Source organism: Esox lucius, chromosome 1, assembly GCF_011004845.1.
Source record: "Esox lucius isolate fEsoLuc1 chromosome 1, fEsoLuc1.pri, whole genome shotgun sequence".
Lineage (NCBI taxonomy): Eukaryota > Metazoa > Chordata > Actinopteri > Esociformes > Esocidae > Esox > Esox lucius.
The window spans coordinates 3509673-4086388 of NC_047569.1; the positions used below are offsets into that span (position 1 = coordinate 3509673).

At 41.7% G+C, this 576716-nt stretch overlaps 18 protein-coding genes and 1 long non-coding RNA gene across 49 annotated transcripts; 11 read left to right on the forward strand and 8 right to left on the reverse strand.

Annotated features, from left to right (window-relative positions):
* The first annotated feature begins 18582 nt into the window (after positions 1-18582).
* Positions 18583-37860, forward strand: LOC105030465 (high mobility group protein B1). Of its 2 annotated transcripts, none has more exons than XM_010904346.5 (4): positions 18583-18958; positions 24778-24926; positions 27543-27717; positions 37236-37860. In XM_010904346.5, the coding sequence occupies exons 1-4, from the start codon at positions 18830-18832 to the stop codon at positions 37335-37337; spliced, it is 555 nt and encodes a 184-aa protein (XP_010902648.1). In that variant the 5' UTR covers positions 18583-18829; the 3' UTR covers positions 37338-37860. The 2 variants fall into 2 exon arrangements, with proteins under 2 accessions (XP_010902648.1, XP_019911535.1); XM_020055976.3 differs by lacking the exon at positions 18583-18958 and adding an exon at positions 20432-20502.
* Positions 37861-40512: 2652 nt separating this feature from the next.
* abcf3 (ATP-binding cassette, sub-family F (GCN20), member 3) lies at positions 40513-73398 on the reverse strand. The gene is made up of 21 exons (XM_010904349.3): positions 73286-73398; positions 71977-72124; positions 71747-71823; positions 71384-71439; positions 70960-71057; positions 70625-70747; positions 70087-70353; positions 65728-65808; positions 65459-65518; positions 64962-65018; positions 64699-64721; positions 64487-64542; positions 56930-57130; positions 54297-54373; positions 54026-54070; positions 53797-53929; positions 51717-51805; positions 51502-51593; positions 47882-48014; positions 42010-42097; positions 40513-41830 (listed from the first exon to the last, which is right to left on the reverse strand). The coding sequence occupies exons 1-21, from the start codon at positions 73389-73391 to the stop codon at positions 41672-41674; spliced, it is 2169 nt and encodes a 722-aa protein (XP_010902651.1). The 5' UTR covers positions 73392-73398; the 3' UTR covers positions 40513-41671.
* A 4357-nt stretch (positions 73399-77755) lies between these two features.
* Positions 77756-85925, reverse strand: LOC114830318. Its single transcript, XM_034293272.1, has 4 exons — positions 85657-85925; positions 85274-85556; positions 84898-85143; positions 77756-77767 (listed from the first exon to the last, which is right to left on the reverse strand). The coding sequence occupies exons 1-4, from the start codon at positions 85836-85838 to the stop codon at positions 77756-77758; spliced, it is 723 nt and encodes a 240-aa protein (XP_034149163.1). The 5' UTR covers positions 85839-85925.
* Positions 85926-111205: 25280 nt separating this feature from the next.
* lrch3 (leucine-rich repeats and calponin homology (CH) domain containing 3) lies at positions 111206-153932 on the forward strand. Of its 14 annotated transcripts, none has more exons than XM_013132951.3 (23): positions 111206-111538; positions 119925-120069; positions 121684-121810; positions 122301-122406; positions 125654-125790; positions 129291-129400; positions 130751-130844; positions 131075-131182; positions 131503-131623; positions 132726-132868; positions 134133-134206; positions 134575-134605; positions 134812-134946; positions 135395-135442; positions 137737-137790; positions 141772-141852; positions 143991-144068; positions 144653-144686; positions 145940-146053; positions 149652-149785; positions 150044-150181; positions 150383-150460; positions 151011-152660. In XM_013132951.3, the coding sequence occupies exons 1-23, from the start codon at positions 111295-111297 to the stop codon at positions 151212-151214; spliced, it is 2538 nt and encodes an 845-aa protein (XP_012988405.1). In that variant the 5' UTR covers positions 111206-111294; the 3' UTR covers positions 151215-152660. The 14 variants fall into 14 exon arrangements, with proteins under 14 accessions (XP_012988405.1, XP_019904844.1, XP_012988408.1 ...); XM_020049285.3 differs by having other exon boundaries at positions 131078-131182; positions 144650-144686; XM_013132950.4 differs by having other exon boundaries at positions 111207-111538; positions 144650-144686.
* Positions 153933-156114: 2182 nt separating this feature from the next.
* Positions 156115-162436, reverse strand: iqcg (IQ motif containing G). Of its 4 annotated transcripts, none has more exons than XM_010903292.5 (9): positions 161960-162433; positions 161623-161825; positions 161250-161378; positions 160384-160465; positions 159931-160092; positions 159466-159540; positions 158387-158518; positions 157601-157702; positions 156115-156364 (listed from the first exon to the last, which is right to left on the reverse strand). In XM_010903292.5, the coding sequence occupies exons 1-9, from the start codon at positions 162086-162088 to the stop codon at positions 156263-156265; spliced, it is 1116 nt and encodes a 371-aa protein (XP_010901594.1). In that variant the 5' UTR covers positions 162089-162433; the 3' UTR covers positions 156115-156262. The 4 variants fall into 4 exon arrangements, with proteins under 4 accessions (XP_010901594.1, XP_010901596.1, XP_010901595.1 ...); XM_010903294.4 differs by having other exon boundaries at positions 161623-161848; positions 161960-162078; XM_010903293.5 differs by lacking the exon at positions 159466-159540.
* A 71-nt stretch (positions 162437-162507) lies between these two features.
* rpl35a (ribosomal protein L35a) lies at positions 162508-169023 on the forward strand. Its single transcript, XM_010903291.4, has 5 exons — positions 162508-162571; positions 163050-163090; positions 163313-163465; positions 166152-166296; positions 168957-169023. The coding sequence occupies exons 2-5, from the start codon at positions 163080-163082 to the stop codon at positions 168978-168980; spliced, it is 333 nt and encodes a 110-aa protein (XP_010901593.1). The 5' UTR covers positions 162508-162571; positions 163050-163079; the 3' UTR covers positions 168981-169023.
* A 4748-nt stretch (positions 169024-173771) lies between these two features.
* On the forward strand, positions 173772-226308 carry abcc5 (ATP-binding cassette, sub-family C (CFTR/MRP), member 5). Of its 2 annotated transcripts, XM_013132949.4 has the most exons (29): positions 173772-173855; positions 174938-175129; positions 185224-185375; positions 185815-185970; positions 186659-186803; positions 189682-189915; positions 190315-190488; positions 193800-193947; positions 194308-194456; positions 195228-195335; positions 196328-196657; positions 197616-197687; positions 200047-200171; positions 201441-201513; positions 201743-201946; positions 207693-207836; positions 209392-209488; positions 209991-210175; positions 210735-210881; positions 211889-212018; positions 214048-214330; positions 214595-214781; positions 215167-215256; positions 215486-215675; positions 221072-221231; positions 221387-221465; positions 221660-221773; positions 222151-222315; positions 224879-226308. In XM_013132949.4, exons 2-29 carry the CDS (start codon positions 174998-175000, stop codon positions 224978-224980), a joined length of 4275 nt encoding a protein of 1424 aa, XP_012988403.2. In that variant the 5' UTR covers positions 173772-173855; positions 174938-174997; the 3' UTR covers positions 224981-226308. The 2 variants fall into 2 exon arrangements, with proteins under 2 accessions (XP_012988403.2, XP_028970185.1); XM_029114352.2 differs by lacking the exon at positions 173772-173855 and having other exon boundaries at positions 174080-175129.
* A 1925-nt stretch (positions 226309-228233) lies between these two features.
* rnpepl1 (arginyl aminopeptidase like 1) lies at positions 228234-253385 on the forward strand. 2 transcript variants are annotated; one of them, XM_010903290.4, is made up of 11 exons: positions 228246-229666; positions 232619-232759; positions 234833-234984; positions 236236-236352; positions 238070-238305; positions 238521-238634; positions 240017-240129; positions 242024-242132; positions 242258-242482; positions 242732-242874; positions 248169-253385. In XM_010903290.4, exons 1-11 carry the CDS (start codon positions 229205-229207, stop codon positions 248457-248459), a joined length of 2103 nt encoding a protein of 700 aa, XP_010901592.2. In that variant the 5' UTR covers positions 228246-229204; the 3' UTR covers positions 248460-253385. The 2 variants fall into 2 exon arrangements, with proteins under 2 accessions (XP_019905040.2, XP_010901592.2); XM_020049481.3 differs by lacking the exon at positions 248169-253385 and having other exon boundaries at positions 228234-229666; positions 242734-242868.
* Positions 253386-264025: 10640 nt separating this feature from the next.
* On the forward strand, positions 264026-318527 carry LOC105029772 (segment polarity protein dishevelled homolog DVL-3). Of its 2 annotated transcripts, none has more exons than XM_010903289.3 (15): positions 264026-264529; positions 281123-281192; positions 287762-287889; positions 292800-292942; positions 293526-293670; positions 294478-294571; positions 294859-294928; positions 295466-295605; positions 307005-307081; positions 309228-309295; positions 309471-309620; positions 310256-310387; positions 312717-312884; positions 316178-316393; positions 316526-318527. In XM_010903289.3, the coding sequence occupies exons 1-15, from the start codon at positions 264369-264371 to the stop codon at positions 316912-316914; spliced, it is 2151 nt and encodes a 716-aa protein (XP_010901591.2). In that variant the 5' UTR covers positions 264026-264368; the 3' UTR covers positions 316915-318527. The 2 variants fall into 2 exon arrangements, with proteins under 2 accessions (XP_010901591.2, XP_019906435.2); XM_020050876.2 differs by having other exon boundaries at positions 309471-309548.
* A 2836-nt stretch (positions 318528-321363) lies between these two features.
* On the forward strand, positions 321364-341594 carry ap2m1b (adaptor related protein complex 2 subunit mu 1b). Of its 5 annotated transcripts, none has more exons than XM_010903283.4 (14): positions 321364-321630; positions 326706-326814; positions 327510-327687; positions 327773-327860; positions 329573-329655; positions 330017-330022; positions 330577-330712; positions 331455-331599; positions 332668-332682; positions 333516-333647; positions 335180-335315; positions 337558-337655; positions 338243-338354; positions 338642-341594. In XM_010903283.4, the coding sequence occupies exons 2-14, from the start codon at positions 326741-326743 to the stop codon at positions 338774-338776; spliced, it is 1338 nt and encodes a 445-aa protein (XP_010901585.1). In that variant the 5' UTR covers positions 321364-321630; positions 326706-326740; the 3' UTR covers positions 338777-341594. The 5 variants fall into 5 exon arrangements, with proteins under 5 accessions (XP_010901585.1, XP_010901586.1, XP_010901588.1 ...); XM_010903284.4 differs by having other exon boundaries at positions 321364-321508; XM_010903286.4 differs by lacking the exon at positions 332668-332682 and having other exon boundaries at positions 338642-338776.
* Positions 341595-342618: 1024 nt separating this feature from the next.
* On the forward strand, positions 342619-355552 carry mmp23bb (matrix metallopeptidase 23bb). The gene is made up of 9 exons (XM_010903282.3): positions 342619-343276; positions 343422-343577; positions 344166-344299; positions 344856-344995; positions 345306-345473; positions 345742-345906; positions 351799-351909; positions 352588-352714; positions 355207-355552. The coding sequence occupies exons 2-9, from the start codon at positions 343428-343430 to the stop codon at positions 355397-355399; spliced, it is 1188 nt and encodes a 395-aa protein (XP_010901584.2). The 5' UTR covers positions 342619-343276; positions 343422-343427; the 3' UTR covers positions 355400-355552.
* Positions 355553-365375: 9823 nt separating this feature from the next.
* LOC105029768 (stress-associated endoplasmic reticulum protein 1) lies at positions 365376-367909 on the reverse strand. Its single transcript, XM_010903281.5, has 3 exons — positions 367676-367909; positions 367423-367498; positions 365376-366522 (listed from the first exon to the last, which is right to left on the reverse strand). Exons 1-3 carry the CDS (start codon positions 367757-367759, stop codon positions 366482-366484), a joined length of 201 nt encoding a protein of 66 aa, XP_010901583.1. The 5' UTR covers positions 367760-367909; the 3' UTR covers positions 365376-366481.
* A 1826-nt stretch (positions 367910-369735) lies between these two features.
* Positions 369736-375887, forward strand: eif2a (eukaryotic translation initiation factor 2A). Of its 2 annotated transcripts, none has more exons than XM_010903279.3 (14): positions 369736-369809; positions 370167-370236; positions 370302-370394; positions 371199-371317; positions 371529-371628; positions 372425-372507; positions 372701-372774; positions 373149-373293; positions 373456-373572; positions 373785-374359; positions 374594-374707; positions 374896-375012; positions 375283-375348; positions 375812-375887. In XM_010903279.3, the coding sequence occupies exons 1-14, from the start codon at positions 369782-369784 to the stop codon at positions 375875-375877; spliced, it is 1767 nt and encodes a 588-aa protein (XP_010901581.2). In that variant the 5' UTR covers positions 369736-369781; the 3' UTR covers positions 375878-375887. The 2 variants fall into 2 exon arrangements, with proteins under 2 accessions (XP_010901581.2, XP_010901582.2); XM_010903280.3 differs by having other exon boundaries at positions 370323-370394.
* Positions 375888-376432: 545 nt separating this feature from the next.
* tsen34 (TSEN34 tRNA splicing endonuclease subunit) lies at positions 376433-380293 on the forward strand. Of its 3 annotated transcripts, none has more exons than XM_010903276.4 (4): positions 376433-377032; positions 377333-377471; positions 377562-377846; positions 378395-380293. In XM_010903276.4, exons 1-4 carry the CDS (start codon positions 376739-376741, stop codon positions 378595-378597), a joined length of 921 nt encoding a protein of 306 aa, XP_010901578.1. In that variant the 5' UTR covers positions 376433-376738; the 3' UTR covers positions 378598-380293. The 3 variants fall into 3 exon arrangements, with proteins under 3 accessions (XP_010901578.1, XP_010901580.1, XP_010901579.1); XM_010903278.4 differs by having other exon boundaries at positions 378530-380293; XM_010903277.4 differs by having other exon boundaries at positions 377649-377846.
* Positions 380294-381511: 1218 nt separating this feature from the next.
* On the reverse strand, positions 381512-388815 carry LOC105029764 (E3 ubiquitin-protein ligase SIAH2). Its single transcript, XM_010903275.4, has 2 exons — positions 387633-388815; positions 381512-382718 (listed from the first exon to the last, which is right to left on the reverse strand). The coding sequence occupies exons 1-2, from the start codon at positions 387996-387998 to the stop codon at positions 382161-382163; spliced, it is 924 nt and encodes a 307-aa protein (XP_010901577.1). The 5' UTR covers positions 387999-388815; the 3' UTR covers positions 381512-382160.
* Positions 388816-392058: 3243 nt separating this feature from the next.
* Positions 392059-413917, reverse strand: mindy4b (MINDY family member 4B). 3 transcript variants are annotated; one of them, XM_020045483.2, is made up of 13 exons: positions 413630-413917; positions 410666-410696; positions 401471-401627; positions 400570-400749; positions 399934-400053; positions 397800-397897; positions 397409-397574; positions 397015-397080; positions 396319-396389; positions 395819-395891; positions 395429-395605; positions 394604-394784; positions 392059-394220 (listed from the first exon to the last, which is right to left on the reverse strand). In XM_020045483.2, the coding sequence occupies exons 3-13, from the start codon at positions 401570-401572 to the stop codon at positions 394078-394080; spliced, it is 1377 nt and encodes a 458-aa protein (XP_019901042.2). In that variant the 5' UTR covers positions 401573-401627; positions 410666-410696; positions 413630-413917; the 3' UTR covers positions 392059-394077. The 3 variants fall into 3 exon arrangements, with proteins under 3 accessions (XP_019901042.2, XP_010901600.3, XP_019901044.2); XM_010903298.3 differs by lacking the exon at positions 401471-401627; XM_020045485.2 differs by lacking the exons at positions 410666-410696; positions 413630-413917 and having other exon boundaries at positions 401471-402619.
* A 17861-nt stretch (positions 413918-431778) lies between these two features.
* clrn1 (clarin 1) lies at positions 431779-443807 on the reverse strand. 2 transcript variants are annotated; one of them, XM_010867254.3, is made up of 3 exons: positions 443150-443807; positions 438935-439018; positions 431779-433031 (listed from the first exon to the last, which is right to left on the reverse strand). In XM_010867254.3, exons 1-3 carry the CDS (start codon positions 443400-443402, stop codon positions 432766-432768), a joined length of 603 nt encoding a protein of 200 aa, XP_010865556.1. In that variant the 5' UTR covers positions 443403-443807; the 3' UTR covers positions 431779-432765. The 2 variants fall into 2 exon arrangements, with proteins under 2 accessions (XP_010865556.1, XP_010865555.1); XM_010867253.3 differs by having other exon boundaries at positions 438935-439114; positions 443150-443805.
* Positions 443808-485686: 41879 nt separating this feature from the next.
* On the reverse strand, positions 485687-497357 carry gpr171 (G protein-coupled receptor 171). The gene is made up of 3 exons (XM_010867252.3): positions 497250-497357; positions 487106-487511; positions 485687-486927 (listed from the first exon to the last, which is right to left on the reverse strand). Exons 2-3 carry the CDS (start codon positions 487474-487476, stop codon positions 486252-486254), a joined length of 1047 nt encoding a protein of 348 aa, XP_010865554.1. The 5' UTR covers positions 487477-487511; positions 497250-497357; the 3' UTR covers positions 485687-486251.
* Positions 497358-525066: 27709 nt separating this feature from the next.
* On the forward strand, positions 525067-525736 carry LOC114839882. The gene is made up of 3 exons (XR_003782229.2): positions 525067-525210; positions 525295-525348; positions 525614-525736. It is a non-coding gene; the product is annotated as an uncharacterized LOC114839882 (long non-coding RNA).
* Positions 525737-576716: the final 50980 nt, after the last annotated feature.

The window sequence follows — 576716 nt, forward strand, 5'->3', positions numbered from 1 at the left end:
ACTGTCCAGATTGTTATATCTGTCTTTGACCAGGTTGTCTGGGGAACCGACATTCTATGTTTTTCTGTCTCCTGGAGCTATTTGTGCAACCTTGCATTTTTAGACTACACCGTATTGTATGTACATTCTGCAAATGCTAATTCCATCATCTGCACTGTTGGAAGAGAATATAAGCTTGAAACTTGCATAATCGGAACAATCTGTCATGACTTACTCTGTGTACTTTACTCTTTTAGTCATGATGTTTGTTCCCGTGGTGCCACGTAATTAAACTTTAAATAATCAAGTGTTATACCAGACTCTGAGAAGTTTTTATTGTAATAAATCATGAACATTTTCCATCTTCCACAATTTGGCACCCCAGATGGGAGTTCAATATCTTCACGATGACAGTGATTTCTTTTCGACATTCTCAAGCTGACTGAACTGTGTGTGTCATAAATCAATATGCGAAACCTACTTGACAAAATTCGCAACAGTTCATATCAGTCTGTTTGATAGTTTAATTGTTTACACCGGAGCCGGGAGTGACCAAGTCCGATTTATTACGTGAAATAACAGTTGATTATTGATGGTACATGTTTTACCGTTGTTGCATTAAAAGTGTCTGTGTAGCCCCGAGTCCTCATTTACACCTAAAAGTGGGGGAGCTATTTGACCGGTTACAACAGATTATATAACGGATATTTTATAAAACTGATTATTTGATAAAAGCTTGATCATTAAGAGAACACTTAAACAGTATAGTATAACCAATGTGAGGTTCCCAAGAGCTGACAGTCATGAGGGAATAAATAATTTGGCACTCCCGAGACCTCATTACTCATTAACCCATCAAGGGGAGTTATTAGACTGGTTTTCAACTGCAGAAGAGAGGGTTAAGAGTCCCTTCGTAGGCGACTAGACAGGTGTGACGCAACCTAATTGAGTCACATTACTCCCCTTGATGGGTTGCAATAGCAGTGATTGACGAATCCCTATATGCCAAGCCAAGGCTGGTCCTAAAAACTAACTAAATTAACTAATTCAAATAAGATTATCCAAGAAACCCTAGGTTGAGGATACCCAATAACATTAGGTTTGGGAACAAAAAAATCTCTAAACTGTTAAACAGAAGTATGAAGGGTCGACCTTGAATGAGTGTTTGTGTGTAAGCAAGTGAGCAAATACATTTTTGTGTGCGCAGTTGGAGACTGCATGTGTGTGAGAATGAGAATGTGTGCTCAATAAAACAAATTATTGGGTTGCATTCCTTATTATCGCACCACCACACTTGTTATTTATTTTGGTATGTGTTCCGATGAAAATTATAGCAAAAGGTGTATGTGACTAAACATTATGAATATAAACCATTAGGGCCTGTAATGGTAATGGTATAGCCGGATATTTAAAATGACGTCACGGCTCTCTATTCTTCTTTGGTGCCACCTGATGGCTATTTGAAGGAGGTTCAGCATAAAAGACAAATACATTGAATATAATAGTGTGCAATATTGAGTATGCGTTATATTTTGCAAAGTTCTCTGTAATCTTCTAATAAACACCAGAGTGGCAATTGCCATACTTACACCATATGTGCTGGTTCTCATGCAGGCACAGACCACTTTTACTTTTGGGTTGTTTTAACATATATTTACTATTTAAACATTTATGTAGTCTTATGAGAAATGAAGGTTAGCGTTTCTTTTTTGGGTGTTATAGGAAAAAGTTATTTTAAATATTTATCACGACTAGTCCAAGCCTGTACAGCCTTTGTCATTAGCTCTCTTGTCTAGGCTATTTATTTGAACAAAACTTTTAAGGTTAGAAGTGTTACCAGGTCCATACTCTTAACTGTCCTGGTACACATATGACTCTATAGAGACTTATAGAAGCTATTACTTTCTAGAAGCTTACATCTTGCTATTATCAAATGCCACACGCATAAAGGTGGTAACAACCTGCAGACCTCTGTCGCCGAGGCCAACAAACAAACTTGGGTGACAGATGGCTGTGCAGCTGGTACCGACGGGATCTTTAGACACCAGTCCGGTAAACCCGTTCCACCAGTCTCACTTCATACAACAACATACAGAAAACAGGCCCTGTAAAACAAGGTAAGACACCCACACCACATGGTCTGTTTGTACATTTACAAATAGAATTGATTGAAATGACAGAGGGCTAGAGACAAACACTATTTCTTGGTAATAATAGACATATTTTCAAGTTTTTGGAAGCTTTTCCAACACGGAACAATGATGCAAAGACTGTTTTGAAATGTTTAATGTGAGAGGTCATACCAAGGTTTGGTGTTCCAGAAATTCTTCATATCTGATCAAGGGACACACTTCAAAAATGAACTAAAGGAAGATCTGTGACAAGCACTAGGCACTCACCAAAATGATGTAATAATATAGGCAATACAAATGTTCTATACAATGCATTTCCATTCTCTGTTGAGGTGTAGCCAAAATAGGACTGTAGCCAAAATGGGACTGGGCTGCACTGGTTATGGGTCATTCCCATTCTGGTACTATAAAATATTCAAACAGATTAAAGGCAGATGCCACAAAATTGTTAATAGTTTTAACTTGCTAAGATTTCACTGTGTGCTAATACTTGAATGTGTGACAGCTATAAATTAAGATTTTAGTCTGAAGGAAATAGTGCACAATTTGAGATGATGGTCGTCTAGAGTTGCTTTCTCATTCCAATTGGAGAACTCTGTGTATACGGAATTGCAGGACTGGCAATTTCTATATTATGAGCTCATCTAAATTATGAAACACGACCATGACTCCCTTAAGTCAGAATCAACTGGCAAATGTTAAATGTATTGTCTTTGTGTATGTACGTGTAAATGTAAATGTGTTGTGCGAGTTTCCATCTTGTATCATCACTGATACACCTTGTCCAAAGGAGGGGTACCTCACACCTGTGGTCCAGATCATTCCAGGGCCAAAACAAGCCCAGACCTATGAAAGATCGCCTTGGGTTCAGAGTAAGAGTACTGGACAGATTCACCACAGCCAAGGAGAGGTGGGTGACAGATTATGACACATACAACAATGTCCAAGGCTGGGCCACTGACATCAGCTAGGAGCTGAACTCTATGAAGGAGAGGTAATCATCTGGACTGACTCATAGGAACAGGGACACTTGACTTTGGGGTCAAAGAGAGGTACTGCACACACAGTAGTGGACATCAATAAGGCTTTAAAGAACTGCAGTTTTTACGTGTAACAACTAGGAAGATTGGATGAATGGAAAGGACCACGTAACACAGCAGAGATTCCAACATCCTCCACTGCACCAACCAGGAGGGGAGTTGGACTTTCATTTCTTATTTATTATTATTTTTTTCTATTTTTAATTGGGATCTTAGCAATTCACCGGCGAAACCCTACTACATTTGTTTATTTGCTATTTGTTCATTATTATAAATCTTTTGGCAAATTTAGGTATTTTGTGTTTTGGCCAGTAAATTTTCTGTGGAATAGCGTTTTGTAAAACACTACCGATACAGCACCAAAACAAAAATAACTATGTATTAATTTGACCAATGTTATACTAATTCATCCACTTGGCAACATTACCCTAATTTATCCATAAACAATATAGAGAGAGGTTTTAAAAATCTTAGTTAATGACACTACAAAACACATGTAGTTTGTTCACATTTTTAATTTTTAAAATGTATCATTGTTAGTATTTTTCTCTCTGTTCAGGTATTTCTCTCTGACATTCAATCCCACCATTCCATTATTAGTTGTCATGGTGCGGTGAGCAGCAGCGCCACCGTGCCATAAATTCTCAAGTTCCCATATCACACAAACACATCCCGGACTGTCACATGTCTCCAATCTTTCACACCAGGTCCCAATTTGTATTGTTTGTATGTGTTTAAATGTTTCCCCTCTGCTCCCCACATTGTGGATCATTGTTGCTGTTGCTGTCTGTTTGTATGCTGGTGAGTGTTGTTTGAGCTACTGTTTGAATGTTAGTTGTTTAGTCGTGTTGTCGCGCACTTTATTTTCATTCAGTCCTTTCATTCAGTATCGTTTTCCGTTTGTGTTTGGTTGTTTGTTTGTTTTCATGAAAACCCACGAACAAGATAATTGCCTGCGCCTGGTTCCCTTGCCAACACTACACCACAACTAGAAGTGTTACATTAGTAGAGTGTTATTTTTAGTATTACAGTAGCCTTTAAATTAGCGAACATGAGGATAGGTAAACTGATGCAATGTTTTGTATTCTTCTTTCTCCTGTAAGGACTGTGTGGGGGACCTCTAGCTCAATGCATGGAAACGAATGGGATCAATCATGTGAAGTGAAACTTCCTGCAACCTTTCCCTTTGGCACCTTCTAAGTTCCAGAACCAGATTCATGGCGTAATGGACATTTTGCTGGGGAAAAGGCGGAAGGCCTGACCTCCTTAAGTCTGGAACACATCTCCAATCAACAGTGAGACAGAACAACACAACTTGTTATTGAACCTTGAGCCTTGTGCCCAACAGCAACAGACTTGGGGCACAGAGAGGCTCGCTACAGAAGAGACTGTTTCTGTCAAAGTTTCTACAGCATCAAGATCAAGGCAGAGAGGCCTTTTGGGTCGGTACGGACGAGGACAACAAAAGGACAATGTGCCAGGTAAAGGGAGAGGACTGGGGGCTAACTTCACACTTAAATTTAGACTTAGACATGCATTGGTCCAGAGGTTGTGTTACACTAGATCAAAATGGAGTGGGAGGTCAAAACTTGTAACTAAAACATATTAGCTAAATTAATATTAAAGCTAGCATTGGAATGGGAGGAGTAAAGATACATTGAGTGCCTGAAAGAAACGTCTAAATGAGAAAATGGAAGTATCCACGATGGATCAACACAAGAGCAGGGAGAGGAATTATAGAAAATTAATTTATTGGCCCTCTCCTTGAACTGCCACCTTAACGTGGTGGAGGGGTTTGAGTACCCGAGTGACCCTAGGAGCTATGTTGTCTGGGGCTATATGCCCCTGGTAGGGTCTCCCAAGGCAAACAGGTCCTAGGCGACGGGTCAGACTAAGAGCGGTTCAAAAACCCCTTAATGATGAAAACAATTTTGTGTTCTGTGACGTCGCCCGGCATGGCGCAGCCGGGGCCCCACCCTGGAGCCAGGCCCGGGGTTGGGGCTCGTTCGTGAGCGCCTGGTGGCCGGGCCTTTCCCCATGGGGCCCGGCCCGGGCTCAGCCCGAACGAGTGACATGGGGCCGCCCTCCCGTGGGCTCACCACCCACAGGAGGGACCATAAGGGGCCGGTGCGGAGAGGATTGGTCGAAGGCGGGGGCCTAGACAACCCGATCCCTGGACATGGAAACTAGCTCTAGGGACGTGGAGCGTCACCTCGCTGGCGGGGAAGGAGCCTGAGATCACCTCTACGCACGGCTTGGGCTCTGGAACCACACTCCTTGAGAGAGGATGGACTCTTCACCACTCTGGAGTTGCCCATGGTGAGAGGCGGCGGGATGGTGTGGGTTTGCTTATAGCTCCCCAGCTCTGCCGCCATGTGTTGGAGTTTACCCCGGTGAACGAGAGGGTTGTTTCCCTGCGCCTACGGGTCGGGGATAGGTCTCTCACTGTTGTTTGTGCCTATGGGCCGAACGGCAGTGCAGAGTACCCGACCTTCTTGGAGTCTCTGGGAGGGGTGCTGGAAAGTGCTCCGACTGGGGACTCAATCGTTCTACTGGGGGACTTCAACGCCCACGTGGGCAACGACAGTGATACCTGGAGGGGCGTGATTGGGAGGAACGGCCCCCCTGATCTGAACCTGAGTGGTGTTCAGTTATTGGACTTCTGTGCTAGTCACAGTTTGGCCATAACGAACACCATGTTCAAGCATAAGGGTGTCCATCAGTGCACGTGGCACCAGGACACCCTAGGCCGCAGGTCGATGATCGACTTTGTTGTCGTTTCATCTGACCTGCGGCCGTATGTCTTGGACACTCGGGTGAAGAGAGGGGCGGAGCTGTCAACTGATCATCACCTGGTGGTGAGTTGGATCTGATGGCGGGGGAGGAAGCTGGACAGACTCGGCAGGCCCAAGCGTACTGTAAGGGTCTGCTGGGAACGTCTGGCCGAGTCTCCTGTCAGAGAGATCTTTAACTCCCACCTCCGGCAGAGCTTCAACTGGATCCCGAGGGAGGCTGGAGATATTGAGTCCAAGTGGACCATGTTCTCCACCGCCATTGTTGAAGCAGCCGCTCGGAGATGTGGCCGTAAGGTCTCCGGTGCCTGTCAAGGCGGCAATCCCCGAACCCGGTGGTGGACACCGGAAGTAAGGGATGCTGTCAAGCTGAAGAAGGAGTCCTATCAGGCCTGGTTGGCTTGTGGGACTCCTGAGGCAGCTGACGGGTACCGACAGGCCAAGCGGACTGCAGCCCGGGTGGTTGTGGAGGCAAAAATTCGGGCCTGGGAGGAGTTCGGTGAGGCCATGGAGAAGGACTATCGGCTGGCCTCGAAGAGATTCTGGCAAACCATCCGGCGCCTCAGGAGAGGGAAACAGTGCCCTACCAACGCTGTTTACAGTAGAGGTGGGCAGCTGTTGACCTCAACTGGGAATGTCGTCGGGTGGTGGAAGGAGTACTTCGAGGATCTCCTCAATCCCGCTGTCACGTCTTCCATTGAGGAAGCAGAGGATGAGGGTTTAGAGGTGGACTCGTCCATCACCCGGGCTGAAGTCACAGAGGTGGTCAAGAAACTCCTCGGTGGCAAGGCACCGGGGGTGGATGAGATCCGCCCTGAGTACCTCAAGTCTCTGGATGTTGTGGGGCTGTTTTGTCTGACACGCCTGTGCAACATTGCGTGGCAGTCGGGGACAGTGCCTCTGGGATGGCAGACCGGGGTGGTGGTCCCTCTTTTTAAAAAGGGGGACCGGAGGGTGTGTTCCAACTATAGGGGGATCACACTGCTCAGCCTCCCTGGGAAAGTCTATGCCAGGGTTCTGGAGAGGAGAATACGGCCGATAGTAGAACCTCGGATTCAGGAGGAACAGTGTGGTTTTCATCCAGGCCGTGGAACACTGGACCAGCTCTATAACCTCTACAGGGTGATGGAGGGTTCATGGGAGTTTGCCCAACCAATCCACATGTGTTTTGTGGATTTGGAGAAGGCATTCGACTGTGTCCCTCGTGGCATCCTGTGGAGGGTGCTTCGGGAATATGGGGTCCTGGGTCCTTTGCTAAGGGCTGTCAGGTCCCTGTACGACCGAAGCAGGAGCTTGGTCCGCATTGCCGGCAGTAAGTCAGACTTGTTCCCTGTGCATGTTGGACTTTGGCAGGGCTGCCCTTTGTCGCCGGTTCTGTTCGTAATTTTTATGGACAGAATTTCTAGGCGCAGCCAGGGGCCGGAGGGTGTCAGGTTTGGGGACCACACAAATTCGTCTCTGCTCTTTGCGGATGATGTTGTCGTGTTCAAGCCAGGACTTTCAGCATGAACTTGGACGGTTTGCAGCCGAGTGTGAAGCGGTGGGGATGAAATTCAGTACCTCCAAATCCAAGGCCATGGTCCTCAGTCGGAAAAGGGTGGCTTGCCCACTTCAGGTTGGTGCCTCAAGTGGAGGAGTTTAAGTATCTAGGGGTCTTGTTCACGAGTGAGGGAAGGATGGAACGGGAGATTGACAGACGAATCGGTGCAGCTTCTGCAGTAATGCAGTCGATGTATCTGTCTGTCGTGGTGAAGAAAGAGCTGAGCCGCAAGGCGAAGCTCTCGATTTACCGGTCAATCTACGTTCCTACTCTCACCTATGGTCATGAGCTTTGGGTCATGACCGAAAGGACAAGATCCCGGATACAGGCGGCCAAAATGAGCTTTCTCCGCAGGGTGGCTGGGCGATCCCTTAGAGATAGGGTGAGAAGCTCGGTCACCCGGGAGGAGCTCAGAGTAGAGCCGCTGCTCCTCCACATCGAGAGGGGTCAGCTGAGGTAGCTTGGGCATCTGTTTCAGGAGGTATTCCGGTCCCGTCCCACCGGGAGGAGAACCCGGGGAAGCCCTAGGACACGCTGGAGGGACTATGTCTCCCGGCTGGCCTGGGAACGCCTCGGTGTCCCCCCGGAAGAGCTGGAGGAAGTGTCTTTGGAGAGGGAAGTCTGGGCATCCCTGCTTAGACTGCTGCCCCCGCGACCCGGCCCCGGATAAGCGGAAGATGATGGATGGATGGAAATTTATTGGCATTCTTATTTATTCATTATTTTATTAGAAGGGTTCTGTACTCTGTATGTTTGATCAATTACACATGCTAGAAACCTAGTCTCTCTCTCTGTCTCCAAATTATAAGGCCAGTGTCTTGTGTTCAGGGGCAGTGATGAATGGAATGTCGGCTGAGCAGGGCCTAGGCTACTTTTAGCAGTAAGAGAAACAGGACTCTGCCTGTGCCATAAAACCGCCATAAGAAACTGTTCTCTAGGAGGAAGCTCTTGAACAGAAGGGGGTTATTATTATTACTTACATCCTACAGGTGAACCGAGCTCTATTCCTTATTGGGAAGGGCATAGTTAACTAAAGTCCCCATATAGTAACTGTCCAGATTGTTATATCTCAGTCTTTGACCGGGTTGTCTGGGCAACCGACATTCTATGATTCTCTGTCTCCTGGAGCTATTTGTGCAACCTTGCATTTTTAGACTACATCATAGTGGCTCCTATGCTCTGTACATTCTGCAAATGCTAATTCCGTCATCTGTACTGTTGGAAGAGAATATAAGGTTGAAACTTGAAATGCATAATCAGGACAATCTGTCATGATGCTACTTTGCTAGTCTCTGTACTGTTTCTCTGTCAGTATTGTGACGGTTGTTCCTGTGGATTCACGTAATTAAACTTGAAATAATCAACTGATATACCAGACTCTGAAAAGTTCTTATTTGAATAAATCGCAAACATTTTCCATCTTCCACAACCTCCATCTCTGCTGCCTCGGTATGATGGCTGCAATCCTGGTCAGCCTACTGGTGGGACTTCTGTGGAGTCTAGAATCCACAGGAACTGCCAAGGGTGGGCCTGGACATTGACTCTGACAGCCGAACCGAACGATCAAAGAGACCAGATGTCACCACACATAACTGCACTTACACTGCACCTCAGTGGGGGGGGGGGGGGGGGTCTCTCACCTATACATTACAATACCACGACAGGCTAAATATCCCTAACAAGTTTTACACTGTATGCATATCTTTCATCATTTCAACCCCAAAAAGGGAGCTAATCAGGAGCAGGTGCTCTCATTGGTCGAGGTATCCAGGTGTGATGGTCCACCATCGGCAGGGCCAGGGAGGCCCATAGGAGAAAAGGGAGGACCAACTCTTGTCCTGCTCTTGCCCCAATTTACGACCCAATTTAGACCAGAGGTAAGAAGCAGACAAACTATCTCTCCTCCATTAGTGAACCACACTGTTTGCAGGGGGGACAGAATAGCCCATATAGAATGTTTGTTTACCCCAGGGTCTCCTGGGACTGTAGTAAGTCCCTTATTTGCCTCACCAAAATCTTCTGCCCAGATGTGTAAAACAGCTTTATGGATCAGGAAAAGGAAGCAGTTATAGCCAACGATGGCCCAGACAAAGTAATGATAACCCTTGTGCCCATAAGATATGAAGTCAGAATTATATTTTCTGTAATTAACCCATCCACATTAACCATTGGCACTGTGTTCTACTATACTTTCTCCACTTTGGAAAGAGCTCCAAAACCAGAGAATCGGATGATTCGCCCAGGCCATCAGGTGGTAGTGGTAAACTGTAACAGACCCATGGTAACCGACACACCATGATTCACCCAAATTCTCTGCCAGGTCACAATTCTCCGCCAGCCTTTTTTTCTGTTCAGGACCATGCAGTCAACTTGCTCTCTCTCATGCAAGAGCCAAAAAAGGGAAAATGCGTAAAATCTATCTATCTAATAACTGGGCTGGCACTTGTAGATTGGCATACGTAATTACAGGAATGTTGTACCTTTATACCTAATTACAACTCTACTGTTTCTGAGCTAGTTAATGAAATGATTCAAGTTTCCCACCAGGTCCACAATGATAACATCAAGGACCACTTTCCTGGATGGTCAAATTGTGGGGTCAGTATTGCTGGGTAGTCTTTGAATGGATTGGTAAAGTAATTATAGCCATAGTGGCCATAGGTCTGTTAGTACTCCTCCTACGTGTCAGTTGTCGAGTGGCTCTGAATGTATTGTGTTACAATAATAATCAATTTGGCATAGAGCTAAAAGACATGCATTAGGTTAAAACATCCCAATGTTTAAATTGACCTACTGGTACTGATGTACTGGTACTGATGTACTGGTACTGATGTACTGGTACTGATGCTCACATATACTGATGCTCACATATACTGATGCTCACATATACTGATGCTCACATATACTGACCACCCTCACCAGTCTATGCTTAGGTAAATGACACATATAGTTATGATGTCATGATGGTATACAACAAACTCAGAAGGGGCCTTGGCCCAGTATGGCAAAACCAGCAGGACTACAACGACTACAACGATGACCCGGCGGATGGACCCTGTGGAGGAAGACGAGGAAAACCACACTTAGTATAAATTGAACATTGATCTTTGTAACCATAACTGTCTTGATTGTCAGTGTTTGATTCTGCTATAACTTATTTGAAAGTAACTGTAACCTCCTGATCCTTAAGGCCAGGAAGTTTTGACAGTAAAGAATGTATTTTATATTGGAATAAATTAATTAGTTTATTGTCCCTTTGGGGACAAAAGGGAGGAACTGTAGAACATTTATTTATTGTCATTCTTATTTATTCATTATCTTATTAGAAGGGATTTTTACTCTATGTTTGATCAATTACACATATGCTGACAAACTAGTCTCTCTCTCTGTCTCCAACTTATAAGGCCAGTTTCTTGTGTTCAGGGGCAGTGAATGGAATGTCGGCTGAGCAGGGCCTTGGCTCCATTAAGCAGTAAGAGAAACAGGCCTCTGCCTGTGCCATAAAACAGCCATAAGCAACTGTTCTATAGGTACTGTACTGTTGGAAGAAAATATAAGCTTGAAACTTGAAATGCATAATCAGAACAATCTGTCATGACTTACTCTGTGTGGTCATGACAGATTATTCATGATGGTTGTTCCTGTGGTGCCACGTAATTAAACTTGAAATAATCAACTGTTATACCATACTCTGAGAAGTTTATATTGTAATAAATCGCAAACATTTTCCATCTTCCACACCTGCAAAAAGCTTCTCGTTTTGCCCTTGCCAGCTAATGAGGCTTATTAATGACGTTGATATTCCACACAAATTGCTAAATGTAAGCTAACAACAATACATAAATTGTCTAACATTAATAAAGTTAACTAACTTGCTATGTTTAGCTACAGTCATCAGTGCATGTGCAAAAATATACATCTTGCATTATGAATTACAAATGTTTTCTTTTTTTTTTATTAAAGATGTAATATACATAAAAACTATGCTACACCTGTTATTCACAGTATCAATTATGATCAATGATAAATTAGAAACTGATAAAGGTTATTTAGTTGTAGTTCCTTGTGTGACGACAAACATTGCAGTGAATTCTGGAAATAAAGAAACTGAAAAGTTTTGCTCAGATGCATGAAATTTACCATAAAATGCCCTTCTATGATTTTAGAGAAAATAAACCTCATTAACAATTCAACATTTCATGAGCGGGGAGACATTCAGTGTACCTTCCTTTACACGGCTGCATACCTGATCTTGGTGGATTTGAGCTTTCTGCTGATGTATAAAACAAGGTGCTCATCCCATCTTCACTCCTGAGAGCACTGTGCCAACCCCTCTATGCAGTATCCTGAACATTTCCTACAATACATACACTGTGGCGTATAGAATAGTTTTTTTCTTTATGAGCCCATATGTATCCATATGTATACAGTATATTATAGGGTGTGGATAATGTTGTGTTGCTGGATGTAGCACAGAGTTCCCATCCAAAACTAATTTTATTTGGTTAGTAGACACTCTTCTGAAAATTTCCTACAATACATTCACTGCGGCGTATAGAATAGATTTAGCTCTATGATGCAATATGTATCCTGTGTACAGTATATTATAATGTGTTGCAATGGGGGAGGAGCTGGAAAGTAGTGTTGCTGGAATTAGCTCAATGAGCCCATATAAAACTAATGATCACCTGCAAATTAACAAGAACTACATCATCAAGAATTCATCAACTCATTTTTTAAATATGGCATTTTTACAACAATAGTTTACTCCATCTTCGTTTCGCCACCAGTGCTCCACATGTGCTCCACCTTAGAATACTATTAATCCTTTGTGAAGTACTATTTAAACAGCATTTTTGTTTAGTTAATTTTTTTCATATGTATATATTCCTTTTATTATCTATATATTTACAATATACACTGAGGAAAGCGGCAAAATAGATTCATTTAATATTATTAATATCGCGTTTTACTGCGGACTTTTATTTTGAAGGTAAAATCCGAAAACCGGAAGTCTTATTGTTGCTACGGAATCTCTAATGTTGCCAGCATGACGCTACTGGGTAATGGAAGGAGAGTTTGTGTCCCATATGCCTTGACGTCATATGCCTTGACGAAACTATCAATATGAGTGTAGGTTGTAGTGATGGCCATACGAGCCTTCATTACCGTTCTTCTAGCAGCAGGATATTATGCTAGCAGCAACAACTCGGATTATCTTGATCATAATAAAAGCCATCATAGAAAATATATAAGGCAATATAGCAATATAGCCTTTACATTTTATGTTTAATGTCCATTACAATATTGTTCGTGTCTGTTCTTTTTTACAGACTAGATTGTTGACTAAATTGCTTTATAAATTTCAATGATGGCTTTTATTGTGATAAAGAAAATCTGAGTGCTGCCAGCATAATATCCTGCTGCTAAAATAACGGCAATGAAGCCTCATTTGGCCATCACTAGTAGGTTGGGATGATCGAGCCCACACTCCAGAACAGTAGGTGGCGGTATGTGCATTTTTAAGTTGACTGCAATCCACCAAGAGAAGAAGAAGCGGCAGCGGCACCACCACCACCACCACGGTGTGGGGGGTGGATTCTGTGGGGGGTGGATTCTGCCACGGAGATGTAGATAAGCGACCTACCGTCAACTTGCTCCCATTTAACGTCGCCGTGAGCGAATCTTTTTGTCTTAACGTCGCCGTGAGCGAATCTCTTTGTCTTAACGTCGCCGTGAGTGAATCTCTTATGCTTTAGGTCGCCGTTAAAAGTTTCGTTTGTGCTGATGCAGCGTTGCATATATTAGACATTTAATTTTAGCTGTCACCAGCCCCACAACCTGCTCCAAACTCCCTCAAAATATGCTCAATCATTTATGCTCTGTTTGTGCCGCTGAAAGGTTTGTTTGTGCTTCTACAGTTTTTGGTACATACCTATTCCTACTGGATAGTGCACTGGCTTTAATCTCTTTCCACTATAGCTCTGTAACTATCCGTAAGAAAGCAGTCGCAAAAACAAACCTTTATCGGCACAAAATGAGCACATATGGAGCCTATTGAGTGAATTTGACCTATAAAATATTATTTCATATCTAAAAAAGTATAGCAGCACTTTTTGCCGTTACAATTTTCATTTTGGCTGCTTCGGTGTTTTAAATATTAGATATTTATAGGGTATGGTGTCACCAGCCCCCACAACATCCTAAAAACTCCATCGAAATAGGCTCAATTGTTCTCCATTTGTGCATTTACATTTTTCATTGTACTGACCCAAACGAAGCACAAACGATTGAGCCTATTTTGAGTGAATTTGATCAATAACATATTATTTAATATTTAAAATATGAAAGCAGCACAAAAACTATAACGGCACAAACAAAATCATTTATGGGTGAATTTGGAGGATTTGGGGGGCGGAGTGACTATAAATTAACTATAAAATATTTTTAGAATTAACTATAAAATATTTTTTAGGACTAATACTTAAAATGACAGCAGCACAACTGGAGTAGAAGCGATTAAAGGTTTTTATCTGTGTAAAGATGGTCCCCCATCCAGCGCAAATCTATGGCGAAATAGGCTTAATCGTTCGTGCTGGTTTGTGCCGTAAAATGTTGTGTTTGTGCTGCTATAATTTCTTAGATATATAATTATATTTTATAGGTAAAATTAACTCAAAATAGGCTCAACCATTTGTGCTCCTTTTGTGCCGATAAAGCTTTGTTATTACAACTGCTTTCTTACCACTGCTTTCTTACTGATAGTGACATAGCTATAGTGGAAAGAGAGTAAACAATTATTTTATTATTTGTAATTATTTTACAAATATTTTGTTAAACCCCCATGATTTAAATGTTAAATCTTTATTTTGCTACACTCACGGCGGCGACGTTCAGACTTTGCACATGGTTAATCACTCAGAAATCACTCACGGCGGTGAGTGAATTCACATGTGCAACGTCTGAACGTCGCCGCCGTGAGTGTAGGAAAATAAAGATTTTACATTTCAATCATGGGTTTAACAACATATTTGTAAAATACTAATGTAGTCAATGTAAATAATTGTCACACAAATAGTTTATAACAACATGATATTACAACATAAGGAATTCTACTCATATTAGGTATTCATATTTTTGCTTGGCTGTCTCAATAGCTATAGTAACATAAAAATATAACACAAGCCTAGGTGAAAATATCACTGAGCAGAAACATACACTCTCTATTCATGAAAATACTAAAGAGTAAATGTTACAGAATACAATGAAATGTACAGGGATCACCGCATATTTACAGCTAAATGCAAAATCTAAATGTACAGCAGTAGTCAGTCAGTGTGTAGTTTACTTGTTTAGCCACATGGTGTATCAGGCAAACGTCCTACGGCGCAAGCAGTAAGACAATTATAAAACATATTAACAAACATAACATGAAATAGAAATGAAAAAGATCAAATAAAAAATAATACACCACAAATTGTGGTATTACTATGGATCAAAATACACTGTTGTTGATTAACCTCCATCCATCCATCTTCTTCCGCTTATCCGGAGCCGGGTCGCGGGGGCAGCAGTCTAAGCAGAGATGCCCAGACTTCCCTCTCCCTAGACACTTCCTCCAGCTCTTCCGGGGGGACACCGAGGCGTTCCCAGGCCAGCCGGGAGTCATAGTCCCTCCAGCGTGTCCTAGGTCTTCCCCGGGGTCTCCTCCCGGTGGGATGGGCCCGGAACACCTTCCCGGGAAGGCGTCCAGGAAGCATCCGGAACAGTTGCCCAAGCCACCTCAGCTGACCCCTCTCGATGTGGAGGAGCAGCGGCTCTACTCTGAGCTCCTCCCGGGTGACCGAGCTTCTCACCCTATCTCTAAGGGATCGCCCAGCCACCCTTCGGAGGGTCTGCCGAGTCTGTCCAGCTTCCTCCCCCGCCATCGGATCCAACTCACCACCAGGTGGTGATCTGTTGACAGCTCCACCCCTCTCTTCACCTGAGTGTCCAAGACATACGGCCGCAGGTCAGATGAAACGACAACAAAGTCGATCATTGACCTACGGCCTAGGGTGTCCTGGTGCCACGTGCACTGATGGACACACTTATGCTTGAACATGGTGTTCGCTATGGACAAACTGTGACTAGCACAGAAGTCCTCCCAATCACGGCCCTCCAGGTGTCACTGTCGTTGCCCAAGTGGGCGTTGAAGTCCCCCAGTAGAACGATGGAGTCCCCAGTCGGAGCACTTTCCAGCACCCCTCCCAGAGACTCCAAGAAGGTCGGGTACTCTGCACTGCCGTTCGGCCCGTAGGCACAAACAACAGTGAGAGACCTATCCCCGACCTGTAGGCGCAGGGAAACAACCCTCTCGTTCACCGGGGTAAACGCCAACACATGGCGGCAGAGCTGGGGGGCTATAAGCAAACCCACACCAGCCCGCCGCCTCTCCCCATGGGCAACTCCAGAGTGGTGAAGTCCATCCTCTCTCAAGGAGTGTTGTTCCAGAGCCCAAGCCGTGTGTAGAGGTGATCCCGACTATCTCTAGTCGTAACCTCTCAACCTCACGCACAATCTCAGGCTCCTTCCCGGCCAGCGAGGTGACGTTCCACGTCCCTAGAGCTAGTTTCCGTGTCCAGGGATCGGGTTGTCTAGGCCCCCGCCTTCGACTGCCGCCCAGGCCTCTCCGCACCGACCCCTTATGGTCCCTCCTGTAGGTGGTGAGCCCACGGGAAGGCGGCCCCACGTCGCTCCTTCGGGCTGAGCCCGGCCGGACCCCGTGGGGAAAGGACCGGCCACCACGACGTCACAGTCCTCAAAATGTTTTTCATAATTAAAGGGTTTTTGAACCTTGATTAACCTCCATTTCTGTTTATTAAAGATATATTTTTACTCATGGTTAATCAGAATATATGCTGCTAAAGGTGCATTTGTATATAGGTATGTACGCACCCAGAAGATTTGTTTTATGCTCAGATGTGTACAGATATGAACAGATCATACATTAACATGAATTTCATTAGAGCATACCGTTTTTATTCTTATCTGCACTGTTGCAGAGTAAGGAAACTAAGCATTTCATGACAAATACAAACACTTCGAACTTGAACAGATAAAGGCAACTTAATTCAACAAGTGACACTGAGATATTTATACTTTGCAATTACTTACTTTCAAAAAATAAACATAAATGCAATTTTAGTAAAGACAAAATAAGTACACCAATAGCTTCAGTAACGTTATAATAATAAAGCGTCTGCTGCATGATGTAAATTTTAAATCCATGATTGACTCCATTATGGCAGGTTGGCCCGGCCCTGACGCATGAATGCCACCCCAAACCATAACTCAACTTCTCTTTGCTCTTTCTCTGCTTTAAGTGGCATTATAGTAAATCAGTATACGTAAGGAATAAGGCACAAGCGGGTTTGGTATATGCTCATTATACCACGGCTAAGAACGTAAGCGTGATGCATCATGCAGTGCCTTGACACAAGACTTGGATATACCGTGGATAGACAGTGGATATAAGCAATTGTCACAAACCCCAGAGATGTCATGCCTGCTCCAGATTTGGCTGATATTGCTATAGTTGTTCTGGGCCTTGGGAGATGATTTTGTGTTTTTTACCATTTTGCATGTTTTTAAATTACCTGTTTTGTATACGCATTTCTGTGTTTCATCTGAAAATTGGATTGGAGTGCAATGATTCCTTGAATGTATTATAATTTACAAACTAATTTGAGCACAATGTTCAGAACGCATTTTGTTAATTAAACAATGGTGCATTTTGGAATGCTTTATTGAAAATGTACAAGGATTCATTGAATCTCCTAAACAGATTTCTGAGTTGAGCACAATCTTATAGACTACAAAGGATATCTGTGGTGGATGACAGAATAATTATTTCCCAGTTCAATAAAAACCCCTTCTTGGCCAGATCAATAAACCCTCAGCGATTTAAAAGAAAGATGGGAAGGGAGGAGTAATGAGAAGGTGAGCAACTGCTTATGATCCAAAGCATACCACCTCTTCTGTGAAGCATGGTGGAGGAAGTGTTATGGCACCTCTTACAGGCTCTACTTCATTTTGTATGTTTGTACTCTGTGTGTAACTGTATGTTGTCCTGCATGTTTGCGCTTTGTCTTGGTCAGGTCGCCATTGCAAATGAGAATCTGTCTCTATCAGCCTACCTGGTTAAATAAAGGTTACATAAAAAATACAAAAAACTATTCTGTGAAGCATGGTGGAGGAAGTGTTATGGCACCTGTTCTGTGAAGTGTGGTGGAGGAAGTGTTGTGGCACGGGCATGTATGGCTCCCAATGATGTGACTGTAGAAAAAAGTACCTGTCAATCATCTGACCTGCATGGATGTTTTTGCTGGAGACAAACCTGAGGGCAAAAGGCACCAAAAACAAGCAGGAACTGTAGAGGTTGTTTCCACATATGGGGAGGGGGGATTATCCAGTGATATACTGTCAAACATGGCTTGACTGATGACCCCAGGCCTTCATGGCCATACAAACTCTCCCCTTACTGACTGTGAAAAGTATCTAGGCTCCAAGAGATATTTGGGACAGAAAGTGTTATCTCTGGAACACATTCTCTGCTCCAACTGGTAGTTATTCTAGTAGAATGGTGGTAGGAAGAACCAATATAAATTTTTTTATTAGATGCACCTGTATACAATACATAAAAAGGACATGTAAATTACGCCTGCCCAATAATGGCTGATTGTGATCCACAGGGATGTCTGGACTGTGGTGGATGGGCCATAAGGTGGAGTTACAATACCTGGACTTACTGTCTTGATATTCTTCCAATAAATATTGAACGTTCAAAAGTTCTAATTTACAGTGCTCAATATAGGAGCTGTAGAAAAGAGTATGTTTTGCAGAATTTGAATGTTGATGTAGCCCAACCTTCAATTTGTGTAGGTGACAAACGCAGTATGCAATGAACAACCAAAAGTTGTAACTTACTAAAGCCAAAGAAATTCACTCACGGTGACGTATAGCCAAAGAGATCCACTTGCGGCGACATTAAATGAGAGCAAGTTGACGGTAGGTCGCTTATCTAGATCTCTATGGGAGAATCCACCCCCCATATATGGCAGAATCCACCCCCATTACCACCGAGGGCTGTGTCTCAATTTCTCAGGGAAACGGTGCTGAGCAGAAGGGTGTGATGTAGGTAAGCCTCACACTCCGGTACAGTAGGTGGCAGTATATGCACTGTTTGGTTGGAATCCGCCAACAAATTACAAGAAGGAGAAGAAGAGGGAGAAAAGAACGAGGAGGAAGAATACTACTATTACTAGTAAATACATGAAGAACGAGTTATCCTAGTCAAGGCGTTGGATGGAGGATAAAATGGACTGGAGTGCAGACTTGAGCGACTTTGACAAGGGCCAAATTGCTATGGCCAGACGACTTGGTCAGAGCATCTCAGAAACGGCAAGGCTTGTGGGGTGCTCCCGGTCAGCAGTGGTGAGTACATACCAACAGTTTTTAAACAGTACTGGGTAATCGGCAAATAACAACATTTTAGCTTATTTATCATTAACTTTCCCCGCCAGCTACCTAATTTAGCTAGATGGGCTGGGGGTAAACATATAGCTAGCTAACATCACTCACCCGCAAGCACTGTTTTGTAGCCATCAGAAACTTATAGTCACCACTTACCATATATATATACACAATGGATAATCATTTATGTTCTACCTCGGCCTGTTTGAATCATATTTTACAGCTTGCAATGGCATCAATACTTGCAGTGCTGTATATGAATGTTTGTGGTGAAAACGCACTGATCGTCTGCTGGTCATTTATTCACATTCATCTATGCGTTAAATTGCCTTTTACTTGAATATGAGTCTAAGTAACATGGCATGTGCACATGTGGGGCTATAAAAGGCATTTGAGGTTGTCTGATAGTAGGCTAGTAATTGTCTTAATTATTAACAGAGGAGTGCATCCTTTACAACTGACTCTCTTCATAAACCTAACCATGGCGTTTTGAAATGAAAACGTTTGATTGCATCTCTCCAGTAGAAACGTCATAAAATAATCTACTTCATCAATTCTCCCTTGAGCAAATACCTGCTGACCCAAGCTTATTGCAGTTATATACAAGCACACCCACTGGGCTAAACACTAGGCTTCTTGATGGGCCTTACCCTGCATCCATCTGCTAAAAAGTAATCTGAAGTTGCAGCAATAAGTTTTACCAAAATACACTAACTTTTGTACCCAAGAAGAATGCAACTATAAGCTGTTTTTTATGCCATAGAAACACCATAGAAAACACTGCCTAAAACTACTAATTGGGTTGTCTAATAAGAGAAATTACAAATAGCATTTAAGCCTAGTTTTAAAAATAAAAACATGAATCCATTAGGTATTAGGCAATTTTTAGATTGGCTACAGTAATCTCTGCAGCAGAACGTGGGGGCTGGAGTGTGAGTCATTTAAGAAAAAAAGTTAACCAATTAGCTTTAAAAAAAAAAGTCTCCCCAGGCAGAAGGCTGTAATAGTATTAGCTAGCAGTAATGCGCATTCGTTTTCATTAAGGCATCCCTTGTGACTCCTGTCTGCTCAACAGTGGCGTCGTTAGGCCTGGGCGTCCGGGGATATAGCCTCGGTCTCAAATTGACCAAAAACATTTATAATAAAGAAATAGCCCCTGATGTATTAATCTATAATTCCGATCGCGCATTATGACATTGTTGACGTGTAGGTCGCTAGCATGTACGTCGACATTTTCCGCATGTACATTCAAAACCCTGTACGGGGGTGGGCTAAGCCTGGAATGTATTTTGATCCTAGTGACACCTCTGGTGCTTAGGATAGCGATTTTGAAAGATCAATCACTAGTAACATGCGAGTGGTAGTGAGATGACTAGCGGGCTGTTTCTTTAGTTGTGGATTTAACTCTCAGCCTAGTGTAATGCGGTTTCTCCTACATGGATAATTGCTAGTTTAAATAGTTTTCTTCGCAAAAACCAGAGCATTTTTTTCCAAAGGGAGAGCGAGTGAGTGCTTTGTTAACTTTCTAAGACTTTTTTTTTTTTATCTTCTTAATGCATGTAAATAAATCACAGAATATTTGCCAAGTGCCAAATGATCACATGACGTCCTGCCAATTTAGCTCTCAATTTCAGGTCATTTGAGTAATAGTCTGCAGAGTATTCTTGACAAAACATTCCTGGTTAGTCATAGCAGCTAGAATTCAGACCTGGTTATTTTCTTTAATTGAGTAGCCTTGGACTTTCTTTATGGGTAAGCTACTTCTCTGGGTTTGGCATTGATAGCTAAAAAGGCTGTTTTGTAATAATGAAAATTACATGATCACTTTAAAATGACATTACAGAAGCTTTGAACTAGTGGTTGACGATATGTAATTATTTTGTATAGCAAATACCGATTGTGGAGGATTTGGGGGGGGGTTGATGGACGGTATTTAATGCCGATATTAAACATAATGAAATTAGAAAACTTGAATGCTTAAGCATAAACATGCATGACAGTTACACAAAAAGTTCTTTAAATTATGTAGCCTAGTTTTTGCTTAAAGAAATGTGATTCAATAGAAAAAACAATATTAAATATATAAAAAAAGAAAACAAAACGAAAATGTAATCATGGACCTGAACATCCTTTAATATAGTACCTTGTATACCAAGTAGTGTATCTTCTGAACTGTAGGGAATAACAACAGTTCAGGCTTTAATAATCCCAAGAGAGTAGCACCAAATTGCAATGGAAAAAGGTATGTTTTTCTTTTTAACAATTTTTTTAGCCTTTGTTGGGGTTTTTGGAGAGGAGAAGGCATGGTCTTTTACTGAGAATCCACAGCAAATACAATTATGCCAGTCGAGGATATTGATGACCATTCCAACACCTCATGTTAAAAATAATGCATAATCCCAATGTAAACCTAACATCTGTGTTTCAAACACCTACTTGTATTCTTTCTAGGGCATATATATTGCGATAAGAAAAAATACAGGATGTATTCTGAAAGAGCTTTGGCTATCAACCTGACAGTCTGTCTCCTTCTTTCTTCCCCAGACCAATCCTCTACAATTAAAATGTGTGAAACTTCAGAAAATTATATTTCAGAACAGGTTGCTAGGTATTAATATGTAACATTAATAGTATAGTAAATACCAACAGTAGTAAAATAGAATGTGCAATTGGGCATAACTTACCAACTGCAAGATGCAGTCTGTGGCCAAAGTACTGCACTCTGATCCACTTGTCAGGTGCAGCCTTCACCATGTTCGCGGCATTGTCTGTTGTTATACAGACTAGACGACTCATCTAGTCTTCAATCAGCTAAAGCTTCTCTCATGCCTGTTGGAATGTTCTCACTTGTATGATCCTTTGGGAAAAATGCAGTTTGCAAACAACTTTTTTCAGGTGGAAGTCCACATTAATATCTTGTACGGTCAGTGGTCGTGTTGCCTCGTGTTGTGGCCACAATTGCAAGGCACTCTCCACAAAGTACCTGTTTTTGGTCAACATCATCCTGTCTGTAGCCAAAATATTTCCATGCATTTCTTTTTGCAACCATATTCTCCATTTTGGTCTTTTTTGCCTGTCCCTCGCTCATCATTTCATCACGCACAAGCAGAGCCTGCATGTCAACCAAGTGCAGCAACCAACTCTTAAAATGATGTTGATGATAACAACAACAACAAACTGTGTATCCAATACCCCATAAATCAGAGGAAATTACCTTATATCAGACATAATGCTAGTTTTCCATTTGAAAAAAAGATATATTGTAGACTGATATATATATATTTCTGCGATGTGACTATTGCGAATGCATACATAGCAATGTCGATGCTGGAACGATATATTGTGCATCCCAAAGCTGGTGTGAAAGGCGCTGGAAAATTTTGCTCCCCTCTATAATATGTTAATTTGAGATGAATTTCGCTAGCCGGCATTGGGCGACAGCCAATCAGAAAAGGTGTGTTGGTTCTTCTTGACTCAGGTGTCTCTGTCAGTGTTGCCAGGTGGAACAGTTTCTTGCACAATTGAGCTATTTTTAATGAGTGTACAGGCAAAAATGGGCTTAAGGGCCAATTTACAGATAAGGTTGTATAGTAAAAATAGCTTTGGGGTGGGTTTTTTGTGAAGTCTGTGGGTGAATGTGTGGTATAACGGTCTATCTATTTTGAACAGCATATTTTAATAATGAACTGGCCTATGCTTTAAATCAACTCATCCATCTATTTATCGACAACAGCATCTGCTCAATAACTTAAAGAGCAATGTGCAGGTTGGACACCCCTATACAGCATAGTGTATATTAATGATAAACAACTAGATTTTCAAAAGCTGGAGGAATATATAACCGCCATAAACAATATTTTTGAGATAAAATTGTGATAAAATAACCTCCGCATCTATCTATCACTGACCGGAAGTGACGTAACACGAGGGAGTCTGGTCAAGTTCATGCTCAAATTACAATGGACCTGGATGAAGAAACCGAGCTGTCCAACTTCGGCGAGCATGCCTATGATGGCCCACAGGCCTATAATTATGAGCTTCCTAGGCGAGATAGAGGTCAGGGGGAGATTAGGGGGGAGAGCTTGTTAATAAAATGTGGGGGAAACGGGGGTGTTTGGGCTAGCTAGCTGCCAACAGCTCATAGCTAGCTTAATAAAATGCAGGGGAAATGGCGGTGTTGGGTTAGCTGCCTGCCAACAGCTCATAGCTATAATTTTCTGCAAACTGCATTGATGTCAAGGCAGACAATTGCGAAAACCTGTTCTAAAGCTCAGTCTCTCCCTCTCTCTCTGTATACTGAAGCCCTGATGCTAGGAACTTGCAGTCAGCGCATTTTTAATCCAGATGAGGGAATGGTTTCAGATGCAATTTTAGCTACTCCTGTCATCAAATCAACAGCTACCAAATGTAATGCAATAGCCGAGCTAACATGTAGCTGTGTTACTAGTTAGATGGTGGATTGCCCAATACATACATGCTCAAATCACTTCTTTATTCTGAAATTATTAGACTAAAACATTACGAAATCAGCCAAATTAAGAGTTAGAATAATTAGAAGTAAGACTTACTCTGCTAAGAGCTCTTTTTCGGTGCATGGAATTTCTGCAAGTGCAAGCACTTGGTCCTCCAGTCCTGCCCGCGCCAGGTTCAGGTGAAAGCTTTGATGGTGGTGCACCAAGGGAACATCGAGTGCACCAAGGAAACCGCATCGGTAATCAGCCTCACATGGTCCTTACTCCGAAATCCCATCTGAGACTCCAACAATTCTCCAGGTCTATAACTCTCCGGAGTGAAATGAGCGCCACAAACGACCGAGTGTGTGGTGACAGACGTGGCAGTGAAGTCTGCTCTCTTCACTTGCACAAAACGCACCCAAAAACGAAAGACCTTGCTTTTCCTAGAAGGAAAATGATGTACACGATTTCCAGACAGCCTGGAATTTGTGCAACCAGCACAAACACAATAATTTACCATTATGACTTGACTTCTCTAAAACTTTCTCTATATCTCGCTCTCTCTCACCACTGTAGAGTGAGAAGCCGAGCGGGAGCACAATCTATTGTTTGCCTCTGCCTACGTCATATGACGCGTTGCTAGCGAGAAAGGTGTATTTCAAGGCCTAGCTTAAAATAGGCACTCTTTCATCAAAATATCTGCTTTAGGGTTTGTGTAACATAGCAATTTCTACTTGTGTTTTTAAAAGACCTCTTCAGACTACATTAAGTATTAATTCAGTTATGAATTCAACCTGCACATTGCTCTTTAAAAGTAAATGAAGTTATAGGACGTGGATATCTGTAAAACATCCAAAACAGTGTGACATGTAATTTTGCTAATGGGCTATTGTCAGAACATTTTATTGCCAAAATATAATTTTTTTAGGACATCTACATCTAAAATGCTGAATGTTTGCAATGCCATTGTTCTCAGCTGTTTGGAAAAATTGATTTGCAGGAAATTTGCTTTCAAATTACACTTCTGTCAGCTCCATGAAGGAATGTGTATAATTTAAAGAAATTGTCTTAAACCTTATTTAGAAAGTCTGTGGGGTGACCGGATGATTTTGCCTATAGCCATGACCCTGATCACGGCCACCACCTAAGCCCTTTTTGATCCAGGAAACCCTCTGTAAGGTTCTCAGTTTTTACAGAAATGTAGGTGGGGGACACTTTTGTTTGAGCTGCTGATTCCATCATGAAATCTGAGTGCAAAGAAAAGAGACATCTAGTTTGTACTGCCTCAGTAGTGGCCTGTAACTGAATTTGTACTTCTCCCTACAGACCATGTCTTCTAAAGAAAAAGGCAAGTTTGAAGGCATGGCAAAGGGGGACAAGGTCGGCTACGAGAAAGAAATGAAGAACTGCAACCCACCCAAGGGCCAGCAAAAGAAAAAGAGGTTCAAGGACCCCAACGCTCCCAAGAGGCCACCGTATGTACTATTGTAGAAAAGGGTAAAAGTTTACCACTCAGGGGACAGGTAGGAGAATTTGTGCATGAGAATATAATCTTTGTGATTATTTGATATCTAATAATCTGACTCAATATTGTTTGTTAATATGTAATCGTAAATTACTGAAATATGTCAGTATTTCCTAATGAAGGTAGCTTTTCTTTTGTCACAAGCCTAGCAATAAAAGTCATGTATTTCACAGCCTATGCAAATCCTCAATGCTTCTTTTCAGACAAGCACAGAAATCAGTTGATTGTGTTGCAATCCAGAACTCTGGGATGACTGGTCTGGTCATTTCAATTTACATATGAGTGTGTACTTACAAGTTATCGTAAGCAACCATAACGTGTAGGTTGTTCATCACAAACCACACTGTTGAAATATGTTGGGCCCACACAGAATGTTTAGAAACCCAGAACTCAGAGATGACAAGTCTGGTTGCTTAGACTTCCTCATGTGTGAGTAATTATCAGTGGCGAACGAAGAATTACATTGTAATCTATATTTCAAAGTAATTACATTTATTCCAATCAAGTAATAAAGTTACATACTCCCAAATCGTATAAAAGACTACTAAGTATCTAAAACACACTATAGCAAAATTGTCCTAGGAGCTGTTAAAGATAAACTCCTAGAACTAAGTAAAGCTTCACTATTTATCCCAGCCCAACAGGCAGATTCCAAACCCACCCATTGCATCTATAATAGGATAACCTCACCTTGGCGAAAACAAAGAAACCGTCATTCATACATACAGTGGGGAGAACAAGTATTTGATACACTGCCAATTTTGCAGGTTTTCCCATTAACATAGCATATATAAGTCTGTAATTTTTATCATAGGTACTCTTCAACTGTGACGGAATCTAAAACAAAAATCCAGAAAATCACATTAGTATGATTTTTAAGTAATTAAGTACGTAAGTATTTGATGCATCAGAAAAGCAGAACTTAATATTTGGTACAGAATCCTTTGTTTGCAATTAGAGATCATACGTTTCCTGTAGTTCTTGACCAGGTTTGCACAAACACTGCAGCAGGGATTTTAGCTCACTCCTCCATACACATCTTCTCCAGATCCTTCAGGTTTCGGGGCTGTCCCTGGGCAATACGGACTTTCAGCTCCCTCCAAAGATTTTCTATTGGATTCAGGTCTGGAGACTGGCTAGGCCACTCCAGGACCTTGAGATGCTTCTTATAGAGCCACTCCTTAGTTGCCCTGGCTGTGTGTTTCGGGTTCGTTGTCATGACCCATCATCAATGCTCTTACTGAAGGAAGGAGGTTGTTGGCCAAGATCTCGCTATACATGGCCCCATCCATCCGGTGCAGTCGTCCTGTCCCCTTTGCAGAAAGGCATGCCCAAAGAATGTTTCCACCTCCATGCTTCACGGTTGGGATGGTGTTCTTGGGGTTGTACTCATCCTTCTTCCTCCAAATATGGCGAGTGGAATTTAGACCAAAAAGCTCTATTTTTGTCTCATCAGACCACATGACCTTCTCCCATTCCTCCTCTGGATCATCCAGATGGTCATTGGCAAACAGCCTGGACATGCGCTGGCTTGAGCAGGGGCGCTGCAGGATTTTAATCCATGATTGCGTAGTGTGTTACTAATGGATTTCTTTGAAACTGTGGTCCCAGCTCTCTTCAGGTCATTGACCAGGTCCTGTCGTGTAGTTCTGGGCTGATCACTCACCTTCCTCATGATCCTTGATGCCCCACGAGGTGAGATTTGCATGGAGCCCCAGACTGAGGGAGATTGACCGTCATTTTGAACTTCTTCCATTTTCTAATAATTGCGCCAACAGTTGTTGCCTTCTCACCAAGCTGCTTGCCTATTGTCCTGTAGCCCATCCCAGCCTTGTGCAGGTCTACAATTTTATCCCTGATAAAACAGAGCTCTCTAGTCTTGGCCATTGTGGTCAGGTTGGAGTCTGTTTGATTGAGTGTGTGGACAGGTGTCTTTTATACAGGTAACGAGTTCAAACAGGTGCAGTTAATACAGGTAATGAGTGGTAATGAGTAGGAACACTTCTTACAGTTGAAGTGTACCTATGATAAAAATGACAGACCTTTACATGCTTTGCAAGTAGGAAAAAGTGCAAAATCGGCAGTGTATCAAATACTTGTTCTCCCCACTGTATATATTTTCAATTAGCACCATCCAAAGATGGTGCAGAATTCGTCATCCAGTAAATATTTACCTGTGACAAACCATACATAACATGCAGCATTGGAACCTGTTGGAGAGTTCCTCCCTTCATGGGACATACATTAAACGACCGAACAACAGTGCAATTAATCCAACAAATGCCATATTTCTACTTTGTTGATTTGTCCATCCTCACATCTGGTTTGTCTGAGCAGATGGTGCTACCTTGGCCCCCCGCTTGTAAGGCCCATTGGTGTGAGATTAGGATTTAGGACTGTGTTGAGACACCAAACAACATGGCGCCCTCACAAACCTTCCAAAACACTTTCTTTACACATCTTTCTTCATACTACACTACTTTCTTGGTTTACAAAACTGACTGCATTTCTAGAGACAAATTCAAGTACTATTAATTGACCAAATGTATTTTTATTTTTCTCATAGGTCTGCATTTTTAATCTTCTGTGCTCACTTCCGGCCAAAGGTGAAGAGCGAACACCCAGGTCTGTCCATCGGAGACACCACTAAGAAGCTAGGTGAAATGTGGAACAGCTCCTCGGCAGAGGAGAAGAAGCCATATGAAAAGAAAGCAGCCACACTGAAGGAGAAATACGATAAGGTTAGTAGGGCTTTGGTAAACGTTACTAGTGACCCATTCTTTGCTGAGTTTTCATGTGGTTTATAGCTGGGATCCTTGCTAGTTGCTACATCTGTTTTGGAAATTGTTTTATTTCATTTAGACTAATGTACATTTTATATGATTGATGATTAAACATTATAGCTTCTACATTATTCATGGGCATAGTTCCTACAATCAGAACCCAAGATAAAACTTTGGTTTCTCGACAGTGTCTATGAATTTGAGATTGGGTACATTTCTCAAGACCCATCCTACACCTTTTTACCAAAATACAGGTTGGGTGACTGCATTTAATTGTTACAATTAAGTATCCAATTTTGAAGGAAGCGTCACACAATTCCATCCCGGTCATTGTTGGGATCAGTAAATGAATAATTCTTTGCAATCTCTGACTGCAGGGAGAAGTAAATCATGGTTAACCGTGGCTTCATCCCTATTTAAACACGTGAAGGATTTCGACTTGTTCCCCAAGTCATAGAACTAATAGAATAAAATGGACTCCATCATGATTTCGATGGTGCTGTCAATACTCTCCCTGGCGCCATCATCACACAGGGCGGATCATGGGATCAGCCAGACAAACGGGTCGGCAGTTTGGCACAGTCAGCATTTTTGGAGCTAAACCAGCCACGACTGACACCATGGAAAACTGAACTAATCTGCCTCCATCACAATGAAAACATTAATTTATCAATAGACTTTAAAAAGCCTGCTTTATTATACAACCCCATTTTCAAAAATGTTGGGATGCTGCGTGAAATCTAAAATAAAAACATAATGCAATGATGTGCATTTAAACACTTTATTCAATAGAAAATAGTACAAAGACAACATAACATTTTGAAACTGAGATATTTTGTGTCTTGAAAAATACAGCTCTGGAAAAAATGAAGAGACCACTGCACCTTTTCTTTCCTTTCCAAAAGATTTTGAGTGAGGAACAAAAGGGTTAAAATTAAGAGACCACTGCAGATTGAACGCTTCTGTTCCTCACTTAAAACTTTACTTTTTCGAATTTTTGGGAGAGGAAAGAAAACGTTTCAGTGGTCTGTAAATTCTTTCCGGAGTTGTATATTCCCACTTAGAATTTGATGCCAGCAACGTTTCTAAAAAGTTGGTGGATTTGATGCCAGCAACGTTTCTAAAAACCTGGTGGATTATCACCCAACTAATTAGTCAGTTGGCAACAGGTCAGTAACATGATTGGGTTATTAAAAGATCATTCCAGAGAGGATTGGGTCTGTCAGTAGTTAGGATAGGGAGGGGTTCACCACTCTGTGAAAGACTGGGTGGGCAAATAGTGTAACACTTTAAAAATAAACATTTTCAATGTGAAATTGCACAGAGTTTGGGAATCAGATCTATGGTACATCATTTCATTAAAAGATTCATAGAATCTCTGAATGCAAGGGACAAGGCCAAAATCCAATATTGGATGGCTATGATCTTCGGGCCCTCAGGTGGCACAACGTTAAAAATAGACAAGATTCTGTAGTGGAAAATGTTAAGATGGACTGAGGCAAAGTGCAAAACTGTCCAGTGGTCTGACAAATAAAAATTATTTTTGGGAATCATGGATGCTGCGTCCTCCAGACTAAAAGGTAGAGGGACCATCTGGCTTCTTAACAGCGCACAGTTCAAAAGCCAGCATCCGTGATGGTATGGGGGTGCATTAGTACACACTGCATGGGTGACTTGCACATCTGTGAAGGCAACATTAATGATGAACAATACATACTGGTTTTGGAGCAACATAAGCTGCCATCCAGATGACATTTTTCAGGGAAGGCCTTGCTTATTTCAGCAAGACAATGCCAAACCACCTTCTGCACGTATTACAATAGCACGTCTCCATTGTAAAAGAGTCTGGGTGCTGAACTGGCTTGTCACGCATTGAAAACATTTGGCACATTATGAAACCAAAAATATGACAAAGGAGACCCAGAACTGTTGAGCAGCTGAAATCCTACATCAAGCAAGAATGGGAATACATTTCACTTAAAAATTACTGTAATTGGTCTCCTCAGTCCCCAAACGCTTAGTTTTTCTGAAATAAGAGGTAATGCAACACAGTGGTAAATATGCCCCTGTTTCAACTTTTTTGAAACATGTTGCTGGCGTTTTACTCAAAATGGGCATGTATTTTTCTAAAAACTAACATTTCTCAGTTTAATGTGTTGTCTTTGTACTATTCTCAATTAAATAAGGGGATAAATGCACATCATTGCAGTCTGTTTTGGTTTGCGTTTTTTGTTTTCTGTTTTTGTTCACGTCCCAACTTTTTTGGAAACCAGGTTGTAAAAGTATTGACAAAAACTTTTGCTTTTCGGAACTGCTTCTCGAAAAACCAAAAAACAATACTGTAAAAACAGCTGAAGTAAATGTTATCTTGACAAGTAAAATTTTCAATGGCTGCTTCCAATATTGTCAGAATTTTTAATATTGCTCACTGGGTATAACCCTTAGGACCTCAGTTGCATTTTCAATAAGAGGGTGGGGAAAGATTGTTTACTCAGAACTTTATTTAGACCTGACCTACGGCTTATGCACTTAAAGTACACCAACATTATAATATCTGGTATATAATACCAAATGTTTTGTGCAAATCATCAAGATTAGACAATAATAGATTGGTAGTTCTTTTGAAATCAATCACCATTTTCACATGGCTCCCAAAAAAGCGCACATGTATCATAAGGTCCGACATGGCCTAGGACCAGTAAAAATGTGTATGTCATTTCATTACCGGTTAAACATTTATTTTGTTGAGTTGCAGAATTGACAATATTCTGTTATAAGGCATTTGATTTAAGCTTCATTTATACTCTCACTTAAAGTGGGTGTGTGATTACTACTTGTGCAAGGATTGTGTAAATTTGGTCCGAAGTGTAATCGTACCCCTCTGCTCAAACTGTTTATAATGTTAAGTGTTATTGATTTCTCTGCCTGCATTTTAACTCAGTGATGTACACTCCAAACGTTGGTAACCAAAGGCATAATGACTTGCACTACTAAATTATATTATTTAGCTTTTTAATAAAGTTAGAAAAATTTTTATTATTTTTTTATATGCTCTGATTGAGGCTGATTTGAGGATTGAAGCATATTTCTTATGTGGATAAAATAAACGCAGTGAAAAGTAATTGATCTGTCAATTTTTACTCATTCATAGGATGTGCTTATTGGTTCTTTTGAATTACTGTTTTGGATAACAGCTTTTTAATAATTATGATTACAAAATGTAGGGTTGATCGATTTGGTGGGAATTGTATCACAGATTAAATGGTGAGGATTTTGACAGTGTAATGGCTTTTAAACACTCCTCTTTCAAGATCAACTTTACAAATCCATTGATCTGTTACCCCCCTCCATGAACTGCCACCTTAACGTGGTGGAGGGGTTTGAGTACCCGAGTGACCCTAGGAGCTATGTTGTCTGGGGCTATATGCCCCTGGTAGGGTCTCCCAAGGCAAACAGGTCTTAGGCGACGGGTCAGACTAAGAGCGGTTCAAAACGATGCGTAAGATTTTGAGTACCGTGACGTCGCCCGGTATGGCGCAGCCGGGGCCCCACCCTGGAGCCAGGCCCGGGGTTGGGGCTCGTATGCGAGCGCCTGGTGGCCGGGCCTTCCCCCATGGGGCCCGGCCGGGCTCAGCCCGAACGGGCGACGTGGGGCCGCCTTCCCGTGGGCTCACCACCCACGGGAGGGACCATAAGGGGCCGGTACGAAGAGGATCGGGCGGCAGTCGAAGGCAGGGGCCTAGACAACCTGATCTCTGGACACGGAAACTGGCTCTAGGGACGTGGAATGTCACCTCGCTGGCAGGGAAGGAGCCTGAGATCGTGCTTGAGGTTGAGAGGTTCCGATTAGAGGTAGTCGGGATCACCTCTACGCACGGCTTGGGCTCTGGAACCACACTCCTTGAGAGAGGATGGACTCTTCACCACTCTGGAGTTGCCCATGGTGAGAGGCGGTGGGCTGGTGTGGGTTTGCTTATAGCTCCCCAGCTTTGCCGCCATGTGTTGGAGTTTACCTCGGTGAACGAGAGGGTTGTTTCCCTGCGCCTATGGGTCGGGGATAGGTCTCTCACTGTTGTTTGTGCCTACGGGCCGAACGGCAGTGCAGAGTACCCGACCTTCTTGGAGTCTCTGGGAGGGGTGCTGGATAGTGCTCCAACTGGGGACTCTATCGTTCAACTGGGGGACTTCAACACCCACGTGGGCAACAACAGTGACACCTGGAGGGGCGTGATTGGGAGGAACGGCCCCCCTGATCTGAACCCGAGCGGTGTTCATTAATTGGACTTCTGTGCTAGTCACAGTTTGTCCATAACGAACACCATGTTCAAGCATAAGGGTGTCCATCAGTGCACGTGGCACCAGGACACCCTAGGCCGCAGGTCGATGATCGACTTTGTTGTCGTCTCATCTGACCTGCAGCCGTATGTCTTGGACACTCGGGTGAAGAGAGGGGCGGAGCTGTCAACTGTTCACCACCTGGTGGTGAGTTGGATCCGATGGCGGGGGAGGAAGCTGGACAGACTTGGCAGGCCCATGCGTACTGTAAGGGTCTGCTGGGAACGTCTGGCCGAGTCTCCTGTCAGAGAGATCTTTAACTCCCACCTCTGGCAGAGCTTCGACTGGATCCCGAGGGAGGCTGGAGATATTGAGTCAGAGTGGACCATGTTCTCCACCGCCATTGTCGAAGCGGCCGCTCTGAGCTGTGGCCGTAAGGTCTCTGGTGCCTGTCGAGGCGGCAATCCCCGAACCCGGTGGTGGACACCGGAAGTAAGGGATGCCGTCAAGCTGAAGAAGGAGTCCTATCAGGCCTGGTTGGCTTGTGGGACTCCTGAGGCAGCTGACAGGTACCGACAGGCCAAGCGGGCTGCAGCCCGGGTGGTTGTGGAGGCAAAAACTCGGGCCTGGGAGGAGTTCGGTGAGGCCATGGAGAAGGACTATCGGCTGGCATCGAAGAGATTCTGGCCAACCATCCGGCGCCTCAGGAGAGGGAAACAGTGCCCTACCAACGCTGTTTACAGTAGAGGTGGGCAACTGTTGACCTCAACTGAGGATGTCGTCGGGCGGTGGAAGAAGTACTTCGAGGATCTCCTCAATCCCGCTGTCACGTCTTCCATTGAGGAAGCAGAGGATGAGGGCTCAGAGGTGGACTCGTCCATCACCCGGGCTGAAGTCACAGAGGTGGTCAAGAAACTCCTCGGTGGCAAGGCACCGGGGGTGGATGAGATCCGCCCTGAGTACCTCAAGTCTCTGGATGTTGTGGGGCTGTCTTGGTTGACACGCCTGTGCAACATCGTGTGGAGGTCGGGGACAGTGCCTCTGGGATGGCAGACCGGGGTGGTGGTCCCTCTTTGTAAGAAGGGGGACTGGAGGATGTGTTCCAACTATAGGGGGATCACACTTCATAGCCTCCCCGGGAAAGTCTATGTCAGGGTTCTGGAGAGGAGAATACGGCCGATAGTAGAACCTTGGATTCAGGAGGAACAGTGTGGTTTTCGTCCGGGCCGTGGAACACTGGACCAGCTCTATACCTTCTACGGGGTGATGGAGGGTTCATGGGAGTTTGCCCAACCAATCCACATGTTTTGTGGATTTGGAGAAGGCATTCGACTGTCACTCGCGGCATCTTGTGGAGGGTGCTTCGGGAATATGGGGTCCTGGGTCCTTTGCTAAGTGCTGTCAGGTCCCTGTACAACCGAAGCAGGAGCTTGGTCCGCATTGCCGGCAGTAAGTCAGACTTGTTCCCAGTGCATGTTGGGCTCCGGTTGCCCTTTGTCGCCGGTTCTGTTCGTAATTTTTATGGACAGAATTTCTAGGCGCAGCCAGGGGCCGGAGGGTGTCAGGTTTGGGGACCACACAATTTCGTCTCTGCTCTTTGCGGATGATGTTGTTGTGTTGGCCCCTTCTAACCAGGACCTTCAGCATGCACTGGGACGGTTTGCAGCCGAGTGTGAAGCGGTGGGGATGAGAATCAGTACCTCCAAATCCGAGGCCATGGTCCTCAGTCGGAAAAGGGTGGCTTGCCCACTTCAGGTTGGTGGAGAGTGCCTGCCTCAAGTGGAGGAGTTTAAGTAACTTGTTCACGAGTGAGGGAAGGATGGAACGGGAGATTGACAGACGGATCGGTGCAGCTTCTGCAGTAATGCAGTCGATGTATCGGTCTGTCGTGGTGAAGAAAGAGCTGAGCCGCAAGGCGACGCTCTCGATTTACCAGTCAATCTACGTTCCTACTCTCACCTATGGTCATGAGCTTTGGGTCATGACCGAAAGGACAAGATCCCGGATACAGCCGGCCGAAATGAGCTTTCTCCGCAGGGTGGTCGGGCGATCCCTTAGGGTGAGAAGCTCGGTCACCCGGGAGGAGCTCAGAGTAGAGCCGCTGCTCCTCCACATCGAGAGGGGTCAGCTGAGGTGGCTTGGGCATCTGTTTCGGATGCCTCCGGAACGCCTTCCTGGGAAGGTGTTCCGGTCCCATCCCACCGAGAGGAGACCCCGGGGAAGACCTAGGACACGCTGGAGGGACTATGTCTCCCGGCTGGCCTGGGAACGCCTCGGTGTCCCCCCGGAAGAGCTAGAGGAAGTGTCTGGGGAGAGGGAAGTCTGGGCATCCCTGCTTAGACTGCTGCCCCCGCGACCCGGCCCCGGATAAGCGGAAGATGATGGATGGATGGATGATCTGTTACCTGAATAATATAATATAACATACAGCTCTGGAACACATTTCGAGGCCACTGCACCTTTTTCTTTGCTTTCCAAAAAAGTTGAAAAGGAAAGTTTTGAGTGAGGAACAGAAGTGTTCAATATGCAGTGGTCTCTTAATTTTAACCCTTCTGTTCCTCACTCAAAATCTTGAAGGTGCAGTGGTCTCAATTTTTTCTGGAGCTGTATATAATAATCAGAGATTTACTTATTTGCAAGATACTTATTGAATAGGGATTTCAAACTGCTGTCATGTATCACTCCTTGCGCAACATTACCTAAACATAATCATAGGCTTCAGTAAAGAGTTGGATTTACTATGTCCTTGAATTCTGCTAGGTGCTTACAATCCTGCCTCCCACACCTGTTGTCAAATTCTTTCAAACAGCCTAATTTACAACAGCACAGAAAATGTGCTTTTATATTAAAGGCAACAACAATTCTGTCATACAAAGTATGTCCTAGCCCCTTATAATACTAGAATTAACCAAATATCAATCAGAAAAATGCCAAAATGGCAAGAATGTGTTTTTTATGATGGGCCAAACATCCCTTTATTTATTTATTTATTAATTAAACTTTTTTATGGTTTCAAATATAAAATGTTTAGCTATATCAAATACACTGCAGCTTTTTAAAGAAGTTGGTTGTGTGTTAATGTGTTATCCCAACCAGTTTACCCCTCTGGGCACACAGCGCAATTGATTTAGAGACAATTCCAAATGCTTGTGACAACCAGACATTGCCCAAGTCCTAATGGCAGACATTACATATGTTGCTCATCTAATTCCAGCGTTTTCGTACCTCAGTAAGATCAGGTAGATTGCATCAGCATGCGGTAGATTGCGTCAAGCTGTGATTGCACTATTCCAAAGCATGGGGGAACTAGAACGCTGAGAATGCTATTATTTCTCTAAAATTGTTTTGTGAACAATAGTTTCGCACAATGTTTCTAATATTACAACTCCCTATCATAACAGGTTTTAAAAGCAACATGATTCCAGTTGTCTTCAGCTCTGCTATAATTGCAATGTGTTTTTTATAAAGAAACACTAATAGCAACACAGAAATAAATACTGTTTGTTTAAAAACTTGAATTATCTTAAGAAATGATATAATAAAGCACAGCTATTTGCTTAGGTCATGGTTTTGAAGTAGAGTATGATAGAAGAACTCATCCTATGACAATTAGTGAACTGTCCTTAAAACTGACAATAGGTCTACACTGTATACTCTCTTAATTGGTCAGACGATCTTTCAATTTCACTTCCTGTTTTTTTTTTTTTTTTTTTTTTATTATTCTACAATGCTGAATAAAGCTTGAGAATGAGAGTTCAGTTGTTGGAGTAACAAAATTATTATATCCTTATTATGACTGGCTATTCACTGTTGACTTGGACAAACTATAAAACCAAGCACAAACTATAAAACCAAAAATAATATTTTCTGCTTCAACACCTAAACGATATTTTTCATCATTACACCTTCATACTCATTTTTAAATTAAATCCAATTCACCCTAGGCTCAGATGTTCTTTTTATCTGGGAGTATTGCCCATTCATCCATTGATGTCATTCAGTGAGGGGTGATCAGCGCCTGGGTACAGTTTCCCACCTGCCCTGCTGGTATGATTTTTGGTGGATTAAGTAGGAATATGGTGTAACAAAAAACAGAAATAGGCTCTAAAGGTTTTCAGTTTGTGAGTGTAGAAGTTTATTTTTATAGACCCAGAGAAGTCGCTAAGCCTATTTAATATGAATTTGCCCCCCACCAAAATCGATCAATGTCAATCAATATATTTTGTCTGGGAAAACTTTTTACAACGACCGATGCCTTGCATCTTAAACTACTTACATTGTATAGAATTGTATTCATTTGGCAGCATGTTCGGTTGAGTTTGATGCTTTGAATGTAACTCACTCATCTGAAGCAGCTGTCTTCTGTAAATAGTAACTAACATCTCCATACTATCGGCCACACCTATTATCGGCCGTTACTAGTGGTCAGGGCATTTAAAATGTAAATGCCCTGGAAACAACGGTACATTTATACATTTTCAGCTAGCCCATCTAAAAAAAATTAGAGAACCATGAAGATCATATTAATTAATTATTAGTGAAACAAAATAAAAATGATATCCTTGACTGTTTCATAACTCTTTGATACTAGGTTACCTTTATGCAAATCGTTTTACCTGTATGTGCCTAGTAACCAAACATTCCAATATATTTCATCAATAATTTAAATATGGTGGATTTTCATTTTATATATGTTTAGAGCCTTATTAAACAAACTTAGTGTTGCCTGTGTTCTTTGATGGGAAAAAAACATTTTTAGGCTACTTTACAAGAAGATCTGATATCTAAATTAGGATTCAGTAATGTCAGAAGTTGTGTGACAGTTGGGAGTTTATGGAATCAAACATAGCAATCCATGAATAGAGAGAGTAGTAGACAATATTCCGCAAATTTGAATGTTTTATTATGGCCATTTTTTCCATGCCACATGGCACCATAACGTGCTGCGGTATACTGCAGTATAACGAGGCATGCCCCATTGCTGACCGACCCCTTGGAGCTGGAATTAGATGAGCAACATCTACGTTCTCATTGTGTTACTAAGAATTCTCACAAGTCTTCAAGAGTGTGAACACCCATTAGAACACATTTTTACTAGGCACCACTACATTTGCAATACAAAAATAATCTCAGGAAAGACAGTTTACTATGGGAGCCTGAATTATGTTCCTAACACAAAATAATTACATTGTATCCCACAGGATATCACCTCATACTGCACCAAGGGTAAACTCCATACGTCCTCTTCTGCAACTGACGATGACGAAGTAGAGGATGACGAGGAGGAAGAGGATGACAAGTAGCTGATTAGTAGCTGCCCTGCTGTTGGAACGTCCATTCTTGTTTAATGACATGTAAAACCTGTGGTAGAAATGTCACATCTCTGGAAAGAGGCAACAAGAACTCCTTAGATTGTATATTTCATGTTTTTAAAACATGGGTCCGGTTTCACAGACACAGAAAAAAAAAAAATAACTCCATTGAGCTTGTTTTTTTTTTATTCCTAGACTAGGCTTATTCTGCGTGTTTAGTAGGCATATTGTTTTATACTCCCTAACTGGTTTAAGGTTAACACTACTGGTTTTCAGTTGGTTGTTTTGTTTTTAATATTTCAGTGGTAGTTCTTTTTACATTGCCCATTATCCCGTAGGAGGAATATAAACCAATATTAAAGTAATACGTTCTCTAAGTATACAACTCTAGAATCAGATTTTATGGTTGGGAGCTAGTGTAACCCTGTCTTGTATTTATTTTAAAGGATTTTTTCCTTTTTTATTGTTCTCTGAATACCACTCTAAAACATGTGGGAATGTCTTGAATAAAGATTTTTTTAAATAAAAAAATATTTGTTTATTATTAAAAGGACCTAGGGGATTTAATTTAATCACCAAATTGGGTGATTTGGTTTACTTTACATACAGTATAACAGTGGAAATAATCAAGGGTATAGGGGCTGATTACACACTCTAGTGGCCTTTTCAAATAAATAACATTGCAGCCTCCAATGTGGAATCCAATTCATGCATCTATATCATGTGAGCAACATTAAGAAAGGACTTTTTCTATTATGTAAATCATAGTATATGGAATCCATAGTGCCTCAAAAATAAAATATCTACACTTTGCAGTGAATGTATTCTATGAAATACTAATGAGTGTGTGGAGTCATCAAACTCAGCTCTGGATCTTGAAGCCAGTTCCAGATTTCTTTCATTAAAACCTTCTAATCACTTATTTAGACCTGTGACACCAGGTGGATGCAAATAAAGATGAGGAAGAACAGAAAACCAGCAGGCTCCAGATCTTCAAAGGCAGTGTTTCTCAAGCCCGCTCCTGGGCACCCCTGCCCTGCATGTTTTAGATCTCTCCCTACTCTAACATACCTGATGTAGCTCATGAAGGACTTGATAATGAGCTGATCATTTGAATCAGGTGTGACAGAACAGGGAAAGATCTAAAACATGCAGACCAGGGGGGCCCCCAGGAGCAGGGTTGAGAAACACTGTTCTAAGGTAAGAGTTAAATATCTCTGGTAGAGTCAAAATATGGCATCAAATCATGGAGCCAAACTTTGCTGGCTTTTTACTCTGACCATACCATTGGCCGCAATGTAAATCAGTGTGCAAAAAATTCTACATGCATATTTCAAGTAAAACAGGATGTCATAGATGACCACTTCAGAGTTTCCAAAAACTCAGATGAACTTTATAAAAGAAAAATCTTACTCAATGTACTTACATTTTATTTTGTTCATAACATTTTATAGGGATCCCAATAGGTGTGGCACATGTTTTAAAATTATTTCTTGATATTTAATTTGAACAATTTTAATTAAAATATTATATGAATGTAACCTTTAAGTGTAGGATCAAGCTGAAAAACTATTCTCCCCAGCCTTTATTGTTCATATTTACCTAGGGTGCCAAAAATTCTGGACTACAATGTATACACATATACTGTATATAAATGCATATATACACTCACCTAAAGGATTATTAGGAACACCTGTTCAATTTCTCATTAATGCAATTATCTAATCAACCAATCACATGACAGTTGCTTTAATGCATTTAGGGGTGTGGTCCTGGTCAAGACAATCTCCTGAACTCCAAACTGAATGTCAGAATGGGAGAGAAAGGTGATTTAAGCAATTTTGAGCATGGCATGGTTGTTGGTGCCAGATGGGCTGGTCTGAGTATTTCACAATCTGGTCAGTTACTGGGATTTTCACGCACAACCATTTCTAGGGTTTACAAAGAATGGTGTGAAAAGAGAAAAACATCCAGTATGCGGCAGTCCTGTGGGCGAAAATGCCTTGTTGATGCTAGAGGTCAGAGGAGAATGGGCCGACTGATTCAAGCTGATAGAAGAGCAACTTTGACTGAAATAACCACTCGTTACAACCAAGGTATGCAGCAAAGCATTTGTGACGCCACAACACGCACAACCTTGAAGCGGATGGGCTACAACAGCAGAAGACCCCTCCGGGTACCACTCATCTCCACTACAAATAGGAAAAAGAGGCTACAATTTGCACGAGCTCCCCAAAATTGGACAGTTGAAGACTGGAAGAATGTTGCCTGGTCTGATGAGTCTCGATTTCTGTTGAGACATTCTGATGGTAGAGTCAGAATTTGGCGTAAACAGAATGAGAACATGGATCCATCATGCCTTGTTACCACTGTGCAGGCTGGTGGTGGTGTAATGGTGTGGGGGATGTTTTCTTGGCACACTTTAGGCCCCTTAGTGCCAATTGGGCATCGTTTAAATGCCACGGCCTACCTGAGCATTGTTTCTGACCATGTCCATTTCTTTATGACCACCATGTACCCATCCTCTGCTGGCTACTTCCAGCAGGATAATGCACCATGTCACAAAGCTCGAATCATTTCAAATTGGTTTCTTGAACATGACAATGAGTTCACTGTACTGAAATGGCCCCCACAGTCACCAGATCTCAACCCAATAACGGGAGCTTCGTGCCCTGGATGTGCATCCCACATATCTCCATCAACTGCAAGATGCTATCCTATCAATATAGGCCAACATTTCTAAAGAATGCTTTCAGCACCTTGTTGAATCAATGCCAAGTAGAATTTAGGCAGTTCTGAAGGCGAAAGGGGGTCAAACAGTATTAGTATGGTGTTCCTAATAATCCTTTAGGTGAGTGTATGTATACATGCAAGTGAGAGGCTGGGAGTTATTGAATGCTGATATAACATCATGTAATAGCTTTAAATGGACTCTGTTCTCAGATGAAAATATCACCTTTAAATCTCATTGGCTGGAATTCACAGGCAAAGCTGTCCAAATACTTTGTAAGGTCACTCTGCAGTGAACTTACTCCAAATACAGTAAGTTTACTGCATAGTCTTTACATTTGTTATGGATATATAGTGTGCTTTCTCAAAATAGTCATGTTGTATGGTGGAAGTTGAACAATACCCTGACAAGCGAACATCAGACCTGGCACATTGATGAATTAAGATTTTTTATTAGAATGGTGTTAAACAGCTACTTTTAAGTTAGATGTAACATAGAAGCAGAAGGAATTTCATTTTTTTTTATTCTTAATTTTTCTTTAACAATTTTTTATATTTATAATAAAACCCCTCTTTGTTAAATGCAGCAACTTCCCCAAAGAGAACAGAAGCCAGCAGCTGCACCAGTTGTGGACTCCGATGCCGACACGGATGTTTCCAGAAGTGTTCATTTGAAGGTGGGGGGGGGGGGTTCTTAAAGCTCTCCTCTGTGACAATGTTTCATGTATTCCATCTATTCCAGAGCTGCAATATCCGATTCAACGCGCCAACTAATTGCAAAGCCCCTCAATTAAGTGAATCAGGTGAGCTAATTCAAGACTTGCACAAAAATGTGAAAAGTCTTGGGGGGGTTTAAGATCCACTGCATTAGGGAACGCAACAGAAAACAGAAATAAGCTTTTGTTCAATCCATGTAGTCACTCCCGGTTTCAGATAGTCTTCTGCCGTTTGGTGCCAGGTGATGACAAACCTGGAGTGTGTCCAAAATGGTCACAGATGTACACGCTCATAAGGAACACCAGTTAAAATGTAACCTCTGTGAGAGAGGGAGACACACGCACGTTTGCGTGAGTATGTAGATACGTATTATTTTTGCTGATATTACTGAGAGATAAAAGGATGCAACATAATCTCAAGATATCTGCCTAAACGAATTTCACACGTTAAGGTAGTTACAATCCCTCCACAATCACAGGATGGAAAATCCCACCTTTTGTTAACTGAACAAAAACAGCTTCAACCATTACAATCGTGAATACTGCAAGTAGAACCGTTTTGTCATCCCAAGTGGCACTCTACCTAGCCTAAAACCTGTTTGCTCCGGGACAACTGAAAAGAGTCTTTAACTTCAAACTGCCAAACTGAACTAAAACTGGGCAAAAAAAACAAAAACAATGGTGAAGGGGAGCAAGAGAGGATGCTGGGAGAGTAGACAGATTCAATTCTCCGCCTGAGGTCAATGACTGGTAGTCACAACGTAGAGGGGCGATTGTGACTGGCTACTTGGGGTTGAAGTCAATTGGCAATTTGGCAGGGCTGTTATAGTTGACATAATGGGCGAGTTGCATGGAGTTTTGGGAGGATCGCGTTCCCCCTCACAGGTAGCCCTCCTTACGGAACTGTTCCTGCAAAATATCCCGGTACTCATCAAAGCCCCCTTCGACTCGCTGCACATTCCCGTGCTCACAGACCCACAGCTCTTTGCACACCAACCGGATCAGCCGCTCGTCGTGAGAGACAAGGACCACCCCACCCTGAGAATAGAAAGGTGAGGGGGGACAGGTGTGTAAGCATGTAAAGAAACAAAACACATCACATGGCATTTTTAACATCAACTAGTGGTAGCTAAAACTAGTTGTAGCGATTTAAAAAATAAATAAATCTGGAGAAACCATAATATAACATCTCAGTAACTTATTGGGAACAAGCTTACTTTGAATTTGTTCAACGCCTTTGCTAGAGCCTCAATAGTTTCCATGTCCAGGTGATTGGTCGGCTCATCAAGTATATAAAAGTTTGGGCTAAGAGAAAACGGGAAACAAAAAATTTAATGCAAACATCTATAAAATGAAGGGCTGGCTTATTAACTGGCTGAAAGAGTCATGCTGCATGGAGAAGTGCCATCCAATTGTTAAGAATTCTGTTTTCATCTTAGCGAGCAAGATGTTTCTGGCATTTGGTTTTATCATATGCTCCTCTTATGATTTGTTTGGAAAGCAGTGTTGTCCAACAGCAGGTTCACCTTCCTGTTCAATAAGTATTGATTCATGGATTTGATGGTTGATCATGAAAGGGAGAGTGAATCAAACAATACCCAATTAGACAGTTTGTGCTGCGCTCCACTTTTTCTACAATCTTTATTGTTCTCTTGCATTATGTTAAAGGTTCCACATAATGCGTGTTTTTGAATATGAAAAGATAGGCCTATAGCAATTACGTAAATAGGGAAATGGATCATATAGGGTCAAGTTAAAATATAGTAAAACAGAGTTTTTGGCATTGCAATGACCTTGCAATGATAGATCATTATGTCATTCCACTGGACAGCCCTAATGGTGATTAGGGCTGTTAAAAAGGATGTGCAATTCACCAAATATAATATAATAATTATACAGCACCATCAAATACCTAAGTTAGACATGGCAATTATTCAGTTAGTTTCATGGCATAATGAATAATAAACGCAGGTTGCCTACAAAAAAATGATATATATTGTCTGTCTTTGAGCAAGACAAATACAGTTGTATGCAAAACTTAGGCCAAACCTTGACAAAAAACATTTTGGGGATTTTCTTAATTGAAAAGTCTCTCTAGGTTATGGAAAAATCAGTACTGTCAGCAAACATGAATGCATAGTTACTTTTCATGTCATAAATTGGAAAATAATGTGGCAGGTGGTGCAAGTGTGGGCGCCCTAAGAACTCTCTGATTCTTTTTACAAGGTCTCAGACCTTAATCAGCTTGTTAGGCCGGAAGCATGTCAACAATTGTCATTAGGACATGTCAGCTGATGCCAATTTCAAAACTTTACAAGTACTCTGACTCTTCAAACCTTGTGCGAACACTCAGCAACCCTGGGTTCCTCTAAGCAGCTGTGAAAATTATTGATGCACATCATACAAGGGAAGGCTACAAGAAGATAGCAAAGCACTGTCACCTTACAGTTTCCACAGAGCGAAATGTAATTAAGAGATGGCAGTTTAGGGGAACTATTGAGGTCAAGATGAGTTCTGGAAAACCAACAAATTTATCAGCGAGAACTGCTCGTATGCTGGTCAGAAATGCAAATCAAAACTCCCATTTGATGGCCAAAAACCTGCAGGAAGATGTAGCAGGCTCTGGAGTATTGGTGCACTGTTCCACTGTGCAGCAATGCTTGCACCAGCAAGACCTTTATGGAAGTGTTAGTAGAAGAAAGCCTTACCTGCATCCTCATCATAAAATCCAACGTCAGAAGTATGCAACAGAACATCTACTGAAGACTGATGTGTCTTGGATATAAATGCTATGGATTGAGGAAGCTCCTCCATGAACTGCCACCTTAACGTGGTGGAGGGGTTTGAGTACCTGAGTGACCCTAGGAGCTATGCTGTCTGGGGCTATATGCCCCTGGTAGGGTCTCCCAAGGTATGGCGCAGCCGGGGCCCCACCCTAGAGCCAGGCCCGGGGATGGGGCTCGTATGCGAGCGCCTGGTGGCCGGGCCTTTCCCCACGGGATCCGGCCGGGCTCAGCCCGAAGGAGCAACATGGGGCCGCCTTCCCGTGGGCTCACCACCTGCAGGAGGGACCATAAGGGGTCGGTGCGGAGAGGATCAGGCAGCAGTCGAAGGCGGGGGCCTCGACTGCTGCCCGAGGTTGAGAGGTTCCGACTAGAGATAGTCGGAATCACCTCTACGCACGGCTTGGGCTCTGGAACCACATTCCTTGAGAGAGGATGGACTCTTCACCACTCTGGAGTTGCCCATGGTGAGAGGCGGCGGGATGGTGTGGGTTTGCTTATAGCCCCCCAGCTTTGCCGCCATGTGTTAAAGTTTACCCCGGTGAACAAGAGGGTCGTTTCCCTGTGCCTACGGATCGGGGATAGGTCTCTCACTGTTGTTTTTGCTTACGGGCCGAACGGCCGTGCAGAGTACCCGACCTTCTTGGAGTCTCTGGGAGGGGTGCTGGAAAGTGCTCCGACTGGGGGCTCTATCGCTCTACTGGGGGACTTCAACGCCCACGTGGGCAACGACAGTGACACCTGGAGGGCTGTGATTGGGAGGAACGGCCCCCCTGATCTGAACCCGAGCGGTGTTCAGTTATTGGTCCATAACCAACACCATGTTCAAGCATAAAGGTGTCCATCAGTGCACGTGGCACCAAGACACCCTAGGACGTAGGTCGATGATCGACTTTGTTGTCGTTTCATCTGACCTGCGGCCGTATGTCTTGGACACTCGGGTGAAGAAAGGGGCGGATCTGTCAACTGATGGTGAGTTGGATCCGATGGCGGGGGAGGAAGCTGGACAGACTCGGCAGGCCCAAGCGTACTGTAAGGGTCTGCTGGGAACGTCTGGCCGAGTCTCCTGTCAGAGAGATCTTTAACTCCCACCTCCAGCAGAACTTCGACTGGATCCCGAGGGAGGCTGGAGATATTGAGTCCGAGTGGACCATGTTCTCCACCGCCATTGTCGAAGCGGCCGCTCTGAGCTGTGGCCGTAAGGTCTCCGGTGCCTGTCGAGGCGGCAATCCCAGAACCCGGTGGTGGACACCGGAAGTAAGGGATGCTGTCAAGCTGAAGAAGGAGTCCTATCAGGCCTGGTTGGCTTGTGGGACTCCTGAGGCAGCTGACGGGTACCGACAGGCCAAGCAGACTGCAGCCCGGGTGGTTGTGGAGGCAAAAACTCGGGCCTGGGAGGAGTTTGGTGAGGCCATGGAGAAGGACTATCGGCTGGCCTCAGAGATTCTGGCAAACCGTCCGGCGCCTCAGGAGAGGGAAACGGTGCCCTCCCAATGCTGTTTACAGTGGAGGTGGGCAGCTGTTGACCTCAACTGGGGATGTCGTCGGGGGGTGGAAGGAGTACTTCAAGGATCTCCTCAATCCCGCCATCAAGTCTTCCATTAAGGAAGCAGAGGCTGAGGGCTCAGAGGTGGACTCGTCCATCACCCGGGCTGAAGTCACTGAGGTAGTCAAGAAACTCCTCGGTGGCAAGGCACCGGGGGTGGATGAGATCCGCCCTGAGTACCTCAAGTCTCTGGATGTTGTGGGGCTGTCTTGGTTGACACGCCTCTGCAGCATCGCATGGCGGTCGGGGACAGTGCCTCTGGGATGGCAGACCGGGGTGGTGGTCCCTCTTTTTAAGAAGGGGGACCGGAGGGTGTGTTCCAACTACAGGGGGATCACACTTCTCAGCCTCCCCGGGAAAGTGTGGTTTTCGTCCGGGGCGTGGAACACTGGACCAGCTCTATACCCTCTACAGGGTGATGGAGGGTTCATGGGAGTTTGCCCAACCAATCCACATGTGTTTTGTGGATTTGGAGAAGGCATTCGACGGTGTCCCTCGCGGCATCCTGTGGAGGGTGCTTCGGGAGTATGGGGTCCTGGGTCATTAGCTAAGGGCTGTCAGGTCCCTGTACGACCGAAGCAGGAGCTTGGTTCGCATTGCCAGCAGTAAGTCAGACATGTTCCCAGTGCATGTTGGACTCCGGCAGGGCTGCCCTTTGTCGCCGGTTCTGTTCGTAATTTTTATGGACAGAATATCTAGGCGCAGCCAGGGGCCGGAGGGTGTCAGGTTTGGGGACCACACGATTTCGTCTCTGCTCTTTGCGAATGATGTTGTCGTGTTGGCCCCTTCAAACCAGGACCTTCAGCATGCACTGAGACGGTTTGCAGCCGAGTGTGAAGCGGTTGGGATGAAAATCAGTACCTCCAAATCCGAGGCCATGGTCCTCAATCGGAAAAGGGTGGCTTGCCCACTTCAGGTTGGTGGAGAGTGCCTGCCTCAAGTGGAGGAGTTTAAGTATCTAGGGGTCTTGTTCACGAGTGAGGGAAGGATGGAACGTGAGATTGACAGACGGATCGGTGCAGCTTCTGCAGTAATGCGGTCGATGTATCGGTCTGTCGTGGTGAAGAAAGAGCTGAGCCGCAAGGCGAAGCTCTCGATTTACCCGTCAATCTACGTTCCTACTCTCACCTATGGTCATGAGCTTTGGGTAATGACCGAAAGGACAAGATCCCGGATACAGCCGGCCGAAATTAGCTTTCTCCGCAGGGTGGCTGGGCGATCCCTTAGAGATAGGGTGAGAAGCTCGGTCACCCGGGTGGAGCTCAGAGTAGAGCCGCTGTTCCTCCACATCGAGAGGGTTCAGCTGAGGTGGCTTCGGCATCTGTTCCGGATGCCTCCTGGACGCCTTCCCGGGAAGGTGTTCCGGGCCCGTCCCACCGGGAGGAGACCCCGGGGAAGACCTAGGACATGCTGGAGGGACTACGTCTCCCGGCTGGCCTGGGAACGCCTCGGTGTCCCCCCAGAAGATCTAGAGGAAGTGTCTAGGGAGAGGGAAGTCTGGGCATCTCTGCTTAGACTGCTGCCCCCGCGACCCGGCCCCGGATAAGCGGAAGAAGATGAATGAAGGATTGAGGAAGCTAAAATTCTTTGGCCACAATTAGCAAAGGTATGTTTGGAGAAAAAAAGGAGCAGCATTTCATGAAAAGAACACCTTGCCAACTGTTAACCATGCGGGTGGATGTATCATGCTTTAGGGTTGTGTTGCAGCCAGTCGCACAGGAAACATTGCACAGGTGGAGGGAAAAATGGATTCCACTAAATACCAGCAAATTCTGGAGGCAAACATCACACCGTCTGTAAAAAAAAAAAGATTTAACTGAAAAGAGGATGGCTTCTACAACAGGATAATGATCCTAAACATACCTCGAAATCCACCATGGACTACCTCAAGAGACGCAAGCTGAAGGTTTTGGAACACCCACCACAGTCCCCTTACTTAAACATCATTGAAAATCTGTGGGTAGATCTTAAGAGCTGTGCATGCAAGACTGCCCAAGAACACTGCACAACTCAAAGCTTTTTGCAAGGAAGAATGGGAGAAAATCTTTGTTTGCTAAAAATATATATATTTTTTTCCATCTTTTCAATTAAATTGAAATCACCATGTTATTTGTAAAGAGGTGGCCAAACTGTTGCATAAAACTGTAACTTCTGTAAGTCATTCTGATTAAGTGTCCGCTAAATTACAAAAAAGTTCAATGTAGTCACCAAATATGGAGTTAATGACTTCATTCAAAGACCATCTTTTTAGTTATAGCGTAGATGCTTATTCATAATCAATAACTCAATTGAGTTTTCCAAAGGATTTGCCTGCCATATCCTCTCTTTTAAACATAAATGCTTCTGAACACACCTTCCCTTTAAGTGTCCACCAAAGCCTTAATGTTTTAAGTTGTAGGATTAGGAATACAAACTATACTTGAATTTTTAAATGTTTGTATTATGTTCCATCTATTGACCTACTGCTTTGCTTCTCAAAATTAGTAGAGATGGACATGGTTAACATTCATTTCAATGAAGCCAGAAAAAATTCCTACAGCAAACAAAGTGCAAGCTTCAAACATTTATAAATCATTTTGAAGACGAAAAACTACCATCGGGTCTTCAGTGATCAGAGGGGACTGATGTAACAAACTAGTTACAGCACTGTTAGAAGACTCTTTTCAGGACTTTTCCCAAACCACAAACTGACGGTTTGGCGAAGTGCAACATCATGTGGCAAACGATAGAGTTAAATAGAGAAATAACAAAAGGAATTACCAAGGCATGGTCATCTGGGCAAAGGCCACCCGACTCTTCTGCCCTCCTGAAAGACTGGCCACCGGCCGCGTGGCAAGCTCCCCTGTGATCCCATAGCTACCTAGCTGGTGCCTGTACTCCTCCTCATTCCGACCTGGGGGGGTAAAGACACAGGTTACAGTATTAATCACATTTATTTCATAATGCCGTTTTTACATCAGGCATTTGTCACAAAGTGCTTTTACAGATACCCACTTTTAGACAATGGCCCTTGATTTCAATAAGGTCTATCTGTGGCCCGCGGCAGCGAAGCTCCACCCCGAGAAGCTCCGTCCATACTGAACACCCTCCCCCTCTTCCAATTAATTCCTCTGTGTCCCGCAGCAAAGAAGCTCTGCCCAGGGAAGCTCCTTCTGTTCCAACTCGTTCCTCAGTGCTTATCGTTCTTTTGGACTACTTCCATGTTCTACAGGTCACAGTATCAGCCAAAACAACAGAGTCAAAACATTTTGTTTATTAACATTACCAGGCTCCCAAGCTCTGCTTATCGACAGCACAGATCGCATATCCAATGAACTATATTGGCCTATATCAGTGATTTTTCCTATAGTACTAGTGTATTAAAAGAAATTAAGTAAAAAACTCGTAAACTAATTGGCCATAATTCCCCGAACAAAAGAAGGCACAAAAGGATTGTCTTGTCGTTTGCGTTCATCATATTTATTTACAAAGCTGCATGATGTGCTAGGCTAATTCAGTTGGCTCGAAGATCCAGCTCCGGCTCGAAGTTACGGCTCGAAGATCCATCTCCGGGGGGAAACTTTTATTTCCGTAAGCAGAAAAGTAACATAAATCATTACAACTGGACCAAAAATCGAAGAAAAAATGAATCATGATTCTATCTGGACACTATTCTGAATTGATTTTCAGTTTTAAGAAATCAATTTTAAATATTTTAAAAATGTCATCTAGTAAACAAAATGACTGTCAATGCTCAAAACGCAACGGAAACGAGTGCTCTACTAACATATAAATGAAACCATGGCGGAGGCTGCTTAAGTACAAATTAGACCAGTCCCCTGCTTCAGTGAAAGCAAGTGTGTTGACGCAATTTGGCTGTCATGAAATTCAAGGCAAACAATCCCACTTAAAGGCTGAATCTAAACTCGCTTGCTTCAAACAACATACTAAAAGTAGGTAATTTGCGGATGATTGTGAAGTACTTACTGTTTAGTATATAGTAAGCTAGTAGGCCAGTATTGGGACAAATAACATCATAAAATTGTGTCAATCTTTTGTCACACATTAACATTACAACAAAATTTGAATATTTAGCTAGATACCATTAGGCAGTGTTAAATTGACTTATGTTTTTTTATAAAGTTTAATTCCACCACAAATAGCATCTATGAGATGTACAGCATTTGCATTTGGCCATTTTAATAGCTTATTCGCCAGTAATAGACCTATTAGTATCTTGCTAGTATCTTACTACATGGAATAGTCATAAGAATTGAGCAATTACTAGCGAGACTGAGGATGAACCTTGCACTGCCAAAACTATTTCATTTCAAGGCACAACAATGTTAGTTTTTCTTTCATCCGTTTACATTTTATTTAAGCAAGGTTTTGTATTACAAAACGAAAAGACATTAGCTTGTATGTCATCAAATAACATTTCTGAAATATTGTTACTTTCAGCTGTTTGTATATTAACTAGTCTCGCAAGGTCACACCTTCAATCTCATCTGGCCTCCTTGGAGGTCTGGAAACCTGCCTATTAAACCAGAAAAGGAACCAGGCAAGCCTAGAATAATTCGCTAGATACCATTAGGCATTGTGTTAACCTGACTAACGTTTCTTATTAAGTTTACCTCCACCACAAATAGCATCTATGAAATGTATAGCTTTTACCAATGGCCATTTTAACAGCTTATTAGCCAGTAATAGCCTTACTAGTATCTAACTTATTACTTGGTATAGTCATAAGAATTGAGCAATTTCTAGCGAGACTGAATATGAACCCAAAAAGCATGCACGGATGCATACTTCGAATATCCACCAGAAATAGTTGCAATATGACTGTAAACAGTTTTATTTTAGCCTTAATATAACGCAGCTACTGATGAAGGTTACAACAATTTTTGTGTTTGTACAGTTGTGCTCATAAGTTTGAAATTGTGGCAGAAATTGTTACATTTTTGCATATGACAGATCATGCAAAAAAAAGAAAGTTTATTTTATTCAAGGATAGTGATCATATGAATAACAGAAATCATAAACATAACAGAAATCATCCAAATGGCCCTGATCAAAAGTTTACATACCCTCAAATGTTTGACCTTGTTACAGACACACAAGGTGACACACACAGGTGAAAATGGCAATTAAAAGGTGAATTTCCCACTCCTGTGGCTTTTTAAATTGCAATAAGTGTCTGTGTATGAAGTCATTGAGTTTGTAAGCTCTCACGTGGATGCATTGAGCAGGCTAGATACTGAGCCATGGGGAGCAGAAAAGAACTGTCAAAAGACCTGCTTAACAAGATAATGGAACTTTATAAAGATGGAAATGGATATAAAACTTACATACGACAAAACTAAAATGAGCTGCATGGTTGAGTTGCCAGAAAGAAGTCTTTACTGCGCCAATGCCACAAATATGGTTACAATATGCCCGAGAACACCTTGACACGCCTCACAGCATTTGGCACACTAATTTGGAGAACGAGACCAAAACAAAGCTTTAAAGGTCACAACCATAAGTGTTAAGTTTGGAGAGGGATCAACAAGGCTCATACTGAACAGAATCAAAGCTCCACTGTGAAGCATGGTGGTGGCTCACTGATGTTTTGGGGGTGTGTGAGCACTAAAGGCACAGGGAATCTTGTGAAAATTGATGGCAAGATGAATGCAGCATGATATCAGAAAATACTGGTAGCAATTTGTATTCATCTGCACGAAAGCTGCGCATGGGATGCTCTTGGGCTTTCCAACACGACAATGACCCTGAGCACAAGGCCAAGTTGACCCTCCAGTGGTTAAAGCAGAAAAAGGTGAAGGTTCTGGAGTGGCCATCACAGTCTCCTGACCTTAATATCGTCGAGCCACTCTGGAGAGATCTCAAACGTGCGGTTCATGCAAGACGACCAAAGACTTTGCATGATCTAGAGGCATTTTGCCCAGACGAATGGGCAGCTATATCACCTACAAGAATTCGGGGCCTCATAGACAACTATTACAAAAGACTGCACACTGTCATTGATGCTAAAGAGGGCAATACGTATTATTAAGAACTGAGAATATGCAGAATTTTGATCAGGGGTCAGTTAATATTTTTCTTTGTTGCTATCTTTTGTTTTATGATTGTGCCATTCTGTTATGACCTACTGTTATGTGAATCCCATAAGAAATAAAAGATGTGTTTTGCCAGCTCATTCAAGTTTTCTTCACAAATGGTACATATATTACAAATTCTCTAAGGGTATGCAAACTTTTGAGCACAAATGTATATTGTTTCTTATTGAGTTTTACTATAACAGCTGATTTCGAGGTCAGGCCTCACAAAAAATCTAATTGTGAGTTGTCTGGTTAAAGCAAGTACATTTGTAAAATCATTGTCTGTGTTCTGGTGGCGGTCACCTGGGAATTTGTTGAGTAGCAGTTCTACTGAACACACGTTCAGGTCCAGTTGATCCACATGGTGTTGACTGAAGTAACCGATCTTCAGGTTCCTGAACAAGAGAGGGGTATATTGCGGTTAACTCCCTGGCATGCATTTTAAGCTATATGGGAAGCATGGACAGATCCAAATCCAAACAGAAGAGCTTCACTGCTGCCAAAGGATGTCACCTCACCGATGGGCTTGTCTAATGCCATTGACAGGAGTCAACTCTCCCATCAGTAGCTTGAGCATGGTGGATTTCCCTGCCCCGTTCTCACCCACCTGAGAGAGAAGAGTGTAAGCGAGAGACATACAGAATTTACTTCCTTTACATAATGTTAGGTTCCTTGTTTCAAAGGCAATCACAGTCAATGAATGAACAAAGCACAGAGCATAACCTGGATGTGACTAGCCTGTGTGCAACCAGGCTTAAGCCTGATTAACCCACTGATTTACAATGAGGCCTCTCTTTCTTCCTACACTACTGACCATATTCCCTTTTGAGGTTATGCTAACATATGACACAAAATGTCAGTGAAAATACCCAAGGACATGACATGGTTTCTGTCTCTTGAGGCTGTGGTCATCGCTAACGCTCTTGCCATAGGAGAAAACTATGGGCTATACTTGACCCTGTCTCTGGATAGTTTACACTTAGTTGGTGTTCCCTCGAGGGTGGAGCAATTTTCTGCCTGTTTGGCCCTATCCAATCTCCACCCGCCAGATCTTTACTGCAGTTGTCTTCAGTTGTTGTTTGTTTGTGGGTCTTTCTGCAAGTTTTCAGCAAGTGAAATGCATGCTTGATCGGGTTGAGATCAGGTGATTGACTCGGCTACTGCAGAAAATTCCACATCTTTGCCTTAAAAACTCCTGGGTTGCTTTTGCAATATTTTTTGGGTCATTGACCATCAGTAAAATTAAGTGCCATCCAATAAACCTTGCTGAATTTGGCGGAATCTCAGCAGACAATATATCCCTATACACATCAGAATTCATCCAGCTACTTCTTTCTTCTGTCACATCATCAATAAGCATGAGCGCCATTGGAATAAACATAGTGCCATATGAAAGCCATGCATGCCCATGGTTTCAAACTGCCTCCACCGTGTTTTACAGATGATGTGGTATGCTTCGGTTCATGAAGCCGTTCCAATCCTTCTCCATACTTTGTTCTTCCCATCGTTCTGGTACAGGTTTATCTTAGTTTCATCTGTTCAAAGAATGCTGTTCCAGAACTGGGCTGGCTTTTTTAAATGTTTTTGGCAAAGTCTAATCTGGTCTTTCTATTCTTGAGGTTTATGAATTGTTTGCACCTTGTGGTGAACCTTCTGTATTTGCACTTGTGAAGTCTTCTCTTCATGGTAGACTTGGATAATGATATGCCTACCTCCTGGAGTGTGTTCTTCACTTGGCTGAATGTTGTGAAGTTTTTTTTTTTTTCCATGGAAAGGATCCTACGATCATCCACCACTGTTGTCTTCCGTGGACATCCAGGCCATTTTGTGTTGCAGAGCTCACCAGTGCGTTCTTTTTTTTTCTCAGAATGTACCAAACTGTTGATTTGGCCACTCCTAAAGGTCCTGCTTTCTAATTATAAAATTATTTTTTGCAGCCTAATGATGGTCTGTTTTACTTGTATTGAGAGCTCCTTTGACCACATGTTGTGGGTTCACAGCAACAGCTTCCAAATGCGAATGCCACACCCGGAATCAACTCCAGACCTTTCAACTGCTTAACTGATGAGTAAATAATGAAGGAATAGCCCACACCTGTCCATGAAACAGCTTGAGTCAATTGTCCAATTACTTTTGGTCCCTTGAAAAAGAGGGGGCTACATATTAAAGCTGTAATTCCTAAACCCAATTTGGATGTGAATAACCTCAGATTAAAGCTGAGAGACTATACTTTAAATCCATATTCATTATTTAACTGTAACTTGAATATATTTTGGTAAACAGCCAAAATAACAAAACTTGTGTCAGTGTCCCAATTATTTCTGGACCTAACTGTAGGTTAATATCCCACTAAGGGATTTTTGCTTGCTACTGTGCCTCAATATTTTGTTGTGGATTTGATATCAGTGAGCATTTCAGTATCTGCCTCAAAACATCCATATAATTGTATTTAGCAAAATTATATCAAAATATCAGTCAGCCCAGACTATCCGCATCTCTGGATTCGTAAATAAAAGCTGTGCCTGTAATTTACACCTTGTGTAAAGCTAGCCAGTTAGCTTCAATAGCAGGTCTGAGAGCAGTGTATTTAATACGTACGACGCAGATGCGAGACTCCAGGTCTGCAGACACCGACAGCTTTGTGAAGAGGCGCTGGTCAGGGGTATAGTAGAACTCCACCTCATCTAACTGCAGCACCGGGGGAGACAGCTTCTCAAAGTTATCTGGGAACCTGAGGATGGATGTGCAGAGACCCACAGGTTAGCTCTCAGATAAACATAGAGAATTGAAAACCAGACTTCACTTGGGTCGGGTGGAGCTCTCTCACTTTAAGGTGACTTCGGTCTCTTTCTCCAGAGGTTTGAGTTCAGGCCTGAAGAAGACAGGAGAAGATGTGAAGGGATGATCAAAGGCGATGGATATTAGTCACAAAGAGTGTTCACCGGTACACAAGCCAGAGCCATTGTGCACTTGCAAGGCTGGAAGTTAAACAGGTGTACAATGAATTGGACATTCAGGCTGCCACAGCCAAGAAGCTTGAACTTTAGAGAAATCATGCTGGTGTGGGTGTTAACAATCTAATTTAAATGGATACTCACAGTTTTTCTAAAAGCTTCAGTTTGCTCTGCACCTGTGCTGCTCTGTTGGCATTGTATCTGAACCGGTCAATGAACACCTGGGGCACAGGGAGTGAAAATCGACACACGATAATAACACAGTAATATTAGTAGGATTTACTGATTGCCTTTCAGTCATGCATTTTATAGTCTATATAAGATTGCACTTGTATGCCAGCACCTGCTACGTGGATGGCGGACCTAAAGTTACATCATTTCAGAAACTATGTCAACAAAGCAAGCACGTGAGAACTGAGAAGAGACACTTCTGTTTACATCCTGGACCATGGCTGGCCACAGCAAACGCTCGCAAGTTTGGCTTAGCTTCACAAACAAAAAACCAGGCAAGTCTAGTTCAGCCGGCCCGCAATAGAACATTTTGCCACCTCAAGATTCGAACCTGGGTCACCCGCGTGAGAGGCTGTTTTGTTAACCATTAAACCACGGAGATGTATAGTTGCTGAGTGTCAGTATATATCCTCTTGTCTCTACCATGAACAAATCCTCTTTTACCAATGGGCGTTTTAATAGTTGCCAGAAACAGTCGTAATATAATCATATATAGTTTCCCGGGTTTAGCCAGCAAAGTTTTTGCCAATACGGAATAATTCACACTGCGTCCTTCGCTTTGTCTTTGAGGAGATACGAACTTGGGACCTATAGTTCACTACCACTATTTAACAAGGGGTAGTCAGTCAGACACTCAGTCAGTCAGTAAGAGACATTCGCTCTTAGCCGGCTCCGCTTACGCAGTCCAGCAAAAATGATAAAGACACTGCAAAATGTAAGCCCTGCATAAAAAAAATATTTGTGCAAGGGAGGAAGCACTTCCAATATGATTAAGCATTTACTACAACGCAGCGTGAATTTGTTCGATGTGTTGCGGTCTCCCAGTTCCAGACACAATAACATCCCAGGTACAGCAGTAGCATCTCACGCTCAGGCACACAAAACATAGTAGGGCTGTCAATCTTCCTCTATAATACTATTATTCCATTCCTTATAATTTGAGTTATTTGAATATTAATCGTCAAATTTAGCAACTTACTGTCACGTAGACATCAATAGCTACCACAGCGAGCTAGCCAATTATGGTATTGACTGCTGGCAAGCTAACTTAGCTAGCAAGCTACCGTGAGCATACTATAAGCTACTAACATACATGGGCACTAAACCCAGAGGCGCCGCTAGGATCACAATAAATTCAGGGCTTAGCCCACCCCCCGGGACAGAAAGTACAGGGTTTTAAATGTACATGAGGAACATTTCAATGTACACGCTTGTACACGTCTACATTGTCATAATGCGCGATCAGAATTTTAGATCAATAGATCCCGGGCTTTTGTTTTTTTGTAAATTTAACGACACCACTGCACCAAGCTATATTATAATAATATATTATTATTATTTATTATTATTATTATATAACCTACCAACTGGTCTGTGGGTAAATGAATGGCACCTACCCAGCTTGCTTGTAATTTCTTCTAAACTAGAAAGACCGCTGATCACAGTAACATTAACTTGGCTAGACAAGGTCATGTATCCCTCGGGCTCCATTCTGTAACACAGATGAGCTGAAATTCGCCTTTCATATTGAAGGTAGAGGAATGATGTCAGCAAATAATTAAAATATATTTTTCTTAGATACAAGTTCTGAGACCACCACTACACCTCCACTTCAACCAAACTGACCCCCCTCTAGTAGACAAACACCTTTCACTTTAGCCATGAGGGGAAGATGAGCAAGGAGAAAGTGGAAGATTTGTGGTGAAGGGGTTGCATCGGTTTGCTACGGTTGAGTCTCCTTCATTTAGGTAATATTTTTCTATTATTTATTTTAAAAGTTTTGGTTTGTAATTGTTTTTGTTGATCATTCCTTATAATAAATAATATAATTTTTTTTATAAATGAAGGGAAAAAGAAACCTTCCTGTATCCTATCACTGCTGACAGTTGACTGATTATAGCCTAAATGTGCAAAGAATAAAAGTTAGGCAAATTTCCCTTCTTGAAATATGTTGTATTTCTTCTCGCCCACAAATATTGGAATCGGAACCGGGATTCGATAAGAACTAGATTCGATAACAGGGGCAGAAGTGATGAAATTGAAATGATACCCAATCAGATGTGGAGCTTTAATGGGGGCGATGGGTGTGTGGCACCCATGGCAGTCAATCACAGGGGCCACTTAGAAGTTTATCTTATGGTTGAAAAAAATTATAGTAAGCAGAATAAAATAATGTAATGATTAATTTGCTACATATTATTTAGTTGACACTGAAGTGATAAATACCCATATTTTGTATGATTCCATAATGCATTTGTATGATCCACTAATCTGTGGGGGGATGGTGGTGGGGTGGCTCCCGAGGCTAGGGCTCGCACCCATGGGAGAGAATGCTAAATTCCGCCACTGAACCCAACCCTACATTTTGCCAGTTCTCACTTCAAAAACAGCCTATTTCAAACTTGGGATTGTAGTTATAATGAGGTTGGGGGATAGGTTTAGAAATGAGGTTTAAGTTATAAGATACGTTCAGTTTGTAGTGTTAAGTTAGTCAGGTTACACTTCATTGGTAATAAATGGTCCCAAAAAAGGTGTGAGTTTCTTACCTGGATGTGCTCCCTGTACTGGAACTGGGCCTCGTACTCTCTCTGTTGGTTCTTCAGACGGTCTTCTTTGGTCTTGACAAAGTTCTCGTAGTCGCCACGATAACTCTCCAGCCGCTGCGAGTGCAGGTGGATGATGTCGGTCACCACAGCGTTGAGGAAGTTCCGGTCGTGTGACACCACTAGGATGGTGGACTGCCAGGTCTGTAGGGTGGGGTACAATGTAGTATAAGAAACATGGAGGAAACACCTACTAAGGCTAGAAGTAAGGAACAAGTGCACAACGTGGGGGATATAACTGGGACATGCTTTGGCTTGAGAGTTCTTAGAAAATGTTGAACTTGTTAAAACCCATACAGTGCTTAGTTGGACATATAACTATGCACGCTTTTGCTCATGATCAGTCGGGGCAGGCGTTAAATTCAATTAAAGGTGCCCTATGCAGCATTTTCCATTTAAAAAATCTGATAACCCTTACATACCATCAGTTAACGTTAAAAAACAGTCTCAGTCACGTTCCAGAAACGAAAATATACGTAAGCAACAAAAGCATTAGATACAGCACAGACTTAAACAATGGTCAATTCTGCACTTGACGGAGAGAGTTGAAGTTTGTGTGAACAGTGATGCAGAGTTGACATCCTTTCTACTAGACAAGTAGGTTACATCACCTCATTTAGCTACGACAATTATACAACGTTGAAAATCATTCAATGTTCTTGTTTATTTTATTTGTATGAGTGCAGATAAGTTTTTGGAAGGTTTCTCCAAAGTCTTTGGTCAAGACAATCAGCTAACGAGCTAAGTTATGTCAGAGCAGAAACTCCGTGATTCCATTTCTTGCCGGAAAATAGTATTACAACCTGGTGTTCTCTTCAAAATGGAAAAGAAAAACAAACATGCATTGTGGATTGTTTGACTAAACCTTATGCATAAGCGAATATTGCTCGGAAGAAGCAATTATATTGCCTTTTAGCTAGATTTAGCCATGTGCAAACCATATTATTGCACATACAATACACATTATTGTTCCAGCTAGTGCTAGCTCACCATGATTACGGTTTCCTGTTCACTAGATAACCATCACAGTCTCTGCAATATGACAATGCATCTAACACAATAGCCCTAATGACATTTTGATTGGTTTAGCCGTTTACTTTGTTTATTCTGTGTTCAGTAGTTATGGAAAGGGCCCATCAACTTTAACCCCATTTGAAACGAAAGTCTGTGTTCATTATTCCAGCATCGCCAGTATGCTCGTAGTTAGTAATGACTAGGGGTCGGACGATATGAGAATTTCATGCCTCGATTATCCTGGCCAAAATTATCCCGAGTTACGATTTTATCCCGATTAATAACAATCCCAATAACAACTCTGGTTTTCTAGCTCAAAACGGCAGATCAGATATTCTTCCATTACATAAATATTGTTCATTAAAAAACCATTACAATAAAATAATATCAAAGAAGGTTTTTAATAATTAATATTATAACATGTTAATCTGTAAATGTATATGGTTGCCAGCTTCATTGACAATACATTGCAGAGGATGTTTAGCCACATTTAGAATTGCCCTTTGTACTGCATTTGCCTTCATTGTCCATCTATACATTGCACATCTCTATGAAACGTCTGTAACATACATTATACTTAATACAAGTACATTTTCTTCCCTCATCTATTCAGACTTCTTGTTATATGCTAACTGCATTTCGCTGTACTGTACTTGTTCAATGACAAAGTAGAATCTAATCTAAAAAACATATGCGCTCCAACAGTTAAATAAAACCAGTAGTCAGGAACACTTCAGTGACTGGCAAGAGATTTTTCAAGTCACTTATCTGAGGATCAGGGGGGAAAATAGATTACATTTCTTACCGGTACTGACCTGTGGGTTCATGCATTTCTGTGCTCATTTTATATGCCTTATTAGCTAAGGATAGGCCTATTTGAAGTGTCAATTCTTTATAATAACTTCATAATTCATTATAACACCTCCCTGTTATGTTTTGCGCAGTGTAGAAATTTCACGGAGGCCACGACAGCCATGGCATTGCCCTTCGCTCTGGCCATGATTCCCCGAAAATCAGTGTACACCCTACGGCCACCATGGCCTTTGTGCCCCTGACACTGTGGAAAAACCTGCGGTCAGCAGTTTGTTTGAAAATTTGTTTGTAGTTCGCAAAACAACCACAAGGACTACAACAGACTACATGCAGGTAAGCAAGCTAGCTAGTTATCTATAGATAGCTGACTTATTTGGTGATTAGCTGAATCAAACCTCTGTTTTAGGTGCGTTCATAAGCAACTGAGAAAGTTCCAACCACCGAGTGGGAGAATACACCTGACCGCTTTTTGCGAGCACCAAAAAGTAACTTTAGGTTAGGGTGACCACATTTTCAACCCCCCAAACATCTGGTCACCTTGCGTTTGTGGTGAAAGATTAAAAATATATATATATATATATATATATTACTTACTCTGCGCACAAATAAATCATTATTTTTTATTTATTTATGTGGTATTCATTAGCGCAGGTGATTGTAACTTTAAAAAATATACAATACAATTAGTGAGATATGCACTCCACCAGTTAAATAAAACAAGTAGTCAGGAATACTTTTTCAAGTCACTCCTCTGCGGATCAGAGGTGAAAATCTATTTATTTCTTACCAGCACAGACCTGAGGCTGCATGAACGTCTGTATTTTATATGCCTTTTTAGCAAATGATATGCCTATTTGATGTATCAATTCTTCATAACTTTATAATTCATTATAACAGCCCCCGGTTATGTTGTGTTCATCATGTATTGTGCACATCATGTAGGTAGTCAATGTTATTTTGGCCCGCGCAAATTATATTATAATTGTCTTCTCCTGTCACTTTCAGTAGAAAAACGTTAACAATTAGCCTACAATATAAACAAATGTATATTTAAAAAATCGAAAGAGATGTGTATAATGTATATCCTATTCATAGTCTAAAATTTGTTTGTTACGTTTTTTCTGCATGCAGTGTAGTGATTAGACTAATACTGTTGTAAAGAAATTGGAAAACTAGTTTATTCTTTATATCATTACAATACAATCCCAACTCATAACAACATGTAAAAATATTATTTTGATTTTTATTGTAATTGACAATATACTCCTATTTAAGCTAGCAGAGCCATTCAGCTCCATTGACCATACACTGCAGAGGATGTTTAGTGGTGTAGTACAACATGAGATGTGCGCTCCATAACACATTACTTGGCAAGAGACATGGTGCCCATATACACAGTTAACAAGGAGGGATTCAAGAAAATGATCTGCATCCTTGAAAGGAGGTACCAGCTACCATCGCAGAACTATTTCACACAAGTGGCAATCCCTGAGCTTTACAACAAATGTCATGTGGAGGTTTTGGTAGAAATGGCTAATGTTAAGTTTTATTGCACCACAACGGACCTGTGGTCAAGCAGGACGACTGAACCGTACATCAGCCTAACTGTGCACTTTGTCGACAATGACTGTGAACTGAAAAGCCACAGCTTGCAAACCTCGTATTTCCCTGGGAACACACCGGAGAGAATATAGCATTGGGCCTAAAAGAGGCTTTGGCTGCATGGGAGCTGTGGGATGATCGTCAAGTTGCTATCACAACAGAAAACGGCAGTAACATCGTTAAAGTGGTAGAGATGAATCATTGGACCAGGGTCCATTGTTTGGACATAGGCTTCACCTTTTGCAATTGGTATGTTAAATAGATTTGTATCTATTTTATTACATATTTTTTTATACCTGTAAAAATGCTGGATTAAAAACAACCTACAGGCTAGGTCATAGGATTGAACCCAAATACTGTATTGCCTTGTAAGCTACTGTTCTTTTTTATTAACTTACTAAAACCAACTTATTCTCTTATTACTACTTTATATTATGATTTCTTTAAAAAATACATATATTCAATAATGACAGTTTACTTAAATCTTTAAACAAACTTGAATGTTCTCTTATTCTGTTAGCTTTAGATACTACCATGTTTGTTCCAACCTGAAATAAGGTTATAAATGTTATGTTGACAGACTGCACAACACGATGGGGTTCCACACAGAGAATTGTAGCAACGGTCCTGGAACCGCAAATGGCTTTGGCCAAGGTTCTTTCTACAGACCGCAAAGTGCAACACCTACTGCCCTCATGGCAGGACCTGGAGGTCCTAGAAAGTGTGAACAAGACACTTGGCCCACTACAGATGCCCTGTCAGGTGAGCTTCATGTGAGCATTTCTTACCTTAAGCCTGTTCTGCATCTTCTAAACACTTCAGTAGTGGCTGAAGAGACAGAGGACACTGACCTAACAAAATCATTGAAAGCAAACATTCTGAACTACCTCAACACAAAATATGAAGAATTGTAGGACCTGCTGAACATGACAACATTCCTAGACCCAAGGTTCCGAACACAGAACACATCTGTGCTGAAGAGATCCAAACCATAAAGGAACGAGTGAACTCTGAGTTGACAGTAGGTGAAACCACACACACAATGTTTGCCTAGTTATTCATTCCATTTAACAGTTTTGAAACTGTCTTTTTGAGATAATTCAGCAGCCGCCTGTAGCACAAAGCACAGCAGTGATGGAGAAGGACAGTTTGGACACGATGGACCACCCACCTGCAGCTAAAGCTAAGAAGAAGACTAGTTTCTTTAAGAACTCCACACGCACAGTGCCAACAACAGTAGCATCAACCACACTTGATCCTCTTGTACAGTTTAGAGAAGCAGTGGCTGTTGAACTTAAAAAGCTCAACTGAAATGGTGGCACTGTAATAAAATTAACTTTTTCTGGCTGAACAAACTAGCACAGAAATACTCTGCATCAGAGCGAGCTTTTAGCACTAGTGGTAATGTTGTAACAGCCCATCGCTCCTGGACATGCAGTTTTTTTGGGCAAAGAATCTCTGAAGGGATAACTGGAATCTTTTAGAAAGAGGATATCAATCAATTAAATTCAATCAACCCGCAAAAATCTATATTTTACTTTAAGAGTTTGTAAAAACTATGCCCCATTTTGTAACTTACAAAAAAAAAATAACACTCTTAAATGGCCTTGTTTGGACATTTAAAGTTTATTATTTTTATGAGAATTTGCATTATGTATTTTTTCATTTATTCAGTTTTACTGTTGAACAAAGCATGTTTGTAAAAGTCTATTTTTAAACAATTGTGAAATTCGTTTTTGCATTTAAAAATTGTATTTAACTTTGTATGCTCAAATTTACAAATATACATTTAAAAATGTCAGTATTTTATGCATTTTTCTTCATAACGAAGCAAGTAAGACTAATGGGCAATTCCACGCAAATGTCAACCTTGCTGTGAAAAATTAAAGTTATCATAAAAAAATCAAAACCCTTTCTAAGTTGTCCATTTGGATCTGTATTTTATTGTATTGATGTGCTGTCATGTAAATTTTAAGGACATTTCTGTTTATTCACCTCAGATAAGGTGTGCACAGATACTAAAATTGCTTTTTTTATACAAACCTATTTCATGCTTTAAAAAGAGGGATCAAAGACTCCTTTAATTATACTTTATGTTGATAGTAAGGATTTTGCAGAAAGACGGGGGCATGACTGAGATATAAATACACTCACTTTGTTATAACTGCATTTCCCTTTAAATTTATAAAGGCTATATTTAGGAAGTCACAAGGCTTAAGTGCTGTGTCACGTCCGTAACAATTTAAAGAATAAGTTTAGATTGTATAATCATTATTATTACAATTAATTTGAAACTTTATGTACAAAGCCAAAATATGTCCATTCTAGTTATGATTGACAAATCATCTCACTTAATTGCTCTAAACAACCTAATTATGCGTTACGGACGTGACCGTTACGGACGCTTCACATTAACTCATGCATGATTTGACCAGCGCATATTTGTTTAATTAATTAATTCATTCAATTTCAAGCAATATAATGATACATAAAGGAAATGGAGTGGAAAGAAGTCAAACTTATTTAAAAATGAAGTAATCATTGTGATTTTGACTTAAGACAATAACATTTCAATTATTATTTCAATGCATTGGCTAATTTTGCAATAATGTGTAATGTGTAAACATTGCGATTAGTTTGACACAAAACATAATATTGCGATCATTGTGACACGATTGCTTTTTTGCATGCAAAAAAAAAAAAACGCTCTCCAGACTGTTTGTTCTATATAGACACAGGCCAACACACTGTTACAATCAGACAGCGTTTCAATTCACTGACGGGACTGAGGGGAAACCGGTGCTCTTAACTCCGGAGAATATCGATATGATAAACTGCATATATAATGATTATGTATCTTAGCATTATCAATTCCGTATCTTTCGGGGTCCAAAGTAAACACCTTGATGATAAAAACACATTATCAAGCAAGCAATATCATTGAGTTTTGAACATGCTCACGTGCCGGTTACAGTTTAGCAGCATGAGAGATATGCGTGAACTAATCTATAACACGGTGATTTCAGTTTAAATTTGATTAATTGTGCAGACTTACCTTACTGATGTCTCAGATGTTTGTTGTTTCAAATAAAAAGAGACACACAAAAAGGTCTCTGTTCAAGTTTTCCAGCGTCAGCCAAGTGATGATTTCAGAACGGTCACATCCATAACGGAATGTCCGTAACGTCCTTAACGTCCGTTTTTCCTCATAAATTGATTTTTTTAAACTAAAATAAAATAAATAATGTATGTTCTATAGAGAGCCGACACTCATCCATTCGGCTGGTATTATTAATTTTGGCTTGTGCATTTTAATTCACAGAATTTCAACAAAGTATATTGTCTCCCACAAACTTGCGTCTTTTTTTTGTCACGTCCATAACGCATGTGTATTTCCCTCATATTAAATATAAAACGCATGTGTAGATTGATATTTTTCTAATGTTTGTACTCCTTTATTAAGGGAGTATGGACATATAAACAGACATTTAAATATATTGGTATTAAATGCATTTTCTGAGAATTTATATTTTATGTTTTGACTGCAAATGTCACGTCCATAACGCTGGAATTGCCCTAATGATACATTTTGTCACTATTATAATCGCAAATCGCAATATTTTCCACAAGAATCGCAATTTAACTTTTTCTCCAAATCATACAGCCTTAGTAAAGTTGCACAGTGCAACTTTAATATGTATACAACATTTCTGTGCATTTATGGGACCCCATTTTGGCTCAAGAGCACCCCTACAGGCAAACATGGAAAGCAGTCGAATTACCCACCACATTAAAAAAAACATTCTGTACGTTTCTATTCTATACCCTTCTATTCTAGGTGTAAAACACATTACTGTACTGCAAGGTGTACAATAATTCACTCTCCATGTCCAAAAATGGTGTATAGAAATATGGAGCCCATTCCCCCAAGCCCAAATTTGCACTACCTACACCAATCCAATTCTTCAAAAATCTTGAGAGGGAGTCAGAAAACACTTGCTTTGAGCATAAGGGCACCGAATTTGATTTGCTTTGCAACGTTAAGTGTGCCGGCAAGCAGGTGTGACCTACCTGCAGGTAATTCTCCAGCCAAAGAATGGCTCGGACATCCAACATGTTGGTAGGCTCTGAGAGACAAATAACCATAGACCACGGAGACAGACGGATGGACACAGACAAGACAGGTGGACGGGACAGTTAGAGGGTATATGCGTCAACTACTAGACACCTTTGAACTGTTCATAGATACTCTACACAAAAAACTATTAACATAAATTACTCACCATCAAGTAAAAGAAGATCAGGCCTAGAGAGAAAAAAAAAAAATTTGTAACCTGAATCTAGCCTACCAATATTTAGTATAGAAAACCATTTTGTTGACAGGATCATCTAGAAGTGAGATTCAGAAACACAATTTGTTGGATAAGACGTGCATAATGGCAGGTCAATAATTAAATAAAATCTCCATTTGTGCATTTTAATATTTACTGTAGGGTAGGAACCTAGCCCTTTGGCAAGAGACAAAAATGCGACAAGAAAGGCTCACTTGGCAAAGAGGGCTCTGGCAAGAGCTAATCTCATTCTCCACCCTCCAGAGAACTCCCTGTGAAAACAGGTACAAAGATCAGCACATAAACATACACTCAAGGGCTTCACAATTAAATTACCTAATTATCTAAATTGTAATATTGGCACATGCAACATTCATGTCAAAAGAGCAAGCAATGTTTGTTTTCATTTGTTTATAAACATCTCTGTTGCATTTAATGTCAATTTTTATAGTTATGGTTTTGTTTCTCTTCCTGCTATTTCACTTGAAGCCCTCCCCCTGGTCAACTGAGCAGTGCAGCATCTCCATGCTGTTTGAGTCACTAGAAATTGTACTTGTCCATTTGGTCAAACACAGTAAACATATTATTCCAAATAAGAACGTTGAGGCTTGCCAATTAACTTCTCATTCCATTTCCATTTCTTACCGTTCAAACGTTTTGATCTACATAATATGATGAATTGCTAAATTTTGTAGAACACCCACAAACTTACTTGGTTGTCTGCGTTTGCATTTTGGGAGTAAACCCTAAACCACATAGGATGATTGAAGCTCTGCATAAAAGAGCAAAAGAGAGGCAGTGAGCAAAAGAGAGGAAAATATAATCAACTAATTAAAGAAAATACATATAACTCCTGCTTAAAAATGCACAGCGCTGACTACTGTCTATATAGAAACGGCATTAAACAAAAAAAACTGCACTGTTAATGTAACCTGGACACACGTGACATTGTGAGTGGACTTGTTCAGCGTTTCTCTTTACCGGGCAGGCGCCTTGTCTGCTTCAATTTCCTCCAGTTTGGCATAGATCTCAGACAGTCGAACGGTCTCCATTCCTTCAGCACTAGAAAGGAACACAAAAATCAGCAGTTTTAGTGTCTGTTGGCATTTCAAAATAGGTCTGCACAATATATCATTTCAGCATCTACATTACGATGTACACATCCACAATAGTCAATTACATGGAAATATTTCGGCTACAGACATGATGTTGACCAAAAACAGGTACTTTGTCGAGAGTGCCTTGCAATTGTGGTCACAACATGACCAATGTGTTCGATCAATCTTCGTATGACGAGTGCAAAGCATCTCAATGCCGTCCAAAGCAAAAATCTATTTTGGATGCATTTGCCAGTATTACACCATATGAGAAAGGTTCCAAACGGCAGAGAGAAATCACAGTCAATAACATTTCACGTCGCCAAAGATATGGTACCAATTAACACGGTTACCAAAGAGGGTTTTAAAAACATTATCAGGTCACTTGACAAGCGGTATGTAATGCAAACACGCAACTATTTTTCTCAAGTTGTCCGGCTGGCACAAGTAGAAGAAGAGCTGTCAGAAGTGTAATATTATACAGTAACAACGGACTTGTAGTCCAGCCGCACAACGGAGCCCTACATAAGTCTGACGTACACTTTATTAATGAGGACTTCCACCTGAAAAGTCGCTGTTTGCAAACCGCATTTTCTCAGAGGATCATACAATTGACAACATCGAAACAGGGATGAGAGATTGGGGCCTAGATGAGAGTCGTCTAGTCTGTATTACAACAGACAATGCCGCGAACATGGTGAAGGCTGCCCCTGAACAAGTGGACCAGATTGCAGTGCTTTGGACACAGACAGCATCTTGTTATGCCCAATTGCGTATTCTCTTTTACTACTGTTGCTATTGCTATACTATTACTGCTACATATTATTACCTAGCAACCTGTTCTGAAATATAAAAATGTTCAGAAGTTTCATAAATTGTAATTGTAGAGGTGGTTTAAATAGCTACTCAGGTCACATGATCCATCTGAAAACCCCAGCTAAAAAGTCCCACTTGGCAAATTAATCATTGGTTTAGAGTACATAAGGATGACAACAAATTATATTCTACTGAAACAGACAGAACAGTGCATCCCTCTTAAACAACCAGCTGCACACCTGGAGCTCATTTTGGTTGGGATTGGTGGTGATATGTCTCAGACAGGATGAGGTGAATTTTAGATACAGAGAGATAACTTTGAAAACCACTTTAAGTGTCTTTGTAGAAGCTTGGCAATTTCAATGCAGTGATCGTGTGACTGGAGTGTACCTTCAACCTAACAGGCAATGCACCATGGTAGATTGCAAAATGGTGCACAATGGGACAACATACAAGTATTGCCAAAATAAAATAAGCATTTGAGTAAATATGGAGAAACCTCAGGTGATTTGGCAAGGTCTGGGGTCCTCAATGAATGAACATCCCATCATGTTCAGGCCTAATCGACATGTGCATAGGTATTCTGTTAAAACACAGCTTCAGTGTTGACGTATAAACAGGGAAAACTGAGTTTTTACTTGTACCATCTGAGTGTGCACTAGGGCTGTCACGATTATTTTAGTTGACAATTAATCATCACGCAAATAATTGCGAATCGCAAATAAAAACGATTTGTCCATGTTGATCATTTTATTCCACTGTTATATAGTGTAAGGTTTATAATTTTGTAAAAATACACCTGGTGGATTTGGAGATTATTCTTCAGATGTGTGGTGATAGCGCTTTTGAGCACCACCATTCTGGAGCAAATCTGACAATTCGCCTCCTCCAAATTATTGGGCACACCTCTTTCATTTGGCTTAAAACCAAAATGCGCTCAGAGCGATGCTGTTGTTTTTGGCTTTGGATCTACCATTGAATCAATGTTGGTAAAGATTGCTCAAAAGGCAAACGCAAAGCAATGAAAAAAATTTTCTGCGCATTGTGATGTTTCACCTCTGGCTCTGCTGCAAATATTATAGTCATGTTATTTGAAAAAGCTTACTTAAAGCAGCAAAACAATGCCCAGTTGATTAATTCAGTTATTATTTTCAAACATTAATATGCAATGGGACAACATTTCTATCCATGCATTTTAAAGTGCATTATCTCATTAGGAAATATGGATGGAAATGACAATTAGACAGAGTAAAACTATTTAACACATGCTTGACTGTTTTTTTCTTTTGTCGATCAGAGTTTATTTGACAAATCAGTGACTGAAACGCATTTGTCTATTAAATAATAATGTTGCAAAATTACATAACGGTGTATGGCAAAACTATTCTAAACTAGGTTTAAACATACTGATATTCATGAGTCTCAGCAAAGGATCTGCGCCTATAACTTGACTTGTCAAATGCTCTTCTGCACCCCTGGGCTAAACATCCTAACTGATGAAAATTGTCAAAATTCGCTTTGGTATTTGTTGAGGCGTAAAAATCCTTCATTCAAATTGGAAACATGTTGGAATCAAAATCTTGTGCAAAAAGATAGTTGTCATCAAAATAATTGCCATCTGGCCCAAATAATCGCAATCAGGCGATTATGTAATAATTGCGACAGCCACAGTGTGCGCAGTTCTCATTTGTTTGAGGTCAAACTATGTGGCGGTATCTCCTTTGTTTACATGAGGCGATTTTGCGCAATGGTGAACATAGCCAAAATTGGGTCGGTTTTAACCTTCACTGTAAAATAATAAATATAATTTACTTGTAATTTTACATGTAATTCTCTGTATTTCAGAATGACAGTAAAATTATGTTTTAAATTACACATTAAAACCTTCATTTAACATTTGCCAAGTAAAATAACTTGAAAAGTCTGTTATCAGGAAACACAATAATTATCTGTTTTTCCAGTCTTTCATTCGCAGTTTACAAAAAAAAAGTTATAATTATGGAGTATTTCTGTTATATATATATATATATCCCAGCTTCCTTTGTGGCAGGTCATTTTGTTAATGTTTATGTTTGTTGTAATTGATATGAAGATGACAGAGCTTTGTTTTTTTTTTGCCATCTTGTTGTTTATGTATAGTGTTACCCGTAGGAATGTTTTTTGGGGATTATGGTCGTGTTTCTGTGCCAACCATAGAAAAGAAGATGATTCTATTTGTTGTGATTTGCTGCTTTATAGGAATTGCTTAGGGAGCTCTGACTCTTGCATATTTCTGCCAACATTGTGTCTGGTAGAAGTTGGTAAGGCATGAGTCATCAAAATACAAATAGCTGATGTATAAATGCATTAAACTTGAAGAAAAAAAAGGGAGAATTTGGGGGTGAAAATTGATTCTTGCTGTGGAATTATATCAATATATTTTATTTGAGGTAAAGAAAATGTCCATATTTCTACAGATTAATAATGTAATTTTACGCTATGTAGTTTTACAACATAAATCTGTTTTTTAACTGTATTTTTCCAGCACCCTAGCTGCCAGAAAAGTAAAAAAATTTGTACAGTGTTGCTAACAGGAGCTTTTACGTTAAAAACATATATGGAAAGTTACTCTCCCACTATATTGAGGAACAGAGGTGTCAGAATGCACTTTGGAGGTCGCTGCTACATCCAACGCTCCCACGATACAGACCTCGTTTTCCGTGGTTCCGATTTATATAACTATTTATTAATGTGTGATATTAAGGAATAATTCCACTTCACTATCATGCGAATTGCCTTCTTCCTCAATGTCCACACATATGATTGCCCCCTTCCTCGATGCACCATTGTTGTTAACCTACCAGAACCAGTAACAACTTTTTTCAGGCTTCTGATTGGCCAACATGGCTTTAAGGTTCGGGTTATATCGCCGGGTGCTGGTTTGGCATGCTCTTGACAGTGCTTGACAGCGTGGTTTTGCATTTTCATGTGGACTGAGATTATTATACAACAGCTTGTATGGATGGGATTTTTAAGAACAAACTGTTTAAAAAAATACCTGTGTACGTGTGGACTAGGCCTTAGGGCCATGGAACTGGGTGGGAATGTTCGGCAGAAGCGTCTTTGATAAAGACTGCTTAACTTCAGAAAGGAATAAGGGAACACAATGTTATTTTGGCTATCCCAGTGATGATTTTGAGATTCGAAGGAAATTTCATATGAACTTGCCGGTCTTTAATGTGACCAGTCCCAGTTGTATCAATATTTTCTCCACAGAGCTTTCACCTTCCTTATTGAGCAAGATGACTGTTGAGAGAACGGTCTGCCACATTGATTTTAGCATGACCAAAAAGGTCATGAAAAACAGTTGTTCAGTGCACGAGGCACAGCGGTGTTGGCATTTCTAAAGTGGTGTGATGTACGCCCAGCATTAGGCAGACAGACGTACGTCCCATTGGCGATGCGTGCATTGAGCAGGCGCTCCTCCTTCAGGAGCCCCTCGCGGACCGTGTCACTCTCCAGCACGCTCTGCAGCGCCGCAGTGTCATCGCCGGCAACCTCCTGCTCCACGTGCAAGATGGTGATGTGGGCGGGGACGCGCAGGCTGCGACTAGCCAGCATCTTTAGCAGTGTGGTCTTCCCAAGACCATTACGACCAATCAGGCCATAGCGCCGGCCAGTGGACAGTGACAGCTCTGCCCCCTGCAGCAAGGATCTGAAAGCAGAGAGATGCTGCTTGGACTTTGCTTTTTAGTACCGTCTCTATGACACTGACTTAGAAATAACTATTAAATTGTAGTTCTGCAGTAATCAACTATGAATTTCTCTATACTTCGGAAGTGGTAACTACCACACAAATTCCCATAAAAACTATTATAAGTAAATAACTATCTAGTAAATAAGTTCTTTATGAGCCCTGGTCAATAGTGCACTGAATAGAGGATTGGGTACCATTTGGGATGAGTAGTAAGGGGAAAACCACTCACCGCTCCCCAAATGACACATCAAAGTTCTCGATGCGGATGTCGTAGCTGCGATTCTTCCCAGACAAGTCAACACGACTGTCCTTCTTGCTGCTGGCCTGGCTGGCTGACGCTTCCTCCAGGACCCTGAGACAAGGACAGGGGAACAGAAAGACACAGACAGACCGAGAGAACAACAGACAGAGAGAGATGGAAAGAGACAGACAGTCAGACACACAGACAGATCAAATATACATTGGTGAATGCTAATGTGTCTTTTAGCATTCACAATTACAAAAAACACAGGCAATTCATTTCCATAGTCTTGGAGTGTAGAAGCAAAGCTTTCTGCGACTCACAGTGGACTAGTCGTTTTCTGGGAGTCGCGTTCATTCCTCCTCCCCTGCTTTTGCTTCAGCTTGGCTTCAGCCTTTTCTAGTTTTCTTGCATCCACAGTCTGAAAATGTAGGGTATGTGAATAGAACGAAGATAAAGATAAAGATGACAGGAGGGAAAATAAGTCAAACAGAAGCCCTGGTTGGATGGGGGGCTCGGAGCGTATTTGATGCGTATTTGAGAAACAAGGTAGGAATGGTTTATTCTTTTTTGTGATTCCAGTACTTTCCTTTTACTTGTTAGTTTTCATGTGCCCCCCTAAAACAAGCACACAACTGATTTCTGTAAAATGTACTGTCCTGTTTATGTGTTTAATGAAAACACTTGAAAAACTAGTGAGCCCTAAAGCTTACACAAAGAGGATAAGATGCAAGAGAAATACTGTACCGTATTTTGTCCCCTTTTCATCATCCAGATACCCTGGACATCATTAGTGGCAGACACTGAGAAGAGGCGGGGAAAGAGAGAAATTGGCAGTTTGAGCATTAGAGATTAGAGGAGAGGAAAGTTGAAAGTAATCAAAAAAGGGCAAAAGCCCTAGATCAGTGGCCTAGGGTGGCTCAGCAGTCGGAACGTTGCCTCTTATTTTGTCCCATGGTCACAATTAAATAAAGCATATAAGTTGCACCCACAGACAAGACAAGACTTCCAGAATGAATATCGAACCCATGCTTTGCCACATATTTATGTGCTGATCTGTAAAGGTGATAATGAACAATACACAATTCCCCCAGCAGACACAGGACTTACCAGACTCTGCAGATATTTGAGACAACTGCACTGGGGCATCAAGAAGCACCTGCTTTGAACCAGCATGGCCATTAGACCTGGTGAAAGAGGCATAAAGAAGTCAATTATTGGTGATTCGTCTACACAATTACATGAACTTCTCATGAACTTCTCATGTCTATCATTGGGTTGTGCTTGGTTTTTGGAAGAGGTCGAGGTTAAGGTCAAGGTCAAATATGAGCTGCACTTACAGTTTGAGTGTGTCAAACATCAGCTGGCAGATGTCACGAATATCGTCCTCATTTTTACAGTCAGCAGAGGAGCCTTGCAGCAACCCTCCAATCGCATCATACACCTCCTCTCCATCCTCAAAATCTGCCCCGCCAGAGTCCAACACACCTACCACAGCATAGGATAGAAATCAGGGAAGCGTTATGCCGGACTCTGTGTTTTGCAGCATTCAGTTTGAAATATTCAGGGCAAAACAAATGTCTCCCTGTGACTTATACAATAGGAAAGCAATTTGGGCCTATTCATGGCATTCGGCTACTGAGCGTTGTTCCAACTCAAGATTCTGATGAAAGAAAACTACGCCTACTTATTTGTTCCATCAATAAACCTTGCATGCCTATGCAGAAACAGAGCTCAATTTCTTTATTTTCCTGTATAGTATTGTGATTTTCAGGATGAATTATGCCGCCTCGAATAAGCAGTTAACTTGAAATGTCTTTATGCTCTCGGCATCTCCACGTACTCATGATCCTTAAGTGAACCGACTGACACTGTTGACTGGAATTACTTGGTCCTACTGAGAAGGACAGTTGCCAGATTTTATATTCGACCATGGAGGGCAGTGTACGCATATGTCAACTCAAACAACGTAAACCTAAAGGCCGGTTATAAACGATAAACCCCAAGTTAACACAATTACATCTCTTTGAAGACAACGGGTACCAGCTGATATCAGACAGTACACTTCAGACTGGGACTGTGCGGGAGGTCTTTAGCAGTAGCTTGTAAGACACCTACTGTAGATAAATGTCAATTAATTTGTAGAGATAAACTATGTGGTTAGCCACCGTTAGTACTGTGTATTGTAAGCATGCACACACACACACACACACACACACACACACACACACACACACACACACACACACACACACACACACACACACACACACACACACACACACACACACACACACACACACACACACACACACACACACACACACACACACACACACACACACACACACACACACACACACACACACACACGCCTAGATTACACTTTTGTCCGGTTACTGTTATTGCTTCAAATGGGCCGATTATGTGTTGACAACTATGTTACGTGTTGGCTACAACCAGTTAGCTATAGTCTCGCCCTGACTGAGCCTCACTGCTGACTGTGTGGGGAAAGTATGCCGGCTACTATGCTAGCTAACGTTACTTCACGTGGTTAAGGAGAATACGCCGTCCACCATTAATCTAGCCGATGGCAACTTAAAGTGCAAGAGATCCACAAATCATCTTCATCAATTTACAGTGTCTTACCCGTAATATATTCGAACACTTCGGTGTCTATTTCGGGAAACTCGCTCTTCAGAATATCCACGTATGTCGCCATGATATACCGGCCCAGTGCACAAGAACAGCGCATGTGCCTACATGCGACAAGTCACGTCTTGAAACTATGAACGATGGGAATTGTAGTTCTGAATGCGATTTTTGTTTCTTCACCTGTCTTTGGTTCCAGCCGGTTCCACCACTCACGCCGTCAATGTAATGTAACAGTAGGTTAAAATAAGAACAGTAGAAAATAAGATATTGTTTTAATAAATTAATTAATTAAATAAATAAATTAAATAAATTGTTTAGTAAATTGTATGCAGATTTTTGGTTATTTTCATCATCTTGGTTCTCATAATTTGTATTTGAGCAATGAACAATGAATACATATTGCAATAACACTACAGTAGATAGTGCAATCTCCAAATAGGAAGGCTTTTGAAGCACTGGCCTTTTCATGGACCTGACAGTCAACTAGCAATCAGATATTCAGTTGGGATCATAAGCTTTATTGCGAAGGCACTGTATTTTAGGGAAATAATTACAGTAATTAGGTATTGGATCTCTCCTATTACTTGCTATAGGCAATAGAGCTTTTGGATAGTGTTACATAATTGTAGTGTGTGTTCAGGTTTCTTAGATTTGATGAAAATCATCAGGATACACCTAACATAAAAAACCTTGTAGTAAAATGATAAGGGTGTGGTATGTGTTAGTTTCTTACAGTTTTTCTGAATTGCTAAAACACTAAATCCCATAGTAAAAACTAAACTGGCAACTGCCAAAACTCTTTTATCAAATCAATCACACTGTTGTCAAAATCTTAAACACTATTCATCTGTTTAGGACACAATTTGCGAATCTGAATCGCCCATTTACCAAAACTCTAAACATATTCTCAAACACAGAACACAACTTTGCAGTGTCATACACTTGTACCCAGAATGGTGCACACAGGCTACAGAAGTTAAACACAACTAACACACTGTTCTCATCCTTTACACACTACCACTCAAAATTTAAAACACGTGTCCAATCAGTGCACACAATTAGAAAACAGTATTTCAGCCTGGTCAAATGCAAATGGCATGACTTGATCCAACAATGGAGCAGAACAGAGGAAGAGGTGGAAGAGGAAGAGGAGTCTGTGTCAGAGGTGGTGGGCGAGGACAAAGACCAAGCAGATCAATAATTTCAAATGACATTCGAGCAACTGTCATAGATCATGTTCTGGTGCATGGCATGAATATGAGGGAGGCAGGGCAACGTGTGCAACCAAACCTAAGCAGGTTCTCAGTGGCTTCTATAATCCGGACCTTCAGAGAAGAAAACAGGTAAAGTATACATGTCTCAGAAAGGGGACAATGAGACATAACTTTTCCATGGTACTGTGTTTTTAAAACATTTACTGAATAAAATGTGTGTGTATGTGTATACTTCTAACTGAATGGGGTTCTTTTTACAGAATTGAAAGACGGCCTCATGAGGGTGGAAGGACACACATGTTCTCACAACACCAGGAGACACTTACAGTTTTTTTGGATTGCTTAAGCACGATTTTCAAAACAGGGCCCGTGTTTTCAAAACACTACACACAATAAGCACAACCACACACCCAGTTAGCAAAACACTATAGATCCTTTGCATAATTAAACACTCTTGTAAAAACTATACACTTCTGTTTAAAAACCACACTTTGTTACCATATGAAACACACACGTTTCACATTACTATACTCTGTTTGCACGAGTTACACTCTGCTGTGATAAACCTAAAACACTTTTAGCACTTCTACTTTCCTATGATTAGAGTAGGCTACCATCAACAAAGTACAAATATAATGTAAATTCACCAAACACTACACAAGACCAATGTTGCAGACTGAAGAAACTCATTTATTTCTCAACACGCCCAAAATGTTGACATGGAGATTCATAATACTGTAACAAAATGTCACTTTACATATTGTACTGTAAGTTTACTGTAAAAAAAAAACTAAAACAAAAAAAACTAGACATTGTCTCTTCGCCTAGCTGGATCTGGCCAGAGAATTTCATCAACATCGCAGGCAATGTTGTCATTAGCAAGACACTTTGAAAAGAAACGTCTTGAATGACGAATCCATCCTTGCATTGCTGCTACCTCCATCTGGTCACAGGCCTCCTCCATGGCTTGGATGAGGGGTACCTCAGCCTGGAGACCTTCCACCGCCATGCCGAGAAGAACTCTTCTATAGGGTTGAGGAATGGAGAGTATGGTGGAAGATATAGGACGGTGAAATGTGGATGTTGCTGAAACCAGTTCTGAACCAGAGCAGAGCGGTGGAAAGACACATTGTCCCAGACAACAATGTATTGCATATGATTGATTTGATTTGCTGCTGTTATGTTGTGCAATTGGCCCAAGAATGTAAGTATGAGTGCTGTGTTGTAAGGGCCCATATGGGCATGGCGGTGGAGGACCCCATTCTGTGTAATGGCTGCACAGAGTGTTATATTACCCCCACGTTGCCCTGGGACGTTGACTATAGCCCTGTGGCCAATGATGTTTCTTCCCCTCCTTCGTGTTCTCGTCAGGTTGAACCCAGCCTCATCTATGTACATGAACTCATGCTGGATCTCCTCTCCATCCATTCGTAAAACTCTCTGAAGAACAGTGTCAGGCAAAATTGTGTAGTTCAGTGTAGATGTAGTATACATATTACAGTACAGTAAAAGATTGAGACAGTATGCAAGATCACACTGCTAAAGTGGATACATACCTCTGCATAATCATGCCGCAGTCGTTTCACCCTTTCGGAATTGCGCTCGAAAGGCACTCGATAAATTTGCTTCATTTGAATATGGTTTTATTTAGGATGCGTGCCAGTGTTGATGTTGAGACCTGATGGATATTGTTGAAACTGGCGTGGTTATTGACAATGTTAGTTCGGAGCTGATTGAGTGTTATAGCATTGTTGGCCAAAACCATGTTTACTATCTCCCTCTCTAGCTGTTCTGTGAACATAGGAGGCCTTCCCCCTTGTCGTTCCTGACCCTCAATCCTATGTAGAAAAAAAACAAACAGTATACAATAGTACAGTAATTTCACAGGAAAAGGTAACAGAAGTGCTGATAGTGCATAGAATACAGTACTGTAAGCAGTTACTGAAACCGTGCAGATGTTTTTGATATGATGATATTTATACAATACCTATTTTCCAGTCGAAATGTTCTTATCACACTTGCCACTGTGTATCGGCTTAGATTTGGCTGTACAGTCCAGCCTCCCTCAGCGTCAGGCTGTGGTTGACAACGTGGTCAACCAGTGTTGCACGGATCTCATTTGTCAGATTCGGTCCTCTTTGAGTACCTTCTTGTCTTCCTCTTCCTCTACCTCTACCTCCAGCATGGCCTCCATCTCTTCCTCTGTTGATTCCTCTTTCTCCCCTTCCTCCTCCTCCTTGTCCTTGTCCTCCTCCTCGTTCTCCTCCTCGTCTTACTCTTTCTCTGACTCTTTCCATTGTGCTTGAAGACTGATGAACTCACCTGCTGCTTTTTATAGTGCTTATACACCTGATTGGTGTGTTTTCAATTAAGCAAACAAGTGTTTGCACACCTGATGACTGTGTTGAACCAACTGGTTGGACGGTGTGGTCATTTGACAGTCAGTGCTTTGGTATTGCAAGGAAGTGACTTCATGACAGATGTTTGTGTGTAATGTATGTTAAGTGTGTTTAGTGTTTTGCAAATCACTGTGTGTAGAGTTTTGCAACAAGTGTGAAGTTGACATTGAGCTTATAGTTGTGCAAATATGGGCTGATGTTTTGCTTCTTGAGTGTAAGGTTTTGCTAATAGTGTACTACTTTTAATTTTAGTGTGTAAGCAATCCAAAAAAACTGTATTGTGGATATGGTCCGTCAGAACAATGCAATTCGACTGCATGAAATACAGCAGCGGATTGTAGAAGACAACGTAGATTTCGAGGGAATAAATAGTGTGAGTCTGTCAACAATTGATCGTCTCCTGCAACGCAACAAGATAAGGATGAAACAAGTTTATCGGGTACCATTTGAGCGAAACAGTGAGAGAGTAAAAGAGCTACGATGTCAATATGTGCAAGTAAGTAAACTCAGTACTAGAAAGTACTGTGTAGTTTGGGAAGCAGCACATGTATACATCTTACTGTGTCATTTATGGAACTGAATGTAGTTTTCACTGTGTACAGAGAATCTTTGAGCTTGACTCAATGGCTATGCCTCATGAATACATTTTCATGGATGAAGCTGGATTCAATCTAGCCAAAAGGAGAAGAAGAGGTCGCAACGTGATAGGTCAACGTGCCATTATTGAACTGCCTGGCCAGCGTGGTGGAAATGTAACCATCTGTGCTGCCATCAGCAGCTATGGGGTTCTCAACAGTCATGTTACTGTTGGGTCATACAACACCGAACTGCTACTAACATTCCTGGATGGTCTACGGGGTGCTCTGCTCGAGCAGAGGGAGCGCGAGCAAGCGGAGCGTCCCATGTATGTTGTCATTTGGGACAATGTGAGCTTTCACCGTGGTCCGAGAATACGCGACTGGTTTCAAAATGAGCAGCATTTTATTAATGTCTTTCTTCTACCATACTCTCCCTTCTTAAACCCTATCGAGGAGTTTTTCTCGGCATGGAGATGGAAAGTGTATGACCATAACACAATGCAATGACTGGAGCATGTGGCGACATCAGCGTGGAATCTTGCCAGGGCTGGTTTCGGCATGCTAAAGGATTCTTTCACCGTTGCCTTGCAAGGGAGAACATAGCATGTGACGTGGATGAAGTCCTGTGGCCTCACCCAGCAGAGAGGCGTGATCCTGAGGCAGAATAAATGCTGTAAACATGTCTTATTTATTTTTTTCTTTACATAACTTTTGTTTCTCTTTTCTGCTGCAGTTTTTTTAAAAGCTTTATTTTATTTCCATCCATCCATCTTCTTCTGCTTATCCAGGGCCGGGTCGCGGGGGCAGCAGTCAAAGCAGGGATGCCCAGACTTCCCTCTCCCCAGACACTTCCTCTAGCTCTTCCGGGGGGATACCGAGGCGTTCCCAGGCCAGCCGGGAGACATAGTCCCTCCAGCGTGTCCTAGGTCTTCCCCGGGGTCTCCTCCCGGTGGGACGGGACCGGAACACCTTCCCAGGAAGGCGTTCCGGAGGCATCCGAAAAAGATGCCCAAGCCACCTCAGCTGACCCCTCTCGATGTGGAGGAGCAGCGGCTCTACTCTGAGCTCCTCCCGGGTGACCGAGCTTCTCACCCTAAGGGATCGCCCGGCCACCCTGCGGAGAAAGCTCATTTCGGCCGCCTGTATCCGGGATCTTGTCCTTTCGGTCATGACCCAAAGCTCATGACCATAGGTGAGAGTAGGAACGTAGATTGACTGGTAAATCGAGAGCTTCGCCTTGCGGCTCAGCTCTTTCTTCACCACGACAGACCGATACATCGACTGCATTACTGCAGAAGCTGCACCGATCCGTCTGTCAATCTCCCGTTCCTTCCTTCCCTCACTCGTGAACAAGACCCCTGGATACTTAAACTCCTCCACTTGAGGCAGGCACTCTCCACCAACCTGAAGTGGGCAAGCCACCCTTTTCCGACTGAAGGGCAGCCCTGCCGGAGTCCAACATGCACTGGGAACAAGTCTGACTTACTGCCGGCAATGCAGACCAAGCTCCTGCTTCGGTTGTACAGGGACCTGACAGCCCTTAGCAAAGGACCCAGGACCCCATATTCCCCAAGCACCCTCCACAAGATGCCGCGAGGGACACAGTCGAATGCCTTCTCCAAATCCACAAAACACATGTGGATTGGTTGGGCAAACTCCCATGAACCCTCCAACACCCCGTAGAGGGTATAGAGCTGGTCCAGTGTTCCACGGCCTGGACGAAAACCACACTGTTCCTCCTGAATCCGAGGTTCTACTATCGGCCGTATTCTCCTCTCCAGAACCCTGGCATAGACTTTCCCGGGGAGGCTGAGAAGTGTGATCCCTCTATAGGTGGAACACACCCTCTGGTCCCCCTTCTTAAAAAGAGGGACCACCACCCCGGTCTGCCATCCCAGTGGCACTGTCCCCGACCGCCACATGATGTTGCACAGGTGTGTCAACCAAGACAGCCCCACAACATCCAGAGACTTGAGGTACTCAGGGCGGATCTCGTCCACCCCCGGTGCCTTGCCACCGAGGAGTTTCTTGACCACCTCAGTGACTTCAGCCCGGGTGATGGACGAGTCCACCTCTGAGCCCTCATCCTCTGCTTCCTCAATGGAAGAAGTGACAGCGGGATTGAGGAGATCCTCGAAGTACTCCTTCCACCGCCCAACGACATCCTCAGTTGAGGTCAACAGCTGCCCACCTCTACTGTAAACAGCGTTGGTAGGGCACTGTTTCCCTCTCCTGAGGCGCCGGATGGTTTGCCAGAATCTCTTCGATGCCAGCCGATAGTCCTTCTCCATGGCCTCACCGAACTCCTCCCAGGCCCGAGTTTTTGCCTCCACAACCACCCGGGCTGCAGTCCGCTTGGCCTGTCGGTACCCGTCAGCTGCCTCAGGAGTCCCACAAGCCAACCAGGCCTGATAGGACTCCTTCTTCAGCTTGACAGCATCCCTTACTTCCGGTGTCCAACACCGGGTTCTGGGATTGCCGCCTCGACAGGCACCGGAGACCTTACGGCCACAGCTCAGAGCGGCCGCTTCGACAATGGCGGTGGAACATGGTCCACTCGGACTCAATATCTCCAGCCTCCCTCGGGATCCAGTCGAAGCTCTGCTGGAGGTGGGAGTTAAAGATCTCTCTGACAGGAGACTCGGCCAGACGTTCCCAGCAGACCCTTACAGTACGCTTGGGCCTGCCGAGTCTGTCCAGCTTCCTCCCCCGCCATCGGATCCAACTCACCATCAGTTGACAGATCCGCCCCTTTCTTCACCCGAGTGTCCAAGACATACGGCCGCAGGTCAGATGAGACGACAACAAAGTCAATCATCGACCTGCAGCCTAGGGTGTCCTGGTGCCACGTGCACTGATGGACACCCTTATGCTTGAACATGGTGTTCGTTATGGACAAACTGTGACTAGCACAGAAGTCCAATAACTGAACACCACTCGGGTCCAGGTCATGGGGGGGGCCGTTCCTCCCAATCACGCCCCTCCAGGTGTCACTGTCGTCCCCCAGTAGAACAATAGAGTCCCCAGTCGGAGCACTTTCCAGCACCCCTCCCAGAGACTCCAAGAAGGTCGGGTACTCTGCACTGCCGTTCGGCCCGTAGGCACAAACAACAGTGAGAGACCTATCCCCGACCCGTAGGCGCAGGGAAACTACCCTCTCGTTCACCGGGGTAAACTCCAACACATGGCGGCAGAGCTGGGGAGCTATAAGCAAACCCACAAAAGCCCGCCGCCTCTCACCATGGGCAACTCCAGAGTGGTGAAGAGTCCATCCTCTCTCAAGGAGTGTGGTTCCAGAGCCCAAGCCGTGCATAGAGGCGATCCCGACTACCTCTAATCGGAACCTCTCAACCTCACGCACTAACTCAGGCTCCTTCCCCGCCAGCGAGGTGATATTCCACGTCCCTAGAGCCAGTTTCCGTGTCCAGAGTGTCCTCTTCGCACCGGCCCCTTATGGTCCCTCCTGCAGGTGGTGAGCCCACGGGAGGGCGGCCCCATGTTGCTCTTTCGGGCTGAGCCCGGCCGGACCCCGTGGGGAAAGGCCCGGCCACCAGGCGCTCGCATACGAGCCCCAACCCCGGGCCTGGCTCCAGGGTGGGGCCACGGCTGCGCCACACCGGGTGATGTCACGGTACTCAAAATTTTATTCATCATTAAGGGGGTTTTGAACCGCTCTTAGTCTGACCCGTCGCCTAAGACCTGTTTGCCTTATTTATTTTAAATCTGAGTACAAGAATAAACATTTTCCCGCTATCCTACAGTGTTTAGCATTTATTTATGTAGTGTGTAATGGTTGCTAAGTTGTGTTTGCACATTAGCTGGTTTTGTGTGGTTTTTGACGGTAGTGAGTGATTTTGATTAAAGTTGAAATGGTTTTGGGTCAAATGTTTGGTTTTGCAAGAGGAGTCAGAGGTTTTGTGAATGTAGCTTAAAAATTGGGTTTTGTGTTCACAGTTTAGAGAAAAGGAGAGCAGGTTTCAAGAAATGTGTCTTAGCAATTCAGAAAAACTGTAAAACCAGAAAAAGGAACTAAGCAAGCCTAGTTCAGTCAGCCTGTGATTAGAAGGGATGGATGTTGTTGTCCCTGGCTGGTTTTGATCCGCAGTTTTATATGTGGCAGACTGTCTTTAACCATTAAGCTATTCAAATAGCTGGAATGTAGCTTTTACCTCAGCCATTACTTTTACGTGAAATAACAAGGACAAAATAACATTTATTGCAGTTTTTCTGAATTTCTAAAAAACTAAACCCCATTCTCTGAACCAAATTCTCAGAAACCTAACCCATTTGTCGAATCAGTCATTCTTTTGGCAAAACCTTAAACAAATTCAGATAGTTAGACCCAATTTGCAAATTGCATTCACTCTGTTTGCAATACTCTAAACATTCTCATTCACTAAATCACATCTCGCACCGTTATGCGCTTGTGTTGCAAAATGGTAAACACAGGCTTAAAAATGAAATAAATAAATACAACTACAACTACAGTTGTCATCGTTTACACACAATGACTCAGAATAGTTCACACCAGAGGTGGGGGACTCGAGTCACATGACTTGACTCGAGTCTGACTCGAGTCACAATTTTCAGGACTTGTGACTTGCTTGATTACAGTTTTTTTCAATCGCTAACAAGCGCTTGCCCATACTTTAGATAATTTTTTTAAACTCTTAACACAGACTCACACCTACAAAACACAATTGGCCAAATTGTTCATTTTCTTCTCAAAAACACATTTTGTTAAATATATACTAACTCTTAATTTCAAAACAGAACATGTTTTTCTCTACACACACTAACTTTACCAAAACACTGGAAATCTGACTCAAAATGAAATAATTCTGTCAAAGAGTAACATTTGTTTTCACTTCACAAGGTACATGCAGTCAAACGAAGTACACCAGGTTTCAAAATTCTGGCTATTGTTAAAATTATAAAAACTGCATAGATTTTTATGTTTCAGGTAACATGCAATCCACCGTTTACACTAAATTTATTGGTTTGGAACTGTATGTGCACATGTACAGTAATGTTCACATTCAAACGCATTCCAGTAAAAAGCAAATCAGTTATTTCTTACAGTAACTGTTTACCAAAGAAGGTACAGTAGAACAGACAAGGTTTATTTTATTTTCAAGGTTTATTTACAAAATATCCATGAAACACAAGAGCATTCTGACCAAAAAAAAACAGCAAAAAGCCCAAATAAAAAGGGGGGGAACTAAAAATGGCACAAAATTTATGTATCTAATCCCTGCGATCTTCTGGGTTAGGCCACATGTTTTCATCAACATCACATCTGATATCATCTAAGGCGATGCACCTGGGATAAAACCGCTTGGTATGTCGGATCCACCCTTGGCAATCTTGAACTGTGATATCCCTGCATCCAGCATCCATGGCTTCAAGTAGGGACATCTGGTCATGTGGCTGATGGTCATAAACCTTCCACCTCCATGCAGAAAAGAACTCCTCTATGGGGTTGAGGAAAGGTGAATAGGGTGGAAGGAAGAGACTCACCAGTACTGGGTGGACTTCAAACCATGCTGTTATTGCTTGTGAATGATGGAAAGCAACATTGTCCCAGGTAATTACAAAGGTCCTCATGTTTTCACCCTCCTGACCCTGCTCTGGTACCAGGCGCTGGTGGAGATCATTACAGTTTTTTACAATCGCTATGACAGTTTTTTCAATACATTTAACAAGTTTCCTAAACTCTTAACGCACCAACACACCTAAAACACACAATTGGCAAAACGGTTAATTTCATGCTCAAAATCACACATTGTAAACTAAACTCCAAAACTAATTTACAAAATACAATAATACACTAACACAATACACTATGTCTAACAAAACACTGCAAACATGTTTCAAAATCAAATAATTATTCAAAACACTAACACATGTTCTCTTCCAACAGGAACATTTAGTCAATCATAACACAATGACAAAAAAAACACTATCATCAGCTGAAATTACAGAAACTGCATTATTTTATGTATCAGGTCTGCCCTTATACAATAGACAGTATATTGTATTGATCATAGATTGTGTTTTGCACTGCAGTTTCTTTTGATGCCTCTCTACATTTTTGTTTTGTTGGGTTTAGTAAATGCATGCATTTTGTTTCTTTTGCTGCAGAAATTCAATACAAAAAATGAATGACCATCTTAGAGCAGCTTTATAGAATGTACAGTTTATGAAAAAAAAAAGACAGAGACAGAATTGCTGCAGTAAAGACTTTATTTGTAAAATGACATTGCTGCAAGATATACAAACAGAAAAAGCACTGAAATAATAATAACAAAAACAAAGTAATCTTCTAATCTGCCCGGTCTTCTGCATTTGGCCACATGTTCTCATCCTCTACCTTGCCCCACTCCTCTCCCTTGTCCTTGCCCCACTCCTCGCCCTTGTCCTTGCCCCACTCCTCTCCCTTGTTCTTGCCCCACTCCTCTCCCTTGTCCTTGTCCTTGTCCCACTCCTCTCCCTTGTCCTTGTCCTTGTCCCACTTCTCTCCCTTGTCCTTGTCCCACTCCTCTCCTTTGTCCTTGTCCCACTCCTCTCCCTTGTCCTTGTCCTTGTCCTTGTCCCACTCCTCTCCCTTGTCCTTGTCCCACTCCTCTCCCTTGTCCTTGTCCTTGTCCCACTCCTCTCCCTTGTCCTTGTCCCATTCCTCTCCCTTGTCCTTGTCCCACTCCTCTCCCTTGTCCTTGTCCCACTCCTCTCCCTTGTCCTTGTCCTTGTCCCACTCCTCTCCCTTGTCCTTGTCCCACTCCTCTCCCTTGTCCTTGTCCCACTCCTCTCCCTTGTCCTGGTACTCGTCTTCCTCTCCGTCGTGCAGGCATTTTTTTCTTTCTTTCTTTCTTTCTTTCTTTCTTTCTTTGTGTTGCTCCATATTGTTCCTTTTCCACACAATATCAGCCCAAAGAGTACTCTTTTAGAACATATGATCATGCGATTGAAAGAACCTCAACACCTGAGTGTGCTTCCTAGATGGGAATCAGCTGTGATTTATATATTTGCATAACTTCAATAAGCTGTTTCTCATTAGCAATGGAATAAGATACAGGGAATATATTTGTGTTTCAATTCACAATATACACAGCTGTTTACCTTGACTTTAGCCTGTAAGGTTAGGTTTAGAACATGGTGTTATCTGTTCTGACATACAGTGTGAAAGCATTTGTAAATTTGACTGTAAAATTATATTGTTTTGGTCTTGGTTGAGCTTGTGTGTAAAAGAAGTTCAAGCATTTTAAATTTGTGTTAACTGTATGCATTTTGTGTCAAAGCAACAAGAAATGTGTTAAATGTATAGCCTACAAAGATGGATGTTGTGCTAGCCGTGTTAAGAGTTTAGGAAACTTGTTAAATGTATTGAAAAAACTGTCATAGCGATTGTAAAAAACTGTAAGAAACGCAAGGAGGCGCTCAGTATTATAAGGTCCAACCTGGCATCTGTGAAGGAGTAATCCTGTATTTGCCATTGCTGCACACATAGTAATGTTTGCCCCTCTCTGTCCTGGCACATCAACTGTGGCCCTTTTTCCAATTATATTTCGTCCACGTCGACGCCTTTTGGACAGATTGAATCCTGCCTCATCGATGTAAATGAATTCATGAGGGGCCTGGTTGGCTTCCAATTCCATAACTCTCTGAAACAAAGTTTAAGTCATGTCATTACTGTGTCTACCATACTGTACTGTAACCTATTACTGTGTAGGTAACCTACTTGCAAAGTGCAAAGGTTATATAACTGGACATTGAATTGAATATACACTATACCTGGACATATTGTCGTCGTAGCTCCTTGACTCTCTCACTGTTCCTTTCAAAGGGAACAGTGTAGAGCTGCTTCATCTGCACTCGGTGTTTGGACAATGTCCGCGTAATGGTTGTGAGGCTGATGCTTTCTATATTGGCAAATATCTCATGGTCCTCCACAATTCTAGTTTTGATTTCATGCAGTTTAATTGCATTATTTGCAACAACCATTTCTACAATGGCAAGCTCTTGATCATTATTGAGGAGCTTTCCTCTTCCCCCAGAGGGTGGAAGACGTTGCATTCTGTAGAGAAAAATAAAAATATCAACATATGCATTACTGTATGACCTTATTGACATGTCAAATGAGAATAGAAACAAACCATGTAAAATGCAATACTTACCTGTTGGTTTGTTGAAAGATGCGAATAATGGAGGCAACCGTTGACCGACTCAAATTGGGTTGGACTCTTTCACCAGCCTCTCTTAGTGAGAGACCGTGGTTGATTACATGGTCAATGATAGTGGCACGAATTTCATCACTGACTACTGTTCTTGCAGCCCTTGGAATGCCACCACCACGCATTCTTACACCTCTACCTTGCCCTCTCCTTGGGCCTGCACCTGCACCTCTCACTGCTCCTCTCACTGCTCCTCTCACTGCACCTCTTACTGCTCCTCTCACTGCACCTCCACCTCTCACTGCACCTCTTACTGCTCCTCTCACTGCACCTCCACCTCTCACTGCACCTCTTACTGCTCCTCTCACTGCACCTCTTACTGCTCCTCTCACTGCACCTCTTACTGCACCTCCACCTCTCACTGCACCTCCTTCTGCATTTCTCACTGGACCTGGTCTTCTCCCTGGGCCCCTTGCTCTTCCTCTTCCTCGTCCAGACATTACAATGTTTGTCTTTTTCTGTTACTGTTTCCAAAAACATCACTCCTTAAAGTCCTCCTTTTATAGTAATAGAAAAAATAAGCCCCTGCCACTGAGTCTAAGCCAGACTGGAATCAGCTGTGGTTGGCCCAATTCACCAAACATAAATCAGCTGTGTCAATTATTCAATTGTTTGTTTATTATCAGCTGAGATATATTTTTGATATATTTTGTTTTTGAACTGATATCATTTCAGAAGCAGAGGTTTTTATACTGTATTTAAGGTTTGGAATATTGTTTTTGCTATTGTGGGATGTTGTGTGTTAACATTTGTAAATACTACAAAAACAATCCATAATTTTGTTGGGAGGTATAGCTTGTCTGTTAGGAAAATGTAAGCATTGTGGAAATGTGTTCACTGACTGCATATTGTGTGAAAACGACATTAAATGTGTGAATGGTATGGCCACAAAAGACCGATGCTGTGCTAATTGTGTTTAGAGTTTTGAAAATGTGACTACTGTTTGGACAAACGCTTGTTAGCGACTGAAAAAAACTGTAAAAGCGGAAACGCTCCAGTGCTAGACATTCAAAAATGGCTTCCCGCCCCACTCCCTCCTTGAACATAGACATTATGTCTATGTCCTTGAAGCAGGACGGCAGCGCTCATTGCTGACCATGGTGGAATGGCAAACGGGAAAAAGGAGTAGTGTTCTATTTTCTTTCTTACTCCGCTGCGGAAAGCCAATCAGAGCACAGTGGAAAACCAATAGGAAAGCTTGTAGGAGGTACTACAATACCGAATAGTCCATAACATAAATAACACGTCAGACGAACAGCTAATTTTACCAGTACAAGAACAGGAAGAAATCTATGACTTCACACACATGGTCTATCGTGACATAATAAGAAACAATATAGCGTGGTCAAGGATCGCGTAGTCTCTGACCTATAGTTACCCTCGATCAGTTAATATGTATTTAGTAGTGCTAGCTATTGCTACCAATAATAAAAAACGAAATACTAGCTACCTGCTACTGTAGATGTAGTTTTTAAAACAAATGGCATGCACCCATTTTCGTTAATGAACTGTTTTTGCGGGGCTGTCACTGTTCTCTTGAATTGCTAGTATGCTATAGCAGAGAAATCTGCTCAAATCCCCTGTTTTCTTTTAGTGAGTTTCATTTTAATTAATGGAGATTACTATGTTTTGTTTCTGTTGGGCCCTCCCTTTTCCTTGAAATGCAATAGGCTACTTTTCCCAGCTTAATTAAAGTAAGTAACTGATTGGTCAAAACATCTTAAGCGGGACAATGGCTGCTACCTCCCGTTGCCACTAGAATGGCTAACGATTTCACCGATCATGTGTGAATGGGGGTTCAAAAACCCCTTAATGAAGAAAAAAATCATGTGTTCTGTGACGTCGCCCGGCATGGCGCAGCCGGGGCCCCACCCTGGAGCCAGGCCCGGGGTTGGGGCTCGTTCGCGAGCGCCTGGTGGCCGGGCCTTTCCCCATGGGGCCCGGCCGGGCCCAGCCCGAACGAGTGACATGGGGCCGCCCTCCCGTGGGCTCACCACCCACAGGAGGGACCATAAGGGGCCGGTGCTGAGAGGATCGGGCGGCAGTCGAAGGCGGGGGCCTAGACAACCCGATCCCCGGACACGGAAACTAGCTCTAGGGACGTGGAATGTCACCTCACTGGCGGGGAAGGAGCCTGAGTTAGTGCGTGAGGTTGAGAGGTTCCGACTAGAGGTAGTCGGGATCACCTCTACGCACGGCTTGGGCTCTGGAACCACACTCCTTGAGAGAGGATGGACTCTTCACCACTCTGGAGTTGCCCATGGTGAGAGGCGGCGGGCTGGTGTGGGTTTGCTTATAGCTCCCCAGCTCTGCCGCCATGTGTTGGAGTTTACCCTGGTGAACGAGAGGGTCGTTTCCCTGCGCCTACGGGTCGGGGATAGGTCTCTCACTGTTGTTTGTGCCTACGGGCCGAACGGCAGTGCAGAGTACCCGACCTTCTTGGAGTCTCTGGGAGGGGTGCTGGAAAGTGCTCCGACTGGGGACTCTATCGTTCTACTGGGGGACTTCAACGCCCACATGGGCAACGACAGTGACACCTGGAGGGGCGTGATTGGGAGGAACGGCCCCCCTGATCTGAACCCGAGCGGTGTTCAGTTATTGGACTTCTGTGCTAGTCACAGTTTGTCCATTACGAACACCATGTTCAAGCATAAGGGTGTCCATCAGTGCACGTGGCACCAGGACACCCTAGGCCGCAGGTCGATGATCGACTTTGTTGTCGTTTCATCTGACCTGCGGCCACATGTCTTGGACACTCGGGTGAAGAGAGGGGCGGAGCTGTCAACTGATCACCACCTGGTTGTGAGTTGGATCCGATGGCGGGGGAGGCAGCTGGACAGACTCGGCAGGCCCAAGCGTACTGTAAGGGTCTGCTGGGAACGTCTGGCCGAGTCTCCTGTCAGAGAGATCTTTAACTCCCACCTCCGGCAGAGCTTTGACTGGATCCCGAGGGAGGCTGGAGATATTGAGTCCGAGTGGACCATGTTCTCCACCGCCATTGTCGAAGCGGCCGCTCGGAGCTGTGGCCGTAAGGTCTCCGGTGCCTGTCGAGGCGGCAATCCCCGAACCCGGTGGTGGACACCGGAAGTAAGGGATGCTGTCAAGCTGAAGAAGGAGTCCTATCAGGCCTGGTTGGCTTGTGGGACTCCAGAGGCAGCTGACGGGTACCGACAGGCCAAGCGGACTGCAGCCCGGGTGGTTGTGGAGGCAAAAACTCGGGCCTGGGAGGAGTTCGGTGAGGCCATGGAGAAGGACTATCGGCTGGCCTCGAAGAGATTCTGGCAAACCATCCGGCGCCTCAGGAGAGGGAAACAGTGCCCTACCAACGCTGTTTACAGTAGAGGTGGGCAGCTGTTGACCTTAACTGGGGATGTCGTCGGGCGGTGGAAGGAGTACTTCGAGGATCTCCTCAATCCCGCCGTCACGTCTTCCATTGAGGAAGCAGAGGATGAAGGCTCAGAGGTGGACTCGTCCATCACCCGGGCTGAAGTCACCGAGGTGGTTAAGAAACTCCTCGGTGGCAAGGCACCGGGGGTGGATGAGATCCGCCCTGAGTACCTCAAGTCTCTGGATGTTGTGGGGCTGTCTTGGTTGACACGCCTGTGCAACATCGCGTGGCAGTCGGGGACAGTGCCTCTGGGATGGCAGACCGGGGTGGTGGTCCCTCTTTTTAAGAAGGGGGACCGGAGGGTGTGTTCCAACTATAGGGGGATCACACTTCTCAGCCTCCCCGGGAAAGTCTATGCCAGGGTTCTGGAGAGGAGAATACGGCCGATAGTAGAACCTCGGATTCAGGAGGAACAGTGTGGTTTTCGTCCAGGCCGTGGAACACTGGACCAGCTCTATACCCTCTACAGGGTGATGGAGGGTTCATGGGAGTTTGCCCAACCAGTCCACATGTGTTTTGTGGATTTGGAGAAGGCATTCGACTGGAGAAGGCGTGTCCCACGCGGCATCCTGTGGAGAGTGCTTCGGGAATATGGGGTCCTGGGTCCTTTGCTAAGGGCTGTCAGGTCCCTGTACGACCGAAGCAGGAGCTTGGTCCGCATTGCCGGCAGTAAGTCAAACTTGTTCCCTGTGCATGTTGGACTCCGGCAGGGCTGCCCTTTGTCACCGGTTCTGTTCGTAATTTTTATGGACAGAATTTCTAGGCGCAGCCAGGGGCCGGAGGGTGTCAGGTTTGGGGACCACACGATTTCGTCTCTGCTCTTTGCGGATGATGTTGTCGTGTTGGCCCCTTCAAGCCAGGACCTTCAGCATGCACTTGGACGGTTTGCAGCCGAGTGTGAAGCGGTGGGGATGAAAATCAGTACCTCCAAATCCGAGGCCATGGTCCTCAGTCGGAAAAGGGTGGCTTGCCCACTTCAGGTTGGTGGAGAGTGCCTGCCTCAAGTGGAGGAGTTTAAGTTTCTAGGGGTCCTGTTCACGAGTGAGGGAAGGATGGAACGGGAGATTGACAGACGGATCGGTGCAGCTTCTGCAGTAATGCGGTCAATGTATCGGTCTGTCGTGGTGAAGAAAGAGCTGAGCCGCAAGGCGAAGCTCTCGATTTACCGGTCAATCTACGTTCCTACTCTCACCTATGGTCATGAGCTTTGGGTCATGACCGAAAGGACAAGATCCCGGATACAGGCGGCCGAAATGAGCTTTCTCCGCAGGGTGGCTGGGCGATCCCTTAGAGATAGGGTGAGAAGCTCGGTCACCCGAGAGGAGCTCAGAGTAGAGCCGCTGCTCCTCCACATCGAGAGGGGTCAGCTGAGGTGGCTTGGGCATCTGTTTCAGATGCCTCCGGAACGCCTTCCTGGGAAGGTGTTCCGGTCCCGTCCCACCGGGAAGAGACCCCGGGGAAGACCTAGGACACGCTGGAGGGACTATGTCTCCAGGCTGGCCTGGGAACGCCTCGGTGTCCCCCCGGAAGAGCTGGAGGAAGTTTCTGGGGAGAGGGAAGTCTGGGCATCCCTGCTTAGACTGCTGCCCCCGCGACCCGGCTCCGGATAAGCGGAAGATGATGCTATGCTATGCTATGTGTGAATGAAAGGTTAATGCATTATTTATTATGTCTGCGGTGAGGCCCAAACACCGGTTGCTTGTGTGGAAGGGTGCATCTCTAACCACTACCTATTTAACAAGAGGCAGTTAGTTACTCACACAAGAGACATTCGCTCTTCTTGGCGGCTCCGCTTATGTGGAGTATAAATAAATGTATAAATATATATCAATAAATATATTCATGCTTCAAAATATAATAAATGTATTATTCAATATTATTTCCCTAGTTATTTACAGTTTTTTTACAGTCGCTAGGACACATTTCCCAATACTTAGGTCACTTTTTCAAAACTCTTCACACAGTTCTCCAAACCAGCTTTCAGCTCGGCACAGCAGTTCATTTCACTTTCAAAATTCACTAAAACTACCAAATCACTTCATACATGTCTCAAATCAACTCATTCTTCCAGAACACTAGCAAAGGTTGACAGACAACAAACACAATTTGTCACCCACAAAACAATGACCTAAAAAACATTACAGTTTTTCTCAAATGCTAAAACACATTTCACAAACGTTTCCTCCATGTTCCCCAATGTCTTAACACAACACCCTTTTCTAAAGCTACATAAACACAACCACACCTTCTCACTTTAAAACTCAAACTTTCACACCAAAAGAGCAGCTCGAAGCTTTCAAAAATGTAAACACTATACACATCATTACACACTACAGCAAAACAATTGAAAACACAATGCTCAATTTGTGAGAAGGTTCTTTGTTTCATAACTGCATATTTTTTGAAACTTTACAGTAATGGATCTTCTTAGATCTCTGCAGAGGATTAGGCATTTAGATTTGTGAGTTTCATATGAAGAGTATAAATCTATAGTAAATTCTGCATGTACACTACTGTAACACAACTCAATGCAAAAACAGAATCTATTGCACACAACAGTACTCTTGAAAACATGATCAGGGTGTGAAGTTTTTTTATTTACTTTATTCACACCACACACACACCACAATCACTGTGCGGCATCATGTCGCTGAGCTGCATCGGGCCACATCATCTCATCCACATCGCAGGCTATATTGGCGAATCCATCCTTGGAAGGCCTCCACTGGGATGTCAACACAGGCCAGCTCCATTGCCCTTAGGAGGTTCTCTCTAGTGTATGGTTGTCTTTCATAAACCTTCCATCTCCACGATGAGAAGAACTCCTCTATAGGGTTCAGGAAAGGGGAGTAGGGTGGCAGACAGACGTTTAAAAAGTGGTTACTGTTGGTGGTGAACCACTCTCTGATTTGGTTTGTTCTGTCCAGAAGTAATGTAGGCCACTGAGCAACACAGTATGTCCACTAACTGTACTGTGAAAATGGATGTATACTTACTTGCACATACTCGTAACGTAGGTCTTTGTGTCGCGCAGAGTTGCGCTCAAAGGGAACCCTATAGACCTGTTTCATCCGCATCTTTTGGCGCCGGAGAACTTGGTCTATTGTGGCCAAGCTGACATCATCAATGCTCTCAAAGTTGACATTATCGACAATGACTTTGTCTCTGATCCCCTGGAGTCTGATGAGGTTGTTCTCACGAACCATATCCACAATGAGGGTTTCTTTTGCCGCTGTAAATATGGCAACCCTCCCACCTCTATGTGGCATTCTTTCAACTCTAAAGAAAGAAACATGTGTTGTCTATTGACATGTTTTACAATACAGTAACAACTGATTTGAAACCAATAGACTACTTTCACAGGCTGGTAAAATTGTATTGTGACAAAGAAAGCAATAGAGTACAATACCTGTTGTGTTGTCTGAATGCCCTGATAATGGTGGCCACGGTGAACCTACTCAGGTTTGGACGGACTCTTAGTCCTGCTTCAGCCATTGTCATGCAATGGACAATGACATGGTCAATGACTGTTGCTCGCATCTTGTCCGTAATGATGGTGCGAGGTTGTCTTGCTCTCCCTCCTGGACCTTCTCCTCTCCCTTGTTGGCCTCCTCCTCTCCCTTGTTGGCCTGCTCCTCTTCCTCCTCTGATTTGAACTCCTCTTCCTCGTTGGCCTGCTCCTCTTCCTCCTCTGATTTGAACTCCTCTTCCTCGTTGGCCTGCTCCTCTTCTTCCATGGCCAGCTCTTCTCCCTCCTCTGACTTGAATTCCTCTTCCCCTGACTCTGCCTTCATCCATTGTGTTTGTTTGGAATCTTCAGCAAACTGTGCACTCTGAACTTGCTTTTATACATGTTGTCACAGCATTAGCAACAAGTGTCTTCAATTTTGAGTCGTTGTGTGTAATGAATGATGCCAGGTGTGTTCATTGTGTTCAAATATTGCTGACTGTGGCAAGCATTTTGCATCACATGAGCTTTCATTTGAGAATATGAGCAGAGTTCTTTTGCAACTTGTGTTTTAGCAAGGAAAAATGTGTTAAGATTTATAAGAACGGAGGATTGTGTTTTGTGAATTGTGTCTTAATGTGAAATGTGTTTATCATATTGGAAAATTATGGCTAGATTTAGTAAATGTGTTTAGACAACTGGTCATTTGGTTTAGAGGATTGGCTTTTGTGTTTTAGCATTTGAGAAAAACTGTAACAACAGGTTGCATTTTACAATGTTTTCTTGTGTAAAACAAGGACACATCTCTTTTTATAATTCACTGCAATATATGTTACTGGAATGAATCAGACATGATGCAGAGAGCCACAATATGTTTTATGTCTTTTATTCATTTTTATTTTTTTGCACTGAGTAATTCCAATACACACCATCCACTGATACAGATACAATAGTAATGCTAATCTACTCGGTCTTCTCCATTTGGCCACATGTTCTCATCCACATCACATCTTATGTCATCTAGGGCAATACACCTAGGAAAGAATCTTCTGGCATGCCTCATCCATCCCTGACAATCTTCTGATATGTCCAGGCATCCAGCATTCATTGCGTCCAGGAGGAATATTTGATCATGGGGATGGTGGTCATAAACCTTCCACCTCCATGAGGAAAATAATTCCTCTATGGGGTTGAGGAATGGAGAGTAAGGTGGGAGGAAAAGTGACACCATTCTGGGATGTGCTGCAAACCACTTCAGTGACTGTATGGGAGTGGTGAAATGCCACATCGTCCCATACAATTATAAATGTTGGCTGATTTCTTCTCTCCATCCCTTTCCTCACCTTGCACAACCCTTCCATAGAGGTCATGCAGGAACGCAAGGAGACGTTCAGTGTTGTATGGCCCAATTACTGGTTTGTGTAAAAGCAGGCCATCAGAGGAAATTGCTGCGCACATTGTGATGTTGGCACCCCTCTGGCCCGGGACATCCACTGTGGCTCTCTTCCCAATCATGTTCAGAGTTCCTCTCAAAAGGCACAGTGTACAACTGTTTCATCCTTACCTGATGTTTTTTCAGGACTCTACAAATAGCTGTTATGCTTATACTGTGAATTAGTAACGTTGTCTGCCAAGACTCTGTCTCGAATCTCAGTGAGTTTTATGCCATTGTTTCTGATGACCATATCAACAATGGCAGTTTCCTGCACATCAGTGAACATCCTTCCTCTCCCACCTGTGTGAGGTAACCATTGAGTCCTAAGCAGATTTGCAACAGTAATTACACACAAGTATATTTACTTCTGTAATGTGCAACTCAAGTCAAATGCCCTTGCAGAATACAAGTTACCTGTTGGTTTGCCGGAAAACTCTAACAAAAGATGCCACTGTTGAGTGTTGCAGAATTGGCTGCACTCTCTGACCAGCCTCTCTCATTGAGAGACCATGATTTACTACATGATCAATTACAGTAGCTCTGATCTCATCTGAGAGTACAGCTCTTGATCTTCCTCTTATTCTTCTTCCATCACGCATACATATTCCTCGCCCCCTCCCAGCCACTCTTCTTCCTCTTTCAGCCACTTGTCTATTTCTGGCTGGGTCCACATCACAATGCAAAACTACTCAGCAGTTGTCTCCTTCTGTAATGAAATTGAAAGAGTAACAACTGTGTAGATGTTCATCTACAATGAGAATCAGCTGTGGTTGGTCCAATTGTCCAATTGTTTTTATAGCATCTAATTTTAAGATTTAAAATATATTTCATTAAAATATGACTGTAGAATTGTAGCAAATTGCTGTCTTATTCAGTTTTGTATTATGTTATTGTTTTGAACTTACAGTTTTTTACAATCGCTATGACAGTTTTTTCAATACATTTAACAAGTTTCCTAAACTCTTAACGCACCAACACACCTAAAACACACAATTGGCAAAACGGTTAATTTCATGCTCAAAATCACACATTGTAAACTAAACTCCAAAACTAATTTACAAAATACAATAATACACTAACACAATACACTATGTCTAACAAAACACTGCAAACATGTTTCAAAATCAAATAATTATTCAAAACACTAACACATGTTCTCTTCCAACAGGAACATTTGGTCAATCATAACACAATGACAAAAAAAACACTATCATCAGCTGAAATTACAGAAACTGCATTATTTTATGTATCAGGTCTGCCCTTATACAATAGACAGTATATTGTATTGATCATAGATTGTGTTTTGCACTGCAGTTTCTTTTGATGCCTCTCTACATTTTTGTTTTGTTGGGTTTAGTAAATGCATGCATTTTGTTTCTTTTGCTGCAGAAATTCAATACAAAAAATGAATGACCATCTTAGAGCAGCTTTATAGAATGTACAGTTTATGAAAAAAAAAAGACAGAGAAAGAATTGCTGCAGTAAAGACTTTATTTGTAAATGGACATTGCTGCAAGATATACAAACAGAAAAAGCACTGGAATAATAATAACAAAAACAAAGTAATCTTCTAGTCTGCCCGGTCTTCTGCATTTGGCCACATGTTCTCATCCTCTACCTTGCCCCACTCCTCTCCCTTGTCCTTGCCCCACTCCTCTCCCTTGTCCTTGCCCCACTCCTCTCCCTAGTCCTTGTCCTTGTCCCACTCCTCTCCCTTGTCCTTGTCCTTGTCCCGCTCCTCTCCCTTGTCCTTGTCCCACTCCTATCCCTTGTCCTTGTCCCACTCCTCTCCCTTGTCCTTGTCCTTGTCCCACTCCTCTCCCTTGTCCTTGTCCTTGTCCCACTCCTCTCCCTTGTCCTTGTCCCCTCCTCTCCCTTGTCCTTGTCCTTGTCCCACTCCTCTCCCTTGTCCTTGTCCTTGTCCCACTCCTCTCCCTTGTCCTGGTACTCGTCTTCCTCTCCGTCGTGCAGGCATTTTTTTCTTTCTTTCTTTCTTTCTTTGTGTTGCTCCATATTGTTCTTTTTCCACACAATATCAGCCCAAAGAGTACTCTTTTAGAACATATGATCATGCGATTGAAAGAACCTCAACACCTGAGTGTGCTTCCTAGATGGGAATCAGTTGTGATTTATATATTTGCATAGCTTCAATAAGCTGTTTCTCATTAGCAATGGAATAAGATACAGGAAATATATTTGTGTTTCAATTCACAATATACACAGCTGTTTACCTTGACTTTAGCCTGTAAGGTTAGGTTTAGAACATGGTGTTATCTGTTCTGACAAACAGTGTGAAAGCATTTGTAAATTTGACTGTAAAATTTAATTGTTTTGGTCTTGGTTGAGCTTGTGTGTAAAAGAAGTTCAAGCATTTTAAATTTGTGTTAACTGTATGCATTTTGTGTCAAAGCAACAAGAAATGTGTTAATTGTATAGCCTACAAAGATGGATGTTGTGCTAGCCGTGTTAAGAGTTTAGGAAACTTGTTAAATGTATTGAAAAAACTGTCATAGCGATTGTAAAAAACTGTAAGTTTAACAGTTTTGAAAACAGTATGTAAGCATGTGTAAATTGGCCTGTAAGTACAAAGAGTTTTGGCGGTTGTTGTGTCAAAGTGAGAAAAGAATTAATGTAATTTGAAAGATGTAGTCATTGAAGGCATTTTGTGCCAAAGCAATGATAATTGATCCTCCGTTTAACCCACTTATACTTCTGTTGTGCTCACTGTGTGAAGAGTTTTGAAAAAGTGACCTAAATAATGGGAAATGTGTCCTAGCGACTGTAAAAAACTGTAATTCTTTGATCATTCATTTCAGTTTTTATAAATTTTTGCCCGACCGCGTAAGTGGAGCGGGCTAAGAAGACCGACCGACCAATTGATTGACTGACCCTTCTTAAATAGTGTTGTGATTAGAGAAGCTGATTTGTGGTTCTTAAATCCTGAGTTCGTATCTCCTCGCAGGCGAAGCAAAGTCCACATCGCGGATTATTGCGTTTTGCAAGTTTCGCTGGCTAAAACCGACACTGAGTACGGTTATATTGTGACTGTTTCTGGCATGGAATAGTTCACCTTCAGTCTCGCAAGAAATTGCTAAATTCTTATGTTTATTCCTAGGTAGTTAGTAGATACTAGTAATCCCATTTAACCAAATCCTCAGTGGAGTCTGGCGACAGCTGAAACTTGAGATGACTTGGCGTCGTGGTTAACGTCAGTGTCTCATATATGGAAGACCTACGTTTGAATCTATTGAGAGCAACAACATTAATTGTTTCTGGTTGATTCCACGATTCTCTCGTCATTTAACTAGATGTAGTTATCGTCGCCTTTATTGATAGTTATTGTATAAATATCATTCACGAATGAAAAGTACGTAGTTATCTTTTTCAATGATTGTCATAGGAACTTCAAACCTGGTGTATATTATTCTAAAAATAGGTGGCATTGTTCTAGCTTTGTTTTTGTGGAAAAACACTTTAGTGATTTATTAATCAATAAATCAATAGAAACACCTTTCATTTTGTATTTCTTCAATATCTTTTTCACTGATTGTCATAGGAACGTCAAACCAGGTGTATATTATTCTAAAAATAGGTATCCTACTTGTTCAAGGTTTGTTTTGGTGGAAGAACTCTTTATTGATGTATTAATAATGAATGCATCGATACAAACACCTTTAATTCGGTATTTCTTCAATATCTTTTCAATGAAAGTGATAGGAACTTCACACCTGGTGAATATTATTCTACAAATAGGTGGCATACTTATTCAAGCCTTGTTTTTTTGTGGGAAAACTTCTTTATAGATTGGTTAATAATCAATAAATCAATAGAAACATCTTTATTTCAGTATTTCTTCAATATCTTTATCAATGATTGTCAACATGTTTCTGTTGGTTTATTGATTATTAATAAATCTATAATGGCTTTTTCACCAAAACAAAGCTTAAACAAGTAAGCCAGGCTTTTCTAGAATAATATACACCAGGTTTGAAGTTCCTATGACAATCAATGGAAAAGATATTGAAGAATTACCAAATTAAATGTATTTCCATTCATTTATTGATTTTTAATTCATCCATATTGGCTTTTTCACAAAAGGAAAGCTTGAAAAAGCAGGCCAGCTATGTTTAGAAGAATATGCACCAGGTTTGATGTTCCTGTGACAATCTTTGAAAAACATATTAAAGAAATACTGAATTAGGTGTTTCCTTTGATTGATTGATTATTAATACATCTATAATGGCTTTTTCAATGGAAAAACAAATGTGATTAGTAATGTTGATTAGTGTCACGTGTTCGGGGAGAAAAAGGAGGAGCAGGAGAACGGCGTAATACTTCTTAGTGTATCTTTTAATAATTGTGAAATACAAATAACGAAGCGCAACACTGCTCTTTTAAACAGTGAGACAATAACACACAAAGACAGGGGAAGCAGAGGGAACATATATACTGGGGGGAATGATGAGGATGAGAACCAGGTGCGCTAAACAAGACACAGGTGAAATGCATAATGAGATGGACGGTGGTGTCAGAAGGCCGGTGACGTCGAACGCTGGAGCCCGTCTGCTGCAGGGGGAGGAGAGGCAGCAGAGGGCGCAGTTGTCACAATTAGTAATCAATCAATAAAGAGTTTTTCATCCAAAACAAAGATTGAACAAGTAGGCCACCTATGTGTAGAATAATCCTCACCCGGTTTGAAGTTCCTATGACAATCATTGAAAAAGATATTGAAGATATAGTGAATTGAAACAGGGAGTTTGGCCTGGTTGCGCAGGCTGTACAAAACACTCAAGTCGTGTTCTTTACTTCCCGTTATAATCGAATTGTCATGGTAAGGTGAGCAGCAGCGCCACCTTTAGTTCCCATCACATACAAACGCATCCCGGACTTGTTTTGTGTCATGTCTTTAATCATGCACACTAGGTCCCTATCATCTCGTTTGTATGTGTTTAAATGTTTCCCCTCTGCTCCCCACATTCGTCGATCATGTTGTTCATGTCCCCTTGTAGTCTGCCTGTGGTGAGTTACATTTTGCTGTAGAACCAGCCCGTTGTTTTCGTTTTCATGTGTTAAGTGCTCAGTGTTACTTTTAAGTAAACATTCAACATCGACTGCCATTCTGCCTGCGCTTGATTCCTTGCTCTTCATCACACACACTTGTGACAGAAATGATCGACCAAGAAAAAAGGAACCAGCAGGCAGTCCCTCCAGGAAGGGGTTATTCCTGGAGGGGTGATTGGGGTCTGACTCCCTCTCCTCGGATGATGAGGAGGAGGTTTATGGGAGAGTGGAAAACCCCTGATGGAGTGAGGCTGGAGATCGCCTCAAGGAAAGTTTGGGGTGGTCGCTATGGGGCTTGGACCAATGGGGAGTGGTCAAGCCCCTCACTAAGGAGGAGGAGGAGCTGGTACTAGGGCTCCTGAAGGAGATGCAGGAGGCAGAGAGGATGGGACGTAAGAGAGGGGGCGGCAATGCAGAGGGCAGCACCGCAATGCAGGGCGAGGTGCCCAATGCCTGGTCTGCGGTTCCCCCCTAAACCCAGGCCTCCTTGGGTTACGGAGACCCAGAGGCCACCTGAGCCCGAAGAGGAGCTGCCTGCGCCGCCTGAGCCCGAGGAGGAGCGGCCTGAGCCTGCCCGCCGTGGCCCATCCCGGACGCTCCGCCGCCCTGGCCCAACCCGGACGTTCCGCCCCCTCAGCTGGTTTGTGCCGGAGGGGGTCCTCCCTTGGGCCGGGGTTCGTGGCCAGTGGTCAATGTTGGAGGACAAGGCAAGATGCTTAACTGAAAAGGCCTGCTTGAATCTACTGTATTATGTTAATATGCACCCCTTTAATTGTGATGCCTCCTAGAAACTACACATTTGAATGGGCTTAATACTGCAAATGTTCTCCAGCATATCAATCAAGTCTAGTAGCACACAAACAAGTTCGGACCTAGTCTTTTTCTAATAGCTCCTCTCGGTTTTTGGATAACTTATTCTTGTCACATATAGAAGAAACATATATGCCAATAATCTATGAGGCTAGAGCTATGCATTGGCGTTGAAATCATCTGATCGACCCACTACAACCCGCAGGAGAAACCTGCAAAGATGCGCCGTTCACAGCCTATTAATTTCGGACCTCGTCTTTTTCTAATAACTCCTCTCGGTTTTTCTTTAATTTATTCTTGTCACCTATAGAATAATCATATATGCCAATAATCTATGAGGCTAGAGCTATGCATTAGCCTTGAAATCAACCCGATATCCCCACTAAAACCCCGGAGAGACTTGCAAAGACGCGCCGTTCACAGCCTATTAATTTCGGACTTACTGATGTCACCTATAGAAAAATATTATGTGCCAACAATCTATGTGACTAAAGCTATGCATTGACTTGTAAAGGCTTACGCCCACTATAGAGCTAGAGGACGGTGCTGGAAGCCTGGCACAACCAAGGAAACATACACTTTTCCGGTCCTCAACCGATCATGCGGTTGCCGCGATGTCAGTAACTGAAAACAGGCCACACGCTAACAACATAAATTATCTGGTTAAATGGTTCTCAAAGCAGCCCAATTTTGTATCCATAACGACAAGGGCGCATTGAAACTCGTTCGTGTGCTACATGATTGACAGCCTCATCTGAAGGTTTGTTCTCAAGTGTCCAATCACAGATTTCCAAGCATAAAACACACAGTCCAATGTGGACAGCTCTATCAAATGGGTTATGTCCCGCACCATTGCATTTGGATGACGCACAACTTCACACCATCCAAATAAAATGTATTAATGTATTAATATATTTAAGTATTTAATTATTTATATATATATTTATATATTTATTTATTTCATATTATGGCACATTTAGTCCTCTATAAAAGTAGGCCAGCTATTTGTAGAATAGTATACACAAGGTTTCTAAGTTTCTATGACAATCAGTGAAAAATATATTGAAGAAATACCGAAATATGTGTTTCTATTGATTTATAGATGATTAATAAATCAATAAAGAGTTTTCCCACAAAAACAAAGCTTGAACAAGTAGGCCACCTATTATTAGAATAATATACCCCAGGTTTGAAGTTCCTATGACAATCATTGAAAAAGATATTGAGGATAAAGAGAATAGATGTGTTTCTATTGATTATTAATAAATCAATATAGAGTTGTCCATAACGAACACCATGTTCAAGCATAAGGGTGTCCATCAGTGCACGTGGCACCAGGACACCCTAGGCCGCAGGTCGATGATCGACTTTGTTGTCGTTTCATCTGACCTGCGGCCACATGTCTTGGACACTCGGGTGAAGAGAGGGGCGGAGCTGTCAACTGATCACCACCTGGTTGTGAGTTGGATCCGATGGTGGGGGAGGAAGCTGGACAGACTCGGCAGGCCCAAGCGTACTGTAAGGGTCTGCTGGGAACGTCTGGCCGAGTCTCCTGTCAGAGAGATCTTTAACTCCCACCTCCGGCAGAGCTTTGACTGGATCCCGAGGGAGGCTGGAGATATTGAGTCTGAGTGGACCATGTTCTCCACCGCCATTGTTGAAGCGGCCGCTCAGAGCTGTGGCCGTAAGGTCTCCGGTGCCTGTCGAGGCGGTAATCCCCGAACCCGGTGGTGGACACCGGAAGTAAGGGATGCTATCAAGCTGAAGAAGGAGTCCTATCAGGCCTGGTTGGCTTGTGGGACTCCTGAGGCAGCTGACGGGTACCGACAGGCCAAGCGGACTGCAGCCCGGGTGGTTGTGGAGGCAAAAACTCGGGCCTGGGAGGAGTTCGGTGAGGCCATGGAGAAGGACTATCGGCTGGCCTCGAAGAGATTCTGGCAAACCATCCGGCGCCTCAGGAGAGGGAAACAGTGCCCTATCAACGCTGTTTACAGTAGAGGTGGGCAGCTGTTGACCTCAACTGGGGATGTCGTCGGGCGGTGGAAGGAGTACTTCGAGGATCTCCTCAATCCCGTCATCACGTCTTCCATTGAGGAAGCAGAGGATGAGGGCTCAGAGGTGGACTCGTCCATCACCTGGGCTGAAGTCACCGAGGTGGCAAGGCACCGGGGGTGGATGAGATCCGCCCTGAGTACCTCAAGTCTCTGGATGTTGTGGGGCTGTCTTGGCTGACATGCCTGTGCAACATCGCGTGGCAGTCAGGGACAGTGTCTCTGGGATGGCAGACCGGGGTGGTGGTCCCTCTTTTTAAGAAGGGGGACCGGAGGGTGTGTTCCAACTATAGGGGGATCACACTTCTCAGCCTCCCCGGGAAAGTCTATGCCAGGGTTCTGGAGAGGAGAATACGGCCGATAGTAGAACCTCGGATTCAGGAGGAACAGTGTGGTTTTCGTCCAGGCCGTGGAACACTGGACCAGCTCTATACCCACTACAGGGTGATGGAGGGTTCATGGGAGTTTGCCCAACCAATCCACATGTGTTTTGTGGATTTGGAGAAGGCATTCGACTGGAGAAGGCGTGTCCCACGCGGCATCCTGTGGAGAGTGCTTCGGGAATATGGGGTCCTGGGTCCTTTGCTAAGGGCTGTCAGGTCCCTGTACGACCGAAGCAGGAGCTTGGTCCGCATTGCCGGCAGTAAGTCAGACTTGTTCCCTGTGCATGTTGGACTCCGGCAGGGCTGCCCTTTGTCACCGGTTCTGTTCGTAATTTTTATGGACAGAATTTCTAGGCGCAGCCAGGGGCCGGAAGGTGTCAGGTTTGGGGACCACACGATTTTGTCTCTGCTCTTTGCGGATGATGTTGTCGTGTTGGCCCCTTCAAGCCAGGACCTTCAGCATGCACTTGGACGGTTTGCAGCCGAATGTGAAGCGGTGGGGATGAAAATCAGTACCTCCAAATCCGAGGCCATGGTCCTCAGTCGGAAAAGGGTGGCTTGCCCACTTCAGGTTGGTGGAGAGTGCCTGCCTCAAGTGGAGGAGTTTAAGTATCTAGGGGTCCTGTTCACGAGTGAGGGAAGGATGGAACGGGAGATTGACAGACGGATCGGTGCAACTTCTGCAGTAATGCGGTCGATGTATCGGTCTGTCGTGGTGAAGAAAGAGCTGAGCCGCAAGGCGAAGCTCTCGATTTACCAGTCAATCTACGTTCCTACTCTCACCTATGGTCATGAGCTTTGGGTCATGACCGAAAGGACAAGATCCCGGATACAGGCGGCCGAAATGAGCTTTCTCCGCAGGGTGGCTGGGCGATCCCTTAGAGATAGGGTGAGAAGCTCGGTCACCCGGGAGGAGCTCAGAGTAGAGCCGCTGCTCCTCCACATCGAGAGGGGTCAGCTGAGGTGGCTTGGGCATCTGTTTCGGATGCCTCCGGAACGCCTTCCTGGGAAGGTGTTCCGGTCCCGTCCCACCGGGAGGAGACCCCGGGGAAGACCTAGGACACGCTGGAGGGACTATGTCTCCCGGCTGGCCTGGGAACGCCTCGGTGTCCCCCCGGAAGAGCTGGAGGAAGTGTCTGGGGAGAGGGAAGTCTGGGCATCCCTGCTTAGACTGCTGCCCCCGCGACCCGGCCCCGGATAAGCGGAAGATGATGGTATGGTATGGTATAGAGTTGTTCCACCAAAACAAAGCTTGAACAAGTAGGCCACCTATGTGTAGAATTAGATTCTATCTGCTGCTCTGGGCTTGATTGCTACACCCCCTCATTAGCTTAAGGACAAGGAAATACAGAAATAATTAAAAGAGCACGGAAATAAATAAATACAGAAATAAAAGAATATGGGAATAAATAAATACAGAAATAAAATAATATTTAAATAAATAAATACAGAAATATATATATACAGAAATATATGATAATGGAAATGAATCCAAAAAAATTATAAAAACAGAAATGAATGATCAAGGAATTAAATAAATAGGGAAATAATATTTATTAATACATTTATGATTATATTTTTATGCATAAATATATTTATTAATACATGTATTTATTCATTTATTTCAAATTTTGGCAGGGTTGTTCCTCCATGAAAATCAACTAGCTGCTGGAGTTGTCAAGCATCTTAGAATACAAACACAATCATACCTAATACCCTACAGATGTGTAGCAACTGTGAGCCCCGCCTCTCGTGCTATAAATTACCTAGCTACACCTGTATTCACTGATTGTATTGCTCTTCACATACTTCTGTGTTTGGTAGAGCTCATGGCTGTTTTACGGGCTTTTTTCTGGTGACACATGGAAAGTGTTTTCATACCTTTCTTGAGCCTTGCTATCTGCTGCTCTCAGCAAATAAACTCTCCATTTGGGTCATTTTCCCCCCGGGCATTGTTGTTTGTAGTTTGTTACTGCAAGGTTGTGTTCTGTGGTCCAGAGACTAGGCATTTATTTGCTTGGTGTGGTTGTGTTTGTCGTGGAAAATGCTTCATATTTCCAGACAAAAAAGATGCAAAGACTTAGGAGCCTTCGAATCCAAAAGTAGACTTTATTGACATCATAAAGCCGTGCCGTTCTGCAGAGCAATCAAGCCATGTTGGTCTGCAGAACAACCAACTTCCAAACCTTAAACACACATTTTTATACAGTATGGTTATACAATGATATTAGGTCCTCCCATTATGCAAATTTCTGGATGGATCCTTCTCAAATCTTCCATCAATGTTTTTCACAACCCTCAGGGATTCGCTCCCCCACCCACTACTCATCATGACTCAGCATATTCTCTGAAATGGAAAGATTTCCTTATCTATGGGCTCACTCATCCTCCCAAGATTTTGCCAAGACAGTCAAGGACAAGTTACAGGTCCTTCTGTCCTCAACAATTAAACTTTTTGGGAAAATATTATGAGCCCTGGTTAAATGTTTTATCAATTAACACTCAATTAATATACAAGTAATCACATGAGATGCTCTGTTTACTCTTCATCAGGTTAATGTGAAATAACATTTCATGAAAATATCCCTACATGTTTCCTGCATTTTCCTTCCTCATGCAAGTTCTGCTCTGTGTTAGATGATTCCCTTGGGATGTGTTTGGTGTGTTCAGCTCAGAATGTGCATCTGCTATTCCGAGCCATCTCAGTTTGTGTGATTCTTATCGCCGACTTCACCTGGCCTCTCTCATCGGTGGGATGTTCTTCTGCTGCATTTGCATCTGATAGATTCCCTTGGCTAGCCCCACTATTTCATTCCATGCTGTAGTCTTAGCTGCCGGAGTGCGGTGGACCAGTTGTGGATTGGTTTTGCCATCTTCTCCCTCTCGTACCTGATGGTTACATTTTGGTAGCTTGTTTTCTGCCTTGTTCCTTGGTTTGGCTGGACTGGCTCTCCTTGTTTTATTGACGTGTTGCCAGAGGTCAGAACTAGTTGCACTTTGTTCTCATGAGTGTTCTTTGCTGGTTTCGTGTTGTTGGCTGCTGCTTCGACATGGGATTGTTTTCATTTTCCATCTAGTTTTGCTTGCTGCCAATCTGCTCCATGGGTTTTCTCCCTTTCCTCCATATGCTGCTGTACTTTGCTGTCTTGGTTGTTTGATGTGATGGCTACCTCTTTACATTTGGCAGGGTTCAGTTCAGCTGATGTCTCCCCTTGTGGGGCTGTTACTGCTCCTGGAGTTTGCAAGCTGCCATTGTTTTCTTTATGGCAGCCTTTTCTGGTTGTCTTGCATCGCCTTGGGCCTGACTATCGGTTGGACAGGTCCATTTCCTCCACCTTTATTTTTTGGCTTTGCATTAGTTGTTATGGCCATGCTCACCAGGAGGAGCAAGTGAAGAGGGATTGAGCACTCGGCATGCCTGAGCGCGGCTTGCCTTTATGCTGAGCCCAGGTTTTACCAATGCATGTGTCAGTGTCTCCATCAGTCTCGTTCTTTTACTTTACCCTGCGGTCGAGGGATGGGGGCAAAAACAAAAGTGACTCTCAGTTTGGCTGTTATGCCGGTTTGTTGGGCTTAGTGGACAATTTTTTCTTTTATGGTTCTGTCTCTTCCGGGATTGGGCGTTAGACATGGGTTGGCATCCGTTACGTGGTGGGACCGCTGCTCCTCTGCAATTTTTAAATAGACGGGGGGAAAAAAAACATGAACGTGCGATTGGCGTCAATCCACGCCAATTGATTTTACTGGATTCACATTCATATTTTAACAAACCAATCCCCCTTCCCCACATAAAATATCTGAATAGAAGCCTATTGTTTTTAATCTATGGCTGGGATTTGCGTGTCTCTCTTGGTTTTTTCCACATGACTGTTTTGTGCTCTCTGTCACCGCCCTTTGCCTGGCACCTTTGGTGTTTTTGGCTTGAAGGATGGATGGCCTGGCAGCCTTGCCTATTGGGCCTGTTTTCCTATGGCCCGTGTTTTTGAGCGGTTTGCCTCAGCCCCTCACGGCAGTATTCCGCCTATCCGGCTTAGCAGCACTGTTTATTGTCCCCATTGTGGCACTGAAGTGACCTACTGAAAGGGAACTTTAGATTATAACAATAACCTTTGTTCTCTGAAGGAGGGAACGAGGTGCCACAATTTGGGCCCCATGCCGTTCGAGTCGCAGTAAAGATTGGTTCGGAAATCAGTGAATACAGGTGTAGCTGGGTAATTTATAGCATGGGCGGTGGGGCTCCCAGTTGCTACAAACATGTAGGTCCTTATCAGGCGGGATTGTATTTGTATACATGGATTTGCTTGACACGTGCTTCCCAATTGAGGCTCCTGATACCCGCCCTGAGGGAACAAAGGTTATAGACCTAACACAAAGTTATTGGTTACGTTTTAAAATAAATTATGCAAACAGGTTCTATATTTTATGCAAATGTGATTTACTTTGCAGTCCAGCATTTCTATAGCTAAATTTGAATTTGTGAACAGCATTTTGATACATTCTCTGCAATACAAATGCAAGTATTAAAAATATGATTGATACATGTGAAATTCTAAATTACATTTAAATGTGTTACTTCAATTGTTTAGAATGTCTCTAAACAGGTTTAAGAAACTAAATGGCACAAGAACACCTAAATATGCTGGTGGAAGTAATTAGAGGGAAATATGCAGGTTACAAAATGAAAATAAAGGAAGCAAATTACATGCAAGAAAGGGATGATCTATAAAAGGTTACATTTGCAAAAGAGGATGGTTTTGGGAATAATTGAGTTGTTTCATGATCAATTTGTGCAGCTAGATGTTCATCAAGAAGGTCTAGTAAAAGAAAAAAAGATTTAACAAACCAATCCCCCTTCCCCACATAAAATATCTGAATAGAAGCCTATTGTTTTTAATCAAGCAGACAAATATATACTCTCAGTAGCCTATGTCTCATTTAGCTGGTAACATTTTAATTTGCCACCGTGAAATGACTCCTTGTCTAATTAACTGGAACAAACAAATGACTAGGTCTATGACATTGTCTCGCGTCATTTTAGGCTACTTTTTACGCTGTTTTGCAGTGCTGAATTGTGCAGCTGCCGACTTGCGAAGTAGCTGGATATTGCCAGGACCTGGAACTTGCTGTCGTATATGCAGATCCAGAGCATCCCAAACATGCTCAATGGGTGACATGTCTGGTGAGTATGCTGGCCATGCAAGAACTGGGATGTTTTCAGCTTCCAGGAATTGTGTACAGATCCTTGCAACATGGGGCTGTGCATTATCATGCTGCAACATGAGGTGATGGTCATGGATGAATGGCAGAACAATGGGCCACAGGATCTCGTCACGGTATCTCTGTGCATTCAAAATGCAATCAATAAAATGCACCTGTGTTCGTTGTCCATAAAACATGCCTGCTCATACCATAACCCCACCACCACCATGGGCCACTCGATCCATAGCGTTGACATCAGCAAACCGCTCACCAACACGATGCCATACACGCTGTCTGCCATCTGCCCTGTACAGTGAAAACCGGGATTCATCCATGAAGAGAACACCTCTCCAAAGTGCCAGACACCATCGAATGTGAGCATTTGCCCACTCAAGTCGGTTACAACGACGAACTGCAGTCACGTGGTCCTGGGCTGGTGTGGTTACCCATGGGTTGTGAGGCGGGTTGGATGTACTGCCAAATTCTCTGAAACGCCTTTGGAGACTGCTTATGGTAGAGAAATGAACATTCAATTCACGGGCAACAGCTCTGGTGGACATTCCTGCAATCACCATGCCAATTGCATGCTCCCTCAAAACTTGCGACATCTGTGGCATTCTGCTGTGTGAACGGCACATTTTAGGATGGCCTTTTATTGTGGCCAGGCTAAGGCACACCTGTGCAATAATCATGCTGTGTAATCAGCATCTTGATATGCCACACCTGTGATGTAGATGGATTATCTCGGCAAAGGAGAAGTTCTCACTAACACAGATTTAGACAGATTTGTGAACAATATTTGAGAGAAATAGGCCTTTTGTGTACATAGAGAAAGTCTTAGATCTTTGAGTTCAGCTCATGATAAATGGGGGCAAAATCAAAAGTGTTGCGTTTATAATGTTGTTTAGTGTAGCTGCCCATTCTGTCACGTCCTGGCTGTGCCCCTAGCCATCTCTGCGCTGGGCTCGGGGCATAGCCAGGACAGGACAGGAGGTGGCCTTTAGCCACCTCTACTCCTTTTTTTGGTTTCCCCAATTGGAGGCAGGTGTTAGTTATTGCCTCCAATTGGGGACCCTATTTAAGTTTAGTTTGTAGGCCCCAAGGCGTGGTTCATTTTGGTTTTGTTTATCCTGTGTAAGGAATACCCACGTCACTGGTTGCTGCCTTTTGGTTTGCTGGAGTCTTTCTTTATTTTGCATTAAACATGGATTATCTTCACCAACTCTACTCTGCGCCTGTGTCCTTCTCACCCCACGACCGTGACACATTCGTCTTGGCAAAATGCCTCCAGGTCATGCAAAGTCTTTGGTCGTCTTGCATGAACCGCACGTTTGAGATCTCCCAAAAGTGGCTTGGTCAAGAGACTGTGATGGCCACTCCAGAACCTTCACCTTTTTCTGCTGTAACCACTGCAGGGTCAACTTGACCTTGTGCTTAGGGTCATTGTCGTGCTGGAAAGTCCAAGAGCGTCCCATGCTCAGCCTTTGTGCAGAAGAATGCAAATTGTCTGCCATTATTTTCTGATAACATGCTGCATTCATCTTGCCATCAATTTTCACAAGATTCCTCGTGCCTTTAGAGCTCACACACCCACAAAACATCACTAAGCCACCACCATGCTTCACAGTGGGGATGGTATTCTATTCACTATAGGCCTTGTTGACCCCTCTCCAAATATAGCGCTTATGGTTGTGACCATAAAGCTCTATTTTGGTCTCGTCACTCCAAATTACAGTGTGTCAGAAGCTGTGAGGTATGTCAAGGTGGTGTTGGGCAAATTGTAACAAGGCTTTTTTGTGGCATTGGCTCAGTAAAGGCTTCTTTCTGGCAACTCGACCATGCAGCTCATTTTTGTTAAAGTATCATCGTATTGTGCTCCTTGAAAAACAGAATTTTCCACTTCTTAATAAGTGATTGAACAGTACTGACTGGCATTTGCAAGGCTTTGAATATCTTTTTATATATTTTTCCATCTTTATAAAGTTCCATTACCGTGTTACATAGGTCTATTGACAGTTATTTTCTGCTCCCCATGGCTTAGTATCTAGCCTGCTCAGTGCATCCATGTAAGAGCTAACAAACCCATTGACTATTTATTCCCAGACACTAATTGCAATTTAAAATGCCACTGGTGTGGGAAATTCACCTTTAATTGCCATTTTCACCTGTGTGTGTCATTTTGTGTGTCTGTAAGGCCAAACATTCAAGGGTATGTAAACTTTTGATCAGGGCCATTTGGGTGATTTCTGTATGATTTAAATAGGACCCAAAAAAACATTGTGATAATAAATGGCTTCATATTATCACTATTCTTAAATAAAAGACAGTTTTTTTGCACAATCGGTCATCATATTTTCAAAATCAGTGCCAAGATTTCAGAATTTCTGCCAGGGAACTTATGAGCACAACTGTATACTGATGACTTTACAAGTGTCTGGTGAAGAACTTTTAAGGATTTCCAATGACAAAATAAATGTACTAAATTCGACTAACATTGAAAGATACACTTTTCCAAAAGTGGAAGGTCTCAATTTGTTTTTGGTGTTGTAACATCCACACAGGAATACTTTATCAACTTTTTTAATCATGTAAATTAAGGCAAAACCTTAACAAATGAAAATTAACATCACTTGTGTAAGGGTTTATTATTTTGTTAAATAATCTTGTTTACTCTTTTTGGAATTAGTACCAGAAACAAATTGGTTCCTTCTAACAATGTATTATCTTGGCTGCAAAGACTTTTGTCTTAGCCAACTTTAATGGAACTATATAGGCCTATGTAAACAACCCTAGTCAAAAATGTTTTGAATAGGATTTTTGTATGTTTTCATATAGGATTTTGTCTTAGGACCCAATTTTTTGTAGGACCCAATTCCAAAAGAGCTAGCCTTTACGAGAATTTGATAGCTACACATCCTACAATATAAAAACTCTAATGTCACCAGATGCCAAAACATAATGGAATGATGATTTGAGTTTACACAGAGATTCATTTTAAACTAAAATCTCATACTTATTGATTTATGAAAATGAGTCCAAATGCATATCTAAAAGCAGCTCAATGGGCCAATCAAATCTATTCTGAAATGATAAATTATAATACTTAACATTGATTTAGGAAACAAAGCAATTCAAAGTCTATAGCCTTACCAGTTTGGTAGTTTACGTAACCACTGCTCTATATGGTTATACAGGAAGGTCAATTTACAAAAAGGAATAATTTGAAACTTTAGAGGTGAAGCCCTAAATAATACCCTACACAACAGTGTTGTCTGCCTACCTGCTATACACTACACTACACAATTGTCTGCCTACCTACTATTTGCTACTACTACACGATTGTCTGGGACTCCTCAAATGTACTTCCTTAAGACCTTTAGTTTTATATTTTGTTTCTTCAGTTTCATCCCTCCTTTTTCTAGGGCCCTAAACTCTCTGGCTTCCCCCACCGACATCTGTTGATACTTTTCTGTCAATTTAAAAGTATAAAATGCCTAAAGAACCTAGAGATGATTGACATTGTTCAGTGAAAGTAACAGCAATGGAAATGCAACCAAATCACTCTGTAATACGTAACTTCACACCAGTATGGTAGATGACGTCATTCAAATTGCATTATTTTGGAAGTATGGATGGCATGGGGAAGAGCGAGATCTTTCAGTTTATTCACCAATGCGCATGGCCAATTCCCAAACTAGCCTCTCCCCTCCACCACTCTTCCGTTTGCCTAGCCTCACAACATGCGCATGCGTACTAACAATCTAGCGGCTCCTGGATAGGGAGAATTGGTGGGAGTTAGCTGTGTAATGGCGGCCTCGGTGTTGCTGTCTGCGGAGAACACCGGACCGACTTTTGTGGTCGGCAATTCTGGAGCAGTAGGGGCTCCCGGTAATGGAATAGGAGCACCGGGTCCTTCGTCTTGGAATAGATCATTGGACAGGGCACTAGAGGAAGCATCGGCAACTGGTTGCCTCAACCTCAGCGGCAGGAAACTGAAGGAGTTCCCGAGGAGCGCCGCCAACCACGACCTCACTGATACGACTCGGGCCGGTGAGTTGGGATCTATCCTTGTGCGGCAGAATACATAGAAAAGGCCTAACAAACATGTATATCATGAAATGTTAGTGACGAACAAAGACGTACACTTCAAATGCAGCTGTGGGTACCAAACAAACCGGACTCGGTAAAAATATGCTTGTTTGGACGTAGGGTATTTGTAGCTAGCTAGCATGCTACCTAACGTCAGGACACAGCTTTGTACTACATTACTTAACAAGCTACATGTAGCTAATTCACGACGTTAGCAAGCGAGTGTCCAGACGGAGTTGGTAAACAGTTGGGTGTGTGAACGGGAATGACATTTCCCTATGGACGAAGAATGCTGTTTTGGCTGATATTGTTAGTAACTACAGTAGTTCGGTAGATCGTCATAAGTTGGTACCCCGATGTACTCAGAATTAGATATTATCTTTATATGTTTGGATTTGGAAAGTCGGTAATGATTACTGAACTGAGTTTTTTAGACATCATGAATCGTGCGGACATATGCAGCTGACGATGTTCCTTTTTTTGTAGAACTACCTCCCAGGATTAACAAAATTTTGTACTGTAACTCGCTAAACAACTAACGTTTGAACTCCTCGCTATCTTAGTAATTATATGGTCAGCGCAACATTCATCATCTAATTTAATACGGATATGTTAGATATGAAGTTTTCACGTGCATGTTAGGTGCCATTAATACATTGCCAGACAAGTACAGTACGTAGCTGATGTTACTTAAAATCTTAAAAGTACGTGTCGAGAACTGACAGATTCAAAGCGTATACAGTAGATGGCTAATGATTCCTAAGAAATATAGTAGCCACCTAAATGTTATTTTTAGATGTGTGGATTAGGAAATAAAAGATGAAAGGGATTGATTTGTATTTGTTGTTCCTAATTTGAAGTGAATTTTTGCCAAGCTGCACTGCATTGCCCCTTATTGTTTGTCTATATGTAGGTATTGCAGTGGACAGTCAGTGCAGATGTAGAGGAATTCTAGCAGTCCAGTGTGGGATTTGACACATTACTTCACCGTTTCCAAACAACCACCAAAAACGCACACAGTCACAACAAACGCAGCACAGTTAGGATATCTCAAGTCATTAGCTTCCATCATTTCCAATTTCCCTCTTTTCGGAATCTCACATAGACCTATCAAATTCCGTAATTATCCTTATGGGATTATTGCCCTGGCCCTGACATGGACCCCTAACGCACAGCCACACAGTGTGTCAGAATGTATGAGGGCCGGTATTGATTATCTGAATGGAGAAGAGTGATCTCCATATCTTAAGTTCCTCTGCTGCACGTGTTACCAATTGGCAGCCATAGAGAAATAAGGAGAGGCAAGTGGTGGGGTAATGAGGTAGTGTGGCATGTGAGCCTGTGATGAGTAACTTGGCATACAACCCGAAAGCTGGTGCGGTTTGCCTCATTTAGCTTATCCCTAGGCTGTAGCTCATTGAGCTTACTAACACAGTATTTTGGTAGACAACCTGTATTCAACTACCAATTTGTTAGAACGTTTGTGGGATGTTTAAATAAATGAGATTGAATCAGGCGCAGCGGTAGAATGGCCGACGTGAGGTGTGAAGTGATTTAAAATGCCCTTTAAACACTGAGGGTTTCAGAAGGATTACAGGTATATTGTGGTATTTCGAGATGTATTTCCTCTTGTCACAGGAAGATGCAAAAACTCCACAATCGGCCATAAATATTGCATTCTCTATGCATCTCTACACTACAAATGAGTGAGGAAGCATATAAAATCTTGTTTTCCATAATTATGAAACAAATTACTGTGTATTGCAGACGACAAGCTAACTGAAATGATATTCAAACTGCACACACAAAAATGGAATCCCAAGCCGAAAAATTACTATAATGTCGATCTTGCTGTCCTGCTTAAAAGTAACAGTACAGTGTGTGAACATATTTCTTTGAAATATGACCTGTGTTGAAACGTGTTGGAATGGTGTGGGCGTATGCTGGTTGTTTTAAAGTGTCCATGCGGGTAGATCACTGATTGGCCTGCTCATGCTATTCAACAGGTCATCATTCATGTGTAGGGAAATAGCAAGCATACTTGAAAATGTCTGTTTGAGATTTTGAGCTGGGGCTTGGAAAGTGTTCCAAAGCTCTTTTCAGAAGTGCTAGGTAGAATACTCTCGATGGCTAAACACTACCTTTTCAAGCACTAACTGATGTGTTCCTTAGTGGGGCTGCTGTGACAGATTTGGATGATGGCATCAATAAGAAGAGAGTTAGTTGTGTTGAGACATTCTTGCCCTTGGATGTTCCCAGACAGGGCCAGCTTTGAGTTATTGCGATGCCTCCTCCAAATGAAAGGACTGATCTATACTGCCAGTACTGGTCCAAACATTAACAGAGCTAGCTTCCAAGTCGTCACTCCAGTTCACTCTGTTACCACCCGGAAAGCTGTTTCGGAGCACCAGATTCTGTACCAACACACAGGCTACAAAACACCTACTAACACCTGGACATCAGACTGCTCTGAACGGTTAATCATAGGTGTCTCCTTGCACAGACCTGCACCATAACATCTATTTGCACCATAGTAACATTCTGTGCCTTAGACTATGTACAGACTCAACCCTCAGACACAAACGCATCCGCCAACAGACACAAACAACATCTCTCATACAGTACCAGTCAACATCTTAGACACACTTACCCATCCAAGGGAATGGGTGTCTCCAAATGTTTGACTGGGACTGGACATCTGTTAAAGCTGCTACTTTATTTGTTAGGGGAGGTGGAAATCAGTAAAGCAGGATCATTTTGGTGATATTGTTTTTAAAATATAATGTGTTTACTGTCTATATCTGCACCAACACTCCAATATGAACCTGTTACAACGTTTTACAGAGATTATGCATATTAACTTCGCTTGTTGACATTTCTGAACGGGAAACTCGAAAATGAACACCAACATTGTTAGCTGTATGGACAGAACACATTTTTCTTCTTGTTTTCCGAAAAGCATAGTTTACACCAAATTAAGTTATAATACTGTAACAGCCCCTGAAGTTCTATTTAGTTTAAGGCAAGGCAAGAATTTTTGTATAGCATGTTTCATACATGGGGCAGTTCAAAGTGCTTTACATTATTAGGCCAAAATGAGGCTGAGTTATATTAGCTGGAAGCATTTGCAAACCTCAACGGTATTGCTGTAAGCGTAATGTTAATATATATATATATATATATATATATATATATATATATATATTTTTTTTAGCATGTTAGACCTCATATTCCACCCACGTTTAGTGTTTAAGCATTGTCCAGACAATTGTTTTGATCAAAGTTCAATTTCAAAGATTTATTTGACTAGTTGGGTGCACAAGCTATACAACGTTTATTTGCAGTGGCCATATAGTGTTTTAGACTTTCAATTTCAGAGTTTAAAGATATTTAGCTGGCAATTTATTGGCAACTCTTCCAGAAACACCTGGCACATGCTACTAAACAGTGTGAGACTATTAAGTCATTGTGGCTAATGAACAAACAACAAGTAACTGTTTTTAAGGAACTAGTGGTAAGCCTTATAATGAACAATAAAGTAACCAGTAAAATGAATAACCTGTTCTACTTCATTTCACACGCTAGTGGCCTTGTTGACTTGCAGGAAGGGCCGTTTACAACAAGGAATAGCTTGAAACTTTAGAGATGAAGCCCTGAATATTTATCACTTCATAACGAACTTGTTAGCCCAGTAACTAGAAGTCTATGGGTGAACTAACATTCTGGTATCTGCAGACTTAATTAGCATTGGTGAGCAAAACTTCCTCTCACTTCCGACTTACTGCATATAGATACTGCATATATGTAAAATTGCATCCACAAGTTTTTCTGAATTTCAGAATGTATATAATGTGCAAAATTAACCAAACTCTGGACTACCACCTTAACAAAACAACCCAAAATGTAGAATAATTGTAATCATTAAACAAAATGTGTAAACGCTATTGAAAGTGTTTGGTGTGCGGGCCATGGTTATGAATGTGTTAGTAAGTGATTGTATGTTGTGTGGCCTGATGGGACAGGGTATCCATGTCCTGGTCTATGAGTGAGTTTGGTCTGCTAGCCCCGGGCACTATGCTGAACATTGTTTTCCGTATGGATTGACTGAGGAATTGGAGCATAGTCAATTCAGTGTGTATGCACAGCAGCAGTCAGGGTGCAGGCGCTGTTGCTTAGTGGCAACACACACAGTTGAAACTGCCAGACCCCTTTTTGCAAAGGAAGAGAGAGGACGGAGGGGGAGAGAGAGAGAGGGCAGCAGAAAGAAGGAAAGCCTGGATCTTGACTTGGTTAACTTAGCTGAAGCCTCTCCTGTTGTTCTCTGTCTTCTGTTCAGACAGATCTGGGTCTCTTTTGCCAGATGCACTGGTTATCTCAAGGAGGAACTCACTGGACAAAATTAAGCAATTAGGAGGCTAAAGGCTGATCCGAAAGGGATTAGGCCGACTATAACAGCTTGTGCTCTGTATGTTTGACTCTTTACTCAGGATTATAATGCAGACGCCTAGGTGGATTAACCATGTTTATATTTTTCCTGTCACAGGCAACCTAACCAGGGATAAACTGAACTTATTAGTTCAGGCCCTAGTTGTAACCTGTATTAGTCCAGGTCCTAATTACCGGTTTGGTAGCCTAGTACAGAAAAGCCATAAGCACAGTTAACCCACTTAATAAAAAGCAATCTGTCTTATCTCACAGCCAGTGCACAACTTGATTGCAGGTAAGCCAATTTACTTAAAGATGCATTCTGTGATTTTTGACCACTTGTAAAAATGGTGCCATCGAGCCATTGTGGGTCCTGAAAATGGTGTTATGTAAGTGCCAACATGTGCCCGTGTCATCCAAATCATCAGGTTTCAACCATGACATTTCTGAATTGTGATAGTTACTCTACTTACAGATTAAGCACACATAAACAACGCATCCATCTGAAAATGGAAGGTTCACATTTATTTGTGTTTTTTTGCAAAAGCCCTGGAATGTGATGAATTGACATTTTGGCATTGAATATCCTTTTAGAAAGTTGCCATCTAATGTTAGAGCAATGGACAGGGTATAAACTCCTGGCCTAAAGTAGAATTACACAAGGGTATCCCAGTAATATCATCTTTCTCCAAAATAGTGTGGATTTGTTTTCTTCTTCCTGCAACTTGGGTGGAGGCATGGGTTTCCTCCATATTTCTGCTTCTATGCTTTTCTTTTCAAATTAGCAAAGGCATGTGAACCACTATAGGATTAAGTGAGGGAATTGGGATGTAAGCCCCATGTTTCTGTCACTGGACTTCTGTCGGCGTGGTGGTCTCAGGTTTGAGAGAGCGCCTGGTCGGTGTAGGAAAGCAGCAACTTCCCGTATCCCGGAACCTCACACAGCTGCAAGGGATAAATATAGACGGGTTGGCTGGGAAAGCCATCGGGATACAGCAATATCCAAATATGTGAAAGACACACATGCAGAAATACTTGCACGCAGATGTGTTTATAAACAGGAGTTGACTGAAATATGATACTCTTTATTTTAAAAGTTAACCACAAAGTAGTACAAAACACACACTGATGGAATACAAGCCCTTACACACAAACACACACATACAGAGACAAATAGAATTACTTGCACACAGGCGAGTGTGTATATATAAACAGGAGTTGACTGGAATCAGATATACCCTACAGTTTAGAAGTTCACCACAAAGTAGTACAAAAACAAAACACAAGGAGTGCAAGCTCTAACACAAACACACACACACACACACACAGAAAAACTCAAAACCATATGAAGACATAAAAACAGCAGTTGAAATGTCTACCTCAAACAGCCTGGGAAGGTCCCTTTGTATTTTCCCCTATGAAAATGTCTGTATACCACAACTTATTTCTCTCGCATACACTTTAATTGAGTATTATTCTAAAGGTTAGTTCTTTAATCATCTGTTAGATACATTTCCAGAATGTTCAGCTCCGTAGCACTGGGGATAGGCAGAGAGGGGCAGTGGCTGGTGGCCTGACATGGGGTTAGGTAGGTTTGGTAGGTGGCCACTGGCTGGTGGCAGTGGTGCTCCTGCTTTGAGGTCAATGGATTTAGTATACCAGCGTTACATAAATGCTCATAACCAAGGCTCCTGATTGGTGGAAGCGCTCCCCTCTAATCTCGTTGGTACTGGCAAAATGGTTGAGCGAGCAATTTTTTAAGAACAGAACAGTTTGGCGAAGTGTTAATCAGGGACAAATGTCTGAATTGTCAACTCTACAGAACGAAACGGAACAAATACAATGTGCATAAGAACGTAATAATAAATAATTTGCCGATGCCTCTGCATCCATAGCTTCAGAATGTCTTTAATCTTATGATAAATAGAAGCATATCATTCTTGAGTCAACTCTTATATGCCTGAACGGTTCATAATAAGAACTGTTGTTCTTTCCTCACATCTGCTCTTCACTCCTCCTGTCTGCCTGACACATCAGTTTTTTTGTGAAATCTAATGGTGTATACCATACACCTGTTTAGTAATATCTTAATGAAACAAAAATATCATGATAGATAAGAGAAATCAGACTTGATATTGGTATATGGTCTCATACACCACAGCTTTTAACCAATCAGTATTAGTGATTCGAACCAGCAGGTTTATAATACACAGTTGATTAAGTAGTATAACTGGAGAATAAAGTGTTGTATATTGACATCCTGTCGTTTGTCATAAGGGTAAAATACCTCTGGAAAAAACTACCTCTGGAAAAAAATGATGGGATGAAGGAAAGGGTGATAACACAGCAAAAGCTTCCATTGCACTCATATCCCAACTCATGGGACATAGACCTAAAACGAATTATGAATGTAATCAAATGTAATCAAACCAACCAACCTGGCATATGGGCTGAAAAACACAATTGAATAACAGAGTAAAACCGGGTATAAAATTACGTATAAAGACACGAGGTGCCATGATGAAAAACACTGACTGAAGTCGGATTTGTTCAAAACAAAATCTATTCCTACAACCAGAACACAAGATGCACATTAACCTGATTTAGTTCTCATGTTTTCATCACCTGCTAGCTAGCTATTGATTCAGAACACAGTACCAATAGCGTTAACAGGTACTTGAAAGTTGACTGAAGATAAGTGCGGTTTTGTTAGCCTATTATTAGGCCGGAATGTGTGTGTGTGTTCCTCACACATTTGACCAGGCTGCATACAGAGAGGGCCTGTTTTTTGTGTGTGTTTCTTTTAGCTTCCTAGCCTCATACTCTTATTAAGCTCTGTCTGTTAGACAAGCACCAGAAGAGCTGTTTGAAGATTCTGAGGCTTTTGATATGACGTGTTTGTGAACTCCCCTTTATCGCTTTTGGTTTGGTGGCTATTTTGAGTCTGTGTATGTAATGGCCCTTTGCCTTGCTGCCTGTAACAAAGTATTATTTACACATGCAGGACACATTCAATTGAACTGAACATCTCATACATGTTGTTTCTTAAAACCATCTGCTGGGAATATAGATTGGATAATGATGACCCCTGGTTATCAAGAACTTTTCACAGCATTGCATTAGGAAGATCCTATTAGTGAGAACATTCCCATCAGCTATCCCCAAATAGCTGCCCAATGTCTATTGTCCCCCTCTCTCAGCTAAGCTAACGTTTTGTAAACAGTATTGAAATATGTTGATGTGGTCACAATAGCTGGAGATTCTTTGTAAGATTTCATGCAATCATGCCTTTATATTGGGAACTCAAATGACAACACTGCACTAAGTTTGAATGTTTTGCAAGTGTAGCGCTCCAAAGAAAAAGCTAACGTTAATGCTAGCATACAGATTGGAAGCTATGTGAATTGTGGGCAGGGAAAGGGGGATTGTCTATTACTTTATTACTGTGAAAAGCTCTTCAGCTACAAGTTATGGACGTCTTCATTTGCCAGATATTTAGAAACACTTTTGATATTCATAGTTAGCAAACTCTCTGTAAAAAGTATTATTTTAATCAGCTTGTTGACCATTAAGACAACCGGGACACACCCAGAACCGCCATTAGGCGCACTGTCCTGTAAACACTTGTGTCATTCCCTCTCTGTGAGGGATACAAATCCCACGGCATTTGGTGCTCAGTGAACATGACCCGGGCTCTTTCCCCCACCCAGCCTTTCTACCGCCCTGACCTATAACCCCGGCCCCAGGACGTTGTAAACAATGTGTTCTCAACTTACTTGGTCAGAAAAAACTTTTACATGTAACATTTGAGTCTGTCAAAGTGCTTTAATGACTGAAGAGAACCAGGCAACTCCCCATTCTGATCATGTAAGAGTTGAATCAATGAATGGCATGTCATCTCCGTGTCTCTCTCCTTGTTCAGACCTGTCCCGTAACCGTCTGCCAGACCTGCCGGTGGAGGTGTGTATGTTTGTGTCCCTGGAGCACCTGAACCTCTACCAGAACTGCCTGCGCACGTTGCCTGAGAGTCTGCTAAACCTCCAGGCACTCACCTACCTGAACATAAGGTAATGGTGCTCATACACCCACACCTGCTTTTCCCGTAAGTCTGCTTTGGGATCATTAAAAGCTGATTTACTACAATATCTGCTGAACGAAAGGTCCCAGAAAGAAAATAATCCTGTTATTATTTATTAACGGAAATCTCAGGGAAGGGAAACACATTTAAATGTCATTCATATCTGTTTCGTTTTCATATTTTGCTGCCCTGAGATAAAAATAAAATAAAATGAAGAAAATGAAGGAACACATTTGACCAAGTCAATATAGTGTGTTACCATTTTGGATTTATACCAAGGAAATAAAGACTATGTAAAGGTTGGGTGAACGTTCACTAGTTACTCAAATACGTTAATTTGACTGAATTAAAGTGGTGCATCTTATTTGTCAAGTGCACAACATACCAAGCCTATTTTAAGCAGAATATAACAGCTCTTTAAACAGTTGCTAAAGTGAAACATGCCTTTATAACCTCAGTTGGTGCTGGTGCTAGGCAGGCTATTCGAGCGGTATGGCAGGCTGGAATGACTCTTTTGAAAATATGAAGTTGGTGCTGACGGATGGTGCAGTAGAATAGTTAGTGCCTTGCACTGTAGCTACGTCAATGCAGCTAGGAGTTCAAATCCTTGTTTCGGCACGCCCACAATGCTTGGGGGTGTTGCATGTAGCGGAGCAAATTGGCCCAGCATCATCTTTGATTGGTCGGGCCAGTGTTGGACCTCGGTCTACCATCTTTTGGTAGGTTGGGCGCCTTGAGGCCCAGTTGCGTTTGCCCTTTGAATGCCTTGTGGCGATTTACAGTTGAGTCCTGGTGAACATTTTACTCTGTCAGATGTAATACAGATGTATTCATATACAGCTCTGGAAAAATTTAAGAGACCACTGCACCTTTTTCTTTCCTTTCTATAAATGTCCAAAAGGAAAGTTTTTAGTGACTTACAGAAGGGTTAAAATTAAGAGACCACTGCAAATTGAACGCTTCTGTTCCTCACTCAAAACGTTCCTTTTTAACTTTTTTTGGGAGGTGCAGTGGTCCCTTAATTTTTTCCAGAGTTGTATTTAGAAGTGTACTCGTAGAAAGATGGCCTATGCATGCATGCATACCACACAACAGAGGGGTGATGCCAGAAAGAAATTAAGCGTCCCATACCAAACCTTCTTCCTGATATATTGCACTGCCTATTACCCACATCGGCCCCACTCAAATGGAGTACCATTTGGACTGCACATATGTTCGTTCATGAAAGAAATGGTCTGCTAGAACAAAGAGGAACATGTCTACTGAACCCACGTGATTAAGAGTATAGGTTTGCAATAAAGGTCTTCAACAGAAACCCGTTGTATAGGAAGCATTCAGACAATAGTAATAGAATGTGGAGAACATTGTCACAGCTTTCGTGACTTCCCTTGTTTGATCAAAATTCAATAACATTCACCATTGCAACGCTCAACATATTAAATCAACTTCCACCATCACAGCTTATTGAATTTGATTGAAGCAATGAATAAACTGTGGACCTCAGTAAAAAACATGTCATTTTCTTTTTTTCCCCTCTTATTCATTTACTGCACCCCATGTGGGTACACACATTCCTATCCTCAATCCCCTCAACCGGATCCAGTCGGAACCAGTTGTCAACCCTGCCTGGTCCGGTGTGCAGTCTACCATTGAAGGTCCTGATCGCCTGTAACAACAAGCTGGTCTCCCTTCCCGAAGAGATCGGCCAACTACGACTGCTCACAGAACTAGTCAGTACACCCCAGTATGCGCATGCGCGCACACAATTGAAATGCTTTATTTGATTCCACAAGTAATTCGAAATTCAAACAATATAAAGGTCATGGTTATAAATAGAAACCAATTGGTACCAATCAGGCTGCCCTACTTGTTATACATGTTGGCAGCGGTAACCAAAGCTGTTCAAGCTTGACCGTTCAGCTGGTGTTTGAGGACCTACATTGAGAGGTCAAATGGTCTGCCCACTTCCACGATGAGTGTCCTACATAAGAGCAACTGCTTAAGGACATAGAATGTAAATGTTTTAGTTTCATAAGACAGGAAAACATGTTGACATGAACATCAGAACTCTACCTCTTTTTGTGTCTCTCTCTGTCACACACAAAGTTACGGCGAAGATTAATTTGTTAGTTTAATTTTATTTGGTATTATTGTGTAATTTAATTTTTATTAGCATCTAACCACGGCATCGTCTTCCTCTCCTCATCCTTTCCTTTCCAGGACGTGAGTTGTAATGAGATCCAGACACTTCCTCCTCAGGTTGGCCGGCTGGACTCGCTACGAGACATCAACATCCGCCGCAATCATCTGGCTCGCCTGCCCCCAGGTTAACACCCCCCAGTGTCAACTTAAAATTATGGATTTCAGTTTCAGTGATTTAAAATAATTTATCAAACAAAACATTTTTAATGTATGATTTTCAATTCAATAGTATTCTGGAATTGGTTGGGTTTCTGAATGCTTTTGCAAGGCACTGTATTAACCTAATGCTAGAGAACAATTAAGATTGTAGAAAGAATGTAGCGCATTAAGAAGAGAAAAGTATCTAATTAGGTATACCGTCTCTTTTCTATTGTCTAATGATTTCCAATTACATAATGCAAATGATGATGCTGTTTATGCATTCTACAAGATAAATCAATAGCACTATTATTGATTCTTTAGAACTCTTGAACAAATCCTTGTAATTTCGGCAACTATTGTTTAGGATTACTGGCTCACAAAACTGCCAAATAGACTGGGAATGTACAGATAGAATACCGCTACTGAAAATACCGCAAAAGATACCTGATCGGTTATCTGCAATGTCGTAACGAGCAGATGCCTCGAAACCGATTGTCCAAACAATGTGCTTTAAACATGTAAGTTGTTGAACTTATGTTGAACAGGCTGTGAACATGCAGGCTATGCGTAGTGAACCCTACAACATCCACAATAATGTCTGCAGTCTGGACCTTCTTTACACTTGAACTACTAGTAATACTTGTAGTTGCAAACTTTGCAAGGCAAGTGCTTAAAGGGGTGACAGTGGTGAAGCTTAAACTAGTTAGCCCCCCCCCCCCCCCCCCCAGGCTAGCTTCTCTTTTATGATTTTGTCTAAAACCATTTATGACAGAGAGGGAAATGGTATCCTAAAGGAAAAAAATGCAGACGTTTGCCAATATATTAACAAAATACTTGATATTTGTTTTTAAAAGGTAAACTTATATAATTTGTGATTATTTCTATGGATAGGCTACAATAGAATACAATGCCCTATCAAAGCTATCAAATCATTCTATAGGGCAAGACTAGAATAAATAATCCCTACTCCTGTTTAATTATGTGTCAAATATATTTTACATAAGGTGTAGGCTATGTAATTGTTCACAAGATATTTACACAGTTTTCTGCTTTTTGAACAGGTTACCTAATGTAAGTTAATACATTGTGTTAGTGCTGCAAATTTAAGTGTGCATAGTGCATATGCCTCTTTTACAGATTAACAAATACTATACAGTGGGGAGGACAAGTATTTGATGCACTGCCAATTTTGCAGGTTTTCCCACTTACAAAGCATGTATAAGTCTGTCATTTTTATCATATGTTCTCTTCAACTGTGAGTGACGGAATCTAAAACAAAAATCCAGAAAATCACATTGTATTAAGTAATTAATTAGCATTTTATGTTTTTGATACATCATAAAAGCTGGACTTAATATTTGGTACAGAAACCTTTTTGTTTGCAATTACAAAGATCATACGTATCCTGTAGTTATTGACCAGGTTTGCACACACTGCAGCAGGGATTTTGGCCCACTCCTCCATACAGACCTTCTCCAGATCCTTCAGGGGCTGTCGCTGGGCAATACAGACTTTCAGCTCCCTCCAAAGATTTTCTATTGGGTTTCTGGTCTGGAGAATAGCTAGGCCACTCCAGGACCTTGAGATGCTTCTTACGGAGCCACTCCTTAGTTGTCCTGGCTGTGTGTTTCGGGTCGTTGTCATGCTGGAAGACCCAGCCACGACCCATCTTCAATGCTCTTACTGAGGGAAGGAGGTTGTTGGCCAAGATCTTGAGATACATGGCCCCATCCATCCTCCCCTCAATATGGTGCAGTCGTCCTGTCCCCTTTGCAGAAAAGCATCCCCAAAGAATGATGTTTCCACCTCCATGCTTCACAGTTGGGATGGTGTTCTTGGGGTTGTACTCATCCATCTTCTTCCACCAAACACGGCGAGTGGAGTTTAGACCAAAAAGCTCTATTTTTGTCTCATCAGACCACATGACCTTCTCCCATTCCTCCTCTGCATCATCCAGATGGTCATTGGCAAACTTCAGACAGGCCTGGACATGCGCTGGCTTGAGCAGGGGGACATTGAGTGTGCTGCAGGATTTTAATCCATGTCGGCGTAGTGTGTTACTAATGGTTTTCTTTGAGACTGTGGTCCCAGCTCTCTTCAGGTCATTGACCAGGTCCTGCCGTGTAGTTCTGGGCTGATCCCTCACCTTCCTCATGATCATTGATGCCCCACGAGGTGAGATCTTGCATGGAGCCCCAGACTGAGGGAGATTGAGCGTCATCTTGAACTTCTTCCATTTTCTAATAATTGCGCCAACAGTTGTTGCCTTCTCACCAAGTTGCTTGCTTATTGTCCTGTAGCCCATCCCAGCCTTGTGCAGGTCTACAATTTTATGTCCTTACACAGCTCTCTGGTCTTGGCCATTGTGGACAGGTTGGAGTCTGTTTGATTGAGTGTGTGGACAGGTGTCTTTTATACAGGTAACGAGTTCAAACAGGTGCAGTTAATACAGGTAATGAGTGGAGAACAGGAGGGCTTTTTACAGAAAAACTAACAGGTCTGTGAGAGATGGAATTCTTGCTGGTTGGTAGGTGATCAAATACTTATGTCATGCAATAAAATGCAAATTAATTAAAAAAATCATGCAATGCGATTCTCTGGATTTTTGTTTTAGATTCTGTCTCACAGTTGAAGTGTACCTATGATAAAAATTACAGACCTCTACATGCTTTGCAAGTAGAAAAACCTGCAAAATCGGCAGTGTATCAAATACTTGTTCTCCCCACTGTATAGCATTGTCTATCAACAATGTTTGGATAGGATGTTGGGACCTTGTGGTAATCCAGACATTGCCCAACCCTAGTGTCTCTTATGTTATCCTGCATCTTATTTATCACTTATTTGTCTCACCTCTGATTATAGAAGCGCACCTTTTTGAGCATGGGCAGTGTTTGGCAGCTTTGATCAGCCTGTCATTTAGATTGTGAGCTGGGTGCAATATGTATTTTGAAAACAAACTTTTGTGAAACACACATCCACCTTTTGTGTGGTTTTGGCATTAAATGCTTCATTAAATATGAAAGAGATGTGCATAGTTGTGGGCTTGAAGCAATCCCATTCTTTAGCAGTGAATATGAGCATCATGGCTACTAGACGATCCTGGGCTACAAAATATTAGCAAAATGCCAAATTAAATAATTACATTGTCATTTTGAAAAAATACTAAATTAACATACTCAACAAACGAACACAGACACTCGCTCACTCACTTTTTTCCTGTGTCTTCGTAGAGTTGGCCGAGTTGCCTCTTGTGCGTCTGGACTTCTCTTGTAACAAGGTGACGTCCATCCCTGTGTGTTACCGCAACCTCCGCCACCTCCAGAGCATTGTGCTGGACAACAACCCACTACAGAACCCACCCGCACAGGTAATTAGGGCTTTCCCTGAATACGTTTCATTTTTTAGATAACCAGAAATATAAAAACATGTTCCCAACTTGACTTACAGCTGCTGATGGGCATCACATCGATCCTCGTGTTTTTCCTTAATGTTGGCGATAGGCTACAAAACAATATGTAACTTTCAGAAGGGAAATCAAAGTATAAATAAAAAAAATATTGTTTAACTTGTACAGGGAGGCTAATTAAACGGCACACACTTCAGCCTATTATTTCAGCACTGAAGAAGGCGACTAATATCTGCCGCAAAAAATGTGCTTTCTGAAGTTCAACTTTTTGGAGAACATGCCCGTATCACTACTGCCAGATGAGTGGGAAGCTGTGCGACAGAGATGGAAAGTTGGACTACAATTGCACTGAGGTGCTGTGTTCAAAAAAAGAAAGCAGATAAATGAAAAGGGGTGTTAGGCTAGGCCTCACATACTTTACCAATTAGAAAAACACATGTTAGGTAATAATATATTAATGTTGCATCATATTTCTTACATAATATTCCCAAATATACAGTTTCAGTAGCGCATGTATTTTATTTGAGCAGCCAGGTATTGTTGATACTCCATCAATGGAGAGTGAACTGTACTGCCTGTATGCCAATGAATGACCTGCTCATCTCCCCATGCTGACAAACCCCTTTCTTCGCTAAAGCTTTGTGGATTCTTCTGGATTGTTGCTTTAAACAATCTAAACATTCCACTCAGCCTGAACCTTGTTGCACACTAGTCTAGACCTGCCCTATTATGTACAGTAGCTAGCTACATATTTATGCTTAGTCTCTTAGCTTGACGATACAGTCATACATTTAACATTTTAGTGATTTAGTGGACAGTCTTATCCCGAGCGACTTAAAAGAAGGTTGGGTTAACTGTTTTGCATCCTTCAAGGACTGAATGTTAGTTTATTAGTATTATGTTTTTTTCCTGTTTTACTTTGCTAGCTTAGGGATTAAATATAGCGATTTTGGGGGTTTCTCAGTGTCTTCTCTGACGGAGGGGCGTTGTTGCACGCCATCATCAACAACACAAAAGGCTAGATGTGTGAAATGCTACAAACATGTTGTTAATGTATTGCAAAATACAATGAGGCAACTTGAATTCCATGTACAGTATATTACTGTGTGTTGTATTGAGGGTTAAAGAGGGGTTAGAAAATATAGTTTTGCTGGATGTAGCACACAGTGCCCCATGATTTCACATTAGAATTTTAACTCTCCTGAGTATTTTGTATGTTATATTCACTGTGGTGCAGAATAGCTGGCTGTCCAACCAAAATAAGTAGGCAGTCAGGGGGGTCACCCAGAACCCAATAGCCACTCTAACCGTGCATCAGAGTTTCTCTGGAGAGATGGGAGAACCTGCCAGAAGGACAAACATCAATGCTACATTCCATCAATTTGATCTTTTCGGTAGAGTGGCTAGATGGAAGCCAGTCCTGAGTAATAGGCATGTGAAGTGCTGCCTGAAGGATTCTGAGAGCATGAGGAAAAAGATTATTTGATCTCATGAGACACATCAAACTGTTAGTTATGAATACCAAGCGCTACGTCTGACGAAAACAAGGTATGGGCCTTAACCTGGCTAATGCCCCTCCTGCAGTGAAGCATGGTGGTGGGAGGATCATGCTATTAGGATGTTTCTCTGCAGCAGGGACTGGGAGACCTTTCAAGATTGAAGGAAGGCCAAATTGAAAATAAATACAGTCATAGAGAACTTGGTCCGAAGTGCACAGGACCTCAGATTAATCTTTCAGTATATACAATACAATGCTGTGCTGGCTATGAGTCCTTGAGTGGCCCAGCCAAAGCCACTTGCAACCCCAATGAACATATGTGGACAGACCTGAAGGTCACTGTTGACTGACACTCCCCATCAAATGTGACAGCTCAAGAGGATCTACAAGGAAGAACGTGAGAAATTGCCCCAACCCTGGTGTGCCAAGCTGGTAGAGGCCTACCCAATAACACAGTGCATGTGGCTGCTGTGATTGCTGCCACAGGCACCTATATGAAGTACTGACTCAAGGGTCTGAATGCTATACACTCACCTAAAGGATTATTAGGAACACCTGTTCAATTACTCATTAATGTAATTATCTAATCAACTAATCACATGGCAGTTGCTTCAATGCATTTAGGGGTGTGGTCCTGGTAAAGACAATCTCCTGAACTCCTAGACTGAATGTCAGAATGGGAAAGAAAGGTGGTTTAAGCAATTTTGAGCGTGGCATGGTTGTTGGTGCCAGACGGGCCGGTCTGAGTATTTCACAATCTGCTCAGTTACTGGGATTTTCATGCACAACCATTTCGAGGGTTTACAAAGAATGGTGTGAAAAGGGAAAAACATCCAGTATGCGGCAGTCCTGTGGGCGAAAATGCCTTGTTGATGCTAGAGGTCAGAGGAGAATGGGCCGACTGATTCAAGCTGATAGAAGAGCAACTTTGACTGAAATAACCACTCGTTACAACCGAGGTATGCAGCAAACATTTGTGAAGCCATAACACGCACAACCTTGAGGCAGATGGGCTACAACAGCAGAAGACCCCACCGGGTACCACTCATCTCCACTACAAATAGGAAAAGAGGCTACAATTTGCACAAGCTCACCAAAATTGGACAGTTGAAGACTGGAAGAATGTTGCCTGGTCTGATGAGTCTCGATTTCTGTTGAGACATTCAGATGGTAGAGTCAGAATTTGGCGTAAACAGAATGAGAACATGGATCCATCATGCCTTGTTACCACTGTGCGGTCTGGTGTTGTAATGGTGTGGGGGATGTTTTCTTGGCACACTTTAGGCCCCTTAGTGCCAATTGGGCATCCTTTAAATGCCACGGCCTACCTGAGCATTGTTTCTGACCATGTCCATCCCTTTATGACCACCATGTACCCATCCTCTGATGGCTACTTCCAGCAGGATAATGCACCATGTCACAAAGCTCGAATCATTTCAAATTGGTTTCTTGAACATGACAATGAGTTCACTGTACTGAAATGGCCCCCACAGTCACCAGATCTAAACCCAATAGAGCATCTTTGGGATGTGGTGTAACGGGAGCTTGGTGCCCTGGATGTGCATCCCACAAATCTCCATCAACTGCAAGATGCTATCCTATCAATATGTTTCTATAACATTTCTAAAGAATGCTTTCAGCACCTTGTTGAATTAATGCCACGTAGAATTAAGGCAGTTCTGAAGGCGAAAGGGGGTCAAACACAGTATTAGTATAGTGTTCCTAATAATCCTTTAGGTGAGTGTACATGAGATGTATCTTTTTAATAAATTGGCACAAATGTATGTTTCTGCTTTGTTATAATGGGTTATTGTATGAATTGATTCTAATAAATGCATTTAATAATAATTAGTGTATACCACAGAACTGTGTATAAAGTGGAGGGCCGGATTACTTTCCAAAGGTACTGTGTATATATAAAAAATATGTTTAATCATTATTGGGTTTTCTCTATCACTGCCAGATTTGTATAAAGGGGAAGATCCATATATTTAAGTATCTAAACAATGAGGCCAGCAAGACAACGCCTGAGCTCCCAGACTATGACCGCAGACCACTTGCCTTCGGATCCTGGTGAGAGACACACACACACTCAAACATACCAGACATTTACCATGTAAAGAGTACACACAATTGAGGTATTTTGTTCTGAAACATCCTCCAGCTTTGTTTCAGCACATTGATGTGTTCACTGTCGATGTGCAGATTAACTGCTGGACAGAGGCAGAACAAGTGGGCAGTTTTCTGTCTCTTTTTTCACTCACTGGCTCTTTTCCTTTCATGCTCTCTTTCTTGCTCTTTCTGTTTAAAAGAAGAATTTGTTCCATAGTTAAGAATGGAGCTACTGATAGGCAATTTGTTTTTTTTTGGTCAGATGGTTGTTTTCTCTTATGAATCACAGCAAAACAACCAAAACCTTCGGCCCCAAGCATAACTGCCTTGTTCAGAATCAATCACTTCAAACCAAACGTGCTTACTGGATCCCTTTGGTATATTCAGGAACCAAAAGCAATCCACCAAATCATATTTTTCCTTAAACATCCTTTTTTAAACATTTTTTGTTTTCCGTTACTGTGATGGATATCTGTAATATCTGAATTCTTGAGGGGTTGGTTTTGAGATCCGTGATCGGAATCTTAGGGGGTATACATCAATAAATATTTTCCTATTTGACAATATAAATGCCTGGGTCCTTAAGGAATTCCAAGACCCATTTCAAAACTGGTTCAAAATCACAAGCTTATTCGTCTAATTTTGAAAGTGGAAATAACATATTAGATTGTCAGCATCATGTTTGTAATATCATTTTGAAGTAGAATGTTCTATTGTCAAAAGTAACTTTAATATTGCTTGCCAGGCCAGTATAAAAATCTAGTTTACTACATGTACAAATGTTTTCCTTCCCTAAAAGCAGAATGTTTGTTGTTTTTCTACATAAAATGGCATGTTATTCTGGCCTTTGACAATACAGAATTGACAACAACAAAGTTTTAGTGGCTGGTGAACCATGCCCTGATCAACAATGACCAGTTTTCCCAGGCATTTTGCTGATACTGCTTATTGCAATAAGAGGCTTGAGAAATGGGTGGATTTTCCAAGATACAGTTATCCAATTAAAAAAAAACTAGTGGTGCGCATTGTTATAAATGTATTGTTCTGTCTAGTGTTATCTCATCACTTCTGACAATATATCACAACATAGATATAACTCTAAACACTCACTATACTTCTACACAGATGTACACTCCTTAACCTAGACACCAGGTGAAACATATGCTTGATATAGCTTGTAGTTGAAACTAGTTCATTTGTTTCATTTGATAATGATTAGTTGTTTGAAAGTGTTTGACGGGTTTTGAGCCAGGTGTAATTTGCATTGGGGAACTTGGTCTTACATTTCCATCCCATCTTGTCCAATCGTAGCGTGGAGGATCTGTGCCATGGCCGGCCATACGGAGCTCTGGACTCTGGCTTCAACAGCGTGGACAGCGGAGACAAGAGGTGGTCTGGCAATGAGGTGAGACACGCGCGCACACCCACACACACCCACACACACCCACACACACCCACACACACCCACACACACACACACACCCACACACACACACACAAGCCAGGTAAGATTAGGATCCCCCTAGTAGCTGTTATCCCCCAAATGTTTGCTCTGTGTTGTTGAGTTGTGCATGTCGCAGATGATATATAACAGTGTAAGTGAATTGCCCCGTGTGTTTACATGTAATTACACAGCAGAAGGTTCTGAGTGCGTCCCAAATGACAGACCGTCAGAGTTCCAAGCGGTCAAAACCATTCAATTTTGAGACGGGGGTGTCACCAAAGCTCTGTTGTATCAATTCGGTACGTTATAGCACATCTTTAAAGATGCCTTGTGTTGTATTACTAGCTCACCATTTCACTTTTTTTTATCTCACAGAAAATGTAAGTTCTGTATTTTGCATGACAGTTAGTCGTTACCCTGAAATGTCACAACCGCCCTGCACACCACACACCCGCTCAAAAGCGTGCGCACGTGTAACAAAGTTAGCATGAATGGCCACCAGGAGTGACATCCTAGGTGCTATCATTGCAAGGTGGTATAATTTTTCACCTTCATTTAGAAGCAAATCTCCCCCTTATTTCTTATCCTCCTTTTCTATTCATCCCTTCTCTGCCCGCAGCCCGCTGAGGAGTTGACAGACCTGCCACTGCGTGTGGCGGAGATCACCAAAGAGCAGAGACTGCGGAGGGAGAGAGAGGAGTACAGGACGACTGGCTCTCATCCCGTGACCAACGGCACATGTGAGAATAGTTTATTTCCGTGTGGACTGTATTGGAGCAGTGATAATGTTATTAAATTATATTCTAGCCTAAATTCCAGTCTTTTTTTCTCTCATCCGGATATTTGAAATGCGTATTTTGAACTTTCCTGGGATGGTATTTTTTAACTTGAGCACTAGTGATGGGGATTCCAAGTCTTTTTGGTGAACCAGCTCTTGGAGCTCGACTCACCTTAAAGAGCTGGCTCATTTGGTTCCTGAATGGCTCTTTGTTTAGAATGTTTAAAATACTTAAAAATAACAGCAAAACATCAACATCTCAAATGTAAAAGTGAAAAAGACTATAATTATCTAAGAGCTTGAAATGTGCATTCAAATAGATTACATCCCATCTGTCCTATTTATTTGATTGCCTGCTGATTTTGTTACGCTGTTGGAAAAATGTATGTGGAAAAGATTTACTCCCCGCATTTTGATCCTGCGGTTCAGATATATAGTCTTTAGGTTTCATCTTATCTGCAAATAATCGTTGCTTGAGCTTAAAAATGTAGGAGTTTAAGTATAAAAATAAACATCACTTTTCGCCAATGAGATTCAGTTCCAGCGTTCACCAGAATGACCTGTTCCAAAGAGATGTTTGTTCGCAAACTGCCCATCACTACTGAGCACTGCTATAATGCACGGAGGACCTGGTGTTCTTGTCTTATAAAGTTGGCTCAACAATTGTGTGAGAGAATAGTAAGTAAGCAGATTGAGAAAAGTTCAACCAAGAACCAGTGGTAGCCACACCTACAGAACTTGAAGCCATTGTTTGTCAACTTGTAACAGTGTATTTCTTAAATGGAGAAGCAAGCTAACTATATGCTAAATAGGCTTAACTTGTCATTGTCTCTACATCATTTACGACCGCATTCCACTGTTGAATTTGTAGTAATTTATTTTGCCAAAAACCCTAACCCAAATAAGGATCTAAATGTTCTTTCCTTTGACAGGTCACCCGTCTGTATTTCTTAGCAAATATGAATACTTAGACAAGTACTCAAACACTAACTTAATTTTCAATATTGAATTACCATGCACGCTCCATATATGTAATCTTGTCTTTTTGTCTTGTCGGTCTGTAGTGGAGGCTGAGCTGGAGCAGATAGACTTCATAGACAGCTGTACAGGAGAAGAGGATGACGAAGAGGGTAGGAGAGGAGGAGCCGATACCATCAGCCTTAGCTCCCAGTTCATGGCTTACATTGAGCGCCGCATCACAAAAGAGGTAAGCAGGATAGCACCCTGCATCCTATTGTTGGGTTTGTTTCTCAAGCAAAGCAGAGTCGGTCTTTGTTGGTCCCTTGATGGGAAACCAGGTGAAGCTGCAAACAGTGTTGGAGGGCTTGTTGGTGGCATTCTCCCCTATGCTCTGCCTACAAATAACACAAACACCTACATGGAAAAGGAATATTACTTTCAAGTAACTACATCAGAATTACAAACACAGCTGCCGAGGTCAAATTAGGATGATTGTCAATTAGCAGTACATTCTTTATGTATCAGCACTTTGATATTTGTGTTTTCAAAGCAACAAGGCAACTGAGTTCCAAAGAGACAAAATAGTTGATGCACGATATGCAGGTGCAGTGGCCACAAAAACTACAAAGTTATTCAATGTGTCAAGGGAAACATTCTCATTTATCATGACAGCATATGCTGAACATAGACAAATTGCATTGGCATAGATGTACAGTGGTCGCATGTCGACCAATAGGGAAGATGGACACTTAACTGGATAGTGGCTCCTTGCCCCAAAAGGTCAGCCTAGAAAATGACCACAGAATTGAATTAGCACCTCTGTGACCAAGTCTGAACAAAAACTGTATTTTTTTGAGTTTCACAAAGCTGGAGTTTTTTGGGAACTCCAGCTTTGGTATCCAAGGCCAACACACAAGGAAGCTTAACTTGGTATAAAGAGCAACTAATCCTGGAACCCTTAAGCAATTTAAAAAATATATATATGGTCCTGAGGAGTTGTTTAATGAACTCCAGGATGATATCTAACGCCTTCCCCAATCACCAGATCTGAACATCATCAAACCTTTATGGGAAGTTCTAGAGTGCCAAGTAGATTTCCACATTCTTCATCCCTCAAAGAACTGTAATGCTTTTCGTCTTGAAGGGTGGTGCAACATCCCATTACAAAACAGTTCAGGACATGTGTGACCACATTCCAAGAAGGATTGGATCTGTTTTGAAGGCAAAGCATGGTCCCATTCCTTATTAGTTCCTTGATATTAACTTATTGTTAGGTTTTTCAGGTTTGTCCTCCTAATCTTCTGTACTTTCAATCTGCCATCCCCCTTTTGGAAATTGGAAAACATTACACTTAAATTAATCTGACCACACAGACCAAATTAGAGCAAACATACTTCCAAGGCTGTTTCAGGGAAATATATTATTCAGGCAAGGCAGCAAACCTCGAAGTGAACTGAATACATCCTATCTCTGAGAATGTGGCTGCTATACTGAACTTTCTCTCTTTGCAGGGCTCTCCAGTCAAGACTAACTCCTACAGAGACTCAAGGACAGATGACCCTATGCGGCATTCTCTTCAGAACAGGTAGAAAAACCAACACTAATACATTTTTGTGTAACTTATAAAATGGTTTCCAACAAAGGTGGGCTCATTGAATATGGGAATATGGGTCTATAATGACCCATATTCCCATATTCTGTGAAGAAGTTGTGAACACCTACTTGTGGAAAAAAGTTATACAGCTATTGTATGTGGTACATATCTGAAATGCCCAAGTTCAGCTCGGTAGCAAATTCTCTGGCTGTTTTGTTGTTGTGTTGTTTTGAATTTACGCATTGTTGTGTGCTAAGCATATGACCTTTCCCCACTGACCATAACTGGTCACATTAAAAGTCTCTTATCTAATCCATAGTAAGGACACGTCTAACCCCATCCCCCCTTGTCTTTCTCAGGACTGCCCATGATCCAGCCTCTCACAGTCAGGTAATCCCGGGTTTCCAAATACTGTAATACAGCTTTCAGTACTGTTCAACGGTCATTACTACTGGCCATTATTATTTTTTTTTTATATATAGCATGGCAAAATATCAATACAGCTGCTTTTTAACTCCAGACCCCTCTTGGCATCTCTTCATCCTTTCTGTGTTCTTCCCTTTCTTCGCGCTTTCTCTCTCTTTCCCCTGTTTCAGAGAGTGACAGGGGTGGGCACGGGGCCTGGCATGGAGCGCGTGCGACGGGAGGCCCAGTTGGCTGCCCTGCGGTATGAAGAGGAAAGGCAGAAGTCACGCCCTGTGCAGCGGGACGCCGTCATGACCTATGTCAAGGTTTCCTCCAGATCCCTTTTCATTTTTATTGGGATTTGTCCTCCTGTTGAAGATACAGTTTTTGGCATTTATACATTTTTAGACAGATTTGAAACATGATGATTATGAGAATAGAGGGGTCAAGACAGGGATTGAACCTTGTTCTCTGGCATACGGACATACGGTTGCTTAGACCACCAGACCAGGGGTCCAATGAGGTGGGGCTGAATTAGTTGGAAGTTAGTTACTGGGGATTCAATAGTAGGTGCTTTGTACATATCTACAGTGACCTTCATGTTTAAATGTAAGTATAAGGTAAAAATGAATGGACTGACAGTCTCTAGCTACCTCCTCATATAACTTTTTTTTTTAAATTTTGAATCCAAGTAGCTTTGGTACTAAGCCCTAAAAATACTTTTTCCATTGTTGGAGAGCAAGGTTTTATCAAGACCATTCTCTGTTTCTCCAGCACAAAGCGTCTTTTAGCCCCACCAAGTTGAGTCCCACAGACAGTGAGGTGAGTCCGCTCTCTTCCCTCCCTAACTGCCTACCCCCTTTGCTCTGTTCTTTTCCGCTCGGAAAGCCTTTCTGAAATTATTGAATGTGTGTGAATATGTGTTGAAAAAGTTCAAGGTATAATTAAAGGGGAGGATTTAATTCGGTTTCACAGGGATCTTCCATAAATAAGACGGTTCAAACTCTTCCGCAGTCACATCCGGTACCCCCTTGTCTTCTTCCTTCCCCTTTCATTTGTCCTCCATTGCAGCCTCTATAAACCCTTCAAACATGCTACCCCTCTCTGTTGCTCCCATTGTGATATTGTATCTTCCTTAACCCTCCTTCCCTTCCCCAGTTTTATCAACAGTGACCCCAGCATTTTATTGTCGTTGTTAACCAATTCATTTTGAAGTAGTGGATTGAAAAGCTACCACATAGACCTTTTTTTGCTGGATTTTTACAAAATGGGATCAAAATGGATTGAATCTGTCTTTAATAATTTTATTATCAACATTCCGTACAAAAACAAAATGGTTTTTCAACATGGCAGATGAAAAATAACCACATCATTAAACACCTTATTTAACTAATGTTACTAACTGTTTTGGCAGCAGTGAAATCTTTGAGTCTTCTTTAAGTGTCTGAAAGCTTTGCACACCTTGATTATGCAATGTTTATCTATTATTATTTCAAACATTTATCAGTCTCAGTTAGTGTTGGTTTCACCAAAGATGTCTAAACGAGCCTGAAGCAGGTTTTCCCATACAATTTTGCCTGTGCTTATCTGCATCCTGTTTCAATACATTTGAAAAACATCCCAGTTTTTGCAGATGAAAAGCATTCCATGATGCAACTATCACCTTGCTTCAAAGGATGAGGCACTTACTTAATGATGTGTCTTTGACTTGTCTCAAACACAAGGCTTTTCATTTTGGCCCAAATAATTTATTTTTTCCACGTGATTTGAATTATTTTGCTATTTTACGCGCATCAACAAGACACTTTGGCTAGGAAAAACTCTAGTAGGGTTGAAACCTTGGAATTATCGTAAAAACACATTTTAAATCTGAAGGACAAAATGATATTGGGAAGTTCAGTTATGATTTTGCCCCAATCCCTCTTAAAGTGTCCTTAGAAGCTTGTAAGCGTCATGGAGTTAAACATACTTGAGAGTCATGCCTTTAATTTAATGGGTCATGATTGTTGATTGCTCAAAAGCTAGAGTCAAATTTGTGGGACCGAAATGGACAACGATGTTCCAAATAATAGTGGACATCACAGTAATTAAACACGTAAATCTGGTACTATGAAAGAAGTGTCAATCAATGGAACTTTTTAATGACAGATGCGCCACTGACTGTCAGGCGTTCCTCCACAGGTTTGTGAAATGCTGGCATAATAAATCATCCACAGCATCATTATTAAATTGACCATGCTTAAAGAGACTTAACTTTAACCATTTACCCAATCACTGCCTTTATGAGACTTTCAAAAAGCTCCTTGGTCTTCCTAATTGAAAATGTTCTTGAAATTCAATACCTGACTGAAGGACAGAAGAAAGGGTAGTAATTAAAAAATGTATTTAAATATTGTCAACCACTAACACATTTATCTTGTAACACATGTAAACTTTATTAATTTGTAAGAATTTGTAGCATTTTAATGTAGAACCTTTTATTTATTAATTTTTTATTACTTGATTCCACAAGTAATTACTGGAGCACAATGATCAAAAGCAATAGTCTGACAACAACCACTCCAATTTGAGTTAATTTGCATTACTGTTGGACATTGTCATTATGCCACAACCAAAATTAGTTAGATTTTGTTTATTTATTTCAGTGTGCCACACTGTTTCTTTAGAGAGAAATTAAATATTTCACAAGAGAAACTGTGGAAAGAAAAGCAGTCAATTTAGTTTTACTGCAGATATTGATATTTCTTCTAAAACATATGGTACATTTTCAAGAACCATAACCATGGAAGCATGTTTGCCTCAGAATTAATAGTTATTGATTTTGTATATATTTTAAACCTTTTTACAATATTTATTTTTACTTTGACATGACAGAACCTCACCAAAACTCACAAATTCATTTAAATCCCACTTTGCAAAGAATTTCTTTAGGGAAAAAATGCAATGATGAAGTATACTCTTTCAATCCACTGTAAGACACCTGCTTTGTCTGCTTTTCTCAGAAAGTCGTGCTACATGTTCTAGCTGTCTTTCCTTCTTCACCCTCCATCTTTACTGTGGTGTGTCTTTGTGTGTCCTGTCCTCATTCCCTCTCTTCCCTTCCTCCTCCCTCCCAGAACACGTACCCTTCCAGGCGCTCCACCCACACGGATGACTCGGCCCTCTTCATGGTAAGGCCCCGTGGCTGTGTTCCCATTCTCTCCTTCTTTTCTCCCCATACAAGTGTGCCAAGGCTGGGAAGGGCCCTCTGTTATCAGGGCCGATTGTTCTAAATTAATCACAAATATTAAACAGAGAAAGCTCATTTCGGCCGCCTGTATCCGGGATCTTGTCCTTTCGGTCATGACCCAAAGCTCATGACCATAGGTGAGAGTAGGAACGTAGATTGACCGGTAAATCGAGAGCTTCGCCTTGCGGCTCAGCTCTTTCTTCACCACGACAGACCGATACATCGACCGCATTACTGCAGAAGCTGCACCGATCCGTCTGTCAATCTCCCGTTCCATCCTTCCCTCACTCGTGAACAAGACCCCTAGATACTTAAGCTCCTCCACTTGAGGCAGGCACTCTCCACCAACCTGAAGTGGGCAAGCCACCTTTTTCCGATAGAGGACCTCGGATTTGGAGGAACTGATTCTCATCCCCACTGCTTCAAACTCGGCTGCAAACCGTCCCAGTGCATGCTGAAGGTCCTGGTTTGAAGGGGCCAACACGACAACATCATCCGCAAAAAGCAGAGATGAAATCGTGTGGTCCCCAAACCTGACACCCTCCGGCCCCTGGCTGGGCCTAGAAATTCTGTCCATAAAAATTACGAACAGAACCGGCGACAAAGGGCAGCCCTGCCGGAGTCCAACATGCACTGGGAACAAGTCTGACTTACTGCCGGCAATGCGGACCAAGCTCCTGCTTCGGTCGTACAGGGACCTGACAACACTTAGCAAAGGACCCAGGACCCCATATTCCCGAAGCACTCTCCACAGAATGCTGCAAGGGACGCAGTCAAATGCCTTCTCCAAATCCACAAAACACATATGGATTGGTTGGGCAAACTCCCATGAACCCTCCAACATGCCGTAGAAGGTATATAGCTGGTCCAGTGTTCCACGGCCTGGACGAAAACCACACTGTTCCTCCTGAATCCAAGGTTCTACTATCGGCCGTATTCTCCTCTCCAGAACCCTGGCATAGACTTTCCCGGGGAGGCTGTGAAGTGTGATCCCCCTATAGTTGGAACACACCCTCCGGTCCCCCTTTTTAAAAAGAGGGACCACCACCCCGGTCTGCCATCCCAGATGGCACTGTCCCTGACCGCCACGCAATGTTGCACAGGCGTGTCAACCAAGACAGCCCCACAACAGAGACTTGAGGTACTTAGGGCGGATCGCATCCACCCCCGGTGCCTTGCCACCGAGGAGTTTCTTGACTACCTCTGTGACTTCAGCCCGGGTGATGGACGAGTCCACCTCTGAGCCCTCATCCTCTGCTTCCTCAATGGAAGACCTGACAGCGGGATTGAGGAGATCCTCGAAGTACTCCTTCCACCGCCCAACGACATCCCCAGTTGAGGTCAACAGCTGCCCACCTCTGCTCTAAACAGCGTTGGTAGGGCACTGTTTCCCTCTCCTGAGGCGCCGGACGGTTTGCCAGAATCTCTTCGAGGCCAGCCGATAGTCCTTCTCCATGGCCTCACCGAACTCCTCCCATGCCCAAGTTTTTGCCTCCACAACCACCCGGGCTGCAGTCCGCTTGGCCTGCCGGTACCCGTCAGCTGCCTCAGGAGTCCCACAAGCCAACCAGGCCTCCTTCTTCAGCTTGACGGCATCCCTTACTTCCGGTGTCCACCACCGGGTTCGGGGATTGCCGCCTCGACAGTCACCGGAGACCTTACGGCCACAGCTCCGAGCCGCCGCTTCGACAATGGCGGTGGAGAACATGGTCCACTCGGACTCAATATCTCCAGCCTCCCTCGGGATCCAGTCGAAGCTCTGTCGGAGGTGGGAGTTATAGATCTCTCTGACAGGAGACTCGGCCAGACGTTCCCAGCAGACCCTTACAGTACGCTTGGGCCTGCTGAGTCTGTCCAGCATCCTCCCCCGCCATCGGATCCAACTCACCACCAGGTGGTGATCAGTTGACAGCTCCACCCCTCTCTTCACCCGAGTGTCCAAGGCATACGGCCGCAGGTCAGATGAAACAACAACAAAGTCGATCATCGACCTGCGGCCTAGGGTGTCCTGGTGCCACGTGCACTGATGGACACCCTTATGCTTGAACATGGTGTTCGTTATGGACAAACTGTGACTAGCACAGAAGTCCAATAACTGAACACCGCTCGGGTTCAGATCAGGGGGGCCGTTCCTCCCAATCACAGCCCTCCAGGTGTCACTGTCGTTGCCCACGTGGGCGTTGAAGTCCCCCAGTAGAACGATGGAGTCCCCAGTCGGAGCACTTTCCAGCACCCCTCCCAGAGACTCCTAGAAGGTCGGGTACTCAGCACTGCCATTCGGCCCGTAGGCACAAACAACAGTGAGAGACCTATGCCCGACCCATAGGCGCAGGGAAACAACCCTCTCGTTCACCGGGGTAAACTCCAACACATGGCGGCAAAGCTGGGGAGCTATAAGCAAACCCACACCAGCCTGCCGCCTCTCACCATGGGCAATTCCAGAGTGGTGAAGAGTCCATCCTCTCTCAAGGAGTGTGGTTCCAGAGCCCAAGCTGTGCGTAGAGGTGATCCCGACTATCTCTAGTCGGAACCTCTCAACCTCACGCACGATCTCAGGCTCCTTCCCCGCCAGCGAGGTGACGTTCCACGTCCCTAGAGCTAGTTTCCGTGTCCAGGGATCGGGTTGTCTAGGCCCCCGCCTTCGACTGCCGCCCGGTCCTCTCCACACCGGCCCCTTATGGTCCCTCCTGTGGGTGGTGAGCCCAGGGGAGGGCGGCCCCACGTCGCTCCTTCGGGCTGGGCCCGGCCGGGCCCCATGGGGAAAGGCCCGGCCACCAGGCGCTCGCATACGAGCCCCAACCCCGGGCCTGGCTCCAGGGTGGGGCCCCGGCTGCGCCATACCGGGCGACATCATGGACCTCAAAATTTTTCTCATCATTAAGGGGTTTTGAACCGCTCTTAGTCTGACCCGTCACCTAGGACCTGTTTGCCTTGGGAGACCCTACCAGGGGCATATAGCCCCAGACAACATAGCTCCTAGGGTCACTCGGGTAAAAATTAAAGGAATTAAAGGAAAAACCAGAATAAATGAGTGGATGACCATAACATGCAAATGCTTCCATACAGGTTTACTGCATGATGCAATAAAAATTACATCATAGTCTGTTGCATGTATAAAAAGGATGAATGGCTCTGTTGGATCAAGATGGCAAGAGGAAGGGATCTAAATGTTAAACAGTCCATCATCAATTGAGGGAACATCTGAAGAATGGGTTTCCATCCCTGCAGTAGAGTTTGAGACTTGTATCTATGCCAAGGTGCACTGAAGCTGTTCTGGCACTTTCCAAAAAATGAACATGTGATGGGTTTTGCAGCATATAATTATATGCTAATTGTTTATCTTGTTGCTTTTAATGGAAAGCTCTAAGTTGGAAATCTGATGGCACTATTTGAAAATCAACTGGCACTTTGATTTTGAGTGTGTAACAAAAGAAAAGTGTGAAAATATTGTAAAAAAAATAATAATTGTGACCACATGATGCATAATCAGGTGCATCGAAAGACAATATAAGTAGAACTACCACACCAACACAATATGGTTTGACATAGCAAGCCAGTGTTAAAAGCCTTCGAGGTAACTTGCCTCTGCAGTTCAGCTTGCTACTCTCTACCTTCCCCCTTCTTGCAGTCTGCCACTAACTTTCTTTTACTAACCTGATCCAGAGCGTTTCCTAAATGGCACTCATTCCCTATTTAGAGCACTGCTTTTGACTTGAACTTGAAAGATGCAGGCAGGAGATGCCTTGCTCTTCTTGACACAGTCTAACCAACTTACCTCTGTCCTGGCTTAACCCCGTCTTCCATCTCTTCCTCCACTTCTATTTACCTCCCAATTCTTTATATTTTTTACTGTCTCTCTTTGTTTCTCTCTTTTTCCTTTATTTCTCCTTTTTCCCTTCTTTCTCTACTGGCTCCCTGTTAGAGCGAGTACCAGCCTCTCATGGTGTTTGAGATAGACACTGACACCAACACTATAAAGAGGAGGCCTGGCACTCACAAGCAGGTGAAATACAAGTACTTTTAGCAACACATTTGATTATATTCACACTCATTTTGGGAGTAAATTGTGAACATGCGGTACACAGAGTCAAAACAAGGTTAGGGTCCTTTCCATTTTCAGTCACAAAACCCCTAAACTGAATTCAAGTTCACATTTGTTTCTAATTGAATAGGGTTCAAGAGAATTGGAATGTGTTTGCACTTTCTCAGTTGACTAGATTTTAAAATGGATTGGGGCCAACCTTGACACAGTCAAACATTTGTAGCAATCATGTACAGAGAAATACAAACAATACATACAGTGGGGAGAACAAGTGTTTGATAATCTGCAAAATCTGCAGTGTTCCCTACTTACAAAGCATGTAGAGGTCTGTCATTTTTATCATAGGTACACTTCAAATGTGAGAGACGGAATCTAAAACAAAAATCCAGAGAATCACATTGTATGATTTTTAAATAATTAATTTGCATTTTATTGCATGACATAAGTATTTGATCACCTACCAATCAGCAAGAATTCTGGCTCTCACAGACCTGTTATTTTTTCTTTAAGCCCTCCTGTTCTCCACTCATTACCTGTATTAACTGCACCTGTTTGAACTCGTTACCTGTATAAAAGACACCTGTCCACACAATCAAACAGACTCCAACCTGTCCACAATGGCCAAGACCAGAGAGCTGTGTAAGGACATCAGGGATAAAATTGTAGACCTGCACAAGGCTGGGATGGGCTACAGGACAATAGGCAAGCAGCTTGGTGAGAAGGCAACAACTGTTGCAAGATATCACCTCGTTGGGCATCAATGATCATGAGGAAGGTGAGGGATCAGCCCAGAACTACACAGCAGGACCTGGTCAATGACCTGAAGAGAGCTGGGACAACAGTCTCAAAGAAAACCATTAGTAACACACTACGCCGTCATGGATTAAAATCCTGCAGCACACTCAAGGTCCCCCTGCTCAAGCCAGTGCATGTCTAGGCCTGTCGGAAGTTTGCCAATGACCATCTGGATGACCCAGAGGAGGAATGTGGTCTGATGAGACAAAAATATAGCTTTTTGGTCTAAACTCCACTCGCCGTGTTTGGAGGAAGAAGGATGAGTACAACCCCAAGAACACCATCCCAACCATGAAGCATGAAAACATCATTCTTTGGGGATGCTTTTCTGCAAAGGGGACAGGACGACTGCACCGTATTGAGGGGAGGATGGATGGGGCCATGTATCGCGAGATCTTGGCCAACAACCTCCTTCCCTCAGTAAGAGCATTGAAGATGGGTCATGGCTGGGTCTTCCAGCATGACAACGACCTGAAACACACAGCCAGGGCAACTAAGGAGTGTCTCCGTAAGAAGCATCTCAAGGTCCTGGAGTGGCCTAGCTAGTCTCCAGACCTGAACCCAATAGAAAATCTTTGGAGGGAGGTGAAAGTCTGTACTGCCCAGCGACAGCCCCGAAACCTGAAGGATCTGGAGAAGGTCTGTATGGAGGAGTGGGCCAAAATCCCTGCTGCAGTGTGTGCAAACCTGGTCAAGAACTACAGGAAACGTATGATCTCTGTAATTGCAAAAAAAGGTTTCTATACCAAATATTAAGTTCTGCTTTTCTGATGTATCAAATACTTATGTCATGCAATAAAATGCAAATTAATTATTTAAAAATCATACAATGTGATTTTCTGGATTTTTGTTTTAGATTCCGTCACTCACAGTTGAAGAGAACCTATTATAAAAATGACAGACTTATACATGCTTTGTAAGTGGGAAAACCTGCAAAATCGGCAGTGTATCAATACTTACTCCCCACTGTATATTTGTTTTCTACACACACATGCGCGCACACCGTTTCCTGTAATATCTTTTATGCATGCTATGTGTGCACTTTGCTACTCAATTGCCAGAACACAACCAATGCTATATTTGCTGTAATAACTAAAACCAAACCCTTTCCCTCTCACTGCATATGCCTCCTTTATTTCCCATCTTTTCTGTTTTCACACTGTTAGGTACTTTCTCCTTAAATATGATTGGATTTTGTTTTTTGGCAAATCTACCTCTTGCCATTTTTTTTCTTGTTTCTGTCCTCATTTCTGTCTTATATTTTTTTTTGTCCTTCTGCGTTTTATCCTTTCTCCTTCCCCCAGTCTCTTTCTGGGTCTGGGATGTCCATAGATGGCTGTCTCTCTCATCCTGCTGATATCGCCCCCTCCTGTCTACTGCAGGTACTGCATGATTTAGCTTTTCAGAGCAAACTCTTTATCTGTATTTCTCAATTTCCTTCTGCTTAAATTCTTTTTAGCATGTATGTGAACACTGGTCTTGGGCCAGTTTATGGTGTGGTTAAATACATGTGTGGGTAGAAAAATGGTGGTGTGTGAGGTAAATTTTTCATTATCTAGTGAGTAACTAGTTAAATAAATCAAATGTATTATCTTTAAATACATAAATATGAGGGTCACGTTATAGCTATCTGCAGCCTGAGATATCCGTAGACTGTGATTATACTATTAATTGCAGGAAGCCAAAGGTGAAAACTGAGTGGTAAAACACCAAACAGTCAAGATAAACGCTAGCAGCCCTTAATTGGCCTCTGCGTGAGTGGTGTTTCTGCGCCTTTACCCTCCTCCCTTGATTTCCGCTGCTGGTGGAGAATGTGACTATTGAGGGCAGCCAAGAGAACCGTAAATGCATGAGTGGTTCCATCCTCGAACGTGTGGAAAGAAGGATTAAATGAACTGAAGTTTTTCTCTCTCTGTTTGCCTCTCTCCGTTTGTTCTTCGATGGCACTCCACTGGCTTCTCAGCAGGGTGAGGACCGTTCATCCTCTCTGTCACCCACAGGTAAGTCCTGTTATTCCTCCAATTCGCTGTCCTGTAACATCATAGCCGCAATGCATGCTAGGTGCAGCCAGCCTGTATTAACAGGGGGTTCAACTAGTCCCCATTGGCTTGCTAACTCCTGGGCAGAGCTGGGCTGCTTCCCATACCCTCCTCCCCTTCCCTGACTCATTTGCAAATTGACCCTTAAACCGGTGATTTTCAGTACACTCCTCTGGGGTCCCCTGACTTTGCGCCACTCCAGATTTAACTTGTTAATTCTTAAGATGTCGGGATTTGCGGGTTGACGTGTTACGTGCTGCGAAAACGACGCATGTTGTGCTATTCGAATAGCGATGTGTAGCCCATAATTTGCTTTAGGCTTCTCGTAATGGTTTTCATCCGATCTAACAAACAGGTTACTGATAAAATAAAGCAATAATACAGGGAAGCAAAGACTAACAATGGAAAGAGTTGGAATGACCGAAGATGGTACGATGACTCAATAGGAAAAGGAGCGCTGAGACCGAGACGTTGCCTGCAGAATCTGTAACCCAAAATTACCTCCTAATTGTTCCAAATCCTTTTATTGAGGGTATATATTTTTGACAAACTACTTAAACTAAATAATGAATACCCTGCTAGTTGCAGTGTCACGCCCTTACAGTTGCACTGTCACGAGTGCAGGTGTAGAACAGATGGTCGCTGGAGTTTGAGGAAGAAATTAGTTTAATTACTCAAGTTCAAACGCCATATTAGAAACAAACTGAGTATGGCATTATTGTTCATTTTATTTCACTACCAGCAAAAATATAGCCTTTTATTTTTCGTAACCGGAAAACCAAATCGTGTTGATAGTTTACTCCTCCCTTCCCACCTGAGCCCCTCCTAACGTCCTTGGTACCAAATGTTTAGTGGAAACAGTAAAGTCTAGAGCCAACATTACCATAACTCAACCAGTGTAGCCCTGGTACCTGGGTAAAGCACCAGTGGAAATGCGGCATCTCTGTTCCGTCTCTAGCAAATGGCCACGTTATCTGTCCTTTCTCCCAATGTGTGATTCATTGATTCACTTACCTCTAATTTATATGACTGACTGTTATAATGAACTACCTGTAGCCCATCAGTTCCCCAGTCATTTGCTTTTAGGATTGTGAAAAATAGTAAACGAGTACACATTTCAGGAGAAAGAACATATTATTAGGGCGCACCCTTTATTTCGTGCTGCCATTCACACTGCCACTCTTCCACCTGCTCCCTTCCTGTTCTGCTTGCAGCCCTTCAATCACCTTCTTACCCGGGGTCTATTGCCCCGCCCCCCTCCCGGGGGGCTTCCCTGCGGCCTGAAAGCTTCCTGTTTCGCCTCAACCAGAGGGAAGAGAAGAGGAGAGGTAGGTCATCAGATCCCAGCTCCGTGATATTCATTTGCGCCACCTTAAGAGCCTTCAGAGAAAAAAACTATTGAAAAGCGGTTAAGCGTTGCCATATTAACAGTGTCTTGGGCTGATCTCTGAGTGGCACTGTAGTTAGTACAAAAATACATACATACAGGTGCTGGTCATAAAATTAGAATATCATCAAAAAGTTGATTTATTTCAGTAATTCCAATTAAAAAATTGAAACTAGTATATTATATTCATTCATTACACACAGACTGATATATTTCAAATGTTTATTTCATTTAATTGTGATAATTATAACTGACAACTAATGAAAATCCCAAATTCAGTATCTCTGAAAATTAGAATATTACTTGAGACCAATACAAAAAAAAAAAGATTTTTAGAAATGTTGGCCATCTGAAAAGTATGAACATGAAAAGTATGAGCATGTACAGCACTCAATACTTAGTTGTGGCTCCTTTTGCCTGAATTACTGCAGCAATGCGGTGTGGCATGGAGTCGATCAGTCTGTGGCACTGCTCAGGTGTTATGAGAGTCCAGGTTGCTCTGATAGTGGCCTTCAGCTCTTCTGTATTGTTGGGTCAGGCGTATCAATTCTTCCTCTTCACAATACCCCATAGATTTTCTATAGGGTTAAGGTCAGGCGAGTTTGCTGGCCAATTAAGAACAGGGATACCATGGTCCTTAAACCAGGTACTGGTAGCTTTGGCACTGTGTGCAGGTGCCAAGTCCTGTTGGAAAATGAAATCTCCATCTCCATAAAGTTGGTCAGCATCATTGACCTTGGACCTCAGAAAACACAGTGGACCAACACCAGCAGATGACATGGCACCCCATACCATCACTGACTGTGGAAACTTTACACTGGACTTCAAGCAAAGTGGATTCTGTGCCTCTCCTCTCTTCCTCCAGACTCTGGGACCTTGATTTCCAAAGGAAATGCTAAATTTACTTTCATCAGAGAACATAACTCAGCAGCAGTCCAGTCCTTTTTGTCTTTAGCCCAGGCGAGACGCTTCTGACGCTGTGTCTTGTTCAAGAGTGGCTTGACACAAAGAATGAGACCGCTGAAACCCATGTCTTGCATACGTCTGTGCGTGGTGGTTCTTGAAGCACTGACTCCAGCTGCAGTCAACTCTTTGTGAATCTCCCCCACATTTTTGAATGGGTTTTATTCACAATCCTCTCCAGGGTGCGGTTATCCCTATTGTACACTTTTTTCTACCACATCTTTTCCTTCCCTTTGCCTCTCTATTAATGTGCTTGGACACAGAGCTCTGTGAACAGCCAGCCTCTTTAGCTATGACCTTTTGTGTCTTGCCCTCCTTGTGCAAGGTGTCAATGGTCGTCTTTTGGACATCTGTCAAGTAAGCAGTCTTCCCTGTGATTGTGTTGCCTACAGAACTAGACTGAGAGACCGTTTAAAGGCCTTTGCAGGTGTTTTGGGTTAATTAGCTGATTAGAGTGAGGCACCAGGGGCCTTCAAAATTGAACCTTTTCACAATATTCTAATTTTCTGAGATACTGAATTTGGGGTTTTCATTAGTTGTCCGTTAAAATCAAGAAAATTTAAAGAAAAAAACACTTGAAATACATCAGTCTGTGTGGAATGAATGTATACATTATACAAGTTTCATTTTTTGAATGGAATTACTGAAATAAATCAACTTTTTGATGATATTCAAATTTTATGACCAGCACCTGTCTATATACAGCTCTAGAAAAATGTTTGAGACTACTGCAAAATGATCAGTTTCTCTGGTTCTACTATTCATAGGTTTGTGTTTGAGTAAAATTGAGTAAAAACAGTTTTGTTTTCTTCTATAAACTACTGACAACATTACTCCCAAATTCCAAATAAAATTGTCATTTAGAGTATTCTTTTGTAGAAAATAACTGGTCAAAAAAATATGCATTGTTTGCAAAGAAAACAAATGAATATACATTCTTCAACAACAAAATCATTTTTTATTAACTTAGGAAGAGTTCATAAATCAATATTTGGTGGAATAACCCTGATTTTTAATCACAGCTTTCATGCGTCTTGGCATGCTCTCCACCAGGCTGTCACATTGCTTTTGGGTGACTTTGTCACTCCTGGCACAAAAATTCAAGTAGCTTGGCTTTGTTTGATGGCTTGTGACCAAATTCCGGAGGTTTTCAATGGGGTTCAGGTCTGGAGATTGGGCTAGCCATGACATGTTCTTGATCTGGTGGTCCTCTATCCACACCTTGATTGACCTGGCTGTGTGGCATGGAGCACTGTCCTTCTGGAAAAAAAACAATTCTCAGAGTTGGGGAACATTGTCAGAACAGAAGGAAGCAGGTGTTCTTCCAGGATTATCTTGTACTTGGCTTGATTCATACGATCATCACCGACCCTCCACCGAATTTCACAGTGGGTGCGAGACACTGTGGCTTGTAGGCCTCTCCAGGTCTCCGTCTAACCATTAGATGACTAGGTGTCGGGCAAAGCTGAAAATGTGACTAGTCAGAGAAGATGCCCTTACTCCATTTCTCTACGGTCCAATCCTCATGGTCTTTTGCACAACTTCAACCCTGCCCCTAGGACCCTGTTTGGAACCATCCTCGCCGTGCACTTCACCCCAGCTGTTGTTTTCCATTCTTTTTGTAGGTCTCTTGATGTCATCCTACGATTGATGAGTGACATTCGAATGAGTTGTTGACAGTCTCGGTCAGTGGACAGTCGTTTTCGCCCTCTGCCAGTCTGTAGCTTTGTTGTTCCCAATGTCTGTTTCTTGTCCTTGTTCTTATGAACCGCCGTCTTTGAAGTTTTCAGGATGGATGCAGCCTGACGCTCACTGTATCCCTCTGCCAGTAAAGCCAGAATTGAACCCTTCTTTTCCTCACTCAAAGCTTTTCTTTTCAACTCTTTTGTCATGCTGAATAGATTTTGTTATTCAAATTACCCTTGAGGTACTGCTTGCACTGTTTTTTCCATCCAGCTGGTCCTATTGCAAGAGGATAGGGATGACTACAGCAGTGTTTTATATACTTTTCCTCGTTTAATTACATTTGGTTCAGGTAATCACCTAATCAGTACCTCATTAAGTAAAATGAGGTGTGCCTGTGTTGGAATTTAAAAGACACTGGAATGGAATGGCTGCCATAAATGTAGAGATGCTGATTTAAGAAAAATTAGGAGTGGTCTCTTAATGTTTTTCAGAGGTCTGTGTGTCTGTGGTCTGTGTGTGTGTGCTCTATTTTTTACATCGAAATTAATTCCATGGTGTATGTGGGGAATTAACATTGGAGGAGATATTGACTTTGTTATTATTTTATTGTAAGACAGTCCTTGTCATTGATATTGTGTCCCTTCTATTGCTTCAAGTTTGGTCTGCCTGTAGCTCAGATCTCTCACTTGAATTTGTGTTCCCACATTTATTCTATGTCTGATGTTTAGATCCTTCTTTCTGTTACTCTGAGTTTTATCCATCAGTTACTTCTGAATGGGCCGATCTTGTTGACAGCCGGCTGATGCGGTTCTATATCAGGACCCCCCCCCCCCCCCCCCCCCCCGTTTGTATTTGTGTAAAAGCCTGTCTGTCTCTGTTTTTCCCTACAGGAGATGGTGCGACTCCTTGCCCAGACCACGAAGAGGTGACTGCTACACAACCTCCGGGGCCCCTGGGAGAAGAGGCGACCGCTACGCAACCTCCGGGGCGAGAAGAGGCTGCTCTGGTGGAACAACTGCGGAAGGTGAGCCACACACAACGATCCTCTCGTTCTCCGTTTTAACCTAGCAATTATATCCTCGGCTACTCCTAGGGTCCCTGGGCCTGTTCAAAAAACATCTCAGTGTAGGAGTGCTGATCTATGATCAGTTGTAGCCTATTTTTGTCTCATTATGTGTACAATTCTAGAGTAATATAACTGTTCTATCTACTCTGGGACGCTATATGGGCCAGAGTCTGATCTAGAGTGAAGAATGGGCTAATCCTCGCTCTTGTTTTGTAGAACATCGAGTCTCGTCTGAAAGTGTCCTTGCCCAGTGACTTGGGAGCAGCACTGACCGATGGGGTCGTGCTCTGCCATCTAGCCAATCACGTGCGACCCCGATCCGTACCCAGCATCCACGTTCCCTCCCCTGCGGTGGTGAGAGATTCTACTTTGCACTACATTTGCACTGGATTTGAGTGTTGGGATTCTAGTCAAAAACTGTATAGGTTCCAAGTCACACCCTATTTCCTACAGGCCCTGTTCAGAAGTGTTCTGTTTAAGGAGTATTGTTTCATTTGGGATATAACTGCTGTTGTGGTGCTTACCATATTCCCTGTTGGTTTTCTGCTCATCAAGCCCAAACTCACGATGGCTAAGTGTAGGCGAAACGTGGAGAACTTCCTGGAGGCATGTCGCAGGATTGGGGTTCCACAGGTATGTCCTTCACTCTACTCAAACAATGGACTGACATACCGAAGTGATTTCCTTTTGTTGCAAAAGCTTCTGTGGGAGAAGGTTGGATAGGGCATTTCAGGAGGGAACTGCAATGACACAGTTTTTGCTAGCAGCAGATGTTGACTTAAATATTTTTTTTGAAGGCTACTTGGAAGTATCAGTTTTCATTCTTCGATCATAGAATATTTTTGAGTCGGGTGAAAAACTCAGGTCAGCTGTTTGGGTCAACAAAACTGTCAGCTTAGTTCTGTCCCCGCTCCATTCATCTGCTGACTCCAGCGAACTCCACCGCTAAACTTGCAACCTACAAAGCTTTTTGTGAACTTGACTTAGAGATCCTGCTACTAACATTCACTTTGTCTCTCTCTCTCCTGTTTTTTCCCCTTCTCTGTCTTTTAACCACAACTCCTCCCTCTCAAACTCATCTTCCACCTGTGTGTCCAAACGCAAAACTCATACGTGTGATTTGATCCAATGCCCTCACCCTGCCCCCACCGTCCTCGCCCAATGCCCACTACGGTGGGACCAGGACGGTCTTTGCACAGCGGGGGAGGTTCTGGAGGGCCAGTGGGGTCCCTGCGTCTACAGGACACTCGGGACCCTGCTCTCCGTGGCTCCTCGCCCCCTGCTCATGTCACCTCCGCCGGGCCAACTGGCCGGCTTTGCCCTCTTCTACCTGGCCGTCATGTCCGTTCTGTGCGCCCTTTACTGCCACCTGCTGCCCCGCCTCTGAAGTGTTTCAGTCCGGAACCGTGCACAGCGCCTTCCTCGTTCTGTCACCGTCTGGTTCTGCACCGCCCATGCATATTCTCACATGCACCACTTGCATTTCTCCGTTCTTCATGTTTCGCATTGCGATGACACCCCCACCCTCCCTGACCGTTCCCATCAACACAGTGGGAGCCGCTTGGGCAGAGCGGGCCGCAGAACTCAATAAGGGAAAAGCACAAGAACGAGCGCACCTCCCGCTCCACCTTAAACGAAGAGGAGCGCTCGCCACCGTCTGGTTTTCCATTATCTGAAAATGGCACAACCCTCATTGAACCCAGCACCAATTAAAATTATTATTTAACTTTTCTGAGAAGGTTACTTCTGTTCCATCAGAGAGGTGGGGTAAAATGAGGGTACTTAGATGACACCTCGTATGCATGTGCACTGGCCTTGCCCCCAATGAGAGAGAGCCACACCAGGAACAGGTTGCTGTGTGGTCCCCATCGCTGGACTCTCCGCTTCTGTACCTACCTACCGAACCTCCCTCTGTGCCTTTCGTTTCTCCACTTGTGTGTGTGTGTGTGTGTGCACGCACACGTTTTAGACTGAACCTCACTGTCTGAAAGCACTTGTAATAAACAAGTCAGTTCAAATTGTTTGTCCTCTTCGGCCTATGCAGATCCACCCCCACTGCCTCTTGAATAACCACACCCGAGTAGCGACGGAATCCAACCAATGCCAAGCGCTTACCCCTCTCTGCACCGTCAGTCATACTTGTTATTTTTTGCCTGATGAGAAAGAGCAAATTTCAGTCTGGGCCGTTTTTTAAGCCTTTAGTAGTCTACAGCCCAATTGTAACTGGGGTGACATTCCTACATAGGTATAGATCTAGGATCAGCTCCGCCCCGTTGATTCTAACCTTAATGGTTACAGTGAGAAATGCCAAACTGAGCCAGGATCATCGTTTAGGGGCAACTTCACCCTGCAAGGGTTTGCGCCGGATCTGTTTAGAGCAAGATTGCACAGCAGGGTCCAGTCCTAGTAGGCACACTGTGCTAAACGCCAGAGGACCGGTTCATGTTGGGTGATCTTCCTGCTCTTTGCAAAGTTGAAGCACATATTTTGTAAGAAAGACAGATTTTTGGTGTTTGTCTCAAAATCCTTATGGTTACAATACTTTTGACCACAGCTCTATGGGGTCCCCCTTGTCAAAAGTAATGAAATTATAAGATACAGTGTGCCATTTTGAATGCCATAAGTTTGTAGTGTGTTGTTTTATGCTGAATGATGTACAGTAATGCTGTATCCTCCAGCCAAAGTAAAATATGCTGTTTTTTCCACTGTGGGCCGTAAGCGTGTGCTGTGTGTGAGTGTATCCACGTGCCTATCTCTCCTGTGTCTTCTCCTGTTGACTTTTCAACTTGTTTGCAAACTCCTTTCACAATAAAAGAAACTAGAATATCTGTTATCCTTTTTGTCTGTCCTTTTGCTGGTTATTGCATGTTTTTTACACATACACTGGTTTGTTTATCTATAGATGTTGGGCCCTGAGACCTAACCATAACTCAGGAATCCCTTTTCCCTTGCCCTAAACCGAACCCTTACCCTAACTTTAACCTAACCTTAATAGTAACTTCAATAACCTAACTCTTATGCCTAAACTTCGGCCTAACCGGTATTATTTAAGCCTACATTTTAAAACGATGCCCAAGGGTGTGTGTTTTCCACTGCACCTAACCCCTAAACAGGAAATAGTTCCTCACTCTTTCCTCTTACACATGGGTCACACACATTCGCTCCTGTATGATGTTTTTGTGGGTGTTTCTGTATCCAGGTCTCTTCTCATTCACCTTATACCTCTTGCACACATCCCCTCTTGGTGCCCTTCTTTGCTCTCCTAAAGGTTATGCATCTGGTTCACCACTTTTCCACCAATCTTCTGTATTGTTTTTGTTGACATTTTCACATTTGTGCCGATGATTTCCATTGTGTATTGTCATTGTTTTGGTCATTATTATTTACCCATCCATTGACATACCACCCCTGTTTTCCTTTCTCCCCTCTGTCACCCTTGTGTGTTTGTTTCTTTGTGTGTTCCTTGTCTGGGCCTTAGACCCAGCTGTGCCTGCCTCTCCACATCCTGGAGGAGAGAGGGCTCCCGCACGTGGCTGGGACAGTACATGCTCTCCTGGAGTTGGCCCCGCCAAGACACACCCCTTCCCCCTCCAGTGCCACCACCACCAACCCTCTGGCCAAGTAGGGAAGACGAGTTCCGCACTCAGCTCTCCCGGACGGACCATCACAGGACCTGACCTCCTCTCCTCAGTGTGCTTCACATGACCTTCCTTCTCCACCTCCCCATGGCCTCTTAGTGAAGAGACCTCCTAAAATGTCCCTTTACCCTCACCCCATGGCCCGCCCCGTCGATTATAAAGGGGCACCTGCCTCCTCTTGCCTGGCAGATCTTTCCCCGTGATGAGAGACGAGAGAGCAGGAATAGTCGGGAAAACTGGATGACTATCTCTCCTTCAGTGTCCTTATGCAGACTGCCTTAGCAGCCTCTTAAGATGGACAGGCAGACGAGATTAAAGACAAACGGTTCGACACTGCGAGGAAGAGCGTTTTTTTTTTTTTTATGTAAATGTCTTCTCTCTCCATCCTGCTTTGCCTCTCTCCACTATGGACTGTTTTATTTTGCACCATTATTATAATTCTAATAATTATATTTTTATTACATCTCCTTTCCCCGTATCCATTTTACTGTCACGTGTCAGATCCTTGCATGTCAGGGAACCTGGAAGTTGTCAATGGCCCTAGTATGTGCCACAAATATTAGCGCAAGCCACAGTAACTGCGGCGATCCGTCACCATGGGAATGTTGATGCTGCCAACTCGTACAATGGCTATCATTGAATTACAATCGATATAAATTATATATTTTTGATTTCCTTGTTTTTACATTGTGGTCAAATCACGAGCTGGCTGAATCAAAACTGATGCTGGAATACAGAGAGGGATGGAGGAGAGGGAGAGAGGGATGGAGGAGAGAGAGGGATGGAGGAAGAGGGAGGGAGAGAGAGGGATGGATGGAGGAAGAGAGAGGGATGGATGGAGGAAGAGAGAGGGATGGATGGAGGGAGAGAGAGGGATGGATGGAGGGAGAGAGAGGGATGGATGGAGGAAGAGAGAGGGATGGATGGAGGAAGAGAGAGGGATGGATGGAGGAAGAGAGAGGGATGGATGGAGGAAGAGAGAGGGGGGTTCTGGGGTTTTATACTTTCTTAAAATGTTGTGTACAAATGTATACTGTATATATCAAGCTGCAATTCATGTTGAGGTTTCACGTAGTTGATTGCATGAAATGGACACCGCAATCCAGGATGCTGATAGACGCTGTCCCTAAGCGCTGGTCCAGGGCAAGTAAAATAAAAAGTACTTTATTAAGAAGAATAAAAACGTGCCTCTTAAATGGTTCGTGGGATTGGTTCAAGCTGATCCTAGACCAGCGATTACAGGAAACTTCGTCATTGAGCACAGCTCATTCAAGACTTATCAGGGGACTATATATTGGCAGGTCAACTGACAGCATGAGATCACAGCCTGCACCTTTGCATTTGTTTGTGTTTTCTCTGATTAAAACCTGTAGTAGCGGCTCTTTCTTACTATATGATCCATTCTAAGTGACGAGCAGTTAGGGCTGGCCAGGGTCTAGGCCAAAGGACAGGGACACTGTTTAGTCAAACATATTTGTTCCTATTTTCTCTTGTCCTATTTACAATCCAACTCATCTTCACAGTCAGATGTGACGTAAAGCGTTACAAGACGTGGAATAATTGTAGTTTGTGACATGCTGTCGGCCCTTGTGGTTACAACCTATTATTTTATCACTACATGTAGCCAAGCTTGCATGAGATTCAAATGGGTGTAAGACTTTGCAATAGATTTTGTCCCCACTGTTTTTATTCTGCTGGTGTTAAGTTGTTTTTAGGTGAGTGGTTCAATACCATATTATTTTTACACATCTGGCTCTTGTTGCACACTCAGGTGCACCAGTTGCTCATTTGGTTTGACAGTGAATGGAGTAATCCGCCAGACTGGTACAGTATTTATTTCTCCCTAGTTCTGTCCTTGGAGGACTCCATTTACAAAGCTGTGTGTTTTAGGTCATTATATGGGGGGGCGGTGTGAGGAACTGTATGGACTATATGTAGAGCAGCACTATCTACAGAAAGTTAGGTTAACTGACTTTGTTCTAACAAGGAAAACACAGCATCTAGTCCATGAGAGGCAGATGAGGGAACACATGACAGAGCTGACCACAATACCCTGGTTATTTGGTAAAGACAGGCCCAAGTACCACAGGTTGATGTGGGCTGGGCTCTTACAAACGTTGTCTTTCAGATTAACGGCCTAGGAATGTGCCTCTGAAGGGGGAAACCAGGAAATCACCAGAGGTTCATTTTTACCATTTTAATATGCTTTTTGATAACTATGTTCTGAAAAGGAAAGTTAAAGGTGAGTTTCAATATATTTTTGTTTTTGTATAGTGTTCTCCCCCTTCCTGTCTTAGATTTTTCCTGAGGTGAAACCATTTGTCCATACCTGATGGTTAGAACCTATGTTACATTTGTACAGTAAAATAAATACATTCCATATGTTTAGATGTACTACTTCCCACATACAGAGAGGACCTGCTTTTATGACTCAAACATGGTCTTGAACTTTTTACTCTACATTTTTACACAGTTTGCTGAGAAATTGTCCCTGAACAAATAATGATTTTCTGGAATTAAGATTTGGTCTTTAAAGTGCATTAATAAAAGTTTCCCATATCAATCTCCATTGTGTTTTGTTAATTTCCATTATTGCTTCTGCGTAAGGCTGCAAGAACCTTGTAATGGTGTTCAAAGTATTCAAAATGCTGTATTTGACATTTTATTTGACTAATGGGTAAATGTCAACTTAATCTGTGATAAGGCACTTCATGCAAATTAAAAGCAACAAGTTTCTAAAAACACATGTAGAAAGGTGAATCTTTGAGGGGGGTCCTTCTACTGGAGCTCATGAGACTCACTTTTTCTTTTTTCCTTTCTTGCCCGCCTTGGGCTTCTTGCCCTTCTTAAAGGGGCCCAGGCCACAGCGCACTAAAGTCCCCCGCCACCACGACTGGATCTGGAAGCAACAGAAAATAAGAGGGTTCAGTGTCCTGTACTTGTATTTAGTCTATTTAACAACATCAGGAAGGGGGAACATTTGTGCCCTGTTCAGCTTGCAGGGAATAAGTACTGAAAATCACTTGGCAGACACAAGACATGGTGACAAATAGCTGTTCATCTATACCTGGGTTGTCAAACATACAGTTAGGTCCGGAAATAATTCCACACTGACAAGTTTGGTTATTTTGGCTGTTAACCAAAATATATTCAAGTTATAGTTAAATAATGAATATGGGCTTTAATTGCAGTCTCTCAGCTTTAATTTAAGGCTATTCACATCCAAATTGGAGAAAGAGTTTAGGAATTACAGCTCTTTAATATGTTGCCCCCTCATTTTCAAGGGACCCAAAGTAATTGGACTATTGACTCAAAAGCTGTTTCATGGAGAAGTGTGGGCTATTCCTTCCTTATTTCATCACTTAAGCAGGTAAAAGGTCTGGAGTGGATTCTAGGTGTGGCATTCACATTTGGAAGCTGTTGCTGTGAACCCACAACATGTGGTCAAAGGAGCTCTCAATGCAAGTGAATCAGGCCATCCTTAGGCTGCAAAAAAAAAAACAATTCCATCTGAAAGTTGGCAGGAACATTAGAAGTGGCCAAATCATCAATTTGGTACATTCTGAGAAAAAAAAACACACTGGTGAGCTCTGCAACACAAAAAGGCCTGGATGTCCACTGAAGACAGCAGTGGTGGATGAGCGTAGAATCCTTTCCATGTTAAAGAAAAACCCCTTCAAAACATCCAACCAAGTGGTGGCCTAAAAAGCCCAAATTATGAATATAGTGTCAGTGTCAGAATATTTCCAGACCTACCTGTATGTGCCTATAAAATCTGGCAACTGGAGCCCATTCAATATGAAAGATTTACTTGCTGGATAAGTGGAGGTGTTTAGTAGCCATGTATCCAAAATCCCACCCTATTCCATACATAGTGTACCATTTCAGACCAAGAGTAGTGCACTATACAGGAAATAGGGTGGTATCTTGGAACCCCAGCCATTCCATCTATTAGGTAGTATCCCAGAGCTACCACACCAGAATCAACTTATTAACTAATTAACAAGCCCTTACCTGTTGAGTTAGATGACCTAGTTCAGGGCTAAAACTAAACTGAGATGTCTGCGGGGTCCCCAGGAGAGGGTTGAAGACCTATGGACAAACCCAAGATTTTCAGAGATTGCTTAATGTTTACCTTGGTGGCTGCATCTTGCTCTGTTTGTTCCTTCTCTAGCTGCCTGTGTATGGCCTCTTTCTCCATTCTGTCCTCGATGACCACCAGCTCACTGTCTCTGTACTGGAACATTCAAAAGTACAAAGTTGATATTCAGTATCCACAGTAGTATTTCTGTTTAAAACAGGCACCTTGTAGGATGCGGCCGGACTTTGTGCCCTACCTTTTCCAAGAGTAAAGGTGAAAGCAATATCACCTCTACCCTGAATCTGTCCAGACCATTCAAATCTGGGAACACTGAAGGTTTTAGCAGGGGTAATTGAAGGGACAGTGCATAGCACAACACTGTGGAGAAAAATCCATGCCTCACTGGTCTCATTACGTGGTTGACCCCCTGAAAAGGTTGTCTCAGGATCGTCTGGGGTTGGTGGAAGGAATGACAAGTTTGCCTTGCCAGGTTTTAAAAACTCACTGCGGTGGGTTGGGTGCCTGCAAACTCTAACTGTGGATGGGTATTAGAAAACACTTCTTAACTGAGTGAGCTTTCGGGTCAGAGGACACCTCAAACTTCCACCAACACTATCTCACACCCACTGGGAGTAGCTGGTTAATTACAAATTGGACATTACACAATTGCAAGTGCTAAATAAAGCACACATTTTGCCAGTGCCTCCAATAAATGCATAAAATGAGACTTACAGAGACCAACAAGATGGGAACTATGCAAACCAACCTCACACAAGTGTCTCACTACCGGTTTCACCCCCCGCCCCTTTTGGTGCTGACTGAACTAGACCGAGGCATCACCTTTTTGGCCAGCTCCTGCAACTGGGAAAGATTGTTAGCCTTGTTGTGCTGCAGGTTGTTGAGCTCCTGCTGCTTGTCCTCCATGTCTCTCTCATAGCGCTCCATCCACACCTCCAGCTTCTCCCCCAGACTCTGACTCACACACAGGAAAACACAGTTACACTATCGGTCACTAACAGGGAGATTGTCCCACTCTGTAGGTTGGCTTGCACTGCACTTCATCAGCCCTTTTTTTACATTTACACTCAAGTCATTTAGTTGAACTGCTCTTCCAGAGCGACTTCCATTAGTGAGGGCCACTTGTTTTGTTACAATTTTGCTTAAATTAAATCATCCAGAGTGAATAAGGAACAACCATCATTGCTTTCATCAATCCTCTTTGATCTGCTCAAATGCCTGGTGTGTAGAATTTTAATGCAGACAATTTCTGATGTTAGGGTTAGGTGTTTCATACGTGCAATTCTGTTTTCCTCTGTGATGCAAAAAAACTTCAAAAATATGGTATGTTCACTGGTAGGTCTGTTTCCTATTCTATAATAAAAATCTTCCACAATTACTTTTAGTTATGCCACTGAGGTACCCTATTAATCTTTCGGAATATTTTTTTATAAACAACTTTGCCTAACACAGAATTAAATGCATAGAAGTATAATAAATAGAAAATGCACCATGAAGTAAACGATTAATCTTGTCTATTGTCTATTTATTTGCATGTAATACTGTTTGTTTGGGGAAATCTACATTGATAACATCTTAAAACACAGGAGACTGGACACTTCTGCCCTAATTGTTTTGCAGATGTCTGCTGTAGACTGCCTGTGTCTGAATGACAGATTTTGTGATATGTTCAACTGCTGTCTATGTTGCTGAATCTACCTTAAATCTGTCAGACATTTGGAACTATAATGATCTTCTTGTTGCTCACCCCTGACAAAGGGCCTAAGGAACTATTTGCTCAATAAAACAACAGAGTTACTGAAGTTTGATCGAAGCTCAAAAAATGTTGCAAGTCACTCTACTATATAGCACCAGTTAAATTGTCATCCTAAACATGAGTTGTCCCATTTTTCATCACGTACTGTTTGAAGTTCCTTAAGGAAGGTCTCCATTTTCATATGAACACTCTTCTCCTCCTCCAACCCCTTGTGCAACAGCTGAGAACCAAGAACCAATTCCGTTGATATCATTTTAGCAGATGCTCCTATCCAAAGCAACTTACATTAGCAAGGGTAATACATTTTTATATTTTTTCATATAATGGAACAAACCTTTATTTCCTAACACAAAAGCTAACCCTTAACCTAACCTTAACCTAAATAACCTAACGTTTATGCCCAAGTTTAATCTCCCGTAATACCTAAACCAAACACCTAATGCCTAAAGTTAAACCTTAACCTGAATTAACTAACCTTAATGCCAAAGGTTAACCTTATAGTAACACCTAAAACTAGCCTTTTTTTTCTTTTGGGGACCAAACTGTCAAGCTCTACTATCTTTGCAAGAATTTTGGTCCCCACATGGACTCTTAGATTTGGATTACACACATTGATCTCATCCTCCAATTGCTTCTCAGAGTATCTGTTGAGCTTCTGTCCCTGGTACACCAGCAGCTCTGTGCTGTTCTTCACATACTTCTTCTCCCGTGCAGTCTTAGTCTTCATGTCCTGTAACTGGTCTTTCAAGTAAGCAATCATCTCCTTGCGTCTCTAAAGGAACCACATGGAACATAACCAAGAACCAGTCAATATGTTATCTAATTGTATCTTTGCCCAATACTAGAGAGCAAATCATAGGTGACTTGCCCGCAAAGTGAGCATATGAAGTGTCTTGGTTGTTATTCATTTTATGTCAGTGCTTCAGAGTTTCTTGTAAATAAATAGGACCCCACCACCACTTATCAACACAATCCTTAACACACTTTCTTCATTATTATTGTGAAATAAAATTATGTATCATCAATACAAAATAATTGGATAGCCTTTCTATATGCAATGTACCTGCAGCTGAAGTGCCTTTTCCTTGCGAATGTCAAGCAGCTGTCTCTGAAGAGCTTTGGTCCTCTGACGTCCCTCCTCCTCCCTGCAAAACACACAGATATTCATTCATATTGCTCAGTGTTTGACCAGTTGGACACACCAAGAGGGTCATGTTCACATATGTAGAAAGTTAATTTTAAATAGGATAATTTTTACATTTTACTCAGGCCTTTACATTTGGGAAACAATTTGAAAGAATATTTAATAAATTGATGCATTATATTTTCTTTTTGAAATTGTAGTAAAATGGACAAAAGTATCTGATCAACTGTGAAGTTATTTTAGGTACTCTTCAAATGTCCTATGCTGTTCTTTTAGCTTAAAACTATATTAAAATAGTATTGCATTAAATTGTTCAATGGACAACCAGCAGAGACGCCAGGTACAGTTGTGGTAAGAATTAGCAATAAATATATGGATTGCAATTATTGTAAGTAGACATTGACATTATGTTGAGAAATATTTGTAAAAAACGAAATCTACTCCCTTCACAGAACAGCGCACACTGACTCTAACCAGAATAGAAAGAGGTCCTCAACTGGCAGCTTCATTAAATAGTACATGCAAAACACCAGTCTCAATGTCAACAGGATGCTGGCATTCTAGGCAGTGTTGCAAAGAAAAGCCATATCTCAGACTGGCCAATGAAAAGAAAAGATTAAGATGGGCCAATGAACACAGACACTGGGCATAGGAAGAACCATACCTAGAAGGCCAGCATTGTAACACACCAATACGTTATGGAGGGGTTTGGGGGATTACAAACAAAACAAATGTACTATTGCGTAGTCAGTTCATCATCACATTCATATTGAGCATGACCAGACCTGATAATTATGTCCTGTAGGTTGGCCTTCCTTTTTTTCTCTTCTTCCACAGCCAAAAGCAAGCTGTTGTAGGTCCCTTTCTCTTGCAGTTCTGTCAACACATTGGTGATCACCTTAGCGACAAACTGCCTGTATGCCAGGAGAAAAGAGTGTGGGAGTGCAGGACTTTGTATAGGCCTAGATCATTTTTGGATTTACAAAAAAGTATTCTCTGTACCATGGAAATGTTTGACAACGTCAATGTAAACAATGGCAAATAAACCGTTTTCTAACGTGCATCTCTTCAATAAAGCACTGTTCAGAATACACTTTAGTTAAAGGAATGTCGCAATGTGCATTATAATGTCCTGAATCCAAGCGATCTCCAACCCACCTGTCTTTCTGTACCTTGGCCAGGATTTCTGGAGAGACTGAGTTCTCATCTAGTGCGCGGTTTAGCTCTTTTTGGGAACTATGCAGCTCACGGGTGGCGTCTTGTATTTCCCTTGCCTCTACCTGATACTGACGGGCTGCCTTCAGGTTCTGCTCTGCACCTTTCTGCTGTTCAAAGACCTGTCCAATATCGGCTGACAACATCTTCCACAAAAAAGAAAAAGGGGCTAAATAAATGTAAGACATTTAGTACCGTATGCTTTTATCAAGAGCGACGTAGAGTAGTGAATGAATACTTTTTACACTGGTTCTACGTATTACACAAATTTCCCATTTACCATAGCAGCTTCTGGACATCTCCGGTAGATGTCGGGCATGATGTGACCCAGAACTGACAGCTGGTCAGCTAAGTCCTGCAGCACTGTACAAACTCTGAGCAACTCAACACCAAATATTGGAAGCGACATCCTAATGATCTGGCGTGGGTCAATGCAACCAAAAAAAGTATACGCAAACGTGTTAGCTAACTTGTTTGATGATGCATTTGCCGCAACTACAAAAACAACAATTACGTAACAAGCTAAAAATAGTTGCTAGAGTTCTTACGCTTCTCTTGTTGAATTACTGTGCTACCTTTATGATAATCAAATAATGTAGTTTAGTTTTCTAACTAGCTACAGCAGCAGCAGTAACAGTACTTGGTTGTCACCATGGTGACGTTTTAAAACACGTTTAACATTTAATCTATTCCCCACAAAAAAACAATAGAAGATACAAATATGTATTTAATTCGAAATAATGTTGCGTGAAACTGGCGAGATACTGCAATAAAATGACAATTGAATTAATTATTTTTTGTTTTTGAGCAGGCGCCTCTATGGTCTTCAACGAGGTAAATTTCCCAGCATTCTTTTCGAACTTCCTTTTCCTCCATTTTTCTTACTGTGCAGGTGAGGAATATCAACAGCTACTGTAATAAAGTCTGATTTTTGGGTTTGTTATGCTATAATTGGTGAACATATACGTAGGTTTAAAGTTTAATAAAGGTACACTTTCCATGGATTACAATTTTTGGTTCCGGGGGTTTGGGATGACAAAGATAAACCTTGGATGGTGGTACGAAGCTAATGGGCAAGTGCCGGACTGTAGCGTAGGGATAAGGCCGTTCAAATGTCTACACTAAAATAATTCCTTGTTAAAGCGTTACTTGCCGCTGTTCTTTTATTTTTGTCTTTATGACTAAACAAGCATTTCAGTCGTTGCTAATTGGTTAACGTTAGGTCTTTATGGCCCTACTGCTGGCTAATTTGCTAACACACACCGTCGTGCAACTACCCAAATTGATCTGCTGTGTTTTTAATGTAGCAGTCTTACATCAGGTCCATGGCATGAGTAATAATAGTAATGCATCAATGCGTTTGTCATCAGGTTTTTGCCGTGCCCGGGAGAACACTCAAGATGCCTGGAAGGTAAGTGGTCAACTAGATCGTTTGTATTTCCAATTATACATGTTAGTAATTTGAATTGTTTGTACAGTACACAATGTAAAGTAATGCTAATGGGAATTGCTTGATGTTATTTTGTCTTTGAGCCAAAATATGTTTACTGCTTTTTGAATTGCTCTGGCACTGGTATGTGGGACTTGAACATGGGTGTAGTGGTTTTGTTTACATACTCTTAAATCATTGCAGACTGTGGAGCAAGGCTATCTTTGCCGGTTACAAGCGTGGCCTGAGGAACCAGAGGGAGCACACTGCCTTGCTGAAGGTGGAGGGAGTGTACACACGAGATGAGGTCGACTTCTATCTGGGCAAACGCTGTGCTTATGTCTACAAGGCAAAGAAGTAGGTTTCAGGATTTCCTTCTCTTCCTTTAGATGGCCTTTGTGTTAAAATGGAATGGACTGTTAGGATTTTTGTAGTACTGGTGCACAGATTGGGTCTACTGTTGTTTTTTGTATGTTTAATGTTGTATAGAACTTGTTGGCTGTGATTGCTTCTTGGGGGTGTTATTCCTGGCAGTTGATTATCCTGTTCGTGCAATTCTCCTCTAACTTCTCTTTAAGTGATCTTGTGGTCTACAAGTGATGTCACTGTTTCACTTGTACCACCAGTCTGAAAATAGGAGGCAGTGTGCCTTATGTTTGGGACGGGGATGCTCTGTTTCAAGAGCTTAGAACAGAGGTTCCCAAACTAGGGGTCATGACCCTATGTGGGGTCACCTGATATGAAAATGGGGTTGGGGAGAATGTTATACAATTGACTCTCATAACTCCAAATAAAAAACAAAAACAATTATAGAATTTTTCTTCACATGGTTGGGGTTGAGAATTTTTATATATCAAAATGGGGGTCGTCGGCCCTAAAAGTTTGGGAACCCCAGGCTTAGTCTATTGTCTTTTTGTCGTCAAATTGCCAGCTACAGTACAAGACAAAAGTTTAGTCTCACCTACTCATTCAAGTGTATTCCTTTAGTCCACATCATATAATTATAGTGAAGACATCAAAACTATTAAAAGTAATGTTACCAAAAATGTGTTAAACAAATTGCACATTCGTGGCATTCTCTCAACCAGCTTCATGAGTTAATCACCTAGTATGCTTTTCAACAGTCTTGGAGTTTCCACATGCTGAGCACTTGTCTGTTTTTCCTTCACTGCTTTCCAACTCATCCCAAAGCATCAGAATTTGGGTGATTGTGGAGGCCTGGTTATCTAGGACCAGTTGCACCAGCTGGTTGTAAATAGGCCGTAACTAATACTTCCAGCATTAAATGCACTCTGACTTCAGTTATACCTTTTGAGTTAGTTGGGTGTAAGCAATTAATGAGCTGCTTCTGGTCATCGTTTCTATGCCTACTAGCTGGCAGGCGCTGGGCAGCCTAGGGTGCCCAGCATATGAGTGCTTGTACTACACTCCGGAGAAGTGACACAATATTTCTGGCTAACATTAATCTGGCCAAAAAAAAGTTTACTGATTTTCAAAAAGGCTTTGTTTGGTTAGACCATGTACATGTGTAGAATGATTGTGCTTTGTTTGCCAATTTGCTTTAGTTAACCCAGCACCCACAAAGTTCATGTAGGTTGTAATTTGATGATAAATAAACAGGGATTGCGTTTAGTATATGCAACCTAGTAAATGCTAATTAGCCTAGTATTAACAGCTGTATGTATCTAACTATTGTTTGTGATTGTTTTCTGAAAGAGATTTACCACACAGTCCTTTTGATGCTTCAACATGACAGGTTTTCAAACTGCCATGCAGTCTCCTTGTGGATTGCTATGTAGTTTTAATTTTCACCCCCCAAAAAAGTATTGGTGTTAACAAAATAAAATACAGGAGTCATCCTGATTGATCAGGACAATCAATCTGTAAACTTCTGGTTTTACATACATTTTAAGCGAGACAATCTTGAATGCATAGATATGCTCCCTGTTAACATGTTAGTACCTCCAAACTGGTGGTCTACTTATGCGTGTGGTGTTTGTCACCACACGCATAAGCTGTGCCCGATACCTAAATGCATTACACTTGCTGATGGTTCATGCAATTTGTCGGAATTAACTAATTCTGTTTCTCAACAACAGAAATTTAGGAGATTATGCATTGCGTTCAATCCGTTCATTTTAAAGAATGTTGTCTATGTACCTCAGTCTTGTTTACACACAACCTATTACTCAGCCAGCCCGATATTGGAGGTTTAATAGCAAATATTGATGATAATCGACTTCCCCAAATGCATTTTTAATTGAAGTGGTAATTGACAGGTTAATGGTTTACCAGTTGTTGCAGTCCCAGTTTTGGCTTGGATCAGCACTCCTCTAAGACACTTAATACAGGCCCTGCTGGCTTAGTAAAATAGCTTTAGTGTGAGCATACTTTGAAAGGTTTTCATTAGGGGTCGAACGATTGTTTTTTCCCAGGGCCGATTCCGATACAGATCAGTGATAAAGGAGACCGATATTTGGGGCCGATTTATACTTGATTGTCAAAGTACTAGATCACAGAACAGTTGAAACATATTTTGGACAAAAAAGTGTGGGCAGCTCCTAGCAGCATCTCTTGTTGAGGGGCTGGGCTACATAATTTTAATGTGTCTCAATGGATGTTTTTGTCTTTTAGACCTGTGTCAAACCAATTCCATGTAGATCCTGGTATATGCTGTTTTTTTCCCCACTTCAGTTTTTTGAATACATTACACAACCTAAACTTAGCCATGTTAGCATTGAATGATAAGCATCTGAACTAGATAGTGACTGGCTGAGACAAGCCACCTGGGATTCAACACTGCAGCTGTAGCGAATTATTATAATTTTTTTGTTGGATACATCAAATGGCACTACTGCTGCTAGTGTAACATCGGTCTTACAGAGCACAGTCTTTATGGTAGAGTTGACTCCTTTGTACAAACTCCTAATACAAAGCTAGCTGTTTATCTACATTGTGAGAAAATGAGAGTACATATATTTCTGGGGTCCATTGTTTTTTTTTGTACCATGACGGCATTCTTCTCACTCTCCATGTTTGCCAGGAACACCGTGACGCCTGGTGGCAAGCCCAACAAGACTAGGGTAATCTGGGGCAAAGTCATTCGTGCTCATGGCAACAGTGGAATGGTGCGGGCCAAGTTCACCAGCAACCTCCCGGCAAAGGCCATGGGACACAGAATCCGAGTGGTGAGTAGGAACCTACTTCTCCCTGGTCTTTAGTGCAATGTTCTTACTGGGACTGACACATTGAAGGGTCTACCTACCCTGCTTGCTTTACATACAGAATGTTATTTAGGGAAAACTCATCAGTAGAATTTTATGGAATTTCATCTTGGCCATATGTTTTCAATAGATTTCTCTCTAAACCTTGATTAATCAGGGCCTTAATTAATCAGCCTATTTGATTAATCAGCCTATTTTCTTGCCTGTCTTTCTCTTTACAACAGTGGTTTTCAGGGCCCTATTACTGACCACTATTTCGTGCAGCAGGTTGAAAAGCCCTCAACTAAAACATTGTTTTCAAAAGGTTTAAGTTAGCCCTGTTTAACCCTCTGAGTACTACGCTTTAAATTTTTGGGTGTCACTACTTTTATATTTTGGGCTTATAAACAATATGTAATGTAAATCGATCATTGTGTATTTGGCATCAAATTATTCCAAATTACCTCAGCTAATATAAGCATGCATGTTAATGTTCTTACATGGTAGGGTTTTAGGGGAAAATGCACAATAAAGTAAATAATTTCACAAGCGAGATCAGATTTTTTCTATAGATAATTGAAATCTGACCATAACACACCCATATGGAGTGATACTCCCAATACAAATGTTCTGTGCAAACACAATGCACATTTGTGTAAGAAAAGGATTCACAATCAAAGTGAACAGAAAAATGAAATAATTGGTGTTTTGTCCAACACTTTTTTGACACAATTTTTCATAGAAATCAGCCCAAAAACCCTTTTGGAACTGTTCTGCCATTACACCAACACTTTTTATACCCTTTTTCTTACACAAATATGCATTGTATCACAATAAAAGTGAACAGAACAATTAAATAATTCACCTTATGTGCATACAGAACAATATGATTGACACCCATAATTATTTTTCTATTTATGATTGAATTCAGACCACACACAACCATGTGGAATAGTTCTCCCATTCCAAATATGCAAAGCAGACAATATCTATAATCACATTTGTATTACATTATTTCATGATAAATAGGTTATTAGATGTTACTTACCAGACTGTTCTTGCGTTAGCATTAGCCTGTTATTATCATTCGTCCTTTGTTGTCCGGTAACTCAGCTATCCGGCATTTGATAACCGTAACGGACTATGGCAACATTTAGTAAATGTTTTTTTCGTTTTGCCATTTTATACTAATAATAATACTGTTGAAAACACATCCTTTCTTTGTCTTTTTGACAAGTTAGAGTTACGCAAGGACACAATGCTAAAACGTTCGCTAATGCTAAGTTAGCATGCTAGCTAAGCTGACATACTGCTACAACCTCTTCTACAGTCAGATTGAGCAAATGAAGAAAACAAAACTTATGTCCCACCCAGCAACCTTATGATTTGATCAAATCAAACAACAGATACCTTCCCCTGATTGGGTAGAATATACTATTCTGCATAGCAACAGCCTTCCATTGGATGATGTCACCCAACAGCCCATCCATTGATCAGGTGCGCAAGGGTTTGGCTGCATTTGGACAGGATGACGACAACAAGGAAATGTGCCATGTAAACACAAAGCGCAGCTCCGTTTTCATCGCAATCTCGTGGAAACAGCAAAGAAAATAGATTCTCTCTATCACAAACCGTTTTGAAAATATGTAATCCTATGTAATTGTTATGCAAATATGCCCCATGCATGGGCACTAATCCGTCCGCAGGGGGTTAAAGAATAATCACGTCAAAATGTTTAGGATTTCAGCTTGTAAAATTTTGTGGATTTTAACCTGCCTAAATAATACACAAAGACCCAATTTAGCACTGTTTAATGTTTGCTTTATGAATTTTCGAATGTGATGTGCTTCAAAATGGTCTAATGTCAAGATTTAAATTTTGACACCTCACAGTTCCTCAACTGGCAGCTTCATTAAATAATACCACCAAAATACACCTCTCAACATCAACAGTGCAGAAGCAACTCTGGGATGCTGGCCTTCTAGGCATAATTGCAAAGGAAAAGCCATCTCAGACTGGCCTATAAAAAGATAAGATTAAGATGGACCAAAGAACACAGACCCTGGACAAAGGAAGATTGGGAAAGAGGTCCAGCGTCCTGGAGTAGGAATTTTTTTTCAGAAACAAGGACGTTTCTAAGTGACCCCGAACTTCTGAACAATAGTGTAATTTCACAACGCTCTGTCAAGTGCGCGGGGAGCATTTTATCCCTTTGATGCTGCACTAGTGCTAGCTTGACCCTGCTCTCCCCGATTGGGAGTTTCATACATTGAGAAACAGTCCAACAACATATTCCTCTTTTCAACCGGTTTAGTGAGTTTGGCTCACAAAACAACAGTTTGAAAAGTGGCTTGTGGATTGTGATTGGAGATGGGATCACTTAGGAAGTGTTTAGAGAGGTGTGTGGTGGTTTAAATGGGTATTCATGGGACTGTTCCCCTTTCAATTGTCAACAAAATGGGATTAAATAATGCACCAATTGCTACTGTTGGCTGCCATCACAGATGGGCTCTAAATACACTTGTGGTTATATTGAAAACCCCTTTGAATCTGGATATGCCAGTTTCCCACCTAGTGTATTGCTGGGATGTTACTGATTTGGTGTCACTGGACTTCACTCACAGCTCTCTACTTTTGTTTTTCAGATGCTGTACCCATCCCGCATCTAATGTGCTGTTTTTGTGTACATACAATAAACAAGTCAGGTCCATATTTTGTGTTCTGTCTTATTTGCCACTCACTGAGGTTTCTACATTATAGGGCTGGGGTGAGACAATTTTCAGAGTCAATATGAATTTTGTTACCCTTCATTCAGTCTTGACCAGTCAAGTGTTTGTATATTATCAAATTACTTGTGCTGCCTGTAAAGCTATCGATTTGTGGTATTAAATGCCTGACACCTGTCTGTTTGGTATATGTCCAAGTCTTGTTTGAATGGGGAAGTCTTTAATTTTTTCATTTTACTGCTGTTTGGCTAACATTAATGTTTAAGAATCCGGGATTGCTGCTTAAAAAACAGTAAATGTAGTCTTTAAAGTGCTGACAGATGACTGACCTAACCTATACATCAGTAGCAGATGTAGTCCAACTGCTGTGGTGAAATTGTGTAACTATCATTTAAACTGTCAAAATGTTTCAAATGCATGGTCACACTGATAAAAATTGAATTTCAACTTGGCAGTTTATAATGCGACTCAGTGTAAGAGACAAATTCTTAATTAGTCATTGGTTTACCATTTCAATCGTGTAATACAGCGTTTAGTCCTTTAATGGTAAGTATTTTGTGGTTTTAGTAATTCGAATGTACTTTAGAGCTTAACAATATATTATTGGTTATTTAAAGTATTACTGTGATTAAGCTAAGGCGTATGTCACTTCATAAGGCGCATGCAACTATTCTGACTAAATTGACAGTTGATGGAATTGTCAGAAAGGATGCCATGTAAGATTAGGGCTATAAAGTTTTTGACCGTAACTTAGCGTAGCTCAATGGAACATTGTAGAGTATAAGATACATGAATTGACTAATGTTTGTACTCAAACAATCATTGGAAGCTATTGAGAATGGAAAGCTCCAATAAACGCCCTTGGACCCTATTCCTGCTTTGTGTTGGATTCGTGAGTACAATGCTAACTAACTCAAGCCAAGTAAGCAAGGAATTCCGAAGTGTACAAATGCGTAGTTGAATTTGGATACGTGTCAAACATCCGATTGATCTACATAGCAGCCTAAGCAGAGTTAGGACAGTAAAGCGGCCACAATAGTGTGTATGGGCCCCGTATGGCTGTATTCACTCCCAACTGGGCATGCTACTGATGAGACTGCAGAGGGTGTCTTGGGGGATCTCCTCCCGGACATGCATCAGGGCATAAGTGAGCTCCTGGGCAGTCTGAGGTGCTGTGTGGCCGAGGCGGATTCACCGATACATAACATCCCAGAGGTTCTCCGTTGGATTCAGGTCTGGGGAACGTGAGGGCCAGTCAATGGCATCAATGCATTTGTCATCCGGGAACTGTCTACACACTCCGGCCTCTTGAGGCTGGTCATTGTTCTGCACCAGGAGGAACCCAGGGCCCACTGCACCAATGTAAGGTCTGAGGATATCATCCGGGTGCTTAACAGCAGTCAGGGTACTTTAATTTACACCAACGCAGGTGACATTGATTTATAAGTGCTTATGCTTCCTAACTGGACAGATTATCCCTGAAGTTTAATTGACTTGGTGTTATACTGTAATGATATGTTCCCTTAATTCTTTTGAGCAGTGTATATATACAAAATAAATACAAAACTATAATGAGAATACAAACTCCCATTTTCATATGTCATAATGTACAGTGTAACTGGATTAAAGGTAAGGGTATGCAAACCGATGTCTTTTAAGAACCGGAATCATTATCCCATCCGATATATCTCCATTCTATGCTGCCTGGTAAAGAGTGAGGGGGAGGAAGCAATAAACGTGTGAAAATAGGAATGAAACTGGTGATGTAAAACGCATCTAGGCATTGTCCAGGATTTTAACCTGTTAGTCATGGTGTCTCAGACATTCAGATGTTGCAGAAGGACCAATTGCGAACTACAGAGGGCTTATTCTCAAATGTTTTGGTAGCCCAGCAATCTGAAATATGTCGGGGGCAACATTTAAATGCCATGGCTGTGCAGTCGGTCCCAGAGGTGAGATCCAATGTAGGATAAGGTGTGATTTCATGTTTTATTGGAGCCAGGTCCGTGGTACCTTGAGCTGATTGACGTTGCTGTATCGTAGAGGACGTGGAGGTTCGTAGCAGGAGAGGTCAGATAAGTTTGTAGGTCCGATGCCATTGATAGCTTTATAGACTAAAATGAACATTTTAGAGTCAATTCTTTGAGGGACAGGAAGCTAATGAACATTAGCAAGGAGGGGACTACTGTAGCAACTACTGTTTGGATGAGTTGTATTTTATTAATTGAATTTTCTGGCATGTCCTCTAGTACTGCATTCCTATAATAAATTCTGTAGAAAACGACTAGATAAGCTTCTCTGCATCAGAAAAGGTGAAAAATGTTCATAAGATGAAGAAAATGTTTTATAGACATGTGGGCCTTAAAAGAGAGTGGGGTAAAATTTCACACCCAGATAGAGGATAACTGAGGGGAATGTGGCTGTCAATGGCAGGGCAGATGGTGTAGATTAGAAGTTGATTTGCTGTGGGGTGTCTATAAGCATTGATTGTCTTGCTGCATTTGAGTTGGAGGAAGTTGTTCTGCATTCAAGGTTTTATGTCATCCTTACAGTTGGACATGGTTGAAATGGCAGATGAGGTCAAGTTTGATTTCACCTGTGTGGTGGTGAATTCTTAAATGAATGTTTAAGAATGTCAGGTACAGTTTACAAGCAGGTGGAGCAATTTAATGCTAAGTTAAAATGTCTGTCAGTAGATGAAATCAATATAATAGTGGCCATGATAGGAAATGTAACCCAGACAACATGGTTAACAACCTTGTTCCCATCTAAACGACTACTCTTATGTGGGGCAATATCCTTCCCTGTCCTGGCGAGTATGGATTAGATGTTTTGTTTTTCTCCAATTAATTTTTTAAAAACAGCTCAGTACAACAGAGCATCTATGGTGACAAACAATACTGTAGACACCAATGTCTGCATACATATTTCCCACCTCAGCTCCTTCAGCCCACCTGTCATAGCATTCCACCCACCCAACCTGATCTCTTTAACGTTAAATATGAAATCAAGCAATTGCCATAAAACATGCAAGGGACATTCTAGTATATGCCAGGAACTTTGGATAAAGCACAGGGAAAATTACAGCAGGTATTTGATGGCTTTTGCTGCATATTGGATCCTATAGTGGATAATAGTGTAGTGGATAATAGTGAAATTAATGATGGGTTATGGTGTTTAGACCAAAGGGAAGAGTGCCCCCTATTGGCACTTAAACACTACTTCCAGCAGCATCTGGTGTCTATCTGGTGTCTTAACCAGGAGTGATGTCTGAGGTAACTTCATGTAACTGGTCAGAACAAGTTGTAAAGTTAGAATGTGACCTAGATGGTACCGTACTTGATCGAGGCATAACTAACAATTTGACTAACACTTTTTACCGGACCGCGTAATCTGAGCCGGCTAAGAAGAGCGAATGTCTCTTACTGACTGACTGACAGACTAAAAAGCGTAGTGGTTAGAGAAGCGGACTTGTGAATAGGTCCCGAGTTCGTATCTCCTCTCAGGCGATTCGTAGTATGCATTATGAATTGTTCCGTATAGACTGCAACTTCGCGGGCTAAAACCGTTTGTATCTACATTATGGTAAGCCTGACATGAAACAGTTTACGGTTATATTGCAACTGTTTCTGGTGGATTTTCGAAGTACCCATCCGTTAATGCTTTTTGGGTCAGGATAGACAAATACATTTGCTGGCTTAACAACGTAGTTACGATATCTTAAGCCTTAACTGAAACTGTATACCGACTGTTTCATGGAATAGTTCATCTTCAGTCTCGCTTACGATTGCTCAATTATTATGATTATTCATAGACAGTTAGTAAATAATAGTAAGCCTATTTAACACAATCCTCAATGGAGTCTAGCGACTGCTGAAACCCTGAATGCCGTGGTGTAGTGGTTAGCGTCAGTGTCTCTCATATGTAAGACCTACGATCAAATCTATTGAGAGCAACGACATGTATTAATTATTTCTGGTAGATTCGGCGATTCTGTCGTCTTTTCAATTGATGAAAAAGTTACTTATCCTCACCTTCATTGATAGTTATTGTATAATTGACATTTACGAATGAAAGAGAAAAGTACGTTGTTTTGCCATGAAAGAAAAAAATACGTTCCTATGCCATGAAATGAAATAACTTTGGCAGACTTGCTCAATTCTTATGACTATTCCAATAAGTTATTAGGCACTGGTAAAGCTTATTACTGGCTAATACGCTGTTAAAACGGCCAGTGGCAAACGCAATACATGACCGCTATTTGTGGTAGAGGTAAACTTAGTATGAAACTTTAGTCAGTTTAACTGTATAAATGTAATTCACGAATGACCAATTAACTATTAAAACGGCAAGTGGCAATTTAGGATTTGTTCAGGATTGAGACAAGAGGCTATACTGACACCTGTTAAAAGCTCAGCTTCGTTGTGTGCTGGTTAACCACACAGCCTTTCACGTGGGCGACCCGGGTTTGACTTTCGAGATGGCACCGCTTTCTATTGCGGGCCGGCTGAACTAGGCTTGCCTGATTTCTTGTTTTTGAATGAATATCGTACTTAGTGTGTCATAGCAACCTCAAAACCATAGGGGCAGCATGAGACGGAGCATAAGCTCCACCTTTACACTGTACTGTCAGCATCAAGAGCGTTTGGGATTTGTAGTCTCCGGCATTGCAACTACCGTTTGCCGCAAATGTTAGAAATATTTTTTGAACTACATTTCCCATGGCATTAAAAGTGTTTCTCGCACAGAACAGCTTTATAAAGAAGTTGTTTTTCTGTGGCTTCTGATCGGACTCTGCTGGTTGACAAGGAGACACAGGTATCTGTAAAGGAGACTCTCCTCTTTTATTCAGTTATGCGTATTTTTCTACTCTATTTTTTGTAGGGCTGTTGATATTTTCTACAGATATTTCGCATGCTGACATAAAAAAAAACACCTTAACGTTCCGCTTGTAAAACCCCTTACTGGAAATGTTGATTTAACAATTCCATCATCGAGTTCAGCCAAACCGGTAATATATATAGCTTCACTAAGATATTTATAAACTAGCCGTTTAAAACTCGAAATGCGTATTGGAGAATGCGTGTGCAAATAGCAATGATGCTCAGCTGTACATCTGGGCGATGCTGTGTTGCTATCCGGGTTGGTGATGAAATGCTTACAATCTTTTCCCACTTTATTTACAGATTTTTTTAATGACGCCTTTTTCACCATGTACAGGAAATAACTCGAAATCATGTGACGTCACTGTGAATTTAGCCATTATTGTCTATAAATAATATTTTAATTATTTAATTTAGCTGTCGATTTTCATTATCCTCGATTATAATGTTGACATGTTCGCAAAACCCCCAAAACCTAAAAAATACAGAACACTACCGGTTTGTGTTTTGTGGGGGTTGTGTTTGGGAAGAGGAGGCAATAAATCTGGCACCTGATGCGAAACGGTTTATAAATAGACGAGCCTTTTAAAAATAACGTTTCCCCGACGTATTTCAGATTGCTGGCCTACCAAAACATTTGAGAATAAGCCCTCTGTAGTTCGCAATTGGTCCTTTTGCAACATCTGAATGTCTCTGAGACACCATGACTAACAGGTTAAAATCCTGGACAATGCCTAGATGCGTTTTACATCACCAGTTTCATTGCTATTTTCACACGTTTATTGCTTCCACCCCCTCACTCTTTACCAGGCAGCATAGAATGCAGATATATCGGATGGGATAAAGATTCCTGTCCTTAATAGGGACATTTATTTCATGTATTTCCTTTTTTATGAGGATGTACTGACCATATCAACAAAACCTATACATTTAACTCAACTTTTAGTGCTCGAAACCAGCTTGATTGAATGTCACCCGTGTTTTCCCAAAAGTGACTACTTGTTCCATATCTGTCAGTTGAAATAAACAAAGCACAACGAGGAAACTCCAGTCAGCTCCTATGTTTGGTTAAAGAAGATGAAAGAGCATGATTTGGGAAAGGAATACATGGTACCTGGGCCTGTTTATCGGGCCGTGCCGAGCAGAGATACTACTACTTTACCATGCTTAGAGGTCAACCCATATCAGCTGGAGCTCACTACGGTGCAGGTGAGTCTTTGTGGTTATATTTCAGTGTTTGTGATGCTCTGCTTGTTTCCATTATGGCAAGTTTGAATATGGTGTTATTATTGTTTCTCTTTATAAGCCAATGTATGCTTGCTTGCAAAGTTTATAGGTATTTTTCTTTAGTGTCTGAGTAATTGCATCAAAATGATCAGTCGCATAATTTTTCAGACATTTTACAAATTTTGTTTAATCCAGATTATCAAGCACACTGTTATAGTTGTACTTGAACTAATAGGAGTGTTGGTGAATTGTGCTGAGTCAGCTTAATCTCTTGCCATTCTTCAAATGTACAGCAGTCATAATGTAACCCTTTCCCAAGCGTAGTTCAGACAATTCTTTTTCCAGTCCACCTTGATAACGTGATTAATTCTGGCGGCATATGACAGTATGTCAAGAATTGTTGTTCATTAGTCGTCCCATTTTCTATGAGTTGTTTAACACATTTAGTGGGGTAAGTGGCTCTATTCGCTCCTTGGAGGATGACAATGTAAATTGCTTGGTGCTTTGAAAAAATACAAATCTGTCACTGACAAATGTACATGCGGAGTGGACCGCCATGGCAATGACCTGTATCAGTTCTGCGTTACAACAGACAAACAGCTGTTGTTTTGTCACACTGAGGGCTCAATCCTTTGTTTCAATGCGTTTTGTCGTCCTCTCTTTTCCTCCCTCTCTCTGTCAGCATTTCATCAGCAGATTGGGAATGTGGTTTCTCTTTCATTTTGACAATTTATTTTGGTTTCTTTATGAATGTCTCATCCCCCCATCTATTCTCCCTATTTTTCAGTCCTTTGCCACTCTAGACCCCTCAACATGCTAACTAGTAGCTTATTGGATGTTCAGTATCTCTGGCAGACCCCACATCCTGCTGCCTGGTTTCACTTGTTTACATAACTTATACCCTCTCACATACAGCCTCAGTGGCAGCCAATGGCACAGTTGCTTCCTGTGATCCGAGTGGTGGGGGCTATCTAGCTCCGGATTGGCTGTGGGCCGGCTGAATGGCCATGATAGCTGTGTGTTTGTGCAACGTGCGAGCAGAAACGTGAGCAAGAGCTGATGGGGAGGGCTTGCCTGCACGTGCTGAGATGCGCTGTGGAGAAGCTCAGACACAGACAACGTGCAACGTTCATTCATTCATTCAGACAGATTTAAATACACCCTCTTTTAAGGTCCAGTTTATCCCCCGGCACGGCATTAAGTCAACACAATACTACGCCTCTGGACATTCAGGTTTTCTAACCTGGTCATGAACCCTCGTTCTATTTCTCTCTTCCTTGTGCACTTTCTCATTTTAGATTCATGGTGTGTGATTAGGTGGAAACGGTATAACATAGAACATTATTCAACCCAGTTCTTGTTTTCAGCCATTTAATAGGTAATTATTTTTTTTTTTAAACATTAAACCATTTCAGGTTATAGTTCTTTGTATGGGGATATTCACAATTAACTATTTAAACACTCGTTTTTTACGTTAGTTTATCCTACACTGTGTTTTTAGCCTCCCTGTATGTCTATCCGCTTTTGTCATCTCTTTGTGTTCCTACCCCACCCCCCCAACACCCCCAGAGCTGCGAGTGCTGACGTCTTTGCTGTGCCTCTGTCATTCAGCAGCCTTCGTTCGTGACAGAATTACTCAAGCAGTGCTGATTCATAGCTCAGCTGGTACAGAAATGACCTTTTTGTCTTTGCATTTGAGTGTGGGTATCTCTGCTGGTAAAAAAAGAAGAGCAGTGCAAGTGTTATATTGCCTTGTCACATTGGTAAGATGACATCAGGTACTTCAGTGATTTGTAAAATGATAAACGTTATGGATGCGTACGAATGACTCAAGCAAGTGTGCCTCATGTTCAGCCAAACTCATGGTTGTCTGCCTGCATGAACAACCTTCTGCATCTCTGCCTGGTCACTTTAGAAGGCAGTTCGTACACCACTCAAAAGTAGCCTATACTGAACTACAATTCAAACAGATCTCCAGGCGTGCATTCACTACTTCATGAACAGAATGTGTCTAGTATTAGGCTGTGATTTCCCAGGCCGCATTATTCTTATCCTTATTCTTATTCTCCTCATGACCAATTACTTTAGCTACTTCTGAGCTTTTGCTTTGTCTTTGCTGTTAATCACTTTGGTCTTTAATTCAAAATATTCACATAAGAATTGATAGGAAAAAAATAAATTCCTATCATAAAATGTATTTTTCTCAAATACAATGGGTATTTAAAATAACAATCAAAATGTTTACCTTTTGTTGCCTTAAAGACAAAATCAGACTTTCCAGCTTTATTTACACACAAAAATAACAAAATGCTAGTTTTTTTTTTTTACTTGAACATTAATTTTTATTAATTAAAACTAAAACCATAAAATGCCCAATTTGGTTAAGTGAACCCCCCCCCACCCCTTTATAATTCCAATTGCAAACTTGCTGCGGTAAAACCAACCACCAAACAGGAAGCCATAGCTTACCATTTAAGTCTTTCAAATCACTCAGATGGACTTAAAAATGAAAAACATGAAACGGAATATACTTCTGAGTTTAGTGAATACTTTGAATGAAAGACCAAGGGTATAAACAGCAAATACATAATTTTTTGCATATATATACCAAGGGTGCCAATTAGTGGAGTGCGCAGTATGTTCTGAACTGGACTCCTAGAACTGGACTTAAATATTTAACTTGCAGGCCAGAAGTAGGCTACTGCTAATTAATATTCACATTAGAGAGATTACTTGGAACTACAAAGGAGTGGGTTTGTTGGCCGATCAACTGTGAGGAACAAAAGCAAGCAAGCAAGTTTATTTATATAGCACAATTCATACATCGATGCAATTCCATGTGCTTTGCAAAAAAATACATATATATATATACACACACACACACACACACACACACACACACACACACACACACACACACACACACACACACACACACACACACACACACAGTAGGGAGAACATTGATACATTGACGATTTTGCAGGTTTTTCCACTTACAAAGCATGTAGAAGTCTGTAATTTTTATCATAGGTACTCTTCAACTGTGAGTGATGGAATCTAAAACAAAAGTCCAGAGAATCACATTGTATGATTTTTAAATAATTAATTTGCATTTTATTGCGTGACATAAGTATTTGATCACCTACCAACCAGTAAGAATTCCGGCTCTCACAGACCGGTTAGTTTTTCTTTAAGAAGCCCTACTGATCTCCACTCATTACCTGTATTAACTGCACCTGTTTGAACTCGTTACCTGTATAAAAGACACCTGTCCACACACTCAAACAGACTCCAACTTCTCCACAATGGCCAAGACCAGAGAGCTGTGTAAGGACATCAGGGATAAAATTGTAGACCTGCACAAGGCTGTGATGGGCTGATACATTCCTGATAAATGTTGCTGTCTGGCTTTTAAGTTTAGTTTTCCTCCACTTACGTTCCGTTCTACATTCTCTTTTCCAGGGCGCTTACCATCATAGTGGTTCTCCATGTTGTTTTTTGTTTGCTCATAGTTTTCTTTACCTTTACCGTTGCAACACAATCCATGACATTCAATATTTTTGCATTAAAATTATCCAGGAGTACATCAACTGACTCAGGACTTATTGTTGGAGAGATAGCAATGGCTTCCATAAACTGAGCATTGGTACTCTCATTAATGTTCCTTTTCTTAACAGAAACTGAGTTTACTGGGACATTCGGGGTGATAAGTGATTAAAAAAAGAAACAGAAATGATCAGACAGGGCACAGTCTTTAACCATGACAGAGCAAATATTGAGACCTTTAGAGAGAACCAGATCTAGAATGTGGCCTTTTAATGTGTACGCTCTTTCACATTTTGAGTGAGATCAAAAGTGTCAAGTAGTGCAAAAAGTTATTTGACATTATTGTCTGTACTATTATCTATGTAGATGTTAAAATCTCCTGTAATAATAAACAAGTTATAATCAACTGATATAACAGAGAGCATTTCAGTAAAATCATCAATAAAGTTGCAGAATATCCTGGAGGTCTGTAAATGGCTGAAAAACAACATTTTGGGGGTACCCTTCAAGGTTAAACAGAGTATTCAAAATAAATAAAATTACCTAGTGTCTTTTTTTTTGCACTCAAATGTATCTTTGAATAGGGCAGCTACTCCTCCTCCCCTAACATTTCGGCATATATTAATATAGCCAAATTTTTCAGGCTGTCTCGTTAAGAATAGTAGTACTACAATCTTCTGTTAGCCACGTTTCAGTGAGAAACATAAAATCAAGGTTGTAGGATATTGTAATGTCTTTAACCAAGAATGATTTGTTGGTGAGAGATCTGATATTAAGTAAAGCCAGCTTAATAGATATAATAGGGGTTCCTGGACTAGTAGGTTGACGTGTTACAGTTAACAAGTTTACTTTATAGGTTGCATGCTCACGATTCCTTTTTCTAATCAACACAGGAATAGAGATACTGGCTTGTATTCAGACAGTCGGCATTGCTATTTTCACAATAGCAGGGACCCGAAGCACATCACTGAGTATAAAAGTAAAGCATTTGTACTCCAAGCCTACTGCCTTAGATTTGAATAACCCTGCACAGGTTCTAGTCTTTGAAGTATTGTAATTAGCCTAATATTTTATGCAAGTAGTGACTAGGATCCATATGCTAATTCATAATTAAACAAAGAGAACAAGTTTGAGTACATCTGGGAAAATAGTTTACGCCGTTTTTTTGTGTGCAATAGCAGTCTTTCCTTAGAAAAACAGTATCATTAGAATAAAAACAAACAAACATGAATAAAAAAGTAACAGGAATTTCTTGTTGTCCAAAATGTATGGATATCTTGGGAGATAGTGAAAAATGTCACAATGAAGTTTGAAGAAACTTGTTGAGTTGAAGATAGAAAATACAGTGGAAGACCCAAAAAGTTTTCTGTCTCACAGAACCTTTTCTTATATAATTCAATATTGATAAATATCATGGTATTTTTTACCAGGAGACCCTGTGCTCTGGTGACACGCTAGGGCTGCACGATTAATCAAATTATGATCTAAACTGCAATATAAATGGGTTGGAATTGCAATATAAATGTGTCGGTTCCAAAAACATGGCCAAAGGCTGTGCTACCAATTATTCTAGGGTGTTTTGGGTGTCAATATTATATTTTATATTATACATTTTTGAAAGATTTTATTTAATAATTTCTTAGTAATTATTTTCAAATATGTTCAACACACCCTTATTATTAATGCATTTTGTTGATTTAAAGGGTGAAATTTAGACAAATCATGTTCAAAGGCAATTTGCCATCACCGGACTTCAACTGAAGTTATTCTGATTTGCCCTAAATAAAATAAGCTTTTCTTGTATGCTTTCCTTCAAGGTTTCTTCTTCCTCAAGGAGATAACAAAATATCTACAGGATCTTCAAAGTTACAGATCAGGATAGTGGTATAAAATTATTTCAAAGCCATTACATGTAGTGATGGCCATTCACGGATTCATTACCGTTCTTCTAGCAGCAGGATATTATGCTAGCAGCAGTAACTGTAACTGCCAATGTTAAAGAAGAATTTCCACATTTAGATAACTATTTAAAGCTCACAGCCAAATCAACCAAGGTATGACTCCTGAAGATGAATTTTCAGGAATGGCCCAGTCAGAGCCCAGTTAACAATCCTATAGAAAATCTTTGGACTGACCTAAAGAGGGCTGGGCACAAGTTGATCCTCCTTGGAATTTGACAAAGCACAATAAGCAGGGCTCAATAGTGAAACAATTTCGATTGCATATGCAACTAAAGATGTAGGTGTGAGAATTCATAAAATATAGTTTTCATGTACGTGTGATTACCAATTTCTACCCAGAAACCTGTTTCTGCTGTTTTAATTACTAGCAAGTAATCACACAAATAACTTGTGATAGCATAATGGCCCTGCTTAGTCAGTCTGGAATTAGCTTGCGGGATGAATGCAATTCTATATTTGATTCTAACCAAACATTGTTTATTGATTGATATAGTGAAGAGCATGAGAGGTTAAACCGTATAAACAAAACTTTACTTCAACAATTGAATTGTGTTCCTAAATGTATTTCTGTGCTCTTATTTTTCAACTAGGTAGCACATGCTCCTTGTAAAAAATGCCAGCTTAGTAGCTAATTCTATGTGACCAACTCATTCTATGTGACTCTGCTGTAAATGTCATGATCAGTAACTTGTCATAAATAACTAAAATATCTCTCATTAGCCATACCTGATTTTTTTTTTTACTACGATACATTCTATTAATTGAGCAAATGCCCTTATCCAGAGCAACTTAGAGTAAAGTAAGTGCATACATTTTAAGAAAGCTAGATGAAACAACCACAGATACAGAAAAAAATGTCAGTGCTGGTAAGAAGACAATACAAATAATAAGCAGTACACAAAGACAACAGACCACAGATTTTGAGGCCATGAAACTATTTTAGGTGCTCTTTGAAAAGGTAGGGTTTCAGGGGTTTTCCCAAAATGGGCAGTTATCCTAACCTCCAGAGGAAGCTGGTTTTTCCAATGAGGTGCCAGGTCAGGAAAGAGAATTGATACGTGATTGTGACAGTCTCGATTTCATTCATGGTACCTATATGATTATCTCATTGTTTTTTATGTGATAAGACCAGGCTTGGTGTGATTTAAAAAAGGAAGTGAATACGGTAGTTCTTCTACATTTTTATCAGGAGGTTGCAACACCAAGCACATCGATTGCATTATCTACCCATTTAATTAAAAGACCAGATGGCCGTTTTCATTTTGTCTTTTAGATTCTCAATACACTATTATTAGGGTTTTAATCCAGAGAGACTGGAGGCATCTTTAAGTTCCTCAGAATGACCATTCATGGTTGAAGCCTGTGGACTCAAGAACACTTGAATCTTGGAACTGTTCTGTCCAATCCATTAATTTCTAACCACTTATGTTGACTTGGGTAACATTGGTTTTCCCCTCTTGACAGTAAAGCGCAGACATTATTTGTTATTTTTACAAAAATGTAGGCCTATAGCGTACACTTATCACCTATCTCATGTGCGGAATGGAGAATTAAAATAAAATTATGCGCTTATAAATATACAACTTATATTATCATAGGCTTTTGTTCTAGTAAGAGTATAATAGTAACTGCATTTTTCCATTTAATCTGCATTTTATAATGTCTGCTAGATGACATTATAAACTGCATATTTCAGCATAACATTTTTTAAAATCTATATTGGAATTTCAGACAGGGAAATCCCCTGACCTTAATGGAAGGAGTAAATATGTGATTAGGCCTTCATAGTCAAACATTTTATATCATGGTTTGTAATCATCCTATAGAATTTGTATTAGTCTATGAATTGGATCTCTTCTGACAGTATTTCTGTAGGAACCACTTTTTTAGGACTTAAAAAAAAAATATTATTATTATAGAAACTATATGGATAATTTTCTACCCCTTGAGCCTTACTCCTCACCGTGCATGGAAGCAACATTGTCATGATTTCAGCCTTTACATAAAGAAAATATGTATTTTTAATAAGGTTGTGTAGACTTCTGCCTTTGCGGTAAGCTGCATCATTTCGAGACCAGGGTGCTCTCTCATTAGCCCAGGGGTTCCATCGAGGACAGTGCAATTGGTCAGCACTGTCTTAGTTGGGGGTTTAGTAATCAGATATTGTTGTCTTGCCGGGTCATGCGATTCATTGTTGTGTCTTGGGTGCCTCTGAGTTCATTCAGGGAGGAGGGCCGTAGAGTGTCCTTGGTTGAGTTAGCAGTGTGATAACAACCAGAATGCCATCTCAACATTAACCGCCTCGGAACCTGCTGGGAGTTGCTACGATGAAGCAAGGCCTTATTCACAAATTGGATATCACAAAATTCGGGGAGAAAGACATATATAACCTTACAACAACTATAGATTGATCAAATAACTGCAGGTGTTTTATCTGTTTTGTTCAGAAACTAAGCATAGATAAGGCTGACAATGATATCCATCTTAAGCATTGGCCTATAGCAGTCGTTCACAATCTTTTTCATTCACTGTACCATCTGTTCAGTTTGTCTTGCATCAAGTAACCCTGAAGTACCTGCTCTTATACATTTTCCTAGTAAATCTATGGTCTCATGATTTTTCTCAAGTACCTTATGTGGATCGGTCCTGCTTCCCTGATTTGAAACCACATTTCGTCTTTATATTAAACAATCGTTTTATTTTACTCCAATTGAGGACAATCTGAGAGATGTCTGAAATATCGTTTAATAAACATTTACATTTTTAAATCTGACAATGTTCTCCATAAAGCCCATTATTGTGGTGCAGGTTGGGAGACTTGTCTTTTTATTATTAATGGCCATTGTAACGGCTCTGCTGTTATTTAAGTCTGTAGATGTAGATAAGAATGCACTCAAAGTAAACGGCTTTCTAGTTTAAGAGAAAAAATTCAGCTATGTGGCAACACCTTCATGAAAGGGCTTCTTCAAGGTCCTTTTTGAGGAGAAAGGTCAGTGATGTCATCAAATGGGGGAGTGTTCACAGATGTACTGCAGCTCTTGTTTAATCTTTGAGTGTGGCTCTTAAGAAAAGCAGTGTTCTCTCGACGTGAGTAATCCTGAAGGGTTTAAAACGTGTCCCAAATAAAATAAGAGGGAGGAACGGAGAGCAACAGAAATCACGTTTTAAGCCGGGGGATCTTGAATCTGTTTCACTAGCTGGTCATCATTGCCAACTGCATTTTCTCAGGCTTTAACAATAAGGGTTGAAATTGCTCTAAAACTTTGCCAGCCCAAATGTTTTCCCAAACTGCTTTTTTGTAAAGCATGGACAGGAAGGAAGTCATAATTAAGTCTTGATCTAAAATCTATGGTCTGATTTTGCAGACACAGATTTAGCTTAGTCCTGGACAAAAAAAACTACCACAATGGAGATTTTGATTTCTATTTTTAGTCTTGGACTGTGTAACTGATAGTGGGTCACAGAGACACTATCAGTTAAACAATATCAAACAGAGCCTGTATTCCAAATGGTATATGTGGTGCACAACTTCATATCAGAATTCATGGGGAGGGGGTAGGGTGTGTCAGACTGATAGATTTTTCACCTTGTCGGCTCAGATTTCCCTAGCAACCTTGTGGTTGCTGGCCCACAGGTCTAACCACTTAGCTACCTTGCACCAGTATGCACTATTAAGGGAATAGGGTGCCATTTGGGACTCAGCCCTGGAGCCCAGCCGGAAAGCAGTGACAGTAGTTGCAGAGTAACAACAATCCACAGCTGAAAAAAAAATCATCACATGCATAGCACTGAGTACAGAAACACACGTGGCTTTTATCATTTTTCTATTTTAAGACGTTACAGCTCAATGTCCGCTAAAGCATTATGAACACTGGGTTATGGGAACAGATCATCCATAGGAACAAATAGTAATATGACCCAGGGCCATTCAATGTGGCTGCTATTACAGCTGTCTTGTCTGCCTCAAAAAATACCACCTATTTAGGAGAATAGGGTGCAAATTGAATTGTGGATGACTGTGCTCTGCGTTCTCCTTCCTCTGGGACCTGAGGGATGGGGCAGCAAAATGATTACCTAATAGTTGATGACAGGCAACTCTTATTTTTATCTCCGGACTGTGAAGACACTTTATAAAAAACATTTTTTTTTAGCAGTCATGTCTGAGTGAGCTCATTACATTAACTGTCAAAACTAATAGGGACTATTTGAACAAATGAATGCAAGTGTTTCAGCCTTAAATATGTACCAAAACTCTTCTTACCCTGCTAACCCTGGAGCTCTTCAGGAACAGCTTGGCCGAACCCTGTCCTGGAGTCAAGTTTAAAATAAATGTAGAAATGTGTTGTCATTGCTGGAAATATTTTTAATCTGATGATATAATAGAAGCGAGGGAGATTACTGAATATCTGTGATGTAATTAACTTTTTATTTTCTAAATGAATATGGGTTATAACACCGTTAACTATTTGTAAAGGTTTTTCAAGCTCTGTTCCCCACTATACAGTGATAATTCTGTACCTCATCCTTTGTCATTTGTAAAAATATATTTCTCTCATTTGATCCCAGGATGCACTGGAGACAGCAGCAAGGGCAGAGGGCGGTTTGTCCTTGGACGGTGGCAGAGTTGTGCCCCACATGAAAGAGCTGGAGGAGGACACAGTGCGAAGCAAATACCAGCACAGCGTCAGCGTCCTCAAACCTATACGCTCAACCAGCAAGTAAGCAATGCACCGCCACCACATGCTGACATATTTTGGTTTTGTATAATTCAACTTTCTTTAAAGTGCTTATAGCAGAGTTTAAGCACGTTTTACCGGTTGGGCAAAACTTGGTTGTAAAGGTCAAGTAATGACTATAGGTCATAGACTTTGGGCAGTTTTCAAATGCAAATGATTTGCGACCTAGTTTCAAATATGACAACTTTCAGAATATGTTGATTTGTCCAATTTACTTTTGGTTACATTGGGTAGACTATGTGCAAAAAGGCTTGTAATTCCTAGAGAGTTTACTGATGCAATTACTCTAAAATGTAAGGCTGGCATTCTTTACTTTAACATCTTAATCATTGCTTAATTTCAAGTCCAACAGGTTGGGGTACAGAACCAAAACAATAAACCCCTATGATCTGTGCTCTATCTGTATCCACTGCCCCTAAAGGCACCAGCACCCAGTGGACAACGCAGGCCTCTTTTCCTTCATGACCTTCAACTGGCTAACGCCACTGGCTGTGCGCGCCCACCGCAAAGGCCACCTGCTATTGGAGGACGTGTGGGCAGTGTCCCAGTTCGAAAGCTGCGAGGTCAACCGTCGTAGGTCAGTATTGACCGCTGCGCACACAAAGGTTTCATTATTACCTTTGTGGATATGTACAGAAAGATACAGGAATTGCAACCTTCACAAAAATATACTCAGTACAAAGACATAAATGCCCCATTATGCCATCCCCCAACTAGATAAAGCCTCTCTTTCGCCAACCATCACGAAACGATGATCCCCCCCTCATTCCACTCATCACCTCTCCCCGCACGTCCAATGACGCCACTGCCTCAGATGAAGTGACTAAACTACAGACAATAAGCAGTGAGGGTCCAAAACACAATGTAGACTTGTCTTGCTCTCAATACACTGGGGCTTAGTACTGATCTCAATACACTGGGGCTTAGTACTGATCTCAATACACTGGGGCTTTGTACTGATCTCAATTCTTTCTATTGATAATTTTTTCTTTGTTTTCAATTGGTTTAAGGACTTGATCATGAATGGAGAGAGTGCTGTTTTCAGATTTCAGCATTATAAAGGGCACCTGGTGCACTAGGACTGAGTTAGCCCAACAGTATTTTCACACAAGCATTTTGATATAAAACCACTGTTAATGCTGTTTGAACTGGTTAATTTGCCATTGTTTGTTGAATCTACATCTATTTTTACAGTCCATGACATTAATGGGGAAATGAAATGAGTGGTTGTCGGTTGACTGAGGTTTGATTCCTTGTGCGCACAGGCTGACCGGGCTGTGGGAGGAGGAGCGCAGGGTGAAAGGGGACCAAGCCTCCCTTTGCAGTGTGGTCTGGGTGTTCTGTCGGACTCGCTTGCTTCTCTCCATCCTCTGCCTCATGGTCACCCAGCTAGCCGGCTTCAGTGGCCCAGTAAGTAATTCCATCCCATCTTCCTCCTGATCTGGCATAATCTCAGTAGCTTCTCCCTTTTTCTCTTTCTATCTATTTCTGTGTCTCTCTCCTCACATTATGTTATTAGCAGGGTATTTGTCAATCCCCTGCCTCTGTCCCCTTCTCTTCATCAAGGCTGAGGCCTAAAGGTGAGTGTTAAATGCGTTACCTGCCATCTCACTGTCAAAGTGTGGTCTGATTTGTGCCTTACTGACAACTCATTTGAAACAGTGGAACTGGATACTAGAGCTGGGTTATTCTTCTGGATTCAGACTGTGTCAACTGGAATCTATTGTTTTGAAGAGACTACAATGTTCAGAGTTATGGAAATTGTGGACCCCTGTTCTTTAGTTAACAACATATAGTTTAAAAACAGTGCTCATTTCTGTTGCCCTTTAGAGGGCTACTTTGTGTAGTCCCTGTAAAAAGACAGACTTGTTGCAATTAGGATTGTAATTGTCCATCCTACAGCTGTGTTTTTTGTTATTCTGGTGTTTGTAGGCCTTCCCTAGTTGAGAACATGTGCTTTAGAGTAAAGGGTTGCGTTCATTATGCTCAAAACTAAATAAAACTGTTCTGAAACAGGAAGGGACTACCTTACCTGACAAATAATAAGCATTCAATTTTGTTTTCTGCTGTAAACTGTTTTTTATTCCCTGCCCTAATGAACGCAACTCAGATGTTAGGTTTACCAGTGCTATTTTTCCAAGGATAGTCTCTGTCATCCTCCTCTCTTCCACGGGGAACACAGTGAGCCTTACTCCGTCTCTACTTACTTGCAAAATCTTTAGACTTTCCCCAAATTCTCATGTTTTCCAGAAAATTCCCATTTATTTACCTAAGTCCTGATGGGAAAACATTGGGATATTCTGCAAAACCTGGCAACTGAAAAGTTTAAAGAATTTTGCAAGCCGTGCAAGCCTCTTCAAACCAGACAGTGTCAGTCTGAAGATGGGTACTGCACAATCCTCTGCCCTCACCCTTAACTCTCTCGGTTGATGAAAACTCAGTCATATTATTGTATGAAGGAAATCAGGGCCTCATTTCCCCTTACTATAGAAGCACAGCAACACATCTGTGTCTCTCGCCCAGGTTCAAGCAACCAGTTAGCTTCAAACGTTCCTTTAACAAGCTGGCATGATAATTGATATAATCTACATTAGGGGGTGGGGGTGATGGGCAGTTTGAGGGCGGGGCGAGGGCAAGGCATACAGGTGTTTGTGCTCACTGCTCCCCCATGCAAGGTGGCGTGTGACAGAGGCTGTTCTTCAGATTCCACAGGGCGTCCATTTAAACCCTTCGGCGAGAAATTGAGAATGAAGCGGGCAGAGACCCTGGGGAAGAAAGCTGGTGAGGTAAGGGCATGTTTCTCATGCAGGGCTGGATCAAGAGTTTTCCTTTTCTCTCGTATGTTCTATTCTCTCTATCCATCTTTCCCTTTCTCTCTCTCATAAAAATGTGTTCATACAAATTGATGATAGGTGACCACAGAGAACTGTAAAAGGCAGTTTGGTGTCATTAACAATGTTCTTATTTTAATGTTTGTATGCAGTGTCCAATGCCTTTTCTTTTGTTTGATCACTGAAAAGAACCTGCTTTTTTAAACCAAAGCTTTTGCCCAAAGTCAGACTTTCACATTGGTGCCTCAAAATTAAACCAGTTGTCCCTCTAAATGTGAATTATTGTTGGACTGTTCAACATCTCAGATTGAATGAGTGGAAAATACTAGGCCTGTATCCACAGACTCTTTTGGGGGGCAAACTAAAATCCTCACCGTCACTAAAAGCCTTGTTGGTCTGGTCTGCTTGTGGAACACCATTTCTCATGGAGGCACTGTTAAATTGTGTTATTCCCCCACCCTATTCACCATCTCTGGATCATCACTGGACAGTGACACAAGGGGAGACTCAACTAAATATGATGAGATGTCACATCTCTTCCCAGAGGACACAAAATGGAAAAAAGAAAACCTAAAAAGACTACATACCCATACCTTACAAAGGACTCTGAACTGGTACCTCTGATGTCTGCAACCTTCATTTATCTTTGCCACTGGTTCTGATTGGGTACTTTTTTTATGGCAAACTGTTTAGGATAGATTTACATGTTGTTAGTGCTCTTTTTTTCTTTTTCTTTTTTTGCCTATTTCAATAAAACATATGCATTTATCAACACTGTAGGTTTACTGATACTCCATGTTTTTTGGATTGATACACTTTCATTAGAATTAGTGTTGGTGTGGATGTGGGTGTGTGCGTGTGTGCGTGTTATATTTCAGACAGACTTTTCTGTTCGCTCTGCTCTGTCTTTGTCTGTTTAATCTGCTGACGTTAACTTCCAGACCTTTTTTTAGAAATAACCGCGCGGCACCCCTGTTCTACCGCACCAGCTGTGACTGTAGGTATAATGTTTGAAGGTATCATCTGTCAATCTTTGAATGTGTTTAACTGATGTTGCAAACAGTAGATGTCATGTTCCAATGTGCTTTTCTGTGTCTCTCTCTCTCTGTGCCGAAAAAACTGCGGTGTCAAAATATTTCACTGTTTCTCTGCTTCCTTTTTGAAGGATCTTGAAAAAATCTTAGCAAAGGGCCACTGAAAGGTAAAGGGTGAGAGCGGAAACAAATGAAAATTAGGCTGCTGTCTCCAAACCGAACAGGAACTGTTGAGTTTCTTTCTTCAGATAACAGTGCGGTAGTCATGGCATGACTGTTTAAGATGGAATAGATAGCCAACGAGATGGTGGCAATGAGTGATGTACAGTAGATCTCTCTTGGACAAGGTGTTGCTGTCAATCACGCGGCCTATATTCTGTCACCTTCCCCCCTTCTTCTCCCTGTCCGCTCCTCTCCTGCCAGGCCTTTGTGGTAAAGCGGCTTTTGGAGTACACCGAGCAGGCTGTGCCTGACCTGCCCTATGGCCTGGTGTTGGTCCTCGGGCTGTTGTGCACTGAACTTATCCGCTCCTGGTCCCTGGCGCTAACCTGGGCCCTCAACTACCGCACGGGCAGCCGCCTGCGGGGAGCCATCCTCACCATGGCCTTCCACAAAATCCTGCGGCTCCGCAGCATCCGAGACAAGTCCATGGGCCAGGTGAGAAAAGATGGAGGCAGGGCATGAGAGATGGGGTTTTCAGATGTTGTAGAGGCAGTAGTCTTGTGATAATGCTAGCTTCCATTTAGGCTTCACCTAAATAAACAAAGGGAAATGATTTAAAAATAGCTCCGCTCGAGCCCAACCTTCTAACGCAATGCAAGCAAAGGCAAAACAGCCCGCCAATGTTTCTGGGACACATGATTCGCAATGTGGTAATATGCGTATGTGGCATTTGAGATAAAGGTGAGGTAAATATTTACTGATGTGAGTCTCTTTTTGTTTCTCTTTCCCTCTCTTTACTCCTCTCTCTTTTTAACAGTTTTTCCTCACTTTCTTTCAAACTTTCATGTTGTTCTGTTTTTGTCTCCCACTCTTTTACACCATCTGTCCCTGCAGTTGATCAACATGTGTTCTAACGATGGTCAGCGGATGTTTGAGGCAGCAGCTGTGGGCAGTCTGCTGGCAGGCGGGCCCCTGATTGCTGTGCTTGGTATGGCTTTCAATCTGGCTATACTGGGTCCTACCTCCTTACTGGGTTCGGCGGTCTTCATCCTCTTCTACCCTGCCATGGTGAGAAGCGCACACATACTTGTATAAAGTGGATATATACTGTACATTAATGGATACATTTACAGGTGTCTATGCTGGCACATCTGATACTAAGCAGAATAATCTAGTCACAGAAATACATGTATATGCACAATTCAATGGTTCTGGTAAAGTTTTGTATTTAGCGCTGACAATTAACCACAACCATTATGGACAATAACGGACAGCTAAAAACATACTATACATAAATGCGCATTTGCAGGGATCTTTAAACGTTTAGGGTATGAGGGCTACTTTTAAAAAAGAAACATGTTGAGATTTGTCTCTGGCCAGCAACTTTTCCTTAGTGCAGTACTTTCTCTTGTACAATAAAGAGCTATGTTTTCTGTCAATATACCTGGTGAATAAATTACTCTGAAGGGGGCTGTATAAATTCTTGTTTCTATTAAAAAAATTAATTGGGGGGGGGGATTCTTATCAACTTATATTAAAAATAGAAAAAGAAAAGTCAATTTCAATTATATCATTATATAAAAAATGTAGGTGCGTCTATGTTTTTTTTTAATCTGTCCCTTTTGCATTTCTAGCAAAAGAGGAATTTGTGGTCTTAGTGTGGGTCTTTGATTAATGTAGCCTACTGGTGCTGCTATTTTAAACAAATCACAAATGGGTCCAAGTTATGTTGTAACTCCATTTATGTTTGAGATATAGCAAGTGCAATTGCTGCATTGAGGTACTGTTCACAGAATACACACAGGCTAGCCCCTTAGCTCCTATCAGCTAATAAACAACACTTGAAACAAGCAAGCAAGCAAGCCCAATGCTAAAAATTTATTTGCCAGACATTGTGTTATTCCATTGGGCTATTCCATCTGGCAACACTACTCTGGCTAAGATAGGCTATGAATGGTTAGTTGAATTGCACAATTAATTATGGTAGTGTACTCATTTATGTGATTACCAACTATTCATTAAAACAGTAGAAACATAGAATGCGTTTACAGATCATATTATTTGCATATTCTAATAACCCATAAATCTCTAGTGGGGCTTCTTCTAGAATCTGTCCCTAGACAGGAATAAGAAAAAAGAAAAACAGGATTAAAGCAAAATAGAAATAAAAAAAACCTATATATATCCATTCATAGAAAAAGGGGAAGGAGACACACAGAACTACAGTGGGGAGAACAAGTATTTGATACACTACCGCTTTGGCAGGTTTTCCTACTTACAAAGCATGTAATTTTTTTCATAGGTACTCTTCAACTGTAACAGTATTTGATACATCAGAAAAGCAGTACCTAATATTTGGTACAGAAACCTTTGTTTGCAATTACAGAGATCATTCGTTTCCTGTAGTTCTTGACCAGGTTTGCACACACTGCAGCAGGGATTGTGGCCCATTCCTCCATACCCACTTCTCCAGATCCTTCAGCTTTCGGGGCTGTCGCTGGGCAATACGGACTTTCAGCTCCCTCCAAAGATTTCTATTGGGTTCAGGTCTGGAGACTGGCTAGGCCTCTCCAGGACCTTGAGATGCTTCTTACAGAGCCACTCCTTAGTTGCCCTGGCTGTGTTTCGGGTCGTTGTAATGCTGGAAGACCCAGCCACGACCCATCCTCAATGCTCTTACTGAGGGAAGGAGGTTGTTGGCCAAGATCTTGAGATACATGGCCCCATCCATCCTCCCCTCAATACGGTGCAGTCGTCTTGTCCCCTTTGCAGAAAAGCATCCCCAAAGAATGATGTTTCCACCTCCATGCTTCACGGTTGGGAAGGTGTTCTTGGGGTTGTACTCATCCTTCCTCCTCCAAACACGGCGAGTGGAGTTTAGACCAAAAAGCTCTATTTTTGTCTCATCAGACCACATGACCTTCTCCCATTCCTCCTCTGGATCATCCAGATGGTCATTGGCAAACTTCAGACGGGCCTGGACAATGGTTTTCTTTGAGACTGTTGTCCAAGCTCTCTTCAGGTCATTGACCAGGTCCTGCCGTGTAGTTTTGGGCTGATCCCTCACCGACAACAGTTGTTGCCTTCTCACCAAGCTGTTTGCCTATTGTCCTGTAGTCCATCCCAGCCTTGTGCAGGTCTACAATTTTATCCCTGATGTCTCTCTGGTCTTGGCCATTGTGGAGAGGTTGGAGTCTGTTTGATTGAGTGTGTGGACAGGTGTCTTTTATACAGGTAAGAAGTTCAAACAGGTGCAGTTAATACAGGTAATGATTGGAGATCAGGAGGGCTTCTTAAAGAAAAACTAACAGGTCTGTGAGAGCCGGAATTCTTACTGGTTGGTAGGTGATCAAATACTTATGTCATGCAATAAAATGCAAGTTAATTATTTAAAAATCATACAATGTGAGATTCACTCTCACACAGTTGAAGTGTACCTATGATAAAAATTACAGACCTCTACATGCTTTGTAAGTAGGAAAACCTGCAAAATCGGCAGTGTTTCAAATACTTCCCCCCACTGTAGATACATTGAGCAACTCATCATTCAAGCCCTTAGGTGTCAGGATCTGTAAAGTAAAGTGTGTGTGTGTGTGTGTGTGTGTATATATGATATATATATTACAAATAGAGAAATAATTGAAATGGACTGCTATTTCTATCACATCAGAATAAGAAATGTAGGAGTGTATATATACATAGACATACACGCACACCCAGGTTATTGTAAGGTTTTTATTTTAAAATGTTCCCCCTCGAAGATTTCAGTTTGTTTTTCAATTGAATTGTTCACATTATAGGTCACCTTAAAAGTAGAAAAATTCTGAGATGATTTATCTTTGTCTCATTCTTTTACATCACAAAAACCTGGCATTTTTTAATTTTTTTCTTTAATAATGCTGTTTTTCTTTTTTGCTCTTATTCCTGTCTAGGGACAGATTCTAGAAGTCCCACTAGAGCTTTATGGGTTAATAGAATATGCAAATAATATGATCTGGTTGTTGATGTTATTGTTGCTCTATCTTGTTAGTAATGTCTATTGTCATGTGTTTTATTATCCTTGAATTATAATTATGGGTAATCTTAGCAATGTATAAACTATCTTCCATATGTCACCATTCTGTAGTCAATATTCATTATTTATTCAATGAGTGACATATATATGATGCGAGACCCTATTTAAGTATTTAAGATGGCCTCTTGTGATTTCGTAAGATAACCTGATGGAGGTCCTTGGACCGGGCGATTTGCAGGTGTGCAAAAGCTGTGTACTTTCATTCAGTCACCTACATTTTTACTCCCTTAAGTGAGCTAACTTATCACACTGTACGAAAGAATTATAATACATAAAAAAAGATTCTGCATGTTTCTTGTTGCAGATGTTCAGCTCGAGGCTGACGGCCTACTTCAGGAGGAAGGGCGTGGCTGTGACGGACAGGCGAGTCCAAAAAATGAACGAGATCCTTAATTACATCAAGTTCATCAAGATGTATGCCTGGGTCAAGGCTTTCTCCCAGGATGTGCGCAGTAAGTAAATTAATGTAATTTCTGTCCTTCTGACTATAAAATGACAAGACCTTCTATTTAATATATATGGGGGATTAGAGACATTCATTTTAGCAATATAAATAAAAACTTGAATTAATGTCCAGTAGTGTTTACATTACCATATTGAATTTAGTCATGCTGTTTGTTGCAAAGGCCCGTGGTCAGTTGTTGCAAAGCCCTGTGTGGACTTCTTTCTGTTTTTATTTGCTGCATGACCATCCTTTTACCAACAGGCTGGCTCACTGACTGATTGGTTTATTGTTTGACTATCTGACTGACTGACTCTTTGTTTTTGTAGTTGAGTGATTGAGCAGTTGACTGACCTATTTGTCCCTGCAGGAATTCGAGAGGAAGAGCGTGTCATCCTAGAGAGGACCGGCTACTTCCAGAGCATCACAGTGGGCGTGGCCCCTATTGTTGTGGTGATCGCCAGCGTGGCCACGTTCTCGACACACATGCTGCTGGGCTACGATCTCACTGCAGCGCAGGTAGCTACATGGTCTCCAAAATGGAACTATATAACAGTTATGACCAAGGCCCTATAAGCTGTACTGAACAGGGTGAGAATCTAGATCAATATTTCCATCCCAAACAATTACAAGATTGGCATAGTGATGCAATAACTATATGAACTCGGTTGCTCATATGGTATATGTATACCATGGGAAAAATAAATGTTGAACTGTGGCAATGCCCACGCTAAAATCATCTTTTGCTTGACCACTGTACGCACTACAATCTTCATTAAATGGACTGTCAAATTTGCATTGGTGACATTGTGTGGGTGACCCGGATGTATGTGGAGGGAAGCACTTCGCTGCAAACAGTGGTTAATGGATATGGTTAGTTGACGCATCCAATGTGGTTAAGGTTAGACAAAAAAGGTTAAGGTTAGGTAACGCTCCCATTTTGTTATAGTTAGAGAATCAAAATATTGTGATATTTTATATTATTGAAATATAATATTTAAATCTCGAGCATTGGAGTCCTAGCCACCATCCCCAACCAAGACACCCTAACAAAATGTTACTTCTTTTAAATCTATGCACCAACTACTGCCCCTAGCAGCCATTCTAAACTTAAACCTTTAGCATGTGTATTACACACAGTTCGACAAATCTTTCTGAGTGGTATACATACACCATGTTAGCGACTGGGTGACTAAATATTGCTTGAAAGAGACAAAGTATACGACAATAAATCACAAATACCGTGAAATGAGTGTGGATTGTCCTTGTGTTCTTTTTTTCTCCTCACAGGCATTTACAGTGGTAACTGTTTTTAACGCCATGACCTTTGCCCTGAAAGTCACCCCTTTCTCTGTCAAGTCCCTGTCTGAAGCGTCCGTTGCTATGGAGAGGTTCAAGGTATTTTTCTGTCTGTCTCTTTCTGTGGATGTGTTTGTTCAGGTCACGTTGGGACTGAGGGATGGATGAGATGGATGAAGGGAATGTGCTGTGAAAGTAGGGAAAGAAAACATATCTCATTGTCACACACACACACACACACACACCCCTATGTCTTTAGTTCCTCCCTGTCAGAGAATGTGAGCGCTTAGAGACGCACCGCTTCGGGTGCTGAAAGGCCATTTTCCTGCTTGGCTCAAAATTGCTCTGCATTCACATCAATACATAGTTAAATGAACTGCTGTTAACTCAAACTCAAGCAATCGTCAATTCAGACAACAAGTTCAGATCCTAGCGCCTACTTAACTGAGAGTCGCCAAATCTCCTGACACTTTTGGTCTTCTTGTAACAGATGTCTCCATTTATAAAATTGTGGGTGCAATGTTTGGATGCACAAATAATAATAAAAAACATATGGTTAGCCATAAGGAGCGCCTAGTTTTGCCACTAGACAAGGCATACATAAGTTATGACAGATCTTAACTAGGACTACATGACCCACAGAGATGAAACCACAATAATGGGGATTCTATAGCCTGCCTTTCTTATTAGACCCTTAAAAAGTCCTGTACTTGTTAGGAAAGGAATCTCCTTTCACATGTATATTATATCACAAGGATTTGATATTGGTGTTAAATTGATGTTCATAGATCATAATCAAACCACCAGATGTTGTCCCATGTCACAAAATGTTGTGAGGGGCAAAAGTGTATGCTGTGGTATATAGGTCTTCCCATCCTGGTGCAGGTCTACAATTTTGTTTCTGGTGTCCTTTGACAGCTCTTTGGTCTTGGCCATAGTGGAGTTTGGAGTGTGACTGTTTGAGGTTGTGGACAGGTGTTTAAGTGGGAGAACATGCACAATTGGTGGCTGACTAAATACTTTTTTGCTCTACTGTAGCTCACCTGGTTACTTTGTTTATACTGTGACATCTCTTTCCCCTGGTCTACCAGAGCTTATTCCTGATGGCGGAGGTGGAGATGATCCGAGACAAGCCCTATGATCCCCATGTCGCTGTGGAAATGACCGGAGCCAGTCTGGCATGGGAGACAGCGGGTCACAGCGCTCAGCCCACACCTCGCGGCACGCCGTCGGTCAGCACCACGCAGCGGCACGGGCGGCGGAGGCCCATCCGAGAGGAGATGGGGGAGCAGGCAGGCCGTCTGTTGAAGGAGGGGGAGGCGGAAACACTGTCTATCCCTGGGGACGACCCCCCGCCAGTCCCCACCGTCTGCCAGCGACTCCAGAGGACCCTGCACTGCGTAGACCTCACCGTGCAGCAGGTAGCTGGTTAGTCTGTGGGTAGGAGTTTGTGCTGTTCAGTGGGCCAAAAGAGGTTCTCTATGCAGTGCACACAGCCAGATGTTTTGAGGTGTTGGTGGTTAAACAAAATGGTTGCATCCCAAGTGTTGCCTGAATATTTTGTCCCATGCCCCAGGATACCTGACGCCAGGTGTCTGTGGGTGAAAGGCATTATGAGCCATGCAGTGAATTGCTATCAAAGTTATTCTACGTGTGTAGAATCCTACCTCTAATGTTTACAGGACTGAATTTTAAACCGTTAAAGGACTTTCCCCTCTCTTTCCCATACCGAATGAGACTGGAATAAAATGAGTTAGTCCCAGGTGGTTTATGGAGGAGGGGATGGTAGTACTGTGTGGGTCTGATGCGAGTAGGAGACTACAAGTCAATGCAAACTGACTGATTGACCAGGAAGAAATCTCAGGAGGTCTGCAAAATTTTGAAGAAAAAAGTATTTGACGTAACACAAACTGCAGGTGTCTTAAAAACAAACAAAGTAAAAAGTAACTATACTGTTTATATCTAGGGTACTCCAATATTTCCCTATGTGGTTAATGGATACATTTTTCAGCATAGTAACAAATGCCCACATTTTAGCTTGTGTGATCCCAAATTGTTGAAACACGTTTTATGGTTGAGAGTATATTTTAAACATTGATTGCCAATTCCCGTCAATGTTACACATTTTGCCCTTTCTTATGTGTTCATATAATACCAGGCTTTTTTTCATAACCGACCGTCCATATTGACCCGGTTTTGGGTCCGGTCCGTGCCTGCAGTATGCCAGTTGAGTACAGGTGATTTTAAGAATGAAACTACAGATTCAGAAACCGTCATAGTTTAGTAGTGTGCACTGTGATCCATGTTTCCACTGCCAATGCGTACATTGTACAATGTGAATAAAACAAAAAACAATATCAAGTCCCACTTTACCTCCAGGGAAAGCTGGTTGGGATCTGCGGAAGCGTGGGTAGTGGGAAGAGCTCACTGATCTCTGCTATACTTGGACAGGTAAGATCCATCTTACAGGCCTGCTGCGCTGGATGCGTGTGTTTTACTGAGTGTGATGTGCTCTTACTTAAATGAAACTCCGACCATAGTAGCACAGCTCTGCAAATTGCTCTATGGTCATATAAAAAAAAAATAATGTATCGCATAATCTTCTGTTATTTACAGATGCAATTCTAGAATGTTAACATTTCTGATTTAAAAAGCATCTTAGACATTGTGCTTTATTGTAGAGATTTTCACAGGCATTTCCAAAATCTGATCCAGAATCTGATCTGTTATCCAACCCGGTTGAATACAACATTATGGTTGACCATCGGGTCCCGAGTTGCATCAAGCATAATGATAATGAAATAGCGACTGCATACAAATTCCTTTACATTTTCCTCACTTTGCATGTTGTTCAGGACAGGTTATTTTAGCTTTCATTTCTCTTCTCTGAATGTCTTATCTGGTTTTAGCTCCTACTGAACTTGCAATATTGTTCCTATATTTTACTAAATCCATGGACATAATGCAATCAGATACTTTCGTGTTATTAGGCATGGTGGTTAGGACTGTTGTAAATGAATTGGTAAGATATATTTTTTTTGCAATCACAATGGCTAGTATCAAACAAGGCTGACTGTGTAGGAGGTGTCGAAAAACTACTTTCAGAAGCTCCGCAGCTCTGGAGGGACAGTTCATGTTATTATTCTAGCCTACTATATGACAGCCCACATGTACTTTTATAGACCTACATTTGTGCACTGGCCAAGTGACTCATATGCTCAAGCAATAGTCTATTAAATGAAAGAGCACAAATTAGCAGAAGACAGAGCAGATTTTGGGGAGATGCGTAGTGAATTTTTTACCACATCGATCACTACTCTCAATGTTTTAAATGATAGATATTAAACCATGTATTTGATTGGCCCAACTATAAAAAAATGCATGTGAAAAGCTTACATTAACTGCTAGAAAGCAATTTGTTGCTCATATGTGGGAATAGAATGGGCATTTTCTGTCTTTGGGATACATTTTTGGTCTGATAGGTATCCGACACAATTTAGATACGATTAACCCTCATCTCCGGCATATTTTCGGATCGGATATGGCCAGCCTCTAATCCAAACGGAATTGGGGCAGTGGTTTTACAAAAACTGACCAATCACGTGAGGATGTCGTGTAGGAATTTCATAGCTACAGTTCCGCACGGATATACGTTTCGGATACAATGAACAAGTGTACTGTATTGTAATGTAAAGACAATCTGTATTAGAATTTGAAATGTATGAAAAATATAATATAAGTAATTTAAAGCTTTTCATGCTTGTTATATTAAGGTAGATCCTACTTTCTCTAGCAAGTATTTTTTAAGTATGAACAGATGCTTGCATTGGTGCCAGTAGGTACAAAGCAAATAATGACTATTGATTTAGTAATCCATGTGACTGATCACTTATTGAAATCAAACTCAATTATATCACAGAGGTTTCTTATTCGACTTGCCTATTAGCAGCTTATTTGTTATTGCTGACACATGCAAAGACCCAAATGGCAATTTGGTACATTTCTGCTGTGCACCTACTGCTGCCACTCAAAAGGCATAATTTGGTCATGACCGGAAGAAAATGCTCCCATAGACTTCCTCAATATATTGGGAAAACACAAACTGGCTGATGGATGCAAAATACCATCAAAAATGACAATCTGTGCCAGTGGGATGCATTGTATAGTTAGCTTGTTACCTCAATGTGTGTCTGAACCTGAAACCATATCCTATTAATGCTATTGGTACAGTGCTGCTATCTCTATTGCTTACAAAATAAAATTAATTCACATGATCTCACTCTGCTCTGTTAGACATGTCACCAACATAGCACTTACTGTATTTCCTTACAGAATGAGGGATGAAGGGAGGCTGCTGGGGAGGATTCATTGAAATACATTTGCCAAAGTTAGATAATCTATCAGTAAGAAATGTTTCATTTCACAATACTGATTCAGGAGAAGGCTTCCAAGCTTTGTCAAATTATTTAGATGTAAAGCACGTATAGCCCAAACACAAGGTATTCAGGATACGCTCTGCAAATTTGTCCAGCAAAACCAGGCCTGTGCAAGGTTTCAAATAGGCCTCAATCTAGAGAAAATGCTGATTGAAAAACCAATGGCTACCAGTGAGTAAGGTTAGGAGTAAAGGAGGAGAAGCTGTCATTCTTCTCTGCAGATCCTCTTCATCTCTGTAAGGTTGAATAGGGAATGTCGCTTGACAGCCATTTTCAGGTCTCTCCAGTAATGTTCAATTCATGTCTGGGCTCTGGCTGGAAAACTCAAGGATGTTAATATGTGACCTCTGACCTGAGACCTTCATGACCTTTAGATGACCCTGCTGGAGGGCACAGTGGCAGTAAACGGAGACTTTGCCTATGTGGCCCAGCAGGCCTGGATCTTCAATGCCTCTCTTAGGGATAACATCCTCTTTGGGAAAGAGTACGAGGAGGAAAGGTAATACAAATCAATACTTTGCTTGTGGTTCTGTTTTGACAAATGAATCTCTGTAGGTTATTTATTTTATTTTAGAACAGTGAAGAGGAGACCGGTAGGAGAGAGGAGGGAGTTTGTGAAAAAGGGCAGAGGGTCAAAGTTGAACCCATGCAGACATCTTTGTAGACCACAGTGGTCAGTGATTCTTAAACATCTACTGAGGACCCCCAGACATTCAGTGTGTTAGATCTATTTACAAGCTAACGCCCCTGAAAAGTTCACACAGGCTTAATAAGTTGATTTAGGTGTGCTAGCTCTAAAATACAGCTCCGGGAAAAATTAAGACACCACTGCACCTTTTTCTTTCCTTTTCAAAAAAGTTGAAAAGGAAGGTTTTGAGTGAGGAACAGAAGGATTAAAATTAAGAGACCACTGCAAATTTTATGCTTCTGTTCCTCACTTAAACTTTCCTTTTTTATGTTTTTGGAAAGGCAAGAAAAAGTTGCAGTGGTCTCTTAATTTCTTCCAGTGCTACTGGATTGGATTTACAACTGATGGGCCAAAGTTGTCCACAGGCATACTTCTGGAGTTGGATAATAAGGCCCTTCATCTACTTCCCCAGAATCCGATGTATTCATGGGTACCATTTTTATGTCAATCTGTGCAGTTGGATGGAAAAGTTTCCAATGTTCTTGTAAAATGGGCATGACAACAAAAGTGTCAGAACAAAGCTCATATTGCGATGCATGGTTTGAGCATTCTGTGAAGGTACTGAGGGTGGGTTTTCATTGGTGATCAGTAGTCAAGCTTCAACTGGACGCCTGTGGATTGAGTGTGGAGGGGTTGCAGGGGTTTGGTGGCACATGCCAGGAGCCCTACCAACAGTGAGATGTGGTAGTCCAGATATGAGATGTCTGGGTTAGTATCTGCTCCACTTCTTCAATTGATGTTGTATTATACAAATTCTGTGGACCATTTAACTAAAGAAGCAAATCACTGGCTTAATATTTGAAGAGATGAACAGGGTGTTTTTCTAGGGTCACCATGATTCAGAAGTCATTCAGAAGTTTTATTAACCTTCATTTTCACTCAGCTGCATGAAGCCCACTTGTATGAGCTTTAAGTGTGTCACTTAGCCAGGGAGCAGATGTGTTGACATTGGTTCTGACTAAAATATTAGGTTCTTGAGAAGGAGATACATTTTGCCAAAATATGTCTTCAGTTACATTAACAGAGAGAAGTTTTAACAACTTCCCAATATTAGCTTATAAGCATAATTCCCCTGTCCAGATTCCAGGCTGTTCTGAGCGCATGCTGTCTGAGACCTGACCTGGCTATCCTGCCCAATGCCGATCTGACTGAGGTGAGCATTAAGAATCAACTGCTAGACTTCATGTTGTCCCATGTAAATTGTTTCTCCATGTTTTATCATTTCACCTCAAGCAATAAGACCTTTGGGGCATTTTGGCTACGTTATAGAACAACTTTGTGGATTTAAAAAGAAAAAAGCTTTAAACCTCTTTTTCTAGTCTTTAATTTCTTAAATATGTTATTATATTTATGACAGATGTATGTCCTTTTGCTATTCTCAGATTGGAGAGCGTGGTGCCAACCTTAGTGGCGGACAGCGCCAGCGAATCAGCCTGGCACGGGCTCTGTACAGTGACCGAGCCATCTATATTCTGGACGACCCCCTCAGCGCACTGGATGCCCATGTGGGCAACCACATCTTCAACAACGCCATCAAGAAACAGCTCCGCCACAAGACTATCATCTTCGTCACTCACCAGCTGCAGGTGAATACAGATGTTTTGTACATTATTGGCCAAACTAACTACATAATACTCAAAAGTGCAGACAGAAGCCATGTAATAGTCGTACCCACAGAAACTCAAGCTGAGAGACCAAAAATTCATACCAAGCTAGCAGAAATTCACACAGAGTGAACGGACGACCAGTTGAGGGAGTGCATAAACAATATAGAGCAGAGCGGAGAAGCAGTTGAGAGACGGGACTATATATAAAAACTGTACTGTGAGAGCACAGACAGTGATTTCTGGGAAATTGTCTGTACCTTCTCGAAATGAATCAGTGTGTTCCACCTGCGCTCACCTGACAGATGTTTGTCCATGCAAAACAACTGTTAAATATTATTAGTAGCCCTTGGCTAGTAAAAAAGCCTGTTCAACATAGCTCCAACGTTTGGAACGTTTTCAAGGAGGTCAGTTATATGTGTGGCAAAGCAGAGGACCATGGGTTTGTGCCAGTGAGGGCCAGGCAAACTGTCAGTGGAAAAGCTAAACTGTTAGCAGCAGCGTGTTTAACGTCAATCTAGCACAAGCAAATTAGAATTTTGTCACAGAATCTACTTCCTCTGTATTATTCTCTTCATAAAATACCACACGTTTCAGAATTAATAGCAAACATAGATGCTGCCTCTTTCAATATGGTGATAGGAGAATACAATAATAATTCTTAGAACCTGAAAAATACACTTTTCATACCAATATAATACCAATATTGATCATGTCGTGTTCTGTGCCTGTCAGATCTCGCTCACCCTTCAGTTCACACAGTGATTTTATACCATGGGTTTTTGTTGTGCAAAAGAAAAACTCTCCTTCTGGCCAGTAATGTGTGAAACAAATCTCACTTCCATAGAAAGGTCCCCAAGTGCTCCTTTAACTATTATCTCAATATAGCCTAACAGCTTTGTCTTCATGTAAGCATATATACAGTGCCTTTGAAAAGTATTCAGACCCCATTTTCCACATTTTGGTGTTTTATAGAACTTACAATTAATTACATATCAGGCTCTGTCAAGTATCAAGTTCTGTCAAATTGGATGGGGAAACTGATCTCCAGGACTCCCTACAGATTTTCAGTTCCGGGCTTTGGCTGGGCAACTCAAGGACATTCATAGACTCCAGCATTGTCTTGGCTGTGTGCTTTGGGTTGTTGTCGTGCTCAATGATGAATCCTCGCCCCAGTCTGAGAATCTAATACAAAGCGAACAGGATTTCTTCAAGGACCGCCCTTGCTCGGCTCATCCTTCCCTTAGTACTGACCTGCCTAGCAAGTCCTTCAGGTGGCATATCATATGCCTTTTACACAGTAGTGGCTTCTGTTTAACCATGCAACCATGAAGGCCTGATTTGATGGCGTGCTACAGTGATGGCTGTCTTTCTTTCCTGGTTACTCAGGTTGGCTGGACAGCCGGTTCTAGGGAGTCTAAGCGGTTCCGAACTTTTTCCACTTCACAATGATTGAGTCCACTGTGCGCATGGGAGCTCTCAATTCTTTAAAATTTGTTATAACATTCCTCAGATCTATGCCTATGACCTCGTTTTTGCTCTGACATGTACTGTGCACCTTATACAGGTTTGTGCCTTTCTAAAACATGTCCAATCAATTTAATTTGCCACGGTTGGACTCCAATCATCTTCTTGAGACATTTCCAGGATGATCAAAGGACCCAGAATGCATCTGAGCTCAATGTGTAGTGTTATGGCAAAGGGTCTGAATACTTTTGAGCCTTAGATTACATGTTTCCCATTTTCAATAAATGGACACAAATTCCCTAACTTGTTTTGGCTTTGTCATTCAATATTTTGTGTAGATTGAAGGAGGGGGAAAAAACAATATTTATCAATTGTAAATTAAGTGAATAACAAAATGTTGAGTGCAGTGGTCTGAATACTTCCTTAATTCACTGTAAGCCAGTCGTCTCATTATTAGCCAGCCTAGTAAACACTTAAGAAAGCACAGGGGAATTTCGAGAAGAAGCAGATGAGTTTCAATGCAACACTGTCTGAGCTCTCAACATGTATAACCTTGCGATTCTCTGCTCACTGAGTAGTGATGGGTTGTTTGCAACGGTGTATTGTATATTGGGGGGGGGTCAGGGTCAATGGATCCCAGGATTTTCACTCTTTTCCAGGGGGATCACACTGGCCTGTCTGTAATATTGGGGGGGGTCATGACCCTCCCACCCCCCCCTAATTTACACTCCTGTTTGTTTTCCTGTAAGCTAATGTCAGTAAAAAAAAAAAAAAAAGAAGATAATTAGGACAGATACCAGCTAACTTATTTGGATGTGCCTACTTTTTTGCCTTTACATAGGAGTCTTGCACTTATTGTTATGGGGTTCTTTTTGAGCCCAAATGGGACCTGTCATGCCATGCCATCATCTTCCGCTTATCCGGGGCCGGGTCGCGGGGGCAGCAGTCTAAGCAGGGATGCCCAGACTTCCCTCTCCCCAGACACTTCCTCCAGCTCTTCCGGGGGGACACCGAGGCGTTCCCAGGCCAGCCGGGAGACATAGTCCCTCCAGCGTGTCCTAGGTCTTCCCCGGGGTCTCCTCCCGGTGGGACGTGACCGGAACACCTTCCCAGGAAGGCGTTCCGGAGGCATCCGAAACAGATGCCCAAGCCACCTCAGCTGACCCCTCTCGATGTGGAGGAGCAGCGGCTCTACTCTGAGCTCCTCCCGGGTGACCGAGCTTCTCACCCTATCTCTAAGGGATCGCCCAGCCACCCTGCGGAGAAAGCTCATTTCGGCCGCCTGTATCCGGGATCTTGTCCTTTCGGTCATGACCCAAAGCTCATGACCATAGGTGAGAGTAGGAACGTAGATTGACTGGTAAATTGAGAGCTTCGCCTTTGCCGCTCAGCTCTTTGTTCACCACGACAGACCGATACATCGACCGCATTACTGCAGAAGCTGCACCGATCCGTCTGTCAATCTCCCGTTCCATCCTTCCCTCACTCGTGAACAGGACCCCTAGATACTTAAACTCCTCCACTTGAGGCAGGCACTCTCCACCAACCTGAAGTGGGCAAGCCACCCTTTTCCGACTGAGGACCATGGCCTCGGATTTGGAGGTACTGATTTTCATCCCCACCGCTTCACACTCTGCTGCAAACCGTCCAAGTGCATGCTGAAGGTCCTGGCTTGAAGGGGCCAACACGACAACATCATCCGCAAAGAGCAGAGACGAAATCGTGTGGTCCCCAAACCTGACACCCTCCGGCCCCTGGCTGCGCCTAGAAATTCCATCCATCCATCTTCTTCCGCTTATCCGGGGCCGGGTCGCGGGGGCAGCAGTCTAAGCAGCCTAGAAATTCTGTCCATAAAAATTACGAACAGAACCGGTGACAAAGGGCAGCCCTGCCGGAGTCCAACATGCACAGGGAACAAGTCTGACTTACTGCCGGCAATGCGGACCAAGCTCCTGCTTCGGTCTTACAGGGACCTGACAGCCCTTAGCAAAGGACCCAGGACCCCATATTCCCGAAGCACTCTCCACAGGATGCCGCGAGGGACAGAGTCGAATGCCTTCTCCAAATCCACAAAACACATGTGGACTGGTTGGGCAAACTCCCATGAACCCTCCATCACCCTGTAGAGGGTGTAGAATCTGAGTATTAACAATTACAATATGAATGTACGTTTCATTGGAAGTGAATGTGCCTAGATAATGAGAACAACAGAAACCTCTCTGTTTAGATTATCTCTCAGTAGGTAGCGCTCTAATGACAGGAATGTTTACGATGGCCATATGGCATGGGGGTTGACTTCTAAAAAGTTAGAAACACCCTTAATGTATAGGCTAGCTGGTAACCAACATTACAGTGAGAAGAGATTGACTGAGATGAGATTGAGGTTGTGTAAGGAAGACCAGGTCCGTAACCTCATGAACAAGACTTTCTAATGCTGCAATAAATAATATACTTTCTCTCTCCCTTGACAAACGGGTATGCTAATTATTACAACCACTATACGAAACGGCCGATTTCTAACATGATGCTGCCGCTACCCGATGGATATGTTTTAACGATTCTGCTGAACTTCGGATGGAGAGCTTAGGGGCTCGATTTGCAATCATGAGGAAGAAGTTGTTTTTCCGGTTACTGGTTGCTGAAGACAACTGAACAGTGAGTCGTAAAACTACGCCATAGAACGAACTGTCAAGATTGCAAAAAGTGTTAGTTTGCCCAAAGAAGCCCTATGACGACCCGACTAGGCCGTGATTTTTATTGCGTGGAATCTGTCTGCGGGTGCGGACAGTCCGTCTCAATTTGTTGGGGCGTTGACCGGTGTGCTTCAGTGCTAAACTGTATTCCATGTCGCCATAGTATGATGACACTCCATTTTCCTTTTCGGGATAAGTGTGTGATATTGTATTTTTCGGCAATTTTACAGTGACTTGTACAAGTAAAAATATAATGCCGTCCAGTTGTACAAATACAACAAGAGGACTGCAGCCTCTGACGCGCATGATGCGTTCATGTTTAAAAAGCAAGGCGCGAATAGGATACCATCAAAAACGAAAAGGAGTCTTTTGTATGATTTTGTCGCATGGATCATGATGTGGACAAGGGGGGTTTTGATTGTTCAATGGACTTTGGGGGAAATGTTTTAATCATGATGTCATGTTGAGTCTGGTTTTCTGCTGAACACTGTTAACACTGATAATAACCTGTTGATCTCAATGTTTCTTGACCTTTATAATCTGAGGTGGGGACAGGATTGATGACTGTCATACATTGAGTTATGTGTCGGAGTGTGGTGTGTCAATTGTCTTGTTTACATTCATTTTCATTTGAGGAACAATAAGACCTGATTGGTCAGATACTCATTTTGTTCTTTCATTTTAGTCATTTGTAACATATGCGTATGGGCCTTTTCTTTTCATTAGGAATTGAATTGTAATGTTTTATCAAACATGTAATGTTTTTCTTTAAATGTTTGATAGGGAGGACTGTGGAATCTGAGCATTAACAATTGCAATATGAATGTACGTTTCATTGGAAGTGAATGTGCCTAGATAATGAGAACAACCGAAACCTCTCTGTTTAGATTATCTCTCAGTAGGTAGCGCTCTAATGACAGGAATGTTTACGATGGCCATATGGCATGGGGGTTGACTTCTAAAAAGTTAGAAACGCCCTTAATGTATAGGCTAGCTGGTAACCAACATTACAGTGAGAAGAGATTGACTGAGATGAGATTGAGGTTGTGTAAGGAAGACCAGGTCCGTAACCTCATGAACAAGACTTTCTAATGCTGCAATAAATAATATACTTTCTCTCTCCCTTGACAAACGGGTATGCTAATTATTACAACCACTATACGAAACGGCCGATTTCTAACAAGGGTATAGAGCTGGTCCAGTGTTCCACGGCCTGGACGAAAACCACACTGTTCCTCCTGAATCCGAGGTTCTACTATCGGCCGTATTCTCCTCTCCAGAACCCTACAAGACCTGTCTCACTGAAAATATTTGGATTGCCAATCACTACTCCTGAGTTGTAACTGGTGCTCTGGCCACTCAGAGTGGGAATTTCTGTGTGCTATTCTTGAGTGTGCGAAGTCAACTATAATAAGGGTTTTGAGACTGTTTTGATGCCATAAGATATTTTAGGCCCAATCCTCCCTTTATGAACAGCAATATTTATCATCGTGGCAATTGTGTGTTGGGAAATTAAGTGTGTGTGTGTGTGTGTGTGTGTGTGTGTGTGTGTGTGTGTGTGTGTGTAGTACCTTGTAGACTGCGATGACGTCATCTTCATGAGGGACGGCAGCATTACAGAGCAGGGCAGCCATGAAGACCTGATGCGCCTCAATGGAGACTACGCCGCCATGTTCAATAACCTACAGTTGGGAGAGACGCCCTTTAGTGAGGTGAGAGGATACAGTATGTGTGAGGAGTGTGAGTTGATATAGAAAGTTATGCTTTAAAATATGTTTCTGATACTCATCCCCACTGCTTCACACTCGGCTGCAAACCGTCCCAGCGCATGCTGAAGGTCCTGGTTTGAAGGGGCCAACACGACAACATCATCCGCAAAGAGCAGAGACGAAATCGTGTGGTCCCCAAACCTGACACCCTCCGGCCCCTGGCTGCGCCTAGAAATTCTGTCCATAAAAATTACGAACAGAACCGGCAATTTAACTAGTATTTATGTACCATTTGTGAAGAAAACATGAGTGAGCAGGCAAAACACATGTATTTTCTTTCTTATGGGATTCACATTAAACTTTAGGTCATAATAGAATGGCACAATCATAAAACAAAACATGGCCCTTATTCATAAGTCTGCATACCCTTAGTTCTTAATACTGTGTATTACCCCTTTAGCATCAATGACAGCTTGCAGTCTTTTGTAATAGTTTTTGCCTCCAGGTCATGCAAAGTCTTTGATCGTCTTGCATGAACCGCACATTTGAGATCTCCCCAGAGTGGCTCGATGATATTAAAGTCAGGAGACTGTGATAGCCACTCCAGAATCTTCACCTTTTTCTGCTGTAACCACTGGAGGGTCAATTGACCTTGTGCTTAGGGTCATTGTCGTTCTGGAAAGTCCAAGAGCGTCCCATGCGCAGCTTTCATGCAGAAGAATGCAAATTGTCTGCCAGTATTTTCAGATAACATGCTGCATTCATATTGCCATCAGTTTTCACAAGATTTCTCGTGCCTTTAGAGCTCTTTTTCCAGAGCAGCCTGTATTTCTCCTTAGCTTATCTGTGTGGTTTTGGCTGAAATCTTTCTTGGTATACCTGAACTTGGCTTGATATTAAGAGATCCTCGAATTTTCCACTTCTTAATAAGTGATTAAACAGTACTGACTGGCATTTGCAATGGTTTGGATATCTTTTTATATCCTTTTCCATGTTTAGGAAGTTCCATTTCCTTGTTACGCAGGTCTTTTGACAGTTCTTTTCTGCTCCACATGGCTCAGTATCTTCTGCTCAGTGCATCCATGTGAGAGCTAAGAAACTTGTTGACTATTTATACACAGACACTAATTGCAATCTAAAAAGCCACAGGTGTGGGAAATTCACCTTTTATTGACATTTTCACCTGTGTGTCACCTTGTGTGTCTGTAACAAGGTCAAACATTCAAGGGTATGTAAACTTTTGATCAGGGCCATTTGGGTGATTTCTGTTATCATTATGATTTAAAAAGGAGCTAAACAACAATGGGATAATAAATGGCTTCATATCACTATCCTTAAATAAAATACTTTTTTTTTCTGTCATATTTTCAAAATAAATGTCACAATTTCTGCCAGGGTATGCAAACTTATGAGCACAACTGTACATGTAGCTATAGTTGATAACAAATGACTACTTTAAATTAACTATTATCATTAAAAAATCTAATTAATGATTGTTATATAGTTGTGATATAATGTGTTTTTACAATGATTGTTATATTTCATATCTCCTTTAAAGGGGCCTACTAAGAAGTCTGGAAACTCCCTAAAGAAGCCCTCAGAAAACACAAAGTCTGGATCTGTAAAGAAGGACAAGCCTGTTAGCAAAGACAACGGTACAGAACAATTGTGCTGGCTAGATTGTGTGCATGTGTGTGTCTACGACTTTGGACCTGTGGGGACCTGAAGATGGTAAAACCTGACAAATCTGTCTCCATCAGGGTTTTGGGCATGTCCCCACTACGGTAATGTAATTTCTACCTTAGTGGTCAGGGTTTATGGAGAAAACATACTATTGGGCATGTTAAAATTGGGGTTACGTTTTGGTGACCGTCTAACCGGTAAGTTTTAGGACTATGAAATAGGAATAATGGATTTCTGGTTCTAGAAAAGGAAACAAATGTTGGCAAAACAGTCCTCACAAACAACAACCAAAAAATCAAAATTGCCTTTGCATTTTTTATATTTTGCCATCCTCTCATTGACATCATATCAGTAGAAAAGTAAAAAAGTGATGTTTGAAGCATTTTCCCCCGAAGTCCAGTGTTGTTTCATAGATATAAAAGCCAGTTGGACCCTTTTGTCTGGGATTGACCTCAGTCTTTCCATGTACCCCAGGTCAGCTAATGCAGGTGGAAGAGCGTGGGCGGGGCTCGGTCCCGTGGTCGGTGTACGGAGTGTACATCAAGGCATCAGGTGGCGCACTGGCCTTCCTCCTTATTCTGGCCTTGTTTGTCCTTAACGTGGGCAGCACAGCCTTCAGCAACTGGTGGCTAAGCTACTGGATCAAGCAGGGCAGCGGGGTGAGTGGCAGAGGTGCTATATTAAAAAGGGGCTTTTTAATGTAGTAGTTGACATTGGAAGAAATTGGACTTTAAAGTAGAAACCTCTATCTCTTGAGTTGATTCATTCTATTTCAAAAATGTGTGTTGTTTTGGTCTTTGTGTGTATGCGTCTGTGGGTTAGATTAGATTGGTGTGGGTGCGAGCATGTGGTTAGTGTTGTTTTTACATTTTTTATTGTTGTTTCTTTCTGTGTGTGTGTGGGTTAGATTGGTGTGGGTGCAAGCATGTGGTTAGTGTTGTTCTCATCAATCCCCACTGGACCACACTAGGCCACAGAATAATAGATTTCTTGTAAATAATGCTTTTCCCAATGCTTCTATAAGCAACTTTTCTTCCTGTGCTTTTAAAACCAATAGCCTTCTTTTTGCCTCGTTCAACCCAGAAAATGACCCTGTTAGGTCCAGCTGTTTTAGTTCTTTTGTTGTGGGATTTTTATGCATGGCAGTTAAACCAAAACATGTGGCCCAACCTCTTAATACTCTTCTATTTGAGTAAATATGCTGTCCTACGTGTGTAGAATACCACAGTTTTGGTGGGGAACAGTTCGGTGGTGAGTGACAGCATGAGAGACAACCCCTTGATGCAGCACTACGCTGGAGTCTATGCTTCCTCCATGGGCGTCATGCTGCTTCTCAAACTGCTGCGTGGCATAGTCTTTGTCAAGGTAAGATACTGCAGTCTTTGTCTTACTGTCTGTCTGATTAAATTGCATTGTGTGTTTGTGCACAAGCTAGGGGAGATTAGAATGTGTAAAAGGGATGACGTAGTATGGATTCTTCTACAATGCAGTCTGTGTATTTGGAAAGAGATACAGTTGTAATCTAAATTATCCAACCCCCATTCCAAATCAGGTTTTGAATAATTTTGATACTGGGGAAGTCATTATAAGTTGCATTTTTAGTTGAATTTGAGGAAACCACTTGCTATTTCAATTGCATTGTTCACTGCAAACAGTACAGACAATAAACCTTATTTGCAATGGAGGTTGAATAATTTGGATTACAACTCTATGAAGTTTGTTGTTTTGGCTCTGTACTCCAGCATATTGGATTTGAAATTAAACTGGCATAGAGGTTAAAGTGCAGACTGTCAGTTTGTTTATTCGAGGGTATTTACATCCATAAATCATGAACCATGTAGGAATTACAGTCCTTTTTATACAGGATTCCTAATTTTAGGGTAACAAGTAATTTGGACAGTGTGTAAATGTCAGTAGAGCGGGCCATATTGATGCTGACTCAGTCAGAATAATCAATCAGAGAGAGAGCCAAAATATTAGATGTGTCAAGATCAACTGCTTAAGGCACATTGTTAAGCTCACTGGTGAGCTTAACAATAGTAAACAACCTTGTAGACCACTGATGACCATAGGATATGGCTGAAGAATGCTTTCAATTGTGAAGAAACCCCCTTAAAATGTTGTCAGAGAGAACAATAACTAGAGGAGTACACCAGCATAACAGGTAAAAGGTTCTGAAAAAAATCAGGGGTCATATGGACAAATGGACCTTCATCTGAAATCCAATGTGATGGAGTACAGAATCAAAACAATAGAACTTGTCACTGCTGAAATACTTTTCAACTGAACTGTATATCTACTGTAAATTTGAGGCTTGTTATGTAAACAGTTTAGCTTTAAAAGTCACCCCCAAAATACGGTTGTTCCCTTAGGGCACTTTGCGGGCTTCATCCAAGCTGCATGAGGAGCTCTTCCGGAAGATTCTACGCAGCCCAATGAAGTTTTTTGACACCACACCCACCGGACGGATCCTTAATCGCTTTTCTAAAGACATGGATGAGGGTATGGACTTGCTCAAGCAATCTATAGACACATCTACATGTTGTGTATGTATGTATGTACAGTGGGGAGAACAAGTATTTGATACACTGCCGATATTGTAGGTTTTCCTACTTACAAAGCATGTAGAGGTCTGTAATTTTTATCATAGGTACACTTCAACTGCGAGAGACGGAATCTAAAAAATACTACCTCATCAAGAATCAAATAAATAATTAGCATTTTATTGCATGAAATAAGTATTTGATCACCTACCAACCAGTAAGAATTCTGTCTCTCACAGACCTGTTAGTTTTTCTTTAAGAAGCCCTCCTGTTCCCCACTCATTACCTGTATTAACTGCACCTGTTTGAACTCGTTACCTGTATAAAAGATCCTTGTCCACACACACATCAAACAGACTCCAACCTCTCCACAATGGCCAAGACCAGAGAGCTGTGTAAGGACATCAGGGATAAAATTGTAGACCTGCACATGGCTGGGATGGGCTACAGGACAATAGGCAAGCAGCTTGGTGAGAAGGCAACAACTGTTGGCGCAATTATTAGAAAATGGAAGAAGTTCAAGATGACGCTCAATCTCCCTCGGTCTGGGGCTCCATGCAAGATCTCACCTCGTGGGGCATCAATGATCATGAGGAAGTTGAGAGATCAGCCCAGAACTACACGGCAGGACTTGTCCAATGACCTGAAGAGAGCTTGGACAACAGTCTCAAAGAAAACCATTAGTAACACACTACGCCGTCATGGATTAAAATCCTGCAGCGCACGCAGTGTCCCCCTGCTCAAGCCAGCACATGTCCAGGCCCGTCTGAAGTTTGCCAATGACCACCTGGATGATCCAGAGGAGGAATGGGAGAAGGTCATGTGATCTGATGAGACAAAAATAGAGCTTTTTGGTCTAAACTCCACTCGCCGTGTTTGGTGGAAGAAGATGGATGAATACAACCCCAAGAACACCATCCCAACTGTGAAGCAGGGAGGTGGAAACATCATTCTTTGGGGATGCTTTTCTGCAAAGGGGACAGGACGACTGCCTCAGTAAGAGCATTGAAGATGGGTCATGGCTGGGTCTTCCAGCATGACAACGACCCGAAACACACAGCCAGGGCAACTAAGAGTGGCCCCGTAAGAATCATCTCTAGGTCCTGGAGTGGCCGAGCCAACCTCCAGACATGAACCCAATAGAAAATCTTTGGAGGGAGCTGAAAGTCCGTATTGCCCAGCGGCAGCCCTGAAACCTGAAGGATCTGGAGAAGGTCTGTATGGAGGAGTGGGCCAGAATCCCTGCTGCAGTGTGTGTGCAAACCTGTTCAAGAACTACAGGAAATGTATGATTTCTGTAATTGCAAAGAAAGGTTTCTGTACCAGATATTATGTTCTGCTTTTCTGATGTATCAAATACTTATGTCATGCAATAAAATGCAAATTACTTAATCATATTTTTGTTTTAGATTCCATCACTCACAGTTGAAGAGTATCTATGATAAAAATTACAGACTTCTACATGCTTTGTAAGTGGGAAAACCTGCAAAATCTGCAGTGTATCAAACACTTGTGTATGTATGTTATGAGGCATCAAATGTAAGAAAGGAACAACTGGGAAGCTTAAATCTTAATTTTCCATAACAACTTGCTTTAATCCATTTTGTCCCATTGTACTGTTTGTATTGTACTTTATACATCTACAAACAAAAAGGAAACAGGTTAACACTTAACATTTGTACTTGTGTGATAAAATTGTTAAGTACTGCAACAATAATATACTGTATATAACTCATTGTTATTAACCTAGCCATGTTATTGTTAATTTTGTAAACATAATTAGAGTGATGGAACAAGTTCTGGAACCATCTATCTGCTCACTTATCTCCTCCTGCCTTCCCACTGACTTTTGCCGAGAACTACTTACTTGAGTTGAGTGCTACTGCTTAGTTGTGTGCTCCAACCAGCTTCTTAAAATGTATATATTAACTGTAAGTCGCACTGGATAAGAGCATCTGCTAAATTACTAAACTGTAAACTGTTCCCAGTGGACACACGCCTGCCGTTCCAGGCGGAGATGTTTATCCAAAACGTCATCCTGGTCTTCTTCTGCCTGGGCGTGATTGGCAGTGTCTTCCCCTGGTTTCTGGTGGCAGTGGGCCCGCTGGTTTTGCTCTTCACTGTGCTTCACATGGTGTCGCGTGTCTTCATCCGTGAGCTCAAGCGGCTCGACAATGTCACCCAGTCACCCTTCGTCTCGCACATCACCTCGAGCATCCAGGGCCTCACCACCATCCACGCCTATAACAAGGGCCATGAGTTCCTGGACAGGTTAGGATTAACTACTTGGATCAGTCTTATTAAAGATACAATAAAGAAGTTAATTGTTTTGTGTAAACATTTTCTTGAATGTTGTCTGTTCTATAGTACATTTGTTTTCGTTTAGACAAATCATGCCTTTGCTCTTGAGGAGGGGGGGGGGTCTTTAGTCCATCCTTTTGATTAAAGGGGATCCCGCTTGCCTCCTAAATATTGAATGTCCCTGGTGACATGGTGAGATGTCTGTCCTTCTTACTGTTGGTCTGTGTTCTCCAGGTACCAGGAACTCCTGGATCAGAACCAAGCACCGTTCTACCTGTTCAGCTGCGCCATGCGCTGGCTGGCTGTGCGGTTGGACGTCATCAGTGTGGCTTTGATTAGCATCACGGCGCTCATGATCGTTCTCATGCATGGACAGATCCCCCCAGCTTATGCTGGCCTGGCCATCTCCTACGCCGCACAGGTCGGTGCTTCTGCTTGGAATACAATTATCGGAGTGAATTTTAGCATCCACGTAAAGGTTTTAGCCTCTAAAGTAGATTAGCTACAAATCTATGGTAATGAAGTGTGTGCATTCAGTACTCTCTCTCAGTATTTACCAGCATTAGTCTTTTTGCCTCCTTTGCTCTCTCTCACTATCTTCTATCTAGTTACTCACTGCATCTTCAATTTACATTTCATTTCATTTATATATACACACACAACTCTCCATCATGTGGAATGACTATGCACTGCCTACATACATTAATCATTGAAAGCTCAATTAAATCCTGGGGGGAAATCGGCACACTAATGGGTATACATTATTAGATAAATAATTTCTGTCTTTCATTAACTGTCTGTCGTAGCTCACAGGGCTGTTCCAGTTCACAGTCCGGCTGGCCTCTGAAACGGAGGCACGCTTCACTTCTGTGGAGAGAATTCATCACTACATTGAGGTGATTGCGCTTCTAATGGCACTGCACTGTTAGTGTACATATTGTCTCACTAACTTTGTGGCTTGCAGCTTGTTTTCATCATTATGAACTTGAGATTTTCAAAGTTATTTTAACATTTTTATTGTATTCCAACATGTGTATGAAGTTAAACTAATGACTTGCAATTTTATTACTATTATTGTGTTTATTATTATTCTGAACCCCAAAGTGGTCTCTCCTGCCCCCCCAGTCTCTAGCGTTGGAGGCTCCAGCCCGCATTAAGAACAAAGCGCCCCCACCAGACTGGCCTCAGGAGGGTGAGGTGGTGTTTGACGGGACGGAGATGAGGTACAGAGACAACCTGCCACTGGTTCTCAAGAAGGTGTCCTGCATCATCCGGCCAAAGGAAAAGATTGGCATAGTAGGTCGGACTGGTTCAGGTCAGTGAATTTTATTTTTTTTATCCATTTGATCATGTATCTGAAATCCTTCCAACACATAAAATAATGTTCCTGCAGAGTTTAATGAAAAAAGTCTATTTCACTTCATTCTCTGTGAACTTCATTTCTGTCTCCAAAATGTTTAGGGTGTAACAGTACTCATCAAAAGTTTAGACACACCTACTCATTCAAGGGTATTTCTTTATTTTTACTATTTTCCACATTGTGGAGTAATAGTGAACACATCAAACCTTGATGACCGCTTTGCACACTCTGTATTCTCTATACTAACTTAATGAGGTAGTAACATGGAATGCATTTCAATGGATAGATATGCCTTGTTGAAAGTCAATTTGTGGAAATTATATCCTTTGTTTGAGCCAATCAGTTGTGTTGTGACAAGGTAGGGTTGGAATACAGAAGACCATCATTCTGTCTGTACTGTAGTAGGTCATATTATGGTAAGAACAGCTCAAAAAGAAACTACAGTCCAGCATTACTTTTAAGACATGAAGGTCAATCAATCCAGACAATTAAGAAAGTGCAGTCGCAAAAGAAAAACAGTGCTATGATGAAATTTTCAGCTGCAGGAAAGGAAGACCAAGTTACCTCTGCTGCAAAAGATAAGTTCATTAGAGTTACCAGACTCAGAAATCAGCAGTTAGATTGCACCTTAGATTGAAGCCCAAATAAATGCTTCACAGATTTCAAGTATCAAGTGTTGGGCTGTCTGTGTGAATCTGGCCTTCAAGTGTGGTTCCCACCGTGAGGCATGGAAGGAGTGTGACGGTGTGGAGGAGCTTTGCTGGTAACTCTCAGGGATTTATTTAAAATTCAAGGCACACTCAACCAGCATGGCTAGTTGGCTACCACAGCATTTTGCAGCGACGCGCCATCCCATTTAGTTTGCGTTTTGCCAGACTATAGTTTGTTTTTCAGCATAGTTTGGGATGAGTTGGATTAGAGTGAAGGAAAAGCAGACAAAAACTGCCCAGCATATGTAGAAACTCCTTCAAGACTTTTGGCAAAAGCCCTGGTTGAGAGAAAGCCAAGTGTGCAAAGCTGTCATCATGGCAAAGGGTGGCTACTTTGAATAATCTAAAATATAAATGTATTTTGATTACTTTTTTGGTTACAACATGATTCCATATGTGTTGTCTCCATCTTAAAGTCTTCACTTATTGAGCAATGTGGAACATTTTTCAAAATAAATACCATTGAATGAGTAGGGTGTCGCCAAACTTTGGACTGGTACTGTATTCTTTATTTTATGCTTAATTGGATTTAGAATATTTAAATATTACACTGTTGCAACCCCCAGATGTTGACCAAAACATGATTCAAACCTGGGTTGCCCATGTGAAAGGCTGTGTCGTTAACCAGTACACAACGGAGCTGTACATTTGCCTGGTGTCAGTATAGCCTTTTGTATCTATCCTGAACAAATCCTCTTTTGCCACTGGCAGTTTTAACAGTTAATTGGCCATTTGTGAATGACATTGATATAGTTAAACTGACTAACATTTTTTACTAAATTTACCTACACCACAAATAGCATCCATGTATGCCCTTTGCCACTGGCCATTTTAACAGCGTATTAGCCAGTAATAAGCTTTACCGGTATCTACTAACTTACTGGAATAGTCATAAGAATTGAGCAATTGCTAGCGAGTCTGCCAAAGCTATTTCATTTCATGGCATAGGAACGTTTTTTTCTTTCCTTCGTGAATGACATTGATACGATTACTATCAATAAAGGTGACTATAACTAACTTTTTCATCAAGTGAAAAGTCGAGAGAATCGTGACATGCATTCATCCTTTGATGTCATGCATTCAGTGAGGGGTGATTAGTGCCTGGGTACCATTTGGGTACCAACGCTAAGTGGCATGGGCTGTTGGCGGATTAAGTAGGAAAACAGGTTAAAAAATAAACATGTAAATAGTCTCTAAATGGTTTTCTGTTGATCGGTTTAGAATTCCAACAATGCAACAATGTAATATACGCCTATTTAGGAAAAGTCATGGAAGGAGGAGGGTGTAGCATTCAAAATGGCAGTTTTATTTTAATTACAAACTCAAACGCCAATTGGCATAGGCATTTGGCGGTTCTAGTGTTAACCACTACGCCACGGCATTACACGTTTCAGCAGTCTCTAGACTCCATTGAAGATTGTGTTAAACTGACTAACGTTTCTCATTATGTTTACCTCCACCATAGCGTCAATGAACTGTTAGCTTTTGCCACTGGCCGTTTTAACAGCTTATTAGCCAGTAATAGGCTTACTAGTATCTACTAACTTCCTAGGAATAATCATAAGAATTTAGCAATTGCTAGCGAGACTGAAGATGAACTATTCCATGCCAGAAACAGTCGCAATATAACAATATACAGGTTCAGTTAAGGCTTACTATAACGTAACTACTGTATGTTAAGCCAGCAAATGTGTTTGTCTATCCTGACCCAAAATGCATGCCCAGATGCGTACTTCAAAAATCCATCAGAAACAGTCGCAATCTAACCGTAAACTGTTTTATTTCAGGCTTACCATAATGTAGTTACTGGACGTCCCTGCAAGGAGATACAAACTCGGGACCTATAGTTCGCAGATCCGCTTTTCTAACCACTACGCTATTTAACAAGGTGTACTCAGTCAGTCACTCACTCACTCAGTAAGAGACATTCGTTCTTCTTGGTCGGCTCCGCTTACGCGGTCCGGCAAAAACAAGGCGTTTCATGAGGAGGTTGCCGCCTCTGGTGTGAAGCGCTTAAGCTTAAATGTGTTTTTAAAAATTTCGTATATATAATTACAAAAATACAGTGCCCACCCTTCCTCATTTACTCTATTATTGTCACACTGAATGGTGTCCGATGTTCTTATATAAAATATAAGATGTAGAAAGCCAGAGTGAACACAAAATTCAGTGTTTAAATTATAATTGTATTTATTTTAGGAAAACCATTATCCAACACCAACTGGCCCTGTGTGAAAAGGTGTTTGCGCCGCTGCTTGTGCCAACTTTAGCAGCAACAACTGCAACCAAACACTTCCTATATTTGGAGATCAGTCTTTCACATCGCTGTGGAGGAATCTTTGGATGGTCTTGTTTAAGGTCCTGCCACAGAATCTCTTTTCAAGGATTACTCTTGTGTTTAGGATCATTGTCCTGCTGCATAGCCCAGTTATTATTGCAAATGTGAGATGAGCACTCATGTTCCTCATAGTTGGCAGAGGTTTGTGCCTTGCAATTCTCCCATGAATCCCATTTTTGGTGTCATTCTTATCATCGAATCAGAAACAATGACCTAAGCTGAGGCTAGAAAGTAGTGCAGTTTCATAGATATAGCCCGGGGCGTTTTTGTGACTTCCTGGATGAGTCATCCCTGCTCCCTTAGAGGAATTCTGGTTGGCCGGCCAGTCCGGGGATGATTCACCACTGTTCTAAGTTTTCTCCATTTGGAGCAAAACCCTCTCCACACTGATGAGCCAGCACATACCAGTTTTATTCAGCACATACCAGTTTTTTTCAGAAAAAATGTGAGTGACTGGTACAGGTGAACATCCAATCAAAATGGAAAGGGGGCGATGCTCATGAATACTTCAAATGACATCAAGATGCATGCAATTCTGCTAACGCCTGTGAAAGAGTAAGTTTGCCTGTTATGCTAAATTACTTGATTATGCTACAATTCATTGGTGAATTTTTGGTGCTAACATTCACTTGTTTTTTTGATCCAGCTTGAAATGTTCATGAGCACCACCTTCTCTCCATTTCGATTAGGTGTTCGCCTGGACCAATCAATTTCTTTCTGCCCTCAGAACATGTTTAAGTAAAACTGGTTTGTGTGAAATTATCAGCCAAAACATTATGACCACCTGCCTAATTTGCTGTTGGTCCTCTGTGTGCCATCAAAACAGAGCCGACCTGCCGAGGCATGGACTCTATCAGACCCCTGAAGATGTCCTGTGGTATCTGGCACCAATACATTATTTAGTAGCAGATCCTTCAAGTCCTGTGAGTTGCAAGGTGGAACCACCGTGGATCGGACTTGTTGGTCAGTGAAGAGGCGACTCTGTACAGTGACTGTTTTTTTGTCCATCTTAACCTTTTCTTTTTGTTGGCCAGTCTGAGATATGGCTTTTTCTTTGCAATTCTGCCAAGAAGCCAGTATCACGGAGTCACCTCTTCACTGTTGATGTTGAGATTAGTGTTATGCAGGTACTATTTAATGAAGCTGCCAGTTGAGGACCTGTGAGATGTCTGTTTCTCAATCTAGACACTAATGTATTTGTCCTCTTGCTCAGTTGTGCACTGGGGGCCTCCCACTCCTGTTCTGGTTAGTGCCAGTTTGCGCTGTTCTGTGAAGATAGTAGTACACAGCGTTGCATGAGATCTTCAGTTTCTTGGCAATTTCTCGCATGGAATAGCCTTCATTTCTCAGAACAAGTATAGACTGACTTTGTTTCTAGACATTTTGAGCCTGTAATCAAACCCACAAACGCTGATGCTCCAGATACTGAACTAATCAATTGAAGGCCAGGTTTACTGCTTCTTTAATCAGTACAACAGTTTTCAGCAGTGCTAACATAATCGCAAAGGGTTTTCTAATGATCAATTAGACTTGGATTAGCAAACATAACATGCTATTGGAACACAGGACTGATGGTTGCTGATAATCAACCTCTGTACACCTATCTAGATATTTTATTGAAAATCTTTCCAGTTACAATAGTAATTTACAAAATTAACAATGTCTACACTGTATCTATGATCAATTTGATGTTATTTTAATGGGGGGGGGAATTGCTTTTCTTTCTAACACAAGGAAATTTATGACCCCAAACTTTTTAACAGTAATGTATATAATCAACAACTTTTTTTCTCATCTCCTTTGGAATTTATTTCGATCATGCCATGGTGTGCTGCTTGTTGAGACCTTGTGAACACTGATGGTGAGGTCCTACATAAATCATGTTTAGACTGAACATTGAATTCCACCTTACTTAATCCAGCCTGGGTGGGTCTGCTCTAATTTAATTTTATGGTGAATTGAATTTGGTTAACGCGTTGAGTTCTAACCTCTTCTCACAGGGCAAGTTGGTGATGGATAAATTATTTCCTTCAAATAATAATTTTTGGTTTACTTGGGTTCTCTTTGTTTCATATAAAATTTTATGGAGATATGAAGCCTTTCAGTGTGAGAAATATCCAATAATTATGGAAATCGAGGAAGGTGGCAAATACTTTCTCACAGTGCTGAAACTGAAAGTATGCCAAGAATTTGTTTGACAGGAACAGACATTACCATTCAGGTTAGTTAGCCCTTCATGGTTTGCGCATGTAACACTTCTAATTCTACATATTATATATCCACTTGTCATCTTATGTCCACAGGGAAGTCTTCTCTGGGTGTAGCCTTGTTCCGCCTGGTAGAACCTTGTGGCGGCACCATCAAGATAGATGACATCAACATCTGTGACATCGGCCTGGCCGATCTTCGCAGCAAGCTGTCCATTATTCCTCAGGAGCCTGTGCTGTTCAGTGGCACAGTCAGGTGGGCACTCCACACACTATTGTGACAGTAAATAAAGAGTAGCCTGGCGGTCATAGATCAGCTTGTTAAGCTGTTCCCTCTTGTCCCTTCGATTTGATGTTTCTCATTACTGGCAATGCTTTGTCCTGAAGTTGTCCCCGTCTTCTCTTCTACAGGTCAAACCTGGACCCCTTTTTCCAATACACCGAAGAGCAGATCTGGGATGCTTTAGAGCGGACACACATGAAGGAATGTGTAAGTATCAAGAATTCTGGAGTTAGTAATAAGATGTTAAAAGAAAATGCCCTGACAACTGCAGACAACTGTTTTGATCCTTGTGTGCCAGAAGCTCAAGAAGGACCACCAGTAACACTGGACTAAGAAACAGTGTTTCGTTTCCGATCACAAATGACTTTCCATCCATCCCATTCTTTTATCCCTCCAACCAGGTGTCACAGCTGCCCCTAAAGCTTGAGTCAGAAGTGGTGGAGAATGGAGAGAACTTCTCTGTTGGAGAAAGACAGCTGCTTTGTGTAGCTAGAGTCTTACTCAGGCAGTGTAAGGTGAGCACTTGGTTTGAGGATTGCGGACCCATTCCTGTGTGTCACCGGTCATCAAACGACAACTAGCAAACTTCGGTCTTTTTTGCTGAACATAACTCTTATGTTCGGCACCTGCTCAAAGATATTGGTTTTGCATGTTTTTATCTAAACATTGTTTAATCTAGTTTATCTTGTTGAGATAATAATCTTATTATTGAGACCTCTAGATGTCTGTTCTGACAGTACAAGCTATTAACAGTGGCATTATTATTTTACGGTGGTGTTTGAAAACCGCAATTCCTAACTGTCATCCAACTTCAGGGTAGGAAAGTCAACGTATACCTTCTAAGGTCACAGCACTGCTGTCTGACATTTGGGTGCTTCCTCCCCTTTCCCAGGTCTTGATATTGGATGAGGCTACAGCAGCAATGGACTCAGAGACCGATTCACTGATCCAGGAGACAATCCGCAATGCATTTCAGGACTGCACTACCCTGACCATAGCCCACCGGCTGCACACCGTACTTAGCTGTGACCGCATCATGGTGCTCAACCAGGGACAGGTAAATGGGAGTTAATTTAGTGTGCAATTTTAACATTTATTGAAAGCACTCAACTCTCCTTTGGGATGATTTTTTATTGCAAAATTCCTTATGAGGTTTCATAATTGTATTTGTTCTTTCAGTCGGTCATTCGCTATCAGAACCGCATGTGCAGAACCTGAATACGAACTTCAATCACACTTTTTAAAGTCAACATCAGCCTGGCTTGATCTGATCCACACTGATCTTTACTCGCGCTGATCAGACGATTTCTCAAATAAAAGTGTATTTTCTATTACCTAGGAATTTCTTCAGCCACCGGTCCCTCGCAGTATTAGCTTAACTGTTCACTTTGGTTACAGTGAGGGGAAAAAAATATTTTATCCCCTACTGATGATCAGTCCATAATTTTAATGGTAGATTTATTTGAACAGTGAGAGACAGAATTTTTTTTCTATAAATTGATTAGCATTTTAATGAGTGAAATAAGTATTCTACTTGTCTGCAAAACATGACTTAGTACTTGGTGGCAAAACTCTTGGTAATGGCAATCACAGAGGTCAGATGTTTCTTGTAGTTGGCCACCAGGGTTGCACACATCTCAGGAGGGATTTTGTCCCATTTCTCTTTGCAGATCTTCTCCAAGTCATTAAGGTTTTGAGGCTGACGTTTGGCAACTCGAACCTTCAGCTCCCTCCAAAGATTTTCTATGGGATTAAGGTCTGGAGACTGGCTAGGCCACTCCAGGATCTTGATGTGCTTCTTCTTGAGCCACTCCTTTGTTGACTTGGCCGTGTGTTTTGGGTCATTGTCATGCTGCAATACCCATCCACGACCAATTTTCAATGCCCTGGCTGAGGGAAGGAGGTTCTCACCCAAGATTTGACAGTACATGTCCCTGTCCATTGTCCCTTTGATGCAGCGTGCATACGCAACAATCTCTTTCAAAAGGTTTCCAAATTGTGTTCCATCACTTTAGAGTAGTCTTGTGGTGGTTTGTGAAATGAATGTACACTGTTGCCATGCTTTTGGTGCCCATGCAGAAGCCCTTTGGAAAGATGGGCTACAGCCCACATTATTCTAAATTTTTCTGAAAGCAGCATTGCATCTTTTAGAGCAAGGCAGGAGGGCTTGTTAGGCAAGCTTATTACTCCAAATGCTTCATTTGTTGGTGCATTCGCTAGTACACACTAGTTTTATGGTGAGCAAGAAAAAGGAGGAGCTTAAACCAGCCCCCTCTCATAATGCATTGGGTCCTGAGGGATTTAGTAGGGTTGTTCCTTCAAGGACTCCTCGACCATCATTTGGTCACGCACAGCAGGTGCACAGCAGCCCTCCTCTTCCCGTAAACTTGTAATCCCATTCTCCTTGGAGAAGAGGGGGCAGAAGCAACCTGGGGAGGGGGCAGAAGCCTCTGTCCCATTTTTTCCCCTCTCATGCTCAAGTTGAGGGCACCCCGTGATTTCTTGTCTAGAGAAGTGCTGCTACATCACTGTTTAGGCATTAACCCATTTTCAAAACAAGATTTTGGAATAATATGTGAGCAGTAAAAATAACCCTTCTCCCACAGTCAGACACTTGTTGGCCAAGTATGGTGATTTATTAAAATAGCACATTATAATAAATAATAGCAAATAACTGAAAGTCCTGTCTGCATTGACCAAGAGGTGCATGCAGAGAAAGAAGAGCTTCAAAATGTTTTATTATGTACTGAGATTGTAGGAAAAATTATGTGTAGGAATTTATGAACCCAACTTCTGAGATTTTTTTTTTAAAGTTTTCAACCTTTAAAAGCTTACAGGTCTTAAAGTTAATCCTTAAAGACAAATTCCAGACAATATTATTTATGTATTTTTATCTATGTATTTTATTAGCCTTACCTAGTCACATTGCAAACAAGTTTCTAAGACATAGCTAAAACATACCCAGATAAATGGATGAATAGTTCCCTGCAGACTGGAACCTCTTGTAATATGTCATAAATCCTCTATGTAAAAACGAATACTTTCTCCCACACATCTTTTTCAATGGGATTAGCTAAATGTGGGGCTCTACTATTATTTCAGATCCCTATTACAAGTTATCTTTGAAAACACCCTCTCAGTCCCATATAGAGCAGCAAAACAATGTAAATATGCAGGCAGCATGACAGACCAGTTAGAACCTCCCTCTCAACACTAGCTGAGCTCCATTATCTTTCCCAATCATGGCTAGAGGGAAGTGCTGACTAAGATGGTGATATTCAAATCCACTCCATTTTTCAATTGCGAATTAGCCTTCTGTACTACCTCATCATTAATTGCACCCCCGCCTAATTGTGTCCTAAGTGTAAATAGGTCCCTGACTCAGGGGTTGCAATAAAATAAAAAAATGGTGTTGAACTGGCTTCAAGGCCAGATTTAAATACCAATTGTCTATAACTTCTCTGGATTATACTCCAAAAAAAAGTTTTATTTATTCATTAAGTAGTTAGTTTTCAACCTAATGTTTGAAGGTCTACGACAATTTTTGTTAATTACAAATATAGTAATACATTTTGTAAGTAAAGTAAAGTTTTGTTATCCTCGTCCTCTGTTATATTCAGGTGGTGGAGTTCGACGAGCCGTCCAAACTGCTGGCCAATGAGAACTCTCGGTTTTGTGCCATGCTGGCTGCCGTAGAGAACAAGATCTCTGTGAGAGGATAAAATGGGTACAGAAGTCACAAAAGTGCCCTGGAGATGAGGAGGGGGGAGGACGCTTCCACAAGGCTCCAGCCATCCGACTGCTCCCTCCGTGGTCTTACCCTCCCCTGCATAACCCACCCTGAGCTTACTGCTCAGCCTGTGGAGGGGTGCTGCATCGGACCACGGATATATAATTCTGCGGCCGCATCATGCCATGATATGGGTCCTTGGTATAAGGCAAGGGCTACTCTGAGGAGATGCCTGCTCAGAAACCATTTCAGCTGGAATGGTCAGGGAAGCACTGATACTGTACTGTCTTTAGTAATATACATATATTAAATAAAGCTTTACATGTAGCTATATTCATAGCAAAACTGGTCTGTTTGATAGAATACATCTATACATATATATTTACAGTGGTAATATATGCTTTATTTTCTACCGATTCTATATGTACAACGTAGTTGTATGATTATGTTCACTGATGTGTGTTGCCATCATTGCTGTCTAACTCTGTTGCTTTTTTGCGACTTGAAACATCTGTAACCTTTTTTTGTCTTGTGACTTAAACTCAAGAGCCCTTAAACCCTGGACCCTGGCAAGTGATGGATCTGTGAGGCATAAAGAGGGCTAGATAAAAAGATAATTGGTGCTGCTTGTCCTCTGTGTTTTCATGGGGTAATGAAATGGGCACCGTATCACCCCTGCTAAATGATAGTCTAGCCCATCTTGACTTGACTCTAGCCCTTCTTGGCTCCAGTTGTCCTACTCTTGATTTTCAGACTTAATTTGGTCGATTTAAAACTTCTTATTATCACAGTTACTTTGACTGCTGTTAAAACTTTGTTGTCACTGCCCCTTTGCACAGATGAAGCTACAATGGCTCACCACCGCCATCTGCTGGTGGGGAGGGGAGGTCCAGATGACCAAAAAAGATGCCAGTAGAGCACGTGGCCTCTTTGATTTGAATAATGTTGCGTTTGTCTTTGCCCTGACCAGTTTAATCTTTGTAATGTGTGTGCATAAATGTGTGTGTCGTTGGTCCGCTCATAAAACAATGACCAGAACCACACACAATAAATCTTCTGCACTGGGTGTACTATGGAACCCCTATATCCTGTCTTTGCAGTATTGAGGTGATGTTCAAACTGGTACTGTAATTACTAATAACCTCGAAGCAAGCCTTGCAGAATGTCTGTCTGTCTTTATCTGTCATTTCTATTACTTTTTAATAGCCTTAGCATGACTTCATTATTGCCTTGTTTAGCAGGGTAGGATGAGAGGGAATGGGACCGGGTAAGACGGGATCACTTTAAAATATTCTGTCAATAAAAGCTATTTTAGATTTATCTGTTTGTCTGTTTTTGTGAGTACAACATTGTATATTTTAAGTAGAATAGGAAATGAGATGGCTGTCTTTTCATATTGTGCTCTAGCAACTCCATTTGTTAAGTAGGCTGCCTGCATGCACAGTTATGGTTGTTGGCTGGAGAATGCGCTCTTTTCCAGTTACATATGAACTATCATACTTCCTCGTTTAGCGAGCAGTGTAATAAAAAGCATTGGCATCACCATCTTTGACTGTCCTGATCCTGCCTAGAAAGTAGCTCCAGGATTTAAAAAGTACTGTGGAGAATCCTGCCTCTAACGTTAAGATTGAATTTGAACAAAAACCTGTCTGCTCATCTTCACTTACCAAAGAGGACCGGAATAGTATTAACTAGTCCAGGTTGGTTTAGGGTGGGATGGATGGTATCGTTTTTGTCTAAAGCGAGTATAAGATGACAAGTCAATCAAAACTGATTGAAGGACTGGTGAGGAAGTTTAAATGGATAATATCTCAGGCACTCAGAAACAATTTTGTAGAAAAATAAAATGTAAAACATTAACTGCAGATGTCTACAGGTCATTTATGCCAGTACAGTTAAAATGTTACATATGCCAACTTTAAGGCTATAATCCTCAAAGGACAGAAATCTGTGTGTCAGCTCAACTCTCTCCTTGGAGCTCCACATCAAGTCCGTCACCACCTCAGCCTTCTTCCACCTTGGTAACGTCTCCTGACTCCGCCCATTCCTCACAGACCCGGTAGCAGAGACCCTCATACACGCTTTCATAACCTCATGTCTAGACTGTTGCAATGGCGTCCTGTTCAGGGTGTCAAGCAAAGCCCTGTATAGGCTCCAGTATGTTCAAAACAAAGCTGTCCTCACTCACACCAAACCCTGGGAACACATCACTCCCACACTGTTTAACCTTCACTGGCTCCCTGTCACGTTTTGCACTCTGACACTGGACCTCTCACAATTCTAAAAACAAGACTACCATGGGGGACCAGGCATTCACTGTTGCGGCCCCTAAACTCTGGAACTCTCCCTTCAGCCACCAGCAACTCAGATTCCATCACCACCTTTAATCAGACTTTAAACTGATTTGTTCATGCTCGCTTTCCCCTCTGTGTAGTGTGAAACTCAGTTAGCTTCAGTGGTGCTTCGTAGTTTTATATTTTCTTTGTTTGTTTTCTAGTTCTTGTCAGGGGGTGCTGATTAGAAGGTGGGGATGATATGGATAGAGGGTGGTATTTTACTTCATACACTCAAAAATCAGCGATTATAGAGCTTTGCAGACGTTATCATATTTTATTACTATACATTGGGCTCTTACAATGATATGGAGCTTCCCTAAGCAAGGATCGCATGTACTGCCATCCCACAAGGTCTGTAATGTACATACAACCTAAAATGTCTTGTCTGGAAAGATTCTCTAATATTGGATATTCCCTTCATCTTTCTGAGAAAGTCAGAGGACATTGACATACTTTCATCTATGAGTTTTGAGGAGAGCGGAATAGAGCAGTATTAAATTGAGAATATTTTCAAGAAATAATTTCAGTTGTTACTACGTACATTTTTTGACCTTTTCAAGTGTACTCCATGCGGAATGGGAGTACAACAGATAGTGGCTCAGCGAAGTAAATGTCAGAACATAAATTCCTCTGGAATATGTACCTTCTGACAATGTATACAATAGGCAGGTATGGAATGTTACATTTGGGCTATGTCATTAGGACTTATATCTCACAATTCAACACTGCTAAAATGTAAACGCTTTTTTGTAAACGTGCTTGAATCTGGATCGTTAGCGTGAAGAAACTGCGGCATCATCTAGTGGTTCAAAACCAGCTACTGCAAGTTTATCATTATGCATGAGACTTAACCTGCGGGTCCCATTCATCAATCTATAGAATGATTGCCAGTGCGGGAATACCCCTCCGCCTGTCTGCCATCAGCAAACTGCTATGCGCAACACAAGGACACCAACGTCTCCAGGGTGACGAGGCAACAATTACGAATAACACACATTTTGTTACTGCTCTCTGGGATGGTGGCTTCCGGCTGTGCAAAAGGATACCTATTGATACAGAGTATCACATTTACACTATGGCGACCTACCTTTTCTTCTATGAGTGTGACAAATGTAGACAGTTTACAGGTGCATCATGCATTACACTTGTGCAACGGCAATTGGTTGTATATCCAAGGATGATTCGCTCTTTTAAAGAAGGCTACAGAAATATTTGCGTTTTGTTAAGTGGACTAATATTTGCTTTGAGTTCGAGCTGATGCTAGGCTAATTAGGCTACATATTTTGGATAGGCTGCCTTGACAACAGTGCTGACTAGCTATGTTCGTCTCTGTAGCGCCCCCTGTACTGCTCGAAAACTTTCCTTTCTCGAAGTGATTTCCTCCCTGTTTTTACTTCCTGTTTTCTAATGGGAGTCACAGCCCAAGATTGCCCCAGCTTCTTTCATTTAAATGTGTAACATGTTCTGTATGTTCGGCATTTTCTTTTGATTTAATTACGCGTTATATTGTAACAGTTTTTTTTCTCTGAAATTTGTCTAATGCATGGGCCTATAATCGTCTCTGTTTGCTGAAGACTTGGAAATGCAGAACTTGTTCAACTTTGGTCCTGATGGATTTTACGTAGGATAGTCGATTTGTTTGTTTTTTTGCTTTGTTGTAGTCTTTTTTCCACTAACCTTTCTTTTTGCTATTCGCTAAACCACTCTGGTGCAGTAAGTTACCCAAAGGCCCCCTTTTGCTACTAAGCTGCCGAACTAGAAAACTAGTTCCTTTGTAGATACTCGGGACCTGACAATTACATAGCTAATCAAATTCTGTACTTTCTACTACGGTTGTTGTTGCTTTTTGCACATTTGTTTATTCTTCGGTGGAAGTTATAATGGCCGAATTCCAGCGACCGACACTGTGTTGCTGCCGCAAAGCGCTGACAGTGCCTAGCAAGTCGTGTGAGGGCGGCCGAAATCTAGCTCAGTGTCGCCTTGTGGACATCGCCTCAGCGTCCAACTTTCACAGCTTCAAGCTCCGACACTTTCATTTAGACCTGCGCCTCAACTTTGCAGTAAAAGAGATGACCGGCTGGCAAGTCCTGGAGCTTGTGCCTATCCAACCAGGAGCGCATACTTTGGTTTTGGACTCTCATCCGTCGTTGCTTATTCATTCCATAGACTGTAAGGTACCTGGCACCACCGCTGCCCAGGATATTACTCTATCGCTCACCTACCGGGTAGATCCATTTACAGACTATGGATCCTCGCTGAACATCAGCCTCCCAGCCTCTGTGACGCGGCCGCATCGAGCTTTCCAGATCACCGTTCGTTACACCACGACAGATGGTCCTGCGGTAAGGTCACACTGGTGACACAGGCAGCTTTGGTAGTTATCAGATTATTATTGTTAATTATTAGTTGGTATGCACCATTATACAAACATTAGTATTTGAACAGGACAGCTTACCCCAAATCAAACGTCATACCTAAAATGAGGCCGATTTTTTTTTTTATTGATTATGTCAGTAGGCCCATTTCACCTCTTAGACTGTTACCCTTCATTTTACCAATTCTGTTCTGGGTATCAAACCCGGACAAGGAACATCTGTTTTTACGGCTGTCTGGCAATAGACCAGTGCTTTTCCCTATGAAAAACCTTTCACAGATGTCATGGAGGTGACAAATTATTTCTCATAGGTTTCAAATTAAATGCTGAATTCCCAGTCCACTTCTCTCCCCTATACGCATGTGTACATGCGAAACACTCAAAGTATGATGACCTGGGCTAATGTGAGGTTGTGTGGAATAACATATGATCTAGCTACAGATTAACACTGGTAATCTAGTTTCTATCAACAGGTACATGGTGAATCTGTAAACTACAAAAAGTTTTTTTCAGAAACCTGTGTATTCACAATATAATACAAAAACCTTTGTTAAAGGAGAAATGTTTAACTCAAGAAGTAATTCAACAAAGTTCATGCTACTATCTTTTCTCTTTAAAAAAATCTTTGATTACATCTTATGTAGAATCTGATACCAGTTTCCATCTGTAGCTACTTTTGGAACCTTTTGCCAATTAATATTTCATAAAGGGATAGTTCTATCTAGATTAATGTTTGGGTGACATAACACTTACCTTGAGTTGTTCTAGAAGGTCCATGGAGTCATTTTTCACAACTAGTAATTATTTACCTTCAAGCCTTGAATTGGCATTATTAGCATTGTCCACATTCATCAATTGAAACTGCATCCCGAGCAACAAAAGCTGCATTGGAAACAAGCTAAAAAAAAACTTCAATAACAACTCACTGTGTTATTTCACCCAAATATCGATCTAGGTTGAACTATCCCTTTAACATCCATTGCGAAGGAGATTTTTTTTCACAACTTGCTGTTAGATGGTGTCTCATCCTGAAACTAGTCTATGGCTATGGGCCTAGAGAAAATAATCATAATAATGATTTACTTTCCTTTAAAAAGCATTAACCTGCGGTTAAAAAGCAACCTTTAGCCACCACTACTATAAAAACAATGGAAGTGTGTACATCTGACATCAACATAATTTCTTATATTACTTAGTGGTTTATCCATAACAAAAAGCAATATGCTAAAATACCTGTTATTCACATTGATTTCTTTTAGCTAGCTGTGACTAGAGCTAGCTGAGGTTTGTAGTGGCTCTTCAAAGTTACATGGATTAAGTTCTCTTGACCCATATACTTTTTTCGGTGTGCAAAACTATTTTACATTAAGTTGTAAAAGTAGCATATTACTACAAATATTACAGAACTTTTAGTTGCCTTAGTCAGTCTTTTCACTCACGCCCCTTTTTCTTGCCTAACTCTCTAGCTTCTCTAATTGCTCAGTTGTCCTTACAAACACAAGTTTGGTCATGCATTGAATTGGCTAAATGCCAGACATGCTCACTAACCTTTATCCCAAGAAGGTGAACATCTTTGTAATACTGACCACCCTCAGCAGTACTGGCAACAGCTGAATGCATCAGGTTTTCAGGGGAAACAGAAAATATATATGACATTTGATATCGGAAATCCTCTGTGTACGAACAGCAAAAGAGAAAACCTCCAACCATATTTATTTTTCATCTCAAAGGCCAAAGGATGGGGTTTCTATGCTTTTTGCCCATGAGAGAAAAAAGTAATTCCTCACAAAATCTAAATGAGATGTTCCAAGTCCATGTCTTTATTCATTCACATCAAAATAAACATACATTTTTACCTTGATGACTGTAATTGTCCCCTAATAGCACATCTCACCCTATAATTGCAAGTTTAGCAAAAGAGGAATGTTCCTGAAGTTGGACGAATCTCTATCCTACTGCTAGGTAGTTTTAAGGTTTTGAGGCAGGTTTTCAGAATTTCTGTCAAACCACAAGATGTGGTTATCATTATTAGTGGTCTAACACATTCACCACACATGGGCAAAATTATGAAAATCTATTGATTTAAATATTCTGGTAGGTTTGGCATTTTAAGCCATTATTGTCTAAATTGGGTTTTGTTAATGTCATTGTTGAATTGATAAATAGCTGGGAGTGTGCAATATCTAACACTGTTTGCAGTGGATCGTGTACTGTATGTACCTTCGGAATTGTTTCATGAGCCACTCAAACGGTCTCTGAGCTATCCGAAGGTTATGATTGACCTGTTGGAAACCCTTAATTTAAGGCATTTAGTTTAAGGTGTTTCTTATAATAACTGTTATATTAGGTTACAGCTCAAGTATTACATTACCTATGTCGCATTACAATAGCCAATGGTTGCAGTGATATAAAGAGAAACTGGCCAAAGAATCCCCAGCATATTTCAGTGAAAATGATTTGGTTGACATTACATCATAAACCACATTTCACTAGATATCTGGCTGCAATGTAGCTAATTAGATCCAAGTAACATTTAAAAAAAAATCTGAAATGCCTGATGAGCTGGTAGATAATATGAAGAACTAATTAAGATAATTATTTCATTTTCTAATCCAATACATTTTTAACTAGTGGGCCTGTTTTCAGTCTGAAAGGCTGTGTACGTTATGATTGCACAGACCAGCATCACATTTTTAGACCTCATCAGTGGTGTAATGTTGATTATGATATTTTTTTTGCATTTAAATTAAGTCTGGATTAAATTAAGTTTGTTCATTTAATTCAGCACCCATATTTTTATTCATATGTACTAAAGGTGTATATAGATGGATATACACTGCTTAGTATATGTACTAACCTTTGACAGTGAACTATAACTTTAAATTTGATAGAATTTTAGTTTTTCTGATTGGTTCTCCAGATCTGGTGGCTGGATGCAGAGCTGACGTGTGGACAGACACGCCCACTGGTCTTTACTCAGGGCCACTCTGTCTGCAACCGCTCCTTCTTCCCTTGCTTTGACACGCCTGCCGTCAAGAGCACTTACAGTGCTACTGTCAGGGTAAGTGTCTTATACTATCAAGCCGCTAGAGCCGGGGTCCTGGACACAGATCAGGCCTCGTCCTCGACAAGCCGCATTAGTTTGGCGAGTGCGCAAGCAGGTGTTTTCATTTTTCAGAGGGGTTGTTTTGAGACGTTTGGCCCATAGACTTGCTAATAATTTAGAGAGGGTTGGAGCTCCTTTTTCAGGTTTTACTACTTTTAACAAGCATAGATCAAAAACTCATCTGGGCCTGGTTTCCCAATAAAGTGGCACAAGACGGTTTAACAATACACATAGCCTTAAGATGGACTTTGTTACAACAGACTTAGGCCTTTTTCCCAAACCACCACATACGTCGCTCTTTATAAAGTGCATCGTAAGTGCTACATTACGGCCACTTGGAATTTAATTAGGCCATGTTTGGAGTGGTATTGGGCCATGAATGTGTTTCTAAATATAGCCTGTTGCATTTCGATTGAGATTGATTACTCATCAGAAGCATATAATATCACTGGCTACTTAGGCATCAGTAGAAAATGAAAAACTCAAAGAAGTAGTGAAATGTAGGGTGGACAGTACATTATATCCAACTAATGGGGTGGACCCCAGCCAATCAAAATCATCTCCAGAAATCAATCACAACATCAAATTATTTGTGATGGGAAGTTCGACTCACTTCACTGATCCGGATCTTTTCGTATTGTTCAGTAAAAAGAACGAATCTTTTGATTATTTTCGTTCATTTGAGTCAGTCCCCACCCCCCTCCTGTCCCAACTCAAATAAGTCAGGCTACACTTGTTATTAAGATGGGAATAGGAAGTAACCGTAGTACTCTGAGTAAATGCTACACCATATCGTGCTTTACAGCATCACCAAAACCATGTTCATTATCAAGAAATGGAGAGAAGCTGTGAATCTGTCTAGAATTGAGTAGCCAGGCCACAAGGGGACTAGTCAGTGAGGCCTCCAAGAGCCCCATGGCAACTCTGCAGGAGTTACAGTCTTCCGCTGCTAAGCTGGGAGACACTGTGCATACTGCAACAATAGCCCAGGTGAAGAAGAACATTGTAGGAGATAAAAAACCTTCAGGTCAAGTCACTGCTACAGTTTACTGGAAAGCCTTTGAAAGGGGTTTCTATGGTCTGATGAGATTATTATAGAACTCTATGGCCTCAGTGGTAAGCACAATTTTTGGTGCAAGCCTAACATTGCAGATTATCCTGAGAACACCATCCCCACTGTGAAGCATGGTGATGTCAGCATCATGTTATGGGGATGCTTCTCTGCGTTAGGGCCTAGGAAGCTTGTGAAGATGGAGGGCAAAATAAATGCAGCGAAGTACAGTGAATTCCTAGAAGAAAACCTAGAAGAAAACCTGCTGAAGTCTGCAAGAGACCTGAGGCTTGGGAGAACATTCATCTTCCAGCAGGACACTGACCCCAAACATACAGCCTAAGCCACACTGGAGTGGCTTAAAACCAAACAGTCAGTGTCCTTGAGTGGCCCAGTCAAAGCTTGGACCTCAATCATATTGAGAATATGTGGAAAAATTGCTGTTCACCAAAGGTCCCCATACAATTTGATGGAGCTTGAGCAATTTTGTGTATTGCTGTGTACTGATGTGCAAAGCTGGTAGGGTTAGGGCTAGAGTCTATAATGGCTGCCAAAAGTGAGTCAACAAAATGTTCACTTAAATTTTCACTTAAGGGGTGAATACAATGTTTTGTATTTTTAGTTAATTTAGGACAATTTAGTTCTCACGTTGGTCGTTTGTGTTGATCATTGGCTAAATCCACTTTGATTTTATGTAACACTGAAATGTTGAAAAGTCCAAGGGCGGGTGAATACTCTTGAGAGCCATTGCAAGTAAGTTTTTTTTTTGTCAGTCAGGCAGGGAATTAACTGTCATTAAGCAGAGTAAGAACATTTAATGAAAACCAAAATCCAAAAGGATAAGTCTATTCTTTTAATTAATCTTTAATCCCAGCCTTAAACTCACTCATCTTCCCTCAGAGTATCAGAATGCATTTCATACTGTGTGCATGCGTGCGTGTTTGTGTGTGTGTGCTTTCGGCTATGTGCACGCGCAGGTTCCAGAGGGTGTGACTGTGCTGATGAGTGCCTCCCGAAGCGCCTACTCCAAGCAGGAAAGGGTGTTCCAGTTCTCCATGGAGTACCCCGTTCCAGCGTACCTGGTGGCCCTAGTAGCGGGGGACCTGCAGCACGCTGATATTGGCCCCAGGTCGGTAGGAGCATCCAGACCAAAGGTCATCCCCATTATTCCTCCTACCTCCCAAATGGGTTAATTTTTTGTTCATTCTGTAGGGCCCTGTGAAATACCCTTTTTAGTTATTTTTTATTCCATAATATTCATTTTATTTTTTAACATTCCATTTTTAATGTCACACCCAAGGCAGTTGTGATGCTCGTGTTTTTTTTCTTCATCCAAACATTTCTATGAAAATCATCCATCTGCAACTGCCAGACTATATAAATAAAGTGAAACTAAGAAGCCTGCACTGGACCCTAAACTCCCAATATAGAAAACACTGCTGTAACATACAGTTTGCTGAGCCTTGTTTAGATCAAGCACTTCACACTTTTTGAGTGACAGAGAAATGTGGGCTGGCAGCTAAAATGTAGAGGCATACTATGGCCTAGTTCTCACAGAATATTGCAAACAAATGTTTGGCCTAGCAATGTCATTCAACATCAACCAACCTGCTACCCTCCTGCCTTTTATCCAAATGTTTTATGACTGTAAACCTGCCCATGGTATGATGAGTATCACTACTAGACCGGTAGACCAGTTGGAACGAGCTCTTGGTTTCTGGCAGTGCGCTACCATGCTTTCCGTGAATTAGCCTTTTTTCTGTCTGGATTGTGCCTTGCTGCACAACAGTATGTGTCACGGTGGCCATGGTTCCTATCCTGGTCATGGCATTCCCAGATGTCTAGCATAGAGAGGAGAACATACGAGACAGTAGCAGATCCAGGGACTGTCCGGGAGCCCTGCACTGGCAGATGCTTCCACCAATCCATTGCTTTTAAATGTATGGATTTAAGTAGTGAACAACTGCACACTTCAGGAGAAGGGTGTCATTGGGGCACAACATTTTATGTGTATGTAAATGCCACTCCCTGTTGCTTGAATAATTGACTAGTAGGTCCACTTGTTTCCTAAATCGGACATCAATAGAAAAATTACAGCTGACGCTGGGGCCTAAAGGATTTCAGTTTGCCACACAACACTTTTGTTTACACATATGATCAGTGGCCACATTTTTCTTACTGACTAAATTACAAACATCCTATGAAGTGGCATTTGACCGATTTTTATGACCGATGCCATTTCTATAATGGTTTTAAATCAAATTGGACAAAAACCTTTAGGGACCTACCTGAACTTTTCGAATGTGACACAAACTTTTTACCAACTGATATTTAATAGTTTGAGCTAATGAATCTGCCTCCGAATTCTTTCTCTGGTTAGGAGCCGGGTATGGGCGGAACCATGTATACTGGCCTGTGCTGTAAGCAAGCTAGGAGGCAGCGTGGAGCGTTGGCTGAACGTGGCCGAGGACCTCTTCGGACCCTACGTGTGGGGAAGGTTTGATCATGTATAATTTTTTGCAATCTGAATTCCAGTGTTAGAACAATATATCTGGGTCCAGGGCCCAGTTCCCAAAGCACTAAGATGATCGTAAGATGCACGTAAGTGTCTCATGATATTATTTTAGCGCCTTTCCCGAAAGCATCGTTACTTAAATGGCTCGTAACATTGCTCGTTAATTTACGAGTGCTCCGGACCACTCATTAGTCCATCGTAACAGGCACTTTTCTGTTTTTTGAAATAGTGCCTCCCTCAGCATGCAAAGAGTAATCACGAACAGTTAATATTAAGGCAATAGAACGATTTAGACCAATTTATTTTTAAAAAATATATAACAAGTGTGTGAGTGGATGTAAATGTAATTGAAGGCAATTGATCAACTGAGGAAAAAGAAAAACATATGTAAAACAAGAAATAATGAAGAAAAACTAACCGTTCATGAGTCTGAAACCCTGGATTTTACTGGTGCTGCCTTTTATCGATAGGTGCTGGTGCCTCTAGCTCAGAGGTGTCAAACCGGTTCCACGAAGGGCCGTGTGTCTGCAGGTTTTTGCTCTCTCCTTGTACTTGATTGGTTAATTAGGTCACTGATTGGTTAGTTTCTACCCTCACCTGGTTGTGTAGATATGAACTAGGAACCAATTTATAGGAAAAACCAAAAACCTGCAGACACTCGGCCCTTTGTGGAACCGGTTTGACACCTGTGCTCTAGCTTGTCAAGAGGAACATTGATTTCTTCAGCTCTGAAATGCTTGTTTTCTCTTGCGTTCCATTTTTATTTTAAACAATTAGAATGGGTTTTCCCCACTGATTTATATTCCCAGTTAACCAATCATGTGTTGATTGCTATGACTTATGTAACATATATTCTATATAGCCACCGGAGGAACTGATAATTGGATGTCACGTGTTCGATTTCCGGAGGTTTGCTTTTGATTGGCTGAAGTCCACCCCATTGGTTGAATACAACAGTTTCGTCTGTCCAACATTTCACTACTTATTTTTCAATTGATGCCTGAATAGTAGTAGAATAGATTGCCAGCGATATTTTATGTTTTTGATAAGTAATTTAGCTATACCGAAATGCACTGGATAGGCTATTTTTCAATACGTATGCATGCCTAATTCCATTCCAAACCGCCGTAACGTGACACTTACGATATATAAGTCCGTTGTAACAAAGTCCATCTTAAGGTTACGCACATCGTTAAACCGTTGTTAGTGCAACGTTATCGGGAAACTGGGCCCTGGTCATGTCTTTGTGGCACACTTATACTTTTATACATACACTCAATTCACACAATATCCTGTCAGCCTGGGTGAAAGGATAGTATCCTAAAACATTTATTAAGACACACGCAATGACCTCTAGTTTTTGGTATAGCTAACCAATTGGACCAGGTTCTACACAGTGCATAACGCACAACTAAAAGTATACTCAAAATAAGCTCCAAATCCCCTTAGTTACACAGTGCATTTCATGTCTAGTCATTAAGCTGAAAGATTTTGTCCTGTGGGAATTTCACTGTGTCCTGAATTGCTTCCCTATGATTTGAATTAATGTGTTGAAACGTCCTCTACACTTAGTACAGGCTATGCAATGATCATGTTTTTCTGCACCTGTTTGAACTTGAAAATTGGTATGGCATTTAATCCTGAATTATTTGCCTGAAAAATTATCCCTGTACTGTTCCACCCCCATGGGACCACTCAGGTACGACATAGTCTTCCTGCCTCCGTCGTTCCCAATTGTGGCCATGGAGAACCCCTGTCTCACCTTCATCATCTCCTCCATCCTGGAAAGCCGGGAGTTCCTGCTCATCGACGTGATCCATGAGATCGCCCACGGCTGGTTCGGCAACGCTGTCACCAATGCCACATGGGAGGAGATGTGGCTGAGCGAGGGCCTGGCCACGTATGCTCAGAGACGGATCACTACAGAGGCCTACGGTGTGCACACCCACTCATACACCTAGGCAAAGAGGCTGTCTGTTAAGAGAGAGAGCATGAAAGAGAGACAAAAAAGTGTCTGGAAGGAAAAGGGGGAGAGAGATGAATTCACACTAAGTACAGAGGTGCATCACTACAGGGGCTTATGGTGTTCACACATATAGACCAAGCACCAACATAAATGCCAACAGCTATCCATCCATTTGTTTTCCCAGGTGAGGCCTTCACCTGTCTGGAGACAGTTTTTCGCCTAGACGCCCTGCACAGACAGATGCGCCTCCTAGGAGACAACAACCCTGTCAGCAAGCTGCAGGTCAAATTTGAGCCAGGTATAGATAAGTTTAAACACGCAAATACACAATGCCAAACTATGTGCAAAATTTTGCTTTGCAAAATAAATAGTGATATAGAGTATTTTTGACTGACCGCGTAAGTGGAGCCGTCCAAGGAGAGCGAATGTCTCTTACTGAGTGGGTGTAGGACTGACTGACGACCCATTGTGATTAAAGATGCGGATGTGTCATGGTTAAAGATGCGGATGTGTCATGGTTAAAGATGCGGATTGCCATATGGGTGGCCGATGTTTGATCTTCGCCACAGTCAAAACAATTGATGCATTAGGATTTGTTCAGGATAGACAAAAACTTCGCTGGCTACAAGCTTGAGTAGCTATGTTATAGTAAGGCTAAAATAAAACAGTTTCTACTGGATTTTTGAATTACGCTTCCATGCATGCTTTTTGGGGTAATATTGATCATCACAAATATTGATAGTTATTTTATCAATGTCACTTACGAATGAAAGAAAAACTAGCATTGTTGTGCCATGAAATGAGATAGCTTTGACAGTGTAAAGTTCATCTTCAGTCTCGCTAGCAATTGCTCAATTCTTATGGCTATTCCAAGTAGTAAGTAGATACAAGTAAGCCTATTACTGGCTAATAAGCTGTTAAAACGGATAGTGGTAAAAGCCATACAGTTTATAGATGCTATTTGTGGTTGAAGTAAACTTAATAAGAGTGTCTTGCAAAATATTCAAACTTGGAGTGATTTTAATGCATGACAAAATGATCTAATGTCGATGTGCAATTTTATGACAAGTTAGTGTGTCCCAATCAGTCCCAATACTGACATACTAGCTTACTATATACAAAACAGTACGTATTTCACCATCATCCATGCTTTCGATTTACATACTAGTTTACTAGTTTAGCGTAGTGGTTGGCCATACATCTGTCTTTGTTTTCTAAAGAAATTAACCAGCCATTGGGTGATTGGAGTCATTGTTTTCAGTACTGTAGAGCCATTAGCTAGCCATCTATATTAATCTCTTTCTAATTTAACGCATTAAATGTAGTGTAGCGACCCTGTTAAACCTGTTGTTGGTTTGGATGTTAGCTAATTTTGGGAGGTTTCAAGATCCATGGAGTTGCGACTAATTGGTTTAACAGTGCAGAAGTAAACAGACAACACATCACTACACACGTATCACATGCAACAACACACGCTGTTAGCGTAGTGGTTAAAGACACAGTCTGCCACATGGGAAACCATAGATGGAATACAGCCAGGGGTACCAACATTCATGCCTTTTAATTGCAGGCTGGCAGAACTAGGCTTGCCTGGTTCCTTTTCTTGTTTTTAATGAGGACTGCTCTTAATGCTTTCTTGGCATTTATTATTTCTGTTCATCCATCAATTTATTCCCTTAGGTATTAATCCCAGTAGTCTGATGAATTTGTTCACCTATGAAAAAGGCTTCTGCTTCGTCTCGTACCTCTCTCAACTCTGTGGTGACGTCAAAAGTTTCGACAGTTTCCTTAGGGTAAGACACTTCATGAACACACACTATATCATGTATTATTCAAGGATTTGCATCATTTGAATTTGAGGGAGGTTATTTTTAATCATCTTAATCGAAAGAGAAAACTCCATGTTCTTGTGTGCTGTACTAATGTATATATTTATCATTAACTTCTCTTAGATACTGTTATAGACCGAATTACCTCTGTCTCTCCATTATCTAATTTGTTATTAGCCAGCATAGCTGTGTGAAATAGGGTTGCTGGGGCGGCTGAGCCCCCTTATCATAGCCTCAGTCCGCCCTGACGAGATTCCAAAATGGGCTTTCACCATTTGTCTTCTGATATGTGCCCATAGTTAGTCTGCTCGTTGGCAAGACGCGTGGCACTACTGCCAGTAGGCACGTGTTGTCCGTTCTTTCCAGATACTATCGCTTGCTTAATCATTATCAGCCCCTTCGACCAAAACATGTTCCTGTGGCCATGTTAGCCAGTGTTATTCGCGTCACTGGTTACTTCTCACGGGTCACACTGCAACAAACTACAGCTACACACACACACATTGAGGGGGCAGTATCTTTCAAAAGCCAGTACATGAATAAATGCCCATGTATGTTCAAATGTATTTGAAGAAGTGTTTGGCTGTTTAATTCCCTCAACATTTCTATGGTTTCACTTTGGCTAGGTCTCTTTAAAATAAGGTAACAAGGTAAAGACTTGCCTCTTAATTTGACCAAGTGTCAGTTTTTTAAACTGGACATTTTTTATTACATATTTTCAAAATGCTGATTGGCTCTGCTTTCAGGTGGGTGGTGATGTGGTGCGGAACAGACACCAGCCTTTCTCTGTTTTCTGAACAAACAGTACATGGGTAGGCCTATGTTATGAGCATCAGGCCATTAGACAATAGCAATAATCACCTTCCATTATATTGGTCAAACAGGATTACAGATTAGCCTATATACATGTCATTAAAGTTTATGAAATTGAGACTAGTGGGATAGAAATCTAAAGTCAGAACCCTTTAAGGCAGGTAAGGTAGAGATCAAAATACTCTTACACAAATACAGTTTATTAATATTTGCAAATAGAGAGAGAAAGACACTAACTCAAGATCAGTGACAGTCTGTCTGCCGTACAGTTCAGAAACACGTCCTTTTGTATGGGCAAGAAGGTGGGACAACATCTCACAAAACAACTGACCTTTGAGCAACACCTGACTGTGGTGTTAATCAGTCTAGTTTTGTTTCTTTGATTAGTTTAGCTCTGTGTTAGCACATTTTGCATTTTTCTACTAGCTAGTGATTTTTCAGTCTCCTATACAGTGGTGTAATTAATCAATACATCAGCTCAGCATGTTTCTACAATACTAGTGAATATGCATATACTATTACCTAGACCTTGACAATTAGACATTATTTCAAATGGCCTGCATAAACAAACTCTAATGTTTTTCTTAGCAGATTGTCAGTTCAAATTAATTGAAAACCACTAGAGGATGTTGGTGAATGTTGTTAAAAGTTGACTCCGGTTTCCTTGCTGATTGGAAACCTTTTGAATGTCCTTGCCCTTAAAATCACAAAATTTCAGACTAACCATTTAATGCATACTATAAATTATGATTGGTTTGTGTAAATAACAGTTTATTATAAAATGCTGCAGCAGTTAGGCTACATTGATGACTTATCTATAATAGCACCTCAAATAATATTGTTTTAAAAATATCAGCATTCAAAAATATATTTCTGGAGCTTGTAATTATTTTTTTTCTTTAAAAGTCACCAGAACTTGGTTTCGTTGTCCTTCTAAATAGAAATTATTGGGAGGAGGACTTCCATGCTGCCCAAGAAAAATGGTACTCAATGCACTCAAATTCTAAAATCTTCATTTTGTTTTTTCTTTAATCCTTAAATACAGGCGTACATAGAGCAGTTTAAGTTCACCAGTGTAGTGGCCCAGGACCTGCTGGATTTCTTCCTGGGCTTCTTCCCTGAGCTGAAGGAGAGCTGTGTGGCCCAAAGAGAGGGTGAGTCTGTCTTTCTCATTGGCACTGTTGGGAAAGCACCAAAAGGCCCATCCAACCTGTTCAAGTGCTAAATAATATTGTTTGTCCATTCCCCAAACCGGCCCCGAAACCCCCATCTCTCTCAGGGCTGGAGTTTGAGCGGTGGCTGAATGACTGTGGCCCCCCCCTGTGCGAACCGGACCTTTCGGCTGGTGGTGTTCTCACCGGTCCTGTCCAGAGTCTGTGTGACCTGTGGGCTTGTGACCCCCAGGACCCAGAGGCCATTGCCAACTTCAACCTCTCCTCCTGGAGCACCTTTCAGACCGTCCTGTTCCTGGACCGACTGCTAGACCGCTCACCCCTCTCAAACCGTAGGTGCCAGAATAGGAGACATATGCATGTAGTTAGCGTAAGATATGTGAGGATTGCACAGGATACATTTTTCCTCACAGGTTTTGAATACAATGAAAATTTTGTTTATTTTTGCTTAATTTCAAGATTTAGTTTTGCTTAATCTCTAGATAAATTTTGCTTTATCTCAAGATTTAGTTTATTTTTGTTTGAGAGCCGTGCACATCGGCCTTTCCAGGACTGTTAAAGTGTGTGGGTGTGTGTGTCAGAGGTGATGGGACAGTTGTCGCGGTGCTACTCGGCCCAGCTGGATGAGATGAATGCCGAGGTGCAGATCCGCTGGCTTCAGATCGTGGTGCGGAACAGTTTCTACCCAGACCTGCCCCGTGTCCGCGGCTTCCTGCACAAACACGTGAGTGTTGACTGGACCAGAGAGTGTGTGCATTTCAACTTATGTGGTCCACTTAGTGGCCTCCAATAAACTTTACTGTCCATCAGATGTTCTTTACCCGCAATTTTTTCCCCCCAATTACATCATGAAACATAAGCAACAAATGTGTATGCTTTGTAGTGTTTTCTCGAAGGAGAAATGTATTCTTAGTAAAATATGTACTTGACTTATTGCTAAATGTTGCATTATAGAAACGACCCAACTCTTTCCCCAAAATATCACCATTTAGACAAAATGTCAAACTGACCCTAAGGGAAGGAGGGAATACTCTTATAACCCAATATAACTAGTAGGTTATGCTGTGTAGCTGGCAGCACCAGCTAAAAAGTGTGTCTAAGAAAGTTGTATTTATTTAAAAGGGTGAGCGAGATACAGCTCCAGAAAAAAATAAGAGACCACTGCACCTTATACTTTCCTTTCCAAATAAGTCGAAAAGGAAGGTTTTGAGAGAGGAACCGAAAGGTTCAAATTAAGAGACAACTGCAAATTGAATGCTTCTGTTATTCACTCAAAACAGTCCTCAACTTTTTTGGAAAGGAAAGAAAAAGCAGTGCAGTGGTCTTTTAATATTTTCTGGAGCTGTATAACTTGGGGATTGGTCACCACCTAGATGCCATAGTGACATGCCAATTAGACATAATGCTCCTGGTATGACAAGCCAGTGTAAATGACCAGAACACTGGTGTTATATTGTCATGCTTACTGACATTGAGTAGATTGTTACTGGGCAGCCCACGTTTTGATGCGGGGCAGCTATGTCACAATGTTGCTGGCGGTAGCTAACGTGGCCAACTTCTTTCCTTTTTATAATTGTTTTTGGATTTACCTACAGAGGTATTATTATACTATACAATTATATTGATGGTAACCATCTGAAAATGTGAAGCTATTACATTAACATTTACATTTTGTTGTCTTACCAAAACAAAATCATTCCAAATACTTGTCCTAACAGATTCAAACTCTCCCAGAAGTGTGACATCACGATTACATGCACTTGTAGCCACAATACATAACATTTCCCTTCTAGCCACAACCTTGTAATGGAGCAAATGGCCCTTGTTTGTGGGAGAATTTCTTCATTGTTCCACTAGCTAGCTGGAATCTGACTTGTAGTGTATTTATCTGATGTCTCTGTTAGCAGTTGCAGTTTAAACTTTAACAATGAAAATCACCAAGCATGTGAACTAAAGAAAAATAGCTAAGAAACAGGAGGACAAAGTCTAACCTCAGTGAGATTTCACACAGGGCTTCTAAAAACCAATCTTGAATCGCTCCTTGGCAAGCAGTGCACAGTCAGTTGCTGGCACTGCTGCATATGGCAATCCCTGAAGGATTTGTAGCCCAGCTTAAAAAATGTATGATGGAAATACTTTGGAAACAGCTAAGGCATATTTGTTGTGTGCTACAAGTCACAATATGTGAACATTCACACTTAACACATTTTTAAGTCCCACAAAAACTAACCCTATTTCACCCCCCACCAGAGGGTGTCCATTTCATATCCATGAGTGGATACAACTAGGGACCCTGGCAGACTCTCTGGCCCTGTTAGTATATACATGAGATTAGTTTGCACACAAATTTGATTAGTTTACTTATTTTGATATATCTTATTTGTAGACCACTAACTGCAGGTATGCAATTAGGTAGCGGTTAGAGCATCTGACCAGTAAAGTTAAGTTGCTAGATTAAATTCCTGGGTCAGCAAGCAAAGGTTTTTGTTTTTTCCTTGAGCAAGGCAGTTAACCCAATTTTTTCCCCGTCATTCATCATGGCAGCTTGCCTTGCCTATGTGTATTTTTAAACCGGCCTCCTGAAACTAAGAAAATTATGCCTGTTTTTATAGCTATCTTTTTCCATCCTCTGTAATCTACATTGAAGTCTTGTGCTGATCAAATCCAAAGGCACATGGGATTTAAAGGGTTAGCTTCTGATTTAAAAAAAAAAAAAACCTCCCTGATTCGCATGGATTTTGGATTATGTTAATGGTGCGTTAAATTGGACTGAGTCTGCTAAACCTGCTAAATACTGAAAAGTGCAATGGCCTAGTGTGGTTCAGCTGTTTAAGTTGGCCTAGTGTGGTCCAGCTGTCTAAGTTGGCCTAGTGTGGTCCAGCTGTCTATGATGGCCTAGTGTGGTCCAGCTGTCTATGATGGCCTAGTGTGGTCCAGCTGTCTATGATGGCCTAGTGTGGTCCAGCTGTCTATGATGGCCTAGTGTGGTCCAGCTGTCTATGATGGCCTAGTGTGGTCCAGCGGTCTATGATGGCCTAGTGTGGTCCAGCTGTCTATGATGGCCTAGTGTGGTCCAGCTGTCTATGATGGCCTAGTGTGGTCTAGCTGTCTATGATGGCCTAGTGTGGTCCAGCTGTGTATGATGGCCTAGTGTGGTCCAGCGGTCTATGATGGCCTAGTGTGGTCCAGCGGTCTATGATGGCCTAGTGTGGTCCAGCGGTCTATGATGGCCTAGTGTGGTCCAGCGGTCTATGATGGCCTCATGATAAAAGGGGGAGGCAAAAACAAAAGTGTTGCGTTTATAATTTTGTTCAGTGTATATCTTTTTATCATCATGTGTCAGTATCCTATTCTCTTTTAATTCATGTAAAAAGAAATATGCAGTGCAATTAAGGCAGCCATTGAATGGAAAAAAGTTGCAAACAAGTACTAAACATTACTGTATTTAAGAAGGTTAATTTATCCAATTACTTTTGGTCCTTAAAATAGTGACTATGTATAAAAAGTTCTGCGATTCCAACATGGTTCACAGTTTATGGATATAAATACTTTCAAATTAAGGTTGTAAAATGACAGTCTGCACTTCAACCTTCAACACTTCAACCCACAACAAAAGTTGTGTCACTGTCCAAATACTTAACTTTGACCCATAGACTTTGGGTATCTTCCCAGGTGATTATCTACCAGGCTTGTGCTGCAGCCATCTTCAGTTCCTGTTTGTTTCAGGGCCTTTTGCCTTCAGTCTTACCTTCAGCCAGTGAAATGCATACTCAGTTGGAAACTCCTTGGTTGATTAGCAGTGTGTTTGTGGTCACTGTCCTGCTATAGGGTGAAATGCCATCCAATGAGTTTTGAGGCATTTGGTTGAATTTGAACCAATGTTTCTGTACACTTCAGAATTAATCCTGCTCAGCAGTCACATGAATAAATACAAACCAGTTCCTGTGGCAGCCATCGATGCTCAAGCCATAACGCCACCTCCATGTTGCACAGATGAAGTGGTACGCTTTGTATCATGAGCAGTTTCCTTCTACACTTTCATCTTTCCATTTGAGGCTTACCAATGGTGTGCATCTTGTGGTAAACCTTCTGTTGTTTGCTATTGCTGCGCTCACTAGTGCATTCTTGCTTCCTCACAATGTACCAAAGGCATATTGACACATTTAATGTTATGTTCCTGATCAATTTATTCTGATTCGGTGTCATGATGGCCTGCTTTACTAGCATTGACACCTCTATGTTGAGAGACAAAAGCAACAAACTCTAAAAGTAAATGCCACATGTAGAATCACCTCTAGACCTTTTGTTTGCTGTTCTGTGCATGAACTGATGATGCAACAACACACACCTGGCGAAGAAACAGCTGAGCAGCCATTTGTCCAATTACTTTTACTATATATAAAAAAGGCCTGTAATTCCTACAATGTTATTGATGTGGATATAAAAAGTTTACACACCCCTGTTAAAATGCCAGGTTCTTGTGATAAATCATGTCAGAACTTTTTCCACCTTTAATGTGACCTCTAACATGAACAATTCCATTGAAAAACAATATGAAATCTTCAAGGGGGAAAAATAAAAACCTTACAATAACCTGGTTGCATAAGTATAACTGGGGATTTGCAAGTCCTTTTCTTATTCTTTTACAGAAAAACCTGGCATTTTCACAGGGATGTGTAGACTTATATCCATTGTCAAATTAAAGCTGACACTGCTCATCATTTAATTTGAAATCCAATGAGGAAAGAGAGCAAAAACATCAAAATAAATGTAAAATGCTTTTGCTGTCTCCATACTTCAGCTGTACTGTATATAATAATTAAAAATAGTTTCAAAATATCATGAAAATCTAAAGTAGTGAAACATCACTGATGTAGCATTAAATCAGGGTTGGCCAACCCTGTTCCTGGAGAGCCACTGTCCTGTAGATTTTCTCTCCAACTCTTATTCAGCTCACCTGATTCTAATTAGTAGTTGGATGAAAAGCAGATTCAGGTTAGTCACAAATGAGGCTGAAGTGAACCTACAGGACAGTGGCTTTTCAGGAACAGGGTTGGCCAGCCCTGCATTAAATCTACAGTCACAAGATTAAAATATCCCGCAACTTCTCAATAGAGCTGCCAGTCTGCTGTATTGTGACTCTCTATGTCCGATTTCATGGTTATTTGACATGAGTGTTAATCCATGGTGGTGGCTATCAAATGGTGACGCGTGGACTGGGCTCTAATTTCACATTTTCTTGTGAATTTCTCCTTCACCATTATTTTTGTTTGATTTTCTTTGGGAAAAGGGCTCCTTGGGCTATGTAGGTAGAACTCTGTCCAAGATAAAAGAGCAGATAAAGAAGGTGGAGTACCTGTCATTGATGCAGCATGCTGTGTGGTGCATGTCCACTTCCTGATGGATGGATGGATTTTTACAGAGCCACCAATTACAATTTCAAGACTACAGCCAATGAGGGTTGCAAATGTGCCATTATAACCTATAATAAAATTTCCAGGTATTATTGTGCAGAAGAATCCAGAAAACTGTTTTTGGGGATTCATTTCATTAATCCACCTCCATCTCTCTGTGCCCTGGTTACAAAATCAACATTTTATGAACTATTAGCCACATAAATCTCAGCACCCTTGGCAGTTTGGCACAGTCAGTCTCTTTTGATTTACTTTAAGGAATGGAGCATGCATTTCTTGTGTGTTTGAACAGGCCCTCGGACTAATCTGTTGATAGTTTTGTTTTTAATGTCAACTTTACAACCTCCTATGTAAAAACATCTGATCTTCATTTCTCTTATTCAATTACTGTCCAATTACAAATAAAGGATGGAATTTCTGCATAAGATAATTATAATAAAAAAACAAAAACATATAACAATGCAGCCTGATTTGAGCATTGATTTTCAAATGTTTATTTTCTGTAAGATTGCTGCAAACCTAGTTACCAAGGCTTGAGCGCCATAGTTACATCTGAAATTCTATGAACATGCAATGAAAGAAAATAAATGAAATTATTTTCCAGACGTCGAGGATGTACACAGTGCCCCTGTACGAGGACCTGTGTGCCGGTGTGATGAAGTGCTTTGCGGCCGAGATGTTCTACCAGACACAAACCCGCCTCCACCCCAACCTCCGACGGACACTCCAACAGATCCTGTTCCAGACCAGCGCCTTACCCCCAACCACAGGCTCAGTCTCCTCCCTGCTACCTACCGCTATCCCCTCATCCCCCACCCCTGGCGGTCACCCGGGGCCCACTGACCCCCCCGGTACTGGTACTATCGCACTACGAGACGTCAACGTGTCTGCCTGACAGACCGGATAAGGAGAGTGACTTGCTATACACTGTGTGAACGAGCCAGACAGAGAAACGGGAGAATATTCCAGGGAGATAGAGAGGGTGCTATAAGCGTGACAACCAAACTGGAACAGACTTGAAATGACAGCAGTGACAGGCGGCCAACTCCGTCAAGCCAGCGCTTGAGTGAGAATAACAGTGATTTACGAAGGACCAGCGGTTTCACGCAGACGCACACAAACAGTTACACCCATATGCGCACACTGTATAGCCTATTTAGATTTAGATTTTGATTTGAATAAGCTAACCTTTGAAGCCTTTCGAGGGAGAACAGGCTGTTTGCGTGTGTGTGTATATATATATATGTGTGGGTGTGCGTGCGTGGGTTTGCACGCAGGCTTGTGTTGCATGAATGAATGAATCCTTTGATTTGGCGCACAAGTGTATTTGTGTGTCCTGCTTAGACCCAGGATTATGGCTTTACAAGCCAGCTGCTTGTCCCCTAGACACATTTACAGGAAGAGTTGGCCACCAAAACACCCTGCTCCCAATCTATCATTCTAAAGATTGGAGATCTGCAGGTGTCTCCTATCAGATGAGGGAGACTGTGGACGCTGACTCCTTTTCAAAGTAACTCTTTAACAGTTGCATTACGTATGATCAGGTACCCTAGAGCTCTGGTCGAAAGAAGTGCACTACATAGGCATGCCATTGGCCAGGCTCCATTTGGCCCTAATCAAAAATAGTACAAGCAGGGAGCTTTTTGGAAAGCAGCCCGTTTGCTCCATTTAGCCCTACACACTTTTTTCCACCTTGCCTTTAATAACTGTAATTAATTACTTCCAGTTTGAGAATATGCAACGGGGAGGTTTTTCCTGGAATGGGAGTGGAATCACACCTCCCCAGTCTTGGTTTTAATGCCTGGGATGTCTCCTTTGTCAAAACATCCTTCCTCACCTCCTCTCTTTTACGTCATGTGCAAGTTGAAAGAATTCAAAATGAATGAAGGTGTCATTGTCTTAGTTAGGAACCGATTTATCGGTTTAGTTTTTTCTTTAAGGATACATTTCAGGATTTTTAGCCTCTGGTTGTAAAAGTGGTGTTATCATGCCAAAACAGATCCCCTTCAAAATTGTTTAACATCATCCAAAACACTGAAATTTGGAATTTCATGCTTATCTGAGGTATGGTAGGGATTCTACGTATAGACAGCATATTACACATCGGCTCAACAGGTTTAACAAAAAAGTGTTATTTGCAGTCCCAGTCTGCATCTTTAAGGGATGCATTTTTTCCCGCTTGATGTTAGATGATTCCTGCTGGAAACTGTAATCTGTGGTCCCGCTCTGTTGTTATTAGAAATGACAGCCACTACTAACAAAAAATCAGTGGAAGATGTGAACAAATCTCATGAAATCTCTGATTTCTTTGATGTTACTTAAGTGATTTGGCAATTAAGAATCATGCTCATACTACATTACATGCTTACATTACTTACATCAATGTATTTTTGCTAGGGGTGGGTAAAGTAAGCTGACATTTTGAAGTATATTCTTTGCCAATAGATTATTTGAGGGTGAGGAACCAGTTAACATCAAGTTCATGAGAAAATACATTCTTTATGAAGTTCAGATAAGTACATGTGAAGGAGAGGAATGTAGGGGAGGATGCTAAAATTACTGTACACTATTGAGACCGCTCCCCCACTGACAAAACCTCACCCATAATTTTGAAGACATTCATGCAAAAGGAGATGTTAAGACATTTGTATATTCAAACTGCTTTTATTCGTCTGGGCTGCGTTCAGAATTGTTTTCAGGTTTTGTAGCAGGTAGCATACAATGTTAAAGAACCTTCAGATAGAAATATAAATTGTGTGGAACTGACATGCTTCTCTGTCCTGTAGAATAGGGAATCATTGTCAGGTTATACATGCCATTGCTTATCTGCAATTTTCAGAATTCATGTGGTAGCTCCTTAACCACGTATGATGGCGCACTATGAATCCTAAACCACTCTCTTATCCCTACCAACATGCCGAGGGGTGGGTGGGTCCTCCTTTGTAACATAAAGCTGACAGAACTCTTAAACATACAGGGGGTGGACAAAATAACAGAAACATTCTTCTTGGAATGCTGTCTTAAAAGTCCTGAGCTGTGTGCTGTGGGATACTACTCCATTCTTCATAAATTAAAACCTCACATTTTAAGCTCCACAACTTCACATAAATTTGCATCAATGTTCAGATCTGGACATGCAGGAGGCCATAGAAAGTGTTTGTACAAAGTTAAATGTGTTTGTACATTTGCCTTAGATACAATTGGTTTCTGAATGACAGCCCTGCCATAAATTCCAGCTTTGTGATACTCACAACGTACAGTTTTTATTAAGACTGGGTCACTGTGGTGCTGATTCTATTCTGAGGTTCGTTTTGTCAATGATCAGCATATGCTGTCAAGATTTTTAGACCGTTTCCCTTGACATATTGAATAGTTTTGTAGTTTTTGTGACTGATGCTCCTGCAGTACAGGCTGTTTGCTCCCTCTGAAGCTTTCAGTGGCCTCATGTTACTTCCGAAATTCAAATTTCAAAGTGCTAACTATTAGACCTGTTTTATAACTGACACATACATACTGCTAATTTGCAAACAACCTAATGTGACCTCTTCATCTGAGATTGTAATTGTGTAGTAGCTTCAAAGTGACAATCCTTTCCCATTATTTTGTCCAACCCCCGTAGTTGCACACCTGTATAAACTCATGCTGGTTCATGTTCGAAAAACATTGAGAAAAAGCCGCTGTCACACATGGTCACTGCTCTCAGATGTTATAGTTGAAATAAAATGCAATGTTTTAGTAAGAGACTTTAGAGACCACTTGCATTTTATTACAATAATAAGATTGCAAGCTGTGACATTCTTCATCTTAGACAAAAAAATCCATGTGTCATAATTGGGCACACCTCTTATCTTTTTGTGTGAAACAAAAAGATGTGATGTTGTTCTTAATGGGCTTTCACTGAGTTCATGACGTTGGAATGGTTGCAACAGAAAGTGGCCACTGAAGCATCCGATTAGCGCCTACACCCTCCATTATCCCTCTTAGGGTTGCTTGTGCAAATGCCAGTGGCAGTGCCAGTGGCATGTGAAGGTTCAATTGGAGAGGTGAAGGGGGGGGTTTGGGATATAGCCAATGTCAGACTTCTGTGCTTCTCTCATGTTGCGGCTTGCTTACCATTCCTAATGCTACCGATCATTTTTATTTGTTAATTTACTAAAAAGGGGAGGGTGCCTATCAGGGGAGGTGTGTTTGTCGTCCGCTGGGGTAGGAGGTCAGTGACGTATTAATAAATTAATAGAAATGCAGCTTGATGTTAGATGGTTGTATTGGCCAACACAATATGTAATCTAAGACTCAGTGTTCTTTAAACAGCCAATATGAACATAATGTAATTTTAGTCACTGCTTTTGCAAGTACTGTAATTGGGGATATGTGAGTGTTTTTTATATATATATTTTGGCAAAATTACCTTTAAGTAGCATCAAACCAAATATGCAGTTGATTTCAGGTGACTGAGTTGTTCTTTTCTTAAATATACCCTGATTACTTCCATAGATTATTTTGGTAGTGATGTCTGCCAAGTTTTTCATTGTTGTTTAAAGAGAACTGAGCCATTAATATTGGTCAATACAAGTCTTTCTAGTTGTGGAACCATCAAACATCAAATAAAAAAAGTGAAATTCTTTAATATTTTTTTAGCACACAAACTGTTTTAACTTTCCTACCCTACATTATTATTTATGTATTGTAAATGGGCTGTACCTCAGTATAGCAATGTGAGGGGCAGAATGTTTTTGTTGATTACGAGGGATTACATGTTTCAACAATCCTCTGATGCCTTATTTACTGTAGCTTACAGTACTGTTACTGGAGAGTATGGGATAAACTAGGTTTGTCTCCAGTGTTTTACAGGTAATAAAAAAAGCCTGGAGAATCAACAATGATGTTTTTTTAGACTGATGTGAGTTGGACTGAACAAAAAGAACAATGTGGGAAAAATCACTTAACCTTCGCACATTCAACAGACATAGCATAACAGATTGTGAAATCTTCTCCTCCTCTCCTCGGCCTTAATTAATTTGATACTTTAGTTGTAATTTCCTCATGCCCAAGCAGACATGGCAAGGTATCATCCTCATATACACTGCCAGTAAAAATCCACTTTTCTGGGATTTTATTGAAATCTAAACAGTTCAAATCCAGTGAATAACGATAAATGGTACAAAGGTAAGGTGTAAAATGCCAGAGGTTAAAAACAAAGCTAACCAAAAACTTACAAATATTGTTCTATATTAGTTATAAAAAAAGCCCTTTTCCAGGGAACAACAATGGGTTAAGAAATTGCAGCTGTTCTAAATCAATTAGCATCCAGTTTCAAGGCTTAATTTACTAACAATTCCTACAGGTGTCCCAACTTTTGTTGATTACTTGATTACTCTACCCATATAAATGCAGTGTTTGGACAGACAGTGGCTCATTCATGTTCAAATTTGATCTTAAAATGATTGTACAATAATTTCACAGACAGAGCCTGGTATTCATTAATATTGTCTTATCATTACGATCACACTCAAGTCTGGTCGGAGACTGTGTAAACCAACGTCAAAATATAAGATCATGCTTGATTTGTAATAAGCCTCTGTAACAACAACCATAATTATAATAATAGGTAATATAAAATAAGATGACAAGGAATATAACACGCTCGAACGTATCACCATATTAAATATTGTATCACTACCGTAGGCTATTACTGTGTTATTTATTTACCTTTATTCTGCATGTTCTCTCATTTCTGTTGTTCATGTGTTTGTTAGGTTTGAAATGCCGTTGTGTATGTAATGTGCTAGATAAATAAACTTGCTCAGGTCTTAACGACATACTTAAATGTATGGTTGTTACAATTTCGGTGGCTGGCATGTTGATTAGCTAACACGGGTGTCAAAACTTTTATACGGATTCTCTGCAGGATTTTTCCTATAAATTGGTTCCCAGTTCAGACCTAAACAACCAGGTGAGGGTAGAAACTAACCAATTAGTGTCCTAATTAATCAATCAAGAGCATAGAGCGATAACCTGCAGACACCCGGCCCTCAATGGAACCGGTTTGACACCTCTGAGCTAACAGGTCTTAAATTGACTAGTGAGAGGATAAATAAACCAGTGGTTCTGGGTCGAGCAGTTACCCTAATGATGGCAGCGCTTGCTCTGGGCTGAGATGAGAAAATGTTCCTTAACTGCACTGATTTAGTCATGGAGAATGACGAATGGTTAATTAGTCGTTTCAGGCTATAATTTATGTTGAAATCTGCCAATTCATATGTTGCTGATCGCCACATCCACATAAATTACGGGTGTGTCATATGTAAATAAGGACAGGTGCACCGTGTTCTCACGTCCACGGCTTTATCCAATTTATAAAACTGCGATGATATCTAAGCTCATTTCGACCAGGTGTGACAGTTTCATATATCACACTTAGAGATGATCTTAAGTCCCAGTTCGAATCTGAGATCTTTTCTGAGAAGGTTTCATGAATGAGGGCCAGTGTTACTACACCCTCTTCAACATAATTTGGACAGTATTGTGCTAAGGGAAGCAGTATCTTGCTATCATAATTGTGAAAAGATGCAATTAACAAAAGAAGACAGACAGACCATTATAACCCTTAAAAGTGTAGGTCTTTCCTTTAGAAAAACGGACAGCCAAGGTGTCAGTGAGTACAGTTTCCTATACCATGAAAAGGCACTTGATGAAACTCAGACGGGAAGAGATCAATGCCAAAACAGAATCAGAAGACGAGTTACTGAGGGTCAGCAGCTTGTGCGATAGGTGGCTCAAGAAACAACAGCTTCAAGCACGCTTAACACTGGTTTTAGTAAGCAAGTGTCAGGTTCAACTATAAAAAGATGACTGCAGGTTTGACAGGTTGAGTGGGAGTAAGCCATTGCTAAAATATCAAAATTAGAAAAAGAGGCTTGCCTTGTCCATAAAGCACCGCCAGTGGGCTGTTAAATCTTCTGTTCATCATGCAAGGTTTTTGTATGCCGACGAGTAAGTGGAAGGTTGGTTCCTCAGTGTGTGACACCAACTGTCAAACATGATGGTCGGTGATTTGAACCTTAACCAAAATGGCTACCACACCATTTTGCAGCACCATACAATACCCTCTTCTGTATGTCTAGTTGGTATGTCTAGTTCAACCTACAGCAAGATAATGATCCATAGCATACATGTCCCCCTTAGAAGTAAAGGACAAGGTTTAGGCTTCAAATCACGGAATGGCTGGCAGTCTCCAGGCTTAAAACCTATCAAGCTGGTTTGGGATGAACTGGACAAAGGTGAAAGCAAAGCGACAATTTCAACACTTTCAAGAACTTTCCAAACAATCTTTGATTTTCATTGTAGAAAGAATGCCATGATTGTTTTTGGCTGTTATGTCTCCAAAAGATGTCTACTTTCATGAGTTAAACAAAATAATTCCCTGATTTTATATCTCCAACTGTTTTTTTCTTTGCTTTAATTTCAAAGTACATTAAGACATTTAACTGTTTCACATTACAGAAAACATGGAAGAAAACTATTATACTGTTTTGGGAAATTTACTAAATGTAGTCAGTGAAGCTAATACAATTATGTGATGTATTGAAATTAAAACTGTAGAAATCGATGACACACAACATATTCCCAACTTTGGCATTCCATGAGTTCCTTCCTGTTAAAACTGTTCGACAAGGACATCTGCAGACTGTACACTCACCTAAAGGATTATTAGGAACACCATACTAATACTGTGTTTGACCCCCTTTCGCCTTCAGAACTGCCTTAATTCTACGTGGCATTGATTCAACAAGGTGCTGAAAGCATTCTTTAGAAATGTTGGCCCATATTGATAGGATAGCATCTTGCAGTTGTTGGAGATTTGTGGGATGCACATCCAGGGCACAAAGCTCCCATTCCACCACATCCCAAAGATGCTCTATTGGGTTGAGATCTGGTGACTGTGGGGGCCATTTCCCATACCATACCATCTTCTTCCGCTTATCCGGGGCCGGGTCGCGGGGGCAGCAGTCTAAGCAGGGATGCCCAGACTTCCCTCTCCCCAGACACTTCCTCCAGCTCTTCCGGGGGGACACCGAGGCGTTCCCAGGCCAGCCGGGAGACATAGTCCCTCCAGCGTGTCCTAGGTCTTCCCCGGGGTCTCCTCCCGGAGGGACGGGACCGGAACACCTTCCCAGGAAGGCGTTCCGGAGGCATCCGAAAAAGATGCCCAAGCCACCTCAGCTGACCCCTCTCGATGTGGAGGAGCAGCGGCTCTACTCTGAGCTCCTCCCGGGTGACCGAGCTTCTCACCCTATCTCTAAGGGATCGCCCGGCCACCCTGCGGAGAAAGCTCATTTCGGCCGCCTGTATCCGGGATCTTGTCCTTTCGGTCATGACCCAAAGCTCATGACCATAGGTGAGAGTAGGAACGTAGATTGACTGGTAAATCGAGAGCTTCGCCTTGCGGCTCAGCTCTTTCTTCACCACGACAGACCGATACATCGACTGCATTACTGCAGAAGCTGCACCGATCCGTCTGTCAATCTCCCGTTCCATCCTTCCCTCACTCGTGAACAAGACCCCTAGATACTTAAACTCCTCCACTTGAGGCAGGCACTCTCCACCAAGGAGAGTCAGGGGCCAACACGACAACATCATCTGCAAAGAGCAGAGACGAAATTGTGTGGTCCCCAAACCTGACACCCTCCGGCCCCTGGCTGCGCCTAGAAATTCTGTCCATAAAAATTACGAACAGAACCGGTGACAAAGGGCAGCCCTGCCGGAGTCCAACATGCACTGGGAACAAGTCTGACTTACTGCCGGCAATGCGGACCAAGCTCCTGCTTCGGTTGTACAGGGACCTGACAGCCCTTAGCAAAGGACCCAGGACCCCATATTCCCCAAGCACCCTCCACAAGATGCCGCGAGGGACACAGTCGAATGCCTTCTCCAAATCCACAAAACACATGTGGATTGGTTTGGCAAACTCCCATGAACCCTCCAACACCCTGTAGAGGGTATAGAGCTGGTCCAGTGTTCCACGGCCCGGACGAAAACCACACTGTTCCTCCTGAATCCGAGGTTCTACTATCGGCCGTATTCTCCTCTCCAGAACCCTGGCATAGACTTTCCCGGGGAGGCTGAGAAGTGTGATCCCCCTATAGTTGGAACACACCCTCCTGTCCCCCTTCTTAAAAAGAGGGACCACCACCCCGGTCTGCCATCCCAGAGGCACTGTCCCCGACCGCCACGCGATGTTGCACAGGCGTGTCAACCAAGACAGCCCCACAACATCCAGAGACTTGAGGTACTCAGGGCGGATCTCATCCACCCCCGGTGCCTTGCCACCGAGGAGTTTCTTGACCACCTCAGTGACTTCAGCCCGGGTGATGGACGAGTCCACCTCTGATACCTCATCCTCTGCTTCCTCAATGGAAGAAGTGAAAGCGGGATTGAGGAGATCCTCGAAGTACTCCTTCCACCGCCCGACGACATCCTCAGTTGAGGTCAACAGCTGCCCACCTCTACCCTAAACAGCGTTGGTAGGGCACTGTTTCCCTCTCCTGAGGCGCCGGATGGTTTGCCAGAATCTCTTCGAGGCCAGCCGATAGTCCTTCTCCATGGCCTCACCGAACTCCTCCCAGGCCTGTGTTTTTGCCTCCACAACCACCCGGGCTGCAGCCCGCTTGGCCTGTCGGTACCCGTCAGCTGCGTCAGGAGTCCCACAAGCCAACCAGGCCTGATAGGATTCCTTCTTCAGCTTGACGGCATCCCTTACTTCCGGTGTCCACCACCGGGTTCGGGGATTGCCGCCTCGACAGGCACCGGAGACCTTACGGCCACAGCTCCGAGTGGCCGCTTCGACAATGGCGGTGGAGAACATGGTCCACTCGGACTCAATATCTCCAGCCTCCCTCGGGATCCAGTCGAAGCTCTGCCGGAGGTGGGAGTTGAAGATCTCTCTGACAGGAGACTCGGCCAGACGTTCCCAGCAGACCCTTACAGTACGCTTGGGCCTGCCGAGTCTGTCCAGCTTCTTCCCCCGCCATCGGATCCAACTCACCACCAGGTGGTGATCAGTTGACAGCTCCGCCCCTCTCTTCACCCGAGTGTCCAAGACATACGATCGCAGGTCAGATGAGACGACAACAAAGTCGATCATCGACCTGTGGCCTAGGGTGTCCTGGTGCCACGTGCACTGATGGACACCCTTATGCTTGAGCATGGTGTTCGTTATGGACAAACTGTGACTAGCACAGAAGTCCAATAACTGAACACCACTCGGGTTCAGATCAGGGGGGCCGTTCCTCCCAATCACGCCCCTCCAGGTGTCACTGTCGTTGCCCACGTGGGCGTTGAAGTCCCCCAGTAGAACAATAGAGTCCCCAGTCGGAGCACTTTCCAGCACCCCTCCCAGAGACTCCAAGAAGGTCGGGTACTCTGCACTGCCGGTAGGCACAAACAACAGTGAGAGACCTATCCCTGACCCGTAGGCGCAGCGAAACGACCCTCTCGTTCACCGGGGTAAACTCCAACACATGGCGGCAGAGCAGGGGAGCTATAAGCAAACCCACACCAGCCCGCCGCCTCTCACCATGGGCAACTCCAGAGTGGTGAAGAGTCCATCCTCTCTCAAGGAGTGTGGTTCCAGAGCCCAAGCTGTGCGTAGAGGTGATCCCGACTACCTCTAATCGGAACCTCTCAACCTCACGCACTAACTCAGGCTCCTTCCCCGCCAGCGAGGTGACATTCCACGTCCCTAGAGCTAGTTTCCGTGTCCAGAGATCGGGTTGTCTAGGCCCCTGCCTTCGACTGCCGCCCGATCCTCTTCGCACCGCCCCCTTATGGTCCCTCCTGTGGGTGGTGAGCCCACGGGAGGGCGGCCCCACGTCGCCCGTTCGGGCTGAGCCCGGCCGGGCCCCATGGGGGAAGGCCCGGCCACCAGGCGCTCGCATACGAGCCCCAACCCCGGGCCTGGCTCCAGGGTGGGGCCCCCGCTGCGCCATACCGGGCGACGTCACGGTACACATAATTTTAATCATCATTAAGGGGTTTTTGAACCGCTCTTAGTCTGACCCGTCGCCTAAGACCTGTTTGCCTTGGGAGACCCTACCAGGGGCATATAGCCCCAGACAACATAGCTCCTAGGGTCACTCGGGTACTCAAACCCCTCCACCACGTTAAGGGGGGGGGGGGCATTTCAGTACAGTGAACTCATTGTCATGTTCAAGAAACCAATTTGAAATGATTCGAGCTTTGTGACATGGTGCATTATCCTGCTGGAAGTAGACATCAGAGGATGGGTACATGGTGGTCATAAAGGGATGGACATGGTCAGAAACAATGCTCAGGTAGGCCGTGGTATTTAAACGATGCCCAATTGGCACTAAGGGTCCTAAAGTGTGCCAAGAAAACATCCCCCACACCATTATACCACCACCAGCCTGCACAGTGGTAACAAGGCATGATGGATCCATGTTCTCATTCTGTTTACGCCAAATTCTGACTCTACCATCTGAATGTCTCAACAGAAATCGAGACTCATCAGACCAGGCAACATTCTTCCAGTCTTCAACTGTCCAATTTTGGTGAGCTCGTGCAAATTGTAGCCTCTTTTTCCTATTTGTAGTGGAGATGAGTGGTACCCGGAGGGGTGTTCTGCTGTTGTAGCCCATCCGTCTCAAGGTTGTGCGTGTTGTGGCTTCACAAATGCTTTGCGGCATACCTCGGTTGTAACGAGTGGTTATTTCAAAGTTGCTCTTCTATCAGCTTGAATCAGTCGGCCCATTCTCCTCTGACCTCTAGAATCAACAAGGCATTTTCGTCCACAGGACTGCCGCATACTGGATGTTTTTCCCTTTTCACACCATTCTTTGTAATCCCTAGAAATGGTTGTGCGTGAAAATCCCAGTAACTGAGCAGAATGTGAAATACTCAGACCGGCCCGTCTGGCACCAACAACAATGCCACGCTCAAAATTGCTTAAATCACCTTTCTTTCCCATTCTGACATTCAGTTTGGAGTTTAGGAGATTGTCTTGACCAGGACCACACCCCTAAATGCATTGAAGCAACTGCCATGTTATTGGTTGATTAGATAATTGCATTAATGAGAAATTGAACAGGTGTTCCTAATAATCCTTTAGGTGAGTGTATATTATCAATGCTATTTTATTGACATTTACTTTCAGGGCCCAGATGCAGAAATAAATGCTTATTGTTTATTTATTAAAATGCTGTTAGTTGGCTGTTAGAGTGGGGGCTCTCCACATGTGCCACCAGTGCCCATATCCCTCACATGCACAAGTAAAATATAAAAACTGGAAGTATATTTTGGTATTTTAATTCACATGACTAAATTCCATCACACAGTCTGAAATAATTTGTTGTAAAGCTAAATAATTTTATCTGACTACACACTGTATTCACATTATTGTGTAAGCCAAGGTCTTGCCTTGTCTTGGGTTGTGTTGTCCTCTCTTAATCACATCTTCCTGCCTTGGCACATGCCGAGGGGGATATGAAGAGGTCTCTGAGCTTGTCTCTGTTTACAGTTGTCTCGCTGGATTTGGCAGACTTGCCACACACCTCCAATCTCAAGGTGTGTAGTTGCTAGAAGGGAGGAGTGTCAGCAAAAGCATGAGGAATTTTCAGTGATGTCGGAAGTCTATAGGCTGGAAATGGAGTGCATTTAATCTGGGGGAAAACTGCATCTTCTAGTAAAACATAGGACGTAAAATATTGTTTAAACAAGCAGCTGACATCCTGAATTCAATCAATGGCACACATTTGTTGGTCCAGCACTGCATACTTCCCTACCACTTCGCCTGAGTTTTTGCACAGAACATTTTCTATGTCCCATTTCTGTATACTAACTGTGTAAACCACTTCATTCTCCTGTGTGTCTCTTTGGGGTTTATTGAGGGACTTGATAAGGTGTATTGCCGCCATCAACTGGACAGGGTTGGAAAAACACAACCAACCAAAAAAAAAGTTCATACTAGCTGGTAATTGTAATTGAGTTTTATTGCCAAGTAAGTAATTTGTTCTGGGCATTGGTGCAACAATTTATACAGAAGGAATAAGGGATATAAAAACATAAGTACAGTGGACAGAACATAAAAATAATAGATTGCAATTTTTTTATGAATTACAAAGAATGTACTAAAAGGTATATGTGCGGTGCAAGATTTTGTCCAGTTGAGGGTTGTGTATGTATGTGGAATGTGGGCTATAGTCAGTTTGGTTCCGGGGGCATATTCATGAGGCCTACTGCTGTAGGAAAGAAACTGTTCTTGTGGTGAACGGTTTTGGTCCTGATAGACCTCAGCCTTCTGCCAGAGGGGAGAGTTCTGAATAGTCAATTTCCAGGGTGAGAGGAATCAGCCCCAATCATTGCCGCTCGCCTTGTCTGTTCGTACCACATAACCCAAAGTAATAAAGTAAATTGACAAATAAACCCACCCCCTTCTCCTGGTAATCAAAAGTGGAACTGCTTGTTCCAGGAAATCATTCTGCAGCCGCTACAATTATGTCCAACCTCCTTGACTTTTTCTCAAAGTTGGTAGTGCCATTAAACACCATAGCTATAAAGGCCACAAATAACCTTTTCTTCACAAGCATAATATCTGGGTCCTGCTACTGGGAAGCAACCCTCAGTGAAGGCCTTCCCGCCACCTCACACACTTTATGACCTCTGATCTTGACCCATTTAATAACTACTGCATACGGAATTCCCTGCTCATTTCTTACCATAGGCACTTCAGACTCTTTAGTCCTTTGCTGGACACATCAAATCATTAACTTCATGATTCTCACCACAATTGCAACAATTCCAATGTTTATTCTGCATGGACACCTGCACCTCTCCCTGAAACAGACACAAAAAACGTCCAAAAACAATGATCGCACTGTATGACTTTTGGTACAAACACTCATCTATTAATTGATGTCTTCCAGCTTCACAGAAGTAGGTAGAACTCCCTATTCATCAACATACTTCAGCTACAGCGAGAATGCTTTTCGTTTCTGCATCATCGACTTACAACAAAACTCCAGATGTTACCCCTTTGAATGGGGGTGCTTGGTTCCATTAAAGAAACACAGGACTCAGAAGATGCAACACAACTCCTCTTTCTGTACCTCCAATAGACAGGAGTCTGAAACCATCCCAACTCGAGTAATTCTCATATCTTTAATTTTACACATCTTTCTCCAGAGTCCTTAGCAACTTCAATGGGTTCTTCAAAGGCGGAAACCTATCCAACTCTTCAACATCAAACTGAATTCTCACAAGTTAGGATTAGGTAGGACTGGGTAGTACTACCTTGTAACCAGTTTATTTGTAAAAATGTTGCTTAATTTTTTTGTGGATAGTTCTTCACTCCTCCGGGCCACTACAGCCACTCGCTTCAGTTTCCACATCAACTATCTTTCCGTTCTTCTGTGTCTGTTGATGATCCACCACCATCTGTGTATCTGTTCCTTGTTTTCATGTTATATATTTCTTGTTTGTTTGGTGTGTCATCATTTCCTGTTTGGCTGTATATGGCTAGTATCAACTAATTGCCCTATACTGTCCCAGGAATGCTGACACCTTTTTTAAATGAACACTGAAGGAGTATGCCAGGAATCATTTAAAATCTCAGATATTTCCTAACATATAACCAATGTCAACATACTGTCTAGAATTTTGAATGAAATATAAATTACCCAGATCTAATTTTGCTTCATTTAAAAGAATAATTACAATTACATTTGAATAAGAAGCTTGTTTCAGAGGAAAATGTATACCATATGTTTTGAAAGGTGTGTGCAGGCTAGGAGGGGGCATAGTTTGTAAAGTTAACACAGGTTTTTGTTGGTTTTGTTATGCTTGCTACTACTTATAAAGAAAATGTAATATTGCTGACATGTTCTGGGGGAAAACAATGGTTTTTCAAAAGTACCTTACATGAAGAAGTCATATTTTAAATGTCTATTTGAAATATAAAATAAAAAATAAATAGATACTAACTGTATTACAGAGAAGCAGCCCTAGTGACGTTTACATCAGCTCTAAGTGCAGACAAATCAAACCTACAGTTGGTAGAGTAAGACCAGGGCAGTGAGTCACAGTTCCTTCAGAAAGTATTCAGACACCTTCACCTTCTCACCACATTTATAAATTATTTCTTATGTCTTTTATGTATTTATTTTGCCATCAATCTGCACACAACACCCCATAATGACAAGCCAAAAAAAAAAGTTTTATGTGGTTCAATTCATATAAAAATAGATATCTTGTATTTAAGTACACTGACTCTATTCAATACTTTGTAGAAGGGCCTTTGGTACCGATCACAGATTTGTTCTGCAGGCACATATTTTGACTGTGTGTTTTGGGTAGTTGCCATACTGAATTAATCATCTTTGTCCCAGTCTTTGGTCCTGTTCGCTCTGGATATTTTTTACTGTTAAATATTTTATTCCTTTGGAATATTAACGATTTCATGTTTTTTCCAATTACTGCACATTTTACATCAGTTGTGAGTCTTGTCGACCTGCTTTTTCAAGAGAGATGGTCTGCTTTGTGAAAGTTAATAGCCTATAGGCAAACAATTTTAAAAAGTGAAGACAATTTTGTTTTCTTCATTTTTCTCTAGGTTATTTTTCTGCTTTTCCTGTAGGCTAATAAATTAGTAATGAATATATAAATACAAATTTTTGGTAAAATTACAAGAAAATAGAAAATCCTGAACACTCTGTCGTAAAATAGTTCTACTGTTTCTGACGATAGCATGATGTTCCCACCACCATTCTTCACCATAGGTAATGTAGTAGCCAGGTGATAAAAGGTAGCCTACCTTGTTTTTACCAGATCTAGCACTTGGTATTCAGGCCAGAATCTTTTTCCTCATGGTGATTCCAATCTTCTTTCATTTCACAATGACAGAGCTTGCTGTGATCTTGGGAATTTTCAATGCTTTGACAATTTTTTAACCTTCCCCAGATCTATACCTTGACACAATTTTATCTCTGAGGTCTACAAAGAGTTCTGTCAAGAGCATGGCTTGGGTTTTGCTCTGAAATGCACAGTGAAATGTGAGATCTTATATTGACCTATGTACAGCAGACACATAGGCCTACTGTATGACTGCCATATTAGTTCACAAGAGGGCGCATTTGTTTAGTTTATGCCAGTGGCTGGCCTTGCCAACCGTGTTGCACTGGTCTTTCTGAAGGTTTACCATAAGGGGGATTCTACCCTTACATAGCAAGCTTTGATCCAAAACAAATGCACATTATCTAAAAACAGACAGATAAATGAATGTGTTTCCACATAAGTAGTTATTAAAACATCTATACATACAGTCCAAAATCTTCAAGTGTTTGAATAATTGGATTTCTGTTTTCTTGTTCATTTCATTTCCTGGCCTCTAGAGGGAGTTTCATTGTAAAATCGATAGGAGGGGCTATACATCGGTGGACAGCTGTTACAATGAGCAGCAGGGCCACTGTCCATCGAAACGTAGCATAATCCGGGACTCCAAACAGGCTCAAGTGTGCCCAATTCCCTTATTTCAGGATCAGAGATGGCAGCTAATTAAAATAATATTTACCAACTAGTAACGGTACATGTCATCTTATTGCATACTGCTTTTATTCGGACACCAGTGCGCCTTTGGTGTCGAGCAGGGTCCGCCTCAAGCAAAGCGGTGCTAAGAGTTGATAACAGCCGGAATCTAACCGAGAGGAGACTTTGTTGAAGACCCAGCGCCAGAGAGGCAGAGAGCAGACTCGGGGCTGGATGTACATGGCCTTGCCTTCCCCAGCGGCCCGCCATGGGGGAGACCAAAATTATCTATCACTTGGACGACCAGGAAACTCCATACCTGGTCAAGTTGCCCATCGCTGCCGAGATGGTTACTCTTGCCGACTTCAAAAATGTCCTCAATAAACCCAACTATAAATTTTTCTTCAAATCTATGGACGATGATTTCGGGTAAGACCACTGCGCAAAATGGACGAATTATTCAAACTTTATGCATCACGCGTAAGTGATTTCCAGTTATTGATATACAGTGGCATAGATAATGTGATTTTAGCCTGCTGGTTATTTGCCCCCACCACCCCCCCACCCCAGCCTAGCTCCTGTTAGTAGAACTGATAGACATGGACTTTTAGGGACATACGCGCATTGCTCAAGTACATTCTAAGGTGTTTTGAAGACACTACACATATTTTATCCTATCTGATAAAATGTCATATGTTGTAGTTTCTTTCATATATCAACAGCGTCCATTTTGGAAATGGAGGACTACGATATATGGTTATTGGCAGCACTGATGAGAAGGGTGGGGGGCAGTGGTTCTTTTGAAGGCTGAGATTTTGAGGGACGGAAGGTATTCGTTCCAAATAGGTGCTTTTGAGTTCGTCACATAGAAGGTAATGAGGATTTCGGAAGTCACCCCCCCAAAAAAAATAAAAAAACAAAGAAAGAATATGCATTGGAGAGATTATAAAGGAGGAATCGGGACAATCCAATGCTTCTGTGGCAGGCTACTAAATCGCACAACGTAGCGTTTTCCCAGACAACCTGGTCTCAGGGGAATACGTAACCTATTATATGTAAATCAGTGACAGACAAATTCGTTTGATGTTATGTTAGGAAACCTTACAGACCTTTACCAAAATGTATTGTACATTACTAAAATGTAGCCTGCCATATCTACAAATTTACAAAAAACTTGTGATATGTTACAAATGACTTTTAAGTTTAGGGTTATGGTTAAGTATCACAGTACTGGGGTTAGGTTTAAGGTTTGGGTTATGGTTAGAAAAAAATCACCTCCATTAATTCAGACTGACAACCATTGGAGTGAATGTCAGGGTTTTTCTGCCCTTCCACTCTATTTCATTCTAACTTCACTCACCACTGCCCCTGGCGGACTTTCTGCACCCCAACAAACAGTACCATGTCTTATGGAAGATTTATGTAAAATAACGTTCCCCTGAGACAAGCCTGTCTCAGAAGATTGTTTGGATAATTTTAGCCAAGTTTTAGGGGGCCCTCAAACCCTTTAATCGTTTTTTGGTTGGTTGTGACCCACTTTGGCCTGGAATGTGTTGAAGAGAGAAGATACATTTTGTTAAGTGAACTGTGCTAATAGTTACTTCACACTCTGGAATGTTGAACTTGGAAATATTCTGGATTGGGAGTATCCATGGTTAATAACTAGACACACACACAGCCTAGACTAAGTACCACCAAGCGGTATGATTGAATTGAATCCTTCTGAAGTGCAACTGCTAATTTCATTAAAAGAAATCTTGACCTTAGGCCATAAGTGTGTTTCACTTAGCCAGTATGATTACTGCACAGCATGAATGCCATCCTGTCATTACCTTTATGTTCATAATAACAAGATCTGAGAAAATGTTGTCAAAATTTGCAACAAATCAGTAATGTGTGTCACAGAGCCAACTACAAATTGTTTTATCATCTCACAAGGCTCACATCTCTTGGGTATGAATATAAATCACAGCATGCTTCCAATCATTGTAACACATTTTTTATTTACATTTCAAGAGAGAGAATAAAATACTAGATAAACATATCTGTCAGTAAAATACTATTTACATATCTGTCAGTAGAGTGAGAATTCAGCGATGTGCATGCGCCCATATGCAAAAACTTGATATTGTGCCAACACAATTGCCTTCACTCTTACAAACTTCTAGACGGGGCTCAACCAAAAATGTTGTGCATGCTACTTCATAAGGTGGTGCCTCGAGCTATCGATATCTGCAAGTTTACACAACAAAGTAATATAGCATCTCAACTCTTTTTCAATGTCTCGGATGTACCGTAATGTTAATAAGCCCTGAGAAAGCTAAATAGATGTTTAAATAGGCTATTTACTAATAATGATTTTTGAAGCATCTGTATTGGCTTTATAAAGATTTCTGAAGTCTTCATTAATTATTTAAAGTTGATGTATATTGAAAGTTAGACCATTATTTTTGCTACTTTAATCCAACATCTACCAACCTCATTAAAATTAATGATGTCTTCACCTGTGCCTGTCATATGTTGTGTTCCACAGGGTTCCATCCTGGCGCCAGTCCTGTTTTGTCTGTATATGCTTCCATTAGTTACTATAATTCGTCAGCGTTACTTTTCCTTTCATTGTTATGCAAATGAAATGCAGTCGGTTAAGACAAATGACTTGAGCAAGTTGTGTGTTCTGCATAATTGCCTGGAAGACGTTACAAACTGGATGTCCAATAATTTTCTTCTGTTAAACACTGATAAAACCAATGTTTTAATTATTAGCCCACCATATATGATGAAAAAATTATTGTGCCTTTGGCCAGAAATGTGGGAATTTTCTTTGATCTAGACTAACATTTTGAAAATAAGACAACATAAGACAAAACTTGTGCAGTCCAGTCCAGAAATTATACATGATTTTATTTCATCTTGCCTAGAATACTGTAATACTTTTTTTACATTCCTCAACAATAAGCTGCCAGATTTCTTACAAAGAAAATCTGGCAGCTCTTCATTGGTTACCGGTGAATTTTAGAGTAGATTTTAAAATTCTTCTTATCTCTTTAAAGGCACTACATGGTCTGGCACCTGATTACATTAATGGCATGCTAAACCCATAATGCACTGATAGGCCTCTCAGATCAGCTGAAAAAGGACTCTAGACTGAAAACTAAAAGGAACCAGTCCATTGCTATATGGGCCTCTAGACTATGGAACAGCCTACCACAGAATGTCTGATATGCTTCGTTAGTGAATTCTTTTAAATCTTACCTAACCAGAAAAGGAACCAGGCAAGCCTAGTTCAGCCGGCCCACAATTAAAATTAATAAATATTGTTGTTCTTACGGTATTCAAACCAGAAAGAGCAGGTCTCCCATGTGAGAGGTACAATCTTTAACCAATACACCACATCAATGCACATTTGACCAGTCGCTAGACACCATTGAGCATTGTGTTAAACTGACTAACATTTCTTATAAAGTTTGTGAACTGTATGGCTTTTGCCACTGGCCGTTTTAACAGCTTATTAGCCAGTAATAGACTTACTAGTATCTACTAAATTATTATTGTCATAAGAATTGAGCAATTGTTAGTGAGACAAATGAACTTTCCCACACCAAAGCTATTTCATTTGATGGCACAAAAACATTTGTTATTCTTTCATTCGTGAATGACACTCTTACAATAACTATCAATATAGGTGACAATAACTGACTTTCTCGTCAAGTGAAAAGACGAGAGAATCGTGGAAACCCCTACTCTTTTACTGCCCAAGAGGTTTTGATAAAGCCTACCCAATAGCAGATGCGTGAGTTTTATTTTAGGGTTACTATAATGTAGATACTAAAGGATATAGCCAGCAAAGTTTTTGTCTTTCTGGAACAAATCCTAATGCCTACTTTGTCTTGACTGTGAGGAGATTCAACGCGGGACCTATAGTTTGCAGTTTCTCTAACCACTATGCTATTTAACAAGGGTTAGTCAGTCACTCACTCACTCAGTAAGAAACATTCGCTCTTCTTGGCCGGCTCCGCTTATGCGTTCTGGCAAAATCTTATTTTGTAATATGATAGGAACGCCATGCAAATTTATCATATTTTACGGTATGAAAACGGTATGAAAACGTATCATCCATTATGAATTGGCACAAAACAAATGAGCTGTGTTTCAAACCAGCAATGTTCAGGTCCACACAGGGTTTATGGATATTGGGGGATGAGTAATGGCTTTTCCAAGGTCACTACAATATATAATAAATGCATTTTAATGTTACAGTTATTTTAATGTTAGGTATTACCGCACTGGGGTTAAGCTTAGGGTTAAGGTTAGATATCACAGCACTGGGGTTAAGGTTAGGGTTAAGGTTAGATATCACAGCACTGGGGTTAAGGTTAGGGTTAAGGTTAGATATCACAGCACTGGGGTTAAGGTTAGGGTTAAGGTTAGATATCACAGCACTGGGGTTAAGGTTAGGGTTAAGGTTAGATATCACAGCACTGGGGTTAAGGTTAGGGTTAAGGTTAGATATCACAGCACTGGGGTTAAGGTTAGGGTTAAGGTTAGATATCACAGCACTGGGGTTACGGTTAGGGTTAAGGTTAGATATCACAGCACTGGGGTTAAGGTTAGGGTTAAGGTTAGATATCACAGCACTGGGGTTAAGGTTAGGGTTAAGGTTAGATATCACAGCACTGGGGTTAAGGTTAGGGTTAAGGTTAGATATCACAGCACTGGGGTTAAGGTTAAGGTTAAGGTTAGATATCACAGCACTGGGGTTAAGGTTAGGGTTAAGGTTAGATATCACAGCACTGGGGTTACGGTTAGGGTTAAGGTTTGGTGTAAGATTAGAAATCGAAAAAGGATAGGTTAAGGTTTTGTTAGAATTAGGTATCACAGCATTGGGGTTAAGTTTAGGGTTAAAGTTTGGGTTAGGGTAAGAAAGAAAATCACTGATAACATATTGATGTTGTAACACATATTGATGTTGGATATTTTGCTTAGTCTTTTTACTTCTTTTATTTTTAATAATATCTTATACTATACTTTAGATGTAATTTTGTTATTATTTTAATGTATTTCTGTTTTTATTGTGTGTAATTACACTTTGTGTAATTGTTCTAGAAAGCGCTATATATCCTGGTTGCATGTGTTCTCCAGGTTAGTGATGCAAACACACCCAGCCATCCACGTGATATAAAAGAAAATTCATGATTCACCAGACCAGGCCACCTTCTTCCATTGCTCCGTGGGCCAGTTCTAATGCTCACATGCTCATTGTAGGCGCTATTGGCATTGACAGGGGTCGGCACCCTGACTGGTGTGTGACTACGTAGCCCCATACGCAACAAACTGCGATGCACTGTGTGTTCTGACACCTTTCTATCAGTACCAGCATTAACCTTTTCAGCAGTTTGAGCTACAGTAGCTCGTCTGTTGGCTTGGACCACATAGGCCAGTCTTTGCTCCCCAAGTACATCACTGAGCCTTGGCCTCCCATGACCCTGTAACCAGTTCCCCGCTTTTCCTTCCTTGGACCACTTTTGATAGGTACTGACCACTGCAGACCGAGAACACCCCACAAGGGCTGCCCTTTAGGAGATACTCTGACCCAGTCATCTAGCCATCACAATTTGGCCCTTGTCAAAGTCGCTCAGATCCTTACGCTTTCCCATTTCTCCTGCTTCTAACACATCAACTTTGAGGACAGAATGTTCACTTGCTGCCTAGTATATCCCACCCAACCGACAGGTGCCATGATAACCTGTCGGATTCAGTGTTATTCACTTCACCTGTCAGTGGTCATAATGTTATGGTGTAATATGTGAATAACATTTTTGATTCATATTAGCAACAAGAAACCTTCACTTTGGCCAGACCCCTGGAAGCCATATGAACTCAATGACAATGTTGTAATTAACTTGAAGGTCTTTGTAGAACAAGTGCATGACAATTGACTTTTTCACCCATTTCCCCTGTATAAAAATGTATCTCTGATGCAAATCTGGCAAGTCTACATAACACTGTCACAGTGTACAAAAGCATATGGTCTCTTAATCTGTGTATTTCTGAAGGCCATAGTTGAAGGCCATAGTTTTCCTTCAGCTGATCAAATCAAGCTAAAGTCCCTTCTAGGTACAGAGCCCCTATGACGTGGATACCTAATCACTTCAGTGCACTTTCTAGGTTAGAGTGATTGAGGGGTTCCTCTCTATTGGTTGCAGCAAAGACCGTGGTCAAGGGTGAAAGTGCATCTTTATTTTTTACCGTACTGTGGTGCTTTTGACCTATTCTGCGTTTTATAATCCCAGATAAATTCTCATTTGAGAGAAGTTGTTTATAAAAGTACATGTGCACGAATATGGGAATTGTCTGGAATAGATTAAGCAATTGCAAGAGAAAAAACCTTTTTAATTACATTATTTCTTCCCAGCAAGGAAATCCCAGCAAGGGCGGATTCACAAAAATATTATGCTTGTTTTAAATGGCCTAGGCTAGTCCAGTGGTCTGTGCCACAGCCAGGTACCAAATAGGTTGATCAAGTTTAGGATACCTGGTTTACTGGATTTAGTATGGATTGTTTTTTGTAACCCAAAATATGCTTTTATAAAATCTCCTGCACAACAAATTAAATGGGACGTGTTTTGTCCACTTCTGGTTCAAGGTTTGAGTGAATTAGCTCCATGTAGGCAGACAAGTGATGTGGAACCTATGATGTCAGCTGCTCTTGAATCCATACTTCTGTTCGTGGGGGGTGCACTCTCCAGCCTGAATATCCTAGCCATAAAAATAGTCAGGTTAAGGTTGTCAAAAATAAAAGATTGAATAGAGAGATGCCTTTGAAGGCCCAGTAGCTACAAGATCAGAAAATTGGGTTACAGTCAATAGGCACCAAACAGCTGCCAAGGAATTCCAAAACAACACTGAAAGGAGATTTGCACTGGTGAAGACAGGATAGGAGCAGCCTAATTTCCCTTTGATCTCCTCAATCAAATTCCCAGCCACTGCTGATGAGAACAGTCAATCGCCAGGTGCAAAATATGGTTACTCTTACGTGCCAGATGACTATGTTAGTCTGCTGAGCTGAAGCCTAGACCAGACATTGTTCTCAGGCGATATGTTATAATCATGTCAGTGTAGTTCAGTCACCTCTTCTTTGAGATTGTAAAGAAGCGTTGGTGGAGGAATTCTAAAACCGTAATGCCTTAAGAATGTGCTCTTTTGAAGTTCTACCTCTGTTATGCTGAGTCTGCAGAATAATCTTATATGTGGAACAGTTGGCAGTCAAGATGGAGGGGTCATCTGCTATGCTTGACATCAGGAAATTGATTTATTTGGAGAAGCAGTCTGTATACCCAGTGTATTCAATTACCTGATTTATGTATCTCCTCATGTGTGCATGCTTCTAAATTTAGTCTCTTTTCATGGTTATACTCTAGGCCCGGTTAACTGCAAATAAAATAAATCACAAAAATATAACCATAACATGAGGGCCAATTATCACATTTCTATTGCAGTAGTCGTGTATCTGTATTTTACATTTGCTTCATGCAGGCAACTGAACATTCCCCGGGTAGCTTGTAGTCTAATGACTGCACCCCGTAAGAACAACCTCTGGTCCCTTGTTGTGTGTTTGTGTGTACGTCAAGCTCTGTAAACCATCGCTTTATGTGCATGATAACACAGACACACAAACACTTGCATTCTCACTTTCCCTCCCTCCCTCCCTCTCTCTCTCACTCACTCTTTTTTTTTTATTTTCCTCCCTCACTATGTGGGCAGAGTCAGATGCTGCCTCTGCTGCAGACCTGTAGCTGATTAGCCAGGAGTCTTTGATGTGCTGAACCCAATTCCAATCATTTGTACATCTACTCTTTGTTCCTCCATTCCTTTCAGACAGCTGATCTATAAGAGCATGGTCAGATTGGAGAAAGCTATAGAGTGTTCGTCTTCAGTCTCCCCTCTTTAACTGTGTCAGAGCGACTGAAGGCTGTGGCCAGTGGGTTGTCCAGTGGCCTCTGCTGCGTCTGCAGTGCTGCAGTGTGGGTTTGAATCCAACCCACTGATCTTTCAGCAAAACTCTCTCTGTTGCTCTACTGCTGTGTGAAGTCTTTAAAATACATAAGTATATTTAAGGTCTGAAGGATCACTTTGAGGGCTGTTCTTTTTTTAATCTGTTATAGTGAATAATGTGACCTGTGGAAAGAAGATTGTGTCTGTGGAGCTCTGACATCTATAAGTCTGGAAAGCAGGGCTAGTAATTCTGTAAAAGTCAGTTTGTTAGTTTTTTGCGAGTGTGTGTGCGTGTAAGCGTAAGCGTGTAAGCGTGTGTGCTTGCACGTGCAAGAGAGGCAAGTGGTCAGTCTGGCATTGGTTGATCTGAGGTGGAAAGGGAAAGCTCTTTTCTCTTCCAGGCTCAATCCCTCTCTGTCTCTCTCTCTTTCTCTCTCTGCCTCCTTGCTTTCTCTCTCTCTTTCTCAAGGAAGCTGACCTACTTTTCTCCCTTCTTTCTGTTTTGTTTTCTTGTCCTCTTCTCTTTCTGCAATATTTGCATATTAGATGTGTGAGCATGTACAGGGGGATAAGTTAGCTGTGTGTGTGTGTGTGTGTGTGTGTGTTGATATTTAATCCGTCTCTCTGTGGAATAGGGATTGTCCTGTTTGTGTCGTTTATGGCTGGGAAGAAAAAAAGATTGCTGGCTCTGAAGCACAGAGATTACTTCCCTCCCTCCTTTCCCCCCATTTCACCTCTATCCATTTCCTTCCGCTCTCCTTTTCCATCCCTCCTGTCTCTCTCTTTCATCCTCCCTCTTCTCCCCCCCGCCCTTCCTCTCGGTCCGTGCACGTGTATCCAAAGGAGCATCCGTCTTGTTTGTTTGTGGTAAATCTAATCAGGGAGTGCTATGAAGACACAGGGCATCTTTATTGAAGCTTCACCGCTCTGTCACATTGGGGAAGCAGTCTGCAGGTCTGGATAGAAAGATCAACCAGTCAACCGTCCCAAAGCACGCTGTCCTGTGTGGTTCAGTTGTCTGCATTCATTTAAAAATGCCCTTTGTCTGTTTGGTCTCAACACAGAGCTCTGAAACCATTTTGGTGGTTATTGTGCTTTTGTTATATCAGACAGGCAAATTAAAAGTCACATTCATGATTGTATATTTATCCATTAATGTCTTATCTCCCTATTTGCATTATTATTGCCGCTGTTAAATATCTAATGAAATCCAGTACAATCAGTACAATCACTGGACCTCCAGTGTTTGTCATTACCCCCCAATGGTTACAGCTTTGCTGTCCAAATGACCCACATGGCTTCCTGGTTAGACGAGCAGTGAGGAAAAAAGGTGCATACATAAAGGTTGGTTTTTTCCTCCTTGAGTTTTTGTGTCCTCCTTGAATGCATAATTTGTTGTCCTCTGGTGTAGTAGGCCTAAAGAGTTTATAGGGACCAATACTGATTTTGTTCACTGGTCAGGGCATGGGCGGATGATGTAAGAAGGTGTAAAGGACACACAAGTTGAGGTATAATGGATGTATAAGAGATCCATACTATAATTTATTGAAATGCATGTTCACCATAGCTCTTCCTTCTTAATGTGTTAGTGTGGATATTGATCAAAGTGTCATTTTCATCCATTCAATGAATGACCCACCAGAAGTCATAATGGATTTGAAATCTTTAAGAGTTTTCTTTAATCTAATCTTTGTTTTGATGGAAATGGACTCTGTCTGAATTAATGAATGCCAACCTTCATGTCAACACTGGTCATTTAAGGTTTTCAGGGGGAATGCTAAGAAAGACCCTGTGATGCAACATCTGCTTTTGGATGTTAACAAGGCAACTCTCAATCCTAATTCCTCTACATATAGTTGATTGTCTGGGGTGCCTCTAATAACTCAGGCTCCCCAGTCTCTGTTTCTAATCACTTTAGTTTTTTGTCGAGACAGTGGCCCATTTTTGACCCAAATTGACCCTAATGTTCTAGTGCCAGTTTAATCAACTGGCGGGCAGAAAGCTTACCACTTGATTAAACATGCACTAGAACAATAGTAAATCCTTTGATTCTCCTGCTGACTTCTTTTACATTGTCAAATACACAAAGCCCTTATCCATCCCGGAATGGGTTCAGAGGCCAAGTCGATGTCGATCAACACCACACTATGGATAATTACTATTCCTTGCTGCTGCTGCCAATTAGGAGTCACATATAATCCCTTGGACAAGACAGATTTACGTGCACATACAGTGCAGCTGAGTGCACGCACAGTTAACAAGCGAGTGGGCTGTTCTTTTATGGAAATAGGGCAGAAAAGAGCAAGTGAGTCTTTATCGACTGTTAGATGCTGTGGCTGGATGGAATGAAGAAGGGTAGAGAGTAGATGGAGGGGATGGATGGAAAGAAGAAGGGTAGAGAGTAGATGGAGGGGATGGATGGAATGAAAAAGGGTAGAGAGTAGATGGAGGGGATGGATGGAATGAAAAAGGGTAGAGAGTAGATGGAGGGGATGGATGGAATGAAAAAGGGTAGAGAGTAGATGGAGGGGATGGATGGAATGAAGAAGGGTAGAGAGTAGATGAGGGGATGGATGGAATGAAGAAGGGTAGAGAGTAGATGGAGGGGATGGATGGAATGAAAAAGGGTAGAGAGTAGATGGAGGGGATGGATGGAAAGAAGAAGGGTAGAGAGTAGATGAGGGGATGGATGGAATGAAGAAGGGTAGAGAGTAGATGGAGGGGATGGATGGAATGAAAAAGGGTAGAGAGTAGATGGAGGGGATGGATGGAATGAAGAAGGGTAGAGAGTAGATGGAGGGGATGGATGGAATGAAGAAGGGTAGAGAGTAGATGGAGGGGATGGATGGAATGAAGAAGGGTAGAGAGTAGATGGAGGGGATGGATGGAATGAAGATGGAGGAAGTGAGTGAGATCACAGCTTACTCAGTGAACAGACGGGAAAGGGGAACAATGCAGACATAATACGTTTCATTTCTTCTGCCTGTCTGGCGTGACCTGTGCATCCATGTGCATCCAGAAAAACCCAGTTAAGGTAATTAAAACCTTTGTGTCATGGCGTGGCCTAATTTGTTCACACCGTTTTTCTACCTATTGCAGCGGTGGCTATGCACATGTCGTGTTGGTACATGCAATGGCGGAGAGGCAGGAGTGAGAGAGAAAGGCAGAGAAAGAAAGGCAGAGAAAGAAAGGCAGAGAGAGAAAGGCAGAGAGAGAAAAGCAGAGAGAGAAAGGCAGAGAGCGAGACAAACGGGCACAAGCGTATATTGTGAGAGAGAGGCAGAGGACAAGACTGAAACATAGAGAAATACAGAAGCAGAGAGAGGAATGAATAGAGGTGCAGAGAGTTAACGAGAATAAATGTTCACTGTGGGTTTTTATTGGTATTCCAGGGCTGAATGAAGTCTGTTACGGCCCAGTCATGAATAGGGATCTATTCCTGACAGTTTACTTCCTTTGACCAGAGCCCAATGAGTTATATGGTGGACCATCAAAGCCCAATGGATTGAAGAATATTCATACGTTTGGGCTGGCGCATACATATACACACAATCTTTCCTTTTCAAAATCCAGTTTTTCCTGAAAACTAATGCTAATTCAGACACTTCCCCTAAACTTAAGCCAGTGCATAAAGAATTGCCTTATCCTATGTGAGAACTTCTTCACATTTCAAGGTCACTTCACTATACTTTGATCCTTGCAATAGTGTGCACAGAAATACGTACACACACACACAGGGAGGGAACACATCACTCTTCCCTTGTAATGGGACTGATTTTGGGAAATCAATATTCAAAGCATGTTTTGCTCGGGTGCAATGCACAGACGCACCAGGTAAATTATTTGCAAAGATTCCTATACTGCTCATGAGTTGAATAAAATATATTTCAAACGAAAGATAACACTTACACAATGACTGTATACATCATGATATGAATCATGCACCAATTATAGCAAAAAATGGCAGAGAGACAGTCCGATATAAAGAGCCTAAATCAACCTCTCAGGGGATGTCCACAACCACAAACACACACTAGACCTCTCAAACTCATCTCTGGACCCCAAAGCCAGTATCCTTCCGGTTTCTATTGCAACCCTCTAATCAATCTAATCAGGGACTTAGACCAGGGACACCAGGTGGGTGCACTTGAGGTAGAACAAAAAAACATAGGAGTTGAAACCTGCTGCACTAGATCATCCCACACTGGATGTGTGTGTCTGATCATGAATATCTACTCATGTATAAAACGTGTTTGGGTAATTGTTTGTGCAAAGGTTTTTAGTTCAAAGCGGCAGAGATTTTTAATCAAGCATAAAAACGGATGTCTTCCTGCTGCTGTCTGACTGTAGCTGTTTACCTGTCTGGCTATTCTGTCGGTCTGTCTGGTTGTCTGGGTCTTTTTTTGTTTTCCTATTGACGGTTTCTACGGTAATAGGGTTCACTTGGGGTTATCACCATTTTCAGAAGGCCGCTGAGAAGAGAAAAGGGCCAAAGGCATGAGCAGTTATTGTTGTGACTAAGAGTCTATTTAGACTAAATCAATTGTTGTGAATACAATTTAATTTAAATACCATTAACATAATCTGAAAATACAATTTTCTATTCACTTTTGTGATGATTAACTTGCTCTTGCCATTTTTAACCATTTATGCTATAGAAAATCAATCTTAAACACAAATCTGGCATCAAGTGGTATCAACTGGACCCAAAACACACAAAAAACACAAAATCCAATGTGAAAAATGATTCAAAAATTACGAAGATATTAAAATAAATACAAAGACTGTCCCATCCCATCTTGCATACTTTTACGTATGCATAAATACAATTTTAATATCAAATGATCCTATCTCCATTTTTACTTGGTCTATCAACATAAAACTAAAACTAAAATGGAGTTTCAAGACCCGAGTACCCGAGTGACCCTAGGAGCTATGTTGTCTGGGGCTATATGCCCCTGGTAGGGTCTCCCAAGGCAAACAGGTCTTAGGCGACGGGTCAGACTAAGAGCGGTTCAAAACCCCCTTAATGATGATAAAGACTTTGAGTTCCGTGACGTCGCCCGGTACGGCGCAGCCGGGGCCCCACCCTGGAGCCAGGCCCGGGGTTGGGGCTCGTAAGCGAGCTCCTGGTGGCCGGGCCTTTCCCCATGGGGCCCGGCCGGGCTCAGCCCGAACGGGCGACGTGGGGCCGCCTTCCCGTGGGCTCACCACCCACGGGAGGGACCATAAGGGGCCGGTGCGAAGTGGATCGGGCGGCAGTCGAAGGCAGGGGCCTAGACAACCCGATCTCTGGACACGGAAACTAGCTCTAGGGACGTGGAATGTCACCTCGCTGGCGGGGAAGGAGCCTGAGATCGTGCGTGAGGTTGAGAGGTTCCGATTAGAGGTAGTCGGGATCACCTCTACGCATGGCTTGGGCTCTGGAACCACACTCCTTGAGAGAGGATGGACTCTTCACCACTCTGGAGTTGCCCATGGTGAGAGGCGGCGGGCTGGTGTGGGTTTGCTTATAGCTCCCCAGCTCTGCCGCCATGTGTTGGAGTTTACCCCGGTGAACGAGAGGGTCGTTTCCCTGCGCCTACGGGTCGGGGATAGGTCTCTCACTGTTGTTTGTGCCTACGGGCCGAACGGCAGTGCAGAGTACCCGACCTTCTTGGAGTCTCTGGGAGGGGTGCTGGAAAGTGCTCCGACTGGGGACTCTATCGTTCTACTGGGGGACTTCAACGCCCACGTGGGCAACGACAGTGACACCTGGAGGGGTGTGATTGGGAGGAACGGCCCCCCTGATCTGAACCCGAGTGGTGTTCAGTTATTGGACTTCTGTGCTAGTCACAGTTTGTCCATAACGAACACCATGTTCATGCATAAGGGTGTCCATCAGTGCACGTGGCACCAGGACACCCTAGGCCGCAGGTCGATGATCGACTTTGTTGTCGTCTCATCTGACCTGTGGCCGTATGTCTTGGACACTCGGGTGAAGAGAGGGGCGGAGCTGTCAACTGATCACCACCTGGTGGTGAGTTGGATCCGATGGCGGGGGAGGAAGCTGGACAGACTCGGCAGGCCCAAGCGTACTGTAAGGGTCTGCTGGGAACGTCTGGCCGAGTCTCCTGTCAGAGAGATCTTTAACTCCCACCTCCGGCAGAGCTTCGACTGGATCCCGAGGGAGGCTGGAGATATTGAGTCAGAGTGGACCATGTTCTCCACCGCCATTGTCGAAGCGGCCTCTCGGAGCTGTGGCCGTAAGGTCTCCGGTGCCTGTCGAGGCGGCAATCCCCGAACCCAGTGGTGGACACCGGAAGTAAGGGATGCCGTCAAGCTGAAGAAGGAGTCCTATCAGGCCTGGTTGGCTTGTGGGACTCCTGAGGCAGCTGACGGGTACCGGCAGGCCAAGCGGGCTGCAGCCCGGGTGGTTGCGGCGGCAAAAACTCGGGCCTGGGAGGAGTTCGGTGAGTCCATGGAGAAGGACTATCGGCTGGCCTCGAAGAGATTCTGGCAAACCATCCGGCGCCTCAGGAGAGGGAAACAGTGCCCTACCAACGCTGTTTACAGTAGAGGTGGGCAGCTGTTGACCTCAACTGAGGATGTCGTCGGGCGGTGGAAGGAGTACTTCGAGGATCTCCTCAATCCCGCCGTCACGTCTTCCATTGAGGAAGCAGAGGATGAGGGCTCAGAGGTGGACTCGTCCATCACCCGGGCTGAAGTCACAGAGGTGGTCGAGAAACTCCTCGGTGGCAAGGCACCGGGGGTGGATGAGATCCGCCCTGAGTACCTCAAGTCTCTGGATGTTGTGGGGCTGTCTTGGTTGACACGCCTGTGCAACATCGCGTGGTGGTCGGGGACAGTGCCTCTGTGATGGCAGACCGGGGTGGTGGTCCCTCTTTTTAAGAAGGGGGACCGGAGGGTGTGTTCCAACTATAGGGGGATCACACTTCTCAGCCTCCCCGGGAAAGTCTATGCCAGGGTTCTGGAGAGGAGAATACGGCCGATAGTAGAACCTCGGATTCAGGAGGAACAGTGTGGTTTTCGTCCGGGCCGTGGAACACTGGACCAGCTCTATACCCTCTACGGGGTGTTGGAGGGTTCATGGGAGTTTGCCCAACCAATCCACATGTGTTTTGTGGATTTGGAGAAGGCATTCGACTGTGTCCCTCGCGGCATCTTGTGGAGGGTGCTTCGGGAATATGGGGTCCTGGGTCCTTTGCTAAGGGCTGTCAGGTCCCTGTACGACCGAAGCAGGAGCTTGGTCCGCATTGCCGGCAGTAAGTCAGACTTGTTCCCAGTGCATGTTGGACTCCGGCAGGGCTGCCCTTTGTCGCCGGTTCTGTTCGTAATTTTTATGGACAGAATTTCTAGGCGCAGCCAGGGGCCGGAGGGTGTCAGGTTTGGGGACCACACAATTTCATCTCTGCTCTTTGCGGATGATGTTGTCGTGTTGGCCCCTTCTAACCAGGACCTTCAGCATGCCCTGGGACGGTTTGCAGCCGAGTGTGAAGCGGTGGGGATGAGAATCAGCACCTCCAAATCCGAGGCCATGGTCCTCAGTCGGAAAAGGGTGGCTTGCCCACTTCAGGTTGGTGGAGAGTGCCTGCCTCAAGTGGAGGAGTTTAAGTATCTAGGCGTCTTGTTCACGAGTGAGGGAAGGATGGAACGGGAGATTGACAGACGGATCGGTGCAGCTTCTGCAGTAATGCAGTCGATGTATTGGTCTGTCGTGGTGAAGAAAGAGCTGAGCCGCAAGGCGAAGCTCTCGATTTACCAGTCAATCTACGTTCCTACTCTCACCTATGGTCATGAGCTTTGGGTCATGACCGAAAGGACAAGATCCCGGATACAGGCGGCCGAAATGAGCTTTCTCCGCAGGGTGGCTGGGCGATCACTTAGAGATAGGGTGAGAAGCTCGGTCACCCGGGAGGAGCTCAGAGTAGAGCCGCTGCTCCTCCACATCGAGAGGGGTCAGCTGAGGTGGCTTGGGCATCTGTTTCGGATGCCTCCGGAACGCCTTCCTGGGAAGGTGTTCCGGTCCCGTCCCACCGGGAAGAGACCCCGGGGAAGACCTAGGACACGCTGGAGGGACTATGTCTCCCGGCTGGCCTGGGAACGCCTCGGTGTCCCCCCGGAAGAGCTAGAGGAAGTGTCTGGGGAGAGGGAGGTCTGGGCATCCCTGCTTAGACTGCTGCCGCCGCGACCCGGCCCCGGATAAGCGGAAGAAGATGGATGGATGGATGGATGGATGGAGTTTCAAGACAGCACTTTTGACAGACATTAACATTAATTAGTTTTTAACATTACTTAAACCGGTCATGTGATTTGATCACGCCAGCCTGATCGGCCACTCCTAAGGGCTAAGGCCGTGGTCTTATGGTTCCCAGGGAGCCGGGTTGTGAAAACACAAAACTCTGTGGCTGCACTCTGCCTGGCTGTTGTCATCCCTCTGATTTATTTACCTTGTATACCTGAGTGAAAATGTTTTCTATGTATTTCTGTATAAATACAGAATATTACATAGGAAATATTATTTTTGATGTCTTTACTGTTATTCTGCAATGTGGAATATAATAAAATTAAATACCGTTGAATCAGTAGGTGTGTCTAAACCTTTGTACTGTGCATATTCTGACTTTTTTCCCCCTGTACTGGTCTCATGGGGGAAATCGAAATCACAGCTCTGGTAATGTTTGTGCCATGCTCTTCCAACTAAACCACAGTTTATGAACAGCAGTTTGTTGTTTGTTTAAAATCAAAATGAAATGAAGCTGTTCTTACTATAAGAGTCTGTGTCTCAGTGGTTTTGCACCATGTGCATAAATTAAATGCTGCTCCTAATGCAACTGCTTCCAGGTTGTTGCTGTTAGGGAGAATGTGTTCTTAGTTGTTCATAGCTGGTTAAAAAAGTGTTACAAAATGCCTTCAATGTTTAAATTTTTCATTGTGGCCAACTCTGATGTACTCCTCTTGCAGACGATTGCTTTGAATGTTGTGATGTTTGTAACCCTGTGGGTTTGACTGCATCCTCTCTCCCGCTAGGGTGGTGAAAGAAGAGATCTCCGACGACAACGCCAAACTGCCCTGTTTCAATGGTCGGGTTGTGTCATGGGTAAGCAACTGTCCTCTGTGTTTCTCACCATATTCACCCATCACCATCTCATTTCAACAGTCATACAGTGTTTCTCACCATATTCCCCCATCACCATCTCATTTCAACTGTCCTCAGTGTTTCTCACCATATTCACCCATCCCCATCTCATTTCAACAGTCATACAGTGTTTCTCACCATATTCACCCATGTTCATCTCATTTCAACAGTCATACAGTGTTTCTTACCATATTCACCCATGTTCATCTCATTTCAACAGTCATACAGTGTTTCTCACCATATTCACCCATGTTCATGTCATTTCAACAGTAATACAGTGTTTCTCCCCATATTCACCCATGTTCATCTCATTTCAACAGTCATACAGTGTTTCTTACCATATTCACCCATGTTCATGTCATTTCAACAGTCATACAGTGTTTCTCCCCATATTCACCCATCACCATCTCATTTCAACTGTCCTCAGTGTTTCTCACCATATTCACCCATGTTCATGTCATTTCAACAGTCATACAGTGTTTCTCACCATATTCACCCATGTTCATCTCATTTCAACTGTCCTCAGTGTTTCTCACCATATTCACCCATGTTCATCTCATTTCAACTGTCCTCAGTGTTACTCACCATATTCACCCATCACCATCTCATTTCAACAGTCATACAGTGTTTCTCACCATATTCACCCATGTTCATGTCATTTCAACAGTCATACAGTGTTTCTTACCATATTCACCCATGTTCATCTCATTTCAACAGTCATACAGTGTTTCTCACCATATTCACCCATGTTCATGTCATTTCAACAGTCATACAGTGTTTCTCACCATATTCACCCATGTTCATGTCATTTCAACAGTCATACAGTGTTTCTCACCATATTCACCCATGTTCATCTCATTTCAACAGTCATACAGTGTTTCTCACCATATTCACCCATGTTCATGTCATTTCAACAGTCATACAGTGTTTCTCACCATATTCACCCATGTTCATCTCATTTCAACAGTCATACAGTGTTTCTTACCATATTCACCCATGTTCATCTCATTTCAACAGTCATACAGTGTTTCTCACCATATTCACCCATGTTCATGTCATTTCAACAGTAATACAGTGTTTCTCCCCATATTCACCCATGTTCATCTCATTTCAACAGTCATACAGTGTTTCTCACCATATTCACCCATGTTCATGTCATTTCAACAGTCATACAGTGTTTCTCCCCATATTCACCCATCACCATCTCATTTCAACTGTCCTCAGTGTTTCTCACCATATTCACCCATGTTCATGTCATTTCAACAGTCATACAGTGTTTCTCACCATATTCACCCATGTTCTTTTCATTTCAACTGTCCTCAGTGTTTCTCACCATATTCACCCATGTTCATCTCATTTCAACTGTCCTCAGTGTTACTCACCATATTCACCCATCACCATCTCATTTCAACAGTCATACAGTGTTTCTCACCATATTCACCCATGTTCATGTCATTTCAACAGTCATACAGTGTTTCTTACCATATTCACCCATGTTCATCTCATTTCAACAGTCATACAGTGTTTCTCACCATATTCACCCATGTTCATGTCATTTCAACAGTCATACAGTGTTTCTCACCATATTCACCCATGTTCATGTCATTTCAACAGTCATACAGTGTTTCTCCCCATATTCACCCATCACCATTTCATATCAACAGTCATACAGTGTTTCTGCTACCTTCTCTCTTTCGCTCTCTCTCTCTATAGTCATAGATGAATGAATATCGTTTCATTCTGTTTCTATCTATTTTTGCTTTTGTCTTTCTAACTGTGTCACTTTCTGTTTGCCTGTGTATCTCTCTCTCTCACTTTGTTTCTGTAAACAACATGTACCTGACCTCTGACCTTTGAATGTGGTTGGCCCTCACCATCAGTAGGACAAAAAGAGGCATTCACTTCACTGTAGTGTCACCTGAGTGCTAGATATCATTTACTTCTCTTCATAAAGCATAAATATGGTGTCCTCGAAAACATCTTCAATGCAGCAAGCGTTAATGTTTCTGTAACTCAAAGTTAAATGATGGTTTAACTCACCACAGTCATTATAATTGTGGATAGGAATGTGCAGGAATAATATTTAGTATTTTTGGATTGGGAAGAGCAGAGTGTGTGTTTGGGCGAGTGTGCGTGTGTATGTCTGCGTTGCATGTGTGTGACTGTTTACCAGCTCAGCAACAGCTAACAGACTTGTTTAATTGGGTTCTGGTCGGATCTGTTTTGTGTTCAGATGGTTTGCTAACTTGGAAGCTGTGTGTGTCTGTCTATGTCTGTGTGCTTGTGTTTTGGCCACTATGAATGATAATGCCTATGCATCTACAACAAGATTGCCATTAAAATATATGTCTGTCCTTGCGACTGCAAGGGCAACAGTGAACACTAATACCATGCAAGTAAACTTGCAGCATTTTAGGGTATTGTGGACAGGGGTAGCATTTTCAACGGTTTAAAGCTTTTCCATAACCCTTAACCCCTATCCCTAGAAAGTTAACACTTTCAATGCATACTGTCAACTACAAAAGAAGCATTGACACCCTTCCTGAAATTGAGCAAAAGTGAAGGCAATAAAGAAACAATTACTCTTAATTTGGGTGCAAACATAAGGGGGAGCTATTTACTTTTATAACAACACAATCACTGTTCAAACACAACACATTTTACTGTGTAGTACGATTTCTTTCTGCAGAAAAATAGGTCAAAAGAATGGGTGCTTCTACAATCAATGTTTTGTGAAGCCTCCCCAGGAGTGGATAACAGCATTGAACCACTTCCTATAAAGTCTGGTGTAAAGATCGTTTGGTGTCGGTTTGGTGTACACTTCTGGAGGGATCTTGGACCACTGCTCCATGCAGCACATCTCAAGATCCTTGATAGTCTTCGGTGACCTCTTCAATTCAGGACACAGGTTTTCAATTGGATTCTACTCTGAAGGTTGAGATTGTGAGATTGCAACCATCTGTGTTGATTTTGATGTATGGTTGGAGTCACTGTCTTGTTGAAAGGTCCATACACAGCCAACTCTCAATCTTGTGACAGTAAACCAGGTTTTAGCCTAAAATATCCTGGTACTTAGTGGAATTTATTAGGTCATCAATCTTAATAAGAGCACTTGGAACACAAGTAGCAAAACATCCCCAAAGCACAATGATCTATCAACATTTTTTACTTTGGGTATCAGGTGCTTTTCCTTTTATGCAGTCTCCTTTTGTAGCTAAACGTGCTGATAGTGTGCATGGCCAACAATTAAGATTTCTGGTCACCCTTATTTGACTAAAGCACCCAATAAAATTATAGTTCCAGTAATGTTTGGCAAATTTCCTGCCCCACATTATGGACTGGCTCAGTAAGTTCCTCTTTGGTGCAACCCTTCCAAAGCACTTGTAGATATGGTGGTGTCTAACAGTTGATGTTGAGACCTGAGAACCCAAAGATTTCAGTGGACTCCCACTAGTTCTGAAAATGTCATGCTTGATTTCTTCTTTGTCTCACCCTGCATCAGGGCAATATGCGCAAAGGCATCCTTCAATTTGCAGCTGTTTCAGACATCGGAATTGCCCTGACTTAACCCTCTAAAAAATGTTTGATTCTGAAGTAAATTAAAACATCAGATTTTAAAGTGAATTCACTTGTTGACTTTAGTGTGTAGTTAATTGGTTTTTGTCAATCATTTTGGTTTTAGAGAAAGAGGATATTTGTCAGTTTGTACAAGGGGTCCAGCCAAGATTTGGCTGCTTTTAACCCTTCCAAACTGGAGATGTTTGGGGAGCTGCCAAGATGCATGTACAAAGGGCAATTAGGATTAACTGCTTTTGTTCAGTAACAGTTTAACATATTTTTCACCTTTCTGACTATGGGCTTCAATCCAGCAACCTTTTGGCTGCCTGCCGTCCTAACATGTTGAGAGGTGAGATGGAACAGATTTTATATATTCTCATGCTATCCAGTGACCGTCCAACTCCTCCTGATGGGCCTTAAAACAGCAGCCTTCTGATTTGCAACGTTACTACCTCCCTAACAACTTTCTTACTAGTTGAGCTACAGAAAAGGTATGTCTTAGATGGTCAACTTTCAAACTAACTGGAGAGAGCTTACTGCTCATTGTAAATTCTGTTACATGCCCTTGTGCATACACACATACACACTTTTTTTTTCGTGTCCCAAGCTTATTTCTCTGTCCAACACAGGCACTCATCTTTGTCCAAATCCATTCGTAGTCACGCGCAGCAACACGGTCTTGTTTTGGAAATAGAGAGAAAAAAGGGTGTGGAAAAAGAGAGAAAGGGGGGAAGCTTTAATTGTTTCTTAAATCTCTATCTCTCAGACCCTCTCAGTTAAATGTGCTTTATTGGAATGGCAAACTAATGTATACAATGCTAAAGTGTACCTTTTACACGTTTTCTTGTCTAGCCTTCTCAAATGCACGGCTGTGCTCACAGAGTCTGTACTTTGTCCATGTTTTTTTATGGTTTTGATCAGTAACCATGGTCAAATAGTTTGTTATGCCAGTTTCAGTGTAGTGCCAGATGGCATTTCATTTTGCTTTATGCCTGCGAATGTGTTTCCCAATGGTTTTGTTTTGACAGCATTGCGATTTCGTTTATTCTGGTTGGATGTTCTGGTCTTGAGGCATCTGTTTGATACTTTAGTGGAACTGGTTCCCTCCCTGTCTCTCTGAAGTTTCTCTGTATCTCCTATTATCCCTCTATCTCTATTTATCCCTCTCTCTTTCCCCCTTTTTTCATATCTTGATAAGTTTTTCCTCCTCTCTCTATCTTTCTCCCACTTGTCTTTATTTAAATCCTTACCCTCTGCCCTCATGTCCCTTTTAATTAATATTTGGCCTGGTCTACTGATTCTCTCCCTCTGTTCTGAACCCCAAACTGCTCTGGGTCGTTTCCCCATTGATACTGATCTAGGATCAGTTTCCCCCTCCCTCAATCCAAGCCGTAACCATTACTGGAGAAAAGGCAAAAAAAACTGATGCAAGATCAGCACCAAAGCTGAGCTGGACATTGGAGTGAACTCAAGCGCTCCGATGCTGCGGTTTGGTTGAGCTCTGGTCTTGACCACTGAGCTGGATAGAACTCTCTGTTCTCAGTTGTACCCTTTCAGCTGTGAGGTTGGACCCCAAGAGCTCCCCCATGTGACCATACGGAAGAAGTACCCACACACATTCCCCTCCAGTTCTCATCTTGCTCAAGTCTCCCTTTCTCCCATCCTTTCCCGTCTCTTCTCTCCTGTGAAAGGTAAACCGAGGGAACAATGAAGACGTAGAAATGACTTTCCTAACCTTCAGAATGACTTGTGCACTCTAGTATAAAATCGCAGGCACCCTGAGGCACCTTAATTGGGGAGAACAGGCTCAGTAAAAGCTGGGATGGAACAAATGGAAGATAATATCACTCCATTCACTCTTTTTTAAACAGTCTTGTGTTTTTAAGGTGTGCTTTAGAGAAAAAAATACTATAGGAATACTATAACACTTCGCTGATGTATTTCTGCATCATGTTGGTAAGATTTTGGAGGAAGACCAGAGCACAGAATGATGAAAACAGGGCTACTTGAAAACAGGGCTACTTCCCCAGTTTATTGCATTAACTAACTGGAATCACAGGATGCTCCACAACATGCCCGAAATATCCTGGTCTTAATAAATTGAATCACAAAAAGAAACAGATAGGCATGGGGGACATTCCAAAAGAGTAAAGAAGTGTGTGTCAGTGAGGTGTCTGTAATGTCAATGAGCACATTTAAAATCCTGACCCATAGGTACGTGGACAAACTAATGATCAAAGTGATAAGTGATTTGCTACTAAGGTTCTGCATCTGTTTCAATGTGTCTTATATTATACCCACTTCCTCAATTAGCACATTTCCACTGGAGCGCCCAACCAGGGAATCGAAAACAAAGTTAGTAGGATGATGACAAAAATAGGACGCTAGCCAGCAGTATTGAACGCGCTGCCTATGCAGGGACATTGCTCTTAGCAGCACATGTATTTTTTTCAGCAGGGGTTAGAATTTGGCCTACTGTTCTTTCAGCAAAAACATAAATATCTGCAAGGTTGTTTGGACCAATCAAATTGCATAGGTCATCTCAGGTGGACAGGCTAAGATGTGCAACAAAGCAAGTGAAAGGTTGATGGTTGTATTCAATAAATAAAAATGAAACTGTTAAACTACAGCAAAACTCTGAAGGACCACGGTTGTACATAACATAAACTTCTTCAAATTTAAAGTAGTTCAAAATAGTGCCCGTTGGTGAATCAGTGTTGTTTCTAGCAAATCCCCCTATCATCTTCCAGTCATGGCCTCTGGATCACACAAGTTCAGTTCAGCTACTCCCACCCCACACACATACCTGTCTCATTCTCTCTGTCACTGACACTCACACAATCACTTACACTCACTCAATACAATATCAGGAAAGGTTAAAGCAGTTCAGTTGTCAAAGTGAACACAAGAAATAATAATAACAGCGATCTCCCTCTCTTTTTCCCTTGTCTCTCTCCCTCTCTGCCTCCTAGTTGGTGTCAGCAGATGGTTCTCTTGGGGGTTCTGATGGGGGATCTGTGTGCGCTGACAGCCAGGCAGAGCTGACACCCCCTCTGGAGAGAACCGGCGGTATTGGAGACTCAAGACCTCCCTCTTTTCAGTCAGTATTTGCACAGCAGTGTGCGTGTGCGTGTGTGTGTGTCATGCAGGAATTATTTCCCACCCAGAGCTAACACACTTGATTTTGGGTGAAAAACAAACATCATCTTCCTCTATTTTCAGTACAAATGTAAAGACCCTTGTCCTCCTACCAGCTTATTCATTCTTTCAAAATGGTGCTCTTCTTTTTTCCTCACACACACACACACACTGCTAGCTACTGACCATGTTCGATTTACTGTAAACCTCACAAAACCCCTCAGCAGTGTTATTCAGACATGCCCGTCAATGCGGAGCCATGTTGCTGTACTAAGTTACTATTGATCTTTTGGAATGTTCTCTTCAGTGTGGTGTGGCCTTAGCGTAGCTGGATACATATGGCACTATTTAGTACTTAGTTTGTGTGTGTGTGACAGAGACAAAGAATTGTGAATGAACAAATGTATTCCATCCATACCATTGGTTTTTCTGTCCGTCTGGCTCTGAACCCCTGTGTTCAATGTCAATATTAAATCAGTGAAAACTCTGCTGTGATTCGGTGAGCTAGTTTTTATCCCAATAATCTTGTTTCTTAACATTTGCTGCATGCAAATCTTTCGCTCACATGTGCCTGCGTGCTTGCACCGATCAGCCATAACATAATGACCACCTGCCTGATACTGTGTAGGTCCCCCCTTTTGCTGCCAAAACAGCCCCGACCCCTCGAGGCCCGGACTCCACCAGACCTCTGAAGGTGTGCTGTGGTATCTGGCACCAAGACATTAACAGCAGATCCTTTAAGTCCTGTATGTTGCGAGGTGGGGCCTCCATGGATCGGACCTGCTTGTCCAGCACATCCCACAGATGCTTGATTGGAAGTCAACACCTTGAATGTGTTGTTGTGTTCCTCAAACCATTCCTGAACCATTTTTGCTTTGTGGCTGAGTGCATTATCTTGCTGAAAGAGGCCATGCTATCAGGGAATACCGTTGCCATGAAAGGGTGCACATGGTCTGCAACAATGCTTAGGTAGGTGGTACGTGTCAATATAACATCCACATGAATGGCAGGACCCAAGGTTTCCCAGCAGAACATTGCCCACACTGCCTCCGCCAGCTTGCCTTCTTCCCATAGTGCATCCTGGTGCCATGTGTTCTCCAGGTAAGCGACACACACAGCAGTGTGTGCGTGTGTGTCATGCAGGAATTATTTCCATCCATGTGATGTAAAAGAATATGTGATTCATCAGACCAGGTCACCTTCCATTGCTCCGTGGTCTAATTCTGATTCTCACGTGCCCATTGCAGGCACTTTCAGCAATGACAGGGGTCAGCATGGGCATCCTGACTGATGGGCACCCTATACGCAACAAACTGCAATGCACTGTGTGTTCTGGCACCTTTCTATCATTACCAGCATTAACCTTTCCAGCAATTTGAGCTTCAGTAGCTTGTCTGTTGGATCAAACCAAACGGAACCCCACGTTCATCAGTGAGCCTTGGCCACCCATGACCCTGTCGCCAGTTCAACGCTTTTCCTTCCTTGGACCACTGCAGACTTGGAACACCCCACAAGGGCTGTAGTTTTGGAAATGCTCTGACCCAGCCGTCTAGCATCACAATTTGGCCCTAGTCAAAGTCGCTCAGATCCTTATGTTTGCCCAATTTTCTTGCTTCTAACACATCAACTTTGAGGATGGAATGTTCACTTGCTGCTTAATGTATCCCACCCACTGACAGGAACCATGATAATGAGATTATCAGTGTTATTCACTTCACTTGTCCGTGGTCATAATGTTATGGCTGATTGGTGTATACTGTACACAGAGCCCTCGACTCCCTCTACTGGTCAGGTTTTGTTACTTCATCTTGGCCCACTGCAGAGCTCACATGCACATTCACATGTACTCCTCCTCATGAATAATACACACTTGTTTCTCTTTGTAGCCATCTCCCAGCGTGCTCCGGCGCGGCTGACATTAAAACACACTGACATTCGGATATCATCACTGGACTCCTCACGGCAGGGGTCCACAACAAAGACCCTTAGCTACATCGTTGGAGTGTCAATCAGTAGTTTACAGCAAGACCAAGTCACTAGCAAACATTATTGGCATCTTTTATTATCATGGGGCAAAGAAATACTATGAAACAACACTGGTTATGACCTATATTGTAATTTTCCAGTATGGGGAACCAGATTTTTTTTAATTTGTTATATACACTTACAAATACCAGAAATGTAACTTGGTGTAAAAAAAAAAGTGCTGGTATTGGTAAACATACATGGGAAAGAATACATGAAATGGATATACATTGCATTGACTGTTTTTACAGTTGATTTAAACATTCCATCTATATAGTACAGTATATGCAACTATCTAGATGAAGGGAGACAAGCAGAGTTTTGGGAGGAGTACAGTATATGGACACATTGCGAGCATGGTGCAGCTTTTTTCATTTGCAGTGACACTTAGTAAGTGACGCGTAAAGCCGTGGTTCAGCAGTGACACCGCGCACGACGCACATGTGGCTCCCCACTGGAGACCTGAGTTCAACACCTGTCTCCACCTCAACTGTCTTCTCTTGGATTCCTGCTGTCAGAGAAAACATTCTTACAATAAAAAAAAAAATGCTGTTTTCACTTAGAACAGCCCTGGGAACATAGAAGCCAAACAGCCCAACAGCATATCACAATATTTTACACTAGGTATGAGATTATTGTCCCCATACACACACACACTTTCAATGCCAAACCCACTGATGGTGTGTATACCTAAATAACTTTTAGATTTACACTGCGTGCACAATTAGACAAATCATATTCCTCAAGATTTATTTTTATGTTGAACAAACACAATGCTCTAAGTCAATCCAAAATATAATTGAACCTCAAAGCTGAATGTTTAACAAAGGAAACTTAAAAAAAATTCTTTCTCAGGGGAATACATGTGTGCACAATTATTTGGCAACAATTAGTGTGCAGAATTATTAGGCAACTAAATTACAAAAATAATTTATTCCACTCACCAGTTTATTCTCATTTTTATAGTAAGTGCAACAAATAACAGAAAATGAAAGTTAAATAACATTTCTGGCTTTTCAAAAATATTCAGTGACCGATATAGCCACCCTTTTTTTCTATAACTGCCATGAGCCTTCCATCCATGAAGTCTGTCAGTTTCCTGATCTGTTCACAATCAACTTTTGCTGAAGCAGCAACCACAGCATTCCAAATGTTGTTCAAAGAGGTGTATTGTCTTCGCTGACTGTAAATTTCACGTTTGAGGAGGGTCCACAAGTTCTCAATAGGATTTAAGTCAGTTAAGGAACCAGGCCAGGTCATTATTCAGGCATCTTTGAGGCCCTTGCTTGCTAGCCAAGCAGTGGAGTACTTGGATGCATGTGATGGAGCATCGTCCTGCATAAAGAACATGGCCTTCTTGAATGCTGAGGACTTCTTCCTGTATCACTGCTTGAAGAAAGTATCTTCCAGAAACTGGTAATAGGAATGAGAGTTGAGTTTCAGTCCATCTTTAACCCGAAAAGGTCCAACTACCTCATCCTTAATGCTAGCAGCCCATACCAGTACCCCTCCTCCACCTTGCTGGCACCTGACTCGAAGTGATGCCCTGTGTCCATTTGTGATGGCCACAGGCCCATTTTTTTAAGAGTCACTCATTTCATCTGTCCATAAAACCTTTGAAAAATCAGTCTTCAGGAATTTCTTTGCCCAATCTATACACTTCAACATGTGAATCATATTCAATGGTGGTCTTCTTTCAGCCTTCTTGACCTCTGAGCATTTGACACCTTGTACTTCTGGACACTCCAGGTAGGTTCAGTGTCAGTTAAATCACTTTTTTGGCCCATTTTACCGGAGGTCATGAAGCTGCCTATTAATTATGCATACCTTGATATAAGGTGTAATTCACTGTTGCCACACCCTCCCTCATTACATCAATACATATCACCTGTAATGATTCAATCCAATGAGCATTCAAGTTTCTATGGTTTGGAGTTGGAAAATTTGCATAGAAATTATACAATCAGAATACTCACTTGCCTAATAATTGTGCATGCGGTGTACAGTATCACACCAAAGCACCAGGTTCACATCCAAGTGCCAACTCTGTTCATCGAACAGGCTTTTAAATGTAGCCACTCTTACAAATAGGCGTTTGGCACTGAGCTGTCATATTATTGTTGTTTTGTGGACTTGGCGACGCTAAAATGAAACCAAGTTGTCATGGTTGGTGTAGTGGCGGAGAAGAGGAACCAGGCGCAGCCAGAGTGGCAGTCGATGTTGTATATTTAATAGAACACAAACACCGAGCACTTAAACAAACTGAATGAAACACTCACCATGTACTTGAAAACAAACGGAGAGATGGAACGATGACAAATGAGGGGAGCAGAGGAGAAACATTTAAACACATACTGATGACTAAATTGGGACCTGGTGTGAGTGACAATTGGAGACAAGAAAAATGAAGGAGTCCGGGGTGAGTTCATGAACCATGGGAAACCGGGAGATGACGGAGCTGTCCGTCACCTCACTGTCACACAAGTTCTGTAACTTTCCAGATGTGGCCCCTGGGTTTTCCTTTTTACAATATTTTTCTCACTGTTATTTGGGGGAAATGACCTCAGGCATCCTCTGCCAGATGTGTTTTCCAGTGTCATTCTCATTTTGCTAGTGGTATCTCGCTTTTGAATAATTTCTCTCTACCCAGTGTCTGATTAATAAAGATTTGTCTCATTAACTTGTTGTTTATACCCAAGTAAAACGGAAAGCCACCAAAGGTCACAATACAGATGTATGTTTTCTGTTTGAGAGTGGCTGTCATGATTATACATTTAATTGTTGCATTTCTTAGAATGATTGTCTTTTCAGTCTCTTCCTCTCATACTTGTTTAACCTTTTTTTCAGTGCCAATGCTGTAGGCAGTCAGGAGAACCTGGTCAATGACACGGAGACTGAGTCTGTGTTGTTGCTACGAAGAGAGAGGGAGAAGGTCCGGGAGAGGGAGAAAGAGAGGCCGAGAAGGAAAGAGAAAGAAGTTGTAGACCATGGTAAGACACACCCGTCTGTCTACTTTCATGCCTAACCCTATCCCACTCCTGCCCATCTCTTGCGTGCGTGTATCATATCCAGTATCCATCCGTGCATCCTAGTTTGGCGCCGCCATGTTCAGAGAGGAAGAAGTTGCCTTTGTTTTCTAATTTCACTGTTAGCTACCTATAAAAGCAGCAAGGACATCTGACATGAAAAAAGAAACGACTACACGCCATTGCTCTACGGAGATAATTATTTTGTCTGAGCAAGACTTGAGGTCCTGGGGTGGTTCTGTGCGGTGGAATAAGCTTGTTAGTGTGATTGTGTTCAGTGGTTGCCGAAATCAAAACATCTGGTCTTCCAAGTTGTTTAAATCAAAAGCATGATGTCCCTGAAGCTCTCTAGGACTAGGGTAGCCATCTCTTGACATACTGAATGATATCATCTAACGCTAACCCATCATGATTAGGTTCATGGATTCATATTCATTAGGAAAGACTGTGGCAAAACAAATGAAAAACACATGTTTTGGTCCTCTGTCCGTTTGGTGAACACAACCATGTAGATATCTCTTGCGTGCTTTAATGGCGCCCTCCTCAGGTGGCAGGTTGAATGGTCATTCTCGACCAGAGCGGGAGCCGCGGCGTCCGGAGCTAGCGGGGTATGAGAGCTCGTCCACGTTGATGAGTTCTGAGCTGGAGTCGACAAGCTTCTTTGACTCGGAAGATGACGACGCAACCAGCAGGTGAACGCCACACACGCACAATTACACACAGCCTAGCATTGCATTAACATAAAATAGGGATTTAATTAGGTTAGTTAAGGGATTAAATTTCTGAAAACTTGGGTAATGAAACTTGGGTAAACAACCACAGCCATGGCATATGGAAAAATCATGTACTGTTTGCTTTTTGAGTAGCATCCCTTTAACACAAAAATGTCACCTAAAGCAGCAGTATTCAAAACATATCCCACACGTTCTGGTCTCATAATGAACTGCACCTACCCAGTGCCCCAGGTCATTATCGGTCACCCATTAGAAGGGAAAAATAAAATAAAAACAAGATATCAGTCTCTGAGGTCCAGCATTGAATACGAGCGACCTCGAGGTTGCTTATTGCTGACGTTTTTTGCGGCCCTTGTGAGTTGAAGCAATGTAGATGAGAAGGGAACTCAAGCACATACAGATTTACAGATCTACAGATACACTTAATAGGACAAAGAAAAATACTTTAGATATCATTAGATAAAGCACCTGACGACCATGCAACATCCACTTGATGTACAGTACACACTCAGCATGGTAGCTAGCTATATCCCCTCTTATTAAAGCTCCCAGAAATCACATGCTCCAGAAACCCCCAACAAAAGACCCGTAGATTTTCTCTTTGACCTCAATGGTCACATCTCAGATTGGCCTGAGCGGTAGAAGTCACATGTGGCTTTTGAACCAATGGTGGCTGTGTATGCATTGTGTGTCGGCACAATGAGCCTCGCACCCAGGTCAAGACCGGACCCAGTTGTGTCACGACTGTGATGTCATCACCCGCAGGTTCAGTGGCTCCACGGAGCAGAGCACGTCGTCAAGGCTCATGAGACGACATCGGCGGCGCCGGCGGAAACACAAAGCACCTCGGATGGAGAGGGTAAGCTTCACGAACACACACACACAGAAACACAAAGGCACACAGCATACACTGTACACATAATGACATACACATAGATGTCAGTTTGATTTTAGGGGCGATTTTGCAGACACAAATTAAAACTAGTCTAGTCGTTCTCCATTGACCTTGATTTTTTTGTCCTAGACTAGGCTTAATCAGTGAATGCGAAATCCACCCCTAGTGTTTAGTTATCCTTGTGCATGTCTTTACTGTTATATGTATGTCTCTACTGTTATCTGTGCCATTCATTTCTTCTTTCTGTCCAGTCGTCCTCATTCAGCAGTGTCACAGATTCCACCATGTCCCTGAACATCATCACAGTCACGTTAAACATGGGTGAGTACAGTACCTACTGTATAACAAATGTTCACAGTCTAATTATGATCTGTAAGTTATAATAATTGACCAGAGAAGAGAAAATAATAACATTTTAAATATTTTGTTGCAATTTTATGCATTTTGGATTTGGACAGAGAAAGAATGTAGTAGTGCTTGAATTACTTGTATGCTTCTACTTGTTTTGCCAGTGGGTGGCGAGGAACATTTTGACATTTTAATTGAATATTCTGTCATGCTTTGGAAACAAATCAACACAGTAAGCTTGTCACTAAAGCTAGAAAGATTTACCAGTAAAAGCCTACAACTAAAAACACAACCAAATGTTGAGTTTTGCATTGTGTATTACACTACTCTAACTCTCACTGGAACGTTTTCTGACTGAAACTGAAATTGAATCGGGGGGTGTGGGCCAACCGTTGCCCATCCCTGGTCTAGCCAATGGTTTTACATTTGCAGGGAAAGTATCTTTTTTTTGTTTATTTCTTTTTTCAATCATCATTACTCCTCCACCCCTCCATCCATCCCTCCACACAGAGAAGTATAACTTCCTGGGCATCAGTATTGTGGGTCAGAGTAACGAGAAAGGTGATGGAGGAATCTACATTGGCTCCATCATGAAAGGAGGGGCGGTGGCAGCAGATGGACGTATCGAGCCTGGAGACATGCTACTACAGGTGTGTGTGTTTGTGTGATTGTAGTTAACTACACATAATGATGATGATGTGTGTATGATTCATGGGGCCCTTTCTCTTAATAATTAAGAGACCACTGCACCTTTTTCTTTCCTTTTGAGTGAGTAACAGAAGCGTTCAGTTTGCAGTGGCCTCTGATTTTTAACCCTTCTGTTCCTCACTCAAAACCTTCCTTTTTGACTTTTTTGGAAAGGCGACTTTTCCGGCACGTATTCACATAAAATTTGAATATCATCAAAAAGTTGATTTATTTCAGTAATTCCATTCAAAAAGTGAAACTTAAATAATGTATACATTCATTCCACACAGACTGATCTATTTCAAGTGTTTATTTCTTTTAATTTTGATGATTATAACAAAACCCCAAATTCTGAATTTCAGAAAATTAGAATATTGTGAAAAGATTCAGTATTGAAGACACCTGGTGCCACACTCTAATCAGCTAATTAACTCAAAACACCTGCAAAGGCCTTTAAATGGTCTCTTATTCTAGTTCTGTAGGCAACACAATCATGGCGAAGACTGCTGACTTGACAGCTGTCCAAAAGACAACCATTGACACCTTGCACAAGGAGAGCAAGACACAAAAGGTCATAGCTAAAGAGGCTGGCTGTTCACAGAGCTCTGTGTCCAAGCACATTAATATAGAGGCAAAGGGAAGGAAAAGATGTGGTAGAAAAAAGTGTACAAGCAATAGGGATAACTGCACCCTGGAAAGGATTGTGAAACAAAACCCATTCAAAAATGTGGGGGAGATTCACAAAGAGTGGACTGCAGCTGGAGTCAGTGCTTCAAGAACCACCACGCACAGACGTATGCAAGACATGCTGTGTTTTCTGAGGTCCAAGGTGAACGCAGCCATCTACCAGGAAGTTTTAGAGCACTTCATACTTTCTGCTGCTGACCAACTTTATGGAGATGCAGATTTCATTTTCCAACAGGACTTGGCCCCTGCACACAGTGCCAAAGCTACCAGTACCTGGTTTAAGGACCATGGTATCCCTGTTCTTAATTGGCCAGCAAACTTGCCTGACCTTAACCCTATAGAAAATCTATGGGGTATTGTGAAGAGGAAGATGCGATTATGCCAGACCCAACAATGCAGAAGAGCTGAAGGTCACTATCAGAGCAACCTGGGCTCTCATAACACCTGAGCAGTGCCACAGACTGATCGACTCCATGCCACTGCATTGCTGCAGTAATTCAGGCAAAAGGAGCCACAACTAAGTATTGAGTGCTGTACATGCTCATACGTTTCATGTTCATACTTTCAGTTGGCCAGCATTTCAAAAAATATTTGTTTTGTATTGGTCTTAAGTAATATTCAAATTTTCCGAGATACTGAATTTGGGATTTTCATTAGTTGTCAGTTATAATCATCACAATTAAAATAAATAAACATTTGAAATATATCTCTGTGTAATTAATTAATATAAAATACAAGATTCACTTTTTGAATGGAATTACTGAAATAAATCTACTTTTTGATGATATTCTAATTTTATGACCAGCACCTGTATATATATATATACACTCACCTAAATGATTATTAGGAACACCATACTAATACTGTGTTTGACCCCCTTTCGCCTTCAGAACTGCCTTAATTCTACGTGGCATTGATTCAACAAGGTGCTGAAAGCATTCTTTAGAAATGTTGGCCCATACTGATAGGATAGCATCTTGCAGTTGATGGAGATTTGTGGGATGCACATCCAGGGCACGAAGCTCCCGTTCTACCACATCCCAAAGATGCTCTATTGGGTTGAGATCTGGTGACTGTGGGGGCGATTTTAGTTCAGTGAACTCATTGTCATGTTCAAGAATCCAATTTGAAATGATTTGAGCTTTGTGACATGGTGCATTATCCTGCTGGAAGTAGCCATCAGAGGATGGGTACATGGTGGTCATAAAGGGATGGACATGGCCAGAAACAATGCTCAGGTAGGCCGTGGCATTTAAACGATGCCCAATTGGCACTAAGGGGCCTAAAGTGTGCCAAGAAAACATCCCCCACACCATTACACCACCACCACCAGCCTGCACAGTGGTAACAAGGCATGATGGATCCATGTTCTCATTCTGTTTACGCCAAATTCTGACTCTACCATCTGAATGTCTCAACAGAATTCGAGACTCATCCAGTCTTCAACTGTCCAATTTTGGTGAGCTCGTACAAATTGTAGCCTCTTTTTCCTATTTGTAGTGGAGATGAGTGGTACCCGGTGGGGTCTTCTGCTGTTGTAGCCCATCCGCCTCAAGGTTGTGCGTTTTGTGGCTTCACAAATGCTTTGCTGCATACCTCGGTTGTAACGAGTGGTTATTTCAGTCAAAGTTGCCCTTCTATCAACTTGAATCAGTCGGCCCATTCTCCTCTGACCTCTAGCATCAACAAGGCATTTTCGCCCACAAGACTGCCGCATACTGGATGTTTTTCCCTTTTCACACCATTCTTTGTAAACCCTAGAAATGGTTGTGCGTGAAAATCAGAGTAACTGAGCAGATTGTGAAATCCTCAGACTGGCCCGTCTGGCACCAACAACCATGCCACGCTCAAAATTGCTTAAATCACCTTTCTTTCCCATTCTGACATTCAGTTTGAGTTCAGGAGATTGTCTTGACCAGGACCACACCCCTAAATGCATTGAAGCAACTGCCATGTGATTGGTTGATTTGATAATTGCATTAATGAGAAATTGAACAGGTGTTCCTAATAATCCTTTAGGTGAGTGTATACATACACACACACACACACACACACACACACAGCTCAAAATAAATAACGGCTCACAATTATCACAGTATAACACCAAGTCAATAAAACTTCAGGGGTATCAATCTGTCCAGTTAGGAATCATAAGCGATTGTGAATCAGATTTATGTGGTCCCCTGATTTTGTTATGCAGTGTATATACACTAATCAGCCATAACATTATGACCACTGACAGGTGAAGTGAATAACACTGATAATCATGTTATCATGGTTCCTGTCGGTGCCATATTAGGCAGCAAGTGAAAATTCTGTCCTCAAAGTTGATGTGTTAGAAGTAGGACAAATGGGAAAGCGTATAGATCTGAGCGACTTGGACAAGGGCCAAATTGTGGTGCCTAGACGACTGGGTCAGAGCATCTCCAAAACTACAGCCCTTGTGGGCTGTAGTTTTTGCTCAAAAAAGTTAATGCTGCTACTGATAGAAAGGTGTCAGAACACACAATGCATCGCAGTTTGTTGCATATGGGGCTGCGTAGCCACAGACCAGTAAGAGTGCTCATGCTGACTCCTGTCACTGCCGAAAGCACATCAGAACTGTGAACATCAGAACTGGACCACGGAACAATAGAAGAAGGTGGCCTAGTCTGATGAATCACATTTTCTTTAACAAACCCGATTCCAAAAAAGTTGGGACACTGTACAATTGTGAATAAAAACAGAATGCAATGATGTGCAAGTTTCAAATTTATATATTTTATTCAGAATACAACATAGATGACATATCAAATGTTTAAACTGAGAAAATGTATCACTTTAAGGGAAAAATAAGTTGATTTAAAATGTCATGGCATCAACACATCTCAGAAAAGTTGGGACAAGGCCATGTTTACCACTGTGTGGCATCCCCTCTTCTTTTTATAACAGACTGCAAATGTCTGGGGACTGAGGAGACAAGTTCCTCAAGTTTATGAATAGAAATGTTGTCCCATTATTGACTAATACAGGCTTCTAGTTGCTTAGGTATTACTTAGGTATTCTTTGTCGCACCTTCTTCTTTATGATGCGCCAAATGTTTTCTATGGATGAAAGATCTGGACTGCAGGCTGGCCATTTCAGTCCCCGGATCCTTCTTCTATGCAGCCATGACATTGTAATTGATGCTGTATGTGGTCTGGCATTGTCATGTTGGAAAATGCAACGTCTTCCCTGAAAGAGACGACGTCTGGATAGGAGCATATGTTGTTCTAGAACTTGGATATAACTGTCAGCATTGATGGTGCCTTTCCAGATGTGTAGGCTGCCCATGCCACATGCACTCATGCAACCCCATACCATCAGAGATGCAGGCTTCTGAACTGAGCTCTGATAACAACTTGGGTTGTCCTTGTCCTCTTTAGTCCGGATGACATGGCGTCCCAGTTTTCCAAAATGTTTTGATTTGTCTGACCACAGAACACTTTTCCACTTTGCCACAGTCCATTTTAAATTATCCTTGGCCCAGAGAAAAGCCTGCGCTTCTGGATCCTGTTTAGATATGGCTTCTTTTTTGACCTATAGAGTTTTAGCCGGCAACGGCAAATGGCGCGGTGGATTGTGTGCACTGACAATGTTTTCTGGAAGTATTCCTGAGCCCATGTTGTGATTTCCATTACAGTATCATTCCTGTATGTGATGCAGTTCCGTCTGAGGGCCCGAAGATCACGGGCATCCAGTATGGTTTTCCAGCCTTGACCCTTACGCACAGAGATTGTTCCAGATTCTCTGAATCTTTGGATGATATTATGCACTGTAGATGATAATAACTTCAAACTCTTTGCAGTCTTTCTCTGATAAACTCCTTTCTGATATTGCTCCACTATTTTTCGCTGCTGCATTGGGGGAATTGGTGATCCTCTGCCCATCTTGACTTCTGAGAGACACTGCCACTCTGAGAGGCTCTTTTTATACCCAATCATGTTGCCAATTGACATAATAAGTTGCGAATTGGTCCTCCAGCTGTTCCTTATCTGTCCATTTAACTTTTCCGGCCTTTTATTGGTACCTGTCCCAACTTTTTTGGAATGTGTAGCTCTGATGAAATCCAAAATGAGCCAATATTTGGCATGACATTACAAAATGTCTCACTTTCAACATTCGATATGTTATCTATATTCTATTGTGAATTAAATATAAGTTCATGAGATTTGTAAATTATTCCATTCCTTTTTTACTCACAATTTGTACAGTGTCCCAACTTTTTTGGAATCGGGTTTGTACATCACATGGATGGCCTGGTGCGTGAGCGTAGCTTACACGGCACCAGGATGCACAATGGGAAGAAGGCATGCCGGCGGAGGCAGTGTGATGCTTTGGGCAATGTTCTGCTGGGAAACCTTGGGTCCAGACATTCATCTGGATGATACTTTGACACGTACCACCTACAATGGGGCAAAAAAGTATTTAGTCAGCCACCAATTGTGCAAGTTCTCCCACTTAAAAAGATGAGAGGCCTGTAATTTTCATCATACGTACACTTCAACTATGAGAGACAAAATGAGAAAAAAAAATCCAGAAATTCCTATGATGAAGTGTACCTATGATGAAAATTACAGGCCTCTCATCTTTTTAAGTGGGAGAACTTGCACAATTGGTGGCTGACTAAATACTTTTTGCCCCACTGTACCTAAGCATTGTTGCAGACTATGGGTACCCTTTCATGGCAACAGTATTCCCTGATAGCATGGCCTCTTTCAGCAGGATAATGCACCCTGCCACAAAGCAAAAATGGTTCAGGAATGGTTTGAGGAACATAACAACGCATTCAAGGTGTTGACTTGGCTTCCAAATTCCCCAGATCTCAATCCAATCGAGCATCTGTGGGATGTGCTGTATAAACAAGTCGGATTCATCAAGGCCCCACCTCGCAACTTACAGGACTTAAAGGATATGCTGCTAATATCTTGGTGCCAGATACCACAGCACACCTTCAGAGGTCTAGTGGAGTCCATGCCTCGATGGGTCAGGGCTGTTTTGGCGCCAAAAGGGGGAACTACACAATATTAGGCAAATGGTCATAATGTTAATGGCTGAGCAGTGTATACACTTGTGCTCATAAGTTTGCAAACCCTGGCAGAAATGTTGAAATGTTGGCATTGATAATGTAAATATGAAATATATATATATATATATATTTAAGGATAGTGATCATATGAAGCCATTTACTATCACATAGTTGTTTGGCTCCTTTTTAAATCATAATGATAACAGAAATCACCCAAATGGCTCTGATCAAAAGTTTACATACCCTTGAATGTTTGGCCTTCAGACACACAAGAAAATGTCAATTAAAGGTTTATTTCTCACACCTGTGGCTTTTTAAATTGCAATTAGTGTCTGTGTATAAATAGTCAGTGGGTTTGTTAGCACCAACCTGGATGCATTGAGCAGGCTAGAGACTGAGCCATGGGGAGTAAAAAAGAACTGTCAAAAGACCTACGTAACATCGTAATGGGACTTTATAAAGATGGAAAAGGATATATAAAAACATCCACAGCCTTGCAAATGCCAGTCAGTATTGATCACTTATTAAGAAGTGAAAAATTTGGGGGGTTTCTTGATACCAAGCCAAGGTCAGGTAGACCAAGAAAGGTTTCAGCCAAAACTGAGAGAAGTATTGTTTGGGATACAAAGAAAAACCCACAGGTAACCTCAGGAGAAATACAGGCTGCTCTGGAAAAAGACGGTTTGGTTGTTTTAAGGAGCACAAAACGACGATATTTGAACAACTAAATGAGCTGCATGGTCAAGTTGCCAGAAAGAAGCTTTTACTGCGCCAATGCCATAAAAAAAGCCAGCTATAATATGCCCGGCAACACCTTGACATGCCTCACAGCTTCTGTCCCACTGTAATTTGGAGTAATGAGACCAAAATTTAGCTTTATGGTAACAACCATAGGCGCTATGTTTGGAGGTGTCAACAAGGCCTATAGTGAACAGAATACCATCCCCACTGTGAAGCATGGTGGTGGCTGATGAATGCAAAATGAATAGAGCATGTTATCAGAAAATACTGGCAGACAATTTGCATTCTGCATGAAAGTTGCGCATGGGACGCTCTTGGACTTTCCAGCACGACAGTGACCCTAAGCACAAGCCCAAATTGACCCTCCAGTGGTTACCGCAGAAAAAGGTCAAGGCCATCACAATCTCCTGACCTTAATATCATCGAGCCACTCTAGGGAGATCTCAAACAAGACTTTGCTTGACCTGGAGGCATTTTGCCAAGACGAATGGGCAGCTATAGAATTCAGGGCCTCATAGACAACTATTACAAAAGACTGCACACTGTCATTGATGATAAAGGGGGCAATACACAGTATTAAGAACTAAGGGTATGCAGACTTTTGAACAGTGGTCAGTTCATTTTTATTTTTTTTGCATTCTTTTATGACCTACAGTTGAATGTGAATCCCATAAGAAATAAAATACATGTGTGTTGTCTGCTCACTCATGTTTTCTTTACAAATGGTACATAAAGCTCTGGAAAAAATTAAGAGACCACTGCAAAATTATCATTTTCTCTGGTTTTACTATTCATAGGTATGTGTTTGAGTAAAATTTAAATGTTTGTTTTTTTCTATAAACTATTGACAACATTACTGCCAAATTCCAAATGAAATATATTTATTCGTAGAATACAACTGGCCAAAATAACCCAAAAAAGGTGCACTGTTTTCTGACCTCAAATAATGCAAAGAAAACAAATTAGTATTTTGTTGTTGAAAAATTAATATTAATGTTTTAACTTACGAAGAGTTCTGAAATCAATATTTGGTGGAATAACCCAGATTTTCAATCACAGCTTTCATGCGTCTTGCTCTCCACCAGTCTGTCACATTGCTGGTAGCTCAGCTTTGTTTGATGGCTTGTGACCATCCATCTTCATCTTGATCAAATTCCAGAGGTTTTCAATGGGGTTCAGGTCTGGAGATTGGTCTGGCCATGACAGGGTCTTGATGTGGTGGTCCTCCATCCACACCTTGATTGACCTGGCTGTGTGGCATGGAGCATTGTCCTGCTGGAAAAACCAATTCTGTAAAGACCAGACTTTTTCTGTAAAGGACAGCATTCAACCACAGTGTTGAAATAAAGTATGTTGATCAGGCTTATTCCACCAATAAGTCTGATTGATTTCAGAACTCTTCGTAATTAAAACATTAGTATTTTGTTGTTGAACGAATAACGAGAATACGGAAATGCATCAGGTTGTTGACAGCTGCGTTAAAATCGGAAATTTAAACAATGAAACATGTCCAGAAAAACTTGTTTTCTGCCAATTCATTTTTCGTTTCGACACGAGAAACGATTTGATATTGGATTTTGGGCTCATAACCACTATAAACCAAACAGTTTTGGTCTCTAAAACTAGTTAGTTCAGAATAAGCTACAGGTCGGCTGACTCGATTTTCTTCTCATACAATCCTGCAGCGTCACAGTGCATTTCCCTGTTGAAGCCGAGCGTCCATTGACTTCAATGGGGCTGCTTAGAACAGTTTTTTTTAGTGCGATTATGTCCCGCCCACGCACGCTCAGCGTCTCTGGGAGTGAATGAGGAGTGGGCAATCATCATTCCGCGTGATGATTGGAGGATCTGACGATCTGTCAAACTGCATCTCCTTTTGACTGACAGCGGTCTGTACTATACGAAGTCACTGAAGCTATTTCGCGCTCAGTCCCATCGCGGATTTCTCAAGTGTATTCGAAAGACAAACTGCTGCAATATTTCTTGATATTTGTTTGGCGAAATTGCTAGCCGATTTGCATCATACATTTCACACAATTATAGGCTACACCACAATCCTTGTTTCAGTTTTACAAAGTTTAATATATATTTTTTAGATTGTTCGTTCATTCATACATTTACTGTAGTAGGCTACGCTAGTGTCGTATGTGGGTGAAACTGCCGACCTTGTCGACCTGATTTTACCGAAGCCATTAATAAAATAATATTTGTTAAAAAAGAAAAAAATGTTCTGGTCCAAAAGACCCCGAGTGTCACTACAAATGAAAACCATCAGAGGGTTATAATGTAGGCCGAAAATGAGCTTCCCCTCTTTGAAAGACCAGCAGCCGCCACTGCTACGAAGTCATGTTGGGTAGTAAGGAAAAATCGTGGAGTGGAGAAACGCTGGAGTTAAAACATTCACAAAATATGGTGGATCCAATGCCAGTCCAATTGCCAGTGTTATCATCAAAACAGTTTGACAAAGTAATCATTGGGACCCGAACAAGGCTTTGTAAAACAAGAGTATATACGTTCAGCCACTGGCCAAAAGCGCCATGTCTTAAAAAAACAAACATTAGATGGTTACGTGAGGTCCGAAGCTTCAAACGTCATCAATCACGTGATCATGTTGCTCGGATACAAACCTCGGCCCTTTTGTTCGAGCTGGCTGGGATGAAATTGCGGAGCCAGCCTCCGAGCCACGTATTGGCGCGTCCCGTTCATGCTAAGTTTTGGTTAGATGCTTTGTGTAAATGGGTTCGTATCTTGCCTAGTGAGGATGTTTTGTTTCCACCTGCACACCTGTACATGTATTTCCATGCACATTTTTACCAATCTGACTTGCTACAGTATATTATTAAAGTGTAATATATTAGCCGTCTTTTAAAGTGAACACAGCCGAAAGAGATGTCTCAATGAAAAGACGCGGACACTTCTAGTAGCCCTTCGCTAAAAACGTTGTCTTGATCCTGACATTAAAAACCCATTCTCCCATTTTCTAATGCAATATCTAGATGCAATATTTTATGCGTATGATGCCGTGGAAGAATTTTTGAGAAAAGGTTATTTGGCTATATAGATGCTTTGTACGGTGTTTGTAAAGTTTATATGTCAAGGCTGCGTGATTTCTGTTATTTTGTTTCTTTCAGTATATTACATAGCTTACTCAACTTTCAATATTGTAACTGAATCACCTTGTTTTTGATAAATTACAATCCTTGTGATTTGATATTTAACGCAACGCCCGCAATCTCCCCAATATTGCATGACGTGAGGCAAATGTTCTTTCTTCCTTTTCGAGAAGCGGGTTAGTTTGGCTCTTTTCACCTACAACAACCATGCTCAACGAAAAGGTTCGGAACGCCCTATATCAGGGTTGTGGCCCTCGTATTTTTCACTGGGGCCACACTGAAAATGCCAGAGAGCATCATGGGCCAGATTACTTTTTTAACCAACATGCCGAAAAAACACACAACATAGCTAACTCTGTTAACTTGCATATTATATTTATGCATATTTATTTTCCATACAACACCGTTTTCATAATTATACTTCATTTTCTTTAACAATGTTTTTTAATTATTATTATTTTCTATTAACAAACAATCCCTTTTTAGGGTTATTAATCAACAGAAATGTTGCAACACATATTTGCCTTAAAACGTAACTTTTCAACTCAACAGAGTAAGCTACATTACATAAGGTATAGTGTATAATAGTTATTAGGGCAGACAGAAGTCTATTAAAATCACTTCTGCAGATTTTCACTCAAAGCAAATGCTGTTATAATCTAACTTCATTCAGTATATTTTTTGTACTACGTGCTTTTAACGACAGCGATTCCAGAAGCCCAGACCCAAGAAATCAACTTTTAGGGAGCCTCGTATGGGCGTTGACAAGTGAGGTGAAGTCAGGAGTCATTTCTGTTGAAGCAGTGTGCGGTACTGCTGCAAGATATTTTCATCAGTGAGGCTGCATCTGCGCATGGACTTGTTGAATTGTAGCATCGGGTGACAGTTTTTGTATTTGCCTGCATGCTTGCTCTGGAAGTGCCTCTGCAAATTGTACTCTTTAAAAACTGTGACGTTAGCTCAACATATTAAGCAATTTGCTTTACCTGCGACATCTGCAAATAAATATTTTCCTGTCAAGAGTTTTTTAAATACCCTGCTTTTGTTATAAATTTTTCTTAGGCTAATTTCCAGAGATCGCTAGCCATCAATTGCGTATAGTACGTACTAATTATAACTTCCGCTCGTGCATTGTGGTGCTGATCCCTACGTATCATAGTAACGCAAATACCTTGTTTCAACTTAAAGGTATTTTAAACAGACAGTATGATACTGCTGTACTTATTACTGGGAGTCCCACGGGACATTTAATTAGAAAAATAAATAAATATGCAACAGTAAATAGAGTAACGTAATCTGCGGACCTCGTCAGTTATTTTTTATTTTGTATTATTTTAAAAGTGTTGGATGTATTGCGGGCCGGATAGAATGATTCAACGGGCCGTATCCGGCCCTGGGGCCTTATCTTGCCCAGGTCTGCCCTATATCTTTCTAGTGGGAAAGTGCCTTGTCTTTTAAAACAAAAATTTTCCGAAATCTGTGACGTCCGCAATCACATGGTATTTTTTTTCTAGCTCCGAAGCAATCCTCGGCCCTTTCGCTTCGAGAAATCTGGGTTGAAATTTCATGCGTTCCATCATTACTGACAGCACATTCTCTTTCCTAATAACAACCTGAGGATCAATTAAGGTTAATTGCCTGGCTCAGGCACAGACCTTTTTTCTTCTCAGGTATTCAAAATCAATGTTTCGGTAACTGGTCTTATACAATAACTGTCTTACTACCTTTCTTTCTCTTTAACATCCTCCTGCATTACATTACCTCTCATCCTCAGGTTAATGACATCAACTTTGAAAACATGAGCAACGACGATGCTGTAAGAGTATTGAGAGAGATTGTCCATAAGCCAGGGTAAGGAGCAGTTTCTATCACATTTTCTCTCTCTCACACACACATATACAGCTCCGGAAAGAATTAAGAGGCCCTTTTACTTTCCTAAGGAAAGTTTTGAGTGAGGATCTGAAGCGTTCAATTTACTACAGTCTCTTCATTTTAACCCTTCTGTTCCTCACTCAAAACCTTCCTTTTAGATTTTTTGGGAAAGTAAAGAAAAAGTTCAGTGGTCCCTTAATGTTTTCCGGAGCTACAGGTGCTGGTCATAGAATATCATCAAAAAGTTGATTTATTTCAGAAATTCCATTCAAAAAGTGAAACTTGTATATTATATTCATTCATTATGTTGGGTCTGGCGTATCACATCCTCCTCTTCACAATACCCCATAGATTTTCTATAGGGTTAAGGTCAGGCGAGTTTGCTGGCCAATTAAGAACAGGGATACCATGGTCCTTAAACCAGGTACTGGTAGCTTTGGCACTGTGTGCAGATGCCAAGTCCTGTTGAAAAAAGTAATCTGCATCTCCATAAAGTTGGTCAGCAGCAGGAAGCATGAAGTGCTCTAAAACTTCCTGGTAGACGGCTGCGTTGACCTTGGACCTCAGAAAACACAGTGGACCAAAACCAGCAGATGACATGGCACCCCAAACCATCACTGACTGTGGAAACTTTACACTGGACTTCAAGCAACGTGGATTCTGTGCCTCTCCTCTCTTCCTCCAGACTGTGCGTGGTGGTTCTTGAAGCGCTGACTCCAGCTGCAGTCCACTCTTTGTGAATCTCCCACACATTTATGAATGGGTTTTGTTTCATAATCCTCTCCAGGGTGTGGTTATCCCAATTGTTTGTACACTTTTTTTCTACCACATCTTTTCCTTCCCTTCGCCTCTCTATTAATGTGCTTGGACACAGAGCTCTGTGAACAGCCAGCCTCTTTAGCAATTACCTTTTGTGTCTTGCCCTCCTTGTATAAGGTGTCAGTGGTACCTTTTGGACAGCTGTCAATTCAGCAGTCTTCCCCATGATTGTGTAGCCTACAGAACTAAACTGAGAGACCATTTAAAGGCCTTTGCAGGTGTTTTGAGTTAATTAGCTGATTAGAGTGTGGCACCAGGTGTCTTCAATATTGAACCTATTCACAATATTTTAATTTTCTGAGATACTGAATTTGGGTTTTTCATTAGTTGTCAGTTATAATCATCAAAATTAAAAGAAATAAACACTTGAAATATATCAGTCTGTGTGGAATGAATGTATACATTATACAAGTTTCACTTTTTGAATGGAATTACTGAAATAAATCAACATTTTGATGATATTCAAATTTTGTGACCAGCACCTGTATATATAGGCAAGGCAAGGCAATTTTATTTATATAGCACATTTCATACACAATGGTCATTCAAAGTGCTTTACATAAATATCCATTTGACAGAGGAACTGTTACAGAAATAAGAAATAATAAAAACCATTAAGAATATAAAATCAAATACAGAACAGTGAAGAAATAAGAAAAATTAAAACCGTTAAGAATATAATGTCAAATACAGTTTAGAATAAAAAATATAATAAAATAAAGGACAGTGAAAACAGTCGGACGGACAGTGGCACAGTGCTCATTCATTAAATGCAAAGTAAAATAGATGTGTTTTGAGTCTGGATTTGAATGTGACTACTGTAGGAGCACATCTGATCTCTTCTGGAAGCTGGTTCCAGCTGCGACTGGCATAATAGCTAAAAGCAGACTCTCCTTGCTTAGAGTGAACCCTTGGTATTTCTAGCTGATGTGATCCTAATGATCTGAGTGTTCGTTTGGGTTTATATTCATTGAGCATATCTGCAATGTATTGAGGTCCTAGGCCCTTGAACGATTTATATACCAGTAGTAATACTTTAAAATCGATCCTATATGTAACTGGCAGCCAGTGTAAAGACCTGAGGACTGGTGTGATATGATCATATTTTCTGGTTCTGCTGAGAATCCTGGCCGCGGCGTTCTGTACGAGCTGCAACTGTCTTATGGTCTTTTTGGGAAGGCATATACACACAGACTAAAACCTATATGCTGATACACAGTTAGAATCACAGGTTGCTGCTGGTGTGTGTTTTGGGTGTTATAAAAAGTGTGTAATCTGGGGGTCTGTTTTGTTTCTGTATTGACAGCCCCATCGTTTTGACTGTGGCTAAGTGCTGGGATCCTAACCCTCGAGGATGCTTCACACTACCCAGAAGTGAGTACTCTAATTAGATTTATTGACTTAATACTTGATAGGCATGTTAATATTTTCCTCCTGGGAGGATCATGTCACCTCTTAGATTTGATATTCTTTCATTAGCTTTCATGGGAAAGAAATCTGTGTAAATGTGTTTAGCAGTTTAGGTCATGACCCCCCCCCCCTTCTGTAGGTGAGCCGATCCGTCCCATAGACCCTGCTGCCTGGGTGTCCCACACTGCGGCAATGACGGGGGCGTACCCGGTGTACGGTATGAGCCCTTCTATGAGCACCATCACCTCCACCAGCTCCTCCATCACAAGCTCCATTCCTGAGACCGAGCGTAAGTCACCCCTCCCTCCCCCTCTCCACCTCCCCAGCGGGCAAAAGTTGGCATGGGTCATCCTAGTGAAAGTTTATGGTGGAAATCGGGTTTTCTGGTTGATACAACGTCAGCCAAATGGATTACAACCAGGTAAAGGATAAAATCAACACTTGGTACTAGAACTGTAAATGCTGAAAGGTAGGGTATATGAGACCATAAAAACACAGGTATGACAACAATAACATTTTTGCTGTTCTAATTATGTTGCTGTTCTAATTATGATTTCTATTTTTAATATACTAAGATTTATTTTTATTTTTTAGTTAATATAACTTGGTCATGATGTCACAAAAACATATCAGCTTGATGTCTTCTCAGTACATTTTGCCAACCGCTGCACGACTTTCACTGCTTACCTCATTTCCTGCTTACTACTGCTGCTTGAATGAATCAGTGAATGAAAGTAGGAATGAATGGCTTCCGTGGTGTTTCCCAGTTGGGTTAACTGGTTTCAAAGACATCATAACAACCAGAAACTGGTTTAAAAAATATTAGCTATGAAGTAATTCAAACCAGTTTTTCTCAGTTTAACTTTTTTTTTTTTTGCTGTTACCACTATTTGACTGTAGCTCTTTTTCCTTCTTTCCTCACAGGGTTTGATGACTTACACCTATCCATTCACAGTGACATGGCAGCTATTGCCAAAGCAATGGCCAATCCAGAGTCTGGATTGGAGGTGCGAGACAGGATGTGGCTTAAGATCACCATTCCAAATGCCTTTATAGGTATTACTTCTCTTTCATCCCTCTTAGTTCTTCAATTGGTTGTCTTGGGACCATTATTTTTAATGCTAGAATCAGTAGTTAAAATCATAACTAAGCTGTTTCCCCACCTGTTTCTGTAAAAAGCTGACAGTGAAAATGTAAAAACTGCGTTTCACCAGCAGTCCAAAGACCTGTGAGGATTAGACAAATTAGGCCGCTGACGTGGGTTCTCACTCTGACGTGGGTTCTCACTCTGACGTGGGTTCTCACTCTGACGTGGGTTCTCACTCTTACGTACGTTCTCACTCTGACATATGCACCGTACGCCATACAAAGTGACACTGTAACAGCAAAGTAACCATGGAGGAGATTTAAGCTGTGCTGCTGTTGATCGTGATTTATTGGATTTTACGAGGTATTGCGGAGATTGACCATGAGATAACTGAGACAGATTCGTGCTATTGCGCATTCATTTTCTGTTCTTTATCTGTTGTGATTTAATAAATATTTCACCAGTATGCGAGACAGTGTGGGAGTTCTTCTGTTTTCAGATTCACGCAAAACAGCCACTATGCATTTGGTTCCACAACTATTAATTTATCTCCAAAAAATTTAGGTGCAAAATACAAATTAATTAATACAAAGTATTAATAACAACTAGCAGCTTCTCCCGGCACCGTTTACTGATGTGAATAATGTTCAGCTCAATTAACTTTCAGGGTATTTTCATGTACACCTTATCATCGATCGCCATTTCCAGTTCCAGCTGGATTTTGGTCCTGATCATAAACATTCAATAAGGTGTGGACATCGTCATCGGTGGTGTAAATGTGAATGGATAATGCATACTGGTTCTCATCGCTTTGGAGTTTATCATCTCAAATGCACTTTAGGTTGCTGTCTGAATAAAAGATGGTATTTGTCTGCTACACACAAGAAACAAGTGCCCAATAAGCACCCTGGTAACTTAAATTATCCACCCAGCTTTTGTACCACACCTCTAAATACAACACAGAGAATATGGTTTGGAGACCAATCACCTGCTGAAAAGTACATAGTTAAAATTAAATTAGGACCTCCAAGGAAATGTAGAAGGAGCATTTAACTACTTGCACCAAATCTAGGAATTCTTTAGAAGGCAATATCTGGGTAACTCTGCCAATTGCTGTTGGCAAGAGTTGGAAGCTTTGTTAATTTTACTCCTGACATTTATTATAAAACTGTGTAACGAAATCCTTTGTAAAATTGCTTAATGTGATTTGCCCGTGGTTTGCCTCTCCTTGCCGTTTGCCTCCACTCCAATTCAGAAACATTCAGCACTGCAAGCCCCACCAACCAAAGTTCCGGTACTTTGGGAAAGTACTACCCCCTGAGCAAGGACTGTTTTGGGGGTAAAATATAGTCCCTGGAACTTAATTTAGACCCTGGTTCCTGCTGTGGAAACACAGTGAGTTCCTCGAAAGGTTCCTAATTCCTGGGCAAAGTTCCTGCGGTGGAAACGTGGCTTCCACAATGTTTAGTGGTTCAAAAGGAGCTGCACTGTGTGCAGAACAATATCCAAGTCCCAGGTGGTTTCTCTGGGTTTTGAAACAGACCTGAGGCAGCTTTCCTATTATAAACCGCACCAACAATGGATGAGGTTGCCCCATCAGTTCCCAAATGACAGGTTGAAAGCGCGTCAAAGATCAACATTTAGTGTGGAAAATGAAAACAGGCAGATGACTCCGGCTGACCACAGTTTCTTGGGCCAACTGGGAGGGTACAGTAATCTGTGAAAGCCTTCATTGCACACTCTACCTCTCGTGGGATGGGTCAGGTCAAAAATTGCGTTTGGGGAAATCGGCACATTTAGTGAGCTTCATCTGTCTTGCTTCAATACGTGCAATGCGATCAATCAAACGTGGCTCTGTGCCACTGCTGTGGAAGACATGCTTTTCAAAACCGTGATTTTGGCATATAAAAGTGATAGAGAAACTTCTTCCAGGACTTCTACATAGGTGGTACTGACACTCAGAACCCTTGCAGAGCTTGGCCAAAAGCTTGGTTTGTTAAACATTTAGCATTATTTTGAGGGATGCACCTTTTGAGGATGGTCTGCTGAGAAATCCAATGTTTAGGAAAGGGAGGGAGGTGTTGGAGGGAGGTGTTGGGATTATCCCCATGGTACGCCCTTGGCAGTAGGTAGCCGGGTAGCTATTAGTTAGATTAATTCCTCTTTCAGCAAAAACACTCCACTATCTTTAGGTTCTATCCCATACAATAAATTATAAAATGCCTGGATTTTTTATTTTTTACGCTTCTCCAGACCCTCTTTAAATGTTTGTTTCTTATCTGACTGTCTGTCTGTCAGGGTCAGACGTGGTGGACTGGCTGTTCCATAATGTTGAGGGCTTCACCGACCGCCGTGAGTCCCGGAAGTACGCCAGCAACCTGCTGAAAGCGGGCTACATCCGGCACACTGTCAATAAAATCACCTTCTCGGAGCAGTGCTACTACATCTTTGGAGACCTCTGTGGAAGTAAGTCTTGTTAAGCCTGTTAGTTGGATGCTTGCAGGATCCTGCTCAACAATGACTGATGCGTTTCTAAACATTTCATTAATAAAAATGTAAATACTTTAATAATAACAACAACCAAACACAGTACCATTAAAATAATACAGTGCAGCCCATAGGAATTTGGACAGTTAAACAAGTTTTGCTGGTAAAATTTCAGATTGTCAACTTGTCAATTTGAGAGTACTTTAATCCATATTGTATGAACCATTTAGAAAAAGCATAATTTTTGTACATACTCCCCCTATTTAAGGGTATACAGTATTTGGACGATTTGTCCAGATACAAGTGTGTTTACATCATCAGTGCATAAAATATGTAGTCTTGATTCTAGGATTTGTCTCTGCATTTGGAGTTGGTTGCAGGTGTTTCACCACTAAAATCAACTTTATGGTACATTGAAGGGATAGTTCACCCAAATATCAAAATGGCACATTGGAGTCCTTAGCCTACAGTGGGACAAACAAGTATTTAATCAGCTACCAATTGTGCAAGTTCTCCCACTTAAAAAGATGAGAGAGGCCTGTAATTTTCATCATAGGTACACTTCAACTATGAGAGACAAAATGAGAAGAGAAAATCACATTGTACGATTTTTAATGAATTTATTGGTAAATTCCTCTGTAAAATAAGTATTTTGTCACCTACAAACAAGCAAGTTTTCTGGTTCTCACAGACCTGTAACTTCTTCTTTAAGAGGCTCCTCTGTCCTCCACTCGTTACCTGTATTAATGGCACCTGTTTGAACTTGTTATCAGTATAAAAGACACCTGTCCACAACCTCAAACAGTCACACTCCAAACTCCACTATGGCCATGACCAAATAGCTATAAAAGGACACCAGAAACAAAATTGTAGACCTGCACCAGGCTGGGAAGACTGAATCTGCAATAGGTAAGCAGCTTGGTGTGAAGAAATCAACTGTGGGAGCAATTGTAAGAAAATGGAAGACATACAAGACCACTGATAATCTTCCTCGATCCGGGGCTCCACCGAATGATCACAAGAACGGTGAGCAAAAATCCCAGAACCACATGGGGGGACCTAATGAATGATCTGCAGAGAGCTGGGACCAAAGTAACACACTACACCGTCAGGGACTCAAATCCTGCAGTGCCAGACGTGTCCCCCTGCTTAAGCCAGGCCCGTCTGAGGTTTGCTAGAGAGCATTTTGATGGTCCAGAAGAGGATTGGGAGAGTGACATATGGTCAGATGAAACCAAAATATAACTTTTTGGTAAAAACTCAACTCATCGTGTTTGGAGGAGAAAGAATGCTGAGTTGCATCCAAAGAACACCATCCCTACTGTGAAGCATGGGGGTGGAAACATCATGCTTTGGGGCTGTTTTTCTGCAAAGGGACCAGGACGACTGATCCGTGTAAAGGAAAGAATGAATGGGGCCATGTATTGTAAGATTTTTTGTGAAAACCTCCTTCCATCAGCAAGGGCATTGAAGATGAAACGTGGCTGGGTCTTTCAGCATGACAATGATCCCAAACACACCACCCGGGCAACGAAGGAGTGGCTTCGTAAGAAGCATTTCAAGGTCCTGGAGTGGCCTAGCCAGTCACCAGATCAAATCTTTGGAGTGAGTTGAAACTCTGTGTTGCCCAGCGACAGCCCCAAAACATCACTGCTCTAGAGGAGATCTGCATGGAGGAATGGGCCAAAATACCAGCAACAGTGTGTGAATACCTTGTGAAGACTTACAGAAAACGTTTGACCTCTGTCATTGCCAACAAAGGGTATATAACAAAGTATTGAGATGAACTTTTGTTATTGACCAAATACTTATTTTCCACCATAATTTACCAATAAATTCATAAAAAATCCTACAATGTGATTTTCTGGAGAAAAAAATTCTCATTTTGTCTCTCATGGTTGAAGGGTACCTATGATGAAAATTACAGGCCTCTCTTATCTTTTTAAGTGGGAGAACTTTTGGTGGCTGACTAAATACTTTTTTGCCCCACTGTATAAGCAGTTTATGGACAAGATTTCATAGGAATCCATACTTTGGTTTAGACTCCCGGCTTCCAAATGCTAGCATTTTAGTATTTGAGGCACAAATCCTGTCCAAGTCCAGGACTTACATTAACACTGTTCGCACATCACATCCAAATTGTCCAAAACTATCTGAAATTGATTGAAGCTCACCTAAGGCCCTTATAGGCGTTTTTCATTGCAAATCCAATGTGCTGGAAAACTGTGCCAAAACAATAAAACGTGTAATTCTACAATGCTTATGGCATGCACTGTAAATATTTACACACTGTCTGTATCTGCTCAAATGGTGCCGTACCTGAGTGCATAAGTATCCAGCTGAGAAGCACAAGTGTAGGTGGCTAAACCAGGTTAGGTGTTCAACAATCTGAAGGATTGCATGTAGAAAATGTCTTTGAATCACCTAGTACAAGACCCTATGCTTCATTATTGTCTGACCGATAGTTGGCAAATAAACAGCACTGGGATGGGAACGGTTCTCTTTGACAAGATATAGGTTTTATTTCCCCTAGCAGCTCCTCACCTCTCTTAAATGTTTTTATACTACAATAGTTTCACAGAACACAATTTTATTTAAATAACATGAATTTAAATAAAATGTTCTGTTCAAACTAGCTATGACTCTCGTTGCACTGTAAGACAACACATATGCGAACAGTGCTTTGACCAGACAATTTAGGGATATAAACTCACTGACAATGATGTTTACTTTGTTGAACAACTGCTGTTGCTGGAGAATTGTTTGGGTGCCAATGTGAGATGTTTTCATTTGTTTCCCAACTATTCTTAAAACAAAATAAACATTTTATAGTGTTTTTACACTATGAATGTTTTTTTCATATGAACAAGTCTTATTGCCAGATTAATGTTTGAGATTTTTTATAGTGTTAGCAGGTACACATGTAAAATGTTAAATGTCACCTTCCGAAGTGACGTGGGACAATTTCTGGTCTGTGGTCAGGTCAAAATGCTGTGTGGGTTGCACATTTTAAGTTACCTCTGGCACAGTGAGAACTTCTTGTTGCTATTGTGAATAGAAAATTGTATTTGCGTATCATTTAAAGGTTAGTGAATTTGTTGTCACAACAATTGTTGCAGTCTTGTACTAGATAATGTTTTATATTGAAGTAATATTCCTACTTTTCCACTTGTCTTTTTCTTATTTCTTTCCTCTCTGACTTGTTTTACTCCTCCACACTTGTGTTTTCCTAAATGTCACTTCCTCTTCTCCTGTTCTCCCCTTCCTCTCAGATATGGCTAACCTCTCTATGGGAGACCAAGACGGGTCAAGTGGAGCTTCGGACCAGGACACCCTTGCGCCCCTGCCCCATCCCGGTGCTGCCCCATGGCCCATGGCTTTCCCCTACCAGTACCCCATCCCACACCCTTACAACCCTGCCCCCATGCAAGAGACCCCCCGAAGCCAACCTGGAGGCGGGGACAGCGCGGGTAGCCAGCACAGCGAAGGTGAGATGCCTCGCTGCAAAAATGCAGACAGAGACACATCTGGATCTAAAGATGGAATGACTGGACTGACTGAAATAGACACGTTAATCCCCTTTAACTCTTATCCCACGCTTCTCCCTTTCTCCTTTGCAGGAAGTCGAAGTAGTGGTTCTAACTGCGGCGGCAGTAAGAAGTTGGCAGGAGCTGAGAGTGGCGGTGCTGGCGAGTCCAAGTCGACAGGGAGCGGCAGCGAATCGGAGCTGAGGAGGGAGGACGCACCCAGCGAGGGCTCAGTGGTCGCGCCCACTAGCAAGGACAGTGCGCACAGCACACACAGCCTGAACAGCTTGGCCCACAGCGTCCGCAGTAGTAGCCTAGCATGCGGGCCTCCCAGCATGCCGCCCCCACTCCACAACACAGCCCCACCTGGGTCGCCCCCAGGTCGGGACCTGGCCTCAGTGCCGCCCGAACTCACCGCCTCGCGCCAGTCGTTCCGCATGGCCATGGGCAACCCCAGCGAGTTCTTTGTCGATGTAATGTAAGGTGTGAAATCCAGAGGGCAGATTCTCACTGCAGGTGTTCACAACTTCTTGGTACAGAGAGGGAGGAGGTGTTGGCGAGAAGAAGGCAGAGGGGACTGAGTTGGTGATGAGAGGAATGTGGGAGTGACTGCACTGTCGGTACCCAGTCCCTGTGAGGCTTGTACTTTCTTCAGTGAAGAAAATCACATTGGATGCAGCCCCCTCCTTGATCGCCATAATGATGTATGTGAACTTATTCATATTGTTCTTTTCCACATCAGTATAAATGTATGCCTGTGTGTGCATGTGAGTTAATATGAATAACGTGGTTGGAATTGAATGTCTTCTGTTTCTTTCCCCCCCACTATGTGACCTGTGTATTTCTCAACTGTGATTAAATGCTTGTGAACACAGGACTCTGTTCTCTGCACTGCACAGTAGGGCGGAACAGAATGTTTACTCCAATGATCATCTGAATGAAAACTAACAAAAATCTATTTGAGACGGTTTAATCTTTCCCCCCAAAAGCTGTATATAGACAAGGAGAGAGATGGAAAAAGGTACTTAAGGCTCTTGTAAACCATTTGTTATGAGCGGAGTTGGAGGGCGGGGTGAAAAACTAAATCTACAAAAAATTACAACATCTAATTGAAACTGTGTAGAAATGATGATGGATCCCCATTCATACAGTTTCTTGACCAACTCACAATTACCAAAATGAACTCTAGTGTCTAGACAGTCAGGAAGCATCAAAGATTCCCAAAACAATGGATAGAGAACAAAGATTTACTCAATTAGCAAGGAAATACAACCCATTTTTTGCAGAATGACCTCTAAGAAAGTTTAAAACCCATGGCATAGATTACAGTGCATGTAAAGGTGAGCACACTATTTCAAAATTGATTTGAGAGGATCAGGTTTCCGTCCAAATTCCAATAAATGTACTTATGTACTTTGGAATATGTCCTGTAATATAAATGGCAAAAAGCCCATGCGTATAGATAGATCTAAGAAATGTATATCTAACCTTTCAGATGTAATGGTGGTAATACTTCTCACTGCTGTGTGGATTTATATTGGTAGTCATGCTGTGATCATTATCTATGATATACACTCTAACAAATCAGTGCAGTCAATACTCAAAACCAGGATGGGAGTCAGTTCCATTGAAATTCAATCATTTCACAATGTAAACTGAAATTGCAATTTCACTTAAATCTTCTTTATTTTTTTTAAGCTGGGACTGCTGAATTGATCCAAACTTGTACAACACAGAGAAATTTGTCATTGCATTTTTGTTTGAGGAAAGTTGAGAAGCTTAATTTTGCCCCTATCTCTTCCCATCTGTCTTTCAAGAAAGGTAATTCTCAGTACAACTGCAATAACAATAATTATTTTATTATATTATTTGTTTTACATCAACATTCTGTTTAATTTGCTGTCTAAAATGTCTTACCATGTAAACCTTTTTTACTACTTCCCCAGAATACACTTATCAGAAATGTTGAATTAAAAATGGATACATTTATAGTGTTTAACAGTTCATTTTAATATTCACTGTACACAGTTTTATGAGAAAAACATGAGGAAAAATGTTTTTATTTATAAACATAGTTTTATTGCCTAAATACCTACGAATTGTGTGGTTTGTAATTTCTGAAGATAATGTTAGCACTCTACGGGTGTTTTCATGGTTTGTGGTTAACATAATGATATTTTGTATATACTGTAATTACCCTTTAAACACACAGGCGTTGTCCCAAATAGTTCATGTTCCTGATACAGCTAACTACTGAACCAGGGTCACATGAGCCCAAAGGAGGACACTGTCGCCAAAATAGCGTGTAATTTAGGGGGAAGCCTGTGTTTAGAGTCTCTGAACCCAATGTCAGCCTTTGCCCTGCCACTTAATAATTTACAAACAATGACATTTGAATAGAATGTTGTGGTTGATGTTGTAAAATGTTCCACTCTTTATATAATACTTGAGTACTGTCATATAACTTTTTTATATATATACAAACCCTGCTACAGTCCAATTATTGTAAATACCTTCTTAACTTAAATATAAACACAGGTAATAATCCAGGAATTGTCCATATGGAGAGGCCTAATTGGTGACCAATATTATGAATTCTATTTCAACCCTTATTTCTACCCAGTGTGGATCTAAAACAGGTATATCCAGTATATTGCATAATTTCTGAAACATTCCCAATTGGTGAAGACTTCCCAGAAACTGGGGTTAGAATTTTCTTGGAATCTGCAGGATTCCCAGGCCAGAACAACATTTTCTGGAAATGTTTTATCCAGTATAATATCTAGAGAATTCCATCCTAGCTAGCTTTTCAGCAAACAAAGTTAATTTGTATTAGAAAATTATTGACATCTATTATGGTATTATACTGTACATATCCTGTCTACTTGAATTGCCTAGCACTTCAAGTAGACAGATAGCTTAGTTAGTGGGAACTGTAAAATATTTTGTGCATGGGCCTGAGCTCAAAGTGCAATTACATTTTTGTATTTGTGACCTAAAACGTATAGGTCAGCAAACAGGAAACCATGACAATGAGTTTCAATGACGGGAAACAGAATAGTCCACGGATGTTAGAGTCAGCATTTTACTAAATATGAGACCAGTGAAGAATTCCTGTCAAAGAATGTTGAAAATGACTCATGATCCCAGTCTTGCTTTGGGTTTTTTATTACATAAAAAAGCAGGTACCAGAGAATAGGTAGTGAAAATGCATTTTTCACTACTCGGTTATATTTTCGGAACGGTTATAGTTGGAAATAAATTGGAGTTGGAAATAAATTAATGCAATGAAGTGTCAGTTTGGAACCAGTATTTGCAACTGGCTGACATTTTCATTAAAAAAGTCTAATGTGCCACTGAAGCCCATCGAAGCCACCAGGTTCACTTCACATACACCATATTACAATATTCCTTCTCTTGAGAAGCATGCACCAAGCAAGCCATAAACACGCACACACTTTCCCATGCTTTTTGAGACCACTGCATTGATCCCGTTTTTGCCACCACTTTGGCGAGAGAGGCCTCCAACAAGACGTGAGTTTTAATGGGTCATACCATGAATGTTTATATAATTTAAAGCATTTACACTGCTGTCAACTCCGCTATAAGAATGCAGTGACTGAAGTTGTATTCAGGCCATAGTGAGCATGGAAGATAGACTGTGTAACAGCAACGTAGGCCTGATATACACTCACCTAAAGGATTATTAGGAACACCATACTAATACTGTGTTTGACCCCCTTTCGCCTTCAGAACTGCCTTAATTCTACGTGTCATTGATTCAACAAGCTGCTGAAAGCATTCTTTAGAAATGTTGGCCCATATTGATAGGATAGCCTCTTGCAGTTGATGGAGATTTGTGGGATGCACATCCAGGGCACGAAGCTCCCGTTCCACCACATCCCAAAGATGCTCTATTGGGTTGAGATCTGGTGACTGTGGGGGCCATTTCAGTACAGTGAACTCATTGTCATGTTCAAGAAACCAATTTGAAATGATTCAAGCTTTGTGACATGGTGCATTATCCTGCTGGAAGTAGCCATCAGAGGATGGGTACATGGTGGTCATAAAGGGATGGACATGGTCAGAAACAATGCTCAGGTAGGCCGTGGCATTTAAACGATGCCCAATTGGCACTAAGGGTCCTAAAGTGTGCCAAGAAAACATCCCCCACACCATTACACCACCACCACCAGCCTGCACAGTGGTAACAAGGCATGAAGGATCCATGTTCTCATTCTGTTTACGCCAAATTCTGACTCTACCATCTGAATGTCTCAACAGAAATCGAGACCAGGCAACATTCTTCCAGTCTTCAACTGTCCAATTTTGGTGAGCTCATGCAAATTGTAGCCACTTTTTCCTATTTGTAGTGGAGATGAGTGGTACCCGGTGGGGTCTTCTGCTGTTGTAGCCCATCCGCCTCAAGGTTGTGCGTGTTATGGCTTCACAAATGGTATGCTGCATACCTCGGTTGTAACGAGTTGTTATTTCAGTCAAAGTTGCTCTTCTATCAGCTTGAATCAGTCGGCCCATTCTCCTCTGACCTCTAGCATCAACAAGGCATTTTCGCCCACAGGACTGCCGCATACTGGATGTTTTTCCCTTTTCACACCATTCTTTGTAAACCCTAGTAATGGTTGTGTGTGAAAATCCCAGTAACGGAGCAGATTGTGAAATACTCAGACTGGCCCGTCTGGCACCAACAACCATGCCATGCTCAAAATTGCTTAAATCACATTTCCCATTCTGACATTCAGTTTGGAGTTCAGGAGATTGTCTTGACCAGGACCACACCCCTAAATGCATTGAAGCAACTGCCATGTGATTGATTAGATAATTGCATTAATGAGAAATTGAATAGGTGTTCCTAATAATCCTTTAGGTGAGTGTAGACATAGACCGTAAAACAAATGATCTCCTAAGCTTTTGCGTTATAGGTCAGAAGGGTCAGCCTACGTTTCCTATGCCGCTGACAGGCGTGGTACGTCCAGTGTCAGCTGACTGAAAGGCTTTCTGAAGTAGGAGCAGTCGACATCTTGGATTGAAGTACCGGTAGCTTAAGAGGGCGAGAAAGTGAGTGAAAACAGCGGCTGATATTTACCACCCCGTTTCATAGTTAGGGCTTTTGGGACAGGTTTCTACGGCTTTTCGGTCATTCGGGTCTTTTCATCTTCAGGAGAGTGCGAGGGAAACCGGTGAGAACAGATGCAGCAATGCAGTAACGTTACCATTTGACTGAGACGAAAACGAGTCGTGACGTTAGCTGGCTAGCTAGCCAGCCAGGCATATTTCATATTCTAGCTAGCGATGTATCCTGCGATTTGAGCAATATTATACTAAACACCATTTTGTGTTTTCCATGTTGGAGTAATGAGGTGGCTGACTATGTGATTTTATAATGCATCAAAACCTGACCGGAGATACGAAGATGGCTAACTTGCTATCTAGTTTTCCGGTCAGGCAGACATCTTGTGCTAGCTAACCGTTACTGTCTGTATCTAGCTTACCATATTTCAAAAACCTCTAGTTGACATTAGCTAGGTTTGCTGCGTCTTCATTCAAACTACTAATATTTTATGCATTTGCACATGTTTGCCACTACAAGTCAAAACAAGCTGTTGACGTAACATTTATGTTAAGCTGTCAAAATAAACATCAAAATGCAAATACCCTGAGATTGGCTTTTATTCGAAGGCTAACGGTCTAGCAAGGCTATTCTAGAACGCTGGAAGACATGTTGATGCCGCTTTCTTGCGATAGATCATGCCGTTTCTGTCCTCACTTCATCTTGTAAACAAAACGAACACGTACATTGATTCTTAGGTGTCTTAAAAACAATAGTGCTACACTTTCAAATGAGGTCGTTTTTGAAAACAGAAATGTATGATTCGTGTTGGCCTAGGACTGAATTTTTACATTCACCTTTGACATCCTTTGCATTGGGCTTTGTAAATGATAGCCTTGTAATGTGACAGAAATAACGTGCATTTTGAGATTAGTTACTGTAATGTGACTGTTGTATGCTCAGCAAAATGTCCCAACTAAGCTAAAGCATTAGGAGGTAGATGTCATCACGATCTGGACGTTAGTCTTTATCATTACTGTACGCTAGTTCACTATTGCTTTGAACGATTGCTCTTTTTTGCTTTGTCGGTGTTGTTCCATTTGCAATGCAATACCTGTAAGCCTTATTTTTTTTTTATATTTTTATTAACACACTCTTATCTGACTGTGCTTGTCCGGCTGCCTACATGCCAACTTTTTCAATATGTTGCACGAATATATGTTTGTTCTGTCCTTGTCGTCTTAACTGACTGTTTTAAAATCCCATAGATGTTTTGACAGTAACCTAATATAATTATTTGTTTAAACAATACTTCAGCCCAGCTTTGATATTGCAAATGGAATTTTCTTTTAGTATTTTTTTAATTTTTGCGTCTCTCTTGCATCCTTTTTAATAAAAAATCCCACCACTGTTGAATGAAAGCGCAGGCGTCTTTAGAATGCTTTTATTTATTTATTTTAGGTTTGTGGTCTTCTTCCTTTTGGGGATTAATGAGCAACTCCCTGATTTGAATGTTATGTTTTGTGTTGGCTACAGTAATATCTGTCCAGGAATGTATTCGCTCTGCAAATATTTTTAGAAAACACTGCAAAAGAAACCTTTTTTCAGTTGTAAAGTAACAGTGGGACCTAGCAGAGTATGTCCATTAGAAGCTGTTTTAGAGTAAATGTTTCCCAACTGAAGTGTTTTGTTTGGCGGAAATAAGTACAACCTGGGAAAAGTAATCTGGTGTATTTATAGGCTAGGTCTTTCTGGTGAGTGGGAGAGAAGAGGATTAGTTTAACCAAGGCTTTTGTTGATGGACAAACTACTTCTAAGCCTAGTCGAATCTAGAGCATTGTAGTAAAAACTGTCTGGATCTCTGTCCTGACAGGTAGATGTGATTTCTTTAAACAGGAAGGTATTTTATCCCCTTTTCATAGTTGCTGACAACTGATGCAGCAATAAAAATAAAGCTGTGAGTAGCATTGGGTTTTATTCACCATAAAATTACAATTGGCCTTATTGCACCTCTTTTACCATGAGAGATGTATATTCAGCATTTATCCATAGGTTTTCCAAAAATAAAGCGTAGGTGATTTTCCTGTGCAATGGTGCCCCTATGTGGCCAAATTGAACCAACTGAAATGGTCAATGGTTGAAATGGCTAAAAATCGATCAAGTCAGGACTAATGGGTCTTAATGGAAAATATGTTTTGTGTTATTTTGGTCAGTCTCAAGGAAGGGTCGGAGAGTTGACAGATGGCCATAGGCTGCTTTCTCCCTGTGCTAACACTGACCAGATACAGGAAACATCAGTTCAGTGAAATAAACAATAGGCTTAGGCCCCACAAGTAGTACAACACACTGTATAACCAGTGTAAATATTATTCTACAAATAGTAATATCTTACTTATTGGCATTAAATTTACAATATTGGTCAATGGCTTTTTAATAATCATAATTACAAAATGTAGCCTATGAAAAGATTCATAGTGTAGCCTACCAGCCTACACTATATATGCCAGAATGACCCCAATATACTTAAACGCCAGAGTCACTAGAAAGTTCTGGCTAGTAGTCTTTAGGCCAACTTGGCCCCCAAAAAATTATGTTAATCCCTGAATGGCCTCACCTAACGTTTTGTCCCTCAAAGTATGGTCACATTTGTCAGGGAGATTATCCCAATAACTAGTGCTACAAAATTATTAATTCAAAAATGTGAATCTTAATTTTAATTTGCTTTACCTAGATGTACATTGTTTTGCTGTTCAGATCAAATCGAGACAGGCTAACACAACGCATAATAAATATATCTGCTTCGATTGAAGGGTAGAAAAAAACATTATACTCTTGTGCTTCTGTAGCTAATGGCATTTTGGCTAACACCAAGCACCATGTCGGCTGTGCCTGGTAGACTATACTAAGCTATACTAAACATAATTTGATGGGCAGCAAGCAAATGCATTTCTTTTTGGGATGCATATTGCAATTTCTGAGTGTTTATTGTCCAACTTTTTTTTTCACTTATCCACTAATATTACAGATACTCCCAGAGAAAAATGAAATAGCAATCTGTTTAAATGATTCAGTCACATCAGAATAAAATAAAAAAGTAGATCAGGAATATATATTTTGGTGAAATTGTCTGGAATATCTATTTCATTGCGCTTCTAGCAAGAGAACTGTTTAGTCTTTAATAAATGTATCCTCCTGCTGCTATCACAATAACAGCAAATAACAAATGGATTCAAATTATGCTTGAAATCTTTACATGCGATATACCAGGTACGATTGCTGCCTTCGGTTGAGGTATATGAATTGCACAAAGAAAAGCCCCTCAGCAACTTACAGACAAACAATTTACAGCAAACTACAGACAGTGCAAGCAACATGCAGCAATTAATTTGCCAGACGTTAACAGGTTTTGCTGTTAAGCAAATAATGTCTAGATAAAGGGTTGGGATCATTTCAAAGATGCATTGATTAGATTGTAGCTAGGAAGCTGCTGATCACATGAAAACAACTTTTTCTTCTCACACTATTTAAATCAATTAATACATTTGTTTATCAGATACCGAATTGCGTTCATCCCAATGCGTTAGTTCCCTGTCTCTGACTAAGCAAGGCAACGATTGGCTCGTTGTGTTGTGCGGTGGTGCTACTTTTTTGATGACCAATTATGAATTTAAACAGCATAAATACTACAACCACAGGAGTGTTTATTTTGTAGAAGTATCCAAGTTGATGTTTGAAGACGCTGTTTGATGAAATAATAAGAAACAATCAAGAGGGGAATTGACTAGACAACCAGAAATTAACGACATGTTCATGACCTGACTCACTGCAGCTGTTGGCCTTCCCTGATTCAGCTGCTTTTCTGTCACTCCTAATTCCCCTGATTTTGCTGAATGCCGATCATGGAGAAATCCTGCTGTGTGTAATCAAGGTGTTTCACATGATTTTGGGTTCAATAAGTTGGTCTTTGAGGTCACAGTTGGTTACAGTACAGTTTGTAACAAACTATGTCATGAAGACGAAGGAACCTACAGAGCATTTTTGAACATTTAAAGCATCAAACCTTTGGCCTCAACTCTAAGCGCTATGTTTAGCTGACACATAATACTTAACGCCGTTTTGAGAAAAACATCCCTACTGTGAAGCATGGTGGTGGCAGCATCGTTCTGTGGGGTGCTTATGTTAGCTCTGAAAGCTTGTGGAGATGGAGGGCAAAATGGATGCTGCAAAGTAAATTGAAAATCTGACGTTTTCAAGAGACTTAGTTCTTGGGAGAAGTTTCATTTTTCAGCAGGACTGTGACACCAAACATGCTGCCAAAAAGGTGTCCCAGAGTGGCCCTGTCAAAGCCAAATTGAGGATATGTGGAAAAAGTTGAAAATTGCTGTTCACCAAAAGTCTCCATTCAACTTGACTGTGTTTGAGCTGTTAAGACGAATGGGCAGAAATCATTGTGCAAAGCTGGATACTTTTGCATAAATTATGTAAAAAGTATAACATTAATTCTGTGAAAGTGTAATTGTGGTCTTAAATTGTCAGTTTTATAGTATTGTGACATGCAGTAATATGTTGTGATTGGTCTCTACTATTTTCAACATTACTAATACTTCCATTACTACCAATAATATGCCTCCCTGCCAATATTATTATTATTATAATCATCCTCATCAGTGCAACAACTACCATAATTATGAACCTACTAGTTATCATAAATGTTATAACTACCCACAGCCTTAATAATAATCTAATAACCATTACAACATAGGTAGTGTTACTGTGTATTGATGCATATTTTGCTAGTGCTAGAGGATCCTTCACACATTATTAAAATGTTTTCCTCTTGGTATGTATAAGTTCTACAATGGTTTTGATAAAATGGTTTGTTTATTTTAGGACCTAGTAATTTCTTTAGAGATTGTATTTTGCTCAATAATATTTTTTTGAAACTTCAGTGGAAGTTACCATGCTCACGTGACGCTCCTCTGTGGGAGGTCTTTGTCTTCCTTTTTCTATAGAGAGTGGGTTGGCACTAGGCTGTGTTTGGTCTGGATATGTACCTGTTTTGTACATATCCATACAAAATATTCTGCTACTTTTGTATGGTATTTTCAAGGCCAAACAAAGGTTTAGTCTGTTAGTCTTAGTCTTTCTTTAGTTTTTCTGATTAGAAGAGTTCTAATATCAGTGATACTTTGTCCTTTCACCCAGTCACTCCCCATGGCCTGTTTTGACTGAGAGGCATCATGATTGGAGGATTGTTCATCTACAACCACAAGGGGGAGGTGCTGATCTCCCGCGTCTACCGCGATGACATAGGGTGAGTGAAAACGCTATTGCTATTGTAGGATTATATATATTTTTTTGCATGGGCAGCATCATTAATTACTTTCATCAGTAATATTAAGTCGTACACCGGACTACAGCTTGTCACATAATGAAAAAAAAAGAATTTATTTGTGCCGGTTGAACCTCATTGAGATGATAAATATTTTTTCCAAAAGCGTTCTTGCTAATATAGCCGCAAACAGAAAGTTGCATAGAATCCCCAAAATAACACAGATTACCACAGTTCCATATTACACTGAAATTGCATGAGGTACAAGGGCACATCATGTTTGGTTTAAAACAAATCTGAGGCTAGTTGTTGAATTTAAATAATAATAAAATTCAAACATCGGTGGTGCATAATTTAATGTTTTAAACTCATCATTCTATTTGTTGGTGTCTCATCAATTTGAGCAATTTGTTTACGAATGGCTTTTTGTGTGTCTGCACGCGCAGGCTTTCACTTGTCCTTTGTGTGCCTCCACACGCCAGATCCCTTTATTTAACCCTATAGTACCCTTAAGGCTTTTTCCGTCCTGATGTTGGCTACAATTCTTTTTCTTTGTTTTGCGATCCACTGTCGATCCATCATCTTTGCTTGTCAAACGTGTCCAACACTGTTTATCTTTTCAGGTTGTGTGTGGCTGTTTGTCTTCAGGTGTAATATCTCTTAACCCTCCTATGTAGGCGGAATGCGGTGGATGCATTCCGCGTGAACGTCATCCACGCACGGCAGCAGGTGCGTTCGCCAGTCACCAACATCGCCCGCACCAGCTTCTTCCATGTCAAGCGCTCCAACATCTGGCTGGCAGCGGTCACCAAGCAGAACGTCAACGCAGCCATGGTGTTCGAGTTCCTGTACAAGGTATATTTCTTTGCGTTTCACGCGTTGGGCCGTGCGATCTGTGGTCCCCTTTTTGGGCATTAACTAAGGACTATCTCATCTTAAGATGTGCGATGTCATGACCGCCTACTTTGGCAAGATCAGCGAGGAGAACATCAAGAACAACTTTGTGCTGATCTACGAGCTTCTTGACGGTAAAGAAATCTTTATTTTGTGACTATTCACTTACGGCATTTTTCTTTGAAGGGCAGATGTGTTGTCTAATGTTGCCACTTAGTATTTGCATTTTAATGTGTAAGTGATATGTTCATTTTCAACAAGGTTTAGAACAACCTCTCCAACATTCCAGGAACTTCACCTGACCGCTATGACTTATCCTGAATCGGGGTTTGCTTGCACCTTGCTCTGCAGTTCTGTCGTGCTGTTGTTTTTTTAGGTTTTGATTTTTATGGCTTTAGACAAGAAAATCAGAGCCTAAAGAAAATATAGCGCTGGCAGATTTCTGTGCTGTGATGGATGACCGACATTACAGACTTGGGTTCTTGCTAAATTGTTATATTTCCATTTCTAACAAATGTTCTCCTTTGTCAAAGTATGAATTCCAAATGTGCTAAATAATAATTATATATATATTTATTTGGCATTCATACTTTTATTGAGAAAGAAGTGTGTTGAATGGACAGGATGGTTCTTGCTGAAGGAGCGCTAGGCTGACTTATAAACCCATGCTGCAGCAGTTTATACCGCTGGACCCATTTGGACAGGCGGTGCCCAAACCTGCTCTTAAATAACTGGCCTCCATAAGGATCTCTGACCCTAATTTAGCATACCTGATTCTAATTTAATTAAATGCTAGATCGGGTTAGTCACAACTAGGTTTGGAGAACCTTTCCAATTATAGATCTCCAGGAGCAGGGTTAAACATTTGAACAAGTAAAAACAAGTGAACGGAGAGTGGTTGTGTCAGGACAGTGTGGATTCAAACCAACTGTAGGCCTGTGTGTGGCGAGCTGCCGAATTAATACTAAATTCCTGGGCATGCTGCATCATTCTGCTGCAGAATTCATTTAGATCGTGGGAAATCAAATGTGATTGAGTTTATACTTCATCAAACTGTGTTCAATTGAGAAATGGGGGGGAAAAGGGGGGCAAAATATTGCTAGGGGGATTAGCTGAGATTAAATCTCCCAACCCAATCCCAAAAAAGAGCTCAAGGTTAAAAGGTATCAGCTATGGGGCACAGTTTGGGTCTTTGGGTTTCAAGATTTACATGTCAAATAACTTTACTGCCCAATCACCACTTGACTAAAAACCTCAAAACATGTAATTCTTTAACATGAACATTCATTTTTTACTTAGTGGTGTTGCTGGTCATTGTTCTCATAATAGTTCCATAATCTGTTTCTTATTTTACTTGTCAAATAGTATTTTTAACATAGTCATTTTGAGACTGCAAACACCCAAACAAAGTTCCATAATCAGCGTCCCCATTGATTCATTGTGATGCTGGATTGTTTTTACAGAGAGGAACAGAATCGCGTCACTACCGAAGTTGACCAATCACTGATTGTAACAATGCAATTTTCTACAAAAATTATGTTGAAATCCATTCACACTGCGTTGCTTTTGGGAAGCAAGCACTCATAACAGATGAAACATGTCCTGACCTTCAACCAGCAAGGCAACCAGTTGCTTTCCATTAGCTGTATATCTATTAACATAGACCAGATTAAAACAGGCTTAATTTCCAACCAAGGATTTGAGGTTGCTGAAGCCTGTCCACCTCTCCAACCTTTTCCCAGGTTGGCTAGGTCTGTGCCATTCCAGCTGGTCAGCTCCTAGGTAAAACTGATCATTGCTGGGTTTCTGGAGCACTGTGGTCTCACTGTCCTCTTGCCCCATTTAGAAATCCTGGACTTTGGATACCCCCAGAATTCAGAGACTGGTGCACTGAAGACATTCATCACTCAAACGGGCATCAAGAGCCAGGTGGGCTGCATCACTTCACGTACCCCCCCCCTCCCCTTATATCCAGATCTCACAACATTGTCAGCCTCCTGTGCGAGCTGATGTTGAACTAGAAGTAGATTTGTGTAATGTATTTCTCGCACTTTCTGGTTTTGTCTTGTTCTCCTTCTGTGCTTGCTGCTTTCTTCTTGCGCTCTTTTCTCACTTCTGTCACTTCACACTTTCTTTTTGTTCTCTTTTCTCTCCATGCCATTTTGCTCCTTTCTTCTTACTCCTCCCTTCTCACCCCAATCTCTCTTCTTTCTCTTTATTTCGCTCTGTCCGCCTATTCCCTTCTGTGCTCCATGGCTGCCACTTGTCCCCTGTTCATTTCATTCTTCAGCACCATGTGAGTACTCTTCCCTTTTGATTTGTTGTCCAGTTTAAAGCATGCAGTGTGGGGTGACTCACTTAACCGTCAAGGCAAGGAAGTGTCTGGGTTTTGGCCAATATACCACAGCTAGGCTAGTTCTTAGGTACAACTCATCATGGAGTGCCTGGACAAAGCCCTTAGCCGTATTATATTGTTCATGTACCTCAAACCCCTGAGTTGCCATATTGACATTTTAAACATAAGTGTGGGACATGGTCTCCGATACTGTCTTTCAGCCAATAAAGAATTCATTGTTCAAACTGCCCGATTTTATAGGTATTTGCATGCATGGTGTCGTTCTGATAAAACAGCCTTTAGCTGTAATACAGCTCCGGAAAAAGGGTTTAAATTAAGGGACCACTGCTTCGGTTCCTCACTCAAAACTTTCCTTGTCAACTTATTTGGAAAGGAAAGAAAAAGGTGCAGTGGTCTCTTCCTTTTTTCTGGAGCTGTATATTGGCCAAATGTTGAAATGTTTGTTTTAATGTTTTTATCTTTTGCCCCCTCTTTTGTCCCTCTTGATCCACCAGTCCAAGGAAGAGCAATCTCAGATCACCAGTCAGGTGACCGGGCAGATCGGCTGGCGCCGGGAGGGCATTAAGTACCGTCGTAACGAGCTATTCCTGGATGTTCTGGAGAGTGTCAACCTGCTGATGTCTCCACAAGGTTGTCTATCTGCTGTGTTTTTTTCATATTTTTTCCCGTCTTCCATCTATTTAATCTTTTTCCGTACTTCTAATTTCTCTTGATCTTCTCACTTTTCTCTCGTCATATGTCCATGTGTGTTTAGGCATAAAGGTTTAGGTTATTGAGGTTAGGGTTGGGTGAATATGGAACATTGAGAATTGTTTCTGGCCTATTAGGTGCTACATCACCATTGTGTCCCAGGTTTATGTCCTGGTTGTGCTCTACAAACTTTGTGGCAGGTCAGGTACCTGTAAGCACAGTTTCTGGTCATTAGCCCAGAAATGCATTGCCCCTTCAACAATCCGGTTCTGTTTTACTTCCTAGTTGGGAGTGTTTAGTATTAAACATAACGCCTGGAAAGGATCTTTGATTAACCTGAACCTGCTGGGAGTTGCTGCGCAGTGGAAGGAAAACTATCATTTGGAATGGAAGAACAAGAACAAAAACAATGATCTCTCAAAGTATTTTATTTTGTTGTCCTTATCGACTGGGCAGCCAACATGAATAGGCAGTTTGTGTAAGACTGGGTGTGCATGGGGAACCACGAAGAGTCTTCAAATGTCATAGTGTTATGAGAATTGTTCAGAAAACACTCGTCAAGACTAGATAAGGTCTTAGTAATGCTTGCCTTTAATTTCTTAAACCTCAACCGGCTATCTGTTTTGTCTCGTTCTATGGTAACGCCGCACTCCCCCCCCCCCCCCCCCCCCCCCCGAATCAGGCCAGGTGCTGAGTGCCCACGTTTCAGGCCGCGTGGTGATGAAGAGCTACCTGAGCGGCATGCCTGAGTGCAAGTTTGGAATGAATGATAAGATTGTGATCGACAAGCAGGGCAAAGGTGGCGCCACCGACGAGGCTGGGAAGAGGTGAGTGGGACTATCTCTGTCCACCGTTTAACCTAAGTAACAGTCTAACCTAAGTAATTACAACAAACTCTGAGTACTCTTAAATGCTGGCTAAAATCTAGAAATATAGATAAGTAGGTTAGGATAGATCACAAAGAGCATCAAATGAGGTCACAACAACACGACTGGTCCAAGTACTGTTAGATGGTGGCTAGCGAGGCTGAAGTAGATCAGAATTGATCTAGAAAAGTATTTTGGTCATGTCTTTTATTTCTGGAGTTAATTTCTTTACACTAACTTATGTTTTGTAAAGCCTTGGTTTTTTTGCCCAACACTGTTCAAATTGTCACTGGCACTGATGTGATTTGTGCTGGAAAAAAGCACCTACATGTGCTACATGTTTTCAGGCTGGGTTTGGAAAGCTTTGTCAAACCATTGTCATTGTAAAGGGTTTTCACATGCACTGCTTTTTGTCCGAAACACTGGGGCTGGTTTCTTCAGACAGAGATTAGGTTGAATTCTGGACAAAAAGCAAGCTCCATGGGGATTTGTATTTGTCCATAACTAGGCTAAATCTGTGTCCAGGAAACCAGCCCTTGATGCAGACATTGTAACTAAGTCATCAGGCTTAAGCGACATTGCTGGTAACTTTTTATTTTTATTTTGTTCACCATTTTCAGTCATTTCCTTGTGTTTTAATGGATTTTTTTCTTTCTCTTGTGCTGCATTATGTTTAGAGTGCTAAGATTTTAAAGTCAAGATGTCAAGCCATGTCTTAGAGCTGGGGCGATAAACTGGAAAACAATCAACGCCAACCCCCACGTTATAATAACACTTCATCAAGATGGGTAGCCTACACCAGGATATGGGAGATGTTTCCTAATATGGGTCACTTAGGGGAGAATTGATGTGAACAACTATGAAACTAGTAGTATTAGGTTAATCTTCTAAACTTATTGAATGTCTTGTTATTGCATTAATTTAGGCAGTTTATCGCAATATGGATTTTTGTTTATCGCCCAGCTCTTTGTGTGTTTCCCCCCCTTGATGTGTTTTAATTTTTCTCCCGTTCTCTGTGCTGGACCTCAGTGATTTGGGGGGCAGGTAGCGTACATCCCTCACTTGATTTGACTGCTCTCTCCAAGTTCAGTCTGCCTGTTTTTCATGCCTGTCCATCATTTTGTCTGCCCAGGGTTGCGTTCAGTTGAGAGCGAAGTTTCAATGTGCATCTTGCACACATCTTGATACGCTTTCACAAAGGACTTTGATTAGCACTTTATGTTTTGTTGCTGTCTCCTGAACGTGACCCAACTCTGCTGTAAACTTGAGTAACACGACATGCAAGTCAAACAATCCTGGCATTTAGTGGAATAGCATCTGGCTTGCATGCCTCTACCGTAGTGTCTGAATGTTGTGTATGTGTGGATTTCAGTATGAAGGAGTCCAGGTTGTGGATCACCTCTTCATGAAATTAATCTCCTTTGTATATTTTTGTTTATTTCTTTCATCAGTTCTGTACTTTCTTAGTATTTGTGTGCTATGATTAGGCTAGGTTTTTCTGTGTGTATAGGAGTGTGTTTAAGGATAAAGGTCTAGTTTATTCCTGAAAAGTAGTCTGTTGATCAGGAGTAACTGGAATCATGGTTCTTTTTGTTTTTAAACAACAAATCTCTGCCAATTTGAGCAGCCGCTGACTAAATCCAGGGCAAACTAGCAACTCTAAAAATGGAACTGTCCCAATAATTACTCCGTACAATCATTGGCCTTGAAAACAATCTAACATTGCCCATTTGCCCGAGGTTAGCATGTTTTTCCCTTTATACAAATTGACCATTGCCTTACATTACTTCACTGACTGGTCACCTCTTAGTTTTCTACTGCTCTCAATTTCTGGCCCCATACTCTTCCTTTCTAAAGTATTTTCCATCTATTTTTAGTGGCGGTGGTGGTGGAAAGCAATCCATAGCTATCGATGACTGCACTTTCCACCAGTGCGTGCGCCTCAGCAAGTTTGATGCCGAGCGCAGCATCAGTTTCATCCCTCCAGATGGGGAGTGTGAGCTCATGAGGTAACGAGTACAGTGAGGGGGGGAAAAAAAAGTATTTCATACCCTGCTGATTTTGTACGTTTTTTTTCCCCACTGACAAAGAAATATGTCTAATTTTAATGGTTGGTTCATTTGAACAGTGAGAGACGGAATAACAACTAAACAATCCAGAAAAACACGTTATAAATTCATTTGCATTTTAATGAGTGAAATAAGTATTTGACCCCTTTGCAAACAGTACTTGGTGGCAAGACCCTTGTTGGCAATCACAGAGGTCCAACATTTCTTGTAGTTGGCCACCAAGTTTGCACACCTCTCAGGAGGTTTTTTATCTCACTCCTGTTTGCAGATCTTCTCCAAGTCAAGGTTTCAAGGCTGACGTTTGGAAACTCAAACCTTCAGCTTCCTCCACAGATTTTCTATGGGATTAAGGTCTGGAGACTGGCTAGGCCACTCCAGGGCATTAATGTGCTTCTTCTTGGGCAACTCCTTTGTTGTATTGGCCGTGTGTTTTGGGTCATGCTGGAATACCCATCCATGACCCATTTTTAATGCCCTGGCTGAGGGAAAGAGGTTGTCATCCAAGATTTGAAGGTACATGGCCCCGTCCATCATCCCTTTGATGCAGGGAAGTTGTCCTGTCCCCATAGCAGATAAACACACCCAAAGCATAATGTTTCCACCTCCATGTCTGAAGGTGGGGATTGTGTTCTTGGGGTCATAGGCAGCATTCCTCCTCCTCCAAACATGGCGAGTTGAGTTGATGCCAAAGAGCTTGATTTTGGTCTCATCTGACCACAACACTCCTGTGTAGTTCTGGACTGATTCCTCACCTTTCTCATGATCATTGCAACTCCTCCAGATGAGATCTTGCATGGAGCCCCAGACCGAGGGAGATTGACAGTTCGTTTGTGTTTCTTCCATTTGTGAATAATCGCACCAACTATTCTCACCTTCTCCCCAAGCTGCTTAGCGATGGTCTTGTAGCCCATTCCAGCCTTGTAGGTCTACAATCTTGTCCCTGACGTCCTTGGACAGCTCTTTTGTCTTGCCCATGGTGGAGAGTTTGTAATCTGATTGCTTCTGTGGACAAGTGGCTTTTATACAGGTAACAAACTGAGATTAGGAGCACTCCCTTTAAGAGTGTGCGCCTAATCTCCGCTCGTTACCTGTATAAAAGATAACTGGGAGCCAGAAGTCTTTCAGTTTGAGAGTGGATCAAATACTTATTTCACTCATTAAAATGCAAATAAATTTTTAACATTTTTTAAATGCATTTTTCTCGATTTTTGTTGTTCTGTCTCACTGTTCAAATAAACCTACCATTAAAATTATAAACTGAATTTCTTTGTCAGTGGGTAAACGTACATAATCAGCAGGGGATCAAATACTTTTTTCCCTCATTGTATCTATTTATAACATCACGCACAAGGCCCACACAATTCATGAAGGCTCTGAACTTTGAAGATAAAACTGTGTGCTAGTATCTGTTTTTTACTTTTAGTGTCCCCATTCAGTTAGATAAGTAAACACATGTTTTACCTCGTGCACAGGTACCGCACCACCAAGGACATCATCCTACCCTTCCGTGTCATCCCCTTGGTCCGGGAGGTGGGCCGCACCAAACTGGAGGTCAAGGTGGTCATCAAGTCCAACTTCAAGCCCTCGCTGCTGGCTCAGAAGATTGAGGTATGGTTACAGAAGGGTACATTTTGAGTGTAATGTCTGTGTATAGTTATCATTTTAAATATCTGAGAAATACCTCTGAAATTCCTGGAGTATTTTGGTGTGATTAAATCATCTTGGGTAAGTCTCAAAAAGCTGTACACACCTGTATGAGGCGAGTTCTTTTTTTTTTCTTCCCATAATTCAGTTACAAAATCCTAAGGCTCTGTCAGGGTATTGAGGGTAATGTCAACGCTACGGTCAAAATGGTTGTTTGGCTGTCAAAAACATTGTCTGTATTCTTGTTTTGGGTACTTCAGTGTGTGTTTGGCTATGTGTTATTGGTTATTATCCTCCAGAAAGGTGAATTCCTCTTCTAGTGTATTTTGTCATTACTACAGTCAGGATCAAGCAAATTGTACTTTTTCTCTTTTCTCCCATTGCAATAATTAAACTGTTGCTGTTTTAAACTCCCCTATGTCCACATGGTGACACCCCTGAGCAGGTTTCTTACACTCCTCCCGCATATTTCAGAAAGACAACTGTATTTTAATCTGTGCCTGGTTGATTAGATATACAGTGTCTTATGAAAGTATTCAGACCCCTGACCAATTTTCTCATTACTGAATTAGGAATGGTACATAGAAATATTGTTGTATTTGATGTTTTGGTTTAAAATACTGAAACTTAACATCAAATTGGAACTTGAGATTGGTGGTTTTACATTGGAAAATATTTGTAATAAATCATACATTTTGATTGACTTCATAAGTATGCTGTAGCAGCTCCCAGTTCAGGAGTTGTTTTTGGATCAAAAGGGCCTTAGTAGGCGTGCTTGGCGGTATGGCAATGGATGTATACTTGTATCCACGTCTTACGATATTGTGTTATCCAGAGTGACTAATTGATGAATAGATGAATGAGTTGATTTCATCATTGAAATATGCTGAGCAACACAGCTGTAATGTAAGTCATTTTAGTGTAAAATATGGCATGTAGAATATTGATCACATGACATTACAAAACCTGTAGCAGTCAATGCCTGTCTTGAGTTGCTTACCCATAGAGTAAGTCTAAAAGGCTCATTGTGAAAAGAAAATAACCAGATCTGAATGCTAGCTGCCAAGTCCTACCAGGTATGTTTTTTCTCTGAAAGATCAGACTATTGTTAAGGGTGGGACTGTGACTGTTTTCATTATCGATAATTCCATTTGTTGCTGGTAATTAATTGTAAATTAATCAATGCAAGCAAAACATAAGTTTTGGCATTAAATACAGGTGTGTTATTGTAAAAAAATAAATAAACTGTTGTTTTTTCCTAATCTTAATCAATGCTCTATTCAACTTGATATTGCATTTATATTTATTGATTGCCTGGGTATTGCAAAGTAATATACTTGGAATCTTGAACACTCCTATGAAGCGTCACTCAAATGAACCCACTTGGTTTAGAGGATCTCTCTGAGCCCTGTTTCCTCTTCAGTGTTCATGGATTGCTGTCATACACAGATTATTGTTTTGGCCAAAATCATAACCCATGCCTAGAACACATCTCCTCAGTCAAGTATGGGGGGGATGGCCTCATGCCGTGGGGATGCTTCTTAGCAGGGACTGGGCATCTTGTTAAAATTGAAAGGATAGGTGGTGCAAATAGGAAAAAATATTGTAAGAGAACCTGCTGTTGTCCTCTTTAAAAAAAAAATGAAATGATAAAAAGGTTAATTTCCTCCAAAGCATTCAGCATGATGATGATGATGCGGGACCTATCACAGGCAAAACAAATAATGCATTAGGATTGTTCAGAACAGAAAAACCTTGCTGGCTACAACCTTCAGTAGCTATTTTATAGGAAGCCTAAAATAAAACTGTTTACTGATATATTGCTACTAAATCTGGTGGATTTTCAAAACCATGCATTAGGATTTGTTCAGGATAAACAATAACTTTGCTGGCTACAAGATTCTCTTGTCTTTTCACTTGATTAAATAGTTATCGTCACATTATGGACCTTATGGACAAGACCTTATGGATGTGGTATGTTTGGAGGACAGAGGAATGGATGTGTAGGGATAAATGTACATCTCTATAATTTCACAATAATAAATCTTTCATGGGGGATAATAAATGTACTCAGATTTTCTAAATGTAAATCTCTGTCAAGTGTCAATGTTACATGTGATTTTGTTGAATTACATTTGTCTCCTGAACAAATTTTTCCTTTAACAGAGTGTCAAAATAACATCAATGAAACCTTTTTTGTTTCTAGGTGCGTATCCCCACACCTCTCAACACCAGCGGGGTCCAGGTGATTTGCATGAAGGGCAAGGCAAAATACAAGGCCAGCGAAAATGCTATTGTCTGGAAGTAAGTTTTTTTCCACTGCTGTTCTGTGGATTAGGTCAGGTTAATGATTGCAAAAGTAGGAAATCATTACTGGGGAACCGTATCCTTCCCTCTCAATGCATTGTCTTCTGTTTCAAGCCTAATGAACCCCACCCAGGTTATGTGCAAGCCTGAGAAGTTTGTAGGCTTCTCAGTCATCTGTATACTGACAAAGGCTTTACTCATTAATAAGGGACTTTATTCAACACACGTGGGGTTGAGGGATCAATAATTGCTGAGGAAGGCACTTATAAGCTGTTCCTATCAACTAAGCTGGCCAGTCGATTTGGCCAAAACGAACGCTAGCTCAGCAGCAACATCGTCCTTCGTTAGCCACTTTGTTGACCTCACTGTGGTTGACGTAAGCATATTTTCACTGTGTTGTGCACACCTCTGTAAACAATGTCCAGTTGTCAGCGATTTGTAAACCCTAATCCACAAAGATTTGAAAGATGACAATAGGCCTGTTACTATTTTTTTGCGAGGATTTTGAGAATTGCCAACTCCTATTGAAGAAATTAAGTGCATTTACATTTCCTTTGCTAAAAAATGTGTTTCCCTCTCTGCAGGATCAAGCGTATGGCAGGGATGAAGGAGTCTCAGATCAGTGCTGAGATTGAGCTGCTGCCCACTAATGACAAAAAGAAGTGGGCGCGCCCGCCCATCTCCATGAACTTTGAGGTGATTTAGGTTTTTTCATGTCCCAACCCAATACTTGCATTGCTAATTATTTTGGGGGTGAAATTTATTAATGCAGCCTCTCAAAATAAGAAATGTTTTGTTCTATACAAAATTCGGCATGTAATTACTATTCACAAAAATAATTCACCAAATAAGAACCATGATTCTCTTTACTCAGAATAATCAGTAGAAACTGCTGTGCAGATGTATGAGTATTACAGCTCTCGATCCTGATGATCTCTCTGACCTCTCCAGTGTCTTACTGTGATCTTGTTGTGGTCTCCCAGGTACCGTTTGCCCCATCCGGGCTCAAGGTGCGCTACCTGAAGGTGTTTGAGCCCAAGCTGAACTACAGTGACCACGACGTAATCAAATGGGTGCGCTACATTGGGCGCAGTGGCATCTACGAGACTCGCTGCTAACCAACGCGGCCAGGGGGCCCTAGGGGCCGTAACCAGGGAGAAGGCTAGAATGTGGAAGAGAACGAAAGATGACAACATGAGACCGGCACCTTCCCAGCCTTCCCCGAATCCTGTTACTTTCCCATCTGTGGTCACATGGGCTGAGAAAATCCCCTCCCCCCAAAACAGGACCATGCTTTGAAAAGTATTGAATATGATTAAACAGTGAAACATACACACTACACTATGTATAGATAATGCAAACATTTCCTGTGGAGTCAAAAAAACACAATCTGCCTCTGAAGGGTATCTGTCTCCCCTTTTTAATCTCATCACAAATATAAAATACATCCCACTTCCGTAAAATTTAGTTTCTTCTCGTAGTATGATTGAGCAACGGCACATAGGACTCCGGTCAAATTAAAAGCTGTGTTGTTTAAGCCTTTTGGGACATTACTATAGTTGTCTACTATTTCTTTACCACCATATCTATTTCATACATTCCTTAAATTAGTATACGGCTGTCCTCTTTGACTCTAACCACAGATCTAGCTGGCCTTGTATCGTAGACTTGGGTTAATTGCTACCCTCCCTCTCTTGATGCGGGTGTGGTTGTGTCTGTGTATAACTGTTTTCTGTAGCAACAGGCAGGGGTGTGTTCGACAAGGGAAATGGATTGCAAATATTTGCAAATGTTGTTTGTTACCAGCAATTTTATTTTTTAACATTGTCTAACAGTCTGAGACATGAACGTAGTTGTCCATTTCAGATCAAAGAAATGTCATAACTGATTAAAAAAATAAAAAATTGGTTTCTATTCAGTTTAGTAAGAATAGGAAAATAGCAAAGTAAAAATATATTCCACCAATTTGGAACGTTCATTAAAATCATTCACCTGACGCTTTTTTAAGACTCTTATTTGCCACAAATGAAACCCTTGTTGAATTCACCTCTCTCCTGCCACCCCTCCCCTTGTAATTGCACATCCAACCGCGGACACAGCCTAGTGTTTTCAGCAGTATGCAGTGTAGATGCAACCATTAAGTGTCATGCCATTTTCAGTACATTTTATAAGCTTTGATTTTTATTTTTTATGCCCCTCCTTCCCTGAGTATATGAGTCCCAAATTGTCTGGTGTTTTTGTATTTAGTGCATTGTATTGCTTCTCTAAATCTCTGGCTCACATTCCATTGTGCTCTGCCTCTGTCTTGCTGTCACTCCTCACTTAAGTCCTCTCCTATTTCCAATAGCTGTTAGTGTCATTGTCATTATCTTCTATTTCCAGTAGCTGTTAGTGTCATTGTAATGATTCCTCTAATGATGCAGATATAATAATGACAATTTTATTTTGCTGTGGTTTGTTTTTAGTCTCAGTGCTACAGAGATTTCTTCTGTGTGACCAAAATTGTCAGTTTAAAGAACAAACAAAAATGTTTTTTGACAATATTGAGAACAGAATGTCTGTCTATAAATATATAAATATATATATTCAAACATTTCTATTGTTAGGGTAATAATGAGCTTTTGAGCCGAGCTAGTTGTTTGTCTTATGAGTCTGCTGTTAGTGATGGGCCGTGTTTGTGTAAGCGACTCGGTTGAGCGGATCTTTGTGCGTGCGTGCGTTGCTGTTCTGCCCCAGGACTACGATTTGCTCAACATCTCTCAGGAGTCTGGAATTCTGTCTGGTGATTCTGAGTCCTTTTCCTCGCGGGAATTTCGACCTTTCCATACTATCTTCATTGGTGCAGGAGTTCCTCTTGGAGTTAATGTTCAATAATGCCCCCCTCACTGACTCCTTGACCTATACTACAAATATTGTTTACATCTAAGAACAGTTTAATGAAGGCATTTGGGGATTTTTGACACCGTGCAATGGACTTTTTCCCCCTCTATCCTAAATTGTGCATTGCCCATTATATCCGGTTGAAAGTGGCCTTTGTGGAGTACAACTGTTAATTTGAGACTCCCTTAGTGCCCCACTCATATCAGCCTGTTAGTCTCCTGCATTTTGAATGAACGTTCTAAAGCATTCCTGTTCTCCACCATTGAGTATGGCTTAATGCAACATTCCCCTTCCCCTCATATTCCTTCTAGTTTAATATGGCTCTTGTGTTGCTGTTTTTTTTTCTCCAAACAAAGGCTATGAAATTGCCTGAGCAACCCTAACCCTGAGTGACACTACATCACGTTTCAGCTGGCCCTCTGGGGCCTCTGTTCTGCCATTGAAACACTAAAATTGGTTTCTTTAAATGTATTGTGTATTGGGGCCCTGGTCAGATGTATGCATTTTGGGCTGTCTCTCTGACTGGACAATGCCCAGTGTCATGCCACACCCTGAGAGATGGCAAAAGGAAGAGTCCTGGGGGGCTCCACCCAGACCCCCTCTGCTTCAGTGTTTTAGTGGTCTCCATTTGGTAACTTTGTGACTGTCAAGGTAATCCCAATAAAAAATAAAGTGTAACCAATGGAACTGTCTTATTTCTGTAGCAGATGTTGGGTCCCAAAAATGCATTAAATATTATCTAAAAAGTTGACACTGGTAACTGAAAGCAGGTTTTACACTAAAACCTATGTATTTATGAATGCGATTGTCTGAATTTAGTTTGTTTATTCATTGGGAGGGGGGCAGAATAGCCTTGACTAATTAAATTCATGTGCAACCTGTTGTAGTTGACTGATGTAAAACTAAGCAAAGTCTATGGATAAGATTTAAATTGGGTTGTAAAGCCTTCAAAAGAAAGGGTGGCCGTTCAGAGAAGTTGGTGTGCAGGGTTGGTATGGATAGACAGATGAATGGAGGGATGGGTAATTAAATTCTCATCTTTCAGGGCCCCATGAAAGAAGTTCTGCTGTCGTATTCTTTATTTTTTTTTTTGGCTCCCGCCTTTTCCTCCAGTTCCTATTTTCTCTGCTCCTTCCCAGGGTGGGTGACATCGCCGGGTCAGGCCACCCGAGTTCCGCAGTCACCTGGAGTGCAGCCAAACCCCCAGGAACAAAGCCAAGTTCAGAGAGGGGCGGAAGTTATGAGAAAGCAATTCAGGTGCCATTTCAAAAAGAAAGCTGCTGTTAGTTTTGTTTCGAGTCAAAGCAGACAATTTTCTGTTAACTTGTTTCAGTCCCACTGCAAGTGTGAGTTCATACAATTAAAACAAATGTAAAACTTAATGTAATCATACTAGTACTTCAATAGCAAAAATGTTGTTCAACGATGATTCTTAGTGACTGAAATGTAAGCCTGTTAAGTGATTAATTGATCCTAATTCATCAGAGGAATGACTTGACAATAAATCCATCTTTGTTGGGCCGGATCTGTAAATTTCATGCAAACATTTCTTACCATGTCCCTTATCACAGGGGTCTTTTTGTTAGAACCACGGGCAATTTCAAGGCCTTCCTAAGGTCAGCTTAAGTGTTGGGGTTAGGGGAACAACTGTGCACCACTTGGGTAATGCCAAAAGGTTTCATTGCTCAAAAAATTCACCCCATTCTACACAGTGGATTTTTAATGAGAGCGAACTACACACACATAATTTAATTTAGAGTTGCCAGCGTGGGCATTATCTGAAGGTGAAAGAAGTGATGTAGGCTGGAGAGAAAAAACTGGTGCAGTGAGGTGTAATCTAAAGACGGTTTATGTATCAAAGCACTAGATGTGTGACACTCGCTGTGAGCTAGTATGCGCGGTATGACATTTGGGGTTTCACATCCTCTTAGACTTTTAAGCTGGTAATTGCCTGGAAGTGGACTATTGGAAACTGTTTGAACAGATGTTGGAGAACATCTGGGAGGATGTTATCTCCGACAATAGCCCATTGACGTGGTGCCCCTACCTGCCCTGCGCGGACAGCTGGAACTGCGCTCCATAGCCAATGCGCCAACAGATTAAACACTTCGTTTTTCAGCAGTTTTCGGCTTAGGTTTAAAACTAGTTTATTTGAAACAATTCAGAAGACTTTATGACTTATTTGTGTATTCATGAATTCGGTTTAACGCCTCAACACAAACCAATTACATCGTACCGAGATGCTAATAATTAAGTGTATGTGAGCAAAACAAAATAGTTTTAAGACCTCTATTTACATAGAAGGTGATTAGGTTACGACGTAGATGCATTTGGAGCGCATGGGAGAGAATGGAGGCTGAAAAACAATTGTTGTTTTTGATCTGGGCGGTGCTCTCCATCTGCCCTACCATTCGACTGACGTGCGGGAACGTGGATGTCCGATACCTGATCCTTTTGGTCGCTCCATGGAAGTACCAAAGTTTTCCAATGAACATACAATTCGATGCATTTAAGGATTTGCTGGAAAATTTGGAGTTTACAATTATATATATATATTGGAAATAGCGTGGGATAGACTACAGAGAATTATAGAATTTAGTGGGGTAGAGGATTTTGGAGATCCATACCCAAATGCAAAATTATCTGCAGTGCTTTAAGAATTTGGTTTCAAGTTCGTGACCACGTTCGAGTTCAAAGGAAGAATACTCACGCTTTCTGCAAAAACACCTGAATATAAAGTAACTTATCTGAGATGATCAATATAATTTATGCCAATGTAGCGTACAGTTCCTACATTAAGTAGAATAATGTGCTCTCATCATTGACTGTGTGATTCCATTTACTGACACCTGAATTGTAAACAAATTTAAAAAATAACTGCAGGTTCCGATGGCGATCAGGAAGCAGAAGTTACGGAGGTCGTCGAAATGCTTCGTGCCTATTTTCGAAGCGCGCGGAGTTATTTTAATACTTATTCTTCTAGTGCTGATGCTGGTATTGGATTTGGTCGGCGGCATACCGACTTTGAGAACAAAAACGGTAAGTGGTATGATATTGTGCGTTAAGGTGCAAGCCACTTAAAAACGTGGAAGTTTTTTTTATTCAAATGGACCACAGTAGATTATAAAACTTTTCTGATTTGATTGATGTATGTATTTTTGCGAAATTGCCATTTCGCTAGATATATTTTTCAGCTTATTGAAACGTTACTAAATGTCCAGAAAGAAAAGGCGAAGGAAGTAGTTGGTTATTGAAGGTAGTGGCTGATATGTTTCTTCTCACATGTGGGTGACAGATATTTCAATACAGAGAGGGACTGTCAACGGGTGAGAGCAGAGGAGGGTTCCGACACATCTGTCTAGGATTAAGTGGTGATTTCGCGTGCCTTTTGCACTTGTGCCACGTGAATGTTTTCTTTTTTCCGTATCAGTAATGGCCAGACATGCTCCACTTTGAAAGAAAGCCTGAACTATATAATTACTTGATTTTCACTTATTCCTTTCTGTTTACAATTCTTTGTGAAACATGCTGACTGTGCAGTGGTTTGATACCTGTTGTTCTCTCACATTCACTCTCTCACATACACATACTTTCTCTACTTCATCTCTCTCTCTGTATATCGTTTAGAAACCGAATACACTTTCTCTGGAGACCCAGAGCTCTGTGAAGGGTCATTCTGTGACTGGAGCACTGAGCCGCTTAAAGCGCTATGCCATCAACCCACTGGGCAACAAGTGGGAGCACTTCAACATCACCTACAAGTGAGACCCATATCCCAATTTCGAGCCCTATCCCCCCAATCCCCCCTTGGGATTCTTTTGATATCTGATTGGATATAAGTTTAAAGAATATGGAAAAAATTCCACTTAACCCAACAGTCATTCAGATTGAAGTTGACACCTATCCAGTCTTCTCAGATGTAGTGTTGGGATTAAAGGTTGACCTGGGATTCAGAGAGTGAACGATAGAGATTAATGGTGAAACAGACATTAGGAAATGGATGTAATGGAGAGATCTACTTTAAATGTCATTTTGAGATTTAGAGCTTCATTGAACTTTCCTATCTGTCTTTCTATTCACATACAGCTCCAGAAAAAATGAAAAGACCACTGCACCTTTTTCTTTCCTTTCCAAAAAAGTTGAAAAGGATAGTTTTGAGTGAGGACCTGAAGCGTTCAATTTGCAGTGGTCTCTTAATTTTAACCCTTCTGTTCCTCACTTAAGACTTTCCATTTCAACTTTTTTGAAAAGGAAACAAAAAGTTGCAGTGGTTTCTTAATGTCTTTTTCGGTCTCCATGGCCATTTATGTCCAACAGGATTGTGAAGTTCCCCCACACGTTGAACAAAGACGACACCCGCAAGGCCATCAGCATTGCATTCACCAAGTGGAGCGACGTGTCCCCACTCTCCTTTGCCGAAATCACAAACCCCAACAAGAGTGCTGACATCATTATAGGTGAGACTGAGAACATAGAGCTAACCAGAATACCAGTTGAGATCGTTGCATTGTGTTTCTCTGTATAGGTTTTACTATCCAGGTGGCTACCAGAAATCCTTAAGAGGATAGTAAACAAGCAAAATTGGACAATGTGGGAATGTTGCCAGTTTAGGGTTAGGTATACAGTTACATCTTGTCTTAGGTTTACAATTAGGGTAAGGTTTAAGGTTAGGGATCAAGATTAAAAAGGAAAATATGATTTTTGATTGGGAGAATTGAATTGGGTCCTGACATGGATATTAACATGTGGGTTGGCACATGTTTTCAGGCTTCTACACATGGAATCACACAGACTGCTGGTGGTCTCCATTGCATCCTTGTTTTGACGGGCTGAACGGTGAATTGGCCCATGCCTTCCTGCCCCCGCGTGGGGAGATTCACTTTGACAATCATGAGTTCTGGATCCTAGGGAAGTCCCGCTTCAGCTGGAAACAAGGTGCAGACTCTACTTTCTCTCTGTTTATTTTCGAATTCTCTCCCTTTCTCTTAAGAAGGAACCATCTTTAAATGTTTCAGTCTGATTTCATCTTGACCTTGAAAAAACCTGATTGTCACAGAGACAAGTGACTTTAATTATTTCTCGATTTCCAAACCAGTTTATTCGTAACTAGGTGGACTTGACATTGTGAGCTACATGGGTACTTTGCACCGACTCTGATAGCCAGACAAACTATATCATTAATTGTGTCTGTTCCCTTCCCCAGGTGTGTGGTTGAATGATCTGGTCCAGGTGGCAGCTCATGAGATTGGTCACGCCTTGGGGCTGTGGCATTCCCGTGACCCCAAGGCCCTGATGCATCCAAACGCTACCTACACCGGCCAGAGGAACATTGCCCAGGACGACATATGGGGAATCCAGCGCCTTTACGGTAAAAGAGCACATTAGTCATGTATTCATTTTTTATTTAAATAATAAATAAATAAATACAAATATATAATATAAACATAGTGGGGAGAACAAGTATTTGAATCACTGCCGATTTTGCAGGGTTTCCTACTTACAAAGCATGTAGAGGTCTGTATATTTTATCATAGGTACACTTCAACTGTGAGAGACGGAATCTAAAACATGCAAGATCTCCATGCAAGATCTCACCTCGTGGGGCATCAATGATCATGAGGAAGGTGAGGGATCAGCCCAGAACTACATGGCAGGACCTGGTCAATGACCTGAAGAGAGCTGGGACCACAGTCTCAAAGAAAACCATTAGTAACACACTACGCCGTCATGGATTAAAATCCTGCAGCGCACACAAGGTCCCCCTGCTCAAGCCAGCGCATGTCCAGGCCCATCTGAAGTTTGCCAATGACCATCTGGATGATCCAGAGGAGGAATGGGAGAAGGTCATGTGGTCCGATGAGACAAAAATAGAGCTTTTTGGTCTAAACTCCACTCACCGTGTTTGGAGGAAGAAGAAGGATGAGTACAAAGGGCACAGGATGACTGCACCGTATTGAGGGGAGGATGGATGGGGCCATGTATCACGAGATCTTGACCAACAACCTCCTTCCCTCAGTTAGAGCATTGAAGATGGGTCGTGGCTGCGTTTTCCAGCATGACAACAACCCAAAGCACACAGCCAGGACAACTAAGGAGTGGCTCCGTAAGAAGCATCTCAAGGTCCTGGAGTGGCCTAGCCAGTCTCAGATCTGAACCCAATAGAAAATCTTTGGAGTGAGCTGAAAGTCTGTATTGCCCAGCGACAGCCCCGAAACCTGAAGGATCTGGAGAAGGTCTGTATGGAGGAGTGGGCCAACATCCCTGCTGCAGTGTGTGCAAACCTGGTCAAGAACTACAGGAAGCGTATGATCTCTGTAATTGCAAACAAAGATTTGTGTACCAAATATTAAGTTCTGCTTTTCTCATGTATCAAATACTTATGTCATGCAATAAAATGCTAATTAATTACTTAAAAATCATACAGTGTAATTTTCTGGATTCCGTCACTCATAGTTGAAGAGTACCTATGATAAATATTACAGACTTCTACATGCTTTGTAAGTGGGAAAACCTGCAAAATCGGCGGTGTATCAAATACTTGTTCTTCCCACTGTGTGTGTGTGTAGATGTGTGTGTGTGTGTGTGTGTACACACACACAAATATATACACGTGTGTGTGTGTGTGTGTGTGTAGATATACTCAGCAAAAAAAGAAACGTCCCTTTTTCAGGACTGTGTATTTCAACCATAATGTTGTAAAAATCCAAATAACTTTACATATCTTCATTGTAAAGGGTTTAAACAATGTTTTCCATGCATGTTCAATTAACCATAATCAATTAATTAACATGCACCTGTGGAATGGTCGTTAAGACCTTAACAGCTTACAGAGAGTAGGCATTTAAGGTCACAGTTCCAAAAACGCAGGACCCTAAAGAGACTTGTCTACCGACTGTGAAAAACACCCAAAGAAAGATGCCCAGGGTCCCTGCTCATCTGCGTGAACGTGCATTAGGCATGCTGCAGGGAGGCATGAGGACTGCTGATGTGGCCAGGGCAATAAATTGCCATGTCCGCACTGTGAGCGCTACAGGGAGACAGGAAGGACAGCTGATCATCCTCGCAGTGGAAGACCAGTTGTAACAACACCTGCACAGGATCGCTACATCCGAATATCACACCTGCGTAACAGGTACAGGATGGCCAGAACAACTGCCCGAGTCACACCAGGAACACACAATCCCTCCATCAGTGCTCAGACTGTCCGCAATAGGCTGAGAGAGGCTGGACTGAGGACTTGTAGGCCTGTTGTAAGGCAGGTCCTTACCAGACATCACAAGCAACAATGCCGCATACTTTTGATTTTGAGCCTCCCTTCATTCAGGGACACATTTCTGTTAGTCACATGTCTGTGAAACATTTTTAGTTTATGTCTTATGGTGTTGACTCTTTTAGTGTTCATACAAATATTTACACACATTAAGTTTACTGAAAGTAAAAACAGTTGAAAGTCAGAGGGTGTTTCTTTTTTTGCTGAGTATATGTGTGTGTATATGTATACTCAGCTAAAGGATTATTAGGAACACCATACTAATACTGTGTTTGACCCCATTTCGCCTTCAGAACTGCCTTAATTCTACGTGGCATTGATTCAACAAGGTGCTGAAAGCATTCTTTAGAAATGTTGGCCCATTTTGATAGGATAGCATCTTGCAGTTGATGGAGATTTGTGGGATGCATATCCAGGGCACGAAGCTCCCGTTCCACCACATCCCAAAGATGCTCTATTGGGTTGAGATCTGGTGACTGTGGGGGCCATTTCAGTGAACTCATTGTCATGTTCAAGAAACCAATTTGAAATGATTCGAGCTTTGTGACATGGTGCATTATCCTGCTGGAAGTAGCCATCAGAGGATGGGTACATGGTGGTCATAAAGGGATGGACATGGTCAGAAACAATGCTCAGGTAGGCTGTGGCATTTAAACGATGCCCAATTGGCACTAAAGGTCCTAAAGTGTGCCAAGAATACATCCCCCACACAATTACACCACCACCACCAGCCTGCACAGTGGTAACAAGGCATGATGGATCCATGTTTTCATTCTGTTTACGCCAAATTCTGACTCTACCATCAGAATGTCTCAACAGAAATCGAGACTCATCAGACCAGGCAACATTCTTCCAGTCTTCAACTGTCCAATTTTGGGGAGCTTGTGCAAATTGTAGCCTCTTCTTCCTATTTGTAGTGGAGATGAGTGGTACCCGGTGGGGTCTTCTGCTGTTGTAGCCCATCCGCCTCAAGGTTGTGCCTGTTGTGGCTTCACAAATGCTTTGCTGCATACCTCGGTTGAAACGAGTGGTTATTTCAGTCAAAGTTGCTCTTCTATCAACTTGAATCAGTCGGCCCATTCGGCCCTCTGACCTCTAGCATCAACAAGGCATTTTCGCCCACAAGACTGCCGCATACTGGATGTTTTTACCTTTTCACACCATTCTTTGTAAACCCTAGAAATGGTTGTGCGTGAAAATCCCAGTAACTGAGCATATTGTGAAATCCTCAGACCGGCCCATCTGGCACCAACAACCATGCTACGCTCAAAATTGCTAAAATCACCTTTCTTTCCCATTCTGACATTCAGTTTGGAGTTCAGGAGATTGTTTTGACCAGGACCACACCCCTAAATGCATTGAAGCAACTGCCATGTGATTGGTTGATTAGATAATTGCATTAATGAGAAATTGAACAGGTGTTCCTAATAATCCTTTAGGTGAGTGTATGTATCGTAATGATATACACTAGGCCAAAACTAAGGTTTTGTCTCAGCATGTTTGTCTAAAGACAGTTTTCTTGGTGAAAAGATTTGTAGATGTCTCTTCCCTTACTAGTGACAACCTTCCTCACAGTAACACATTTAAGTTACATTCTCCAGATAAATTTGACAAAAGAAAGCACACTCTATGTATCCAATAATCAAATGAACCAGTTCTCTTTACCCAGCTAAATTATTGATTCAAAGCAAACTGATGATTATGTATGCATAATTTGTTAATACATTCAAAGTAAAATAATACTTTGACCAAGAAACTGCTCCAAGAAGCAATCAACTCAATATCAGTTACTCTATCAGTCAAAAGTTTGGAAACACCTCATGTTCCCAAGAGAAGACATCAAAACTTTGGAATAACACATGAAATCATGTAGTAACCAAAAAAGGGTTAAACAGATTAAAATCCATATCGTTTTTCAATTTAGCCTTAATGACATCTTTGCACACTCTTTGCATTCAACCAGCTTCAAGAGGTAGTCACCTGGAATGCATTTCAATTTACATGGTTTCCTTTTTAAAAGTTTTTGTGTCAAGAACAGCTCAAATAAGCAAAGAGAAACAACAGTCCATTATTACTTTGAGACATGGAGGTCAGTCCATCTGGAAAATGTAAAGAACTTTTAAAGTATTTCAAGTGCAGTAACAAAAATGGTATGATGAAACTGACTCTCATTAGGACAAAAAACAAGACCCAGAGTTACTGCTACTGCATCAGATAAGTTCATTAGAGTTACCTGTCTCACAAATCGTCAGTTAACTTCACCTCAGATTGCAGCCTGCAGCTACGTTTATCTGCAATTGCTATTGCAGATAAATGGAAACCTAAACTCGGTAGGTCTGATTCTTTGATAAATGAATGAATGCTTGCACTTCAAATGTTGCCGCATGGATGAAGTTCTGTTGTGAAACACAAGTTCTGTCTTGTAGTAGCGACATAAAACTAGGTTATATTTACTTTTTAAGTGAAATGTGAAAATGTTCTTTTGGACTTTGGACATATGCCTTTTTTGCCTAGGCCATGCCGTCCTCAACCTTTGCCAAACTATTTTAATTATTTAAGCCTTGACGCAGTAAATTCTAATCAAGTATTTTTCATAATCTAATTACTTGATGAATCGTGACAGCCCAAGTTAACATCAAGTGTTCACAGGAGACTGCGTGAATCAGGCCATTATGTTTGAATAATAAGAGGCTTGCTTGGGCCAAGAAACACAAGAAAATGATGTTATACCGGTTTGTTTACAATGTATAATTGTGTAACTTCAAACATTGATATGGACTTCATATTAACATGTTATCTATTCCAGCTAAAAAACATTCCAGCTCCACTTTACACAATTACAACAATATAACAATACAATTAAATGTACAGTTGTGCTCAAGTTTGCATACCCTCTAAGAATTGGTAATATATGTACCATTTGTAAAGAAAACATGAGCAGGCATGAGAGGCCCCCGAATTCTTTCAGGCAGTATAGCTGCCCAATCGTCTTGGCAAAATGCCTCCAGGTCATGTATAGTCTTTGGTCGTCTTGCATGAACTGCACATTTGAGATCTCCCCAGAGTGGCTCAATGATATTAAGGTCAGGAGACTGTGATGGCCACTCTAGAAACTTGACCTTTTGGATTTGGATGTGTGCTTTGGGTCGTTGTCATGCTGAAAGGTGAACGTCCTCTTCATCTTCAGTTTTCTAACGGACGCCTGAAGGTTTTGTGCCAAAATTGCCTGGTATTTGGAACTGTTCATAATTCTCTCCACCCTGACTAAGCCACCCTATCTTCTCGTCTTTTCATAAATTTTGGAGGGACGTCCAGTTCTTGGTAATGTCTCTGTTGTGCCATATTTTCTCCACTTGATGATTACTGTCTTGACTGTGTTCCATGGCATCTCATGCTTTGAAAATTATTTTGTACCATTCTCCTGACTGATATCTTTCAACAATGCCCTCTGATGCTTTGGAAGCTCTCTGTGGACCATGGCTTTTGCTCTGAGATGCAACTAAGAAAATGTCTGGAAAATAGAACAGCTGAACTTTATTTGTGATTAATCAGAGTCACATCAAGTGATGGCAGGTGTGTAATGACTTCTATTTAACATGAGTTTGAATGTGATTGGTTAATTCTGAACACAGCCACATCCCCAGTAATAAGACTGTGTGCACACTTATGCAACTGGGTTGTTGTAAGGTTTTTATTTTTAATTTTTCCCCTTCAAAGATTGAATTGTTCACATTATAGGTCACATTAAAAGTGGAAAAAGTTCTGACATGATTTATCTTTGTCTCATTCTTTTACATCACAAAAACCTGTCATTTTAACAGGGTTGTGTAGACGTATATCCACTGTATGTGATAATGGTTTCATATGATCACGATCCTTAAATAACAGACAGTTTTTGCTTAATCAGTCATATTTTTTAAATCAATGCCATAATTTCGGACAGGATATGCAAACTTATGAGCACAACTGTATATATGTCATATATTCCAGGATGTACCGACAAGAAGCGTGTGTGTGATCCATGGGCTAGGCTCGGCTTTTGCGATAGGAGGAAAAGCTTCATGAAAAAACACTGTGCCCGTCGCTGTGACCTCTGCCATGGTAAGACAACCAAGTGAAATGGTATATGTTATTTAAACTGACAGTCTCTGTATATCTACATGCAGCTTAGTAGTTGTATGCATTTAGGACTGTCTTAATATAGAACATTTGTCAGGTCTTACTCATTTAAATGTCGTTTAGTGTAGGTTTAGATGTAACATTTTTGAAAAGATTTAACTTTCTATCTGTTATATGTTTGGTTGTACTATAAATTGTCGTTGGTTATCTCTCCAAATCAGATGTGTGGTTATGGACCTGCTTGGATTTGTAAGGCTCTTTAGATGACATTATTTGCTGAATGGATAAATAATATGCTCAAAACCTGTGCTATGTTGCCAAGAGTTAGGCTTTACCTTGGCTAACTCTGTCCTGTGTACTATCCTGATATCACCTCTGTGGCATCTGTTTTATGATCACCCTGTTTCAATTAATTTTTACGCAAATCCTCATATCCTGTATACTCACCTCTTTCACAAAGAAGTTATAAAAGATAATTAATTCCAAAGTCTTCTTCCAGAGGCTCTACAGGAAGTAACTTCCAATATTTTGAGAAAGCGAGGAAAAGGGATGGGAGGAATTAAGGAAAGAGGCATTGAGAACAAGCTGTAGGAAAACATTAGGCCTGTCTTGTAAAGGGAAATATTTTGACTATACTGGTATGTCAATCACTTCCTGTAGAGCCTCTGGAGACTGTTAACACGCCAACTCCACCGCCTGCCAACGTCAAGGTCAAGATGGTTCCTCGTGGAAAGGTTGTGGGATTCCGCTGTGGGACGAAAAGTACTAGATCACCTCCCAAAGTTAGGTGGGCGACTATTTAAACGTACTCCAAATACTGTAGTACATAGACCATAATTAAAGCAATATATTTCATGTGTTAATTGGACAGGACAGAGAAATGGATACAAGAAAGAGCTAGTCCTCCCAGGTGGTGTAGCGTTCTAAGGTGATCTTTCGTAGCATATCGCTAACCACCGCAGACTAGAGCCATTACTGTACCACCGCAGACTAGAGCCATTACTGTACCACCGCAGACTAGAACCATGACTGTACCACCGCAGATTAGAGTCATGACTGTACCACCGCAGACTAGAACCATGACTGTACCAACGCAGACTAGAACCATGACTGTACCAACACAGACTAGAACCATGACTGTACCAACACAGACTAGAACCATGACTGTACCAACACAGACTAGAACCATGACTGTACCAACGCAGACTAGAGCCATGACTACCACTGCAGACTAGAGCCATTACTGTACCACCGCAGACAAGAACCATGACTGTACTAACACAGACTAGAACCATGACTGTACCAATGCAGACTAGAACCATGACTGTACCAACGCAGACTAGAACTATGACTGTACCAACACAGACTAGAACCATGACTGTACCAACGCAGACTAGAGCCATGACTGTACCAATGCAGACTAGAACCATGACTGTACCACTGCAGACTAGAACCATGACTGTACCAACACAGACTAGAACCATGACTGTACCAACGCAGACTAGAGCCATGACTGTACCAATGCAGACTAGAACCATGACTGTACCACCGCAGACTAGAACCATGACTGTACCAACGCAGACTAGAACCATGACTGAACCAACGCAGACTAGAGCTATTACTGTACCACCGCAGACGTGAGCCATTACTGTACCACCGCAGACTAGAACCATGACTGTACCAACGCAGACTAGAACCATGACTGAACCAACACAGACTAGAGCCATTACTGTACCACCGCAGACGTGAGCCATTACTGTACCACCGCAGACTAGAACCATGACTGTACCAACACAGACTAGAGCCATGACTGTACCAACGCAGACTAGAACCATGACTGTACCAATGCAGACTAGAGCCACGACTGTACCAATGCAGACTGTTGTGATTTCTCCTGTCTTACCTACCATTTTCATAGAATTACTTGGATTTTAGAAATTGCCATCACAAGACTAGAGCCATGACTGTACCAATGCAGACTAGAACTGTGCTGTACCAACGCAGACTAGAACCATGACTGTACCAACACAGACTAGAACCATGACTGTACCAACACAGACTAGAACCATGACTGTACCAACGCAGACTAGAACCATGACTGTACCAATTCAGACTAGAGCCACGACTGTACCAATGCAGACTAGAGCCACGACTGTACCAATGCAGACTAGAACCATGACTGTACCAACGCATACTAGAGCCATGACTGTACCAATGCAGAATAGAGCCATGACTGTACCAACGCAGACTAGAACCATGACTGAACCAACGCAGACTAGAGCCATTACTGTACCAATGCAGACTAGAGCCATGACTGTACCACCGCAGACTAGAGCCATGACTGTACCAATGCAGACTAGAACCATGACTGTACCAATGCAGACTAGAACCATGACTGTACCAATGCAGACTAGAACCATGACTGTACCAACGCAGACTAGAGCCATGACTCTACCACCGCAGACTAGAACCATGACTGTACCAACGCAGACTAGAACCATGACTGTTCCACCGCAGACTAGAACCATGACTGTACCAATGCAGACTAGAGCCATGACTGTACCAATGCAGACTAGAACCATGACTGTACCAACGCATACTAGAGCCATGACTGTACCAATGCAGAATAGAGCCATGACTGTACCAATGCAGACTAGAACCATGACTGTACCAACGCATACTAGAGCCATGACTGTACCAATGCAGAATAGAGCCATGACTGTACCAACGCAGACTAGAGCCATGACTGTACCAATGCAGACTAGAGCCACGACTGTACCAATGCAGACTGTTGTGATTTCTCCTGTCTTACCTACCATTTTCATAGAATTACTTGGATTTTAGAAATTGCCATCACAAGACTAGAGCCATGACTGTACCAATGCAGACTAGAACTGTGCTGTACCAACGCATACTAGAACCATGACTGTACCAACGCAGACTAGAGGCTGAGATTCCTGAAGGGCAATACGTATTGGCTAGCATCGGGTTGGATTTATACTCACAGAGGTACAAATTGCAGGTGATCCATAGGCATAGACAAGTGGATCATCTCAGGCTGCTATATATCATAATTAATGGTCAGATATTCTCCTAGTTGTAGCAGATTTTGTGTTGCCACTAAAACTGGATTTAAACAACATGCAGCTAGTTCACCCCCACTCATTTTACTATCAATGTTTCGGCAATGATTGTAAGATGTATTTACGTGACATTCAAATGTCTGACTCCTGTCTACCTATGCGGTTCACTGGCATTAACCTTTGACCTGGGCTCCAGTTGGTATAAGGACGGAGAGCAGCTCCTGACGTCTATCCCAGGCTACATCATCATGAAGGACCGTGACCTCCGCATTGTCGCCAACGAGTTCAACGAGGGCACTTACACCTGCCGCATGCATCGTAGCGGCACTGTGGTCTCGGCAAACTCCTGGGCCATCCGCTTGAAGCCTGAACCACCCTCCAACACCTGAGATGAATGGAGTGAGGCATAAAGGAGAACTGGTAAAGGAAATCATGAGGTACAATAGATGATAGACAGCTGAACCAGGTGTCCTTGCTGCCCGCCAGAGTAAAATACAGATTTGACCAGTGACATTAATGGTGACCTCAGCAATGTGACATCATCAAACACAGCAGGACATCTTCCTGTGCAAAAATATGTCAAAGTCAAAAACTTGTTGAACCTTTTTCACAGAGCTGCCGTGAGCTAACAAAATACACCCACGTCTGGGAGAACACAAAAGTTTAACTACAGAATTTACATATCATTGGCCAAATCACAGTAGCTGCTCTTAGTTAGTCATTGTGCTAACAGCAGTTAACAATGGCTCCAGAAAAAAAACTTTTAAATTACTTTTAAATTGCACACAGACACATAATGTTATCCATAACTTCATCTGACTTAAATATAAAAAATGGTTTAACTGCCAAAATGTTAAATTAACCCCAAAGCAACACAAAATTGCAATCCAAATATGTACAGTACATAAACTAGGCACTGTATATGTCCTATTGTCAATATTATGTTTTTGTATGTTTACCTGTTTGATATTGTAAAAAAATTTATATTCCACTGAATGTTTCTCTCCTATTTGTTCACCAACACTACTTCATGAATATGCTACAACACATTACAAAAAAAGAGACCATTGTGTATTAAAGTGTTTCACTTAAAATATATTTTCTTTTTTGTTCTGGTACAACTGATGCTACTCAAAAGGTTGTCAGTTCAGTTCATAACTTGGGACAGGACAAACATTTCTTCACAAATGATAAGATGTACAAGACAAAACGACATAGAAACTTTAACTACACATTTAAAATGAGGCTGCTGTGCCCTCAAGTCTACTGCAGAGGAGTCAAACCGGTTCCACGGAGGGCCGAGTGTCTGCAGGTTTTCACTCTCTCCTTGTATTTGATTGACTAATTAGGTTACTAACTGGTTAGTTTTAAACCTGGTTTTTTAGTTGTGAACTGGGAACCAATTTAAAGGAAAAACAAAAACCTGCAGACACTTGGCCCTCCGTGGAACTGTTTGGACACCCCGGTCTACTGGACTGCATATATTTTTGCCAGACCACGTAAGTGGAGCCGGCTAAGAACAGCAAGCGAGCAACTGACTGACTGATTGACTGACTTGTTAAACAGCGTAGGGGTTATAGAAGACTTGTGAACTATAGGTCCTGAGTTCGTATCGCCTCGCAGGCAATGCGTAGTACGCATTATGAATTATTCCGTATAGACGAAAACTTCGCTGGCTAAAACCTTTTGTTTGTACTTTATGGTAAGCCTGAAATAAAAGTTTACGGTTATATTGCGACTGTTTTTGGTGGATTTTCGAAGTACGCATCCATGCATGCGTTTTGGGTCAGGATTGACAAACACATTTGCTGGCTTAACAACGTAGTTACGATATCTTAAGCCTTAACTGAAACTGTACAGTTATATTGCCACTGTTTCTGGCATGGAATAGTTCATCTTCAGTCTCGCTAGAAATTACTAAATGATTATGATTTTTACTAGGACGTTAGTAGATACCAGTAAGTCTATTTAACACAATCCTCAATGGAGTCTAGCGACTGCTGAAACTTTAATGCCCTGGTGTAGTGGTTAACAATGATGTCTCTCATATGGAGACCTACATTCAAATCTATTATTAATTATTTTTGGTAGATTCCACAATTCTCTCGTCTTTTCACTTGATGAAAACTTTAGTTATCGTCGCCTTTATTGAAAGTTATTGTATAAAGGTCATTCACGAATGAAAGAAATAAGTACGTTGTTTTGCCATGAAAGAAAAAAATAAGTTCCTATGCCATGAAATGAAAAATCAGACTCGCTAGCAATTACTCAATTCTTATGACTATTCCAGTAAGTTAGTAGATACAGGTAAAGCTTATTACTGGTTAAACAGGCAGTGGCAAACGCAATACATAACCTCTATTTGTGGTGGAAGAAAACTTACTAAGAAACGTTAGCCAGTTTAACTGTATATATTTCATTCACTAATGGCCAATTAACTATTAAAACGGCCAGTGGCAAAAGAGGATTTGTTCAGGATAGAGACAAGAGGCTATTCTGTCAGCCGACAAAAGTACAGCTCCGTGGTGTAGTGGTTAATGACACAGCCTTTCACGTGGGCGACCCGGGTCTGAATCTTGAGATGGCAACACTTTCTATTGCGGGCCGGCTGAACTAGGCTTGCCTGGTTTCTTGTTGTCAAGAGCCAGAGACATAAACACCATGAATGGAAGCACACACATGATAGTTCCCAGAAGTTAATGCTATTGCATTTATCTAAATGTTTCTCATCCACTGAATATTATTCAAGCAGCAGAAAATATACACAAAATCATCACTGTTTTGAGTGTTACATAACAAAACCAGTTTTCGCACACCATTATCTTAATAATGACAGGCTATGGCTAGGCTTAGATTAACGTAAACATTAATTTTAGCAAAGTCCTCTCTGGGAGGCGTGCCACAATGAAGCTCTTATTTTCCCCCAAAATATTTCAGAATCTGTTCACAAAAATTTCCAAGAACATTTTTCTAGACAGATGGAAATTACAACTATGCAAGATCAATGAACACAGATGATTTCTTCCAACATTACGCACTAGGCACATATTAAATAAAAAAAAAGGATAAACTATCCACCTAATGGTTAACTATTTAGATGACCACTTGAGGAAATCTCCACAAGGCTTTCTTTCTACCTAAGTTGTGTCTCATTTTCTAAAAGGGGGGGGGCTAAAAATGTCCTTCAGCGATAACAAAGTGTTTTGTTTCTCCTGGGACCACCGTAAGGAGGGAGAGGAGTGATGGCATTCCACTGCCATCCTTTGTCTAGCCTTCCCCTGCATTTGAAACCAGCTTTTGTTATGAGATAAAGAGGCAGACAGTTAGTATGAGGTGCTGGCTAGTTTTGGACTAAGCAACATGGAAGTGACATGGAAGTGACTCAGTGCGCTCCGGTGCAGTGGATAAACCTTACAATGGGATCTCATTTCTTTCCTACAACTACTACTAGGGTGAACAGCCTCACAGATATGCTTTCACTTACAAAAGAGTTTAGGCACTACATCTTGTGTAAAAAAAAAAACAACAGAACATTAATTTGACATAAATACACCTTTTAAAAACAAATTTACATAATCCAACACTCTTGTATCAAAGCCTTTAAAAAACTGGCACTGAACGACTGGCAGTAACAACTTGTGAGGGGTACAGAAGGGGGAAAACATGGTAGCCCAAAATAATGGCATGTGAACAATCAACTCAATTCAAATTTAAATTGACAGAAACAAAATGGAATTCCCCCAACACTACGACTTTCACCATCCTGTTCTTCGAGAGAGGATGGCTTCTATTTGTCATTCTCATTGTCCTCGCTGATCGTGTCTGTGCCGGGGGTGGGAGGCCGGCAGGGAAGTCTTGGTAATAAAGGGCAGGCAAAGGGAAGGCTCCACACTTGACAGCACATGTTAGAGCAAAAACAAAGCCATGAAGTCCAAGGCACACTCCCAATAATATACACTCCCAGAAATATTTATTTCAAGTCATTAATTTGGGGAAGGGGGACAGTGGATTCCTTCATTGTAAAATGGAAAAAGTTTTAAACCACCAAGAATCTTCCTAGAGCTGGCTGTCTAGGTAAACTAAGTAACCGGGCAAGAATTTCTTTGGAAAGCAAGAACCCAACGCTCACTAACAAAGCTTCAGACTTTCTCTGCAGAAATGGGAGAACCTGCAAGTCGGACAACCATCTCTGCAGCACACAAGCTTCATGGTTGAGTGGGTAGATTCCTGAGTAAAAGGCATCTGACATGCCGTCTGAAGGAATCTGAGAGAATGAGGAAAGAGATTCTCTGGTCGGATGAGACCAAAATCAAACTATTAGGACAAAATGCCAAGCACTATGTCCAGAGAAAACACTGTTAGCTATCTTTAGAAACTGCCACTACACACACACACTAGATGGTAGCACTTAGCACCGACAGATCCTCAGCTTAGGAGTGTTAAGACCATAGACATAATAAAGAGTAGACGCCGCATTGGCTGCTGGGGCGCGAGAAATACGTCCGCCATCTTTGACCGGTCATACTCCTATTTGCGTAGCAGCAGAAGCAACGATGCCAGAGCACTGTGGAGCATACTCCTGCTCATATCGGCGGACCATCGAAAGCAGGGCTCGGGGGATTAATTTTCACAAGTAAGATTTAACATTACCGTATTATTGGTTGTATTTTGTATACCATACCATACCATCTTCTTCCGCTTATCCGGGGCCGGGTCGCGGGGGCAGCAGTCTAAGCAGGGATGCCCAGACTTCCCTCTCCCCAGACACTTCCTCTAGCTCTTCCGGGGGGACACCGAGGCGTTCCCAGGCCAGCCGGGAGACATAGTCCCTCCAGCGAGTCCTAGGTCTTCCCCGGGGTCTCCTCCCGGTGGGACGGGACCGGAACACCTTCCCAGGAAGGCGTTCCGGAGGCATCCGAAAAAGATGCCCAAGCCACCTCAGCTGACCCCTCTCGATGTGGAGGAGCAGGGGCTCTACTCTGAGCTCCTCCCGGGTGACCGAGCTTCTCACCCTATCTCTAAGGGATCGCCCGGCCACCCTGCGGAGAAAGCTCATTTCGGCCGCCTGTATCCGGGATCTTGTCCTTTCGGTCATGACCCAAAGCTCATGACCATAGGTGAGAGTAGGAACGTAGATTGACTGGTAAATCGAGAGCTTCGCCTTGCGGCTCAGCTCTTTCTTCACCACGACAGACCGATACATCGACTGCATTACTGCAGAAGCTGCACCGATCCGTCTGTCAATCTCCCGTTCCATCCTTCCCTCACTCGTGAACAAGACCCCTAGATACTTAAACTCCTCCACTTGAGGCAGGCACTCTCCACCAACCTGAAGCGGGCAAGCCACCCTTTTCCGACTGAGGACCATGGCCTCGGATTTGGAGGTACTGATTTTCATCCCCACCGCTTCACACTCGGCTGCAAACCGTCCCAGCGCATGCTGAAGGTCCTGGTTAGAAGGGGCCAACACGACAACATCATCTGCAAAAAGCAGAGACGAAATTGTGTGGTCCCCAAACCTGACACCCTCCGGCCCCTGGCTGCGCCTAGAAATTCTGTCCATAAAAATTACGAACAGAACCAGTGACAAAGGGCAGCCCTGCCGGAGTCCAACATGCACTGGGAACAAGTCTGACTTACTGCCGGCAATGCGGACCAAGCTCCTGCTTCGGTTGTACAGGGACCTGACAGCCCTTAGCAAAGGACCCAGGACCCCATATTCCCCAAGCACCCTCCACAAGATGCCGCGAGGGACACAGTCGAATGCCTTCTCCAAATCCACAAAACACATGTGGATTGGTTGGGCAAACTCCCATGAACCCTCCAACAACCCGTAGAGGGTATAGAGCTGGTCCAGTGTTCCACGGCCCGGACGAAAACCACACTGTTCCTCCTGAATCCGAGGTTCTACTATCGGCCGTATTCTCCTCTCCAGTACCCTGGCATAGACTTTCCCGGGGAGGCTGAGAAGTGTGATCCCCCTATAGTTGGAACACACCCTCCGGTCCCCCTTCTTAAAAAGAGGGACCACCACCCCGGTCTGCCATCCCAGAGGCACTGTCCCCGACCGCCACGCGATGTTGCACAGGCGTGTCAACCAAGACAGCCCCACAACATCCAGAGACTTGAGGTACTCAGGGCGGATCTCATCCACCCCCGGTGCCTTGCCACCGAGGAGTTTCTTGACCACCTCAGTGACTTCAGCCCGGGTGATGGACGAGTCCACCTCTGAGCCCTCATCCTCTGCTTCCTCAATGGAAGAAGTGACAGCGGGATTGAGGAGATCCTCGAAGTATTCCTTCCACCGCCCGACGACATCCTCAGTTGAGGTCAACAGCTGCCCACCTCTACTGTAAACAGCGTTGGTAGGGCACTGTTTCCCTCTCCTGAGGCGCCGGATGGTTTGCCAGAATCTCTTCGAGGCCAGCCGATAGTCCTTCTCCATGGCCTCACCGAACTCCTCCCAGGCCCGAGTTTTTGCCTCCACAACCACCCGGGCTGCAGCCCGCTTGGCCTGTCGGTACCCGTCAGCTGCGTCAGGAGTCCCACAAGCCAACCAGGCCTGATAGGACTCCTTCTTCAGCTTGACGGCATCCCTTACTTCCAGTGTCCACCACCGGGTTCGGGGATTGCCGCCTCGACAGGCACCGGAGACCTTACGGCCACAGCTCCGAGCGGCCGCTTCGACAATGGCGGTGGAGAACATCGTCCACTCGGACTCAATATCTCCAGCCTCCCTCGGGATCCAGTCGAAGCTCTGCCGGAGGTGGGAGTTGAAGATCTCTCTGACAGGAGACTCGGCCAGACGTTCCCAGCAGACCCTTACAGTACGCTTGGGCCTGCCGAGTCTGTCCAGCTTCTTCCCCCGCCATCGGATCCAACTCACCACCAGGTGGTGATCAGTTGACAGCTCCGCCCCTCTCTTCACCCGAGTGTCCAAGACATACGACCGCAGGTCAGATGAGACGACAACAAAGTCGAACATCGACCTGCGGCCTAGGGTGTCCTGGTGCCACGTGCACTGATGGACACCCTTATGCTTGAACATGGTGTTCGTTATGGACAAACTGTGACTAGCACAGAAGTCCAATAACTGAACACCACTCGGGTTCAGATCAGGGGGGCCGTTCCTCCCAATCACGCCCCTCCAGGTGTCACTGTCGTTGCCCACGTGGGCGTTGAAGTCCCCCAGTAGAACAATAGAGTCCCCAGTCGGAGCACTTTCCAGCACCCCTCCCAGAGACTCCAAGAAGGTCGGGTACTCTGCACTGCCGTTCGGCCCGTAGGCACAAACAACAGTGAGCTATAAGCAAACCCACACCAGCCCGCCGCCTCTCACCATGGGCAACTCCAGAGTGGTGAAGAGTCCATCCTCTCTCAAGGAGTGTGGTTCCAGAGCCCAAGCTGTGCGTAGAGGTGATCCCGACTACCTCTAATCGGAACCTCTCAACCTCACGCACTAACTCAGGCTCCTTCCCCGCCAGCGAGGTGACATTCCACGTCCCTAGAGCTAGTTTCCGTGTCCAGAGATCGGGTTGTCTAGGCCCCTGCCTTCGACTGCCGCCCGATCCTCTTCGCACCGGCCCCTTATGGTCCCTCCTGTGGGTGGTGAGCCCACGGGAGGGCGGCCCCACGTCGCCCGTTCGGGCTGAGCCCGGCCGGGCCCCATGGGGGAAGGCCCGGCCACCAGGCGCTCGCATACGAGCCCCAACCCCGGGCCTGGCTCCAGGGTGGGGCCCCGGCTGCGCCATACCGGGCGACGTCACGGTACTCATAATGTTGTTCTTCATTAAGGGGGGTTTGAACCTAGAAGGGGGGTTTGTGACTAGAATATTACCAGAGAGTTGAGAAGGAGCAAGGATCTTTGATATTACTGTACTGAAATCGTTTCCAGCTAGCTAGGCTATGTTTACTGCACCAGCCGGTGTTCACCCAGCGAACTGAGACTTGATAAGTCATATTCTATAACACTGACTTAGATTACAACTGACTCAAGAATGCTATTGTAGAAATAAAGCAAATATTACTGGTATAACATTGGCCAGCTAATTATATATTTATATAAATAAAAGACGGTATTATCATTGTTGGGCTGTACTAGCTTAGCTAGTAACTTAGTATTTTGGTGGTAGCTTCACTATTTCCAGAATCAAGTAACTTTTCAGTAATAGTAACTCCTTTATTTATCAAGTAGCTTGGCCACACAAGCTACTTTTCTTGTCATGTTAAATTAGCACAACCTAAAGTAGCTTCCTATGTAATGAACTAGCCTACTGCTGTGTTTGTGTTACTTAGCTTGCTACATTTGACTGGGTGGTAGCTTTTGTGTAGTGAAGCTTTATTCATGACAGAGTAACTAATAGCTTAACTCACTGCAATTTCCAAGTAACTTGCCCAACACTGTGTATTATTAACGTGTAATTCACCCTAACAAAAGTAAGTTACCTCTCATGTCTCATACCCACCCCACTTAAAATAAAGGCAACAGAACATCTGATAGTAGAATGGTTTTCAAACAAGCTTATTATTTAGTTCAGCGGTATGTGCTCACCTACAGGTTCAGCCAAGATCACTTGGAGCTCCTATTTAATTCAATCAGAGCGTCAGGTAGGGTTGGTGTTCTTTTAATTACAATTTTGAAAATATACCTAATGAATATCTTTGTCTTGTGAGTAATGTATGTATTGTGTGCCTGTTTTCCATATAAGGAGGGTGGAATAACAATCCATCGGCACTTCCAGGCCATCTTCTGCCGCCTGATGGTTCGGTGTGGTGTCTCACCTGTGTAAAGCACTATATAAATATAATGTATTATTATTATTTTAATAAGGTGCTGAGTGCTGCAGAGAGGGTGATCTGCCAAGCTTCACCAATGCCAGCTCCTAAGGTGTCGACAGTCACAGACATCGTCCGGGAGGAGATTGGAACGGAGGATGTTTTACTGCTTAGGGAACACATTGAGGAGACTCAGTTTGGCATCGACAACCATCATTCTGACTTGTTGTCATTGGTTGTGTCTGTGTTTCTCAAAATAAGGCTGCACCACATTACCAAACTCACCTCTCTTGAACTGCAGAAAGGGAGCACGAGGAAGAACTGTCCTCTTTCAGGGGTTTTAGAGCGTGTGCTTGTGTATAATGAGGTTTATTATGTCCTTGTGTTTGTGATTTTCTTAGCCCTGATCTCTTTCCCTCTGGGTTCTGAAAAGCACTCGGAACTGTGTTTTGAAAATTGCTACATTAATTAAGACTTTTCAAGGGAGTTTCAACAAAGTAAATGTGCAGTTTAAATAAAAACGGTCACTTTTCATTTAATCCTGCTATTTTAGACTGGGACCCATGTGTGTATGTTGGGATGGGGGCTGTGAAATGAGAGAGAGAAATATATATGTCTGACTTTACTGCCACTATTTACACATTATGTGTTTCAATCAGAATGATAGTCAAACTGGAAATGTTCCTGTTTTTCTCCCTTTTTGGGGTTTATGTTCACAGTTGAATATAAAACTATGAATATTAAAATAAGCTGAACCATGTGTCCTGTATCATAGCTACATATATGACCTTTGCAGCAAAAAAAACCCGCGTGAAAATCAGTAAGGTATTCACTGAGGTATGATTAATTAAATGCGCTGACAGCTCGTTTCACCTGCCAAAACAATTACATTGAGTGGAGTGGCGGACCTGTCCAAGATGGCGGTCCCACGGCTCGTCAGCGCCAGTAGGCAGTAGCGGTCGATGCGGCGTCTACTCTTTATTATGTCTATGGTTAAGACAGTCAGGAATGATGACAGAGCACTTGGCTAGCTAACTAGATATTGATACCGTAACCTTACGTTTAGTAGTAATGGTATCAGCTACACATTCTTGTTAAGTTTGGTCATACTTTGCTGTCCGGCTCCAACAACTGTTAACGTTACTAGCACTTAGCCTAACGTACTAACCTGCAGCTGGCCTCATTCAACATAGGTAGCTACTTCTCTTCCGGACTCGTTAATGTTCCCCCAACGTCCTCATTAAAGTTTGAAATGTAATTGTTAGTTATTTCTGGTAAATTAGCTATCAGTTAAATCGGTTGTCCACAACGACGGTTTGATCAACATATCGTTATGTTGTTAAAGAAATACAAATATTACCGTAGGAAATGACGTAACTCAATTAACCAGTTTACCCTGCACGGGTTCTATCTAGTGGTAGGCATAAACACTCCAGTGTACCAAACATACATTTTTTCTAACATTTTATTTTCTAGCTTAGTTTTAATACAATAGAGCCTCTTCAAAAAAATGTATTAAGCATAAGGCTTGTGCACAGCGACTATAACAATAAACTCCTTTTTGTCACTTTTTAAACAATACAAATGATACACATTTTTAATTTTTTTAATTTGTTTTAGAGATTTGTTTAGGGAAACATAGATGGAATCATGTAAGCTACATATAGTTGTAGCCCAGCCAGACATTTCGTTCCTTTTAAATCTTCTGATTCAAAAGACCTTCATTTACTTTTGCTTACTAAAGAAAATGACAATAGAATCAGAAAAGGCATCACATAGTATTAATTATAATAAAAGTGTATAATACAACAGATATTGGCTTCGCGCAACCAAGACAAATGAAAAGTTCATTTCTAGAATGAAGTCACCATGCTTTTGTATTCTGGAATTTATACTTAAAGGACAATTTATAACTCCGGTGGATGTCAAACATTCACACCATTTCATTTTGGCACTTCAAACCAACACATATGTAGTTCCCTGAACCAACATAACTTGCAAAAACTTTCAATTAATTATTTTACAATGCAAAGGATTCAAATGAGTACTTAAGAGTTGATCAAAGACACAGCACCAAAAATGTAAAAGATCATCCATACAGCACAGCTCTGTGGTTATGCAATTGTCTGTAACTCAGCAGTTTTGGAATGTATTATGATGGAACAGTGCATGGCTTTCTTTCTCAATGTAGACGTGACACCAGTCTATATTTGCATTTGATCGATTTATGTAAGGCACAAGGCAAAGATGACAAGTATGTGCTTACCCTGTTTGGCATGACATGCATGTGGGTGTTTTACATAAAACATGTCTTGAAGGCAGATCTGTCCCAGGCATGAAAATAATGTGATTGGTTAACTCAATGGAGATGGCAGAACTTGCATTTTGAACAGGCTGAATGCTCTGAGATTACTTAACTGTTTAAAATGTAAATTTCAATTGACTAACTTGGGACCTAAGCTTTTAAGCTCTGCCTTCTCCATCAAGGTAACCAATTACATTTATCTGCCTTCAAGATATGTGTAAGTGAAACTCCCAACTCAGTTTGGTGCTGCCAAAGAGGGGAAAATAATAATTGGAAGAAGGAATGGACTGATGGTAGGTAGTTGATCATCTTTGGTCTTGTGAAGGACCATGAAACCACTTGATGTGTAGAGGAATGCTGGATACAGGCAATGGTGTTAGGAGTCCTGATATTACATTCCCATTCGAATGCTCTGAATGATCTGGAAGATTGCTGAAATAAAATATGAAAGTTGATTAAGCATCAACCTGATGAGACATTGCAATGAAATCATCCCTTAAATAGGGCCCTAAATTCAAATGGAAAAACTAACACCTCGATTGTGGGTTATGATACTACTAAATGTTAGGTTGATTCCTGTATTGCACTTCTAGAAAGGAAATTCCGATATGCATGAGTGAGATACAACACATTTTGTTTGTTGTGCATTTAAATACAAAGGCTACCTGATGCTTCTATAAAAGAGCACAGGGGGCTTAGATTAGCATATAATTAATTTGGAAAAAATTGGGTTCTCTAGACAGCAGTAGCCTGTTGTCTATGGTATCAGTATTTTAAATAATGATATCACGATTTTAATCCCACAGCCAACACCCTTGCCTTGTGAGCTAACACTCCTGCTTGACTGACTTAGCTGAGAATTACTATTGAGTAACACTGTACTTGCAAAGAGAACGCTCTAACTGTAAGTCCCTCTGGATAAGTGTCTGCTACATAGCTTTTATGTAAATTTTATTGCTCACTGTACAGCAAACACAACAAGCCAAAGGAGAATGTTGGATAGGACCTTGAAAATGTATTACCACATCGCTTCCATATAGTCATAAGGTCCAGATGATATAAATAAAACGACATTCAGACAGCAAGTAACAATTGTACCTAGTATAAGTCATTTAAAAACTATGTCAACAACCAAAGGGGTCAAAGCTCAAGGTTTGGGTGAGACAGTAACGTCACCTGACCCTGGCTTTTGGGGCTTTGGGAACACGGGTGGGTGTTTGCTCTAAACTACGTCGGACATCACTTACTTCAAAGACGTTTATTCTATCATAATTATTGTACCAACCTGTGCTACATAGCTGTACGGGGAAACAACGTGATTAGAAAATTCACCTGATCCGCAGACGACAAAGATGAATAAAGCTAACAGCCACGGTCCCACTGCCACCTTGTCATCACCTGGATTTCTCTGCAGAAATGGATTAGAACAAAATTCCCATTCACACAATGTTATTCTAAACATTCTTTAATATTTTGAATCCATTTAGCAAGCACCTAGATACAGAGTCTGTTATTTCTATGCAAGATAGAGACGTCGCTTTTTAAAGCTAATACTACTGAGCATTGATTGTACGCCAAAACTTACCGTGGATTTGGCCACATTGCCTCTTAGCGTGATGTTTTTGCTGTGTTTCTCGTTGGCCATGCGTATTCTCTGTTTTGCCACCATGATTTAAGCTTGTTTTGGTTTTTGTCTATTGAAAATTACCTACTTTCAGATGTCAAATGCAGACAGTAGGCTAAATTCCAGAGATGGATCGCGGTTCAGAGATGTGTGGCCGAATTGCTCGAACTTGTCTACGTACACATAAACTAGACCACTCCCACACAGGAAGGATAGTCGTATGTACCACAGATTTACCGGTCTTCATTCGATACATTAAATTTATTCTAGTTAAAAAAAATCGAAAAGCATTTAATTAAAATTATAATTGTGTATATCGACATATATTTTTCTTCTTCGATTTAGGTGAACATTTGCTACATCTATAGAGATGGAAAGAGGACTCTTTCTATGTCACTCATTATATGCTGTTTCAGAATGAGCATCGCTAATGAGTCCATATAACACATTGAAGTATTTTATTTCTGTCAAATTAATTGGCTGATATACTTTTGGTTATATGATCGCGTGACTTAGCGTGTCACCAGGTGGGATCATCCAGTGGCCAACTAGGTCTTCAGGATGGGTCAGTCAAAAATTTCCCACCCAGTTAATTTCATAAAAACGCTGGATGACTGGCGATGTCCTTACGTTTCCTCAATTATTTTCAATAAACTTTATTGGCATGACGCACGTGTACATACTGCCAAAGTAAAATCACAATGTTAATCGCTGTCAGGTCTTCTAACCATCTCTATGGATTACTTTTGATGATGTGGCCAACATTCCAAAGCCCTGGGCATCCCTAAAGACACAACATTTCACCCAAGAGCGGAGACATATTATGGGGTCACACTAATAGTGTGCACGACATCATGCATGTTCCATTCTCTTTCTGGGAAGTGGCATCGGGGTATTTAATGGCTAGACAGAACTAACTGGAAAATAGCTGTTGTACATTTTACAAATACAAAAGATGGATTTAATTTTGAAATTGAACAAAAACATTTTATTAAAATGAGTGACAGCCCCAGTAGTAGCTGATTCAAAATCGTTGAGTGCTGTCTTATTATGCTAGCTCATTATTTAGCTGAGTACAGTAACTCAACTACGTTTTCTCATAGACCTTTAATATTGAAAGCTTGAGCTCACAATCGGAAGAACTAAGCACATAAGTGTAATTTTGCAGCTGTTAATATTTTATTATTTCACATCAAAGAATATAATAGTTAACTTGAATAATGTCAACAACACTAATCCAATGGGTTACGTATAGATTGAATTTATGTTAATGTTACAGTTAATTTGAATAAGGACTTTGGCAATATGGAGCATACATTTATTTTATTTATTTATTTTTATTTTAAAGCAGGTTACACTAATACATTTTAATTGCATACTGAGTAAATCTGAATTGACTATTCGGTAAACCTTACTTATTCAGTAAATACAACATACTAGAAATTACAGACTTCAGTATTTTCATAAAACATATTTTCCAACTTCAGCATAACTGGCAGAGAGAGGCAGTGAAAAATGTCTTCATTATTGCATACACTATTTAACTGTTCTCGAGGGATAGATAAATGTGGTAGGCTAATGTATCTTTCAACTTGTTGACAACATTGTCCCTTTACTCTGTGTGTATGTGCATGTCAGCATGTGTGTCAACAGAGACATACGGTATTTATTCAACCTAAACCAGGGTAGGATGGATGTAGGGAGAGCACTGGAGTGTTAACACAGGATCAGATTTAGATACAGTTTGGTAGATCATGTTAAAAAGTTTGCCTTTCAGCTTTTCAAGCTAGTTAATTTAGCTTGGGTATTACACTGTTGTTCTTTCAAAGTTATACCTGTAGATATTCATGTAACTCATCCCCACCGCTCCTTGCCCTGGGACTTGTGTTTGAACGTACACAAAGCTACGAGCTCGCCTCTAAACTTGTGCACTGTATAAACCACGCCCACTAAGAGGCGATCCGGGCGAAATTTTGTGTTTTGTAAAGAAACCCTCAAAGACCCGCCCTTTTTTTGCTTCAGACTTTCCGCATTTCCTTGAACAAACGATTCTCTTTCCGGTACATCATGGCGCCCCCCACACCACTTTTAGCAGGTGGGTTATTTCATTCTGAAGTAAACCCTATTACTTGTTTACGTGGTTTTTGTTTTTGATATTCAATGACATTATAAAATACACAGCAGACCCTAATGCTGGGTGTAGTATTGATCAACAATTTATCAATACTTTTTTTAGTCTGCTTGCTCTCTTTTGTCAAAGGAATTCTACAACCTAGCCAACTGTTTTCGAACTGTTTTCGAAAGACAGATTCTGTATTTTGCATGACCAATTCCATCTTTCAAGCCTTTCTCTTACTTGTTCCATTCTGATTGCACCTCTTGCTAACAGTGTCGTTGCTAGCTCGGTAATCAGGTAATTTGGGGCTAACTGTTAACGTTATTGTGCTCACAGTCCGGGGATCTGACGGGACATTTCTTCTCCGTGGACCCCCCAAATGCGAGGAGAATGCGGATTTTCCAAGGTTTGTCCCAGACGACCAGAATATAATGTTATTGACTGTACATCTGTTGCAAATGCCATTTCAAGTTGTAAACCTTTATTTTTCAGAGACCCTCGGCAAAGTAGATACGCAGCTTTCAGTAAGGACGGGACATTTTTTGCATGGTGCAATGGAGAGAAGTAAGAAAGGTTTCATTGTGGGAGATTCCCAATAAGAAAAAAGTCTATTAGTAAGTGAACAGAGGAGTATACTTAGAGAGAATTAGGATCTGAGACAGCGTATTCGCAGTCTTTTAATCTTGTAATTTCATACAAGAGCATTTATTTCATGTACTTGATTACCCATGACACTTTTAAAAATACAGCAGGGGATTATTTTTAATTTTTTCACCTTTGTTTGACCAGGTAAGCCAATTGAAAACCAATTCCCATTTGCAATGACAACGTGGCAAAATACATAACAGTGCCCAACAACACCACTCTATACAAATAGACTACTCATGAAATATACACAAACAGTTTGGAGAGGAGTGGTGTCCCAAATATCTGATGATTCTCTGTGGTTCACTACTAGTGACCAGGAATCCTTAGTGCTCCATATAGACAAAAAGATTGGATCAGATTACACAACAGAATTAGTATGCAACCTGTGGTGTTTAACATCTGTTTCCTAAAGTTGTCAGCTCGGTCCTGTTTGTGAACAGTGCAAAAAGAACATACATTTTCCAGTTGTGGGTTATAATTTTCCAAAAGATTTTTATTAGGAAGGCAGACAGATTTTTATTAATACTTCTTCAATCTAAAGCAATGTATTGTACATGTAAAAACACTGTATTTATTACTATGCATGCTTAACCCACGTTAATTTAGTTTTAGAGGCAAAGATTTCAAAGGGTTTCCGGTCGTTTATTTACCCAGTGCTAACTACGTCCACCTGGACATCCGAATTCTCTCATCTGTACTCATGCCAATGTTTTGTTCCAGGGTCACTGTTGTGAATGTGGCAGATGGCTCACAAGTCAGGTTGTTTGACCTGCCGAAGACCGCAATGTTGGAGTTCTCCCCTTTGAACACTGTGTTGGCCACGTGGCAGGTGTACAGCAGTGAGTTTACATTGAAATTACATAATAATAACACAATGAGTTTGACTAGACAATGAAAGCGGAAAGCACTGTCTCATAATATTGTCCTCTTAGGATATCTCTGGGATATTTCATTGGCCATTGTAATGTCCTTTGCAATGTATCGTTTGTGGGGGGTTGATATTTGTACACTACATAAGGTAATGTAGTGATGAATGTCTCTTTGTCACAGAGACCCAGGACAATCCACAGGGAGATCCCAACTTGCAGCTGTGGGATTTGAAAACTGGGTCCTGCCTCAAAGCTCTTTACCAGAAGAAGGTACAAGGATGGTAGGTTTGCACAGTTGTGTCTTGTGTTAGTTGAAGAAACAGAGGATAAGTCTCTGGTGCAAAGATGTGACTAAATTTGTTCCCTTGTTTACTGGGTCCCCGCTGAGATGAGGAGTAGAAAGCAAATGTCTTCAGGCAAGATTAATGACCATGTGTATATGGTGTTTTGAACCATTGCTCTAACACAAATGATGGACTTGGCCAGACTAGGTTAATGATCATGTGTATATGGTGTTTTGAACCATCGCTCGAACACAAATGATGGACTTGGCCAGACTAGGTTAATGATCATGTGTATATGGTGTTTTGAACCATCTCTTTAACACAAATGATGGACTTGGCCAGACTAGGTTAATGATCATGTGTATATGGTGTTTTGAACCATCGCTCTAACACAAATGATGGACTTGACCAGACTAGGTTAATGATCATGTGTATATGGTGTTTTGAACCATCGCTCTAACACAAATGATGGACTTGGCCAGACTAGGTTAATGATCATGTGTATATGGTGTTTTGAACCATCGCTCTAACACAAATGATGGACTTGGCCAGACTACGTTAATGATCATGTGTATATGGTGTTTTGAACCATCGCTCGAACACAAATGATGGACTTGGCCAGACTAGATTAATGACCATGTGTATATGGTGTTTTGAACCATCGCTCTAACACAAATGATGGACTTGGCCAGACTAGGTTAATATCTGTAACCATTTTATTTTTTAATAGCCACTGTATGAGTCATCTTTTTGTATCATGATTTTCATTCACTAATCTTGTCAATGCATTCAGGTGCCCAAGCTGGTCAGATGATGAGAAAATTGCGGTCAGGAGTGTTAACAATGAGCTTCACTTTTTTGAGAACAACGATTTTAGTAAGTCCCTTGTTTCCTGTCAACATGCTTTATACCTATTGGATGTTTATTTAACCAGGAATGTATTTAACCTGGCCATGCTGGTGGCTCAGAACTAATGTGACACAGAAAACCAAGCCTTTATTTGAAGAACTATGTACACTGGTGTATTTTAAATTTAACCAATATTAGTATTAATCGTCACTTTTTCCAGACACAATTGCCAATAAGCTTCACTTGCAGAAGGTCTCTGAGTTTGTGCTGTCCCCTGGAAGTCAACCTAGTAAGGTAAAACATTTCTTTGTACTGTTAACAGCACTGGAACTCAACAATTCAAAGTTCTGTTTGAGAAGATAATTGTTTAGAATTAGGTGTTTTGTCTCGTTGTCCTTTTCAATCAAAAACAATTGTTCTGAAAGCAACAATGATTTTGCAATCAAATAGTGCAAATCGTAATGCATTTAATTCTCAAAACATATTTTGAGAACCAAAAACGTAGTTTAAAACCACCTGGTTTAAAATGTGACTATAAACCACCAGTTTTAAGTAGGCCTATGTATCATTAGTTAATGGAAACACTAATATTTTTCAGCATGCAATAAATCTTAATTTCCCCCCAAATACTAAAAGGTATTGACATTTGTCACTTTTCTCCCCTTAAGGTGGCTGTCTATGTCCCTGGCAGCAAAGGTGCCCCCTCATTTGTCCGGCTCTACCAGTACCCAAACTTTGCAGGCCCAACCTCTGCATTGGCTAACAAAAGTTTCTTTAAGGCTGACAGGGTGAACCTGCTGTGGAACAAAAAAGGTTGGTCAGTGTTTATAATAGATGTTCTAGGTAACATTTGTATTGACAAATGTTAGGAATAATGTCTGGTTTGTGCCTTGCTATTGCAAAGCTGTGTCATTGAATTAGAGCTGCATATTTGTAGAATATCACTGCCACAATGTTTTGGTTTTGTTCCCAAAGCCACTGCGGTTCTGGTGACGGCCAGCACAGAGGTGGATAAGACCGGTGCCTCATACTATGGGGAACAGACTTTACACTACCTGGCCACGAATGGGGAGACGTCTTTGGTGCAGCTACGTGAGTAATGGAAGATTTTCACTGTATTTTGTCTGATGGCAAAAATACATAAAGAGAAAACTATTGTTTGTCATAGAGCGAAACACTAAAAACTAGTGTTTCGCTCTATGACACAAAATGTGTTGTTTGCTGGCGTAAGCTGGTTACTAAAGTTCCATGCTGTGCAGAAATCTCTACCAAAGAGCTTACGCCCTAGTTTCTTTGTTAAACAGAAAAGAACGGGCCCATCTATGATGTTGCGTGGAGTCCCAGTTCCACTGAGTTCTGCGTGGTCTACGGCTTCATGCCCGCCAAGGCCACCGTATACAACCTCAAGTGTGACCCTGTCTTTGACTTTGGCACGGGCCCCCGCAACGCTGTTTACTACAGCCCGCAAGGACACATCCTGATCTTGGCTGGTTTTGGGAACCTGCGGGGCCAGATGGAGGTGTGGGACGTCAAGAAGTGGAAGCAGGTGTCCAAGCCCCAGGCACCTGACTCTACCCACTTTGCCTGGTGCCCGGATGGCGAGCATGTGGTCACTTCAACCTGCGCCCCTCGGCTGCGTGTTAGCAACGGCTACAAGATCTGGCACTACACTGGCACGGTTCTTTACAAGCAGGACATACCGGCGGGCACCGAACTCTGGGAGACGGTGTGGCAGCCCTTCCCAGATGGGACGTTCCCAGAGAGGCCGGTGAAGTACCAGGCAGCGCCCAGCGAGCTAGGCAGCACCGAGGCGAAGCCGGCACAGGCCTACCGCCCACCCGCCCTGCGGAATAAACCGGTCACGGCCAGCTCCAAACTGGTGAGTAGAGGACGAAGGTTTGAAGTCAGCAGGCATCTAATTGAAATAACAAGGGGTAGGGGGGTAGAGAGAGCGAGAGATGGATTTTAAATTATTACTATTGACTTAAATAGTTCCACAACATCGTGGAAATCTCTTGTTTTTCTAGTTGAAAAAGTGGAGCTCTGCAGTAGGGCAAGAGCTAACAGAGATAAAAATATTGATTAATAAAATCGGTAACCTGCCATTTGTCAGCATGAAGAGGAGCCTCCACAGAACATGCGGCCTGGTGCTGCCGGGGACAAGCAGCTGTCTAAGACGGCCCTGAAAAACCAGAAGAAACGGGAGGCAAAGAAAGCAGCCAAACAGGTACAAACTCTTAGCACAATATCCTAATGTGCCCTAGGAAATTAATAAAGTGCACAGAGCTTTTGCTATGTCTCACAGAGCTACTGCTTTTTTTCTGTGTTATTGTTTATCACAGGGCGAAGGAATGATCTCAAGTTTTGTTTGTCACGTATGAAGCCTTGGGTTTATAGTGATTTGTCTTTGTGTAGGAGATGAACCCAGATGTCCCTGAGCCCCAGTCAAACCCCTCTCAAGCCAACAGCACTCCAACTGAACCCTCAAGTGGCGACCCAGAGACAGACAAAAAAATCAAGAATGTTAAGAAGGTGAAAAATGTTGGTTACTGATGATTATTGGCCAGATGCTCTAAATGTACCTTTTCTGATTGAAAAGTATGTTAGTCAGGGAGTGTTTTTTATATTTACTGAATTCATTGCTGTAATTAACCTTTTTTAAATTGTATTCACAGCTATGAAAGTGATTAATTACAAGCATAGACAAATTGTAGACAACCTATTCTTAAGTATGTTCCACTTCAAGCGTTGCCCTTCGGTATTTGAGGATGGCTGAGCTGATCCTGTTAAACTTACCCTTAGAAACTGAAAGCTATCGATGAGCTGAAAGCACTGCAAGCGACTGGGAAACCACTTCAGAAGAACCAGGTATGACTACTGCCAATAAAAATCCACAGTTGTTGGCCCTCCATAGAGGCGCTGTGGGCTAACGTAGTGGCCAGGGGGCCACATTGTGCTTGTGAGGCTCCAATGGCCAGATGCCCTGCATTCTGGTGTACGTCACTCCTACCAGCCTGTGCGACTCTCACAGGCTGGTAGGAGTGACGTACTGATTCCACTAACTTCCTGTTTGAGTGAGCAGCGTATTATGTGGTAGAATTTGCTTGATGGGGTATGTTTTGGAAGCTGCGGGTTCTGATCATAGACTCTCCGGAGACATCTAGAAATTGCTGTGATAGATTATGGTCTTACCTATGGTTAGATACACACCCAATTGTCTCCCCTTTTCCACCCAATTTTGTGGTATTTCCACAGTTAAAACATTTTGTGTATTCAACTGCAATATGAAATGTTTCTGAAAAATGTCTTCCATGTTATTTTTCTCATATAGCTTGAAAAGATGGAAAAGGAGGCCCAACTCCTGAAAGAGCTTGAGGATCTTCAACTAGGAGTGTAAAAAAACAAAGCAAAAAAGCCCATAATTGTGACAAATGAGGGGGCAAAAGTGATAAAGACCCAAGAGAACACCAAAGCGAATGGACACAATACAGATTTGAATCTGAAATGTTTCACTACATCTGGTTGACAACTTTGGAAATGTTGCATTGGAAGGCTGACATTTCTACATACATTTGAGCCTTATACGAATACTTATAAAACATGAAGGCACTAATTGCTATGCAATGTATGTACAGGTAATAAAAGACAGTGTTACAACATCTTATTTAGAATTGATGTGTATGTGTATATAGTACTAAACGTTTTCAAAAGCTAGAAGAGATCGGTAACAATTCTTACTTTAAGTTGAAATAGTTAGCTGTTGACAGTTAATTGATAAGATTTGAGTAATTCAGCCTCTACAACAGTTATTATTCATGGTTACATACAGATGGTTATTTCATAAATCTAATAAAAATAAAAAGGATTTTGAATTGTTTGTCACTTTAATGTTGAATGGCTCAAGTTACCATTTGACGAATGCAACGCTAATCACGATTCCTCCTTGCTATTGGCTATCACACGATATTGTTCCCACCCACAAGGAAGCGCCAGTCAGTAACGACTGAAGAATCATATACTTCAGAAACCTGGAGTTTAATTGTATTTTTTGCAGACTCATGTTAAAGCTTATTTAACCATTATGTCGTTATTCTTGATATACCTTTGACAGCTTTTTCAACTAAAGTAAATATTAGATTATTTAGCCGTTGCCGTGAAAAACGCATGTGGCCAGCACGCCGAGTATGGGATGCGACAGTGAGTGCAGTAGGAATTGAAAAAATACCTTAAGTATTGTACGATTAGCTGTGACATTGCCATGGATTTGTCAGAGGCAAATATAACGAAACAAGTGTCTAAAGATGACGCGGGAGAAGGAAGTATGGCCAGAGAGTTGATTAAAATAAACTTCTGTGGGTCTACCCCTCTACTGTGGCGTACGGAAGACTTGAAAGCGGCTCGTGAATTGGGCTTCGTAGGGACACTGGTAGGTTCTCTTGCTCGACAGCCTAGGCAGAACACGCGCCTGGGGAGACCTCTCGAGTTGCTACTGGAGGAGGGACGACTGATGGCGGACATGGAAAGAGCTGCTGTTTCCGGCCTAGACTCAAAAGTAAATACATTTTTGGTGGACTGTACTGTTACGTCGTGATACCCTGCCCCAAATTTGCACGGGTCAATTTGACACCCACGGAAAATAGTGAAAATCCCGGGAACCATTGACCCTGACCTCCCCAATATGCAACCCCCCTATACCCCTGTGTGCATCAGTGCCATGTTTCTACAGTGGTGTTTACATCCTACCCTGACAAAATGCTACATTTTGTGGGGGATGAATTAGACTCAGTGATTAAAGCCAGGAACCTTTTAATTCCTTGTGGCATGATACTAACTTGCAGCCCGTTTCTTACAGAGTGAGGATCCTGAGGTAAGCCCAGCGGTAGTGGAACAGTACTATGCAGGTCTAGAGAACAGCTTTCAGGAACAGAGTGCCCTGGCATTAGAGGACCGGAAGATGACACTTACCAGAGTTCTCACTGAGAAACAAAAAGGTGAGGGTGCCACAAAATTGCATATAAATACATGGCATTTGTGTGAGAAATATCCCTTCTCATCAATAAAGTGTTCTGGCACTACGCTAGAGTTTTCAAAAGGCCAGGAGGACGCAGACAGTAATGTGAGAAACCGCCTTGAAGCTCTGGACCGAAGCTTCTCTTTCCCGCGCACAGCCATGTCTGTACAGCTTTGCACGGCACGAGCAGGACTGGCCCACTGTCCCCAGGAGCGCCAGTTCCTGACTGCAGACTGGCCTATGCCACAGGACGAGAGGTGCAAGTGCCGTTTCCAAGTCTTCAAGGACCTGAGACGCCGGGGCTTCTACCTCACATCGGCTGGGAAGTTTGGCGGAGACTACCTAGTGTATCCAGGTGAACTCTCCACGTCAATTAAAGCAATTGATGGTTTATTGAGTACATCTGATTGAGCTCAGTGCATGGTTTGAGTTGATTCCAGAAGCTTTTTTTCAAATCTGATACTCCTGTCTCGAGAAGCCTACTCATCTTTACAAAATAAGGATCTCTGGTCACATTTTTCGACAAGGGGCGAAAGATGGCCTTTCATATAGAATAGTGGTTAGATCATCTGACCAGTAACTGAAAGGTCGCTAGATTGAATCCCTGAGCCAGCAAGGTGAGAAAATGATCATTCTGTCCTTGAGCAATACTGTAAAGCCTAGACACTCCTGTACATTTCCAGGTGAGCGTATCTTCTAAATCAGTGGTTCCCAACCAGGGGTACTAGGACCCCTGGGGGTACTTGGCCTCACCACAGGGGGTACTTGAAAACACTCATGACACCATAGACTTACTAGTGAAAAAACATTTTGGGGGTACAGTAACTGAAAAAGGTTTTTAGACACTGTTCTAAATGACATGTGACATGGCTTCTGGTAATGCCGTCTGTGTACCTCTTTTAGGTGACCCTCTCCGTTTCCACGCTCATTTCATTGCGGTGTGTGTCTCCATGGATGAGTCAATGCCCCTGTGTGATGTACTGGCCATTGCCAGGCTAGGCTCTAATGTGAAAAAGACAGTCCTGCTCTGTTCATCAGGGGAAAGCCAGGACGATGAAAGGGAGGAGGTGGTGTACACATCTCTACAGTGGAGTGGAATGGCATAGCACCGCAGCACGACCTCATACGTGGAAGCAACAGGGACTCATGCCTAGTCAGAAGCTACCCATCACTACAGGGCATCGTATTGGTCAGGTATCAGACCACTTACCGAAAGGTTGCTGAATTGAATTCCTGAGCTGGCAAAGGGAAAATCACTTCTGTCCTTGTCTGAGAAAACCCTAATGCTTTAGTACATTTCTTTGGATAAGAGCTAAATGTCTGAAAATGTTAAATGTACAGTGGACTGGAATTGTTTAGGCAGAACCACAGATATGATATACCACATGACAACATTTTACACCAGGCCAGAATCATAATGCATATGGACAGGTTTCCTTAATTTCAGTCCTGGAATTCACTAATAAACATTTCTGGTTTATACCATCTTCTAATCAGGTACTGATTCAGACCTGGAACACCAGATGAGTATAGTTAACAGCCAGGTAGAATAAAAAAACAGCCCTCCAGGACGGGATTTGAGGAGTCCTGCATGGTATGTAGAATTCACAGCGTGAGACTCCAACTGGTCAGAAGCAAGTACAGTTGTGGTAAAAAAAAAAACTTGTCACCCTTGTACTGTCTTCAAATAACTCAAAAGTGTCCACAAAATAAATTACAATTGACCAAAGCATTTGGTCTCCACTATTTTTTATTTTACAAAAAATTTTACTTAACTATGCTACTGGATGGTTATGTAATTCAAACATTTCTCATTTTAAATCAGAGAATAAACAAAATTGTCATTGACAAAATTGACAACCTAGACTCAATACTTTGGCCAAAAATTACTGCAATCAAGCACTTACTATAGCCATGGATGAGCTTCCTGCACCTCCATACTGTCAGTTTGGCTGACCTTGTGCAAACTGCTCCCATTATCCCAGATTCGGGGGCCTCCCAACTGCAGTTTTCCAATCCTTTTTCAAAAGGATTTAGATCCGGACTTATTGCTGGCCACTTCAGAATAGTCTACTACCATACAACCACCTTTAATTGAGTTTCTGAAGGTCAGCTTGAATCTTTGTGGCAATTGACCAAGGTGTTTTCTCCACTATTCAAACAATACTTTGCTGGTTTTTCTCTTTTGGACATATCCAGGGAGGTTAGATGCAATGGCATTGGCTTTAAACGTCTTAATAACATTATACACAGTGGAAACGGGAATGTCAAGATCTCTGGAGATGGACTTGAGATTGCTCCTCAGTGGCAACTGTCGTCTGACTACTACAGACAATTCTGTTTTTCTTTTCTACATGCTCATTGTGGTACACATCATGACACAAAATGGGAGAATTAATTCTATTCAAACAAGCTGAATGAGTGATTCTTACCACAGGCAAGTTCAGTTTCAAAGTCAAGGAGAATCAGCTTCAAATCTAATTATTTCCAACTACTTTTAGAAGGTTAAAATAATGTTGTCTGTTTCAGGATTTATTTGTGGAATAAGCTCAGACGTAGTATATTATAATTTTTTTTTTTGTTCAGCTGTAAACCAATGAAATACAGTAGTATGAGTACTATGACTAAAGTGAAAGGGTGGCAATACACTGTAGCAGACAACAGTGATGTATTTACTGTAACACAAATAGGGTGAGGTCTCTGAGTTTATACAGAATGGACATGGCCTCTATAAAAATATTTACTTTGACATGTGTAAAATGAAATGTGATGATCGCTGTAAATAAAGTTAAAGACAAATTACTTCGAACCACAGTGTTCAGTGACAGTTTTTGTGAAATAACAAGATACTAACTACAAACTTAAAACCACAGAACTGGGGAATTTGTTTGAAGATGTGACAGAAAATGTAATGTAAATTTTATTCCATTGTAACTCTGGGCTAAGATAAATAACACTGTAGTAAAATGTACTTAGTAAAATTGGCAACTGACATTTATACAGTACCCAAAGATACTTTGTCATTCAAGGGTATGGCAATAACTACTCAGAGAAGCAAAGAGAAATGACAGTCCATCATTACTTTGAGATATGACGGTCAGTCAATCCAGAATCTTCAAGCGCAGTTATTTTTATTATGTGCTATAATGAAAGTGGCTCTCATGAAGACCGCCACAGGAAAGGAATACCCTGAGTTACATCTGCTGTAGAGGATAAGTTCATAGTTACCAGCCTCAGAAATCAGCAATTAACTGCTCCTCAGATTGCAGCCAAAATAAATGCTTTCAAGTAAAAGGCCCATCTCAACACCAACTGTTCAGTGACTACTTGAATCATTGAATTGCTGCAAAGAAACCACTTCTGAAGGACACCAATAAGAAGAGACTTGCTTGGGTTGAGGAACATGACAAATGGACATAAGACTGGTGGAAACCCCTGTCTCTTTGTGAGATGTCTGTGTGGATCCCGCCATAATACATGGAGGTGTGCTGGCTACCACAGCATTCTGCAATGATACCCCATCCTACCTGGTTTGCTCTCATTTGTTTTCAAAAGGACAATGACCCAAAACAAACCTCCAGGCTGTGTAAGGGCCATTTGACCAAGGGGAGTGATGGTGCTGAATCAGATGACATGGCCTTCACAATCTCCCCACCGCAACCCAGTTGAGATAGTTTGGGATGCGTTGGACCTCAGAGTAAAGGAAAAGCAGTTAACATGTGCTCAGCATACATGGGAAATCCCAAAACAGTTTGAGAGAATGCCAAGAATGTGCAAAGCTTTCATCAATGCAAAGGTAGCTACTTTGAAGAATTTGAATTTGATTTGTTAAACACTTTTTTGGTTACTACATGATTCCATATGTTATTGCATACTTTTGATGTCTTCACTAATATTCTACAATGTGAAAAATTGTAAAAATGACAAGACACTGTTAAATTAGTAGGTGTGTCCAAACCTTTGACTGGTACTGTAAACAATAAAGAACATACATTAGATATGACAAAATACACATTTAAGCAATACAAAGTTCCCTTTAATGTGTTCAGCAGTTAGGGAGCAATTGTCTCCATTAAACCAGAAATGGTGTCCTTGGAAATGTTGATCTCAGCACTATGCTTCATATCAAAGCAAATAACGTAAACCAAAATTACATAATACATATTACAGTAGAAACAAACACATGTACCGTATCTGAGCAATACCACCGTCTGGGTAGTTGCAAAGCATGAACTGGAATGGACTTTTCTTATGAACAGTGCCAGGGGATAGAGAATATAAAGTGTATTTTAGTCAATTTTCAAGTCGTTTTTCAGAGAAAAGAAATCATATTAATCTTCTATGGAAAAAAAACACTGACAATAATTGGATTATTACATATATATTTTTACATTTTGGAAGTTTCCTGTGATATTCTTAAGAGCAGGTAAAATATACAGCATTTAGTTTACTCTAGTAAGAGTTATCTCTGGTATATACAGGTCCATAGAATATGTACACCTTAGAATTCATGCCCTTTCTCACACAAAAAGGCTATACGAACACTCCTGCAAACAAACATTTAATATCCAAATGTTTATGGTAAGGGTCATATTTTTTAATTTTAGTAAGTGAAGTGTTCTCATCGCCCTTCCTCACTCACAGTAAACAATGTTTCTGGAGTGAAGTCTCACTGGCAGCAGGTGGAGATGGTCACATTGATGCCCAGGTTCCCTCTGTCGGCAAACAGCTGTGCTATAGCCGTGTCAAACACCAGACACTCGCTGTTCAAAATGGCCGCCCCAACGCCTTCATGAATGGAGCAGGGTGTGGCTTCCCATGTCAGGCGCCGCCGGTGGCCATTCAGCTCCAGGCGGTAGGCAAAGTTCTCGGCCTGCTTACGCGTGCCTACAAGAAGCACCACGGCGAAAAACTGCTGGTGGCCCTCAAACTTTTCCTGCTTCTCCAGGACCAGCATAAAGTGGCGGCTGAAGCACGACTGCATCATGACCCAGTCCACTGCCCCAGGCAAGTTGATGTCGGTGGCCAGGAAGACGATGTCCTCGCCCTGCAGAGTGGTGATGGATTTGTGCTGGTGTACCAGGTGGGGCATGATGGCATCCAGGGAGCCCTGCCACTTACAGGAGGCCCCGGGGCAGGGACAGGCATAGGGCCGGAAGTCGCAGAGCTCCTCGTGATCACATTTCTCTGTGTGGTGGAGTGTCAGCATACAGCCCGTGGAGGCGTACTGTTCAGAGCGAAAGGCGACAACGGGTTGAGTATGTGGTTTAATGAAACAAGTACAATTCTAAAGTTAAAACTTCTGCATCTTAGGCCTGTGTTTGTTTCAATGTATGGCTTCCCAAAATATTTTCAAGTTACAGTTAGATAATGAATATGGACTTAAAGTGCATTGTCTCAGCTTTAATTTGAGGGTATTCACATCCACATTAGAGGAAGGCTTTAGGAATTAAAGCTCTTTAATATGTAGCCCCTCTTTTTCAAGGGACCAAAAGTAATTAGACAATAGACTCAAAAGCTGTTTCATGGACAGTTGTTATTTCTTCATCAGTTAAGCAGGTAAAAGGTCTGGAGTTGATTCCGGGTGTGGCATTCACATTTGGAAGCTGTTGCTGTGAACCCACAACATGCGGTCAAAGGAGCTCTCAGTGAAAGTGAAACAGGCCATCCTTAGGCTGCAAAAAACATTCATCAGAGAGATAGCAGGAACATTCGGAGTGGCCAAATCAACAGTTTGGTACATTTTGAGAAAATAAATTCAAACCGGTGAGCTCTGCTACACAAAAAGGCCTGGATGTCCACTGAAGACAACAATGGTGGATGAGCGTAGGATCCTTTCCATGGTAAAGAAAAAAACCTTTACAACATCCAGCCAAGTGAAGAACACTCTCCAGGAGGTAGGCATTATCATTATCCAAGTCTACCATGAAGAGAAGACTTCACAAGATCAAATACATAGGGTTCACCACAAGGTGCAAACCATTCACAAGCCTCAAGAATAGAAAGGCCAGATCAGACTTTGCCAAAAAACATCTAAAAAAGCCAGCCCAGTTCTGGTACAGCATTCTTTGGACAGATGAAACTAAGATCAACCTGTACCAGCATGATAGGAAGAACAAAGTATGAAGAAGGCTTGGAATGGCTCATGATCTGAAGTATACCACATAATCTGTAAAACACAGTGTTAAGGCGGTGGGATGGCATGGCCATGCATGGCTTCCAATGGCACTGGGTCACTAGTGTTTATTGATGATGTGACAGAAGACAGAAGCAGATGGATGAATTCTCAAGTGTATAGGGATATATTGTCTGCTCAGATTTAGCCAAATTCAACAAAGTTGATTGAATGGGGCTTCACTTCACAGATGGACAATGACCCAAAACATACTGTGAAAGCAACCCAGGAGTTTTTTAAGGCAAAGAAGTGGAATATTCTGCAATGGCCGAGTCAATCACCTAATCTCAACCCGATCAAGCAAACATTTCTCTTGCTGAAGTCAAAACTTAAGGCATAAAGACCCATGAAGAAACAACAACTGAAGACAGCTGCAGTAAAGGCCTGGCAAAGCATCACAAAAGAGGAAACTCAGCGTTTGGTGATGTCCATGCGTTCCAGACTTTGAGCAGTCATTGCCTGCAAAGGATTCTCGACAAAGTATTAAAAACGAACATTTTATTTATGATTTTGTTAATTTGTCCAATTACATTTGAGCCCCCGAAATAAGGGGACTGTGTATGAAAATGGTTTAAATTCCTGAACGTTTCTCACAATATTTTTTTTTGAAAAGCAAATATTTTCTGTTTCTTTTGGTTGGGGGATGGGACAGGAAAGCCAACATTTTTATATATTGAGTAATGAGTATAATTTTATATGCAGTGGCACCTTTGAGCAAAACGGGCTGTGAATTTTTTTTATTTGCTATTTATCCTCTTGGTCTTTCATTCAAAAATATTTCCAAAAATCTTATCTTTAATTGAAGTGAAATTAAATATTGTTCTCCAAAGCCTGTGCCACAATTATTGTCACCCCTAGACATTTTTGAGTGAACTCTAACTGAAGCATATTCCCATTCATATTTTAGATTTTTACATCTGAGTGATTTGGAATACTTAAATGGTAAGCCCTGAATTCCTATGTCACAGGGTTATGTATATGAGGTGACACACAGGCTAAATTCTCATAGGCTGAATCTCAAATAGCATACTTCCATACTATATACCACAGGTCTTCAACCCACTCCTGGGGACCCCCCAGCCATTCCATCTATTAGGTGTATCCCAGAGCTAGCACACCTGAATCAACTTATTAACTAATTAACAAGCCCTTACCTGTTGAATCAGATGAGCTATTTCAGGGCAAAAACTAAACTGTTAGATGGCTAGGGGGTTCCCAGGAGAGGGTTGAAGACCTATGCTATATACAACCCTGTTTCCAAAAAGTTGGGATGCTGCATAAAATGTAAATAAAAACAGAATGCAATTATGTGCAAATCATTTAAACCCTATATTCAATTTAAAAAAGTGCAAAGACAACAAATCAAATGTTGAAACTGAGACATTTAATTGTTTCTTGAAAAATATATGCTCACTTCGAATTGCCAGCAACATGTTTCAAAAGAGTTGGGACAGAGGCAACAAAAGACTGGAAAAGTTGGGTAATGCTAAAAAACTAAACCTGGTGGAAGATCACACAACTAATTAGGTAAATTGGCAACAGGTCAGTACCATGATTGGGTATTAAAAGGTAATTCCAGAGAGGATGGGTCTGTCAGAAGCGAGGATGGGGAGGAGTTCATCACTCTGTGAAAGACAAATAGTGCAACAATTTAAAAAGAAGGTTTCTCAACATAAAATGTCAAAGTGTTTGGGGATCTCATTATCTATGGTACATAATATCATTAAGAGTCAGAGAATCAAGAGAAATCTATTTGCAAGGGATTAGGCCGAAAATCAACTTTGGATGGCCGTGATCTTCGGGCTTTCTGGGGTGATATACATCACAATCCCTTGCGCAGTAAAAAAAAAAGAGGGGTTTCCACGATTCTCTAGTCTTTTTAGTTGACGGAAAAATCAGTTATCGTGACCTATATTGATATGTATTTAATCAATGTCATTCATGTATGAAAGACAAACGATTGTTGTTGTGGCAGTGTAAAGTTTGTCTTCATTCTCGATAGTATGGGCTTAATTCTGATGACTATTCCAAATGGTAAGATACTACTTACCAGTATTCCTGGTTTGTAAGCTATTAACAAGGCCAGTAGCAAAAGCCATACAGCCATACAGAGGTCAGAAATTCTCCAAAACTATAATCAGACCCCACCTCCATAACCACATATTGTTTGGGAGGGTTGACATAAAAACGTATTTGCTGTCATCAAACAACAAACTCAAGTGCCTACAGTTTGCCAAACGTCCCTGGAACTTTCAGTGGGACCAGGTTCTATGGTCAGATGAGACCAAAATAGAACTTTTTGGAAACAAAAACCAGAGGTGAATTTGGGATGGACAGAAAGAAAGCAATGCAGAAAAGTACCTCATCCCCACTGTGAATCTTTGATGTTTGGGAGCTGTTTTTCTTCCAAAGGCCCTGGACTACATTTTAGGATACCAGGTATCATGGACTCCATCAAGTACCAGCAGATATGTAATCAAAACCTGTCTGCATTTGTCAGGAAGCTTAAACTGGGCTGTGGTTGGATCTTCCCGAGGGAGAAAGCACTCCTCAAAATCAACACGAAAATGGTTCACTGCCCACAGCATTACAGCTTTGCCATCGCCCCCCAGTCCCCTGAACTGAACCCCATAGAAAACCTGTGGGATGAGCTGAAGAGGAGAGTCCACAAGCATAGAAGGAGAGATGGTCTCATATTCCTTGCCATGTGTTCTCCAACATCAGTATGCATTATGGTAGAAGATGCAGAGCTCTTATCTTGTTTTATGAAAATAATATTTTTTTTCTTTCAATTGTTACTGTAATTAAATTGTTACTTTAATTAAAGGCTATTGTTACTTTAAATGAAGGCTAGATTTTGTTAATATTTTGAATGAAATATCAAAAAGGTAAACAATGAAGAGTATTTCACAGACCGTTTTGCTCATATTTACCAAGGGTGTCGATAGGCTGCATTTTCACCGACAGCCCAGTATACGATTTTTATATGGGTAATTTGACCAATCAGATAAGCTCTGAAAAATATATTTTGATAATTTTGGACTGATGTGATTGTTAAAATGACCCATATGGGGAAAAAACTGAAGGCAAAGTCAAAGCCCAATAGACTGTGTTCATGTGCGCAAATGTTGTTATGTGAAACATTCATACAATTTGTTCAACCAAACTCAAAAGAAAAGCGGAATAGTGGAGTGGATTTGATTTGTCATGCCATCCTAGAGATTGTGTGCATGTGTACATGAGAAGCAGTGGACTATCAGAGCCATAGGTTCTGCCAGTTAGGTTCTGCCATAGGTTCTGGTCAGATGTTGGACAGATGGTTTGTGCATATATTTCTACCTCTGATTTATTGACCCGGTTTGGAACACAGAACCTTTAAGCCTACAGATCATAATTCAGGCTCAGTAGAAAATAACATCTGCACAGTTCTTCTAAATTTACATCTGTCCGGTGGTAAAGACACATTAATTGAAGATCAATAGAAAATTATGATTATTTTGAAGAGCTGAAATACCTAAGGGCCCTCAAACCCTGACATAACTATTAAGCTCACTTTATGTTATAGTAAGGAGATGGTTTAGAACCATGCTTGGGTGACAATGAGACACTTGTAAGCCTTGTATTGAATCATATTACTACTACTAATAATACTAATTTCTAAATTTATATAAACTGTCACATACCATTTGTTCCCAAGCAATCTTAATATATTTGACTTCACTACTATATTTAGTAGTACTTTACTGCCTCAGGTGGTGCACCCTGAGTGCGTGCCCGCTAGTTTGGGAACCCTTGCCTTAGTTGGATAAAACGTTTTTTGGCTTGGAGACGCCCCCTGGTCATCACGCCAATGTAAAGTAGACCACCAATAATATTAACAGAAGAACAATTAATTTCTGTTTTGCATTTCAGCCTTAAGCATTCACCCTCCTGTCCTCGCCGATTATGTGAGGAAGGCATACACACCTTGCACGGGAATAGAACAGCGGACGCCACTTTCTCCATTGCCAGGTTCCGTATGCTTGGGGTGAGAGAGCCCCTGCACGTCGGGCAGCAGTTCAGCTTCTCCCGACATTGGTTGCAGACTAGATGACCAGCTTGGCACTGCAGGATCGGAGGAAGAACATAGTCGAAGCAAACAGGGCACTCTAGAACTGAGCTAAGTTCGTGATGCTGTGGTGATACAGCACCCTGTCCAAGGACGAGGCTAGCCGATGAGCCTAGGTTGCTGTTCGGTTGTATCGTCAACAACGTCTGGGTCGCCGTAGAGGGCGAGAGATGCTGTTTGATGCAGGTCTTGGCACCGGGTCCTATAACGGACGGGCGGCTCATCGTTGGTAAAACATCGAAACTCACAGAGTGGATACTGATTTGACTGACAACCAGAAATTTGTAAAATGTGTAAACAATGTTGAATTTCCACACTAAGGAGTTGACGCCTGATGCTACTCACTCAGCGGAGTGTCATTTTTTGCGTTGCCTAATGTTGTTGCTTTATTCCTTTTTTTTTTTTTAAATAATCAGAGACTCGTGGAGAAATGAAAATGTGTCTATATTGCAAAAGCTTCTGATTTCGTAGATATCGTGGTCTTATAATTAAGGTGGCTCATCTTCCTATGCTACAGGCTCGACGGACTTCCACCGCGACGAGAGGATTACGCGAGAACGGAGGTTTCTAACCTCCGCCCATAAACTGCATCCCGCCCCCTCAATCTGATAATTTACAGAATGGAGACAGTTAAATATATGAAAGGCACGGTTAAAGCACTTGTTCTAATTGTGTTGGTAACTAGATTATAATAGCAATTAAGATGCTCGAGATTGTGGCTGTTTAAGGCGAACGGCTGTTTTTGGTGAATGTTGGGAACCAAATCGTATTGGTGAAAGGAGCCGTTCATTTAGCTTCTAAATTTAGGCTAGTTTATTTTAAAACTCAAAATAACGATTAAGGTTAAAATATATTCACTGAGGATTGTATATATGCATTATATCAATAAATCGCAGAGAGGGCATGTCTTTGTGTATCACTTGCATGTTTCTAGTAGGGGAGCGTCCGTAAAACTGCAGGTGATGTAATTATTGAGACAAAATGTTGCTAGGCTACCCTATTTGAAAAGCATTTTACGCGCAAACAAAATATTACCCTACTTTATCGCCTTTACATTGGATAAATACACTATTCTCATTGTTCTGTGGTTATTTTGAAGCATTTTAAACAGCCGTTCGTGACCCCATTTAGCCTACTGTTTTAGGTGAAAAAAACACAGAATGCCCGTCTTGTTTTTGGCAAGTGTTAAATTGGGACAGAATGAGAATTTGTGAATATGATAATAGGCCTACATGTCTTAGAACGCATGATATCAAACGCAGGCTGACTTTGTGTGAGACAAATTACTTTCAGAAGCTCCAGCTCTGCAATGCAGTTCACGTAATTATTCTAAACTAAGACACATGCACTGTTATGAAATTCAAAACTACTGCTGTTTGCTCCTTGGGGTATAATGCCAGGTGTTTTATAAAAGCACTTTGTGACATCTGTAAAAAGGGCTTTATAAATACATTTGATTGGTTGATTATAGACCTACATTTGTGCACCGGGGATGTAACGGATGTGCTTAAGCAGCCTACTGCATTCAACAAATAAATGAAAGCGCTTAATTAAGCGGAAAAGAAGATAGCGCACTTTAGAGAGAGATGCGTTGTGCGTCCTTACAACATACCACCTGTCTCTGCGTTTTAAATGAGATATACCTTTCTAAGCAAAGAAATATAGGCTAAACTATGTATTTGACCAGACGACCAATAACAAATACATGTGAATAGTAAACGTTACTGTCCGATCCCGTGGGTGATGAGGATAGGGATTTCAGGCCGGGATAAATTTCGGATAGGCTACATTTCGGATCCGATGAAGACCTCGTTAGGCCTACATATTGGCTTCTAGATTATTTTAGAAAATATAGTAATTCTGTGGATTGTGACATCTGACAAGTGTTAAGCACTTTTGATAAATGAGTTTCCATTCCGACTTCACAGCGGTTTAAAGCTCTGAGATTGTCTTGCGCGTAATTGATTCACTTGAATGAATCTTCTAGAGTAGTTATTCAGTAGGCACAGCTCACAGATGAATCCATAATTCGCACGTCGCAACTCCAGTCAATATGTTAAAAGAAGCTTTAAGAAGTAAAAGGTGGAAGTTAACCGACTATTTCCAAAAGTAAAATAGAGTAGCTAACTGGCTAATTTAACTCCAACGCTTTTTTATTATTTTCTGGCTGTAACGCTAGCTACATAAACATTTTTCAGTATTTCCGTGGATCACTGTATTAAAAAAACAACAGAATGTCTGGTTAATTTACTTTTTATTCATAATTGCGTAGCTAGTCTATTATTTTTCCGATTACAGTTATGTGGTGTTTTAAATGTTGTCTCCACCCGCACATTTGAATTCCCTCACCTCCCAAAATAGGGGACACCTGGGATGGTTGTAACCCTTCCAATTTCTCTATTCAGGAACAAGTTACGAATCATCTGATTGACTCTGCACATGCTCAATTTAATCCTTATTTCACATGTGAATAACTAGCACCCTGTGGCAGACACAACCATTTTAAAAAGGAAAAAACTAATTTTCAGGTAAGAAAGTTTTTGTTTTTACCTCATACATTTTTTGTGATATTTTGCCAGCTATGTAATTAAATGAATCAAACTTAAATCATGTTTATTGTGTGTCTATCTAGATATTTTTCATGCAATTTGTTAGTAATAATGTTTTACCTGTAAGGTAAGCTAGTTCATGACTATAGGAGTCTGGGTTTGTTGTAACAACAAGAGTCTGGGTTAGTTGTAACAACAATTAAAATGCAACATTTTTGTTTTAGGCCTATATATGTTTTCTTTGAATTTCAGTATGCCTAGACTGACGGTAACAAACAAGCACATACACTAACACTAATATTCAGTAATGCTAATTTTGTTCAAATGTATTATGTTTAAATGTCTCACTACTATGACTGACAGTAACTAACATACTTCACACACACACACACACACACACCAATTATGTTAAAAAGTAATTAACATTTTGAAATAAAAAGCTTTCAATATCATTTTTAGTCATAATTTTTTTTTTTAATAATGTTACAATTCACCCCAGGGTATGTTACAACTGACCCAGGCTGTGGGGTGAATTATAACATTTCACTCCTTGTGTTTGAGACTAAACCATGCATTTTTTGTTTGTGTTACAGATATAACAGCTACCCCATCTAATAACAGACACATGAAACTAGTTTGTATACAATACTGAATGCACTGGCTAAAAAGAGCTTCAAGATACAGACAGAAATATCCAAAATGTTAGAACTATCCCCGGTCTCCCTTATAGGGCTCCCCCACTTCCAAAATCCCAATTTAACCACTGAGTCCAACCACCCTGTTGCATCATGCATAAAAAGTTCCATTAGTCACAGTGAGGTTTCTAGAACATTTTACATGGGGTGGCAGAAAGGTGGTAAGTTGAAATTCAATAATTCTAAATTAAACATCTCTGGACATCTATATAAAATCAACAAAATGTGATGTGTGGTCATATGTGATTAACAATTTTAATGAACATTTTGTTAGTATATTAAATTGCCTATATTTAGTGTTTGTGTATTATTTCAAGCAATATAAAACATGATTTATGCTTCTGCACTTGGCAGAATAATATAAACAATGTGTCCAAGTAAAATATTGCATATTTTCCCTCAATTTGTAAGTTATATAATACTTAGGGAACTCCCAACACTCAGGGATTTTGCACACTCGTAAGACTCGTGCCAAACATCAAAGTGTAGAACACGTATGATATTTATTAGCAAGACATTACACAGCCCATTTTCAGTAGCTGGATATGTATTAGTAGACATAACCAATAATAGAATGATATGCCACCCTTGAATTTCAACTTGCCACCCTTCTGCCACCCCATATAACATTTTCTAGAAACGCCACTGCATGTACAGTTGTGGCTTTAAGTACTACATTCAGCTCCAGAAAAAATTAAGAGACCACTGCACCTTTTTCTTTCCTTTCCAAAAAAGTCAAAAAGGAAGGTTTTGAGTGAGGAACAGAAGAGTTAAAATTAAGAGACCACTGCAAATTGAATGCTTCTGTTCCTCACTCAAAACCTTCCATTTAAATTTTTTTGGAAAGGAAAGAAAAAGGTGCAGTGGTCTCTTAATTTTTCCCGGAGCTTTATATAGATACAGGGCTGTAACCAGGAATCCTGGGTCCCTTGAAAAATGAATGCCTGGGCCCCTTCACTTACGGACAACATTGATATTATTACAATCAGTGGGCCCTCCAAGCCATGGGTCCCATGAATCATATCCACCTTTCCCCATGATAGCAATGAACCAGTACAGATATAACAGTGGTGTGCAGAAGGGCAAAAAAATTTAATACATGCATGGACACGATTTGGAGAATACCATCCCGGTATCAATACAGAAATTGCTGTGAAAAGTATTTGCGTCTTTTCTGATTGTTTCTATTATTGCATATTTGTCACACTGAATAGTTTCAGATATTCATACAAAATGTAATATTAGAAAAATAGAACCAGAGTAAACCCAACATTCAGTGTTTAAATTATATATATTCTTTTTAAAGGAAAAAAGTTATCCTTGTGTCAAAAAGTAATTGCCCCCTTTATTACTCTATCAACCCATTAAACAAATTAAATTGATCATTGGATTAAATTAGAGCAAAGACACCCAGGCTTGATTACTGCCAGCCCTGTTCAATCTAAACAATGATGGATATTGAACTTCACCGTCAATGTGATGTAGGCTAGAAGGTCCCAACAAGTCACACAACATGCCGCAATCTGAATAACTTCAGAAAGTGATGGGACATTTTTTGATGATAGTCTAGAAAGCCATGTCTACAGCTCTGGGACTCCAGCAAACCACAATGTTAGACATTATCTCGAAATGGAGAAAAGGTGGAACAGTGGCCAGAAGTGGCCGGCCTACCAAAAATTCTCCAATGGCACAGCAACGACACATCCAGGAAGTCACAAAAACACAGAGGAAAAAATCGAAGGAACTGCCTCTCTACCCTCAACTAAGTCAGCGTTCATGATTTAACAATAAGGAAAAAACTAGGCAAAAATTGAATTCAAGGTAGAATTGTAAGATGTAAACCACTGCTAAGAAAAACATTGGTGCTTGTCTCATATTGAGGACCCCCAAGCCATTTTGAATGGACCTTTTTGGAAGACACAGTTCACGTTATGTCTGGCATAAAGCAAACACATCATTCCAAAAGTCAAAAATGGTGGAGGTAGTGCGATGGTGTGGGGATGCTTTGCTGCCTCTGGGCCTGGAAGACATGCCATCATTGAAGTTTGAATTAATGAATACTGCTCTCTACCAGAAAACGATGAAGGAGAATGTCTGGTCATCAGTCCATTATCTAAAGCGTAATGGGTTATGCAGCAGGACAATGATCCTAAACAACAAAAGTCCACCACAGAATGTGTCAAAAGAAACGACATTAAGGTTTTGGAGTGGCCTAGCCAAAGCATATTACTGAATTACAGCAATTCTATAAAGAGAGGGTCCAAGATTCCTCCACAGTGATGTGAAAGACAGATCTCCAATTAGGAAGTATTTGGTTACAGTTGTTGCTGTTAAAAGGTGGTGTCAGCAGTTATAAAGTTCAGTGGAGCCAGGGCCAATAGATTTTGGAACAAATACAATTATCATTTCAACACTGAATTTTGTGTTTACTCTGGTTCTCTTCATCTTAGATTACATTTTCTATCTCACACAATTCAGTATGACACGTTTTTTTCATCAGTTGAACGTTTAGGTGAGCACCGACTCAAAGTATATTCAAAACTGACAAATGTAAAGTCTGTAAACATATATCAAATAGTTATGTTGTGTAGTTTTATTGCAAAGACATTTCCTCACTTGATAACAGTTACTAAAACTGTTTGTTAATGTGGCTAGGTATGTCTGATAGAAAATGTATATAGGCATACAAAAATGACTCGCAACAGATGTTATACAGTACAAACAAATTATTTGCATTTACCTCATTTTCAAAATGTCACATTTTTAATTCATGTAGCGCTACCCTTGATCATTGCATTGTATTACTGCTATGTTTTGTTTTATTTACTGTGCTAAGGCAGGTGTGTCATGAAGAAAAGTTCATGGGGATCCTAATAAACAAAATTCACTAAAGCCTGGATTCAATCCACTGTACCAAACATCAGAACAGATATCTGTTAGTTGAAAACGTATAACAGTGCTTCTGCCAAATCAATTCTCCCCGCTATATATCGTATTGACAGACATTTATTTTGTGCATTTTGGCCACCCTAATGCTTCCTAGGGAATCCAGATCAACGTCAGAAAAAAGGCACAGTGTTGTTCCAGTCTATGGCAGCTCCCTCCCATTTGGTCCTAATGGTCATCTCCACGGATGGGAACCTCTTCTCTGGGTCTCCCTGGGTGTCCTTTACCCCTATCTCCCAGTGGTGAGAGTGAGTGTCTGGAACGAGAGAGGTGTTACTTGACAAGAAAGACAGGAGTTCCGAATCCCAAATCAACACCTTGCCCCTAGCCTATAGGTTGCTTTGTAGATCTGAGAGGTTTGGACACATATCCAGTCTTCTAAGACCTTCGCAAAAGTGCAGAGAGTGTTCAGAGAGGGTAAACAAGTGGGTTGGGGTTCAGGTGAGGATTTGCTAAACTAACATGCAGCTGTAGGCTCCAGAGATTTACCTGGCTATGAGCCCAGAGATAAATCTTTAGAGATTGAGCTCAAGCCATTACTTCGCTTTGATAATCAAGGGTATAATAAAATTTAAACCTTTACAAAATAAATTATAATACTGAAAAAGGACAATGACAAATGACAGAGACAAGCTGTACCGACAGTCAGCAGGGCTGTGCTTTGTTGTGTTAGCTGGCCATTGTAGAAGTACAAGTGGAACAGGTGCTCCATCTTCCAGTCGGAGAGTAGGCAGCGGTTTGGACTGAAGAGGACGCTGTAGGTGCCATTGATACTGCACAGCCAGATGGGCAGCTTGGGCGTTTTCAGCATGCTCCCCACCTAAGAAACACCACAGAGCAGATCTAGAATTGGGCCTATTTTCCAAAAAGCATCTTAAGGCAACGTAAATGATTGGGTCTTTCATAAGAGCTTCCTTAAATATACAGCTCCGGAAAAAATGAAGAGACCACTGTGAAGTCATAGTCTTATCGACTTTACCATTACGGTTACCATTTATGTTTTGGTAGTCTTGTACAAGAGCAATTACAACTGAAAGCATGGGGTCATTATTGTAGGATGGGGTACTATGAATGGAAAGAAGCATTTTACAAGACCAAGAATGTTGCTTTGCTTAACTTACATGGTCAACTCCCATGATATATGTAGTCTACTTACTAGGCATTTGATCACATGCAACTTTAGTTGCAGCATGAACTGCTAAATACACAGAAACCAATATCTCTGGATTTTTCTTGTTTGGATGATTTAATAGTATAGTAAGTAGATAATAACAAAATACTTCTTAATTACACAAAAAATGCCTTCAATGGGATATTGACAGCATCATGTGACAGGACAAAAGTTAATACTATTTAAATGTTTGGTTGTTTTCTTGCATGTCATTGAGATGATAACAATAGCACAATATTTACAATAGGAAAATTACAACCATAAACTGTGGAAACTGTAGGTTTTAACTATACCATGGGCAGCTGATTGCGCTCTAGAAGCTCACGGCTCCAGTGTAGGTAGCCAACATCACTGCGAGCCAGGACTCCATGAAGGGGCTTCTCCAGAGGGCTGCCATCCTCACCATAGTGCAGAGTTCCATTGAATACATTTGGACTGGCTCGGCCCGTTAGCAGAAGATTCATTAGTGCCTGCATAATGAAATAGCAGACACAAGATGCTTGTTTAATTGCTAAGCCATATTCCATATTCACTGTACACCATGCAATTCATTTTTGCTGAATGCCACAGTTGTGCTGTGAGTCAAGTGCTATGTGAAACATGAATAATACAGCAAAGTGTTATCAGTACACAAAACCCATCAGCCAGGAGTGTCCCCTTATAAAGAAAAACTACACATTTACCTGATGACACCCAAAGTTCCCGAGGCTTAAATGAAGCAGGTGAGAGGTGGTACAGTCAAGGTCTTCCCTCAACCTTTTAAAAAAACATTCCTTAACTTAGTCCAGGTAAGGTGACTGTTGACCAACATGAGAATTTAAAGGCACAGGTCAGCCAAATTAATAAAACTAAATGTATTTCACCTTACAAATCTATGAAAAAGACTGAATCCTGCTTAGTCCTGCTTAGAATCCTGCTTTTTCATACTCATCAAACCATTCAGTGACCCCTCGGGGTTGACCAAAACTGGGGTTGATCAAAACTGGTCAACTGGGCCCACTCAGCATTTTATACACTCCACATGATAGGATGTTAATTGCTGCATTGTATCATGCAGTACACCAGCATGGATGCATCTGCATTTGTTACATTCCTCCACTTATTTATTCAGGTTTTTCCTTTAATGTTTCACCCATCTGTATATGTACATCACGCTGGTGTAATATGACTTGTGGTTTCATACCTGGTGATAGTCCTTGATAAGATTAAGCTGTAGAGAAACAGGATGACTCCATGACTTCCTTCATCTTTAAACTGCAGGTAGGAGAGGAGAAGAAAAAAACATAATTTTTGTTTTTGTGCAGAAACATTGGAACCTGGACAACCAGTTGCAGCTCAGTGGAGTAGAAACTTTGGGCATAGCGAATCCTGTAACACCAATACTACCAATAACTGGAAAATAGGAACAGAAGCATTCAATTTGCAGTGGTCTCTTAGTTTTAACCATTCTGTTCCTCTCTCAAAACCTTCTTTTTCAACTTTTTTGAAAAGGAAAGAAAAAGGTGCAGGGATTTCTTAATTTTTCCCGGAGCTGTATTTATTTTTTTATCTTTTAGTTAAGAATTATATAGATAGAGTTTCGGCAGTGTTATTTAGAGGTTTGGGGCAGTTCTGTATAATAATTACACAGATTTTTTTACAAATAAAAAGACAAGACATTACTATAGTATTCAGTAATGTTTTCTATGAGTACTTAAAGCATTAAGTACCTAAAGCATTGGAGCGTGAACAAACATGGCTTATAAGATTTGCGTAATGCTTTGTAAAGCATAGCAAAGGTACAGCTAAAAGCTGCTTATAACCACCTTTGACTATATTCGTATCAGGTTATAGGAAGTGATACCCAACACTAGTAGATGAAAATAACTGTTTTACTCACGCATTGAATATGCTCATAGATGAAACTCCTGACATCCTTTTTCTTGTTGAAACTAAAAAGCTGCAACTGGAAATAGAGTGGGAAGACAATACACAAGTGATTTGCCAACTATTGTCTACCAGAGAGTTTAGCCAACCCTGTGCCAAAACTGTAATGGGTGATAGTTGTACATTTATCAGGATAGGTTTCTTACTATGTCCACGGGGGAACACAGACAATTTCAGATCTAGTATTCCTAAAATGAGTCAAAAATATGAGCGGTGATCTAGAATCCATTCAGCCATTTAAATGATAATGAATCAGACAGAGCACCCTAATCCCAGATGAGTTGTCAACTATGAGAGGTTTAGGGAACGCCTGCACTGGCATGCAACTTATGACAGTGGCTTTATACTCTCTCAGTGATGTTGTCCAGTTTGTAGTCCAAGTGGGGTGTGAAACAGTAGCCGGATGTGACCAAGGAGACGGTGACACCCCTCTCCTCACCAGCTGCCCACAAGATGTCAGTCAGTGCGGCGGCCAGAGCCCTCTCCTGCTCCTTCTCATCCACCTCCCTCAGACTTGGGGGGACAGATGGAGGAAGAGAACACAACCATATATATTACAGATAGGAGATTTGAATCTCATTGACCAATGATTATTAATATGCAGGACTAAAACTATGACCTTAAACCCATCTGGGTCATAGGAGGCAAACTTTCACTGTTTCTAGTCAGCTGATGCCTGTTTAAATTCAGTTTGAATGAACTTGGTGAATATTATGTCAAAGATGTGCCATTACTCACCTTTGGAGTCTGCAACCGTCTGAATTGTTGTGGCAGGTAAAAAGCAAATATTTTATAATGTTTGCTTGGACCACCATTTGAATGGCACGAGATCCTCCCTAAAGAAAAAAAAGCTGTTTCATTAATGTTGTCAAAAGAAATGTGTTGAGTTTGTGGTTAGAGCACCTAACCAATAACCAAAAGATTGCTAGATTAAATGCAAGAGCAGTTTCCACAAAGTTCTCCTCAGGGTCCTAATGTGTCAGTCCCCTACACCTCTCCAATTCGAAGGGCTTGGGTTTAAAGCATTCATTTGGGCCATATGTGCAGTTGAAGACTAAAATAGGGGAATTATTACATCCAAAACCAGTACAGGTAGTTATTTGAAACCTAAATGTTGCACTGACCAACATACCTTTTGACCTTGACAAATGTTGTTATGTGAAATTACTGACCAGGTGGTCTTTGAAACAATGGTCGATCTGATCTGTACTTAAGTCTATAAAAAACATTGGTTATGTTGTAGCCACAACTGTGTCAAAATCAGGATACAGCTTAGCGGTCTAAGTCAGTTGATTGGTTTAGGCAAGACTCTAATGTGTAAAGACATCATGACTGACTAATAATGGATGATGAATTTACATACCCAATACCCAATTAGCATGAGGTGGAACATAATCCTCTCACAGCCTGTAAGAGATATGGGTTTTGGGACCAAGGAGTCACAATGAGGTGAACAACATAATCCTGTATATTATTTTACCAGGTAAGTAAGACTGAGAACACATTCTCATTTTCAATAACAACCTGGGAGTAATTAGGTAATCTGCCTTACTCAGGGACAGAACAACAGATTCTTCACAGCTCATCAATTTGATTTACTGTAGCAACCTTTTGGTTACTAGTCAGATGTTCTAACCACTAGGCTGTATTTAGTTGCTAGCCCACTAATGTTTTTTTTGTTTTTTGTTTTACAATAAAAACAACATTAAACTATGTACAGCTTTGAGTGAAAAGTGCTATACAAATGAAATATATCATTTGAATTATTACACAACAGACCAACATAATTGTTACATAAAGGTCTGATGAGTGTAGGAATACCAACTGTACTTCTCAGTTTAGTAAACCCGAACCAAGGCAACAGTGACCAGGGCCCGTTTTTATTAAGGGATTCTTAATATAAACAGTGTCCGTTTTTATTAAGGCAAAACTTTTGCAATGATTTTAGTTAAGGTAGTTGAAGTATATAAGCTATTGTAATTTCTCAGGTTTTTTTATAGCCTTTTGAAATACAGCATGTCAATGTATATATTTTAATGTTCATAAAAGTTACTTTATTGTATTTGGTAGCAGTATATTCATTTACTAGCTCGTGGGGATATTGAAATTCCTAGCTGACCCTGCCCAAAGTCACTTCCACAATCAATGCCTGTCCCTGTATACCTGGTTGGTCAGCTGACCTAGACACTGCCTTAAAAATTCTGGACACATTCCACCAATATTTATTGACCCACTGGTCATCTAAACATGCATGTTGCCAAAAGATTTACTTTTATAATCTTCCCCGGCCCAGCCAGAAGAGGACTGGCCACTCCTCAGAGTCTGGCACCTCTCTAGATGTTAACCCTACTAGAGTTTTTCCAGTGTATAAATATGACAATATCTACTTTCTCTGTATATGTATATGTAATTGAAAACATTTAAATACTGTATGTACAAATTGTTCTAGATTTTCTTTTAAAGGAATGTGGTTTGGAATGTCAGTATGCTTCTATCAGTATATCCCCTCCCTGTCATTGTACCATACAAAGCTTAAACCAGTGAACCACATTTGACAAATATACTTAAAGTGATAGTTTGTCTAAAAATCACATTTATCTAAAAATTCACTAACCAAAAGTTAGTCAAGAATGGACAGAGTCATTTTTTTCAACCATCCATTATTCAGCTCTATCTCTGGTTGTTTTAGCATTCTTGGCATCGTCCAAATTCATGAATGGAAACAGTTTTTTTGCATCATCAGTCATATTTTCTAAATCAGTGCCAAACTGTCACAATTTCTGCCAGGGTATGCAAACTTATGAGCACAATTGTACATTTCTACTAAAACCTCTAAACTCCACAGATGCCCCCAGTGTATTTATCTACTCACCTTTTCTGCCTCAAGAGCATAGGACAGGTCTGAGTAAGGCTCCCTAAACTTGAAGAAGGACTTTTTCCACTCGTAGTTGAATACGTGAAAAGTATTGCCAAACAAAATCCTCCTTAAGTTCTGAACGACAAAAATCACATATAGGGTACTCAGTCATACAACCACACATTGACTGTTGTATACATTTTTCTAATTATTTTAGTTTGAATTCAAATACAGTATGACAGGAATGTTTCAACTTTCACTATTGTCACTATTTTGTCAAATGGTCTGATAGACTCGTCCATCATTAGCACAGTGGGCTTCTCTAAACTGGGTTTTGTTCAAAATGATTAGGAAAAATAATTGTATATGTTCAACATATTTTTTTTGAAATGCCAGGGAGCATATCTGGTCTGTGTCCAGATAATTTATCATAAGTAAAAGGCTTGGTTTAATTGTTTTCAAAAGACCAGACTTGCTAACTCAATCCGATGTGCTTAAAAGGCACATTAATAAATGAGAGCTCTATATACTGTTGCTCTTTTGTCTCCATCTAGGCCCGACTGCTCACACAAACACGGTACGACACAACAACGCAACAGTGGGAGGCAGCAGGTGTCAAGTGACCGGCTCGCATTGCCAGCGGTGACTCACGCCAGCGAGCTCGGGTGTGATGGGCAGCCCTCCTAAGCTGGGGGACACGGCCAGCGTCCGGGGGATTGAGTAAGGCGCCGGCAACAGGTTGGTGAGTCCTTGACGCTCCTTCGCCGAAGACTGTGGCTTTCCTGCACTGTCCTCGCAGTCCTCGTCCGTTTTAGCCTTCTCCGGAGGCCTCTGTGGAAACAAAGACGTGTCAGGGACCCACGTGGATTTCCCTCACAATGCTCATACGTATTCCACAAACACCCGATTCCTCTGTTTCCATGTTTCAATTCACGTAACATAATTTGGAGGTGATTTATGCTTGAGCCGACATCCAGAGTTTTGCAAGAACGCAATCTCTGAGAACATTTGGGAAAAGTAGTGTTGTCAGCAGTCTGGTGAGGATCTCTACAAAGCGCCTTGGATTGAATCCCCACATTAATCCAATCAACGAGAACCTGCAATAAGATAGGCTTGGGTGATTGAGATGATGTTAAACACATGATTGAACTCTGTTGTGCCGTGTCTCACTGTCTCCATACCTCAGCTGTCAACAGTGTTACATAGCTGTTTTGTTTCATTCAGGTCAGACATGGCACAACTAGGACCTAGATCTATAGCATATCTGTCTTGCCTAAGGAGCACATGTGACTGGATAAAATCACACACACTCTTGCTACTAACCTACACATACAATTTGTAGTCGTTAAGAGGCCTTCTATGAGAGAAATAGGAAGGTAACTAGAAGACAAAGAGAAAACAGTGACACTGGCTCCAGGATTGGACAAACCCAGCAATAGTGCATGTCAGAATTGGAGTCAATTCCATTCATATCCATTCAAATCTAGCTCCCCTCCCTCCTGAATTAAAACAGAATAGACCCTGATGCCTGGAGTCATCTGTCATCACTCACATCCTGGTTCCTCTTCACCTCATCTTGAAGGATCTCGATATAACTGAGTGTGGAGGGCTGCAGATCCCTGATGGTGTGAAGGAGCTCCTGGTAGTCTGTCATCTTGCAGCGTGGTTCAGCAACCCTTACCCTCCCACTAAATACAGCACGACAATACCTATAATATGCGTATTTTCCACATTAAGTCAGCAAGAGGTGTAGTAGCAGGCGATACGCTCTCTAAGGTAAATTCTATTAAATAAAGACAAGCACAGAGAAATAGAAATACAGACAGAAAATGGAGGAGGAGATACAGTTTGTCTTGCTGGGTGAGCAGTAAACCTATATAGCCCACACAGTACTCTGTCTTTCATCTCTCTACTCCTCTCTCTCTCCTCCCCACTCTCTGTTTTTCCAAGGCAGATCAAGTTAAGTGACAGAACCACCACAACAACAAGGGCACATGGAAAGGTGTGTCCCACCGCCCAACATCAAACTAAGGACACATCTCTTTTGCGTATCTCAGGGTTCCTGTCTGGTGTTATATTCTGACAGGGCCACGGTGTCACCCCCATGTCTGAATCCATAGTTTTTATGATGCTATAGTTATGTGCTGGGGGAACAGGGTCAGTCTGTGTTGTCTCATTTTTTATATGTCAGTCATTTATGTGACTAGGGACAGTCTGAATTATATGCTGAAGTATCCTTTTGGATCTAAGGAATGCTTCCAGTAATATCTCAGGTGTGTTAAGTATCTGACTGAATATCTGTTGAGTCTTAAGAGGACCTGTCCCTAGTCACATAAATGCCTTACCACTACATGGCTTAACCATGCCTGGCTGTCCCTGTCCAAATCCCACCTGCTTGTATTGTAGTGCTATGTCAATACAACGATTTAATGTAAAATCGTGATAATTTTTTCCACAATATTGCATCGATATTCTCATCTCTAGAATCAATGTTTATTTATTTATTATGCCGTCGACAGCCGTCTTTTAAATTAGCGGTCGCTGAACGGGCATTTCAGGCCGTTTCAGGCCGTTCAACTTTAACAATAATAGTTGTGTATATCAAGGCTGTAATCACAATATACTTTGATATATAAATTATTAATAAAATAAAAATGTGCTATGCTACGACAGGCAACCATGCACCGCCGTCCAAAAATTATAATTTGGAAATGTAAACATAACTAAACTTAACAAATTGCCGTTATTATTACTATCGGTTCTAGTTTTGTGGTTTACTGCAGTTCGGCGTGTAGTTTGTCCAAGTGCTGTTGCCATACCCCAGCCGTCTATCGATTGCTGTTGGTAGGCACAATCTATGACGAACACTGTACTCTCTTATTAATTTCAAATGTATTAAAAAGTGGCAAAATGAAATGTAATGTGAGTGTTACGTGTTTCTTCCTGTCGATTGTGATAGTTTTAACATCAACACGTCATTTTGCGGTGGTACTGTAATTGTGGAAATAAATAATAGTTTGCTAAAAAGCCTAAGTAATGGAGCAAGGAGTGTAAACAAAAGTTTTGGGTGAAAACGGGCCGATTTGCGAGTGCTAATCAATCAACCATCACAATGGTGCTCATGTGCGTATTCAACTAACGTTAATGTCTTACGTTAATGATTTTGTTAGAAATGTCAGAAAGCCCACACGAATTTGAGTAAAGTGTCAATCATTTTTGTTGCGCTGCATGTGTTATTTGTGCAGACAGTCGTTTTCATTGATTGCACATTCGTTTTTAGTATACTGTATAGCTGTATTTACTTATGATACATCTAATTATTAGTGTTTGTTTGATTAAAGTGCAAGCAGTTTTATTAGTCAGCTTTCATTCACAGTGAGTGTCATCATGAACAAGAGGAAGGGTGGCAGTGACGTTTGTCAGTTTTTTGGGCAACCTCAGAAAAGTTGAGAGCAGTGAGAAAATGAGTACCAGTCAGGTGATAAGTATGCAGTAGTACAAGAGGTGAGTCAGTGTTTATTTTTATAGAAATGGTTAGTAATCTATTTCTGAACATCATGGCAAGAAACTTGTTTACTGATATTTCTTTCATGTTCACTCTGGTGCGTTCAGAGTAAAGAAAGAGAAGGAGAGAGAGGATATGAGGATGACAACAGGGCAGGGAGAGCAGGTGACATGGAGGTGAGTGAGAAAAGGAGACAATATTGATGACCGATCTGATATTGCCATGTGTTGTTCCAACAACACCATAATTAATGTTGTCGGTACCACTACCGACAAGGTACCACTAAGGTTAGGTTTAGGCACAGGTGTCTCTGAGGTTAGGGTTAGGTCAAAGGGTGGGGGGCAGGGGAATATTCTGTCTTTGGACTGGGGTAACCAACTAACTACAGGTCAGTTGATGTTCCTGGAGCAACATTAATTATTCTTTATTTAGGAACAATACCAACAAGGTGATATCAGATTGTGTAAATATTAATGGTTAAGAGTCTAATAAATATTTTAAGCATTTTCTTGTTTTTCTGGGGGGGACCCCCAGACCCCTGGCTGATTTGGTCCCCCCCAATGTTGACTCCATGGCTAATCTACCTGATAAAAGCTTGTTACTGTATTCCCATGGATGTCGTCATTAATGAGAAACCGGAAAAGTGTATTCTATTATTTGACATTTTTGTTTATTAATTTCCTTACTCAAAATGCTCGTGCCAAAGCGGTCACGGCTTTTTAAGTTAGAAGAGATTGTTTCTGTGTTGTTTGGTGATACGAGGTAAGGCATTTCCTTGAAAACGATAATGATGTTAAGAAATAAACTTTGGCTATACGTTTTGTGTTGTCCATACTTTATGCTGTGAAATGTTGGTAATATCTTAGATGACATCAGCAACTCTGTCGTGATAAATTGATAGACAAGCACATCAACTGTAGAGTCCTAATGGTTGCTTGCGCAGTCCTGTAATGACTCTCGTTGTTTTCTCGCGTTTCTATCGATTTCATTCAAATATGCCACTGCTAACTAGACTAATTGTCCTGTTTGTTTCGTCTGTCACACTATAATAAAAGTTGTCTGCCCGCAAATGTTTCGCTTGTGCAGCAACAAGCTCGTTGCTTTCACTAGCTAGCCAAGAAGCAGTAATGTTGTGCTTCGCTGACGATGTTGTCACTTGATCGTGATGATGTCGTCCACCTGCCAAAAGATGTACGCCACATACAGGTGCTGGTCATAAAATTAGAAAGTTGATTTATTTCAGTAATTCCATTCAAAAAGTAAAACTTGAATATTATATTCATTCATTACACACAGACTGATATATTTCAAATGTTTATTTCTTTTAATTGTGATGATTATAACTGACAGCTAATGAAAATCCCAAATTCAGTATCTCAGAAAATTTGAATATTGTGAAAAGGTTCAATATTGAAGACACTCTGTGAACAGCCAGCCTCTTTTGCAATGCCATTTTGTGTTTTGCCCTCCTTGTGCAAGGTGTCAATGGTCGTCTTTTGGACAGCTGTCAAGTCAGCAGTCTTCCCTGTGATTGTGTTGCCTACAGAACTAGACTGAGAGACCGTTTAAAGGCCTTTGCAGGTGTTTTGGGTTAATTAGCTGATTAGAGTGTGGCACCAGTTGTCTTCAATATTGAACCTTTTCACAATATTCAAATTTTCTGAGATACTGAATTTGGGGTTTTCATTAGTTGTCAGTTATAATCATCAAAATTAAAAGAAATAAACACTTGAAATATATCAGTCAAGTTTCACTTTTTGAATGGAATTACTGAAATAAATCAACTTTTTGATGATATTCAAATTTTATGACCAGCACCTGTACTTCCCCTTATCATTTATGAAAACTTGTATGTCTTGAGATTTGCTTTATGCTTAATTTATTATGATCGTATTAGCTGTACAGACCTACCATTGGTAGGGTCTCCCAAGGCAAACAGGTCTTAGGCGACAGGTCAGACTAAGAGCGGTTCAAAACCCCCTTAATGAAGAAAAACATTTTGAGTACCGTGACGTCGCCCGGTATGGCGCAGCCGGGGCCCCACCCTGGAGCCAGGCCCGGGGTTGGGGCTCGTATGCGAGCGCCTGGTGGCCGGGCCTTCCCCCATGGGGCCCGGCCGGGCTCAGCCCGAACGGGCGACGTGGGGCCGCCCTCCCGTGGGCTCACCACCCACAGGAGGGACCATAAGGGGCCGGTGCGAAGAGGATCGGGCGGCAGTCGAAGGCAGGGGCCTAGACAACCCGATCTCTGGACACGGAAACTGGCTCTAGGGACGTGGAATGTCACCTCGCTGGCGGGGAAGGAGCCTGAGTTGGTGCGTGAGGTTGAGAGGTTCCGATTAGAGGTAATCGGGATCACCTCTACACACGGCTTGGGCTCTGGAACCACACTACTTGAGAGAGGATGGACTCTTCACCACTCTGGAGTTGCCCATGGTGAGAGGCGGCGGGCTGGTGTGGGTTTGCTCATAGCTCCCCAGCTCTGCCGCCATGTGTTGGAGTTTACCCCGGTGAACGAGAGGGTCGTTTCCCTGCGCCTACGGGTCGGGGATAGGTCTCTCACTGTTATTTGTGCCTACGGGCCGAACGGCAGTGCAGAGTACCCAACCTTCTTGGAGTCTCTGGGAGGGGTGCTGGAAAGTGCTCCGACTGGGGACTCTATTGTTCTACTGGGGGACTTCAACGCCCACGTGGGCAGCGACAGTGACACCTGGAGGGGCGTGATTGGGAGGAACGGCCCCCCGGATCTGAACCCGAGTGGTGTTCAATTATTGGACTTCTGTGCTAGTCACAGTTTGTCCATAACGAACACCATGTTCAAGCATAAGGGTGTCCATCAGTGCACGTGGCACCAGGACACCCTAGGCCGCAGGTCGATGATCGACTTTGTTGTCGTCTCATCTGACCTGCGGCCGTATGTCTTGGACACTCGGGTGAAGAGAGGGGCGGAGCTGTCAACTGATCACCACCTGGTGGTGAGTTGGATCCGATGGCGGGGGAGGAAGCTGGACAGACTCGGCAGGCCCAAGCGTACTGTAAGGGTCTGCTGGGAACGTCTGGCCGAGTCTCCTGTCAGAGAGATCTTTAACTCCCACCTCCGGCAGAGTTTCGACTGGATCCCGAGGGAGGTTGGAGATATTGAGTCCGAGTGGACCATGTTCTCCACCGCCATTGTTGAAGCGGCCGCTCGGAGCTGTGGCCGTAAGGTCTCCGGTGCCTGTCGAGGCGGCAATCCCCGAACCCGGTGGTGGACACCGGAAGTAAGGGATGCCGTCAAGCTGAAGAAGGAGTCCTATCAGGCCTGGTTGGCTTGTGGGACTCCTGAGGCAGCTGACGGGTACCGACAGGCCAAGCGTGCTGCAGCCCGGGTGGTTGTGGAGGCAAAAACTCGGGCCTGGGAGGAATTCGGTGAGGCCATGGAGAAGGACTATCGGCTGGCCTCGAAGAGATTCTGGCAAACCATCCGGCGCCTCAGGAGAGGGAAACAGTGCCCTACCAACGCTGTTTACAGTAGAGGTGGGCAGCTGTTGACCTCAACTGAGGATGTCGTCGGGCGGTGGAAGGAGTACTTCGAGGATCTCCTCAATCCCGCTGACACGTCTTCCATTGAGGAAGCAGAGGATGAGGGCTCAGAGGTGGACTCGTCCATCACCCGGGCTGAAGTCACAGAGGTGGTCGAGAAACTCCTCGGTGGCAAGGCACCGGGGGTGGATGAGATCCGCCCTGAGTACCTCAAGTCTCTGGATGTTGTGGGGCTGTCTTGGTTGACACGCCTGTGCAACATCGCGTGGCGGTCGGGGACAGTGCCTCTGGGATGGCAGACCGGGGTGGTGGTCCCTCTTTTTAAGAAGGGGGACCGGAGGGTGTGTTCCAACTATAGGGGGATCACACTTCTCAGCCTCCCCGGGAAAGTCTATGCCAGGGTTCTGGAGAGGAGAATACGGCCAATAGTAGAACCTCGGATTCAGGAGGAACAGTGTGGTTTTCGTCCGGGCCGTGGAACACTGGACCAGCTCTATACCCTCTACGGGGTGTTGGAGGGTTCATGGGAGTTTTGCCCAACCAATCCACATGTGTTTTGTGGATTTGGAGAAAGCATTCGACTGTGTCCCTCGCGGCATCTTATGGAGGGTGCTTGGGGAATATGGGGTCCTGGGTCCTTTGCTAAGGGCTGTCAGGTCCCTGTACAACCGAAGCAGGAGCTTGGTCCGCATTGCCGGCAGTAAGTCAGACTTGTTCCCAGTGCATGTTGGACTCCGGCAGGGCTGCCCTTTGTCACCGGTTCTGTTCGTAATTTTTATGGACAGAATTTCTAGGCGCAGCCAGGGGCCGGAGGGTGTCAGGTTTGGGGACCACACAATTTCGTCTCTGCTCTTTGCAGATGATGTTGTCGTGTTGGCCCCTTCTAACCAGGACCTTCAGCATGCACTGGGACGGTTTGCAGCCGAGTGTGAAGCGGTGGGGATGAAAATCAATACCTCCAAATCCGAGGCCATGGTCCTCAGTCGGAAAAGGGTGGCTTGCCCACTTCAGGTTGGTGGAGAGTGCCTGCCTCAAGTGGAGGAGTTTAAGTATCTAGGGGTCTTGTTCACGAGTGAGGGAAGGATGGAACGGGAGATTGACAGACGGATCGGTGCAGCTTCTGCAGTAATGCAGTCGATGTATCGGTCTGTCGTGGTGAAGAAAGAGTTGAGCCGCAAGGCGAAGCTCTCGATTTACCAGTCAATCTACGTTCCTACTCTCACCTATGGTCATGAGCTTTGGGTCATGACCGAAAGGACAAGATCCCGGATACAGGCGGCCGAAATGAGCTTTCTCCGCAGGGTGGCCGGGCGATCCCTTAGAGATAGGGTGAGAAGCTCGGTCACCCGGGAGGAGCTCAGAGTAGAGCCGCTGCTCCTCCACATCGAGAGGGGTCAGCTGAGGTGGCTTGGGCATCTTTTTCGGATGCCTCCGGAACGCCTTCCTGGGAAGGTGTTCCGGTCCCGTCCCACCGGGAAGAGACCCCGGGGAAGACCTAGGACACGCTGGAGGGACTATGTCTCCCGGCTGGCCTGGGAACGCCTCGGTGTCCCCCCGGAAGAGCTAGAGGAAGTGTCTGGGGAGAGGGAAGTCTGGGCATCCCTGCTTAGACTGCTGCCCCCGCGACCCGGCCCAGGATAAGCGGAAGAAGATGGATGGATGGATGGACCTAATTTGACTGCTGGCGTAATCTCGTCGCATATTGTTTTATGCAAACTTAGATGTTCTTTCTTTCTATTGATTGTTAATGGGAGGAAAGAAATTATATTATTCCAAGTTACATTCTTGTGTTTTCAAATTAAAGAAGAGTATATGCTCTTTAAACCAAAGTTAACCTGTAACCTGATGTCTGTTTGTTTTACATGTGTGAGAAAATATGATTTATTTTGAGAATTTTCAGTAATCAACAGCAGCATTCTAGAATTGTTGCCCACAGCTCTGGTTATCTGGTCCTGGTCCACTTGGTTGTGCTGCTGTACTGTATTTCGCCTAAAGACTGGCCACAGCCCACCTGTATTTATTGACTGACTAGTCTTCTGACTTCACAAATATTGCTGCTGCCATAATCTTGGTTTCTTCCTAGGTTTCGACCCTACTAAGGAGTTTTTCATGGCTGTTTATAATGGTATAAATCTGTGGACTTCCGTTGGATTCCGTTGCTTGGTTTATTGAGCAATGTGATAAGAACCAGAACTGAATAGAATGTGCTTTGGAAGACACATATATATGACATTAACTGGACTTAATCTGCTGGGAGTTTGCTACCTAAATGACAATTTGGATAACACCAAATTGAGAAGCCTATAGAAATGGGATGAACAGAAAAACTTTTATATACACTCACCTAAAGGATTATTAGGAACACCATACTAATACTGTGTTTGACCCCTTTCGCCTTCAGAACTGCCTTAATTCTATGTGGCATTGATTCAACAAGGTGCTGAAAGCATTCTTTAGAAATGTTGGCCCATATTGATAGGATAACATCTTGCAGTTGATGGAGATTTGTGGGATGCACATCCAGGGCACGAAGCTCCTGTTCCACCACATCCCAAAGATGCTCTATTGGGTTGAGATCTGGTTACTGTGGGTGCCATTTCAGTACAGTGAACTCATTGTCATATTCAAGAGACCAATTTGAAATTATTCGAGCTTTGTGTCATGGTGCATTATCCTGCTGGAAGTAGCCATCAGAGGATGGGTACATGGTGGTCATAAAGGGATGGACATGGTCAGAAACAATGCTCAGGTAGGCCGTGGCATTTAAACAATGCCCAATTGGCACTAAGGGTCCTAAAGTGTGCCAAGAAAACATCCCCCACACCATTACACCACCACCACCAGCCTGCACAGTGGTAACAAGGCATGATGCATCCATGTTCTCATTCTGTTTACGCCAAATTCTGACTCTACCATCTGAATGTCTCAACAGAAATCGAGACTCATCAGACCAGGCAACATTCTTCCAGTCTTCAACTGTCCAATTTTGGTGAGCTCATGCAAATTGTAGCCTCTTTTTCCTATTTATAGTGGAGATGAGTGGTACCCGGTGGGGTCTTCTGCTGTTGTAGCCCATCCGCCTCAAGGTTGTGCGTGTTGTGGCTTCACAAATGCTTTGTTGCATACCTCGGTGGTAACGAGTGGTTATTTCAGTCAAAGTTGCTCTTCTATCAGCTTGAATCAGTCGGCCCATTCTCCTCTGACCTTTAGCATCAACAAGGCATTTTCGCCCACAGGACTGCCGCATACGGGATGTTTTTCCCTTTTCACACCATTCTTTGTAAACCCTAGAAATGGTTGTGCGTGAAAATCCCAGTAACTGAGCAGATTGTGAAATACTCAGACCGGCCCGTCTGGCACCAACAACCATGCCACTCTCAAAATTGCTTAAATCACCTTTCTTTCCCATTCTGACATTCAGTTTGGAGTTCAGGAGATTGTCTTGACCAGGACCACACCCCTAAATGCATTGAAGCAACTGCCAGGTGATTGGTTGATTAGATAATTGCATTAATGAGAAATTGAACAGGTGTTCCTAATAATCCTTTAGTTGAGTGTATAACAGAATTACATTCATTGCAATGGTTAATTTTTGAAGATGCTTAGACCGAAATCTAATTAACCTATTTTCATTTATGTCATTTTGCAGACGATAAGAAGTTTCTTATCTTCTGTATTTTAAAGATTTAGTTTTGAATTTTCAAATAAAAACACGACTTACCTCAGTGACGCAATATTTTCTCAATTCCAACCTGTAAATAAAAATGATGTCAGTAACATTAAATACAATTGTTTGACCTAGATGAAATCAGTTTTATATTTGAGATTCAACAGATATTCACATTCGTTTCTCTGTTCAGGCTCCGTTCCACATTTAGGGACCAAGGTAAAAGAGTAATCCAGGTAATTGCTAAAATGTCAGAAGACGAATATAGTATCATTATTAACTCTCATCAATATGAATCCATATGCTCAATAATATAACACATTTCATATTGTCAAAAAGATCATTATTGATTTATCACAAATTAATAAATTGATTGAAACATGTTTAATTCAGTATTCCTTCAATATGTTTTTCAATGATTGTCAAAAGAACTTCAAACCAGATGTATATTATTCTAAAAATATCTGGCCTACTTGGTCAAACTTTGATTTGGTGGAAAAAGTCTCTATTCATTTATTAATAATCAATAAAACTTGTTTATATATTTCTATCTTAAATATACACTCACCTAAATGATTATTAGGAACACCTGTTCAATTTCTCATTAATGCAATTATCTAATAAACCAATCACATGGCAGTTGCCATCATTGAAATATATAAGGCAATATTGTAAACAATCTAGGCTGTCCATCTAGTCTGTCATTTTATGTTTAATGTGCATTTCAATGTTGTTCTTGTCTGTTCTTTTTTACAGACTAGATTGTTAACTACACTCACCTAAAGGATTATTAGGAACACCTGTTCAATTTCTCATTAATGCAATTATCTAATCTACTAATCACATGGCAGTTGCTTCAATGCATTTAGGGGTGTGGTCCTGGTCAAGACAATCTCCTGAACTCCAAACTGAATGTCAGAATGGGAAAGAAAGGTGATTTAAGCAATTTTGAGCGTGGCATGGTTGTTGGTGCCAGACGGGCCGGTCTGAGTATTTCAGAATCTGCTCAGTTACTGGGATTTTCACGCACAACCATTTCTAAGGTTTACAAAGAATGGTGTGAAAAGGGAAAAACAACCAGTATGCGGCAGTCCTGTGGGCGAAAATGCCTTGGCGATGCTAGAGGTCAGAGGAGAATGGGCCGACTGATTCAAGCTGATAGAAGAGCAACTTTGACTGAAATAACCACTCGTTACAACCGAGGTATGCAGCAAAGCATTTGTGAAGCCACAACACACACAACCTTGAGGCGGATGGGCTACAACAGCAGAAGACCCCACCGGGTACCACTCATCTCCACTACAAATAGGAAAAAGAGGCTACAATTTGCATGAGCTCACCAAAATTGGACAGTTGAAGACTGGAAGAATGTTGCCTGGTCTGATGAGTCTCGATTTCTGTTGAGACATTCAGATGGTAGAGTCAGAATTTGGCGTAAACAGAATGAGAACATGGATCCATCATGCCTTGTTACCACTGTGCAGGCTGGTGGTGGTGTAATGGTGTGGGGGATGTTTTCTTGGCACACTTTAGGCCCCTTAGTGCCAATTGGGCATCGTTTAAATGCCACAGCCTACCTGAGCATTGTTTCTGACCATGTCCATCCCTTTATGACCACCATGTACCCATCCTCTGATGTCTACTTCCAGCAGGATAATGCACCATGTCACAAAGCTCGAATCATTTCAAATTGGTTTCTTGAACATGACAATGAGTTCACTGTACTGAAATGGCCCCCACAGTCACCAGATCTCAACCAAATAGAGCACCTTTGGGATGTGGTGGAAAGGGGAGCTTCGTGCCCTGGAAGTGAATCCCACAAATCTCCATCAACTGCAAGATGCTATCCTATCAATATGGGCCAACATTTCTTAAGAATGCTTTCAGCACCTTGTTGAATCAATGCCACGTAGAATTAAGGCAGTTCGGAAGGCGAAAGGGGTCAAACACAGTATTAGTATGGTGTTCCTAATAATCCTTTAGGTGAGTGTATTTTTCAATGATTGTCAAAAGAACTTCAAATCTGATGTATATCATTCTAAAAATAGGTGGGCTACTTGTTCAAGCTTTATTTGGTGGAAAACGTAATTATGGATTTATTAATAATCAATAAATCAATGGAAACACATAATTCGGTAATTCTTCAATATATTTTTCAATTATTGTCATAGGAACTTCAAATCGGATTTATTGTATTCTAAAAATAGCTGGCCTACTTGTTCAAGCTTTGATTGGTTGAAAACGTAATTATGGATTTATTAATAATCAATCAATTAAGGGAAACCCATTTACTTTGGTATATGTTCAAAATCTTGAAGTTGCCCAGCTATTTTTAGAATAATATGCATCAGGTTTGAAGTTCCTATGACTATTGAAAAATATATAGAAGATATACCAAAGGATACGTGTTTCCATTGAGTTATTGATTATTAATAAATCCATAATTACCTTTTCACCAAATCTCAGGTTGCGCAAGTAGGCCATCTATTTTAAGAATGATATACATTAGATTTGAAGTTCTTTTGACAATCATTGAAAAATATATTTAAGATATATTTTAACGAGTTTTATTGATTATTTATAAATCAATAGAGACTTTTTCCACCAAAATCAAAGTTTGACCAAGTAGTCCAGCTATTTTTATAATAATATACATCAGTTTTGAAGTTTTTTTGACAATCATTGAAAAACATATTGAAGGAATAATGAATTAAACATGCTTCCATCAATTTATTGATTTGTAATAAATCAATAAAGACATTTTTGACAATATGAAATGTGGTATAGTATTGAGCGTATGGATTGATATTGATGAGAGTCAATAATGATACTATATTCGTCTTTTGCATTTCAGCAAATACATGGTTTACTCTTTTACCTCGGTCCCTTTATGTGTATTTATACGCTAGATGTGTTAAGAGACTATAAAAGCACCAAGTTCCTACAGTGCACTGTATTTACAGACTTACAAAAATTCCAACTGAAGCAGTTAGAAATAAAAAAAAATAACCAACTTACCTATGCTCGTTAAAGATTGCTCTCCATTTTTCCAAGTCGGATATCTGATTTAGTATTTCATCCAACTCGGTGTTGCAGTCATGATCCCTTTCCATCTGTATCGAGGGACATAATAGAGCAACTGTGTGTACCACGATAGATAAAACTACAGCTCTTGACATCCACCATCATTATGTGGAGGGGGAAATCTAACTATTCAGAATTATTCTAACTCTGTTCCACGGCTTTATTGTATTAGTTAAGATTCTTAAGAATCATCTCATCGCCGCGCTATGGAGACCACCACACAATATCTGCTGCAAGAAAGGTAGCCAAGGGCAGCCCAAAATGTCGCAAAACACTGTTGAATGGCTGTTCAGTAGTTTAGGGACCATCTTGAAAGTGAAATACCGCTAATTCAATGTGACAAAAACTTATTTTTATTTTGTGTCAACCTAATAATAGCTTCCCCTGTAAAGGGAAATCATAGGTACAGACACTTTTTGTGTTATTAAACAACACTCGAATTTTCTACATATATTTTGGTTGTTATTTTATAATAAATTCTTATAGAGGTGACATATATACCTACAACCAATTGTAGGTTGGTCACTGACCTTTAGATTTGCCCTTTACATTACAGTGATTACATCAGAATTGAGATTTATTTAAAATACATTTTTAATAGCCCAATAGCCCCATGAGCTAGAGACCTACAAACAAGTGTGGTCTGTTCCTTTACCTCTCTTCTGAAAGGTACACCGCTTTTATCAATATTCATTATCTGTATTTAATTTTATAAATGCATGCATTATTACAACTCTTTTAGCTAATTCACATGAACTATTTTCAATATCTTCTAATCCAGATAACATGGACCTCTTGTATTTTGTTCACTGATCTTCCTTGTCAAGGGTACGCTCCTTAGATTTGCCATTGTCCATTTCAGTGAATTTAAAGGAATGTATCTTTCTAAGCGACTATTTTGTAATAGTTCACCATCCATATGTGTTAGAGATTTACAAACAAGTGTTTTGTGTTCCATTACCTCTGTTCTAAAAGGTACACCTCTTCTTTTTTCAATATTAATTATCTTGATTTTATTTTAGAATTACATGCAGTATTGCAACTCTATTACCTAATTCACATGAACTATTTTTAATAGCTTCCAATCCAGAAGACATGGACCTCTAAAACCAATTGCATTTTTTTCACTGACCTTCCTTGTTAAGAGTTTTACAATTTAAAATGTTGGTTAATTTACAGGACTTTCAAAACATTATCTTTGAATAGCACACTATCCATATGAGTTTGAGATCTAAAAACAAATTTGATGTCTTCCATTACCTTTCTTCTGAAAGGTACCCCTCTTCTTTTTTCCAAATTCATTACCTGTATTTTATTCTTAAATTAAATGCATTCATCCAGATGACATGGACCTCTAAAACCACTTGCATTTGTTTACTGACCTTCTTTATATAGAGTACACCTTCTTTATATTTGTTTTGCTATCTTTAAGTTCATTGATTTTATCAGAATTTATCCTTCTATACAGTCCTTTTTAATAGCTCACTATCAATATGAGCTAGACATCTACAAATAAGTGTGGTGTTTTCTTTTCCCTCTATTCTCACAGGTTCACCTTTTAATTTTTATACCAAATTTTGTGTAATGTTTCTAATTTCTAGTTTTTTTTTTGTGTGGAAATTGTTCTCATTCTTTAATGCAGAGGTGTCAAACCGGTTCCACGGAGGGACGATTTTCTGCAGGTTTTCACTCTCTCCTTGTACTTGACTGACTAATTAGGTCGTTTCTACCATGGCCATGGGTTCCAGCCCTGTTCATGCCATAGTTGATTGTGGCCGGGGTGTCCAGTAGGATGGTGCATATTGGGATGGTGTCGCCTTGGGGGAGGTAACTGGCATAGAGGATTTCATTGTGCCACCGCGTTCCAACAATGTCTCTGGCGGGCCTTGTGCCTCTAATGTGAGCGTTTCCTCCAATGTGTTGGCTCACATTGAATTCATGGTTAAAGGAGGTGGTATAAAGAAACAGACCGTCTGATCAGACAGGTTTCAGAGGACGCCTGTGTCGATCTATGATTCGCCTGACTCCTCAGGGACTGTTGTAGTGGTGGCACGTGGTTATACTGTGGGGTTGGGAGAAAAAGGGGGTAAAATATAAACAAATGTAAGAAAATAATAATAAAATGTGAAACTCAGAACATCATTTACTATTTGTTTATTCTGATATTTGTCCAGTTGAAATGGGTGGAAATGTTTAATAATAATATTTATTGTCTGATTTCTAGCCAAAGATTTATGCAGAGACCTTGATAGATGGTAGGTGGAATCTGAGCACCCTTACTGTGGACACTACAATGTGTTGCAGTTTACCTCTGCAGTGGGCAGACACAGACCGAATCCAGATGTTTATGGGGGAAAATGAGAAGGGACTCTGGGATTGATGTGTACAGTCAAGTCGGAATTGACTGAGATTTTGTAATAGCTCTCTATTCAACTTTGTTTTTAGATGCCACAACACTTGGAATTTTGTTGTCTCAATTGAGATTATTGCAGATGATGGACCCTAGGAACCTTGTCTAATTTAGCTACACTCACCTAAAGGATTATTAGGAACACCATACTAATACTGTGTTTGACCCCCTTTTGCCTTCAGAACTGCCTTAATTCTACGTGTCATTGATTCAACAAGGTGCTGAAAGCATTCTTTAGAAATGTTGGCCCATATTGATAGGATAGCATCTTGCAGTTGATGGAGATTTGTGGGATGCACATCCAGGGCACGAAGCTCCCGTTCCACCAGATCCCAAAGATGCTCTATTGGGTTGAGATCTGGTGACTGTGGGGGCCATTTCAGTACAATGAACTCATTGTCATGTTCAAGAAACCAATTTGAAATGATTCGAGCTGTGTGACATGGTGTATTATCCTGCTGGAAGTAGCCATCAGAGGATGGGTACATGGTGGTCATAAAGGGATGGACATGGTCAGAAACAATGCTCAGGTAGGCCGTGGCATTTAAACGATGCCCAATTGGCACTAAGGGGCCTAAAGTGTGCCAAGAAAACATCCATGTTCTCATTCTGTTCACGCCAAATTCTGACTCTACCATCTGAATGTCTCAGCAGAAATCGAGACTCATCAGACCAGGCAACATTCTTCCAGTCTTCAACTGTCCAATTTTGGTGAGCTTGTGCAAATTGTAGCCTCTTCTTCCTATTTGTAGTGGAGATGAGTGGTACCCGGTGGGGTCTTCTGCTGTTGTAGCCCATCCGCCTCAAGGTTGTGCGTTTTGTGGCTTCACAAATGCTTTGCTGGATACCTCGGTTGTAACGAGTGGTTATTTCAGTCAAAGTTGCTCTTCTATCAGCTTGAATCAGTCGGCCCATTCTCCTCTGACCTCTAGCATCAACAAGGCATTTTCGCCCACAGGACTGCCGCATACTGGATGTTTTTACCTTTTCACACCATTCTTTGTAAACCCTAGAAATGGTTGTGCGTGAAAATCCCAGTAACTGAGCAGATTCTGAAATACTCAGACCGGCCCGTCTGGCACCAACAACCATGCCACGCTCAAAATTGCTTAAATCACATTTCTTTCCCATTCTGACATTCAGTTTGGAGTTCAGGAGATTGTTTTGACCAGGACCACACCCCTAAATGCATTGAAGCAACTGCCATGTGATTGGTTGATTAGATAATTGCATTAATGAGAAATTGAACAGGTGTTCCTAATAATCCTGAAATGATATAATAAGAAGAAATGACCAATCAATGTGAAGAGAAGTTGAGACATTTTCTAATGTCAATATCCACCTCCACTATATTGTCTGTGCTTAATTCCAAGTTATTTTGACTGCAGTAGGTATAAATACCTAATTCTCCAATTTATTTTCTGTTCAATAACTTTGGACACTACAGCTACCTCCTTTGGTGGATTCTATTGTTTTCTTGCCTGCACATTAACATTTAAAAAAAAAAAAAATTTGGAATGGGAATATGCTGTCACAGTTGAAGGAAGGCAGAACACGAGGAGCAGAGGTATACAATAAAACAACAAAAGGAGAGGCAAACCGCAAACTAATGCACAACACAACTGGCAAAACAATGATCCCTAACAGGAAGAGCAAAAAGGCTAACTTAAATAGGGTCCCAAATTAGAGTCAATGGGTGCCTAGAGGCAACTCTGCTGTCCAGCTCTGACTGTGGTCCCCAGGCGCATATGTGACTGGTTAAAGGAAATACTAATAGCCTGTTATACACTAAAAGGGATTAGTACGTTCATAGTTGTGAGGATCTTAAAATATATACGGTTAAAAAGTTCATGTTTTCAGTACTAGTTGAAGGTGTATGAAGGCTTGTATAGTACAGTGAGGAAAAAAAATATTTCATCCCCTGCTGATTTTGTACAAAAGACACCTGTCCACAGAAGCAATCAATCAATCAATCAGATTCCGAACTCTCCACTCTCCGCCAAGACCAAAGAGCTGTCCAAGGATGTCAGGGACAAGATTGTAGACCTACACAAGGCTGGAATGGGCTACAAGACCATCACCAAGCAGCTTGGTGGGGAAGGTGACAACAGTTGGTGCAATTATTTGCAAATGGAAGAAACACAAAAGAACTGTCAATATCCCTCGGTCTAGGGCTCCATGCAAGACCTCACCTCGTGGAGTTGCAATGATCAGGAGAACAGTGAGGAATCAGCCCAGAACTACATGGGAGGATCTTGTCAATGATCTCAAGGCAGCTGGGACCATAGTCACCAAGAAAACAATTGGTAACACACTACGCTGTGTAAAACTGAAATCCTGCAGCGACCCCAAGGTCCCCCTGCTCAAGAAAGCGTATGTACAGGCCTGCCTGAAGTGTGCCATTGAACATCTGAATGATTCAGAGGAGAACTGGAAGAAAGTGTTGTGGTCAGATGAGACCAAAATCGAGCTCTTTGGCATCAACTCACCTTGCCATGTTTGGAGGAGGAGGAATGTTGCCTATGACCCCAAAACACCATCCCCATCATCAAACATGGAGGTGGAAACCTTATGTTTTGGGGGTGTTTTTCTGCTAAGGGGACAGGACAACTTTACCGCATCAAAGGGATGATGGATGGGGCCATGTACCGTCAAATCATGGGTGACAACCTCCTTCTCTCAGCCAGGGCATTGAAAATGGGTCTTGGCTGGGTATTCCAGCCTGACAATTACCCAAAACACATGGCCAAGGCAACAAAGGAGTGGCTCAAGAAGAAGCACATTAAGGTCCTGGAGTGACCTAGCCAGTCTCCAGACCTTAATCCCATAGAAAATCTGTGAAAGGAGCTGAAGGTTTGAGTTGCCAAATGTCAGCCTCGAAACCTTAATGACTTGGAGAAGATCTGCAAAGAGGAGTTTGAACCCCAGCACAACGAGGTCTAGTTGTATCGATTACCTTTATTTCCTTAAACAAAGTGTCCTTGATCAGGGTAGCCATAATTGTCGTCTCAAAATCCTTGCTCAAATGAATCTTTTTAGCCACTGCTCATAGGGCCTGGAAGGCCCTGGACGTCTCCAATCCGTAAGTCACATCCAGATCCCATGCTTGGGTTTCATACTCCAGGGCCAGCAGTTCTTGGTAATTTCCTGGGAGATGGATGGGCTGGCTTCAAGGTTGTTACCAGGAATGATCAGACATACTATGACTGGGACGAGGCATCTGGGTAACACCTCCCCACGAACATCTGCCATCAGATGTGAAACTCTTGCTCCAGGAGTGGACATGAAGCCAAAAGCCATGGTAGATCGACCAGTGGAATCAATCTGATTTGGCATGGGGACAATGTTATCCACTAAGGCACGGAGATGAGAATTACCAATGACCAGGACAAATTATAAGGAAAGAAAGTCAGAGATTTATCCCAATAATTACGTTTTTTAAAAATATATATATATTTATTTGAAAATATGTGCACATCCTAAAACCTTCATAGTAAATTCTGAATGTGGGCTGTTAGGTTTTATCTAAATACAACTAATATGGGGCATTACAACTCCAAACTTACATCAAACAACATGCACTATAAAAGATGATGTACTAAATCATAACAGGATAGGGTACACAGTACATATACTTAATCAAACCAGTTACTCAACTTTCTACCCAAGTTGATCTCCTTCCGTCTTGGCTGTCTTAGAGTTTATGATGCTTAGGATGGGCATTGTATTACGAATGTGGCCAATTCTTTGCAGTCATGACATTCCTGTCATGACTGAAAAGTCAATATTATTTCCAGCTGTCTAGAACGATAACATTTGCTTGGAGACAAATATATTACAGGACTGCAAAATGTTAGTCCTGGAAGGGCAAAACACTTTTCTGTTTTGTTTCTTAGAGGAAGTTAGCACTCAGACCAACTCAACTGTACTCAGATGGTATCCCAAAATAAGTCAGTAATGTGAGAATGAAGACCTGGGTTTTGGCCCTACGCGACCAACATTCAGGGCAGACATATGCTATAAATTTGTTAACATAGAGATGTCCATGGTGCTTTAAAGACCTCTCTGGGAATATTGCTATGAATACTTTTTAAGAGTTTTATTGTAAATAATCTAAATAAGCCAATAAGGAGAAGCTGTGTGTATTGATTTTCTGTCTCTACATTTGGCTATAAAAATCATTCAATCAATCAGAATTTTGCTCAGGCAAATGAAATTAACAACATATGCATACCAACATGAATCAAACAGCAAAACCAACAAACTGAGAAGAAATTGCCAACCTGATGAAGAAACAAAGCCTCTTAAAAATATGTAACAGTGATTCAGAACAAATGTAAGCTGATCCAAGCAGAGTCCAAACAAGGACTGTCTGCAAATGGGGTTGGTCCTACTAACCTGGTTATATATTACAGGCCTATCAAATGAGAGATTTGTGAACGAGATGCTACCTGGCAACTGAAAGGACGATTGGGATAACTATAGCACAAGTTCATTTTATAGTCGCTGGACAACACAGACTTTCAAATCCCTCCAAAGATTTTCTATGGGGTTGAGATCTGGTGACTGGCTAGGCCACTCCAGAACCTTGAAATGCTTCTTACGAAACCACTCCTTCGTTGCCGGGGCGGTGTGTTTGGGATCATTGTCATGCTGAAAGACCCAGCCATGTTTCATCTTCAATGCCCTTGCTGATGGAAGGAGGTTTTCACTCAAAATCTCACTATACATGGCCCCATTCATTCTTTCCTTTACACGGATCAGTCGTCCTGGTCCCTTTGCAGAAAAAGCCCCAAAGCATGATGTTTCCACCCCCATGCTTCACAGTAGGTATGGTGTTCTTTGGATGCAACTCAGCATTCTTTCTCCTCCAAACACGACAAGTTGAGTTTTTACCAAAAAGTTATATTTTGGTTTCATCTGACCATATGACATTCTCCCAATTCTCTTCTGGATCATCCACATGCTCTCTAGCAAACCTCAGACGGGCCTGGACATGTACTGGCTTAAGCAGGCGGACACATCTGGCACTGCAGGATTTGAGTCTCTGGTGGCGTAGTGTGTTACTGATGGTAGCCTTTGTTACTTTGGTCCCAGCTCTCTGCAGGTCATTCACTAGGTCCCCCTGTGTGGTTCTGGGATTTTTGCTCACCATTCTTGTGATAATTTTGACCTCACGGGGTGAGATCTTGCGTGGAGCCCCGGATTGAGGGAGATTATCAGTGGTCTTGTATGTCTTCCATTTTCTTATAATTGCTCCCACAGTTGATTTCCTCACACCAAGCTGCTTACCTTTTGCAGATTCAGTCTTCCCAGCCTGGTGCAGGTCTACAATTTTGTTTCTGGTGTCCTTTGAACGCTCTTTGGTCTTGGCCATAGTGGAGTTTGGAGTGTGACTGTTTGACGTTGTGGACAGGTGTCTTTTATACTGATAACAAGTTCAAACAGGTGCCATTAATACAGGTAACAAGTGGAGGACAGAGGAGCCTCTTAAAGAAGAAGTTACAGGTCTGTGAGAGCCAGAAATCTTGCTTGTTTGTAGGAGACCAAAAACATATTTTTGGTAAAGGAATTTACCAATAATTTCATTAAAAATCCTACAATGTGATTTTCTGGATTTCTTTTTCTCATTCTGTCTCTCATAGTTGAAGTATACCTATGATGAAAATTACAGGCCTCTCTCATCTGTTTTAGTGGGAAAACTTGCACAATTGGTGGCTGACTAAATACTTTTTTGCCCCACTGTAATTACATGTTGGTGTTTTCAGTAGTAAAAACATTTGGTACTGTTCTGATGGAGCTAAAAACTGGAACAAAAACTTCTTACAGAGAAGTATGCAAACATAACCTTTCTTTTCAGTATCACATTCACACAGTAAACATTAATTTAATATTATTAGAAATAAAATCCTACATCTACATCTCTAAAGGTGGTACAACAGGCTAATGGCCAGTTAATATAAGTATTGACAACAACATTAGATCATTGGCTGAATTGTTAAGTAATCACCAAGTGGTGATAATCACCAAGTGGTGATAATCACCTCCATTAACAAAAGGAATAATGGATCTAAAGGCTATTCAGCAATTTGGAATGTGGCCAAAGGGGTGGACGGAGTAAAACAGCAGCAACAATTGCAAATACAGAGTGCCCCTTGATTTCTTTGCATATAATCATTCTATGGAGTCTCCTGAACATTTCCTACAATACATTTACTGCGCCGTATAGAACAGTTTTTTTTTCTATAGGGCAATATATATTTCATATCTATTGCGTTACATTGTGGCCAATAGGATCTAGGATGGGAGGAGTAAAATGCCAGCAACAATTGCAAATACGCAGTGCCCCTTGATTTCTTTGCATATAATTATTCTACCCACTCTCCTGAACATTTCCTAGAGTACATTTTTACAATATACACTAAGCAAAGTGTCAAAATCGATACATTTAATATTATTAAAATCGCGTTTTACCGCGGACTTCTATTTTGAAGGCAAAATCCGAACACCGGAAGTCTTATTGTTGCTACGGAATCTCTAATGTTGCCAGCATGACGCCAATGTACGCAGTTCATAATATATTTTGCGGTTGATTATGTGTTTCAAGCACTTTATTGACATTCGTGATAAAAGGAGTTATGGTTTACCGGGCTAAAACTACTTTGTGCTTTACAGTCATATTGAAAAATGAGGATATGTTTCAGTGAATTACAGTGTATGCTGTTGTGACTTGAATAATCTTTGTACCCTACAAAACTACCTATTTCCTGTAGATCTGTGTGTTCTGTAAAATGTGGTATTGTTGTAAAATGTTATTACACCAAAGTTTTCAGTGAGGAAACATCACCCTATCACTTTCGTGATTATTTCACATAGAGATGCCTAGAGCACCCCAGCCAGGATCTGTCACATGACCCACTCATAATCAAACTCTTAATCTTTTGATGTGAAATAGAAGAAGAGCAAACATGGACATAAAGAACAACATTACTGATAAGTCAATCACTTATTGTTATTGTAAAAATGGTCACGGTTCAAAATTAAAAATATAGTTGTGTTATGTAAATTTTGCACAAATATTGGAATAAAAATGACAAGTTGTACAATTGAGAGTAGAGGGAAAAGAACACACCATACTTGTTTGTAGATCTCTAGCTCATGGATTGTGAGCTATTTAAAAATAGTTATTTAGAAAGATACATTTCTGTAAAATCACTGAGATTGAAAATGGAAAAAATATAAGGCATGTACTGTTGACAAAGCAGGCCAGTGAACAAAATTCCACAAAAAGTGGTTTTAGAATTCCATATAATCTGGATTGGAAGCTATTAAAAATAGCTCATGTGAATCGGTACTATAGTTTGAAATGCATGAAATTCTAAAATTAAATCAAGAAAAAAGGTGTAACTTTCAGAAGAGAGGTAAAGGAACACAACACATCTATAACGCACATGGATAGTAAGCTATTAAAAAAGAGTGGTTTCGAAAGATAAATTCCTGAAAATGTACCGAAATCTGAAATGGCAAATTTTAAGGACGTACTCTTGACAAGGAAGGTCAGTGAACAAAACACAATTGGTTTTAGAAGACCATGTCATCTGGATTGGAAGCTATTAAAAATAGTCCATGTGAATTAGGTTAATAGAGTTGCAATACTGCATGTAATTCTAAAATGAACTACAAATAAAGAATTTGGAAAAAGCAAGAGGTAAAGGAACACAACACACTGGTTTTGTAAATCTCTAACTAATATGGATAGTGAGCTATAAAAATTGAGTTGTTTCAAAAGATAAATTAGTGTAAATTCAATGAAATTGAAAATGGCAAATCTAAGGCGTGTACTGTTGACAAGGAAGGTCAGTGAACAAAATGCAATTGGTTTTTGAGTTCCATGTCATCTGGATTGGAAGCTATTAAAAATAGTTCAAGTGAGTTTGGTAATAGAGTTATAATAATGCGTGTCATTTTAAAATGAAATACATATAATGAATTTGGAAAAAAGAAGAGGTGTACCTTTCAGAAGAGAGGTAATGGTAGACATTTTTAGATCTCTAACTCATTTAGATAGTGTGCTATTAAAAGAAAAGTGGTTTCCAAATATAAAGTCCTGTAAATAAACCAAAATTAAAAATGTGCATTTTGTTCACTGAACCAGGAAAGTCAGTGAACAAAATGCAAGTGGTTATAGAGGTAGATGTAACCTGGATTGGAAGCTATTAAATCTTGTTCATATGAATTAGGTAATATAGTTATTAATAATAATAATTAGTAATAATACATGTTATTTTAAAATAAAATTAAGGTTATGAATTTGGGAAAAATAGGAGGTTTACATTTCAGAAGAGAGGTAATGGAACACACCACACTTGTTTGTAGATCTCTAACTCATGGATAGTGAGCTATTAAAAAAATTGTCTTTCAGAAAGATGCATTCCTGTACATTTTCTGAATTTGAAAATGGAAATTCTAATGGACGTACCCTTGACAAGGAAGGTCAGTGATCAAAATGCAAGTGGTTTTAGAGGTCTGTGTCATCTGGATTGGAACCTATTAAAATAGTTCAAGTGAATTTGGTAATAGAGTTATAATAATGCATGACATTTTAAAATGAAATACAGATAATGAAAATGGCAAATCCACAGACTGTACTCTGGAGAAGGAAGGTCAGTGACCAATATAAATGTGGTTTCAGATGTCTTCTTGATAGAAAATTATTAAGGTTACATTAAAAGGTATCTATATTTCGTAATAGAGTTGTATTTATACATATATTTTAATATAAAATACAGAGAATTTACTTTTGAATATTGGTGTACCTTTAAGAGGATAGGTACAGGAACACCACACTTGCTTGTAGATCTCCATCTCATATGGATAATGAGCTATTAAAAAGGTATTACATAGATGGATATACAATTGTTTTAGAGGCACATGTCAACTGGATAGAAACTTATTGTAAAACGCATCTATATGTTAGAGTTTTAATAAGGTAAAATGTTTTACAAAAATTGAGACAAATAATAGGGAAAGATGTACCTTTGTAAGGACAGGTAAAGGAACCTAACAAACCTTTCTGTACATCTCTAGCTGATGTGTTTTGAACTATTAGAAAAATGCAGTTTAGAATGAGAAATTAAAGGAGAAGGAAAATAATTGGGAAGGTCAGTGATCAAAACATAAATTTATTTAGAGCTAATATGTCTCTTGGATAATATCAGTCTGTATAATGATTTAGCTTATTTGTGTTAATATTTTTTTTGCATAAAGAAATAATAACTTTTCAATTTAAAAAATTGAAGTAGGCACAATACATTTTTTTTTGAAATAATTAACTTTTAAGATGGTCCATTAGCCTTATCCGCGTAATATCCCTCCATTGAAAGTAATGTAAAATAGTTTTTTGAAAACGGAAGGAAACAGACAAACCAAAGGATGTACCTTTCTCTCTACCTTCACCTGATTATATATATATATCGATGTCGTCTTTGTAGGAAGTTTTTAACAAGAAAACTCTAAATATTTACCCAGGTGTTTCACCTCCGCCTGGCAATACCCATTTAGAAATGAATGATTCTTGGGCTTACATCGAAATCTGCCTCGTGTTTTTTTGAGAGCACACGAACTGTATCATAATTTGGAAGTAGGCTACTTAATGTTCGTCCTGTACTATTTATTTTGGATGGCAAACAAATTTGAAGGGGCATACCGCACCTGGAGTTGAAACATGTATAAAGTAGGCTAATCCTGCCAAAGAAAGGCGATTTACTAGTACCTGCAGTTATGAGAATTTTCCTTGGGTAGCGTTTGTCAAATCATATATTGTATGCACAGCCCTTACTATTTTACTCATACGAATTTAGCTTTAGCTTTAGAACGGTTTGAGCTATTATGATCCCTTACATTTTTGTTATGATTGAAACATGAATACCAAGAAAACCTAGAATTAGGTAATGAGTACTTAAAAATCGGAAACAATATTATCATACCTTGAAATACAAGAAAATGAACTACACTAACAAGGCACTTGAAAACGCTACTGATCAAAATAAGTTATGGGAAATGTGGAAAAACCTAAGCACAACAGAGCCACAAGAAATATATATACATGAGGAAGGAATTTGGAGTAATCTACAAACAATTCTCACAAAAATACTTAAACCATAACCCCATAAAACTATTGGATGGCCTGATCTTCGGGCCCTCTTCGGGCCCACTACATTAAAAACAGACATGATTCTCTTGTGGATATCACTGCATGGGCTCAGGAACACTTCTGAAAACCATTGTCTGTGAACACAGTACGTCACTGCATTCACAAATGCAAGTTAAAACTCTACCATGCAAAGAAGAAACTATATATTAACAAGATCCAGATACGCCACTGCCTTCTCTGGGCCCAAGCTCCTTTACGATGGACTGAGGCGAAGTGGAAAACTGTCATGTGGACTGATTAATCTAAATTTTTTATTATTTTCGGGAATAATTAATGGATGCTGCATCCTCTGGACTGAAGAGGAGAGGGACCATCCGGCTTGTTATCAGTGCACAGTTCAAAAGCCAGCATCCTTGATGGTATGGGGGTGCATTAGTGCACATGGCATGGGTGACTTGCACATCTGTGAAGGCACAATTAATGATGAACAATATATACAGGTTTCAGAACAACATAACCTGCAATCCAGACAACGTCTTCTAAAGGGAAGGCCTTGCTAATTTCAGCATGACAATGCCAAACCACATTCTGCACATATTATTACAACAGCACCACTCTGTAATAAGAATCTGGCTGCTAAACTGGCCTGCCTGTAGACCAGACCTGTCACCCATTGAAAACATTTGACTAATTTTGAAATTAAAAACTGAACTGTTGAGCAGCTGAAATCCTATATCAACCAAGAATGGGAATACATTTCACTTTCAAAAGTACAGCAAATGGTCTAAGTTCCCCAATGCTTACAAAGTATTGTTAAAAGAAGAGGTGATGCAACACAGTAGTAAACATGCCCCTGTCCCAACTTTTTTTAAACTTGTTGTTTGTGTCAAATTTAAAAAAGAAAAATGTATTTTTCCAAAAACAATACAATTTCACAGTTTCAACATTTGATATGTTGTCTTAGTACCATTTTCAATTTAATATAGGGATGAATGATTTGCACATCGTTGCATAATTTTTATATTAGGATTTTAACTAGCATCCCAATGTTTTTGGAAATGGGGTTTTAGATGAAAAGCTGAAGTCTATTACACAGAAGAAAGCTTGTGGCCTTGATAACATCAAAAATAAGATGCATAAAAGATAAGATTGCAAAATGGCTTGCTTAAGTTGTTCAACATAGTACTAACTTCTGTCTGCTTTCTTGGTATCTGGTACCTGATATCTGGAATCCACAAAAGAGGAAATTAATCCAATCCTCATAACCACAGAGGAACTTTTATCAATTCTTTATGTAGTATTCTGAATTCAAGAATGTAATTTGTACACGTCAAATTGTCTTTCTTTCTAAACAGCAAACCACTTGACCATATATACACCTTACACACACTAATTAATAAACATGTCCATCAAAAAAGAAGGCAAAGTATTTGATTGCTTTATTGATTTTAAGAGAGCATTCGATTCTATTTGGCAAAAAGGTCTATTTTACAAAATTCTACAAAGTGGACTCGGCAGAAAGGTGTACGGCTTCATAAAGCATATTTACACAAAATGTATGTGTAATAAAAATATATGAGCTTGCAGACCTGTTGGAAAACTCCACCTCCCCTGGTCTCACACTGTTGGACATAAGCAAAAAGGAGATGTTTTATCAATATGATCTGGTTCTCCTATCACCAACTGAAGGTATCCAACAGAGCCTGAATATTCTGGTGCAATATTGCAAGAATTGGGCCTTTACTGTAAATCTCAACAAAACAAAAATCATGATCTTCCAGAAAAACCTTGGTCTGATGATATCTGCATCAGGAAACTTTAATATGTCCGTTATTGCACATAAGAAAAATCCCTAGATACTATTTAGGTGACATTGAAGTGATAAACATCTATATTTGTTTTATTATTTTATAATGCATTTGTATGATCGACCAATATGTGACTGTGAGGGTGTAACCAGTGTTTCCAGATTGGGGTGTATTGAACAAATAACGTTTCTGCAGTATTTATGAGAAGTCTGCTGGGTGATTATCAGGGATATGGCAAACCTGAGTGTGATATCGGATCTTGTTGACTCATGTGCTAAGGATTTGAACTGTGGTGTATATAGCTACCTTAAGAAACAAAAGAAAAAAATTTAACATACATCTATCTGCCACTCAGAAGAAAGAAAAGCAATACATTATAAAAATAATGATATGTGCCATTGAGAAAAGTCTTTAGTAAAGTTGTTGAGCAGCAGAAGCATGAGAAGACAGATAGTCAAATCTGACGCCTTCCAATCTTTGGTGTGACTCCCTACCATAAAAATCTCCCATTTTGGTATTACTCGTAACCTATTACATAATTTATTGGGGTTATTGTGGGTATACCTCTGAATAAGTAAAATAGTAGAGCAGGGTTTTGTTTCACCAGGCCCCTATATATTACAATAGATACACTCCCCTCCACGAAAAACAAAAACAACTCCCTAAACAACAGTTATTACCGTATTCATTCAATGTGTTGTAGTTTAAGAGTTCTGCAATATCAGTTTTTTTGGAAGGGAGAGGGGGAGCTTAAGTGGCTTGCATGCAACGGAGTAATGGACAATCAGTTACGTTTCCCTGTGTTGGGAGGACAGTTATGGCGTCCGAGATTGTATTAGTCCAATGGCATCGAAAGAGTTCAGATTTGGATTTGGTCTACCTAGGTTTACATATTTATGTGTGTTTATTAAAATGAGTAGCCTAAAGGCCAAATTTAATTAATCACATAATTATCTTGAATAGAGGATTTCATTTCTTTGTGGACCATGTTTTGGCTGTATGTTAAAACAATTAATTGTGATATTAGCTATTGTAATAAAAATATATTTTTTATAATGTGTAATAAAAAAGTGATGGTCATTAAATGTTCTTAATTAAGCTGTCACTAGAGGAAGAAGCACATAATCGGTTGGAACATATACGTTCTTTAATTTAACAAAGGATACATTGACATTTTTTGTTTTAGAACAAAATGTAAATGTAACATTTTTGATTCAGTAAAATGACAGTATTGGAGAATATACATGCATCCTAATATACAGTTGTGCTCATAAATTTGCATACCCAGGCAGAAATTATGAAATTTTGGCATTGAGTTTTTAAATATGACTGATCATGCAAGAAAACTACATTTTCTTGAAGGATAGTGATCTATGAAGCCATTCATTATCATGTAGTTGTTTGGCTCCTTAGTAAATCATAATGATAACAGAAATCACCCAAATGGCCCTGATCAAAAGTTTACATACCCTTGAATGTTTGGCCTTGTTACAGACACACAAGGTGACACACACAGGTGAAAATGGCAATAAAAGGTGAATTTCCCACACCTGTGGCTTTTTTAATTGCAATTAGTGTCTGTGTACAAATAGTCAATGAGTTTGTTAACTCTCACATGGATGCACTGAGCAGGCTAGATACAGAGCCATGGGGAGCAGAAAAGAACTGTTTTAAGACCTGCGTGACAAGGTAACTTTATAAAGATGAAAAAGGATATAAATAAAAAGATATCCAAAACCTTGCAAATGCCAGTCAGTACTGTTCAATCACTTATTAAGGAGTGGAGGATTCGCGGGGTTGACACCAAACCAAGGTCAGGTAGACCAAGAAAGATTTCAGCCAAAACTGCCAGAAGAATTGTTTGGGATACAAAGAAAAAGACGGAATGGTTGTTTCAAGGAGCACAATACAATGATACTTGAACAAAAATGAGCTGCATGGTCAAGCTGCCAGAAAGAAGCCTTTACTGACCCAATGCCACAAAAAAAGCCTGGTTACAATATGCCAGACAACATCTTGACACGCCTCACAGCCTCTGGCACACTGTAAGTGGAAGTGAGAAGACCAAAATAGAGCTTTATGGTCACAACCATAAGTGCTTTGTTTGGAGAGGGGTCAACAAGACCTATAGTGAACAGAATACCATCCCCACTGTGAGCCACTCTGGGGAGATCTCAACCATGCGGTTCATGCAAGACGACAAAAGACTTTGCATGACCTGAAGGCATTTTGCCAAGACGAACGGACAGGTATACCACCTGCAACAAAACACCTCCACAGACATTTGAACAGGGGACAGTTAATTTTTTCTTTGTTGCCATGTTTTGTTTTATGATTGTGCCATTCTGTTATGACCTACAGTTGAATGTGCATCCCATAAGAAACAAATTACATGGGCTTTGCCTGCTCACTCATGTTTTCTTTACAAATGATTGGAATGACCAATTCTCCAAGGGTATGCAAACCTTTGACGCAACTGTAGGCTACTTTTGCAAGGGTTTGTATATTGGGATGTATGTGTAATGACCAAGACAGAGAGGAGTGTTACAGGTTCCAGATGCAGAAATTAATTAAATCAATCTGTCACACTTAATTTATTTGGTTTAAGCACTAATGTCACCTGCCACCTGAGTTTGAGAGGCAATGTGAATACATCTACCATAAACTCAAATTGGTCTAATGCAGAATGTCTGAATTGCTTAATTTCATGATTGCTCATTTAATAAATTATAATAAATCTATTCTTCAATAGCATAACAGCATATTCGTCAGTAGTCTACAAATAGCCTATCAAAGTTTACAATATTAATTCTGTGTCCACACACATCTTATTCTGAAAAGTGAAAGCATACCTGCGAGAGGGGATCCCCCTGGCAGTAGTTGTAGGTTGATATAATTTGTAAATTAATCTGACCCTTGGAAAAAGCTAAACCCTAAATGAGAATATAATATTCTCTTGATGCTGCTTATGCAATCATACAATTATCATAGAGTAAGTATATACCTGACTAAATACAGAACTCTATATTGAAGGAAAACTTACCTTTATTTATAGTCCTACCATATAGAATTAAAACAGCTTATCGATGAAGTCTTTAGGAAAGTCAATTTGGTATTTTTTTCTGGAGAGTGAAGTTGAATGAAGCCTTAGAAAATTGTCTGGCAGAAAGACCAATGTAACCTTACAGTTCTTATAGGCATCTGTTGCATATTCATGACCAGGTAACCACAGCCCCCCTTAGGAGACAACTTTAAATTTTGTTTGAATGTTGTCTGAACACTCTTGCACTACTGGCACTGGGAGTGGCTTCTCTTTTTTATGTGCTCATGTATGCCAAGTACGTTTAATGAGCTTCCATGGTAACATAATTGTGCTGTATTGTATTACGCGTAGAAAGCCAATCCTTTACATTCAGTCTAGAAATTATTGTACAAATGGTGCTTATTTATTTCTTGTTTAAGTTTTTCCTTAAGTTGTGATGTGATTTTACCTGACAGTTCTGTTGCTTGATCCCATCTACCAATGTTACGCCCATAGCACCACCTTGTGGAACTGTGGTAAGGAAGGACCTTGAAAATTTGTTTTTTCCAATTTGTGAGTCAATATTCTGGCTGAAAAACTTAGCATTAAAAAAATAGATTTATCCTAACATTGAACATTTCATGTTGAATATTCAGTGTGATATTCACAAATACCATAAATGGATCAATCAAGCATGCATATAACATTTTATTCTAACTGGTAAAATAACAGATATTACAACATTTATGCATTTGTTCTTCCTAAAAGACATACAATACACACCTCTACCATGCACTTGAACAGAATATAAAATCTACAACAAATCGTAAATAGCTCTAAACATTTTACAAAAAAAAATTAAATCATTCAAATTGGCACATCACACAATTGTGAATACACAATTCAATCAAACAATGAGGCAATTTGACTACTACAATTTCTGTATGCAGGGGAAAAACAGTATAAAGCACAATAGGTTGTGGTCTGTCAAAAGAGGTATCAGGTAGCTTATTGGCTTGACCATCTTAACAGTAACCAAAAGGTTGTGAGACAGGATTCCATATGGGGCAAGGTGAAAAATCTGTTATTCTGTCTTTGTGCTCTGGCAACTTAGTTGCTCCAGGAAGTTACTCTGTTAGAGGGTTTGCTAAGTGACTACAATGTAGATTGTGTAGTACTTTTGACCAGGAGCTATAATTGTCAATCAACATCTGCACCTACTCTGATCAATCAGTCGTCACAAACCTTTTCACCCCCATTGAGAGCGCTTTGGGACTGTTAGGCGGGGGGTCCTTAATGTATGGACATCCATGATGAAAAAAGTAAAACCAACCAAGTCTGCTTTTCAACAGCAGAGTGAAATCCTCACCATCCTAATGAGATATCACCAATTAACAAGGGAATGTAAAACAAGACCACACCACCCCGAAGGCTCAAGACAGCTTTTCTAAGACAGGGGGCCAGTGAGACGTCTCCGGTTGTCGTCCAAAGGACTGACAACTTGTCACTGAAAGAGGAAAATGAGATCTTAGAAGGGTTCACATTTGCTTGGGCCTTTCAACAGCGCATGGACACGAAAGAGCTATGGCATCAAGACTCCCATTGAGATACACTAATAACAGAGGCTCAGTGTCACTACAGCAGGGGGCCAGACCATCGGCCAAACAAAAGCTCTGGTCAGTACATGAGATCTGCAGCCCCAGTGTTCACGTCCAACTCTTTGGCCTTCTGGAAGGGAAATTGGATGCCGGCCACGCGGATTAGAAGGATGTTGAGGCCGTGAACTAGGAAGGTGAGGAAGATGAGCCAGAAGGAGTGGTCGAAGTGCTCCGTGTATGTCTTGTAGACAAATGTGCCCTCTTTGAAGTTGGCGATGGAATCGGACAGCCGGTGGAGCTTCACCTCGGAGGCAAACAAGATCATCACCAGGCAGCTGCAGAAACCTGAATGGATGGACAGACAAACAGGATCATCACCAGGCAGCTGTAGAAACCTGAACGGATGGACAGTGTTGTGGAAATTCTGAAACCTGATGCATTCTTACTGTTTAAAGGACTGAGTCCCATTGTTTGGATGTGAGAATGAATGAGTTACTAGTTAGAGATGCTGAGAGGGATTTGGTATTTGTCCTAGGGGGGCATCCTTGACCGGCACCAGAAGATTATAGGGTTAATCGTAAATCTGCCCATCTGTATAAATCCCTTTAGTGTTTAGGGGGGGGGGCACAGCCCGCCCTTTGGGTAAACTCTCTTATGTGACAAGACAGACGGCAGCATCTTACCATACCCCTTTTTCTATGTAATAAATACGGATTATGCATTTTTGAGTCATAGATTATGTTGGTAAGCGTTTGACGCGTCTCTCATATTTGCAAATATTAATACATCTGTTAGAATGTGCCAAGAGAACTTCATCTCTGTACTTCCTTCTTAGAGTTCTGATCGATAAAATTACCATCACAACAGACAAACGGGATCATCACCAGGCAGCTGTAGAAACCTGAATGGATGGACAGACAAACGGGATCATCACCAGGCAGCTGTAGAAACCTGAACGGATGGACAGACAAACGGGATCATCACCAGGCAGCTGTAGAAACCTGAACGGATGGACAGACAAACGGGATCATCACCAGGCAGCTGTAGAAACCTGAACGGATGGACAGACAAACGGGATCATCACCAGGCAGCTGTAGAAACCTGAACGGATGGACAGACAAACGGGATCATCACCAGGCAGCTGTAGAAACCTGAACGGATGGACAGACAAACGGGATCATCACCAGGCAGCTGTAGAAACCTGAACGGATGGACAGACAAACGGGATCATCACCAGGCAGCTGTAGAAACCTGAACGGATGGACAGACAAACGGGATCATCACCAGGCAGCTGTAGAAACCTGAACGGATGGACAGACAGACAGATGTTTGGACGGACAAACAAACATGGACACGCTCACATGCAGAGATAATATTATTACACTACTACAGTTGACAAAACAGTGGGAAAAAACAGAAAAGACTCCAACAGAACCTGAATATTTGAATATCTGTTTGGTTTAAAATTAATTTGAAAGTGCAGGACAAAGTGTTGTTTCATTACACAAAGTTGTTTCATTAGACCAAGGCGTCCCAGCCCTTAAATGTATCCCCTCAAATTACCACAATAACTGGCAGAATCTATTTATAGGCCATGCAAATCTAAATAGAAAGTTGCTGATCTCTGATCCCATAGTGCTCTTTTTTAAAGGCACCAATACATTAATTGCTATGCTAGCTTATCTGGAACATCCAACACTGAATCACACATTTGCTTTTTGTTTAATTTAAAATATATTTGGGTTCTAGTGGGGAACTTCAAACAATTAGCTTATCTGATGGATGGCTTCTTGTGTTTGTTAAATAATTCACAAGTTCAACAAAATGTATAGATGAGGAACTTAAATAGGTAAAGGCATAAGAAAGGAATGGTGGCTAGAGATCTTTATCCGCAAACATTAATCAGGAGAGATCTGTAATTAATATACAGTGGATATAAAAAGTCTACACACCCCTGTTAAAATGCCGTTTTTTTGTGACGTAAAAGAATGAGACAAAGATAAATCATGTAAGAACTTTTTCCACTTTTAATGTGACCTATAGTGGAAACAATTCAATTGAAAAAGAAACTGAAATCACAATAACCTGGTTGGTTGCATAAGTGTGCACACCCTTAAACTAATACTTTGTTGAATGCTGGTTTTTATTCTAATTTACATTATTACTAATGATGTATAAAAGAAAAAACACCTAATACAACTTATAATTAAAGGAGGCTTTGGGCACCTCTGACCCGGTTGTTATTTCCATTATAGATGTGGTAAAAAGGTTAATGTGAATACAATAGAATTCTGAAAGACACACTGCAACTGACACAGTCCAGTGATGGGCATTCCAAAAAAAAAAATCTACCAAACCAAACAATAGGTCAGTTGACTGGATGTACCAAGATTTTTTCCTGTGCAGCCCCACTTTTCCATCAGTATAGAATCCTGCATAACTTTTAAATAAATATTTTCTTGTCATTTTATGATTTATTGGACAAAATAGTGAAAGATAGAGGAGATTTTGCTGAGAGGCTTAGACCATTGGATCACCCTAGACCAGAGTTACATTTAAACTATTATAGCCAGGGTCCTGTGAAGTAAAGCATGGCACTTAGAATGCCAGGGTTGGGTTTTCTTACCATGGGTGGCTGGTTTGAAAACATGTTTCTTAGTCGTCTGTTAGTCAATATCCCGGTCCCTTCGTTTATGCAAACTATTAAAACATATTATTAGTTTATTTTGAGACACAAACTACTTATTTTGAGACACAAACAAATTTTTGGGTCACTTAGAAATGTTCCTATTTTCCTTAAAACATACATGAAATTTGTTTGAATAGGAAATATAGCAAAATACATAAATAGGAAATATAATAATTGAGGTTGGAAAATATTTTTTATTGAAAAAATAATTGTCCCCAAACATTCTTTCATCAAAGAATCCTCCATTTGCCAAAGTGCTGCAATTACAGAGTTGCAGAAATCTAGTTCTCAGTTTGTTATGTTAATATTAAGATTTCACCCCATGCTTCTTGAAGCACCTCCCACAAGTTGAATTGGCTTGATGGGCATTTATGTACCATACAGTCAAGCTGCTCACACAGCTCAATAAGAACAGATGAGGTCAAGCTCTCCGTCTGCATCATTTCATTTGGTCTGCATCTTGAACACTGCTTTCTTTGTTTGAACATTATACAGTGCTGGAAATCCAGACACCAATGATGAACTTTCCCCCCATGTTGGTTGTAGGGACGATTGTATGGTAGGACGTTTTCACAGGCATACTGCACACCTGAGGAACAGACACACAATTTCTGAAAGGCTGTCACCAATAAACCTTGAAACCTGAACTACATAATATATATCACGAGGTAGGACTATCGCCTATCATTGTTCTGAGAAGGATGCATTGAGTAGATTACTTATTTAAAAGTGATTTAGTTAACTAATTAAAGTAGCGCTTCATCAGTCACTAAACTGCTTATGCACGTCCACGTTGGAGTGCATGATGATCCCACACACGTGAATTATTTGGACTCAAATCACAAACGAAAGTTATTTTGTCCCTTTGAAAAAGATTACTTTAGCCACATCGGGTGTGTATTCAAACAGTGTCTTCAGCACTTTCTTTCCCCATCTCAAATAAAAGCTGATGCATTTTGAACTTGGCTAGACCTTTTATGTTGTGGCAGTTCGTGGATCAGTTCACCTATGGTGACAAAATCTTGCAATATCATTATCAAACTCTGAAGTGAGCATGGCATGTCTCTCTTCCCTCTTTTCTGCACTGATCCAGAAGGTTAAGTCAAGCTGTAAGGTCATCGTTCTTCCTAATTTTCTTTGGTGCTCTCTAGGAGGATGAAGAGGAGTCGAGGCATGATGTACCTGGAGAGACTCCTAGGTTGTTTTTGGTGGACAGGTCTTTGGTAATTAGACATGGCAGGTTCTAATGGTTGTCTGTTCTCAGCCTCGGGACAACTGATGCAGCAGGTGAAGTTACATTTGAGTCCAGGTCAGTTTCAGATAACTGTAGGATTGATGAGCTGCTGGTGTACTCCATCTGAAATGACAACACATGTTACTATTCAACAGGGCTACAGTACAAGCTTGCAGTACATGACTACTGAAAATAAACAGGCATATGCCTGCTTTCAAGTAACCTTAAACGTATGCCACAATATCACTTGTTGTATAAAAGTAATCTTTATATCCATCTCTCTGCTGTCTCCTGTCCTCTGTTCCACTATGGTCTACTCTGTCCTCTTCCATGTTCCCTGTTGACTCTCTCTATACTATTCTGTCCCTCACTATCAAGACTTTGGTCCCTTCCCTGCCTACTAAAGTAATGCATAAACTTATAAAAACACAAAGTATTACCTTTAAGAGATGGTAATAATCATTTTCTCCTAATAAGGTTATTCAGGTTCAAGTAAATACATAATTTCATTCAACTTTAAAGTTACCTCCCCCTTTCACTTTCGGCTAAAACTATTTACTCATCTGAAGAAAAATCACGTTGACACATTTACTTAGCATGTAATGTTGGATGAACAACTAGCTAGCATGGCAAAATAGTACTATTAGTGTTTGCTAGACAAACTTGCTTTACATAAAACGTCTGTTTCTACATATACAATTGTGGCAGCAATATTGACAGCTACATCTAAATATAACTACATTTAACTGAGAAGTTAGATAATTAACGCAGCCATGCAAACAAACAATTGGTAAAATGAACGCAACAGAATCACTGGAGTATAAACTTTTGCAGTAAAGTTTCTCAGACAACGTGACCAACATTTTCGTTAACTCCCAGTCCATAGGGATAACTCAAGGTTATTGTGTTGCTAATACGAATCTCTAAACTTTAGTGGCCAATTAGCCAACTTTGTAGTAGAAGTAATCAACAATTAATTTGCCAATTAATAAAACTCAACTTACCTGGTGTCCTCGCCAAAATTGGAGTCGGTTTCACTGTGTTAATGTTTCCGGACAGCCAAGAAAGCGTTATATAAAACGGAGGTGCTTTTTCCCCCCCAGCATCTCCACTTTTACTCTTCAATTTCTTCTTTATTCTTACATATTTGCTTCCACCGTTTCTGGCAAGTTGCTGGCTCTTCACCCAGATTTTCTCCTATACTATCAAAAGTTCATCGATTTGAGCCATGCCTCCAGACTCCATTGTTGTTTCGTCTTTGGTGATACAGGAAGTCATATTTGGCCGGAATTCCGTACTCTCTGTAAAAAAAAAAAATAATCTGCCATCCAACCAATCATCGTTTGTGCTGCTCTGCGGTTCACGTACGCGTAGCTACGCGCTTTTAGATTTTTGAGCTGGTGCGCCCTGGCAATGCGGCCTGGCTGTGTGGTTCTCGGCGCTGTCTGCGAATCCTACGCAGACGCGTTTGACATTAAAGCATAAATCAGACTTCGGCGCTCAATTGTTATTTTGCTTCAAATAACGATGTTTTAAACATTAAATTTAAAAAACAAGCATGTTAGCGTGTCATAATTATTTCGCGCACATATTCTTTTTCAATTGAAGTAATCCAAAAGTAATCATAGTAATAATATTTTAGTTTGTAACAACGTAACTAATTACTTGTAATCAGTTACACCCTTACTCTGTTGTTCATTCAGTATTGTTGCGATTGTTATTACTTAAAAGAAAACAATCTGACAATTAATCAGTATCAGCTTTCATAAGAGAGCACTTGGAATAACCAAAGCAGGTTATTCAAAGAGTTCTCTTATGGGAGCAGCTGTATATCCCTTTTAGTTTCTAAATAGCAAATTATTTCTAACAGTGTAGTTCTGGTGCCATCTGTTAATGATTTTAGAGGGCAAACAAGTAATGTCTTTTCAGTTTTAATGTAGATTTGTCTACACTTATAAGATGTCCAGAAAAAGTGTGTGCCTGTATACCTTTAGAGGTGGACAGTATGCTTTTGTGATAATCAGATCCTAATGCGCTTGTTTATGATCTGTCTAATAATGTGGGCACACACAGACAGAATGTGGACAAGATCAGGACAAATACGCATGTTAGAACCAGGTATAAATTGTGCCACTGTTAGCCTACTGTAACTGCAACCCTAAAATAACATACCTACATCCACATAGTTTAGTGCTAAACAAGCTGCTAAAATTGAGAATCTGGTGTGGTGAATTAAGGTTGAGCTCAAAACATACAGCACAGGAGGGCTCCAGGAAGAATATTGGGCAGCCCCAATAAAGTAAGCATAAATGTATTTGTGCTTACAGCAGATGAAGTTCCAGAAGTAGAGTCCCAGGGGTCCATGGAGAGTTTCGTAGGGACTGCCAAAGGCATTGTACATAAAGAAGCCTGTGGCCACAGAGGAGAAGAGGATGAGCACTCCGCAGAAGAAGAGTACAGTGACATGAAGGCTTGCTGGGATGACTTCCACCAAATTGGGAAAAACTACAAAGAGAAGGAAAATTGTGGATAGGTTAGGGAATGTTGTAGAACACACTGTATTATAGTTATACTGTATTTTAGAAACCTTTTACATGATGCATGTACTGTATTTTTCTGCCTTTCACCTTATGATGCATGTGTCTGTTTGTTAAACATGCAAATCGCATGGTACAAACCCACAGGGAACAAATACTGTGTTCATCTAAAAAGACTTAATCATGGTGAGTAAGCTTGCCAGTCAAGCGGAAAGAAAATGTTTTCCAAAATCTCATTAGTGAAGATTTGCTGATGATGCCTGTTTAACGGCCCAGTTAAGATTCATTCCATTGTGCTTGTGTAGAATTCTTGTTAATGCAACCTCAAAAACCTTTGTGGTTCTTGCCGAGTTATAATGAATGGCCTCTGTATGGCTAGCCTTTATGATTTGATAACAGGTTTAATTTTTCCACCATTTACATACTTCAGGGATATTTGAACATATTTAACTTCCTATTCACAATCTCCAGCACCATCCAAAAAACGTAATTGTCTGAAAATGCTGATTTATTTTCTTTTTTTTATTATTATGATCTGCACCAGATGAAGAAAGCTCTCAGCAATCAACACTTAACAGGCAAAAGTACCAGATTGTGTCCAGTACAGGAAAATGACATTCTCCTCCATCTATCATGTGAGCTCACAAACTCTAGTAGTTCTTGTGAAGAAAATAGAAATGTTTGATCCACAGGAATTGTCAATAATTGTAATAAATAAATATAACAATGTGTGGATAGAACAAACACAGTTACTGTAGGTAAAGAGATAACATAGCAAAAATATCTCAATTTTGTCTTTTTAAACATATTTCAATAGTCTTAATTGTAATTTTAAACATTGCAGGAAATGTCTTTCTTTTTCCTTAATTATGTTTTAGGACAGTTAATGGCTCCCAAACTGTACCTAGTTTAAAATGTTCACAAATAGGCCAAGAACCATGAAAAGTATAACATTTCCAATTGAAAGCCTCAATAGTAATCTAGAAATATATTTGATTGTAAAAAGAGCTCAATTTTCCCTAATTATCAGACTGCTTGCTATAAACAAAAAAATATGAACTAATTGCTTTTCTTACTTTTGTTTTATTTGTGAAGTTAAATATTTTTTGTAACATATCTTCAGAAATCCAAATAGCTATCCAAATTAGATATCCAAATAAAGGGGTATTTTATTGTTGAGATTCGGTTCACCATGTTCACGTAGTAGAAAGTTTAACCCTTCAGTTATGTGCAAAATTTTTATGCAACGCCTGATTATATAATGCTTCAAAATATCTCAAGATGGTCTGTTTCATTATTCAAGGAAATTGGTAGATTAGTGAAAAGCACTTCATTCTAACAAGTCCCCAAGATCCACTGTAGTTCTTAACATATGTACAGCCTTGCCTACTATATGTAGCCTAATCTAGTTTTATTAGAGACAAGAAAAACAACTATACAAATGGAGAAATAAAAAGAGTTTAACATTTTTATATATTGCAGAAAATAAAGTGGTATAGAAAAATGTATGGTGTCGCACTTTGTTTCAATACCAACTGAAATGTTGGGCTTACAGCATAGCCTGCCCAGGAGGAATACATCCTGGTCAATGAAGCATCCAGCACGGGTGAAATCCAAAGAGTCTAACTACTAGGGCACAGGTGTCAAACTGATTTCATAGAGCACCTAGTGCAGGGGTATTCAACTCTTATCTTATGAGGTCCAGAACCTGCTGGTTTTCCCTTCTACTTCATTGATGGCACCCACATTGTGGGTCCCAGGACTAAATAAGTCACTGATTAGAGGGATGCAATAAAACAACGAGGTGGAACTAGCTTTAGGGTCCAGACTTGAATACCCCTGGCTCAAGGCCATAATCACAATATATATTGGGGGGGGGGGGGCAGATATTCAGATATGCTCAAAATGTCCCCTCCCAATATATCGGTATATAAATTATTCATCAAATAAAAATGCGCTGTGCTACGACAGGAAACCATGCACCGCCGTCCAAAAATAATTATTAGCAGATTTAAACATAATCATAACTAAACTTAACAAATTGCCGTTATTATTACTATCGGTTCTAGTTTTGTGGTTTACTGCAGTTCGGCGTGTGGTTTGTCCAAGTGCTGTTGCCGTACCCCAGCCGTCTGGATTGCAGTTGGTAGGTACCATCTATGACGAACACTGTACTCTCTTATTACTTTCAAAGATATTAAAAAGTGGAAAACTAAAATGTAATTTGAGTGTTACGTATATCTTCCTGTCGATTGTGATAGTTTTAACATAAACACCTCATTTTGCGCTGGAACTGTAATTGTGGAAATAAATAGTTTTTAGTTTGCTAAAAAGCGTCAGTGTTTTGGGTGAAAACGGGCCGATTTGCGAGTGCTAATCTATCAACCACCACAATGGTGCTCATGTGCGTATTCAACTAACGTTAATGTGTTACGTTAATGATTTTGTTAGAAATGTCAGAAAGCCCACACGAAGTTTGAGTAAAGTGTCAATCATTTTTGTTGCGCTGCATGTGTTATATATTTTCATTGATTGCACATTCGTTTAGTATACTGTATAGCTGTATTTACTTATGATACATCTAATTATTAGTGTTTATTTGAATAAAGTGCAAGCAGTTTTATTAGTCAGCTTTAATTCACAGTGAGTGTCATCATGAACAAGAGGAAGGGTGGCAGTTTTTCCTAACAATAGGTGCCCAACAGAGACCTAAACAACCAAGTAAGGGGAGATCCTAACGAATTAATGGTGTAATTAATCAAGTACAAAGTTAGAGCAAAAACATGCAGACACTCGGCCATGGAACTGTTTTGACACATGTGAACCATGCATGAATCGTTTTTTTAGTAACACAGCTCGTAACACCAACGGTTATGTCATTTGTCAGAATTCGAACATTTTAATTTTAAGCGTTAATATAAACATACTTTTTAAATGAAAATAATAATAAAAGCTGAGGATTGTAGTCCATTCTTCCCCGAATCGGCATGTAATTGTTATAGCCTTGGAATGCTATAGGTTTAAAAGGAGGGCTGCAACGGTACACGTATTCATAACCGTACGGTACAGGGTACGTGCTATTCACCGTACGCACAAGACCCCGAATACATGAAAAATGTAATACAAAATAAATAAATAGCTACTGTATGTTGAATGACTCTCTTAAGTAAATCAGATTGATATGAATATATTCGGTATATAGTTATTCTGATTAAATAAGAGTCATTTCGCATGTCGTAATTAATGTAGGCATCTGTTATAACTTTTCCAACGTAGTCAGCCTAACGCAGAACACAGCTATATCTACAATGGCGAGTGGTGGTGAGTGCTCCAGCTTAATTTAAATCTCCAGTTCGGCAGCATTTTGGCTTCCCGGTGAACTACACAAAGGGTGGACATAGAATTGTTGGTAAAACATTAACTGTATGTCGCCACTGCTCGACGAAAGTTAGGTACGCCGCTGGTAACACTTCGGTTCGTGTTGCATCTTTTGCCAATTAAACTAAAAACTGATCTTTAATAACAGTTAGACTGCCCCCCCCGTACCGAAAACGTACCGTACCGTGACCCTCGCACCACAATACGTACCGTACCGTGGGTTAAGCTTACCGTCGCACCCCTAAAGCTTTTGATAAGGAAAGCCACTAATGGAAACAGCTTAGTGGTCGATTTTACAGCGGTGTTGTGCATGTCTGGGGCCTGTACATCGATATAGGGCTATGAATTGTGACAATGTTGCCAAGATAACTGACGCAAAAATCAATTTGAGGAAGGAAAATAGGTCCTTAAAAGTCAACATGACTCAGTTAAAAAGAGGGTGTAGTCATTTAAATTATTAATAGTTGCCCGCTTTTCCCATTGTTATTCGATTTGAATAATAGATGCGCAAGTGAAATAGCACGGTGATTCAAGCAAGCAGTAAAAACAAAAAAAATTCACAAGCTTGCGGTGCTTTTCGCAAGGTCTCCAACTTAAATTAAAAGGTTAAGGGTCAACTACTTACATGAAAATCTAAATGGTCTTCCTCCAAGCCCACATTGTTTCACTGTCTGTCCTTGAAATAGACCATAGTTAAACCTTCCGACAAATTTATCCAGCTCTTGCCCAGTAGCATTAACAAGCTGCGCTCCGGTTGTACACAGGACATTTCCCTGTACCCAAAATTGCGTCCCCATCGCCGCCGCAACAACGAGGACACAGGCGAAACTCAAAACGCCCGCCACAGAGAATATAATTTTCTTTTGACGATTCGGCATGGTGAGTGTTGGGAAATTAGTCCAACCAGCCTATTCCATGATGTTCAATACATTTCCAGTTGGTCGCCAACGAACTCTTACTGAGGCAAGTATTTCAAAACAAAAAAATAGGTGTAAGGGTAGTCTATATAACATATCTCAATAAAACGGTTAAATGTTTATACCGTTGCTGTTCTACATGCCGTATCGTATTAAGTTACACTGATCATTTTCCCTCTTGCTCATCGTCTCCAAGTAACCAAGGTTTCAATTTCGGGAATGCACTTCCCAGGGTGAGAAGCCTTTCGCTCCGGTGAGCTGAAGTCTGATTGGGTACGACGCTCATCTGTGGAGACCACTGAATATTCTTCAACCGAGTAATAAATGTCCGGTTAATAGCGCTTTAAACTAGATTGATAGAAGTTAAATTGAATGCTTGACACACCCCACAAAGCTTTGTGTCGAACATTTTAAGACCAACGTTAAGAAACAGCGCCCGAAGATGATTTTACCGTTTTTCGGTCCCGGCACTGTCATTAATATTGTTGTATTTTATTAATATTACTTTGTGTATGGTGGCTTTTTACATTATGGTTTTGGCTCACCTACTTTTATAATATACACTGTGATTTAGCCTGACTTGTCTAGATTTTGCATGATTATTTTAATTATTTGATGTAATGTAAACAAATGTAGAGGTTTCTATATTTCTTGACTTTTTTAACGTTAAAATGAATATTTCATCTAAAATATTTTGTGCAATAACATAGAAAATGTTTAGAACAGTATTTGCTCTTTTAGTGATAGAAATATGGAAGAGGCAGAAAATTACATTTTGGGGTATGGTTTTATTACAAATCTTTTAGTGCACTAGAAAGTGACATACAGTTTAAACAACACTTTGTCATTGCATAATATATGACTATAGCCAGTGATGTTGTTTTGTGAAGGTCACTTAGGCCTATGCCTTGGTGTCAATTACTTTCCCGGTATATCCCTGTCCAATGAACCCAATAAAAATGCTTATTCACAGTAAATTATGACAGAAAGGATAATTAATAAAATATATTTTTTAATGATCTACACTGAACGTTTAAGATTGTGGAAAAGATAGACAAAGGAGATTTAAATGTTCTGTATAAAAAAATATGCTACCGCAGCACAACTCTTGACGCTATGGCTGTGGCTTGTAGCTTTCTGACCCCTTCACTTTATTCACATTTTGTTGTGTTACAGATTGATTTGATAATTATAATGATAATTGATAAAAAAAATTGCCATCAATCTACACACAATACCCGATAATAACAAACAACTATATGTAACAACATATAGCTACTTAAAAATTTCAATAATGTTTTAATTTCATAGTTCTGAAAGTACTTAACATTTTTGATTTAGATGTAGCCAAAACTACTAGTCAGATGTTTTAGAACACCCTAATTTTTTAATTGAAATTTAAGCACTAACACAAGTACAAAATACAGTATGTTGCTGCATCCACAAATGCAAATTAAAACTCTACCATGCAAAGAAGAAACTATATATATAAATAAGATCCAGAACTACCACTGCCTTCTCTGGGCCCGAGCTCATTTAAAATGGACTGAGGAGAAATGGAAAACTATCCTGTGGTCTGACAAATAAAAAGTGTCCATGATTTTTGGGAATCATGGACACTGCATCCTCCGAACTAAAGAGGAGAGGGACCATATGGGTTCTTATCAGCACACAGTTCAAAAGTCAGCATCCGTGATGGTATGGGAGTGAATTAGTGCATGGGTGACTTGCACATCTGTAAAGGCACCATTATTGCTGAACAATATACACAGGTTTTGGAACAACATATGCTGCCATCCAGACATAATTTTCGGGGATGGCCTTGCTTAGTTCAGCAAGACAATGCCATACCACAGTTTTAAGCCCTCAAATAAAGCTGATACTGAGTAGGACCCAACATGGTGGGCGGGATTACTAATTGCGAAACACAATGATTGGTTTCATGCAAAGTCTAACGAGGACGCGCGCCACCCCTCCCGGCATGGTGTTCGGTGCGCGTCATCGCCGGCCTTCTAGCCACGCCGCTCCTCCTCCCACGGCACTGTCCTGTCTTGTTATTGCACACACCTGGTGTCCATTCCCTCATTAGGTCGCATATATAAGTTCCTGTGTTTCTGGCTGTCTTTGTGTGGTATTGTTCTATGTTCAGTGTTCTGTATTTGCTTTGTGCGGTTGGTTTTTGCGCTTGTGCATTATTTGAGTTTTGCGTGCCTTGTTTATCAGAAGAACGCAATACATATACTTTTACTGCATCCCTGCATTCGACTCCTTTTTTCAACACGCCTCTAGACACACTGTTACACAAAGATGTCACGTTCTGCATTTTGTGTGATCTTATGCTTGGAAAGTGAGGTTCTGGAAGTAAAATATCCATTGTTTTGAGCCATAGCGATATTAAACATTAAATATTTCTATATTACTGTGCAACGTAGATGTTCTGTTCATTGTCAAGATGGTGAAACAATTCGTATTTTCATGTAGTGGCAATTGGTTGTAAATGTTTCAACCTCTGTGCTGAGATATGTGTGTTTTACCTTCAGTTCCCTTTTTCTAAGAGCCCAAAAACGACACTAACCACAAGCATTAGCAGCACTGACTTAGCTATCTTCAGAGCTAACCAAAGTGGTTGCTAATTCAGCTAATTTTGTCTGGTGGTTTTGAGGATGACCAACTAAAAACAGCCTGTAGCCTAACAGCTAATGTTAGGTATGTAGCTACATTGTCATAGCTAGTACTAAAGTATAATGTTACTGTACATTTAGCTAGGTACCTAGTTATAACAGCTATTTAATATGTAGCCCCTCTTTTTCAAGGAACCTAAAGTAATTGGACGATTGACTCAAAAGCTGTTTCATGGACAGGTGTGGGCTATTCCTTCGTTATTTCTTCATCAATTAAGCAGGTAAAAGGTCTGGAACTGATTCCAGGTGTGGCATTTGCATTTGGAAACTGGTCAAAGGAGCTCTCAATGCAAGTGATACAGGCCATCCTTCGGCTGCAAAAAAGATCATCTATCAGAGAGATAACAGCAACAATAAGGGTGGCCAAATCAACACACTGGTGAGCTCTGCAACATAAAATGGCCTGGATGTCCATGAAAGACAACAGTGGTAGATGATCGTAGGATCCTTTCCATTGTAAAGATAATACCCTTCACAACATTCAGCCAAGTGAAGAACACACTCCAGGAGGTAGGCATATCATGGCTTCCAATGGCACTGGGTTACTAGTGTTTATTGATGATGTGACAGAAGACAGAAGCAGACGGTTGAATTCTGAAGTGTATATGAATATATTGTCTGCTCAGATTCAGCCAAATTTTGTGAAGTAAATTGGACGGCGCTTCACTTTACAAATGGACAATGACCTGAAACATACTGCGAAAGCAACCCTGGGGTTTTTGAAGGCAAAGAAGTGGAATATTCTACAATGGCCAAGTCAATCACCTGGGCCCAGTTTTTCAAAAGGTTTAATCCGGATAAAATTGATCCGGATTTAGTAATCCTTTTTTTTGCGACCCGTGATCACGTAATCCAGCTTACTTTTGAGGCAGTTTTTCAAAGCAACATCGGATTGGATCAATCTGATCCGGATAGGAACTTTTCAGGATCACCAAATCTGGATAACCAGTACTCAAACAGGATAGGAAATCACAATGTAGAACTATAGATATGTAAAGAGCAACAAGTAGAATAGCCGGTGTGGGGTCAATATAAGTTTATTTATATTTGAAATGAAAACACACACTAAAAACAAGAAAAACCCCACCCCATCCTCTTCCAGCAGTCCGCTCATCTGAGACCTACAACACAAACACTGTGCATTGAGGATATTAATAACAAGTTTCAAATATAGATGTATTGAATAAAAAAAAAAGACTTAATGTCAAATACTCCACAATAATTTCAGACTTCCTCATCTGATGTGGAGAGACCAGCTTGTCTGAGCTTAGCGTAGCCTTTAGGAGGCGGATCTCAAGTCTGGCCTTGGTTTGCTGCAGTTTGGTCAGAGTCAGTTGTTCCTCTGCCAGACGAAGCTGTGCTTCTGCCCTTTCAGTCTCTTTTTGCAGAAGTGCCTTGTAATCATCATCTTTGTTTGATGAAGGGTGCTTCAAGCCTTTCCTCTGAGATCCTGTGGCAACTACCACTGGCTCAACCAATGAGGATCCAGCTTCTTCCTCAGGAACAGAGCTGAGATCCAATATAAATACGCTCTCTGGATCAGCCTCAGGAGGAACTTGCAGATTCTCCTCCTCCTCAATCCAAGGCTCGCCATCCCCTACAACACCTTGAATACCATGGAGAGCTTGCGACTCCTCACCTCCAATGATGTCGAGGACCACATCTGTGTAATCTCCCCTCTTAAATGGCTTGTTGCCTGTTTGTGGGTTTTTGGCTTCAGCATGGTCCTTCGTTGCCCTGGCCTTAAGATTCTTCCACCGCCTTTTGATTTGGTCTTTGGTCCTCTTCTGGCCAGACCCTATAGCATTCACATTTTCTGTGATTAAAGTCCAAACATCATTTTTTTTTTTGTTGGTATCCTTAGCAGAATTAAAACTTCCCACTATTGTTCCATAATGGCACCGAACACCCTCTAGTAGTGCATTGGTTTCAGCAGCAGTGAAGTTACAGCTTCTTGAGTCCATGGTTCCGTTGCTTTACTATAGTGAACATTGTTCATCAGTTATAGGCCTTGGTTCCAATTGCCTCAATTGAACACAAGCCTAAACCAATCAGTTGTAATAGGTGGGTTTGAAACGACCAACACACAGCCATATAAATCAGCCTTCCTCAGAAGATTCACAGAGAGACAGTGACATGGCAGGTGTTGTCCACCGCCACCACCACTTTGCCAGGAGAGGATACTGTCAAAGGGTGTATGTTGAACGTACCAAGCCACTGGAGCAATACACCACTGAGGAGCTGTATGTCCGGTTTCGCTTTGGGAAGGCTGATACCTTGTGAACCTTCTCAGGCCAAAACTTCAACACAGAACCCAAAGGAGTCACGGTCTGTCTGTGGAAGACCAGATCCTCATTGCTCTCCTATTTTATGCATGTGGGACTTTCTATCAAGTTGTTGGTGACTATATGGGAGTGGTGAAATCAGCTGTGTGTGATGTGGTGAGAGATGTGTCAATTGCACTGGCCAGCCTGGTCAATGAATTTGTCCAGCTTTTTTCTTTTGGGGAATATGCCCAATACTATTGGAGCAATCGACAGCACACATGTGCATATACAAGCACCTCGTGAGAATGAATGGGAGTTTATAAACAGAAAGGGGAGGCACAGCATCAATGTCCAACTTGTGTGTGATGCTGACCTCATCATCACCAACTGTGTTGTCAAGTGGCCTGGGTCTGTCCATGATGCACGCATCCTGAGGGAGAGCGCTCTATATAGAGACCTCCAAACCAACCGACCGGATGGCATAATATTAGGAGACAGTGCCTACCCACTCCTACCATGGCTGATTACTCCTTTTCTAACAGCAAATACACCAGCGCAGGCATGCTTCAACACTGCTCATTGCAGAGCGGAATGTGCAATTGAGCATTTAAATGGAGTTCTTAAAAGGCGCTTTGCATGCCTTAACTACCTGAGAGCGGAACCACAGAAAGCATGCAACATAACCCTTGCCTGTATTGTCCTGCACAACATCGCTACTAAGCGCAATGTCCCTCTCTGTGCTGACAATGATGCACCTGAGCCCCTTGGAGACCCTAACCAACCTAACAGGACGTGCAACAAGGGATGCAATAGTTAGACACTATTTCTGATTTGGATTTGTTTTGGATTTCAAAAATCGGTGATTGCCATTCTTTGCATTTTTTTGGTTATTCTGTAATCATTGCATGCATCATTAATAAATATTCTAAAAACGAAAATATTTTCGATTGTGATGAATATATATATCAATTAGTGACAGAATAAAATGTATTGTTTTTGGTCAATTTTGACAGCTGTTTGGGGGATTATTTTATGAGGCCAAACTCTTTCTACTTTGCTGTAGGCCTATACTGAAAGGCTGAATACGTTAAAGCCTACTTAATCACTGTAGCCTGACGGATGAACAAATAAAATTAATAAAATATCTTGTAAGATACTGCATGATCCAAATATAGTATTATTTGATACATTTTTTATGTTTTCATTACATTTTGGGCATGAAATCCACACTGAATCCACCCTTCTAATGGAATCAGTTTAATCCAGATTTTCTGGATCAAAGTGATCCAAATCCTACAAAAAAGTTCTGAAAAACCCAAACTAAAGGTTTGATCCGGATCAAAACCAAGATTGGATTACGTGATCTAATCCGATTATGTAATCCGTTTTTTCTTTTGAAAAACCCATTTTCAAGATTTCATCCAATCCATTATCCAAAATCCTAGTGGATTACTTTTGAAAAACCAGGCCCTGATCTCAACGCGATCCAGTATGCATTTCACTTGCTGAAGACAATACTTAAGGCAGAAAGACCCACGAACAAACAACAACTGAAGACAGCTGCAGTAAAGGCCTGGCAAACCGTAACTGTATATAACTATATATACAGATTTATGAACTCTGCTTCTAGTGGAATGTTTACAATGCAAATTGAACACAATGCGCAGCAGATCTGATCTGTGAAAATTAGGTGCTGGAACAAATTAAGGAAAACCTGAGAGGTGCTGTATCCTGTTCCAGCAGGATCTGGCTCAAATTAACTACTACTAGTTACTGCTAGTTACCAAACAAAGTTATGTTAGCTAGCATATGTGCGTTCTATGAGGAGATAGGCCAGGTGACTTGTATTTATTTGGTGACTGGACACTACAGAAAGCAATGTTTGATGGGATAAGTAGTTAACTTTCCCACTCTCTGAAAGGTACACAGTTTTGTACCCTTTACTTTTTTCCAATATATCAACATTTTGCAATAGTCTATTAGAAGTTAGGTAGCTACGTCTCGAGCTACGTTTGGACATTAAAGGATTACCCAACCATGTATACTTGGAAAGTGGAACCACCCATATTTCGCCATCTTAGTTCCATTGGTCATGTGACCTGTTCATTTTTACCAAAGACTTTTCAAAAAAAGACCTGTTAATGGATGTTTGCAATGATCAATCAGTCTGTAAAGCTATCAAGTGAAGGATCACCTTCAAAGCTCAGAAATCTCTATTGCAAAAGGCATTGATGCCATCGAGAGGGGTCAGCTGAGGTGGCTTGGGCATCTTTTTCGGATGCCTCCGGAACGCCTTCCTGGGAAGGTGTTCCGGTCCCGTCCCACCGGGAGGAGACCCCGGGGAAGACCTAGGACACGCTGGAGGGACTATGTCTCCCGGCTGGCCTGGGAACGCCTCGGTGTCCCCCCGGAAGAGCTAGAGGAAGTGTCTGGGGAGAGGGAAGTCTGGGCATCCCTGCTTAGACTGCTGCCCCCGCGACCCGGCCCCAGATAAGCGGAAGAAGATGGTATGGTATGGTATGGATGCCATTGACTGACCCTGACGTTCCCCAGACCTGAATCCAGTTGAGGACCTCTGGGATGTTATGTATTGGGGCATCTGGCGCCGCCAAGTTTCGTCACAGACTGTCCAGGAACTCAATGATGCCCTGATTCAGGTCTGTGAGGAGATCCTCCTGGACATCATCTGCTCTCTCATCAGGAGCATGCAGATATTGTCAAGAGTGCAAACAGGCACGTGGGGGCCCATAGACACTACTGAGTCACATTATGAGTTGCCGTGTTGAAATTCACACAAGTTGGAACAGTCTATGATTTCAATTGTTTACTCTGATTTTCGAGTTCGTATCCAGTCCTCAATCGGTTGGTGATTTTGGTTTCCATTGACAGTTATTATGTCATTTTATTCTCAATGAATTACACAATGTACAGTAAAGATTTTGATCGTTACTATATTTCGCTCATCAAGACCCAATGTGTGATTTAAGTGTTATTTTTTTTGAGCAGTGTATGTACACTACCGCAAAAAAATTGGGGTCACTTAGAAATTTCCTTTTTTTGCTGGGCCACATAAGTGGAGCAGTGCTAGAAGAGCGAATGTCTCTTACTGACTGAATGACTTGGATTTGTTCCGGATAGACCAAGACTTTGCTGGCTATAACCTTCAGTGTCTACATTATAGTAAGCCTAAAATAAAACAGTTTACTGTAGTAGAACTTTTTCTGGTAGATTTTCAAAGTACACATCCGTGCATGCTTTTTTGGTCAGGATAGACAAAAACCTAGCTTGCTACTACATTCAGTAGCTACGTTATAGTAAGCCTAAATAAAAACTGTTTTACGGTTATACAGTATTGCAACTATTTCTTGGGGATTTTCGAAGTACGCGTCCATGCATGTTTTTTGGGTCAGGATAGACACATTTTGCTGGATACAAGATTCAGTAGCTACGTTATAATAAGCCTAAACTAAAACTGTTTACGGTTATATTGCAAATGTTTCTGGTGGATTTTCAACGGTAGGCATCTGTGCATGCTTCTGGGGTAATAGTATAGGGTTTATCAAAACCCTTGGGGCAGTAAAAGAGTGAGGAGGGTATATCTGCAGACCGCAAGTCAGGGGCATAACTTAATATGGGGGTTCCTTAATATTAAGTTACTCCCATTGAAGGTTTCCATTGGTGTGGTGTTTTCGATTAAGTGCATGCATTTATGAAGGAAGTATTACAGGGTCAATGACGAAGATTTTGGTAAGTGCTTCCAATTGACAACCGCTAGCTATATATTTAGGGATAGTTAACGTGTTCGCTAAGATCGCTTATCTACTAAAATCTTTGAATCTGAGATTCGAATAGCTTTCCAGAGAAAGACTACACGACAACCCTTATAGTTACGTTTAAAGATAGCTAGCTACGCGACGAGGTAGGCTACTTATTATTTCTGCCATGATGTGGCACATGGATTGCGATTATTACCTAAAACCTACCGGTAACGTACTGCAGCGTTCCAGCTTGCAGTGCAGCTGCAACTTTGCTTCAATCGAATCCTGGTTGAGGCGTATTGACAGTGCATGAGGCTCCAATAGAGGGTGGTGCAAAATGTACACGGCCCGGGATTTGACAGGTGGATGTCAAACACGGTTGCCTTGTCTCGCACCACATGGGGCTTAAGCCAGGTCTAGTCTATTAGGGTACGTTATAACTAGCTAAATATGTGTGATGCACCTGTCACTCTATGCAAGCAGGCAAGATCCATTTATTTTGTAGCTTAATATAGACTATGTTGTCATTATTTAGAAATGTAAACAAAATAATAATTTGTCATGGCCAACTTCTATGCAGTGGTGTAAACATTTTTTATTTGGCTGTGTTCACCGGTTTTGTGAAGTTGCTAAGGATGAGCTAAATTACCTAAACATAGTTCATAACTAACCAGTGATCTTAATTGATTATTTACACTCTTACTTTTAATTTTATTGATCACTGGTTAGTTTTGAACTCCCAAAATTGTGTACAATTATGAGATTAGTGTGTTTGGCAAAAAAAAATAAAATAAAGTATTAGTAAAGAGCTGGATTCTCAGGCCCTTAAAACCAGGGATCAAGTGTGTAATCTTGGTGTTCTGATAAAAGTCAGACCTCACATTTAACAGTCATATTCAGACGGTCACCAAAACAGCATTCTATCATCTAAAAAATATTGCAAGATATGCATGCTTGATGCCCCAAAAAGACCCAGAGAAACTCATCCATGCTCTCTAGTAGGGTTGACTACTGTAATGGCCTCTTAACTGGACTCCCCAAAAATACTTTAAAACAGCTGCAGCTCATTCAGAATGCTAACCAGGACCAAGAGAAAAGAGCACATCACTCAGGTTCTTAAATCTTTGCAATGGCTTCCAGTCAGTTACAGAATAGATTTCAAAGTGGTGCTTTTAGTTTATAAATCTCTGAATGGTTACATTTCTGATATGTTTGAAGAATATAAACTGAGCAGGGCTCGATGAATTGTGCTATATAAATAAATTTGCTTGCTTTAGCTGGTTACTTAGATCAGATACTTCCCTAAAGTGGTGAACAAAGCTGAACACAGTTGAGTACTTACACCTCTACTTCTATGTGATTTTTGTGATCTTTCATTTCAGTTCCAAAGATGGGTTGTTGAGCTGGGGGATGCTGTTGCCTGGGTAAATGCCAACATGGGCCTTATCTGAGACTGGGTAGTCCTCACCCCTGAATGATGAGGAAATACAGGGTGTTCTGCAGATGCTCAGAGAGACTTCAACTCGAGGAAGAACAAGAAGCTCTCTCCCATTCATGTTTTTGTTTAATAATTTTGAAGACACTGAAACATTCATAGACGAAATAGACAAAAAAGGACTTAGTGATAATTTTGAGCTTCCCTTTTATTTGTTGATGAGGATACCTATTAGCTGTCTTTAAACCATCAGCTAATGCTGGTTTCCACACAACAAAAATTACAAGATCCAGAAAACACAATATAATTTGATGAGACAAAGAGACAAGGAACATCATTTATTTAGCAAGAGTAAACTGGACAGTGTTTTGGAAGTGTTCACCTAGCCATACAGCATGATAGGATGAATCCAAAGCCTACAGAATCTGGGCAAAGCTGAATACACAGTACATAAAAAAACAGTTTAGTTTTGACAGTGTTGGAATGTAATGTTTAGAATATGTAATGGGGTAATTAAATGTTTAATTGTCTAACTGGCATATCATTTAATTTTGTATTTGTTAGGTTATGCCATTAACTTTAAGATTTTGGGCTGTATTAATTGACTTTCAATAATGTATGTTGTCCTCTTTTTGACCTGTTCTACTTGTAATTTATGCTATTGAAACAACTTTTAGGATAAGGGTTAAATTAGATGTAACACATATTCCTCCCAACAATGTTTTAAGTCCATAACCACGTCATTACTATATAATAAAAATTGTGCTTGTTCCAGGCACCCCTGGATAAATGTATTGTTCTGTAAACAGATGTTGACCTGACCTCTAAATTATGCAAATTGAAACTTTCTGCAACAGGCTATAGAAAATTCCATACTTCCAGTTACCAATTTCAACTTTCTAGAAGATTGCTGTTCAATTGAACAATGCAAGTCAGAGGAAGGAGAAACCATTTCAATGATTTGCATGAAAACTGGTCAGATCTATACAGCAGAACCCAAAGGTCTCGGAAAAGGACCTTCAGAACAGTTGTTGCTCAGAGGTCCACCGCAAAATGTACCTTACACAACATGTTCACATTTGTCTAATATGTTGAATCTATGGAAAATACATAAATGGTAATACTGTATAAACTTGTGCAAAAGGGAGGCCTGTTTCACTTTGTAACATGAAGAGCTCAGATCAACTATATTTTAACTGCAATAAGCAGAATTCTCAACCATCAACCTCCTAATGATGGCCTTCTACTGTATCACATATAACCAAGCAATGGCTACTCAAAGAAAAACTGACCATGGCAGGCATAGTGAGTATGACTGTGCATGTGTATGTATGCATGTGTATGTATTATAACTGCACTCAGCAGTTTTCTAAACCACCCATGTCTCATTCTTGACTGTAACCAAAACTTTTTTAGAGGCACTTCAGTTTTCAAATGAATGTATTTCAGTTGTTTGTTATCAAACTATTTTAATCCTGAAACAAAATACAATTAAATGTTATTGGAAAATACTATTTTATTTTACATAATTGGTACAAGCATAATCAGACTAGAGTGCAGTAGTCAAAGCAAATACACTTTTGTTTTCTATATCAGTGCTTGAACCGCTTGAACCTAGTGTTATATCTTGACAAATGATATTGAATGAAATCACATGGACTCTGAGATAAAGTTGTAACATTAGTTTACTCTTCCTCCGTTAGCACACTCAACGTAATGACGTCATACGCATACATGACACCTAGTGTTAAAAGGTGTGTCAAACCAGGATGTACCCAAACTGACCAATGGTGAACATCAGTGGGTGTTACTTAATATTCAGGAACCCCCATTTAAACTGACCAATAGCGAACATCAGAGGGCGTAACTTAATATTCAGGAACCTCCATCTTAAGTAACGCCCCCGACTTGTGGTCTGCAGATATACCTTATTGAAAAGAGTTGGAGTTTCCACGGTTCTCTTGTCTTTTCACTTGACAAGAAAGTCTGTTATTGTCACCTATAGTTATTGTATCAATGTCATTCATGAATGAAAAAAAACCGAATATTTTTGTGCCATGAAATGAGAGCTTTGGCAGGGAAAAGTTAATCTTCAGTCTCGTTAGCAATTGCTCAATTCTTATGACTATTCCTAGGACGTTAGTAGATACTAATAAGCCTGTTACCGGCTAATAAGCTAATAAAACGGCCAGTGATATTTAATCATTTTAATTGCAGGATGCAATAAAACTGTTTACGGTTATAGTGCAACTATTTATTGTGGATTTCCGAAGTATGCATCCGGGCATGCTTTCTGGGTCAGGATAGACAAAAATTTACAACATTCAGTAACTACATTATATTAAGCCTTGACTAGAACTGTTTACGGTTATACAGTATTGCGACTATTTCTGGTGGATTCCAGGATTCTCTTGTCAGTTATCTACACTCACCTAAAGGATTATTAGGAACACCTGTTCAATTTCTCATTAATGCAATTATCTAATCAACCAATCACATTGGCAGTTGCTTCAATGCATTTAGGGGTGTGGTCCTGGTCAAGACAATCTCCTGAACTCCAAACTGAATGTCAGAATGGGAAAGAAAGGTGATTTAAGCAATTTTGAGCGTGGCATGGTTGTTGGTGCCAGACGGGCCGGTCTGAGTATTTCACAATCTGCTCAGTTACTGGGATTTTCACGCACAACCATTTCTAGGGTTTACAAAGAATGGTGTGAAAAGGGAAAAACATCCAGTATGCGGCAGTCCTGTGGGGTAACATGCCTTGTTGATGCTAGAGGTCAGAGGAGAATGGGCCGACTGATTCAAGCTGATAGAAGAGTAACTTTGACTGAAATAACCACTCGTTACAACCAAGGTATGCAGCAAAGCATTTGTGAAGCCACAACACGCACAACCTTGAGGCGGATGGGCTACAACAGCAGGAGACCCCACCGGGTACCACTCATCTCCACTACAAATAGGAAAAAGAGGCTACAATTTGCACAAGCTCACCAAAATTGGACAGTTGAAGACTGGAAGAATGTTGCCTGGTCTGATGAGTCTCGATTTCTGTTGAGACATTCAGATGGTAGAGTCAGAATTTGGCGTAAACAGAATGAGAATATGGATCCATCATGCCTTGTTACCACTGTGCATGCTGGTGGTGGTGGTTTAATGGTGTGGGGGATGTTTTCTTGGCACACTTTAGGCCCCTTAGTTCCAATTGGGCATCGTTTAAATGCCACGGCCTACCTGAGCGTTGTTTCTGACCATGTCCATCCCTTTATGACCACCATGTACCCATCCTCTGATGGCTACTTCCAGCAGGATAATGCACCATGTCACAAAGCTCGAATCATTTCAAATTGGTTTCTTGAACATGACAATGAGTTCACTGTACTGAAATGGCCCCCACAGTCACCAGATCTCAACCCAATAGAGCATCTTTGGGATGTGGTGGAACGGGAGCTTGGTGCCCTGGATGTGCATCCCACAAATCTCCATCAACTGCAAGATGCTATCCAATCAATATGGGCCAACATTTCCAAAGAATGCTTTCAGCACCTTGTTGAATCAATGCCACGTAGAATTAAGGCAGTTCTGAAGGCGAAAGGGGGTCAAACACAGTATTAGTATGGTGTTCCTAATAATCTTATATTGCCTTATATATGATGGCTTTTATTTTGAAAAAGAAAATCTGAGTTAGCACTGCTAGCATAATATCCTGTTGCTAGAAGAATGGTAATGAAGCCTTGAATAGTCACTATCGTCACCTATATTGATAGATACTGTATCAATCCTAATTAGCTATTAAAATGGTCAGTGGCAAAAGATGATTTGTTCAGGATAGACAAATACTTTGCTGGCTAAAACCTTCAGTAGCTACATTATAAGCCTAGAATGAAACTGTTTACTGTCATATTGTGACTATTTCTGGTGGATTTTCTAATTATGTTTTTGGATTTTTCAGGATAGACAAACACTTTGCTGACTACACGATTCTCTCGTCTTTTCATTTGACAAAAAATGTGTTATCGTCACATGTATTGATACAGTAGTTATTGTATCTATGTCATTCACGAATGGCTATTAAGTTGTTAAAACAGCCAGTGGCAAAATCCATACAGTTAGATGCTATATGTGCTGGAGGAAAACTTAAGAAATATTTCTCAGTTTAACAAAATGGTTAATATTCAAACTTAACGTGATGTTAATGCGTGACAGAATTATATAATGTCTAGAGGCTATACACCATTGATGTATCCATGCAGTGCCGGTCCTAGCCTTTTGGGGTCCCTAAGCAAAAAAAGAAAATATAGTCATTGACAAGGTTAAAAATAATATATTTTTAATTAAGTAATGTATCCTTCAAACTTTGCTTTCATCAAATAATCCTCCCTTTGCAGCAATTACAGCCTTGCAGAACTTTAGCATTCTAGTTGTCATTTTGTTGAGATAATCTGAATAGATTTCACCCCATGCTTCCTGATGCACCTCCCACAAGTTGGAGTGGCTTGATGTGCACTTCTTATGAACCAAACGATTAAGCTGCTCCCACAACATCTCAATAGGTTTTAGATTTGGTGGCTGTGCTGTCCACTCCATTACATTCAGAATACCAGCTGATTGCTTCTTCCCTAAATACAGTGGGGAGCACAAGTATTTGATACACTACCGATTATGTAGGTTTTCCCACTTACAAAGCATGTAGAAGTCTGTCATTTTTATCATAGGTACTCTTCAACTGTGAGTGATGGAATCTAAAACAAAAATCCAGAAAATCACATTGTATGATTTTTAAGTAATTAATTTGCATTTTATGCATGACATAAGTATTGGATACATCAGAAAAGCAGAACTTAATATTTGGTACACAAACCTTTGTTTGCAATTACAGAGATCATACGTTTCCTGTAGTTCTTGACCAGGTTTGCACACACTGCAGCAGGGATTTTGGCCCACTCCTCCATACAGACCTTCTCCAGATCCTTCAGGTTTCGGGGCTGTCGCTGGGCAATACAGACTTTCAGCTCCCTCCAAAGATTTTCTATTGGGTTCAGGTCTGGAGACTGGCTAGGCCACTCCAGGACCTTGAGATGCTTCTTACGGAGACACTCCTTAGTTGCCCTGGCTGTGTGTTTTGGGTTGTTGTCATGCTGGAAGACCCAGCCACTCCCCATCTTCAATGCTCTTACGGAGGGAAGGAGGTTGTTGGCCAAGATCTCGTGATACATGGCCCCATCCTTCCTCCCCTCAATATGGTGCAGTTGTCCTGTCCCCTTTGCAGAAAAGCATCCCCAAAGAATGATGTTTCCACCTCCATGCTTCATGGTTGGGATGGTGTTTCTTGTGGTTGTACACATCCTTCTTCTTCCTCCAAACATCTTGTTTCAACTTGTAGAGAAATTGGGCTAAATAACAGTTATGTTAGCTGACCTTCAAGATGGTGTGAAATGTCTTAATTTGCAATTAGGTATTTGATCATTTATGTCAAGCAAAGGTGAATTTGATTGTTGCTCTGAGACAACACAATCAGATGTAATTATATATCAACTAAGATCTGGTTAGATGATGAACAGAGAATTGTTCATGAACACTTTTTTCAGAGTGATACCTCAATGTAAGCAAACTATCTTAACCGATGATGAGTAATTGGAACAGTAATAGGAAATTGTGTTCTTCTGTTTTTGTAGTTTTTTTATTGGCTGGTTAATGAATGTAAACCAACTATAGAAGAGTGAAATTATTATTTCGCCACACTAGCAGGGCAGAAGCACCAGGAATGTTAGTGTTTCCACTATACTGTTACTTTTTACAACTGTTCTAATCTATTTAGACAAAGAAAGCAGAAAGATATTGGACATTCTTGGTATACAAGTTTAAGTGTTTGGTAGGACTGGGTTCTAATGCATTAACAAGATGCAACAAACAATGTAATGGACATATTTCTGATGGTGTACTGTGCAGTTGCAACTAATCTTGTAAAAGGGGAATTCACTGACAGGTATAGGACGCTTGAAAGCGATTTGGCGATAGAGGATTGGTTGGAGCCCAGAGAGACTGAGTTGGCTTAAATGACGATTGTGAGGTGGGCTGAGATAAGATGGATCTCACACTGTCCCAAAGCTACAAGCGGATTCTACTCACTGGGGTGCCGCACACCTACAGTAATGCCTGGTTCCTGACAGTTGGACTAATTCTAGTCCTGATGATTCTGCCATGAGATGAAGAAGGCAACCACCAACCGACGGGGGAAGCTAAGAAAAGCTCAGTTTATGGACGTTTACTGGGGGGCAGAAAGACCAACTGCATGACATCATGCCATGCTAGTTGGGTCCATACCAGGTACATCTCATCTGCTGTCCAGGTAGCTGAGAGAGGAACCTGGGGTTGACAACACACACTACAGGAGGGCTTTGGTGTTTATAAATTAGGCATAGTGAATTGAAGTCACTGAGGGAAAAGTGAGGTTTTTTGGTATTAGTAACCATCCCTTCAGACCCGGCCTGCAGCTATAGAGTTCATTGATAAAGCTGGTCATCTTGGCATTCACAAAGGAGAGCACAGAGATTCTCCTGACCTGGCTGATAAAGCAGCTAGAATGGAAACAACTAGAGCTGTGTCATTGTAACCTGTGTTTGAGCTATGAAGGACAACACCTTGGAATATACATCTGACTTTTACGTTCAGTTACAATGGACTGCCAAGAAATAGTTCATAACTGACAGTCTGTCGTTTGGAGGAGCAGAACATTTGTGATGACTTTGGAAGTACATCTTATTGGAACCATGAGAGGACTTTTCAGTGAATCAAGCTATTGGCATAAGAGGACTTTGTACCAGTGACAAATTGAAGGATGTTTTCAGTGATTGGTGTTTACACACCCAAGTGTCAATGCTACATATCTATGTATCATTTGAAATTACTTCCTGTAACCAGTGATTTTGACATAATAGGTTTTGCTGTACTATGTTATAGTTCTGTGTAATGAAAATGTGTGGTCTTGGAGTTAATGCGAAGGTAATGGCCTAGAAGCATGTAATTGAGGACAGACATGTGGGGGAAAGTACGGTCAGTTGGCCTGTTTAGTTAAACACAACAGTAAACATTATGGCAGGAAGGATAAGGTGGCGGGACAGCCCTCTCTTTGGGTAAAACCTATGTGACACAAGACAGATGGGCAGCATCTTACCACACTGTCATGTATTAAGTTAGAGATTCCTCAGATTATTCTCTCTATTTGCAAATAAACTGTTAAGATAATTTTGTCTCGGTACTTACTCCTTTAAGAGTGTCGATCGATGGAATTACCATCACAGCCTCCACCAGACAGATACATCAAGAATGCCTCCAGCATCTTTTCATTTGGTCTGCGTAGCATGAATGGTCTTGTTTGTGATCTTTGAGAATCTTCCTTTGTCCAGTGTCGGTGTTCTTTTGCCCATCAAAATCATTGCTTTTTATTGGCGAGTCTGAGATAGACTCTATATTTGCAACTCTGTCTAGAAGGCCAGCATCCCTGAGTCACCAACTGTTGATGTTGAGACAGGTGTTTTGTGGGTACAATTTAATTAATCTGCCATTTGAAGACATGTGAGGTATCTGTTTCTCAAACTAGACACTCTAACGTATTTATCCTCTTGCTCAGTTGTGCACCGGGGCCTCCCACTCCTCTTTCTATTCTGGTTAGAGACAGTTTACACTGTTCTGTCAAGGGAGTAGTTCACAACATTGTACGAGATCTACAGTTTCTTGGCAATTCTTTGCATGGAATAGACTTTATTTCCCATAGACTGATGAATTTCAGAAGAAAGTCCTTGGTTTCTGGCAATTTTGAGCCTGTAATTGAACCCACAATTGCTGATGCTTCAGATACTCAACATGTCTAAAGAAGGCCTGTTTTATTGCTTCTTTAATCAGCACAACAGTTTTCAGCTGTGCTAACATAATTGCAAAGGGGTTTTGTAATGATCACATTGCCTTTTAAAATTATAGACTTGAACCAGTAAACACAACTTGCCTTTGGAACACAGGACTGATGGTTGTTGATAATTGGCCTCTGTACACCTATGTAGATATTCCATAAAAAATCAGTAGTTTCTAGCTACAATAATCATTTACAACATTAGCAGTGCCTACACAGTATTTGTGACCAATTTGATGTTATTTTAATGGTAAAGCAATATGCTTTTCTTTCGAAAACAAGGACATTTCTAAGTGACCCCAAACCTTTGAACAGTAGTGTACACACACTGACGAGCTAAAACATCATGACCACCCACAGGTGAAGCGAATAACGTTGATAATCTCCTACCAAGGGCACATGTCTGGGTACTGTAGATTAGATGGTAAGCAAACAAATCACGAGAAATGTTGGATGCAGGAGAAGTGAGCAGGAGTGTCTTTGACAAGGGCCAATTGTTATGGCCAAATGACTGGGTCAGAGCATCTCTCAAATGAGAAGGCTTGTGTGGTGTCGCCGTTTAGCAGTGGTGAGTACCTACCGACAGTGGTCCAAGGAGTTTACATAGCTGGCCAAAAATGTAATTTACATTTTAACTCATGGGTTTTGTACAGAGCCTTTGGAAAGGGTTTCTAAACCACTGCTTTCAACTTTAATATAATTGGGCTACATCTCTACATTACAGGCTAAAGGTCTGTCAGATATTCAGTCTTACCAATAATCCAATAACCCTTGATCTTCCAGAATCTAAGGATGTGTTAACCTTTTCTGTTGTTTTATTCATGTTTTTAATCGCTTCAAAACATTGGTGAAATATAAATGACAATTTCTCAAAAGAGTATTGACGGTGGCTGCGTCAAATACATATCATCATCCTTCGGCAGCGTGTTTCCCAACACACCTTTTCTCCTTAATTATTGATTACAGTTTTTTACAGTCGCTAGGACACATTTCCCAATACTTAGGTCACTTTTCAAAACTCTTCACACAGTGAGCACAACAGAAGTATAAGTGGGCTAAACTGAGGATCAATTTTCATTGCTTTGGCACAAAATGCATTGAATGACTACATCTTTCAAATTTCATTAATTCTTTTCTCACTTCAACACAACAACCGCCAAAACTCTGTGTACTTACAGGCCAATTTGCACATGCTTACATACTGTTTTCAAAACTGTTAAACTTAAGTTCAAAACAATAACATAATACAAAGCTGAATATGACAACAATTTGCTACAATTCTACAGTCATATTTTAATGAAATATATTTGAAATCTTAAAATTAGATGCTATAAAGACAATTGGACCAACCACAGCTGATTCTCATTGTAGATCAACATCTACACAGTTGTTACTCTTTCAATTTCATTACAAAAAGGAGACAACTGCTGAGTAGTTTTGCATTGTGATGTGGACCCAGCCAGAAAAGGGACCCAGCCAGAAATAGACGAGTGGCTGAAAGAGAAAGAAGAGTGGCTGGGAGGGGGTGAAGAATACGTATGCATGGTGGAAGAAGAATAAGAGGAAGATCAAGAGCTGTAGTCTCAGATGAGATCAGAGCTACTGTAATTGATCATGTAGTAAATCATGGTCTCTCAATGAGAGAGGCTGGTCAGAGATTGCAGCCAAATCTGCAACACTCAACAGTGGTATCTATTGTTAGAGTTTTCCGGCAAACCAACAGGTAACTTGTATTCTGCAAGGGCATTTGACTGAGTTGCACATTACAGAAGTAATAGTTGTGTGTAATTGCTTTTGCATATCTGCTTAGGACTCAATGGTTACCTCACAGAGGTGGGAGAGGAAGGATGTTCACTGATGTGCAGGAAACTGCCATTGTTGATATGGTCATCAGAAACAATGACATAAAACTCATTGAGATTCGAGACGGAGTCTTGGCAGACAACGTTACTTTTGCAAATATTCACAGTGTAAGCATAACAACTATTTGTAGAGTCCTGAAAAAACATCAGGTAAGGATGAAACAGTTGTACACTGTGTCTTTTGAGAGGAACTCTGAATATGATTGGAAAGAGAGCCACAGTGGATGTCCCGGGCTAGAGGAGTGCCAACATCACAATGTGCGCAACAATATGGACTGCTGTTACACAAACCACTAATTGGGCCATACAACACTGAATGTCTCCTTGCGTTCCTGCATGACCTCTATGGAAGGGTTGTGCTAGGTGAGGAAAGAGATGGAGAGAAGAAATCAGCCAAAATGTATAATTGTATGGGACAATGTGGCATTTCACCACTCCCGTGCAGTCACTGAGTGGTTTGCAGCCCATCCCAGAATGGTGTCACTTTTTCTCCCATGGAGGTGGAAGGTTTATGACCACCATCCACATGATCAAATGTCCCTTCTGGATGCAATGAATGCTGGATGCCTGGACATATCAGCAGAAGATTGTCAGGGATGGATCAGGCATGCCAGAAGATTCTTTCCTAGGTGTATTGCCCTAGATGACATAAGATGTGATGTGGATGAGAACCTGTGGCCAAATGGAGAAGAACGAGTAGATTAGCATTACTATTGTATGAGTGGATGGTGTGTATACAAATTCTTGTATTTTGGAATTACTGCAGAAAATAAATAATTAATAAAAGACAAAACATATTGTGGCTTTCTGAATCATGTCTGATTCATTCCAGTAAAATACATTGCAGTGAATTATAAACAGAGATGTGTCCTTGTTTTACACAAGAAAACATTGTAAAATGCTACCTGTTGTTAGTGTTTTTTAGGTCATTGTTTTGTGGGTGACAAAGTGCGTTTGTTGTCTGTCAACCTTTGCTAGTGTTCTGGAAGAATGAGTTGATTTGAGACATGTATGAAGTGATTTGGTAGTTTTAGTGCATTTTTAAAGTGAAATGAAAGTTGGTTTGGAGAACTGTGTGAAGTGTTTTGAAAAAGTGACCTAAGTATTGGGAAATGTGTCCAAACGACTGTAATTCCATGTAATTTTTTATCTTGAAGGCAGCCCATGTTACAGCTATCTAACAAATAAGTTGCCTAATCTTCAAAAACATTTCCTGTCTGAGTTCTTCAGTGCAAATTTTCTCGGCTGTGTTCTTCGGTGCATTTGACAAATAAACCTTGAAACTTGAACTATATAATATATAACACTTGAACATATGTAACACGAAGTAGGCCTATCGCCTATCATTGTTCTGAGAAAGATGCGTCGAGTATAACTAAATCACCTTTAAATGAGTCAGTTACTATAGACACACTGTTTTGCAAAAGTATCTGTTATCCGATTACAATATTTTAGTTTGTAACGTAGTTTGCCGTTACTCCCCCACTCTGGACACGCTTGAAATGCGAGAAACAGTTGAAATAAAAGCAAACTATTCTTCAAGAAATTATTTTGAGTGGTACTGCAATTGCGTTAAAGCGATTCTGTCTGGCTGCAGTTTTTACGTTACCCTAGTTTTTACTTGCAATTCATTTTTTTGCGATTGCATGCTTTGGACACAATTGTTACATGTGGCCAGCGTTTCAAAGAAGAGCGAGATGATGTGTCTCCATTGGTCAGACATGCTCAGGCAACTCTAGCAACTCAAGTTCAGCTTGTGCCTCCCTTTGATTGGCATACATATGCCGTTTTTACACTATAGGGCCAACCCAAATATAGGTTCCCTGTGCTTATTCATAACAAAACCAACACAGTTCAGCTTGGCTGGACTACAGCTTAGTTGGCTCTATAGGGTGAAAAGCTGTGTAGATGTCTTGCAATAAACTACTGACCTCACAGATTAGGAAGCTGGGTGGCATTGGCCATAAACAGGGTTAAGTATTGAATAAGACTGAGCTTAATTAAACTGGAGTTGAATTGCAGTTATATTTTTATACTACAGTTATACTTAACTGTACTAAAGTGTTTTCTAAACAAATGTAAAACGTTCTTACAGAGCATCCCCTGGATTTAGCTTAAATTAATTTAACAAATGAAACAGACAAAAATAGAGGGAGACTAACCTACTTAAAGGGAAGGAGAAGGGCCGTGCAAGAGGTCTGTCAAAGCGAACAGATGATAATAAAGGCCCTGATTTTGCATAAGTAATCTACCTGCTACAAAACAATTTCGGACAGCCACTCGCTTATAACCTAGTTCACATAATAACGGGTTATCTGCAGGTGTATGTAAACCCCAAGGTATTTTATCTTGCCCTTCTCCATGTAGGTAGTGATGTTACACTTGATACCAAGGCTACAAGCCGCGTGTTGAGTTTATAAAGCCGGTTTCCGCCGAGGCATTGCTTCAAGGCTTGTCATTTTTCAAGAGAAGCGCGTGATCAATGACAGGTGAGGCCTCGCTCACTGTGGAACTGTGGAGGTTTGCTTTGAGATTCGGTTGTAGATTTAAGGAAGTGAAACAAAGACCATTTTGTGGGTTGACAAGATTGGTTGTACCATGCCTACATATTCCCCACACAGCAGGTGTGTATGGTTGGATTACTCAGAAGAACAGTAATAAAAAATATGTTGCAAAATTAAGTACTTTTTTCCCTCCCCTTTAGATTAGATTAGGTTTAACTTTATTGTCATTGATCAGTACCAGTACAGTACAACAAAATGCAGTTTAGATTTTAAAGGCTATGGTTGCTACAAAATATAAAGCAATCAAGGAGATGGCAAAGGCACAACTTAAAAAGTGTTGGCAGTTAGTCTCACAGCTGACGTGGACATCAATAAATATGGATGCCTTCCTGGCAGTGACCTGCCATTATGTTGAAAGTGACAAGCTTGGCAATGTGTTGTTGGGAGTAGATACATTTCCAAACAGCCACACTGCTGAGAATATTGTGCAGGCCACAATCAACCTTATGGTGGGGAGGGGTGTAAATGATGGTCTGATGCCTTGTCACAAATTTTGCATCCAAAATGATTGCCTGTGCAAAAAACATGCAAATGATGTATGCAGAATGTATGGCACATATATTAAATTTAATATGGTTTAAGTCATTTTGGCCACACCATTGGCCAAAATGATTTACACACTTAAGCTATTAAAACTATGCCATATTTTAGGACCAACACCACGGCCAAAGAGTGCCAGGTGCAACTAATTCAATTGGTGGACACACTCTGGAACAGCACCTTACATACACCAATCAGAGATAACATTATGACCACTTGCCTAATATTGTGTAGGTCTCCCTTTTGCCACCAAAACAGCCCTGACCCGTTGAGGCATGGACTCCACAAGACCTCTGAAGGTGTTCTGTGGTATCTGACACCAAGTTGTTAGCAGCAGATCCTTTAAGTCCTGTATGTTGTGAGGTGGGGCCTCCATAGATCGGACCTGTTTGTCCAGCACATCTCACAGATGCTCGATTGGATTAAGATCTGGGGAATTTGGAGGCCAAGGCAACACCTTGAATGCGTTGTTGTGTTCCTAAACCATTCCTGAACCATTTTTGCCTGAAACAGGCCAGTGCCATCAGGGAATACCGTTGCCATGAAAGGGTGCACTTGGTCTGCAACAATGCTCAGGCAGGTGGTACGTGTCAAAGTAACATCCACATGAATGGCAGGACCCAAGGTTTCCCAGCAGAACATTGCCCAAACCATCACACTGCCTCCGCTGGCTTCCCTTCTTCCCACAGTGCATCTTGGTGTCATGTGTTCTCCTGGTAATTATTATTTTTAGTTAGTGAACTCCCCTACAGATTTAGTTTCTGAAGGGCAGTAGTTCCACTATATTTGCTGCCAAAATGTCCGGCGTCATTGTAATTTGTCAGACATTTCAGTTCTGGACACGCAATGCATTAAGTGCAAAATCATTGTTTTAATAGCAATTACTATATTGGATATCCAATAAGAATCGGCCTCGCCATGGTCGACCAAAGAAGTTGAGTGCATGTGCTTAGCATCATATCCAGAGGTTGTCTTTGAGAAATAGATGTATGAGTGCTGCCAGCATTGCTGCAGAGGTTGAAGGGGTGAGGGATCAGCTTGTCAGTGCTCAGAACATATGTCACACACTGCATCAAATTGGTCTGCATGGTTGTCGTCCCAGAAGGAAGCGACAACCATTCTAAAGACGATGCACAAGAAAGCCCGCAAACAGTTTGCTGAAGACAAGCAGACTAAGGACATGGATTACTGGAACCATGTCCTGTGGTCTGATGAGACCAGCATAAACGTATTTGGTTCAGATGGTGTCAAGCGTGTGTGGTGGCAAACGGGTGAGGAGTACAAAGACAAGTGTGTCTTGCCTACAGTCAAGCATGGTGGTGGGAGTGTCATGGTCTGGGGCTGCATGAGTGCTACCGGCACTGGGGAGCTACAGTTCATTGAGGGAACCATGAATGCCAACGTACTGTGATATACTGACGCAAAGCATGATCCCCAGACACAAAGCTCTGGTAAACTCCATGCCCAAGAGTGTTAAGGCAGTTCTGGTAAATAATGGTGGCCACACAAAATATGGACACTTTGGGCCAAATTTTGACATTTTCACTTAGGTGTGTACTCACTTTTGTTGCCAGCGGTTTAGATATTTATGGCTGTATGTTGTGTTATTTTGAGGGGACAGCAGATTTACACTTATACAAGCTGTACACTCACTACTTTATATTGTAGCAAAGTGTCATTTCTTCAGTGTTGTCACATGAAAACATATAATCAAATATTTACAAAAATGTGAGGGGTGTACTCACTTTTGTGAGATACTGTATATAAGGTTTATGTTCACCGTGGACTGAGCTTTTTAAAAAAAGTTTTATTTTAAAAAGATTGTCAACATCTATTAAGCCTAAGTATTTTGAAATACTTATGGATATGTTGTTAGGTCCAATAAAGGTGTGGGTCCACCAGGCCCGCAAACATTGGGTGACATGCATTTATACATTACTTTTTTGTCTTGTGGAAAGCACTTAGAGTTGCCTTGGATATGAAAATGTGCTATACAAATACATTTGACTTGACTAACAAAATACTAACTGAATACTATTCAGATATCTAGGGAAGTTCTTTGAAACCTGCGTGTAAACATATTCAAGTGTAAAAAGTGGAAATAACTCCCAGCAGATGGTTATGATATGAATACATCGAGCCTGGACGCTTGTGGTAAAGGTAAGGTATTCTGAATTTATCCAGAAAGATCGAGCAGTGGGCGTGGCTAGAACGATTCTGCGCAGTGCTGCACGACGGAAAGGTTTCCCGCCTAAGGTCTTTTTAAAAAACTACTGTCTGAACGACACTGTGACACACTATCAACGGTTCTGTAAGATTATATGAAAGGTAATTTGTACAGGTTTTACCAATTTGCCCTTTGTTTGCTTTTTATTTTACCAGGTCGTCTTGCTCAGAATAAATGGTGCTGTTTATACTATTTGAAATGAGGTGGGGGCGAGTCGACAGTAACACAAACAAAATCAGATTTGGAGCGGGCGAACATCTGTAGTAGGAAACTGTTGAAGAGCTAGCTAGCTAACTAGCTGTGTTACACAGTCAGGTAATTTGTATTAATTATTTACGTGTTGTGATGGTAATTCCATGTATCGACCCTCGGAGTAAGGGACACAGAAACAAAGTTCTCTTTGTACATTATTTTATTAATTATTATGCACAGAGACTATTATGAGAGACGCGTCAACCGCTTACACAAACATAATCGTCTGAGGAGCCTCTAACTAATGTAGCTCATTCAACCGTATATATCACATAGGAAAAAGGGGTGTGGTAAGATGCTGCCATCTGTCTAAACACCTTTCCCTTTGTTCTATCACACAAGTCAAATGCTATCTTCCCCCACCTTATCCTTCCTGCCATAATGTTTACTGTAGTGTTTACCCAAAGGGCCCAACTGGCCTTACTGCCCCCTGTTGTATCTTCTCCTATCCTGTCCTAAAACCCATTGATCTCCATCTGGACAGACAATAGATGTCCCCTATGCAAATACCAGATCCCCCACATTCCTGTACCTATCTTAACATTGGGACTCAGTCCTTTACTCAGTTAGAATACATTGTATATAGAAATTTCCACAACAGTGTCTAATAATTTACAAAGAGGTTCAGGCAAGAAACAAATGGGGTTTAACCTGAAATATATTACAGAAAACGTAAGCTCTCAGGTAAAAAAAAAATGTATTTACGACCGGGGCAAACCTACAGTCTAGACCAGACCTGGTCAGACCATATGCCACACACTGTGTGAGTCATTCTATCCGGCTCGCGATACATTCAAAACGTTTAAAATAATACAAAATAAAAAATACCTGACGAGGTCTGCAGATTACGTTACTGTTAAATCTTTATTATATTTATTTATAAAAGTCCCGTGGCACTCCCAGTAATAAGTACAGCAGTATCATACTGTCTGTTTAAAATACCTTCAAGTTGAAACAAGGTATTTGCGTTGCTATGATACGTAGGGACCAGCACCACAATCCACGCTCGGAAGTTGTCATTTGTACGTGCTATAGGCTCTGTGCACAAGCGTAGGGACGAACTTCCGCTGTAGCCAGAAGATGGCATATTAGTTTCCGGCACCCAAAATGTTAGTATTTAGGAGATGTTTACAAGACCTGCCTAAAATAAGCATCAGTAATGTCCATCGAATCGTTGATGCCTTGTCCCCTGCTCCAACAAGCAAGCGCAACAAGGGTTTCAAACTCTACATATCAAGTTATCTGCACAACTACGAGGGTAAGTAGTTTAATGTGGTGTTCCGGACAGCTAGCGGCTTAGCTAGCTAGTTAGCGATGTGTTCATTTTTAGTGTAGGATAGAAGCTTGTTTTCTTAATTTAAAACGGAAACTGTCTGTTTTTTGTTTTATCATTTGTATTTTCTGCCCCTCTCAGTTTCTAATAAAGATCAGGACACAGGGGAAGTCGTGGTCAGGGCATTGTGCTACAGGTCCATGAGGAAAGCTGAGAAACCTCACAGTTTGAGTGTATGGTGAAGTTAGGATTGATAAGTACAAGAACAAGTTCAGGTTCAGCAAACACTTATAAGCTTGTTACTTTAATAACCCGGTGTTCCTAATATTCCTTGGGATTTAGCTAAGGTAATTTAAATTTAATATAACTCTCATCTAATGAAAACTTCATTACACAGTAGGCAGGTAAGTTTACCTAGCCAATCCCCTCCGGGTTAAGTGCGTTCTTATTCAAGTTTTCCTCAACTCAGTCATTCATTCAAGATGCAATCTTGTGTTTAAGGTATTACGCTACTTTTAATAGAAAAACGATTATGGGTCTTGATCTAATGCATTTGGCATATTATACAACATACTCTAATCCAACATACAGAAATACATGACATTTGGTCTGTGATTATAGAAAATATTGTAAAAACAAGATTGTGTCCAAAAAGAATAGTTAAACAGTGACCAAGCTAAGAGCAATAAGTATTTACTATGACATTTTACTTATGCAGGTGGTACTGAAAGATTCCAGTCCTGTGGAGCTGTTTCATCACAGCTGCACATGTGTTGCTGGAGCAGCTTTATGCAACCACTGTGTCACTTTGCTGTTCCAGTCAGCACATGACTCTCAGCTGAATGTGCCAGTGGTCCCTCCTGTGCTAAGCTGTACTGAAGGAGAACCGCAGTGGCACAAGCCTAGAACTCTGGTAAGTTTGCACTGTAGTTACAGAGCTGTTGTATATATTTTCTAACTATATTTAATCTCTAACTGTATAATTGCATAACTTGATAGGGTATAAAACCTGGCCCTGTGGATAAGATGGATGTGCTTTCTGCTAAACCAAAGTGTACAGCAACAACAGATGGTGTAAGGTAAAACCTGAATATTGTAAATGTATTACAATATGGTGCATGTTTGAATCAAAATAACTGTGTGGATATGCCACTTTCCATTCATGTAAGTTTTATGTTCCACTCAGGAGCACACTCTACAAAGGCCTCAGTAGGGATTTGCCCGATCTTTCCGACCTTCGGGTGAGTAGGGATCTATCATATCAACCAAAATATGTATACCACTATTTCAGGATTTTCTTTTTCCTTGTCTTTTAGAAAGAAACGATTGAACTGAAATCAATCAAATGTTTACACAAGGGTCCTCTATTATGAACTTATTTGTAATGGTGTGTGGTGCTGTGCGTGATGTGCAACACATTGTGGCCATGAAAATGCAGGGGAAATGTATAGTATGATAATTGTGGTTGTTTGATATTGTGGTATATTGCTAATCATTATATTGGTACATCCCTAGGTGACAGAGGTGTATAAAGATTTCACTACAGTGGAGGCACCGATGATCTGCAGCATGGGCATCAGCTGTGAAATTCCCTTGGTTGACTCTGCCCTTGGCAAGGTTCAAGCCGGAAGTCCATTGTCCTACCAACAACAGCAAAGAGTCCTTTCATGCTGCCCCATCACGTCCATCTGTGCCTCTTCAGAATTACCGCCTACAGCCATCAAGTTGCGAAGCATATCGAATCATATCGCAATTGTGATGTCAGTCAAAATAATCACAATTAGTGTGTGTGTGTGTAGGTTGCATGATATTGAAAAACATTTATATTGCGATATTATGAATATTGCGATATCGATATTAATTTCTACGGAGCAGGACATGTTTTTACTGGATGTACAGTATAACATTTATTAATAAAGAGAACAGGACACACTTTAATTTTGCTTCTCTCATTCGTTCCGTTTTGTGGTCTATCAATTTCTTCCCTTAAAATATGCACACAAGTGGTATGCTACATAAGGTTTATCACGTAGTGGACCCGTGCGCTGACGTGCACTAACGTGCAATTGGCACGTTAACTGGCCAATAAAATAGGATCTTTATATTGTTTCAAGAGGGCTCTAAAACAAACAACTAAGCAAACTTTTGACGTATTGCGATAACGATATTGAGTCGATATATCTTGCACCCCTAATATATGTATATATAAAATATTTTCCTCATATCGTGCAGCCCTAGTTATCAAATCAAATTCCTCAGAAAAAAAATATAGCATCAAAGTCAAATCATATCTTCATATCTCCATTTCTTGACGAGAGGTCCATTCTGGTAATTTGAGAGGAGACAAGCGACAGTGAAGAGTTGGTTTAGGCTCCCTGCAATGGAGAGAGGGATAGTGCTATCAAAGAGTTTATTTTCTTTAACTCTTCTGATCATCCTCTCGACATGCACCCTCAAACAATTGACGGGCAATTGACTGTGTCTTCAGAACATCCACCTCTGGCATTTGGGACCTCTTGGAGAGGAAGGCAGGACGATGAACAGTCCCAGGTACAAGGTCATCCACCAAGAATCCCTTGTCAACCATGATGGCCATGTCAGGCTTTAAGAGTGGTGTAATCCCTGACTGACGAAACACCTCCTTGTCACTCATGGAACCCTCAAAGAGTGCTGATACAAAAGTCAGGGCTCCGTGAAAGGACATGCCCCCATGGCCTTAAAGGTGCAGTGGGACTTGTAGTTGGAGAAAACTTCGCTCTGAAGGAGCATGGATGAAGGTGTTTGACAACGTAGCTCTGTACAGGCGAGGACTACTTGTGTATCACTGTAGCTGCCATCAAAGTCGCGTTGAAGATGTGCCTTCACAGCTGCGGGAGACATCCAATTACAGACTGAGCCCAGTAAGCTGTAGAGGAAGTTGGAAGAGGAAGCGCTCATCTATTGGCAGCAGTTTCTGGGGGGAGAAGTGTTTAATGAGTGTTAGTTCAAAAAACACCTTTTTAATGCTTAGGCATCTGTTTTGGGGGGGGAATGCGTACTTACAGTTGGTCTGGTTAAAGGGCTTTCCGTTGTTGCGCTAGCAGCATAGGTTTTCTTTGCTCTAGTGACCCTAACTATTTTGGCTGTTGCTGCCTCAATCAGGTTCCCGAACGTCATCAGATGCTCGTATGAGGCAAATCTAAAATACAGTATTACAAGTGAAATTAGTTGTCTTGCCTTACGAGGTCAAGAATAGCATTAAGAAGAAAAAGGAAATAATTACTTAACACAATCAGTTATGAAAAGATGTTGATCTAATAACTATCTTACCTGGTGTAAAATCTGATGTCTTCAGGAGACGAAGCAAACCGTTTTAGTCCAAAGGAGTTGTTAAGATGATACGTTTGGAGCTGCTCTATTAACGCCTCGAGTTCCCTCAACATATCTTCATACTGCTCCCGGTCCACACATACGGTACCGCTGGCCCCATAGTCGTGGTCCACGACCATCGGGACCATGACAGGTTGCTCGATGTCCTCCTCTGGCTCCGCCGGGTCTGGTTCCGGACTTGGTGGTCGAGATCAGCACTCCCAAACACCGGCCCGTGACTTCTTTGTATAATTATTCCACTCAAATAATGAAGGAATAGAACCTGCTGCTAAAACCTGTCTACCCTTAGCTGTAGTGAGGATTTCATGGTCTTGGAAATGTCGGCTGCATACCTTAGTGTGGGGGGGTCAGCGAAAATTCCACCCTCCTTATTTGGTGGAGCCATCGCGCACGGAGACCGCTGTCTTTCGGGAAGCGGTGGAAGCTCAAATGGCTATAATAACGACCTGAAGCCGAGCAAAGTGGCACACAACAGTGCTCTGTAGACCCACCCACAGTACCTTGAAACTTAAACGAGTCACGTACATCATATTTCTTTTTTTTCTCCATACAACAGCATCACTCACCTTGTTGCGAGTTTAGGTGTTTACTAATGCAGATGAGGACAGGAAGTAAACTGAAAACTGCAATGCCGACTTCTAAACAAATGCGGAAGTTCGTCCCTACACTTGTGCACAGAGCCTATTGATGGCTAGCGATCTCTGGAAATGAGCCTAAGAAAAGTTGATAACGAAAGCAGGGTATTTAAAAAACTATTGACAGGAAAATATTTATATTGCATGTCGCAGGTAAAGCAACTTGCTTAATATGTGAGTACAATTTGCAGAGGCACTTCCAAAGCCAGCATGCAGCGAAATACAAAAACTCTCACCTGATGCTACAATTCAACAAGTCCAAGCGTAGATGCAGCCTCACTGATGAACATCTTGCAGCAGTACTGCACACTGCTTCAACAAAACCGCACACTGTTTCAACAGAAATGACTCCTGACTTCACCTCACTTGTCAACGCCCATACAGGGCTCTCCTGTTGGTTCTGGCCTGCTGGAATCGCTGTCATTAAAAGCACGTAGTACAAAAATATACTGTATGAAGTTAAATGACGGCAATTATACCGACATTTTCTTTGAGTGAAAATCTGCAGAAGTGATTTCATAGACTTATGTCTGCCCTAATAACTATTATACACTATACCTTATGTAATGTAGCTTACTCTGTTGAGTTGAAAGTTACGTTTTAAGGCAAATATGTGTTGCAACATTTCTCTTGAGTAATAACCCTAAAAAGGGATTTCTTAGGCCTTTGCCTGCAAAAAATACAACAAAAAAAAATAACTTGTTAAAACAAATTAAATTAAATTATGAAAAAGTTGTTGCATGGAAAATAAATATGCACAAATATAATATGCAAGTTAACTGAGTTAGCTATGTTGTGTGTTTTTTAGGCATGTTGGTTAAAAAAAGTAATCTGGCCCACGATGCTCTCTGGCATTTTCAGTGTGGCCCCCAGTGAAAAATATTGCCCACCCCTGGTCTAGACTGTAGGTAACGCCACACTAGAGGTACAGTAAACGGTTTGTTCTAAGTTTTGCAGTTAGCCAATTTTGCTATTTCATAGGATTTGAGTGCAAAGAATTTTCATTTTGAATGGCACATTTTACCAGCTGACAGTTACAGTTATGAGAGAATGTAATGGAATTATATTTTTCAATGGTTTATTAATAAATTATATTCAGGAGAATATTGAAGAAAATTGGAATAGAGGAGCTGTGGGCAGACTACTCCTTGATGGACAGGATGCAGAATGCTGTGGCACATAAGTAAATGCGCGTATGTAGAGATGTATAATATAATTATAAAAAAATAAAAATAAAATTGGGATAGTTTTTTTGGAATATATACGAAACACTGCCAAAGGGATATTGGCGTTCCTCGGGGGTCAACCTCAACATAGAGATTTGTAGCCTCAACCTCTGTTTTTAAAAATAGTTGCCTAATCTAGGGGTTTTCAACCTTTTTCTTGTCCCGGGACCCCCACCCAAACCAAGATTCCATTCACTCCATATAACTTTCAAGGCAGTATAATCTTTCTTTTTTTACAATTTACTATTTTTGAGTAGTCTGCAAACGTTGCTTTGCCACTGTTGTCAAGTGGAAACAATTCTAACGTGTCATTTAGACCTAGATAAACCATGACCCACAAACCACGATACACACCAAACCCACAGTACCATTGCATACATAATTTCCATGTAACTATGTAACATTGAATGTAAGTTGGTCAATTCATGGCTTTTTAAATAAGCCATGAAAAGATTGCAGACACCCTCAAGCATGCACCTGCTCGGCTGAAGAGTAAGAGAAAGGTATGACTGAGAATTACAATAATAATTTTTTAATGGCTCATTGCGTGCTTTTACCAAAAGGTTGCATTTCTCATGCTTACAGTAGCTTGACACAAATGCATGTGACTCACTTGCTGGAGACTATTACCAGGATGCTAAATAAAGAAGCATTTATTGTTGGGGAACAGGTCTTTCATATCAGGGAAGTAGCCTTTCTGTATGAAGGTCTTAATTTACTTTAAATTATCATTGATCATCATGAAGAGCGAAATCACCCAAAGGACCAAAAAGCAAGGTGATATATTCTTGCTTTTATAAATCAGAAAAAGTTGTAGTTCATGTATTTCCTGATGAAAACTCAACCAAATAGCTAATTTTATTCATGTAGGATACGAAGCCGATGTTGGGGCTGGAGTTTGTGAGTAACTCATCAGTGTATCTTACCAAGTTGCAATGATGGGATGTTTATTTCTACTAGTTTATATGCTCGTGGATTTCGGTAAAAATGAAGTACTGCCACATGCTCTGTAGTTACAGAAGATATTTGGAATCAGCGTGGAAGACTGCAATATGCAATAACCAAGCCGGTGTGTGACTCAACCTCCCCCCCTTAATGTTTGTGTTTTTTCTGGTTTCCAGGAGCAGATGGAGCAAGATGTTGAGGAGGAGGGCACAGATGAAGAACCAGCACCTGAATAAATTAGACTCTTTTAGCAGTACCAACTTTAATGTGGTAGGATAAGGTACTTTAGGTATTGTTTAAATAAACTGCTCAAGCAGTACCAACAAGTTCAATGATTCAAGTCTTTATTCACTGAGGTTCGGGGAGGTTCCAATACATTGTATACCAAACCATACATGCAGAGGACTCCAAATCAGTAGCTATAGTTTAACATCCATTCTCATACAATTTCTTGACATTTGTTATAACATATACAAAATGTTTGGTTTGTAAACTCTGATGATTGTGACACCAAAAGAGAAAAAGATTAGGAATAGAATTTCCATCATCGCAATACTAACTTTTATTGTGTTAAGTATTTAGCATTTTTCTCTGGTTATTAAGATTTGTTTTAAGTCTACAGTTAAAGTATATTTTCAATCAATCAATCAATCAAATTTATTTATAAAGCCCTTTTTACAACAGCAGTTGTCACAAAGTGCTTTACAGAGACACCCGGCCTTAAACCCCAAGGAGCAAACAACAGTAGTGTTGAATTTCAGTGGCTAGGAAAAACTCCCTAAGAAGGTCGAATTTTAGGAAGAAACCTAGAGAGGACCCAGGCTCAGAGGGGTGACCAGTCCTCTTCTGGCTGTGCCGGGTGAGATATTAAGAGTCCAATTGGAATAATAAATAAATTTCTCTGGGCTAAATCCAGAGTCTATTTGATTTTAGACTAGGTCAGAAGTATGACCAGGTAGACAAGGACAGGGACAGCAACGGGCCCCCCAAACCAGGTAATCCGCAGGTGTGGAACAGGACCTCATCTCCTCCTAAAATTTAAAACTGGAGGAGACTGAGAAAAGTTAGTAGTGCATTCCTCATATCCCCCAGCACAATAATATATCAGCGTAACACCTTGGAACTGAGACGTAAAGATGTATTACATGTAAAGACAGATGTGGCTTGTAATATAAAGACTGAGTTTGAGATGTTCGATGCTTTTATTTAATTAACTTTCAATCCAATCTTCAGGTAATAATAATGATCTGAAAACAGAACCTTTATACAGTTTTGATTTGTTGTATACTCCTATGGCTGATATATATTTTTTATTAACCAAATTGGTTAGTTTATCTGGCTTTCCATTGGTGTTGTTTTGCACCAGAAGTACTAGTAATCTAGTCTGTGACAGGCTGTGACATTCAGTACCTTTGTAAAACCTTAAAAGAATGTTACAAATGTCTCAGATATGTTTCTTGTACTTCATGCAAACATTATTTTAGGACATCCTTTTAGGTCATCCACAAAAACGTTGAGGTAACATTCTGGAATGTAATTGGCAACATAATTTTAAGTAATCCTCTTAACGTTACAGTACCAATAAGGGACGTAATCATGTGCACGTTCAGGTAACTTTTATAACGTTACTAAATAATGTCATTAGGCCTTTCAGAGGCCCCCACATTTCTATGTCCTGAATAGACTTGGGACGTAACTTGGGACGCCCTCACAGTCCCCAGTTACATTACAGAAGCACTCTCAGTCCCCAGTTACAGAAGCACTCTCAGTCCCCAGTTACAGAAGCACTCTCAGTCCCCAGTTATAGAAGCACTCTCAGTCCCCAGTTACAGAAGCACTTTTATTCCCCAATTGACCCCCACATATGTTTTCTTTCTTTATTTCTATCTTTCTGTTTTCCGAGATTTTTTGTCAGCATAGTTAAAAAGAACATGAACAGGTTAATAATTTTTTCACCTTTACATAGTGTTGTTTATTTTTTTAGGAAAAGATTAAAACAACATACCTACCTCAATGGTATCTGTGACTACGTTTTTATTATATTATGAAGTTATAACATGTAAAAATGTGTTTGTTAAAACAATCGGGATGGATACATCAGCTATGTTTCTGCACAACACGCACAACCTTGAGGCAGATGGGCTACAACAGCAGAAGACCCCACCGGGTACCACTCATCTCCACTACAAATAGGAAAAAGAGGCTACAATTTGCACAAGCTCACCAAAATTGGACAGTTGAAGACTGGAAGAATGTTGCCTGGTCTGATGAGTCTCGATTTCTGTTGAGACATTCAGATGGTAGAGTCAGAATTTGGCGTAAACAGAATGAGAATATGGATCCATCATGCCTTGTTACCACTGTGCAGGCTGGTGGTGGTGGTGTAATGGTGTGGGGGATGTTTTCTTGGCACACTTTAGGCCCCTTAGTGCCAATTGGGCATCGTTTAAATGCCACAGCCTACCTGAGCATTGTTTCTGACCATGTCCATCCCTTTATGACCACCATGTACCCATCCTCTGATGGCTACTTCCAGCAGGATAATGCACCATGTCACAAAGCTCGATTTCATTTCAAATTTATTTCTTGAACATGACAATGAGTTCACTGAACTGAAATGGCCCCCACAGTCACCAGATCTCAACCCAATAGAGCATCTTTGGGATGTGGTGGAACGGGAGCTTCGTGCCCTGGATGTGCATCCCACAAATTTCCATCAACTGCAAGATGCTATCCTATCAATATGGACCAACATTTCTAAAGAATGTTTTCAGCACCTTGTTGAATCAATGCCACATAGAATTAAGGCAGTTCTGAAGGCGATAGGGGGTCAAACACAGTATTAGTATGGTGTTCCTAATAATCCTTTAGGTGAGTGTATATTATAATCTTTCGGGTGCATTCAATTATTTTTACCAGCAGGTGCCACTGGTGTACACTGCATTGCATGAAGCCTAGAAGATAGTGTAATACAATTGTCTGGAAAGCCTCAGCACCTCACAAAGCCTAACGCCTTCACTACACAGAGGGTTCAAAACAGAAAAACAGAACTAGAATATGGTTCACAATCAAACAATACCCACGAAGCATTAACAGCGTAACAGTCCTCTCCTCCTCCAAACACTAAAGAAGCCCATTCTTATGCATAATGGAGCCATCTTGGATTGGTTAATTGTTTGACCACGCCCACCTCATCACTTGACAGGGAGACGGCAGGAGACAGACACAAAAGACAGAGAGAACACCACAAACAGCACCACACAGAGCCACAAGGGGAGGTCAGGTAACACCCCAACCCCAAAACAGCAAAGCATGGTGTGCAATAGCAATCAAAAACAAATTTGGCACAATTATTTTGGAACAACTCACAGCACAATAGACATTTAACTCTATGACATCAAAAGTGGAATGAGCATAGTGGACATGACAAAAATGACCTAAACCCGAGAGGTGACCCGCAGGTCCATTTTCGGGTCAGTGATGGCTGTGGTTGTATGTATGACCCAGGAAAACCAACAGGTTGTGATCAGTACACACTGTTTAATGGTAGAATATAGGGTCTGACACTTGGTTAACCTGCGTTAGATGTGGCAACCAGGGTGATTAACACTAAGTCATCCTCCTGTAACAAAATAGCCTCGGGACCAAGAGTACTTGCATAAACATGTAATTTTAAAGGTTTGTTGAAGTCAGCGCCCGAGAGAACAGGAGAACCACAAAAAGCATTTTACACGTGTTAAAAGCATGCTGACAGTAGTCTATCCACAGAAATGATACCACAGTGCTGCTAAGTAAGCAGCTTAGGGGGGCTACAACAGAGTAGAATATCTAAAAATCAACTCAACTCATGCCTTGTGGTAGGGACAGAAAAAGCTGTTATACTAGAGACTTCTGCTGCCACAGGAAACACTTGCCCCTTGACCAACTTGTTTCCACAGATAGGTAACCTTGGCTTTGCCTAATTCACATTTAGCTAAATTTAAAGATAATGAAGCTTTAGCCAAGTGATTCAGCCTTTACCAAAGTCACATGACATGTGCAAGAAGATGAACTTAGTAACCACAGTAGTCAGGGACATTTGCTAAGACTTTGTTGACAATCTGAAGACACTAGGGAACTCTCAGGGCTAACAAAATGCAGGTCTCAAAATAGTGAGCCAAATCCCTTTTCAACCTGGGGCCAAAATAATTGTTGCAAAATATGGTTGTATGTTTTTGTAACTCCTAAGAGTCCTGACCATCGAAGGTCATGGGCCAAGGCAGAGGCGGAGCTTAAATGGATGCAGGGCACCCATGGCAGTCAATCAGAGAGGCCCAAAATAAGTTTATCCTATGGTAAAAAAAAATTATGACAAGCAGAATAAAATGATATTATGATTTAAGATTTAAAAGGAGCTGGCATCATGATCTGAAACACAGAACCCCAAATGCCGACCACAGCACCTACATACATTCCTGAGCTTATTTATGCTTAAACACCCAGCCGACCTACATGCACATCCATATCCACACTCCACACAGCCTACATTACACACACACAACACCTCAACTAAAACAGATCAACCTCTTGCCCAAACCCAACCCAGACCCATACAATAATGCCTAAACCCAAAAGGGACCCCAAAACCAAAATCAACCCACGTAAGGTTATTAAAAAAGGCTTCTGTATTGAGTGATACTCCTGTGGTAGCCCTGACTTATGAAACAGGTTGCAGAATGGAAGATAGAAAAATGGGAGAATAGGAACCAGAAATGTATGATGCTCCAAAGAACCATTTCCTCAATTTGTCTAGCCCTCAAATGCTGTCCTTTAAGCTGTTTACAGATCAACATGACCTGCCTAATGGGAGTATGTTTGGGCTTGTGTTTGATTACCCTGCTTCTTAAGTGAAGCTGTACAGTTTAGCCAAAGGAACTGAATATACAAATGCAACATTTGGGGTTGAAAACCATAGCAATGACTGAGAAGTATTTCATCATATGGTGTGTCCTGAAATGAAGAAAAGTATGAAAGGCTACATGTGCTACACAAGTATGGAGATCAAATGGTAAGGTCTATCCAGTTCCTCTGAGAGAAAACATCATAGATTGAACATCTAGAGAAAAAATTTGAATTGCAATGGAATTTGTGGATGTTGAATTGATGAGCTATTTGTATAGAGTCAACAATAGCAGAGCATTGTTAAACTAAGAAAATTTATTTTAGTAGACAACATTGATCCTGAAGAACCTCCAACTAAAAGACCCTATGAAGAGAGGTTATATGATGAGTCAGAAACAAGATCTCTGTGTCGCTGCTGGTCGACAACAAAGACAGACAAGCTCTGGTATATGAAGTTGTGAGTTTGTGGCGGAACAGACCCGAAGATAAAGAAAATCTGTCTCCGACAGACTATGTCTAAAATCCTTCTCCTGAAACCCTTAAGGCTTAATTGATATAGTGTTTAACTGATATAACTATAGTAGTATTTATTTAATATAATGGGTAACAGTTTATGTAGGTTATTTGAGATAACAGCCCAGATCTTATGACGTTCCAGATCTTATGATGCAAATGCTTGAAAGAAAAGTGAATGATTGTCATGAATACACTGACACAGGATGGGGATCCAAGGCACAGCGCGACAAGGTTTAATAGCCACAGTCCACAATCCAAAGACAGGGTCTAAAGGCAGGCGGTAAGACAGGGCCCCAAGGCAGGTGGTAAGGTTGTACACAGGTGAGCAAGCAGCGGAAGCAATAGTACACGAAGGACTAGGCAGAGACGAGGTCAAAACGAACAAGGATAGCGAAGGCCTGATACACTTTGGCGAAAACAACACTGGGAGTAGTAAATTGGAGAGCTTAGTAGAGTCGTGTACGAACACTACCACACAAGGAACTAATGACAGGACAGAAAATTAAGGGTAACCAAGGGACAGGTGATAATCAAAGGGTGGGATATGACTCAAAAATGTATAACACAAGATGTAGTTGAGCCTGCAGAAATAGATGTGTGTAAAGTGTAAAGTTTTTTCTTTGAACCGCCAATGACATGTAACGTGTATCATTTAATTTCTTTGTATGCTAATATTACCGATGTGTGTGTTTCAAAAATACAGAGCCATAAGTCTGTAAATGTAATCAAAGTATTCAACGTCATGAATTATTATGTTACTGAGAAATGTGATTTAAACTCTTGATAGATATCATGAATCTTGTGAAATGAAATGGAAATATATTCTATATATTGGAATTGCTTCATTATTATTTCTATAACTATTTGATGCATACTTTGTAATATTCATAATAACGTGAATTAGGAAGATGGAACAGTTAATGCCCCTCCATGAACTGCCACCTTAACGTGGTGGAGGGGTTTGAGTACCCGAGTGACCCTAGAGTGATTATATCAGGAGGAACAGTGTGGTTTTCGTCCGAGCGGTGGGGATGAAAATCAGTACCTCCAAATCCGAGGCCATGGTCCTCAGTCGGAAAAGGGTGGCTTGCCCACTTCAGGTTGGTGGAGAGTTCCTGCCTCAAGTGGAGGAGTTTATGTATCTAGGGGTCTTGTTCACGAGTGAGGGAAGGATGGAGCGGGAGATTGACAGACGGATCGATGCAGCTTCTGCAGTAATGCGGTCAATGTATCAGTCTGTCGTGCTGAAGAAAGAGCTGAGCCGCAAGGCAAAGCTCTCGATTTACCGGTCAATCTACGTTCCTACTCTCACCTATGGTCATGAGCTTTGGGTCATGACCGAAAGGACAAGATCCCGGATACAGGCGGCCGAAATGAGCTTTCTCCGCAGGGTGGCTGGGCGATCCCTTAGAGATAGGGTGAGAAGCTTGGTCACCCGGGAGGAGCTCAGAGTAGAGCCGCTGCTCCTCCACATCGAGAGGGGTCAGCTGAGGTGGCTTGGGCATCTGTTTCGGATGCCTCCGGAACGCCTTCCTGGAAAGGTGTTCCGGTCCCGTCCCACCGGGAGGAGACCCCGGGGAAGACCTAGGACACGCTGGAGGGACTATGTCTTTCGGCTGGCCTGGGAACGCCTCGGTGTCCCCCCGGAAGAGCTGGAGGAAGTGTCTGGGGAGAGGGAAGTCTGGGCATCCCTGCTTAGACTGCTGTCCCCGCGACCCGGCCCCGGATAAAGCGGAAGATGATGGTGGTGGAACAGTTAATGAAAAACATATATTTTAACCCTTCTAACACAGGGTCTTTTGGAAAGGAGAGGTTTCAGAAAGCCATGGCTAAAGAAACAGGAAGTAGCATAAGTGGTGAACAAGTAGCTGATTGGTATTCCGGCCAGGATGCTTACACTTTACATAAACCAGTGAGAAAAAAACGTTCCTAGGAATAGAGTGTTTTCCACTCATTGGCCCTCATTTATCATTCTTGCGTAGAAACGGGCGTATATGTTAGCGTAAGATTTTGCTTACACTCCTCTCACCGCCTGATTTATGAAGATGTGCGTACCTTTAAAATCCAGGTGTACGCAATACCTACATTTTCCTAAATCTGTAAACAATTCTTAATCTAAAATGAAGTTGTGATATACCATAGCAATATGAAAGTACAGGCGGGGGTGGGTATAACGAGTAAAAAGTACAGTTTCAGAGGAACAAGTACTTTTCTAGTTACTTTTTGGGGGCTGTACTCTTTACTCCAAGTATAAAAATAATAATATTCGTACTCTTTAATCCATTACATTTCACCTACTCTTTCGTAACAATTTTGTCTTCAGTCGTTGGTCAAAAAATATTACGTTTTTGTGGTCCGTGATATGATTTGAGGTTGGGGTGGTGTTCCCTCCCGATCCTTTAAATAAGCATTGGAGTGCGAGCACAGACGTACCTAATTAAATGACAGACACGGACACCGAGATGGAAAGTTGTCAATTGGAGGACGTTGACGAGGGAAATTCCAATCCCTGGACATTTAAATTTAAAATAGTCAACACAGTCATCATGAAATGTTGTCTTTTTATTCCCAAAGACGCAACCATCTCTGCTTTCAAAAACTCATCATACCTCCGAAAGCATATAGAGGTAAGGTTAGCGAACCGGCTTACGTTACTTAGCCAGCTAAATTATAACTATCTTTTTTTAGATTCAACTTTTGTCATTGAACAAGTACAGTACAACGAAATGCAGTGATATGTCCTAATGTTAATGTAATATTCTAGCTAACGTACAACATATAATAACACTACAGCATGTTAGTATATTTTTTATTAGTGGTTCATTGGGCTTGACTCAAACTTTATTATTTAGTAATGCACTTTAGTTAGCAACTATTTTGTTTTCTATTCTGCATGACTATAAGCTGACTCTGGAAAACAAATGCCTATTCAAACATTAAAAATTGAGTTTGTGTTTGTACTTTCTTAAATAATTTTCCCCTGTTGCTACTATGGTGCTAATGTCTTGAACAAAATATATAACTAGTACTCAAGTACTTTTTTGACCAAGTACTCTTTTACTCTTATTTGACTAGTTTTTTTCAGGTGGTACTTCAACTTTTACTTGAGTACATTTTAGGACAAGTAACAATACTTTTACTTGAGTACAGATTTTCAGTTCTCTACCCACCTCTGAGTACAGGATGGATTTTCTACAATCTGTGTTCATCACTGCATTTTCTATCTCTGCCAAGGGTGTTTTCCTAGGAAGATGTTATCGCTCAGTATAATTTAAGAAGAAATTACAAGAGAGTACTGCTAGCAGACGGTACCACATTGCCATTTGGTTTTTCATTAGACAAGATTAATTCTGTTGAAGATTTTGAACCACCTCTGAAATGTCAATTTTCTGCTCTGGTTGCTGGACCTTCCAGCAGTTGAAAAACGTGTTTTGTAATTTTAATGTGTAATTTTAATTTTAGGTTTATATATAGTCACCATTGATCCAGAAGACTCTATGACTCTGTGGAACCGTTCATGGTCAACCCCCCTTCTGGGGAAAGAGGGGGCAACTCATGACCACTACCCTTAGTCAATGCACAGACACCTTTCTAAACAGATGCACAATAAGACCATTTTAATACACAGTTCCCTTACACATCCTGAGAAGGTCAAATGACATAAAACTTTAAATCACCCCATAGGTCTCTTCCTAATGTGAGAGGAAGCTTGACCCTGTGAAACCATCCCTGCCCAACCCCACCTTCCAAAGGCAACTTGTGATCCCTTAGTCAATGTACACTTTTCTAATTATGTACAATAAGACCATTTTAATACACAATTCTGCGAGATGGTCATAAAACCCTGAATTACCTGTTCTAAATATGACTAGTCCGGAAATTACCTTAATGGTCGTAAAAAAATAATATCTATAATTAGCCCTGCCTAAGGGCTCAAAGGTCAAAGGAAAAAGCAATAAATCAGGCAAAGTATACCCAAAAGTTTAATAAAGTATATACTCTATTTTTTTCTAACAATGACAACAATCAGAAACATAAGGGACATCTGTGATTAGGGCAGAAGGAGTGGAAAAACACTAATACACATACAGGATACCTGCATGCGTAACATTAAATATTCCAAATAAATGTTGTTTTTATTAAATAACTTGCAAAAAGATTTTCATGGGGTAGGTAGTGGCATGAATAAATAACTGAACTGTGAGATCACCAGGGAGTTTCCCAGGTCAACTTTACCATAAATAGTTTGGTGCAAGCCTTTCCAAGGCTTCAGTATCCTATCTAATTTGCCACTGTTCCTATCAAAGTTACTAGAGGTGTGATCTGTAAACTTCTTTGGTATGTGTATACAATGGACATCCACTTCACCATCAGCCCATTTGACAGGAAAACCACATGGCAGTTTAAAGCATGTACCTTTAAATACATAATATTGTTATGTGGAATTCAGGGTGCTATGCTGCTGGCCATATCTCAGTCTTGCTCTCTCTCTTCTATGTTATCTTGACAAGTCAGTGGCTGCATTTTCAAGTTCTCAGCAGCAGGGCCCAGCACTGGGTTGGTGTTTAAATCCCTCCTGCTCCTTATACTTTCGAACACAATCCTTACCCTCTGTCTGAACGCCTTACAGAGGTAGTAATAAAGCACAGGGTCCAGGCAGATGTGCAGCACCACCAGCAGTAATGTGGACTCCTTGGCCAGGAAGAGACGCCTACTGGTCTGGCAGTCTGGAGTGATGACTTCGGTCTGAGCTAGTGTATAGGGTGTTCTTACCACGTGGTATGGCACAAAGCACACCACGAACGCTGCCGTTACCGTGGCAATCTTGGCATTGGCACGGTGGGTGCTGCGCCGTTTCTCAGGGTCATTCTGGCTCACCAGCAGCCTCTTCAGGACCAGGCCATTGGAGAGAAGAACTGCCACGGACGCGTTTAGGAACAGAAAGGTGCAGAGAAAAACAGCGAGAGCATGCCATTGGAGCCCCATCTGCCTCTTCAGGTGGGAGCAGCTCAGGAACTTCCTTTTGGGGATGTCCAGAATGGGTAGAGCCATGTTTGGCACCATGACAAGAAGGACGAGTAGCCACACCATCACCGACATTAGCCTGGCAAAGCCCACTTCCTGGATGTGTAAGCATCTGGTGCTCTGGCTGATCAATTAATCAACCAACCAATCCATTAGTCAATCAATCACTCAGTCACTTTTAAAGATCCTCTAAATATTACAATAAATTTGATAAGTCATAATAAAGTTAATGAAAAACAAACCATAATACTAACACCATAGTAAAGGAAGAATTACACAAATAAAAGTAAAATTAGTCGTACCTGATCTGTAAACAGCAGTCAATGCTGATGAAGGTGAGGAAGAGGATGGCAGCATACATGCCGATGTAGATGACCACAGCGCTCATCTGACAATGGAAGACCATGAGGCCCCAGGGAGCCAAGCCTAGGTCTTTGGCAACCTTGAAGGGCAGAGCCAGGGTGAGCAAGAGGTCAGAGGCCAAGAGATTGACTAGGTAGACGTGGATGCTCTTCTTGGCGTCATAGCTCCGTGTGAATGCCCAAAGAGCCACCAGGTTGGAGGCCATACTGATGAAAAAGACCAGGATGTAGAGCACGCTGAAAGGCGCCATCTGGTCATTGATGATACATTGAAGGACATCATTTGTGGTGTTTGTAGGAAGTGCCATCATTAATTGGGAAGTAGATGGTCTCGCACAACATGTACCTACAACAGAAAGAAAACTTTACAATAACTACATATGATTAAGCAGTTTCCTTTTTTATGTTAGAAATGTATTGACAACTTTGAGTGTATGTGACGTTTGGCTCCGTTTGGCACCGCAGCTCCTCTTCCGAACCAGCGCTCCACCTCACCGGTGTACGAACCACCAGCTGGAGAGTGACGGCAGCAGCGCACCCCAAAGACGCACCCGTTTCCACTTAGTCATTCATTTAGTATATATTGTGTTTGTGCTGCACAACACGGATAATGTTTCTGTATCGTTTCTGTATCCCTGAACGTGAGGTGCTTGAACTTCTGTTGTTCTGAATTTATGAAAGCTTATTAAGTATTGAACAGTCTTCACTTGAGTCTTGGTTTTCAACCCACTGCCTAATTTTTACGCACGATTGGCACTCGCCCTGTCACAGTTTAATATTGATTCAGAAGAACATTAATAAGATGTTTAATAAAGTTCTTAATAAACCACCTACTTACAGATACATGTTTTTGTGGGACCAAATCTAAAGTGTGGGCTATTTATACTTTTAAAAACTTTATGAATGTACAGTATTTATAGCTGAGAGTACTCTGTGTAAAACCGAAAGTAATTGGACAATTGACTCAAAAGCTGTTTCATGGACAGGTGTGGCCTATTCCATCATATAAGCTCTGGAGTTGATTCCAGTTGTGGCATTCACATTTGGAAAGTGTTGCTGTGAACCCACAACATGCGGTGAAAGGAGCTCTCAATGCAAGTGAAACAGGCCATCCTTAGGCTGCAAAAAAAATAAAAAATCCACCAGAGCGATAGCAGGAACTATTGCCAAATCAACACTTTGGTACATTCTGAGAAAAAAGAATGCACTGGTGAGCTCTGCAACACAAAAAGGCCTGTACGTCCACAGAAGACAACAGTGGTGGATGATCGTAGGATCCTTTCCATGGTGAAGATAAACCCCTTCACAACATCCACTCAAGTGAAGAACACTCTCCAGGAGGTAGGCATATCATTATCAAAGTCTACCATAAAGAGAAGACTTCATGAGAGCAAGTACATAGGGTTCACAACAAGGTGCAAACCATTCATAAGACTGGGTCACTTATTGTTTATTGATGATGTGGCAGAAGACAGAAGCAGACGGATTAATTCTGAAGTGTATAGGGATATATTGACTGCTCAAATTCAGACAAATTCAGTGCAGTTAGATGGACAATGAACCAAAACATATTGCGAAAGCAAACCAGGAGTTTTTAAGGCAAAGAAGTGGAATATTCTGCAATGGCTGAGTCAATCACCTGATCTCAACCCAATCAAGCATGCATGTCTCTTGCTGAAGACAAAACCTATGGTAGAAAGACCCACAAACAAACAACAACTGAAGACAGCTACAGTAAAGGCTTGGCAAAGCATCACAAAGGAGGAAACCCAGCATTTGGTGATGTCCATGTGTTCCAGACTTCAAGTAGTCACTGCCTGCAAAGGATTCTCGACAATGTATTAAAAATGAAAATTGTATTTATGATTGTGTTAATTTGTCCAGTTACATTTGAGCCTCTGAAATAAGGGGACTCTGTATGAAAATGGTTGTAATTCCAAAATGTTTCATAGAATCTTTTTGTCCAACCCCTTATTAAAGCTGAATGTCTGCACTTCAATTGCATCTTGGTTGTTTCATTTCAAATCCATTGTGGTGGCATACAGAGACAAAATGATGTCAATTGTGTCAGTGTCGAAAATTATATTTACAGACCTAACTGTACAGTGGGTATAGAAAAGAATCACCCCCCTTTAAAATAATCACATTCTGTTGCTTTGCAGCCTGAAATGAAGATGGACAGTTTTTTTCATTCAGCTGTATTTAACCAGTGCAACTTATAACATCCAAGTAAAAGATATAACACCAACATGTCAGAAAAAACAAAACAATTTAAAAAATATCACTGAGTTGGAAAAAGGATCACCCCCTTGTGTCAGTATTTTGTTGAACCACCTTTTGCTTTAATTACAGCTTTTGTTGATATTGTTGTCACATGCACACAATGACAATGATATTGTTGTCATGAATTCCTGCAACTGCTTCAGAGTTGCTGTAGGCCTCTTGGTAGCCTCTCTGACCAGTTTCCTCCTGGCTCTTTCATCCAGTTTGGAGTGACGTCCTGACCCAGGGAGGATCCATCTCCTGACTTGTGCCTGTCCACAACTTTATCCCAGAGATCTTTTGACAATGTCTTGCCACCCATAGTTGATTGTTTTCTTCAGTTGCCCTACCAAGGACTGAAATGCTTCAGGAAAAGCTTGTTTCATACTGAGCTAATCAAAATGACCACAGCTGATCACAGTTGAAAGTCAGTTTGCTTTGTGTGCTATTGAGAAGGTGATTAACTACACCTGGTTGGGTTTACAAGTCATTATTTTTCCAACTCAGTGATTCTGTTTTTTAATTTGTAATACTTTTTAAGTTGGTATTATATCTTTCACTTGGATGTTATAAGATGTAAATACAGCTGGCAGAGTGTCAGGACTGACATTATCCCCACTGCCTTGGTTGCAAGTAAAACCTACAATCCCGGGACGTTCATAGGCGTGTACATCCATGAAGGTGTTTGAGGTGAAGCTTTGAGTGCTGGTAAACTGAGAGTTACAAACATGCCCCCACTATTTCTGAGGAAGTAATTGCGCTTGCAGGCCCTACTAGCGAAGGAGATTGAAAATTAATAAGAAACAAAAATATACAGAAGCAAAGGGAGCGTCCAATACAGCGGAGGAAAACAAGGATACATATTGGCAGATAAGGTTTGAGAAATTGGACAGGTGATGTAACATTAGATACCTCATTTATCAAGTGTGCTAGCTAGCTAGTCAATGAAAGCTATCTGTACTGCTGTTAGATTGTTATTTCGCTAGATATCGAAATTTCATTTTATTGGTGTTATATAGGCTACCAATGACAGAGAATGATCTTGCAAATTTTGATCAGCTCACTGAAATTAATCCTAAATCGATATTTCTTTGTTTCTATTAGATGTGTTTTATGTTTCTCCAAAGTTTTTGTTTGAGACTTAAGCAGGGGCATAAATCTAATATCAACTTTGGAGGGGACAATTACATGAAATTTTCTCAAGAACAATTCTTGAGGGGGACACCAACAGTAGTGCTGTAAAACTTTAGTTTGTGCTATCGGTTTGATCGCTACAGTAAATTTAGCTATTGTGTGTGAACCCTACCAAAAACATAGAACAAACTTACTGGATTAACCACACATTAGCTATGTGCATTGAGTGCCTTTCAGACAGTAGACACAAAAAATGCCACCTTGCAAGCTAAGGAACACTACATTGCATTGCAAGCTTCTGTTCACTATAGGCCTTGTTTTTTTAATGTTTTTTTAATGTATTTATTTAAAAGGGACAATGCACATTCATTAACATTTTTTGTTTACACTCAAAATTTAAATGCGCCAGAGTTAGCTAAAAAGCAATTTTTCTTCTGTAAAAATAGCTTGTTGACACCTCTCTTGTTGACACCTCTCCAAACATAGCGAGGGGAACAGCGTCCATAACACCCCAAAACAGCTTTCATGCAGAAGATTGCAAATTGTCTGCCAGTATTTTCTGAAAACATGCTGCATTCATCTTGCCATCAGTTTCACAAGATTCAGTGAGCCACTGCTTCACAGAGAGGATGATTCTAACCTGCTCAGTGCATCCACGTGTGCATACACAAACACTAATTGCAATTTAAAAAGCCATAGATGTGGGAAATTCTCCTTTAATTGCCATTTTCATCTGTGTGTATCACCTTGTGTGCCTGTATCAAGGCCAAACATTCAAGGGTATGTAAACTTTTGATCAGGGCCATTGGGAATTTTCTGTTATCATTATTATTTAAAAAGGAGCCAAACAACTATGTGATAATAAATACAGTGGGGAGAATAAGTATTTGATACACTGCCGATTTTGCAGGTTTTCCCACTACCAAAGCATGTAGAAGTCTGTAATTTTTATCATAGGTACTCTTCAACTGTGAGTGACGGAATCTAAAACAAAAATCCAGATAATTCACATTGTATGATTTCTAAGTAATTCATTTGCATTTTATTGCATGACATAAGTATTTGATACATCAGAAAAGCAGAACTTAATATTTGGTACAGAAACATTTGTTTGCAATTACAGAGATCATATGTTTCCTGTAGTTCTTGACCAGGTTTGCACACACTGCAGCAGGGATTTTGGCCCACTCCTCCATACAGACCTTCTCCAGATCCTTCAGGTTTCGGGGCTGTCGCTGGGCAGTACAGACTTTCAGCTCCCTCCAAAGATTTTCTATTGGGTTCAGGTCTGGAGACTGGCTAGGCCACTTCAGGACCTTGAGAATGCTTCTTACAGAGCCACTCTTTAGTTGTCCTGGCTGTGTGTTTTGGGTTGTTGTCATGCTGGAAGACCCAGCCACGATCCACCTTCAATGCTCTTACTGAGGGAAGGAGGTTGTTGGCCAAAATCTCTTGATACATGGCCCCATCCATCCTCCCCTCAATATGGTGCAGTCGTCCTGTCCCCTTTGCAGAAAAGCCTTCCCAAAGAATGATGTTTCCACCTCCATGCTTCATGGTTGGGATGCTTGCACTCATCCTTCTTCTTCCTCCAAACACGGCGAGTGGAGTTTAGACCAAAAACCTCTATTTTTGTCTCACCAGACCACATGACCTTCTCCCATTCCTCCTCTGGATCATCCAGATGGTCATTGGCAAACTTCAGATGGGCCTGGACATGCGCTGGCTTGAGCAGGGGGACCTTGCGTGCCCTGCGGGATTTTAATCCATGACGGCGTAGTGTGTTACTAATGGTTTTCTTTGAAACTGTGGTCCCAGCTCTCTTCAGGTCATTGTCCAGGTCTTGCCGTGTAGTTCTGGGCTGATCCCTCACCTTCCTCATGATCATTGATGCCCCACGAGTTGAGATCTTGCATGGAGCCCCAGACCAAGGGAGATTGACCATCATCTTGAACCATTTTCTAATAATTGCGCCAACAATTGTTGCCTTCTCACCAAGTTGCTTGCTTATTGTCCTGTAGCCCATCCCAGCCTTGTGCAGGTCTACAATTTTATCCCTGATGTCCTTACACAGCTCTCTGGTCTTGGCCATTGTGGAGAAGTTGGAGTCTGTTTGATTGAGTGTGTGGACAGGTGTCTTTTATACAGCTAACGAGTTCAAACAGGTGCAGTTAATACAGGTAATGAGTGGAGAACAGGAGGACTTCTTAAAGAAAAACTAACAGGTCTGTGAGAGCCAGAATTCTTACTTGTTGGTAGGTGATCAAATACTTATGTCATGCAATAAAATTCAAATTCCTTATTTAAAAATCATACAATGTGATTTTCTGGATTTTTGTTTTAGATAAAAATTACAGACCTCAACATGCTTTGTAAGTAGGAAAACCTGCAAAATCGGCAGTGTATCAAATACTTGTTCTCCCCACTGTAGCTTCATATGATCACTAGCATTAAATAAAAGACCGTTTTTTGCATGATCTTATTTTCAAAATCAATGCCAAAATATCACAATTTTGGCCAGGGTATGCAAACTTTTTAAGCACAACTGCACCAACGAGTCTTTGAAATATGTCAATGGATAGTCCAGATGACATTGTGATCAGTTAAGTTCCATCCATCCATCTTCTTCCGCTTATCCGGGGCCGGGTCGCGGGGGCAGCAGTCTAAGCAGGGATGCCCAGACTTCCCTCTCCCCAGACACTTCCTCTAGCTCTTCCGGGGGGACACCGAGGCGTTCCCAGGCCAGCCGGGAGACATAGTCCCTCCAGCGTGTCCTAGGTCTTCCCCGGGGTCTCCTCCCGGTGGGACGGGACCGGAACACCTTCCCAGGAAGGCGTTCCGGAGGCATCCGAAAAAGATGCCCAAGCCACCTCAGCTGACCCCTCTCGATGTGGAGGAGCAGCGGCTCTACTCTGAGCTCCTCCCGGGTGACCGAGCTTCTCACCCTATCTCTAAGGGATCGCCCGGCCACCCTGCGGAGAAAGCTCATTTCAGCCGCCTGTATCCGGGATCTTGTCCTTTCGGTCATGACCCAAAGCTCATGACCATAGGTAAGAGTAGGAACGTAGATTGACTGTTAAATCGAGAGCTTCGCCTTGCGGCTCAGCTCTTTCTTCACCACGACAGACCGATACATCGACTGCATTACTGCAGAAGCTGCACCGACCCGTCTGTCAATCTCCCGTTCCATCCTTCCCTCACTCGTGAACAAGACCCCTAGATACTTAAACTCCTCCACTTGAGGCAGGCACTCTCCACCAACCTGAAGTGGGCAAGCCACCCTTTTCCGACTGAGGACCATGGCCTCGGATTTGGAGGTACTGATTTTCATCCCCACCGCTTCACACTCGGCTGCAAACCGTCCCAGCGCATGCTGAAGGTCCTGGTTAGAAGGGGCCAACACGACAACATCATCTGCAAAAAGCAGAGACGAAATTGTGTGGTCCCCAAACCTGACACCCTCCGGCCCCTGGCTGCGCCTAGAAATTCTGTCCATAAAAATTACGAACAGAACCGGTGACAAAGGGCAGCCCTGCCGGAGTCCAACATGCACTGGGAACAAGTCTGACTTACTGCCGGCAATGCGGACCAAGCTCCTGCTTCGGTTGTACAGGGACCTGACAGCCCTTAGCAAAGGACCCAGGATCCCATATTCCCCAAGCACCCTCCACAAGATGCCGCGAGGGACACAGTCGAATGCCTTCTCCAAATCCACACAACACATGTGGATTGGTTGGGCAAACTCCCATGAACCCTCCAACACCCCGTAGAGGGTATAGAGCTGGTCCAGTGTTCCACGGCCCGGACGAAAACCACACTGTTCCTCCTGAATCCGAGGATCTACTATCGGCCGTATTCTCCTCTCCAGAACCCTGGCATAGACTTTCCCGGGGAGGCTGAGAAGTGTGATCCCCCTATAGTTGGAATACACCCTCCGGTCCCCCTTCTTAAAAAGAGGGACCACCACCCCGGTCTGCCATCCCAGAGGCACTGTCCCCGACTGCCACGCGATGTTGCACAGGCGTGTCAACCAAGACAGCCCCACAACATCCAGAGACTTGAGGTACTCAGGGCGGATCTCATCCACCCCTGGTGCCTTGCCACCGAGGAGTTTCTTGACCACCTCAGTGACTTCAGCCCGGGTGATGGACGAGTCCACCTCTGAGCCCTCATCCTCTGCTTCCTCAATGGAAGAAGTGACAGCGGGATTGAGGAGATCCTCGAAGTACTCCTTCCACCGCCCGACGACATCCTCAGTTGAGGTCAACAGCTGCCCACCTCTACTGTAAACAGCGTTGGTAGGGCACTGTTTCCCTCTCCTGAGGCGCCGGATGGTTTGCCAGAATCTGCCAGAATCAGTTAAGTTGTTTATGTTTATTCTGTTTTCTGTGGTTATGAAAAGGGTCCCACTACTTTGACCCCATCAAAACAATGTCAGTGTTCATTGTACAAGCATCGACAGTTGGAGGTGACAACATACCTTCTCCCAGTGTGTCCAGCCACCAACACCAGGTCCTGGTGCAGTCAGAACAACATGGAGCTCAACGCCCTAAAGACAATGGCTATGACAGTGGACTTCAGGAGAATCCCAAATGCCCCCCCACTGCCGTGAGCGGCTCCCCAGTCAACTCTCTGCAGTCCTTTCACTTTCTGGGCACCACCATTGCCCAGGACCTCAAGTAGGAGCTGAACTCTGTTTTTACCCTGAGGCCACTGTTCTAATTCATTTTTTTAATTTATTTTTATAAATTGTTGCACTAATGGGCCAGAACAAATTCCTTGTTTGTTGTGCAACTTATTTGGCAATAAAACTCTTTCTGATCTGATCATGTCCACTTATTTGTAAAAACGTCACTGGTCACACAAAAGTTCAAGAAAGTATTTAGTATAAATAGCCTAAATTCAAATAAGGCCACACAAAATGATTTATCTGACGATTATTAATTGATTTCTAAGGACCTTTATTTAACATACTTTCCAGAGTAATCATTGAGACAACAATTAATTTAAATAAACTTTATAAACACTTTAGTGTAGTTTTTCCAAAGAATTGGTTAGGCCATACACATTTCATAAGTTTAGAAAACTTAAAGGGAGTGTAAAACTTCTTCTGCAGCGATCTTAGTACATAACATTGACTATGGCTGTATTCAAAATGGGAGACAATGTAGTCAAACTCCTACAGCATCTCTTGGTAGTTGCTTTTCTCTTCAGCTGTGAGATGCTGACTACGCTGAATCTTTTAAAAAATACAACTGAAGAGGAAACGCTGATTCTCACATTTAAATTTAAAGCACACTCCCAGATGAACCAGCCATGAATTTTTGACGACAACAAAAACTATTTCCATTCTCAATTTCACTGTATGACACTATTTTTACAATAGACTGAAACACATGTTTTTGTGTTAAAAGGCCTTACACAATTCCATTTTGAAATAGAAAATTAAGAAAGAAATGTTTTTTAAAGTGGATGCTTTGGGGTTAGGGTCAAAACTGGTCTTTCTTGCCACATAAGGCTTATCATTTACAAAAATGTTGTGGCACTCTTTATAAATGTTTGGCATCTATTGGCAGTCGACTCAGAAAATAATCTTCCCATTCAATAATAAATAATGCCATCCAATGTTACAAATGTTACAAAAGTATTTTAAAATGTACTTCCAAGTTGGTAAATTATAATTTATTTTATTAATATCACTTCCTGAATTCACTGCCCTTACTTCAAATAACATCAGCCTGTTCTGTATATATTTCTTGAACTTCTTCATTAGAGATAAAATCTAAGCGCTGTGTCTATTTTATTAATTTCTGGTTTTTCGATTATTATATTAGAGAAAGCCTGAAAGAAAATGAAGAAAATAAAGTATGTGCATGTAAAGCAGCAGCTTAGACCACAAGACCCCCTCAGCTCAAAAGGATATGACATCATTCTGTGGTTTCAGCTGTCTGGTATCTGCTACAGGAACTGATGGCTAAAAATTAGAAGTGCTCAGTAGTAAAGTAGAGTTTCGACTCAATTAACTAATGTCTGTGCTTTACATTAGACGTGTAATTAGACACAAGTATTTACACACCAATCCCAATACACAAACAACAAAGCTGTTTTAGGCCGTATTGACAAGGTAAAAAAAAACACATCCAAGAATTTAGACAAAATACAATTGTTTCCTCTGGATAGCTGGCTGGCCATGATTTCATTAATTGATTCCTTTTTTTTTGCAACGAAACTATAACCGTGAGAGTGTTTGGAGAGGCTGCACTGAGGATGTGGGCTGTGGGCATAATGGAGACTTGAGTAGAAGGTTTTGGGCAGTAAGGCAGGATGTGGTCTTATGGGGGGCCTTGTTGCCTGGAGATGTTATATTGCAGAGTGATTAGCTGTTGATATAATCTTGCTGTAGTATGACTTTGAAATTAAAGCATTTGAGGTTTGGGTCTCAGCAAGGCAAAAGAGCTTTACCAGGGATATGTATGTTTTAGCTATTGTAAACCAACGAGTGCCTACAGGTAACTAACATAATGTATTTTATGCACTATATGTCTAAATAAATGTCTCTCTAATTATTTCGCTGTCTTTCTGTGTGTGTATATATATTTATATATATGTAAAGTGTGAGAAGCAAATCTAATAGAAAGTGGATAATTAATTATGGTAAGGACACATGGTGTTAGAAGATAGAACCTACCTTATTTTCAGTGTCTTCTGATTGAAGAAATTGGGTAGCCGGAGCTCCTGTGTGATTACGCTTTCACTGCCAGTCCAACATATCCACTGTGTGCCCTATATGGTCTGTTCTCTGTCACCCAGGCGTCTAACAGTTAACCATTAGATGAATGCTGCATACAGGTCTTCCTGCTCTGTAATCAGCTTGTTGTCGTCATGCTAACCTCAACTTTCCTGTATCAAAAAAACCCTGCACCCAATGTTTTTTTTTGGTCTGGGCTGACTCACTGTATGAAGTGTTTTAAAAGAAGTATTCAGCTCTGGAAAATATTAAGAGACCAATGCACCTTTTTCTTTCCGTTCTATAAAAGTCGAAAAGGAAGGTTTTGAGTGAGGAACAGAAGGGTTAAAATTAAGAGACCACTGCAAATTGAACGCTTCTGTTCCTCAAAAACTCAAAACTTTCCATTTCAACTTTTTTGGAAAGGAAAGAAAAAGGTGCAGTGATCTCTTAATTTTTTCCAGAGGTGTGTGTATATATATATATATATATATATATATATACACACACATACAGGTCATAAAATTAGAATATCAAAATATTGATTTATTTCAGTAATTCCATTCAAAAAGTGAAACTTGTATAATGTATACATTCATTCCACACAGACTGATATATTTCAAGTGTTTATTTCTTTCAATTGTGATGATTATAAATGACAACTTATGAAAACCCCAAATTCAGTATCTCAGAAAATTTGAATATTGTGAAAAGGTTCAATATTGAAGACACCTGGTGCCACACTCTAATCAGCTAATTAACCCAAAAAACCCTGCAAAGGCCTTTAAATGGTCTCTCAGTCTAGTTCTGTTGGCAACACAATCATGGGGAAGACTTGACTTGACAGCTGTCCAAAAGACGACCATTGACACCTTACACAAGGAGGGCAAGACACAAAAGGTCATATCTAAAGAGGCTGGCTGTTCACAGAGCTATGTGTCCAAGCACATTAATAGAGGCGAAGGGAAGGAAAAGATGTGGTAGAAAAAAGTGTACAAGCAATAGTGATAACCGCACCTTGGAAAGGATTGTGAAACAAAACCCATTCAAAAATGTGGGGGACATTTTACAAAGAGTGGACTGCAGCTGGAGTCAGTGCTTCAAGAAACACCACGCACAGACGTATGCAAGACATGGGTTTCAGCTGTCGCATTCCTTGTGTCAAGCCACTCTTGAACAAGACACAGCGTCAGAAGCGTCTCGCCTGGGCTAAAGACAAAAAGGACTGGACTGCTGCTGAGTTATGTTTTCTGATTAAAGTAAATTTAGCATTTCCTTTGGAAATCAAGGTCCCAGAGTCTGGAGGAAGAGAGGAGAGGCACAGAATCCACATTGCTTGAAGTCCAGTGTAAAGTTTCCACAGTCAGTGATGGTTTGGGGTGCCATGTCATCTGCTGGTGTTGGTCCACTGTGTTTTCTGAGCTCCAAGGTCAATGCAGCCATCTACCAGGAAGTTTTAGAGCACTTCATGCTTCCTGCTGCTGGTCAACTTTATGGAGATGCATATTTCATTTTCCAACAGGACTTGACACCTGCACACAGTGCCAAAGCTACCAGTACCTGGTTTAAGGACCATGGTATCCCTGTTCTTAATTGGCCAGCAAACTCGCCTAACCTTAACCCTATAGAAAATCTATGGGGTATTGTGAAGAGGAAGATGCGATACGCCAGACCCAACAATGCAGAAGAGCTGAAGGCCACTATCAGAGCAACCTGGGCTCTCATAAAACCTGAGCAGTGCCACAGACTGATCGACTCCATGCCACACCGCATTGCTGCAGTAATTCAGGCAAAAGGAGTCCCAACTAAGTATTGAGTGCTGTACATGCTCATTCTTTTTATGTTCATACTTTTCAGTTGGCCTACATTTCTAAAAATCTTTTTTTATGTATTGGTCTTAAATAATATTCAAATTTTCTGAGATACTGAATTTGGGATTTTCATTAGTTGTCAGTTATAATCATCACAATTAAAAGAAATAAACATTTGAAATATATCAGTCTGTGTGGAATGAATGAATATGATATACTTTTTGAATGGAATTACTGAAATACATGTTTCAGTAATTCTTTTTGATGATATTCTAATTTCATGACCAGTACCTGTATATATATATTTTTTAAAATTTTTATTTCTTTTTTTCCTAAAGCCAAGACCAAATGTGTCTGTGCAATAAAACAATATTTCTGGATTTTTAAACAATTTAGACTGTACAATGATTCCCTTCTGTGCTTATTTTCTTGTTTCAACAGAAATTGTGTGAACTGTGTACGATTATAGGAACCAGGAAATGTGTTTGATTTCACTTGCCCCATCTGCTATTGCATGTTTCAGGACAGAACATTGTCCTTTAGTGCAGCCAATGGAAGAGTGGGCCTTCTGTCAAACGCAAATTCTAGATTTTAAGTTGGGATTTTGATTTTGCATTTCCTCATCACACTCAAAATATCTGTGATGAGGAAATGTTGTAAAACACTATCATTCCACTATTACTGTAGATTTTCTTATATTACAATGCAGCAAAAGATATCCAGTTAGTTCCTGTTTGGTGTAATTTTGTACAGGTTATCTTATTTTACTGCCTTAAGTTGTAATTGTAGTGGCCTTAACCTAATTAGCAAACACATCAAGAGGTTCATCTCTTCAAATAATGGTAGCTGGAGCCAGGTTTGAGTCCCAGTCAGGGCTAACTACTTAATTTACAAAATTGTAAAGCCATTGAGATGTACAAATAAGGTACTTTATATAGAATACCACAGGGACAAGTTCACAGGGACATATATTACAATAGGATTTTACCACATATGAATGATTTTGAGGAAGAATATAATATAACAAATATATTCTGGTTCTATTTACATAAATATATTCTGGTAGTATAAAATTTGGTCTCAAATGATCTGATCCAAAATATGTTTTCTCTGCATTTCTGCTGCTTTTAGCGATTGAGGTTGATACCATCCACCCAGGATAGTTTGCAGAGCACACTTTGGAACATACTAATGGGGAACAAACTTTAGAACCACTGAGAAATATTTAAACCTAAAATACACCTTGCCCTTTAAAATATTTGACGGGGGTAACAAAATGACATATATCACAAAGGATCAGATAGAACGCACAACATTCTACACAACATTTAAGCAGCCATCTCACACACATATTTTGGATAGGCGCTTTTAGGCAGCAAAGCAGTGTGACAAGCAACTGGAGTGATATACAGTATGAATCTATAGCCAAATTCAACCAAATAATCTAACATAAAACTCAGGTACATTTCTTTAGGGGAAGAAATATTGTAGTAAGTCAATTTATTTGAATAAATGTGTCGTTGTGTCAGTGAGTAAAAGATAGCAATCGTTATGAAAAAACAAAGGACAGGCAGAATCTAATTTGAAATAGGACGATTGTACGGGGAATGTCTATATTATTGAATATCCTAAAAAATACATTTAGGGATTTTTTTTTGTCATATATTATGTGATTTTATTGACCAAAGAATAGGAGAATAGAAGGGAGCCTGATTTTAGCAGGCTGTTTAGAAGGATAAAGGCTTTTACTGGCCTGGGTTAGGTGAGTCATATTTCCCCTGGCAGTAAACCATTTTATACATTATTGAATAAAGCTTCACTTTTGCTATCAAGTTTTCATTTCTGTGTAAATTTCCACAACAATCAGTGCTGCCAACTGACTTTTCCATGCTACAGAGAAGTAGACACATTCAAACGGCCAAATTTAAGATAACCTTTTTCTGAAAACTGCTATGTTTGAGAGTGATCCTGATTGGTCTGAAGATCGCTCAGAGTGCCCCAGATGGCCTCTACCCACTGTGGAAAGTGCCTACTGGAACTGGACCTTGGGGGGCAGTGGAAGAAAGGTCGCCTGGTCCGATGAGCCCATCTTTCTTCCATTGACCTAGCAATGACTAATAGATGAGCTGTGTAGCAGGGGCCTGCCAACAAGTGCATAGAGGTTACAGTGGTGGGTATTATATGTAACATTGGTGACCAAATGGATGGCACTGTGGTAAACAAAATTTAGTGTGTTCAGGAGAGATTTGGAGGATTTCCTGTAAATGACATCACAAGGAAGCACGTGTGAGCAGTAACTTTTATCTTACATTGCAGACTGCAAAAATGGTTAGAAAGCTTGGTAGGTTACTTCTGTTTGACTTGACATTACTACTTTGACCACTGCAATGTATGCAAATTAGCCTATAGAAACCCCAGAGGAGGAAATAGACAAGGTCCTTTTGTCCAAGTGAATAGGCTACAAAAATGGTGGGTCTTTGCTGGTCTCTCACTGGGATAACAAGTTGATTTCGATGCCATAGGTCCAAACCGAGAGGGGTTTTGGGAAAACATGATTAAATTATGAGTCTGGTCCTATGCATGGGCACTGACATTAACCCATTTCAATGCAAGGACTCCTGGGACAGAACCACAAAAACGTGCCATTCTCATCTCATGAAATAATTCTCTGACACTGGACTGCTAACAGCAGAACAGCTTGTTTTGCTTTGCTGCACGCTTTGAGTCACTCTTGTCCAATCAGAAGTCTTCCATGTTTTCACATCACCTTTAGGAATCGCCTCAGCTCACTTGGAACTTCGACGGAACAGGTATTAAAAACAAAGTATCTGGTACCAGGTACTATACTAACTTTTGCCCCCCAAAAAACTGTGAAGGCGAGGCAAGTAGCATCAAGTCGAGTCGGTACCATGCAATGGAAAAGGGCCATTAGTGTATCCTCTGATTCTGACGTGCTGTTGACTTGCTCCCGTGCAACCGAATAAATCTAAATAACCAACTGCTATTTATGTTTGAAGGCTTCTGATTGTAAATCCTATTACTGAGAGGAATTAATACTCTTTCGGAGGTTAGTTAACATAGTGTTCTGTGAAGGGCCAGATGTATACAGAATGGTGTCGTCTGCATAGAGGTGTATCAGAGAGTCAACAGCGGCAAGTGACATCATTGAAATATATTTAGAGAATACTGTCAGCCCAAGAATTGAACTGTGGCACAGCCATGGGCCAAGACAGCAGGCCCTCCGATTTAACACACTTACAAACCAAGCGAGGCAGTCATTTGAGAACCCAAGGCTGTTGAGTCAGCCAATGAGAATTAGGTGTTTCACAGTGTCGAAGGCTTTGGCCAAATCGAAGAAGATGGCTACACAGTATTGTGTTTTATCAGTGGCAGTTATTATATCGTTTAAGACCTTGAGTGTGCCTGAGATACACCCATGGTTGGCTTGGATAACGGAGAGGGTACAATGTGATTCAATATTGCTCATTATCTTTTGGTTAACCTGGCTTTCGAAGATTTTTGAAAGGTAAGGAAAGATGGAGATAGGTCTGTATTTGAGTCAAAGAGTGTCTCCCTCTTAAAAAGGAAAAGCAACTTTTCAATCTCTGTGTATTTCTGATGAGATGAATGAGAGGTTGAACAGGCTAGTAATAGTCGTTGCAGTAATGATGGCAGACAATTTTAAAAAGAAAGGTTCCCAAGAACGAAAACCATGACAACCTTCCGGATTAGCATCATACTTATCAGGCAAGGATCTCTGGAGGTCTCTTACCTGGGCACGGCTCGACTCCACACAGTCGACAACAGGAGGCGCAGCCACACCGGCTGGCTCAATAGGGCTCTCCCCTCCCGACCGTGCTGCCATGTGTGACATCATCTCACCAAACGCTGTTACCAATCTATACTCTAGCTCCAGCACACAACCCAATGCTCCCCCTCCCCCAGCCCAAGGGCATAGGAGCCGAGGTGACATGTCACCCCCAATATTAGAAACGGGTTAAAGTGTCACCCCCAATAATGTTGTTTTGCGTAATACTTACTTCGCTTTGGAACTTGTCAAGTCTCTGTTGCGGCCCGAATCCAACATTCTCATTCATTCTTTCATGACGAGCAATGTGTGTAGGCTAGCTAAGTGTATTAATGTAGCTGTAAGTTTTGTTTTCACAGTAAGTACAACGTGTATAAACGTCAGTATATTTTCATAGCTACAGAACGAACAAATGTGATAAAATATAAGCTTTCTTCTGGCTGAAAACATAGGTAAGGCGTAATTAGCTAGCTATGTTTTTTTTCTGTTTAATCCAACAAATGTTACAGTACTAGTAGCATGCTTGCTTCATAACATAGTCGTTCCTATGGCTGTGTGAAAAAGTGTTAGTGAATGATTTGAAAGGAAGAACGCCTGCAAAAATGATTTGCACAATCTATGTTAGTCTTCACCATAGGGTCTGCAAGTAGCTAGCTAAGTAATGGATGTGCCACCATCAGTCAAGAATGAGAGTGTAAGTAGCTACAGTGGATATAAAAAAAAGTCTACACACCCCTGTTAAAATGCGACCTATAATGTGAACAATTCAATTGAAAAAAAAAGTGAAATCTTCTAGGGGAAAAAATTAAAATGTTAAAATAAAAGCCTTACAATAACCTGGTTACATAAGTGTGCACACCCTCTTATAAATGGGGATGTGGCTGTGTTCAGAATTAACCAATCAAATTCAAACTCATGTTAAATAAAAGTTGTTTCACACCTGCCATCATTTAAAGTGACTCTGATTAATCACAAATAAAGTTCAGCTGTTATAGTAGGATTTTCCTGACATTTTCTTGGTTGCACCTCAGAGTAAAATCCATGGTCCGCAGAAAGCTTCAAAAGCATTAACAACACTGCACATAACCCAAAGAAACCCATACACACAGTGAATCATGGTGGTGGCAGCATCATGCTTTGGAGCTGTTTTTCTTCAGCTGGAACCAGGGCCTTAGTCAGGGTGGAGGGAATTTTGAACAGTTCCAAATACCAGGCAATTTTGGCACAAAATCTTCAGGCGTCCATTAGAAAGCTGAAGATGAAGAGGAAGTTCATTCATTGCAACGGTATTCCCTGATAGCATTGGCCAATTTCAGCCGGATTATGTGCTCTACCACAAAGCAAAAATGGTTCAGGAGTGGCTTGAGGAACACAACAACGAGTTCAATGTGTTGATTTGACCTCCAAATTCCCCATATCTCAATCCAATCGAGCATCTGTGGGATGTGATGGTCAAACAGGTCTGATCCATGGAGGCCACACCTCGCAACTAACAGGACTTAAAGGATCTGCTGTTAACGTCTTGGTGCCAGATACCACAGCACACCTTCAGAGGTCTAGGGGAGTCCACGTCTCGACAGGTCAGGGCTGTTTTGGCAGCAAAAGGGTGACCTACACAATATTAGGCAGGTGGTCATAATGTTATGGCTGATCGGTGTATCTCAAGAGCTGCTTTATTCCATCTTCAGAACATTTCAAAAAATCAGAAACGTTTTATCAAAAAGTGATGGAGAAAAGCTTTTGTTACTTCTAGATTAGATTACTGCAGTGCTTCGCTCTGGTTACCTTGATAAATCAATTGATAAATAAATAAATAAACTTTAATTAGTGCTGAACACAGCTGCTAGAATCCTAACAAGAACTACAAAATTTGGATGTGTTACTCCAGTACTAGCCTGTTCACATTGGCTGCCTGTTAGGGCTAGGGCTGTTTTTAAGGTTTTATTGTTAACGTATAAAGCAATACATGGACTTGCTCTTACTGACCTTACTTGCTGAAATGATCCAGCCATACATACCTAGACGTAACCTAAGATTGCAAGAAGCAGGCCTTCTAATTGCACCTAGAATTTCTAAACAATCAGTTGGAGGCAGGGCTTTCTCTTATAGGGTTCCACTATTGTGGAATGATCTGCCAATGAATGTTAGAAATGCAAACTTTCAAGTGTCAACAAAAGACTCATCTCTTCAACATTATCTATTATTAAGTGCAATCTGGCCCAGGGGTGTGAAAGTTAGCGGAAAGGCTTGATACTGTCCACCCATGCGGTCTTGCCGGGTGGGCTCTCATTGCCACTGGGATGCCCTCACTCCAATGCCATCCGAGGGAGAAGTCACTGGCTTGTTGTTGTCTCTCTGTTGCGCCCATCGTGCAATTGGAGTGAACTCTGCTGGCAATACTCATAAGGTTTTGCTCTGTTTAAACTTAGGAGGACATGAGGTCTTGGCCCACACCTCTGAAGTACCATGCTTGAAAGACTCGTAGCTGTCCCTGACAATATCTGATGGTTCCAGCTGCCACTCTGCTGACCAGCCCACAACCTTTAAACTTTGAAACTTGAAACAGTAGAGATTATTAACCAACATTGGGGGACAACAGTGTTACAGACAAGAGTAAAATATAGCCTAATAGAAACAGTTTAAATAAAATGAAATTTTCTGACATTTAAGTATAATGTGTTGGAAATTAAATAATATAATCAATTAAATAAAGGCAGAACATGTAAACAGAAATGTGTCCATAAAACTACTTAAGAATTGGATGCTTCAACGTATGCAAAGTAGGTCAAACACAAGGTGACTTGAACGATAACAGGAACTTGTTTAATCAAGCAGTTAATGTAAGTAGTTTTAATGTAGGACGGGAACTGTCACATTTGGTGATTGATTGACAGGTAGGCGTGTCAATCTGGTGTGACATATGTTAGGATGGAACTTCTGGTGTGATGTATGCTAGCGGTGGGACTTATGGTATTATGCATGTTTTGGGCAGACCTTTCGGTATGACGTATGTATGTCCAAGGGATGAAATATGGTATAGGGGGTGTGTGGTATGTAATTTATGGTTGCTTTAATGTTTAACAATAGGACACCAGGGTTTGGGAATGTTCAATTCCCAGACATTTGATGTTACGATAAATAACAATAAGTTTGATGTTTAATACTGGGGCGCCATGGGTTCAGGAATGCTAATTCACCAGGCATTTGATGTTACGATAAGATGAGGCTGTAATAGATGTTAACCTTTCATGTTTTTTACAATGCTTGTGTAACATGGAGTTGTGCAATGTGTGATTAACAAGTATAGAATTTCACATGTAAGAGCATTCACTTTGCTTTTTAGTGTAAGATATAAACAGGGGGTTGGGACTTCAGCCCATAATTATTTTAACATGAAACAGGTCTTAAGATCACATCTGCCCATTGTATCGGTCTACAAAATAAAAACGTTCCTTAGTAAACATCCCATGTTTTACACAAGGTTTGTGATCCACCACAGCATTACTTAAATACACACGTCGTGTGGGTGATGCTGGTATCATGAAGCAACAAAATAAACCTGGGTAAATAAGACACCATGGCTAGCTTGAATATATCACGATTGGTGTAAACATGTTGTAAAAAAAACCTGATAACTTTGGTACATGTACATGTATGAGCAATGATGTTTTGTCAAATAAAAATGGGTATTTTAAGTTAGCATTAACCTTTGAGGCCCATTATATGACTAAACGTTACAAACTTACCCGAGAAGGTTGAGTTTAATTTGCATGAACAAAGCTGATTTGCTGATAGCTTAGGATATGTTATTTCGTGGAGATGGTCTCGTTATTCGGAAGTGAGAGGTCGCTGGCGCTGCTTATTTTGCCGCTTTTCTGTCTGCTACTCTTGTGTTCCTGTTTGTTTGTGTTCGCTGTACCCCTGCCTCTGTACCTCTGGACAGCTCCTCAGCTGGTTCCCGAAGCCGCCTGTGCTCCTCGACCGGACCGTCGCCTCGTCGGTTAGCCGCTAGCTGGCTGTCCCTGTTCACCAAACGCGTGGCTAATCCTAGCTGCTACAGTGGCTAACCCGATTGCTGACCTCCTTCTCACAGGCAACCTCCACCAGATGCGAGCCGTGACCAAGACATTCATCTCCTCCGGTCATGCCGTGGATCATTCTGGCACTCACATCATTTATCCACTCTGTGCCCCTAGCCCACGGCTAACCGCTATCACGGAGCTCTCAGTCCCTCCGCCCGGCATCATGTTCAAATATTCAACTCTGCAACTGGTCGAACTCGTCAACTACTCCATTCCATCCTGCATCCCAGTCATCAAACAGCTTGGACTTCTACGTCGACCCCGTTACATCCACAGAAGCTCTTGCCGTAAGTTTGTTTTCTTCCACCATGGACAATCCATTCCATCCATCTGGTCACCTGCACGCTCTGTCGGACCTGTCTCATGTCATCAGAATACTGCACCCAGTGGATCACATAGGGCTGAACACACCGTCTGGCTGCACAGAAAACCTGGACTGGACTGCAGTGCCTTCCGCACTTCATATACACTTAATCATACTCTCCAATTATCTGCAAATCCGCTCACTGTCCCCCGGCAAATGCAATACCCCGAAACCCCACCGACCATACAAACTGCTAACCGGGACAACCTCAGATCTCTCCAGCCTGCCCCCATCCCACCACCCTCTCACCATGCCAACTTTGCCCTCCTCAACACCCGATCGCTCAACAATAAAGCCCCTACCCTCCATGAACTAATCCTAGACAACACTCTGGACTTCCTTCTGCTCACTGAAACCTGGCAACAACCCAATGACTTCTTCTCCCTCAACCAAGCATCCCCCCCTGCTACAACTACATCTGCAAACCCTGTCCCTCCCGCCGTGGAGGTGGCCTCACTGTTATCATCAATCAAAACTTTCAGATCACAGAACTCACCCTCCCCTCAGTATCATCGTTTGAATATCTAGCCTTCAAAGCTCTTTCCTCCATGACAATGATCCTCATTTACCGGCCACCTAAACCAAATCCCTCCTTCCTCTCTAATTTTACTGAACTCCTCAAACTAGCCTCATCTCTCTATCCACGTCTGCTGCTACTCGGTGACTTAAACATCCACATGGACTCCCCCACCTGCAAGCTCTCATCAAAATTCACCATTTTACTGGATAACTTCTCTCTCACCCAACATGTCACATTCCCCACCCATGAAAAAGGACACATCCATACCATGGTGCTCGACCTCCATCCATGCCTCTTTCCCCTCTCTGATCACAAACTGATACGTTTCAACATCCCTTCTCCAACTCCACGCCCCTGCCTCCTCAGAGAAATCACCTTCCACAACCTTAAATCAATCGATCCCCACCATCTCTCTGACCTGCTCTCCACCACTCTCCACCTGGACTCAACCCTGACCCCACCTGATGATCTCACAAACCACCTCAACTCCACCTTGTCTACCTCCCTCAACACTCTGGCCCCCCTCAAAACAAAAACTGTCACTTTTAACACCTCTTCACCCTGGTACACACCTGCACTCCGGAAAATGAAACAAACTTGCCGCCAACTTGAACGTCTGACTAAGAAATCATCCCTCACAGTCCATCATGAAGCCTATAAACTCCATCTCACTGCCTACAAAGACGCCCTCATTGCTGCCAAATCTGCCTACCTTTCCACCATCTTCACCGACCCCTGCCAAAACCCCAGAACCCTTTTCTCCACCTCTCACCTCTCAGTATCTACTCCAGCACCCACCATGGACCCTCCACTCCCCATCTCTCCTGATCTCTCGACCCCTCCTCCTCACTGCCTCCTCTCCCAGTTTGACCCGGTCACTCCTCCTGAAATCTCTAAACTCATCAGCTCTTCCAAACCCACTACCTGCTCCCTTGACCTCCTCCCTACTCCACTCATGAAGTCCTGCCTCCCCGTCCTATGCCCCTACCTCACTAAAACTCCTCACTGTCCCTTGGAACTGTCCCCTCTGCCTTCAAAACTGCCGCTGTCACCCCAATCCTTAAAAAACCTGGTCTGAATCCCTCCTCCCTCAACAACTACCGACCAATATCCAACTTCCCATTTCTGTCTATAACCCTGGAACGCATAGTTCCAACTACAAACCCATCTTCATGCTAATAACCAATTAGATCCCCTCCAATCTGGCATTCGCCCCCTCCACAGCACTGAAACAACTCTCCTCAAAGTCCTAAACAACCTCCTCACCTCTGCTGACACCGGTTCCCTCAACATCCTCATCCTCCTCGACCTGAGTGCAGCCTTCGATACCGTGAACCATAACATCCTGCTCATCAGACTCAAAGACCTCGGTATCGAAGGTACTGCACTCAGCTGGCTCCACTCCTACCTATCCAACAGATCCTACTTCATCTCTCTCCATAACCACACCTCTGCCACAGCCACAGTCAATCAAGGTGTTCCCCAAGGCTCTGTAGATGTATTGATTGTATGAGTTAGTGAACTGTTGTAAGCTGTTGTAACCAATGTAGATGTATTGATTGTATAAGTTAGTGAACTGTTGTAAGCTGTTGTAACCAATGAAACAAAATATAAATTGTTTGTAATATGAGCTGAAACTGAAGGAGCAAGTAGGAGAATAGGAAACCCTGTTCAAGCGGTTGCCGGGGAGAGAAAGTTTTAGTATGTCTGTCTTGTGAGAAACAGGTCACAGGTCAGAGACACACACACATAGTCGGACAGACAACACAGAAACCACAAAGGGGGCAAGGGGATACTTGCAGTTATCCTATAAGGAATAGAACTGGGATTGGGCCAAGGGCACACTTGCTTTGTAAGTTAACGCCTCTATCTTTTTGGGCGTAGTAGAAGTATAAAAATGATGTTTTGACTGTTGATCCTTAGACATTGTGCGGCGACACTTGTCTCCAGAAGCTTCTGTAATAAATGGATATACGATACGGTAATTGACCTGACTCCTGGTGTTTTATTCTCCTTTCCAACAAACCAACTCGGGGAAGTGTTAGACTTCAACAATTTTGGGGGCTCGGTCCGGGATTGGAAAAAGGAGAAGGAATTCGATCTGGTCCAGACAACCTACGCGAGATTCACAGGTTCCGAGCCAGCTCATGATAAAGGTAAGCAGAGCCTGTTATATCTAAATCTGCATATTGGCTGTGAACTAAATTGTGGACCTGTGAAAAACGTAGTGGGACTGGTTTAAATTCAGGAGGTCAGAGGAACGGTCTGTGAGTTAGAGTCTCACTGTAAGTCAGGTTAGAGGCCCGTTACCGGTGTGTGAGTTAGAGTCTCACTGTAAGTCGGGTTAGAGGCCCGTTACCGGTGTGTGAGTTAGAGTCTCACTGTAAGTCGGGTTAGAGGCCCGTTACCGGTGTGTGAGTTAGAGTCTCACTGTAAGTCGGGTTAGAGGCCCGTTACCGGTGTGTGAGTTAGAGTCTCACTGTAAGTCGGGTTAGAGGCCCGTTACCGGTGTGTGAGTTAGAGTCTCACTGTAAGTCGGGTTAGAGGCCCGTTACCGGTGTGTGAGTTAGAGTCTCACTGTAAGTCGGGTTAGAGGCCCGTTACCGGTGTGTGAGTTAGTCTCACTGTAAGTCGGGTTAGAGGCCCGTTACCGGTGTGTGAGTTAGAGTCTCACTGTAAGTCGGGTTAGAGGCCCGTTAATGGTGTGTGAGTTGGTGTCTCACTGTAAGTCGGGTTGGAGGCCCGTTAATCGTTCTAGGGTTGACTACCCTACGCCACTTCCCAAAGGGGACGGTGGAGAGTTGCGAGTTAGAGTCTTGGCAACCAGTCGGGTTAGAGGCCCGAGGACTTAGGGGCACCTCGAAATACTTATTGTGTGTAAAGGTTCAGCTGGGTTAGAGGCCCAGGGAGTTTGGAACTCCCCGAATTTTTTATTAGAGAACTGGGTTCAAGTCCCAAAAGTGTTGGGTCAGGGACCCGTTCAGCTGGGTTAGAGGCCCAAGGAGTTTGGAACTCCCCGAATTTTTTATAAGAGAACTGGGTTCAAGTCCCAAAAGTGTTGGGTCAGGGACCCGTTCAGCTGGGTTAGAGGCCCAGGGAGTTTGGAACTCCCCAAATTTTTTATAAGAAAACTGGGTTTAAGTCCCAAAAAGTGTTGGGTCAGGGACCCGTCAATCATTTGTTAATCATTCTGAGTCTGGGACTCACAGTAACATAAGTCAGGTTGAAATGGACGGGGAGTTTGAGAGAGAACTGTTGAGAGAAGTGTTGAATTGTTTGTTGTCAAGGAGAAGTGAGGAGTAGAGTAAATTGTGTTTTAAGAGAATTCCTGTCTGTTTGTAAGGAAGTGTGTGAAAGGAGACTCCTTGGGAGTGATGCGCATAGTGGATACATTGACAGTAGATGATAGTGATATTTGCTCGAGTTCTAGAAAAGGGACGTCTGGATAGATTGGAAGAAGGGTTAATGAAGAAAATAGCCAGATAGACAAAGATTTAGTGGGAGATGTGCCACGAGAAAGTATTCAACAGTGGACAAAGGTTTTGGTCAAGTTTTGGGTAATTATTTGTGTAAACTGCTGCCCCCGCGACCCGGCCCCGGATAAGCGGAAGAAGATGGTATGGTATGGTATGGTATTTGTGTAAACATAGTTTTCTTTAAAGTGGTTTCATTCAATTGTTTGAAAATATTGTAAAGGTGTGTTGGTTAAGTTTGAATGAGTCCAGTTAAAGGATAGTGAGAGGAGTCAAATAGATAAGACGGCTTTTGGCTGCCGTCCCAGAAAGTAGGGAGTAACTCTAAGCATCCCAATCCAGAACACAGAGACACTCTAGGAGAGAGGTGCAAAAGATGACAGACACACCAAATGAAATTCAGGGAAGTAGATTCCCAATATTAAAATAGATTAAAATAGAGCAAAATCAGGTTCTATATTGTAATATTAAAATGGCAATTGCTTTCCCATTCCAATTGGAGAATTCTGTGTACTCTGAAATTGTATGAAAATTGAGCTCATCTAAATTATGAAACACGACAAAGACATGTCAAATTAGAATCAACTGGCCAGTGTTAAATGTAAAGAAAATGAGTGCAACATTTATGAAACATTGATAAAATAGTAATTCCCAATTTAGGACATTTATAAGAGATAGCCATTAGATTGGGGTTTAAAATTGTTGATTAACACATAACTTTAAATTCAGTAAGTTAATGCTAAACTCTCCAGTCAAGGTTTTAAATTTGTGTTGTGCAAGATTCCATCTTTGTTTCTCACAGAGTAGGAGTCCTGAATCCTGCAACCCTGATACACCTTGTCCAATAAAGGGGTACCTCACACAGATGGCCCAGATCATTCTAAGGCCAAACCAAGCCCAGACCTTTGAGAGACTGCCTTGGGTCCAGAATAAGAATATTGGACACTAATGGTTCCAGCTGCACCACAGTCAAGGAGAGGGTGGAGGAATGGAGAGACGCATGCAGAACAAAGAGGCTCCTACATCCATGACTGTAACAGCCAGGAGCCACTTGACTGGACATGGGAAAATTAAGGAGGAGAAAAAGGGAGGAGAGATAGAACCCCCAGCATATGAAGATTACCTTGTACTCGGTACAGACCGGGCACCATTATATCCAGTGTTACGTTTAGAGAAGGGGATATTGTCTTTAGACACACAGAACAGCAGGCCCATAACTCAATTCACAGGAAAGCAAGATAAGAGAAAGTTGAGTAGGAAGGTGGAGTCAGAGAGCGAGACAGATGCTGAGGAGGTGGTGAAACCGTTCAAGGCAAGGGCAGTGAGAGAGTACGGGAGATACGAGGAGAGGAGGCGACTAGGAGATAATAGACAGGATGAGATTACAGGGGCCAGAAAGAAAAGATCAGGCCGTACTAAAGGCAGGTTAGGTGAGGACTCAAGGTTGGGGTCGGACGATAGTGACACAGTGAGAAGGACAAAAACTAGGCAGAAAAAGGGAAATTCACATAGAGGACGGGTGTTACTCACGGGGCAAGCAGTAGGGAGATGGACTGACTCAGACGAAGACCCTGACGCAGACATTAGCGGAGATGGGAGTAAGGGAGACGCAGACGTATACCCTCTGCCCGCGTACGCCCCCACCAGAACATAAACTACACCATGACACAGTAGAATCAATTCAAAAGACTCAAAATAAAATGTATACACGGTCACAAGCAGGGGAAGCTAGTTGTGCTGGGTTTCAGCTGCCTCTCTTTAGAGTGGGAGGCGGCGAACCGCGATATAAACCATTGGGGCTGGGAGACGTACAGGCACTGGTAGATAAATTACCCCCGATGGGAGAGGGAGGTGGACTATGGTTGTCACAATTTCATAAACTCACAGCTGGTCAAATGTTGGCACTGGGGGACTGGAGGACAGTAGCCGCCCGAGCCATGTCCGCCCAGGCTATGACTGAGATAGAAAAAGGGGCCGCCACTAGGCGGAGCCCTGACGACACTCCTTTCAGTCAGGTGGTCGGGCGCATGGCCACGGCCCTGAGGGATCGATTTCCCTTGCCCGCTGGGGCCCCGATGCCCAAGTTACCTTGGGAAAAAGAGCAACACCCTAGACAGTATCTAGAAGCATGTAAAGACACATGGGCCAAACACACAGGGCACCACCCGGGGAAGGGAGGTCTGCAGCAGGAGTGGTTTAGAAGGGGGGTCTTAGAGGGACTTCCAGAGAAAATAAAAGAGGCAATGATGGCAAATCCTGACTTGCCGGGTAGGGAATCATACGTATGGGAAAGACACATAGTGCATCATTTACAGAGGGCTAAAGATGAGGAGACAGAGAAAGACAAACAGATACAGGAACTGAAAGAGAAACTGTTGCGCTTACAGCTGGGTGAAGCCAAAGTGAGATTCAATGAAGGGAAAAAGAAACACAGACAGATGGCAGCCCTAGGCTCGGGAGAACCTGACACACCCGATTTATACCCTGTTCCCACATGGGCACCCCAACCCCACAGTGGCCGGGGGGCATTCACCGTGCCCTATCGACCAGGGACTCCGAGGGGAGGGTATGGTAGGGGGAGGGGGCGGGGTAGAGGCAGAGGGGCTCCAGGAGCCCAAGTCCCATACGGAGCCTGCTTTACGTGTGGTGACCCGAACCACTGTACCTGGACAATACCCACTCTCTTATGAGGGAGGGTGGGACCAGGAATGACGGCCTACAGGGAGGGGAGGGGACAGCGGGGGAAAGGCAGACCCTATGCTGTCCCTGAATGTCGACGGGAAGGACTTCCCCTTTCTTGTTGACACAGGTGCCACGTTTTCCACCATCACCGCCCCTCCCGTCACAGGACTACTATCCTCCAAGACAGTGGAAGTTGTGGGGTTTGAAGGAGTGGGACAGACCAGTGACATTTCCTCTTAAAACGATACTGGGTAAACAGGCCCTCAGCCATCCGTATGTGGTGTCGGCAAACACACCAGTGAACTTATTGGGGAGAGACTTGTTGATAAAACTGGGGGCTAATATATTGTGTTCTCCAGATGGACTAACTGTCACGTTACCAGACGGGACGTCGGCGGTGTGCGGACCTGAAACCACACGCAAAGGGCAGTACCTGGTACAACCGGTGAAGGGTGAAATAGCAGAGATATACTGGGGACTATTGATACCGGAAAAGCCGGACAAACAGGGTATTTTGTCCCAGTACTTCAAATGGAGGCCGTGGATCTCCCTCCTCGAGCCGTACTTTCCTCCGCCATACCCCCCACATGTAACCCTATTTTATGATCGGCAGGGCGATGAGGTGTATAGAGAGGGGTTTGGGGATGTAGTATGTGGGGACACGTGGCAGGTCGGGTCTAAATTCATATATGTAGGCCCTGAAGGGGTAGCGGCAGATGTACAGTTGACAGAGGAGCAGGAACAGTGGTACATGATGGCGGAGGAGTCCGTCCCGTATGTGGCACTGGCCCTGCATCCTAAACACCAACGGGCTGCCTGCATCCAAGCTACAATGACGGTCCTCACCAGACTGGCAGAGAAAGGGTTGAAGGTATCAAAAGAAAAGCTACAGCTGGTAAGGACGCAGGTCTCCTTTCTGGGCAGAGTAATCTCGCAGAAAGGAGCGGGGCTTTCCCCAGCTCACCGCACAACCATCCTCCACCATCCTAAACACACTACTGTTCAGGAAATGCTATCATTCCTGGGGCTCACGGGGTACAGCCGCAATTACATCCCAAACTATTCAGGGCTCACAGAGCCACTTAGAGCGCTAGTTAAGGAGCAGGGAATGCGTAAACTTAAAGCCACTCTCAATTGGACTTGCCCGGCCGACCAGGCCTTCATTTTACTGAAACAACAACTAGCCACCGCAGCTGATCTGGCCGTACCCGACTAAACAAAACCTTTTTTCTAGATGTTTCTGAAACAGGACAAGTCATGAACGGGGTCCTGTTTCAGAAAAAAGGGGGAGAAGACCTTGAGAGAGACGAGCTAGTGAGACATCAAAAGGGGGCTTCCCCACAAGAGAAAACAATTTGGCAACAGAGAGGAGCAACAGAGACGAGCGGGCTCTGGAGAGGGCCAGACGGTAGAGTAATACTTCCACCAGCCATGCGGGGAGATACATTTGCTGAAGCCCATGGGTTGGGCCATGTAGGGCCAGCACAGATGTTGAGGAACTTGTGCCATTGGTGGCACCCGTTTATGGTAGACATGGTACGTAACGACACTAGGACATGCACCATCTGCACTCACCACAATCCAAAACCGACGATCAAACCTGAGATGGGGGCGTTCCCCATGACGACGAGGCCTGGACAAGAGATAGTGATAGATTACACGGACATGGGGGAAACTGTACGGGGGTGCCGTTACATGTTAGTGTGTGTGGACATGTTCACAGGGTGGCTAGAAGCCTGGCCAGCTAGAAGGGAGTACAGTCAGACAGTGATCAAGTGTTTAGTGAACCAGTACATTCCCAGACACGGCTTCCCAGAGAAAATTAGGTCAGACAATGGGACTCACTTTAAGAACAGTGATTTACAGAAGGTAGAGCGCTTATAGGGCCTAAAACATGCTTTTGGCACTGTGTACCATCCACAGTCCCAGGGAAAGGTAGAAAGGATGAACCAAAACTTAAAAAACAAGTTGGCTAAGATATGTGCACAGACTAAATTGAACTGGGTAGATGCACTGCCACTGGCACTCATGACGATTCGATGCTCGTTAAATCAGACCACTGGGTTCACCCCATACGAGCTGCTGACGGGGAGACAGTTTCCAGGACCAACCGCGGGGCCTGCAGGCCCGGAAGGGGAAAAGTGGCCCAAAGATCACAGAGTGTATTTTGATGAATTGCGAGCTCTCGTTTCAGAATTCACCAACAGAGTCGGAGAAAGGAGGGACCTGCACCTGCTGGACCAGAACCTGCCCCAGGCGGAGTGGGTGTTGCTGAAGGTCATCAAGCGAAAGTGGTCGGAGCCAAGGTGGACGGGTCCTCATCAGGTGGTGGAGAGAACGAGTCATGCGGTCCGCCTGAGGGACAAAGGAGAGACCTGGTACCATTGGAGCCAGTGTACACCAGCGCAGGAGCCAGGGAGGTCGCTAACGGGCCTCATCCAAACCGGGAAGGAGGAGCTTTCCCCAGTGTGGACGGAAGGAGGACCAGCACCAGCCGGGCCGGTGCCAGGAGCGGACCCCAGGACACGGCGGGACTACGAGCGAGTGAAGGAGACAAAGGACGGCGCCAGGGGAATAGACTCTTAGGGGAAGGAACTGAGGAATACTGTAACAAAAGGGGGTATAGGACACCGAGTGGCTCCTACCACTCGTACCAAGATGACAGGGTCACAGAGAAGGGCCTGGGGAGATGATAGTAGAATGAAATGGTATATGGGCATTGGGGGAATAATGATGTGTGTTGTATGTTATTACAGGTTTCCCAGGTTGGCATCGGGTCTTCATTCCCCCAGCGAAGAGGTTCGCGACCCCACCTGAGGACACCTGTTTGAGGAAATTTGGGGGATTGAATTGGACTATGTCAAGGGGTCGCATACGAGCATTCTGGGATAGATAATCCGCTGGAGGAATTGCTGACCTCGATGTTCGGCCAGTGGAAAGGTTTGATAATGTCTGTTCTTTTATCGCTTGCTACATTTGGTGCTATAATGGTTACTTGTGGGTGTTGTTGTATCCCATGCATAGAGGGCTTGCCATGAGAGTGATCTCTACAGCCATTGAGAAGGCTTCAGGACCGCCACCAGGATGCTGATGCCTCTACTGGAGCAGCATGACCCGGGAGAACTGGAGCTTGGCGAATAGGGGTGATCTCTCTGGGGAGAGATCAAAAGGGGGAATTGTAGATGTATTGATTGTATGAGTTAGTGAACTGTTGTAAGCTGTTGTAACCAATGTAGATGTATTGATTGTATAAGTTAGTGAACTGTTGTAAGCTGTTGTAACCAATGAAACAAAATATAAATTGTTTGTAATATGAGCTGAAACTGAAGGAGCAAGTAGGAGAATAGGAAACCCTGTTCAAGCGGTTGCCGGGGAGAGAAAGTTTTAGTATGTCTGTCTTGTGAGAAACAGGTCACAGGTCAGAGACACACACACATAGTCGGACAGACAACACAGAAACCACAAGGGGGGCAAGGGGATACTTGCAGTTATCCTATAAGGAATAGAACTGGGATTGGGCCAAGGGCACACTTGCTTTGTAAGTTAACGCCTCTATCTTTTTGGGCGTAGTAGAAGTATAAAAATGATGTTTTGACTGTTGATCCTTAGACATTGTGCGGCGACACTTGTCTCCAGAAGCTTCTGTAATAAATGGATATACGATACGGTAATTGACCTGACTCCTGGTGTTTTATTCTCCTTTCCAACAAACCAACTCGGGGAAGTGTTAGACTTCAACAGCTCCCTACTCGGCCCACTCCTCTTCATCATCTACATCCTCCCTCTTGGTCAGATACTCCGCCACTTTAACCTCGACTTCCACTGCTATGACGATGACACCCAAATCTACCTCAGCACCAAATCCCCCCACAATCCTCCCCTCTCCCACATCAACTCGTGTCTGTCAGCTATTAAAACCTGGATGCAACACAACTTCCTCAAACTCAACAGCGACAAAACAGAATTCTTCCTCATAGGCTCCAAATCCACCCTCTGCAAAACCAATAACCCCACTCTCACCATCGATGGCACCACTGTCTCCCCAGGCCCGCAACCTTGGCGTTATCTTTGATTCTACCCTCTCCCTTGAGCCTCACATGCGTCAAGTCATTAAAACCTCCTTCCTTTACCTCCGCAACATCGCCAAAATCAGACCCTCTCTCACACCCCCCGCTGCTGAAAGACTCATTCACGCCTTCATCTCCTCCCGACTGGACTACTGCAACTCACTTCTCCTCGGCATCAGCTCTACTAACATCAACCGACTCCAACTGGTCCAAAATGCAGCAGCCCGACTCATCACCCGCTCCAAATCCTGGCACCACATCACTCCAGTCCTAAAACAACTCCACTGGCTTCTTATCTCCCACTGGATCACCTAAAAAATCCTGGTTCTCACCCACAAAGCCCTCCACCATCTGGCCCCCTCATACCTCACTGACCTCCTCTCCACGTACCAACCCTCACGGTCCCTCAGATCCTCCTCAGCTGGTCTCCTCTCCATCCATAAATCCAACCTCCGCAGTTTTGGGGAGCCCCCCTCCCTTCTCATCTGTGTCTGAATCTTGTCTTGTTTGTTTTGTTTTGTTCTGTTTTTATAATCTACCTGCATTGTAAAGTGACTTTGAGTCCAAGAAAAGCGCTATATAAATAACATTTATTATTATTATTATTTCAGGTAAACAAAATGTTTGTAAGCGCGTCTTCTCAAGATTTACAATGAGCATTAACACAAAAAAAAATTCTACGGTAGAATTGTTTAACAGGTAAAGTAACTTGCTTCAAAACTGTAGCATTTGTGAGTTCATAATTACCTGTTTGCTTGTCTTTTTGCATTAGTGATATGCAGTTCCCAAACGATTTGTTTGTTTTGAACAAATCTTTTTATTGACTCAGGACTCACAAGTCGTTTTATCTAGTGCAGGTGGTATTCAAATCTGGCCCGCGAAGACCCCTGTTCTACTGACTCGTTCAATTGTATTGTTCATTCGAATGTATGACAGCAGATTTCTACAACATGATCACTTGGTTCATACCCAGTCCTCCAGCTCAGTTCTCTGATCAGTGTCTATGTACATATGCAGAGAAAAATAGATCAAGGCAGGAACATCAAAAAGACAAGTTTATAACTGAATTGAACGCAGACTATAATAATTAATATAGTTAGTTGATTACTGATGTCATGAAAAAAACAGATGAATACAAGCATGGAGCCGCTGTATTTGCCAAAGTAAAAAATACAAGTTCAGCTTTATCATTCAATAGGCTCTGTGCACAAGCGTATGGACAAACCTCCGCTTTAGCCAGATGTCGGCATATCATTTTCCGGTTTACTTAAGGCGATCACCCGCGTCGCCCAAATTTTCAGTTTTTAGTAGATGTCTCAAAGACCTGCCTAAAATAAGCATTAGTGATGTCCATCGAATTGTTGATGCCTAGTCCCCTGCTCCAACAAGCAAGCGGAACAAGGGATTCAAACTCTACGTATTGAGTTATCTGCACAACTACGAGGGTAAGTAGTTTACTGTGGTGTGCCGGCCGGCTATCGGCTAAGCTAGTTAGCGACGTGTTCCTTTTTAGTGTAGTATTAGGCAGGACAATAGAACGCATAAAAATTCACCCTAGCCTCAAAAACGGCAAAAGAACGCTGGCTGAGCTGGAACGCTCGAGCGTCCGCATAGCAAGTGAATTGAAACTAACCTTCGTTCAGCCTCTTCTATCCTGAATGAAGCTAACAAATTCCATAGCCTCAAAAAAGCACCAAAACAGGTCTCCTCTTTTATTTTACAACTGTAACCTCATTTCACAACTAAACTGAAAAATAACAACTGGCATAGGAAGTAAACATCTGGCCCTATATGGTATTAATTGCGCTTAAACCTGCGTTACGTGGAAGTATATAAATGGCGCCAGCCATATTTTATTAAAAAGAGGACATTCTCCTGATTAAAATGATGCCCCACTTGTACCTTGAAACTTAAGAGTCACGTACATTATATAATTTCATTTTTTTTCGTACAACAGCATCACTCATCTTGTGAATTTAGGTGTTTACTAATGCGGATGAGTATTAGTAAGTAAACCGGAAGCTGCAATGCCGACTTCTAGACAAAAGCAGATGTTCGTCACTACGCTGGTGCGCAGAGCCTATTGCTTCGATGTATGAATTGTGCTATATAAATAAAATTTGCTTGCTTGCTTTGATGTAGCCAACTCAACTCTGTCCATACAGGTAGGCCATGTGATTCTGCCTGCTTTGCATCTCAGACAGTTGCGTTCATTGGTTATCATTGGCTGCTGACGACTTTGACTTTAAGCTAAGAGTGCAGGCAAGGGTGGGTAGAGTACTGAAAATCAGTACTCAAGTATAAGTACTGTTACTCATCCTATAATGTACTCAAGTAAAAGTTGAAGTACCACCTGAAAAAACTACTCAAGTAAGAGTAAAAGAGTACTTGGTCAAAAAAGTACTAGTTACATATTTTGTTCAAGATATTAGTGCCATAGTAACAAGTATTATTTTTTTTAAGAAAGAACAAACGCAAACTGCATTTTTAATGCTTAAATAGGCATTTGTTTTCCAGTCAGCTTATAGTCATGCAGAATAGAAAACCAAATAAATATACTTTATTTATATTATTAATCTGTGTTGCGAATAAGGTTCTTGTGAATTAAGACCATCATACATGTTACTGGTGACAACATTTTTATCATGTGTAGTAATGCTCAGTACATCTTGTCAATCAAATATTTATTATTTTTACCCAGCAAGCAACATGCCAGTGGCCCACCGGCGGCCCACTAGCTTTTTGCCGCTGCGGCTGCCAAGCGTTTCTGCAAAGCGTCCGGCCAGCCGGTGGTGGGCGCTTTTTTTATATAGCACGCATAGCCGTCGGGCCGCCGGTGGGCCGCTTTCAGGACAATGCCTTCTAACAATACCCTGATCAGCGGCTCATCAACGGACCGAGGGCGGCTAGCCGCTTTTATGTACTAAACCCAGCGGGATGCCTCACGCCCCAATATTAGGTTTTATTTATAATAATCCTTTACATTAATTTTGGTCATATCACAAATGACAATGACCTGAATAAAATGCAAACAATTTATTTCAAATAGTGCAAGATGCATACAAAAAAACATGCATTATACAGCAAGCATACAAAATAAACATTTGCAAATTCATTTAAATAAAACATTTACAAAATCAAGAAAACGTGTCCAGCAACAGATATAGTCTAATTACTATAGTATTTGAATGTGAGCTAGTTTCCGTGTCCGGGGATCGGGTTGTCTAGGCCCCCGCCTTCGACTGCCGCCCGATCCTCTCTGCACCGGCCCCTTATGGTCCCTCCTGTGGGTGGTGAGCCCACGGGAGGGCGGCCCCATGTCGCTCGTTCGGGCTGGGCCCGGCCGGGCCCCATGGGGAAAGGCCCGGCCACCAGGCGCTCGCGAACGAGCCCCAACCCCGGGCCTGGCTCCAGGGTGGGGCCCCGGCTGCGCCATGCCGGGCGACATCACAGAACACACGATTTTTTTCTTCATTAAGGGGTTTTTGAACCGCTCTTAGTCTGACCCGTCGCCTAGGACCTGTTTGCCTTGGGAGACCCTACCAGGGGCATATAGCCCCAGACAACATAGCTCCTAGGGTCACTCGGGTACTCAAACCCCTCCACCACGTTAAGGTGGCAGTTCAAGGAGAGGGCAGTCGGGGACAGTGCCTCTGGGATGGCAGACCGGGGTGGTGGTCCCTCTTTTTAAGAAGGGGGACCGGAGGGTGTGTTCCAACTATAGGGGGATCACACTTCTCAGCCTCCCCGGGAAAGTCTATGCCAGGGTTCTGGAGAGGAGAATACGGCCGATAGTAGAACCTCGGATTCAGGAGGAACAGTGTGGTTTTCGTCCAGGCCGTGGAACACTGGACCAGCTCTATACCCTCTACAGGGTAATGGAGGGTTCATGGGAGTTTGCCCAACCAGTCCACATGTGTTTTGTGGATTTGGAGAAGGCATTCGACTGTGTCCCTCGCGGCATCCTGTGGAGAGTGCTTCGGGAATATGGGGTCCTGGGTCCTTTGCTAAGGGCTGTCAGGTCCCTGTACGACCGAAGCAGGAGCTTGGTCCGCATTGCCGGCAGTAAGTCAAACTTGTTCCCTGTGCATGTTGGACTCCGGCAGGGCTGCCCTTTGTCACCGGTTCTGTTCGTAATTTTTATGGACAGAATTTCTAGGCGCAGCCAGGGGCCGGAGGGTGTCAGGTTTGGGGACCACACGATTTCGTCTCTGCTCTTTGCGGATGATGTTGTCGTGTTGGCCCCTTCAAGCCAGGACCTTCAGCATGCACTTGGACGGTGTGCAGCCGAGTGTGAAGCGGTGGGGATGAAAATCACTACCTCCAAATCCGAGGCCATGGTTCTCAGTCGGAAAAGGGTGGCTTGCCCACTTCAGGTTGGTGGAGAGTGCCTGCCTCAAGTGGAGGAGTTTAAGTATCTAGGGGTCCTGTTCACGAGTGAGGGAAGGATGGAACGGGAGATTGACAGACGGATCGGTGCAGCTTCTGCAGTAATGCGGTCGATGTATCGGTCTGTCGTGGTGAAGAAAGAGCTGAGCCGCAAGGCGAAGCTCTCGATTTACCGGTCAATCTACGTTCCTACTCTCACCTATGGTCATGAGCTTTGGGTCATGACCGAAAGGACAAGATCCCGGATACAGGCGGCCGAAATGAGCTTTCTCCGCAGGGTGGCTGGGCGATCCCTTAGAGATAGGGTGAGAAGCTTGGTCACCCGGGAGGAGCTCAGAGTAGAGCCGCTGCTCCTCCACATCGAGAGGGGTCAGCTGAGGTGGCTTGGGCATCTGTTTCGGATGCCTCCGGAACGCCTTCCTGGGAAGGTGTTCCGGTCCCGTCCCACCGGGAAGAGACCCCGGGGAAGACCTAGGACACGCTGGAGGGACTATGTCTCCCGGCTGGCCTGGGAACGCCTCGGTGTCCCCCCGGAAGAGCTGGAGGAAGTGTCTGGGGAGAGGGAAGTCTGGGCATCCCTGCTTAGACTGCTGCCCCCGCGACCCGGCCCCGGATAAGCGGAAGATGATGTTATGCTATGCTATGCTATGCTATGCTATTTGAATGTACTACTAAATAAACATAATACAATACAAAATAAACAAGGGCTATAATGGCAGTAATATACATAAGTATGACCTAGCAGCAATCAATAGTTATTGAATATCATACATACATCAGTTCAATATGCTTATGAATGGTGGTATAACACTACAACTACAGTCAGAATTAAGAACATTCACACAGAGCTATAAATACATTAAGAGGATAATGCAATCATATATAACACTGTACATAGCAGCAGTTAAAAAAACAATTTGTACTAAGTGCATTATTAAATAATAAAGTTTGAGTCAAGCCCAATGAACCACTAATACAAATATACTCAGTGGCATTTTTATATGTAAAAAATTGGTGGGGCACAAGCCATTTCAAAATATAGGTTACATACCAGTTAAACTACAAAACTCCCTCTTGCTACTGATGTGTTTAACACATCAACAAACAGTGTGGCTCCACAAAACACTTTGAACGACAGAGCGGCTTGCTTCTACCAGGTGTTGTAGTACACATACTGGAGAGAGAGATACCTTGTATAATTGCTCTCCTCTCTAACACACATGTAAAATGACCACTGTCACATTTACAAACATAAATTAGGAATGCAACCAAGCTCAGAACCAATGTGCCTACAGGGCCATACGCAAACAGCAATGAGCTCAACACCACTGAAGGCCACAACGAAGCAGAAAGCTTTAAGCTTTTCACGCGCAAGTTTCAAATATTCCTTACCGACCCCCCCCCCCCCCCCCCCAGCGTGAGTTTTTTTGCAAGTGACTTCAGTATTCTCCAGCATTTGAACTCACGCCAGCATTTGAACAGTCACCTTGCTAGGTCAGGAACACTACATGCATTGCATTGCAAGCTTCTCTCGTTGAAGGCAATTCCAGCGTTATGGACGTGACATTTGCAGTCAAAACATAAAATATAAATTCTCAGAAAATGCATTTAATACCAATATATTTAAATGTCTGTTTATATGTCCATACTCACTTAATAAAGGAGCACAGACATTAGAAAAATATCAATCTACACATGCGTTCTATATTTAATATGAGGGAAATACACATGCGTTATGGACGTGACAAAAAAAAGACGCAAGTTTGTGGGAGACAATATACTTTGTTGAAATTCTGTGAATTAAAATGCACAAGCCAAAATAAATAATACCAGCCGAATGGATGAGTGTCGGCTCTCTATATAACATACATTATTTATTTTATTTTAGTTTAGAAAAAATCCATTTATGAGGAAAAACGGACGTTACGGACGTTACTTCTTTCCGTTATGGACGTGACTGTTCCGAAATCATCACTTGGCTGACGCTGGAAAACTTGAACAGAGACCTTTTTGTGTGTCTCTTTTTATTTGAAACAACAAACATCTGAGACATCAGTAAGGTAAGTCTGCACAATTAATCAAATTTAAACTGAAATCACTGTGTTATAGATTAGTTCACGCATATCTCTCATGCTGCTAAACTGTAACCGGCACGTGAGCATGTTCAAAACTCAATTCGGGCATGATATTGCTTGCTTGATAATGTGTTTTTATCATCAAGGTGTTTACTTTAGACCCCGAAAGATACGGATTTGATAATGCTAAGATACATAATCATTATATATGCAGTTTATCATATCGATATTCTCCGGAGTTAAGAGCACCGGTTTCCCCTCAGTCCCGTCAGTGAATTGAAACGCTGTCTGATTGTAACAGTGTGTTGGCCTGTGTCTATATAGAACAAACAGTCTGGAGAGCGTTTTTTTTTTTTTTTGCATGCAAAAAAGCAATCGTGTCACAATGACCGCAATATTATGTTTTGTGTCAAACTAATCGCAATGTTTATACCCGTTTTGCGTTGTTGAATGCGCAATCGTGCTTTAAAATAGCCACATTATTGCAAAATTAGCAGATGCATTGAAATAATAATTGAAATGTTATTGTCTTAAGTCAAAATCACAATGATTACTTCATTTCATTAGGCCCGATGGGTTTTTGCCACGTTTATATTGGTTTGGATGTCAGGAGGATCAAGACGATCTGTGTGAAAGAGACGCCCAAAAAAGGTAAGCATTTAAAGTGAATACACAGTATTTTTATTTATTGTTGTTAACTGTGAACATAAATAATTGCTTTTTTTTTTTTTACAGGTCAACATCTAACTGATTATTGCTAAACATTCTGTAAGCATAAACATTCAAGAGGTAAGAATACAGTATTTATCCCTTATGAACATGAATCATTATAAATTTAAGATAATAAAATAAATAATTTAATTCCAGACAGAATCTTAACTTTTTACATCTCATTAAATATTGAAAATATGTTCTAATCATCTAATTTAAAATAATTTAAAGCATCAATCAAGGGTAAACAACAAACAATGAAAAATATGTCCCAAACGAGGACAAATGTTGATTAATAAGATTACTTTTCTTTTTCTATTCTGCAACGACTGCCTCTCCAAAGTGATACCTCCCTCTGTTGTCTATTTTTGGGTTGAAAGTCTCAATCACTTGGTCAGGTGTCACCCAAGCCTTATCTTCCATCACAGGTAAGATGTAGACAAATCCAGTACTGTCATTTCTTCTTAAAAACCTTATTTTCAGTGCCATCTGGTCTTGGTTGTTGACAAGTCCAACAAACTGTCTGACAGATTTGTTTCCCCTGAATTGGACCAAGACACAGTCTCCAGTTTTGATGTTCCTTGCAGCTGCTGGGTGGAGCTCAGAGGACTGCTGTGCGGGACTTCCAGCAGATTTGATTTCTGAGGGCAGAAATCTATGGACATTTGACTGTTCTGCCTCCGAGTAGATTTCGTGACGCACTTCTCCCCAGGTGACTGGCTCAAAATGATGAACTGACTGAGTGCCTGAAAGAGCTGTGGTAATGGCCCATCTATCAGCCAGCCTATGATGCTCTATAAAATCAGAGATTTCGGTGGATGTAATAATCTTGATTTTAATGTTTGGGCAACTCTTCTTTGCAGAATCTGCAAACGAAGCAGCATCTGTCACAAAGATAGCCTGCCTGCTGAGGACATCAGTGTTAACCGCACGCTTCACTGTTGCTCCCACACCATCCACTGCACCTTTGCCATGGCTTGTGGCAAAGAAGTGCCACTGCACTTTTAAAGTTGGAAACAACTCCTTGAAGGTGGTTGACATGAAACACCAGATTAATTTGTTTTTGAACTGAGAGGCAGCTCCATCGCTAAAAATGTGCATGACTCTCATTGCTGGATGTTTTTCTTGAACGTCCAGGACAATCTTGGTGAGGAACGTTGCCACGAACCTCTTGTCATCTTCCAAGCTGTCGCTAACTATGGCATATGACTCTGGATCTCCATCAGACCACAGAACAGAGGGAAACACAGTGATCTGTTTCTGATGCCAGTATGCTGACTGAATCTGATCTTGGTAAGCAGCCATATAGTTTTCTGCAAAATCTACCTGCAGCACCACAGTTTCCTTGTCAGTTTTTGACTGCTTTCTTTTGGCCTGAAAAAATGTGCTTTGATTTCACTTCACAAAACAGTGATTCAGAAATTGTGTAGCTGCTGTCTTTACGGAATCTAGGACATCATCTAGTGTGCCACTCTTCTGGACCTTATTTGGCAGCCCTCCGGTAGCTTCCCATGTGTACCAGGTCACCTTAATTTGTTTGTCTTCCTCTGGAATGTGACTAAGAACACTGGTTTCCAGCAGCTTTCCACTCCTGCATTCAGCACACCGGCCTAACATGCAGTGAGGACTATCTGGATTGCAGGCCACAGCTTTTATAAAATCCTGTGTGCTCTGGAATGCTTGCCTTGGGATGACACGTTGCACACAGTCCAGGGCTAATTTAAGATTCTCATGGTAACGGCACAGGCAAACATTTCTCGGAGTATCTGAACACTGGAGTACATGAGATGGTCGAAGCTCAGCAAATTTAGATTTCCCAATTATAAACTCCGGATGTTCACTCTTGAAGCCGCGGTAGGCCTCTGGAATAGACATTGTTAAATGTCGTTTCTGGATTTTCTTTTTTACTCCTTCCTCTCTGACTGTGAGCACATCCCTCATCCCTGGTGCTTGCCTTGAGATGTCATCTCTCTCATAGAACTCCTTGACCTGACCATATGTAGTAGTTGTGGTATTATTCTTTTTCTCCTGAAGAAGGCACAGTGATGTTGCAATTTTTTTTATAACTATACATTTTTTTTCGAGGGCTGCTAGGTAAAGCTTGGAGTGCTCGTTTTACAGCCTTGCCTAGTGTGGAATCTGAGCATTAACAATTACAATATGAATGTACGTTTCATTGGAAGTGCATGTGCCTAGATAATGAGAACAACAGAAACCTCTCTGTTTAGATTATCTCTCTGTAGGAATGTTTACGATGGCCATATGGCATGGGGGGGTTGACTTCTAAAGACATGGTCTTAGTTCGAAACGCCCTTAATGTATAGGCTAGCTGGTAACCAACATTACAGTGAGAAGGTAATGGAACGTTCACCGAATGACATCTGTGCTGCAATTTTTCAATAAACGTGAACGAACTTCTCCCTCGATTTGATACGGGTTCTACATTATTTGACCACTATACGAAACCGCCGATTTCTAACACTTTGGTGCCGTGACCCGGATGGTTGGAGATTTAGATTTAAAAAAAGTTTTTTGTTGTCCTGAGACGAAGCTGGCTGCGCGCACCCGCAACGGAGTCGGTCTTTGTTCCTGTTTCTTGCGAACAGCTGAATGGTTGGTGAGTCTGAAATCCACACCATTTAACGAACAAATCGAGTATTTCAAAAGCACAGGTAGTGATAGGAGACCTAGTTACTCCCTGACTAGGCCACGAATTGCAATCGTGTACAATATCTCTAGGGGTGGATAAATTGGAGAGAAGACCTGGTTACTCCCTGACTGGGCCACGAATTACATAGTGTAACGTGCAAAAATCTCTAGGGGTGGATAAATTGGAGATTAGCGCTAAACTGTATTTCGTTGATAATGCGAATTGCTTTAGGCGATTATACAGTGACTTGTACAAGTAAAATATAATGCCATCCAGTTGTACAAATACGACGGGAAGAGGAGTGCAGCCTCTGGCATGACGCGTTCATATTTAAATAGCATGGCGCGAATAGGACACAATCAAGAACGAAAAGGATCATTAACAACGATGCCTGGACTCGAAATGGGCAGAAAGAAAAAGAACGTTTTCCGGCTAAACAAGATGGATTCCGAGGAAGTTGTATATGGAAAGATGGAGCGTGTGGTACAGACGAAGAGAGAAGACAGAGGAAAGTTAAGATGGCCGAGAAAGGACAACAGTCGAAAGGCGCAAAAGGAGACAATCGAAATGGACGAAGATTCATTCTGTTTGACCACCTGGCTGACCGACAGTAGTCTCAATATGGAGTCTCTCTTATGGGACCCTGGAATCATGGACGATACTAGAAACTGACGTGAGCTTTCATAATCATTGATTCAGAGTTCTTAAATGTTCATTTTCTAAAATGTATTGTACCTAACCATTAATTGAAGCTGGAACTTATCAAGGAAACCTGATCACCTTCCTCGGTAATAGCCAAGCTTATTTAATTAAATATTACATGTAGTTTGAGAAGCAATTGAATGTTATATAGCGTGTTTTAATAGGCATTCGAAATAGCCTGTTTTGTTCTGTCATGCTTGAACATGTTTTAATAGGTATTCAAGAAATAACCTGTTTTGTTGTGCTTTGTCATGTGTACTTATGTAATTTTGAGTCAAACGTATTTATTGCGTTGATGATAATGTTTAAAACCGTAAGGCCTCAAGGGGGGTCTCACAATGTAGGTAGGCCTTAATCAAGGCCCACCACGTGGTACTTGTCTGTTGCTTGCTGAGCTGTTCACTAGCACAATGGGTACGTCTGAAACCTATGATGAATTAGAATTTGGTACAATGATTTTCTAATCTGGTAAAATAGTCTCACGGTTGTCTTACAAAAAGGTTAACGTATTGTGTTTTCGCTCTCCTTATATATTGTATAAGTTGTAGGATGAAGAATCCACATGGTGATAGACTTGTACGTTAAGGAGACACGCTGTGTCCAATGAGGACTGAATTTGAATCCGAAATAGTCATAGCCTAAAAAAAGGGGTAATACAGTTAAAGCGAGTTTACTCCATACACAATTAAATGACCTATTTTTTAAATGCTGAATTGAGTTTGGTTAAATAATATAGTTTATCTTATTTGTATTTACCACCGATAACTGGGATACTGCTTGTTTGTATTTACCAACACCTGATACTCGTTAATGGAGTTCAAATTCTAAAATGGTAAATTGTCTAATGAACAAATAGGTTATTGATGTAACAGTTTTAGGGCCTACATTGAGTTTCCTTTGGATTACTTATTGTACCTTGATTTTAGTGATGTCATACATCTGTTTTCTGTCTGGATTGCCATTCTTAAGAGTTTCTTAATTTCCACCCTAATGTTTAGTTGTTGTATAGATAATGATAAGCACATTTTTACAAACTGTGAAAATATTAGATGGGTTGGACACTAAATCAAAATCTCCAGTTAACAAAGGATGTCAGCTAAATTGATAGGATAGTCTGAGGACCATAAACAAACATTTGGCCTTTTTAATGGATTACCATAAATGGGTGGAGCTCAGAGTAGCAACCTTTCCCATTACATCAGAGTAGCCTATTACTAAGGGTTAAATTCAAGTGTTCAGTCTGGTCTCGTCTATGGTAATTTTATCAACAAAAGCATATTCAGTTTTGAGAAAAAACAAACATGAAGTGAAAGTTAAATATATTTTCCAATCAATAGCTTTAATGTTGAAATGTACGATTTTGAAACCAACTGAAGTGAGGGTAGAGACCTAAAGTCATCCCCCATTGTTGATTATAGAACAAAGATAAAGCATAAAAGTTGTGATTTAAGGTTTAGCTGACCGCCACTATTTGGAATAAAAATGAATCTATCTTTGCGAATTCCCAAAAATTTAGGAGGTTACTCAAGACACTGTGTTTTTCACGAGTTAGTTTGGCCATTGCCTGTAAAAATTCTAAAGTTGTATGCTGTAGCTATGCTAATACAATTGCCCTGGTGGTTGCAACAGGTAAACCACTCCACATGGGCTGGGGGTTTTTCACTCCTACAATATAGTTGCACAGCTTATCCCTTGGGGGCCAAACAATTTAGTTAAGCATGTGCCAAGAAACTACAGGATATTATAAATGCATGATAGCCAATTTCACAGACCTGTGTGATGGTACTGTGGCAAAGACAAATTTGAGAGCTGTTTAGCTATGTGGTAAAATTAGTTAATAGGTTATATGGTTTATAATTCCTTCGCACAAGTGACCGTGTTGCACATTGATGTCTTTGTATTAGTGAATGTTAATGTTTTTAACTTGTTCACTTTGTTTTGATGAATATACAGGATGCAACTCCTTATCGAATGGATTATAGATCCATCCCTACTACCAATTCTCTATTTTTCATGTCTGTCCTGAAAAAATGGCCCGTGTGGGTTCAGGATGGCGCCTCCTGTGGCCTTATTTGTCATTGTTCTGCATTCACTCATGGTGTCATTTTCCATTGACTTAATGAAGTGAAGGCAGGGGGGATGTATGATATGATAAATGATTATGATTGGAAAGAGTTGAGCTTAGGGCTCAAGGCAAATCAAATTGGTATTTATAAGGAGTTTTGTGAAAAAAATGAGTTTTTCCTGTTTGCATAGTTATAACGGAGCATTGGCATCTGTTATGTTTTACATTTTCCATTTACAGGATGTTTTTAATCGGTTTATTTGGAAATTGTTTTGTTTGATGTAAGGTCTAATATTTTAATGGTTGAATAGTATATATCTAACCATTTCTGATTTGGCTAAGCAAAGTCAAGTCTGACAATATTATTCCACTGCTGGTTGCTATTGGGCAATAATATAGCACAAGGAGTCAAACAACAACAAAGCCAGTTCTGGATGGAAAAGGAACTTTGACATAGACTTATAGAAACTTGTCTGAATAGGGTGTATGCTTCACTCTGAAGATGGAACTTCTGAGATCCACAACTTTCAGGACTGATCTATTGTCTTCATTGTTGGGAGTTGACGGAACCATACCCAGTGGATGAAAGTCTGATGGACTGTTGAACCACAATAATCGTTGTTTTGCAGTTATACTTTCAACAGATCAGGACATCACAACCCCTTTTCTGATGATACATCACGTCGCTGACTGGACACAGACAACTGAGTGTGTGAGTACCAGCAACATGTTCAAAAAGGACCTCTACAACCACATTGGTTGAATCTGTTTCGAATTTTCCTGACCACTCACATGGCAGAACGATGCCAGGGTCAGATCACTTGGCTTCACACTCCATTTCTAGAAGAATCATCGACAGCGAGATGAGAGGAGAACCCACCTGAGTCCTGAAGGACTCCACATACTACAGGTCAGAGTACCACGGGCCAGTTGACTGGAAAGGTCACATGGTCCCAACACAGTGGAAGACACTGTTGTGGTGTTAATCTTGATTAAGTGAAGTGTTGGAAACTCACTGTTCCATTATACACCTACACTGACTTGTTAGGACAACCAGGCAATTTGCTGGGTCCACATCACACTGACTGCAATAACTGATTTTGGAACTTTCATCACTGATGCAAGACAAAGAAACTGAAGACAAGAACTGAAGGACACTTGATTGGAAACTAACTTCTTTCCCTACAATCTAAGATTTTCCTAAATGAACTGATATGGTGATTTCATATGTATGAAGGTTTGTTTCTCGCAAGACGGGTGGGAAACTCTATACGATGACAATCCCAGTATTGGACTTCAGCGTATTTTTGATGATGCTTAATGATCTACATTATGATGACTATCATGGTTTGTTTGGACAGTGAATTGTTCCCTATTATAGATGGTCCCTGTCAAAGGTAGATGTTTTCCCTATTTTAAAGGTAGAAATCTGTCACAGGTACAACAGGATATGCATATGTCTTTTGTATGATTTTGTTGCATGGATCATGATACGGACAAGGGGGGTTTTGATTGTTCAATGGACTTTGGGGGAAATGTTTTAATCATGATGTCATGTTGAGTCTGATTTTCTGCTGAACACCGTTAACACTGATAATAACCTGTTGATGTCATAATGTTTCTTGACCTTTATGATCTTGGCTGGGGACGGGATTGATGACTGTCATACATTGAGTTAGGTGTCGGAGTGGGGAGTGTCAATTGTCTTGTTTAAATTCATTTTCATTTGAACAATAAGACCTTATTGGTCGGATACTCCTTTTGTTCTTTCATTTTAGTCATTTGTAACATATGCGTATGGGCCTTTTCTTTTCATTAGGAATTGAATTGTAATGTTTTATCAAACATGTAATGTTTTTCTTTAAATGTTTGATAGGGGGGACTGTGGAATCTGAGCATTAACAATTACAATATGAATGTACGTTTCATTGGAAGTGCATGTGCCTAGATAATGAGAACAACAGAAACCTCTCTGTTTAGATTATCTCTCTGTAGGAATGTTTACGATGGCCATATGGCATGGGGGGGTTGACTTCTAAAGACATGGTCTTAGTTCGAAACGCCCTTAATGTATAGGCTAGCTGGTAACCAACATTACAGTGAGAAGGTAATGGAACGTTCACCGAATGACATCTGTGCTGCAATTTTTCAATAAACGTGAACGAACTTCTCCCTCGATTTGATACGGGTTCTACATTATTTGACCACTATACGAAACCGCCGATTTCTAACACTAGTGACTGTCTTGTTTTAAAAGGTGAATTTTGTGGAGACTCCTGCAAAGCAGGAACCTGTGACTTCTTTAGAAGACACCTTTTCGTCTGTCTAGCAAGCTCCCTGACTCTTTCTGCCTCTTGGTTTGATTGTGTTTCTTTCTTTCTTTGTCTTTCTGCTTTTTTCCTTATCCTTTCCTTTTCCTTGAAATTTTCATTGTTCCTCTTTTTCTCGCTGAATGTACATTGTCTTTCAGTATTAGTTTTTGCCATTGCGCTGTAGGATGAGATGTATATAAATTGTATTTGTTATTGTATGTATATGTTATTATTGGTTGTTGTATTAATTACTGCTATTCACATTGAAATTTTGTAATAAAAAAATTGTTAAAGCTAACTAAGCTGATTTTTTTCATTAGCCATTCCATGGCCAGTGTGTTCGTATTTATATATGTAATTTATACAAAAAAATTATACTCTAAATTAAAATGTACATTTAGACATCAAATTACTTACCAATTACTGCAAATAAAGTCGAGATTTTGCCCAGAAATCCCAGATCTACAATCACCACAGAAATAACTGCCTTTGACCACAGAGGGCGTGCGCGGGAAAGAAAGTGAGTCATCACAGAAGGCGCATCTCATATTTCTCTCTCTCTCTCTCACACACGCGCACGCACACTCTATGGTACTAGTATTAATTGATTTCTAAAAAGTTCTGATGTACAGTAATAGAGATCAATTTAATATATGTGTGGGGGTATTTTTAACAGTAAAATGATGAAAGACCAAGGTGAGTTTAAATAAGTTTGACTTCTTTCCACTCCATTTCAAGCAATAGATCGATTTATATTGTAAAGTTGATGAATTTATCTTTTTGTATTGATTTTGATCAGAATGCTTCTTGATTGCCTTTGTTATGTGTCATTATATTGCTTGAAATAAATAAATGAATTAATTAAACAAATATGCGCTGGTCAAATCATGCATGATTTAATGTGAAGCGTCCGTAACGGTCACGTCCGTAACGGTCACGTCCGTAACGCATTAGGTTGTTTAGAGCAATTAAGTGAGATGATTTGTCAATCATAACTAGAATGGACATATTTTGGCTTTGTACATAAAGTTTCAAATTAATTGTAATAATAATGATTATACAATCTAAACTTATTTTTAAATCGTTACGGACGTGACACAGCACTTAAGCGTCGTGACTTCCTAAATATAGCCTTTATAAATTTAAAGGGAAATGCAGTTATAACAAAGTGAGTGTATTTATATCTCAGTCATGCCCCCGTCTTTCTGCGAAATCCTTACTATCAACATAAAGTATAATTAAAGGAGTCTTTGATCCCTCTTTTTAAAGCATGAAATAGGTTTGTATAAAAAAAGCAATTTTAGTATCTGTGCACACCTTATCTGAGGTGAATAAACAGAAATGTCCTTAAAATTTACATGACAGCACATCAATACAATAAAATACAGATCAAATGGACAACTTAGAAAGGGTTTAGATTTTTTTATGATAACTTTAATTTTTCACAGCTAGGTTGACATTTGCGTGGAATTGCCCTTGACTCGAATTCTAAGAGCTGCAAAGGGTTGGTTGATTTATAACTGTAGCTAGCTAGAATACGTCAGCTAACCGCTAGCAAATGTCAGCTGCCCGCTAGCTAACAAATCGTGACCAGTTATTCAGTGCAGTGAAAATGAATAAACTATATAAAATGCATACAAGTTCATTTATTTATATAGCACATTTAAACAGCCGCTAGACAGACCAAAGTGCTTTACAGAACAAGCATATAAAAAATAAAAGCAGCAAAACAACCCATAAACATAGAGAATATCTAGACTAACTTTAAAACAAAGACACAAATGTAAAATAGTAACAGCCCAAGAAAAATCATCAATATGCTAAAGAGAACAGGTATGTTTTAACCAAAGACTTAAAAGCAGAGAGGTTTGGAGCCGTTCTGATCTCTAGAGGGAGGGTTTTCCACAGACGAGGCCCTGCCACCGCAAAAGCACACTCCCCTCTACGCTTTAGTCTGACCCGAGGGACTACCAGCAGCGCCTGGTCGTGGGATCTGAGACTACTGGACGGAATGTACGGATGAATAAGTTCAGAGAGATAAACCGGAGCTATGTTGTGTAAAGATTTGTAGACAAAGAGGAGGATACAACGGGTAACGTAACTTCTAGAAAGTTTTTGCAATGGTTCTGATCGGTAGTAGTCGCTAATATAATTCATTTTTGTGTACTAGTGTTGGCTGTCTGTTGGTATGTAAGTAACACTTCCTGTCCCGATTTGAATGCTTTCTACCTGGTTAATATCATAGTGTGGTCTTGAAACAATTACAATCAGGAAATAAAGTAATAAACACTGATTGAGCTAAATGTGAGTAAATAACAGCGCGGTCTGACCAGCCATTGTTACGTTACTTGTAGCTAGGCATGCTAATGGTGTGTTCTAAACATGACGTTCTAATCACACCGGTGTGATCGTACGCTTCAGGGATCACTCTAGCCTGATCACACTGGTGTGATCGTACACGTCAAACGGTTAATAGATGAGTATGGACACACTGACACTCGTCACCATCTATATCAGTCGATCCAGCACAAAAATATGACCAATGCACGGACCAGCACCACAAAGGTAGGAAGATAAAATCACTCACCAAGGCTGAGGGCCCACTTGAAGAGAATGGTAGCACGGCGGTTCTTCCTCTGGGCAAACCTTTCGATGACTTTGGGAATTAAGTCATGGAGCTGCTGAATCAGCTGGCTTTCGATGGACAACATGGCCAATGTGTTGAGTCGTGGCTGTCCCATGGTATTGCGAGTGAAGATTTTTACCCTCTTCAACGTGGAAAAGTTCCTCTCTGACTCGGATGTCGTCATAGGTGTTATGATAACTGTCAACAAGCTTGGCAGCGATCAGGTGGTCACTTTGTGAAAACCTCTGCTCTACCTGGGAGATGACTGTGTTGCATGCCTCCTTCATCACCGGCGCTGTGTTGGTTACTCGTCGGCCTGGCTCGTCTGTTCCATTGTGAACGGTGGCAGACCATTCATCAGTTTGCTTCTGCATATTCTGGACATTCTCCTTGAAACAGGTGAGTGCACTGCTAATCCCAGATGCATCGATGCTCCGTTTTTGCAGAGTGTTGTATAAAACATTAACTTCTGGCATAAGGAAGAAAAACAATTCCAGCATTGACAGTTCTACTTTTAAAGTTCCATCGTACAGCGGGTGGCCTTGGAATGCGTCTTTGTGTTGCCTCAGCAAGTCCTACAACACATTTTGGAGCGCCAGAGAAAAAGGTGGCAAAAGCAGTTAAATCTGCTAGATGTCCCTTTGAAGATGGGCTGAGCATCTTAGTGCCTCTGAAGTCTCAAATCACCCTCACACATAGTCTCGAAAATGCATCTGAAAATTAGAGGATTCAGGTAGTCCACCAACTAGTTGTGCCCCCGCAGTGTGGTTTCACATTTTCCACACAGTTTAATACACCATTAGGGGCCCCACCTGCCCCTAATGACCAATCTCCCCTGAATATACACTGAACAACATTATAAACGCAACACTTTTGTTTTTGCCCCCATTTATCATAAGCTGAACTCAAAGATCTAAGACTTTCTCTATGTACACTATGTGCTCAGCTCATGATAAATGGGGGGCAAAAACAAAAGTGTTGCCCCCCATAATTTTGTTCAGTGTACTAACAAGCTGTAGTGTTATATGTGGTAAGTTAGCTAGAATATGACATTAGGATTACTGCATTTCGTTGTACTGTACTTTTACTTGTTCAATGTACTTGTTCAGTTGAATCAACAAAAAGATAGTTATAATAGGATTTAGCTGGTTAAGTAGCGCAAGTCGGTTTGCTTATCTTACCTCTATGTGCTTTCGAAAGTATGATGAGTTTTGGAACGCAGAGATAATTGCGTTTTTGGGAATAAAAAGACAACAATTCATGATGACTGTGTTGCCTATTTTAAATTTAAATTTCCCTCGTCATCGTCCTCCAATTGACAACTTTCCTTCTGGGTGTCTGTGTCTGTCATTTAATTAGGTACATCTGTGCTCGCACAGATATTTTTTGACAAGTGAAGACAACATTTTTATGAAAGAGTTGGTAAAATGTAATAGAGTAAAGAGTACGATTATTATTCTTTTAAATCATTGAGTAAGAGTAAAGAGTACAGCCCCTAGAAAGTAACCAGAAAAGTACTTGTTCCTCTGAAACTGTACTCCTTTACTCATTTGTGTTACTTATAACGCATTACTACCCACCCAGTGCAGGTGTATAATCACTGTTTATTTCTTTCATTTACGTTTTGAAAATCCATTGCATGGTAGCTTTAATAATCGCAGGTTATGTTCGTGCGAGTAAAACTTTTTTACAATAAAATTGTAATTGAGCAAGTACAAATCTAATCAAATATGTTTGCGATATTTGCATGTGCAGTCTCTCACAGTGTGGTAAACCCCTGCACATCTTTAGTTCTGAAAGACTCATCCTCTCTGGGATGCTCTCTTTATACCCAATCATGTTACTAACCTGTTGCAAATTAACCCTTATTATTTGTGAGATGTTCCACTAGGTTGTTTTTTGCCGGACCATGTATGCTGAGCCGGCCTAGAAGAGTGAATGTCTCTTACTGACTGAGTGGGTGACTGACTACCCTTATTAAATAGTGTAGTGGTTAGAGTCTCGGATTATGAAACAACAGGTTCTGTATTTGACTTCCGTTACAGTCAAAATCCATTGTGCCTTAGGATTTGTTCAGGATGGACAAAAACTTTGCTGACTACACGATTCCCTTGTTTTTTCATTTGACGAAAAAGTTTATCTTCACCTATATTGATACAGTAGTTATTGTATCAATGTCATTCACGAATGGCTAATAAGCTGTTAAAATGTCCAGTGGCAAAAGCCATACAGTTCATAGATGCTATTTGTGGTGGAGGTAAACTTAATAAGAAACGTTACTCAGTTTAACATCACGGTTATTGGTGTCTAACAAAATATTTAAACCTGGCGTGATGTTAATGCATGACAAAAAAAATGTATGTCAAGAGGCTATGCCGACACCTGGCCAACGTACACTCACCTAAAGGATTATTAGGAACACCGGTTCAATTTCTCATTAATGCAATTATCTAATCAACCAATCACATGGCAGTTGCTTCAATGCATTTAGGGGTGTGGTCCTGGTCAAGACAATCTCCTGAACTCCAAACTGAATGTCAGAATGGGAAAGAAAGGTGATTTAAGCAATTTTGAGCGTGGCATGGTTGTTGGTGCCAGACGGGCCGGTCTGAGTATTTCACAATCTGCTCAGTTACTGAGATTTTCACGCACGACCATTTCTAGGGTTTACAAAGAATGGTGTGAAAAGGGAAAAACATCCAGTATGCGGCAGTCCTGTGGGCGAAAATGCCTTGTTGATGCTAGAGGTCAGAGGAGAATGGGCCGACTGATTCAAGCTGATAGAAGAGTAACTTTGACTGAAATAACCACTCGTTACAACCGAGGTATGCAGCAAAGCATTTGTGAAGCCACAACATGCACAACCTTGAGGCGGATGGGCTACAACAGCAGAAGACCCCACCGGGTACCACTCATCTCCACTACAAATAGGAAAAAGAGGCTACAATTTGCACGAGCTCACCAAAATTGGACAGTTGAAGACTGGAAGAATGTTGCCTGGTCTGTTGAGTCTCGATTTCTGTTGAGACATTCAGATGGTAGAGTCAGAATTTGGCGTAAACAGAATGAGAACATGGATCCATCATGCCTTGTTACCACTGTGCAGGCTGGTGGTGGTGGTGTAATGGTGTGGGGGATGTTTTCTTGGCACACTTTAGGCCCCTTAGTTCCAATTGGGCATTGTTTAATTGCCACGGCCTACCTGAGCATTGTTTCTGACCATGTCCATGCCTTTATGGCCACCATGTACCCATCCTCTGATAGGTACTTCCAGCAGGATAATGCACCATGTCACAAAGCTCGAATAATTTCAAATTGATTTCTTCAACATGACAATGAGTTCACTGTACTGAAATGGCCCCCACAGTCACCAAATCTCAACCCAATAGAGCATCTTTGGGATGTGGTGGAACGGGAGCTTGGTGCCTTGGATGTGCTACCCACAAATCTCCATCAACTGCAAGATGCTATCCTATCAGTATGGGCCAACATTTCTAAAGAATGCTTTCAGCACCTTGTTGAATCAATGCCATGTAGAATTAAGGCAGTTCTAAAGGCGTAAGGGGGTCAAACACAGTATTAGTATGGTGTTCCTAATAATCCTTTAGGTGAGTGTATAGCTCTGTGGCATAGTGGTTAAAGACGCAGACCTGGGTTTGAATCTCGGGAGGGCAACACCATTCAATACTTTTTATTGCGGGCCAGCTGGACTAGGCTTGCCTGGTTTCTGGTTTGTATTGTACAACTTTTCCAGTCTTTTCTTGCCCTGTCCCAGCTTTTTTTAAATGTGTTGCTGGCATCAATTTCAAAGTGGCCATATATTTTTCAAGGAACAATTACATTTCTCAGTTTCAACATTTGATGTGTTGTCTTTGTACTATTTTCTATTTACCATAGTGTTTAAATGATTTGAGCATCATAACATTCTGTTTTTCTTTGCATTTTACACAGTGTCCCAACTTTTTTGGAAACCGGGATTACCCCCCGTCTAAGTACAGTAGTAACTAATTGTTAGACATAAATTTGGCGGTGCTTATCTGTATTAGTCTGAGATGACAGTGGAGATACGTAAGAAATACGTAGACGGGTATGAGTGTATTGTTGGAGGGTGGATTGTGGGTAGCAGTGGTACGAAGTCCGGGAGGCACGAATGGTCAGAGGGTAAACAGAGCGGGGAGTCAGTCCAGGCAAAGGTCGATAACAGGAAGGGAGATAGGTGATCCAGGTAGTTGGGAGGAAGGTGCAGGATGGGTCTCGGAACAAGGGTCTGGAAACGAACTGAAAAAACACGGTGAGCAGAAGATAACAAAAACAGGATACTCTGGGAATTCGGATAGCTTGCTTAATTAGGTAGAGAACACTGTAATAATTACGTGGCTGTACAATAATCCGGCAGGGACTGAAAGCAGGCCTCTCCCCAGGTGTGTAGACTGGTGCAGGTGCTCAGGATCAGTGGTGATTACGGGTGCTCTGGTGCAGGGGTGCCTTCAGGGGGTGCCGGGAACAAGGAGACTGGTACTCAGGGAGATGTAACACATAAAGAACCAGAGGCAGGGAGAGACACAAAAGTCCTGACACTTTTTAAAAAATCTTTATTTTTGCTGTGGTGTTATCTGTTACAGTATGTCCCAACGTAGCTACCCAACTTCTAATTAAAAACCAATGGTGGCAGTGCAGAAGAGCACAAAATGCAGAATGTGACATCTTTGCATGAGACCAATTATTGAGTTTCATCATTTTTATTTCTGCCAACCCTCATTTGATTTCTTAATCAGCAAAAAAATGTAGACAGGCTGTAGTTCCAGCTGGGCTGTGAGAAAATGAAATAAATGGCAAAACCATGAATTTCATGTTAGCAACCAGAACAAACCTGCAGTGGAAGAGCGGCAAAAGTTCACATTCAAAGTTAAAGTAACCCATATAATCAACATTATAGACCATTACAGGCCCTATATCCTGAAAGTTAGAAAAAACCTCAATGATGACGTGTTTTCATTTTGCAATCAAAATACTGGAATATTTTTGACATCACTGCCCAAGTTAAATACTTGTGTGACGCGTTCTAATACAGATTTATTTAGTTCACTACTAAATTCAGGTCAGGATGCCTTGCTAGAGATTGTGTCCTTAACCAAATGGCTCATGTACAACTTCATCAAAGTTTTGACCTCAGTCCTTCCTCTCTGTGGAGTGCCCTTCAAATCTGTAAAATCAGCTCTTTGTGCCCGTGCCGAGTAATTATTTCACATGTTCCTGGTCTCTGTCTATTCAGGCATTTTCGTCTAGTTCTGCTTTCACTCGGCATATGGACTAATGTCTACAGATGCTGTCAGCACCAGCACAGGTGTACCGAAACAACAAATAAAAGCAGAAATATAACAGTTACCATACATAATGTTTATAATAAAATAGTGCTACAAAGTAAGCCAACTAGTATATAATAAGACATCATATATATATTAAAGTTAATTGCAATTATATCAGTGTTATGACTAGCTTATTGTCTTTGAGAAAATAGTTAAACAAGTGAGCTACGTACCAGTAGATAGCTATAAATGTACTTGCAAGCTAACATTAGCCGAAGGGGGTAAGTTCGTAACACTTATGAAACCAGTACATGCCACTTAAGTAAGAAAGACTGGACCACTGAAACAACAGTTCTGACAGGAAACATCTTATAACTATTACAGAAACAATATGCAAAAACACACAATACTGTGTGGAGTGTAGCCATGTCCAGGAGAGGGAACTCCGGAGAGCTTTGCCGGAAAAGTATGATGGCAATCCTGAGGGTTGTTGCAGTTTCCTTCTCCAATGCGAGTTATATTCCTTCTCACTGGGCACGCACTTGAATGGGCTACGGTGCTGTGGGACAATGGTTCCGGGTGGAACATGCTGGCACTTCCACCTGATTGCAGAAGGGGTCCAGATGGAGCTGGCGTTCAATGTTGCTGGATGCCTTCATTGCCCGAGCGATTGCTATTGATGGGCAGCTCCAGGACCGCCTGGCGTGACATTCCCATGTCATGCACACTCAGGTGGAGCCAGATCCTGAGCCTATGGAGCTGGGAATCACCAGACTCCCCGCAGAGGAGAGAGAATGCTGGAGTCAACAGGGGCTGTGCCTGTTCTGCAGGGAGAAAGGGCATTTCTGGAACGGGTGCTCCTTGGTCCAGATGCGGAGCAGGAACGTGGTGGGTACCCAGACTGAACAATTGTGCATAGCAGGTGCCTTGCATTTAAGCAACACAGGCAGCCCATTCTGTTACCCAATTGTTCTGGTCAGTGGTTCTTTCTCTCACCCCACCACAGCCCTGATTGACTCCGGAGACACGGGAGCTTCATAGACCAGTCCCTGGTTGCTGCGCTACGGTTGCCGTTGCACCGTTTGAGGTCCTCAATGCCCACACAAATACAGTAATGTGTTTGTAGTGAATGTCTTATCATACAAAAAAAAAAGAATAAATAGAACGATTGTTTCTAAGAACACAGGCTATAGTATTTTTGTACGTTGATAAGGCCCTACAAATGTACAAAATGAAAATGACACAACACTTAAATTATTCAAAGATGAATCCATTATAATTTTGTTTTAATTTTTATCTCATTGTGATGATGTATCAAAGGATATACGCATGAATAGCTGTACATAGGCCTAAAGGATGGTTGCTTGATGAACACGATTGAGTGATTGTAGTGTCTCACTGTCTCCATTTTCTTGGATCCGCTGCTGATGGCTACAGTTGGATGCATGGTGCTGAGAAGGCAAACATTCTTGTTCTTCTTACATCTGTACACTGTAAGCATAGCATTCCCATTTATTATCACGGTTGTGAAGTAGAGCTCTGCTGGTATGTTGTTATGCATGAAGCACGGTTGCTTGATAAACATGATACATTTCAAAGAATGAATAACACAGGCTACAGCCTATTCATAGAAATAAAATTGATAGATGCAAGGACATGTAGCCTCTTGCATTGTTCTGCAATAGCATATGCTCAGGTGTATATCAACAAAGCCTTCTCTTCAAGAAAAACATTGCAGAATCTTATTCAATTAACTTTATTTGTAAATTCGATTAGCAGAGTAAATGGATGATCAAAGGATTATTTACAGTAGCCTACATGAACAATGAAATTTACTGTTACCCATTTATTTATCCATCTTGTTCGATTTTTATACTTCTGCCGGCCCCATAGTCAGCACACAGTTTCAGGGGCTTGTATTGAAGGTCCTATATGAAAAAAAACAAAAAAAGAATACACAGAATGATTATTTCTAAGAAAACAGGCTATAGTATTTTCATGTTTTTTAGGCCCTACAAATGTACTTACACACACATTATTCAAAGATAAATCCATTAGAATTTAGTATTTCATCCATTAGAATTTCATTTTGATCTCATTTTGATGATGTACAAGGTAAAATTATCGACCAGTTTGCAACGACCCGGATATACGCATGAATAGCTGTACATAGGACTAAAGCACAGTTGCTTGATAAACACGACTGAGTGATTGTTGTGTCTCATTGTCTCTTTTTTTTTTGGATCTGCTGCTGATGGTGTTGGATGCATGGTGCTGAGAAGCCAAACACTCTTGTTAGGGGGCCGAGCAACGAAGTTGCTGGGACCTTCTTATGTTTTATTATTATTAGGGGACCAAGTACCGTTGGTACGGTACTCTGTTGTTTTTGTTGTTTTTATTATTTTTATTATTAGGGGGCCAAGCAATGAAGTTATTATTATTATTCTTCTCCAGGGCCATTTTCAGAGGTCCATAGCTCGGTCCCCTCTGGTTCAAAACGCTCCAAACTTTGCCTGATTGTAGATGGCCAAGGTCCGAAGGCCATCTACAATACGACATTCTCTTTCTCTATTTTGGACTATTATTTTGAAGGAACTCTTATTTTGAAGGAAGAGCTGATGAAATGAGTGTGTGAATCTGCTAGAATGTTGAGTTGGAGTTGGTGGTTCTATCAGCAGTTACGGAGGGATATTTTTGAAGCTATGGGAGGAGCCATGGCAGTGCCTGTGAGTCAATGCGGAATGGGTGGGGTGTCGGGAGCATGGCAGCATTCAGTTAACTTTTTGTTTAACTCTTATTTTAGGAAAAGCAAATGTTAATTGTTTGTAAATCTCCTAAACAGTAAGTTGGTCTTGGCAGTTGAAATTGCTGCTGCCACAAGCTAGATTCCAGCGAAAACCATCTTACGCTTTAGGCTATGGATGATAAATGTCTGTGTAAATTCTAACCCTATTGAAATTATTATTCAAAAGAAGTCAATTTTTTCATTTTATTTTCCCCTTGTAAAGAAGACCTTTATTTTAATATTCGTCAAATATGTTGTTAAAAAAACACTAATATTTGAGAGTATTCCGGGTAATATGTTTAACTAAAAGCATTTGTTTCTGTTTAAAAAAAAAGTCTGTGTCCAGTGAGGTTAGTTTCTTGTTAAATGTTACACAAATCATATATTATTGTACACATAGATATATGTTTTAAGCAGATATTTTTTCTTATTTCCCTTGGGAAGACTTCACTTTTGCAGCCGGTCAGGTTTTTTGCCATGTGACTTCCTGTCAATTAATAATCAATGACCTTGTCACCTCCAATCCCATTGACAACTAAAATTGTTCGTTAGGACACACCTGCGCCCTTTTACAAGGTGGTAGTATTTCGTAAGATTAGGAGCTTTCCAAGAGTACACAACACTGTGTATTCAAATCGTAAGTAGGCCTGTTGGATTTCTGGGTACGTTTAAAATGAAGCTTGTAATGAGGATATTAGCCTATTTGGTAAATTGTTGTTGTATATTTTGGAAACATTTATAAATATAATAGACTTAATTGTTGCAATATTTCCTGTCAAAAGTGATCTAATGTAGCCTGTACACTGGATATGGAAGCTGTTAAACAAGCTATTGGAAAGCCACATTTCTTAAAATGGTATCTTACGAAGGCGGACATTTCTCTAGGGACTTTATTGTCGCCTCTTCCGAATTAGGACTACGTGCTTCAGCACCTGCAGTAATTTCAGAGTGGCAGGCAGGCCAAGGCAACAAAAAATACTCAAACTCTGACATCTCGCCTCTTTGTTTCAAAACAGATTTTCCTCGATTTTGAATTTGGTGAAAAAGTCGTTAATGACATCTCCGAGACCGCTGAACTGATTTGCATGCCGTTTGGTGTGAAGGACCTTTGAACCATTATCTTTAAAAGTTATATAAGGAAAGTTTATGTCTCAAATAGTATGGCCAAAATCAGTGAATATAATTGAGCTGGGCGGGTCTATGACTTTAGAAGTCCATTAATCCCAAATGGAACATCCAACAGGTAGGAAACGAAACACTCGTAAATGTGTCTGTGAGGAATGGACAGAAAAAGTCCCATACAGAAATACCTCTTGGGGGCGCTATAAACATCACTGATGTTTCTCACGATTTTGACTCAATAAAAACACACTTAAACGACATCTCCGAAACCACTGAACAGATTTGGTTGTCAATTGGTATAAAGGACCACTGGACCATTGTCTTTAAAAGTTATATAAGAAAAGTTGATATCTCAAACAATATGGTCTCTATTTTGACTTCTGTGAAAAACTTGTTAACAACATCTCCCATAAAAAAATACTGCTTGTAATATAACTTACGGTTATATTGTAAATGTTTCTGGTTGATTTTCAAAATATGCATGTGTATGCTATTTGGGGTATTATAGATCACAACCTGTTCAGACTATTTGGATTGCCGGGAGGCCCTGTGGTGTAGTGGGAACCAGCACATCAATATTGTGACCCCAGTTCAATTCCCTTCTTGGACATTCCAGATTCTGTATACATATATGTAATACCATGATTTTCATATATTGGAGAGAATAATTGTATTACGTGACCCTTTTATACAGTTATTGTTTTCCAAAGATAGGAACCAGCCATGGAGTAATTGGAGTCATTGATTTCATTATAAGTAGTCTGTATAGCTATTAGCTAGCCATCTATAGTAATCTTTGTACAACAGTACACTTTAGTTCCATTAACAAATGTTTTTTTGCCCACTTTATCTCAGCAAAATTGTAAGGGCTGGGGTAAAATGTACATTTGGAGAGGATGGAGAGCTGTAGGGACAACTGGTAGCCCCTGTGGGGTAGTTGGGACATCCCTGTTCTTCAATATTCTGACCCTGGTTCAATTCCCTCTTTCAGAAATGTATATCCACTCTGTACTTTTCAGCCTTTACACAACAATATACATCCCCTCTGTAATACCATAATTCTCATATATTTAGGAGAATAATTGTTGTACATGACCCTTATATACTGTTATGGTTTTCCAAAGAGACGAATCAGCCATGGAGTGATTGAAGTCATAGTTTTCGTTATAAGTAGGCTGTATAGCTATTATCTATAGTACATGCTCTTTGTGCAAGAGTACTCTTTAGTTCCATTAATACATTTTCTGTTGTCCACGTTATTTCAGCAAAAATGTAATGGCTGAGGTAAAAGCTGCATTCTGCTGTTTAAATAGCGTAATGATTAACGACAGTCTGCCACATAGAAAACCAGGGTTTGAAACCTGCCAGCGACAACAATATACAACCCTTCTAATCGGCTGAACTAGGATTGCCTGGTTCCTCTTCTGGTTTCAAGGTCTTTTTTGTTTTGATTTCCTCTTCTTCGATTGGACTTCCTGACTACTAGCAGCATTGGGCATTTTTAAATAGCAAAACATTTATCTAGTGAGAGCATGCAGTGAGATGGTTCCAGTGCCCCGCTTGGCCCCTGAAACGCTGCATGCAGCTTTAATTCGTCTTACATCTGTACACTGTAAGTGTTTCATTCCCATTCACCATCACTGCTGTGGAGTAGAGCTCTGCTGGTGTGTTGTTTTGTGCACAGGGTGGCAGCTTCCGTCTCTTTTTGTTCATGGTTCCTAGAAGGCATGTTTTTTTAGCCATCAATTTCTCTGCCCGGGAAAGTGATGTCAAGAAGTTGTCTGTGGTCACATTTCTGTGAGTCTCAAAACCACAGGCTCTGAAAGTCACACACCCGTTGGCCTGGTTTCATCCTTCCCCAGCCATTGAGCATGTACTTTGTGTCAACATCAACAGCTAACCAAAATTGGATCCCGAACTTTTACTGGGTCAAACAGCAACATGTAAAACATTTGTTGAATTGTCGAGGATATTTTTTGTATTATGTTTCAATTACAATTAATTAGTATTATGGTGAAGAATAACTTTGGCATTTTGTTTCATGAATAATTATTTAGCTTAATACATTTGTAAAATCTGAATCTTCAGTGAAAAAAGCAGAGAAAATTCAAAGAGATGATAGGATGTTTGATTATTTGTTTCTCTCCTACTTAATACAGCAACATGTAATATATTTGATGTATTGTTGAGGATATTGTATTGTGTTTCAATAACTTCATTGGTAAAGATATCGTTGGCATTTCATTTTGTGAATAATTGTTTAGTGAAATACATTTGTAAAATCAGAATATTCAGTAAAACAAACAGAGAATTCACAGAGAGATGATAGGATGTTTGATCATTTGTTTCTCTTCCTCTCCTAATAAAAACAGCAATGTGTAATACAATTGTTGAATTGTCGAAGATATTGTTTTAATTATGTTTCAATGACAATTAATTTGTTTTATAGGCATACTCAAGAATATCGTTGGTATTTCATAGTTTTGTGAATAATTATTTCGGTTAATACATGTGATAGCCTACACAAGAATCGAAATCTCCTATTGAAAAACTAAAACGTGTGATTCATACCGTATGTTCAGTAGTCAAGTGGCCTATATTGTTTGTATTATGTTTCAATAATAGCCTAATACATTTTTTGAATGGTCCTGGAAATCTTGTATTTCATTTGTAAATTCATTAGTATGGGATTATCGCGCATTCATCCATTGACGTCATTCATTCAGTGAGGGGTGATTAGCGCCTGGGTACCATTTGCAGCTGTATGAGTACCAACGCTAAGTGTTGTGTACTTTTGGAAACAGGTAAATAGTTTTCCGTTTGTGAGTTTAGAATTCCAGAGTCTTGGTTGACACGCCTGTGCAACATCGCGTGGCGGTCGGGGACAGTGCCTCTGGGATGGCAGACCGGGGTGGTGGTCCCTCTTTTTAAGAAGGGGACCGGAGGGTGTGTTCCTACTATAGGGGGATCACACTTCTCAGCCTCCCCGGGAAAGTCTATGCCAGGGTTCTGGAGAGGAGAATACGGCCGATAGTAGAACCTCGGATTCAGGAGGAACAGTGTGGTTTTCGTCCAGGCCGTGTAACACTGGACCAACTCAATACCCTCTACGGGGTGCTGGAGGGTTCATGGGAGTTTGCCCAACCAATCCACATGTGTTTTGTGGATTTGGAGAAGGCATTCGACTGTGTCCCTCGTGGCATCCTGTGGAGAGTGCTTCGGGAATATGGGGTCCTGGGTCCTTTGCTAAGGGCTGTCAGGTCCCTGTACGACCGAAGCAGGAGCTTGGTCCGCATTGCCGGCAGTAAGTCAGACTTGTTCCCAGTGCATTGGACTCCGGCAGGGCTGCCCTTTGTCGCCGGTTCTGTTTGTAATTTTTATGGACAGAATTTCTAGGCGCAGCCAGGGGCCGGAGGGTGTCAGGTTTGGGGACCACACGATTTCGTCTCTGCTCTTTGCGGATGATGTTGTCGTGTTGGCCCTGTCAGGGAAATTTCTGTAACCTGATAAATTATATTCTGAGTAAAGGACTGAGTCCCAATGATTAGATGCATAGAGGAGTGTGGGAGAGGGGATCTGGGTTTTGTCCTAGGGGGCATTCTTGATTGGCCACAGTAATTTATAGGGTTAATCATCTACCTATCATTAGGTTGCTCAGATGCTTTAATTCCCCCTCAAGGGTTGAGAAAGTTACCCAGATGGGGGAGGACAACATGTCCCTTATGTCAAGCCCAGGACATGTGATAGAACAAAGGGTGTGTGTTTGGTTGACATGGGACAGAGGGGCAGCATCATACCACATCCCTTTTTCCCTCCTTATATACTGATGATTGTCCTGTACTAATTTAGAGATTATTCATTGTTACTTTGTAACCTGTGTATTCTCTCCTTGCAAGAATGAACTGTTTATTGTGCATTTGAGTTTTCCTCTGTCTTACCTACCATTTTCGTAAATCGTTTGGACTTTAGAAATTGCCATCACAGCCCCTTCAAGCCAGGACCTTCAGCATGCACTGGGACGGTTTGCAGCCGAGTGTGAAGCGGTGGGGATGAGAATCAGTACCTCCAAATCCGAGGCCATGGTCCTCAGTCGGAAAAGGGTGGCTTGCCCACTTCAGGTTGGTTGAGAGTTCCTGCCTCAAGTGGAGGAGTTTAAGTATCTAGGGGTCTTGTTCACGAGGGAAGGATGGAACGGGAGATTGACAGATGGATTGTTGCAGCTTCTGCAGTAATGTAGTCGATGTATCGGTCTGTCGTGGTGAAGAAAGAGCTGAGCCGCAAGGCGAAGCTCTCGATTTATCGGTCAATCTACGTTCCTACTCTCACCTATGGTCATGAACTTTGGGTCATGACCGAAAGGACAAGATCCCGGATACAGGCGGCCGAAATGAGCTTTCTCTGCAGGGTGGCTGGGCGATTCCTTAGAGATGAAAAGCTCGGTCACCCGGGAGGAGCTCAGAGTAGAGCCGCTGCTCCTCCACATCGAGAGGGGTCAGCTGAGGTGGCTTGGGCATCTGTTTCCTGGGGAAGACATAGGACACGCTGGAGGGACTATTTCTCCCGGCTGGCCTGGGAACGCCTCTGTGTCCCCCCGGAAGAGCTGGAGGAAGTGTCTTGGGAGAGGGAAGTCTGGGCATCTCTGCTTAGACTGTTGCCCCTGCGACCCGGCTTCGGATAAGCGGAAGAAAATGATGATGAGGATAATGATGAGTTTAGAATTCTGACAAAGGAACAACGTAATATAAGCCTATTTAGAAAATGTCATGGAAGGTGTTACTTTCAAAATGGCAGTTTTATTTTAATTACAAACTCAAACGCAAATTGGCATAGGCATTTGGTGGTTCTAGTGTCAAATTCAGAGCATAGCATTTTTCGTCCTTTTGCAGGGGTCTGTATTTCAATATCTCATTGCATAGCTGTGTTCATTGCATAGCTGTGTTCTATACTTCATACTCGTCATCCAAAAATTACTCATCCTGTTGTAATTCAGAGTTTGAACAAAGTCTTAAACTACAACAACAGCCTTTGACAGGTCAAGTGATGAAGACAGTAGCATATCTGTTAGAAATGTTGCTTCTCCAAAAACTTTATGGAGTGTGACACAATGAATTGTAAATCTATGCCTCAACAGATCTTTCACCATTGTGTTCTTGAGTAGTTAGTGTAGGGTATATTGTGTCAGAATGGTGATTTATGGCCCTGGGGGGCGGGACTTCCATATTGATGTGACAGGTGGGCGGGACATCCAGGTTGTAGGGTGGGACTTCCGTTATGACGTATGTTAGGGTGGGACTTCCGGTATGACGTATGTTAGGGTGGGACTTCCTGTATGACGTATGTTAGGGTGGGACTTCCTGTATGACGTATGTTAGGGTGGGGCTTCAGGAGTGACGTATGCATGTCCGGTGACTTTCTGATTTATGATTACATTGATGTGTCAGTGTTTGATGTTTTACAACGCCTGATGGGTTATGTTTGATGATTAACAAATGGGGCTTAGGGTTCCGGAATGTTAAATTCCCAGGCAGTAAATAAGTGTTGTGTCAGCGGTAAGGTGTTTGGTGTTAAACAAAAGGGGGCCAGGGTTCCAATGCCTTGTGGTACAGATGTAAACTTCCGTGTTTTGCAATGTGGTTGTAACATGGTGTTTTTCCACAAACACAGAGTTACACTTGAGATATGTAAGGATAGGTTATTTCAGGTAATTAAAACATTCGTAAAGCCGTCTTTTGAAATTGTACAACAGAGATCAACGCAAGATTGTTTTACCACACATTGGTAGAAATGTTTAATAATAGGAAACGTTGGTTAAAAAAATACTATAGTATTTGTGTTAGTATGGGCTTATGCTGTCACTTCCGGGTGAAGATGCTGCATTCTCTTAATTACCAACTCGTGAAATCTGATTTTGTATTGTTGTATTATGGTCCTATGTTTGTTAAATGTTGAACTGATTAATGGCGATATGGTGACAATAGCAAGCGTTTATATATAAGCAGTTGAGTTTATCGTTAATATATACAATTCTATGACGTGATGTCACGGCTGAGCCGCGAAAATTAACGAGAACAGCTGTGTAACGAGGACGCGCATGGAGGACGCGCGCCACCCCTCCCGACGTGGTGTTCGGTGCGCGTCATCGCCGGCCTTCTAGCCACGCCGCTCCTCCTCCCACGGCACTGTCCTGTCTTGTTATTGCACACACCTGGTGTCCATTCCCTCATTAGGTTGCCTATATTAGTTCCCTTGTTTCTGGGCGTCTTTGTGTGGTATTGTTCTATGTTCAGTGTTCTGTATTTGCCTTGTGCTGTGGGTTTTGCGCTTGTGCATTATTTGAGTTTTGCGTGCCTTGTTTTCTTAAGAACGCAATACAATTACTTTCCCTGCATCCCTGCATTCGACTCCTTTTTTCAACACACCTCTAGACACACTGCTACAGGCTGTTCTACCAGACAGGATATAGCAATATATTTGGTTGCCAAATGGCTACAAATATCAGAACTAAATAGTTAAGTTTTATCCTGAATTTGTATCATTGCAGTATGTATAGTTCTAACACAATTTGAATCTAACGTGAAGAACGATGACATGTAACCAATGACAAAGTTAAGAGGCGTGACTTGCTGGAGGAGCCCCGGCTGCAATGTGAAGACAGTAATTAAACCTTGCAGCATCCACAAAAGACAGCGGTTGTTTCAAGCGTGGAGTATATCGTTTCTGTTGTAAGTACAAGTTATTTTATTTGAAGTAATTTATTTGAATTGTGATGCAACTTTTTAAGAATTTGTAAATCAATTTTACGATTGCGCAATTCATTCATTTTTAGCTGTCTTTCATATTGCCTGTTTAAATCTCCGGTTTAGGTTGAGCGGATTTGAACACCGACCGTGTTTGGTAAACACATTTTTGGACCTCCAAATCTTGGTAAGTACACTTTTGACATTATTGTTAATCAGCTTTAATTACCTGTATAAGATTGTTAATCCTATTTGTATTTAGTTCAAGTGACCGGCATCTGCGTCAGTTGGACTGGGTGGCCAGACTGTGATCTTACACAACCTGAGCAGATACTTTGTGTAAGTTTAATTATTTACAGACATTTTTAGTCTTGTTCTAAAGTGTTATTAACAATTATGACTATGCATACTGACCCTTGGTACAACATTCTATATTCCAACAGATTGAGGACAGCCGGGTGATGATACAAAGTACATTACCACAATGGGGTCAGTTACGGACACCCTTCCTTGTGGCTCCACAGCGTGAGGGGATTTTTGTTTTCTTTCAGGCTTGTAAGCTGAAGGTAATACAGCCAACTCTTCAAAACTGCGCTGTATGTAAATGTATGTTTGAGTTAGAATATTTATATCTGAAAACTGGATTGTTATTTACACGTTAAACCAGAGAAATGGCGAAAGATAATGCTAACGACAGTCCAGACACGGAACAGCCAACAACCTCTACACATAATCAATTGACCACACCCCAAAATACAAATGAACCAACCATTACTTTGTTACACAGCGATGCGCACAATAATCCTCAGATACAAGGCTTGTTAACCGAGCTTAGTAGCCCCCATTTTTCACACGATCTAGTTGACACTCCTTCGAGCTCTCTGATGCAAACTCAGTGCAGTGATGGCGATGTTAGGGTTATACAGCGTAATGCGTTTGACAATGTTGAATTACAACAGTTGATAAATTTACAAAATACTGGTGAAGTTGGTGATTTTGGCACATTCTACACAAGTATTACGGCAGGCTTGGATACTTTGATTGTTAGAGCCTCAGACTTTGTACACGGGCCTGGTGATCGTCTGCAGATTGAGTTGATTGGTGAATCTCTGATAGATCCCGTACATGTGACCATGAGAGCGGATGAATATAATGAACGCACGTTTGGTAATTTACTTGAAAGTGTTATGCAGAGTAATACGGAGCTTATGATTGATGAATCACTAGAACTGGTGGTACAAATTGTCAAAAACCGTGAGGGTGGTGCCCCACGACGTAAAGCTCAAACATTGTTGATAGATCAGATTATCAATAAAAAAAGAAGACATTTATATGTTGCTGTGAATAATGATTCTACGTGTTTTTCTGTTTGTTTGATGGGTATGTTGAACCCGCAGTACACATATCCCGAGGCCCTGGTTAGTGGTCGTGAGCTACATGAGGGGGCTGGTTTAGCGTTAGATGAATGTGTGTCATTCACAGATATTGTTCGGTTTGAAGAAATGACAGGGTGTAAAATTGTTGTCTTTCACCGAACACGGGATGGTCACTTTACCAAGTTTCAAAACAGCAAGGAAAACCACCCTAGAACTGTCTTTATGTACTTACACGACAACCATTTCTACGGTATCATGAATCTGAAGGGTTTTCTGGGTGTGTCTTATGTTTGTGACTGGTGCTATACCGGTTTCAACACACGTGGTGATCATGGTTGTAAACATAGCTGTAGTGTCTGTCTTCATGAAGATTGTCATACCCAACCCCGTAACACAAAGCAGTGCCCTGACTGTAAACGGATATGTTATTCAGATTTTTGTTATAGCCAGCATAAACGTTTGAAGCACCACAAAAGTGTGGATCGCTGGGTTAGCAGGTGTGACCAGAAGAAATACTGTGTCGATTGTGGTCGCTATTACAATGTCAGTATTACCAAATATAAAGCACACAGGTGCAGAGCTAACATGTGCCCCAATTGTAATGTGGATCTGGCTTTTGAAATGAATAATCAGTGTTTTATAAAACCTGCCAAGCCCGAGGACCCCAGTGAGCGCTACATATTTTATGATTTTGAGACTATTGCCAATCCGGTGAATGGTGTACACACTGCAAATTTTGTGTGTGCAATAAGCTTTGATAACAAGACGTGGTGTTCAGCCGGAGATGGTTGTGTCACTGCTTTTTTTCAAAAGTTTAGGCAACCGAAATATAATGACTACACATTTATAGCACACAACTCTAAAGGTTTTGATGGTTACATCTTGATGCAGTACCTTGCTAACAATGGTATTGGCACAACACTTATTGCTAATAGTAGCAAGCTCATGATTTTTACAGACAGCACATTCAATCAGAGATACATCGATAGTCATTGCTTCCTACCTATGAAGCTGTCGGCCTTGCCACGTGCTATGGGTTTTAAGGATTCGAAAAAGGCTAGTTTCCTTACAAGTTTAACATCAAGGAGAATGAGAACTAATGAGAACTATGTTGGCCCCCATCCGGAACCGCATTACTATGGTGTGAATACCATGATGGCTAAAGAAAAAGATGAGTTTCTGCAATGGTATGCAACTGTTTCCGCAGACCCCTTTGCCATGCAGGATGAAATAAAGGCTTACTGCGTGAATGATGTGGTCATCTTGAGAGAGGGTTGCATGCGCTACAGACTCGAGTTCCTGGAGTGTGGTGGTGTTGACCCATTCCGGTCAATTACGATTGCTTCGGCTTGTATGAAAGTCTTTTGCAACAGATTCCTCACCAAGGACACCATTGCATTGGTCCCCTCAGACAACTACAACCGTTGTCAGAAGACATTCTCAAACAGCTCAATCCAGTGGCTTGAATATGTGGCCTCCGATAAGAATATATCAATACAGCACGCCCTGAACAGGGGTGAAGTGAAAATCGGTGCCTACTACGTTGATGGATATGCTGAACGCGATGGTTTTAGCACGGTCTATGAATTTCTATGTTGTTTCTGGCACGGTCACCCAAAGTGTCATTGTTCAACAAGCATCAATCCAATGACAAAGATTCAGTATGGGTTGATGCACCAGCAATGGTTGACAAAGCTAGAGGCTTTGAAAGAAAAACACAACGTACATGTTCAATACATATGGGAGTGTGAGTGGAACCGGCTTAAAAACACATCCGCAGATGTCAAAGCTTTCTTGAAGACCTTTGGTGCTCCAGAGCGCCTTGACCCTTGGGATGCTCTTTTTGGTGGTCGTACTAATGCGATTCATCTGAAGTTTACGGCTCGAGAAGGGGAGACTATTCAGTATAATGATGTCTGTATCTGGAGAGATAATCAAGGGCTCGCACCTATTGGATCTTGTTAAAAGTGTGACAGCTACCAATAAAATTGCTGACGATAGAAGACCGTTGGGGTGGGGTGTGTTTTTAGAGGCCATGGCATGTCTCAACATGCCTTTTACAACTATTCCAAATGCGCATGTAAGACGTAAAATCAATTTGTATAAACAAAAGTCTGGTGACACAATGGATGATTTACCCACACCACCAGCAACTGGTTTTCAAACAACCAAAGCTTTCTTTGAACCTCATACCACGGACCCTGCAAAATGGCTTCCATTTTAATGTGTTTTTATTTTATTTGTGATACATTGTATGTTTTATCTTGAATAAATGTTGTATGAAAAATAAGATGTAAACATTGATGTGGTTTTTATTTTTGTTTTTATTTTTGAATAATAAATTTGACATACACGTGATTGGCTTTTCTATTTCTTCAACAACCATGGCACAAATTAAACGTTTCACAAGATTGAGCATATTGTATGCAATTAAACATTTGCTTATCACGCTTACTCTGGTACTGTAACACTTGTCGTGGTGTAGTGTTGGTTAGGAACCAGGCGCAGGCAGTAATCTCGTTTGTGGGTTTAATACTCAACAAACAAACCAAACACGAACGGAAAACAATACTAATGACTGAATGAAATAAAAGTGCGCAACATGCGTCTTAGCAATAAACATTCAAACAGTACATTAAACAACACTCACCGATTAACTAACAAACAGCAACAATGACAGCGACAGCAACAATGATCCACAATGTGGGGAGCAGAGGGGAAACATATATACACATACAAACGAGCTAGATTGGGACCTGGTGTGGAAGATGGGAAACATGTGACAGTCCGGGATGTGTTCGTGAGAATATGGGAACTTGTGGAAATATGGCACGGTGGCGCTGCTGCTCACCGCACCATGACAGTACCCCCCCCCAAAGGCCCGGCCACCGGACGGGCCAAGACGAACCCCAGCCCAAGGGAGGGGGGGCGGGGCAGCACAGTAACCCCATCGGCACAAACCCGCCGAGGGGGCGGAACAGCCGCGACTAACCAGGGTGGCGGAGCCGTCGGGACAGGCCGGGGAGGCAGAACCGGCTGAAGAACAGGAGCCGGCGGAGGGTCAGGGGCCGGGAGAGCCGACGGAGGGTCGGTAGCCGGCGGAGGGTCAGAGGCCGGGAGAGCCGACGGAGGGTCGGTAGCCGGCGGAGGGTCAGAGGCCGGGAGAGCCGACGGAGGGTCGGTAGCCGGCGGAGGGTCAGAGGCCGGGAGAGCCGACGGAGGGTCGGTAGCCGGAAGAGCCGACGGAGGGTCGGTAGCCGGAAGAGCCGACGGAGGGTCGGTAGCCGGAAGAGCCGAAGGAGGGTCGGTAGCCGGAAGAGCCGAAGGAGGGTCGGTAGCCGGAAGAGCCGAAGGAGGGTCGGTAGCCGGAAGAGCCGAAGGAGGGTCGGTAGCCGGAAGAGCCGAAGGAGGGTCGGTAGCCGGAAGAGCCGAAGGAGGGTCGGTAGCCGGAAGAGCCGAAGGAGGCGCCGGGGCGGCCGGGACAGGAGAGGGCGGTGGCAGCCAAACCCCGGCAAGCTCAGGCGGTGCAGGCCACTCCTCCTCGGCCTCAGGCGGTGCAGGCCACTCCTCCTCGGCCTCAGGCGGTGCAGGCCACTCCTCCTCGGCCTCAGGCGGTGCAGGCCACTCCTCCTCGGCCTCAGGCGGTGCAGGCCACTCCTCCTCGGCCTCAGGCGGTGCAGGCCACTCCTCCTCGGCCTCAGGCGGTGCAGGCCACTCCTCCTCGGCCTCAGGCGGTGCAGGCCACTCCTCCTCGGCCTCAGGCGGTGCAGGCCACTCCTCCTCGGCCTCAGGCGGTGCAGGCCACTCCTCCTCGGCCTCAGGCGGTGCAGGCCACTCCTCCTCGGCCTCAGGCGGTGCAGGCCACTCCTCCTCGGCCTCAGGCGGTGCAGGCCACTCCTCCTCGGCCTCAGGCGGTGCAGGCTGCTGCCACTGGCAGGAAGGAGGCGCTGGCTGCTGCTCCAATGCAGCAGGGGGCGCTGACTGCCGCTGCTGGCAGGTAGGAGGCACTGGCTGCTGCTCCAAAGCAGCAGGGGACGCTGACTGCCGCTGCTGGCAGGTAGGAGGCGCTGGCTGCTGCTCCAATGCAGCAGGGGGCGCTGACTGCCGCTGCTGGCAGGTAGGAGGCGCTGGCTGCTGCTCCAAAGCAGCAGTGGGCAATCGGCGCCGTGGCGCAGGGACAGGGGCGGCGGAAGGCCGCGGAGCAGGAAGCGGTGTGCGCCTAATTGCCAGCCTACAGCCTGGCCAGCCTGCACGGGGTCGAGGAGGCACCGGACATAGAGGGGGCGCCGTCGGGACTTCCCCCGGGCACCCACTCAGCCCCCCCCTAAAATTTTCCTGGGGGGACCTCGGACCAAGCGTTGGGCACCTCGCCCTCTTCTTCCTCTGGCCTCGCCTGCGTCCTGTCCTTCCTGCCTCCTGCATGTCCTGCAGGAGACCCTTCACCAGCTCCCCTTGCTCTTTGGTGAGGGGCTTGACCACTCCATACTGGTCCATGCCCCACAGCGGCACCCCGAACCCGTCTTGGGGCAACCCCCAGCACTGCTCCCCAAGGGGATCCTCCTCCACTCTCTCATAGACCGCTTCGTCGTCATCTGAGGAGAGGGAGTCAGACCCCCAATCGCCCCTCCAGGTATATACCCTCTCTGGAGGGACTGCCTGCTGGTTCCAGGTTTGGTGGATCATTCTGTAACACTTGTCGTGGTGTAGTGTTGGTTAGGAACCAGGCGCAGGCAGTAATCTCGTTTGTGGGTTTAATACTCAACAAACAAACCAAACACGAACGGAAAACAATACTAATGACTGAATGAAATAAAAGTGCGCAACATGCGTCTTAGCAATAAACATTCAAACAGTACATTAAACAACACTCACCGATTAACTAACAAACAGCAACAATGACAGCGACAGCAACAATGATCCACAATGTGGGGAGCAGAGGGGAAACATATATACACATACAAACGAGCTAGATTGGGACCTGGTGTGGAAGATGGGAAACATGTGACAGTCCGGGATGTGTTCGTGAGAATATGGGAACTTGTGGAAATATGGCACGGTGGCGCTGCTGCTCACCGCACCATGACAGGTACATCTTACCTACAAACTTTGAGACTAGGGTATCATTTTCTCATAAATCATCAGCATAAAAAGACATAAAATCTTTATAACTCAGACCTTTTGTCATTAGAAAGAGAAAGAACAAACAATGCTGTCCACACGTGGTTGAAACCAGGTCCTGTACTTGTTTTGAACTGTATTCCACATTCTCACAGGTATTCAGAAAGGCCTTGATTGACTTGGGAAAATATGTAAAATCCGGGGGGTTTCCAAAACTGTCATAAAACCTTCTAATGCCATCATCCATTATGTAAATAGCAAGCCAGTGCTCCCCAGGTTGATTGCTTGGGTGTGTATTAACAATCATCATCGATGCAACATCTCGGACAGGTGCCCTAGGTAGTTGGTCACATGCCAGCACACCATAGAAATGGGTCCTAGATGAAAATTGGTTCACCACACTGGTCAACTCTGCGGTATTCATTTCCACACAGTTCTCCTAATAGTAGTCAACCATGACTTGTCGCCGGTTTGACACTTCGATAATGGAGTCAAAGATTGAATAAACAACTAAATTAATTGTGTGGGGTAGTGGTTGTCTGAACCTCATCTCAAGTCGTACATTCCCTGACTTGATCAAGGATATGTGCTGACCACATTCCTCGTCTGGCGCACAGTTGAATGCATAAAGGGCATAGCCGTGTAAGAAGTCCGACCTGTCAATAGCCAAGGCTTGGTCCTTTAGGTGTTTTCCTGAAGCTAAGGCCAATTGGTAAAATTCATGTACTGCTGACCCTGTTGTGTAATTTGGTTGGAATGGTTTGCTAGGAAATTGCTGACCATCTACATACATAGCCATAAACTCCAAATTATAATGTTTGAAATTAAATGGATTCTTTGTGTAACTTCCGGTAAAACTGTCATTGTCCACCAATCCGAGGTCCTAAAAATAGGTTTTCCTGGTTACAAACACGACCCCCAGCCGGTAAACTAAATGTCTTCATACACACTCTTTCAATTGGGTACTTGGCATTGGTTGAGGGTAGCGCTTGAGCGTGTCCAAGTTTCACGGCTGGCAAAACAGACACTTTCTTGACAAAGAGTGATGCTGATAGTATATGCAAACGATAACGCACATTCCCGACCCCCATAAGGCAGAACTCATCTTTACCGCGCACCATCCTAACCTTTATGTCAACGCCGTTTAACTGAAGTTTCTCTTGAAAGAAGATATCGCTATGAACAGGGCCGATCATTTCAAATGTTGTGCTATCCGCCGAATAGGCTGCCCTTTTCGTAAGTCCATCGTTCTCGCCTGCAGGGTCCGTAATATCCATGTGACCTGCGGCATCCTTGTAAAACAACCCAGCTGAAAACTGTGTCTTTAATGTATCACATCCATAATTCAGAATGCTCTCTATAACGGCTCTGTAGGGGTATGTGTTGCTACTCTGGCTAATTAAACGATCACCCAAGGAGACATCCACTTGTGAAAATAGGGTGGCTATCGTATAGTTGATAACCCCAACACGTGCTCCGGCATCAATATTAGTTCAGTCCGGTTTAGTGACTTTTAAACGTAGGTACAGCAAAGTATTGTTTAGATCAACGTAGTCTTCGCCATTCCCGGCAATAAAGAACTCCAGAGGGGCTGTGTCTGATATTGCTGATAAGGTCTGTATTTCAATGTATGTATTTTTCTCAATAGATGTCTGTGTGAATGGAACTGTGAATAAATCCAACTCTGTCTTCATACATTCGCCAGACATACGGTGTAGGAGTGCCATCTCTCTAAAATATATTCTTAATCAGATTTGTCGTGTTCCCTTTGAGTGTCCTCCGGGGTGTATGTCCTCTTTTAACCTTGGCTCTTGTTTTTGTCACATTCATGCGTTTTTTACTCTTGGGTAGGCTCCGCCTACCAGGTGGTCTCTTTCTAACACCTCGAGACATAACCATTAATCCAGAACCATCCTGCTGTTTTGTTTGTCGTGACATAACACTGTTGACAACATCGCCGACTATATTCCTAGCCTCACTCTTCAGATGTGGTTTTGCTATGGAGAACCCGCGCTTCAACAAAGGTATTGCCATCCGGAAAAGCCCTCGGAAAAGGCCCCCTAGACCTACATTGCTGAGCTACCATGATACCCTGGTAAACCGTTACCGGCCTGTGTTGTGTAGTATTCAACATACCTTTGAGGATCATCATAGAGCTTCTGCAGCTGCATCTTAAACTCTAAAAGATTGTTTGACGGGTCTGAAGTGTAATTTTGCAATCACCTTCCCCACTACAAATGAAACCAGCTGGTTTTGATCAGATTTTACTTCAATACAGATCTCATCAAATTGTCTCTTACTAAGAGGTACGTAGTGTGGCTTGTCGTACGTCACTGTGACAACTTCATTCTTTCTCCCTGTAATATGTACAGTTCGCAGCAGTGGGACATGACTGTCACCAACACATTGATAATCAATTATATCTGTTTAGATGTATAGGGTGTTAAACCCCGCCAGAATATCTGTGGTGTATGTTCCGTACCATGTGGCGGACCACCACTCGCCTGGTTTTAACCCCAATATCTGTTCCAGTTTTGCGCTAAATTTCAAACTAAATTGGGGCTCACCTTTTAGAAACACTCTATTTTTAAATTCATCGTACCCCACCAATAAACCATGTGTTTTTATATGACTGTTGAGCTCTATCACTAGTTTTAATATGCTGCTGTAATAACCGGTGTCGAGTTCATATTTCCAAGTTTTGTCGTTTTTCAAGTCAAGTAGTTCAAATGCGTTTTCGCCCCGTGTAAAAGTTTTCCACGTATGCGGGTATTGGAACTCTATCAAAGATACTTCCCAATCGCCCTGCAAATCTATACCTTTGGCAAATTTAGTGGTATAGCACGAACTCGTGTTGTTTGGATAGACATGTCTCGATGAGTTACTGGGCAGCGTTATGTAGAAGCCACCGTCACCCATGCTGATCGCAGTCAATGTAAATGACGTGATCCTGTAAATCCTGGAGTTTTATCCAGTTTCTAGGTCAACCACTTGTTCCGATGGTATCCAGCTGTTGAATTTCTCAGGCCAACCAAGCCACTTCACAAGACACATTTTCCTCCCTTTCTGTACTTTCTCATTCAAAACTGCTTCCACTTTAAAAGTTTTATCCTTAGCCACGATTATTTTCAGCAATTCCTGTTCATAAAAGGTCCCAACTATCACATCACCATCGTAATCTTTTATTCTATATACAGGAGGTACCCGAGGAATGCATTCTGTTATTGTAAAATATTCATCTGTGTACCCTTTTTCATAGCCTTTTGTAAACACACCTCTCAGCTTTGAGAGTCTCACAGTATCCCCAACCTGGAACTTGTAGCTTTGATTACCATTTCTCGTTAATGTTGTGCCATACAGGTTCTTGAGAACTAATCTAACATTTTCTTCACAAACGTCAGCAGGCTTCATCTTAATAGACCAATGGTAGCTATGGTTGTACCCACGAACTAAATCTTGAATAACCTCAACATAGCGGTGGGTGTTGGCTGCTGCCAGATACCTCCACATTCGTGATTTAATTGTTTTATTAAACCTCTCAACGATACTCGCTTTGACATCATTTCCTGTAGCAAAATGTTTTATGTTTTACTTCTTCATCAACATTTCAAAATGTGAATTAAAAAACTCCTTCCCCTTGTCCGTTTGGACTTTTTATGGTGTTCTTCCTTCTTTTAATATGTCTTCAAATGCTCGCTTTACCTCTATAGCGCTTTTATTTCTCAGCACGCAAATCCATGCGTATTTGCTTAATACATCTATGCATGTTAACATAAATTTCATGTTATCGTTTTCCACACTGTAAGCACTCATGTCAACCAAATCCAGCTGAAATTGTGAATTTATATCATGAACAATAACTCTATTTCTTTTAAAATGTATAGCTACAGGCCTGTGTAGCATGTATGTATCCTGGGCGAGCAGCCAGTCATCGGCCTCACCATTTTTGAGGATCTCCCCGGTTTTTTCCAAGTATGCTCTTTTCAAACCCTCTCTACCCACATAAGCACCTGGGTTTGCCGGGTCATAGTAAATACTTTTCATAACCTGTTCAGACATCGTAGAGTGTTCGAGCAATAATGAGAATTAATACATGTTTAACAATGTTTTATTTGAGTTTTCGAAATTACACAACCAATATATTCAGAAAAGTTACACAAACATTCAGATTTCTCAGTCTTTGTTTATATACATGTTAACATGAGAACTGAAGCTACCCTGGCCTTAGACAACAGACTCTTTGCTTTCATCACACCATGACCCTGCTGCGTCGCATACAACATCCTCATTAAATTTGTCCATGTACTCATCCCTGTTCTCACTCAGTCTCTGTGTGATGTTCGGCTCCAACTTGAGCTTGTGCAGAAAGTTCTCAGCGGCCTCGTGAACATCAGTCATCGGTGTGTGAAAACCAGATGCGTTCAAAGCCTTGACCAACACATGTTTCAGTCGTGGTGTTAAAACTGTCGGCACAATGTCATCGTAATGGGCCTCAAAAAAATACTCAGGCGGTTCGAGACATGAATGTCTTGTCTGGCTCGGGTGGTCCACTTCGCATCCGATGCATGCTTTGTGTAGAATAGCCACAACAACGTTTTCCAGAATCATACCCATTGTTGCTTTGATGATCTTTAAAATTTTTGGTGCAAGTTGTTTGTCCATTTTGTGATAACTCTTGTTAGCATTTGAAAGGTATGACAGGTTAAGAGGACCTAGTTGATCACCAACCCTGTCAATCCAATGGTAGTTTCTTGTTGGGTATGCCGGGGGAATCGAGCTGTCTGGGTCAGGGGTTCCGTAGAAGGCTTCAGCGTTGTCATCCTAGGCGTCACACAGCCAGTTCTCAGCCTTGGGTTCTTCAATCACCGCTTGGTTGTAATCTTGAGACATGTTTCGTAAATTCTTCCGACTGCTTGAATGTCACCGGCGGTCTGTCGGTTTTTATGCTGTGCTGATGAAGGTGTTGGCTTAAGGCGGGGCTTCGGGGTCTTAGGTCAGTCGATCAGTCCGCAGTCACAAACTAAGCTGATATTTTCCGGAAATAACTCCAATCTGACAGAGTCATACTCTTTCAGCCCCTCGACAACTTTAAACAGTACATCTACTGTATTATGTGGGCCTTGTTTTGGCCCCAAATTAAACACTTTTCGAAAGGGGCCCATAAACTGGCATTAAAAACCATTTGATCAGTCACACCAGCCTTAAACACTTGGCCTTCGGGTAATTCATAAAATGCAACCTCCGGTTGTTCTGGGTTGAAGATGTATCCCCCGATCCGACCATCGTCCAATTTCCACTCCTGTGCCACCATATCCGGGTGTAATTGATGGATTCGGGTTAAACTCTGCATCGGTTTCTTCGGGGCTGGCATGTTGATTGCATCTCTGCGGTCCATTTGCAATTTCTTACCAAATCGCTGAGCTGCGTTTAAGATGTTAGCTTTCACCGGTGTTTCAACCAAAACATTGATAGCAGCACAATCCTCCATGTTTTGTAATGTGTAGGTAAGTTCGCTTAGGCAAGACTGAATGACCAACCCCGATGTCAGCGTGGTTTAAATACACATACCACGCCAGTCAACCCATAAAACATGAAAGGTTAACAAACACCGTTTGTATGCCAGCTGTTGCAACACTTGTCAGAAGATAAAACACCCAGGTTTTATATTTGTCGAACACCATTTGCTGTACACCAAACACCTCACCGCTGACACAACACTTATTTACTGCCTGGGAATTTAACATTCCGGAACCCTAAGCCCCATTTGTTAATCATCAAACATAGCCCACCTGTTATAACACTAGTCTGGTTTGCTCATCAGACGTTGTAAAACATCAAACACTGACACATCAATGTAATCATAAATCACAAAGTCACCGGACAGTCACCGGACAAAGTCACCTAACATACGTCATACCGGAAGTCCCACCCTAACATACGTCATAACGGAAGTCCCACCCTACAAACCGGATGTCCCGCCCACCTGTCACATCAATATGGAAGTCCCGCCCCCCAGGGCCATAAATTACCATTCTGACACAATATACCCTACACTAACTACTTTCTTGGACTATGGTTTACAGGACTTGCTTAATGGCAGGTAATCTTTCCATAATAGTATGTAGAGCCATATAGCGACATGCCCAGCATGTCACTTAGTCTCTAATGCTCTCTAGGTGCACCTGGGTTCATCTCTTTTTGTATGCTGATACATTTTTGATGGACATATGACCCGGATGTGAACACATTGGCTTTCTAGTAAGGAGAACTGTCTTACCTCAGGGACTTCTTTGACTATATCTACCAAAATAAGTTTAGACAGTGTGCACTGCAGTGGATGTAAAAAGCAAGCTTTGATTATTCATTAATGCGTGCCTGGAAGCCCGAATGCTTGCCACTCATAATTGAAACACTGTCATATGCTTGGCCCACTAGATTGTTTTTATATTCAAGACCATAACTTTCTAATATGTGTATGATTTTGTCAATAAGCCCTGCTGCATTAAGTCGATCAACCAATTTAAAGTGGAGAAAGCTGTCATTAGCCGCGTTTCCACCAAAAATACTTGACTTTGAGTCCCAGGAACTGCTAATCAAGGAACTAAAGGGTCCCTTCAGCTCATTGTGTGCATTTCCACTGTAGATGACCACTAGCAGTGTTTTATTATGAGTATCCTGTTTCATACCTTTATTTCATGGGACTTTGACATCATGCTATCTGCATGGGGGACTAATCTCTCCTCACTCACACTCGTTAAAATAAAAACAAAAAAACAAGAAGGCTTAAGAAGGCACGTTACAAGACGATGCATGTTTAAAGTCAGAGATTGGAAAATATTACTGTAACCTTCAACTAAAGTATTCCTTGAAGTGTTATACCACTCTCTGCTTGACTTGTTTGGTAGTAATAATTTGATAATAATTTATAAAGGTGCTAGCTAGCTCTCCAACGTCCAAGTTAAGTTAATGGCGGCAGCCTTCCCTGGATAACCACTCTCTAGCACCCTTTGATGTGCGGAGCGAGGTATGTGGTTCATTGTAATGTACTATTTCATATGAATTAATTTCATACGTTCATGTAAATGGTAATAAGATTCATTTCACATGATGGCTGTTGCCTGCTATGCTGTTATCAATGTGATGCTAGCTTGCTGAAGTGCATTTGTCAAAGGATTATTTTGTATCTGGCTGAATTGCCTTTGTTATTTTACCTTTGAGTTTTCACGCTGTTGGTGTCATGCACACTCGTCTGAATTAAAGTACACTCATCTGAATTAAATGTAACGGATTACATTTAAAAAGTAACCTACCCAACCCAGTATATAGTATGCAAGTATGTGATTTGAGATTCAGCCTAGTACTCGGGTACTACATAAGTGGAGCTGTCCTTAGCCACGTTTCCACCGCAGGAACTATACCCAGGAACTAGGAACCTTTCGAGGAACTGAGTGCCTTTCCACCGCAAGAACCAGTGTCTAAATAGAACCAGGAACAAAATTTTACCCCCAAAACAGTCCCTGCTCCGGAAGTAGGACTTTCCCAGAGTACCAGAACTTTTAGGGTGGGGCTTGTGGTGCTGAACATTTCTGATTGGTCGGGTAGTAGTAGAGTTTACTCCCATAGGTTTTCAACCATCATTTTTAAATGTCTGCAGCCATCCTCAGCGTAGTAAAGGAGTTAATTGTGCTTACAAATGCCGAGTTTCCACCAAAAAGTACCCGGAACTTTGAGTCCCAGGAACTGCTATTGAAGGAACTGAAGGGTTCCTTCAGCCCATTGTTGTGTGCGTTTCCACTGTGGTCTAAAGACCCGCGCAGATTAGGCTAATTAGTCCGATGTGTTGCATAAATATTTGGTCTACAACTATTGTGCCATGAGTGGCTATAATTGAATTGTAGTTACTTACCTTGATTGACTTAACTACCATGTCACCGGTACGAGATTTGACTTGGTACTTACAGATTATGCCCAGCAACACCATTAGTTCTGTCATTAACAAAATGCATGTTAATATACAAAATACATGTTTAGTCTCTATTGAAATGAATAACAAAGTAGGTATACAGCCACTATTCTGGACTGGTTAGGTTATATGGTTTACATGCCATCATCATTATATTATGGTATTCACCAAGTTAGCTAAACCACAATCACGTAAAAATAAACAATTTTTGGACCTTTTACATTGGCTAATTAGTTAGATCTTTTTTCAGTTGATAAAATCAGTTACTTATTGACACCTATATTGCTACTTTTTGCATCATTAACATTCACGTATGAAAAACTAACATTGTGCCATGAAATTCAATAACTTTGGCAGTGTAACGCTTGTCTTCAGTCTTGCTAGAAATGTTTTAATTCTTATGACTATTCCAAGTAAGTAGATACTAGTAATCCTATTATCGACTAATAAGCTGTTAAAACGTCCAGTGGCAAAAGCCATACAGGTGCAGGTCATGAAATTAGAATATCATCAAAAAGTTGATTTATATCAGTAATTCCATTCAAAAAGTGAAACTTGTATATTAATTCATTGCACACAGACTGATATATTTCAAATGTTTATTTATTTTAATTGTGATGATTATAACTGACAACTTATGAAAATCCCAAATTCAGTATCTCAGAAAATTTGAATATTACTTAAGACCAATAGAAAAAAAATATTTTTAGAAATGTTGGCCAACTAAAAATATGAACATGTACAGCACTCAATACTTAGTTGGGGCTCCTTTTGCCTGAATCCTACTGTAGCAATGCAGCTTGGCATGGAGTCGATCAGTCTGTGGCACTGCTCAGGTGTTATGAGAGCCCAGGTTGCTCTGATAGTGGCCTTCAGCTCTTCTGCAATGTTGGGTTTGTCGTATCGCGTCTTCCCCTACACAATACCCCATAGATTTTCTATAGGGTTAAGGTCAGGCGAGTTTGCTGGCCAATTAAAAACAGGGATAGCATGGTCCTTAAACCAGGTGCTGGTAGCTTTGGCACTGTGTGCAGGTGCCAAGTCCTGTTGGAAAATGTAATCTGCATCTCCATGAAGTTAGTCAGCAGCAGGAAACATGAAGTGTTTTAAAACTTCCTGGTAGACGACTGCGTTGACCTTGGACCTCAGAAAACACAGTGGACCAACATCTGCAGATGACATGGCACCCCAAACCATCACTGACTGTGGAAACTTTACACTGGACTTCAAGCAACAGGGATTATGTGCCCCTCCTCTCTTCTTCCAGACTCTGGGACCTTAATTTCTTGCATACGTCTGTGCGTGGTGGTTCTTCAAGCACCGACTCCAGCTGCAGTCCACTCTTGAATCTCCCTCACATTTTTGAATGGGTTTTGTTTCACAATCCTTTCCAGGGTGCGGTTATCCCTATTGCTTGTACACTTTTTTCTACAACATATTTTCCTTCCCTTCGCCTCTCTATTAATGTGCTTGGACACAGAGCTCTGTGAACAGCCAGCCTCTTTAGCTATGACCTTTTGTGTCTTGCCCTCCTTGTGGTCATCTTTTGGACAGCTGTCAAGTCAGCAGTCTTCCCCACTGAAATAAATAATTTTTTTGATGATATGCTAATTTTATGACCAGCACCTGTATGTGTGTGTGTGTGTGTATATATATATATATACACCTCTTTCCTTTCCAAAAAAGTTGAAATGGAAAGTTTTGAGTGAGGAACAGAAGCGTTCAATTTGCAGTGGTCTCTTAATTTTAACCCTTCTGTTCCTCACTCAAAACCTTCCTTTTTGACTTTTATGGAACAGAAAGAAAAAGGTGCATTGGTCTCTTAATATTTTGATATTCTAATTTTATGACCAGCACCTGTATATGCTATTTGTGGTGGAAGTAAACTTCATAGGAAACATTACTCAGTTTAACACCAAGCATAATGTCTAGCTAAATATGCAAACTTGGCATGATATTAATGTGTGACAAAATCTAATGTTGAGACGCAATTTCACCATGAGGTAGTCTGTCCCAGTCGGTCCCAATACTGGCTTACTAGCTTACTGAACAGTACTTACTTTACCATCATCCGCTAAGTACGTACTTGTAGTATGTAGTATGCGGTTTGAGATTCAACCCTAGAGATATCTGCCCTATTTATAACATATTTTGATTCATCTCCCATTATGCTAAAGACCTCAGTGTTTTTCACTTCTTCTATCATTTTAGTTTGAACCATGTCTGCCAAACAACTCAGAACCTCATTCTGAATCCCTTTGCTTCTGTATTATGAATGGAACAGCAACGTGTTTTTCAGTTGTGCCATGCTTATAGCTATTGTGTTTAGGATTGCCATGAAGTTCGTTTTATTATGAGAGTCTGCAAACTCATCGTGTCCTCTTTGTGCAAGATTTTGTGTGGCTGTAAGCAGTGGTGCATCTATTGTTTTAATGAAGTCCCAATTTTCTTAAACCTGTTTGTTGTGTTCTTTGCTTCCCACAAAAACTCATGCAAAACATATATGCACATATATGTAGAGGATTTGTCAACATATATTTACATATGTGCCCTTAATATGTTCATGAAATATATAACTTCTGCATAATAGAATGTCATATATTTTAATATTGAATATTATTTGTTAAAATAATGAAATATTTGAATATGCAGTGCTTTTATGGCAAGCCAAGTGAGTCACAATTATTAGTGCAAGACACCGTAATGAACAAGACCACATTTTGTCAGATGACACGTCATATTATGGCTGTTTATCAATTCCAAGTATGCTAAGAACATACTTGTATCCTTGAGAAGAACGTTCGTACCAAGTGTCCTTGTGAGAATGGTTTTGCAAGAATGCGAGGACCGAGAATCCGCTTATCTAGATTGAGATGCATGTGTGCTTGGCTATTGTGCAATACCCTGGGCTCAGATCATTTAAGCAGTGACATTAAAATCAAACACAGGCATTATCAGCATTACAATTTATACACTTATGTTGTATTGTGTTTATGTATTACATTTTTGTTTAATGTAGGCTCCTACTTCATGAATCCCCAGAGTACTATGCTGTACATTTTTGGGTTTCACTACTTTTGTATTTGGGCTTAAATTGATCATTGTGTATTTGGCATCAAATTATTCCAAAGTACCTCAGCTAATATAAGCATGCATGTTAATGTTCTTATAAGGTTGTGTTTTAGGGAAAAATATCATTGAATTCTGATCATAACACACCCATACGGAGTGATACTCCCAATACAAAAGTTCTGTGCCAACACAATACACATTTGTGGAAGAAAAGGCTTCACAATGAATGTGAACAGAGAAATGAAATAATTTGCCCTTTGTCCAACATGTTTTTGACAAATGTTTTCATTGAAATCAGCCCAAAAAACCAGGTGGAACTGTTCTGCCGTTACAAAAACACTTTTCAAACCCTTGTTCTTGCACAAAAATGCATTGTATCTGCATACAGGACAAAATGATTCTATATTATTCATCTTCTTCCGCTTATCCGGGGCCGGATCGCGGGGGCAGCATTCTAAGCAGAGATGCCCAGACTTCCCTCTCCCTAGACACTTCCTCCAGCTCTTCCGGGGGGACACCGAGGCGTTCCCAGGCCAGCCAGGAGACATAGTCCCTCCAGCGTGTCCTAGGTCTTCCCCGGGGTCTCCTCCTGGTGGGACTGGCCCGGAACACCTTCCCGGGAAGGCGTTCAGGAGGCATCCGGAACAGATGCCCAAGCCACCTCAGCTGACCCCACTCAATGTGGAGGAGCAGCGGCTCTACTCTGAGCTCCTCCCGGGTGACCGAGCTTTTCACCCTATCTCTAAGGGATCGCCCAGCCACCCTGCGGAGAAAGCTCATTTCGGCCGCCTGTATCCAGGATCTTGTCCTTTCGGTCATGACCCAAAGCTCATGACCATAGGTGAGAGTAGGAACGTAGATTGACCGGTAAATCGAGAGCTTCGCCTTGCGGCTCAGCTCTTTCTTCCCCACAACAGACTGATACATCGACCGCATTACTGCAGAAGCTGCACCGATCCATCTGTCAATCTCCCATTCCATCCTTCCCTCGTGAACAAGACCCCTAGATACTTAAACTCCTCCACTTGAGGCAGGAACTCTCAACCCAATAATTTCCTGTGGGGTCACCACCTGCAGGAGGGACCATAAGGGGTCGGTGCATAGAGGATCGGGCGGCAGTCGAAGGCAGGGTCCTCGACAACTCGATCCCGGGACACGGAAACTAGTTCTAGGGACGTGGAACGTAGAGGTTCCGTGAGATAGTCGGGATCACCTCTACGCACGGCTTGGGCTCTGGAACCACACTCCTTGAGAGAGGATGGACTCTTCAATATGATTATGACACCCATAAAAAAATATATATTTATGATTGAATTCCGACCACACAAAGCCATGTGGAGCAGTTTTTCCAACACAAATGTTTTCTGCAAACCCTTTTCTTACACAAATATGCATTGTTTCACAATAAATGTGAACAGAACAATGAAATAATTCACCTTATGTGCATACAGTCAAATTTGTTTATGACGCCCATAATTATTTTTCTATTTATGATTGAATTCAGACCACACACAGCCATGTGGAACAGTTCTCCTATTCCAAATACGTAAAGCAGAAAATATCTTTAATGATCACATTAGTATTACATTATTTCATGATAAATAGGTCATTAGATGTTTCTTACCAGAATGTTCTTGTGTTAGCATTAGCCTGTTGTTAGCATTCATCCTTTGTTGTCCGGTAACTCAGCTATCCAGCGTTTGATAGCCGTAACGGACTATGGCTACATTTACTAAAAGTGTTTTTAAGTTTTTCCATTTTATACTAATAATAATACTTATAAAACTGTTGAAAACACATATCCTTTCTTTTACTTTTTGACAAGTTAGCGTTACGCAAGGACACAATGCTAAAACGTTCTCAAATGCTAATACTGATGCAACCTGATGCAACCTCTTCTACAGTCAGAATGAGCAAATAAAGAAAACGAAACTTGTGTCCCACCCAGCAACCTTTTGATTTGATCAAATACGTAACAGATACCTTCCCCTGATTGGGTAAAATAAACTAGACTGCCTAGCAACAGCCTTCCATTGGATGCTGTCACCCAACAGCCCATCCATTGGTCAGGTGCACAAGGGTTTGGTTGCATTTTGAACAAGGAAATGTGCCATGTAAACACAAAGCGCATCTGCGTTTTCATCGGAATCTCATGGAAACAGCAAAGGAAACCGAATCTCTCTATCACAAACCGTTTTGAAAACATGTAATACTATGTCATTGTTATGCAAATACGCCCCAGGCATGGGCGGTACCGCCTAGTCCGTCCTCAGGGGGTTAAAGACAAACTCAAAACTAGTGTTTGTCATATCACTAATTTCATAGGCTGCTTAATGCTATTTAACATGAAGTGTTATGATTCTTCCGTGTAAATTGCCTTGTCTGTAACTCCTACAAAACTTTTCTTAGTACTCCTCACCTGCTGCCACACACGCTTGACACCATCTGAACCAAATATGTTTATGTTGGTCTCATCAGACCACAGGACATGGTTCCAGTAATCCATGTCCTTTGTCTGCTTGTCTTCAGCAAACTGTTGGCGGGCTTTCTTGTGCATCATCTTTACAAGAGGCTTCCTTCTTGGGACAACAGCCATGCTGACCAATTTGATGCAGTGTGCGGCGTATGGTCTGAGCACTGACAGGCTGACCCCCCACCTAAACTTCTGCAGCAATGCTGGCAGCACTCATACGTCTATTTCCCAAAGACAACTTCTGGAGATGATGCTGAGCATGTGCCCTCAACTTCTTTGGTCGACCATGGCGAGGCCTGTTCTGAGTGGAACCTGTCCTGTTAAACCGCTGTATGGTCTTGGCCACCGTGCTGCAGCTCAGTTTCTTATAGCCTAGGCCATCTTTATGTTGAGCAACAAATATTTTTTTCTGATCCTCAGAGAGTTCTTTGCCATGAGGTGGCATGTTAAACTTCCAGTGACCAGTATGAGGGAGTGTGAGAATGATAACACCAAATTTAACACACCTGCTCCCCATTCACACCTGAGACCTTGTAACACTACTGAGTCACATGACACCGGGGAGGGAAAATGGCAAATTTTGTTGCCAGAGGTTTAGACATTAATGGCTGTGTGTTGTGTTATTTTGAGGAGACAGCAATAAAAGCTGTACACTCATTAATTTACATTGTAGCAAAGTGTCATTTCTTCTGTGTTGTCACATGAAAAGATATAATCCATTGTTAGCAAAAATGTGAGGGGTGTAATCACTTTTGTGAGATAATGTATATACACAGTGGGGAGAACAAGTATTTGATACACTGACGATTTTGCAAGTTTTCCCACTTACCGGTCTGTTTACAGAGTAGTTTTGTAGTATAGTTCTTCGTTCATATAAGTACACGTAATACCTACATTGTTCCTACATAACTACCCATTCTTACCACATAATTACATTCTTGTTACTACGTAGTTGCGTGGGAACTACCTTGTGTAGATATATTGATTGTATGAGTTAGTGAACTGTTGTAAGCTGTTGTAAGCAATGAAGCAAAATATTAAGTGTTTGTAACTTGAGTTGAAACTGAAGGTGCAAGTAGGAGAACAGGAAACCCTGTTCAAGCGGTTGCCGGGGAGAGAAAGATTTAGTATGTCTGTCTTTTGAGAAACAGGACACAGGTTAGAGACACACAAACATACTCTGACAGACAAGACAGAAACCAGAAGGGGGCAAGAAGATGTTTGCCTTTATCCTTATAAGGAATATAACTGGAATTTGGCCAATGGCACACTTGCTTTGCTAACTTGACGCCTCTATCTTTTGGGCGTAGTTGAAGTATAAAATGCTGTTTTGACTGTTGATCCTTAGACATTGTGCGGCGACACTTTTGTAATAAACGGAATATGCGGTATGGTATTTGACCTGACTCCTGGTGTTTTATTCTCCTTTCCAACAAACCAACTCGGGGAAGTGTTGACTTCAACAATTTTGGGGGCTCGTCCGGGATTGGAAAAAGGAGAAGGAATTCGATCCGGTCCAGTACACGGGATTCACAGGTTCCAGAACCGGCTCATGATAAAGGTAAGCAGAGCCTGTTATATCTAAATCTGCATATTGGCTGTGAACTAAATTGTGAACCTGTGGAGATCGTATTGGGACACTGGTTTAAATTCAGGAGGTCAGAGGAACGGTCGGTGAGTTAGAGTCTCACTGTAAGTCGGGTTAGAGGCCCGTTAATCGTTCTGGGGTTGACTACCCCACACCACTTCCCGACGGGGACGGTGGAGGTTGCGAGTTAGAGTCTTGGCAACCAGTCGGGTTAGAGGCCTGAGGACTTAGGGGCACCTCAAAATATTTATTGTGTGTAAAGGTTCACGTTCAGCAGGGTTAAAGGCCCGGGGAGTTTGGAACTCCCCACATTTTTTATAAGAGAACTGGGTTCAAGTCCCAAAAGTGTTGGGTCAGGGACCCGTTAATCATTTGTTAATCATTCTGAGTCTGGGACTCACATTAACATAAGTCAGGGAGAAATGGACGGGGAGTTTGAGAGAGAAGTAGAAGACGATGGGTGGGGTCAGAATCAGAGAGCGAGACAGACACTGAGGGGGAGGTGAAACCGTTCAAGGCAAGGGCAGAGAGAGAGTACGGGAGGTAAGATGAGAGGAGCGAGAAGGGGAGACAACTAGGAGAGAATAAACAGGATGAGATTACAGGGGCCAGAAAGAAAAGGTCAGGCCGTACTAAAGGCAGGTTAGGTGAGGACTCAAAGTCAGGGTCGGACGATAGTGACACAGTGAGAAGGACAAAAACTAGGCAGAAAAAAGGAAATTCACATAGAGGACGGGTGGTACTCACGGGGAAAGCAGTAGGGAGATGGACTGACTCAGACAAAGACCCCGACGCAGACAGTAGTGGAGATTGGACCAAGGGAGATGCAGATGTATACTCTCTGCCGCGTTCGCCCCCACCAGAACATAAACTACACCATGACGCATTAGAATCGGTTCAAAGGAATAAAAATAAAATGTATACGCGGCCACAAGCAGGGGAAGCTAGTTGTGCTGGGTTTCAGCTGCCTCTCTTTAGAGTGGGAGGCGGCGAACCGCGATATAAACCATTGGGGCTGGGAGACGTACAGGCACTGGTAGATAAATTACCCCCGATGGGAGAGGGAGGTGGATTATGGGAAGGGAGGTCTGCAGCAGGAGTGGTTTAGCAGGGCGGTCTTAGAGGGACTTCCAGAGAAAATAAAAGAGGCAATGATGGCAAATCCTGACTTGCCGGGTAGTGAATCACACGTATGGGAAAGACATGTAGTGCATCATTTACATAGGGCTAAAGACGAGGAGACAGCGAAAGACAAATAGATACAGGAACTGAAAGAGAAATTGTTGCGCTTACAGCTGGGTGAAGCCAAAGTGAGGTTCAATGAAGGGAAAAAGAAACACAGACAGATGGCAGCCCTAGGCTCGGGAGAACCTGACACACACGATTTATACCCTGTTCCCACATGGGCACCCCAACCTCACAGTGGCCGGGGGGCATTCACCGCGCCCTATCGACCAGGGACTCCGAGGGGAGGTTATGGTAGGGGGAGGGGGCGGGGTAGAGGCAGAGGGGCTCCAGGAGCCCAAGTCCCATACGGAGCCTGCTTTACGTGTGGTGACCCAAACCATTGGTCCAGAGAGTGCCCACAGAACACTGCAAGGGGCAGAGGATACCCAAACCAAGGGGCAGCTCCAGTTCCCAACTCACACGCCGTCCCACCACCTAGTGCACCTGGACAATACCCACTCTCTTATGAGGGAGGGTGGGACCAGGAATGACGGCCTACAGGGAGGGGAGGGGACAGCGGGGGAAAGGCAGACCCTATGCCGTCCCTGAATGTTGACGGGAAGGACTTCCCCTTTCTGGTTGACACAGGTGCCCCTTTTTCCATCACCGCCCCTCCCGTCACAGGACTACTATCCTCCAAGACAGTGGAAGTTGTGGGGTTTGAAGGAGTGGGACAGACTTTGCCAGTGACATTTCCTCTTAAAACGATACTGGGTAAACAGGCCCTCAGCCATCCGTATGTGGTGTCGGCAAACACACCAGTGAACTTATTGGGGAGAGACTTGTTGATAAAACTGGGGGCTAATACCTTATGTTCTCCAGATGGACTAACTGTCACGTTACCAGACGGGACATCGGCGGTGTGCGGACCTGAAACCACACGTAAAGGGCAGTACCTGGTACAACCGGTGAAGGGTGAAATAGCGGAGATATACTGGGGACTATTGATACCGGAAAAGCCGGACAAACAGGGTATTTTGTCCCAGTACTTCAAATGGAGGCCGTGGATCTCCCTCCTCGAGCCATACTTTCCTCCGCCAGACCCCCCACATGTAACCCTATTTTATGATCGGCAGGGCGATGAGGTGTATAGACAGGGGTTTGGGGATGTAGTGTGTGGGGACACGTGGCAGGTCGGGTCTAAATTCATATATGTAGGCCTTGAAGGGGTAGCGGCAGATGTACAGTTGACAGAGGAGCAGGATCAGTGGTACATGATGGCGGAGGAGTCCGTCCCGCATGTGTCACTGGCCCTGCATCCTGAACACCAAGCAAAAGACCTGGGGCCCATGGTTAAAAGGGCGGTCGAATGTACTGATTGGACACTCACTCAGGCGCCAAACGTATAGTACTCACCCAGCTGTAAGACGTATCGGTTAGAGGCACCAGGGCACTCTCTAATTTGACCCTTGATCAAAAATGATTCACCTGCATTGACCTGGCTAATGCTTTTTTCTGTCTCCCACTAGCAGAGGAACTTCGTGATATTTTTTCTTTCACACATAGGGGTCAACAATGGCGATACACAAGACTACCACAGGGGTTTGCGCTTTCCCCTGGTATATTCAACCAGGTACTGAGAGAAGCGCTGCATGGATGCTGCCTGCCGACAGGGGTAACTTTGGTCCAGTACGTAGATGACCTGCTGCTGGCGGCCCCGACGGTGGCCGCCTGCATCCAAGCTACAATGACGGTCCTCACCAGACTGGCAGAGAAAGGGTTCAAGGTGTCAAAAGAAATCTATAGCTGGTAAGGACGCAGGTCTCCTTTCTGGGCAGAGTAATCTTGCAGACGGGGCTTTCCCCAGCTCACCGCACAACCATCCTCCACCATCCTAAACCCACTACTGTACAGGAAATGTTGTCATTCCTGGGGCTCACGGGGTACAGCCGCAATTACATCCCAAACTATTCAGGGCTCACAGAGCCACTTAGAGCGCTAGTTAAAGAGCAGGGAATGCGTAAACTTAAAGCCACTCTCAATTGGACTTTCCCGGCCGACCAGGCCTTCATTTTGCTGAAACAACAACTAGCCACCGCAGCTGATCTGGCCATACCCGACTTCACAAAACCCTTTTTTCTAGATGTTTCTGAAACAGGACAAGTCATGAACGGGGTCCTGTTTCAGAAAAAAGGGGGAGATAGGAACATCCTTATGTACATAAGCGTAGGATTTGACAAAACCGAAAAAAGGCACCTCACCTGCACACAGCATGCAGCGGGGGTAGCGAGATTCATTCAAAAATGTGCACACATAGTGATGGGGCATCACCTTCAGATACTCACAACACACAGTGTAGTGGCGTATGTAAATTCACAGATGTT

Excerpts from the sequence above, each read along its gene's own strand:
- clrn1 (XM_010867253.3), bottom strand. The coding sequence starts at position 443,402 with ATGCCGAATCGTCAAAAGAAAATTATATTCTCTGTGGCGGGCGTTTTG. Across the intron at positions 439,115-443,149 it reads AAGACCATTTAGATTTTCAT|TTTTTCCCAATTTGGTGGAA; the intron begins GTAAGTAGTTGA and ends TTCTCTTTGTAG. Across the intron at positions 433,032-438,934 it reads CTTCTGGAACTTCATCTGCT|GTTTCTGCAGCTGCCTGGTG; the intron begins GTAAGCACAAAT and ends CCATCCATTCAG.
- LOC105029772 (XM_010903289.3), top strand. The coding sequence starts at position 264,369 with ATGGGGGAGACCAAAATTATCTATCACTTGGACGACCAGGAAACTCCA. Across the intron at positions 309,621-310,255 it reads CTCCATTCCTGAGACCGAGC|GGTTTGATGACTTACACCTA; the intron begins GTAAGTCACCCC and ends CTTTCCTCACAG. Across the intron at positions 316,394-316,525 it reads GGGTAGCCAGCACAGCGAAG|GAAGTCGAAGTAGTGGTTCT; the intron begins GTGAGATGCCTC and ends TCTCCTTTGCAG.
- LOC114830318 (XM_034293272.1), bottom strand. The coding sequence starts at position 85,838 with ATGCGTGGTGGTGGCATTCCAAGGGCTGCAAGAACAGTAGTCAGTGAT. Across the intron at positions 85,557-85,656 it reads ATCTTTCAACAAACCAACAG|AATGCAACGTCTTCCACCCT; the intron begins GTAAGTATTGCA and ends TTTTCTCTACAG. Across the intron at positions 85,144-85,273 it reads TACGACGACAATATGTCCAG|AGAGTTATGGAATTGGAAGC; the intron begins GTATAGTGTATA and ends ACTTTGTTTCAG.
- rpl35a (XM_010903291.4), top strand. Across the intron at positions 163,466-166,151 it reads TATGTCTACAAGGCAAAGAA|GAACACCGTGACGCCTGGTG; the intron begins GTAGGTTTCAGG and ends CATGTTTGCCAG. Across the intron at positions 166,297-168,956 it reads TGGGACACAGAATCCGAGTG|ATGCTGTACCCATCCCGCAT; the intron begins GTGAGTAGGAAC and ends TTTGTTTTTCAG.
- ap2m1b (XM_010903283.4), top strand. The coding sequence starts at position 326,741 with ATGATTGGAGGATTGTTCATCTACAACCACAAGGGGGAGGTGCTGATC. Across the intron at positions 326,815-327,509 it reads GTCTACCGCGATGACATAGG|GCGGAATGCGGTGGATGCAT; the intron begins GTGAGTGAAAAC and ends CCTCCTATGTAG. Across the intron at positions 327,688-327,772 it reads TGTTCGAGTTCCTGTACAAG|ATGTGCGATGTCATGACCGC; the intron begins GTATATTTCTTT and ends TCTCATCTTAAG.
- gpr171 (XM_010867252.3), bottom strand. The coding sequence starts at position 487,476 with ATGATGGCACTTCCTACAAACACCACAAATGATGTCCTTCAATGTATC. Across the intron at positions 486,928-487,105 it reads GACTGCTGTTTACAGATCAG|CCAGAGCACCAGATGCTTAC; the intron begins GTACGACTAATT and ends TTAATTGATCAG.
- rnpepl1 (XM_010903290.4), top strand. The coding sequence starts at position 229,205 with ATGGCCGAATTCCAGCGACCGACACTGTGTTGCTGCCGCAAAGCGCTG. Across the intron at positions 242,483-242,731 it reads CCGCTCACCCCTCTCAAACC|AGGTGATGGGACAGTTGTCG; the intron begins GTAGGTGCCAGA and ends TGTGTGTGTCAG. Across the intron at positions 242,875-248,168 it reads GCGGCTTCCTGCACAAACAC|ACGTCGAGGATGTACACAGT; the intron begins GTGAGTGTTGAC and ends ATTATTTTCCAG.
- tsen34 (XM_010903276.4), top strand. The coding sequence starts at position 376,739 with ATGGATTTGTCAGAGGCAAATATAACGAAACAAGTGTCTAAAGATGAC. Across the intron at positions 377,033-377,332 it reads TTTCCGGCCTAGACTCAAAA|AGTGAGGATCCTGAGGTAAG; the intron begins GTAAATACATTT and ends CGTTTCTTACAG. Across the intron at positions 377,847-378,394 it reads AGACTACCTAGTGTATCCAG|GTGACCCTCTCCGTTTCCAC; the intron begins GTGAACTCTCCA and ends TACCTCTTTTAG.
- LOC105029768 (XM_010903281.5), bottom strand. The coding sequence starts at position 367,759 with ATGGTGGCAAAACAGAGAATACGCATGGCCAACGAGAAACACAGCAAA. Across the intron at positions 367,499-367,675 it reads GCAATGTGGCCAAATCCACG|AGAAATCCAGGTGATGACAA; the intron begins GTAAGTTTTGGC and ends CCATTTCTGCAG. Across the intron at positions 366,523-367,422 it reads CTTTGTCGTCTGCGGATCAG|CAATCTTCCAGATCATTCAG; the intron begins GTGAATTTTCTA and ends ATTTTATTTCAG.
- iqcg (XM_010903292.5), bottom strand. The coding sequence starts at position 162,088 with ATGTCGCTTCCAATATTTGGTGTTGAGTTGCTCAGAGTTTGTACAGTG. Across the intron at positions 160,466-161,249 it reads CTACAGGACATAATTATCAG|GGAGGAGGAGGGACGTCAGA; the intron begins GTCTGGTCATGC and ends TGTGTTTTGCAG. Across the intron at positions 160,093-160,383 it reads AAAAGGCACTTCAGCTGCAG|AGACGCAAGGAGATGATTGC; the intron begins GTACATTGCATA and ends TGGTTCCTTTAG.
- lrch3 (XM_013132950.4), top strand. The coding sequence starts at position 111,295 with ATGGCGGCCTCGGTGTTGCTGTCTGCGGAGAACACCGGACCGACTTTT. Across the intron at positions 120,070-121,683 it reads CTCACCTACCTGAACATAAG|TCGGAACCAGTTGTCAACCC; the intron begins GTAATGGTGCTC and ends AACCGGATCCAG. Across the intron at positions 137,791-141,771 it reads ATGACTCGGCCCTCTTCATG|AGCGAGTACCAGCCTCTCAT; the intron begins GTAAGGCCCCGT and ends GCTCCCTGTTAG.
- LOC105030465 (XM_010904346.5), top strand. The coding sequence starts at position 18,830 with ATGGAGGATAAAATGGACTGGAGTGCAGACTTGAGCGACTTTGACAAG. Across the intron at positions 18,959-24,777 it reads GGTGCTCCCGGTCAGCAGTG|ACCATGTCTTCTAAAGAAAA; the intron begins GTGAGTACATAC and ends TTCTCCCTACAG. Across the intron at positions 27,718-37,235 it reads TGAAGGAGAAATACGATAAG|GATATCACCTCATACTGCAC; the intron begins GTTAGTAGGGCT and ends TGTATCCCACAG.
- abcc5 (XM_013132949.4), top strand. The coding sequence starts at position 174,998 with ATGAAAGAGCATGATTTGGGAAAGGAATACATGGTACCTGGGCCTGTT. Across the intron at positions 186,804-189,681 it reads TAGCCGGCTTCAGTGGCCCA|GCCTTTGTGGTAAAGCGGCT; the intron begins GTAAGTAATTCC and ends CTCTCCTGCCAG. Across the intron at positions 200,172-201,440 it reads AAAGAGTACGAGGAGGAAAG|ATTCCAGGCTGTTCTGAGCG; the intron begins GTAATACAAATC and ends TCCCCTGTCCAG.
- LOC105029764 (XM_010903275.4), bottom strand. The coding sequence starts at position 387,998 with ATGAGCCGCCCGTCCGTTATAGGACCCGGTGCCAAGACCTGCATCAAA. Across the intron at positions 382,719-387,632 it reads CTGTTCTATTCCCGTGCAAG|TACGCCTCCACGGGCTGTAT; the intron begins GTGTGTATGCCT and ends CGCTCTGAACAG.
- eif2a (XM_010903279.3), top strand. The coding sequence starts at position 369,782 with ATGGCGCCCCCCACACCACTTTTAGCAG. Across the intron at positions 370,237-370,301 it reads GAGAATGCGGATTTTCCAAG|TTGTAAACCTTTATTTTTCA; the intron begins GTTTGTCCCAGA and ends TGCCATTTCAAG. Across the intron at positions 372,508-372,700 it reads TTTTGAGAACAACGATTTTA|ACACAATTGCCAATAAGCTT; the intron begins GTAAGTCCCTTG and ends CACTTTTTCCAG.
- mindy4b (XM_010903298.3), bottom strand. The coding sequence starts at position 413,790 with ATGTCAAGAGCTGTAGTTTTATCTATCGTGGTACACACAGTTGCTCTA. Across the intron at positions 410,697-413,629 it reads GCAATCTTTAACGAGCATAG|GTTGGAATTGAGAAAATATT; the intron begins GTAAGTTGGTTA and ends TTTTATTTACAG. Across the intron at positions 395,892-396,318 it reads TTATCAAGGACTATCACCAG|GTTGAGGGAAGACCTTGACT; the intron begins GTATGAAACCAC and ends TTTTTTTAAAAG.
- mmp23bb (XM_010903282.3), top strand. The coding sequence starts at position 343,428 with ATGGCGATCAGGAAGCAGAAGTTACGGAGGTCGTCGAAATGCTTCGTG. Across the intron at positions 345,907-351,798 it reads GGGAATCCAGCGCCTTTACG|GATGTACCGACAAGAAGCGT; the intron begins GTAAAAGAGCAC and ends CATATATTCCAG. Across the intron at positions 352,715-355,206 it reads AGATCACCTCCCAAAGTTAG|TTGGTATAAGGACGGAGAGC; the intron begins GTGGGCGACTAT and ends CCTGGGCTCCAG.
- abcf3 (XM_010904349.3), bottom strand. The coding sequence starts at position 73,391 with ATGCGCTGTTCTTGTGCACTGGGCCGGTATATCATGGCGACATACGTG. Across the intron at positions 71,058-71,383 it reads TGAAAAGGGGACAAAATACG|ACTGTGGATGCAAGAAAACT; the intron begins GTACAGTATTTC and ends CTACATTTTCAG. Across the intron at positions 57,131-64,486 it reads GGCTGGAGAATTACCTGCAG|ACCTGGCAGTCCACCATCCT; the intron begins GTAGGTCACACC and ends CCCACCCTACAG.